The 500,005-nt window shown below is 35.8% G+C and overlaps 2 protein-coding genes and 1 long non-coding RNA gene across 5 annotated transcripts; 1 reads left to right on the top strand and 2 right to left on the bottom strand.

The window, feature by feature from the left end:
- Window positions 1–22,336: 22,336 nt before the first annotated feature.
- LOC150105895 (uncharacterized) lies at window positions 22,337–46,793 on the bottom strand. The gene is made up of 3 exons (XR_016548407.1): window positions 46,659–46,793; window positions 27,790–28,009; window positions 22,337–23,819 (listed from the first exon to the last, which is right to left on the bottom strand). It is a non-coding gene; the product is annotated as an uncharacterized LOC150105895 (long non-coding RNA).
- Window positions 46,794–102,082: 55,289 nt separating this feature from the next.
- Window positions 102,083–106,937, bottom strand: LOC150105894 (uncharacterized). Its single transcript, XM_090394588.1, has 2 exons — window positions 106,769–106,937; window positions 102,083–105,066 (listed from the first exon to the last, which is right to left on the bottom strand). The coding sequence occupies exons 1-2, from the start codon at window positions 106,935–106,937 to the stop codon at window positions 102,083–102,085; spliced, it is 3,153 nt and encodes a 1,050-aa protein (XP_090250714.1).
- Window positions 106,938–176,733: 69,796 nt separating this feature from the next.
- Window positions 176,734–497,815, top strand: msk (importin-7 msk). 3 transcript variants are annotated; one of them, XM_090394390.1, is made up of 23 exons: window positions 176,734–176,915; window positions 229,993–230,228; window positions 256,814–256,972; window positions 272,176–272,422; window positions 279,872–279,966; window positions 290,030–290,203; window positions 301,204–301,249; window positions 309,304–309,403; window positions 318,873–319,066; window positions 328,640–328,729; window positions 340,651–340,816; window positions 345,319–345,479; window positions 365,422–365,611; window positions 374,714–374,839; window positions 374,993–375,090; window positions 395,059–395,151; window positions 413,756–413,839; window positions 431,456–431,592; window positions 444,345–444,490; window positions 455,499–455,558; window positions 482,476–482,730; window positions 490,686–490,802; window positions 496,051–497,815. In XM_090394390.1, exons 1-23 carry the CDS (start codon window positions 176,832–176,834, stop codon window positions 496,140–496,142), a joined length of 3,150 nt encoding a protein of 1,049 aa, XP_090250516.1. In that variant the 5' UTR covers window positions 176,734–176,831; the 3' UTR covers window positions 496,143–497,815. The 3 variants fall into 3 exon arrangements, with proteins under 3 accessions (XP_090250516.1, XP_090250515.1, XP_090250517.1); XM_090394389.1 differs by having other exon boundaries at window positions 279,872–279,975; XM_090394391.1 differs by lacking the exon at window positions 176,734–176,915 and adding an exon at window positions 212,974–213,105 and having other exon boundaries at window positions 279,872–279,975.
- The last annotated feature ends 2,190 nt before the right edge of the window (window positions 497,816–500,005 follow it).

Genomic DNA, 500,005 nt, shown 5'->3' with positions numbered 1-500,005 from the left:
ATGACGTTATGTGTTTGGAAATTTCTGGGGAACACATGTCTTTGTGGCATCACGTGGTGTTTTGGTTTGCCTATGGAATTGCGGGCAATGTTTTGAGTTAAGATATCTTGGAATTTCCCAGGGTGACAAACATCCGTCATCACACGTTTTTCTTGTCAATAGGTGAGTATGGAAATTTTTAGTTAAGAGTCGAGATGGCAACATTTAGACATTTCTGAATAATTAATTATATGCTGGTGTCCCCACAACCACACACATTTTTTTTTTCCATAACACTCATCCATATGTTATTCTATATTCATATTCTAATTCCAATTAATATATTATTCATAACCCATCCGAATATTTTGATTTGTCTAAAATTTAAGATCTTAAAGTTCAATAAATAAATAAATAAATTGTGTGTGAATTCAATGTGATTTCAAAAGTGATCTTACTTAAATATGCAAAACACATCAACGGCACCATTTGTTCATTTAAGTTTACACATTTTATTGCAAAGATATTACTTACAATTTATCTTTCTGAATGTAATATGCAGAAATAGGAATTTACAGACATCACCAATACATGTGGTGTTTTTCTTTTCGCAACATTTCTCTGATGAGACGTGTGCAATTGGCTGATATTGATACTGCTTCCCATACTAATATATAAATTTCACAGGTCATTAACAAAAATAGTAGTAGTATAAATACAAACAGTTGACGTTTTCTCGATGGTTCTTGATTTTCACCTGCAAAGAACAAAAAATCAAAGTCCCTACACTTTTGCACACTTTTCAATGTCATTTGGCAGATATGTCATCCCATGCAAAAGAGAATGGGGGAGGGGGGTTTCCTTCTTGTGGGCATTGATTGTTTTCACGATTTGCGTGGGTTCGAACACTGAAGAAGAAATCAGCAGACACTGTTGTTAATGCTTTCGAGTCTATTTTTCAAGAAGTGCCATATTACATAATCACAGATCAAGGAAAAGAGTTTTGCAACAAGAAAGTTCGTGCATTGTTTAAGAACCATAATATTAATTTCTACACGACCAGGAGCGAAATAAAAGCACCCATTGCAGAAAAATTTATCACAACACTGAAAACAAAGATCTACAAATGGATGACGTATACTAAAAGTAAAAGTTATACTTAAGTTTTGCGGACCCTTGTACGTACTTATAACCTCACACCACACCGTACTATTGGTATGGTTCCTTCGGAAGTTAACCTACACAAAGAGGATCGTCTTTGGAAATATTTGTACGGAACCTAAGAGGACACTACAAAACTAAACTTTTACGTAGGTGAAAGCGTTGTCTTAAGTGATGATACCCACAAATTTAGAAAAGGGTTTTGGGGTAACAGGACACGAGGACTGTTCACTATTGCTTAGGTTACTAATAGAATCCCTGTAGCATATAGAGTTTGCTGTTGGGACGAAGAGATATTGGAGGAAACTTTCTCTGAACCTCAACTGCAAAAGGCTGATATAACCAATGAACTTCCGGATGACGTGTATCTAATCTAACAAGTACTTAAACACCGCAAACAGAAAGGAAAGCTTCGGTATTTTGTTAAATGGCTCGGTTATCCTTCATCGTATAATTCTTGGGTTAGTAGCCAAGATGTTTTGCTTAACCCTTCCCAGTAACGCCAGTATGAAAATGTTTCCTACTAACACGCAAACGAAATTTCAAGTGGAATTATTACTCGAGATCAGACTTAAAGGTAAATGCGAAGTTGCTCTTGCCGAAATTCATATTCCGGGAAAATTTAATAACATCCATTTCGGTTTCGATGAGTTTCATATGATACATGGAGGTGGTGGAGTCAACACTATCGACAACAACAACATCACAGGAAATAATGTTTTCGAAAAGCCTAAAGAAGGATTTTACAAAGTGCACAAGATTCCTTATGGCAGTTACAATTCACCCTCTGAACTTCTTCAATCAGTGTTTGATATAAGTTCTGTGATTACTGGAAAAAAGAACCCAAACAACACCATTTCTCTGACAGTCCCAAAAGATTATGACCTTTTTTTCCCAAAGGAGGCCCCGGGGTTGGGCCTTCCACAGGGTTTGAATCAGATTGGTGTTAAACTGAAAGGCACAATCATTGGGAAATATCGAGTTCATATAATGAGGGGTGTAGCCGCATATTTTGTTTATTCTGATTTAATCCCAGAGCAGATAGTTAGTGATACTTGCGCACCATTGTTACGAGTTGTTCAGTGCAGCACTAAGTGTTCCTTCGTTTTTGCTCACCCTGATTATTATCCGTTACGAAAACAAACATTTCAGTCAATCAGCATTGAATGTCGTTCTGACAGCGGCGATTTGTTTCACTTTCGTGGCCGCAAGACAAAACACTTTAAGAAGTAGGCACATATTTCCAACAATGAAGAATGAACAACCGATGCCGTTTTAGCCCTATCATTTAAGAACATGAAAATAAATTTAAAACTCTTATACTTACTTTAAAAGTGCTCAAGAGCTGGTCCAAAAGTATTTAGTGAAGAAGATATGCATACTTCGTTAACATTGCAGGAGGTAAACACCTCCCAGAAATGATACATTTTCTGACGTCACGACTTAGTTATCAAAAGCATTTATGATTACGACGGATTTTTATATCTCTCTGCAAACTAACTGTGATAATGAAATTGTCTCCAATTTTCATCAGGTCGGCACACTTTAACTCCTTCTCGCTGTTAAAGAGATGATATTAATTTTACAAGCAGATGAATTTTAAAACTGAAATTTATCAAGAATTTACGAGCATTCTCGTTGTCAATAACAAACGAAATCCTTATCGGTAACTACCACAGTATATATATATTATGAATTAATAATGATCAGTGGCGGCTTTAATGTAATTCCTTTAATTGTAATTAAAGGAATGGATTTACAATTTTTGGACATTACAATTAAATCCTTTAATTATAATGTCCAAATATTTAAAGAGACGAAGTAAACACGATAAGCACTACGAACACTCTACTACTGGCGCAAACTGCATATAAACAACAGTTTCTTGAGAGCTCCTAATAAGATAAGATAAGTGTTATTTTAAGTTATCATTGACCAATTTTGCTTGAATGTTACGTAGTTTTGTTTGCTATGCGTATCTTAGTGTGTCTGTTTGTGTGTTTTTGGCGTTTCAATTATTAATTTGATAAAATACGATATAAGCGAGCACATGGCTCCCGTAAAAAGGAAAATGGCGGCTAGTAATAATGGTTCGCCATCTTTGTCCAATAACTGTAATATATATGAGTTTATTCAGTGTACTATCTGTGAAATGTACGCTTTGCGGAGAGCGGTTGGAGTATAGTTAGATGATGATAATAGAGTGAATGTGTGTAGAAAATGTAAGGAAAATGGGGAATTAAAGTGTATTTCGGGTCGTGAGTGTGATATTTTGTCAAATTTCAGAATGTAGAAAATAGCGATATGATAAGAATTGGCAAGGTTGTACCAGAGAACTGTAAGGGCGTGAATGTAGAAAGTGTGAATGATGGTATTAATACAGAGGAAATTAATGGTTTAACAGTTAATAAAAAAGATGAGATAGATACAATGAGTGAGATCGCGTTGTTGAGTTGAGCGATACGTAGAGCAAATCGGCAACTAGAGCGTATGCACAAATGTCAACCGAGTGTACCAGCCAATAATAAAAAGTATGATAGGAAAAATAAGAGTATGATTGTGAACGTAAATAAAATGAAGGAGCGAGTGCTGTATGGAGATTCGTTAGTGCTAGGTATGTTAGTAGAAGATTTGACAAAATCGTACCAACCTGGTTTGACCATAAAGGATGTAACTGAATCTATTAGAGAGCAAAAGGAAAGGGTGAAAGAAATGATAGTTGTGGCAGGTACGAATGATTTGAAAGAAGATAAAATGGAAATGATAGAGTACCTGAATGAATTGTTTGAGATGGCAAAATAAAAGAGTGAGAGAGTTAGAATGATTAGTCTTTTGCCACAGTACTACAGTGAAGTGTTTAGAAGGAGGGCCACAATTGCAAATGACTTTATGCATGGGTTATGCATGACGAGTAATGTGGAATTTGTGGACATGTGGAGTGAGTTCGATGGGCGAAAGGATCTATATAAGATGGATGGTTTGCATTTGAATGGATTCGGTGTAAGGAGACTTGAAAAAGTGTTGTTGAATGAAGTGGATGTGCGGAATCAGGGAAACTAGATTTATTAAGGGGGGGGGGAGTAGATATGCAGACCTTAGGGAGGCAGTTGAGTGTATGAATGAGTATAATATTCCCGAGCAAATAAGGACAACAAATCAGAAGGGGATAGTTAGTATAAGGCATCAAGGTAGGGATGGGGCTAATGGGGGTCTGCAATTCATGTACACTAATGCTAGGAGTATTAGAAACAAGAAGGAACAATTTTTGGCCTTGGTTGGCACTTCGAGACCACAGGTTATTAGCATTAGTGAAACATGGCTGACTGTAGATGATATAGCTAGTGAGATTGAATATGATGGGTATAGTGTGTTTAGGAATGACAGGGAGAATAAAATGGGGGGGGGGAGTATTGTTGATAGCTGATGAGCTGCAGCCAAGGAGAATAGAAGTTGAATTGCAGGATAGACAAAAGAGCATATTTGAGGCCATTTGGTGCTGCTATAGATCAGGTGATGGAAAAGATGGTGGAGATATTATGCACAAGCAAATAGAAGAAATGAGTGGAAGGAGGGTAATTATTATGGGAGATTTCAACTATGATAGCATTGATTGGAGTGAAGAGAAGACATACAGGAGGAAGGAATTGGATTTTATGCGGTTATTTGGCTGTAACTAATATGACCACATTGCCACCAATTGGTGAGAGTGATTATAGGGTCTTGACTTGGGAGGTGGCTAAAGGTGCGGAATTTACAATTAAGACAGGGTACATGTGGAATTATCGGGGTGGTAAGTATGACAAGCTTAGGAGTTTGATTGGTTTCAGTGCCATGGCATGTACTGCAAGGGCTAGAAGTTGATAGTGCATGGGAGGTGGTTAAGAAGTGTTTGCATGAAGCAATGGCTGACTGTATACCTAGAGTCCAAGTAATAAATCAAGTAGGGGTTAAATGGATGAATAACACCATTAAGCTTGAGCTGCAAAAAAAGAAACAACTATGGAGGGAATTTAAGGAGAAAGGTGACTGACAGGCACATGAACGGTATAAAGCGCAGGCCAGAAGGGTAACGAGTGCGGTAAGAAAAGCAAAAAAATATTACGAAAGAACATTGGCCATGCAGGCTCAAGAGAATCCTAAACAATTTTTTCGATATGTTGCAAGTAAAAGAAAAAATGTATATGGCAGAATGATTTTAAAGAATGCCGATGGTAGGGAGGTAATTGAATCAGCTGATATAGTTGAATTACTGAGCGAGCACTTTGCAAGAATATATCTTCCAGGTGGTGACATTGCAGAAATGAATGAACCAATAGATTATATGGGAATTGTGTTAAATGAAGTGGAGGTGAGTAGTCTATTGCAAACCCTGAATGTTAATACATCTGTGAGATTGGATGGTATACCAGCTCGTGTCGTAAGTGAAGCGGCTAAAGAATTGTCAGTACCCTTGACCATTTTGTTTAATTTGAGTATCCTTTATGTAGTTCCACTGCATAAAGGAGGTTCCAAGACTGCTGTCGTAAATTACCGACCGATTAGCATATCAGGAATCGTTGTCAAGGTCTTGGAGAAATTAGTCAAGGAAAGAATACAGGATTGGATAGATGAAAACGGGATATTGTATGGGGGACAACATGGTTTTGTGAAGGGTAGATCATGCCTCAGTAACTTGCTCACGTTTTATAACACAGTGACGGCTGAACTGGATAGGGATAATGGGTTTACAGTGATACTACTGGACCTTGCCAAGGCCTTTGACAGGATACCACATGGAACCCTAATCAGTAAACTGGAGCAGATGGGGATGGATATAGGGTTTGAATGAAAATATTCATAGATAAAACTAAAACAATGGTATTTCTTGGACAAATTTAAGAATTAAAATAGTTATTAATAAGAAAATAAGAACAGATAAATACTTTAGGTTACCTTAGATGTGAAATATCATATGAAGGAGAAAAAGACATAAAATTAAAAACTTGAGAATTTTAAAAATTATAGGCCTGATAAATAGAACACTCAATCCAAATATAGTACAAAAAGAAACATGCTTGAAAATATAAGTACTACTTTAACAATGCCCATATTATTATACTCCAGCGAAATTTGGGCAATAAATAAACAAATAAAACAAAGAATAAAACAAGTGAAATGAGATTCATGAGAAGAACTGTGAAATACACATTAGTCGACCAAAAAAGGAATGAAGATATTTTAAAAGAACTAAAAACAACATCAATAAAAGAAAAACTAAACAATTATAAACAAAATTGGATAGAACATGTAAACCGAATGGCCAACACCAGATATCCTAAACAAATAATGAAATATAAACCAATTGGAAAAAGAAGGCTGAGTAGACTTCAAAAAAAAGATATTAGATGGAGCAAAGGCTGGTCGATTGGTAGAGCCTCTGCTACTGATGGCTCACGAAAAAAGATAAGCAAGTTTGAGCTTGGTTAATAGTTGGAAGGGGATAAATCATTCGATACTGTTGGCACACTATCCCTCGATGAGTCTTTGGACTCCCTAGAGGTGTTACATAATAATAATAATAATGAGACTGGAACAAACCAATATGGTGTATATCCGTAATCAGCGTTATGAAGATGATAACTTCAAGCTTGCAATTCACATGCAATGCGCATGCTCACCGAAGAGGTTGATGGGTGATTGTCAGAGGACATAGATGGCGTTCGGTACCAAAGTAACAGATGAAAAATAGGAAAGGAAAGAGAACACCGACCAGAGAATTTTGTTTTTAGGAACATTTTAAGAAAACGTGTCAGTTGGGAGAATATTAATAGAACATTCCCGAAGAGGAATTGTACCGTTGTGAATCTTTAAACTGGTGGAGTCGAGATAGTCAACGAGTGATTATCATTAAATATAATAAGGTATTTGAGTAGATGTTCTAATCCAACTTTTTGAAGAAACACTATATGAAAGTTTCGTTTTTTGCCTCAAGGTCGCTGCGTTTATTTGTTATTCTAATGGATAAGGCGATGGAAATGAGTAAAACCTGGTACTATAAAATGGCTTAACATGAAGAGTCCTACTTATATGTTGTTTATGAAATAGAAGAATCTGTCTTACTGTGGTAAAAAATTTATTGATTTCTGCGTCACACTGAACTGCGTGGGGCACTTTTAATTATAAGCAGTGAAACAGGAGAATGATTGGGGAAAAAAATGCCAAATAAGAAAATAAAAAAATAAAAGATCCCATTGAAGTAAAGAGCTACTTTTATGCTTTCAGAAAAGGCGTAACATTCAAACTGACTAATTTGTTTTTGGAAATATGTTGTAAAAACATTGTTTACCCTGGTACTTGAATAAGCATATATTAAACAAACCATTTATAAACCGAGCCAATAGTTATTGATTTTATTCTTTAAGATAAAGAAATCGATAAAGTGTTGACTTATTTTAGAAGGCCTTGGACCATATACTTTTATAGTTCTTTAGGTAATTTTGTATAAAATGTGTAGTGTTTCAGTTTCATGAAAAATATTTTTTAATGTTTACACGAGTCAGTAATTTTCGGGATTCTAAAGAAACAACGTTAAAATTCATTGCACTAAACTACATTGAACTGAACTCTAGAGATATAACAAAAATGGCGTAGCTGATAGATTTTTAAAAGCTGAGCTGATGAGGTGATAATAGAAAATAAGAAGTCGACTATCAGCATCATTTTTGACAACTTTATTTTAGACTCCAGAAAGTAATTTTGACTCAAGTAAAACTTACAAGAACTGCTTTCTACAGGAGAAAGCAGTTCTTCTAAGTGACGTTTCTTCAATTCTCTCTATCCTTCTCTTCAGTCTAGGACGGGTTGAGTCCCCTCCTAATGAGGGGTTACTGGCGTATTAATGCAGCCGGTTCGCCACTTCTCTGCTGCATCCCCCTAAGAGCAATATCCATGACTGTATCCGTGTGTGTTCAGGAGGCCGGTTTGCCTGTTTGCGGGATGAAAAACCCTATGATTAACTGGGGAGAAAAAACCTTCCGATCCACGCCCAAGATCGGCTAACTTGGCAATGACTGAGGAAATCCTTAAGCTCCTCACGTCGTAGACGGGAATCGAACTTAGGACACTCCTTCCCCAGGCATGTGGTTACGAAGTGCATAACCACTGGGCTAACCGCGCGGACTTCTTCAATTAAGGACGAGAAATTTTTGATTAATTATTCTAAACTTGGAAATACCTTCTTTCTCAGTGATACTAATGAGAACGTAGAAATATTTTTATATATGCAGATAAAATTCCTTTTGTTAATTATACTTGTAATAAATTACTGGGGGGGAGCCAAAACGCTCTTAAGTACATCCCCTTTATTAAGAGACACTGACAATTATGTATCCTTCAAACGGTTCCTAATATCCGAATTTTCAAGTGTGAGAGAGTTGGATCCTAACATCTGGAAAATTCATCACTGCATTCAAGGCTGCATTCAAGGTAATAGGGAGTCGGTATCAGAGTTGTTTCACAGATGTTTCAGCATTGATCATGGATTTAATGACAAATCTCCCACGTAATGGCAGTTATGTAAACAATTTGGGCATGGCCTTACAGGCAATTTGAAATTAACAGCACGAAAGAAAAAAACCTTGATCAGTGTTTTCAGCTTGTTAGAGAAAGGGGGGGGGTGAGACCTACAGATATATTTCATTGCACCAACAATAAGCAGGTAAACTCTTTTCAGTAGAATGAAACTTATTCTCTTAACACAATGGCTACAGATAAAGTGAGGAAAGGGAAGTTTCAAAAATGAAAATGTGCTGAGAAAAAGAAAGAGTCTAATGACATTTCTCTAAATATAACTGAAGATATTTCAGAATCTGAAGCCAAATTAAGTGATTTTTCACGTAATTTGGTAAAATTAGAGGAACTAAAAATATTTCTTAGTGAAGAATTAGAAAGACAGCAGAGAACAATCATGAAAGGACAGGAACTTCCGTTTAAGATGATCTGATTTTAACAATATCCAAGAATTCTCCGCCAGGTAACCAATCATTATCTTGAAAATCCAACAGTATTGACAGAAAAAAATCAAAACTTCTCAAAAGAGATATATTCCAAGATGTTTTAGACGCATTAAAACTGGTGATTTTACTAAAGACTGTTGTGTTAGGGATAAGCTTTGTTTTCAACACAAGAAATCTCATAATATAGGAATCATTGGAAATAATTGTGATTCCAGTATCATATTGGGAAGGACAGAAATGTTGAATTTCTCATTAGACACATGGGTAAAGCTAAAGGCAGCTGAAACCCTGAAAGGGTTTGATGTAGTATTAGCTCCTTATGCTAATGGAAATAATCCTTTATTTAATAAAGGATTCAATAAATCCTTTGATAGTTCTACAAGGATTTATTGAAACTATGAAATATGAAATTTTACTAGACACAAGCTCACATATTTCACTCATTTCTTATCGTTGGTTTAACAAAATTAAAACTCTAATTCCAAAAGACTATTCAGTTTAAAGTTATCCAATTAAGTATACTAAAGGGCATATTGGAATAAGAAATTTATTTCAATCCTTTATTTTCCTTTGAAAGCCTGTCATCCATTAATAGTTCTTCCAGAATCCTCTATTCCAAATATTTGGATTAGAGGATTCGGAAAATCTAATCCTCTAATCCAATATTTGGAATTGATTTTCTGAACCATCATGCTTTTGCATGTGATTTCTTTATGTTACAGAGTGTCTTATATAATCCATGGATCTTACTCTACAGCAGGGGTGTTCAACCCGTCGATCGCGATCGAACCGGTCGATCACGGAGCGATTTTTGGTCGATCTCTTGTGTATTCCTCCTTACTTACAATTTTAATTAAAACTGAAAACATAATATTTTATTTATCATTATTTTGTACTATTTTTAATTCTCTTTAAGTGTATTGTTATTGTTTATTTATTTTTCGTTAAAATTGTCAAATCAGTAATTTTATTATAAGTCCTGGTAAATGAATTAATTTGGATCAGTGGAAGTCAAACAGCGAGCAGAGTGAATACGATTATAAGCAAAGTGTAAAAACTCGATTGTAGCTTAAATATTAAATATTCCAAAGCACATTGCATCGATTTTTTACTTAGGTTAAGTCCCATGTGAATATTGTAAAAAAATAAACTTTGTTTGTCTCGGTATAGTTTGTATTAGATGTTTTAGTAAATAACTCTTTTGCAGCTAACTGTATATACTACTTTAATAAGAATATGTTAGAGTGTTAAAAACAAAGGCACTGTTTTTGTCGCCGAAGCTGTACATGGCAGCATTAGAAAGATTGTTATTGAAACTTGTATGTATGAGAAAGGGATGCAGGCTCTAAGTGTAAACATCTCCGAAGTCAGTCAGAAAGAGTTCAAACAACTTTCCGATGGCGGCAACTCACAATCAAAAGAAAGCAGAGGAGAACAAAAGGCGTGCCGAACTTGAAACTTAAGATGAAAGACTCATACCGATTCTTTGGGGGTTGCCAAACTTCATGCGAGGTCTCAGGGGAGGCCTAACAAAAAGGGACTGAAGCAAGTAGAAGAGGGTCCAGGTTCCAGAATTGCTGTCAGAGAGGAGGCCGCCTGGTCCAGAGTCGCCGTCAGAGAGAGAGAGAGAGAGAGAGGCTGCCCGGATCCACGTTGCTTGAGAGAGGAGTTTCCCGCTTCCAGAAAGGACCTTCTCGGTTCGAGACGTCGCTAGAGAGAGACTACTTCTAGGCCGCAGACAAGGTTTCAAATTGCCGAAAGGAAGAATTCCAATTACCGGAGAAAAGATTCCAGGCCAGGTTAATGTCAGACATTCACCAGTGTGTTGCGTTTTCATTACATTTTGATGAATCAAACGACTTCACTGATATTGCTCAGTTAATGGTATTTATTCGCATGGTATTTCAAGATTATTCACGTAAAGAAGAACTTTTGAAAATTATACCATTATTGGGAAGGAGTAGGGGAGAAGACATTTTTTCGGCATTTGATGAATTTGTGAAACAACACAAACTTCCGCTTTCTAAACTTGTGTCTATTACTACTGATGGTGCTCCTGCAATGATAGGTAATAAATCAGGCTTCATTTCATTATGTAAAAACGATGAGAAATATCCAGATTTTTTAACGTACCACTGTATTATTCACCAACAAGTACTGTGTAGTATAAGATTAAACAAAAGATGTTTTGAATATTACAATTAAAATTGTAAATTCTGTCCGACGAAAAGCCCTGCAACGGAGGTTATTTAAATTACAGGCAGATGATGATAGGGAGCTTCTGTTGTACAATAATGTTCGCTGGCTCACCAGAAGTCAATTTTTAGAAAGATTTCTTATGTATTAATTAACTATATAAAAATTTTTCTTGATGAAAAAGGAGATATTTATCCACAATTGAGTGATAAAAGATGGTTGATACACTTGGCATTTTTAGTAGATTTCTGTACGAAATTAAGCAATTTAAAATTAGAGTTAAAAGGTAGAGATAAAAATTTAATTGACATGTTAAGTTCAATAAAAACTTTCCAACAATACTTACTTTTATTAAAGAAAAATATAAATGACCGCGAATTTAGACATCTCCCATATTTATTAAATTTTTTTGAACAAAATCAAGAAATGCTTCGCTATGATTTAAAAGAATTTATTCATGAAATAGAATTAGTTGAGGAAGAAATAAATTCAAGATTTAAAGATTTTAATAAAACGGAAATGATTGTATCTTTTATCAATAATCCATTTCAAGAAAACTTGAACATCACAGAAATTTCAAATAAAATTAGTGGGCTGTTTGATATAAACCAAGCTGAAGTAGAACTTGAGATAATAAACATTCAGAATAGTTTACATTTAAAATCAATAAACAATGAAGTCATTTAGAAGTATGCACATGAAAAATTCTCAATATTAACTGATATTGCGCAAAACTTCTGTCGTGTTTCGGATCGACATATTTGTCAGAATCCGCTTTTTCAAATATGAGCGTCATAAAAAATCAATTAAGAAACCAAATTACAAATGATCATTTGGATGATTGTCTGCGATTGGCCACTTGACCATGAAAATATTTCGAGGTCCAAACAATGCCAATTCCACATTAACTTTTTTTTTTTAATCAACCAGCATTTCCTGTAACTTGTTTTTTTTTTTTTTTTTTCTAACTTTGGTTTTCCAAAATAGAGAAATAAATATTTTATTCCAATATATTTGTTATTTTTTGTTGTATTAAAATATTTGTTGTATTAAAATATTTAAGTGATAAATAAATTTTTAAATACACAAATAAAGTTTTTAGTTGTGTATTTTTTTTTTAGTTGTTTATTTTTTTTAGTTGTTTATTTTTAGTTGTTTATTTGTGCAAAATGAGATATCAGGTTGGGGGAACGTGATCTATAAAAGAGAGTAGATCGCCGAATAACTTTTTATAGAAAAGTAGCTCGCGTAGTAACAAAGGTTGATCACCACTGCTATATGAGAATAAAAGGCGTTAGCTGATTTTTTTTAATTTTTTATTATTTTTTTTGATAAATTCAATCAATGCAACAATTTTGATACCATTATTTCGAATTCTTCTGGTGTTAGTAAACAAATAAATAAATCATTTCTGGTTCTACAAGCCCTAATTAATTAATTAATTTTATTTTAATTTATTTTATGATTTTCAAAAAATCTAAATCAGGCCCTCATGATGCTGTAATAAATTACTAGCTATGGCGCCATCTCTTGTTTGGAAGATAAACTACAGATATATTTATGAAATTGTATAATTCTGAACTATACTATGCAATTGTACAGTTCCGAGTAAGGTGCGAGGTCTATAAGGTACGTATAAAGTGCATTGCCAATGCAAGTACATCATATCTATATGGTATGTTTTCTCTACATTGTATAATCGTCTGTATTCTTTAAAACAAGCGGTTCTCAATTGGAATACTAGATCGCCACACGCCACTTAGTTCACGAGAAATAATAGTGGAAAAAGAAAAAAACAAAACAAAAAAAAAAAAAAGCAGGTTTCATTTAAGTTGTCCCATTTTGCTTGCTTTTTTCCTCCTTCGCTGTTTTTATATTTAACTGGGGTATACATCTTTGGATGAACGTGAAAGTGGTTTAATGTTTATGCGTGAGCGCCTTTGATTTTTGTTGTTTCTCCTGACACTTCATAAAAGAAAAATATTACCATTGCCAGAAATATTTTCTCTAATGTTTCCATTTTAATGCTATTTTTACTGCATTCACAATGGAATAATTAATAATTTGGTCAATACCTTGAGAGAATTAAGAATATATAACCCAGATATGACGTAATGTTTATTGAAAATAACCAAGAAAATACCGAAATTCATTTTACTTTATTACTAATGAGTCAGTTTTATGAGAGGGAGCTGCAGGTACAATAAAAACAATAAATAAAACATTGCTCTAAGTGTTGAACAGCCACAGTGACATAAAATATAACAGAAACGTACATGTACTTGTTATCATTCTAATGAAAATAACAAAATTTTTCGTTTATTTCAGATAGAACAAAAACATATTTGTGGTTTTACAAATATCACAAATATGTTTTATCAGCAAGTATATGTAGGATCATTCATTTCATTTCAAATGAAATGTCTTGATATTTTGTAAAAAGAGAATGTCAGATTAGTAAGGCGGCAGAAAGAGAAGAAGGAATGATTGTGTTGGTTTCTCTGCATGAATTGTTGTTATTATTATTATAAATACGTGACACCTCCAAGGACTCATCGAGGGAGGTCACCTACTCTATGTGTACCCGTCTCCACCATTCAATCCACAAGCTACAACGAATCGCAGCTTCTTCTTCTGCAGCTTGTCTCACTTAAGTAGAGTAGCTGTTTTTAGTGAGTCTCCTCTACAACCTCCTGTCTTGGGCTGTAGCCACATACAAGTTCTTCATCCTCAAGTCCTTCTCCACAATCTCCCTCCTATCTTTGCTCCTAAGTTCCTGACTTTCACCGTTCCCCTTACATAGTCAAGCCACACACTCACCTAAGCATTGTTATCTCTGCTACCTCCATCCTGCTGATGTTATTTTCCCTCAGGGTCACAGTTTTCATAGCTGGTCACATTATTTACAATTTACTGGAGAGAGATTAACAATATTAATCTCTCTCCAGTTCCTCCATCCTGCATCCCACTTCCTTCTCCTCCTTACCATCCTCTTTCATTGTTGAACTTAAGTATCTAAAATCACTGACTTTCCTCATGACATTTCCTTCCAACTCCTGATCCGTCCCCTGGCTGCCATCCAATTTGCAACACATATACTCTGTCTTACTTTTGCTCAGTCTCATACCTCTCTCTCTCTTCCAGTACTTTGCTCCAACTTTCCAGTTTAGCTGCCACTTCTTCTCTTGATTCTGCACAAAGCACGATGACATCTGCATACAACATAGTCCGAGCACGTCTTCCTCACCTCCTCCGTCACTACCTCCATCAAAATATTAAACAGGAATGGACTTAATGCTCACTCTTGATGCAAGCCTACTGTCACTGGAAAACTTTCTGTCTCTTCCAGGCAGGTCCACACTCTTGTCTTCACATTTCTGTACATCTCCTGCGCCAACCTGACATATTTCTCTGGTACCATCTTCTCCCTCAAACACCTCCAGACTTCTTGGCTTGGCGATCTATCATACGCTTTCTCTAGATCAATAAATACCAGATGTAGCTACCGTTGCTTCTCTCGAAACTTTTACATCATCTTCCGTAACCCAAAGATATCATCTGTCGTCGATCGACTAGGCATAAAGCCAAATTGTTCCTTTGCAATCTTCCCCTCCTTTCACAGTCTTCCATCAATAATCCTCTCTAGGATTTTCATTGTGTGGGACATCAACTTTATTTCTCTATAATTCTTACAGTCTTGTGCATCCCCTTTACTCTTGTAGATGGAGACAAGAGTACTCTCCCTCCATTCCTCGGGTATATTTTCCTGTTGACAAACAGAAAAATATAACTTTTATGCTGCGGGACCTTTTATTAACAGGTACCGCAGCAAAGACAATTCCCTCATCCCCCAGTGTCTTCCATGCCTCCATGGAATTCCGTCAGGAGCGACCGATTTTCCATTCTTCATCCACTTTTTGGCCTCCTTCAGTTCCACTCTACTAATGTTCTACACCATCCCCTCATACGACTCCCCATCTCTGTGATTCCTTGGATTTCATTCATTCAAATGCCCTTCAAAGTATATTCTGCATCTGTTTCTTATATCCACATCCCTCCTTAATACCTTTCCTCCAGAGTCATTGATCTGCCTCACATGTACGATGTCCTTTGATGCCTTATTTCTACATTTTGCCAATCGATAAATCTTTCTCTGTCCTTCCTTTCTTTCTAATTGATCATGGAGGTCTTGATATGGCATTCGCCTGTGCAACAACTCTCTTGGCTTCTCGCTTTTTCTCTCTGTACTCTCTCTCTCTCTCCTCATCCTTTCTTGACTCGTCCCAATTCTTCTTTGCCTTCCTCTTAGCCATCACTGCTTCTTCTACATTATTATTCCACCACCAATCCTCCTTCTGCTCTCTAATCTTTCTGGATGTTTCACCAAGCACCTCAACTGCACAGTTTAGAATTGCTTTTGAATTATGTTTCCACCAGTCATGTATACTTTCTAGTCCATCTTGAAATCCTCTCTAACACCTTCTCACTAAAACGATTCCTCACATTCTGTTCTTTTAAGCGAAACCACTTAATTGTCTTCCTCTCATGGCTTCCAAAGGTTCTTATCTTCGACCTTATTTTAAAGTCTGCGCACAGCAGCAGGTGTTGCTGCTCCATTTGATCTATTGGGATTACCTTACAATTTGTTACTGCCTTAAGATGTTTTCTAGTTGAAATGTAGTCAATCTGTGTACTGTTGTTGCCACTTCTAAATGTTATCAAATGCTCTTCCCTCTTACAGAAAAAGGAGTTCAAATTTTCCAGATCAAACGCCACTGTGAAGTCCAAAATCCTCTCTCCTTCCTGGTTCATTATTCCCACTCCATGGCCGCCATGCATCCTTTCACAGTTCCTATTCTGTGTGCCTATGTGTCCGTTGAAGTCTCCATCTCGTTTTCTTCCAGTTCCCTCATTTCTTCATCTAGCACGTTCCAGAATTCATCTTTCTCTTCTGCTATACCAACTTGTGGGGCATATACACATAAGACGACCACTTGCTCTTCTCCAAGACCCAGTTTCATTCGAATGATCCTGTCGTTCCTCTTACCCACTTCCAGTACTTCGCCCTTCATTCTGTCACACACCACAATTCTGACACCATTTCTTCCCTCTTTATTCGCTCCAGAATAGAACGATTTATACCTGTCTCCTAGTTCCTTCGCCTTTCCCCCTTCCACCTTGTCTCCTGCCCGCATAAAATGTCCAACTTCCTCTTCCTCATCATGTGTCACCTCTCTTCCTCTTCCAGTCATGCTTCCAACATTCAACGTTCCCACTCGCAATATTCTCTCCACTTGCTGGGCTCGCCTCTTTAACCGCACCCGCCCTTGATGCGGTAGCCCTCGTCCACTTCTCGCAGCTGTAGGGCGATGTGAGTGAGCGTCGCTTAAGGGGTACGCTCTAGCCCTTGTATCACTTTCTTTTCGACTCATTTGATCATAGTTAGAGCTGGCAGTGAAGTTTTACCACAGGATGATGCCCTTCCTAACGTCAACCGTCGCCATTTATCCGGGGATTGGGACCGGCACTTATTAGGGCTAGCTAGCTCCCTTCGGTGACTGCATAAGGCGAAATGACATGGCAAGATAGGAAAGATTCACTCCTAGCACTGGAATACTCTAATAGCATTGGAGGGTAAGGAGCAAGAAGAGAAGAATGAAGCAAAGAAAGAAGATGAGGTACCAGTCTATAGATAATACAACAAATGTATTAAGTTAAGGGGGATAGTAAATCCCGTATTATTTTACAGCCGGGTACGAAACTCGGAGATGAAAGTCTAAGAGTTTCAAAGTTTCGTACCTGGTTGTAAAATAATACGGGATTTTATCCCCCTTAACTTAATTTATGTCGCCAAAAAAATAGCCTCTTTCTTTATCGTAACAACAAATGTATATTACATGAAGTAAGGCATGGTCCAGCATCAGGTGCCTTAGGTTTGCCATACCCGTACTCACTAAAGTGAACCCATGAGGAATACAACAAACCTCAACTACCATCATCATCATCTACACTACTGCCATCTACTGCCCACCACCACCACCACTAGTATTTTCACAGACAATCACAACATCCATGCCCAAGTCAGATTCTCGTAATTTATTAATATTGACCATACCTGTTTATTATATGTATTTTTATATTTTTAAATACAGTTTTTTTTTTTTTTTTACAAAGAGCTGTATTTAAAATAAATAAATAAATGCGAAAAGATCAAATACAAAATTTTCCCGATTTTTAAAATATGCTTCTCTGCAACCGTTCAGAATTGAAACACAGAGCAATTTGTTTCTAAAAATATATTTTATTCTCAATTGCAAGAATTCTTTTATAAATGATTTTTATTTATAAAATATGTATTTCATGCATTTATAAAGAAAAAAAAGGCAGTACAATTTCTTATTAAATACAATATAATAAATATTACACGTAACATCTTTTAAAAAGTATTTACTAAAATAAAGGGGCCAAAAAACTTCACTTCGTCGATACAAGTTTATAAAAATTAAGCCTTTTAAGCCAGTGAAACCTTTTGGTTCTTTATTTTAGTAAATACTTTTAAGCACCGACCGAGAGTTCGCTTACGAAAAATACACCTGTTCGATGTTTCAAGTTCCTTAGTACTTAGAGTTTTTGCTCTCTTGAGGTTTCTGCCTAGTCTCTGACGAAAACCAACCAGTTTCAAACAGCTGTCAGACCAGTGAAACCTTTTCAAAATGGACCAATAGGAGCGGAATATATAAACGCTTGGGCTGCGATCATCTCTCCTATAAGGTCGGGCTAGGGCGACTCGTAAATACCGGCGAGTGTATTCCCGTAAGCTCTCTGGTCTCATACGAAACTTTTATGGTTTCTCTATTCGGCTTTGAAATAATTCAGGATTTAATATCTACTTAATTTTTATCAATTTTTAAATAGCTGCCAGTATACATCAATGATCAGATTTCGTGTAACAATATTGAGAGATGTCGTTAGGCGCCTTTTTGTGTCATTTTGAATTACACATTTATAAAATATTCATATTGATATACATGTCTGCAGGTTCACGCTCTTTTTTTTTAATTTTTTTTTATTTTTTTAATGTTGGGCCTATTTACGAGAGGTTGGCTGGTCAACCTATAGTACTTTAGTACCGTATATGGGTAGTGGGATGGGAAAGGAGAAACTTGTTTCCATTCGATTTAAAAGGCTGTGTATTGTATTCCTTGGGAAACACAACAGGGGAAGAGTGTTCCACAGTCCAGCAGTAGCAGTAATGAAGGAGGAGGAAAAGAAACTTGTTCTGAGGGTTTCAAGGTGTACTGTGAAGGGATGTTGGGAGGTGGGTTCAGACAGATTGGGGGAGTTATTGATGTTGTTTCAGATGAACATTTTCCATGAAAATATTTGCAAAATATACAAATTGCAGAGACTAAACGTCTATGTGAAAGTGGGGGGGGGGGGGAGTGCCTCGATAAGAGATGGATCATTTATCAGTCTAATTGCTCTACTCTGTATGGAGTCAAGCATTCTGAGGCTGCCCCACTTTAAATGTGAGGACAGTATTCGATAGCTGGGCGGATTTGTGATTTGTATAAGGTTAACAGCTGTTTTGAAGTGAAAACCTCTTGAGCGAAAGAGAAAGCCTAGTTTGTTGGAAGCAGTGGATGCAATGATTGTGATGTGTTTATGCCAGGAGAGGCCTGATGTCACGATAATTCCGAGAAGAGAGATTTCATCTTGTCTGGGAATTTGAGTGTTATCAAAAATAATACTGGGAGAAAATGGTTCTTTTTTGTGGAAAATAAGACAGAACTTGGTTTTACTAGATTTGAAGCTGAAGAGGTTATCTGAGCCCCATCGGAAGATGTCATGGAGGTCCGAATTTGGGGAAGTTGTGGTTGATGTTCTGTCGGTTGAAATTAGTTGTGTAGGATAAGGTTTATCAAATGAAAGGAAGGAGTGCAATGTGCTGTCATCTGCAAACCTGTGTATCGGGTTGGATGTCAACTGTAGGTCAACTGTAGGAAGTAGGTCATTGATGTATAGAAGGAAGAGTCGGTGAGAGAACTCAACCTTGTGAGACCCCAGCATTAGTTCGATGGTGGGAGGATAGGGAGCCATCTACCATCACACATAGTTTGCGTCCAGACAAGAAGCTGGCAATCCATCTGGAGAAGTCGTGAGACAGTCCAAATGATGAAAGTTTGTTTAGTAAGCCTTTGTTCCAGACCCAGTCAAAGGCTTTAGAGATGTCGAGTGCAACTACTTGTGATTCAGAGATGGATGATATATGAGAGCAGGTCACCTGTTGATGGGCTTCGACGGAATTCGTACTGGCGGTCGCTTAATAGCCCGGTACTTTCATGTTAGAGTAGGAGTTGAGAATTCATGGTTTTCTCCATTACTTTAGATAGGATTCAGGTGAGTGAGATAGGGCGGTATTTAGATGGCAAGGATTTGTCACCCTTTTTGGGAATGGGTTGAATATAGGCCAATTTCCAGGCTTTGGAATATATATCAGTGTAGTAAGAGAGTGTGTACTGATGGCACAGAATAGGAGCCACGTCTGCTGCATAGACCTTCAGGAAAATTGGAGGAATGTCATCAGGGCCAGCAGCTTTTCTGCATCTAATTTTGCCAACAGATTTATGATTTCTTTCTTCCAAAAGGATACAGGGGGCATTGTATGTTGGGCAGTTGGAATGACTGGGGCATTGTCAGTTATGCGTGCATTGGAGGTAAAGTGTGCAGTCAGGAGATTATCATACCCAGATGGCAAAATCATAGCCATCTGGGTATGATAGGGGTGGGAGTAGTGTAGGGCAAAAGCTGCGACCAATGGCTTTCGCAAGAGACCAAAAGGCATCGCTGCAGCTAGGACAGGCTGCAAGTTTCCTGCTTTTTTCCCGTTCAAATTCTGTTTTGGAATCATTAATAATTATTTTCCATCTGTTTCGGGCTTTAGTATAGGCAGTGAAGTAGGATGGAGTTCTTAATTTTAACCAGTTGTGGTATGCCTGATTTTTCATTTGTACAGCCTTGACATATCTTTAGGAGAACCAGGGTTTGGATAGGGGACGGCATTCAGAGATGATGATATGTTCGGTGCATATGTTTGGATTGGAAGAGTGCAGACAATAGTCCAACCATGGGAATGAAGCATGGTAGTCTGGGAGGCTGTCCCATTTGGCACTGTTGTAATGCCAAACTACTCTAGTGTGGGTGTGGCTGTGTAAGCGGTGTTCCATGGGGCAGGAGATGAGCACTAGGTTGTTGTCAGAATTACCCGGGGAGGGGGGGGATCACTACATTCACTGTATATTTGGAAGGGTCATTAGTAAGGAAGAGATCTAGGGTATTTAGGGAGTGTGGGTTATCTGGTATTCTGGTCGCCATGCGAACAATTTGTGTAAGGTCGTTGGTGATGGCAAATATTTCACCTTCTCTGCCTGCAGAATCTGTATAACAGGAAGAGGAAAGCCAGTGTTATGCACATTAAAATCACCTAGGGGGACGATTTCACTATTAGGAGAGTGGGACTGGAGGAAATCAACTTTTGAGGAGAAGAAATTAAAAAGCTCGGAGTGGTTGGTGGTATTAGGAGAGCAATAGAGACAGCAGATGAATTTGACTGAGTGGGGAGGGATATTTTTAGCCAAAGAAAGTCAAAATTGGGGAATTCTAGGTTAGGTGCTCTGTGGCAGGGTATATCAGAGCGGATATATGCGCAGGCACCACCCTTGGGTCGAAAGGAGTTAAATAGTGTATAGTTTGAATAGTTGAGATGGATAGTGCAGGCGGAAGGTGAAATTGGAGTTTCTGTTAAGAAGAGTAGGTTTGGCTTCGTTTGTTGAGATGATATATATATCTAGATATATAGAGAGAGAAACAATTAGAAAATATTTATCGATCATACACAGAACATATTTAATGCCTAAGAATGGCGGCAACATTATCATTGATTTGATATTAGGCGTTGTAGTTCTATATTTCTGGAAGAAGTAGTTCTTTTGACAGAGCCTATTTTGACTGTTAGTTGGTTTCTTGTATGAATATACTGTGTTTATATTTAAGTGTCATTAAGTGATTTTTTTTTTTTTTTGAAGCTGTTCGAAAGATTGTTCTTGACGACTTTGCTGTTTAATATTTTGCTCTTTACCAGGTGTTTACGTCTTTTTTCTTTCATTTTTTAAAAAACAATTTGGTGATTTTTTTTGTATATTTCTTTTATAAGGAAGAGAAATCATTCATATGTCCAACTGTCTAGTATTTCATTAACATTGGTTTTTAGAGATTTTTGTTTGAACGTGTTCACTTGGGTTTTAAAAATAATTTAATAATAATAATAAAATTCTAATTTTTTTTTAAATATTTATTCTCCTTCAAAGAAATTACATGTATACAAAAGTATATAAATAAAATTAGCACCAGAATACAAACATTTTTGCAATAGGTATAATTGATATATGTAAAAGAATTACAATAAAATTTTAATAATAATATCAATAATAATTCTATGTATCATTCTATTTATAATTGTATAATTGTAGGAAACATTATATTTCTTACAATTTCGTACAATCATACAATACAAAGTAAATTCATTAATTAAAACATTTTTAGTAATATTAATGTTTTATTTTATTCTATTTTCATATATATTGCATAGGAATATTATTACATTATGCATAGTAATATGGATATATTATATAATAAGATTGTTACACGATATGTAGAAATAGTAATGTTTTACATAATAATATTATTGCATTACATTTAGTAATTTTAATATTAGTATTAATTTTATTATATTTTATTGAATAAATACTTCGTTTTTTGGTTCATTTAGAATAAGGTTTATAAAAGACTAAGAACATTATTTGAGAAATTAAGTATATTTGTGTGTGTGTGTGTGTGTGTGTGTGTGTGTGTGTGTGTGTGTGTGTGTGTGTGTGTGTGTGTGTGTGTGTGTGTGTGTGTGTGTGTGTGGAACGGAGATGATATATATTGATATATTAAAAATAATAATAATGATAATAATAATAATAACAATTTGTCATTATTATTTAAATGTTAAATAATAATTATTAAATAGTTATTAAAAAAATAATTAAACATTAAATAAATCAGCTAACGCCTTTTTATTCCCGTATACGGAGAGTAGGCGAGGCCATTTAGCCCTATCTAACTTTTGGAGACTGAGTGGGCAGTTCAATCTCCACTGGTACCCAATCAGAGATAGATGGCCCAGGCTATCACTAATTTATCGGTACACAGTGAAGAGAGACGGCTCAAATGTGCCGCCATCTCCTGGTCCCTAATCCTAACACAATATATTTAATGTCTGAAATAATGTGGGTTCTACGGTCGATTTTCTTGAGTTTACGGGACGAAAAACCCGAGTTTCCGAGTTTCCAGGAGGAAAAACCCGCTTGCCCGTGCCAGAGATCGACTAACTCGGGAACCGGTCGAAAAAAGGCTTAGAAAAATTTACTCTAGTCGCCGACTAGACTTGAAACGAAGTCTTCCTTCCTGCAGCCAAGCGCGGTGGTGTGCAAACGCCACATCCACTGAGCTACACAGGCTCTAAATAATAATATTAAATTTAAATATCATGATAAAAGATAAGTGGAAGCTGCAGAAATGAGGATCCTAACACCGCTCGAAGGCTATAAAAGAATAGACAAGATAAGAAATGAAGAAATAAGAAAACAGTTAGCCATAATTAACATAACAGAAGACATCACAAAATATAGAAAAAACTGGAAAGACTACGTAGAAAGAATAAATGAGGACAGATGGCCAAATATTGCCTGGAAATATAAACCGGGCGGACACCCTTCAAGGGAAAGACCCAGGAGGAGGAAATGGGCAGAAGACTTTTTAAACCCTTGAAAATGTTACCGACAAACAATTGCCTAACATGCGAAGCCAAGAAGATGAAGAAGAAGAAAATAAAGACATATGATAATAATATAATGAATAAATATTATAATATAATAATAATGATATTAATAGTATAATGAATAAATATCATAATATAATGAATTTGTTATTTGATAATTGAAATCTGTCGAAAAAAAGCCCATGTTTTTCTTTCAACTCCTTTTTTTTGTTTAATCATATTTTGCAGAGCAAATACGGAACAAAACTTGTCACAAATACACCGCAATCGTTTAGCATTCGCTGGACAGAATTTAGCCACCATTGTAAGAAACCAGTTAATTCTACCTCAGTTCGAATAAAACATCAGCACTTCATATTATCATGCAGTAAAATTTCAATACACAGTTGGTTTTACCAATGTTGGTGACCGAGTTATTCCATTAAAAATAAATAAATAAAATAAATCCGCTAACGCCCTTTATTCCTTAACCTTGGGAAGCTGTAGGACGACCAACCAATCTCCACCCATAGCCAATCAGACAGCAGTCCAGGACAATGTTTTCAATTGACATCTGCATGGTGAGTGTAGGGCAGAGAACTGTCGCCATCTCGTGGTCCCTGACTCTAACATTAAAAGATAAATCATAGTTATATATATTCCTCGAATATTAATTGTACATTTCTATTTAATAATAATAATAATAATGTTACTAACCTCGTAATGATATGAAAATATTTTGTTTATTGATTGCTAAAATATTTTCACATACACTAAACATCTTGAGTGACATTGCAACTTATAATTTTACAGAATTCAGAACTAAGTGCTGCATTTTCTGCATTGGAATTCAATTAAAATTTTAATAGTATTTTTTTGCCGCTATATTATGTATTTACAGCGCGTGTTCTTCTAATGTTAACAATGAAGATTATTCAGATTATTTTGTATAATAACTTTTTTTGTTTATATAATTTTTTTAATTATAAGAATAATTTATTACATTATTTTTTCATTTTACATAAGAGTCATCATCATCATGCATATCAAGGATTTAGGCCTAGCATGGCCTGTTCCGGCCTTGGAAGTCATCGTTGAATCGTTCAAGAGGACGTCCTGGTTTTCTTTTTCCTAATGGCTTGTACTTTAAGGCTTGTTTTGGTAGTCTTTCTGTTTTCATTCTTTGAACGTGTTCCATCCATTTATGTTTATATTTTTTAATTTTTTCTATTACTGGTTTGTGGTTTAATTCTTTCATAATTTCTTCGTTTCTATTGTGGTCAAATAGGGTATACTTTGCAGTTTTTCTCATAAGAGTATTATATTAATACTATTATTATCGCATAATAATCAGTATCTTCGGTATCTTCTTTATTGTTGTATACTTTACTAACTGTTTTATTACATAATCTGCTTCTTTGGTTATAAGGATTACGTGTGGTTGAGTGAGGCAAGTTAATCCCACCTATTAATAATAATAATAATAATAATAATAATACGTATTTTCTTTTATTCTTCGTTTCCTGATAAGCCTTTTTTAACAGCTGCTTCTCTAAAAGTGCCATAAAGAAAACCATTAACGGTTCTAATTTCTTCAAATGTTTTAGCACCAGGTGTGTGCAGTAACAGAAGTCGAAGATAAAATTGTTCCGAGTTCCTTTTAGCAACATCATAAATTTTAGAAATGATTTTGTTATTTTTTATTTGTCGCTTCTTCCATACATCCACTTTATATTCGTAGCCATAGGGTATTTCAGTATAAAGGAGATTCCTAGCATCAGGATCAGATTGGTTTAAATTAAACCAAGCTTTTAAAGTTGTCATTCTGTATCTCTTTTCTGAAGGAAGATGAACATCAAGCGAAATAACTCTATGGGAGTGATCATGTAATTCAAATCCTAGTAATCTCCACATCGATTCACAAGCAGTTAAGTATCTTTTATTTAAGTATTCGTTGACCTCAGTTCCGGTGGTCGTCTGCATACATCGCTTTTGGACATTGTTGTTACTCTGTTTCTTTTGTTTCGCGTAATTGCGCCAGGAAGGATCGTTACCCTTATATATATAGCTGATGAGATTGGAGATGGAATCTTTATCTGTAATAAAACTGCAAATCTCTACATTTATATGAGCATTATATTTCAAAAGTAAATCCTTATTATATGGAACTACGTATCGGCTGTCAAGGGAAATTTGCTGACCATCTTTAAGGAAATCTATTGATCTCCCCGGAGATCTTTTATATAATGGATAGCTATTATGTTTCACTTCTGTTTGATTTTGATATTCTTTAGGGAACTTTTTTGTACAATGTCCTTTACTCATACATACAGCATTCTCATTCATACTGCAGGAGGAATGGATCATTCTTTCTTTCACTATTTGATGCAAACGTGAATTTTTAGCAGCATCGGGTATTTCGGCTGAAACATATCGATCAACCATATCTGCATCGACAAATTTACAATCCTCCTTCAGTATTATGAAAATATGAGCGTGTGGTAAACCTCTTTTCTGAAACTCAATTGTATACATATAGGCAATAGTTTCTCCAAAAAGTCGATTTATAATAATATCCTCTAGTAGAGAATTCAACTTCAGCTTGAATACTCGCACTTCCAAGTCGGGTCTGTCAGATGGACACTGCCCTGGCTCCAGATTTTCTCGAATTTCCTTCCAATCTGGATTGCACGTAAATGTAATGAAAAGATCTGGGCTTCCAAATTTAGATACAATTGCCATTGCATCATCATAACAATCGTTCATATACTTAGGAGAGCCTGGATATGAAAAGGAATATTTAGTTTTGCTAAGACTGTCTAGTGTCATTTTCTCATATTGAGCATATGAACTTATGATATATTGTTGAGTTAGATTTCCAGCATTTAAAATAGGATTAAACTCATCTCGTACAGCCAGTTGAGCCAGTTTGTATTCGTGTAGTGCCACTTTATGTTTAGTGCTTCCTTCATATCCACTGCTGGACATGTTTTCAGCCCAACCAGCTTCCCCATATGGGAAAAGCAGCACAAAAGTGTTGGGATCAAGATTTGAATGCCGGACATCTAGATTATCAAACGGATTTTTTCCCGTGCCTGAGAATGAATTGTTATAGTAGGTTCCACAGGGAGATTGGTCTTTTTATTTCTGCATGTCATGCCAGTTTCATCGATATTTGATGAACTATGATTTTTATTATTATGGCGATTTTCTTGCACGTCTTTTTGTAGCTTTGTGTTTGCATGTTCATCCAAAATGCGATAATTGCTAGCAATACGATTTTTCTCACGAATTAATTTAAACAATTTTTGCACTATAGAAAATTTGATGGGTTTATTGTCTGCAATCATTTTTAGTTCTCGAAGAGCTACATTTTCATCAGTGGCATACAGCTGAGATAATCGCGGTGCCACACCGACAGGTGGATTGTGATGAGGGGTCTTATAATCAACAGGCCCTTGAATACGAATGATATCTGGTTTACGAAATGTGTGTAATTTGCATTTCATGAATGCAAATGACAACACCTTATTGTAGACTTCAATATATCTTCTAAAATGTATGCATTCGGAATCGTTTTCATTTGTCATAAGATTTTTCAAATACGGAGGAAAATCACTTCTACTTTCCAACTTCAATTTGCCTCTGTTGCAACAGTTTTTAAATTTCCAGTCATCTGGTTTTTCTTTCTCGAAATTTCTTGATCCACAATATCCACAAATAGAGGACATTTCCCCACAGTAATGTTCTATAATTTCTTTATCTGAGTTTATTTGTTGTTCCAATGACCTTCCTTCTGATATTCTGTTTCTATGGGATTCAGACAAATTCGTAAAGCTGTTCAATGGGGTTTTAATAGCTTCTGCAGCGTGTCCTGATATCAAAGTGTCTTGAGCAGTGAGCACCATATCACTTTGCCTTGTAATTCCGGCTGCTGGAATTTCATGATGTAATATTTTGAGTTTGCGACTCTGCATTACATTCGACTTGGATTTTCTCTTTCGAGAAAGGCCTCTTTCATCACCTTGTTCTTCTGATCTAATAGTTGGTGCTTCGCTGGTGCCATTCACATCTTGTGGTTGGACCTGTGATGATCTAGCTCTTGCATAGTTTCTGAAAACTTCTAGAATGTCATCTATATCTCTGTGATCTTTTATTACGATCTTCATGCTGTTACCTTTACTTGACTGTCCTAATAAATAAGAACGTAGCAGAAATTAATACACGTCATTATCAAACGATGTGTATTCATTTCTTTAAATAAAAATTTACTTAAGGAAATAAATAAATTTTATATCTCTAAATTATAACAATCAGCATAAGAAAAAGATCTTCATTCTTTATTAAATTTCAAAATCGAGATGAACAATTTACAAAACTCAAAACAAACGCATATTTTCTAAAATTCTTCATTAAGCATTATAGGCCTGTTAACAAATACTTTATCGTGCATTGTTTTGCTAGTGGTGTACTGGCAAAAGCAGTAAAACCACATTGTTTACAGGTCGCAGGATTTGCAAAAAAACAAATGCATACAGCTTATTAAGTAATGATTATTGTTAATAGTATAGATAAGAAACATAGAAGTAAGCTTACCTGCATTCGCTTCTTCACTTCTAACGTATAAAAAGCGTTTTAATGTATGAATATATTCTTCTGGTAACAGTGGTAGCGTTTCGTTCATTATTGTTTCAATACTTCGGATCGACCTTTCTTTTTCAAATTCAATGTTTGAAATTTTTAACAAAATATCATTGTACGATGAGAAATTCATCGCTATTTATTCTTCTGTTCTGATAATTTCAAGACTTCGTTTCTAAAATAAAAATAAATTGTACCTAAATATAGAGAATTCTTTATTTAAATGGACTTCAAAAGAAAATTTGACACATATTCTCAATGCATAGGAAAACAGTAGATTGCAATCAGATTGAAAGCAAATCCTTCAGACGAACAGAAAGGTTCTCTGGATGTTGAAGAATACAGTCACAAGCCGAGTTAAGATGGTGATGGTTGTTATTATATATATTTATAAGGTTTTCATATATGGCCACATCTGGACTAATGTGCACAATATAACCAAATCTATATAAACAGATTTGATTATACAGGTTTCTTGAAAAGTGTACCCTTTGAGAATAGAATGAAGGCTTGTGGCTTAATAAATTTTCTTAATAGACAGACAAAAGGAACTATTACAAACTTATACCAATTGTGTTTTATAGAGGATATGCAAAAGAAATGTTCCGATACATGACAGGATGGGACAAACGAGAACAAGGGTCATATCTTCATTGACGTTGTGTAAGTGTGGTTAGCATGAGCATGAAGGCTAAATGTTTGGCTTGGAGGGCGTGAATGAAGAATGTATTGTCAAAAGTTAGCAATGCTTATTCAATAAATCAATTTTAGGGAAGATACGATAGGTTTGATGTGAATAACTTGGTAGAAATAAAGAATCTCAGACTATAGAATTTAATTCTGATTGTGATGATTCTGCAAATTTAGAGCATAATTCAAGTAATTTAAGTGAAATATTTGAAAAGCACAGAAGTGATATTTATATATATATATATAATGAATTGGGAGATGTAAATTCCCAATCATCTGTAGATCAAATGATTCTGAAACTAGTACTCATTCAGAAACGGTGAATGTTTACATATTTGGAAATTCTTTTTTAAAAAATGAGAGAAAGATGAAATTGATGTAAAAATAATCATAATGTAAAATTATGAATCTTTTTACAAATGTTTATGTTGGTATATTATTAATTTTGGTGTTTAGTAACAATGTGATCGGCACTTGCAACGTGCTCGATATTGATACGTTAAACTGAAGTGTAAAGCATTTGAGATTGATGTACTTACTAGATTCTGATAGTTGCAATGGCTTTCAACTTCTTTAATGTAATTCACAATTGTTGAATGTTAAGGCATTCTCTTTTCGCTGATGACTAAACTGAGTGAGCCATCACTAGCTAATTTGCTTCCATTTACAGCAGTGCACATGCTCACCAAGGAGGAGGTTGATGAGTGATGGTATGGCCAATGGTTTCAATCCTCTTACTAGAATCTGATAGTTGCAATGGCTTCAATCTCCTTTACTGTAATTCACAATTATTAAGTGTTGAGATATCTTTGGTTCTTTCTGAAGACATTCGCTTTATGCTAAGGAACGACAACAACTTGTCATTCATTACTACCTAACTTGTCACACTTGTTGGCCGAGTGGTTAGCGTATCCTCTCTCCAACCAAAAGGCTGCGGGCTCGAATCCCGCCGTGGGTATGGATGTTTATAATTGTCTGTAAAAATGCTAGTGGTGGTGGTGGTGGCTAATTTCGAAGTAAGACTACTAAATGATTCAAGGATACGAAATTTATACCAACAGATGATTAATAACTACCTAGAAAAAATACAAGAAAATGAAGACATCGAGAAAGAATGGAATAATATAAAAGAAATTATTACATCAGCAGCATATGAAAATCTAGGAACACACAAAAAATATCATATCAATAAAAAAAATTACATATATGGGACAATGAAATAAAAGCAATAATTGAAAATCAAAAGCTGGCCTTTAAAAGATGGTTAAGTACCAAAAACAAACTGAATATAAAAAAAAGAAGAGCAATAGCCAAAAGAGAAACCTGGAAGAGATACAGAGAAAGCTGGGAAAATTTGTATCATATTTAGAAAATGACATACACAAAATAAGACCCAATGCATATAAAATACTAAAACACATGAATGCAGATATAAAAGAAACTGCAAATATAAATATAAATTGCGGAATAGATTTGAAAGAATTTTTGGATTACTTTACAGGTCTTTGGACAGATAATACACCAAAAAAATAAATAAATAAATACACCAAAAACTTACAAAATGCTTTAAATGATATAATAACAATGAAGGAATTAAAGGAAATAAATAATAAATAATAAATAAATAATAATAATAATAAATAATAATAATAAATAAATAATAAATAATAACAATGAAGGAATTAAAGTAAATAAAATAAAAAAATCGTAAATCAGCAGGAGAAGATGCTGGAAGAAAATTTCATCAGAGATTATTAAAATTTTTAAATAAAATATATACAAATGGACAAATACTAATAGAAGTACAGTAATACCTATATAACTATATTCCTATAGTTCTATAGGTATTTAAATAGTTATATAGATATATAACTATATATCTATATAACTATATTCCTATAGTTATATAGATATATAGTTATATAACCAGGTCTTTTTTTCCAGCAGGAACTCCTTCCGGTAAACTTTTATAAGTATTTCAAAACTAGGACTGCCACTATTTTAAATTCTCAGTTATGGTCGTAGACAACGTAAATCAAGGGTCATCTTTGGTTCATCCAATCTAGTGCTGCCATCTTGTGATGTTGACATTGAACCTAGAAGATCGACGTTCTCGATTAGAATCGATATGGGATCGGAAGTTACGGTAGTTACCGGAAGCGGAACTTCTGTGTGAACAAGCATACAAGCAGACTCGCACTTTTACAACGTGGGTGAGTGAGGTGTTGACGTGTTTGATGGAAGTTTCACCAGTTTTACGCGATCTATAGTAAAGAACACAATTTTTCTCTTCCGCTCCCGCAACTAAAAAGTTAAAGCTCGAGAACAGCAAAGTGTAGTGATAGTGATGGGCAAAAGCAGACCCGATGGACAGTGAAACAAAAACTGGAAGGATAAAACACGTGACTGCTACGGTTGCTACAACGACTACAACTACGACGAGTAAAGACGCACAAGATTTGCCCGACTGTTGGACTCTAGACCAGACCAAAAAGCGGATTTTTGCAACAAATATGAATGGCCGTTGGTGGACAATAAAAACATTGGCTGTAAAATGTGTAAGGAAGTCGCAAGTTTGGGAGTAGAAAGGAATAAGTAAGATATGAATATTTCAAAGCCATGGGCAAATATTCAAATTTCTCATTATGGTAGGAATAAAAAAGAGCAAATGAGTTCACTACGTAAAAAAATTCACGATCATAAGAACAGTTCAGCTCACATTGCTGCCGCTAAAATTATAGAATCTGCAAAAGAACGAAAACTGTAGCTTATTCAAAAGCATTTGAACATGAGAAAGAAGTGACTTGTAGAATCTTTAGAACAGCATATAAAGTTGCAAAGAAAACCCAGGCTTTCAATGACTTTGAATCAGAAATTGACCTCCAAGAATTGAAATACAAGAATCCTTTCTTGTAGAATTCGACCCATGTCGAATTCTACAAGAAAGGATATTATCATAATATTAATCCTACCATAGAGATGATCTCTGTTTCTAACAATTATTTTTTTAATTCCGAGTGTACCTATATGTGCACAAGAGTTCACTCCGATTGGTGCAATGACTTTAACTCTTTCTTTCAGAATCCAAATAATCACTGACTCAAGACCCAAATACAAAATAAACACATTTAATAAAACAAAAACAATATATATACACTTCAAACAATATTACGTAACTAACTACAACTTAATTGGATCCAAGGCCTTTTAAAAATAAACTTACACTTAAGACTAGACTAAACACTTTGTTTGCACAATCATAAAATGTTCATAGCCAGTTTCTTTCTCTGTCAAGGCCCTTTTCCAAAGATTATACGACTCTATTCTTCATTTTCACAGGATCCTTTTTCATCACTCATGTAGCACACATTAAATTTTCCTGACTTAATTCTGTCTCTTTTTAGTAGAAATGATAGTTAGATCCGGCGTCCTTAATACAGATGAAACTTCCAGATCAGAATTTTCTCAAACACTTCTTTAGAACGTAAATAGCAACTTCTTTTATTCACTAATGTCTATTGACAGTCTCAACTCTTCCACTTTAAAAGAATTTACAGTTCTACGATTCCCTTTACGGAACCTACTATAAATTTTGCAATTAGCGTTTCCTCCAATATTCCTTTTAAGACGCCTATAGCAATATTTCCCTTTTATTTATCAATACTTATTCCACTTTAAACTTCATAGTTCCACCATTCCTTTTTTCGGAATATACTATTAATTTTCCTCTGACTGTCACATAAAAACTTAAGTTCCTCCTAATCTAAATATCTGCCGACCTGTGTTCTAATTTTTCTTCCGAACGCTATCCTTGTTTACTCTCCCGTTGCTTCGATACTGAACTTGTCAGCTGTCAATCACACATCAAACTTCTCGGCGAGCATGCGCACTCCATGAAACTGGTAAGCAAGAAGTAATGGCTGATACGTTGTCTCCGTTAGCGACAAGAGAATGTCTCCATAAAAACACAAAACTTAATATTTTAAATTACAATAAAATTCCTGTAAGTAATACAAATATCAAATCCAGTAAGTACATAAATTTTTTAACTTCTTTACATATCATTTTTGACAAAACAATTTCAATAACGGGCACATCGCAAGTGCCGACAATGCGTGTATGAAACTAAAACTAATAAACATTCTAACATAAACAATTCGTAAAAATATTCAGAATTTTAATTATGATTATTTTTACAGCAGTGACATGGGTCGACTTCTGCATTCCACAAATGCGTGTGTGAATATAACAAATCATATTGGAACTGAAATGGAAAAACACCTTTTTTTAAAAATAATAGTCAAACTCTGAGACTTCCCTTTTGATTGATGAAAGCACCACTATTAGCCAGTTGTCATCATTAATAATTTTTATGCACGCACAATGCTACCTGATATGGAGCAACACACAAATATTTTTATTGACATTGTACAGTTAGAAAATGTATCCACACAAGTTATTTTCCATAGCTTGATGAACACCCTTAATGAATTTGGGGTTTCATGATGATTATTTGAAGAAAAATCTTGATGCCATTGCCTGTGATGTTGGGTATGAAAAAAGAGTAGTGGCTTTGATTAATGAACGTTATCATCACATTTTGTTTTGGCATTGTGCCAACCATAGACTCTTCTCTGTTGGTGATGTAAAAAAACACTTTCCAGAACTAATCAACCACTTCAAGTCATTTCTTGACGAACTTTACTCTCTCTATCACCAGACACCTAAACATGTCAAGAACTAGGCAAAGGAGCTGAAGATCTTGACAAGGAAATTTTCAAAATTGGAAGAGTTTTAAGTATACGTTAGGTGGCTTCTAATATTAGAAGTGTTTCCGCCATGGAGAAAAATTATGAAGCACTTGTGGCTCATTTTACAGCAGCAAAACAAGATGAAAACAGAGACAAGTCTGAAAGCATGAAGGCCTTTTGAAGAAAATGAGAAGTGTTGATTTTGTTTTGGATCTTGGATTGATGTGTGATACTCTCCAAGAATTGTCAGAGCTTAGTGTTGAACTGCAAGCAAGGGATAATAGACTCTACAAAGCTCATAGCAGTATATCAAGATAGATCGGCTGTTTGAAGACAGGAAAGTAAATAGCGGGCCTTTTTATCGTGAAGCTGCAGAAGCAGTTGAAAATCTGAACTTTAAAGGAGTGAATCATTCTCTTGATCCTAGAAAATTTTATGACTGCTTGAAACAACGAATAGAAAATCGCCTTCTATCTGCAGAAGAGATGCAAATTCCAGAATGGAATTTGCATCTCTTCTGCAGATAGGTGTTGTATCCAAACAAAGGTGTTGTATCCAGAATGTTTGGCCAGACGGTAATGAAAGGAATGTTACTTTCGGTGATACTGAAGTTGAGAGTTTGTGTAAGAGGCTAAGAATTCCAGATCGACAGGTTCTTAGAGGTTTTCGTGAATTCCAGACAGAAGAAAATGCCTGTTGATGTCAATTCCCGATTTCTGTAATATAAACATTTTCACCTTTGCTTTAATGTTTAATGTTTTATTTCCATTTGATACATATAATATCCATTTGTCAAAAGTAAAAGAACGAGAGCTTCAAACGCCTGGTATGTTTCGATTTTCTTGTGTTATGAGATGAGATGGTAGAGTTCCAGTAAACTTATATTTAGAAAAAAAAAAAAGACCTGAATATACTTAATATTTTACTATATGCAATATTGAATATATATAAAGAAAAAAATGTGAGAGCCTGTGTAGCTCAGTAGATGTGGCTTTTGCACACCACGGCGCTTGACCGCACGAGGAAGACTTGATTTCGAGTCTAGTCAGCGACTAGAGGAAGTTTTTCTAAGCCTTTTTTTCGACCGGTTCCCGAGTTAGTCGATCTCTGGCACGGGCAAGCACGGGTTTTTTCTCCCGGAAATTCGGGTTTTTCGTCCCGTAAACTCAAGAAAATCGACCGTAGAACCCACATTATTTCTGACATTAAATGGCTGATTGTATACCTAGGGTCCGAATAGTAAAACAAGTAGGGGTTAAATAAATGAATAACACGATTACGCTTGAGATGCAAAAAAAAAAAAAAAAAGAAACAAATGTGGAGGGAATTTAAAGAAAAAGGTGACCTGCAGGCACACGAACGGTATAAAGCGCAGGCCAGAAAGGTAACGAGTGTGGTAAGAAAAGCAAAAGCGGGTTATGAAAGGAAACTAGCTATGTAAGCTAAACCGAATCCCAAACAGTTCTTTAAATATGCTGCAAGCAAAAAAAAATAAAAAAACTGTACAAGGCAGAATGATTTTAAGGGATGCCGACGGCAAGGAGGTCACTGAATCAGTCGATATAGTGGAATTACTGAGTGAGCACTTTCAAGAGTATATCGTCAAGGCGGTGACATTGAAAGAATGAAGGAACCATTAGTTTATACAAGAATTGTGATGAATGAAGTGGAGGTGAATAGTCCATTACAGATCCTTAATGTGAATACATCTGTGAGATTGGATGGTATACCGGCACGGGTCTTATGTGAAGCGGCTAAAGAATTATCACTGCCCTTGACCATGTTGTATAATCAGAGTCTTGGGTCTGGTTTTAGTCCCGAAGGTGTGGAAAGAGAGGGGAAATAGTTCCACTGCATAAAGGAGGATCCAAGACTATTGTTGCAAATTACTGACCGATCAGAATATCAGGAGTCATTGTCAAGATCTTGGAGAAAGTAGTCAAGGGAAAAATACAAAAATGGATTGATGAAAATGAGATACTATATGGGGGACAGCATATTTTGTGCAGGGTAGATCATGCGTCAGTAACTTGCTCAAGTTTTATAACACAGTGACGCTTGAACTGGATAAGGGTAATGGGTTTACAGTGAAACTGCTGGACCTGGCTAAGGCCTTTGACAGGATACCACATGGAATTCTAATCCGTAAACTGCAACATATGGGAATGGATATAGGGTTCGATGTGGATAGGTGGGTAGTTGATGAAGAGATATCGGATAGTAGTTTATTCAGGATTATAATCCAAAAGATGGCCTGTGACTAGTGGTGTGCCACAGGGTTCTGCTCTTGGACCACTGCTATTTAATTTGTTCATTAACGATATAGTGAAAGAGGAACGGTTCATTTGTTTGCTGATGATGCAAATATGGGTAGAGCAATAGTGAATGCAGAAGATGTCAAAATCTTGCAGGATGATTTGGATAGATTGGAGTTCTGGGCTGATGTCAATTTAATGTGACAAAATGTAAGGTTATGCATTTTGGGGTGAAAACATTAGCAGCAGTATACCACATTGGTGGAACTGTACACCAGGAGATTGATGAGGCTAAGGACTTGGGAGTGTTGGTGGATAAGGAGATGAAGTTTATGGGACACATTGCACAAGTGGCTAAATCAGCTCATCAAATCACTTGGTTGCTGAAAAATACTTTGACGAGCAGAGACAAGCAAGTTATTGTTCCTCTGTACTGAGCCTTGATAAGACCTCATCTCAACTACCCCACCTAGTTTTGGTCACCTAGGTTTCTTCTTGATTGGAGGAGTTGAAGAGGATCCAGAGGCGAGTGACCAAGATGATAGCAGGTCTATGGAATAAACCTAATGAGAACAGGTTGAAGATTTGTGAGTTGCAGAAATTCGTTGATAGGCGGAAAAGGGGAGCTATGATTGAGACATTCAAATTGCTGAAGGGTTTCTATAGGTTTAATTCAGAGGATATTTTTGAGATCAGGATTGGTGGTGGGTGGTGGGAGTTTGTTGCAGGTGCTATGACAGTGAATGAGTTCAAGGCAAGGTATAATTTATAATGTGAGAATCGAATAGTTGTGTGGACATGATGTTTAGGGAATCCCTTGATGAGACTAAGGACTACCTGGAGTCGCCCGTAATAATAATAATAATAATTAAATACGAGTGTTAGGGTTAGGGACCACGAGATGGCGGCACTTGTTGAGCCATCACTCTTCACTGCGTGCTACTTAATTAGTAAGAGGCTTGGGTCAGCAATCTCTGATTGGGTACCAGTAGAGATTGAACTGCCCTCTCGGCCTCCAAAAAGTTAGATAGGGCTAAAAATGGCATCGCCTACTCCCTATATATACGGGAATAAAAAGGCGTTAGCTTATTTTTTTTTAATGAAAAAATGTCTGAAAACAATCTACAAACCGAGAAGTAAGACAGGGATGCCATCTGTCTCCAACACATTTCAATATTTACATTAATGAAATCTTAATACAGTGTATCACCCTTAAACAATCCGGATATAGAAATTTTCAAGAATAACAAAATAAATACGCTATTATTTGCAGATGATCAGGTAATAATATCAGATAAGGAAGAGAAGTTACAAAGAACGATATATAATTTAAATGTTATAGTAAAACAGTTTGGAATGAAAATATTCATAGATAAAACTAAAACAATGGCATTTTGTCGACTAACTCCAGTTAGAAATAAAATAGTTATTAATAATAAAATAAAAAATCAAAAAAAATCAACGAACGGCTTTTATTCCCTTATAGGGAGTAGGCGAGGCCTTTATACCCTATGTAGCTTTTGGAGACTGAGTGGGCAGTTCAATCTACACCAGTAGCCAATCAGAGATAGCTTGCCCATGTCTATCACTAATTATAGCAGCCACCGATAGAGAGGCTGGCAAACAAGTGCTGCCATCTCTTGGTACCTAACCCTAACAAGATATGTCACTGTCTGAAATAATGTGGGTACTACGGTCGATTTTCTTGAGTTTACGGGACAAAAAAACCCGAGTTTCCGGGAGGAAAAACCCGCTTGCTTGTGCCAGAGATCGACTAACTCGGGAACCGGTCGAAGATAGGCTTAGAAAAAGTTCCTCCAGTCAGCGACTAGACTAGAACCTAGGTCTAACTTCAAGCGGCCAAGCGCAGAGGACGCAAGCGCCACTTCCCCTGGGCTACACAGGCGTCATAATAAAATAATAGAACAGATAAATACTTTCAGTAATCTTGGATGTAAAAAAGTCATAAAATTAAATCTTCAGAATTTTTACAAATTATAGGCCTGATAAATAGAACAATCATTCCAAATATAGTATAAAAAGAAACGCACATGAAAACATAATTACTACTTTAGCAATGCGCACATTATTATACGCCAGCGAAATTTGGGCAAGAAACAAACAAAATAAACAAAGAATAAAAACAATTGAAATGAGATTCCTGAGATGAACTGCAAAATACACATTATTAGACCAAAAAAGAAATGAAGATATTTTAAAAGAATTAAAAACAAAATCAATAAAAGAACAACTAAACAATTATAAACAAAATTGGATAGAACATGTAAACCGAATGGCCAACACCTGATATTCTAAACAAATAATCAAATATAAACCAATTCGAAAGAGAAGACCAGGTAGACTTCAAAATATGATATTAGATGAATAATGAGATCGGAACAGACCACTGCTAACTGCTAACTGATGTGGCATGATGGATATCAGTCCCATGGACTCCGATCCCTTCATCGCTATGAAATGGTCTTGTATTAAAGGTTAGCGAGTACTTGGCTCACCCTATTTAAGGCTGTATGGAGGCACCTGAACCAATAAGCAGAGCTGCATTCGGGCGCTTATGTTTTCACCTATCGTGTTCGTTATAGTTAGATGACTCTTGAATGAGATTATTGGGATGAACAGCTGCTTTGGCAAAATAAGCAGTGGCACTATTATGGAGAAACGTGGGAATATCTGGAATATCGGCATCACGATGTAAGAGAGCATTTCTGACAAACCACGGAGCGTTAAAAATCATACGAAGGCACTTGTTTTGAATAACTTGTAGCTTTTTGATGTTGGTGGGGGAAGTGTGACCCCAGGCCGGCGATCCGTAAGATAACGATGGTCTGATAATTGTTTTGTAGATCCGTAGTTTATTTTCAGTGCTGACTTGACTTCTACGATTGAGGAGAGAATAAAGTTGCACAATTGCAGAGTTTGCTTTTTTGCATGCATAAACTATGTGGGAGTTAAAGTTTAAATGGTTATCAAGTTGAATGTCTAGATATTTGGTGCTAGATCTCCATGGGATGGCTGTGTTAAAAAGTTTAACTTCTCCAAAATGACATGCTTGTCTTCTGGTGAAGAGAATGGCAGTGCTTTCATCGGCATTTGCAGATATTCTCCATTTTCTGAACCAGTCCTCCAAATTTGTTGCTGCAGTTCTTAAGCGCTGCGTAGCTATATTCGGCCTGAGAGATCTGCTAGGAATTGCCATATCATCCGCATAACAAGCTATAGTGGTTAGTGAAGTGCTAGGAACATCAGAAACAAAGATGTTAAAAAGCAGTGGTGAGAGCAGCGAGCCTTGATGGACAGCAGCAGTGATTTTTTTCAGTGAGGATCGATTTCCGCGCAACTTGACCTGGATTTTACGGTCCTTTAGAAAGGAGTCAATAATTTTAGTAAGGTAAAGAGGGATGTTGGCTAAAATTAATTTATAGATGAGACCTTTGTGCCACACCTTATCAAAAGCTTTTGTAACATCTAAAAAGATAGCTCCTGTGTGTTGTTTCCAGTTAAAGCCTGTAGTGATGAATTCAGTCAGTCTGTGAATTTGCTGTGTAGTGCTATGTCCGGTACGGAAACCAAAGTGTTCTTCCAGAATTATGTTGTTTTTATTCACCTCCTCATTAAGTCGGTTGAGAATGACTCGTTCTGCGATTTTTCCCAGGCATGATAAAAGACTGATAGGTCTATAGCTCTGTGGCATTTGATGGGCCTTACCAGGCTTGAGAATAAGGAATATATCAGCTTGTTTCCATCTTGAGAGGAAATAATTTAATCTCAGCATTGCATTAATTATGGCTACTAAATGCATGACAGCTTTGTGTGAGAGGGCATTAATTGTTTTGTTGATAGTTTCATCTGGACCAGAGACTTTTTTGTTGTTAAGCTTCCTAATGATTGAATAGATCTCTTTAGGCGAGGTGGGACAGATATTTTCAGGGCTACAAGGTTGCTGAAGCGCGGAACGTACTCGACGGTGTATTTTCTCTATGAAGACCAAATCTGCATGCACATAATTAGGACTGCACTGAAGTTGAAGAACGTCAACGAGAGCTTCCGCTTTTTCATTATCTCTGTATACAAGACCTCTTTCTCCGTGAATGGTCTGGATGTAAGAGCGATTCGTACGGAGAGCGTTAGTCAATTTCCACAAAGAATTATCTTCAGTTTTGAGAGAACAGAGTTTTCTTTCACATTGCTGGTTCCTGTGATCTTTTAATGCATAATGGACTAGGTTGGACGCTCTATTTAGTTCTCGACGGTCTTGAGGAGATAGTGTGTTGTGATAGCGGCGTCTGAGTCTATTTTTGTTTCTAATTAGAGCAAGGATTTCTTCAGGAAGTAAGTTTACTTGAGCTGGGGTGGAAATAGAACAAGCTGCAGATAAGCCAGAATGGATTTTACATTCAAGATTGCTGACTGCTGCATCAATTTGACTAGTATCAGTGAACAATTGTTGTTAAGATGGGGGGGGGGTCGCGTGTTACATGTGTCGTGTATTATTGATGGTGAATTGTGAATTTGACTGATATGTTTTTAGAGATTTATTCTTATTCATTAGTAATATCAGTTAATTGCTTGCTGCCATAAACAGACACTATTTTCCATACTGGTTCTTCCAGGTAAGTAAATTGAATATACAAGGGCGATAGGCTAGGCCTACTGCCGCTAGTATCGCCATTGTTATATTTTATATCGCGACATCTTATTGCTGGTAGACACCTTAGTGTGTCTACGGGATTTGCTAGTGGACCCTCAAAAGTCCACAGGATTATCTTTACCTGCTCGGAACACCTGAGCAATCTTTACTCTTTCTCCATCCGTGTTCTAACACATTTCCAAATTATTTGTCATGGCAAAACTTCTGAATGAGGCCAAATTCGAGGAAGTATACTTTGAATTCCTCAGACTAGGAAAGCTGCTGAGTGATAATTGGCCAAGAAAAGTCAAGCTCTTTGACACATTCCCCCCACCCCACAGCAGTCACAGAGGATAATATGGTTGACATGAAGGATGAGCCCATAACTCTGATGCAATCAGATTTAGCACACTCCCCAAGTATGAAAGATGCTACATCACAAGACAGCAGTTATCATACCTTGGAAACTGATACAGAGTTCCAATTGGTGAAAAAGAAGAGGAAAATCTCCATCAATGTGGAAGAACCCAATAGTCATAAAGAAGAAGAACCCAAAACAACAGGGAATAGTCATAAAGAAAATATACCACCAGTAATATTAAGGGATAAGGAAAAATGGATCCCTGTCTCATCAGCCCTAAAAGAACAAAACATCTCATTCTCATGGGCTAAAAACTCAGATGAGGGAGTTAAAATACAACCCACTACCGTCTCGGATTACAGACAGATGACCAGATTTATGGACAGAGCTAGCGTCCCATACCACACCTTCACTTTACCTAGTGAAAAGAACCTGAAAGTTGTTCTACGCGGGATAGCTGAAGGTATCACTGCTGAAGATGTGAGCACTGATCTCTCCAGACAGGGCCTGTCCCCAGTTAAAGTGAGCAGATAAAAGGCCAATGCCTTTGGTGCTGGTGGAAATAAACAAACACGCAAAAGCAGATCTATGACCTGACTGTAGTATGCAGTCTCAAAATTACAACTGAGCCTCTACGGAAAAGAGCATCTGCAGGTCAGTGTCATAGATGCCAAAGGTTTGGACATGCCCAAAAATTATGTAAGGCAGCCTTCAGGTGCTTGAAGCACGGCGAGGGACACCAGACCATCTCTTGCACCAAACCTCGCACAACTCCAGCATGCTGTGCAAACTGCAGAGGACCTCACCCTGCCAACTACAAGGGATGCCTTTCCAATCCAAAAAATCGAGGACCAACAAAAGTCAATCTTGCTCCTCCACATAACATTTTAAGCAACCAAACAGATCGTCCTCCAGTCCGAAACACCTTGCCTTCTACCTCACAAGAAGGAACAACCATGACCAAAACATATGCTGAGGCTGCAAGAACTAAGCCTCCTACATCTCTCGAGTTAGAAAGCTCCAACATAACATCCGTTTTAACAGCCTCACTTGCAACTGTGCTGCAAGAATTCAGCAAGACATGCCCCTCAACATCTTCCAGAAAGCGATTCCTGCAAGGCACTCAAAACATTATAACAGCCATCTGTCATGAATAATAAATTCAAACCAAAAGCTCTTAAGATAATAGCATGGAATGCAAATGGATTGATGAACAAGATTTTGGAACTTCAAGAATTTTCAACTCGTCTCAGTGCTGATATCATCTTGATTGGTGAAACACACCTAAGACCAGCTAATAACCCAAAAATCCATGGATACACTATGTACAGAAACGACAGAATTGGTCACAAGAGGTGGAGGCACAGCCATATATATAAAGAGTTATTTGAATCATAATACAATAAACAAGCCCAAAACAGTAAACCTGGAGTTGACCGATGAAGAGGTACATACCTTCAATGCTGGGAGTCTCAAGATCTATGCTGCTTATAATCCTCCAAGCATTCCTCTGCTGACAACAGATCTGGACTCCATACTTGGTTCAAATGACTCCATAATAATAGCAGGAGATTTCAACTCAAAACACACATCTTGGTACAGCTCATCAACTAACGCCAAAGGCCACACACTTTTCAACTATGCAATGCTCAAGTCTGTTGTAGTGGCCGCCCTACCGAGCCCACCCATTTCAGCCCTTCGGGTGGCTCGGATGTGCTGGACATTGTCATCTTTAAAAATTTAAGATACCAATTCAAATTGGAATCAGTCAACGAATTATCTTCTGACCACAGTCCCATAGTGCTTAATCTAGGTTCATCAGATCAATTCTCTCCTCTGCATACATTCATACCATGGGACAAGTTAGCCAAGGTTCTTCCTGATCATATTAGTCCAGTGCCCAATATCAGTAAAAAGGAAGAGATTGACACAGCAATAAATAACTTAACCATACAAATTCAGAAAGCAATTGAATCAGGCAGACAATCCACTATCTTCAACACAACCAACCATATCCCTGAAGAAATCATGGATCTAATCAGAGCAAAAAATAGAGCCAGGAAGAGATACCACAATACAAGAGCCCCACAAGATAAAAAAAGTATTGAACAATCTAAACAGGCAGGTTTGAGAAGCTCTTCAAAAGCACAGAAACCATCAATGGGAAACCAAATTGGCTAACACCAATACTGAAGATCATTCTGTATGGAAATTCTTAAGAGCAATCTGCACCAAAAAGCAACTCATACCCCCATACAAACCAAGACAGGGACAGTTCACAAAGATGAAGAGAAAGCCGAAGAACTAGCAGATAACCTAGAATTTCAGTGCAACCCATCGTATACAAATTTAAATATCAACCTTATGTACAAGATTCATCGTCATGTTAGGACAACCTTAAGACAGAACACAGTTAACTCCGAACATATCACTCCTACAAATCCAACAGAAATGATAAAAATCATCTCCCATCTAAACAATAAAAAAGCTCCAGGACCGGATGGCATAACTAACAGAATAGTAAAACTACTTCCAAGAAAGGCCATAGTCTATCTCGTCAACATTACAAATGCCATCTTTAGATTCCAGAATTTCCCTACTACATGGAAAACAGCCACAATCATACCACTGAAGAAGCCAGGAAAAAATGCTCACCTTCCTGAAAGCTACAGACCCATAAGCCTATTATCCAGCCTCGGAAAGGTGACAGAGAAAGTGATCCTCTCAAGATTCCAAGCAGAAACAGATAAGTTGGGAATTTTGCCTAATGAACAGTTCGGCTTCCGTAGGGCACATAGTACAGCTCAACAAGTGCACCAGCTGGTAGAAATCATTACTAAAGGTTTCAACTGGAAACTCAATACAGCTGCCATCTTCATCGACGCAGAGAAGGCGTTTGATAAAGTATGGCATCAAGGTCTTTCTTTCGCCTACCCTGACCTGCATATATCTGAAAGACAGATATATGCCGGTCAGGGTAGGCGAAACGGTTTCGACCAGACGCAGGATCTCGGCAGGTGTACCTCAAGGATCTCTTCTGGCACCTCTCCTGTTTTTTTTTAATCTATGTAGCAGACATCCCTCTGAACCCAAGAACAACATTCACTGCATTATATGTAGATGATACTGCACTGATGGCAAGATCACTGAACCCAAAACTGGCAACTAAAAGACTACAAGCTAGCATACACACTTTAGAAAAGTGGATGGCAGACTGGAGGATCCAAGTTAACCCCCAGAAAAGCTCAGCTATACTGTTTACTAGAAAGAAAATTCATACCATGGAGGATATTTATTTATTGGGAGTAAAGATTCCATGGCAGACTGAAGTTAAATATCTTGGAGTGATTCTTCATAGTAAACTCCTATTCAGCAAACATATTAGTTACATTACCTCAAAGATATCCAACGTCTTAGCTCAGCTCTACCCTATGATCAACAGACAAAGTAAACTGGACATGCAAACAAAATTAACAATGTACAAGATGGTAATTCGCCGGTTATCACTTACGCATCCCCAGCTTGGAGCCACACCACAAATTCAAACATTCTAAAACTTCAGAGATTACAGAATAAGTGCCTGAGGATGATTCTGTATGCCCCATGGTTCATAAGAAACACCCAGATCCATAGAGAAGTTAATATCCCTTATATCTCTTCCTTTCTCATAAATCTAGCTGAGATGTTCTTTACCAAGACAAGTAACCATCCAAACCCGCTAATCAAGGAAGCTTCAGAATATAATGAAGTGGAAATCAACAAATATAAAAGACTAAAATCTATTTTAAGTTCAGCTGAACACAACTAACTTCACTGCCCTCAATGGGCGAGCATATAGCTCACAAACACTCCATTCAAAGTTCTTCCATTACAAGACAAACGGGAATATGAAAAGCAATTTTGCTTCACCCATCTAGCCAGAAATGTTAATTTTAATGTTATGCAGCATCAATTTCTTCACTGGAGGAGATAGTAGGTACTGAGTCTATCATAGTGTTCATTTTAGCCTTGAATTTTGCAAAGTTAGTGTGGGATTGGCTGAGAATGAGCTCAGGATCCTCTCCTAAACTTAAAAGTACTGGATTGTGATCTGAGCTGAGCTCATCAACCACTTGAAGTTGAAATTGATGAGAAATTTTGTTAAATATAGCAATATCTAAAATATTAGGTCTGCCGGTCGCTCCGTAATGTGTTGGTTCGATCGGGCCTGCAAATGGCAATGTTTCTTTTCAAGATAAAATTGTAGAGGATCATTCCGTTGTTGTTAAAGCTCTTGCTGTTCCATAAAGGATGCTTGGAATTGAGATCTCCTGCTACAATTATCGCTTCATTTGTATCAAGTAGCTGAGAGAGATCAGAGGGGAGGTTTGTCAGGTGGGGGGGGGGTTGTATACAGAATAAATCTTAAGCGGCCTGCATTGTTGGTATGTATTTCTATGACTGTCTCCTCATGGTTAGCTGTATTATTCTTCTTAATCTCATTATAGCGGACGTTTCTTCTGACAAAGATGGCAGTGCCTCCACCTCTGGCATTGAGTCTGTCATTTCTATGTAACAAGTAGTTTCTGAGTTTGGGATTATCGCAGGGATGTAGGTGAGTCTCGTTAATGAGGAGAATATTAATTTGTAAATTATCAATAAATTCTTGTAACTCCAAAATTTTGTTGTTGAGACCATTTGCATTCCAGAATACTATCTGCATAGAATTTGATGTTGAAGCCGGATTAGTCATTAATCATAGAGAAGATGACCTGAGTATTCCTAAGGAATTTGTTGGTGCCGGCCTGGCTTGGATTTGTTTTGCTAAAGGCCATTAACATCTCCCCTAGTGAGGCAGCGAGAATTGCTGAGGAGTTTTGACTGCTAGTTGCAGGGAGTACCTCAGTGTTACGCAAGGAAACCACCGAAGCATAAGATTTATCTGGCATACCCGCGCTTTGATATCAGGCGCAGACCTCATGATATTTTTCTGAATGGGTGGAACTGACTCCTGTCAAGACTTTTGGAGGTTGGATGGGTGTAGAGAACAATCCTTGTAATTCGCAGGATGTGGGCCGCTGCAGTTCGCACATTTAGCGGGTATGGTCTTTGGCTTGATGCAAGTGTGTGAGGGATGGTTGCCACCGCACTTTACACACTTATAATCTGCTCTGCATAACATTTGCGCATGCCCATATTTTTGGCAGCGATGACATTGACCAGCCGATGCCTTTCTTCTCGGTGGCTCAGTCTTGATCACCAAGTTGCAGACTATTCTGAGATCGTAAATTTCTCTCTGATCTTTACTGATCTCCACTAAGACCAGAGGCATGGAACGCTTGTCTGCTCGATACATGCGAGAGATCTTGATCGGCTCCAAGCCTTGTGATCTGAGGTCAGTAGCCATCTCTTCTGATGTTATGTTTTCTACCAAACCTCTGATAACTACCTTAAGGTTTTTTTCACTTTTCAGTTGGTATGTGTGATATGGGAATTTCTGTTCATCCATAAGTCTGGTGAGCTGGCGGTAGTCCGTTGTTCCTTCGGGCTGAATGCGGACTCCATCATCTGTGTTTTTGGCTGATGAGAACTTGATGTTATTGTTCTTCATCGTCTCTGCAAGTGACGACCATTTTTCCTTAGATCACAGGATTACTGGTGGAATCCTCTCTTTGGGCCGTGTCAAGATATCTGTCTCTGTTCTTGTATCAGATAGTGCTGATGTGTCCATTTGAGGTGCAAATTCAGGTTCTGCAGCAAGAGACTCTTTTTTCCTCTTCTTCCTGCTGACCTCCTAGTAATCATTAGAATCAACGTCAGTTGTTGTAGCGGATAAAATGACACTGTCACGTGTAAGGTTAGGAGAAAGTTTGGAGGTTTGAGGGTCTTCTGTCTCGACCTCCATAATCTGATGGACTTTAACCTTTCCTGGCCATTTCGTGTGTAAAATTTTACCGATGTCCCGAAAAATAGCTAAAAGTTCCTTGAAAGGGAGATCCTTATATGATGAATCCATAATTAAATCTGGACTTGAAGTGGGGGCAGGACCTGCCTTGTCCCTTCACCCACCAAGTGCTGCACAGGGCTGGGAACAGGAGAGGGCCTGAAAAATTTTTGAAGATGAAAAAATAATGTCTTACCTGCTCTGCTGTTCGAGCACGCTGTTCGCGCTACAGGAGAAACATCAAACAGTCACTATTATAATGTAGAAGGGAACTGTGAACTAATCATCAGTATTAAATCTCAAAAACTTTTATCACTGCTGTATTAACTTATGAAGAGCGCTGAGAAACACGTCTGTACTAAACAAAATCAAAACCAAAACCTCGCCTCCAAGATAGATCGCTTCCATCTTTATTACCAGATCCGGAATAGACCAATATTGTCTATATCCGTAATAAGCGTTATGAAGATAACTTCTCATTTGCAATTTACAGGAATTGCGCATGCTTGGCGAATAGGTTGATGAGTGATTGTCAGCGGACATAGAGGGCGTTCGGTACCAAAGTAACGGATGAAAAATAGTAAAGGAAAGAAAACACCGACCGAAGATTTGTTTTTAGGAACATTTTAAAAAAATGAGACGTGTGGGAGAATATTAATCTTAACAGAACATTCCCGAAGAGGAATCGTACTATTGTGAATCTTTGAACTGGAAGAGTTGAGACTGTCAACGAGTGATTATTATTAAATATAATAAGATATTTGAGTACTTTCTAATCCAATTTTTGAAGAAACGATATATGAAAGTTTCGTTTCTCTGTCTCAAGGTCACAACGTTTATTTGCTATTCTATTGGAAAAGCCGATGGAAATGAGTAAAATCTGATACTGTGGTAAAAAAAAAAAAATTAGTGAGATACTATTAATTATACGCCAGTGAAACAGCAGAATGATTGGGGAAAAAATTTATGCCAAAAAAAAAAATAAATAAATAAAAGATCCCATTGAAGTAAAGAGCTACTTTTCTGAAAACATAAAATTTTCAGAAAAGGCGTAACATTCAAACTGGCTAATTTGTTTCTGGAAATATGTGAAAACATTGTTTACCCTGGTAAACTTGAATAAGCATATATTAAACAAACCATTTATAAGCCCAGCCAATAGTTAATGATTTTATTCTTTCATATAAAGAAATCGATAAAGTGTAGACTTATTTTAGAAGGCCTTGGACCATATTACTTTTGTAGTTCTTTAGGTAATTTTGTATAAAATGTATAGAGTGTTTCAGTTTCATGAAAAATATATTTTAATGTTTTCACGAGTCAGTAATTTTCAGGATTCTAAAGAAATAGTTAAAAGTCTTTCCACCAATCGAACTGAACTCTGGAGATCTAACATAAATGGCGTAGCTGATAGCTTTTTAAAATAACAGGAACAGCTGAGCTGATGACGTGATAATAGAAAATAAGAAGTCGACTATCAGCATCATTTTTGACAACTTGAGACTCCAGAAAGTAATTTTGATAAAAACTGCTACAAGATAGCAGTAGTTGTAAGTGAAGTTTCTTCAATTAAGGATGACAAATTTTTGATAAGTTATTCCAAACTTAGTAATACCATCTTTCTCAGATGATACTAATGAGAATATAGAAATATTTTTATATATGCAGATAACATTAGAGATTTAGGAAAATTGTTAGATTTCCATTTGTTTAATTATACTTCATAATAAATTATTAGGCAAAGCCAAAATGTTCTTAAGCACATCCCCGTTATTACTGACAATTATGTATCCTCCAAAAGTTTGCTAGTATCCGAATTTTCAAGTGTGGGAGAGTTAGATCCTAACATCTGGAAAATTCATCACTGCATTCAAGGTAATAGGGAGTATGTTTCATTGTATTACCACAGATTTTTTCAGCATTGCTCATAAATTTAATGACACATCTTCCATGGAATGGCTGCTGTTTCACCAATTTAGGCCTGGACCCCAGATGCAATTTGAAAGAAACAGCATAAAAGAAAAAAAAAAATCTTGATCAGTGTTTTCAAGCTTGTTAGAGAAAAGGAGGTGAGACCTACAGATATATTTCATTCCACCAACAATAAGCAGGTAAACTCTTCAGTATAATGAAATTTCTTCTCCTAATACAGTGGCTACAAATAAAGTGAGGAAAGGGAAGTTTCAAAAATTAAAATGTGCCGAGAAAAAGAAAGAGTCTAAGGACATTTCTCTAAATATAACTGAAGATATTTCAGAATCTGAAGCCAAACTGATTTTTCACATAATTGGGAAAATTAGAGGAACTAAAAATATTTCTTAGTGAAGAATTAGAAAGACAGCAGAGACCATTTATGAAAGGACAGGAACTTCTGTTTATGATGATATCGGATTTTAACAGTATCCAAGAATCCTCCACCAGTCAACCAATCTTCGTCTTGAAATCCAACAGTATTAACAGAAAAAAAAAAAAAAAACGGCTCAAAAGAGATATGTTCCAAGATGTGTTAAACGCATTCAAACTGGTCATTTTGTTAAAGACTATTGCCTGAGTGATAAGCTTTTTTTTTTAACACAAGAAATCTCATAATATGGAAAAATTGGAAATAATTTAGATTCCAATATAATATTGGCAAGGACAAAAATGTCAAACTTCTCATTAGACACATGGGTAAAGCTAAAGGCAGCTCAAACCCTGATGTAATATTAGCTCCTTATGCTAATGGAGATAATCCTTTGACAGTTCTAGAAGGATTTATTGAAATATATACCATATGAAATTTTACTGGACACAGGTGCACATATTCCACTCATTTCTTATAGTTTGTTTAACAAAATTAAAACTCTAATTCCAAAATGACATTTCAGTTATCCAATTAAGTAATTGGGATAAGAAATTTCAGTTGATAAGCAAATAAATACTTTTATTTCAATCCTTTATTTTCCTTTGAAAATCTTATCCATTAACCACCTTACCGGCCATTATGGATCAAATACGCATCCACATACGCTTCGTATCCATCATATATTTCATTGTTATAACAATGGTATTACAATTTTAATAAGCACTTCGCATCCATGATAACGTGAACGTCTATAGACGTCTTGGCCGGTAGCATGGTTAATAGTTCTTCCAGAATCCTCTATTCCAAATATTTAGATTAGAGGATTCTGGAAATCAAATCTAATCCTCTAATCCAATATTTGGAATTGATTTTCTGAACCATCATGCTTTTGCATGTAATTTTCTTGATGTTACAGAGTGTCGTTATGTGGACTAGAATGCTTTTTTTGGAGACTTCAGGTGACAAAGAAAAATTAGAGCAAAATCCAGAAGTTTTCAAACACACACTGAAGATAATGATCAAGTGTTTAATATTGAGACATTTCTGCATTATGAAGTCATGGTGTCTAGCATGTTACTCTCTTTTCCTTGGTATCAAAAAATTCTTCAGTTTTTTGTTAAAATGTTCTTAAATCTAAGTAACTGACAATAATTCTTGTTTAGATTTGTGTAGAAAGAATTCACAAGATTGTTTCAATATTGGTTGTCATACTTAGAGGAACTATAAAGAAAAGGGATTATTTAATATAACAGTCAGCAATTTAAGCCTGTTAGCTGATCCTGACATTCCAGCTTCTTGGAATTAAATGTAATCTGTATGTTGTTTGTTGCTCATTTGAACAGATCCATCAATCTTCCCAGCGTATCAATTCTTTTTTTAAATGTTTTTGCTCATGTAAGTTTTGAAACCAATAGAGTAATTAGTACTGTGGTGGGCTAAGTCTTATATAATCCATGGATCTTACTCTAGAGACTAAAAGTGAAATGTTTTCTTTTCCAGCCTCCATATCCTATAGTATGGAGACAAAGATACTATCCACTCAGCCAACCCGGAAGATTTCACTGGCATGAATCCTTTAAATTCCTATAAAAAAACTAGAGATATATTTTGTCTTTGGTGAAAGGAAGCCAATCTCATGAGAGAAGAAAAAAGGGAGTAGAAAAATATATTTTTAGATCTTTTATCTTATAAATAACTGTTCAGTTTCTATTTACAAATGGATTTTGTCTATGTGTATCTTTACCTCTATATTATTAGGTATTATAATAATCACTATGACAATCTAACAGTTAAGCTTTGGTGGTGCCAGTTATTCATGACTTATTTCTAATGGTATTAACAATACCAAATGAACTATTTTATAAAAAGGTGTTTTATTAAATTACTTATATTTTGCTGAATTTCTAATTAGCATTGCCATCAGTGTAGAACACAGTATGTAATCTATTTTGACATCCTCTGTTATAAAAAAAAAAATTTTAAAAAAATACAGTTATGCGAGAGTTGCTCTTAAGGTAACAGTCTCCCAAATTTTTAATGGAATCATATTTGTTCAGGTTAGGAGAATTCTTCATAGCCATGGATGACTCAAAAGATAATTTTTGGGATCTGTAACGATTTCTAAATAGCACATTAGTTTTCTTCCATCTAATCCTGTGTTAATAGTTGTCCAAAGCATGGTTATGTTCTTCCAGCCAGGAATTATGCTTGAATCATCTGGTGGTAATTGTAGTGTATTTTATCTATTTTTTAGAAACTTCAGGCATTGGCCAAGAAAGTATGGCACAGAGTTCTGTGGCCAAAGCTGTATCATTAGAACAAATAGCTCTGGTTGTATGTATAATTGTTTTTAAAATACCATACTGTTGGGATGGTTGATGATATGATTGTTTATGTAGACATCTTCTGGTTTGTGTGTGTTGGCTTTCTGTAAATGGAAAAATATGGTTATCCATCTGAAATGTGGGTGACTAATTAGTGAAGAAAGAGTAAATAGTTATCAGATTATTTTTCTACTGGGAAGTAAATTTTGGGGTGTTTGCTGTTTAGGTAGGTGACAAATGCATCCAAACTGTCTCGTCCATTGGGCCAAATTGCCAAGACATCATCAACATAGCAACGTAACCTTGACCCCATGGACAAGACATAATTTTTTTTATTTTGTTCCCACCCATGAAAGTTTATTTTCATTTGCAAACCTAAAATACATTTTGTATCATGGGTGAAATAATTTTTTCCCCCTATTTTTATCAATTTTATGTACATTTTTGTATTTTTAATTAATTTTTTTAAATAGTCTGGACCAGCTCAAGAGACCAAACATGAAACTCATAAAAGTCACTTCACCATCCATTAAGTGAGGCAATGGTTTAGTTCGAACATAAGAATGGCATAAGTGAAGAGAAAAGTTCTTCATCCATACATAGAAAACACAGAAAAAGAAAATATTTTTGATTATATTATTCTGGATGCTGCTATGGATATATTTGCTATGCAGAAACAGTATCACAGAAGAGTAAAATTACCAGTGGTGTTCTTTGGGATTTTATTTTATAGCCTCTATGATACTATTATTTATTATGTGTTAATTGTATTTTGACAGGTGGAGTTTTCAGGTGCAAAATTGGTAATGATTGATGTGGCTCTACAAGAGAATCCAAAAATATTGGTTGTGTGAACATGATTGGAGTTGTTCATTCAATTTTGCTAAGTGTAAGATTTTCAAATTTGGAAGGCAGGATGGCATGCAGTACATACAATAGTTGAGATATTTTGAAGGAAGCGGAAGAAATCAGGGATTCTAGAGATGGCTGGACAGAAATCTAAAATTTATGAACCATACTCCTTGGTATCTTTGATCTTTAATTTGTTTGTAGAAATTTGTTGCGAAAACAAAACATTAAGCCTGGTAGAAGGCTGAAGTAATGCAGAAGTCATATTTTCATATATAAGTTGCCCCAGTCCTGAAAATACTTCAGGTGTAAACTTTTTTTGCTTACACTTGGGTAAAGGATTAAACCAAGTATATAATATCTTGGTATCTTTAATTTATATTATTACCAAGAAAAAACTTTCAACAATGAGCATCCTTTTCTAAATCCATTTTTTAGTTCTAAGATAAACCCTTCAGAATATTTTATTAGTTTTTTTATTTAAAATTCTGTTGTATATTTCATAACAGGAATTTAGAATACTTATTGTGTTTTATAGTATAACCAGTGAAAAAACTTCCAAGATTATGGTCAATTTTGCCATTAGGACAGCTAATGTCAGTGGTATTTTTTTGGAGGAAGAGCTGGTTAAGAAGGATCCAGGTTGTTGGAAGAATATAATATTTATCCATAATTCTGGTAGGTAGGTGAAAATTTCCATTAGATCATCATTATTATTATTATTATCAGCAGGCCTCCGTGAAGTCAAGCAACTCATCATGGGAGGTCCTTCTCTCACATGCACAGCTCATCATACCTCAATTTAAATGCATTCACTGTCCCTGCACCTACCACACTCTCAGGAAATGCATTCTAATCACCTACCATTCTCCATGCAAAAAAAAAAAATCTACTCCTCACACCCACCTTATATAGCTTCCAGGGATGGACTCGCATTCTTCCCTGTCTCCAGATATTCTATGAAAAATTTTATCCACGTTGATCTGGTAATTACTCCTTACCAACTTATATGTCTCAACCGTGTCTCCCCCCCCCGTCCTTCTATCCACCAGGCTCTGTAATTTGCATTCTCTCAATCTGTCCTCATATTCCACATTTCAGAGACCAGAAATCAACTAAGTCAATCGTCTCTGAACTCTAACATCTCATCCTTTTGAAAACCTGGCAACCTGGTCTATATGTGGCCTGATCAACTTGTACATTGGAATCAAAACATCCTTACTTCTACATGTCAGTGTTCTCTGCATCATTCCCATAATCCACTTTGTTGTCCTCACAATTTTAGCAAAATGTCCATGAAATTTCAAGTCCTTATCCAACATCATCCCCCAGCTCTTTCATTTTCTCCACCTCCTCTAAAATATCCCAACCAATCCTATATTTGGGAAGCAAAGATGGAATCTGCATTCCATCTTTGCTTCCCAAATTTTAAAACCTTACACTTTGCAACATTAAACTGACATCCTCACACAATCGCCCATTCAGACACTCTATTTAGGTTTTCTTGCAAAGCTACATCTGCTCTCCCTCGTCATTACTCTTCCCAACTTTGCATCATCTGCAAACAACTATATATCACCATTTAAACTCTTTCAAATGTCATTTACATGCAAATTAAACAATAATAGACCACTAGTGGCTTTCCTCTTCTGAGATATCACTCCACCCCCTCCCACAACCTGCTGATACCTATCAGACAGTGAATCTCCAATCCAACATACTAATCTACTATCCAACCCCATCTGTTCCAGTTAATCTGTTTGATGCCTTTGAACAATCTAAATATATTACTGTATATGCATTTCCCTTGTCTTGTGTGTTCGTCACCTTGTTATAATAAGTAAGCAGATTGCTAAAAACACTATCTTCCTTTAGCAAACCCATGCTGTCCATTAAAGAGACTTCTATTGCTGTCAGTCCAGTTCTGATCCTTGTACTTACTAGCTACTCTAACACCTTGACCACAACACCAGACAAGCAGATTAGCTTATAATTCAAAGCCTTAGTCTTATGAGGAATTGCATGGCAAGGAAGTCAATGCTGTGTGATCTCTCTACTAAGGAAGTATCTTTATGAAGCAGAACAATTTTGCCATCTTTCCACTACTTTGGAACCTGGGCTAATCTAAGACATGTTAAAAATGTACGTTAAAGGTTAAAGCTGTTGTTAATTCCTGGGAACATTCCCTCAAGACATGGGATGATACCATCAAGTCACATGGCTTTGTTGACATCAAATTTACTCAATTCCTCATATACCTCCTGCTCACTCACCATCAGTGGTTCATTTCCCATTCCCACTGCTCTCAAGTTCTGCATTATGTTACAATCCCAAGGATGGAATACTTTAATGAACTGCTTATTATACACCTCTACTATATCCTCTTCACTGTTTATCATTCTCCTATTATCACTGACCAACATCATCCTACCATAATCATTCTTCCTTCAACTGGGCCACATATCGAAACCACACTTTTACTACCCTTCCTTGCTTGCTCTTTGTATCCCTCATCTAACTGATTATCTCTATTCATCTTGTGTCACTTTCACAATGCTTTTTTCTTCAAGATTGCACACTTCACCTTTTCATTTATCCATTTTACACTTACCTTGTTTAACCTCCTGACCTTTGGAATACATTCAGTCATTGCCTCTATCAGATACTTCCTTAGTAGAGAGACCAAGCAGCATTGATTTCCTTGCCATGCAATTCCTCATTCCATGATACCACTGCAAGCCACCTATATATATAGTTCCCCATATAACCCTTTCTCACAAAAATCCTGATATGGCTGGCCACCACACAAATGATTACTTGATGGTCACTTTCTCCAACTGGTGGAAGATGTGACACTTCATTTAGAACAGTATCTTCTGATGACATAACCAAATCCAAGACCCTCAATCCATGTGTGTCCTCTGTTACATACTGCTTAAGATAGTTATTCCTTAAAAACTCAAGAAATTCATTCACTTTGGTTCCTGATGCTGTCTCTTCATTCCTATCTATATTACCATAATTGCATAATGATCACCCATAATGATCACTCTTCTCTTATTAGCCAGACTAATTTGTCTAAACATTTCCTTCTCACTGCCTTCCACATTACTAGGTCTATAGCAACATCCATGCTTATCTACCTGGTTACTGAACGAACGAGGATGGGCTGGCAATTTGGGATTTAGCCAACCAAATTGTATTCTTATTGGCTTAAACCAATATAGAAAATGATGGTACAACATGACAAAATTTCATGCGGGCTGGGGCGTCGCCCAGTTAAACAAGCCCCCCCCGTTGTTTTCGCCAGGGAACCAGGGTAAACAGCGAAAAGTCAGCTACTGGAACAAATCTGAAAGCACACCCCAACTCAACATCACCAGAGTTAAAGATCGGTACTATCAACATAAGAAGCCTGAATGGCAAAGAAATGGAGTTAGCTGAGGAATTAGATAAGTACCAGATCGACATAATAGGGGTGACTAAAACAAAAAAGACAAAAACTGGTGAGATCTTTCTGAACAATAAATACAAAATGTTATATTCAGGAAATGACAATCAAGGAAAAGGAGGAGTAGCCATAGTATTCGACACAAAATACAAGGCTAATCTTCTTGAATGGCAGGCAGTCTCAAGTAGAGTGATGTGGGCAAATATCAGAATGGGGAATTGGACAGTGAGACTTATTTGTGCCTATGATTCCACAGAAGGTTCTACTAAGGTAGAAGTGGAGGAATTTTTTGATGCTTTAGAAAAAGCAACTGACACAATGAAAAAGGAAAAGTTGGTCCATGTTGAGGATCTAAATAGCAGAGTAGGAAATGATTTTCAGACATACAAAAATATTTTGGGAAAATTTGGAGAAAAGAGCAAAGCCAATAATAATGGCAAATACCTGTAGGATTTCTCCTCAGGACATGGACTGATTATTACTAACACCATGTTCCAACATAAAAATGTGCACAAATTCACATGGAGAGAAGAGGCAAGGAATAAGAAAAGTCTCATTGACTATGTTATTGTTGATAGTGATGTTTTCTCCCTGGTGTAGGACACCAGAGTGTACAGAGTATTTGAAATTGGAAGCGATCACTATTTAGTCTTGAGAAGGATAAAATTGAATTTCATATTGAAAAGAATAACACGTAAGAAAGTTTTAAAGCAAATAAAAGTTGAGCAGCTCTCAGATGTGAATTGTAGACTAAAATACACAAAGATTATTGGAAAAAAAATGAAAGAGTTTGAGAACAGGAACCAAACCTTGGAGATTCAGTGGCAAGTCTTGAAGAAAACCCTGATTGATTCAGCCAGAGAGGCATGTGGTGAGGTTGTCAGCAAGGATAGAAAAATCAGAACTCCATGGTGGACACAGGAAGTTAAAGAGGCAGTGAAGGAAAAGAAGAAAGCATATCAAAAGTTCCTGGCAAATAAGTCAGCTTTTGCTCTTAGAGAATACAGAGACAAATGTAAGAAAGCAAAACACTGTGTAAAACTAGCTAAACAAAAGTCATAGGGGGGACTTTGGCAAGAACATAGAAAATAAATATCAATAAGGTGGTAAGATATTCTGGAGGTTGTTGAAGAAGCTTAGAAATGGAGGAAAGAGTACTATAAAAGGAGTTAGAGATGATAAAGGTGACATGAAAACAAGAGAAAAAGATATCCTTGAAGTATGGAGTAATTACTTTGAAAAATTGCTAAATGAAACAAGCAGTGATGGCACAGTGGTAAAAAAACACTCAACAGGCATACAGTCAGGAATACATATCCATACTTGAAGTAGAAGATGCCATCAAAGGCTTGAAATGTGGAAAGGCAGCAGGATTAGATGATATTCGACCAGAAATGCTGAAGTATGGTGGTATAAAAGTCTTACAGTGGCTGCACTGTATAGTTCAGAAAGCCTGGACAGAGGGACAAATTCCCGATGATTGGAGTAGAGCTCTAATTGTACCCATATATAAAAAGGGAAATAAAACTGAATTTGAGAATTACAGAGGTATTTCCCTACTGAGTGTTCCTGGCAAGATCTATGCAAGTATACTTGAAAAACAGTTGAGAAGAATTGTGGAAGAAAAGCTTGGTGAAGAACAAGCTAGATTCAGGTCAAATAGAGGCTGTCCGGATCAGATCTTCACTTTACGACAAATAGTGGAGAAATCATGGGAATATAACAAAGATCTGTATTTAAGTTTTGTATATCTGGAAAAGGCATATGACAAGGTGGCAAGAGAGAAGCTATTCTATACGCTACAGTTATATTGTGTCAATGGGGCATTATATCAAGCAATACTTAGTCTGTATTTGAGTTGTAAGTCGGCAGTTAGAATTGAAAGAAGTGCAGGAAGATGGTTTAATGTTAAATCTGGTGTGAGACAAGGATGTACATTATCCCCTCTGTTATTCATTATCTATATGGATCACTTTATGATGGAAAGTGGTATTAAACATGATATCAGAATTGGAGATGTCAATGTCAGCTCTTTGCTTTTTGCAGATGATGTTATACTTCTAAATAAATCCACTACAAGTTTGCAAGATTCCCTGACTAAATTGAATAACTGTTGTAATAGATATGGTATGAAGGTCAGCATTAAAAAGACAAAGACAATGAAAATAGGTAGAATTGTTGAAAATGTCAACTGTGTTGTGAACTGGGAACCTATAGAACAAATAAAACATTTCAGCTACTTAGGCATGATTTTTACTGAAGATGGTAAATTAAATATGGAAATAGACAACACAATCAACAAAGCTGGTATGGTTGGAAGTCAATTGAATAAATTCATATGGGATAAGAGAGAAATTAGTCGGAACCCTAAATTAGCTGTGTACAAGAAGTGTTCAAGCCAGTTTTAACTTATCGATCTGAGAGCTGGGTCAGAAGTAAAACACTTGACCAAAGACTAGAGACTGCAGATATGAGAGTCCTGAGAAAGACTGTAGGTATGAACAGATGGCATCAATGGCAATATCATATTAAAAACGAGGATATTAGGAAAGAACATGACATTGTCAGCATCCAGGAATGCGTTAGCAGAGCTAATCTCAGGTGGTATGGTCACTTAAACAGAATGGGCGAGGAAAGATTAGCAAAACAAGTGTTCTCTGCCAGGTTGGCAGAAAACGACCAGAGGAAGACCAAGATATAGGTGGATTGATATGGTACAATGTGCCTTAGACGATAAAAATATAAGATCTGATAATGATAATATTGGAGTCTTGACAAGTAACGGACTGATTTGGAGGAAAATTATAGATAGGAAGTTAGATGTAAATTTTTCATGTAGTACTATCATATCCTGTACACCCCTTGAGGGTATATGTCAGGAATTTGATGATGATTGTGTTTTAGTTTCATTAAATGTATCTATTTTTTATCTTTTCTCAAGTCACTAATTTTTGGGATTTTTAAAAGAAATAGAGTTAGAAGTCATTGTACCAGTCGGATTGAACTCTTGTGTAAATTACTTAACACTTTGTAAAACAGTCTCTTTACAGAGATATAACACAATTGGTGCAGCTGACAGATTTTTAAATTAACAGGAACATGATAATAAAAAATAACATTTTTTATTATCCATTGCATATGTGTTTGTCAATCAACTCTGGAAAGTCCAGAGTTGATTGACAAACACATATGCAATGAGTCTCTGGACTCCATTGAGGATGCCAATATAATAATAATATATATGCAATTCTTGAGGGTATAGGTATATACCATGTATGTCTATTGATATGCTATAATTTCTTGAATGTAAAGCAGCATATAAATTCTGCAGTTTTAAACCAAGTGATTTTATTTAGAGTTATGCAGGTCTTGTTGGCAAAGTGGTTTGTATATAAGATCTGCAGCCAATAGGTTGCAGGTTTGAATCTGCCATGGGTATGGATGTTTGTGATTGTCTTAATAATTCTATGTAGAAAGGAAGTTGTAACTCTACAACTCCTTCTAGCAAAGACATCACGCCCAAAATTCTATTAGGTACAGAAGTGACCACTCAGCATAATGCCAGGAGTTAAAAGATTGAAGGGCTATTCTTATTTCGTGGGAGCATCAGTAAAGATTGCAGACATCTTATGTCTGCAACCTATATATGTATTATGTATGAAGCTATAATGGCAACCTTTTAACCAAATAAGAATATTCTTCAATCAACTAAAGCTCTCACATTCTTGACTAAAAAAACTTGCCAATGTCATTTTCCATATTTTGATCAAACGTGGGGAGGGGAGGATGTTGTAAACAAAGCATTGCAGATGGCAATGTTTTTGATGACAGTGATGGAATGATAGAACTGTTCTTCGGGAAAGAAATGAGATTTCATATTAGGGGGTGACTGCTGACTGAAGTTTAGAAGGTACATTGTGCAAGTTTTGCAAAGATTGCACATCACATTACCATTATGATAAGGAGTACACTTACATTATTATTTATACAGGGATTCCATGGAATTAAAAGATGCATGTCAGAGGTTTAATAGAGTATTGACTGACAGCATTAAGAAAGAATAAAAAAAAACTAATTTTAATGCTTCCAGTATTTTGTTTCACTGACTAAGACAAACTTTTGGAAAATTAAAATTAGTGCTGTCAGACTCCATTAAACTTCCAACATTACATCCTCCCAGCACTTCAGCCTTAGCATACAGAATCAAAAGACTCATTGTGGTAGACTCACACTATCCATTAACACAATATCTATCAAGCCAATGTCATTTTAACTTGCCAATGTCATTTTCCATATTTTGATCAAACGTGGGGAGGGGAGGATGTTGTAAACAAAGCATTGCAGATGGCAATGTTTTTGATGACAGTGATGGAATGATAGAACTGTTCTTCAGGAAAGAAATGAGATTTCATATTAGGGGGTGACTGCTGACTGAAGTTTAGAAGGTACATTGTGCAAGTTTTGCAAAGATTGCACATCACATTACCATTATGATAAGGAGTACACTTACATTATTATTTATACAGGGATTCCATGGAATTAAAAGATGCATGTCAGAGGTTTAATAGAGTATTGACTGACAGCATTAAGAAAGAATAAAAAAAAACTAATTTTAATGCTTCCAGTATTTTGTTTCACTGACTAAGACAAACTTTTGGAAAATTAAAATTAGTGCTGTCAGACTCCATTAAACTTCCAACATTACATCCTCCCAGCACTTCAGCCTTAGCATACAGAATCAAAAGACTCATTGTGGTAGACTCACACTATCCATTAACACAATATCTATCAAGCCAATGTCATTTTAACTTGCCAATGTCATTTTCCATATTTTGATCAAACGTGGGGAGGGGAGGATGTTGTAAACAAAGCATTGCAGATGGCAATGTTTTTGATGACAGTGATGGAATGATAGAACTGTTCTTCAGGAAAGAAATGAGATTTCATATTAGGGGGTGACTGCTGACTGAAGTTTAGAAGGTACATTGTGCAAGTTTTGCAAAGATTGCACATCACATTACCATTATGATAAGGAGTACACTTACATTATTATTTATACAGGGATTCCATGGAATTAAAAGATGCATGTCAGAGGTTTAATAGAGTATTGACTGACAGCATTAAGAAAGAATAAAAAAAAACTAATTTTAATGCTTCCAGTATTTTGTTTCACTGACTAAGACAAACTTTTGGAAAATTAAAATTAGTGCTGTCAGACTCCATTAAACTTCCAACATTACATCCTCCCAGCACTTCAGCCTTAGCATACAGAATCAAAAGACTCATTGTGGTAGACTCACACTATCCATTAACACAATATCTATCAAGCATTTTAAACTTATTCACTGTTGGGGGTGCTCACAATACTACCTCTAGCGATACATTCACCACTCTCAGAGTAAATAACCTAGTCCACACACACACACCCTTGCTAACCACACTCTTAGGTAACTTCTAAATACAACCCCTTGTTTCCCCCATGTATTGAAAAACTTCTTTTGTGTCAATCTTATAGAATCCCTTTAATATAAGTTTCTATCATATCATCTCTCCTCCAAATGTCAGCTAAACTCTTCAACCCACAAACCTTCAATCTAAGGATAAGAAGGAGGTGGTATTACCATATAAAGCACTAGTCAGACCACATTTGGATATTGCTCAGATTTGGTCCCCTAGTTTTCACTGTGATGCAGAAACATTGGAGAAAGTCCAGAGTTGATTGATTAAGGCAGCATCAGGTCTCTGGAATGTTGGTTATGAAGAAAGGTTAAAAGAATGTAAATTAGAGTTTGTGGAGGAAAAGAAGCTATATGATAGATGTTTAAGTTAGTGTGGGGATTTTATCTGATTCATATGAAGGAGATTATTAATAGATTAGAAGGTGAGAATGGAAGAACCAAAGTCTATCCCTGGAAGTTATGTAAGAGTAGTGGAGATGGAGGTGAAAAGTAGATTTTTTACATGACGAACTGTGGATGAATGGAACACATTATCAGAATATATTGTGAATGTATGGAGTGCAGAGGTCCTGAAGATACTTCAGGTGCAAACTTTGTTTGCTTACACTTGGATAAAGGATTAAATTAAATTTATTATAGTCTAACCAAGTTAAAAAAACTTCCAACATCTTTCTCTAAATCCAGAGTAATTTAATAAGAAGGTGAGAGACCGTTTGGCAACTCGTATAGGTAAATATGACTTCGCAATTGCTTCCACCTTGGTATCACCACCTCTGGGTCTGGCTCCCACTGAGGAGACCTCAATAAAGGTTGAAACTGGTCTGGGTATTGGTCCTTCCCTTAACACATAGTATTATACATGTATGCATGGAGATGTGCTTTGCATCATGGGAGATACTAAGCTAAGGAATGATGAGAGATTGGTCCACCTTTACCACGAGTTGCCTCAGTCCTGAAGATACTTCCGGTGCAAACTTTGTTTGCTTACACTTGGATAAAGGATTAAACTAAATTTATTATAATCTAACCAATTAAAAAAAACTTCCAACATCTTTCTCTAAATTCAGAGTAATTTAATAATAAGGTGAGACATCTTTTGGCAACTCGTATAGGTAAATATGACTTCGCCATTGCTTCCACCTTGGTATCACCACCTCTGGGTCTGGCTCCCACTGATGAGACCTCAATAGAGGTCGAAACCAGTATGGGTAGTGGCCCTTCCCTTAATGCATAACATTATACATATCTGCAAGGAGATGTGTTTTGCATTATGGGAGATACTAAGATAGGAGTGATGTTAGCTTGCTCCACCTTTGCAACGAGTTTCCCAGTGTTGTACCACCTTACCTCAGTCCTGAAGATACTTTCAGGCACAAACTTTGTTTGCTCACACTTGGATAAAGGATTAAACTAAATTTATTATATTCCAGGAAATTGGCATGCCTGTTTAATAAAAAGTCTTACAACAGCACAGGTTCCAAGGGGGTGGAAGGAGGGTAAAGTTGTTCCACTGCATGAAGGTGGTGATAAGGCTGTAGCTTCTAATTATTGGCTATTCTGTATATCGGAAGTTGTGGTGAAGGTATACTGGAGAGATTATTGAGAAGTAGGATACAGAAAGGGGTTGATAACAGCAATATTCTCTGTGGTTATCAGTATGGTTTTGTTAAGGGGAGATCAACTTTCACAAACTTACCTATGTACTATAACAAGGTGACAAATACCTTGGACATGCATTTACTTAGATTTTGCAAAACTAAACATACACACATAACCACAGGAATAAGATTTTTTAATAAGTAAATATTTTGTCCTAATTATCATTGTACATCATCAGTACAGTTAATTCAAACAATACTAGGAATCGCATACATTTAGGGTATTGTTTGAATGAACTGTACTGATGATGTACTATGATACTTATGATGAAATATTTACGTATTAAAAAATCTTATTACTGTGGTTATGTGTGTATGTTTAGTCATGAATGCTCCACATGTTTCATTATACAACAAATAGATTTTGCAAAGGCCTTTGATTGACTGCCACAAGACAAGCTCTTAAATAAATTGAAACAGGTGGAACTGGATAACAGACTTCTGAGTTGGATCAGTAACTGGCTGTCAGATAGGTATCAGAAAGTTGTCTATGGGGATTCAGTATCCCAAAAGAGAAAGGTCACTAGTGGTGTGCCGCAGGGGTCAGTTTTGGGGCCAACATTGTTCAATTTGTATGTTAATGATATTGGGATAGATTTAACCCGTGATATGCAGCTGTTTGCAGATGATGCAAACTGTGGAGAGCAATGCAGAGGCAAGTGGATGTTATAGCCTTACAAAAGGACTTGAATAGATTGCATGAATTGGCAGGTGTTACATCTTCGTTTTCTCTCTATTAGGTTATCATTATATATTATCTGTCTATCACTTTATATTATACTTCAGTTATTCCGTTGCCGACAAATTTATAATTGTTTAAAACGACTGCACCAGCTGGCAACTGAATTCTGATACACAATTAACCAACTCTAAATAATATAGGGATCAAGTGATTTGCAGTCGTGGTCCCTCTTTCTTAGTTGTTAATGGATTCCCCTTTTACTTATGCATGGTCTGAAATTTAATAAGTGGTAATTCAAATCTCAGAAAACGACAGACTCTTGAACTTTGGGTTAAAGAAAAACATTTATTTAAGTACTTACATATATATATACACTTTAGTTAAAAATTCCAATACTAAAGAGTCGAACCCCCCCCCCCCCTCCTTTTAAGTTAATATATCCAAAATGTCTACTCCAAAATCTATTCTCTAACAATCTCACACTTTCCTTTGTGTTACTATGTTCAGACTCGGTTAATTCACAAAGTTATTCCGTTCCCACATATAGAAATAACACATACACATAGTTATATATACAATCCTAGTATAGATCATATCAGACATATTCCGTCTTGCAATTTTAACATGGGACAATATTCTTGTTTATGCTCAGGGTTTATCCTCCCCCCAACTTAGTTAATATTCAAGCTAATTTCTAACATAATGTCATAAATGTTTCTTCAAAATAAACAGTCCGAAGGTTTGGTTCCCTTCTCAGCTTAAGTTCAGGGTGGCACTAGCTTATTAGACGTAGACAGAATAGTCCAAAAACATCCTTTAGACACTATATGAAAGTTAATTGTATGGAGCTCCTTAAATCTCTGGTTCCTATACCTTCTTTGGTTACTATTCAAAATGAGTATGAATAATTGTACCTTACCATTCTTGCCTTTTCATGGAGTTGCTGAGACTTCCTTGTTTAACTTCTGTTTTTTCTCTCCATGTATTCTCCTGACATCTGCGACTTACTTCTATTATCTTCGAAAGTTTCCTCTTTCGCTGACTATACGTTGGCATAACTAACCAACGGCTCTATTCTGGAATTCCGACTGCATTCCTTCGTTGTGGCTATGCTTGACATGGCACGTACAGCAACTGGGAGATTGTTGCTGGGTATGGTGCAAGCTTCGCAGCTATCCAGGACTTGGATCAGGAACCAGGAACAAAAAAACAAGAGAGCGATTGAATTGCGCACCGAAACTTATATAGTAAATGTGAGCGCCCTCTCTTGGTGACTACGTCATGCTCATAGCGGCAGCCGATTGGTCACCGCAACTCCGAACTGTTTTTGACATGGCTCAATACATATATCATCTTATATACATCTAAAAGTAGCATTGATACATAATTTTCCCTTGTTAATTATTTCACAGATATTATCAATTTTAATTATGGGCTTCTCAAAATCACATAATATTTACAACTAAAGATGGTTAGACATACTTCTGAGTGAGCAGCTGTACACTATCTTTTTAGCTTTTCTTCTGGAGGCATAAGTATGTCCTTATCCTTAATCGTTACTTTATGTTGGGTCGGAAATAGGATGACTCATCAAAAGTGAATCAGCACTTTTTCCGACACAACACAGGCAAGTGGATGTGTCAGTTCAGTGTTGCAAAGTGTAAGATTTTGAGATTTGGTAAGCAATGATGGGATGCAAAGTATATGCTCGGTGGGGAAACTTTAATGGAAGTAGAGGAGATGAGAAATCTAGAAGTAATGATGGACAGGGACCACATTGTACAAGTTGTGAAGACATCATATTGGATAATGGCAACGATGCTGAGCACCCTGACATGCAGAAATAGAGAGGTTATGATGCCATTGTATAAGGCCTTGATCAGTCCTCATATGGATTATTGTGGATATATTTGATCACTGGGTTTTCATGGTGATGAGGATATGTTGAGAAGGGTTGTCCAGAGAAGATTCACAAAGGTGGTCAGTGGTCTTTGAAATGTGGAGTACGAGGACAGATCGAGAGAATGTAAGTTGCAGAGCCTCGTAAATAGGAGGAAGAGGGGAGATATAATTGAGACACATAAGCTAGTCACGGGTTGTTATCGAGTTGAACATGGAAGACATTTTTCATAGAATGGGGTGGGGAGGTTGAACAAGAGGCCATCGCTGGAAACTGTATAAGGAGGGTGTGAGCAGAGGAAAGAGAGGAGTAGGTTCTTTGCATGGAGAGTAGTTGTGAGTGGAATTCGTTGCCTGTGTGTGTTGTGGGTGTAGACACATTCATCAGTTTAAAGCATGGCTGAATGAACATTGTGTGCAAACCTCCACAATGAGTTTCTGACTCGATGGCAGTCAAATGTTAATAATGATATCCTGTATGATCTATAGCAAGATTTCCCAAACTTTTTTTTTTCTGTGGCCTGGTTATTTTAATACTTTGTCTTCATGACCCACTAAAATTTTTATGGCCAATAGGTAAAATAAAACAGATTTGAATGTTCATAGAGTTTTCATTTATTATTATTATTATAATAAAGAAGCATTTACTCTTACAAAAATATAAAGAAATTAAACTAAAGCCAAGTAATTTATTAATGAGAAGTGTGATGCTGTTGTTTAACTAGAAACTTCAGGTTTGGAGGAAAAGATGATAACTTTATTCTTAAATTCGGTTCGACTTCCAATCGGTTTCTGTATTTATTTTTTAGAAAAACCAGTGTTGAAAAGCCTGTTTCACACATAGGTTGTGACAAATGGCATTAGAAATTTTATTGCTTTTTCTGCTAAAACTGGGTACTCAGTGGTATTGTGTTGAAGATGTCTTTGAGTGCCATATCACACGACAGTTCAATTATAGATTCAATATCTGTCTGGTAATTCTGTCTCTGATTCTGTGTTCACTGTAAATGGGTTCATTATCCATGCTTTGTTGCTGTTGATTGGGGGGAAATATTCCTTCGGACTTGGCTGCAGTCCTAACATGTGTGTATTGATAACAGCTGAAATCTCATCCAGCATGGAACTCATATTATACTCTTTTTGTAATTCTGTTAGCTTTGTAAAAGATATGCAATTCCCTGCTTCCACACAATGGGACCACAAATTGAGTTTTTTTGTTGCAGCTTCCACCTTCTCTTGCACTTTAAATACAATTACATTGCTACCTTGTCAAAAAGAAAACCCAAAAACGAAACACTAGGTTTTCAAGAGTTTGTTAAGTGACCTGGCATTTAGCTTTTGTGACCTGGTGCCGGGTCGTGATCCACCATTTGCTCAATGCTGATCTATAGGATATCAGTAGTCATATATGGGAAATATGCATTACTTCAATCTTCTGGTGCTCACTGATGAGACCTCAATTAAAGTTGAAACTGCTCTAGGTACTGACTTTTCCCATAATGTATAGCATTATACCTACCCAAGAGGATGTGACTTTTATATTACAAGATACTAAGGCAATTAATATGAAGTCAGTATGAGCCTCTATATACGAGTAGCCTAATATGAAGATACCTCATATACAAACTTTGTTTGTACGTGAGGTATCTTCATATAAACAATATAATTTCTTGGCAACTTCCATTTAATTTATAACCAAGTAAAAAAACTTTCTACAACTGAAATTCAGTCACTCTGAATTTCAGTTGTAGAAAGAAAGAAAGTTGTAGAACTCATCTGAGGTCAAACACTATGACCACAACAGAATTCAGACCTGCAGCCTGTTGATAGGAGAAAGAGTGAATATGCTAACTACTACCCATCAGACCAGCATGTGTATGGCAGTATATCAGAAAAGGAAGGTAACCAGTGATGTATTTCAGGTTCTGTTCTTAGGCCCTAGTGTTTAACTTATATTTAGTGATATAGTCATGTCATTTTGCAGGGGATCTTCAGTTTGCTGATGATGTAATTTTGGAGAGTTATAAAGAGGTAATGTTAATGTCATCTTGTTTCAGGAAGATTTAAATAACTTCTAGCTTGTTTAGATGAATAGCTAGAAGTTAATATTAATAAGTGCAAAAGTATAAGGCTGTGTATTATCAGTGCCGTAACGAGGGTGCGTGGCGAAAGATGCTCCTGCCATGGGCGCAACTAGGTTTGGGGAGTGCAAAACGTTAAAAATAAATAAAGATATAAAAGTCCACTATTTTATAGTGTATTTTTAAATTTCGGCAATATGCCGCTTTAGACATACAAATTCTGCAACACACTGCAACTCATTTTGTTGGAATTAATAGTAAGTATTTAACATATTGCATTTAGTAAAATTTAACTTGTTACATTTAAATTTTTCAAAATTTTTGTCATTTTTGGGTTGGGGGGGGGGGGGGGCACAAGTTAGACACTTGCCACAGGCGCTTCATACCCTCATTACTGTACTGTGTATTACAATGTATTGGTAAAACTGTGTATCAAAGATGGATGAGATTTGGAATGATGGTGGTGACAGTTAAGGCACACTGCAAGTGCTACAAAGATTATACATCATGTAAAAGCTATGATAAGTAGTACAAGAACAAGTAGGGATATAGAAGCAGTTGTGCCACTATATAAAGCATTGTCATACATAACTTATTTTTAACAGTATTGCAACACTAAATGATAAAAGGATGTTTATTGAGTAGCTTATCTTTCACTAAATTTCAAAACATCACCTTCAGATAACATGCCATAATAACGGTGTTTGTGCATTAATAGTTATAAAAGGTGACAAAACCACCTAAAAGCAATATATTACTGAAATTTTTATTTATTTTTTAGAATAAATAAATAAAAGTTATGTAAGAATAAAAATGCTGTGATGTGATTACAAAAATTCTACATTTCTGCTACCTAAACACACCAGAGCAAAATATCACTATTCTTATTCCATAAATCCAGAGTACATCTGAAAAGATAGCCAAAGTACTAATGAATTATAATCTTCACACCACATTCAGAATATGTCAACTTACAACTCTGATCTGCTCTCCTAAGGAGAATCTCCATCCTCTAGCACAAGCCTGGAGTGTATGAAGCCCTGTGACTTGACTACTATGGCTGCTGACATCGACCTTTGAGAAATACATTATTCTGATAACTAAGATTAATATGGCAAGTCAGAACTGGTAGACCACACTATCAATGCACGAACAAGGTTATATGGAAGAAAACCAAAGTGCAATACAGAAGTCTGGTGACTTCACGTCAAAGAAAGAGTGTTTTTAGAGTTAGCAATGGTATGAAACATTGTCCTAATAAGTATTGGTGCATTAATATTGTACGCTAATGGTGCATTGGGATTGTACACTAATGCCAGGAGTATTCGGAACAAGAATGAAGAGTTTTTGGCCTTGGTTGGCACTTCCAGGCCACAGGTTGTTGGTATTAGTGAAACATGGCTGACAGAAGATGATAAAGCTAGTGGGATTGAATGCGACGGGTGTAGCGTGTTCAGGAGTGACAGGGAGAATAAACAGGGGGGAGGAGTGTTATTGATGATAGCAGATAAGTTGCAGCCAAGAAGTATAGAAGTTGAACTGCAGGATAGAGAAAAGAGCACATTTGAGGCTATTTGGTGTGAGATAGAGGCTAGTAGAACATAACATACAATTGGGTGCTGCTATAGACCAAGCAATGGAATAGATGGTGGGGATAGTATGCATAGGCAAATAGAAGAAATGAGTGGAAGGAGGGTAATTATTATGGGTGATTTCAATTATGGTAACATTGACTGGAAGGAGGAGAGGGCACATGGGAGGAAGGAATTGGATTTTATGCGATTATTAAGGGACAACTATCTGCGACAGCATGTAGTGGACAATACTAGGGGGCAGAGAGTGCTTGATCTAGTAATTGCATAATTGCATCTGAGAATGTGGCCATAACAAACATGACCATGTTGCCACCAATTGGTGAGAGTGATCATAAGGTCATGACTTGGGATGTGGCTAAAGGAGTGGAATATACAATTAAGACAGGGTACATGTGGAATTACCGGGCTGGTAAGTATGACAAGCTTAGGAGTTTGATTGGTTCAGTGCCATGGCATTTAAAACTAATTAGGACTAACTAGATGTTGATAGTGCATGGGAGGCGGTTAAGAAGTGTTTGTATGAGGCAATGGCTGACTGTATGTATATTAAGGGACAAACAATGTTGGAAGTTTGTTTCCACTTGGTTAGAATAAATTACTAATAAATTTATTTAGCTCAATCCTTTATCCAAGTGTAGGCAAACAAAGTTTGTGCCTGAAGTATCTTCATGACTGAGGCAACTCGTGGTAAAGGCGGACCAAGCTCTCATCACTCCTTGTCTAAGTATCTCCCATAAAGCAAAACACATCTCCTTGCAGACATCTATAATGCTATGCATTAAGGGAAGGGCCACTACCCACACCGGTTTCGATCTTTATTGAGGTATCAAAGATTGAACCGGTCTGGGTAATGGCCCTTCCCTTAATGCATAGCATTATACATGTCTGCAAGGAGATGTACTTTGCATTATGAGAGATACTAAGAAAAGGAGTGATGAGAGCTTGGTCCACCTTTACCATGAGTTGCCTCAGTCCTGAAGATACTTCAGTTGCAAACTTTGTTTGCTTACGCTTGGATAGAGGATTAAACAAAATTTATTATGGACGAACAGTGTGTGTTATTATTATTATTCGACACCTCCAGGGATTCCAAAGACTCATCGAGAGAGGGCACCTGCTCTACAACTCTGTCTCCACCACTCAATCCACCAACTGTCCGCAACTACACCAATGCCATCTACTGCCGACTACCACCACTAGTTTTTTGCACAGACAATCACAAACATCCATGCCCACACCACTAGTCACCTGTTTTCACCTTGATTCTACCCCTCCATATACCACTTTTTGATATCTCTCCAGCAGCCACCCTGTTATCCACTTAACCAGTGTCATATCAATCCCCATTGTTCTAATTTGCATAACAGAGTTCTATGTGGTATTTTCAAATGCCTTTGCAAAATCGTACCCATTTACTTTATCCATCTCAGCTGTTATTCTATTATAAAAAGTTAGTAAATTACTCAAGCATGACTGATCCTTCACAAAGCCATGTTCACCCTCATACTGTATCATATTTTTATTTACCCATTGTTGAATTCTATTTTCGAATAATTTTTCTAGTACTTTTACCACCACACCTGAGATACTGATTGATCTGTAATTTGCTACAGCAGTCTTAGAACCTCCCTTATGAAAAGGAATTGTTTTGCCATCTTTCCACTCCCTTGGAACTCTACCAGAGCTGACACTTTAATTAAAGATCCTAGTCAGAAGGATTGCCAGTTCCCTTGCACATTCTTGCAAAACCCTAGCTGAAATCTCATCTAATTCCACCGCTGTATTCACATTGTGATTCTGCAATATCCTAAGAACCTCCAATTCATCTACCTTTGTTCCCACATTAGTGTCTGTCACACATGTTAAAGCCTAACCTCACTAGGATGATATACCCTTGTAAAATGGTTACTCTGTGACCATCATCACTCATTAAGGTTAATTTTACATACTCATTCTTCCTCTTACTTTCCAAAATGAAAGAACTCTGGGATTTCCTTTGGCCTGCTCTGCTAGAACCTCAATCTGATTTAGCTTCTTTGCCATGCTGAGCCTTGTATTGTTCATGAGTTTGCTAGTCACCTTTCTCTTTATATACCCTTCACAGTATTTTCTTCTTTTGCAACTCATGCTTAATGATATTAATCATCCATCTAACTCCTACCTGATTAACCCTCCTTACCTGAGGTATATAATATAATATTGCTTCCTCCAGATGACCCATAGGGCTGTGTAGCTTAGTGGAAGTGGCACTTGCATCCTCTGTGCTTGGCCATGTTATCTTCGTTTTATAAGTATAACTTATAAGTTTATCTTCACAATCTACATATAGACTCATTGGTAGCCAATGAGTGTACACATAGATTGTGCAGAAGGAATGATGTGGGATTTGTGGATCTGTGGTTTATGTTTGATGGAAAGAACAATTTGCACAATGCTGATGGACAATCTACGTGTAGACTCGGCTACCAAGCCCTCCTCTGTTCCTAGAAGAGGCAAAACTGTAGTTTTGCCTCTTCTAGGAAGAAGTATCTTCCCTCATAGAATAATTGTTGCCTCTCAAATAATTTTTACCAACCAAGACAATTTCCTTTGACTTAGCTTTGTACATCCAAATGGCCTTGCAAATATCCCGAGAAAAACGATTTTGTCGCACTTTCATGAAGTATTCCCCCTCCCCTCATCACTGAGTTTCTGTACATAATTTTCTCCTGAACTTGATTTTCTTGTTCAGTCAGTCTATTATTCTTTTGGACACCTCCTTTCTCTTTGAACACTGATAATCTCTTGCTGCTTCTGCAGTTTTTCAATTACAGTCTTTGCCTTATGAAGGATAACATTCAAGCTTGCAATTTCTTTATTAATGCCCATTTTGTTCTCCTTTATTTCCATGCCCCCACGTTTGACATTAATATAATTTTCCATCATAACGTCGGTACTGTTCACTCGACTAACTTACATTTGCTGCATTCTCATCACCTAAACAGACACTCACTTTTGAAACACTTAATACACACTCTTTCAGTTTCAGTATCCTTCCTCATATCCTTTATTTTTCTCGACGAATAAGAATACATTTCACACATACACTGCACTAAATCAAAACCCCCTGACAACGTGTTCTTTGCCACCATTGTTTGTCGGGTTGGTGCCATCAGTGGCTTTTCACAGGCACTTAAGTGCCCACAGCCTTCCAAGTATGCTTGGATTTCTCAACCATAATACAAGGATAAGGTGTTTACCCCTACGCCTCTGAGTATTCTTGACTGTAAATTGCGTATGTCCTGGTCGGTTTGTCTGTTCTGAGGGACGAAAAACCAGAGTTTCTGGGTGAAAAAACCCTATACTTCTGGATGAGAGTGGCTAACTCACCTTTAGTCGAAAGAGATCAGATAGAGGTTCCTCACATCATGGAGGGGAATCAAACCGAGGTTTTTCCGCGCAAAGGGCTTCATCTATACCGACTGAACCACGGAATCTGTAGTATGTGCCATGCTGACAATATTATATAATTTTTATTATTATACAAACACCTCCTATTGCCTCCCTTGATGAGTCTTGACTCATCCAGGGAGGCAATAGTAAGATACATTCCATCAGAGATAATGTTTATAATACCTCATCTTAAATTTGTTTGAGTGCACACCATCTCATTTGCCAATAAATTCCACTCACCAACTATTCTCCATGCAAAAAAGTCATGCAGCACTGTCTTATGCACCACACCTTTATACATCTTCCATCTCTATCCCCTTCCCTCCTTCAACCCTTTGAAAAATCCTGGGTATCTATTTGATAAGCCAAGTAGCTCCCTCTTTCACCTATTGACAAGCGTCTGTAATTTACATTCTCAACGTGTCTTCATAGTCAGTATTCCACAATCGCGATATTGCTTTTGTTATTCGCCTCTGAATTTTTTCCAGGGCTTGCTTCTCATCTAGGAATGCAGGTGACCAAATTGATGCTACAGCCTTATCTCTACTTGTAAGTGTTCTTAGTATACTGGCATTTCATTGTGCTGTTTTTATTATTTTTGCAATATTTCCCTTGAACTTCAATTCTTTATCCACCAAGAGCACATGCTTCCCCAATCTCCTGTAATTCAATGTCTCCAATATGATACACAGCTTTGTTTTTCTGAGTTCCAAAGTGCAAAACCTTATATTTACTTATCTGTCCACATTGCTACTTTATTCAAATCGCTCAGTAGCACCAGTACATCTGCATCATTCCTAATAACGTTTCCCAGCATATTGTTATTATTATGTGACACCTTCAGGAGTCCAAGGACTCATCACTGAGCGCACACTACTTCGCTAGATACATCTCATCGTCTCCACTACTTAATTCTCCTACTACGACACTACTACTATCAATGCCATCTACCGCCTATAATCACCAACAAGGTTATTTTTGTCAGTAAATTGCGTGTGTTCTGAAGTCCGGTTTGTCTGCACGCGGAATGAAAATCCCGCGTACAGACAAACTTAGGAGACAAATTTAGTTTCCGGGAAAAGATTCCCTGCTACTTCCCTATGAGATCAGCTAACTCAACCTCGGTTGAAAAAGGCCCATATAAGGATACCTCTCGTCACGACGAGATTCGATCCCTGGTCTTTTCTAATTGAAAGGCGCAATATTCCTCTGTTCTTCCAATACGGAAGATACAATATCGTATTTAAAACAAACAACAAAATGCGTTTACTTATAAACTAAATAGCTCATCACTCCCATACCCATTTAAAACAAAAACTACAATAAGTGAACTTAATATTATCAAATAAAATAGGAAAAAGTTACTTAATCTTCTTGAGTAGGCTGGTCATATTTCCTTGAGAAAAAGCTGGATATTGGGATGGCAAAAACGGGACGGGGTTATGTAATATTCTGTATTCATGAAAAAGTAAGATGGCAGAAAGTTTTATTCAGTGGTGAGCTATGGAAATTTTAACCAAGTGCTCACATCGTTGACAAAAAAAAAAAAAAAAAGCCGTATTTCAGACAAAAACTTTTATTAATACAGCTTGTGTACAAATGTCAATCAAAAAGTATGAGGGGGACAATCAACCTATCATTTTTAAACATATTTCATGGCTACTGGTTTTACCATACGATTGGCTACGAGAAAGGTAGATATAAAGATAGCGCATGCGCTTATTTTATTTTCAAACTTGGGCGCATTCGTTATAGAGAAGTTGAAACAATAATTCCAAATAATCTATACACTGCCGAATAGACTAATTTTTGTTAGGTTACGAGTTTGTCGCTTAATATATTTCAAAATATGTTTGTTTTTTTGAAGAAATTAAAAAAAGTAAACAAGAAGAACAGGGGGGGGGGACTCGCAAATTTGAGAAAAATTTAACAAAGGGCTCGCGCGAGCCCCATATGGCTCCACTGGTTTTATTACATAAACATATTGAGCTTACCATTATTCTTCAGTGATAGAACTCATACAAAAATTTAGGTAGATGTTGGGGGGGGGGGGCTGTATTTCACCATACGGTCATACCATGAATATTTCTCCGATGAAGTGATCTGATGTAGCAAATTTCGGTCTTTCAACACCTTATCATAAAACTTCTTCATGATACAACTTTGTCTCTCAACTGAAATAGTTCTTATTGTCCCAACACTTAATCTGGATTTCTGCTTTGACCACATACTGTTTTCATAACAGAAAATATTCTCTCAACAGGTGTTGTACTTCCCTGAAGACAAAGAATAAACTCTACGATATTATAAAAGGCTTGAAAGTAGGCGTTTTTCGTTCATTTCAGAAAAAAATCTGTGCCCATCTATCAGTTTTCTTTATTCCATGTATCCAACTGCCTCACAATTATAGATTTTGTGACGGTCCATTGATTGATCGAATACACGAGTTTCCTCTGTTTCTGTGCGTATGATGAGTTCCTCGTTCAGGCTGTCCTGAATTTCTTTCCATTCAGGTGTCTTATTTAGTAGCAGCCACTTGAACTTCTCAGTGTTTCCTAACTGCACTTCCACTTGTTGACATATTCTAAACGGGTTTATAGAAATTCTCAAGTACATCAAAAAAACTTAATCTCATTAATTTCTCCTAAATCTACTAACATTTTCAGTTGTTTTTTGGCATCAGTAGTTACAAACACTTCAATTTTTCTGGACTCTAAATTATTTACAAGATTTCAATGTTCATAGTTACTTTCTGTAGCTCAAATATCTTTTTCAATTAAGCTACTGTATGTTTGGAACGTAAGACACTTCGCCTCTTGCAAATGACAACTACAATTTCAAACAGGGATCTTCAAATAATTTTCGCAACATAACAGGGATTTTTCTTGAGAAAGAAAATAAGAACGAAGCCCATGAAACATGCTTAAAATTCTGTCAATGGTGATGGGCCCAAGGAAAAAATCTTGTATTTCCATGCTCTAACAATTTAGCTTAATTGTTTCTTGCAAAGTCACAAAAGTTTTTCAGTTCTTCAACTCTGACTATGTGTATATATGTTGAAATATTTGTATGCTTTCACTGCAAAGCATTCAATATCAATTGGTAAACAGTCGACAGCATACTGTTGACAATTGTGTATAATGTGTTCTCCACAAACAATACCAATAATCTGCCTCTTCAGTTCAGTTTCAAGATTTTGCCACACATTCTTTTTGCTTAGTCTTTTGCAACTACCAAACTGGTGTTCGTGTTATCTGCACACAAGACAACAATTTTGTTTTGTAAGACAAATTTGTCACTTTTTCATTCAATATAGCACACTGTGGGTAGGATGTTTCACCAGGTAAGTCAATAACGTTTATAATTTTGTCTTGAACATCACAATTTGGCAGAAAGTACCGCACAACGATTTGGAAACGTTTAATGTCTTTTTGTTTGATGCATCTAAACTGACTGTAATGCTTTTTGTTTTATTCAAATCCTCTAATATTTCGCCCAATATGTATGGCGATAAAACATTGGTAATTATTGTTTCTGATTTGGTACGTGCTGAAGAAAATTTTGGTTCAGAAATTTTATCTATCAATGTTTCCGCGCAAATGACATTTGCGCGGAAACGTTGGGCTTGACGCACAATACGATAAGCAACATGAACCTCACTTGCTGCAATTTTATCGCTTTCACTATCACCATCACGTCTCACCATAAACGAGCAGATGTTTTTAACTAAAGCCAGAGTCTTTTCAGCATCCTTATGTTTCTGGCTAAGTAGATGTTGCTTGATGTCGCTTCTGCCACATTTGTTTCTTTTTTTGCAGCTCAAGCTTAATAGTGTTATTCATCCATTTAACCCCTACTTGATTTATTATTCAGACTCTTGGTATACAGTCAACCATTGCCTTCTGCAAACACTTCTTAACCACTTCCCATGCACTATCAACAACCAGCCCTTGCAGTTTTACATGCCATGGCACTGAGCCAAACACACTCCTAAGCTTGTCATACTTACCAGACCTGTAATTCCACATGTACCCTGTCTTAATTGTAAATTCCGCTCCTTTAGCCACCTCCCAAGTCATGACCTTATGATCACTCTCACCAATTGGTGGCAACATGGTCATGTTCGCTATGGCCACATTCTCAGATGCAATTATGCAATTACTAGGTCAAGCACTCTCTGCCCCCTGGTATTTTCCACTACATGCTGTCGCAGATAGTTGTCCCTTAATAACCACATAAAATCCAATTCCTTCCTCCCGTGTGCCCTCTCCTCTTTCCAGTCAATGTTACCATAATTGAAATCACCCATAATAATTACCCTCCTTCCACTCATTTCTTCTATTTGCCTATGCATACTATCCCCACCATCTATTCCATCACCTGGTCTATAGCAGCACCCAATTGTATATTTTGTTCTGCTAGATTCTATCTCACATCAAACAATCTCAAATGTGCTCTTTTCTCTATCCTGCAGTTCAACTTCTATATTCCTTGGCTGCAACTTATCAGCTATCATCAATAACACTCCTCCCTGCTTTTTATTCCCCCTGTCACTCCTGAACACGCTATACTCGTCGCATTCAATCCCACTAGCTTTATCATCTTCTGTCAGCCATGTTTCACTAATACCAACAACCTTTGTCTGGAAGTGCCAACCAAGGCCCAAAATTCTTCCTTCTTGTTCCTAATACTCTTGGCATTAGTGGACATGAATTGCAGAAGCCCATTTGTCCCATCCCTACTTTTATGCCTTATACTAACTATCCCATTCTGATTTGTTGTCCTTCGTACTAGCTCGGGCATATTATAGTCATTCATACACTCAACTGCCTCCCTAAAGTCTGCATATCTATCCCCCCCCTTAATAAATCTAGTTTCCCTGAGTCTGTACATCCACTTCCACATCATTCATCAACACTTTTTCAAGCCTCCGTACACCAACTCCATTCAAATGTAACCCATCCATCTTATATAAATCCTTTCGCCCATCGAACTCACTCCACACATCCACAAATTCCACACCACTCTCCATGCATAACCCACGCATAAAGTCGTTGGCAATTTTGGCCCTCCTTCTAAACATTTCACTGTCATACCACAGTAAAATACTCACCATCCTAACTCTCTCACTCTTCTCTTTTGCTACCTCAAGTAATTCCCTCACATCCTCTATCATTTCCATTTTGTCTTCTTTCAAATCATTTGTTCCCGCCACAATTATCTCTTTCACCCTCTGTTTTTGCAGTCGAATAGATTCGCTGACGTTCCTTTATGGTCGCACCCGGCTGGTACGATTTCGTCAAACTCTCAACTATCACACCTCTTAATAGCGAATCCCCATACAACATTCGCTCCTTCATTTTATTAACGTTTACGAACATTCTATTATTTTTCGTAATAGACTTTCGCCTCGCCGTTTATTAGTCGGTACGTTCAGCACACATTTTTCCATGCGCTCCAATTGCCTTTTTGCTCTGTGTATCGCTCCGTTCAATTTTGCGAATTCACTACTCGCATTTATCTCACCATTTTCATTATCAATCAAACCATCCATTCGTTCTGTATTTCTACCTTCATTTACACTTTCAACGACGTTCTCGCATCTATCTGGCACTACGTCGCAATTCCCTACCACACCGCCATTTTTTCATTCTGACTATCGTTAACGATATCAGATTGAGAATCTCCGCAATGAGGATGAGGATCTCAAGCGATAACGCTTGAGATCCTCATTCGCTTTACACTTTCTGCAGATATTTACTCCACTATCACCATCTAACCAGACTCCCACCGCTCTTCGCAAAGCATACATCTCACAGACAACACATTGCATAAACTCTCTTACATCGAAACCCTTAAACAAACATGACGACCTAGCCGCCATTTTTTTTTATCGGTACCATATGTACGCTATCTTATCTTCAAAATAATAATTAAATAACACAGAAAAGGCACAAAAATCGCACAGACACGCCAAGAAACAAAAAGCAAACAATACTACGTAAAAATCTAGTAAAATTGCCAATGATAACACAAAATACTACTTTTTTTTTCAGGCGCTCTCGACAAGCCGACGATCATATCCGTGCGACACCTGATATCTTTAATAGTAAGTTCATTTTTAATGATAATGTTCTGTTATTCCACAAATAATATTACAAATAAATTAATGGAACACAATATTATGGTAATACCTGAGAACTTCGTTTTTTTCTTGATAAGGGAACTTGCTGTACAAACGCATTTAGTAGACAGTGACCGTCTAAGATAACTACTGCCCTCTCGTGGCCGGAAATACTAACACTCATGTGATAATCTGTAATAGTGATTTTTGTTTATTTAGTATTTTGATATTTATGTACAGTTATGGGTGCAATTGTACATAAAATATTCTCAAATAGGTATGTTTGAAGAGAATAGATGCTTCATTTGTTTGCTTTGAGCAAACTGCACAGAGAATTAAAAAAAAAACACTTAGATTTGGAAATGGCAATATACAAGGGTTATTTAAAAGGTTTGGTAAAAAAATAAGTTAAACACATTTTTTTAGAAAGAAATCATTTTTATTTCTGAACATAGTCTTCATCGAGGTCTACACATTTGGTCCGGCGAGTTTTCAATTTTTTTCATCCCATCTAAAAAGTAGGATTTGTCAAATTGTCCAAAATGACATCTCGTTCGAAGAAAATTTTTTCCCACCGAGCCAAATTTTTAAAGTTTGGGAACAAGTCGCACGGTGCAAGTCCGGTGAATACGGTGGATGTGGAACCAATTCGAACCTCAATTCGTACAATTTTGCCATTGCGACGGCCGATGTGTTGGGCAGTGCATCGTCTTGATTAAAGTGCATTTTTTTTTTTGTGTGTTCCAATCTTGGCCGTTTTTTCTTCAGTTCTTCTTTTAAACGGTCGAACAATGATGCATAATAGACTCCTGTTATTCTTACTCTTTTCCAAAGAATCTATCATGATAGTTCCTTGTGAATCCCAAACATAGTCGCCATTCACCTTCCCAGCTGAACAAAACGGTCTTCGTTTTTTTCGGTGCTCTTTCCCTGGCATTGTCCAGTTTTGCTTGCTTTTTTTTTTATCAAAAACGCATGCGAAAAGACATTGAAGCGCAGTGTTGGGCGTCGATTCGTGACTGTAGACGAAACTTGGATCGACAGTCAACAAACGCGGCACCCATCGCGCGCACAGCTTTTTCATGCGCAATTTTTCGTACAGGATATTATACACCCGTTCAGTTGAGATGCCCACAACTCACGCACTTTCACTCGGCGGTCTTTAATAACGATACCATGAATTTTGTCAATCATTTCCTTCAATAGTGAACTCAGTCGGGCGTCTGGAGCGCGCTTCATCTTTGATGGACTTATTTTTAAACTCATTTTTAAACTTTGATGGACCATGTTTAAACTCTATCCAAAATAAATAGTCTTTATTGCTGGTGCAGAGTCCCTATTAACTGCATGTAACTCTGCTTTGATCTACACGGCCGTCCACTTCTTCAAATAACTGTTTTATCACTGAAAGAACCTCGTTTTTCTCCATTTTTATGAAAAATTGCGAACACGGTCATTTTATATGTTTGCCAAACGAGAACTACGCGTCGCACGTGGCTAAAATTTTACTAGGGGTCATGAAAAAAAAAATCATAGGTGCCGACAATGGTATGAATGAACGAATTGTGTCGCCATCTATATTTACAACTCTCGTACTCGTACCATACTTCTAAATACATTTCCACATGATTTAAATATTATTATTATTACGTGACACCTCCAGGTAGTCCAAGGACTCATTGTGGGAGGGTACATTACTCATCAAAAAAAAAAAAAAATCATCTAACGCCTTTTTATTCCCGTATACGGGGAGTAGGCGAGATCATTAGCCCTATTAGCCCATCTAACTTTTGGAGACTGAGTGGGCAGTTCAATCTCCACTGGTACCAATCAGAGATAGATGGCCCAAGGCTATCGCTAATTAAGCGGTACGCAGTGAAGAGAGATGGCTCAAATGTGCCGCCATCTCGTGGTCCCTAACCCTAACACAATATATTTAATGTCTGAAATAATGTGGGTTCTACGGTCGATTTTCTTGAGTTTACGGGAGGAAAAACCCGCTTGCCCGTGCCAGAGATCGACTAACTCGTGAACCGGTCGAAAAAAGACTTAGAAAAATTTCCTCTAGTCGCCGACTAGACTCGAAACCAAGTCTTCCTTAGTGCGGCCAAGCGCCGTGGTGTGTAAACGCCACACCCACTGATTACTCTACTTCGCTAATTACATCTCATCTTCTCCACTACTACTTAATTATCCAACCACAACACTATCATCAGCGCCATCTATCACCCATCATCACCAACAACAGTATTTTTTGTCTGTAAATTGCATGTGTTCTGAAGGCTGATTCTAGCTTTACATTTAAATATAGTATATTAAATAATTACATTTGAATTTTATTAAATAAAAATGTGTAATCCTATGGTTCGTTGAACTCATAAGCCTGGCTCCCAAACGAACTCTTAGATTACAAGTACTTTTTAACCCAAGAATCTTTTTAACAATATTTTATTATTATTATTATTATTATTTATTCACATAATTGATACAGTCAAAACAAGATATTACTTAAACAACAATTTGACTGGTGATACAGAACAATTCAGATTCTAACCAAGAATCTAAGAACAGTCTGTCAGGTATCATCGTAAATTATGGACTGTTCCAAGTAATGTTGTTTTTTGTAGATCATATGGGGTCACTTTGTTGATGTTTAATTGCTGTAAACAGTTGGATAGCTTCTTTGAAATTGCACCAAGTACACTGATAACTGTAGGGATAACTTTAGTGTGTTTAAGCCACAGCCTGCCAAATTCGATTGACAGATCTCGATATTTCGTAATTTTTGGTAATTTCTTATTATAATTATTATTATAACAACCCAAAATCCTTGGATAACACAAAACTTAATCCTAGAAATACACAGAAATGACGCTCTATGGAAAGAATTAAAGCGATATCCAAAGCGATATCCGAAAACATAGTTAAAGAAACTGAATATAGGATATTTCAAGGAATCGCTTTACAACACAAATAAGAAATGCAAAGAAGCTACTACAGAGACAAATTAACCTCCGCACAAAACAACATGAAACAAGCCTGGCACCTGATCAACGAGATGCTAGATTGTGCTCCCAACACCACCGCCTCCGAAACCATAAAACACAGCTTCATGAAAGACACAAAACCTATCCAACAACTAGCAAATGACTTGAACCAATACTTTGCAGACTCCATCCAAGAACTGCACAGAAATATTCCCCAATCACAAAACGTGATCCTTCACTTGGATCACAATCAAAACAGACATTATGGTTCCCAACCATAAAAGAAGCAGAACTTCTCTCTTAATATATCAAATCAAACCAAACAAAGGCCCAGGAATTGATGGTATAAGACCTAAGGATATCAAGCAACATGCAAATATCTTAGGTTCTATCCTACTAAAATTAATAAATAAAATATTTAAAACAGGACAGATACCAAGTATGCTAAATACCGCCATAATCGCACCCATATACAAAATGGGAAAAAGAAATTTAATCAGCAATTACAGACCTATAGCAACATTACCAATTATCAATCAAATTATGTAGCGGATCGTACTGAAGAAACTCACATTATATACAGAGACCTTTCATATTATCCCCAAAATACAATATGGTTTTCAGAAAAATAAGGGAACATCTCTCTTGGAAGACTTTACAAACGTAATTAATACCGCCTTAGACAAAAACAAAATTGCCATGGTAGTATTTTTCGATTTAACTAAAGCATTTGATACACTCACACATCAAACCTTGTTAGAAAAGCTGAGGCATGTTGGAATAGACGGGCATCTGCACAGGTGGTTTACAAACTACCTCCAAAATAGAAAGCATATCACACGTATCGCATCAAACCGAAGTAGAGAGCTACCAGTAACCTGTGGAGTGCCACAGGGAGCTGTACTCTCCCCAACTCTATTCAACATTTACACGTACGATATTAATCAGCTACCTCTCGAAGGTAAGATCTTCCAATACGCAGACGATACAGTGATAATATCCATCCATAATAACACAAAGATAGCACAAACAAATATGCAACATGACATAAATCTGATCACAGACTGGCTCACGAAAAACTCCATACACCTAAACTCAGAAAAGAAAAATTAATGATATTCAGAAATCCACTGACACGACTAGTTGATAATAAATATATAACCATCCAACATCCACTTTCCAACATAAAAAAAAAACACACAGAACAGCAAAACCACTACAATCACTCAGGTTGAAACAATATGATACCTTGGAATTTACTTCGATGAAGATATGAACTGGAATAGCCATATATAGTGGCGTAGCTAGAGCAGTTGCCGCCCAGGGTGGTCCCTGAATTTGCCGCCCCTCTTAATACAAACCAAAAATACTACAAAAAGTTAAAATCACGTATAGGGAAATAAATTAAAACACTATGTTTATTTTTGAAGTAAAATTTTAATTTGAACATTCTAAAATGTTATTTTTCTTGCCTTTCTGTTAGCAAAATCGTCGATGACATTGACGAAGTCTGTTTCATAGTAATGTAGGTAATTCTTAATCAAATTTTATTTAAAAAACTCCTCTCACAACTAGCAACACTTACAGCAATTGTGAGAAAAATTCGCAGTAGTATTACAATATTTGGAACCGAGTTCTCGAGACTGTATTTTAGAATTAACTGCAAACGTTCAAAGAGGTTCAAAGTGCCGCCCGGGGCGGACCTCCCTCTCTGCACCCCCTAGCTACTCCACTGGCCACATAAACCATCTACACAACAAACTCCGAACGCAAACTCTACAGGTTAAAAGACATAGTTCCCACACGCCTAAAAACACTAATATACAAAGCACTATGCCAAAATATACTAAGATACGCTATAACAACGTATGCTTTCCGTGCTCCCTACAAACTAAATGATATGATCATTCAGACAAACAAAGGATCAATAAGAGGCAAAACACTTCTCACACCAACTGGAAAATCTGTGGATGATTTTCCAGTTTTACAGCACGACCACCTTGGATAATTGTCTTTAATGCCACAGAGCTTCCTAATGTTGTATACAAAATAAATCGGGTGAATTCGAAATATTCCAACTCCTAGCATTTAACTGTCCAACAAGCGAAAATTGCTTGCAGGTAAGTAGCTGGTTTGTATCGTATGTTATTATTTTTATAATAATAAAAATAATCATATTTTGTAGGTAGCAAAATACATTGCAGAATAATTATAAGCAAGTAAAATAAGTTCTGTTCTACTATTAAGTGTGCCAGATTTAATTAAAATTTTAAATCAAAAACTTTAATTAAAGTATTTGATTTAAAAAAAAAATTGAAGATGAAATTTCAATGAATTTTTAGGTAAGTTTATGAAAAATCTCAAAACGTATTGTAGAGTAGGTTTTGTCCTGTGATTATTTAAACACTTCCCCTGACACTGGACAAATTTCATTGAAATTTAGTGTTAAATAATAAGTAAAATAAATCCACTGACACTTTTTATTCTGCAATGAGAAGAGGCCAATTTAGCCTCTTCTCATTGTTTTTTAGGTAAGTTTATGAAAAATCTCAAAACGTATTGTAGAGTAGGTTTTGTTCTGTGATTATTTAAACACTTCCCCTGACACTGGACAAATTTTATTGAAATTTAGTGTTAAATAATAAGTAAAATAAATCCACTGACACTTTTTATTCTGCAATGAGAAGAGGCCACTTTAGCCTTATCTAACTTTTGCAGAATAAGTGACAGTCAATGTCCACCCTTAGCCAATCAGAGGTAGTTAGCTCACGCCATTAAAAATTTTTAAGTGGCATCTGATTAAGGGAGTATGGCAGACAACTGCTGCCATCTCGTGTTCACTAAGCCTAACACGATAGATTGTTGTCTGAAAGAGTGTATATCATATAGTCGGTTTTCTTTATTTTTGCAATTTTATGCTTGAATTGTAATTAATTTTATCAACTCACGTCAGTTTTTCTTTAAATCGAATCATTTTTAGTAGAGAAAATTTAAATAAAATTATACGAAATAACCCAATTCATATCTGTACGTTTGATGATATCTGTTATAGAAACTTCTGTAAAGTAAACAATTAAGTAATTATCGCACACAATCATATGAAAGTGGATTTCAGTCATTCAGCACTCATTTACAGACTTTTTGCGATGTACAATATACAAAGTGTGTGTGTGTGTGTCTGTCTGTTTGTTTGCATTAGGAACACCTAATGCAAATAGAACCTAATAACGCGTTGATTCACTTCTCTGTGCAGTCACGGCTCTCAAGATACCTTGGAACAGATTCTACAAGGTGTCAAAGATTCTCCATGCACAACTCCACCCATGTCAGCTGCAGTAACTCCGTCAGTTCACGCTCATTCTTAGAAGAGGATCACTAGTTTTTACACCCAGTTCTAGCATATCATACACACGTTCAATTGGATTACAGTTAAGGGAGTTTGGAGGTCAAGGCAATGTTGCAAATTCTTTGTCATGATCCTCCAACCCTCAGTAGTTGTACGAGCCCGATAACAAAGGGCATTATCCTGTTGAAAGCTGGTGCTTTGGTCGGAGTAGAACTTCTGCAGATATAGATGAAGACAGTTGGCTAACAGGGCCCTGTAGCCAACTGTCTCCAACTTTATGGGGGCCACATTTTAAAACCTTACATTTGATCAAACATTTGAAAATTCACGAAAAAAAATCTTCTATATTGTTAGTAAAGTGAAAGAACATAAAGTTGTCTTGTTCGGTTACACTGATTTGAAGAATAAAAGGCAGCAAATTTACTATTACTAAATAGATTCATTGCAAAGACTGATCTTTGGTCATTTCAGGGTTGATATTTATTTATTTTCGCACATGTGAAATTCATTTTTATTTTTGGGACGAGACACAATGAATAAATTGTGCAGCCGTTGCCCTTTTAACGCGGAGGGAGTAATTGCATGATAAAAGGTAGAATACCGATGAAGTTTTCATCCATGAAAAACGCTGGGGTGGTCTGGCTATTTCATCCCCCTGGACTGGTAGGGAGGTAAGTGTCATTCGCAAGCCAGCGTAACAACTGATAGTTTAGTTACAGTTATTTGGCTAATATTTGTAAAGCAGTATAAGTGTATACTTAATTATATGGTTCAAGTAGTTATCGCAGTCGGCCAGAATATATTTTTCAATTAATTTATTCTTATTTTACTGTTACTCACATTTATTTTATTTTTTAAAAAGATACTACTATTTCTGTTTTTGTATTTTTTTTTTTTTTTTAGCTTTTAACGTAATTATTTATTTTATTTATTTATATGTTTATTTTGGATTTAATAAATATTTATTTCGCTTTAGATAGTATAATACACATAATGCCATGAAGGTGTGAATTCGGGGCTAGTTAAAAGTAAACAACTCAGAGAAAAGGAAAACAGCTAAATAGTCAAGAGGGGGCAATTTTGTCTTTCTTACATGCTTCCGAAAATGAAGAAATTGAAGAATTTCATAGAACTGAAGTTGTATCTCAAACTTTTCGGAATGAAAGTGAAATACTGGTATCAGTATTAGGAAAAGACGAAAGTGAAAATGAAGAACATCAAAATAATGTGGAAAACAGAAGGAAAGAAAGAAGTAAATGAAACAAATCAAGAGAGTTTTGATTAAAATTTTCGTTCGGAATCTGTACTTACCAACAAGCAAGCTATCTCTTATTCTACCGATATAGCAATGTGGCCAATTAGTATTAATGAACAATTTATCGAGCATATTTTAATAAATATGCCTCAGAATATTGGTAAAATCGAAATTTTAAAAATAGAATACACAGAACGCAATAGATTATATGTCAGACATGTAGAATAGGCGAATGGAACAAAAGAGAAACGAGAGAGGCTAATTTTTCACAAATCATCAAAGCATTTACTGTTTTGTTTGTAAATTGTTTTCTGAGTCAAATAAGAACTTAATGAAAAGTTTAATTATTGGCGAAATATAACACAAACATTATGCGATCATGAGCGTTCTACTGAGCATGTACGAGCGAGTGCACATATCGAGCGAGGTTTTAAAGAGAATAATAGCTACCATTAAGTTACTGAGTAAACTAGGGCTAGCATTTAGAGGCAACACATGATATTTTTTTCTGATTCTTGTGGAAATTATTTTTCATGGTTAAAATATTTAAGTGAATTTGATGATTTTTTAAAATTGAAAATGTACGCCAACTTTTCTCCCGGAAACTCAGATTTTTCCTCACGTGATGTCCAAAAATCAACCGTAGAACCACTACTCTTTCAGACATTAAAAATATAGTGTTAGGGACCGCAGCACTTGTTGAACAATCTTTTTACTATGGGCTGCTTAAATTAGTGATAGTCTTGGACCAGCTATCTCTTATTGGCTGCCACGGAGACTCAACTGCCCGCTCAATCTCCAAAATTAGACTGGGCTAAAACGGCCTCGCCTACTCATAATACGGTAATAAAAGACGCTAGCTGATTTTGTTTAATAATAATAATATTTTTTGATAAACTTAATCAATGCAACAATTTCGTTCCCTTATTTCGAATACCTCTGGCATTAGTAAACAAACATTACAAATCATTTCTGGTTCTACAAGTCGTAATTAGTTAATTTTGTATTAAATCTTTTGTATTTTATTTTATGATCTTCAAAAAATCTAAATCAGATCCTCATGATTCTGTAATAAATTATTAGCATCATCATCATAACGCTAATTACGGATATAGACCATATTGGTCTGTTCCAGTTTCATTGTCCATAATCTCCTTTTCTGAGGTCTACCCTGCCTTCTCTTTCCAATTGGTTTATATTTGATTATTTGTTTATGACATCAGGTGTTGGCTATTCGCTTTACATGTTCTATCCATTTTTGTTTATAATTGTTTAGTTTTTCTTCTACTGAGTTTGTTTTTAGTTCTTTTAAAAGATCTTTTTAAAAATGTTCTTTTTTGGTCTAATAATGTGTATTTTGCAGTTCTTGTCATAAATCTCATTTCAATTTTTTTTTATTCTTTGTTTATTTTATTTGTTTAGTGCCCAAATTTCGCTGATATGTAATAATGTGGGCACTGCTAAAGTATTGTATATCTTCAAGCGTCTTTTTTTTTGGTACTATATTTGGATTGAGTGTTCTATTTATCAGGCCTATAATCTATAAAAATTTTGAAGTTTTTAATTTTATGTCCTTTTCTTCTTCATGTGATATTTCATATCCTATACATGATGGGCAGACATGAAGGTTTATTAATATCTTCCTGGAGCAACATAGAAAATACGCTTGTTACCATTATTATGTCAAGTCAAGACTGGCAGACCATGCTTTGGACAACCATTAAAACTTTTGCGTCTTCCATGGCGATGAAGAATTCTCTTAACCTGAACAAATATGATTGCATTATTTTGCCAAAAATTTAGGGGACTATTACTTGAAGAGCATCTCGCACATAACTGTACTTTTTTTACAACTTTAGAGGATGTCCAAATAGGAGATTACACACTGTGTTCTTCACTGATGCTAATTAGAAATTCGACGAAATATAAGCAATTTAATAAAACCCCTTTTTATAAAATAGTTTATTTTGTATTGTTAATACCGTTGGAAATAAGTCATGAAGCTTATTTCTAACCACCTAAGCTATGAACCACCTAAGATTAACTGTTAGATTGTTATAGTGATTATAATAATATCTATTGCTAACAAAATACAGATAGACAAACTCCTTTTGAAAATAGAAACTGAACAGTCATTTTAAAGATAACAGATCTCCCACAAAAATATTTTTCTACTCCCTTTTTTCTCCTCTTAGGAGATTGACTTCTTTCACCTAAGACAAAATACATGTCTAGTTTTTTTTTAGGTATTTAAAGGATTCATGCCAGTGTAATCTTCTGGGTTGGCTGAGTGGATAGTATCTTTGTCTCCATACTATAGGATATGGAGGCTGGAAAAGAAAACATTTCACTTTTAGTCTCTAGAGTAAGATCCATGGATTACATAAGACTTAGCCCACCACAGTACAAAATACTCGATTGGATTCCAAACTTACATGGACAAAAACATTTTTAAAAAAATAATTGATATCCTGGGCAGTTTGATGGATCTGTTCAAATGACGCAACAAAGAACACACAGATTATATTTAATTCCAAGAAGATGGAATGTCAAGATCAGCTAATTTCTTATTCCAATTACTTAATTGGATGACTGAAATGTCATTTCGGAATTAGTTTTAATTTTGTTAAACAAACGATAAGATAAGAAATGAGTGAACTATGTGCGCCTGTGTCCAGTAAAATTTCATATGGCATATTTTCAATAAATCCTTGTAGAAATGTCAAAGAATTATCTGCATTAGCATAAGGAGCTAATACTACATCAAACTCTTTCAGGGTTTCAGCTGCCTTTAACGAGAAGTTTGACATTTCTATCCTTGCCAATATGATACTGGAATCACAATTATTTCCAATGATTCCTACATTATGAGATTTCTTGTGTTGAAAACAAAGCTTATCCCTAACACAACAGTCTTTAGCAAAATGACCAGTTTTAATGCGTCTAAAACATCTTGGAACATATTTCTTTTGAGATGTTTTTTTTTTCAATGTCAATACTGTTGGATTTTCAAGAGAAAGATTGGTTACCTGGTGGAGGATTCTTGGATATTGTTAAAATCAGATCGTCTTAAACAGTAGTTCCTGTCCTTTCATGATTGGTCTCTGCCGTCTTTCTAATTCTTCACTAAGAAATATTTTTAGTTGCTCTAATTTTCCCAAATTATGTGAAAAATCACTTACTTTAGCTTCAGATTCTGAAATATCTTCAGTTATATTTAAAGAAATGTCCTTATACTGTTTCTTTTTCTCAGCACATTTTAATTTTTGAAACTTCCCTTTCCTCACTTTATTTGTAGCCACTGTATTAGGAGAATAAGTTTCATTATAGTGAAAAGAGTTTACCTGCTTATTGTTGGTGGAATGAAATATATCTGTAGGTCTCACCCCCCCCCCCTTTCTCTAACAAGCTGAAAACATTCATCAAGATTTTTTCTTTTTTTTCTTTTATGCTGTTTCTTTCAAATTGGCTTAAAGGCCATGCCTAAATTGGTGAAATAGCAGCTATTCCGTTAAATTTATGAGCAATGCTTAAAAATCTGCGGTAATACTCTGAAACATACTCCCTATTACCTTGAATACAGCGATGAATTTTCCAGATGTTAGGATCTAACTCATCCTTAATTGAAGAAACTTCACATACAAGAACTACCATCTCCTGTAGCCATTTTACTTGAATCAAAATTACTTCCTGGAGTCTAAAATAAAGTTCTCAAAAATGATGCTGATAGTCGATTACTTATTTTCTATTATCACGTCATCAACTCAGCTGTTCCTGTTATTTTAAAAAGCTATCAGCTACGCCATTTATGTTAGATCTCCAGAGTTCAGTTCGATTGGTGGAAAGACTTTTAACTATTTCTTTAGAATCTTGAAAATTACTGACTCGTGAAAACATTAAAATATATTTTTCATGAAACTGAAACACTCTATACATTTTATACAAAATTACCTGAAGAACTGCAAAAATAATATGGTCCAAGGCCTTCTAAAATAAGTCTACACTTTATCGATTTCTTTATATTAAAGAATAAAATCATTAACTATTGGCTGGGTTTATAAATGGTTTGTTTAATATATGCTTATTCAGGTCTACCAGGGTAAACAATGTTTTCACAACATATTGCCAGAAACAAATTAGTCAGTTTGAATGTTACGCCTTTTCTGAAAACATAAAATTACCTCTTTACTTCAATGGGATTTTTTTTTTTTCTTATTTGGCATATATTTTTTTTCTTTCAATCATTTTCCTGTTTCACTGGCGTATAATTAACAGTACCTCATGCAGTTCAGTATGACGTAGAAATTACTAAATTTTTTACTAAAGTGAGACAGTTTCTTCTATTTCATAAACAACATATAAGCAGGACTCTTCATGTTGAGCCACTTTATAATATCAGATTTCACTAATTTCCATCGGCTTTTTCAATAGAATAACAAATAAACGTAGCGACCTTGAGACAGAAAACGAAACTTTCATATAGCGTTTCTTCAAAAAGTTGGAATAGATCATTAGAATCTACTGAAATATCTTATTATATTTAGTAATATTTAATAATAATCACTCGTTGACAGTCTCAACACTTGGTACGATTCCTCTTCAGGAATATTCTATTAATATTCTCCCAACCAGGGGCGGCTCATGCCTAGGTACTACCTGTGCTTTATATTTACTTGCTTTGCACTGCTTTATATTTGCTTGTAATATTTAATTTTATCATCAACAATCCCATACAATTCTCTTATTTTGAATAAAAATTAATAAAAATCCATCTTGTAGGAGGGCGAAGGACGTTAGCAGCACTGTGTTTACCACAGGGTTATATTGCTACGGGCGCAAGCATATGCACGTCATAGTGAGATGCGAGCTATTAGCGTAATGCGGCACTGTCCGTCGCGCAGTTCCACTGTTGTTTATATGCAGTTTGCGCCAGTAGTAGTGTTCGTAGTGCTTATCGTGTTTACTCCGTCTCTTTAAATATTTGGACATTACAATGAAAGGATTTAATTGTAAAGTCCAAAAATTGCAAATCCATTCCTTTAATTATAATTAAAGGAATGGATTTTATTTTTAAGTAATTTTGAATTATACTAAACTGTATAATTTTATCGATAATAAACAATATTTTTTCATGTTTAAGTTTTTTTTTAATTTTTACCATAATTTTGATATTTTATCCAAACATACACTGTACTTACAGTGTGTATGTATATTTCGAAAGTTGCAGCACCCCCACGATTTCAAGTCACGAGCCATCTCCCACTACACGTTTTCTTAAAATGTTCCTAAAATCAAAATTCTCTGGTTGGCGATTAACGATTAACCTTTATGACTCTGAGGATGAAGCAAAGTGCTTTTCATTTTCCCTGCTGTCTGACATGGAAACAATGAGTGGAAAGGTTTGTGAGTTAATTGCTCGCTCTGGATGGGCTTGGAGGTTAAACGTTAGAATTTGGGATTAGGATGGCTTTATGTCTTTTGTATTTGAAGCAGTCTGTGGCATCGAAATTTGCAGCTAGTTGAACCAGTTCATTGGGGTGCGCAGATGCTTTTGTGAAGAACTTCGCTGCTCTAGTTTGCAGGAAAGTGTAAATATAGAAAACATCTGTGTCCCGATGGAGTTGCATAGTTCTAACGAACCATGGAGCGTTTTAGGATCACAGGAAGGTATTTATTTTGTACTCATAATTTGAGAATATTAGTATCAGTGGTATGACTCCAAGCTGGAGAAGCATAAGTGACTACAGGATGGACCATCAGTTTGTAGATAAGCAGTTTGATTCTGTTGTTTAGTTTACTGTTCCTGTTGATTAGAGGGTAGAGTTGAACAATGGCTTTTGATGCCTTTGCACAGAGAGCCTTGATTTTGCACAGAGAGTCAAATACTTGGGTGTAGCTAATAGTACACCCAGGTATTTGACTTCTGTTTCCCAAGGAATTTTTGTGTTGAATAGAAAAATGTCCCTTTTGGGAAGCATCGGTCTTCTGGTGAATAACATGGATATGCTCTTCTGGGGGTTTACTTTCTCCATTTGGAGAACCACTTCTCAATCTGTAGTAGGTTTTCTTTTAGATTTTTGATTGCAGTGTGTGGTTGTAGAGATCTGGTTAATACTGCTGTATCATCCGCGTAGAGAACAAGGATGGATGACAATGGATTGTGCAGGATATCAGCCATGTATATGCATAACAGAATCGGAGCTAGTAATGATCCTTGTTTGACTCCAGTAGTGATACGTTTCTGGGCTGATACTACACCTCTGATCTTGATTTGCATATGCCTGTCGGCAGGGTATGATTTAATCAGTTGTATCTCAGCTGGAAAACCATCTGCAGTGGTATTCCAGCTGAGATCATTTTTATGTTAAGTCCGAACTGCTAGATTTTATCAAATGCACTGGTTATGCCAAGGAAGACAGCCCCAGTGCATTAGTGCCAGTTATAACCAGTGGAGGATATTCTACTATTCTGTGTATCTGTTGGGTGGTGCTATGGTACGGGCGAAATCCAAACTGTTCTTTAGGAAGAATGTTTAGTTTGTGTACAGAGGTTTGAAGTCTGGTGAGTATAACTTTCTCTGCGATTTCACCCAAGTTTGAGATGAGGCTGCTGAGCCGATAATTTTGAGGTAAGTATGGGTCTTTTCCGGTCTTATGGATTGGGATTATATCTCTAGTTGACTTTCTCCTTCTCTTTCCTATACTATTTTTCATCCATTACTTTTGTACCGAACGCCTTCTATATCCGCTGACAATCACCCATCAACCTCCTCGGTGAGCATGCGCATTTCATGTGAATTTCAAGTGAGAAGTTATCATTTTCATAACGCTAATTACGGATATAGACCATATCGGTCTGTTCTGGTTTCTGGTCTCATTATTTATCTAATATCCTTCTTTGAAGTCTATCCGGCCTTCTCCTTCCAATTGGTTTATATTTGTTTTGGATGTCGGGTGTTGGCCATTCGGTTTTTATGTGCTATCCAATTTTGTTTACAATTGTTTAGTTTTTCTTGTATTGATTTTGTTTTTAGTTCTTTTTAAATGTCTTCGTTCCTTTTTTGGTCTAATAATGTGTATTTTGCAGTTCTTCTCATAAATCTCATTTCATTTGTTTTTATTCTTTGTTTATCTTGTTTGTTTATTGCCCAAATTTCACTGCCTTATAATAATGTGGGCACTGCTAAAGTAGTATTTATGTTTTCAAGCGTGTTTCTTTTTAGTACTATCTTTGGATTGAGTGTTCTATTTATCAGGCGTATAATCTGTAAAAATGTTGAAGTTTTTAATTTTATGTTTTTCTCCTTCAGTTATCCAAGATAACTGAATGTATTTATTTGTTCTATTATTTTATTATTAATAACTATTTTGCTTCTAACTGGAGTTTGTCCACAAAATGCCTTTGTTTTAGTTTTATCTATGGAAATTTTCATTCCAAACTGTTCTACTATAATGTTTAAATTATATATTGCTCTTTGTAAATTGTCTTCTTTATCTGATATTATTACCTGATCATCTGCAAATAATAGCGTATTTATTTTGTTATTCTTGGAAATTTCTATATCTGGATGGTTTAAGGTGATACACTGCATTAATATTTTATTAATGTAAATATTGAAAAGTGTTGGAGACAGAGGGCATCCCTGTCTTACTTTTCGGTTTATAGATTGTTTTCAGTCATATTTTTTTTCAGTTATTATTATTATTATTAGACACCTCCAGGGAGTTCAAAGACTCATCGAGGGAGGGTGTGCCAACAGATTTAACCCCTTCCAACTACTAATGGCCCAGTGAAGTAAGCAATCGACCAACAGTTATTTTTATTTCATTTTCTTTGTATATATTCAATATTGCATGTAGTAAAATATTAGGTATATTTCTTCTTTGCAATATGAAACACTATACGTCTTTTTACTTTGTCAAACGCCTTTTCGTAATCTATAAGCAAAAGATGAGTTTCTAAATTAAATTCTCTTCTTTTTTTTTTAATAAGTAGTTTTAAACAAAACGCTGCATGCATTGTAGAGATAAATTACTAGCATTGGCGCCATCTCTTGCTTGGAAGATAAACTAGAGAGATATTTATGAAATTGCATAATTCTGAACATTGAGCAGTTCTGAAAAAGGTGCAAGGTCTATAATGTATGTATAAAGTCATTACCAATGAAAGCACATCACATGTATATGGTATGTTTTCTCTACATTTCTCTATATCTATATAATCCTCTGTATTCTTTGAAACAAGCGGTTCTCAATCGCTACGCTAGACCGCCCCACGCCATTTAGGTCGCGAGAAAAAGGCTTCACTAAGTTGTCCCATTTTGCTTATTTATTTCCCTCCTTGACTGTTTTTATATTTAACTGGGGTATACATTTTGGATGGACGTGAAAGCATTTTAATATTTATGTGTGAGCGCCTTTGATGTTTGTTGCTTCTCCTGACACCTCATAAAAGAAAAATATTATCATTGCCAGAAATATATTCTCTAATGCTTTCAATTTTAATACTATTTTTATTGCATTCGCAATGGCATAATTAGAATAATTAATAATTTGGTCAATAACTTGAGAGAATGTAAAAAATATACTTTAAATATGACGTAATGTTTATTGTAAATAACCAATAAAATATTGAAATGCATTTTACTTTATTACTAATGAGTCGTTATTTAAATTAAGGGGATATTAAATCCCACATTGTTTTAAAACCGAATAAGAAACTCAAAGATTGGAATCAGAGAGTTTCATGCCGAATATAGTAAACTCTAAAAGTATCGGCGATTACTAGAATAGCGAATACCAAGAATAGCGATCAGAACTTTACCACCTTTGCTGCGAGTTGCCCGAGATTGTACTATGTACTAGGACTACTTGCATTAGCTCACGCTAGTATTCGCCGATACTTTTATAGTTTACTATATTCGGCATGAAACTCTCTGATTCCAATCTTTGAGTTTCTTATTCGGTTTTAAAACAATGTGGGATTTAATATCCCCTTAATTTAAATAATGTTTATCCAAGTGTCCAGTGTTTCATTAACATTGGTTTTTAGAGATTTTTGTTTGAACGTGTTCACTAGGGTTTTAATAATAATAAAATTTTATTTTCTTAAAAATATTTATTCTCCTTCAAAGAAATTACATGTATACAAAAGTATAAAACACAAAAGTAGCACCGTAATACAAACATTTTTACAATTTTACATTTTTATCAATTTTGGCATAATTGATATATGAAAAGAATAACAATATCAATAATAATCTAATTGATCTTCCAGAGTAGTTTTCAATTTTGCCGAGTACTTTTCTGTTACAGTGAGTATAATTAACACATTTTTAGACAACAATATTGCATTTTTCTACTTGCGGTTCAGTACAAAGTTTAAGTAATATCCTTATAATTTGCTAACGACCAATTGGTATAATCATCCATGTATTGCGATTAATGATAATCACAGTGATAATTTATCATATATCATTCCCACTTACATAAGTTTATTAATGATTTATTATTCATTAAAAAATTCATTATTTACAAACATTTTAGTAATATTAATGTTTTATTACATTCTATTTTCATATACTGCATAGGAATATTACTACATTATGCATAGTAATATTGATATATTATATAATAAGATTGTTACACGATATGTAGCAATAGATTTTACATAATATTATTAGATTGCATTTAGTAATTTTAATATTAGTATTAATTTAATTATATTTTATTTAATAAATACTTCGTTTTTCGTACAGAATAAGGTTTATAAGAGACTATTATTTGAGATTAAGTATCTTTGAGTGCATGTGTGTGGAACGGAAATGATATATATGTTAATAATAATAATAATAATAATAATAATAATAATAATAATAAATCATGCATAATGAATAAATATAATATAATAATAATAATGATAATAATAATATAAAATGAAAATAATAATAATAATAATATAAAATGAAAATAATAATAATAATATAAAATGAAAATAATAATAATAATAATAAATCATGCATAATGAATAAATATAATATAATAATAATAATGATGATAATAATATAAAATGAAAATAATAATAATAATAATATAAAATGAAAATAATAATAATAATGAATAAATATAATATAATATAATAATAATAATGATGATGATGATAAATGATCATACATAATGAATAAATATAATAATAATAATAATATAAAATGAAAATAATAATAATAATAATAATAATAATAATAATAATAATAATAATAATAATGAATAAATATCATAATATAATAATAATAATGATGATGATGATAAATGATCATACATAATGAATAAATATAATAATAATAATAATATAAAATGAAAATAATAATAATAATAATAATGAATAAATATCATAATATAATAATAATAATGATGATGATGATGATAAATGATCATACATAATGAATAAATATAATAATAATATAATGAATAAATATCATAATATAATAATAATAATAATAATAATATAATGAATAAATATCATAATATAATAATAATAATATAATGAATAAATATCATAATATAATAATAATAATATAATGAATAAATATCATAATATAATAATAATAATAATAATAATAATAATAATAATAATAATAATAATATAATGAATAAATTAAAATATAATAATATAATGGATAAATATCATAATATAATAATAATATAATACAATATAATGAATAAAATAATAATAATAATATAATGAATAAATATCATAATATCAAAGTTAAATAATAATGCAATAAATAAAAAATATATTAATTTTAACGAATTTTTTAATTTTTAATTGAAAATACTTAATTATATAAAAATTTTAATGTAAATTTAATTTTAATTTTTATTGTAAATATTTAATTATTTTAAATTTTATCCAAAAAAAATCAGCTAACGCCTTTTTGTATAGGGAGTAGGCGAGGCCATTTTTAAGCCCTATCTAACTTTTGGAGACTGAGGGGGGGCAGTTCAATCTCCACTGGTAGCCAATCAGAGATAGCTGGCCCAAGGCTATCACTAATTAATCGGCACGCTGTGGAGAAGGCAACTAGTAAGTGCCGCCATCTGGTGGTCCCTAACCCTAACACAATATTTTAATATCTGAAAATAGTGTGGGTTCGACAGTCGATTTTCTTGAGTTTACGGGACGAAAAACCCGCTAGGCCGTGCCAGAGATCGACTAACTCTGGAACAGGTCGAAAAAAGGCTTAGAAAAAGTTCCTCTAGTCGGTGGCTAGATTCGAACGCCTTTCGTCGTGCGGTCAAGTGCTTCAGAGTGCAAACGCCACTTCTACTGAGTTCATTTGTATCAACAACAGCAGCTGTGTACATTTAAAAATAAATATATATACAGCTATTTACAATTTGTACATAGGCTGCTAATTCTATTAGGCACTTTCATTTACTCGTTACAATATACTTATGACACCTGTTTTACAATCTCTGTTTAAATAAGATACAACATCACATGCTCAATTTCTATTTTCCTTATTGTCCTATTGAATTGTTTGAGCTGTTATTTTTTGGGTATATGTTACATAGTGATTTCAGTCTATTTATAAGTTCCATTATCAGATCAGTCTATTCTCGTTTATATATATATATATATATACATATATATATATATATATACACATACACCTACATACATATATATATACACATACACCTACATACATATATATATACACATACACCTACATACATATATATGTTAGCATTGACATTTTCCATATGTACAATTCGTTTTACATATATCTTCATTTTATATCTCTGTTCACATATTTTGGATGACTATTTTATTAACTTAATTTAAATGCACATCTTATTCTTAAAATACATACATTGCTTATGTTTTTATTTACATTTATATATGCATATATTTTGGTAGTATCTCTATATCTCATGCAGATTTTATTTTTTTGTAGGCACTCTTATTTTTACAAAAAAGAATTCCATCTTGCTTTAACATTATATTGTTTGCTTAACTTAAGAGGTAAATCTGTAATTTCTTATATACAAAGTTTCCTGAATTGCAGAATTAGTTCGATTGAATTGCAGAATCAGGTCTATAAATGGATAATATATCCTATTAACATTTTGGGTTATTATGAACTTATGTTATCTGCATTTCTTACAATTGACATTTCTACCGTCCTTGTGTCTGTATATACAAGAACATATACATATTTGTGGTAATATATCTTAATCTACATATTTATTACTAGAGTAGTATTGACTTATCTTAAGGAGTAATTTGCTATTTACTTTTCTTTTATTTTTCTTACACAATTAGATATACATATACAGGGTGTTCGGGATAAATTTGACATATTTATAATTAATTATATTTTTCCGTAAGTTACATGTATTAACACACACTTCTCTTCATTTAAAAGTTTGGACCCTTCTTCATTCATATACAAGATGTCAGAAAGGATGGATAGCTGGAACCCACCTGAATCATGGAAGAGAATAACTTGTATCATGATGATTCGTGCCCGCCATCAAAATAAGGATATTACGACTGCTGCCCAATGCTCCCTGAATACAGTAAAAACAATCAGGCATGAACTAGAGACTTGCAATGGTGACTACGAGGATGTAGCAAGAAGAAAGATCCCTAGCAGACGATCTGATTGCGTTCGTACAGCAGAATTCCTCGCAAATCTGCAGGAACAGGTGTTGAAGAACCCTGGCATTGGAATTCGGGCTTTGTTCGTGGAGTTGCTAACTGTAGTCAAGCCCTGGATAACAAGGGTAGGCAATGGTAGGCCGTATGTATGGCAGCAGGATTCGGCCCCTTGCCACACCTCTGGGAAAAGTCAAAAATGGTTGTCTGAAAATTTCTACGACTTCACCAGTCCAAATGTTTGGCCTCCAAACTCCCCAGACCTTAACCCCATGGATTATTTTGTATGGGGCGCAGTTGAAAAAGACACCAATCGCACTTCCAGTAATACAAAAGCCCAGTTAATGGATAAAATTAAAACAGTTTTTGCGGCCCTTCCCAGGGAGACTGTACCATCAGCTTGTTCGAGGTTCCGAAGCAGAATTGAAGCTGTGATCGATGCTAATGGTGGTTATTTTGAGTAAATCTTGTTGATAGTATTGTAATTAACTCTGCCTGTAATGTTTTTTTGTCAATTCATTAAATTTAATAGATACAAAGAAGATTTTCTTTTTCCTTACGAAACTGTCAAATTTATCCCGAACACCCTGTATATAACATTCTTATCCCTTATATATAGGCGTACCTATATATTATTATTAATACTTTTATTATTTTTTTAAACTTTTACTTATTTATTTATTTTAATTATTTTATATACATATATACTTTTTTTTTTAATTTTTTTATTAGATTTGATATCTTGTTGTCATTATTTCTCTCATTGTGGCGAATGGGCCTACGTTAACAGCACCTTTGTCTGGGATTATGCTTTTTGTTCAGATAGTGGGTTATCATTATTGTCTACCACTAACTACGGGGGTTCCATTATCAGTATAAGTTTTATTTTTCCTTCTTCTTCTCCTTCTTCAATTAGGCCGAGTTTCCTCCATTGCTGTGTTGTTATGCTTTTGGTTTGTGTAGTGTTTATGATAATTTCCTTTAAATAATTGTTAATTTTTGCTAGTATGTCTGGTCTGGTGTCTCTTCCGTGTATTTTGTCACATCTGTGGGACCATATTGCATACATTGTTATTATTATGATTATTAGTTCTGTTTTTTTTCATTTTTTGGTCTTCCAACCAAAATAATGTGTTTTCAGAGAATGGTTGTGTCTTATGTAGGAATTTCTGTATGGTGTTCCATACTGTGGACGTTTTGCTACAGAACATCATAATATGATATACTGTTTCTGGGTCGGGACAGAAATGACACTTCGCTGGGCCTTGTAGTGGGATATTTTTTGCTACACACCACATTTTTGTGGGGAGACAGGCATGATGTACTTTATAGAAGAATGTTTTGTATTTTGGTGATATTGGAAGTCGGAAAACTTTGCTAAGCACCGGACTTAGCCTAATTTCTCCTTTTCTTATTTCCCTGTGTTGGGGAGGTGGGAATGTCACTTGACTTAATGTTTTATATAGCTTTCTTGGTTTGATTGTCAGTAAGGTTTCGGTATCTGAGTGTTTCATTATATATGTGTACCCTTCGGCTATTTCTTTGAACATTCTCGGGCTTGGTTTTTTTATATCTGGAAGTGAGCTTATAAACCTATGCGGCAAACACTTTTGTAAGAATGTTGCCGCATAGGCATGATAGGTTTTTGTGTGTGCTCGGGCTGCTGTTGAGATTGCCCTGCCGATGAGAGTTTTCAGATGGATGTTTAGCAATGCTAAACTTCCAGCTTCAACTTCATAGAAGAGTGTTGATCTGCGCATGGGTTCATACTGAGAGCCCCAGATGCATGTAGCGCAGAGCCTGTGTATTTTTTCGTCACTTCTACTGAGCTACACAGGCTCTTCATTTTAAATTTTAATATAAATGCAATTTTTCATTTTCAATGAAAATTTATTTTTAACACAATTTAATTTTTTGATTCTCTATATTTTAAAAAATGTTTTAGTTGTTTGCAATTATATATTTTTATTTTTTTAATATTTTAATGCTTTTATTATTATTATTTTTAATTATAATATTTTTTCCGTCCATGTTCATCCATAAACACAAAACAATACAGACATATTCAACACTGCCGGATTAGATCACCATCATACATAAATTTTAATTAATCTGTCCTCCAACCGTCAAAACCATCATATTTTCATAAATAACCCATTTCTGGAATTAAAGTGGGGGATATTTTATACACATCCCTATTTTATAGACACAATATAAGATAATAAGTTTCAAAATTGACTAGAGAGCTGTTAAGAATATAATCATTGTAGAAGCCTTGATTTGCAGTATTTAAAAACGTGGACGACTCGCCTTTCTAGATGGATTGGACGGACAGCTGTTTCATGTTGATTTTCATCAGAGACGAGCAGAAATTTAGGAGGACAAAACCCTCTGTTTAATACCATAGACAATTCTACGTTAGAAAGTTTGATCATCTGTGAAGTCAACGCTTAACTTTGGCATAGGTTAGAAATTCGTATTTTTCTAACAAATCGATTCTTCACTATCACAGTACAACCTCCTGCTATCTGCGTATCTTATATACTTCCTGAACTAATTTCTAAATTCCAATTAAATATCCTCGCTATCTCTTTGAGAAAAATCATAAGACTGATGATAACTAACTGATTTTCATAACTATGATAGAAGAATCCTTTTACACATTTCTTGAAGTTGTTGTACCTTGATTCTCTTGACATCCACCAAAAAAACTAGTGAAGAAAGTTGTGAGCTATAATATCCTTTTACTTTTGGCATGTATTGTTCATTTGTTCGTGAAGAACAATTAGCTATATTTATTAGATGTGTCCCACGTTTTTCAAAATGCGAAGAGATTACAGGATTCACAGAGTACGATATATTGCAGGCTCGATAAAATTTAGTGAAAATTTGATAATTGCAATCTCTCCAAAAAAAGTGTCAATTCCTTCATGTTTCCCCCCCCTTTTTTTTTTTTGTTCAGTCATCTTTTGCAGGAGCAAAACATGTTACAAATACACCGCAATAGTTCAGCATTAACTGGACAGAATTCAGCCACCACTATATGAAACCAGTTAATTCTACTTCAGTTGGAATAAAAGATCAGCACTTTACATCATCTTGCAATAAAATTTCAATACACAGTAGGTATTACCAATGTTGGTGACAGGGATATTCGATTAAAAATAAATAAATCCGTAACGCCCGTCATTCTATAACATTTTGGAAGCTGTAGGGCAACCAACCAATCTCCGTCCATAGACAATCAGATAGCTTGCCCAAGACAATGTTTTTAATTGGCATCTGGGTGAAGAGAGTAAGGAAGACAACTGTCGCCATCTCGTGGTCCCTGACTCGAACATTAAAAGATAATCATAGCTATTTGTTCTTCGAATATTGATTGCACATTTCTGTTTAATAATAATAATAAAACAGTTACTAACATAATAATAATATAATAAGAACAACAATAATAATAATACATATTTACTTTTATTCTTCGTTTCCTAATAAGCCACTTTCAAGGGCTGCCTCTCTAAAAGTGCCAAAAAGACAACCATTAACGGTTCTAATTTCTTCAAATGTTTTAGCACCAGGTGTATGAAGTAACAGCAGCCGAAGATAAAACTGTTCTAAGTTCCTTTCATCAACATCAGAAATTCTCGAAATTATGTTATTTTTTATTTGTCGCTTCTTCCATACATCCACTTTATATTCGTAGCCATAGGGTATTTCAGTATAAAGGAGATTCCTAGCATCAGGATCAGATTGGTTTAAATTAAACCAAGCCTTTAAAGTTGTCATTCTATTTCTCTTTTCTGAAGGAAGATGAACATCAAGCGAAATAACTCTATGGGAGTGATCATGTAATTCAAATCCTAGTAATCTCCACATCGATTCACATGCAGTTAAGTATCTTTTATTTAAGTGATCCTTCACTAGAGTTCTGGTGGAATTCTGCATATATCGCTTTTGGACATTGTTGTTACTCTGTTTCTTTTGTTTCGCGTAATTGCTCCAGGAAGGATCGTTCCCCTTATATATATATCTGATGAGATTGGAGATGGAATCTTTATCTGTAATAAAACTGCAAATCTCTACATTTATATGAGCATTATATTTCAAAAGTAAATACTTATTATATGGAACTACGTATCCGCTGTCAAGGGAAAAGTGCTGACCGTCTTTAAAGAAATCTATTGATCTCCCCGGAGATCTTTTATATAATGGATAGCTATTATGTTTCACTTCTGTTTGATTTTGATGTTCTTTAGGGAAATTTTTTATACAATGTCCGTCACTCATACAGAAAGCTTTCTTATTTATACAATAGTGATTGATCATTCTTTCTTTCACTATTTGATGCAAACGTGAATTGTTAGCAGCATCAGGTATTTCGGCTGAAACATATCGATCAACCATATCTGCATCGACAAATTTACAATCCTCCTTCAGTATTATGAAAATATGAGCGTGTGGCAAACCTCTTTTCTGAAACTCAATTGTATACATATAGGCAATAGTTTCTCCAAAAAGTCGATTTATAATAATATCTTTTAGTAGAGAATTCAACTTCAGCTTGAATACTCGCACTTCCAAGTCAGGTCTCTCAGATGGACACTGCCATGGCTTCAGATTTTCTCGAATCTCCTTCCAATCTGGATTGCATGTAAATGTAATAAAAAGATCTGGCCTTCCAAATTTAGATACAATTGCCATTGCATCATGATAACAATCGTTCATGTACTTAGGAGAGCCTGGATATGAAAAGGAGTATTTATTTTTGCTAAGACTGTCTAGTGTCATTTTCTCATATTGAGCATACGAACTTATGATATATTGTTGAGTTAGATTTCCAGCATATAAAATAGGATTAAATTCATCTCGTACAGCCAGTTGAGCAAGTTTGTACTGGTGTAGTGTAACTTTATGTAAAGTGCTTCCTTCATATCCACTCCACGACATGGTCTCAGCCCAACCATGTTCCCCATATGGGAAAAGCAGCACAAAAGTGTAGGGATCAAGATTTGGATTTCGGACATCTAGATTTCCAAACTGATTTTTCTTCTGTGCCTGAGAACTAATTGTTATAGCAGGTTCCAAAGGGAGATTGGTCTTTTTATTTCCGCATGTCATGCTAGTTTCATCGATATTTGGTGAACTATGATTTTTATTATTATGGCGATTTTCTTGCACGTCTTTTTGTTGCTTTGTGTTTGCAGGTCCAACCAAACTGCCATAAATGCGAGCAATACGATTTTTCTCACGAATTAATATAAACAATTTTTGCACTATAGAAAATTCGATGGTTTTATTTTTGTCTGTAATCATTTTTAGTTCTCGAAGAGCTACATTTTCATCAGTGGCATACAGTTGAGATAATTGCGGTGCCACACCGACAGGTGGATTGTGATGAGAGGTCTTATAATCAACAGACCCTTGAATACGAATGATATCTGGTTTAAAATATTTTTTCCATTTGCATTCCATTGATGCAAATGACAACACTTTATTGTACACTTCAATATTGCTTCTAAAATGTATGCATTCTGAATCGTTTTCATTTGTCATAAGATTTTTCAAATACGGAGGAAAATCACTTCTACTTTCCAACTTCAATTTGCCTCTGTTGCAACAGTTTTTAAATTTCCCATCATCTGGTTTTTCTTTTTCGAAATTTCTTGATCCACAATATCCACAAATAGAGGACATTTCCCCACAGTAATGTTCTATAATTTCTTTATCTGAATTTATTTGCTGTTCCAATGACCTTCCTTCTGATATTCTGTTTCTATGGGATTCGGACAAATTCATATAGCTTTTCAATGGCATTTTAATAGCTTCTTCAGCCTGTCCTGATATCAAAGTTTCTTGAGCAGTGAGCACCATATCACTTTGCCTTATAATTCCGGCTGCTGGAATTTCATGATGTAATATTTTCGGTTCGCGACTCTGCATTACATTCGACTTGGATTTTCTCTTTCTAGAAAGGCGTTTTTTATCATGTTCCAGAGATCTTCTATTCGATGCTTTCCTGCTGTTATTCACGTGTCGTAGTTGGACCGCAGTCATTTTTTCATCACGTAATATTTTTGTATCGTAAATTCGCGTTACATTTGAATTGGATTTGATCTTTGGAGAAAAGCGTTTTTCATCAGCTTGGTCCACAGATCTTATAGATGGTGTTTCGTTGCTGTTATTCACGTGTTGTGGTTGTACCTCATTCATTTGTTCATGAGGTAATATTTCAGTTTCGCAACTCTGCGTTACATCCGATTTTGATTTGATCTTTCCATAAAGGTTATCAGCTTGTTCTACAGATCTCGTAGTTGGTGCTTCGTTGCTGCAATGCACATATTGTGGTTGGTCCTGTGATGATCTAGCTGTTGCATTGTTTAACAAAACGTTTTGAATGTGTTGTATATGAGTTAGGTCTTTTATTATGATCTTCATACTGTTACCTCCACTTGACTGATCTAATAATTAAAAAAAAAAATTAATACACATTATTATCAAATTTTAAAGAAATAACTAAATTGTTATTGTCTCTAAATTATAACAATCAGTATAAGGAAAATAATTTGTTTCTTTATTAAATTTGAAAACAAAAATGAACAATGTATAAAACTGGAAACTAACGTATCTTTTCTACAATTCTGCATTAAGCATTATAGGCCTATCAACTGATACTTTATTCATTTTAATTTTCTCTTATTTTTGATTTTGTTAAGCATTAAATTTAAATTTTTTTAGAAACTTTAGGTTTTTATAATTTCATATAAATTTGAAAATTTTACATTTGACTAAATAATTTTCAATGGAAATTAAAATAAAAAATTAGAAGAAATTTGAACAGAAGTTAGAATAAAGTAGAAGTAGAATAAAAATTTCAGTTTAAATTTTGAAATTAGAAATTTATTTATTTATTTATTTATATAATTTTCATTTTTTTTAGAAGTATCTCATTTGGAAATGGATGAGTTACTGTGTCTTACAAGTTTACCATTTGAAAATGCATGCATCTATCATTTTTACAGACACTATCCTTTTTTTGTAAAAAAATTTCTTACACCTCCTACACTTGTCCTAAAACAACACTGACTCATAATACAATTTCTTAGAATGTATTGTATTTTATTCTAGTAAAAACTGAGATATTGTTAGAGATTTTCTTAAACAGTACACAATTTAAACCATATTAAACATAAAACAGCAGACAGATATTTTGAAAATTACAACGTTTACATTTATAATTTCGGTATGTTAATTAGCACACAAAGGTATTTAATAAAAATAAATAAGATTGTCCATTCCTTCTCGCCATCACAAAAAGGCCTCGCGTTGTCCTGAAGGGGGGGAGGGATGTCACGCCCGATTTATAACCACTGTGCTATCCAGTGGCGCACTCAGGATTTGATCTTGAAGGGGAGCCGAGTTGAGTACATGATTTGGGAATACACACTACGCATCGCATACGACCTATGACTGAGCATCTACAATGATCGTTAATTCATAAGTAGTATAAAAATAGAAGACATGACACAACATAAATTATTTAAAAAAATGAATTTTAATTAAGAAAATATTTTTGGAAATTTTTCTAGTGTTTTTTTTTTCCTTTTCTTTGGGGGTGCCAGGGTCCCTTCCCCCTCCTCTGGGTGCGCCACTCTCGTCCGTCCTAGGACGAGTTGAGTCCCCTCCTAATGAGGGGGTTACTGGGCGTATTAACGCAGCCGGTTCGCCACTCCTCTGCTACATCCCGTAAGGGCGATATTCATGACTGTAATCCGTGTGTGTTCACGGGGTTGGTTTGCCTGCTTGGGGGATGAAAATCCCCATGTAAACTGGGAAGAAAACCCCGGCTAACTTGGCTCCTCACGTATTCGACGGGAATCGAACCTAGGACACTCCTTCCCCAGGCATATGGTTGCGAAGCGCATAGCCACTAGGCTAACCGCGCAGACACTACTGTCTTAGAGAGATGAAATATGACACTGTTTAGCAAGCACATTTACAAAAGAATTAAATACTACACTGTTTTACAAGTGCTGTACTGGCAAAATCAGTAAAACTACATTTTTTACAGGTTATAGCATTTGTAAAAAAATAAATGCATACAGCTTATTAAGTAATGATTGTTGTTAATATTATAGAAAGCAAGCATAGAAGTAAATTTACCTGCATCTGTTTCTTGGCTTAAGTATCCAAAGTGTTGTAATGCACGAATACATGCTTCTGGTAACCGTGGTAGAGATTCGTTTATTCCTCTTTCAGTACTTCGGATAAACTTTTCTATTTCACTGTTTAAATATTCTAACCAATTGTTATAGTACGGTGAGAATTCCATTGCTATTTATTCTTCTCTTGTTATTTTCGAAGACTTTGTTTCTACAATTTTCCTAAAAATTCAGAAAATAAAAATAAATTGTACATAAATATGGAGAAGTTTTTTTATTTAAATGGACTTGAAAAGAAAGTCTTACACATATGTTCAATTATCAGACGATAGTACCCATTCAGAAATTGTAAATAATGAATATATATTTAGAAATGCTTTTCAAAAAAAAATTTTGAGAGAAAGATGAAAGTGATGTAAAAATAATCATAATTTAAAACTATCAATCATTTTACAATTGGTTATGTTAGTATATTATTAATTGTGGTGTTCAGTAAACGTATGATCAACACTTACGACGTGCTCGATATTGATACGTTAAATTACGCCAGCCTGGCTGGCCGAGTGGTTGCGTATCCGACATCCAGCCAAGAGGCTGCGGAACATCCATGCCCACCGTCGAATCCCGCCGTGGGCATGAATGTTCTGATCGTCTGTGGAAATATTAGTGGTGGTGGTGGTCGCCGGTAGATGGCGTTGGTGTAGTTGCGGTCAGTTGGTGGATTGAGTGGTGGAAACAGAGTTGTCCTCCCTCGATGAGTCTTTGGACACCTTGGAGGTGTTGTCAAATAATAATAATAATAAAATTAACTGTACAGCATTTCAGATTGATGTACTTACTAGATTCTGATAGTTGTAATGGTTTCCAACTTTTTTTTTACTGTAATTCGTAATTATTAAATTTTAAGACGTTCTCTTTTCGCTGACGACGGAAATGAGTGTGGCATTACTACCTAACTTCTCAATTGCAATTAATATGAAATGTGGATGCTCACCGAGGAGGAGATTGATGAGGGATTGTATGGACAATGGCTTCAATATTCTTAATAGACTCTGATCGTTTTAATGGCTTCAATCTCCTTTACTGTAATTCACACTTATTAAGTGTTGAGATATCTTTGGTTGTTTGTGAAGACATTCCTTTATGCTAACCTTGAAGTCACTCCTCGACAAAATTGTCGAATTGCATCGCAGACAGTCTCTTACCTTTTGTATGCTTTAACGCAACCAACCTGCTGATATTGGAAAAATATTTTACACATGATAATTCTAGAGATATTTGACGGAACAGATTTACGTAATTATCTGATACTGTAAAGAGGCTTAAACATGAAGAGCTTAACATAAATTGTTTATGAAATAGTAGAACAAACTGTTTTACTTGGAAAAAATGTAGTGATTTCTGCGTCATACTGAACTGCTTGAGGTATGATTATTTTTACTCCAGTGAAACAGGAGGGTCACTGGGAAAAAAAAAAAAAAAAAAAAGAAAAAAAAAGATCCATTTTCCATCCAAAGCCAAACACAGAAACTGCTTCTAAATTGTTTGCAGGAATTTTTAGTGAAAACATTGTTCCGCCTGGTAGAATTCAATAAGCATATATTAAAGAAACCAGTTATGAATGAGTCACTTGTTAATGATTTTATTCTTTTAAGATAAAGAAATCTCTAAAGTACAGTATAGACTCATTTTAGAAGGTCTTGGATAGTTTTACTTTTGTAGTTATTTTCATAATTTAATGTATATAGTGTTTTACTTCAATGAAAAAATAAATGTTTATCTTTTTACGTGTCAATAATTTTTGAAAGAAATAGAATTAAAGTCATTGCGCCAATCGAACTGAACTCTAGAGATATAACATAAATGGCATAGCTGACAGACTTTTAAAATAACAGGAACAGTTGAGCTGATGACGTGATAATAGAATATAACAGTGGCACCGCCGACTATCAGCATTGGTTGTGACAACTAGATTTTAGACACCAGAAAGTAATTTTGACTCGAGTAAAATGGATACCGGAGATGGCAGTTCTTGTAAGTGAAGTTTCTTCAATTAAGGATTAGCAATTTTTTAGGTTAGTTATTCCAAACTTAGTGTCTGCACGGTTAGTCTAGTGGCTTTGTGCTTTCCTATGCCGACGATGTAATACTAACCGTAACTACAGCCGAGTCCTTCACACTCGCACACAACATACTCAAAAAATTTGAAAAAGCGTCAGCACTCAAAGTAAACCTTCACAAGTGCCATGCGATGTTCGTCGGCAGGTGGGTAAAAAGGCCTACTATGCCGAACGACATAAAAATAGACAAACACCTACCACTACTGGGGATCGTCATAGGGGAACAAATCCAACACAACACACAATGGGAGCTTGCACATACAAAAATAACCAAGACAATTACACAGATGAGACACAGACAACTATCACTAACAAGTAAAGCTAAAATATGCAATCAATACCTACTGTCTAAGATATGGTACCTCATGAACAATACCAACTACAACGGTCAAGCAGTAGACAGAATACACAGAGAGTGCGCAAAGTTCATCTGGGGTTCCAAATACGAACCCATCAGAAGATCCACAATATTCCATGACATTGAGGTGGGAGGACTCGGCTTAATAAACGTACACTAAAAACTCTAAGTGCGAGAGCAAAAATCATAGAGAGAGGTTACACAGAGTAAAAAAGCGTGGAGCGCATATATAATATATTATATGCAGAAGATAATGCCCGACAAAGTAATATGTTCCCTTCCGCCTTCGAGTGGCAAAACACCAAGAATGTTCCACGAGATTGCGGAAGGTTACAACTTCATTAGCAAATACATAGGAATAAACGAATTCTTGAAGATGAGACCTAAAGCAGCACACATCAAACTCACGCGCACAGTTATACCACCACCACAACACCGGGAGATTGAAAGAGGGACATTAAGACTATCAAAGGCACTTAAAAAAGCTTTCAATCTGCCCATAAACCTCAAATTTAAAACCTTCTACTACAAAGTACACCACGCTTGTTTGCCCACCAAAATATGGTGCACAGCGAAAAGGATCCCTCTTCAAGGCCCCGCCAGATGTCATTTTTGCCCCCAACCAGAAACACTTTACCACTTAATGATGTACTGTCCTCATACCTCCCGAATATGGAACACGATTCAAACATTCATAAAACACAAACAACCCCTTATAGAACACACATTATACTGGTTAAACGAAGGGAACATTAACACAACTAAAGCAATCATTATTATAACAACCATGTACTCGATTTGGACATACAGATGCGACAAAATTTACGGAAGGGAAACAGGACCAGACATACTCAAGAAAATAAACAACATATTAAAAGAAACAATCACAGATACCATAAACAGAAACAAAATAACAAAACACCAATGGCAGCAAGTAGGTCTCATCTCAGAATTCGAAGAACAACTGCAAATCATAGAAATAAAGGACCCACTATAAATTTAAAAAAAAAAAGCATAAAACACACATATACACGATAAAATAAATATACATAAGCGAAAGAAAAGCATATTGTAAATTTTTTTCATTAAGCTGTATAACCACTTGTACATTAATTGCTTTATGCTATAATTAGTTGAAGTTCTGTGCATAATATTTGTCAACTATAGAGGTTGTAGTTTAGTTTTATGTATCAAAAATGTCAATGATAGTCTATATAGCGGAAGAATTTGATGACATTTTACTGATCCGGTGGATAACTCAAATCTCTGCCAAAATGTAACCCTCTCCTTTTATGTTAAAACAAACACTACATATGTATATAGACAGTTGCAATCTCACTGCAAAAACAAATTTTAGTAATTATATGTTAAGAATATTTTTGATATGTAAAGTAACTACATGTGTATGTATAAATATGGTATATGTAAATAGCGCTTAACACTTCATGATAAGTTAATAATGTATAATCCAAACTATATCTGTATAATCTGTATATGTATAATGTACAATCCAAAATGTACATTATACTGTAAATGTATAATGTACAATCCAAAATGTTTACAGTCCAAATGTAAAAGTGTCAAGTCAAACATAACAAAGGGCTATAAAGAAGTGTCTCCGAAAGAATAATTATATGTATTATAAGTAAAATAGTCATATGCATAGAAGAAGTATTATATGTAAAATAGTAATAGGTATATATGTATATGTGTGTATATGTACATACATGTATAAATATGTACATTTATATATGAATATTGTTAGATTAGTTAACAATATAAAATCCATTGTTGTATATTTTAAAACAAACCTTACATGGGTTTAAGGAAATGTGTCTCTTATAGGAATTTCATTATAAAAAGGAAATATGAATTATGGAAATAGAAATGTGATGACCGGTAACTTAAATTCATAATACAGAATTATATGGATAGTAAAGTTATGTTACATTACAAGAAAAATACTGCTCAACTCATGTAAAAAGGACTGTAGGAAGAAGCAGACACTGAGCAGATTATTAATGTTAAAAATAAGGAAAAATAAATTGTACATAATATATATTATTAAGATCAAGAAATGTAAATCAAAATGCCAATTAGAATAAGCATTCTATGTACAAATGTATATATATATTTATTTGGATTGTACGTAGATGCTTTATGGTTAATAAAATATTCTAGTGGCTTTGTGCTTCGCAACCACATGCCTGGGGAAGAGTGTCCTAGGTTCGATTCCCGTCGACGACGTCAGGAGCTTAAGGATCTGCCGTAGTCAGCTGGGGCTTTTTTCATCCTGCAAGCACCCAAACCGACCCCGTGAACACGCATCGACAGACATGGAACACATCGGGAGTTGGTTAACCTCCCGATGTGTTCCATGGATAAGAAGATTAACATAAGGTTAACCACCTTATCCATGTTACGGTTGCGAGGTCCAAGATTACTTGGAAAGGTCATGGGCACTTAAGAGCCTGTTAGGACCACTGATAGGATAGGATTCTAAACTTAGAAATACCTTCTTTCTCAGGTGATACTAATGAGAACATAGAACTATTTTTATATATGCAGATAAAATTAGAGATTTAGGAAAATGGTCAGATTTCCATTTGTTAATAAATTATTGGGAAGTTAATACATTCCTAATCACATCCCCTTTATTAAGAACAATGACAATTATGTAGTCTTCAAACGTTTACTAATATCCAAATTTTCAAGTGTGAGAGACTTAGATCTCATCTGGAAAATTCATCACTGTGTTCAAGGTAATATAATACGGAGTATGTGTTACAGTGTTACCAGAGATTTTTGAGCACTGCTCATAAATTTAATGCTTCATCTAAAGACACGTCTTCTTTAGAATGGCTGCTGTTTCCCCAATTTAGGTATGGCCGTAGAGACAATTCGAAAGAAACAGCATACAAGAAAAAAGAAAAAAAAAATCTTGATCAATGTTTTCAGCTTGTTAGGGAAACCCAGACCGGTTTCGACCTAACCGGTCTAAGTAGACCTAAAACCTCTTAGTCTGACTCCCACTGACAAGACCTCAATAAAGGTCGAAACCGGTCTAAGTTTCGTCTGGCAACTCAACCGGTCTGTATAGCGGCAATTCCCTCAATGCATAGTATTATATATGTGCAGGGAGATGTGCTTCACATTATGGGAGATACTAAGTCAAGGAGTGATGAGAGCTTGGTCCACCTTTACTACGAGTTGCCTCAGTCCTGAAGATACTTCAGGTGCAAACTCTGTTTGCTTACACTTGAATAAAGGATGAAACTAAATTTATTATAGTCTAACCAAGTGAAAAAACTTCCAACATTTTTCTCTAAATCCAGATTAATTTAATAATAAGGTAAGACACCATCTGGCAACTCGTACAGATAAATATGACTTCGCAATTGCTTCCACCTTGTTACTATCACTTGTGGGTCTGGCTTCCACTGATGATACCTCAATAAAGGTGGAAACCGGTCTGGGTAGTGGATATTCCCTTAACGCATAGTATTATACATGTCTGCAAGGAGATGTGCTTTGCATTATGGCTGTATACTAAGCCAAGGAGTGATGAGAGTTTGGTCCAACTTTATCACGAGTTGCCTCAGTCCTGTAGATACTTCAGGTGCAAACTTTGTTTGCTTAAACTTGAACAAAGGATTAAACTAAATTTATTATAGTCTAACCAAGAGAAAAACATTTCCAACATCTTTCTCAAAATCCAGAGTAATTTAATAATGAGCGACACCTTCTGGCAACTCGAATAGGTAAATATGACATCGCCATTGCTTTCACCTTGGTATCACAACCTCTGGGTCTGGCTCCCACTGATGAGACCACAATAAAGGTCGAAACCGGTCGTAGTGGTTCTTCCCTTAATGCATAGCATTATGCATGTCTGCCAGGAGATGTGCTTCGCATTATGGGAGATACTAAGCCAAGGAGCGATGAGAGTTTGGTCCACCATTACCACGAGTATTCTCAGTCCTGAAGATACTTCAGGTGCAAACTTAGTTTGCTTACACTTGGATAAAAGATTAAACTAAATTCAATATAGCCTCACCAAATGAAAAAACTTCCAACACCTTTCTCAAAATCCAGAGTAATTTAATAATAAGGAGAGATACCTTTTGGCAACTCGAATAGGTATCTATCACTTCGCCAATGCATCCACCTTCGTATCACCACCTCTGGGTCTGGCTCCCACTGATGATACCTCAATAACGGTCGAAACTGGTCTGGGTAGTGGCTCTTCCCTTAATGCTTTCAGGTGCAAACTTTGTTTGCATACACTTGGAAAAACGATTAACCAAAATTTATTATAGTCTAACCAAGTGAAAAAACTTCCAACATCTTTCTCTAAATCCAGAGTAATTTAATAAGGTGAGACACCTTTTGGCAACTCGTATAGGTAAACATTGCTTCCACCTTGGAATCACCCCTTCTGGATCTGGCTCCTGCTGATGAGACTGATGAGACACCAATAAAGGACGAAACCCGTCTGGGTAGTGCCTCTTCCCTTAATGCATAGCATTATATATGTCTGCAAGGAGATGTGCTTCGCATTATGGAAGATACTAAGCCAAGGAGTGAGGAGAGCTTCGTCCACGTTTACCACGAGTATTCTCAGTCCTGAAGATACTTCAGGTGCAAACTTAGTTTGCTTACAATTGGATAAAGGATTAAACTAAATTCATTATAGTCTCACCAAATGAAATAACTTTCAACACCTTTCACAAAATTCAGAGTAATTTAATAATAAGGTGAGACACCTTTCCGCAACTCGTATAGGTAAATAAGACTTCGCCATTGCTTCCACCTTGGTACCACCACCTCTGGGTCTGACTCCCACTGAAGTGACTTCAATAGAGGAGATGTCATTTGCATTATGGGAGATACTAAACTAAGGAGTGATGAGAGATTGGTCCTTTATGAGTTGCCTCAGTCCTGAAGATTCTTGCAGTGCAAACATTGTTTGCTTACACTTGGATAAAGGAATAAACTAAATTAACTATAGTCTAACCAAGTGAAAAAAACTTCCAACATCTTTCTCTAAATCTAGAGTATTTAAACAATAAGGTGAGACAGCTTTTGGCAACTCATATAGGTAAATATGACTTCGCCATTGCGTCTAGCTCCCACTGATGAGACCTCAATAAAGGCCGAATGGTCTGGATAGTGGCTCCCTTAATGCATAGCATTATACATGTCTGCATGCAGATGTGCTTTGCATTATGGGAAATACTAAGCCAAGGAGTGATGAGAGCTTGGTTCTCCTGTACCACGGGTTGTCTCACTGCTGAAGATACTTCAACTGCAAACTTTGTTTACTTACAGTTGGATAAAGGATTAAACTAAATTTATTATAGTTTAACCAAGTGAAAAAAATTTCCAATATCTTTCTCTAAATCCAGAGTAATTTAATAATGTGAGACAGCTTTTAGAAACTCGTATAGGTAAATATGACTTCACCATTACTTCCACCTTGGTATCACCACCTGTGGGTCTGGCTCCCACTGATAAGACTTCAATAAAGGTCGAAACCAGTCTGGGAAGTAGCCCTTCCCTTAACGCATAGTATAATATATGTCTGAAGGAGATGTGCTTCGCATTATGGGAGATACTAAGCCAAAGTGCGATGAGAGATTGTCCACCTTTAACAAGATTTGCCTGTACTGAAGATACTTCAGGTGTAAACTTTGTTTGCTGACACTTGGATAAAGAATTATACTAAATTTATTATAGTCTAATCAAGTGAAAAAAAACTTCCAACATCTTTCTCTAAATCCAGAGAAATTTAATAATAAGGTGAGACACCTTATGGAACTCGTATAGAAATATACGAGTTTGCCATTGAGTCCATCTTGGTATCACCACCTCTGGGTCTGGCTCCCACCGATGAGACCTCAATAAAGATCGAAACTGGTCTGTGTAGTGGCCCTTCCCTTAACACATAGTATTATACATATCTGCAAGTAGATGACCTTTGCATTATGGGAGATACTAAGCCAATTAGTGATGTGAGCTTGACCACCTTTACCACGAGTTGCCACAGTTCTGCAGATACTTGAGGCACAAACTTTGTTTGCTTACACTTGGATAAAGGATTAAAGTAAATTTATTATAGTCTAACCAAGTGAAAAAACGTCCGCTACTAATATAAATATACCAACATTTTTAATTATTCATACAACAGGTGAGAAACCAATTGGGAAAATGTCACATTCTTTATTCAAAAAGGTTTAGGACTGGCAGGAAAACTGTTAAGAAATTGCGTTCTGGTGACATCCTTGTGGAAACATTATCAGCAACATTCCGAGAAACTACTGAGAGCAACGACAATGGGTGGTATACAAATCACAGCAACACTTCATACAACACTCAATTCTAGTAGAAGAGTGATATTAGAATAGGATCTCCTTGATGTTCCTGATGAGGAGATATGTTCAGAGTTTAAAGATCAAGGAGTGATTGGTGTGAGGTTCATCCTGATACGTAGGGATGGCACCTAGTTTCAAGAACATCACTTACTTTTGATATACATAGCCCTCCAACATATGTGAAAGCAGAGTATCTCAGCTGTCCTGTTAGAATGTACATCCTAATCCGACGAGTTATGTTCAGAGTTTAAAGATTAAGGAGTGATTGGTGTGAGATTCATCCTGATACGTAGGGATGGCACCTAGTTTCAAGAACATCATCCTTACTTTTGATACACATAGGCATCCGACATATGTGAAAGCAGGGTATCTCAGCTGTCCTGTTAGAATGTACATCCTAATCCACTGAGAGGCTTTAAATGTCAGAGAAATCTACTTGCCCAAACTGCCTGTCATGGTTCTACTATCTGTGCCCGATGAGGTAATAAAGAGCATGATAATAAATCTTGCTGTGCAAAAAAAGCTAAATGTGTCAACTGTCAGGGAAATCATCCAGCTTACTCTCATGCATGTCAGAAATGGAAAGATGAAAAAGAGATACAAAAAATTAAAACAAAGTAAAACATAACATATCAGAATGTAAAAAGAATGCTGGCCACCATCACACTTGTACTGAGATCCTCTTATGCTGAGAAGGTAACAATTAAAAAAGTGCAAACAGCAACTCAAACATGTATGTCTGTTCCACCATCTGATAATTTCACCATACATGCACCTTATGATTGCAAGTTGAGCAGATCAGTCACTAGACCTATGGCCTTACTCCAGAAACAACTTCAAAAATGGTCCCACTCGATGAAAACCCACTTGTCAAAAAATTTATGGCAGAGATATCACTTAAAGATAAATCACCATACGATCACACAGAAAAAGTGGATACTTCGGTACCCAATGAAAGTAAACTAAACTTACTAACTGACCCTAACACATTAGATGTATTAAACACTCTACCAGAGAAAGAGATGGGCACTGGCCGTCCATACTTCCCCAAATCAATGGATAAATATAAATCTGACAAAGGTAAGCCCTCAACCTTCCAAAAACCAGACAAGTCAATAAAATCAAAACAGGAAAATTTTTACAATGAAACTGTCGTGGGATTCGCCAGAATATTGACGATATCAAGATATTGTTGCAGAAACACAAACCTTTCTGTTTCTGTCTACAAGAAACATACTTAAGTCCCAATGAGGTCTGTACTTTTAGGAATTTCACTGTTGTATGTAAGGGCAGAACAGGAGGTGGTCCTGTTCATCGAGGAGTAGCTATCCTAGTGGGTAGTGATATTCCTTTCCACCATGTCCAGCTTAATACTGCTCTGGAAGCAGTAGCGATTTGGCTCTCCATGGATTTCTTGTTATAGTATGTTCAATTTATTTACCACCGAGTGCTGAATTAAATGAAACTGATCTTAGTAATCTTATCTTGCAACTGTCTGAACCCATACTTTTGATGGGTGACTTTAATGGTCACAATACTCTGTAGTGCCAACACTAACAGAAGAGATCAAATCATTGAAAGAATCCTTGATAATAATAACCTCTCCCTTTTAAATAATAAAGATAATACTTTCTTCCATATGCCTACCCATTCATATTCTGCAATTGAGCTAACAATCTGCTTCCCTTCCATTCTTCCACTGTTCACATGGGACGTTGAAGAGAACATATACGGAAGCATTCACTTCTGAGCACAATGTCCTCACAAGAACCAAGTTCACCCACGAATACCTATATGGAAAATGAACCAGGCTGACTGGCATATTTTTTTCTCATCTTGCAAAATTCAATGCTGATACTATCAGTCAAACACCTGTGGATGAATCGGTAAAGTATGTGACAGAGTGCATTGTCCATCGAGCAACAAGCCTCCATCCCAAAAACATCTCGGTTTTCATTCTATCCAAAGCCTTGGTGGAATCCAGAATGTCAAGAAAAGATCAATACAGAACACCCTAGGTATATTGCATAGATACCCCACTACATCAAACTTAATAGCTTTCGAGGGTTCTCGAGCCAAAGCACGTTATGTGAGAAGACAGAATCAAAAACAATCCTGGATTAAATTTATTACATCAAATAATTAAATGACCAGTCCAAAAAGTGTATGGGATAAAATGCGGAAAATGAAAGGCAGATATAGTACACATTGTTTGTCTACCTTAGACCATAATGGAAGCGTTATTGCTGATCCCAAAGCTATTGCAGACACTGGGAGAAAGTTTTTCCAGAATCTCAGCAACAGCTTCATATTCTCCTGAATTTTTAATACTGAAAGAGCAGCAAGAGAAACAAGGCTTAATTTTTTCTACCAACGTTCTTGAGCCATACAATCAGCCATTTGTTAAAGAGGAACTAAAAAGAGCTCTCCTATAATCTCAACCTAGTGTAGTAGGGCCTAATGACATCCATTACAAAATGATAAAACATCTATCATCATCTTCTATGGATCTTCTTCTCTTATTATACAACAGAGCGTTTCCAAATTCCTGGCATAAGTCAATTGCCATTGCTGTCCCAAAACCAAGAAAAGATCCAACAAAAGCAAATAATTACCGACCCATTGCTCTGACCAGCTGTCTTTGTAAGATACTAGAGAAAATTGTTAATGCCAGACTACTCGGGTATTTAGAAAGGAACGATCTTCTCTCCAGTACACAACGTGGTTTCTGTAGACATCGTTCAACTTTAGACCATTTGGTTCATTTAGAAACTTGTATAAGAGATGCATTTCTGAAGAAAGAACAGTTTTCTTTGACATGGAAAAAAGCTTATGACACAGCCTGGAGATATGGCATATTAAAAGACCTCTATAACCTCCTAGGTTATAGAGGTCTTTTAATATGCCATATCTCCAGGCTGTGTCTCAAAGGACACCTCCCTGTATTTATTAAAAACTTTCTGTCTAGACAAACTTTCCAAGTCAGAGTGGGAAGTATGCTATCTCGACCATATCATCAAGGACAGGGTGCTCCCCAAGGCCCTGTCTTCAGTGTGACCCTTTTTTTGCTATTAAAATTAACTCAATCACTGAAAAGCCTCCTCCCACTGTAGGCAATGCGCTATATGTTGATGACTTCACAATTTACTGTCATTCACATAACACGAAGGTAATTGAAAGGCAACTTCAGCAAGCAATCGATCATGTCTCTCTGTGGTCTCTTAATAATAGGTTTAGGTTGTCAACAGAAAAAAGTGTCGATGTACATTTCTTTCGAAACACTCTCATCACCCACATCCTGAATTAAGAATGGGCCATACTGTTATTCCAGTAGCTACAGAAGCTAAGTTCTTGGGACTCATCTTTGACAGAAAACTTACATTTCTAGCATACATTTGTCAACTAAGAGAAAAGTGCAAGAGAACTTTGAACCTCCTTTTCATTCTTCCTCTAGTGAATCGGGTACTGAATGAGCTTCATTGCTCTATCTTTATCGTGCACATATACATTCCAAGCTGGATTATGGGTCCCAGGTCTATGGTTCGGCAAGACAGAGTAACCTACGATGGTTGGATTCCATCGTAGGTTACTCTGTCTTGGTATACGGATAGCTACTGGTGCCTTTCGCACATTGCCCACTCAGTCTTTATGTTGAAGCAAATGAACTGGCTCTATCACTTTGAGGGAAACTTATCTCTTAAATATGCCCTAAAGAGAAATTCTCTCCCAGATCATCCTACATGGGCTAGTATCTTTTCTCTGCATCGGAAAGCTGGATATCACACACGTCAAACTGCTATACATCCTTTTGGTATGGATGTTAAAGGACAGCAGAAGCTGTTGGTGTGAATGTTGACAATATTCCGTACACTAAATATAACAGCATCCCTCCATGTCAGGTTTGCACTCCATCCTGCAACCTCTCGCTTTGTCAGCTATAGAAGTCTCATACTCCATCATCTGTCTACTTGCAATTGTTTAATGCAAGTAGACAGATGCAACTGTTTAAATATGACTTCGCCGTTGCTTCCACCTTGGTATCACCAGCTCTGGCTCTGGCTCCCACTGACGAGACCTCAATAAAGGTCGATGGATGGCCTGGGTAGTGGCTCTTCCCTTAATGCATAGAATTATACATGTATGCAAGAAGATGTGCTTCGAATTATGGGAGATACGAAGCCAAAGAGTGATGAGAGCTTGGTCCACGTTTACCACGAGTTGTCTCAGTCCTGAAGATACCTCATGTGCAAACTTTGTTTGCTTGCACTTTGAATAAAAAATTAAACTAAATTTACTATAGTTTAGATTTCTTCCACCACTGTATCACCACCTCTGGGTCTCGCTCCCACTATGCAATAAGGGAAGAGCCACTACCCAGACCGGTTTCGACCTTTATTGAGGTCTCGTCAGTGGGAGCCAGAGCCAGAGCTGGTGATACCAAGGTGGAAGCAACGGCGAAGTCATATTTACCTATACGAGTTGCCAAAAGGTATATCACCTTATTATTAAATTACTCTGGATTTAGAGAAAGATGTTGGAAGTTTTTTAACTTGGTTAGACTATAATAAATTTAGGTTAACCTTTATTCAAGTGTAAACAAACAAAGTTTGCACCTGAAGTATCTTCTGGACTGAAAGTGGTACTTTCCTTAATGTATAGTATTCTACATGCTGAAAGGAGATGTGCTTCGTATTATGGGAGATTATGGGAGATACCAAGCCAAGGTGTGATGAGAGCTTGAAGCACCTTTACCACGAATTTCCTCAGTGCTGAAGGTACTTCACGTGCAAACTTTGTTTGCTTACACTTGGATAAAGGATTAAACTAAATTCATTATAGTCTCACCAAGTGAGAAAACTTCGAACATCTTTCTCGAAATCCAGAGTAATTTAATAAGGTGAGACACCTTTTGGCAACTCGTATAGGTAAATATGACTTCGCTATTGCTTCCACGTTGGTATCACCACCTCTAGGTCTTGCTCCCACTGATGAGACCTCAATAAAAGTGGAAATCGGTCGTACTGGCTCTTCCCTTATGTCTGCAAGGAGATGTGCTTCGCATTATTGGAGATACTAAGCCAAGGAGTGAATAGAGTTTGGTGCACCTTTACCACGAGTAGTCTCAGTCCTGAAGAAACTTCAGGTGAAAACTTTATTTGCTTACACTTGGATAAAGGATAAAACTAAATTTATTATAGCCTTACAAATTGAAAAAAATTTCCGTCTTTCTCTAAATCCAGAGTAATTTAATAATAAAGTGGTACACCTTTTGGCAACTCGTATAGGTAAATAGGACTTCGCCGTTGCTTCCACCTTGGTATCACCACCTCTGGCTCCCACTGACGAGTTTCGACCTCAATATAGGCCGAAACCGGTCTGGGTAGTGGCCGTTCTCTTAACGCATAGTATTATATATGTCTACATGGAGATGTGCTTTCATTATGGTAGATACTAAGCCAAGGAGTGATAAGAGCTTTGTTCACCTTTACCACGAGTTGCCTCGGTCAAGAAGATGCTTTAGTGCAAACTTAGTTTGCTTACACTTGATTAAACGATTAAACTAAATTTATTATACTCTAACCAAATGAAAAAACTTCCAACATCTTTCCCTAAATCCAGAGTAATTTAGTAATAAGGTGAAACACCTTTTGGCAACCTGTATAGGTAACTATGACTTCGCCATTGCTTCCAACTTCGTATCACCACCTGTGGGTTTGGCTCACACTGATAAGACATCAATAAAGGTCAAAATCTTTCTGGGTAGTGGTCCTTCACTTAACGCATAGTATTATACTTGCTGCAAGGAGATACACTTCGCATTACAGGTGATACTAAGCCAAGCAGTGATGAAAGGTTGGTTCACTTTTACCAGGAGTTTCCTCAGTCCTGAAGCTTCAGAAGGCAGAAATATTATTATTACTATTATTACGGGCAACTCCAGGGAGTCATTAGACTCATCGAGGGAGGCCCCAAATCATATTCATCACAACTATTTGACATTCATACAGTATCTATCATACCTCGCCTTAAACTCATTCACTGTCACAGCATCCACCACAGACTCAGGGGCGCATTCCACTCATTCACTACTCTAAAAGTAAAGAACCCAGCTCTAACACCTTTACTAACCACACTTTTGCCCAGTTTCCATGGATGTCCCCTAGTCCTCCCACAACCAGCCCTGTTCTCAAAAATATCTTCTGAATTAATTTTATAGAAACCCTTCAGTAATTTGAATGTCTCAATCATATCTCCCCTCCTCAGCCTATCAACCAATTTTTGCAACCCACAAATCTTCAACCTGTTCTCATACGGTTCATTCCACAAACCTGCTATCATCTTGGTCACTCGCCTCTGGATCCTCTCCACCTCCTCCCCATCAAGAAGAAACCTAGGTGACCAAATCTGAGCACAGTAGTCTAGTTGGGGTCTTATCAAGGCTCGATACAGAGGAACAATAACCTGCTTGTCAACGTATTCTTCAGCAACCAAGTGATTTGATGAGCTGTTTTGGCAACTTTTGCAATGTGTGCCCTAAATTTCAATTCCTTATCTACCAACACTCCTAAATCTCGTGCCTCATCAATTTCCTGGAGCACGGTTCCACCAATGCAGTAAACTGCCGCCAATCTTTTCACCCCAAAATGCATAACCTTACATTTTGCCACATTAAACTCACATCCATTCTCCTTAGCCCAGACCTCCAATCTATCCAAATCATCCTGCAAAATTTTGACGTCATCTGCATTCACTATTGCCCTACCCAACTTCGCATCATCCGCAAACAAATGAACTGTTGCTCTCAGATCATATCCTATATCATTTATGAACAAATTAAACAGCAGTGGTCCAAGAACAGATCCTTGTGGCACACCACTAGTCACAGGCCGTCTTGTGGACTCTACTTCCGAGTAAACCACTCTCTGATATCTCTCCATCAACCACCCTCCTATCCATCTCACCAACCCTATGTCCATTCCCTTATGCTGCAATTTACTGATTAGAATTCCATGTGGAATCCTGTCAAAGGCCTTGGCAAGGTCCAGTAGAATCACCGTAAACCCATTACCCTTATCCAGTTCAGCCGTCACTGTGTTATAATACGTGAGCAAGTTACTGAGGCATGACCTACCCTTCACAAAACCATGCTGTCCCCGATACAGTATCCCATTTTCTTCTATCCAATCTTGTATTTTCCTCTTGACTATTTTCTCTAAGACCTTGACAATGATTCCTGATATGCTAATCGGTCGGTAATTTACAACAGCAGTCTTGGAACCACCTTTATGCAGTGGAACTATTTTCCCCTCTTTCCACCCGCTCGGGACTAACCCAGACCCGAGACTCAAATTAAACAAAATGGTCAAGGGTACTGACAATTCTTTAGCTGCTTCTCGTACAACACGAGCTGGTATACCATCCAATCCCACAGATGTATTGACATTGAGGTTATGCAATAGACTACTCACCTCCACTTCATTAACCACAATTCCAGTATAATCTACTGGTTTATTCGTTTCTGCAATGTCACCACCTGGATGATATACTTTTGCAAAGTGCTCACTCAGTAACTCAACTATCTCAACTGATTCAGTTACCTCCCTACCATCGGCATTCTTTAAAATCAATCTGCCATGTACATTTTTCCTTTTACTTCCTACATATCTAAAAAACTGTTTAGGATTCTCTTTAGCCTGCATGGCCAATGTTCTTTCGTAATCCTTTTTTGCTTTTCTTACCACACTCGCCACCCTTCTGGCCTGTGCTTTATACCGTTCATGTGCCTGCCGGTCACCCTTCTCCTTAAATTCCCTCCATAGTTGTTTCTTTTTTTGCAACTCAAGCTTAATGGTGTTATTCATCCATTTAACCCCTACTTGATTTATTATTCGGACTCTAGGTATACAGTCAGCCATTGCTTCATGCAAGCACTTCTTAACTACCTCCCATGCACTATCAACTTCTAGTCCTTGCAGTTGTACATGCCATGGCACTGAACCAATCAAACTCCTAAGCTTGTCATACTTTCCAGCCCGATAATTCCACATGTACCCTGTCTTAATTGAAAATTCTACACCTTTAGCCACCTCCCAAGTTAAGACCCTGAGAAATATGTTGGAAGTTTGCTTCCACCTCGGTATCACCAACTCTGGCTCCGACTAATGAGACCTCAATAAACGTCGAAATCGGTGTGGGTAGTGGCCCTTCTATTAACGCATTGTATTATACATGTCTACATGGAGATATGCTTTCATTATGGTAGATACTTAGCCAAGGAGTGATGAGAGCTTTGACCACCTTTAACACGAGTTGCCTCGGTCCTGAAGATGCTTCAAGTGCAAACTTAATTTGCTTACACTTGGAGAAAGGATTAAACTAAATTTATTCTACTCTAACCAAGTGAAAAAACTTCCAACATCTTTCTCTAAATCCATAGTAATTTAGTAATAAGGTGAGACATCGTTTGGCAACCTGTATAGGTAAATATGACTTCGCCATTGTTTCTGCCTTGGTATCACCACCTCTGTGTCTGAATCCTACTGATGAGACCTCAATAAAGGTCGAAACCGGTTGTAGTGTGTCTTCCCTTGATGTATAGCATTATGCATGTCTGCCAGGAGATGTGCTTCGCATTATGGGAGATACTAAGCCAAGGAGTGATGTTTGGTCCACCTTTACCACGAGTAGTCTGTCCTGAAGATACTTCAGGTGCAAACTTAGTTTGCTTACACTTGGATAAAGGATTAAACTAAATTTATTATAGTCTAACCAAGTGAAAAAACTTCCAATAGCTTTCTCTAAATCCAGAGTAATTTAATAATAAGCTCAGACACCTTTTCGCAACTCGTATAGGTAAATATCACTTCGCCATTTCTTCCACCTTGGTATCATCATCTCTGGGTCTGGCTCCCACTGATGACACCTCAATAAAAGTCGAAACCTTTCTGGGTAGTGGTCCTTCCCTTAACGCATAGTATTATACATGCTGGAAGAAGATACACTTCGCATTACAGGTGATACTAAGCCAAAAATTGATGAAAGCTTGGTTCACCTTTACCACGATTTTCCCCAGTCCTGATGATACTTCAGGTGCAAGCTTAGTTTGCTTACACTTGAATAAAGGATTAAACTAAATTTATTATAGTCTAACCAAGTGAAAAAAACTTCCAACATCGTTCTCTAAATCCAGAGTAATTTAATAATAAGGCGAGACACCTTTTGGCAACTTGTATACGTAAATATCACTTCGCCAATGCTTCCACCTTGGTATCACCACCTCTGGGTATGGCTCCCACTGATGAGATCTCAATTAAGGTCGAAACAGTTCTAGGTAGTGGTCCTTCCCTTAACACATATTACTGTACATGTTGCAAGGAGATATGCTTCGATTACAGGTGATACTAAGCCAAGGAATGAATAAAGTTTGGTCCGCTTTTACAGCGAGTAGTGTCAGTACTGAAGATAGTTTAGGTGCAAACTGTTTGCTTACACTTGGATACGTTTGTGTCTGTTGAGAGCTCCTGATAAGATAAGTGTTATTTTGAGTTATCGTTGATAAATTTACTTGAATATTATGTAGTTTTGTTTGCCTTGAGTATCTTAGTGTATCTGTTTGTGTTTTTGGTGTTTCATTTTATATTTTAATAAAATAGGTTAGAAGTGAGTATAGCTCCCGTAAGAAGGAAAATGGCGGCCAGTAATGTTGGTTCGCCATCCTCATTCAAGAATGGTAATAACTGTAGTATAAAGGAGATGATTCAGTGTACTATCTGCGAAATGTACGCTTTGCGGAGTGCGGTAGGAGTATGGTTAGATGATAATAAAGGAGTGAATTTGTGTAGAAAATGTAAGGAGAATGAGGAATTAAAGTGTATTTGAGGTCGTGAGGGTGATATTTTTGTCGAACTTCAGAATGAAGAAAATAGGGATATGACAAGAAATGGCAAGGTTGTACCAGAGTACTGTGAATGTGTGAATGATAGTATTAATTCAGAGCATATCAATGGTTTTACAGAGAATAAAAAAGATGAAATAGATGCAATGAGTGAGATCGCGTTGCTGAGCGGAGCAGTACAAAGGGCAAAACGGCAGCTAGGGCGTATGAACAAAAGTCGACTGAGTGATCCAGCCAATAAGAAAAAGTATGATAGGAAAAATAAGCATGAGTGTGAACATAAATAAAACGAAGGATAAAGTGCTGTATGGAGACTCGTTAGTACGAGGTGTGTTAGTAGAGGATTTGACAAAATCGTAACAACCTGGTGCGACCATAAAGGATGTAACTGAGTCTATTAGAGAGCAAAAGGAAAGGGTGAAAGAAATGATTGTTGTGGCAGGTACAAATTATTTGAAAGGAGATAAAATGGAAATGATAGAGGAGTTGAATGAATTGTTTGAGGTAGCAAACGAAAAGAGTGAGAGAGTTAGAATGATTTAGAATGATTAATCTCTTGCCGTGGTATGACAGTGAAATGTTTAAAAGGAGAGCCATAATTGCAAATGACTTTATGCATGGGTTATGTATGACGAATGGTGAGGAATTTGTGGACATGTGGAGTGAGTTCGATGGGCGAAAGGATCTATATACGATGGATGGCTTGCATTTGACTGGATACGGTGCAAGGAGACTTGAAAAGGTGTTACTGAATGTAGTGGATGTGCAAAATCAGGGAAACTAGATTTATTAAAGGGGGGGGGGGAGTAGATATATTGAATGTATGAATGAGTATAATATGCCCGAGCGAATAAGGACAACAAATCAGAATGGGATAGTTAATATAACGCATCAAGGTAGGGTTGGGGCTAATGGGAGTCTTAAATTCATGTATACTAATGCTAGGAGTATTAGGAACAAGAAGGAAGAGTTTTTGGCCATGGTTGGCACTTCCAGACCACAGGTTATTGGCATTAGTGAATCATGGCTGACTGTAGATGACATAGCAAGTGGGATTGAATGTGATGGGTATAGTGTGTTCAGGAATGACAGGGAGAATAAAATGGGGGAGGAGTATTGTTGATGATAGCAGATGAGCTGCAGCCAAGGAGAATAGAAGTCGAATTGCAGGATAGAGAAAAGAGCACATTTGAGGCCATTTGGTGTGAGATTGTGGCTAGCAGAACAAAGTATACAATTGGGTGCTGCTATAGACCAGGTGATGGAAAAGATGGTGCTAACAGTATGCACAAGCAAATAGAAGAAAGGAGTGGAAGGAGGGTGATTATTATGGGAGATTTCAACTATGGGCGCATTGATTGGAGGAGAGGACGCACGGAAGGAATTGGATTTTATGTGGTTATTAAGGGATAGCTATCTGCGACAGCATGTAATGGAAAATAGTAGGGGTCAGAGAGTGCTTGACCTAATAATTACATCTGAGGATTTGGCTGTAACAAATATGACCACATTGCCACCAATTGGTGAGAGTGATCATAGGGTCTTGACTTGGGAGGTGGCTAAAGGTGTGGAATTTACAATTAAGACAGGGTATATGTGGAATCATTGGTCTGGAAAGTATGACAATCTTAGGAGTTTGATTGGTTCAGTGCCATGGCATGTACAACTGCAAGCACTAAAAGTTGAAATGCATGGGAGGCAGTTAAGAAGTGTTTGCATGAAGCAATGGTTGACTGTATACCTAGAGTCCGAATAATAAATCAAGTAGGGGTTAAATGGATGAATAACACCATTAAACTTGAGCTGCAAAAAAAGAAACAACTATGGAGGGAATTTAAGGAGAAAGGTGACTGGCAGGCACATGAACGGTATAAAGCGCCGGCCAGAAGGGTAACGAGTGTGGTAAGAAAAGCAAAAAAAGGATTACGAAAGAACATTGGCCATGCAGGCTAAAGAGAATCCTAAACAGTTTTTTCAATATGTTGCAAGTAAAAGGGAAAATGTATATGGCAGAATGATTTTAAAGAATGCAGATGGTAGGGACGTAACTGAATCAGTTGAGATAGTTGAGTTACTGAGTGAGCACTTTGCAAGAATATATCATCCAGGTGGTGGCATTGCAGAAATGAATGAACCGGTAGATTATATGGGAATTGTGGTGAATGAAGTGGAGGTGAGTAGTCTATTGCATAACCTCAATGTCAATACATCTGTGGGATTGGATGGTATACCAGCTCGTATTGTACGAGAAGCAGATAAAGAATTGTCAGTACCCTTGACCATTTTGTTTAATTTGAGTCTTGGGTCTGGGTTAGTCTTGAGAGGGTGGAAAGAGGGGAAAATAGTTCCAGTGCATAAAGGAGGTTCCAAGACTGCTGTTGTAAATTACCAATCGATTAGCATATCATGAATCATTTTCAAGGTCTTAGAGAAATTAGTCAAGAAAAGATGAAAATGGGATGTTGTATGGGGGACATGGTTTTGTGAAAGGTAGATCATGCCTCAGTAGCTTGCTCACGTTTTATAACACAGTGGCGGCTGAACTGGATAAGGGTAATGGGTTTACAGTGATTCTACTGGACCTTGCCGAGGCCTTTGACAGGATACCACATGGAACCTTAATCAGTAAACTGGAGCAGATGGGGATGGATATAGGGTTGGTGAGATGGATAGGAGGGTGGTTGATGGAGAGATACCAGATAGTGGTTTATTCAGGAGTTGAGTCTAAAAGACGGCTTGTGACTTGCTGCAGGGCCCTCTTCTTGGACCACTACTTTTCAATTTGTTCATCAATGATATAGGAAAGGAGCTGAGAGGAAGTGTTCACTTGTTTGCTAATGATGCAAAGTTGGGTAGAGCAATTGTGAGAGCACAGGATGTCAAAATTTTACAGGATGATTTGGATAGTTTGGGGGACTGGACTAGGAAAAATGGATGTCAATTTAATGTGCCAAAGTATAAGGTTATGCACTTTGGGGTGAAAAGAATAGCAGCAGTATATCACATTGGTGGAACTGTACTCCAGGAGATTGATGAGGCCAGGGATTTGGGAGTGTTGATGGATAGGGAATTGAAGTTTAAGGGAAACATTGCAAAAGTGGCTAAATCAGCTCATCCAATCACTTGGCTTCTGAAAAATACTTTAACATGCAGAGAAAAACAAGTTGTTGTTCCTCTGTATCGAGCCTTGATAAGACCCCATCTGGACTACTGTGCCTAGTTATGGGCACCAGGGTTTCTTCATGAGGAGGAAGCGGAGGATCCAGAGACGAGTGACCAAGATGATAGCAGGTCTGCGGAATGAACCTTATGAGAATAGGTTGAAGATTTGTGGGTTGCAGAAATTGGTCGATAGGCAGAAAAGGGGGGTGATATGATTGAGACAATGAAATTACTGAAGGGTTTCTATAAGATTAATCCAGAAGATATTTTTGAAAATAGGACTGGTGGTGGGAGGACTAGGGGCCATGCATGGAAGCTGGGCAAGAATGTGGTTGACAATGGTGTTAGAGCTAGGTTTTTTACTTGGAGAGTGGTGAATGACTGGAATAAGCTGCCAGTGTCTGTTGTGAGTGTTACAACCGAGAATTAGTTCAAGGAAAGGTATGATAGATACTGTGTGAATGTGGAATAGTGGTTCTTGACATGATGTTAGGGCCTCCCTCGTTGAGTCTGTCGACTCCTTGGAGTTGCCCAGAATAATAATAAAGGATAAAACTAAATTTATTATACCCTTACAAATTGAAAAAATTTCCAACATCTTTCTCTAAATCCAGGGTAATTTAATAATAAGGTGAGACACCTTTTAGCAAGTCGTATAAGTAAATATGACTTCGCCATTGCATCCACCATGGTATCCCCACCTCTGGCTCCCACTGATGTGACCTGAATAAAGGTCGAAACTGGTCTGGGTAGTGGTCCGTCCCTTATAGTATTATACAATTCCTTTCTCAAACTCCTCTTCACAATCTCAATGTCAGGCTATAGCCTAATGGGACAATTCCTTAAAAGTTCACCAGTTGATACTGTTCTGCTTTATCAAGTTTCTTGCATCTAAAATTCTTCACTCACTCACAGGCTTCCAAAAACACAAATAATAAAACATCTACATTACCTTCACTCAATTTCGGAAGGGTCTGCTGGCTGATACTGTTGTGGAAGTACCTGAGGTTCGATTCCTTGTTTGGATAACGTGTGGCGTTATATTTCTGCTAAGTGGCTATCCTTGATATGCACAATGGCTACCTTCGTCATCTGAGGACTTCACGGGAACATCGACGACTCAGCATCCACTTGTAATGAAAGCTTTAGCTGCGTTGTGCTGGAACTCCATCCATAATTTCATGGACTGCTCGATTCAAACTTCCCGTTGCCACGCATCCTCGCCCGCCGTTCTGCCTGGAAACAGCTACCTCGATTTTCTACTTACGACCACGAAATCCCGGGAAAAAAGAAAGCCTTGTTCTTCCTCTTGCAATCCCTTATATTACGCATCACATAGCGTTCCTATCTCCTCCTGAAACATCTTGTGCGGCGCTATGTTAGTCTCGATCTGCGAACGATGTCAGCACTTTTTTCTGTAGCAGGAATCACGGAACTGTTATTATGCACACCTATTCCTAGTATCACACAGCCTCAGGCGCTTACACTAACATGTACCAAACCTTTGGACGCACTCTTACATTTAGCTCAGTAGAATAATTTCAGTTACACTGTACAATACTAAATCTTGATTTATAATTCATAAAAAAAAACTTCTAAATAACATAATATAATTCCAAATCTGTTATGCATCTTTACAATTTTATAAATTAATACTTTCTAAATGTTATATTTTATTATCTTAATATTATTATTATTATTATTATTCCTGATACCTCCAAGGAGTCCGAAGACTCATCGCGGGAGGACATCTTCAACTATCTCCACACCTTACCTCTACTACTAATCAACGCCATTTACCGCCCACCTCCAACACCACCACAACTAGTAATTTTTGTCTGTAAATTGCGTGTGTTCTGAAGGGCCAATTTGTATGTATGCGGGATGAAAAACCCGCGTTTCCGGGAGAAAAACCATGCTACCTCCGTATGAGATCGGCTAACTCACCATCGATTGAAATCGACCAGATAAACATTCCTCCCGTCGCGACGAGAATCGAACTTAGGCCTATTCCAATCGAAGGGCGCAATGTACCGTCGTTCTTCCAACTGCGCTACGGAGGCGCTAATATTTCACACCTTAGACACAATATTATTTGATTTTGACTAAATGCAAGTATTTTCTACTATTAACAATTCATACTGTTTGACAGTACTATATACAGACTACAGACAGTTTATAAGATCAAAGCTAATTGCTGAGTGGGAGTCATCATGGCAGGAAGCACTGACAAATTATATGACATTAAACCTGAACTTAAGCACTTGCATTCTAGTCAACGTACAAAGAGATAGGGGAGGGGTGTTCTTGCTAGGCTCCGCATAGGTCACAGTCATCTTACACACTTATTTGCTGAGGGCTGATGACCCTCCCATATGTGAAAAATGCAATACACATCTCACTATTGCATTTTACACGAGACCCTATACACTCAGGCAAATGCTAGCAGACTAGGGCAGATTTCATGATGTTTTTTTTTTATTTTTTACAAAACATTAATTTGTTTTTTACAGTACATTTGACTGTAATTTTGTTTATATGTAAATACTGTAGATATATATTATTTACTGGTTTAAATTTTGACCAATTATGTATTGCTGTAGCCCTTGATCTGATATATTTGCGTCACCCTGTTGTAATTTTATTAATATGTAAATATCACTATATTAAACTTAATGTTTATGCATACATGCTGTATAATAATTCATTTTTTGACTCTATGTATTACTGTAATAATATTTGTTGTAATCTTATCCAGTGGCAGCCGGTGAAAATTTTAAGTGGGGGTGCTGCATATACAAAATAAAAAAAAATAAAAAATTCTTTTTTTCCAAATCAGTAACCAATTCATTAATAAATAAATTTACATATTAAAAAATTGCTTTATTAAAAATATTTCACCATCACCACGAACAAACACCAATAATAAAAGTTTCGTATCTCACAGAAATAAAGTGCAAGCATACGATACACTGTCGAAACGAGCAGTGTCGGAATGACGTGTAAAGTGAAATCACAAGCACAAACGAATATCAGTGAGTCTGGCTGCATTTGGCCAAACGCAATAATTCTGATACTGAGTTAGATCGCAGTGTATTTGTTTCGTGTAACGATAATTGAAAAATATAATTCTTTTCATATTTTCAACAGACACTCATAATTCAGTATCTTGTATCTATAATAAATAAATAATGTTATTTTAACAGAATAAAATAAGATTTGCAAAAAATAGTTCACCCTTACTACGAACACGCACCAATAATAAAATTTCGTACCTCACAGAAATAATGTGCGCAAGCATACGATACACTGACCAAACGAGCAGTGTCGGAATGACTTGTAACATGCATTCACAAGCGCAAACGAATATCGGCGAGTCTGGCTGCAATTGGTCGAACATGATAATATCGACACTACATTAAATCGCAGTGTATTTGTTTCGTAATCTAAAGCAGCGTTCTTCAACCTTTTTACACACGCGGAACAGGGAAAATAGGAGAAATATTTCGCGGACAGGCTGATGGCTATGACAGAAACATAAACCAATTTAGATAGCATTTTATTTATTAAACCCAATGTTATAAAATTACAATTTTTAGCTAGTGCAACATCCGCTGCTGCTTAGATGTTAGAAAATTTGATACACGTGACTGGAGTATTGTTTTTGAGAGATGACGACATTTTTGGCAGACCGCCAGGGAATTTTCGCATACCGGCACCGGTCTGTGGACCACAGGTTGAAGAACAAGGATATAAAGCGTTAATCGAACAATTCCAATTGTTAACTATTCAATCACCGTTGAAACATAGGCTGTAACCTTTAACATGTTGTATTGCATTTATATAATGTAAGCAATGTTATTATTTATAAACACAAACAAAATTTAAATTTTTCATTTTTTTCTTGGGGTGCCGCAGTGTTTATGTACAGGCTGCCACTGATCTTATCTATATAAGCGCCTCCGTAGCGCAATTGGAAGAACGACGGTACCTTGCACCCTTTGATTAGAAAAGGCCTAAGTTCGATTCTCATCATAAAGGTAGCAGGGTTTTTCTCCCAGAAACTCGGGGTTTTTTTATCCCGCATAGATAAATCGGCCCTTCAGAACACACGCAATTTACAGACAAAAAATACTAGCGGTGGTGGGCGGTAGATGGCATTGATGTAGGTGATTATAGAGGTTCTGTGTAGTAGTGGAGATGGAGAGTTGTACAGTAAGTGTTCTCCCACGATGAGTCTTTGGACTCATTGGAGGTGTAACTAATAATAATAATACTGCATTCCTTGGCTTGTTTAGTACATGCATTTGCTAACTTGTATTGTTGTCTATTTATGTTGTATATTTATGCTGAAACCTCTGTAGTAATTTTGTTTATACGTAGATACTGCATTGCTTAACTTAAATTTTGTGTATACATTTTATTTACTAGTTGATTTTTCGACTAATTATGTATTGCTGTAGGACACCTTGCATATTTGTGTACCTTCTAGCAATTTTGTTTATATGTAGATACTACACTGCTAAATTTAATTTTCATTCCATGCATTTTGTATAATAATCCCTTTTTGCCTATTTTTTTGTACTGCTATAAAAGCATGTTATAATTTTACATATATCTGGTACTGCATTCCTTGGCTTGGTGTTGCATACATGCATTTTGTTTATTAAGTTATATTCTTAACTATTTCTGTACTATCGTAATAACTTCGGACCTTGTCTGTTGCTGTGCCCTCTGCAGCAGTTGTTTATCTGTAGATGCTGCTTTGTGGAACTTGATTTTTTGTACAGGCACATTGTTTACAATTTTCTGTAACTTATGTATAGTTGAACTTTTAGTATGTTGTTTTTCTGCCAAATAAACTATAAACCAAACCAAAACCAAACTAAATACGAGGCTAATCTTCTTGAATGGCAGGCAATATCAAGTAGTGATGTGAGCAAATATCAGAATGGGGAACTGGACAGTGAGACTTACTTGTGTCTATGGTCCCACAGATGGTCCTGCTAAGTTAGAAGTGTTGGAATTTTTTGAGGCTTTAAAGAAAGCAACTGACCCAATGAAAAATGAAAAGTTGGAACTTGTTGGGGAGATCTAAATAGCAGAGTAGGAAATGATTGTCAGACATACAAAAATATTTTGGGAAAATTTGGAGAAAAGAGCAAAGCTAATAATAATGGCAAATACCTATTGGATTTCAACTCAGGACATGGACTGGTTATTACTAACACAACGTATCAACATAAAAATGTGCACAAATTCACATGGAGAGAAGAGGTGAGGAATAAAAAAAATTCTCATTGACTATGTTATTGTTGATAACAGTGGTGGCTGGAGAAAAGTTTAAGTGGGGGTACTGCATATACAAAAAAAAAAATTTTTTTTACTAATCGGTAACGAATTTATTAATAAATAAATTTACGTATTAAATATTGCTTTATTAAAAATATTTCATCTTCACCACGAACAAACACCAATAATAAAAGTTTCATATCAATTGCAATGACAAGGGCAAACGAATATCGGCGTTAGATCGCAGCGCATTTGTTTCATGTAACGATAATTGAAAAAATATAATTCTTTTCATGTTTTCAACAGTGACACTCATCATAATTCAGCCTTGTATCTATAATAAATAAATTATATATTCATTATATGTTATTTTAACAAAATAAAATAAGATTTACAAAAAATAGTTCACCAGGAACACGCACCAATAATAAACGTTTCATATCTCACAGAAATAAAGCGCGAAAGCATATGATACACTGCCCAAACGGCAGAGTATCATATGACATATCATGCAAGTGCAAACAAATATCAGCGTTAGATTGCAATTATCGTTACACGAAACAAATGAAAAACATAATTCTTTTCATATGTTCAACAGTGACACTCATCATAATTCAACCTTGTATCTATAATAACTATATAATTATATGTTATTTTAACAAAATAACATAAGATTTACAAAAAATAGTTCACCACGCACACGCACAAATAATGAACGTTTCATATCTCACAGAAATAAGACGCGTAAGCATACTAAAGATACACTGCCGTTTGGGCAGTGTCGGAATGACGTAACATGCAATGACAGATGCAAATGAATATCGGCGTTAGATAATAGTGCATTTGTTTCGTAAAATAAAGCGTTAATAGAACAATTCCAATTATTAACTATTCAATCAATGTCAAAATATAAACTGTAACCTTTAACATGTTGTATTGCATTTATATAATGTTGTAATCATTGTTATTATTTATAAACATAAACAAAATTTTATTTTTTCATTTTTCCCTTGGAGGTGTCGCAGTGCTTATGTATGGGACACCACTGGTTGATAGCGATGTATTCTCACGGTTTCTGAACATTAGAGTGTACAAAAGATTTGAAATTCATCACCATTTAGTCTAATCACCATTAAGCAGGATAAAATTGAATTTCATATTGAAAAGAAGAACATAAAGTTTTAAAGTGAATAAAAGTTAAGAAGATATCAGATGTGAACTGTAGACTAAAATAGGCAAACAGTATTCAAGAAAAAATGAGAGATTGAGAACAAGAACCAAACCTTGGAGATTCAGTGGCAAATCCTGAAGAAAACATTCACTGATTCAGCCAGAAAGGCATGTGTTGCGATTGTGTGCAAGAAAAATCGGAGTTACATGGTGGACACAGGAAGTTAAAGAGGCTGTGAAAAGAAGAAAGCATATCAAAAGTTCCTGGCAAATAAGACAGCTTGTGTTCTAAGAGAATACAGAGATAAATGTAAGAAAGCTGAACACTGTAAAATTACCTAAACCAGTCATGGGAAGACTTTGGCAAAAACATAGAAAATAAATATCAAGAAGGTAGCAAGTTATCCTGGAGATTGTTGAAAAGGCTCAGAAACAGAGGAAAGAGTGCTGTAAAACCAATTAGAAATGAAAAAGTGATATGAAAACTGGAGACAACCATATATTTGATGTATAAAGTAATTACTTCGAAAAATTACCAAATGAAACAATGACTGGCAGCACAGGTAAAAAACAATCAATAGGCATACAATCAGGAATACATATCCATAATTTTCTTTATGATATGTGACCAGAAATGCTCAAGTATGGAGGTATAAAAGTCTTACAGTGGCTGCACTGCATGGTTCAGAAGGCCTGGACAGAGGGACGAATTCCAGATGATTGGAATTCATCCTTCTGTCCATGTAGTAGTACTATATAAAAAAGGAAATAAAACTGAATGTGAGAATTACAGGTTTCCCTACTGAGTGTACCTAGTAAGATATATGAAAGTATACTTGAGAGACAGTTGAGAAGGATTGTGGGAGGAAAGCTTGTGAAGAACAAGCTGGATTCAGGCCTAATAGAGGCTGTAAGGATCAAATTTTCACTTTATGACAAATAGTTGAGACATCATGGGAATATAACAAAGATCTGTAATTAAATTTTGTAGATCCGGAAAAAGCATATGACAAGTGCCAAGAGAGAAGGTATTCAAAATGCTACAGTTGTATGGTGTCAATGGGGTATAATATCAAACAATACTTAGTCTTTATTTGAGTTGTAAGTCAGCAGTTAGAATTAAAAGAAGTGCAGGAAAATGGTTTGATGTTAAATCTGGTGAGAAAATAAGAGAGAAATTAGTCAAGACACTAAATTTGCTGCACAAGACAATGTTCAAGCCAATTTTAACTTATGGATCTGAGAACTGGATTAGAAATAGAACACTTTACCACAGATATGAGAGGCCTGAAGAAGACTAGGGGCGTGAACAGATGACATCAATGGCAATATCATATTAAAAATGAGGATATTAATCTCCCATTCTGTTTATGTGACCATACCACCTGTAAGGTGGTATGGTCACATAAACAGAATGGGAGAAGAAGGTTTAGCAAAACAAGTGTTCTCTGCCAGGTTGGCAAGAAAAAGACCCAGAGGAAGACCAAGATATAGGTGGGTTGATATGGTATAGTGCCTCAGAAGACAGAAATATAAGATCTTCACAGGTAACAGATTGATTTGGAGGAAAATTGTAGATAGGACATTAGTGTATGTAAGTTTTTCATGTACTACTATCATATCCTGGACACCTCTTGAGGGTACATGTCATGAATTTGATGACGATCTGAAATTTTGATCACCATCCTAATATAAACAATAATGGTGGCATTAAAATACCACGAGTTTGTATGATACGTTCAGCCAACTTTTAAGATCTTCAAATTGTCCAGCAAACCCTTACTTTAGGACTAAACAATTTCAGACCTAACGGCCACCATCTGTAGTATTTTGTTCAAATTTATGCGAGAACATGTTGCTCTCTAGTTTAGCACATCCCTTAATGATTTGTAAGCAAACAGATCATAATAACAGAACTCTAGCTTTCATGTAGCAAGTTTTTTTTCCATCAGAGGGCAGGCCAGTAGTGCTAATGGTTGGCTGAATTACTGTGATTTCAGCATACCACATAGATTGTAATGTAGAACATTTCTTTGTATATATGTGTGTATACTCCAGGTGATGACCTTGATGTGAATGCCAACACATTGAGTGATTATTTTGGTTTATATTAAACTGAAATTTTACTATAACACTGCAGTTGTTCCAATAATGCTTTAATAATGAATGTAGGTAAAGTAATAATTAATGGAGATGATGTGGAAAGCTTGCAGGATTATTTAAATAGATTGTCAGTATGTGTGAAAGATAATCAGTTTCAGTTTAATGTGGAAAAATGTAAAATATCTGAATTTTGGGATAAATCGAGTAGTCGTGGTAGAAAGTTTAGAGGGCATATTGCTAAGTGGTTTATAGGATTATTTGGCTATTGATGAACATGCTAACAAGTTGAGCAGAGTTTACCACTGCATACCACTCTTCATTACCGAGCTATGCTCCTGTACCACTAATGGGTTTCAACCTGGGGTATTAATTTTTTACCATAGTCATTTGACACCTTGAAGGTTTATGTGTATGGAGATGGTGGTTGCATGATCAGTGCAACGCTGTTCATCTGGTTACAGGGACCATCAATATGAAATAATGGATGAAATATGAAACAGTTATGTTATGAAGTGGTGATAATAAAAATACACAATAGGACACCATACCTTATTCCGGTCTCAAACTGGGACAGTTGATACCAATAAGTTAACATTCTATTATTCTCCCATTCTGACATTTGACTATAATTTAACAATCCTAACCATTCAGTCAGGCTTTCAGGTAGCAGATGTGAATACAAACAAAGTATTAACAAAAGTGATTTGTTTTTGTGCAATGTAATCTTTCATTGATCTAATTAAGTTCATAGGGAACAATATAAGAAAATCAGTTATTATTTCAATTAACTTATTATTCCAAATAATATAAATTCATAGATGTCATATAAATGACATTAACAATATATGAATAACTTGAACTTTCACTTCCTGTCACATTATCTTATTTTTGTACATTACATTTTCTATCAACTGACTGCATACCACTGAGCATTAGCTCAACATACCACCTGGGGTACAAGAGCATTCTTTGGAAACCCATAAGTAGAGATAAGAAAATCATCAACATCAAATTCCAGACATTTACCATCAAGGGGTTAACAAGATAATAGTACTACATGAAACACTCACATCATTACTAACTTCATATCTATAATTTTGCTCCAAATCAATCTGTTACCTATTAAGACTCCAACATTATCAGATCCTATATTTCTATCTTCTAAAGCACTTTTTATGGTATCAATCTACCTATATCTTGGTTTTCCTCTTGGTATTTTTCCTGCCAAACTGGCAAAGAACATTTGTTTTGTTAATCTTTCCTCTCTCATTCTGTTTAAGTGACCATACCACCTGAGATTAGCTGTTAACACATTCCTGGACACTAATAATGCCAACTTATTTTCTAATATCCTCATTATTAATACAATACTGCCAGTGATGCCATCTCTTCATGTCCCTAATCTTTCTCAGGACTCTCATACCTTCAGTCTTTGGTCAAGTGTTTTATTTCTAACCCAGCTCTCAGATACATAAGTGAAATTGGTTTAAGCACTTTCTTGTATACAGCAAATTTACTCTTATTGCATATAAATTTATTCATTTGACTTTCTACCATATCAGCTTTGTTGATTCTGTTGTCTATTTCCATACTGTAGAAAATGTGTGTAGAAAATGTAGGGAGAATGAGGAATTGAAGTGTATTTTGGATCATGAGTGATATTTTTCAAACTTCAGAATGAAGAAAATAGCGATATGACAAGAAACGGCAAGGTTGTACATGAGAATTATGAGAGTGTGAATGTAGTAAGTGTGAATGATAGTATTAATGGTTTATCAGAGAAAAAGATGAGATAGATGCATTGAGTGAGATTGCGTTGTTGAATGGTGCGATAGAAAGGGCAAAACAGCAGCTAGAGTGCATGAACAAAAGTCGACTGAATGAATCAACCAATAATAAAAGGTATGACAGGAAAAATAGGCGTATGAATGTGAACATGAACAAAATGAAGGATAGAGTGCTGTATGGAGACTCGTTAGTATGAGGTGTGTTAGTAGAGGATTTGACAAAATCGTACCAACCTGGTGCGACCATAAAGAATGTAACTGAGTCTATTAGAGAGCAAAAGGAAAGGGTGAAAGAAATGATTGTTGTGGCAGGTACGAATGATTTGAAAGGAGATAAAATGGAAATGATAGAAGACCTGAATGAATTGTTTGAGGTAGCAAAAGAAAAGAGTGAGAGAGTTAGAATGATTAGTCTTTTGCCATGGTATGACAGTGAAATGCTTAAAAGGAGGGCCATAATTGCGAATGACTTTATGTGTGGGTTATGTATGACGAGTGGTGTGGAATTTGTGGATGTGTGGAGTGAGTTTGATGGGTGAAAGGATCTATATAAGATGGATGGCTTGCATTTGAATGGTTATGGTGTAAGAAGACTTGTTGAGAAAGTGTTACTGAATGTAGTGGATGTGCAAATTCAGGGAAACTAGATTTGTTAAGGGGGGGGAGTAGATATACAGTCCTTAGGGAGGCAGTTGAATGTAAGAATGAATATAATATGCTAGAGCAAATAAGGCCAACAAACCAGAGTGGGATAGTTAATATAAGGCATCAAGGAGTATTAGGAACAAGAAGGTAGAGTTTTTGGCCATGGTTGGCATTTCCAGACCACAGGTTATTGGTATTAGTGAAACATGGCTGACTGCAGATGATATAGCTAGTGGGATTGAATGTGATGGGTATAGTGTGTTCAGGAATGACAGAAAGAATAAAATGGGGGGAGGAGTATTGTTGATGATAGCTGATGAGCTCCAGCCAAGGAGAATAGAAGTTGAATTGCAGGATAGAGAAAAGAGCACATTTGAGGCCATTTGGTGTGAGATTGTGGCTAGCAGAACTAAATATACAACTGGGTGCTGCTATAGACCAGGTGATGGAAAAGATGGTGGTGACAGTATGCACAAGCAAATAGAAGAAAGGAGTGGAAGGAGGGTGATTATTATGGGAGATTTCAACTATGGTCGCATTGATTGGAGTGAGGAGAGGACACATGGGAGGAAGGAATTGAATTTTATGCGGTTATTAAGGGATAACTATCTGCGACAGCATGTAATGGAAAATACTAAGGGTCAGAGAGTGCTTGACCTAGTAATTACATCTGAGGATTTGGCTGTAACAAATATGACCATATTGCCACCAATCGGTGAGAGTGATCATAGGGTCTTGACTTGGGAGGTGGCTAAAGGTGTAGAATTTTCAATTAAGACAGGGTACATGTGGAATTATCGGGCTGGAAAGTATGACAAGCTTAGTAGTTTGATTGGCTCAGTGCCATGGCATGTACAACTGCAAGGACTAGAAGTTGATAGTGCATGGGAGGTAGTTAAGAAGTGCTTGCATGAAGCAATGGCTGACTGTATACCTAGAGTCCGAATAATAAATCAAGTAGGGGTTAAATGGATGAATAACACCATTAAGCTTGAGCTGCAAAAAAAGAAACAACTAAGGAGGGAATTTAAGGAGAAAGGTGACCAGCAGGCACATGAACGGTATAAAGCACAGGCCAGAAGGGTGACGAGTGTGGTAAGAAAAGCAAAAAAGGATTACGAAAGAACATTGGCCATGCAGGCTAAAGAGAATCCTAAACAGTTTTTTAGATATATAGCAAGTAAAAGGAAAAATGTACATGGCAGAATGATTTTAAAGAATGCCTATGGTAGGGAGGTAACTGAATCAGTTGAGAAAGCTGAGTTACTGAGTGAGCACTTTGCAAGAATATATCATCCAGGTGGTGACATTACAGAAACGAATAAACCAATAGATTATACGGGAATTGTAGTGAATGAAGTGGAGATGAATAGTCTATTGCATAACCTCAATGTCAATACATCTGTGGGATTGGATGGTATACCAGCTCATGTAGTACGAGAAGTAGCTAAAGAATTGTCAGTTCCCTTGACCATTTTGTTTAATTTGAGTCTCGGGTCTGGGTTAGTTTCGAGTGGGTGGAAGGAGGGGAAAATAGTTCCACTGCATAAATGTGGTTCCAAGACTACTGTTGTAAATTACCGACCGATTAGCATATTAGGAATCATTGTCAAGGTCTTAGAGAAATTAGTCAAGAAAAGAATACAGGATTGGATAGATGAAAATGGGATATTGTATGGGGGACAACATGGTTTTGTGAAGGGTAGATCATGCCTCAGTAACTTGCTCATGTTTTATAACACAGTGACGGCTGAACTGGATAGGGGAAATGGGTTTACAGTGATACTACTGGACCTTGCCAAGGCCTTTGACAGGATACCACATGGAACCCTAATCAGTAAACTGGAGCAGATGGGGATAGATAAAGGGTTGGTAAGATGGATAGGAGGGTGGTTGAAGGAGAGATACCAGAGAGTGGTTTATTCAGGAGTGGAGTCAAAAAGACGTCTTGTGACTAGTGGAGTGCCGCAGGGCTCTGTTCTTGGACCACTGCTTTTCAATTTGTTCATCAATGATATTGGAAAGGATTTGAGAGGAAGTGTTCACTTGTTTGTTGATGATGCAAAGTTGGGTAGAGCAATTGTGAGTGCACAGGATGTCAAAATTTTACAGGATGATTTGGATAGTTTGGAGGACTGGGCTAGGAAAAATGGATGTCAGTTTAATGTGGCAAAGTGTAAGATTATGCACTTTGGGGTGAAAAGAATAGCAGCGGTATATCGCATTGGTGGAACCGTACTCCAGGAGATTGACGAGGCCAGGGATTTGGGAGTGCTGGTGGATAGGGAGTTGAAGTTTAGGGGGCACATTGCAAAAGTGACTAAAACAGCTCACCAAATCACTTGGCTTATGAAAAATACTTTAACATGCAGAGACAAATAAGTTGTTGTTCCTCTGTATCGAGCCTTGATAAGACCCCATCTGGACTTCTGTGCCCAGTTATGGGCACCAGGGTTTCTTCGTGATGGGGAGGAAGTGGAGAGGGTCCAGAGACGAGTGACCAAGATGATAGCAGGTCTGTGGAATGAACCTTATGAGAATAAGTTGAGGATTTGTGGGTTGCAGAAATTGGACAATAGGCAAAGGAGGGGTGATATGATTGAGACATTCAAATTACTGAAGGGTTTTTATAAGATTGATCCAGAAGATATTTTTCAAAATAGGACTGGTGGTGGGAGGACTAGGGGCCATGCATGGAAGCTGGGCAAGAGCACGGTTGACAAGGGTGTTAGAGCCAGGTTTTTTACTTGGAGAGTGGTGAATGAGTGGAATAAGCTTCCAGAGTCTGTTGTGGGTGCTACGACCGTGAATGAGTTCAAGGCAAGATATGATAGATACTGTGTGAACGTTGAATAGTTGTTCCAGACATGATGTTAGGGCCTCCCTCGATGAGTCTGTCGACTCCTTGGAGTTTCCCGGAACAATAATAATAATAATAATATTTAATTTACCATCTGCATTAAAAATTGTTCTAAGTAGCTGAAATGTTTTACTTGTTCTATAGGTTCTCCATTCACAATGCAGTTGATATTTTCAATTTCTGCCTATTTTTATTGTCTTTGACCTGTTATTGCTGACTTTCATACCATATCTATTATAAAAGTTATTCAATTCAGTCAAGAAATCTCGCAGACTTGTATCAGATTTATTTAGAAGTATAATATCATCCGCATAGCATAAAGTAAAGAGCAGAGATTAACTTCTCCAATTTTGATATCAGGTTTAATATCACTTTCATATTGTGATGCATACAGATAATGAATAACAGAGGGGATAATGTACATCCTTGTCTGACATCAGATTTAACATTAAACCATTTTCCTGTACTTCCTTCAATTTTAAATACTGCTTACAACTCAAATAAAGACTAAGTAATGCTTGATATAATGCCCCAGTGACACCATACAACTGTAGCATTTTGAATAGCTTTTCTCTTGGCATCTTATCATATGCCTTTTCCAGATCTACAAAACTTACAGATTATTGTTATATTCGCATGATTTCTCAACTATTTGTCGTAAAATAAAAATCTGAACCTGACAGCTCCTATTTGGCATGAATCCAGTTGATCTTCACCAAGCTTTCCTTCCACAATCCTTCTCAACCATTTCTCAAGTATACTTGCATAAATCCTACCAGGAATATGTAGGGAAATACCTCTGTAATTCTCACATCGTTTTATTTATCTTTTCATATATGGTTACAATGAGAGCTCTACTCCAATCATCTGGAAGTTGTCACTCTGTTCAGGCCTTCTGAAGTGTGCAGCCACTGTAAGACTTTTAACCTCCATACTTGAGCATTTCTGGTTGAATATCATCTACTCAAGTTGCCTTTCCACATTTCATGCTTTTGATGATTTTTTCTACTTCAAGTATGGATATGTATTCCTAATTGCATGCCTGTTAAGTGTTATTATTTTTTTTATCCCTGTGCTGTCACTGATTGTTTCATTTAGCAATTTTTTAAGTAATTACTCCATACATCAAGAATAACTTTTTCTCCAGTTTTTATGTCACCTTTATCATCTCTAATTCCTTTTACAGTTCTCTTTCCTCCATTTCTGAGCTTCTTCAACAACATGCAGAATATCTTGCTACTTTCTTGATATTTTCTATGTTCTTCTTACCAAAGTCTTCTGATGACCTCTGTTTAGCTAGTTTGACACACTGTTCAGCTTTCTCACATTTGTCTTTTGATATGCATTTTCTTTTCCTTCACTGCCTCTCTAACTTCCTATATCCACCATGGAGTTCTGATTTTTCCTAACTTTGCAGACAACCTCACCACATGCCTCTCTGGCTGAATCAATCAATGTTTTCTTTAGGGTTGCCACTGAATCTCCAGAGTTTGGTTCTTGGTTTCAAACTCTCATTTTTTCTTGAATAATATTCGTGTATTTTAGTCTACAGGTCACATCTCAGAGCAGCCCAACTTTTATTCACTTTAAAATTTTATTACATGTTCTTCTTTTTGATATGAAATTCAATTTTATCCTCCTGAAGACTAAATGGTGATCCGTTCCAATTTCAAATCCTCTGTGCAATCTAGTGTCTTGCACCATATCACTATCAGCAATAACATAGTCAATGAGACTTTTCTTATTCCTTGCCTCTTCTCTCCATGTGATTTGGGCACATTTTTATGTTGGAACATTGTGTTAATAATAACCAATCCATGTCCTGAGCAGAAATCCACTGCTATTTGCCATTATTGTTACCTTTGCTCTTTTCTCCAAATTTTTTCAAAATATTTTTCTATATCTGCCAATCATTTCCTATTCTTCTATTTAGATCACCATCAAGGACCAACTTTCCTTTTTCATTGTGTCAGTTGCTTTCTCTAAAGCCTCAAAAAATTACACCATGTCTACCTTAATAGAACCTTCTGTGGTATCGTAGGCACAAATAAGCCTCATTAGTCAGTTCCCCATTCTGATATATGCCGCAGCACTCTACTTGATATTGCCTACCATTCAAGAAGAATAGCCTTGTATTTGGTATTGAATACTATGGCTACCCTTTCTTTGTCTTGATTGTCATTGCCTGAATATAACATTTTGTATTTATTGTTCAGAAAGATCTCACCAGTTTTTGTCTTTTTTGTTTCAGTCACCATGTCAATCTGGTAATTATCCAATTCTGCAGTCAGCTCCATTTCTTTGCCATTCGGGTTTCTTATGTTAACAGTACCGATCTTGAACTCTAGTGATGTTTAGTTGGGAGGGGGGGGGGTTTCAGGATTTGTTCAAGTAGCTGACTTTTTGCCCTTGTTTCCTGGCAAAAACAATGAGGTTTATCTAGATGATGCCCTAGCTGGCATAAAATTCTGTATGTTATAACTGTCATTTTATGTTGTGGTTTAGGCCAATAAGAATACAATTTGAATGGCTAAATCCCAAATTGCCAGCCCATTCTCGTTTGTTCAGTATCCAGGTAGATAACTAACAGGGGGTCACCACCAGAATGCAAGGACTGGACATTAAGTCAGAAGCCCTAGTTGGTTCTCCACATTCTTTTAAAGGCTATTTGGAGGTCTCCTCTCAATTATACAGCTTTGATCCTTAAACATCCCAGATAAGAAGGTTGTTACTCTTTATAAGGCCTTAATATGTCCAGATCAGGAATACTGTGCTCAGGTCTTGGTCTCCTTTTTTGGAGATGAGGGAGTGGTGATGGAGAGGGTTCAGAGGTGAGCAATCTATATGGCGAGTGGTCTGTGGAATGTTTCCTGTGAAGATAAATTGAGGCTGTATGGAGTGTAGAAGTTGGTTGATAGGCGAAAAAGTGATATGATAGAAATATTTAAGTTACTTAAAAGGTTTTTATAGGATTGATACAGGGGAAATGTTTTGCCACTTGTTTAGAGGGTGCAGAACAAGAGGTCGTCCCTGTAAGTTTAGTAAAGCATGTTTAGTAGGGGGGAACTAAATTTTTCAATGGAGTAGAGAGATGTGAATGAATAGAATGGGTTGCTGGTGGTGTCTGTTGCAATCACTTTGTCTGTTAATAGGTTCAAAGAGATGTGTGATAGATAGTGTGAATAGTTTCAGGCTTTCAGACCATGGGGTCTGAAGGATCAATAATCACAATAATAAACAATGTTTTAATCCTTCGCAGTGTTGTTTTACTCCATTAAGCCTCCAACATAAAGAATCACCATTGAGCATTTATATTTGAGTCATTTTCCACCTCTTTTTATCCATTTTCATTTTAGTCTATTGCACCCTTGTGTATGCATACATTCTTTTATGCTTATCTGTTTGTAAAATGATTGGAACATCTAATCTCATTTTGAATACATCTCATTTCATTCTCCAAGTCTTGCATTCCAGGAATTGTGTGTATTCTTTTGTATCTGCAATCGCTCAATTTTGTACTAACAATTTCTTCCATATCCATAATCATATTCTCCTGCTTACCCTTACAGCTGGTATAACTCTCAGTCTTGCATCTCCACTAAACATCACACTATCTATAGATTCTTCCCACAGAGTCCCACTTGCATGATTCCCTCCTCCTCCTGCACAGTGATGAAATTCAAATGGAATGATTAATAAGGTTAAACACCAAAATGAAAGCCATCTTCAGATTTTTCAGGTTCCTGTGGAAAACAAAATTGAAAACAAATTTGGGTAACAGAATTTTATGTGATGTATTCTTTTAATATTATGGAAATCACATATATAAAAAAGGCATAGCATTAATGATGTTTGTGTTATGAAGTCATGGTGTCTAGCATGTTACTCTCTTTTCCATAATATCTAAAAATTCTAAAGTCAGTTTTTGTTAAACTATTCTTAAATCTGAGAAACTGACAATAATTCTTGTTTGAGTTCGTGTAGAAAGATGTCACAAGATTGCTTGAATAATTTGGCATGCTTAAAGGAACTACAAAAGAAGAAGCATTATTATTATTACTTAACACCTCCAGGGAGTCCAAGAGATTCACTGAGGGAGGGCACCTACTCTACAACTCTCTGTCTCCACCACTCAATCCACCAACTATCATCTACACCATCTACTGCACATCACCACCACTGGTATTTTCACAGAAAATCACAAACATCCATGCCCATGGCAGGATTTGAACACAGCTGCACTTTCAGGCAGAAAACTTTGTTTGCTCACACTTGGATAAAGGATTAAACTAAATTTATTATAGTCTAACCAAGTGAAAAATAAACTTTCAACAAGCTGGCATTTAATATAGCATTCAGCAATTTAAGCATGTTAGCTGATCCCTACATTCCATGTTCTTGGAATTAAATGCAATCTGTATGTCTTTCATGCCTCATTTCAAGAGATCCACCAATCTGGCCAGAGTATCAATTACTTTTTTTTTAATGTTTTTGCCCATGTAAAGTTGGAAACCAATAGAGTAATTAGTATTGTGGGTAAGCTAAGTCTTATATATATAATTCATGGGTTATAGAGACTAAAGCCTATTTTAGCCTCCATATCCTATAGCAGTGTTTCTCAAAGTGTGGTATGCTTACCTCCGGGGGGTGAGGTATGCGAAAGGTCGTGAGGGGGGGGGTACATGGCAATTTTCAACTATGCATAATTAAAGGAGTCATATTTTTCAACAAACAGGTGCAATTAGAGACAACCGGGATAAAAAAATAAAAAGGCACTAAATAATGAATCCCCCCCCCCTTCAACAGAAACTGCTGTATAGACTCAAGCAAAACCATATGTTGCCGGTGGAACGTATGGTTTTGCTTGACACCACCCCATCATGAACGTGTTAAAACTAAGAAATATATAGTGAATATGTTTCAGATATTATGGAATTCAGTTGAAGGGAATTAGCATTTCAACTCAACTGTTGAAATACTAATTTGTCTTTTGTTCACGCGATATTTTGTTAATACCACACCAATCATATGCAGTTCTTCGCTGCTCTGCGTATCTCAAGTCTTGTAAATTACTCGCAATTTTTGCTTGAAATAATGGTAAAGATGATGATGCCATTTGGGTAGATGATTTTGACGATGCACACAAAGAAACTATTCTCAATGCCAAAAGTAGTGATAGCGAGTAGGAGCTTCTTGGTAAGTCGCACCATTTTCAGTTTTTTTCTGAAAACTTTAGTTTCCAAAAATTTCCAAAAACAACATATCTCGCAACACGATTTTTTAGCTTTAATTTTGGGAAAAAAGTTGGAGTTATATTCGAGTAAATACAGTATTTTTTTTTTAGCTTTCAAATTCTTACGTATGGATCATTGGTTAAAGATTGGATTTATAAAACCCCAAATACAAGTAGCTGTAAGCAACAAGAAAACATTGATATTGCATCTGGATCAAATGAAATTGATAAGAGTGTGTCATCTGACATCTCTAGAGAACCAAAATTTAAAAATAAATCATATTTTTTGTTTACATGAACATATAAATTCAAATAAAATATATTAATTAATTTTTTATTAATTAATTAGGGGTATTGGTAATAATGAAAATTTAAGAAGGGGTACGCGGATATCTGATGTTTGAGAAACACTGAGGTAAGGGGGATTGGTCTTTATCAGGTTTATGTATTCATACCACATCTGTAACTTTCCATGAGGAGGGAAAGTGTTTAAATGCGAGTACTGCATTTATTATTGTGGTAAGTTGTATAACAGCAATATGAGGTAAGTTTAATGACTTTATTTGTGATGCCATCAGGGCTAGGAGCTTTTTTATTCTTTAGGTTTTTTTATATCATAAATTTCCGTTGGTCAAGTTGTGGGTTGGCCTGTGCAGGTATCAGGAAGTTTAAATACATATCTAACACATCGATGAATTTTGTAAATGTGATTGAAGTTTAGATTTTTATATGCAGGGCTACACTGCTTTTCTAAATTTCTTGCTATGGCTTCTTTATGTACAATGAATGTACAATGCCCAGGTCTGACCTGAGACAGGGAAGAGATTTATTTTTTTAAAAGATTTCTCAAAAGTTTCCAGATAGCTGCAATTGGCGCGATAATTCTCGCACTGCATTAGATCGAGGCGCATTTGTTTCGTGTAACAATAATTGAAAAAATATAATTCTTTTTCCTATCTTCAGCAGTGGCAATCATCATAATTCAGCTTTGTATCTATAATAAATAAATAATTATATGTTATTTTAACAGAATAAGATAAGATTTACAAAAATTAGTTCACCCTCACCATGAACACGCACCAATAATAAAAGTTTCGTATCTCACAGAAATAACACGTGCAAACATACGATACACTGCCCAAACGAGCAGTGTCGGAAACACTAGTAATGTGCAATCACAGTGCAAACGAATATCGACGACTCTGGCTGCAATTAGCTGAATGTGATAATTCCGACACTGCATTAGATCGCAGTGTATTTGTTTCATAATCTAAAGCATTAATCAAACAATTCCAATGATTAGCTATTCAATCACTGTCGAAACATAAGCTGTAACCTTTAACATGTATTGCATTTATAATGTTGTAAGCATTGTTATTATTTATAAACACAAAACAAAATTTAAATTTTTCATTTTTTCCTTAGGGTGCTGCAGTGTCGCAGTGCTTATGCATGGGCCGCCACTCTTATGAAGGGTGTTTTCCGAAGCTTTACAGATGCATTTCACGCATCTATAAAGCTTCTGTGCATGCTCCTACTTCTGGCAGTGATGACACCGTCCTGCAGATGATTTCCTTCTAAGTGGTTCAGTTTTTATCATGAGATTGCATACATTCTTTAGATCATAAATATCTCTGTGTTTTTTGCTGATTTCCACCAGAATCAGGGGCATGGGACATTTGTCAGCCTGATACATACATACGTGACTTTTATAGGCTCTTGGCCTTGTGACTTGAAGTCAGTGGCTATCTCTTCTGATGTTATTATTTCAACTAATCCCTAATAACTACTTTTAGGTTCTTTCACTTTTCAGTTCAAAGGTATCATATGGGATCTCCAATTCGTTCATAAATTTATCAAGAAAACAGTAGTCTGTTACCCCTTTGGGCTGAATGCAGACTCCTTCATCTGAGTTTTTAGCCGATATGAATTTAATCTCCGAGTTTTTCATAACCTCCGAGACTGCCGACCACTGTTCATTACTTACTTAATCCTCTTCACTCCACCTGGGAGCATAGGCCTTCCACCACCATTTTCCAATGGATTCTGTTTTTTGCTTCTGCTTTTATTTGATTCCAGTTTTTATTAATATTTGTTATTTCTTTGAGTATTGTTCTTTTCCATGTTTCTCTTTGCTTTCCTCGTCTTCTTTTACCCATGGGTTCCAATCTAGAGCCTGTTTTACTATTATTTTATCTTCTTTCCTCAACACATGCTCCAACCATCTCCATTTCCTTTCACATATCTGTTGCAACATGGGTTCCTGGTTTGTTCTCTGCCATAGTTCTTCGTCTGATATTTGTTTTGGCCAATATATTCCCAGTATCATTCTTAAATACTTGTTTAGGAAGACCTGGACATTGTTAACTATCGTTTTGTTTAACATCCATGTTTCTGATCCATACATTAGTATTGCCTTTACATTTCAGTTAAATATTCTCATTTTAGTTTTTATAGACAAATTCTTGTTTTTCCAAATATTTCTAAGTTGGTTGAAAGTTGAATAAGCCAGCTGTTCCCTTCTATTTATATCTTCAGTAGTTCCTCCTTTTATTGATACTATTGAACCAAGTATATAAACTGCTCTACTTCTTTAAGTGGTGTTTCTTCTATTGTTATTTGTTTATTTTGCTTTGCATTTATTTTCATCAACATTGTTTTATTTTTATTTATACTAAGACCAACATACTTTTAGGCTATTTCTACAAGTGTTGTTGTTTTTTGTTCTATATGTTGGTGCTTCTGTGAAAGTAAGCAGATATCATCTGCAAAATCTAAATCGTGGAGTTGGTTTTGAAGTAACCATTGTATTTCCATGAGATACTTTTCTCATCACCCAGCCTATGACAATTAAAAACATAGTAGGGGAGAGTATACAACTTTGCCTTACTCCTGTCTTTGTTTTAAATGGTTCTGAAAGGGTATTTCCATGTATTACTTTAATTTCAAAATCTTCATACTTTTTTTAATTATTCTTATTTTTTCTGGGAGTCCATAATTTCTAAGTAATTTCCAAAGGGAAGATCTGCTTATACTGTCGAAAGCTTGTTCAAAATCAATAAAATTTAAATATAATTTAAATTTTATTGATTTTGCCATTTTGCCATTCCAGTGATTGTTTTATGATAATTCGTAAAGTTAGCAATGTGGTTGGTGCATGATCTATTGGCTCTAAATCCTGTCTGTTCTGGTCTTTGTTGTGTTTTTATTTCTATTTTGATCCTTTCTAGCATTATCCTTGTTAATAGTTTACTCAGCAATGTTATACCTCTCCAATGTTTGCATTCAGATAGGTTCCCTTTTTTGGGGTAATTTAACCAGTAATCCAGTATTCCATTCCTTAGGCCACTTTTCTTTCTGCCATATCTCATTTAGTAAGGGATATAATATCTCTGCTATAAGTTTTGGATTTGCTTTTAGTATATCATCTGGTATGTTGTCTGCTCCTGGCGCTTTACATGTTTTGATCTGAGTTATTGCTTTTGTAATTTCTATTTTTGTTATTTCATTCAAATTTATATCTAATGATGCATTTTGTTCATTTAATTCTAGGCTCTGGTTACCATCAGTCATTTCTTGAAATTTCTCTGAGAAGTCCACCCATCTATTTTTCTGTTCTTTTTGATTTAATAATAGTTTCCTTCTTTATTGTATATAGGAACTATCCATTTGTTTGTTTTTTCCCACTTAATTTGCTTGTAATATCATGCAACTTTCTAGTATCATTTATATATGCAGCATCCTCTGCCTCCTGTGCTAGATTCTCTATGTATTTTCTTTTATCATTTCTTGCACTTCATTTTATTTCTTTATTAATTGCTCTATATCATTTTGCTTGTTTGTGTTCAACATTTTTGCCAATCTGTAACAGCTTCTCTTTTATTCTGTCTCTCTCTCCCCTCTATTTTTTATTTGGTGTTTTCTGATAAACATTCTTTGTCTGTATTGGTTCGAAATCCCAATATCTTTTGTGATATGCTTATCAGTATGTCTTTAATCTTAGTCCATTTTCCCTCTGTTATCTCCTTCTCTTTTTCCGAGTTTATCCCATTTATCATGTAGAGTTGTTATAAATTTATTTCTAATCTCTTTGTTTTTGAGTTTTTCAATTCTAAATCTCTTCCTATTGTGAACTGTTTTTTTATTTTTAAATATTTTTACTTTCATGGTAGCTGTTAGGAGACGAAGTCCACTGAATATACCTCTGCTCCTCTTTTAACTGTGACATCTGGGAGTGATTTCCTCCAATTGATATAAGTACATGGTCTATTTGGTTCTTTGTCTTTCTATCTGGTGCTATCCATGTCCACTTGTGTATTTTTTTATGTTGGACAAGACTCCCTCTTATTACAAGCTGATTGAACATACAAAAGTCCATAAGTAATTGTCCATTTTCATTTATTTCATCTTATCGCATACTTTTCCATACCAGTTTCTTTATTAGTATTATCATTTCTAACCTTAGCATTAAAGTCTCCAATTATAAGTTGCATATCTTTTTTATTTGTTATTTCTATACTTCTCTGTAGCATGTTATAAAAAATTATCCTTTTCTTCCTGGATCGCATCATTTGTAGGTGCATATATATAGCAGTTATTGTGATGTTCTGCTTGCTGGCTTTAAATCTAGCATTTAGTATTCTTTCAGATATTGGGTTCCACTCCATTAGTGCACCACGAGCTTTCATTGTTAGTGCAACTCCCTTTGTGTGGTCATTCGTATTTTGGTTCCCAGAGTAGATTAAGTAGTGACCAGAGTTTAATTTGATTTTTCCAGTTCCTATCCATCTCGTTTCGCTTAGTCCCATTATTTCTAGTCTGTATTTTTCTAGAACTCTCGAGACTTGGTATGGCTTCCCAGTTTCGAACATGGTTCTAACATTCCAACATCCCAGTCTAAGCTTGTCTTTTGGTAAGGTGTCTGTCACTTTCTTCTGCACCTCTTCTTCCCCAGAAGGACTTTCACAGCGGAGCCTCGTGTTCATGGCAGTACGTGCTCTATTTTCTTCATCTGGTATCACATTTTAGAAGGTTTCAGTTAGCACAGCAAAGATTTTTTTCTGAGATTGGGTTGCTAGCCCTCTGCTCAACCCTCCCCATTTATCCGGGCTTGGGACCAGCATGTCAAGTTTTCACCAAGCATGGCTGGGTTGACCATTGTTCATTAGCTTTTATAATTACTGGCTGGACTCGTTTGTTGATCTGTGTCTCGGTGCTTCAGCCTCTACAGCTGGTGCCTCTTTTTGTTGCTTTTTCCTGCTGACTGCCTTAATTGTCAAAGTCTTCCAAAATCTGGACATCAGCTGCTGAGATGCTGCCACTGGTGTTGTCGTGAGAAGTGCTGGGGAGAGGGTCAGAGTTATGTATTCCCCTGGTTCAGCTGCACTCTGCAAGGCCATTAGGAGTTAAGTATTATTCCAACTTTTCAGAATACTAAGAGAAGTTGATCAAAGTCTAGGTCCTCAAAAGGAAAGTTCTCCATATTTAGACCTGAAAGCTAAAATTCTACTATTGTAAATTTCTTATATACCTAAAAAATATAACGCTTACCGTAGGGGAGAATGTGCCCTGACCTCACTTGGCCTCCAACTCTACTTCCAACATCAATAATAAATCTAGAAACCAACACTGGTCCTCGTAGCTGGTGGGGCCTACAGGGCCATATGACCTCGTGCACTTTTCGTGCAGGGGGAGAATGAAGGTTTCAAGTTGGGTAGTAGCCAGTGCAATGTGAGAATCACTAAACACCTCCGAAAAGAAAAATAACAGGCTACTAAATATAAAAATCACTATCACATTTTGATAAAAATCAAAATCACTGTGTGAGATACAATTAATTTTACTCCAGTGAAACAAGAGGATGATTGAAGAAGAAAAGAAATCTGTGCCAAATAAGAAAATTTAAAAAAAAAAAAAAAAAAAAAAGATCCCTTTGAAGTAAAGAGGTAGTTTAATGTTTTCAGAAAAGGCCTAACAAGGAAACTGACTTTAATTTGTTTATAGAAATTTGTCATGAAAACAAAGTATTTAACCTGGAAGACATAAATAAGCATGTTAAACAAACCAGTTATAGAATGAGTCGATAGTGAATGATGATTTTATTCTTTTAAGGTAACAGAATCTCTAAAATGTAGACTTATTTTAGAAGGCCTTAGATCCTATTAGTTTTGTAGTTATTAATGTATTATCTAAAATATTTAATTTTATATGAAATGTATATTGTGTTTTGGTTTCATCACCATCCTTTTCAAGGATTTAGACCCAGAGTGGCCTGTTCCTGACTTATAAGTCATTGCTGAATCTCTTTAGAAGACATCCTGCTGTTTTTCTTTTTCTTAGTGGTTTATAATTTTATACTTGTTTTGGTATTCTTTCTGTTTTTTCATTCTTTTAGCATGTTCCATCCATTTATGTTATTATTATTATTCAGGCCTCCATAGAATCAAAAGAATCATCACAGGAGGATCTTCATAGGAAGCAGTCTCTCATACCAATCCTTGAACTTATTGACCGTTCTTGCTCTCGTCACTCTATCAGGCAATGCATTCTGTAGTTCAACCACCCTCCATGCAAAGAAGCCACTCCTCACCCTCTTGCTCACAACTTCTAGGGATGGCCCCCTTATTATTGCTCCTTCCTGTTCCACCAAGAGAAAGAACTCCCCAGTGTCAACCCTGTAACTACCTTTCATCAGTTTAAAAGTCAATCATACCACCTCTCCTTCTATCTACCAAACTCTGCAATCCACATTACCATAGCCAATCCTCATAACTAACATTGTTCAGTCCTGAAACCATCTTTGTTATCTGTTTCTACCCTTTCCAGAGTTAATTTACGCCCTGCAAATCCTGGGGACCAAATTTGAGAACAATAGTCTTAAGTGTGGTCTGATCAGTCTTATACAATAGAACAATAACTCTTATCTCTGTGTGTCAGTATTGCAGCAAACCTCTGGGTTACCTTCAAAACCTTTTCATTATTATTATTATTATTATTATTATTCAGGCCTTCATGGAGTCAAAAGACCCATTGCAGGAGGTCTTTCCTAGGACACACAAAGTCTATCATACCATTCCTTAAACTCATTGACCATTCTTGCTCTCACCACTCTATCAGGCAATCAGGCCATGGTTCAATCATCCTAAAAAAAAAAATTAATTTACCATTTCTGCATGGGTTACATACCAAGGAGTCCAAATTGACCTGCGGACTGCTAGATGAGAGAAAGAGAGAGCACGTTTCTTGAATTTCGGGTTTCTATTAATCATCCCCCCCCCCCCCAGATCTAGTCTCCCACACTTCCTCCAGTACAGTTTCTCCAATTGAGTATGCAGCCTCCCATTGATGTATCCCAAACTTCAAGATTACATTTTGCTGCATTAAACCAACACTCTCTATTCATCTGACCATCTATTTTAGTTTATTCAAATCTTGCAGGGCTGCCACATCTGCACTGTTACTAATAACCCTTCCAAGCTTCACATCATCTGCAAACAACTGAATATCCCCCTGCAATCCACTGACAATGTCATTGATATAAAGGTTAAACAACACAGATCCAGTACTAAGCCCTGTGGGACCCCACTTTTAACCTTCCGTCTCCTTGATATTGCCTCACCATACACAACTCTGATACCTATCAGAGTATCCTGAATCCAGTTTACTATCCCAACATCTAAACCCATGCGCTGCAACTTAAATATCAGCTTATAATGTGGCACCCTGTCAAATGGCTTTGTAAAATAAAAAAAAAATGGCAGTATATGCCTTTGCCTTAGCAACTGCTCTTGTCACTTTATTATAAAAGATAATCATGTTACTAAAGCAAGAGTACCCCTTAACAAATCTGTCGACTGTCCCAGATAACATTACTCTCATCAGCTCAACGCTGCATATGGTTCCTCACTAATTTCTCCAAGATCTTAACAATTATTGATGAAACACAAACTCAATAATTAGACACTTCCAGTCTGCTACCACCCTCATGCAATGACACTATCTTGCCTTCCTTCCATTCCTTGGGTACCTTTCTTGTAGCCAGACTTTCACTGAAAAACCAGGTCAATGGAGCTCTCAGTTCTTTAGCACATTCTCTCAAAACCCTTGGTGAAATACCATCCAGTCCCACAGCTTTACTGGCATCCAGAGTAGTCAATATCTGGAACATACTGTCCTCTTGCACCTCTAAACCCTGAACCTGCCCTATCCATCTAGTATTAAAACCTTCTCCAGGAGGAATGGGAAGTGTTGGTTTAATGCACTCCAATAAAGTGTTCATTGAACGACTCCACTATGTCCTCTGCATCAGTCACTCTATTCCCATTTTTATCCCACAATGTCATTTCTGCTCCTACTGGCCATATATCTAAAAAATTCCCTAGGACTTTCTTTAGATCTCAGAGCCAACTCTTCTCATATTCCAGTTTTGCCTTCCTTACCGCACTAACACACTCTGGCCCGAGTCTTATATTCTTCATGCATCTGCTCACCATAACCTCCTTTTCACTTGCAGTTCCTGTTTGATATTGTTTGTCATCCACTTTACACCGAATTGTATCCTCTTCTTCACTCATAGAATACAGCTTCCTATTGCTGCTAACAAATATTCCTTCACAATTTCCCAGGCAGTAATGATATTCTGGCCTTCCAAATTCCATCCTCTATGGAATTACCCCAAGTTGATATCTAAGACTGTTATAATTACCTGCCTTAGAATTCCATATACACATTACGTATTCTTTGAATGGAGGTGTCAGTTTAATGCAGCAAAATGTAAGGTCTTGAGGTGTGGGACAAATCAATGGGATGCTGCATATTCTATGGGAGGAGTTAAACTGGAGGAAGTAGGAGAAACAAGAGATTTGGGGTTGATGATTGATAGAAACCTGAAATTTAGGGGACATATTGCAAAGGTGGTGAAGGTAATACAGAGGATTGCTGCAATAATGAGAAGGACACTGATCTGCAGAGAATAAAAGGGTTATCATTCCGTCGGATAAGACGACGATCAGATCACATACACTATTGTTCTCAGATCTGGACCCCAGGATTTGAAGGGGATATATTAACTATGGAAAGGGTACAAAGGCAGATAACAAAGATGGTTTCAGGATCATACAATGTTAGTTATAAGGATCGGCTGAGGGACTGTGGACTGCAGAGTTTGATTAGATAGAAGAAGGAATGTGATATTATTGAGACTTTTAAACTGTTGAGAGGTGGTTACAGGGTTGACATTGGGGAGTTTTTTCGCTTGGTTGAACAGCGGGAAGGAGTGATGACAAGGGGCCATCCCTGGAAGTTACAAAAGGAAACTGTGAGAAAGACAGTGAGGAGTGGTTTCTTTGCATGGAGGGTAGTTGAACCATGGAATGCATTGCCTGATAGAGTGGTGAGAGCGAGAACAGTCAATGAGCTTAAGGAGTGGTATGATAGACTTTATGTTTCCTAGGAGGGACCTCCCTCGATGAACCTTTTGACTCCATGGAGGCCTGAATAATAATAATAATAATAATAATAATAATATTCATTGACTGCAATATAACTATGCAGTATTCCTACCAGAAAATTTGGTTTTTCATCCTGCTAAAGAGGCAAATGGCAAGACATTTTAAAACATAATACAATGGCATAGCCTTATTTGCTTTCACTCTGGATGTAATTAAAAATAAAAAACTACATAAAAATTTTATCTGTTTATTCACTTGTTATTTTCCTCCTTGCAACTAATATCTTTATCTTTCAGTTAGTATGAACTATTATTCACACAACACTTATACCATTCTTTAAACTCTCACTCTCAGGGCATTCAAAACTATCTCTTGCAGTCCATTCCAGTCATGCACCACTCTCCAAGCCCAAATTCTAGTCTGCAGATCCTCAGACAATTTCCAGAGGTGACCCTAGTTTTCTCCCTACTCATCATGTATTGATGAGTAGATAGAAAATGATGGAATGACAGAAGTGTGCTTCAGGAAATGAATGAAATTTGAGATCAGGGGGGTGACAGCTGACTGAAGTTTAGAAGCCGCATTGTACAAGTGTTGCAAATACTTCACATGGATATCCCCTCTTTCTCTCTCTCTCTCCAACAACAATAAAATTAAATATTTGATCTGCTCAAGGAGTGAAAGATGTAAGGATGTAGAAGTGAAAGTTATGAAAAACAGAAATGAAATGTAGAGAAACTGAGAGTGAAAGAATGCAAGGATGTAGACGCAAAAGCAACAAAAATGTTGTTGGAAATGTGAAATTATTAGCCTCTATATATGAGTTATCCAGTCCTGAAAATACTTCAGGACTGAGCTTTATCCAAGTGTAAGCAAACATTCTTTACTTACATTTGGATAAAGGATTAAACCAAGTATATAATTTCTTGTTATCTTTAATTTATAGTATAACCAAATGAAAAACTTCCAATGATTATCTCTAATCCAGAGTATTTTAATAATAAGGTGTAACACTTTTTGGCTACCCATATATGAAAATATGACTTCAGCATTACTTCAACCTTAATATCACTTCTGGGTCTGGCTCCCACTGATTACACCTCAATAAATGTTGAAACCTGTCTGGGTAGTGACCCTTCCCATAAGCATATGTGCTTTGCATTATGGAATACTAAGGCACGTGATGGGAAGTTATATGAGTTGCCCTAGTCTTGAAAATACTTCCAATACTTACACTTGGATAAAGGATTAAACCAAGTATATAATTTCTTCGTATCTTTAATTTTTAGTATCAAAACTGGAAACGAAATGAAAGCTAGAGAAACTGAAAATGGAAGTAAGGTGTAGCAGAACAAGAGGTAACAAGATTGAAGAAGTGACAGAGAATGAAATTGTTGGAATGCAAGATTTAATGAAACAGTTATTAAAAATCGAATGAGCAATATGTGGAGTGATGTTAGACATCTAGTGGAAACTAATGAAAGTGTGCAAGAGAACAGAATGAAAGAAAAAAGAGGTAACGAATAATTCCAAGATAAGTATATTCCATACTTAGAGGTCCATAAGGTGTGCTATCCAGGTAAGAGAATGAATACCATAATTAAGGCATTAGATATGAGGAAGAAACAAGCAAGAGAGTTAGTCATGATTGTGGGGACAAATGATTTAAGTGGACATAAGAAGGATGTGAAGCCATCCTTATCAGGAGACTTGAGAAGAGTGAAAGATAACAGCGTGGTAGGAAAGGATGTCATTTTGTTCCCGAGATATGACAAAAAGTTACGATGGAGAGCCAAAATCATGAATGGTATGCTAGTGGAAGCATCATGATTTGGAATGGTATGCTAGTGGAAGCATTGCCTGATTGGTTATGAAATGTGATGTATTTCTTTGTCAGTTGGGAACTGACAAAAAAAAAATACATAGCAGCATCAATGTGTGTGAATGTAGTCCGAAGGCCCAAATTCTACTGCCAATAAGACAACAGGATTTGATGATATCTCACCACACATCTTAAGAGACTGTTCCAGGAGATTGTCAGTAGCATTGGCAAGCTTGTTTAATAAATCTTACAACAGGCAGGAGTGTATATTGGAAGTTGCGGTGAAATTACTAGAGAGACTGGTGAGAAGTGGGACACAGAAATGGGTTGATAACAGCAGTATTCTTGCTGGTTGTCAGTATAGGTTTGTTAAGGGGAGATCATGTTTCACTAACTTACCTATATACTATAACAAGGTGAGACAACAGTTGCAAAGTTATCATTGAAAGGTAAGAAATTGCCTGATATGCTACGTTTCGCATTTATTATTATTATTATTACAGGCGACTCCAGGGAGTCCTTAGGCTCATCGAGGGAGGCACTAAACATCGTGTCCACACAACTATACGACATTCTCACAGTATCTATCATACCTTGCCTTGAACTCACTCACCGTCCTAGCACCCACAACAGGCTCTGGCAACTTATTCCACTCATTTACCACTCTAAAAGTAAAGAACCCAACTCTAACACCCCTGCTAACCACACTCTTGCCCAGCTTCCATCGGTGTCCCCTAGTTCTCCCACCACCACCAGTCCTGATCTCAAAAATATCCTCTGAGTTAATCCTATAGAAACTTTAGCAATTTGAATGCCTCAATCATATCTCCCTTTTCCCGCCTATCAACTAATTTCTGCAACCCACAAATCTTCAACCTGTTCTCATATAGTTCATTTCATAGACCTGCTATCATCTTAGTCACTCGCCTCTGGATCCTCTCCATCAAGAAGAAACCTAGGTGACCAAATCTGGGCACAGTAGTCGAGATGAGGTTTAAAGGGGAATGATTGCAAGTAACTAGACCCGGTGAGACAAATACCTTGGACAGGGGAGATGCATATACAGTGTTATGCAAATACGCAAAATAAAGATTTTGCATAGCTTTTCATAGGCCACACGACAAGCTCTTAAATAAATTGAAACAGATGGGATTGGATAACAAACTTCAGAGTTATGTTTCAGTAAAGAAATACCGTAAGTAGACATATTACTTAAAATTATAATAACAGAATTAACTCACGTAAAATATTTATTGGTAGAAGTTTTGCCTGAAAATCACAAGCACCTTCCCTACCTCTAGAAAGCTAATTAAACAATAACTCGCAATTCCAAAAGCGCCACCTAAGTAAATATATACACTGTATATAAAAACAAACAAACAAACAAAAAAAAAATATATATATATATATATACTGTATATATATATATATATATATATATATATATATATATATATATATATATATATATATATATATATATATATATATAGGTTACCCTCGTATAACGCGGTACTTATACAACGCGGTTTCGATATAACGCGGTCTACAATTTCTAGTAACCCTTTATTTATTTTTTTTTTAATATTTTTCACCGTGGAACTTAAAAATCAAATTTTATCTTCGTTAAATTTGCGTCATCCCGTATCGCGCAAGTAATTATAAGTATCGAATTTAGTTTTATTGCATCACTGAATAAGGTTCTGTACAGAGGCTTTTGCAGTCTGTGTCATTCTTAACAAATACTGCAATTAGAAACAGATGGAATAAAAACGGCGCTAAGTAATAAATCACATATTCCCTCTCACAGAAACTATGCTGTATAGACTTAAGCAAAACCATATGTTGCACCGAAACACAGTATCTAACTAAAAACTATTGTCCAATTTTTCAATTATGAAATAAGTGTTTGTTTTATTGCATTTGATATTCTCGATGTCATTATGACAGATCACAAAGGCTAACTTAAAATAAAAGACTACCAAGAATTGAAACATGCCATGTAATGAATGTGTGAGTTCACCTGCCACCTCAAACGCAAACAAGAAGCCATAAAATTCAACCAAAGTTTGAAACGTTTGTGTGATTTGAGCCAGTCAGTACTGAGAAGTTCCATTGGAACGATAAATGACCCCTGTTGTGAGTATGTTAAAACTTATAGTGAATGTTGTTATGACAGTTTCAGATGTTATAGAATTCGATTGAAGAGAATTAGCATTTCGACTCAACACTAATCGGTTGCATTTGTCTTTGGGTCGCGCGATCTTTTGTTAATACCGCACCAATCATATGCATGTCTTTATAGCTGATGTCTTGTGTAAAACAAAATTCAGCTCGTACGTATTGTAACAATTTAAAAAAAAAACTTGAATAATTTATAAGCGTATAAAAGGATATTACCTGTAAATCGTTGACATGCCAGCAAAATTCTCAGGTGTGCCACCTCTGGCACGGGTGCCATAGGTTCGCCATCTAGGGTTTACCGTATAAAGTGTTTATTGTTGAAAATTGTCTTCGTTTTCTGCAGGAAAGTGCATTTAAAATCATAAGTGTGTTAATCTCAAGCTGAGCAGTTTGTTTTCTGGTGAGTTACATACATATGAGAATTATACAAATGATATCCAAGAGATTTCAAGTGGTGACGACCTCCGGCCACTTAAAGAACATCTACGAAATGTTATTTCTAAAGACAGTGATGACGATTAAAATATGCGCTTTATTTTATTCTGTCTAAAACCTTTATGCATTACGTGCAATGAAATTTCTGTACAATTTGTAATTTTTCTAATTTTATACTACGAATTTGTTTCATAGTTTATGTTTTCTTAACTTACATAAATTACCTGAATTAAATAAAAATATTGTTTTTGTTGGATATGTCACTGTTGTTTATATAATTTAGAAAGAAAAAAAAAACGATTTCGGAACCTAACCCTACTTTTTCTATGTAATCTAAGTCTCGTATAACGCGACATTTCTATGGAACCTAACATCTGCGTTATACGAGGGTTACCTGTATTTATATACATATAGATATAACGCGGTGCAGTCTACAAATTGTAGTAACCCTTGTTGAACGCGGTACTTATACAACGCGGTTTCGATACAAGACGGTCTACAAATTGCAGTAATCCTTTATCTTTCCATATATTTTTCAACGCGCGACATAAAAATCAAATTTTATCTTAGTTAAATTTGCGTCTGCCTTATCGCGCATGCAGTTATAAGCAGCGAATTTATATTCGGGGAAATACCCTTTAGCACACATGTACGTCAATTGTTGCAGTAATATTTATTATTGAAAACGCTATCCGTTTTCTGCTAGGAAAGCGCATTAAAAATCATTGGTGTGTTAATCTCAAGCTGAGCACTTTAATTTATGGTGAGTTACATATGTAATGCTTTTTTTTATGCAAAAAAAAATATTTTTCTAGTAATGGCCGCTTAGAGCGCTTTTGCGATATGGTTGAAAAAATTAGTGAATTAATTGATGGGGAAATAGATTTAAATGAGCAGGAACTTGTATAATTAATAGATGACGTCGAACCACATAGCGGGGAAAGTTTCGCCAAAGATTTCTGATTGCGATGAATCCTTTAAAGAATACAGTTTAAAAAAATTAGCAGGATTGAACTGGCAAGAAAGTTATTTTATGGATAATGATCTCTCGATGGAGCGCTCCGGAAAATTCAAGAGACAACTGGATATTTGTTTAGCTCCATATTATGAACTTAATAAAAAATTGCAGCATAGTGATAAGCAAGGTCTTATTACTAACTTCTTGATAACTAAACCAGCCGAAGTATGCAATGAGAATTATACATGTCATATATAAGAGATTCAAGTGATGATGACGTCCTGCCATTGGAAAATAAAGACCATCTACGAAATATTAGTTTTGTAAAATATACACTTTATTTTATTTTGCCTAAAACATTCAGTGGCGCACTCAGGATTTAATCCTGGAGGGGGGCCGAGCGCTCAGGATTAAAACTTGGGGGGGGGGGCAGTTGCGTAGACGATGTGCGAATACGCACTACGCCTCGCATACGACTTATGACTGAGCATCTGCAGTGTTCACTAATTCATAAGTAGTATAGAAATAGAAGAGACGACACAACATAAATAAAAAAAAAATCATTTTAATTAGAAAAAGATTTTTGGAAAATTTTTCTAGTGTTTTATCTTTTCTTTGGGAGGTGCCAGGGCCACTTCCCTCCCTCCCCTCTGGGTGCGCCACTGAAAACATTCATGTATTATGTGCAATGGAGTTGATGCTATTTCTGTGTATATATATATATATATATATATATATATATATATATATATATATATATATATATATATATATATATATATATATATATATACAGAAATAGCAATAGAATTTTAAACCTGGTTTTACTCGATTTCCCAAGTAAGCAAACAGACAAACAAGTCAAGTTTGCGCCTGCAAGTGTTGCAAGTCTAGCTGATCCTGCACGTAGTGCAAGACAAAGGTAACTCATGGTAAAAGTAGAATAAGCTCTAATCACTAATCTTAATATTTACCCTTAATGCAAAGTACTTTCTATCATTCTTTCGTTGTCTCGAGACAACGAAACAATGCTAAGAATATCCGAAACTATCGCCATAAAATGCAATGAAAATTCTATCAACGTCCACCGCCCCTACCTAATTTCCGAATGTTGGACGTTCCAGAACCTACAATTTAAGCCACGCCTCCGTCCATGTAGCGACAACTAATGCCCTTATTTGGTGTTACAACTTTGCCCCACACTCATTTCCAAATAAGTTCCGAGGATGGTCACACGACCGAAACGGCTCCAACACCCCGTAAAGTAAAAAACCTGCCCCAGTTGCCACAATAGTCTTCTACTCTTCCTCCCCTCCTCCCCCCCCCACAAAAATGCACCCTAATCCAAATTAATATATGTATACATTATAATAAATTTAGTTTAATCCTTTATCCAAGTGTGAGCAAACAAAGTTTGCGCCTGAAAGTATCTTCAGGACTGGGGGAAGGTGGTACAACACAAGGGCAACTCGTTGCAAAGGTGGAGCAAGCTACCAACACTCCTGTCTCAGTATCTTCTATAATGCAAAACACATCTCCTTGCGGATATGTCTAATGTTATGCATTAAGGGAAGGGCCACTACCCAGACTAGTTTCGACCTTCATTGAGGTCTCTTCAGTGGGAGCCAGGCCCAAGTTGAGATACCAGGCAGAAGCATTAGCAGGTCATCTCTACGTATAGGAGTTGCCAAATGGTGTGCCACCCCTTTTTAATAAATTACTCTGGATTTAGAGAAAGATGTTGAAAGTTTATTTTACTCGTTTCAAAGGTAGCTTGCTCCACCTTTGCAACGAGTTGCCCTGGTGTTGTACCACCTTACCCCAGTCCTGAAGATACTTTCAGGTGCAAACTTTGTTTGCTCACACTTGGATAAAGGATTAAACAAAAGTTATTATACTCTAACCAAGTAAAAAATAAACTTTCAATATGTATACATTTATATATATATTATTAGTATTAACCCGGGTTATCAAAATAATTTTCCCGCGTGCAAACCCCCCCGCTTCCTCTCCCCCCGCTTGTAAACAACCTTCAGCGAGATCATGGAAGTGGAAGACATCATACAATCAATAAAGGTATGTACCAAAATTTTTCCACCTCTTTTATTCTACCTTAATTGCCTTCTGTACTCACCAATAATGCCCTAAAAATATATATACCCCTTTGAGTATTGATAGCCAATGTATTTAAATAGGGTCACTCGTTAACAAAAACAGGCTATAATAGCCGTAATTATAATTGTAGTGTTTAAGAGGAGTAACATGGGATTTTTCCCAGAGACTATACTTAACTAAAATCTTAGTATTTCTAGCCTGGCTCCCACTGATGAGACCTCAATGAAGGTTGAAACCGGTCTGGGAAGTGGCCCCTTGCCTTTAATACAAAGCATCATTTTAGTAGAGCTTATTCCACTTTTACCATGAGTTGCCTTGGTCTTGCACTACTTGCAGGATCAGCTTCACTTGCAACACTTGCAGGCACAACCTTGACGTGTATACACACACACACACACACACACACACACACACATATATATATATATATATATATATATATATATATATATATATATATATATATATATATATATATATATATATATATATATATATATATACATAAATATATATATATATAGCATCACACATCTCCGCAAGGGATGTGCATTGCATTAGTGGAAAATGCTAAAGAAAGTGATCGGGACTTACTCTTCCTTTACCATGAAGTGCAGGCGCAAACTTGACTTCCATGTCTGTTTGCTTACTTGGGAAAAAGGATTAAAACCTAGCTTATAAAATTGCTTGCTATCTTTAACGTAGTATATACCCAAGGTTAAAAAAAAATTTCTATATATATATATATATATATACTGTATATATATATAATATATAATATAAAATATAATATATATATATATAATATATAATAATATAATATATAATAATATATAAATATATATATATATACATATATATATATATAGAATATAAAATATATAATAGTGTATATAATAATAGATAAAAATATATAGCATCTGTGTAGCTCAGTGGATGTGGCGTTTGTACACCACAGGGCTTAACCGCACAAAGGAAGACTTCTTTGTTCCGAATCTAGTCGGCGAGTAGAGGAAATTTTTCTAAGCCTTTTTTCGATCGGTTCCCGAGTTAGTAGATCTCTGGCACGGGCAAGCGGTTTTTTCTCCCGTACACTCGGGTTTTTCGTCCCGTAAACTCAACAAAATCGGCCGTAGAAACCACATTATTTCAGACATTAAATACGAGTGTTAGGGTTAGGTATCAAGAGATGGCGGCACTTGTTGAGCCGTCTCTCTCCACTGCATGCCCTCTTAATTAGTGATAGCCTTGGGCCAGCTATCTTTGATTGGGTTCCAGTGGAGATTGAACTGCCCACTCAGTCTCCAAAAGTAAGATATGGCTAAAACCGGCCTCGCCTACTCCCTATAAACGGGAATAAAAAGGCGTTAGCTTATTTTTTTTCTCATAAATATATATATATATATAGAATAATCAAAAAATCAGCTAATGCCTATTTGTAACCGTATAGGATGTAGGCCGGGCCGTTCACCCTATCTAACGTTTGGAGACTGAGTGGGCAGTGCAATATTCACCGGTAGCCAATCGGAGAGATAGCTAGCCCAAGGCTATCACTGATTCATCGGTAAATGAATCAGTGATAGCCTTGGGCTAGTGGGTAAATGAATCAGAGTTAAAAGATGACATGCAGTGAAGAAGGCGGCAATCTAGTGCCGCCATCTCTTGGTCCCTAACCTTAACACAATATTTTCAATGTCTGAAAATAGCTTGGGTTCGACGGTCGATTTTCTTGCTTTTATGGGACGAAAAAACCCGCTAGCCCGTGCGAGAGATCAACTAACTCGGGAACCGGTCGAAAAAAGGCTTAGAAAAATTTCCTCTAGTCGGTGACTAGATTTGAACCACCAAATCCTTTCTTCGTGCGGTCAAGCGCCGTAGAGTGCAAACGCCACTTCTACTGAACTACACAGACTCTGTATAGAAATATAATATTATTATAATATTATAAGAATATTATAATAAAAATCAGCCCAAAGCTATCACTAAATAATCGGCACACAGTGAAGAAGGCGGCTAGTAAGTGCCGCCATCTTGTGGTCCCGAACCCTAACACAATATATTTAATGTCTGAAAATAGTCAGGGTTCGACGGCCGATTTTCTTGAGTTTACCGGACAAAAAACCCGCTAGCCCGTGTCAGAGATCGACCACCTCTGCAACCGGTCAAGAAAAGACTTAGAAAAAGTTCTTCTAGTCGGCGACTAGATTCGAACGCCTTTTGTCGTGCGGTCAAGCGCTGTAGAATGCAAACGCCACTTCTACTGAGCTACACAGGCTAATATAATATAAAATATTATAGAAAATTACTGCATAGAATATATATAGAACTCACGCTGTTGTTGATATCAGAAGAATCTAGAGAAATTTTCCTAGATTCGACAATCTTTCTCTCGAGTTCATCATAGCACATTGAGTCCAGTTCACAATATGTTGGCAGCCTTCGTCTGAGTTAGCTGAAAAGAGAACGTGGCTAGAGAGAGAGCGCTAGCTCTAGTCCTGTTATAAGAGATGTCTCGACGATGTTCTTCCAAACGTAGAAGGATTGATTTCGCAGTCTGGCCATAGTATGACTTTCCACAATCTCATAAAATTTTGTACACTCCTGGAAACTGATTTGGAAGATGTTTCTCTTTAGGTTTGCTAAGTATTGAACGAAGTTTTGGAAGCGTAATGAAGCAAGTTTTGAAGTTAAACTTCTTGGGAATTGACAGTTTTGGTGAAATAGAGCTGATGTAAGGAAAAGAGATGAAGGCTCTTGCGGAAGAGGGGTCTTCAGAAGTAGTTGAGTGACTGGGGGAAAGAAATTTGTCAAATTTTCTTAGGAGAGAAACCATTATTAATAAAAGTGTTTTTTTAAGAAAAAGGAGTTCATTTTCAATTTCTGTTTCTTCTGTAATGATTTGGCTCCGTGAGCTAAGGTTGAAAATTTTTGTGGGAGATAGTGACGGAAGCATGAAGGTATCTATCAGTGTGAGTAGGCTTTCTAAAAATTGAGATTTTAATACTCTCAGCACATCTGGTAAGTTTGAGGTCTAAAAAGGGAAGGCAGTTATCTGATTCCAGTTCGAAGGTGAAAGAGATTTTTTCATGGCACTTGTTTAGGTGGTCTAAAAATAAATTGAGGTTGACACCATCTTCCCAGATGAGGAAAATATCATCAATATAGCGTTACCAGAATTTTGGTTTAAGATGGAAGGAGTTAATAGCTTTTTCTTCAAAATCATTGAGAAATATATCTGTGAGAATCGGAGAGAGCAGGCTGCCCATGGCCAGACCTGAGTTTTGTAAGTAGATCTTATTGTCAAATTTGAAGTATCCTGACTTTATGCAATGGGAGAGAAGAGCAAAGAGTTTTTTTTTTGATAATTTGTTCTTGAAATGATCGAGGACTTCTTGAGCAGGTACATTTGTAAAGAGAGAAACAATATCGAAACTGGCCATTAAATCTGTTTTTTAAGTTTGATATCCTTGATTTTAGAAACAAAATCTGCAGAGTTTTTAATATGTGAAGAGGAAATTCCAGAAAGACTTCTTAGAAACCTCGCGAGATATTTGGAGAGGTTATAGGTAGGAGAGTGTTTGCCCTCAACTATAGGTCTGAGTGGGCAGTTTATTTTGTGAATCTTGGGGAGACCATACAGTCGTGGGATTAAGGGATGAAGGGACCTAAGTGACCTTTGCATATTCTTTTCATTAACATGAAATTTTAATATGCAAAGAAGCAAACAGTACCCTTGACGTAATTTAAGACTCTCGAAGGAAAAATAATACATCAAAGTCAGTAGTTGGAACACCACAAGGCAGTCTATATATCACATACAGTCTGTATATGAATCATGATATACAGACTGTATTAAAGGTATGTGAGAAGCTCTTTAATATAGAAAACAGATCTGATGAAAAAATCTGTTCTTTCGAGAAAGCATTATGGAATTGTTTAGGAATGTCTTATTTTATTAACCACATTTAATTTTCTAATAAAATAAATCAATTGACAGAGAAGTTATCTACAGATAAAATGTTATAGATTTCCCAAAAAGAGATGAAACACCTCTTTTTGCGAATTTCCCTAGATTCAGAATTCGCTGATAGAAATCAAAGGGTTTAGTAGGTCCTTGTATGTGTTCCATATACACTACAATATTTACTTAAAGCTGGGTAAACTTAAATTTACACAATTATCCTTTTATTATTATTATTATTATTATTATTATTATTATTATTATTATTATTATTACGTATGAAAAGAGCCTCAGTAGCACAGTAGGTACAGACTAAGCTCTTTGGTCGGAAAGACCTGGATTCGATTCCCGTCCATGACGTGAGGAACCTTTATCTGGTCTCTTTCAATTAAAAGTAAGTTAGCCGGTTTCATACGGAAGTAGAGGGTTTTTCTCCCAGAAACTCTGGTGTTTCGTCTCTCTGAACAGGTAAACCGACCCCGTGAACAGACGGGAGCTACAGTAAAAAAATACATACTTAATCCCTCATTACCATGGCCCAACCAGTCCTAAGGGGACGGTCGACGAACGGAGGGGAACCCCCACACGAATAAAAAAAAAAAAATACATCACACCTCCAGAGAGTCCAAGGATTCATTGCAGGCGATCACGCTACTCTACTTTGCTAAATGCATCTCATCCTCTCCACTACTACCTCATTCTCCTACTACGACACTACTACCACGACCAACGCCATCTACCGCCCATCATCACCAATAACAGTATTTTTTTGTCTGAAAATTGCGTGTGTTCTAAAGGCCGATTTGTCTGCACGCAGGACAAAACTCCGTTTCCGGGAGGAAACACCTTTCAACCTCTGGTAACTCACTTTCAGTTGAAAAGCTCATATAAGTAGGCATGTAATGAGGTCCTGGACCGTTGTTAGATGGACGTTCTTTGACTTGACTCGACTCCATAAATTCCTGTGTTCAATAGCAATTTACGTGCAGGCCATTCAAGGGTGCTGTAGACATGGTTTTTATTGTCTACTATCCACACGGTTATGACACAATGCATTGTCTTGCTGAAAGAGACAATGGTCAATTTAGTTCCATAGAACAGCCACAAAGTAGGAGGCAATGCATTGTCCAGAATGTTCAAATACTTCTCAGAGTTGAATGATTGCTCCATCAGAAAGAGACATCCAAGGCCGAACCAGTAAAAAAAAAACATTCCATCACTATGCCACCTCAGAATTTCATAGTTGGGGTTATGCACTCTGATAAGAGACTGTCTCTGAGCATTCACACCACTGCTGTTCATCTGCTATGTAGTGGATGTACCGTGATTCATCCCTCCATAACATTGCTTTCCATGCTTTCATGTCTCACTGTAAACATTCTTTGAACCACTGAAAACGCTGCATGTTGGTTTGGATTAATCTGGATCTTGAATATTGCGTTCCTACCATGGAACTGAGATCCACGTTGTGAGTCTCGGTTCTGAATGTTTTTGTGCAGATTTCTGTTCCAGTCGAAACTCGGTACCTGTATTCAACGTAACAGCCTACGATGGACAATTTTTACATATTATCCGTCATAACATATAATAACGAACTTAACAGTGTCACCTTGTGGTCAAGTTTGGTGATTGGGTAAGTCGTCCAGTGCAGGTAGCACTTCGAGTTGATTCCTTGAGGATCCATCTCAGTATGGTTTCACTAAATGTTAATCTGAGATGGCCCAATTTGTCAACAATTTGCGGAACAGGTAAGCCTGTCACATTGCCTCTTTCAAATTCGGGCGGTTCCTTCCTCGCAGCCATTTCACCTGGAGACATACTTGCACTGAAATGGGAGCATCATATTCTTCCAGTTTATACCAGCTACAAACATGTGACTCATTACATTGCACCATGAGCCTTGCTCATGTCTATTGAAATTGTGCAGGACTAAATTTAATGAAACAAGATAAAGTATTTAATCGAAGAACCGCCCTAAGCATTTTAGTTCTATGTTAAGAATCCTCACCTCCAAATTTCATATTTAGGATTATGCACTCTGGTAAGAGACGTTCGCCAGGCATCTGCCATACCCACATCCTTCTATCTGCTCGTTGGAGGTGGGGGGAGGGGAAGCGTGATTCGTCACTACATAATACTGCTTTCAAAGCTTCCATGTTCCAGAGTACACCCTCATTGCACCATTAAACAGGACGTTGCATGTTGGTTTAGAGAAATGTGGGGGCTAGCATATGGCGGTCTTACCATGAAAACGCATGTTGTGAGCCTCGGTTCTGAATGTTTTAGTGCAGATTCCGATTCCAGTTGATGTCGGAAACTTTGCATTCAACGTGTCAGGTGACGAATGGCGGTTTTACAAATGGCCTCATTCGGTAAGTGTGTAATTTCTATGTAGGATGAACAGTTAGAAGTTTAGCAACAGTTTTTCAACCTTATTCTCGTAAGTTTGAAGTGTTATTGCGTAATTACCATAATAGGAACATGAAACATATGGAACAGAATAGGAACAGATGGAATATCAGTAGGCATGCTTAAAGTAAGTTAAGCCGCATGCATTAGGCTTTTTAATTGTATAAATTAAGTTTGAGTTCTGGAGAGGTATATGGAAGGCATGGCCCCCACAAGGGTAGGGCTGGGGGCATGGAATTAGGGGGGCCGCCTTATTGGGTCGGCCAGTTAAGTTAGACTAACAAAAGACAAAAAGAAACTTTATAAAATAAGAATGAATGTGTGCTGAGAGGGACTACTAGATTTTGCAATCGTTTCCAACCCATTATCCATTTTTTCAGACTTATGGTTACGCTTCTGAACTTACCATTTGAAATGATTTACTTTAGTTTTCGTTTTCCGTTCGCTCATCTCGCTTTCTATGCACGCCGACGTTGACCCGTTGTTACCAGCACACTACCCTACCGGTGCGTATGCTACGGATGCTGAGAGAATTTTATTTTATTCATAAAAGAGAAAGCTTTATTTGATAGTTTTAGTTGGCTAAGTTGATCTCAAGAAACTGAAAATTTACTACAAAATTCTTTATTTCAGAAGAATTTGTCTTATTTGAATTAAAATTTTGTTAGTTAGTAAGTAAAAGAAAATATAAAGCTTTTTTAGTTGTGATGTTTTTGTATGAAACAAACCTAATTTTTTTTTCCAGATCATACAAAAAATTTGAGATATTAAAAATATTTAAATAAATTGCTCTCAAGCAAGCAAAGATGTTCTAGTTAAAATAAATAAAATCCAAATGTCTGATTCAAAGTACAAACATAAGTCCGGAGCTCAAAAGAGGAAACTTGTCTTATTTGAATTAAAATTTTTCTAGTTAGTAAGTAAAAGAAAGCTGGATTCAGGCCAAATAGAGGCTGTCAGGATCAGATCTGCACTTTACGACAAATAATCGAGAAAGCATGGGAATATAACAAAGATCTGTATTTAAGTTTTGTCGATTTGGAAAAGGCATATGACAAGGTGCCAAGAGAGAAGCTATTCAATACGCTGCAGTTATATGGTGTCAATGGGGCATTATGTCAAGCAATACTTAGTCTTTATTTGAGTTGTGAGTCAGCAGTTAGAATTGAAGGAAGTACAGGAAGATGGTTTAATGTTAAATCTGGTGTGAGACAAGGATGTACATTATCCCCTCTGTTATTCATTCATTATCTATATGGATCACATTATGAAGGAATGTGGTATTAAACCTGATATCAAAATTGGAGATGTTAATGTCAGCTCTTTGCTTTATGCGGATGATGTTATACTTCTAAATAAATCCGCTACAAGTCTGCAAGATTCTCTGACTAAATTGAATAGCTGTTGTAATAGATGTGGTATGAAGGTCAGCAATAAAAAGACAAAGACAATGAAAATAGGCAGAATCATTGAAAATGTCAACTGTGTTGTGAATGGAGAACCTGTGGAACAAGTAAAACATTTCAGCTACTTAGGCACAATTTTTACTGAAGATGGTAAACTAAATATAGAAATAGACAACAGAATCAGCAAAGCTGGTATCGTGGGAAGTCAATTGAATAAATTCATATGGAATAAGAAAGAAATTAGTCGGAACACTAAATTAGCTGTATACAAGACTGTGTTCAAACCATCAGAAGTAAAACACTTGACCAAAGACTAGAGACCGCAGATATGAGAGTCCTGAGAAAGATTAGAGGCGTGAACAGATGGCATCAATGGCAATATCATATTAAAAATGAGGATATTAGGAAAGAACTTGACATTGTCAGCATCCAGGAATGCGTTAGCAGAGCTAATCTCAGATGGTATGGTCACTTAAATAGAATGGGAGAGGAAAGATTAGCAAAACAAGTGTTCTCTGCCAGGTTGGCAGGAAAACGACCCAGAGGAAGACCAAGATATAGATGGATTGATACGGTACAAAGTGCCTTAGACGATAGAAATATAAGATCTGATAATGTTGGAGTCTTGACAAGTAACAGACTGATTTGGAGGAAAATTGTAGATAGGAAGTTAGTAATGATGTAATTTTTTCATGTAGTACTGTCATATCCTGTACACCCCTTAAGGGTACATGGCAGGAATATAATGATGATGATGATGAAGTAAAAGAAAATATAAAGCTTTTTTAGTTATGAAACAAACTTAATTTTTATTTTCCAGATCATAGAAATTTGAGATATTAAAAATATTTAAATAAATTGCTCTCAAGCAAGCAAAGACGTTCTAGTTAAAATAAATAAAATCCCAATGTCTGATTCAAAGCACAAACATAAGTCCGGAGCTCAGAAGAGGAAACTTAAATCCGAGAGAGAGAGAGAATCGAAAGCATCACGAAGTCGTCAATTCATAACCAAATTTTTAAAATTTGAAAATGAAAAAGACATAGTTCCCAGTACTGATAATAGTGAAGGTGGTGATAATGTTTGTGACATTGAAATTCACACAGAATATCAGTGTCAAATCGAAACTCATAAAGCAGTTGAAAGTCAAGCGACTGTTACATGTGAACCTCTTGCAATGGAAGAAAAGGCCACAAGAGAAAAATCTGCAGGAGGAGTGACTGTGGAAGAATGTGATACAGTTGATGCTTCAGTTGCAGGTCCTGTTGAAAAATCTAATATAAAATATGATGACCCTAGTATTTGGCTTAGAGTAATCATAAACAACATGCAGCAAGAGACTATGAACTATCAGCTTTCAATAATTCCACAAGATTTATAAGGAATTGCCAAGAGATCATAATGGTATGAAATTTCAAGATTTTTTGCTCTATACGAAAACGAAATATGAAAGAACAAGAGAACATTTTCCAAGAGAATGGTTAACACTATGCGTATCGAAAGAAAATCTTTATTGTCTACCATATCGTATTTTTTGTGACTGTAATAACAAAAACTTAGCCAGTTTAGCCCAAGAAGAATTTTCGCCTAGAAATAGCATTGGAAAAAGTTGTATGGTATGTTATCTCTTCACGAAAATAGTGCCAAACACAGAAAACAATATCTGGCTTGGAAATCCCTTTTGCAGTCATTGAAAGGACATGGAATCGATAAAAACTTACAACTACAAATTCAATATGAAACAAATAAGTGGAGAGCACTTCTGCAATGGATTGTAGATGTAACGTTATTTTTATCATCCAGAGGTTTAGCATTTCAAGGAGAGAACACGAAGATTGGATATGTTCATAATGGGAATTTCTTAGGTATATTAGACATAGCCAAGAACGACTTAATCCCGTAGCAATTTTGTGCTTCGAAAATGATTTGGCTAAGCTTTTGTGTTATCATTTAAACTAATTGATCCTAAACCCTGTAGATCAATGTGTTGTCCTTAACCTGAGCGACAGGTAAGGGGCCTGCCAAAAATCCTGGCCCGGGAGCCCGTTTCAGGATGTGGGGGCCTGATGGAAGGAACACAATGTATATTCGTCGTACGACTGGTGGAAAACGCGATGTGTCAAACTATGACTTCACAGTATCTCTGATGGTTTGGTGAAGATTTTAGAAAAGTTGGTAGGAACTTGCTCCCATTTATAGATGAAAGGGAGGTAAAGTTTTTGCAATTTACTCATATTTTATAACCTTGTTAAGGTTGAGATGGATTATGGGAACGGATACACTTTGATTTAGCTAATGTACTCGATAGCATACATGAAAAGCTGTTGCATAAATTCGAAGATATGGTTTAGAATATAAACTTTTGATTTGGATAAGTGGACGAGTGACAGCATGTATCAATAAGTGATATATGGTGGGGGCCAATATGCAGATTTAATGGTGCCAGTTCTCTCAGCAAACTAAAGTGTTGGACTTTGGTGTGGTGAGATCCCAAACAGCATATTGTATTACCTGGGTTATGCTACAAGAAACTGATAAGGCCTGGGATCTTGGCATAATGTTAGATAGGAATCTGAAGTTGAAAGTAAAAATAGCAAGAATTGCAAATATAACTCAGACGATAATTGAAGATGTTGAAGAGAACATTGATATATTATTATTATTATTATTATTCGTAACACCCCTCCAAGGAGTCCGAAGACTCATCGCGGGAGGACACCTACAACTGTCTCAACTACTTCACCGAACCTCTACTACGAATCATCTCCATCAACGCCATCTACCGCCCACCTCCACCACTACCACAACTAGTATTTGTTGTCTGTAAATTACTTGTGTTCTGAAGGGCCGATTTGTCTGTATGCGGGATGAAAAACCCGAGTTTCCGGGAGAAAAAAACCCTGGTACCTCCGTATGAGATCGGTTAACTCACCTTCGATTGAAATCGTCCAGATAAAGATTCCACCCGTCGTGATGAGAATCGAACTTAGGCCTATTACAATCGAAGGGCGCAATGTACCGTCGTTCTTCCAATTGCGCTACGGAGGCGCTTCAAAGTACTCGATAGCATACATGAAAGGCTGTTTAAGGGAAGCTTTTTGACAGCTTCCCTTTGGAAGCTTTGACACACTGGTTTAAGTGATGCATATTCTCCTCCAATGAGGTCCTGATTCCATGGAAGTATCAGATGATGATAAATAAATAAATAAATAATAAATCCGCTTACATCCTGTATTTCCATACAGGGAGAAGTCGAGGCAGTTGTCAGCCCTATGACATAGTCCACCATGTAGTCCCTAATCCTACCACTATATTTGTTTGATATAATATGGATTCAAGTATCAGTTTTTCTTCAATTTCTGGCAGAAAACTCCGTGTTTAAGGAAGGGAAAAAACACGCCTGTGCTAGAGATAAAGTAACTAGTGAACCGGGCAGAAAACGGCTTCGAAAAAGTTCCTCTACTCGGCGACTAAAATTGAATTAGGTTGCCATTCTTTGATCAGCCTAGCGCTGTGGATGCATACCCCACTTTTACTGAGCTACACAGGTGATAACGATAATTTTGATGATGATGATATTATTATTATTATTATTATTATTATTATTATTATTATTATTATTATTATTATTATTATTATAAGTTAGATAGGGTAAACGGCCCCGCCTACTCCCCATACGGGAACAACATAGGCGTTAGCTGATTTTTAAATTTTATTATTATTATTATTATTTGCTTTAATCCAGTGTTTACGTATGGTAATGAGACATGGGCAATGACTAATGATCAGGAAGATAAGTAGCGTGTGGTCCAAACATCATGGAAAGAAGAATGCTTCACATAACAAAAACGGATGGAATCAGAATTACTTGAATGAGTGAGAGAGAAAGAGAGAGAGAGAGAGACGACTGGAATAGAAGATATTAGTATTTTAAAGCATGTAAATGGAGATGGATTGAACATATTAGTAGACTTCTAGAAGAAAGATGGAATAAATTAAGATAGAAGAAGAAGAACAAGTTCAATGTAGAGTCATTATATCCATACATCATGCTTCAGTTGTAATTTTCAAGGTATCTCAATGCTCCTGCCTCTTAGATGACTTCACACTGATTAGTTCATTTCTCGAAAGACTACTGGTACTTGTGTTTGTATATTTCCAATAATATCAGAAACTTTGTTATGAACATGATGAGCAGGAGCTATGAGGGCGCAGTTGGCGCGGCCATTCTTGCTGCATGGTTCATAAGACTTGTGATAGATAAATTTTTATAACGCCGACACCTTTTCACCATAAATAAATAAGTAATTTATTAATTCATAAAAAATGGACGCTAATAAGCTTATAGAACTCTTAAGGTCTACGATCGATCCAAATCAGCGGGAAGCAGCAGAGAAACAGTTAGAACAGGTAAGTGTTTTGCCGGTTCTTACAGACACGTTTCTTTGACGAACGCCATGACTCACGCCTTGTTCCCTTACCCTTTTCTATATTATTACTTTGCTAAGCCTAATTTTATCGCACGTCATGAAATTTTAATAGTAGGAGGTATTAGCAATCAATTTTATACCTAATTTCAATAATCGGGGTAACCTTAAACGTATGGTTCAAGATGGGTTTACAATAGGTGAAAAAAAATTCTCTCTTGGCATGAGTAGTTTCAGTGTAAATTTTGCTCACTGCCCGAGTAGAGCCTTCTACAGATCTTAGAGTGGTACAGTTAAAGTGTTGCCCTTCTGAATCGAACAGTGAGACTGTTCACTTGATATTATGTATCTGTGTTCATTATTAGAGTCAAGGGATAAGATCGGTAGCGCTAACATGACTGACAGGTATATAGAAAATTGTTTCAGTATCACCTTTAATTTTTTAAAAATCATGTAGTAGATATGTGCACATTATTCAATAGAAAGTATCACTGAGAAAACAAGCTGGCAAGCATCATATTCATATCTTTTGTTTGCATAATTATTGAACTTTAAAAACATGAATAAAAGCACTTCGCAGTGCAGGACATCTTATATAGGTTAACATATATTTTAATTACTAGTGTATGTTGTCATGGTGTGATTATATCTACTCCCTCCCTCGATGAGTCTTTGGACTCCTTGGAGGTGTCACATAATAATAATGCTCTGGAAATACCATGACCAGACCGGACCTGCTTGGTTGAGTGAATAGCATGTCTGTTGTCCAGCAGATGACTCTGGATTTTAATTTCATGATGGCCTAGATATTTGTGAATGTCTAGGTGGTAGACCGTTTTTGTCACATGTAAGACGTTCCCATTGCTTATTTGGATGGCTGGAGGTGCATGAAAAAAATACCGTTTGATCTTTACAGCAGAGCAACTACCATCTGTGCTGTCCCTTTGTTGTGAGATTCACATTAATAAAGGGGGAAAAAACATTAATTAAATTGACTGTTATTTTGACAGAAAAAGTAGAAATTGACATTCACTTTGAGAAGGAAAGATTGTAACTGATCATCAGTCACTGAAGTATACAGTAGGCATATTCTAATTTCATATGTTCTGGTGTATATACTGTTTTTAAGTTGTGTTTTATTGTTAATCTATGTATGTTGACTAGTGTTAGGGGTATTTGTTATAAAGGATAGGAATGTTGGAAATTGTGACTTTTACACATTTTTTAATTAAATTGAGCTGAAATAGCTCAGTTGGGATAGTTAGACTGAAGATCTATTGGTCCGCTGGTTCGATTCGATCCCGGGTTTCAGCAGTTGCGTTCTTTTGCCAGCCTGGTTGGCCAAGTGGTTAGTATATCTGCTCTCCAGCCAAAAGGCTATGGGTTCAAATCCCACTGCAGGCATGGATGTTTGTGATTGTCTTAAAAAATATTAGTGGTGGTCGTGGTCGGCAGTAGAAGGCGTTGGTGTAGATGATGAAAATAGTTGCAGTTCGTTATAGTTGGTAGATTGAGTGGTGGAGTAGGTGCCCTCCCTCGATGAGTCTTTGGGCTCCCTGGAGGTGTCATGTAATAATAATAAATTTCACTTCCTGGAAGTGTGATAACTGCTTTATAACTCAACATAATTTTTGCTTCCCAGTTGTCACAAGGTTAGTGTATATGTTTATGCGATTAAATATTTGCTTTTATTTCAACATAAAGATGTGCAAAAATTCATATGGACAGAAGAAACGAGAAATAAAGTTTGACTATGTTATTGTTAAAGGGTTACTGTTACTATGGCTGTCAGGAAGCGAGCATACAGAAGATTTGAAATAAGAAGTGATAACCATTTAGTTTTTTTAGCATGATAGAAATGAATTTCATATTGAAAAGAAAACAATATTTTTAAAAACAAAGAAACAAGAAGAAATTTAAAAGTTTGAATACAAGTATCCAAATCTTTTATTCCCCTGAAGATTAAAAGATAATAACCTTTAACCCTATCTAGCTTTTCGAGACTGAGTGTGCAGTTCAATCTCCATCAGTAGTCAATCACTAATTATAAGTGCCAACTGATGAAGAGACTAGCAAACAAGTGCTGCCATCTCTTGGTACTTAACCTTAACAGGATATGTTCTTATCTGAAATAGTGTGGGTTCTACAGTTGATTTTCTTTAGTTTACAAGATTAAAATCCTGAGTTTCTGGGAGGGAAAAAAAAACCATTTGCCCATGCCAGAGATCAACTAACTCGAGAAGCGGTTGAAGAAAGGCTAAGAAAGAGTTTCTCCGGTCAGTGAGTAGACTCGAACCTAAGTCTATCTTTCAGCTCCCTAGCGCAGAGGATGCATGTTTCACTGAGCTGGCAAGAAAGTCAAAATATGTTTTGAGAGAATACAAAGAAAAACATAAGTAAAGCAGTGTGTAAAAGTAGCTAAATAGAAGTCACAGGATTATAAAAGATAATAATAGAAGATGATGAAAGAACAGGACATATGGATTAAACAAAAACTTCTACTCATTCAGCATATAAAACAACTACATATGACTACCGCAATATAGCAACACGTGCAAAACTAAACTGTATATATATTTCAAACAAGTTGACATTACACTGAGCACTTGTAGTGGCTTCTAGTGACAAGTTAACATAATACGATAGTGTGCTAACAATTGAATAATGGATAAGGATGAAACACCAACCATAGAACAATGGATAGATCAATAATGGCAACTGATTGTTTAACACCATGTTTTAAAAATAACAATTTTTTAAATGTAATTAAAATAAATGCGTGTGAGAATGCATAATTTGTGAACAATGAAAATACATAATTGGCAAAATATTTGAAACACCACACCAAACACTTCAAAAGGCCACATGTAGTCTAAGGACCTCCCCAAGCAATATCTGAAGTGCACACCGGTTTTAACAGGGGGAGGGGGGGAGTGTGTGTGTGTGTCTGTGCTGTTTGGCAACTATGTAAGCAGAGCAACCAATATTGTCCACTATGAATGATATTATGTACAGTAACCTCCCCCCCACCCCCGAGTTACATAAGTAATGCATTCCATAAACCTTTACATAACTCAAATTTGTATATTGCTTAAGTGTAACTTCGTAAGAAACTGCAATATTTATTATTATTATATGTATGTATATATACAGATATGTACAGTATATTATTTACACAGTATTATTTTATAAATGAAACATCATGCAGCAGTATTTACTCGGATATAAATTATAAAAGTATGAAAAATATATAAAAGAATATAATAATAAACTGACATAACACTTTTCAAATAAAAAAATGTCTTATGACAGCTAATTTAGCTCTGTAGTGGGAAAGTCTGTGCTGGTGGTGGATGGTTGTGAAGAGAAATGCTGTTCTCTGGCAACTTCTACCCCTCTCGGTGTTGAAGGCTGAACGTAGTCAGGGTCGTCTGAGTTGTCATCTTTATGTTGTTGTGAGCGGCATCTCACAAATATGTCTAGAGTAAATTGTGTGGTCACACACTTTTTGTCATCGTAGATGGCATTGTAGCTAGACATATCGGAATGGATGCAGCAGCTAACATTCTCAAACCACTCAGTGTTCGGATCCATCGATTCTAATTTTGCTAGCGCCATGTCTATCAGGTTAAAAGCCTCAGCTAGTCACTTTGTTGTAAATTTCTTAATGTCTGGAGTTGGCAGTTCAATCGTTATAGTATTTTCTTCGGAATTTCGGAATGCCTCCAACTGAATAAGGTCATCATTAGTAAGCTCTTCATTGTGACTCAAAAGAAGCTCATTAACATCAGTGTTATCCACTTCCACTCTAATTGCTCTGCAGTTGCACACACGTCTCTGTCGCTTGCTGTAATTCTTGTGTCAACTCAACAACCATATCAGTCATTGTCTGCTCTCCTTCCTTTACTCCTTTCTTGTGTAGAGGCTTAAGTGCTGTGAGAACAACATGTTGGACTTAATGGATTTTTTACAAACACTCAAAAAGGATTAAATAGAATTTAATACTTCCTATATTTTGTCCTAGTCACTAGGACATCTACGGGGATTACAAAAACAAACTAATGTAACATGCACACAAATATCATACAATACTAAACCCAACCCACGTGGGTGACACTAAAGTCCTATCTAGGTGGAGCACCCTCTAAGGGCGGTAGTAGGTGGCCTGGAATGTAAGGTGGGACCTCTGGTGATGATTGTTTCCCAAATCTTCGGAAGCTTAATGCAGCCGTATTTATTAAGATTTGGTTGGTTTCTGAGAGCTGCTGCTGCTGCTTCTAAGAAAGTCTCTCTTTCTTGATTTGCTGTGGTGGAGTGTGGTGGTTTTCTTCCATGATACCCTGTGTGTGGTGTCCAAAACATTGTCAGCCAAACCTGAATGACCATAGCTGTGTTTACAGATGTACGACTTGTGTTCCTCCAGGTGGATGGATGCTGATCTGCCCTGGAGGAACACGGCTCTCCTGAAACTACGGAAGGAAAAAAGTATCGTCATCACCAGAGCGGATAAGGTAATGCCACAGTCATTCTTAATACCAGTGAATACAATCGTAAAATGAATATTATCATCCGCGATCGTGCTACCTACATCCGGCTAGAACGTGACACCACAAAAAACACAAGTTAAGAAATTAAAATCTTACTTAAAAAAGTATCTTCCTGGCCCCCTGAAATCACGAAAAAACTTAAACCTTTCCACTCCAGTTCCCCCCGAATATGCGGTTACCAAAAATCACAAACCCAATTCCCCACTCAGGCCTATAGTAGATTGCCACAAATGCACCTTGCTACAGACTGTCCTAAACAGCTGGTCAACTCTCTGATCCCCCCCCCCCCCCCACCCACCGGAAGGTCCACTTCCTATATAAAAAACTCGACCCACTTTCAAGCCCTCACAAAAAAATTAACCTTGAATAATGCAGACATATTGGTAAGCTTTGATATCTCATCTTTGTTTTACCAATATTCCCTTAACTGACACCTTATCTCTCTTAGAAAACGTTTTTCCTTCTGACATCTTAGATCTCTTTTCCTTTGCCATTAACTCTGGGTATTTCTCTTGGAAGAACAAAATCTACAAGCAGATAGAGGAAACCGCCATGGGTCCCCCCCCCCCCCTCCCGCCGCCAATTTCTATATGGAAGATTTCGAAAAAACGAACCATAGACTCATCCCCACTCAAACCTTCTATCTGACTAAGATATGTAGATGATGTGCTCTCTATTTGGCCTCATGGCCCAGACAAGTTAGACTCTCCTTCCTCAGTCATCTCAATAGCCTACATCGAAGAATCCAGTTTACTATGGAAAAGGAAAAGAACAATTGTTTACCCTTCCTAGACACCTTAGTCACATGCCTGCCTAATGATACACTTGCCCTTCACTGTATACAGAAACCCCCCCCCCCACACACACACAGGCAGATACATTCACAAACTCTCCCACCACTACCACCCCTCTCAACAATATGGCATTATTAAAACTCTTACCAAGAGAGCCCACAATCTTTGTTCCAGTGGAACCGCCCTCACTACTGAGCTTAACCACATACACAACACTTTCCTCTCCAATGGCTACAAGCGATCACAGTATCAAAAAATAATCAGTTCCCCCCCCCCCCCCCCCCCCATTCCCCTTCCTTCTCGTCAACAAGATTTTAAAAATGCTATCACCATACCCTACATCCATGGCACATCCGAAAAAATAGCCAAAATTCTAAAAAAATACAACCTACACAGCATATAAGCCCTGCCGCAAACTTGCTACCCTTATCAGTTCTACGAAAGATTAGCTCCCTCCTCTCTCTCTCTCTGCCTGGAGTTTACAAAGTACCCTGTTCCCGTAAGCTGGCATACTTTGGACCGACAGGCAGATCAGCATCCATCTGCCTGGAGGAACACAAGTCTTACATTTGTAAACACAACTATGGTCATTCAGGCTTGGCTGACTGTTTTGGACACCACCCACAGTGTATCATGAAAGAAAACCACCATACTCCACCACAGCAAATTCAAGAAAGAGAGACTTTTCTTAGAAGCAGCAGCAGCAGCTCTCAGAAACCAACCAAATCTTAATAAATATGGCTGCATTAAGCTTCCGAAGATTTGGGAAACACTCATCACCAGAGGTCCCACCTTACATTCCAGGCCACCTACTACCACCCTTAGAGGGTGCTCCACCTAGATAGGACTTTAGTGTCACCCACGTGGTTGGGCTTAGTATTGTATGATATTTGTGTGCATGTTACATTAGTTGTTTTTGTAATCCCCGTAGATGTCCTAGTGACTAGGACGAAATATAGGAAGCATTAAATTCTATTTTAATCCTTTTTTGAGTGTTGTCAAAAATCCATTAAGCCTCCAACATGATCTCCTTCCTTTAAACGATTTTGCACCATTTCTGGGCAGAGTTTCTTCCACACAGCGTTCATTGTTGTCCACTTGACTTCATCCTATGCCACCCTGATGCTTTTGATGGCATCAAGGATATTATAATTCTTTCAGAAATCACGTAGAGTAATGCCCTCACCACTATCAATGATCTTGATTGCTTTTGAAAACATACCCTGCAGATAGTAGGCTTTGAAAGTTGCAATAGCACCTTGATCCATAGGTTGCAACAGTGTGGTGGTTCTAGGAGGCAGGTAAACAACTTTTACGTCGGAATGAAAGTCATCCAACTCTTCCGGGTGGCTGGGGAATTGTCCAGGAGGAGAAGCACTTTAAACAGGATTCCTTTCTTGGCACAATATTCCTTCACCTGGGGAATGAAGTGGTTATTGAACCAGTCTGTGAACAGCACACGTGTAACCCAAGCCTTGGTATTGGATTTCCAGATTACGGGCAGCCTACTCGGGTCAATGTTCTTAAAGCCTGCAGTCTCTAGGAATAGTACACTGTAGGCGGTTTAAGTTTCAAGTCCCCTGAAGTGTTGCTGTCAATCATAACAGTGATCCGATCTTTTGCAACCTTGAATCCAGGTATAGATTTTTCCTCTTTTGCAATAAATGTCCGTGTTGGCATCCTCTTCCAAAACAGAACTGTTTCGTCAACATTAAATATTTGCTCGGGCAAATATTCCCCCCCCCCCTCCTCAATTATTTCTGCCAGAAGTTCGGGAAATTTACTTGCCACATCTGTATCTGCACTTGCTGCCTCACCCGTGACTTTGATGCTGTGTAGATTTGTACACTTCTTGAATCGTTTGAACCATCCAGCACTAGCTTTAAATGCACTCTCCATGTTTATGATGCCAGCCTTCCTCTTGTAAATCTTTATGTAAAGACCTGGCCTTCTCCTGGATAATCAGATAACTCAACGGTATCCGCTTCTGTGTCAGATCCTTGATCCAGTGAGACAACAATTTCTCCATCTCTGAAATCGGCCCAGCCTCTTCTTGGTAATGATTGTGCCCTTCAACATTACCGCACCTTTTATGCTTTCAACAATGCAAACTTTATCCTTCACTATCGTATTCACTATCGAAATAGGTTGATTTATATCCCGAGCTATTGTTGATATAATTTTCCCGTCTTCATGCACGAATTATTTTCAACTTTTCTTCTAAAGTAATTGCAGGCCTTTGCTTTTTAGATTTATTACCAACGCATTCGGTTTTGTGTTTCGAATCCATTTTAAGGGTAAATAAACATCGAACACTAATGGTGATAAACAAGTGACTAAACTAACCACGCGAGGACTACTGATGGGTCGGGGAAAGGAGGAATTGTTTATGGAGTCCTTATTTCTAATTGGTAGGTTTCAGTTTGAATGTTACGGCTTTTGTGCACTTGCCCTCTGCTGCTCTCGCCATTTACCTGTAACCTGTCACTGCCTGTTACTATTTGTTACATTGGCTGTGAATGCCAAGTCTAGTTAACATTGTTGTTGCATGCTGCAATGGATGTCGAAGACGCAAAAGCCGTAAACATATTCATACGCTCTAGTAGTTGTAATTTTCGGGATTTATTACGTAGCTGCGAATTTATGTAAGTCGGGGTTACTGTACTTGGTTTAATCCTTTATCCAAGTGTAAGCAAACAAAGTTTGCACATGAAGTATTTTTCAGGACTTGAGCATCTCATGGTAAAGGTGGTATGACTTCACATCATACCACCTTTAGGTGTGATGTGAAGCCAAAAGGTGTCACACCTTATTATTAAAATACTCTGGATTAGAGATTGTTAGTTGTTGAAAGTTTTTCCACTAGGTTGTACTATAAATTAAAGATTGGCAATTCGTATATGAAAAAAATATGACTTCTACGTTACTTCACCTCTGGGTCAGGCTCCCACTGATGAGACCTCAATAAAGATCTAGGTAGTGACCCTTCCCATAATGCATAGCATTATACATATCTGCAGTGAGATGTGTTTTGCATTATGGGATGCTAAGGCAAGTGATGTGAAGTCATACGAGCTTTACCATGAGTTGCTCCAGTCCTGAAAATACTTCAGATTCACACTTTATTTGCTTACACTTGGATAAAGGATTAAACCAAGTATATAATTTGTTGGTATCTTTAATTTATAGTATAACCAAGTGGGAAAACTTTCAAGAATTGTTCCCTATGATCTTAAGGATATCGATTATTCTCTGATTTATGGTAATCCATAAATCGGGGTATAACCTGGAATTTTAAGGTTTAAGTTGGATCATTTTAGGAGGCCAGGATATAACTGTAATAATTTTTGGAGTACCTTTTTTGTGTTTTGGTGGGATTGGCATCAGTGAAGCAGTAAGTAGATCAGTCTCTGAGTATGAATAACATTTTTTTTTTTTTTTTTTTTTTTTTTTTTTTTTTTTTTTTTTTATCATCATACTCAGGCAATCCAGGTATAACCATAGATCCTTGCTAATGATCTTTCTTCTGATTCTGGCACAGTTATTTTAGTGGAGCAAGTTATGCATGAAACAGATTCTCTGCAGAGGCTTTGCCAATTTAGGAATGTTGGCTCTGCCTAGCCATAATTTATTGGCAGTGTGGGAGAGAGGAGGCTGTTGATGCCCCATTCTATTTTTGCCATTATGTAGACTGGGTACTTGCTTTAGAGCTAAGGCAAAGTTATGGCTGAGAACACCTACAACTCATTTTTTGAGTTGTGTTTTCCATTATATATCAACATGAGTAATAATCACTGTCTAATTAGCCTTACCAGATTAGAAGTTATATAGTTAGTATCAATAGTGGGTTATGTGGAATGTCTGCTCACGATGAGCCTCTAAACTCTTGGTAGTTTTACATAATAATAATAATAATTATTATCATCAGTAAGGTGGCAAAATGAACTAGAGGCTATTGTTTATATTAATTAATTAGCATATAATGATACAACAACTGTAAGTCTCATATGGGCAGTATGGCACTATCTTAGGAAACCAATATGAAGCTATTGGTTATAATGAATTTTTGTCTCTCAGTTGCTTATGTTCTCCTGGCCAGTTTGCCTGGTGGAGGGATGAAAAACCTGAGTTTCTGGATGAAAAAAAATCTGTTGCCCCTGTATGAGACCAGCTAACTCATCATTTGATTGAAAACACCTAATAAAAGTTCCTCACATCATAGATGGGATTAGAACCTAGGTGTTTCCACCCAAAGGATTCGTGTATACCAATTGAATCAAAGAGGCTTATTGTTTATATTATAAAGCTTAGAAATGGAGAAAAGAGTATTGTAAAATGAATCAGATATAATAAAGGTGATGTAAAAACTAAAGGTATTCTTGGTGTCTGGAGTAATTATTTTGAAAGATTGCTGAATGAAACAAGAAATGACAGAACAGTGCTTGAATATATTCAAGAGGATGCAGTCAGGAGTGTACAGTAGTCCTCTGTTATCTGCGGGTTCACTTCTCGTGGTTTCGGTTACCCACGGTCAACCATAGTTTGAATATATTAAATGGAAATTTCCAGAAGTTTTAAATTGCACACCATTCTGAGTAGCATAATGAAATCTCGCAGCATCCCAACTGGGATGTGAATCATTCCTTTGTTTTGCATATCCATACTGTACTGTATATGCTACCCATCCATTAGTCACTTAGTAGCTGTCTTGATTATCACATATTTGTAATGGTTGTGCGTAAGTAACCCTTATTTTACTTAATAATGGCCTCAAAGCACAAGAGTGGTGATGCCGACAATTTGGATATGTCAAAGAGAAATCGTAAAGTGCTTCCATTAAGTGAAAAGGCAAATGTTCTGCCTTCATAAGGAAAGAAAAAAAAATCATATGCTGAGGTTGCTAAGATTCCATTCACATTCATATAAATTTATCATAGGCATGTAGGTATATATAGGAAAAAAACACAGTGTGTGTGTGTGTATATATATATATATATATATAGATTAATTACTCAAAAACATTAAATCAGAGTGACATAGGGAGTGAAATGCAATCAGGAGTATATATATATATATATATATATATATATATATATATAGGGTTCAGTACTATCCATGGTTTCAGGTATCCCCCCCCCCCCCGCAGATAAGGTGGGGGACTACTATATATCAATATGTAGAAAAGCCATTGAAAACCTGGAATGTGGAAAGGCAGCTTGAGTGGATGATATTTGTTCCAAAGTTCCAAGAGAAAAGATGTTCAAAACATAATGTGTAAACTGGACATTATATTAAGCAATACATAGTCTGCAATTTAGTTATAAAGTTAGCGATTTGAATTAAAGGAGGTACTAGAAGATGGTTTGATGTAGGTGCGAGATAAGTGTGCACTTCTCTCCACTGTTATCAGAAATGGAGATATTTATGTCATACTCTTAAATAAATCTAGTACAAGTCTGCAAGATTCCTTAACTAAATTGAATACTGTAACAGATTTAGTATGAAAATCAGCATAAAGATAAAGGCTATGAAAATTGCTGAAAATGGGAAGGCTGTAGAAGAATAAAACATTTCAACAGTTTTAGCACTACTTTTAGGTGGAATGGCAAGATGAGCAAAAGAAGGAAGGAGTGGTTTTTTGCACAGAGGGTGGCTGAACCATGGAATGCATTGCCTAATAGAGTGGTAAGAGCATGAACGGTCAGTGGATTCAAGGAGTGGTATAGTAGACTGTGTTTTCTAGGGTGGGCCTCCCATGATGAGTCTTGTGACTTCATGGAGGCCTGAATCATAATAATAATAATAATTATTATTATTATAATAATTATCTCTAGAAAAAATTCATCTTGGCAATGGAAAAAATCATCAGTGTGTTTGTTCATTGAAGCAAGCACAGTTTTTACTCTTTTGTGCCTATGAAAGATCAGAAGAATCTTACCCAGTCCAGATGCCAAGAAGTCTTCCAATTTTGATGCTGCCACTTAATTTGTTTTGTAGGTTTGCACTCCAGTATTAACATCTGCTTTGTGTCGCATTTTTATATTTTCCTATACACTTCAATTTCAGTGTACTTTATTTATTCTGCACTTGTAATTATTCCATATCTAATCTGTTAATAAGATTACTGTCCTATTCACTTCAGGTCTTTCTAAAGTAATGGAAATCCATTAACAGTCAATAACTGAATAACTGCACTGCTTGGAATTTCTTTTTTAAATTCTGCTGACCAAGCCAATTCACAGGAAGAGAAGCAGAGATATTTGCTGTAAGTAATGATTTAAAACAAATCATTCCTTTTCCAACCAGGATCCTGGACAATCCTCTCTACCCACCCAACACTGGATCTTTTCTTAACTACTTTTCCTTCCAGCTACTGCTCTTCTTGATAATTTGAATCACAATCTTATTCAAGCTTCATCTCTTGTGTCACATCCTCCTCTCAGTCATTCACAACATGTAGTTTGGCATTACAGCATTGCTAAGTGGTAAGTTCGATTTTTACTATTTTCCATAATCAGACTATTGTGTCTGTTTCTTCAGATTCAGATACTTGTTGTGATCTTACAGAATTTATCCATGTTGAATGGAAGTTTCATTCTTCCCTCTGTTCAAAATTCCCACCTTATATTCAAGCCATGGTTTTCTGAAAAGTGTGTCAGGTTGGTTCAATAAAAAAAAATTGCTTATTAGGAGTGGCTCAAGACAAAAACTTCATTTAACAGCTTACAATGAAGCCTGCAATACTAGCTAAACCATCATTAATGAAGCTAAGTCTGACTTAGTTATTCACATGTGACATCAGACATCAGTTTGATGCCTTATGGTCACTCCCGTATCTCATTCGGTTTTGAGAGTGAAGTCTTCTGCTAGGAGGAGAAGCTGGGTCACAGATGTCCTTTCCACAAGTAGGAAACATGCCCCTCGCAGGATTCGAACCTGCCACTTCTTGGCTAGAAAGCAGATATGCTAATCACTCAGCCAACCAGGCCAGCAAGTCTGACTTTGATAGGGCTTAAATGTAGAAAACTTGCCAGTAGGAATCATACCTTTTGGTCCCTCTTGTTGAGCTTAACTTTTGTTCATCTGTACTTACACCTCTTTCTCATCCAAATGGTTGCATTGTAACATTACCCAAGGATAAGGCTGACCTCCTAGCATCATTCTTCTCATCCATCTCCTTAGATAAAGTTGGGAAATCACCCCCTTTACCTATAACATCACATTGTATACATTCTACAGTCTTCCATTATGAGAAGAATCTTGAACAATCTAGGTACTGAAAAGGCTTCTGGTCCTGATGGAATTCCACCATTTGTGCTCAAGAGATGTACTCCCGAACTAATACCTTTTTTTTTTTTTTTTTTTTATCATTTATACACTATATTATGCACAGCTGGCATCCACTCTACAACATCGAAACATCTAAACACCTGTTTTTATTGCCAGACTCCTCTTGAACAAACAAGCTTGGTATATTGGCTTCTTTTCACATTACAGCCAGTATGCATGGTAATATCCTATCCATTCTTGCAGCCTTATTAACATCAGACATTTAAAATTCCAGACACTTCACTTTCTTAAAATTCAAGTCTTTACTCTTCCTAGTTGTATTCAGTCCCCCATGAAATACAGTTAAACATTGCCTATATCTTCAGTGCATGCGACACATTCCATTTCCAGCAACTAAAGTCATTCTTTTACATTCACCTTTCTTCTACTGGTTATGTAACTAAATTTTTATAGGATTATGTTTCGTTGCTTCAGTCTTTCAGGTATTAATTTCTTCTTTTCCACTGTGCTCATCACCTTCCTAGTCTGTCTTATACTCCTCATGCTGCTTAAGCTGAATAATTTCGATTCATCTATTGTATTCCACCTTATTATCCTCCTAACATTAGGATTATAATCTCATTATCATCAGTAACTGATCTCAAACTTGGTTCTAATCCTACTCCCATTTGTCTTTTGTTTGGTGAAGCATGCCCTCTTCTTGGCCTCCTCTGATATCAAAACCACATGATCATGTTCATCAGCTGGTGGTATCTTGGTGACCTCTCTTATTACTGTGTGAAATATTATTAAATAAAACATTTGTGTCCCATGTGTTACTTCACCACATGTGGCGTAGTTTTTCCTAAGCAGCAGCTTAATGTTGTGCAGTTTTCCCTAGTTATTCTTCCACAATTATCTTAATTTGAACATTTCAGAATCATCTCCCTCTATATTTCTTATTATTATTATTAAACAAGACTTCATGGAGTCAAAGACTCATCTAGGAGGTCCTTTTATCTTACACACATCTCATCATACCGTGTCTTAAACACATTCAAACTCCTTGCAGACACCACACTCTCAGGCAAGGCATTCCAATCACTCACAACTCTGCATGAAAAAAACCTGCCTCTCACTCCCTTACTCATACCTTCTTTATACAGTTTCCAGGGATGATTCTGGTTCTCCCCTGATCTCCCACTGTTCTCTGTAGAACTTCTCCACCATTGATCCTATAACAACCCCTTACCAACTTGTAGGTCTCTATCATATCTCCCCTCTTCCTTCTCTCCACTAGACTCTGCAAATTACATCTTTTCAATTTTTCCTCATACTCAACATTCCAGAGGTCAGAAACTACCTTAGTTAGTCGCCTTTGGACCCTTTCCAACATCTCTTCATCCTTCTGAAAACCCGGTGACCAAATCTGGCCACAATAGTCCATGTGTGGCCTAATCAAAGCCTTATACAATGGAACAAGTATCTCCCTACTTCTACACGTCAGTGTCCTCCGCATCATTCCCAGAAGTCTTTGTGTTGTCTTCACAATTTGGCGATGTGTCCCCTAAATTTTAGATCCTTATCCACTATCACCCCCAGATCTCTTATTTCCTCTACTTCCAACAATATATTATCACCAAGCATAAATTCTGCATCCCATCTTTGTTTTCCAAATTTTAAAACCTTACATTTTGCAACATTGAACTCGCATCCCCATTTGCTTGCCCAATCACTCAATTTATTCAAGTCTTCTTGCAAGGCCACAACATCTTCACTACTCTTTATGGTTCGTCCCAACTTTGCATCATCTGCAAACAACTGAATATCTCCATCCAAATCTTTGCCAATATCATTAATATACAAGTTAAATAGTAATGGTCCTAAAATAGACCCCTGAGGCACTCCACTAGTGACTTTCCTTTTCCTGGATATTGCACCCCCATACACAACTTGTTGATACCTATCAGATAGCCAGTCTCCAATCCAATGCACTAATCTAATATCCAACCCCATCTGCTCTAGTTTGACTGTCAATTTATCATGAGGTACTCTATCAAAAGCTTTTGCGAAATCCAAGTATATTACTGTGTATCCTTCTCCTCTGCCCAAGGAAGCAGTCACTTTATTGTAATAAGTAAGTAGATTACTGAAACATGACCTCCCTTTAGCAAATCCATGCTGTCCATCAAAGATTATACCATTGTTGTCAACCCAACTCTGGTTCCTAGTTCTCACAAGCTTCTCCAACAACTTAACCACAACACCTGACACACAGATGGGCCTATAGTTTGATGCTTGAGTTCGATCACCTCCTTTATGAAGTGGCACAATCTTGCCCTCCTTCCACTCTTTAGGAACTTGACCAAGTGCAAGACTCGTATTAAAAAAATATGTCAAGGCAGGTGTCAACTCTCTGGCACATTCCTTCAGAATACGTGGTGATATATTATCAAGTCCCACAGCCTTATTTACATCTAGTTTACTCAACTCCCCAAACACCTCTTGCTCACTTACAGTCAGTCTCTCCTCCCCATCATCAACTGCTCTTAATCTCTCCATGAAGTCACATTCACAAGATTGAAAGATCTTTATGAACTGCTCATTAAGTATTTCCACCACACATTCTGCAACAGCTGTCTTTATACCATTTCCTCCAATCAGTGTCATCCTTCCATAATCATTTTTTCTTTTGCTGGCTACATATCGAAAGAACTCCCTAGGATTATTTTTGGCTTCATTAGCTAACTGCTGTTCATACCTCTCTTTAGCTACTCTCACCAGCCAAGTCACCCTCCTTCCCTGGTCTTTGTAGACCTCATGAAATTGGTTACTATATAATATATATATATAAGAAATATAATATATATATATATATATATATATATATATATTTTTTTTTTTTTTTTTTTTTAACAGACTGTAACTTCTCCACTGCTGGGTAAAGGCCTCTCATTGTAGGAGGGTTGGGTCTACTTCTCTCCCATGGTGATGCATTCCATTTTGGGAGAGTGCTTTCATACTTGTCTGGATGAATATATGAAGGCAAAAGAGAATCACAAACATCCATTCCTAGGCTGGATTCAAATCCGTGGCTTCTTGGCTGGAGAGCTAATATGTTAACCACTTGGCCAACTAGGTTAGCATTTCTTATATAAATACCCCATTTAAATACTTAAAATTTCCTCGCACCAAATGGCCTCAGAGTCCTTATCAGTACTGCTTACTTGGAGTTCCATGTGAGTTCCAAAAAAGTGCTATATCCATTGCCTCTCGTCGCATCAATATATCATCACTTGACAAATGATGCAGATGAACTAATTTTTTTAATATTCTTTCCATCCTGTTTGAACAATAACTTTGTCCCTGGTCTCCTTTCTTTTCATCGTTCTTCACCCTATAATTTCACAAAACATTTGACTTCCATTGAAGCTATGTTCATTCTTGCACATATCTTGGTAGCTTACACTCACAGCACTATCATCTAATTTTTGTCACCCTCCCTAGACACACAATCTTCTCACACAGCTTTTCTCATATCTTCAGATTTATTGCATACATCAACATGCTCAAGGTTTCTGTTATTACACATTCTATCTAACATGTTCATTATTACCTGATAATGTGGAGTGCACTGAGAAGTAAATATCTAAGTACTGAGTTTTTGAGGGATAACTACATTAAGCATTACATCAACATTACATAACAGGACACATGAGGATCGAGGATCTTGATCATCTCATCCTCAGATGATATGATCAAGATCCTCTTTCCAAAGGTCAGGAGATTAAATAAGGTAGGTGCAAAATGGATGAATGAATGAATTCTGGTAGAAAACGTTTAGATGTAATAATCAATTGCACGAAGAGTAGACAGCAGGCAGAAAGGTGAATTGGTAAAGGTAGCAAAAGTGTATATGAGCACCAGTTAGTTAATGAGGAGAGAAAAAACAAACCACGAATTGTTTCAATATATGGCCAGTAGAAAGAATGATTATGGAAGGATGATATTGAGCGGTGAAAACGGTAAACTGATAACCATTGCTGAGGATATAGTTGAGATATTAAATGAACACTTCATAAAAGTATTTCACCCTTGTGAATGTGATATCATGTATAACTTGAGTACAGTGGGAAAGGAGGAGGCACTGATGGTAAGTGAGCAGGAGGTGTGAGGAATTGAGTAAATTTTGATGGCCACACATGATGGATGCAGTCAATTACATGTTGGGCCACCCTTTTCAGCAATATCCACTGCAACTTGTGGAAGGCTGTCTTCAAGTTTGCAGACACTGTTTTGGTGGGATACATTGCCATTCAGCCTTCAAACACTCCAATAATTGATGATCGTTGGTGACAGGTGGCTTGCACAGGCATATGCAGCACTCCAGAATATCCCACATCACTTCAATCGGGTTCAAATCAGGACTCTGGGCCAGCCAAGGCAACAGGTTAATGCCAATCTCTGTTTTGCACATGCAGCATGGCATGGCACATTGTCCTGCTGGAAGAAACACTCGGTTGCATTCCCATATGACTCTGCCATCACTCCAGGAAGATGGTTAACCAGCACCTCCTGGTACCTGGAGCCATTGAATCTCGTGCCCACACCTGCAGAACAGAATATTGCCCATATCATGACTCCACCACTACTATCCTTCACTGTGAGCATGAGACAGTCTTGGTCATATCTCCCATGAGGATGCCTCCAGACACACCCACAGTCATCCGATTGGTGAAGAGTAAAGCGACTCTCATCACCCATCACTTTTGCCCACTGGTTACTGGTCCAATGCTGATGCTCTTGACACCAGTGCAGATGCTCTGAGCATTTGCCTTCAAGATGAAAGGCTTCTTTTACAGCCTACCCGAAAATCCCCATCTCGAAGAGCACTCTGCACTGTTCGTGTTGATGGGCTATACTGGGAGGTGGATGGAGAACCTGCTGGGTCCACCGCAGCAAAAGTCTTACAAGTCTTTGTGACTTCTCAGGGCTCATTTGTCATGGTCTGAAAGGATATGGGGTCTTCCTGATTGTGGTGTGACTGTTGTAGTACCTCGCATTTCTGTACAATTTTATGTACAGTGGATTGTGGATACCCAGTCAGAACACTGATCTCATGGATGGACTTGCCACTTATACGGCACCCAATGATCATGCCTCATTCAAAATCACTTAACTGATGTGTCTTGGGATATGCTAGTCAGCTGTGTTCTGCAGAACTATCTTGGATATCTGTTATCTTCCTTTTATAGTGGATCCCATTCAGTGCTTTAGTGAGGCCAGTTCATTATATCTAGGGAGGGTGTCCAGATATCTTTGGCAGGACAGTGTGTGTGTGTGTGTGTGTGTGTGTGTGTGTGTGTGTGTGTGTGTGTGTGTGTGTGTGTGTGTGTGTGTGTGTGTAGTGCATAATTTTATGAATCTGATACTTTGTAAATTACAGAATCATGCACGGATAATGAATATCACACTTATATTTTGAGATCAGGTTGTAAGTGTTGAATGATGCTACCTTGTGGAGGCGTTTGCTGAGAAGGGTGTCTCCTACATTTTCACTGCTCATATTTAGTCTAAAAGTTGAATTTCTCAGTAGACTAGCAACATGAGAAACACAAAACCCAAATTTAGTTGGAATGGGTTATCCCTACAACTGACTAATGGTTGAACTGAATTTTTCAGAGGATTTATGCGTTGTTAGAAACAGTTATTCAAAATCAGTTGAATGACATGACCTGTAGAGGTGCCTGTAAAAGATGTGAACCTATTTACATCCTTCCTTTGTTTTTGTCCAATTTGGTTAAAATTCTCTTTTAAGTACTATGCAAGCTGCAGAGGTGTGTGCAAGCAAAATCATTCTTTTCCCTTTCATTTTAGTTTGATTAGGTTGAATTGGTTGAGCACTGTGACTATAGGCGTCTGAGGAGGAAGTAAAAAATAGAGCAACACTTGATTCTTTTATTAATCAAAAGTCATGCCTGTGACTCTTAACCACGCTATCGGCCAAGACGTCTATAGACGTCAAAATTATCATGGATGCGAAGTGCATATTAAAATTATAATGCCATTGCTATTACATTGAAATATATGATGGATACAAAGCATACAAGGATGTATATTTGATCCATAACGGCCGGCCGGTGAGGGGGGTTAAGCCAAGTATAGGCATACCCTCAGTCATACAACATGTTAGGTTCCAGACCATCATCATATAGTGAATTTCCTCATATAGCAAATAACTGCTCCCATTGTTTCCCCTGCTTGTGGATGCACGTAATGGTTGTAATACTTAATGCACGTAATAACATTTTTAAGCAGTCATGTATGTGCATAAATGGTGTAAATCAAAAAATTTAGGATTTTTGCAAACAAAAAGTTATTTTGAATTGCTTGGCATGAGGGAACACACCAAACAGTTTGGTCATCAATCTACACTATTAAAAGTTTTTCCATTTCAGCAATAAGATTGTCATGTTTACAGATAATTATAGTATTAACTAGTAGAACTTTTCATTTTGTTAAGAACTTTGTTTTAAACAGCAACAGTAGTTTGAGGTAAGTTTAGCCTGCAGCCTATTTCTGTGTTTGATACATCTTCGCTAAATTTAATAATTTTAATCTTAGTATGTAGCGTAATAGGTTTACATGCCTTCTTTGCACTGGAGCATCAACACCTTTACTTTGAATTTTATCTGCCATTATTAACAACAATAAAATAAAAGAATAGTTATAAACAGTTTATAATTCATAACAAAACGCAGAGATGCAGCGAGATGACATTGTAAACAGTTTATGAAAACTGTGTATCAGTTAAACACAGGAGCATCATGTCACTGAACCATCATATGAGTGGATAGTCATAAAACAAAGCATCATAAGGCAGAGTATCACTGTACTATAGCTAGTACTTTTTTTTATAAAAAATCGTTATGGTAACACTTTGACAACCCCCCACCTCTCCTTCAAACTATAAGAACAGGTAGACACAAAGTTTATTATTGATCAAAAGTATTTCAATGTAAAAGCTACAGATAATCTTGGGTGTGAGTGGCAGTTGAAAGAGGTAGAATAACAACATTAGATTTCTTAAGCTAAATAAGCTGCCAAAGTTAAAATAAAATTCAACAAGAAAAACTATCAGAAAAGAAGAAAATATCAACCTATCAAAACTAAAAGATAGCTCAAGCAGAAGTCAATTTTTAGAACAGTGGAAAATACTGGGAAGAAGAAAAAGAAACAGTGTTATCAATTGCAAAAGACACTCTAGGTACCAAACCCAAAATATACAACCAGTGGATGACCCAAGAAATCCTAGCTTCAATAGAAGAAAAAAGAGAGGCCAAGCTACTTGTAAACCAATAAAACAATGAAGAGAATAGAGAAAAATGCAGGGCACTAACAGATAAAGTTGATAACCTGTGCAAAAAAGCCAAAGAAAAATGGTTAGAAGAAAAAGCTAAGAAATGCCAAGAAGCATACCAACAAAACAACTTAAAAGTCTTCCATGACACTATAAGAGAAATTACAAAGGAATTCTCAGCAAAAGCAGTAACAATGATAAACAACAAGATGACTGAAACTGGGAATATTGAAGATATAAGGAAAATCTGGTCAAACCATTTTAAGACTATCTTTCACCAAGGAAACAAAACTACAATGCCAACAATAGAAGAAAATAACGACTACCCAAAAATTTTACAAGAAGAAGTTAGATATGCAATAAAACAGATGAAAAACAATAAGGCACCAGGCATTGATACTATCCCAACTGAACTGTGGTCATATGGAGACAGCACATCAATAGAATATTTAACAATCCTATTCAATAAAATACTACAAACAGGAGAGATCCCAGATGACTGAAGAACTAGAAAGATCATCCCAATATAAGAAAGGAGATAAAAGAGACTGCAGAAATTATAGACCAATCAATTTACTCTCCCACACCTATAAAATATTTGTAAGAATTATACAAAATAGATTAAAAAAACACCTATGAAGAACTGATAGGAATAGAACAAGCTGGTTTTCGAGGAAACTATTCAACAATAGACCAGATTTTCACATTGCACCAACTGGGTGCAATGTGAAAATCTAACCATAAAGAACTATATTGTTGTTTTGTGGACTTTAAACAAGCTTTCAATAGCATCAATAGAGAAATCCTTCTTAAAGCTCTACTAGAAAAAGCAATAGATAAATATATAGTACAGTTTCTGATAAAATATTACTCTAAGACAAATGCAAGAATTAAAAAGGGCACACTCACAACAGAACCCATAGAGATCCTAAAAGGAGTAATGCAAGGATGCCCATTATCCCCATACCTATTCAACATATATCTAGACAAAGTTGTAAAGAAGGCAATAGACAATGAGCCTGGAATCGATGTCAGTGGTTTAAACATAAATAATATCAAATATGCAGATGATCTCATCCTTATTGTAAGAACCCCAAATGACTACAAAGGTTGATAAACAAGCTAAACAAAATCTGTAAAACATATGACATGACAATAAATATACAAAAGATAAAAGTGATGAAAATAGGGAGGAACAGAACTACCATCTCAGCCACCCAAAATAGAGAACAAATAGAACACGTAGACAGCTTCATATATCTTGGATCAAAACTAACAGAAACAATAGATGAACTCGAAACAATCAAACACAGAATAGCGATAGGATGGACCACCATGGGAAAATTACAGAAAAACTGGAAAACAAAAAAGATATCTAAGCAAGCCCAAATCAAATCCTGCTCCATAGATGGCTATGGAGCAGGAGTGTGGACAGTTAAGAAAAGAGAGGAGGAAAAACTGCTGGCATTTGAAATGAAATGCTTAAGAAAAATAAATAGAACAAGTTGGATAGAAAAGAAAACAAACAGCACAGTCAGACAAGGATTATTGTATAAAAAGACAATAATAGAAAAAATTAGAAAACAACTGAGATGGTTTGGCCACACTGTACGCATGGATACAGACAGACTTCCTGACATCCTAATCAGTACTTTTCCAACTGAAAAAAGAAGACCCGGAAAACCAAGAATTACCTGGCTGGAATTAATAAAGAACATTTCGGGATGCAGAACGTATAAGGAACTTTTTCGAACAGAGGAATAGAGAAGACTGGAAGATCCTGCTCAAGGGAAGACTCCACCTGTCTTAGACAGAAGAGAAGAAGAAGAAAAATAAGCTGCATGCCAGAGTGGTAATATCACTAACACATGACTCTTTTCTTGCTTATGAAATGCATTGTTATTATTCTATCTTTTTGAATTGTTAGTTACACTGAAGATCTATAACTTGCATATCGAGTATTTGGTTATTTAGATTAATAATAAACCTGCATTGTCTGCATTTAGTCTAAATCTATGCCCCAACTACCACTTTAAACTTGTCAACCTCATGACTTCAGTTTGTGTTTAATATTGTTACTCTGCAAATGTGTGTTAGGTTCTGTTGATTTTTTTTTTTAAAAAAGCACTTAGAAAATATTAAAAATACAAAAGTATTGTCATTTTTCTCCAATTGAATTTCACTCCAATTGGACAAAAATGAAAACAATGAGTGGGGTTGATCACATCATTCAAGTGATTTTGAGATTTAGAGTATAGTTGTTTCTGGATTTGCTTATGTTCCTCTTGAAAAATTCATTCCAATTAATCTGTATGAATGGAAGGATTCTAGGGAAGTGGATCCCCCCCTTTACAGGGTGAATTAATCATTCAGTGAATTTTGACTAGATATGAGAATACACTTGTCTCTTCAGTTGTTCAGAGTTCCTTGAAATTTAAGCACAACAGAACAGAGTACAGAGTTTTAATGGAAATTGCAGATGGTGCTACATTTTACATCATCCATCAATTTTAGCAGTTAATTTAGGTGTTTTAGCTACTTTCATTTACTGGGGGGAATGATAATTTAGAAATTGATATTTGGCCGAAGTTCTATTTATTACTGTTATTATTTTCTATCAGAACCACATCCGAAAAGTTGCAAAACCTATACTCAGTGCTGTGTGGGTAAGAAGTTCAGTAGAGAGAAGTAATCTTTTGATGCATTCCTTGAACAGAAAGGTTGTAGTCTTTAGAGATAGTGATCATTGAGAATATAAAATCTCCTCTGAAATTTGAGGAATACCATAAGAATAGAACAATAATATCATTATTAAAATAATATAAGTAACACTTTTTACATTATGTCCAATTCTTGTTTCTTTGTGATTTGGCTTGAAATCCAAGATGGATTTAATACTTTAAATTTGGCATGGGCTGTGTCCTGTTGAATAAAAATCATTGATGGATAATATTCACCTTTAAACTGAAGGCACAGCAGCTCAAATTTTAGCTCCAATAATTCTTCTAATAAGAGTAAGAATAATAGCGCAGTAGAGGGCTTTACATGATGAGTCCTTAGGCTCTATGGAGGTTTCCCATAACAATAGTAGTAATCAAAGTGGTTGGTGACTTGTTGCAGTACTTTGCTTATGAGTCATTGCTGCGAAAGTAATGCTTGCACAGTGAATGGCCTTTTGTTTTGTTCCTTCATCCCTCCATTACAATTTAGTATTCAAAGAAAGTATAAAAACAGAGGAATATTCATGTAAAAAATCTTATTTAATGTAAAATTTCTGCCTAAATGTCATAGTCATCTTCAGTATAAGATTATAGAATGGCAATTAAACAATAACATTCAATTCTGAAAGATGCCACCGAAGTATCTAATCTAAGATAACTAAATATGATCAATTTTCTAACTTAAGATATATACATAAATAAAGTTAGGAAAGATTAGCAGATTTAAAAAATGTGCTATCTCCCATAAAGAGATAGATGTTGACCATCAGATTTGTTTCAGTTATGACAAAAGTAACATTTCACACTTTTCTTCATAAAGCCGTTCTATGAGGAAATGACTGGGCTCTTTTCTTGTTCCAATAAACTATGTGTAGTGCAGTTGTTGGAAGTTTTTCCACTTGGTTATATTATAAATTAAATATACCAAGAAATTATGTACTTGGGTTAATCCTTATCCAATTGTAAGCAAACAAGTTTGTGCCTGAAAACTAGAGCAACTCACATATAGAAGCTAATGACTTCACATCACTTGTCTTAGTATCCCATAATGCAAAGCACATATCCTTGCGGACATGTATCATGTTATGGATTACGGGAAGGTCACTATCCAGACTGGTTTCAACCTTTATTGAGGTCTCATCAGTGGGATCCAACCCAAAGGTGATACCAAGGTTGAAGTAATGCAGAAGTCATATTTTTCTATACAAGTAGCCAAAAGGTGTCCCACCTTATTATTGAAATATTCTGGATTAGAGATAGTTGGAAATTTTTCCACTTAGTTATCAATAAAGTCAAAACTGGTCTGGGTAATGACCCTTCCCATAATGCATAGCATTATACATGTCTGCAAGGATGTGTGCTTTGCATTATGGATACTAAGGCAAGTGATGTGAAGTCATTAGCTTCTATATAGCAATTGTCCCAATTCTGAAAATACTTCAGATGCAAACTTGTTTGCTGGGATAAAGGATTAATCCAAGTATATAATTTTTTGGTATATTTAATTTATATGTTTAGTGCAGATAGCATGCTTACCACACTGTTCATGCTCATGGTATTTAATATAAGACTTCTAGATGAATAAAAGGACATTTTCCAGTTTGTCTATATCTTCACTAAATGTAGTTTATTGGAACAAGACAAGAGTTCTTCATAAAAGATCTGATGGTCATATCTATCCACTTTGTGGGAGATAGCACTTTTTAGATCTGCTAATCTTCCCTAAAAATATATTATTATTATTATTATTTGTCACCTCCAGGGAGTCCAATGACTCATCAAGGGAGGGCATCCACTCTACAACTCTGCTTCCACCACTCACAATCCACCAACTGACCTCAACTACACCAACGGCATCTACTGCCGACCACCACCACTAGTATTTCCACAATCGCAAACATCCACGCCCACGGTGGGATTTGAACCCGCAGCCACTTGACTGGAGAGCGGACAGGCTAACCACTTGGCCAGCCAGGCTGGCTATACACACTCTGTCCAAATAGAAACTGAACTTTACGAAAATAGAAGAAACTAGTGGCGCCACCTGTTGTATCTTTTGGTTGTCAAAAGCAGCAACCTTCATTAGTGATGTGTCAACTGTTTATGACATTTGTTTCATTAGAAGTCGACTTATAGTGCCAAGAGTGACGTGTTTTGATGAACAGTTGGAAAATGAATTTCAAACAGAGAACTGTGATTGACGTTTGTGTTAAACTTGGTCAAAGTTTTACCAAAATTCATCAAATGCTTCAAAATGCATATGGTGATGAATGCTTATCCCTTACTCAAGTTTACGAGTGGTTTAAGCGATATCAAAGTGGTCGTGAGGACGACAAAAAGCCAGGCCATCCAGTTTTTGGACGGCCTGGCTTTTCGTCGTCATGCCAAAAAGTGCATGATTTTTTTCAAAGAAAACCCGAAATTGTCCATGAGATTGATTGGAGATGAATTGGGGATTCCAAAATCAATTGTGCACAACATTTTGACCGAGAGTTTGGGGCTTCGTAAATTGAATTTGTTCCCCACAAGTTGACTGAAGACCAAAAAATGTAGTGAATTGAACACTGCAAAGACTTCATTAAAACCCATCATAAGGACTCAAACTTCCTTGAAATGATCATATCGTCATTTCAAGGGAGTTTTGAGTATGAGCTCGAAACAAAGCGCCAGAGTGCTGAGTGGAGACCACCAGAAGAGGGGCATCCGGAAAAAAAAAAAGTTGCTTGGAGAAGTCAAAAATAAAGACAATGCTGATTTGTTTCTGCGATTCCAAGGGCATTATCCACAAAGAATTCGTTCTGCCTGGCCAAACGGTCAATGGTGAGTTTTATCTCGAAGTTTTGAAGCAATTGATAGCAAGAATTCGTCTCGTATGGCATGAATATCGTGATGCAGGCAGCTGGTTACTTTTGAACGATAATGCACCATCTCATCATTCGAAGATTGAGACAGTTTTTGAGCAAAAACGAAGTTTGTGTGTTGGATCACTCGCTGTATTCACCTGAATTTAGCACCCTGTGATTTCTTTCTCTTCCCCCAATTTCATTTGCCGATGACAAGAAAGCGATACGACACCATTGAAAACGTTCAAGCGGTAGTAACCACAACCCTCAACAGTATCTCAAAAACCGATATAAAAAACTCAAAACTCATTTAACAAATTAATTGACGTGCCAAATGCTGTATCGAAGCTGAGGGAGGGTATATTAATTGAAATAAATGATTTGAATAATTATAATTGACCTGTGTTTTATTTTCTATCAAAAGTTTGGTTTCTTTTTGGACAGAGGTTGTATACACATATTTTGTACTGAATTTGGCTATGATATTTAGGCAAAAATTTTACGTTAAATAAGTTTTTTACGTGAGTTCTTCCGTTTTTATATTTCTTTTGTTTCATCCAACTCATGGTATTCCGTTATTGAAACACGGTTTAGTATATAGTGGTGTATGATTATCAAATTATGTAAAACAGCAAGCAGTAATTGAATTTTTGATGCACAAAAATCAATGTTTCAGCTACTAAAATTCACTGCTGATTACAGGGTTTTTATGGTAAAGCAACTGGATGTGTAATCCTAATTGTGACTGATGATTTCCATAAGCAAAAAGTATTTAATCAGAGAAAGATGGCAAATAAGACTGAGATTAATTAGCATTGAGGTTGAATGCTGGAGTAGCATGAGTCAGCTAGATCATTACAGCATTGTGTTATGGTAAAGTAGATGTGTGTACTGTTGTTTTTTGGCTTGAAGATTAAGAACAGCAATGATAAAGTTGATTGACTGATCATGGAGTAGGCATTCGGAAACTGCCACACTGATAATTTCCATAAGCAGAAAGCATTTAATCAGAAAGAGACCAGTCAGCATTAAAGTAGCATGAATCACCCAAATCATTATAGATTTAGGTTACAGTGAAAAGTGTGCATTCTGGAAGTCTGTTTGCCAGTTGCTTTCACTTTAGTTTATTCTATGTAATATTGGCACCCTTCCTCACCAAGTTCAGAACCAGACCTTCTAGAAAGTACGTTCTGACTGTCTTTTGGAACAGCAAAGGTCATTTATCAGGACTGTGTCATGAAGGAGGTGACAGATTTGCAAAGTTATGTGAAGACCTTGAAAGAGTCAAATCAAAACAGCAAATTAATCATTTTCATGCTGAGGAACAGCCATTTGGTTTAGCAGCATAATAATACAGGGCTGCATGTGAGCACTTTCACTTCAATGGCTAGGAAGCAACCACGGTGGAGACGTTACTTTCATAATGCCCCTACTTTCCATCCACTGGAAAAAAGTATTAAATTCATTTCTTTACCTGTGCAGATATCATTCTGTTTAATGAATTTTGCCATAACTTATCGAGTTGTTAATTAAATAATTGCTGCATTCCTTTTTGTAAAATCTCACCTGCCGTTTTGGTTAAATTGTGCAGAAATTGTTGAAGGACTTTAAACAACATAAACAATTATATTCAAAATTTGGCTATAAATTGTGCAATCTGTATGAGTGTCTGTGGTGAATGAGACCTCTGCATCCCCTCCCTTTTCTTTTTGTCCAGTTGGGCTGGGAAATCAGACTAATCAAACTACTAAAATGAATTAAATGCCTTTTAGATAAGATACAGCTGTATTGAAAATATCATTGAAATTTATTGATGTGACCTGTTCAGGTGTGTGTTCAGGAGAGTTGTTAATCAGAAGAGTGAGCACTATTAGAAACAACTGTTCCAAACATGGCGAAATCATTTAAAGGTGTGATGTGAAGATATCTGTACAACACCTTTAATTTTTTGTTTGATTGAGATTAAATTCTCATAAGAGAATAAATAAGAAGAAAAATTATGTTTTCTTTTTATATTTTTTCTCTCTCTGTTTTCCAAGTGCACTGATTTTTTTTTTTTATTAATTGGATTGAATGCTTCCAGTTTTGTCAACAGTGTCTTGTTGGATACTTAAATATCTTGGACTAATCAAAGTGACATCAGTAATATTTAGCCTATAACTAGTTAACAGCAGATCAGATTCTGTCCCTGATTATTCTTGCACTGTAGTCACTGCATTATGGCAACATCATGTTGAGTGTAAAATACATAGAACATCATGTTTGCAATTTTGAAATTTTCTATAGTATAAATTACAGATGCCAAGAAATTATATTCTTGGTTTAATCATTTATCCAAATGCAAGCAAACAGAGTATAAAATTACCAATATATAGTGTTATCTCTAGGCAGGATGTGAGGATCATAGTGAATAGGAGAATTAAAGTTTAAGATGATTCAAGACAGCATGGAGAATTGTTGCAATGATAAGAATGTTAACAATTCTTGATAAGGAAATGGTTGTACCATTGTAAAAATCATTGCTCACTCTGCACCATGTTTGGATTACATTAGAAGTTAGTTAAGAAGATGTGTAATGAAGGTAGTGTTGGGAGTCAACTGTTGGGTAATAAGGAATTTGGAAAATATGAGGAAGCAAGGTATCATGAATTGAAATTTTTACTGACATAACATAGACTACAATCACCTTTCCTCTTACATTCAGACTGGAATATCTATAGCACTATAAATGGACATAATAGCATCATGCATGCACGAGTACAGAACTATAAGGGTACATAAAGTGCCATACCATAGTGTAGTTGGTATAGGTTTGCATAATCCTATATCAACTACACTATGGTATGGCACTTCATGTACCCTTATAGTTCTGTACTCATACATGCATGATTGAACCAGAGTGTTCAAGCTGCACTCTTGGAATTGGTATGATGATATCAGTATGAAAATAGTATAGTCCTACCCTCTTGGACAGCAATGCTTTGCTGGTTGCTGATGATCTACAGTGGTTAGGTTTAACATAGAATAGCATCAAACAGGTGATACCATCACTTGCTATGAGAATGTTAACAACAAGTAGATGCTCATGATGAGTGAAGGGTACATTGCTTTCTACAAGATAATTAACAGATACGTTGCTATAGTTGACTTTGAAATCCTACCTTAGAAATCAAGGACAGTATCCCAGTTGATGCACTACCGTACTCATGTATGGAGCTTCAGAGCCAAAAAGCCCACAAGACATCCTCTTTTCTCTAAAAGTTATTGTCAAAAATAACTGCTCTGGTGTCAGAATATGCCAAGCAGACACTATTCACAAAAAACTATGTTAGGCCACTAAACTGTATAGTGCAGGTGGATAATGCAGTTTAATGGAAATCCCTTGTTGGTTTCACCCATCCAGACTAGCACTATCATGATATTGGTCATGCTTTGCTGGTCATAATTTGGATCCCTGTTATTTATTATTATATATATTAACCATGTGTTTGTTTGTGGTTCCCCACTCAGAGACTCACCTGTGGCTAGGGAATTCACTGGAACCCAGTATATGCTAACTGTGGTTACAGATCCTACATGTTGTTAGGCATCTAGTGGAATCATTTCGACAGGTTATCCTTCCCAGAGATAGTCCAGTGTGATGCCAATGTATAAGTTGGTCAGAGGAATTTATTGAGTATATTATTTATATGGGCACTCCTTGGAGTCAAGATTATTGCAGAAGACCCACTCCATCCATTAACACAATACCTGTTATACATCTCCTTAAACCTATTCACTGTTGGGTGCTCACAACTACCTCTAGCAATCCTTTCCACTCATTCATCACTCTCCAAGGAAAGAATCTAGTCTGCACACCCTTACTAACCACACACTTAGGCAGCTTCCAAGTGTGATCCCATATTTTCCCTCTACTCCCCATATATAAAATAATTTCTTCTGTGTCAATCTTATAGTATCTCTTGAGTAACTAATAGTTTCTATCATAATCCATCTCCTCTGCCTGTCAGCTAAACTCCACAACCCACACATCCTCAATCTATCCTCATAGGTAACATTCCACAGACCTGTCATCAGCTCGGTCACTTGTCCCTTAGTCCTCTCCACCACCACCTGATCCTCAAGAAACACAGGTGACCACATCTGCACAATAGTCAACATGTGGCTGAATCATAGCCTTATGAAGAAGGATAATAAACTGTTTTTACTTGTCAATGTGTTCTTCAACATCCAAGTAATCCTCTGAGCTATTTTGCCAACTCTTGCAATATGTCCTCTGAATTTCAAATCTCTATCCACCATCACTATCTACCACCCCCATCCATGCTACCAAACTCATCCATACCTATTTGCTCCAACTTATGTAATAGTTTTCCATGTGATATTCTGTCAGATGCCTTTGTATCACCTTACATTTTACAACATTGAATTGACAACTATTGTCTTTGGTCCACACTGCCAATTTATTTCAATCATCTTATAAGACACATACATCACCATTATTAATTATTGCCCTCCCTACTTTTGCATCATTGGCAAACAACTGATTGTCCCCTTCAAATCTTCTGCTATATCATTAATATACAAATTAAAGAGTAGTGGTCCTAGTACAGAGCTTGGGGCACTCCACTAGTTACCCTCATTCACCTTGATTCCACTCCACCATACACCACCCTTTGATGTCTATTCCCCCCCCCCCCCCCCAATCCATGTTTTCCATGCGGTATTCTGTCAGATGCCTTTGCAAAGTCCAGCAGTATCATGGTGTAGACATTTCCTTTATCCAATTCTGCCGTTCACCTTATTATAAAATGTGAATAAATTACTGAGGCAGGACCTACCTTTTACAAAGATTCAACAACTTCATCAGAGGCACTGCCAGTTCACTTGCACATTCTCGTAGCATGTGAGTAGACATACCATCAAGGCCCACTGCTGTATTTACATTGATATTTTTCAGTATACTGACTACTTCCAGTTCATCTACCTCAATGCTTACCTCAGTAACTGCAAAGTTACCACCTAGATGAAATACCATTGCATAGCGATCACTTAGTAACTAAACTATTTCTTCTGCTTCTCTCACTCTCCTACCATCAGTGCGGAGTAAAGTTATCTTTCCATAATCATTCTTTCGCTTACTTGCTACATAGCGAAAAAAAGTTCTTTTGGATTTACTTTAGCCTGCTTAGTTAATTTTCTTTGAAATCTGATTTAGATTTCCTTACCATACTAGTTACCCTTCTTGCTTGTGCTTTATACTGTTTATAGGCATGCCAGTCACCTTGTTGTTTATATTCCTTCTGCAAAGCTTTCTTTTTTTGCAGTTCTTGCTTTATATTGCTAGTCATCCCTACTCAGTTTAACCTCCTGACCCTAGAGAATAAATCAAGTAGGTTTATCCTCCAGAGTCAGGATGATGTATATCTACTCTGATATACATGATATATCAGAGTAGATATAGATAGCTGGATATCTACTCTGATACTGCCTCGCTCAAACAATTCTTGACCACTTCTCATGCACTAATGACATTCATTCCATGTAGTTTCTTATGCCATGGCACTGCTCCAAGTTGCCTCCTAAGTTTGTCATAATTATCAGCTTTGTAATTCTGCATAAACCCTTTTTTTGACTGAAATTTCCACATGCTGAGTCACTTGCCCTGATTGGAGGTAGAGTTGCCATTGCAGTTATAGATAGATCTTCTGATGCTGTTACCAGATCCAACACTCTCAAACCCCTGGTTCTTTCCATCATGTGCTGTTTCAGGTAATTATCCCTTAGTAACTGTATAAATTCCATTTCCATTTTGCTGTGTGCCCTTTTCTCCTTCCAATCTATATCACTACAGTTGAAGTCTCCCATGATAATTGATTGGCCTGCACTCATTGTATAATCTGCTGATGCATGTTGTCAACAATTTTTTCTGGACCCCCTAAGTCTATAGCAGCAACCAACAATATATTTTGTCTGGTTGGCCTCTATCTCACACCAGACAGCCTCAAATGAACCACTTTCATCAGATTTACAATCTTCCTCAACTTCTATAGAAGAGATTTGCTCCATTGTTCACAAAGTTCAAAACTTTGTAAATAAACAATGGCGTAAGCATTGATTTTTGCTTGGAGGATGGTGGGTTTGGGGAATACTGAATTATCCAGTAAAGGCTGGGATAATTGAATGTGTTTAGGTGATATAACAGGCATTATGATTATCTCATGGATCTCCTGTGATATCTGAAGGATGTCATGGAAGTGTAAACTTGTAATAATGCTAATGCAAGTTTCCATTTTAAAATTTTTTTATGGAATTTACAACCGTGTTAAAAAAAAAAAACTTTTTTATTATCCCAACATTTCGATCTTCACATCAAGATCATCATCTGGAGCATACATAAGTATACAGAACAAGCCGAGTTACATCATTAACTATAAGCTAGAGACACAATGATTTGATCACATGTTATTCTACTGGCGTGACCTCTGGTGAAAAAAAAATAAAATAAAAATAAATAAATTAATTAATAAATAACATAAAAAATAAAATTAATAAATTTTTACATCAAGCTAAATTCTATATTTTACAATGACAGGAATTCTTTTAGATGGTTTTCTTTCAGAAACAATTGGTGTCCTATTTTTAGTATTACAATTCTTATTTTTGATTTACAATACTGGATTTTCTACAGTCCTGTTTATAGTTGTTCTTGGTGAGGAAGGTCGAATATATACCTTCCATATGTTTGGGATTTTTAAACCATCATTGTTGTTCAGATTGGGGTGGTTGCTGATAATCTCACAGGCTTCCTTGAATTTTCATTCATACCATGTTCTAGTGTGATGTAGACAGCTGGTGGTTTTCCAGTCAATTCTGTGTAAGGTATTCAGGGCATGATCAGAAAGACCAGCTTCACCATAATTATTATATGTTAATGTGTCGTTTATGTTCTTTTTGTCTAATAGGAATAGTGCGTCCTGTTTCTCCTATATATGGTATGTTGCAAGTACAATAAATCCGGTATACTCCAGGGTGAGCTAGTGGAGGGAGTGGGTCTTTGGATGAGTTGAGTAGGTTTTTGAATTTTGCAGGAGGTTTAAAGGTGGCTTTGAGGTTGTACTTTTGTAGTACTCTGTTTATTTTGTCTGATATTCCTTTAATGTATGGAATGGTTATAGTTTTACTGTAGTTCGGTTTGTCTTTGTTTTTTATTGTGGTTTTGTAAAGAATTTTGTTTATAGTATTTTGGCTGTATCCGTTTTGTTGTAGGTTATTACTGATAATTTGAAATTTGTCTTTCAGTGCCTGTTCATTGGAACAAATCGTCCGAGCTCTGTTTTTTAGTGTGTTGGGTGGTGGTAAGAGTTTATGTGTATGTATTGTCCCGTATGTGTTGGTTTTCGGTAAACAATGAAGGAAAGATTGCATAGATACCTAATAACATAGCAGACAAAATACATACAGAAACTGCGAACATTTTAAACCATAACAAAATAATAACAAGCAACATAACTAAACACGAATTAACAGCGATAAAATCACTTAAAACAAATCCGAACATAGTAATAACCAGAGCCGATAAAGGAAATGCCACTGTCATTTTAAACCGTACCACTTATATAGAAAAAATGAATCTGCTGGTCTCTGACAATAACACATACAAATTAGTTAACTACAACCCAACTAACAGAACAAAAAACAAAACAGAGAAACTACTTAAATCAGTTACCACATGACCCGAAAATACAGTCAAAAAACTGTTCCCTCATTATGCACGCTCTCCTAGAATTTACGGGCTACCTAAAATTCACAAAGAAAACACCCCGCTAAGACCCATCGTTGAAGGAATTGATAGCCCGACGTATCACTTAGCCAAAAAATTAGTGGCGACACTCAAGGAGTTGGTAGGTCATTCCCCTTTCTATATCAAAAACACACAACACTTCATAAACATCATCAAAGACATTATATTAGAAAAAGATGATTTATTAGTCAGTTTTGACGTCTCTGCCCTCTTTACGACAGAACAAATTCCCTCCAGATATCACGGCGCTTTTTGCGCATGTATTACGATCGGGTTATTTTGTATGGCAAAACGCCTTCTACTTACGAAAAGAAGGCACAACCATGGGCTCGCCATTATCCCCCCCCATTGCTAACTTTTACATGGAACATTTGGAACTTGCCCTAGATTCCTCCCCTCTAAAACCCAAAGTCTGGCTTAGATATGTTGACGATGTTTTCGCGATCTGGTCCCATGGCCGCCAGACATTAGACACATTCCTTAGCTACCTAAACAAACAACACAAACGCATATAGTTCACAATTGAAATTGAAAAACACAACACACTTCCGTTTCTTGATACACTTGTCACACGTCTTCCCTCGGGCAATCTTTCATTCACTGTTTACCGAAAACCGACACATATGGGACAATACATACACATAAACTCTTACCACCACCCAACACAAAAACTAGGTGTCATCAACACGCTAAAAAACAGAGCTCAGTGATTTGTTCCAATGAACAGGCACTGAAAGACGAATTTCAAATTATCAGTAATAACCTACAACAAAACGGATACAGCCAAAATACTATAAACAAAATTCTTTACAAAACCACAATAAAAAACAAAGACAAACCGAACTACAGTAAAACTATAACCATTCCATACATTAAAGGAATATCAGACAAAATAAACAGAGTACTACAAAAGTACAACCACCTCAAAGCCACCTTTAAACCTCCTGCAAAATTAAAAAACCTACTCAACTCATCCAAAGACCCACTCCCTCCACTAGCTCACCCTGGAGTATACCGGATTTATTGTACTTGCAACATACCATATATAGGAGAAACAGGACGCACTATTCCTATTAGACAAAAAGAACATAAACGACACATTAACATATAATAATTATGGTGAAGCTGGTCTTTCTGATCATGCCCTGTGAATACCTTACACAGAATTGACTGGAAAACCACCAGCTCTCTACATCACACTAGAACATGGTATGAACGAAAATTCAAGGAAGCCTGTGAGATTATCAGCAACCACCCCAATCTGAACAACAATGATGGTTTAAAAATCCCAAACATATGGAAGGTATATATTCGACCTTCCTCACCAAGAACAACTATAAACAGGACTGTAGAAAATCCAGTATTGTAAATCAAAAATAAGAATTGTAATACTAAAAATAGGACACCAATTGTTTCTGAAAGAAAACCATCTAAAAGAATGTTTATTCCTGTCATTGTAAAATATAGAATTTAGCTTGATGTAAAAATTTATTAATTTTATTTTTTATGTTATTTATTAATTAATTTATTTATTTTTATTTTATTTATTTTTCACCAGATGTCATGCCAGTAGAATAACATGTGATCAAATCATTGTCTCTCTAGCTTATAGTTAATAATGTAACTCAGCTTGTTCTGTATACTTATGTACGCTCCAGATGATGATCTTGATGTGAAGATCAAAACGTCGGGATAATAAAAAAGTTTTTTTTTTAACATGGTTGTAAATTCCATAAAAAATATTTTTAAATGAATGCTGATCACCGTGGAACCCTAAAAGAACTAATGCAAGTTTCATTGTGAAAAACTAATGATTAGTTAAAAACTAAAGTTTGTTTTATGTGAGTTTGCTTAACATGTGTAATGTAATTTTGTTTCTGGTAAAGAATATAGATTTATTATCACATTCTCACCAGCCCCGTTTTTTTTTTTTTTTTTTTTTATTTATTTTTATTTTATTTCTATTTATTTATTTATTTATTTTTGCTCTCTCCTCCACACACACATACAATAATCCATCCATTGTTACAAAGTGTTTAGTTTCATGACAGGTCATTGTAAAAATCAGTGAAAAGCAGTAAAAAATAATAATAATAAAAAGATTTTACATACTGAATTTGATATTACTATTTTAATAAATATCAGTAAAATTTTCTTATGCTGTGTATATGTTTTGATTTCATTAATTTCATTAAACTTAAAAGGAATGCAAGCTCCTTACATTGTCGGTGGAATAACATGTAAATGTAAAGATTCCTGGTTTAGGTTGATATATATATATATATATTGCCAGATGTTATCAGTTGGATAGCTGATTTAAAAAGTTGTGATACTTATAACATCATAAAAGGTTACTATATTTTGGTATAATTTTTAAGGAACATAATAGCCTCAACTAATTTGTCTTATACTGAGATTCATTTGTTACTTTGATGTATGTAGTTCTCTTGCTGTACCTCTCCTTTCCAATCACAGTTCTTAGAATGGCACCATTAGCTTTTTCTAGAAATTCCCTTCCCAGACAACTTGATGATTCCTTTGTGTAATACGGACCAATGCTGTTTCATTTTGCTTTTAGTGCTGACGGTTTGACTCATGGGAAATACCAATTGCAGTTAGTCATCAGAAGCTAGTATAAAAGCTTTAGCAAATGCTCAGAATTATTCTTAGGCATCTTTAAAGGCCAACTTCATCTTTCTCTGTGTTCAGGTCTCCTGTTATTCAGAGAAAGATGGAGTTGGCTGGTAAATATTGTTTGCATTTTATTTTTTCTTTGTGTAGTATAGTAGAATAAAATCTATTTCAGTGAAGAATGCTATGGATATAACCAAGTAGGGTATGTTATGTAACAAATATGCTTATGTTCTAATGTTTGATTTGTGATTTTTAAAAAGCTGAATGTGTCTGTCTTTGCATAACAGAATAGGGGAAGGTGTTCTAAGTTTCTACAAGTTAATGTTTAAATTTCAACATTTTCATGTGGAATTGTCATTAAATAACTTATGTAATATCAATATATTGAATCAATATTTCTTATTTATTGATTAAATTTTTTTTTTTTTTTTATGTGGTATGTGTATTTTAACAATGTTGAAAATTCTAAAAAGAAGACTTGCAGTTCTTAGGAAATGGGGAAAAAATGAGTTACTACATCTGAGACACTAGTTATTACATACCACCAACCAAGACTTAATGGTGGTAGTTGTGTGTAAATAATATATCATGGAATTCATTGATGGCTATTACACACAATTCAGTTCACAAATGTGTTTTTGTCTGTTTTTCTCTGCCTGTTTTCTGGGAGGAAAATCCAGTTTTCCCAAAGGAAAAAAATCCTGGTACTTTTGTATGAAACTCTCTTTCATTTGAAAAGTCTATGCATGTTTTGTCCTTTCCTGTTTTTCTATTCTTGTGTGAATGTTCTCTTTATATAGTAACTCAGTTGGTTGTCTTCTGGAAATCACTTGTGATTTCCTTTGAGTAGTGAAAGGCGAAAAATGACATTGTGCAGGGATAAATGCATAATATTGAAACCATAATGGTGATGAGCTAAAAAATGTTAATAACATTAACATGTCATTTAAAATTCTCATTCAAATTTTGAAGTATGATTATTTGTTTTATCAATAGACATGCAGTTTTGTGAGATGGCAATTGTTAGATACATTTGAGAGTTATAGATTATATATGGGATAGAGTTGTTTGCAGAGAGAGAAAGAGGTACATGGGGATTTCACATGTTGTGGGGGGGGGGTGTTGTTTGAAAAAATTTCTTCCAGTAACTGGTATTTTATTACATGAAAATTTTTTGCTATAAGAAAAAACTTTTCAAGAGCTAAGGAAATTTCAAGAACTAACCTGATATCCACAATGATTTGAGTAAAAACTAAGCCTAAATAAAGGGACTTATCATAAACAATCCTTTCATTTTATTTTTATTACTGTATTTAAAGTTGCTTACTCTCTCTCACTCACTTTATACACACACACACACACACACACACACACACACACACACACACACACACATACACACACACACACACACACACACACACACACACACACACACAATATTTATTTAGAACAGTACAAACTTCTTATTCATGTTGTACAGAGGTGGCAGGTTCTCCCTCTCAGAAACATGGATTTTTCATCCTGCAAAACACTTGCCTCATACCATTATTTTCCTTAACTCTAAAGTCAAATAGCCGTAGTATTCAGTTTGTTTTAAACATATTCATCTTAATATGTTTAAAACAAATAGGATTTAATAAAATAATTTTTATATATTTTCAAAAATTTTATATATTTAAAAAAAATACCATTATTTTCCTTAACTCTAAAGTCAAATAGCTATAGTATTCAGTTTGTTTTAAACATATTCATCTTAATAAGTTTAAAACAAATAGGATTTAATAAAATAAAAAAATAAAAAGAGTTGTAAAATAGTGTTTTATATTGATAAATACTTATGTTACCTTTATATTTTTTTTTTTATTGAAATGTTCCACAAATAAGTCATCATCATCATGCGTATCAAGGATTTAGGCCTAGCCTGGCCTGTTCCAGCCTTAGAAGTCATCGTTTAAGAGGACATCCTGGTTTTCTTTTTCCTAATGGCGTGTACTTTAAGGCTTGTTTTAGTAATCTTTCTTTTTTCATTCTTTGAACGTGTTCCATCCATTCATGTTTACGTTTTTTAATTTTTTCTATTATATAATCCACAAATAAGTATCTCATTAAAATAACTAATAAATTTAATTAAAAATATTAAAATCAGATATTATAATTTTCTTATTGTTATTACATCACTAGAAAACTATTGGATACGGTGAAGGTTTAGATTTGCTTTACTGATAAATGCATTACAAGTTATCAATTGTATAATCTCAGAAAAACTGATGAAATACATAGTTACAGCATAAGAATAGTTTCACCTCAGAACATTTCATATATATGTCAACTGTATATAGTTTTCCATAGTCACCTTGTTTGCTAACTCAATTGGCTCTGATAAGCCTAATTTTATTATCGATTCTGTTACTAACCCTGTTACCATGGCCAATTATGCTCACTTTGGTTCTATGTATGTTCATGGGCTAATTTTTGTGAGGAAAAAAAAAATTCGGATTACTACATACTCATAGAACAATCTCTGCCATTTATGAGATAATTTAAATTTAGATAATACCAGCGTTTGTTTTCACACTTGCTTGAATAAGCTACTAAAGTTTCTTCTTTTGTAGCAGAAGTTCCCTTTAGAAGAAGAACTTCAAGATCCCTTGCCTGAACAGTTTCTTATAGCATAATCCCACCAATAGAATACACCAAAGTGCATAAATTTACTAACATTGAACTGACCACCATTTTCTCATGCTCTCAGTTCCTTCCTTTATTTTTTATGGAAGTTTTTTTACTTGGCTATGCTACTAATTATATATTTGGTTTTATTCTTTATCCAAGTGTAAGTTTATCTCAAACTGATGAGAACTTTGATGAGTTTGTAAGTGATGAGAACTCATACCACGAGTTCTCATCACTTGCCTTAGTATCCCATAAAGCAAAGCACATCTCCTTGGAGACATGTATAATGCTATGCATTAAGAGAAGAGTCACTACCCAGACTGGTTTTGACCTTTATTGAGGTGCTGTTTAAAAATTAGGCAGTCCCCCAGACCACTCCCTACGAGTTGCCGTCCAACTCAGTGACAGGCTCACCCCACTACCAAGCAGAGCCATAATCTCGGCATTGGCCCCACTCAGATGAATGAGATGTGAGAGGCTCTTCTTGGGATTCTTAGAATCCCAAGAAGAGCCTCTCACATCTCAGGGAAAGCAACCACTTCTGCACAAAAGCACATTAGTGGGAGCCAGACCCAGAGGTGGTGATACTAAGGTGGAAGTAATGGAGAAGTCATATTTACCTATACGAGTTGCTAAAGGGTGGCACACCCTATTAATTAAAATTCTCTGGATTAGAGATAAGTTTATGGAAGTTACTAATTATATATTTGGTTTTATCCTTTATCCAAGTGTAAGCAAACACTTGGATAAAGGATAGTTTGCATAACGTTCTCATCACTTGCCTTAGAATCCCAGTTTGCACCTGGGATTCTAAGGCAAGTGATGAGAACTTATACCACCTTTATCACGAGTTGTCCTAGTCCTGAAAGTTCTTCAGGCGCAAACTTTGTTTGCTTACACTTGGATAAAAGATAAAACCAAATATATAATCAGTTCCTAACTATTCAAACATCCTGCAAATGCTGCATGTTAGTCACATTTCTGATTATCCTGTGAAATTTTCCCCAATTTCATTAATGTAAAGATTAAATATCAATGAACAAAGGACTAATCCCTAGAGTACACCTCCTTAAATTTTGTGGATTCTTCCCCCCCCCCCCCAACACACCACTTTTTGATATCTGTCGGTCAGCTATCCCTATTATCCGCACTAACAGTTTATAATCCAAATTCCCAACTATGTTTTTTTATATGCTCCAACTTATGCAATACCTTTCCATGCTGTATCCTGTCAAAAATGAGCTTTAGCAAAGTTCAAAAGTAATGTAGTATATCTGTTTCCCCCCCTGTCTTATTCAACCATAACATTATTAGAAAATGTAAGTTGCTGAAACATTACCTTCTCTTAGTAAACCCATGCCGTTCTTTGCAAAGTATACATTCTCTATCAACCCCTGTTTGTATGTGAGCTATTACTAACTTTTCTGAGATCTTCACCACCATTTCCAAGATAATGATAAGTCAGTAGGTAGATGCATCAATCTTTGCACCACCCTTATGCAATGGAATTATCATACATTATTTCTGCTCCTGTAGAATCTTGTTCTGAAACTCAAGTTGTGTAGGCTGGTCAAAGGCACAGCCAGTTTAGCTGAAAACTCTTAGCATCCTTTATCTCATCAGCACCTATTGCCAAATTCTTATTGAGTTTATGCAACAGCTCCAGTACCTCCTCTTCATACATCTGTCATCACCAGTATGTTGCATACATCAGGTTGATAGCTTTTAGCAAAATGGGCACTTGTTAATTGAACAATCACTTCTGCATCTGTCACCCACATACCATCTTCATTCAGTTATTCTTTTACATTTATTATTTATTTTACTTGCAGCATACTGATAGAACTTACAAATATTAACTTACTAAAGGAGTTTTATAGTAGATGCTAAAGAACTCTTTCATTACATATCTGGAGATGGCCAGAGAGAGAGCAAGGAATCATCCCTGGAAGTGTGTAAGGACTAGATTTTTTTTTTTTTTTTTTTTGCTTAGCAAGTGGTGAATTAAATGGAATGGGTTGCCAGAGGCAGTCATGAGTTATGGATGTAGCAAAGCATGATTTGTCTCAATAAATAACATTATCATTGTAACATCACGTACCTCACTTACTTGCATCACGCTTTTTTGTAAATGATTATAATCCCCAAAGAATAGACAAAATACTAAATGCTTCCTAGAAATCCTGTTATTGCCTAATATGCAAGACTATAGTAAAACTGTTACCATCCTACACATTCAGGGCACATCTGAAAAGATATCTGGAGTGCTTACTAAATATCAGCTTTGCACCACATTTAAACCATATATCAAATTGTCAACTCTTATCCATTCACCTAAGGACACATTCCCTCCTTTTATCACCCTATGAAGAAACCTGGCTTGCTTATGGTCAGACAGGAAGAACTGTTGACATTTGCCTGGGAGAACATAAAAAGTACATATAGCACTATTGTTATGGTAAGTCGCAACTAGCAGACCATGCCTTGGATATTTCTTCATACAGGATCAAATGGAAGAAGACAAAAGTACTACACAGAAGTCATAAGTCAGAGAGATTGTTTTTGGAATCAGCAGCAGCAGCAGCTTTAAAATATTCTTCAAACCTCAACAATGACTGTATCAATTTACCAAAAATCTGGGAGACAGTCATTTTGAGATCAAATTAATACTACTTTTTCTCTCTCTCTCTCTCTCTCTTATTCTGACAACAGATTAGGACTTTAGTTCCTTGTGTTGTCCATTTCAATTTTTTAAACTGGTCTCACTGTTAACCAAATTGATGCTCTTCATGCACTGTGACAAATTGTTTTTGTGCTCCGAAGATGCTGGATATAATACTAGTGAACTATCAGCAAATAAGTTAAATATTAATTTATTTTCTTATTATTCTGTGTTGTGAATTAATACCTTCAAATTGACATGAACACACAGAAGAGCTTTTCTAATTGTTATGTCACTTGATATTTCCAAATCAGAAAATATTAGCTTAAATCTTTGATCTAGCTATACAAATAATATAATATTTATTTTTGGAATAAAAATATTCTCTTAAATTTTTCATAGAAATTTTCATTGTTCCTACTCCAAAAAAAAAAAAAAACGTTTTATCTTCATCATTAGATAAATACATTTTCAGAGTCATAATAGTTGAAACGACTTTCCAAAATTAAAGTAGCATTTGAAGTCATTGTTTTTTTAATTTCTTTAAAATTAAAGAAATTTCTTTAAAAGGCTTCAATATACGAGGGTGGTCTGAAAAGTTATCGGCCCAACTATAAATGGCAACACTATCGGCAAGATTTTTTTTCTAAGTTGGTACATCTGTCATAAGCATCCATGTGAAATTGGAAGTCATTCTATCAAGTAGTTTGTTTTATACAGCTGTCTGAAGCAAAAGTGTTGTCTGTATCCCTTGAAATGGATAAAATTGAGTATAGTGCAGTTATAAAATTCTTTGTAAAAGAAAGTTTAACGCCAAAAGAAATTCATTCGAAGTTCATAAAAGTTTATGGACACTTCTCCTTCGTTTTTGACAATTAAGAAATGGGCTGCTGAGTTTAAATGTGGTTGTACTATAGCCTTGAAGATGATCCATGTGAAGGACGTCCAAAAAGTATAACAACACCAGAAATCATTGATCAAGTGCACGATATGGTATTGGATGATCGGTGACTCAAAGTGCATGAAATTACGGAGACTATAGGCATTTCAAAAGAACATATAGGATGAAAAATTGCAAATGAAAAAGCTTTGCGCAAGATGGGAGCCGTGCTTGCTCATAGCCGATCAAAAATGCACTCCAATGAAAATCTCTGAACAGTGCTTGGAGTATTTTAACAAGAATAAAACTGATTTTGTGTATCGATTTATTACTATGGATGAGACTTGGATTCACCATTACACACCAGAATCTAAACAGCAGTCAAAACAGTGGACAGAAGCCAGTTCAGTTCCAAAGAAGACAGTTGGTTCCATCAGCAGGAAAGGTCATGGCATCAGTGTTTTGGTATGCTAAAGGCATTGTATTAATTATCTTGAAAAGGTTAAAACAATAATGGGGAAATCTTATTCTGATCTTTTAACCAGACTAGATGAAAAATTCGTGAGAAAAGACCTGGTTTGCAGAAGAAAAAAATCATCTTTCATCAGGACAATGCACCTGCCCACAAAGGTGTTTTGTCAATGGCAAAGTTAAGGGATCTGCACTATGAATTGTTGTAACACCCACCCTATTCCACAAATTTGGCTCTCTCTGACTTCTGTCTCTTCCCGAAACTAAAACTCTTCTTCGCTGGTCGGTGTTTTCTTCGAATCAATAGGTGATTGCAGCTGTAAAATGGGTATTTTGCAGATCTTACTGAGAACTACTACAGGGATAGGATAATGGTGCTGGAGCATCGCTGGAATAAATGTATTAGTCTTAAGGGAGATTATGTTGAAAAATTAAAATAATTTTGAAATTATAAATCCGTTTTTTCATTGTTACGCCGAGAACTTTTCAGACCAACCTTGTATTTCATGGTGGTTCCATTAAAGACTGCTGATTCAAGTCGATATGTTTAAATTGTTGTCAATTGCATACACATTGAATGCTCTTTTTTGATCTTGAACTTATTTTGTATGAACCTTTTCATTCTTATTCTATTTCTGTACTTTTCTTCCCATATTTTTTTACACACTGCTATTAAATTCGAAATCAATATCTGTGTATTAATAGTGTCCATTGTATTGCTCACTGTAGTATGTGAATGAAATTCAGAATGCTTCAAATTTCAGCATTTATTACACCCTTTAATTGTAATGGCATTTCTCTCGAACCATTACGTGACTGTTTGAAATGTGTGTATCCTACATTGGTAACATTTGCAAAAAAAACTTTTCTTTAATATCACTTGCATGATTCGGAAGAAAATGCTGAATTTTAAAACTATGTGATTATGTTGAAAGTTTGTATTATTCCAATGTCCTAATGAAATTTTCTTTTGTACTCTGGCAGGGTCCATATATCTGATGGTAAGAGAAATACATTTAGTATGTACACTCTTATTTTTAATAGTTACAATTAACCAATCAGAAATATCTGGAATTATTTTTTTCAGTAAAATATACTCTTCCAAGCAAATTGCATTGGTTGAGCAAGTTTACTTATTAGCCTTGTAAATTCTTAATTTTGAGCAATTGACTATGGTGTGCTCCTTCATCTACATGCCATTTTTAGATTTTTCCATAATATCAAATAATGTCTGCTGTTTTGGTGGATTTATTTTAAGCAAGATTCTGATTAGTTGCTTATTGCAGGGTTTCCCAAATCGTGTTCTGCAGAAAGTGAATAAGTGCTCCGTGATGTCAGTGACCAAGCCATTTATTTTTAAACATGGAAGTAATTTGGGAAAGGGAATATAGCTGTTTATGACCAGTCATAAAAATTGCCTGCAAGCCAATTACAACAATGGGGGCATATCCTCTGTTCTCAAAACTGAATGAAATAACATCTGTGTTGCAAATGTCAGTGACCTAGCCGCACATTTTTAAACATGGAAATATTCATGAATTATCGTTAATTTTCACACATCGAAATCTGTGTTGCAAATGTTAGTGACCAATCAGCAAGAAAGTATAAAGAAAATTTTTCCACTGAAATTGAAGATGAAGGAAGTCTGTATCCAGTTCTCAAATCTAGTAATACTGAATACTTTCTTTGCAAGTTCGTATTGTAGGGTGAAAGTGCTTATTTCGAAACCAGAGTGCCGTGATTTTTTAATAGGCCTACAGATTTAAATTTTAATATGAATTAAGAGACAAGGGACTTTGTTTAATTTTGGTGTTAAGAAATCTCTTATTGAAGGTGTTTGTGAGCAACAAATAGTGATTCATCCACCTCCAGCCTACAAAGCGATCTCCAGGATGTACAAAAGGAGGGGAAAACTACCAGCACACAGGAGAAAAAGTCTGCATTCACTCGTAAGTACTTATAATAATAATATAAATTTTTGGTGATCAGAATGGGATATGTCAGTGAAGATCAGCACAAATTAATTTAATGATGTTGACCTGAGGAAACTACAATATGCTACAAGATTTCATTAGTCCAGTGATTGATAACTGATTTAAATGTAATTTTATATTTGTCAACATGTCACACCATATACATAAGCGTACTAATACTCTTTATGATTATGCCATAATTAATTATTAATACATTACAAAATTGGCAAGTAGTACAGGAGTATGGAGTGGATGGCCAACTATTAGCTGCCATCAAGTCCCTGTATGAATGCCCAGAATTTTGTGTCAGGGTGGGTAAACATCACAAAGTCTGAACCTTTCACAGTCTCCATTGGCCTCCGCCAAGGGTGTGTTCTGTCACCCCTCCTTTTCATAATATTTATGGACTGGATTGATAGGCACAGCCAAGGCAGTGAGTGTGTCAGAATTGGAAGATGTAGCATTGGACGTCTGCTTTTTGCAGATGACCTAGTTCTGCTTAGCTCTTCCACAGGTGACCTCCAGCAGACCCTGGATAGGTTTGTAGCTGTTTATGCAGATGCCAGAATGAAGATCAGTGTGGCCATAACTGAAACATTTGTGGTCTCAAGACAACCATTCCAGTGCACTCTGCATGTAAGTGGAGTCCCAATGAGGCAGGTGGAGAAGTTTAAATACCTTGGGTCCATATTCACGAATGATGGAAAATGGGACGTAGAGCTAAATACTCGAATTTGCTTAGCAAGCTCAATATTGCAGGAGCTTGGCCGTTCGGTAGTATTGAAGTGGGAGTTAAGCCAGAAGGCAAAGCTGGCTGTCTTCAATACAGTCTATGTCCCCATCCTCACCTATGGTCATGAGAGTTGGGTAATGACCAAAAGAATGCGGACACTAATCCAAGTGGCTGAAATGAGGTTCCTTCGAGGGGTTGCGGGGCTGACAAGACTCAACAGAGTCAGAAGCTCTGCAATTTGGGAAACCCTCGATCCTCAACCGCTGCTTCTCCATGTTGAGAGATCACAGTTAAGTTGGCACGGGCACCTGGTCAGAATGCCACAAGAGAGGCTCCCTCAGCAGGCCCTCTTTGCCAAGCCAGAGGGTGGAAGGCCAAGGACTCGCTGGATAGATTATATCCAGAACTTGGGTGGACACGTTTGGGTATCCCACCAGAACACCTGAGCTTGGTGGCAGAGGATCGTGACCATCAGAAGTTCCTCTTGCAGCTGTTGTCCCCACAACCCAATTAGGAAAGAAAGGTGGGCCTTGAAGATATATGTATGTATACATTACAAAATAACCAAGGTGTTCTGTGAAAAGGATTTGTGAAGTGTTCCATCGTAGGAAAAATCTGGGAAACACTGGTTTGATAATTATAAAGCATTGATACGTCCACATTTGGATTACTGTGCTCAGGTCTGGTCGCCTGGATTTCTTGGAGATAGGAGGTTGTGGAGAAGGTTCAGAGGAGAGTTACTAGGTTGGTGAGTGATGCAGAAAATGCTCCCTACATTGATAGATTGCAGAAGTTGGTTGGTTGATAGGCAGAGAAGAGGGGGATATCATAGAAACATTTAAATTACTGAAAGGTTTTTATAAGATTGATGCAGGGGAAATGTTTCAGCTGTGTGATAGTGAATGAAGAACAAGAGGTCATCCCTGGAAATTAAGGAAAAGTGTGGTTAACAAGGTTTTTCCTTGTTCTCACACCCTTGGCAGGATTCCTGTTTTAAAAAAAAAAAAAACTCAATGAAATAGCTAACAAAATAAATCATTCTTTTGTATCTATATTCACACAAATGGGTGTTTGGAAAGGATAAAACTATTAGTCTGTTTTCAGGTTTACTAAAATGAATGATATCTAAATTATTATTTTAAAAAAATGTTGCAAATTTAATAAACTTCAGAAGTACAATGTAAGGAAATAAGAGATCTCCTTTGATAATGAGGTACTACTCTTAAGATTAGCTCTCACTATAACAAACTTATTGGATCTGAATGGAACAAGCTATAATAAACTAGTGGAGTGTTTGCCTAGTGAATTATCCTTACAGTTTTCAGTTAAGTTTAAGTGTTCTACTTAAACTTAACTTAAAGTTCAGTTTAATTAGAAAACAAACTTAAAAGTTAAAGTTTTCAAAAAATTCACCGTATGTTGTTTCAGCTATATTCCTGTTCGAGTAGAGAATTGCTATTATCCAGTCTGCAAAAGAAGATGAAATGGAGAACTGCCACTGGCTGTAGAAGCATAAATGACAACAGTCATAAAGAAATTTTAGCATACTTTTGTGAAGTTCATTTTTTGTGTAATGAACTTTGTTATTGTTATGCATGCACCTTCAGGTAGTTTCACTCAATGCACACAAAAACATTTTATTTCCTCTTCAGCAAAGCTGAAGAAGCATTCCCACAGACATCACACACTACATGATCATCATTCTCATCTGTTCAGGATGAGCTGATTGTTCCTTGAATTCTTTTCCTTTGCTTTGTCTTCTGCTAGTCTTGCCATCTGTTGGAATGAGATCAAACCAGATCAGATCTTCATGGCTGTACACTATCTTCTTCTCAGCCTTCCTGCCTCAGTTGGTTCCAACCCTTCAGTCAAGGACGTAGAGTGGTCTTTCTTAGCACATCCTGGTTATGTGCCCAAACCACTGTAGCTGTCTTTTTGTGTAGCCTGTCATCATTCCCAGTATTGTTTATATACAAATTGAACATAATGGTCCAAGGACAGAACTTTGTAGAACACCTTTCTTGGTTTCCCCCCACCACCATGTGAGGCCCCCTGTTCATGGTGGAGGGGACCTCCAGTGATGGTACTGGCCCTTTTCATTCATATTCTATTTCTATGCATTTCTTCCCATGTTCTTTGCTCTACTTCTCCTAAGTATTTTTCTTTCTATTCTCTCTTCCAGACCACCATCAATGGGAGTCAATGCCTTACCACTGTTTTTGCTGTGCGATTCAATCCATGGACATCTGAAAAGGGAGATCCTAGTGGTCTTGCACTACTTTGACTTCTGTTTTGGCAAGATGGACAGATCTGGATGGTCCAGCCAGGATCAATTTGCTAGGATTGTTGCTTGCAAGGGTCAAGGGTGTTGCAATATGTCTGCTTCGGGGGGACATAGCCCAAGGCTTGCTGTGACGCTCACACTATGTCTGGGGGGTTGTGCTGGCATTCCACTCCCAAGCGCAGTCATTGTTTGCCAGAGCTTGGGTGTCCATGTGTGGCTCTGCAATTGGTGGGGAGTTCTGCCACTTAACTAAACTCCTCTTGAGAGTGAATATTTTATCAGGGGTCCTCAACAAGCCTACCATGTTGCTGCAAAACTTTAGAAACACCAACAGAAAATCAGAATACAGAAAAACTTCAGGAGCTGCAATTCAGTATATCACTTTTCTTGATAATACATTCAACTGGGGAATGTCATCTTGGAAAAAGTCATCCTTCTTCATCCAGAAGGGTTGGCAGGATCTTCAAATCCATAAAGAAGCTCCATTCAGGAGATATACTTATTGAGGCAACAGCTTAGACACAGTCATAAAAGTTACTTTGTGCAACATATATTGGGTGAATACCAATTATGGTTACCTTGCAATCTTTGTTTTCATAGTTTTTATTTCTGCATCAGCCACAAATAGCAGAGCCACTACAGGCAATTTGAGAATGACCATACTTCTGACATTTAAGGCAGTGCATATGGTTCTGGATGTAGAGCCTAGTAAACCTTTACCAGAGGCATAATATAGGAGTGGGATCTCCTTGGCATACCAGACAAAGCAATATGCTCCAAAATTATAGATCAGGGGTGACATCCATGAGGACAATACTCATCCATGGAGGTGGTCACCTGGTACCCACATAGAATAACATCCTTATATTCAACGCACTAAAACCACCCATGTCCATCAAAATGGGCCATCACAACCGATAAGTATAGCTGTACATCCAGAACCCTTTGCATTGCTTTAAATGTCATAAGTATTGTCATTCTCAAACTGCCTGTCTTGGTTCTGCTATCTGTGTTTGATGCTAAAGACCATAAAAACAAAGATTGCAAGAACAAACACTGAAATGCCCTAATTATGAGGGAGACCATTCCAAGTATGTCAAAGGTGAAAGAATGAGAAGTCAGATCTGAAAATACAGAGCAGAGAGGCTCCTGATAAGTGACAAGAACTGGCAGCAACATCTGGTAAACCTTATTGTGTGAGAAGGCAGCTGTAAAAAAAAAAAATAATATATCAATAGGGATCCAAACCCATATACTCACAATTACAACATCCCTGAATGATATGACTTGTTTGCCATCTTCTTTGAGTGAGTCAAGGAGACCAGTCGGTACGATTTTGCTCCTGAGGATATGTTATACATGGTTCTGCTACATGAAAATCCTAATAAGGAAACATGCACTGCAGAGAGTCAGACTTGTCTCTACACCTTCTAATATTTGGGTCATCTTCAGATGGCAAGGATACCTCTGTTCCTTCCGCTTGAAGATAAAATAATTCATGTACCCAGTCTCCTAGAGGGAGTGCAATGTGACATCTTGAATATTTTCCTGGTGAATAAGAAATGATGAATACTGGCTATCTTCAAATTCTCTAAAAAGAAAAAATCCAAGGCTAATGAAAACAAAACTGTCCAACACAGTTGAGCAGTTTTGTTTTCAAAAGTGCATATTTTAATCGTCATCACTGTCTTCAAAACGAACATTTCGTAGATGTTCTTTATTTACGAGTGGCCAGACGTCATCATCACTTGAAATCTCTTGGACATCATTTGTATAATTCTCATTGCATACTTCAGCTAGTTTAGTTATCAAGAAGTCAGTAATAAGACCTTGCTTATCACTATGCTGCAATTTTTATTAAGTTCATAATATGGAGCTAAATTGTCTTGTGAATTTTCCAGAGCACTCCATTGAGGGATTATTATGTGTAAAATAGCTTCCTAATTAAACTGAATTCTTTAACGGATTCGTCACAATCAGAATCTTCGGCAGAACTTTCCCCTATTAATTGTACCAGTTCTCATTTAAATCTATTTTCCTATTAATTAATTCACTAATTTTGTTTTGAACCATATCGCAAAAGCCCTCTAAGTGGCCATTACTATGAAAAATAAAAAGCACATTAAAAATCATAACACAGTTATGATTTTTAATGCACTTTCCTGGCAAAAGACGGAGGCAATTTTCAACAATAAACACTTTATATGGCAAACAATTAACATACATGCATGCTGAAGGGTATTTTTCCTAATATAAATTCGCTTTTTATAACTATATGCGTGATACGGGCAGATGCAAATTTAACAAAGATAAAATTTGATTTTTAAGTCGCACGGCGAAAAATATATAAAAAGATAAAGGGTTTCTACAATTTGTAGACGGTGTTATATCAAAACCGCTTTGTTTTGATGAGTACCGCATTGAAAGTCAGCTAAGAAAAATGAGCTTTCCCATTAAAGCTTGAATTATCATATAAAACTTACCGCTATATATTTACATACCTTATCCTTTCTTTTGCACGCACGTGTGTGTGTGTGTGTGTGTGTGTGTGTGTGTGTGTGTGTGTGTGTACGTACGTACGTACGTACACGGGTAATTCAGTTTGGATGATTCAATTTGTGCCAACTCAATTCTATAAGCCAACTCAAAATATTTCTGGTAGAAATAGTATTTTTTAAGTTTATTACAGCATAAAATATATATTAAATAGAAAATTTTCATTAATACTTCTGATATTTCAGCAAAGTCAAATTGTCATTAACTGGGAACTATAGATAGAACAATATAGTTTTATATATTGTTTTGTAGCAGGGTTTTTCATCCTGCATACAGACAAATCAGTCCTTCAGAACGCACGCAATTTATAGACAAAAAATACCAGCTGTGGCAGTGGTGGTTGTGGGCAGTAGATGGCGCTGGTGTAGAGGATCGGTGTAGTGGTGGAGATGGAGAGCTGTACAATAGGTGTCCACCCGTGATGAGTCTTCGGACTCCTTGGAGGTGTCACGAATAATAATAATACGTGTAGACAGGCACTGTATTGAATAAGTGATATAATGAAGCATGGCAACCAAAGGTGAGCCTGAAGTTCTAAATAGTGCATCCTATTGGGAAGAATTGATTGGTATACCATATCCACTTTCCCAAAGACCAACCATAGTCCCTGTTGGTATCCTGGCTGTTTGGCCAGGATAGCCAACAATCATTGCCAAATACAAGACTGCATCCAGTTTGATGACTCAGGACTTGCTAACCATGATTGAACCCACTGCAAGATACACTGGAAGCAATAACACCTTACTCTACACTAGCAAAAGTAAATACAACAGACTATTCCTGAAATTTGCTTCAGCCTTAAGAAACTCTCCCAACCTCAACAAAATGGGTGCATGAAAGTGTTTTCCCCCCCACACACTCAAATTTGGGAATCTTCATCTTAATATTTCTTAATAATTAATCTTAATAATTTGGGAACACTCATCTTCAGAACATCAGCCCAACAGCTATGGGTGTCCATTTTTGCCTCTTAGGAGACATTTTTAAGACTTCAGGCTCACCTGTCGCTCTCTATGTTGTTCTCTGGGGCTGCTGTAGGTTGATAATGCACAACATATAGCCTCTCCCAACCAAATGTCATCCCCTGCCTCCACATCGTAACTTGGAATAAACAGACAGGGGCTCTGATGACTGAATATTGGTATATAACCATAATATCTGGATTGGAGGAAATGCCTTTCCTGGTACCAGTATAGAGGCCAAGGTGACAGACAACCCCACCATTAGAGTTACTTCATTTTGGTTGATAACCAGCTTGAGGGAAATCATGTTACTCAAGTCTCCAAGGAAATTTCATCACACATACCTTTTAGATAAAGACCGAGGACCGAATAATAGTTTCCAAAAACAGATAAACAGAAAAACAAAGTTGCTAACTGGAATTATTCAGAGTATAACACATGGCAAAGAACTAGATGCAGAACTAACGAAGGCAAAAGTTAATTTAGCAATAATCGCTGAAAAAAAGAAGGGGAGGAAAGCAAGCAAGAGAAGGATAGGGATTAAGAACATAAGAATCAGAACATTATAAGCAGATATATATTGCTGAGTCGAATAGAACTAGATCACGATTAATGATGTGGGTAAAGAAAGATTAAAAATTAAAAATTCTTCAAAGTAAATGAAATAGTAAACAAAAATTAAGGTCACTAATAGTTACCAAAAAAAGCAGACTAAGAATATATAATATTTTATCAAAACCAGCATTATATGGCAGTGAAGCATGGACAGTAAGAGAAAGAGATAAGAAAAGAATCATTGCAGCAGAAATGAGATATGCAGAGAACAGTTAGTTATACAATGCTAGTTAAAAAGAGATTGAAGACATATTGAAAGAACTAAACCAAACACCAGTAATGGAAATAATAATAAAATACAGAATGGAAAGTGCATCTTAGGTCCAATGGCATATGATAGAATATGCAAGAAGATGAACTACAAACCAAAAGGTCAAAGAAACAGAGGCAGACTGATGAAAGGCCGGATTGAGACCAGACAGGCCACCTTGCCTAGATTTGTGAAAGGAGGAAGAAAAATTGTTCTCTGATGGTAATTTTGCTTTGCCAAAATATCAGAAGTTTTAATTTTTCTCATTAATATATATTCTCTGTTTGATACTATTATCAGAAGATTTCCATTTGGTGGTAAGTATTTTACCATGTGCCTTAATTTCTAAATTAATTTTGCTTAGTTTAAAGATACTAAACATTAACTCTTCCAAACTAATGCTAGAAAGCTGGGTGGGGAGGTTCGCTATTTAGTAAATAACTACTATCTTATTATGTTTGGGGTGTAATACAAGATTAAAAGTGTTTTGCATAACATGAATCCATAAAGTAAACACTTTATTTTTTATTAAAATGTTACAGTATTATGTAAAATGGACAGTGTGATAACTAAGTAGAATTTTAATTAAGTAAACTGCAGTTGATAAGAAACATACATCTCACCTAGCAGCATTTTCTAACAATGGATATCTTATAAAAAATATATTTTATTAAAATTTGGTGGAAGAGGATAAACCATTTTCATTTTTTTTTTTTTTTTTTGTTAAAGGACAGGAGAAAATACTAAGTGTTCTGGGTTGGTGATGGGGGGGACATAAATTAGCATTTTACTGAGATTGAAAGAGATGAAAAGACTGGTGATTGGCACTATAAAATTAAAGTGCATAACAATACTTTACCTAATTCTATGAATTAAATAAAACTAACACTTGCATGCAAAGTATTAAAAGGAAAAAAAGGGACTATTAAAATTATTTTTAATAAATAATTCTCCAATGTAAATATTTTGTTATTGAGGGAATAAAGTTCACAGTGTAAAACTTATTTTCATATTTTCTTGTACTTCCTAGGTGCACAAAATTATTGGCTTTGCTCCTTCACTTTTACATGTAGTAATGATGAACAGCTTGGATATGCCTGTGCGTCAGGCTGGAGTAATATATTTGAAAAACATGGTATCACAATACTGGCAAGAAAAAGAAGCAGAATTAGGGAAACCAATTCCATTTAGCATTCATGAGCAGGATAGAGCAATGATCAGGGACTCTGTTGTAGATGCTGTTGTCCATGCCCCAGAACTTATCAGGTAATGTCTCATTTATTCTTTACAATTTTTATTTTTGTTTTCTCAAGACCTTAAGTTAACTTTTTCAAGAAAAAGTTAACTTAAAGTCTCTTTAATTTTTCTGTATTCCACTTTACTGCCTGGATGATATGGGTGATATGATACTTACAACAGTTTTTAAATTGTTATAAATAGATTATTTTGTCATTCATGTCTAGCAAGCTAAAAGGAAAGATCCTTTCCTGAAAAGAATGCTGAGACTTGTAATTGGTGTAACAAGATTGGACAAGATAAACTCATTGATCAGAAGACAATGAAGGTAACCCAAGTATCTGGAAAGATTAGGAATCAAGGCTGATATGGTTTGGTCATGTTCTATGGTGAGACAAAAGCTATTTGGGGAAGTAGAGGATGGAGATAATGCCACCTGGCAAAAGAAGTAAGGGGAGACCTAAACAAAGATCACTGGACTGCTTGAGAGGAGACCTCCAAGATCTTGGACTAGAGAAGAAAATGGCCTTGGACAGAACTGAGTGGAAGAGGTTGATCTGCTGCAGTGACCTTACTTGAGTGGGAATTAAGCTGAAGAAGAAGATAATTATTTTGCCATTCAAAAACATGTTATATCTTCTTAAAAGTTGTTATATATTCAATGAGGCAGGTATTCATAGATCATAAATTCAAGGAATGGTTATGACTAACTGCTTTGCTCATTAATTCATGCAACTTTGGTTCAGCCTGGGTGGATGCTAGAAGAATCCAGTCCTCTACAATTTGGGGCAGCACCACACAAGTAATATGAAATCTTCAGCCATGGTTTCAGAATTACTGACTTAATTTGGTGATTGTGGTGGTGTAAAAATCTTGCATAAATCAATAATCATAAATTACTCAAAAAAAAAAAAAAAACCTTGCTAACACCTTTTCTTTCCTATAGAGAGTACGTGAGGTTATTTTTAGTCATTTCTAACTTTTGGTGACATTGGGGACAGTTCAGTTTCCAGGGGTTAGTCAATCAGAAGTTTGTTTGCTTTGTATAGTATTATAAATATTATGTATGAATTTCATCTTTGTATAGCATTATAAATATTATATATAAATTTCATAAAGAGGTTTTAAAAGTAAGTTTTTTAAACATCTTTGTATAGCATTATAAATATTATATATAAATTTCATAAAGAGGTTTTAAAAGTAAGTTTTTTAAACATCTTTGTATAGCATTATAAATATTATATATAAATTTCATAAAGAGGTTTTAAAAGTAAGTTTTCAATTATATGATAAAAGCTTTGAAATTTATTTGTTTGCATTTCATAAAGGTGGTGATGAGTGTTGCTGAAACCATCACATGCATAGATGATAGTGTACAAAATGAAGTAAAATATTTAAAGCAGTCAATCTATTTACATTTGATAATGTAATCCTGAAGGAGCTATATATGAAAGTTGAATATGTATATTATTTTATCACCATCAACTTCCTGATATATACAATCAGGAATTGTATATGATATTATGATAACACTGCCCAGAAAGTTTAAATCATTACTTGCTTTCTATAAAACGTTTTCTTTGTTAGTTAGCTAAATGTCAAATTGCCAGCCCATCATTGTTCGTTCAGTAGCCAGGTAGATACCTATCAGGGTGCACCACGAGAAGGTGACATTAGGTTCCCCAGTTGCTCCACATTCCTTAAAAGGCTATGTGGAGGTTTCTTCCCAGTTTATATAGCTTTTACCCTTAAACATTCCCTTCTAATCCACTTCTCAAGCATTCTTGTGTAAATTTTACATGGAACACTGTGTAAGGAAATTCCTCTGTCATTCTCACATTCAGTTTTATTTCCCTTTTGTTACAGATGTGATCTGTGAGAGCTGTACTCCAATCATCTATGATTCAGCCTTCTGAATTATACAGTATAGGTATACTTTGTTATTTGAGCATTTCTGGTCGAATATCATCCTCTCCAGTTGCCTTTCCACAATTTGGGTTTCTAATGGTCTTTCTAATCAAGTATTGACATGTCCTACTTATTACCACAGTTTTCTAATTTCTTATTAACATTTGGCAGTCTTTCAATGTAATTACTCCATATACCCAGAGTATCTTCAGTTGTTATATCCTCTTTATCATCCCAGTCTCTTATCACTGTATTCTTTCTTCTATTTTAATGCTTCTTCAGTAGCTTCCAGAATATTTTGTTGTTTGATGTAATTCGACAACATTTGTAGGCCTTTTGGTGTCTTTTTCACTTTAAAATATTCCAAGCATTTTCAGTTGGATTTCGACGGCCAAGTCAGTTTTAATTAGAATGTTTCCATTGTTTCACAGATAGTTCTTGATTCATCTGCTGCAATGACAAGGTGCATTATTATCTTGAAAAATGAAGTCATTAGGAATCCTGGAACCATTTTTTGATACTAGGAACCAAAAGTGCTCTAAAATTTCCTTGTAGACTTCAGAGTTGACTGTATGTAGCACGATGTGTAGTTTTTCAACAACTTGTGATATCATGATTTCACCCTCATTTACCCAAACGGTAAATGGGGCTGAAAATTTAGCCTTGGTGTTAATGCACTCAAAAACTTTTCACCAACTCTTCTCCATACGAAGGTACCATTATTATCATCAGTTCCAAGGCAAATTCGAGATTCGTCACTAAAAATTACTTTTCCAGTCATCATATTCCCAATTCACATGATTTTTACACCATTGAAAGCATGCTTTTTTGTGTTGCTTTGTTAAAAAAGGTTTTGTTTTTGCTTTGCAAAAGTGAAATTCTTTACTATTCAGCTGATTTTGTACTGTGTAATCACTTACTTTCACTCTGTAGTTTGACCTGATAACTAAATACTTAAGGAATTGACAGCGTACACTAGAAATATAAATTAAATCAACTTTAATATATACTTTCCGATATTTTGGCAACGTCACGTTGCCATCTTCATGGGAACTTAAGATAAAGACACGTTCAAGCAAGTACTACATAACAGCAAATGAGAAATGAAGCGAGGAAGCTACCATTTTCCTAAAGTCCTGATAGTGCCCCCTGGCAAGCTATATTAGGTGTTTTTGGCCTTTGGGCTGAAGTTCTTCTGATATATGTTTCCCAAATTTGGGGCAGTCTCATGCATCCAAATTTGTTAAGGTTTGGCATCTTCCTAAGGGCTGAGGCTGATTCCATGAATAGTCTTTCATATTTGAACTTGCTGCAGTGTATTACTGTGGCAAGTATCCAGAGCATGGTCTGCAAGCCCAGAGTGGCTGTACTGGTGAAATCGAATGTAGTCCTTTTGTTCTGAGATTCTGATATTTGCTGTCCTGTCTGTTTGGTCAAAGTAGGACAATTTACAGCTGCAAGGGACCCGATATACACCAGGTAGGTCTAGGGGAAGTGGTTGATCTTTAGTGGAGCAGATAAGGGATGCCAATTTTCTGTGTGGTCTATAACAAGAGGTCAAGTCATGTTTGTTTTTATGCATGGGTTTCACAAGTTTTCTGTCCTGTCTGCATGAGGCAGCACTTGGATGTCCACTTCAAGGCATGTTTTTTGCAATATTAGTTGAACGATATTTTTTCTAAATGTCACATACAGTACTTTGAGCACATTTTAGTAATCTAGTTACTTGTCTTTGAGACATTCCATCTTTTTGATATTCAATCATTCTGTTTTTTAAATCACTGGAAAGTTTCACAGGAGCCATCCCTTAACACTATAGAAAGAATTCAGATTTCGCAACCATGATTCTGCTCCTTTTCTCTGCTTTATGTGTGCACAAACAGTTGTAGATTTGCTTATTGGGGAATGATAGCGTTTGTTTCCTCAGCAATTGCTTACTTTTTTCCAACTGTCAGCTTTATCAGATACTTTTTTCTAACACAGATGATTTATTTTCTTTAAAGTTAAAGAAAATTGTGCATAATTGAAAATTGAATTGTACATAAATTTTCCTTGCCCTTTTATACTTTAAAGTGAGCTATTTCATTTCTTGCATGCTAAAACATTCTTATGTTAAACTTTCCAAGATATATACAAGGTATATTGCAGTTGCCGCAGTGATAAACAACATTGATTGGATACTTTTTACCAGGGGTTGTAAATGGTGATGCTTTAGGCAAATTCGTTTTGCAAGTGATCATTATGGGAGACATCATTCAGTAGTAAGGGAATTGAATTTTTGGATTTTTTGAGTGGCATGTGGTGGAGGGATCAAAAATTTGGGATTTGGTCATAGCATCAGAGGATCTGGTTGTGACTGAGATGACGTACTTGTAACCCAGTTTGTGAGAGTGACCATGTAGTCCTGATTTGGAGGATGAATAGGCATGCAGAAGTATTAAAGCAAAAGGAATTTATGTGGAATTATAAGGCAGCCAATTGTCATAAACTTAGAAACCAGCTTGCAGTAGTACAGCAGATGAACGAATTTGAAGGAAGAGGTGCCAGTAGTGCATGGGAGATACGTAAGAAAAAATTTTTGACAGCAATGGCAGATTCATATACCTCAAATGAAGAAGATAAAACAATTTATAGTCAAATAGATGAAAAGTGAAATTAAAAAGGGATTACATATTAAAAAGAGATTATGGAAGACATAAAGAGAGAGGTGCAAAACAGTTGCAAGAGGAATGTGAGGCTTAGACTAGGACAGTGATTAGTATTGTAAGAAGAGAAAAGTTAGAATATGAGAGGAGACTAGTGCTGCAATCCAAGGAGAATCTTTTGGAATTTTTTTGCTATATAGCAAGTAGGGAGAAAAATGACAGTGGACGAATTACCTTGCTGGATGGAAATGGGACTTGGGTGACTCATGCAGATGACATGTTGGGCTATTTAATGATCACTTTATTAGTGTTCCATTCTGGTACAGCAGTCTTTATTTTTAGACTGATAAATGAATGGTGAAGGGGATGTGTTCTGAATACTCAATATACCAAATATCAGACTAGAAGGAATTTCACTACATCTTAAGGGAATGTGCTGTTTAACTGAGTGTGCCATTAACTTGGCTGTTTAATGAAAGTCTTGCAATGGAATGGGTTCCTGGAAAGTGGAAGGAGGGTAAGATAGTGTCATTGCATAAGGGTGGTAGTAGAATACAAGTATCAAACTATAGACCTGTTTCTATTTCTTCTGTAGTTTTTAAGATTTTAGAGAAATTGGTAAGAACTGATATACAGAATTGGACAATCAGGGCAGTGTTATTTATACAGACCAGCATGAAGTTGCTAAAGGGCATTTTTGTTTTAGTAATCTGATTACATTTTACAATAGCATAATAAGAGCACTGTATGAGAATAAGGCATTCGACAGAATGCCACATGACATATTGATTTTTAAGTTGCAACATACGAGTTTGGATATTAGATTAGTGGATTGGATTAGTAACCAGCTTTGTGATAGATATCAGAGAGTTGTATATGGGAAAGCAGTATCAGGGATAGAAAGGTTACAAGTGGTTCAATACCGGAATCATCAGTGCTCAATCTTTATGTGAATGATATTGTCGGAACTGTAGGGAGATGTTTAGTTGTTTGCAGATGATGTGAAGCTTGGGAGGGTTATTAGTAATAGTTCTTCTGATTTGGTTCTTCAATGAGATTTGAATAGGAAAGGTGGACAAAAGAATGGAAATGTCAGTTTGATTTGCAATTAACTTTGCAAATAAAATTTGGGATCCACAGATGAGATGCTTCATTCTCGCTTGGTGGAGTTGTACTAGAAGAAGTGGAGAAAACAAGTCATCTTGGGATGATTGCAGATAAAAATTTGAAGCTCTATACAATGGAACACTACGTTTAAAACGTAGTGTTCCATTGTATAGAGCTTTGATCAAACTACATCTGGAATTCTGTTCTCATATCTGGTTACTAGGATTTGAAAGTGATAGTGTAACCTTGGAGAGAGTGCAAAGATGGATAACAAAAATTATATCAAGATTGTGAAATGTTGATTATGAGGATAAACTGAAGGCCTGACTGCAGTGTTTGATGGATATAAGACAAAGTTAGGTGTGTGTGTGGTGGGGATATATTGAAACATTTAAGTTGTTGCAGGGTTATTATAATATTAACACAGAGGGAATTTAACAAGAAGTTACAAAAGGAAGTAGTGAGTAAAAGGTAGTAAGAAGTAGGGTTTTTTGCATGGAAAATGGCAGGAGCATGGAATGCATTGCTTTAGAAGATGGTTAAAGTACAAATGGTGGATGAGAGGAGTGGTATGATATACTTTGTATTGACTAGTGTTGACCTCTCAAAATGAGTCTGGTGACTATAAAAGTCAAGAAAACAATAACATTCTGCATTTATTATTTAGCACAATTTTTCTTCATTTCAGTAACATTGAATTATGCTCACATGGTCCTTCTCTAGTTCTTTTGCTAGTTCAATTTCGTTTCCATTGATATTCCTTATGCTGATGGCATGAGTCTTCAAGACATTGTGTATATTCCAGTAGGTGACTTCACTATTCACTCAGTTACTTTAATCAGAACGGCAGGGGGCTTTGTTTAACTGGACATTTCTCCAGCTAGCATGAAATCTCATCATGATATACCATTATGTTTGTCTCTAGTTTAAGCCAGTAAAGACAGTTTGGTCACTCACAGTCTATACCTATTAAGGGCACATCATGTTAAGGTGATAATTGGACATTAGAAATTCTAGTTCTCTGTGTTTCTTTAACCATGCTACCGGCCAAGACCTCTATAAGTCAAGGTTATCATGGATGTGAAGTGCATATTAAAATAATACCATTGATATTACATTGAAATATATGATGGATACGAAACATATGAGGATGTTTATTTTATCCATAATGGCCTATTAGGTGGTTAAAAGCTATACGGAATCTTTTTCCAGTGTCTTTCTTTAACCTTTAAGTGATCTCAACCACAGGACCTGTTGGTCCTAGGTTCAGCTCATGCTGTCTGCAGTGTGATTTGAATCCATGTCCACACCTATCATTGAATGTCTTTAGATGATAGATGAATTTTTTTTGCTCTGTGTGAAACCTTTGCCACCATCTACCTATTGGAGGCAGGCTTAAAAAGTTTCATATATGATTTCTAAAGCAGTGTTTTTGGATTATCTAACCTTACTTCACTTGTGGTATTAATATAGATAGGTTTACCAACTTAAGGGATTCATATAAAATATCAGTAATTTGAAAACTATTCTTATTTTATGGATATAACACTCCTCCCCCATTTTATTCTCTCGGAAGGACAGAGAGAATAAAATGGGGGTGAGGAGTGTTATTGATGATAGCTGATGAACTGCAGCCAAGGAGAATTTAAGTTGTATTGCAGATAGTGAAAAGAGCTCATTTGAGGCTATTTGGTGTGAGATTGAGACTGGCAGAACAATATATAGTTGGGTGCTGCTATAGACCAGGTGATGGAATAGATGGGTGAGATAGTATGCATAAACAAATTGAAATGAGTGGAAGGAGGGTAATTATTATGGGGGGATTTCAACTATGGTAACATTGATTGGAAGGAGGAGAGGACACATGTGAGGAAGGAAATGGATTTTATTCAATTATTAAGGGATAACTATCTGAGACAGCATTTAAGTGAAAATACTAGGGGTTTGAGAGTGCTTGATCTGGTAATAGTATCTAAGAATTTGATTGTAATGAATATGACCATGTTACCACCTATTGGTGAGAGTGATCATAAGGTCTGGTAGGTAGCTAAAGGTGTGGAATTTTCAATTAAGACTGCAGGGTATAGGTGGAATTACCGTGCTGGCAAGTATGACAAGCTTAGGAGATTACTTGGTTCAGTGCCATGGCATGTAAAACTGCAAGGGCTGGACGTCAATAGAGCATGGGAAGTGGTCAAGGAGAACTTGCAGGAAGTTATGGCTGATTTTATACCTAGGGTCCGAATAGTAAAACAAGTAGGGATTAAATGGATGAATAACGCCATTAAGCTTGAGCTGCAAAAAATAAACAGCTGTGGAGGGAATTTAAAGAGAAATGTGACCTGCAGGTACACAAACGGCATAAAGCGCAGGCCAGAAGGGTAACGAGTTTGGTAAAAAAAAAAAAAAAAAAAAGCAAAAGTGGATTATGAAATTAAACTAGCTATGCAAGCTAAAGAGAATCCCAAACAGTTCTTTCAATATGCTGCAAGCAAAAAAAAAAAAAAAAAAAAAAAGCTGTACACGGCAGAATGATTGTAAGGAATGCTGATGGTAAGGAGGTCACTGAATCAGTCTATATAGTGGAATTACTAAGCGAGCACTTTGCAAGAGTATATCATCCAGGTGGTGACATTGAAAAAATGAAGGAACCATTAGTTTATACAGGAATTGTGATGAATGAAGTGGAGGTGAATAGTCTATTACAGAACCTTAATGTGAATACATCTGTGGGATTGGGTGGTATACCGGTACGGGTCATACGTGAAGCGGCTAAACACGGTCGTGCCCTTGACCATTTGTTTAATCTGAGTCTTGGGTCTGGTTTAGGCCTGAAGGTGTGGAAAGAGGGGAAAATAGTTCCACTGCATAAAGGAGGATCCAAGACTACTGTCACAATAAATTTAGTTTAATCCTTTATCCAAGTGTGAGCAAACAAAGTTTGCGCCTGAAAGTATCTTCAGGACTATGGTAAGGTAGTGCAACACCAGGTCACTCCTTGCAAAGGTGGAGCAAGCTACTAACACTCCTATCTCAGTATCTCCCATAATGCAAAACACATCTCCTTGCGGATATGTCTAATGTTATGCATTAAGGGAAGGGCCACTACCCAGACTAGTTTCGACCTTTATTGAGGTCTCTTCAGTGGGAGCCAGGCCCAAGTGGAGATACCAGCCAGAAATATTAGCAGGTCATCTCTACCTATAGGAGTTTCCAAATGGTGTGCCACCTTTTTAAAATAAGTTACTCCGGATTTAGAGAAAGATGTTGAAAGTTTATTTTTCACTTGTTTAGAATATAATAAATTTAGTTTAATCCTTTATTCAAGTGTGAGTAAACAAAGTTTGCACCTGAAAGTATCTTCAGGACTATGGTAAGGTAGTGCAACACCAGGTCACTCCTTGCAAAGGTGGGCCAGGCCCAAGTGGAGATACCAGCCAGGAATATTATCAGGTCATCTCTACCTATAGGAGTTTCCAAATGGTGTGTCACCTTTTTAAAATATTGGCTCCCACTGAAGAGATCTCAATAAAGGTCGAAACTAGTCTGGATAGTGGCCCTTCCCTTAATGCATAACATTAGACATATCCGCACGAAGATGTGTTTTGCATTATGGGAGATACTGAGATAGGAGTGTTAGTAGCTTGCTCCACCTTTGCAAGGAGTGACCTGGTGTTGCACTACCTTACCATAGTCCTGAAGATACTTTCAGGCACAAACTTTGTTTGCTCACACTTGGATGAAGGATTAAACTAAATTTATTATATTCTAACCAAGTGAAAAATAAACTTTCAACTACTGTCACAAATTACCGATCGATCAGCATATCAGGAGTCGTTGTCAAGGTCTTGGAGAAAGTAGTCAAGGGAAAAATACAGGAATGGATTGATGAAAATGAGATACTGTACAGGGGACAGCATGGCTTTGTGAAGGGTATATCATGCCTCAGTAACTTGCTCAAGTTTTATAACACAGTGAAGGCTGAACTGGATAAGGGTAATGGGTTTACAGTGATACTGCTGGACCTGGCTAAGGCATTTGCCAGGATACCACATGGAATTCTAATCCATAACCTACAACATATGGGAATGGATATAGGGTTGGTGAGATGGATAGGTGGGTGGTTGATGGAGAGATATCAGAGAGTAGTTTATAGAGTCCAAAAGATGGCCTGTGACTAGTGGTGTGCCACAGGGTTCTGTTCTTGGACCACTGCTGTTTAATTTGTTCGTTAATGACATAGGGAAGGATCTAAGAGGAACAGTTCATTTATTTGCTGATGATGCAAAGTTAGGTAGGACAATAGTGAATGAAGAAAATGTTAAAATCTTGCAGGAAGACTTGGATAGATTGGAGTTCTGGGCTAAAGAGAATGGATTTGTTGTTTATTATTTTAACGGTATAATAGAACACAGAAACTAAGTAAATAATTGATGTATTAACTTGATGCTGATATTTCGCTGGTGTTATAACCAGCATCTTCAGAGCACAAAAACACAGTTTGTCACAATATGCGAGACTAAAACAACATGGTGTACATTAACAAAATTGTAGCAGCAACACAAAGACTAGAGTCCTGATTTTGGCGCCCTCTATCTGAAAAAAAAAAAAAAAAAAACCGCTATCATATATTGCTAGAGTCCTAGAAAAGCTAGTTTTTCCTTAATATGACTGTCTCCCAGATCTTCGGCAAGTTAATACAGCCATATTTGTTGAGATTTGGAGTGTGTTTTAGGGCTTCTGTCGCCTCTAAGAATAATCTCTCTGATTTATATGGGTTTTTGTGTAGTACTTTTGTGTTTTTCCAGTTGATCCTGTGTGCAGGGGTATCCAGAGCATGGTCTGCTAGGCCCGACTTCCCATAATGATATTTCCGGACGTATCGTTTATGTTCGCTGATGCGGATATTCACAGTTCTTCCTGTTTGACCGTAGTAGGCTTGATTGCATGAGCAGGGTACTTGGTAGACTCCTGGATGCGATAAAGGAGGAATGCTGTCCTTGGGTGAGCGGATGAGGGTGGCTAATTTGCTACATGGTCTGAATGTAGTGCGTAGTTTATGTTTAATGAGAATTCTTGAGATCTTTTCGGATATGCCTTTAATGTAAGGGATGGTGACTGTTTTGTTGCAGTTCTCTGTGGTGGATGGTGGGAGGGGTTTCTTAGGAGTGTTTAGTATTTTGTTTATTTTTTGTGGATTGTAGCCGTTGGCCAAGAAGGTGTGGCGTAAACTACGCACTACATTCAGACCATGTAGCAAATTAGCCACCCTCATCCGCTCACCCAAGGACAGCATTCCTCCTTTATCACATCCAGGAGTCTACCAAGTACCCTGCTCATGCAATCAAGCCTACTACGGTCAAACAGGAAGAACTGTGAATATCCGCATCAGCAAACATAAACGATACGTCCGGAAATATCATTATGGGAAGTCGGGCCTAGCAGACCATGCTCTGGATACCCCTGCACACAGGATCAACTGGAAAAACACAAAAGTACTACACAGAAACCCATATAAATCAGAGAGATTGTTCTTAGAGGCGACAGAAGCTCTAAAACACACTCCAAATCTCAACAAATATGGCTGTATTAACTTGCCGAAGATCTGGGAGACAGTCGTATTAAGGAAAAACTAGCACTTTTCTAGGACTCTAGCAATATATGATAGCGTTTTTTTTTTTTTTCAGATAGAGGGCGCCAAAATCAGAACTCTAGTCTTTGTGTTGCTGCTACAATTTTGTTAATGTACACCATGTTGTTTTAGTCTCGCATATTGTGACAAACAGTGTTTTTGTGCTCTGAAGATGCTGTTTATAATACCAGCGAAATATCAGCATCAAGTTAATACATCAATTATTTACTTAGTTTCTGTGTTCTACGAACACATAAGTCTGTCCACACGTTAAAGAGAATGGATGTCAATTTAATGTGACAAAATGTAAGATTATGCATTTTGGGGTGAAAAGATTAGCAGCAGTATACCACATTGGTGGAACTGTGCTCCATGAGATTGATGAGGCCAGCAACTTGGGAGTGTTGGTGGATAGGGAGATGAAGTTTAGGGGGCACATTGCAAAAGTGGCTAAATCAGCTCATCAATTCACTTGGTTGTTGAAAAATACTTTGACGAGCAGAGACAAGCAAGTTATTGTACCTTACCTCTGTACCGAGCTTGATAAGACCTCATCTCGACTACTGTGCCCTGATTTGGTCACCGAGGTTTCTTCTTGATGGGGAGGAGGTGAAGAGGATCCAGAGGTGAGTGACCAAGATGATAGCAGGTCTATGGAATCTTATGAGAACAGGTTGAAGATTTACGGGTTGCAGAAACTAGTTGATAGGCGGAAAAGGGGAGATATGATTGAGACATTCAAATTGCTAAAGGGTTTTTATTCAGAGAATATTTTTGAGATCAGGACTGGTGGTGGGAGAACTAGGGGACATCTATGGAAGCTGGGCAAGAGTGTGGTTAGCAATGGTGTTAGAGCTGGGTTCTTTACTTTTAGAGTCGTAAATGAGTGGAATAAAGTGCCAGAGTATGTTGTGGGTGCTATGACAGTGAATGAGTTCAAGGCAAGGTATGATAGATACTGTGAGAATGTCGAATTGTTGTGTGGACATGATGTTTAGGGCCTCCCTCGATGAGTCTAAGCACTCCCTGGAGTCGCCCGTAATAATATTGGATATTTCATGGATCTTGGAAGATGACTGGTAGAAACAAAAGACAAAATTGGCAACAAAAAAAAAGTGTAGGGGGATGTAACCTAAGTCAGCAACCATAAAGAAACTTTATCAAAAATGTGAAAGAAATTATTGAAGATTCAGAGCAAGATTTTTTGTGATAATCGGCAGAATTGTGTGTGTGTGTGTGTGTGTGTGTGTGTGTGTGTGTGTGTGTGTGTGTGTGTGTGTGTGTGTGTGTGTGTGTGTGTGTGTGTGTGTTGGGGGGGGGGGTTGACATACTATGCTAGAGGCTTAATAGAGCAAAACAGCACTGAGAAAGGATTAAAAATAATATAATTAATTAAAAATATTATTTAATTCATCCCAGTCAATGAGATATCATCAAGGAGTACAATATGCCTCTTGTAACACAGCATACAAATGCAGTGCAAAACTAAGTGAAACATGTGGACAAAAGACAAGAGTTCTAACTAGGTGGGACATCTGTGGGTACCTGTTGCCATTCTACAATGTAAATTGGATCTCAAAAGTATTAATGTTTCACATAATTTGGGAAGCTTAATGCAACCATATTTATTCAAATTATGCTGATTTCTGAGAGCAGCTGCAAATTCCATAAACAGTCTTTCCCTTCTAAATTTATTGCAATGAAGCATGGTTGTCTTTTTCCAATTGATTCCATGAGCCGTATCCAAAGCATGATCTGCAAGGCCACATTGACTGTACTGTGGATGTTAGCTGATCTTTGTGTCTGCCCATAGTAGGCCAACTTTTAGGGACAAGAAACTCTACACACCTGGAACTGAGAGGGGAGGGAGCCAGTCTATACTAAATGACTAAGAGTACCAAATTTTTGGTGTGGCTTGAAAGCTACAAAGAGATTATCATCAACAAAGCTGAAAGGGAGGGAGTCTACTGTTATTCTTAATACTAGTGAATACAATAGAAAAATGGACATCATTTTCAGAGACCACTTCATCTACAGACCTTTATATTACATTCCCACCAAATCTTAGATCAAAAATTGGAAAAGTCTGGTCAAAAACGTTTCTACCTGGCCTCCTGAAATTATAAATATATATATATATATATAAAACTACCCATTTTAATTTCTGTGAAGAATTTAACATTAAATAATACAGATATTTGGGTAGCTTTGATATCATCTCACTGTTCACCAATATTCCCTTAAATGACACCTTATCACTTATTAAAAAAATGTTTTTCCTCCTGATATCACTGATCTCTTTTTCTTTGCTATCCATTTTGGATATTTCTCTTGAAAGCACAGAATTTATAAACAGACAGAGAACCTTTATGGGTTCTTTCAAACCTTCTAGTTAGGATATGTGGATAATGTGTTCCCCCATTTGGCCTTATGGCCCAGACACATTATTCTTTCCTCTCTCACCTCAATAGTCTTCACCATAGAATCCAGTTTATTATTGAAAAGGAAACTAGTAATCATTTAGCCTTTCTTAAACACCTTGGTAACATGCCTACACAATGGTATCATGACAATAGGTTATTATTAAAATACTAACTAATAGAGCCTATAACCTTTGTTCCATTGAGTCCTCTCTTACAGTAGAACTTTATCATATACATCACACCTTCTTATCTAATGGCTACAATTCCCATAGCATCAAAATAAATAAATAAAATAATAATAATCTTTGACCTTCTCTTCAAAAAAAGTTTAGTAATGTTATCATCATCCCTTATGTTTGAGGCATTTCAGAAAAAATAGCTAGAATCTTAAAGAAATACAATCTCTGCATGGCTTTCAACCCCCACCGAAAGCGTTCTATCCTTATCCGTTCTAATAAAGATCAGCTACCTTTATCATTTAGTGCATGAAATATATAAAGTGCTTTGTTCTTGCAAGTTGGCCTACTATGGACAAATGAGAAAATAAACCAGCATCCTCGTGGAAGAACACAAAAAATGCATCTGCAGTCATCTATGATCAAATTGGGCCTAGCAGATCATATTTTGGATATAGCTCATAGAATCAATTGAAAAAAGACCACTGTACTCCATGACAATAAATTTAGAAGAGAAAGACTGATTTTGGAATCTGCAGCTGCTTAAAAAATCAGCCATGATTTGAATAAATATGGTTGCATTAAACTTCCCAAAATGTGGGAAACAGTAATGCTTTTTTCCCAGTTTACACCCTAGGCTGCCAGCAGGTGTCTATCTACAGAGAAAGCACCCCACATTTTGTCTTTCGTCCATGTGTTTCACTTAATTTTGTGTTGCTTTTGTATGTATATTACAAGTTTCATATTGTACTCCTGACAATGTCTCAGTGACTGAGACAAAATATTGGAAGAATTAAATATTATTTTTGTTCAGTTTTGCTTCTCTCTCTCCATTAAGCCTCTAAGTTTCTCCTATCACTTAAACCTTAACACACAGAGTTGACATACACATACAGAATATTCATTAATGGCTGTCAAAACCTGCATGTGTATCATCCTAGTTCACATTTCAATGCTTGATGACTTTTCTATTACTCCACATCTTACCTGTAGCTCTATCAGATCTAACGATTTCATCAGTCCAGTATGAATTTTGGTCACTGTTTTTACATATTGCATCCAATGTAGTATTTTTTTCAGCATTGGTCCTATCTTTGTGCAATGTGCTTGGTCTGTTGCCACTTTAGATGCTTCATCCGTTCAGTTATGTCAGAAAATATTTCTTTTTCAGTTGTCTTGTAACACCAACAACATTTTTCCACACTGAATTGGGTTGTTCTGAGTTTTTGAACTCCCTTTACATTTAATCTTTGTGTTTTACTGCCATGCATCAGCATAAGGAGAATATATTGAATCAGACTTTCAGGTTTAGGCATAGTTGTAACTATTGTACGAGTTATTTCATTTGTAGTTCTCCAAGTGCCTTCTCATCAAGCATTTATGTTTTGGTTAATGATGGCTAATTGGAATTCCAATATAAGTTTGTAGTTCATGTGACTGGGAATAATGATAATTGTGGTATTTGCTTGTGGTAGATTGCTCGTGTCAAAATCAAGAAGTTTGAATGTTTTTTCTTAAACTGTAAAATTCGATGCAGTGAAATTTTATATAACGATTTTTCGGCATCGATTTTACTGAGTCACAAACCATGAGGAAAGAAAGAATTGTAACTTACTATATTTTAAAGAAGTGCTGATTGTAAACTTGTAAAGCTAACTAACAAAAAGAATTATATGGAAATTGTTTACAAATTATAAAAAAAAATATTGTCAAGGTTGAAATTGTGCATAAGGTTGGTTTGGTGTAACAGAATGTTAGAAGTCATTCTTTAAGTTAAGGGGATTAGACCAGATTATGTTGGCGACTTAAAAGTAAACAAAAATATTGAAGGCCGTTCAGATGTAGAAATTGTTGCCGTCAATTCCGAACGTCAAAACATCAGTGATGTCATTTATTTACGGAAGATTTGGGAGTCTCCGACACAAAAAAACAAGGAGTTTCCGAATCATATAAAAGAGGCTGGCTGTTCAGAAGTTTAGGTTAGCGGCTGTTCTTTTGTTCGTCTTGTGGAAAGAGAAAGCCCAGGAGGAGAAGGTCATTCTATGGAGATGTATTTCCAGTAGCAGAATGCCACATGTGACCAGATATGCGCTGTCAACATGTGGCACGTTCAACAAAGGCTAGGATATAGGACTGAGGAAAGCGGTCAGCAAAACCGTCAAAAGTCATCCAGACTGGTAGGACTGTTTTTGTTTCTACGAATTTGTGAGTAGATTTTAATATGTTGATGCTGAGATTGTGATCAAGAATTGTATGTTCGCTGAATGTAGCTTTGTTAAATTAGTTATTGAGTCGCTATAGAAAGTAATTGAGGCTGAAATTTAACTAATATATTTATTGAGAAGAATGTTAGCCAGTGATATTGATTGTAACAGCCAGAAATTGTCTAGAGTGGGTAAAGCAAGTTTTTCTTAGCATTGTGAATTGCAGGTCTATATTGTAAGGTTACGACTTTAAGTTTAAAGCAGGAATTAGAGAGAATTTGTTTAATATTGTGTTGTGCTTAAAGTAAAATAAACATTTTTGTTTGTTTAAAAACTATTGCCCCTGATTTTTGACCAATGCACTCTCTCACAAAAATAACTGAACTTATGTGCTTAAATTAGAGAAATTGCCACGACTGACTACTGACTATTTAAGGTATTATTTTAGAAAGTGATCTATTCTTCCTGTGCCATAACATTAATTCAGGGTGGTGCAGTCGAAAAAACAAATTTTCCCTGAATTATATCGTGTGGGAAATAGTTAACACTGGATCCATGAATTGCCTATTCTAGAGGTCTTTTTACTAACAGCGCTAACACTTGTAGGTAGTATAAAGGATTTCAAGCAGGGACTAAATTAATCAGCTTAAGATAGAAAAAGGTAAGGAGAACTTAACAGAAAGATTTAAACGAGTAGAAGTAAGGTAGACATAGGAAAGAGAATAAGATAAGAAAATTAAATCATAGAATATAATTAACGGCACAGTTCGACAGTTCAAAAAAAATAATCGTAATTAATCACATCATCATAGTTATTAAAATAAAACAAACATTTTGTGAATAGTTTGGAGAAGATTGTATCATGTTGTTTTATGCCCCTTTATTTCCACAGTGAAGATGCTTCCATTAAAATGCTATTGCATCATTGTATACTGCTTTTGTGGTTTTTATGTATAGTTCCTCCACTTGGTCATTTAGCATTTGCTTGCATCAAGTATTGTAAAAGTTATATAAAAGGCCTTCTCATAATTGATAAATTGAAGATATAATGGGACTTGACACAGCTATATATTTCTGATAACAGTAATGGATCATTACTTGAAATATTCTAACTCACCTATTTATCTATATATCAAAATATTAGTAACATTCTTCATTGCTCTTGGTACATTATTATTCCTTTGGTCATAACTGACAGACCATATCCCACCAACCAGCACCTCCTTAGCACAATTGCAAGAACACCAGAACATTGCACCCTTTGATTGGAAAAGATCTTGCATTCACCTCTTGAGAGGAATCCTTATATAGACTTTTTCAATTGAAGGCGAGATAGCCGATCGCATACGGAGGTAGCAGGGTTTTTCATCCCACATACAAGCAAATCAGTCATGAGAACACATGGAATTTACAGACAAAAAAATACTGTTTTTGGTGGTGATAGGCAGTAGATGCTGTTGATGGTGATGGTGTTGTGGTGTGTGTTGGAGAATTAAGTAGTGGGAGAGACTGTGAAATGTGTGGAGTAAACTGTCCTCCCACAACGAGCGCTTGGATGGGTCACGTAATAATAATAATAACCACCACAAAAAAGGGTGCAAGCAAAACTGCACTACCCCAAACCCTAGCAAAAGTAAACCAAAGAGCCCACCAATAACCACATGTGCACCATAGCAAATGTGATACTCTCCCCTCCCCCAATGGCATTCCAAACTACCCGAACATGTGCTTTGCATGTGGGGGTGATGGTTCATATGCAAAGAATCCTTGCTGCATTCATTGATAGTTAATACATGCATAAGACAGCAAACTCCCTAGTGTTCTGGAATGCCAACTGTCTAGGAAATAAAATCCATGAGATATGAGAATTTATGACTCACTACACTGCTGAAATAATCCTTATAAATGAAACACCTCCAACTAGCTAGCACTCCAAGGCTTAGGAACTATTTTCTGTACTATGGTGACAAGCCCAACACTAGGGTTGGGCCTGTCACCATAGTACAGAAAATAGGGGTCTGCCATCTTTGTCAAACATAGTATAGAACACAAGGAAATTATGGTTTACAAGTATATGAAATATAATTCATATATAACTTTCCCAACCTATAAAAAACCTGGAACAGCAAAAACGACAGACTGAAACAGTAGAATCCTTAACTACTTTGTCATCAGGAACATCATGATCCTAGAACTTTCAGAACCCACATACTAGAACATGACAGGACTTCCTGATCTCTATATGATCAGGAAGTCCTGTCAGGTAGAGATCAGAATCCGTTGGCTGCTGGAAAAGCAAATAACAACTGCCTTAGAAACCAACTACCAGACAGAATTAAATACTGCATATGTGAAAAGAACAGTCATGCACCAGTGCCACAAAATATTATCTGAGAACTCCAGCATGTGTTGAACAGGTCTGTGAACAAAGTCAGTATACACTTAGAGACTATTGAAATCAACAATGAGAGATGAAGCTTCATTCCTTAAATGCAGAGGGCCAGATTCTCTGGAAAATGACTAAAGCTTATGCACAGACTGTGACTCCCTCCGGCTTTGCCATGGTGCAGACAGATCTGAAGCTTTTGCTAGTAGCTTAGAGAAGTAGGTTAGTCCAAACTAAACTCATGCAAATTTAAACTTTATCAGTAGAGTATATGCCCAGATATGTTGCTAAAATGCTCAGACTAGAAAAACTCACTAACATCCTTTGCTTCTTCTTTCACTGTGCGTTATTCCCGCTTCCTATGCAAGGTTCACGTGTTACTTAGATGTGACTTCTTGTTAGTACCACTCCCAACCGACCTGTCGCCTAGCCTGCTGCTGGCAGGGGTGGGGTGGGGGTATATTTTTGGCTGTCGAAGCGTATGTTCATGGGGCTGGTTGCCTGCTTGCGGAATGAAAAACTGGCAGAAAAACCGTACTGCCCACACCCAAGACAGCTAACTTGACTATGCCTGAGGAAGATCCTCAAGTTCCTCACGTCTTCGACGGGAATCGAACCTGGGACACTCCTTTCCCAGGCATATGGTTGCGAAGCGCAAAGCCACTAGGCTAACCGCATGGACTTTCCTTTGCTAAAGTGCATTAAATCATCAAAACCCCGCTGCACAAGCCTTAATGCATGTTGCTATTGTTAATGCAATATTAAGACTTTACTACTTTCCATTATGGTGAAAAGTAGTTGACATAATCTTAATCCCAGGAAAAGCAGCACAATTTCCCCAAAACTCATCTCATTCTCAATGAGCAATTTAGATTTTCCAAGAATCACAGGTTCGTATATTTGGGGAAAACGTTAGTGTATGGTACATCTAGAAGTAGCACACATGCACTATCTTCTCAGACATGCCAAGACATTCCATAGAATCTTTTTCAAATTCTTAGAAGGCAAATTGGTCACTCACTAAATCAGATTGTCTTAACATAAAATCACAGCAACAAATCCAGCTCAACTGTGTATGGGAAGTCAGCACCTATACACAGTTTCCATCACCACATGCAGACAGTGCTGTAATAATGGTATGCTCCCTCTGACCTACATTTGCAACTGAAAAATTGTAAAAACAATTTCAGAACTAGAATAGTGGTTCAAAAATTGGTGAATTGCTGTCATTGCAGAGAAGTACTGATACTGATTCTTGTGAATAACACAGCACTAGAGAGTAGTATTCATAAGAAGATAAGTCCCTGGAGGATGAGGTATTCATGTTGGACATTCCATTCTATAACTAGTATTTGAATACTTAGACAACTATATAAAGGAGTTTGCTTTATGATTCATGTCAACCATGTCTGCTCCAAAGCAAATAGGGAATAGGACAATTATACCCATTATGCAAATGAACTTCATCTACTCTTATGCAAGATGCTCATCAGGCCAGTCCTAGCATATGGCTAACCCGCCTGTAGTCCGGGACATTCAAACATTATCAAACTACAGATAATCTAAAACAAAATGTAGCATTCTGTGTGCTGTGGTTTGTAAGAAACATACAGCTTCGCTGAGGAGCTTGTCTCCCCAGGATTTTCCTACATGAAAGAATTGAAAAATTCTTTGCAGATGTCACCACCCATTCTAACTCATTAGTCCAAGTGGTAGACTACAGCGAATGTGATCGTATAAGACAGAAGTGTTCCATGCTGAGTAGATAAGTTTTAAACTGACTGTCAGAAACATACAGTGGATGAAATTAGTGGATTTTTATATAGAGGATATTCATAGATATTATCATAATATTTAATCCTACCATAGAGATGACCTCTGTTCAACAATTGTTTTTAATTTATTTCCGAGTGTACCTATATATTTATTTATTTGCACAAGGGTTCACTCTTATTGGTGCAATGACCCTCTTTCTTTCAGAATCCAAATAATCACTGACTCAAGACCCAAATACAAAATAAACGCATTTAATAAAATAAAAACAATATATATATATATACACTTCAAACAATATTACATAACTATAACTAACTACAGAATTAATTGGATCCAAGGCCTTTTAAAAATAAACTTACACTTAAGACTATCCTAAACACTTTGTTTGCACAATGACAAATTGTTCATAGCCAGTTTCTCTCTCTGTCAAGGCCCTTTTCCGAAGATATGACTTTATTCTTCATTTTCACAGGATCCTTTACCATCACTTATGTAGCACACATTAATTCTTCCTGACTTAATTCTGTCTCTTTTCCAGTAGGAATAATAGCTAGATCCGGCGTCCTTAATACAGATGAAACTTCCTAATCAGAGTTTTCTCGAACATTCCTTTAGAACGTAAATAGCAAATTCTGTATTTTATTCACTAAATGCTTATTTACAGTTTTAACTCTTCCAATTAAAAAAAAACTTACAGTTCTACGATTTCCTTTTTGGAATCTCCTATAAATCTTCCAATTAGCGTTTCCTTCAATATTCCTTTTAAAACGCCTATAGCAATATTTCCCTTTTATTTATCAATACTTATTCCACTTTGAAACTTAATAGTTCCACGATTCCTTTTTTGGAATATACTATTAATTTTCCTCCGACTGTTACATAAAAAAAACTCAAGTTCCTCTGAATCTAAATATCTGCCGGCTTGTGTTCTAAATTCCTTCCGAACGCTATCTTGTTTACAGCCATTACTCAGATACCGAACGTGTCAGCTGTCAATCACATATCAAACTTCTCAGCGAGCATGCACACTCCTTGAAAATGGCAAGCGATCAACTAGGTGTAATGGCTGGCACGTTGTCTCCGTTAGCGACAAGAGAAATGTCTTCATAAAACACAACTTTTGATAATTTTAAATTACAATAAAATTCTTGTAAGTAATACAAATATCAAATCCAGTAAGTACATAAATTTTTAACTGCTTTACATATCATTTTTGACAAAACAATTTCAATAACGGTCACATCGCACGTGCCGACAATGTGTGTTATGAAACTGAAACTAATAAACATTCTAACATAAACAATTCGTAAAAATATTTAGAATTTTAATTATGATTATTTTTACATGATCGTATAAGATAGAAGTGTTCCATGCTGAGTAGATAAGTTTTAAACTCACTGTCAGAAGCATACAGTGGATGAGCCAAAGGTTCAATGATATCCCAAGTCTGCTGTGATTTCCCACCTAGCAGTAGACTACAACTAACAAATCATGACAAATGTCCCTGCAAAATGCATGGAACAGGCAGTTTTTTTAAACTTACAGCCAATTGCTCAGTAATCACTCGTAATCTGGCGATTTCTTTTCAGATCCGATGAAGGGATAAGGAACCACAGGTCCAATAATCCATTGTGTGCCAGAACACCGAACAGTTTTGGATGCTATGAGTGGGATTTCTGACACCCCCCCCCCCCCAAATAAAAAAAAAAAGTTGTATTTTTTGATTGTTTTGTCATCCTTATAAAGATTAAAGTTCTCCACTTCTTTTTTGCTATAGCATATCTTTATCTGGTCATTAATTAACCTTTCATGTTTTATTGCAGGTTTTTTTACTTCTTGGCTTTTATGAAACTGCTGTTATCTTCATAACTATTTTTTAAGGAAATTACAACATAGACTAATAATAACTACAGTAAATTTAACATTTCCAGCATATCAGCAAAATTGAATTGTCATCATTAGCAAACACAGTACAATATGAGCATGCAAGCACTGCATGCACATGTGTAATGAAGCTGAAACATGGCAATACCAAAGTGAGGCTAAAGCTAAATAGTGCCCTTAGTTAGCCCAGTAGCGAAGGATGAGCTTCCCAAATTTGTCCTGAATATGTATGATTCTTCTGTTGAGTATTCTTATATATATATATATATATATAACCCACAAACAAAAAGATGCAAAACTTCTAGCACGTTGGTACTGAGTGTGAGTAAAATTATAAGAATAGAGAAATTTATTGACATTTTTTTTGGCGTAGCTACAGGTTATATCTATGGAGAAAATATAAAAGGCTGTTCCAAGAAACAGCAGTAAACAGAAAGAGGAGGCAGAGAAGTTGATTCAGTAAATTTAGAGGTGGGTGGTGGCACATGGATGTCGGTCATCGGCTGCTCTTGTTTTTACAGTTTTAGAAGAATGATAATGGGCAATACAGTAGAGTACTGACCATGAAAGTACCTGTAGAAGAACTGTAAGGCAGAAAGAGATTGCCTGTGTGTGTGTGAGAGAGAGGGTCATCTGTTAATCTGATTGGTCTCTTCTGTAGTGAGTTTGAGTGGATTGCATTTATTAAGTGTTCACATGTGTGTATTGGTTTAAGGTAGTAATAGTCTTGTGCAGAAAAGTATACCAAGTTTTTTGGTCGCTGCAGAAGTTATGACTAAGATGTTTTTGTACCAGGAAAGGCTGGAGGTTGCAGGTCAGTCCAAGAAGAGATATCTGCTGGCAAAAGTAAGAGGAAGTAGCAGGAGATATTTTTCTAAATTGTAAGCTCTGGAAGCATTGATATTCAGCAGGATATAATTTAAAGCTTTAGTTATGGAGGATCTCCATCCATAGTTTCATTAGACATCTTCAGGCATCACATGGTCACTTTTCTCCTCATTAATGTGCCACACAAATTCTTATCAAGTGGTCCTGTTGTAGGCTTTTCTTGAGACTTCAACTTTCCAAACACCATTCACTCCAGGCAAATCATCCACCCATTTCACTGAGAGTTGAGAAATTGTGAGAATATGTCAAGGATTACTTAAGTTTTGCAGATCTTGAAAAGGCATATAACAAGGTGCCAAGAGGAAAGCTCTTCAAAACACTACAGTTATATAGTATAAATGGGATATTATATCAAGCAATACATAGTTTCTATTTGAGCTGTATGTCAGCAGTTAGAATTGGAGGAGATACAGGACAAAAAATGGTTTTATGTTAAATCAGGTGTGCGACAGGATGCGCATTATCTATATGAGTCACATTATGAAGAAAGTGATATTAAACCTGATATCAAAATTGGTGTTTGTTTTTTATCTTACCTCTTTATTTTATGCAGATTATTTTGTACACAAAATTACACCTTATTGACAAACTAGTTAATTCAGTATTTCTGTATGGAAGTGAAACTTGGACCCTCCTAAAAGAAGATGAAAAGAGGTTACTGGCATTTGAAATGAATACTAGAGATGACTCCTCAAGATACCATACACTGATCACATCACAAATGTTAAAATAAAATAATCAGTTCTTTCGCTGGCCCAAGAGATAACATCATAACTGAGATTCGAATGAAAGAAACTTATGTAGCTTGGTCACATCAGCAGATCAGATAATTTACCAATTCAAGTTTTTGAATTGTATACTTCTAAATAAATCCTGTACAAGACTGCAAGATTCCCTGACTGAATTGAATAATTGTTGTAATAAATTTGGTGCGAAAATCATCAATAAAAGGACAAAGACAATGAAAACATCAACTGTATCCTGAATAGGGAACTTGTAGAACAAGTAAACCATCTCAGCTATTTAGGCACAAATTTTAGTGAAAAATGGCAAATTAAGTATGGGAAATAAATAACATAATTAGTAATGGTGGTATAGTAGGAAGTAAGCTGAATAAATAATCTCTTGATATCTTAGTGTAAACCAAATCAAATCTTTACAAAATCACAAAGTTGCTCATATTCTTAAAAAAAAAAATGGCTTTACCTCATCATCATGCATATCAAGGATTTAGGCCTAGCATGGCCTGTTCTGACCTTAGAAGTCATCGTTTAAGAGGACGTCCTGGATTTCTTTTTCCTAATGGCTTGTACTTTAAGGCTTGTTTTGGTAATCTTTCTGTTTTCATTTTTTGAACGTGTTCCATCCATTTATGTTTATATGTTTTAATTTTTTCTATTACTGTTTCTTGGTTTAATTCTTTCATAATTTCTTCGTTTCTTTTGTGATCAAATAGGGTATACTTTGCAGTTTTTCTCATAAACTTCATTTCTGCTGTTATTAATCTTTGTTTGTCTTTTTGTTTTATTGTCCAGATTTCGCTTCCATACATTACGACTGGTAGGTCTGGTTTGGTTTAATATAGAGTTAATTACACCATAATTACCTAAAAAAAATCAAAAACTATGACAGATATTTGTATTTCTAACCAAGAAGAAAGTGCTGTGGAAGAAACTGAAAAAATCTTACTTGAGGAAGATTTTTTTGCCCATAGAAGAAGTTAATGAGTTTAAGTACATAGGCAATATCTTTAATGAAGATGGAAGATCAAGTCAGGGTATTGGAACAAAAATTACAACAGCAACACTCCAAAACTAAAATCACTATGGAAAGATAACACACAATTACAAAGAGATTGCACCTTATTGACACACTAGTTAATCAGTACTTCTGTATTGAAGTGAAACTTGGACCCTCCTAAAGATACCATATATAAATCACAACACAAATTATGAAGTAAAATAATCAGTTCTTTTGCTGGTCCAAGAGGTAACATCATACCTGAGATTCGAATGAAAAAAACTTCTGACTTGGTCACATCAGCAGATCAGATGATCTACCAATGCAAGTTCTTGAAGGATTTATTCCAGGAACTTGAAAAAGAGGCAGATGTAGAATAAGCTGGATAGAGAATATAAAAATTTGGACTGGTGTTTCGCTTATGGAGCTGAAAGCAAAGTGTCATTCAAGGATCTAGTGGAAGAATTCTGTGATGAATATTTTTCTAATATCCAAGTTTGAATTTTCAGCTAGTGGCATCCTAAGCTGTGATATGTTAAACAGTTCTCAGTGCAACTGACCAGTAAATTCATTAAATTGGCTGAAATATACACATTATAAGATCTTTTAATAAGGTAGTATTCTTATTTCAGACTAATCATTTATTCATGAACATTTTTTATCCAAAATTTCAAGATTTGATCATACATATGCTTGATTTGCAACATAACATGCATTGGAATAGCCAGTAGTTTTCACTTGCACACAATATAGTCTAAAAAAGAGTGGGGGGGTGAAGTTTCATATTGCGAATATTTCTTCCATTTGCTGTGCATAATTCAGAAAAGTAACTTGTGTACATCACTTATTCAAGCGGTGTATAATAGGCATAAACACTGCACTGGCATAATTTGTTAGTTGAAAGGACTCGGTGCTAAAATGTACATTTATTACTTGATCTTATAAGAACAGATGCCAAGAAATTATATTCTTGTTTAGTCCTTTATCTAAGCATAAGTAAATTAAGTTTGCACATGAAGCTATAGAAGCTAATGATTTTGCTTTGATTGCTTTAGTACCCCACAATGTAAAGCATACATCCTTTCTGATGTGTATAATGAAAAGTGAAAACCTTTCAACATCTAGCTCTAATCCAGAGTATTTTAATATAATAAAGTGTTACACCTTTTCACTACTGGTATATTAGAAATATGTGATTTCTGCATTACTTCAGCCTTGATATCTCTTCTGGGTCTGACTTCCACTGATGAAAGACAAGAAAGGTCAAACCAATCTGAGTAGTTGCCCTTCCCATAATGCATAGCATTATACATATCTGAAAGGATATGTGCTTTGCATTGTGGAATACAGGTAGCCTAATAGTGGAAACACTTCATGTGCAAACTTTGTTTGCTTATGCTAGAATAAAGGATTAAACAAGAATATAATTTCTTGGCATCTTTTAATTTATAAACAAGTGGAAAAAAAAAACTTTCAACAACTAGATCTTACAATGAATAGCTTAAACATGAATGAAGTAATTTTAATGTAGTTTTTGTATTTCGTAACTCTTCATAGATTAGTTTCCTGTTGGCAAGGCTCATCTTAAATCTTGGTACATATGTGCCAGAAGGAAATTGTGACATTTTGATTCCTGTTCTGACAAGAAATTATATTTTTGTTTTCATTTTTATATTACAAATGAGTTGGTGCATGAAATATCTTTACAACTAGGTTACTTGTATATAGAGCAGTTGACTTTATCATCTTGCTCTGCATTTTATTTATTTATTTGTTCATAATCTCTTATTATTCTTCTATTTAAATAGCAGTTTTTTAATCCACTGTTATATTTGCCTGTCTTTAGAGTACAGTTAGCAGTCTGTGTCAGCAATATTATAAAACACGACTTTCCTAGCAGATGGACAGGAATTGTAGACAAAGTTTCAGTATACCTGCAGCTTCCAGAATCTTCTGTTTGGATGGGAGCATTATTGTGTTTATACCAGCTAGTCAAAAATTATGAGTAAGTAAAAATAATTTAATTTATGGCTTTGTTGTTTCACTTTTTGCACATAAATGTGGTTATCTGCTCTCCTATCCTCAATTTTATTGATTTCATTCTTTTGCCAACTGCTGAACTTAATGATAAATGATGTGTATAGTTTTAGGTGTTGACAGCTCTTAGATTTTTTTACTGCTTAATTTACAACACAAGACAGTAATAATAATAAAAAAAATAGTGTAGTTATTTATTTCTTCAACCCATCCATCCCTTAGGATGGGTAGAGTCTCCTGATTAGGGTTTAGTCATGGCAGATTAATGCAGTAGGCATACCACTTCTCTGCAGCATCCCCTAAGGGTGAGTATTTATACCTGTAGATTTGTGTGTGTGTTCATGGAGCCAGGTTGCCTATTCTGGGAAACGAAAAACCTGAGTTTCCAGGAGGGAAACCCTCCACCGTCATATGAGATGAGCTTACTCACCAGTTGATCGAAAAGACTATAAAGGTTCCTCTCATCATTGGCAGGATCCAAACCCTGGTCTTTCCACCCTAAAGGTTTGTGTATACTAACTAAGCTACAGAGGAGGCTTGCATTTATTTACTTAATTGCTGATATTTCATTGGTTTTATATCTAGCTTTGTCCCAACAACAATTAGTTAATAGTGGAAATGATATAGCTGGATCAGTTTATCAAAAATATGGGAAATGGTCATTTTAATGGACATCCAACAGTAGATGGTTCCAAGTATGACTTCAGTTCTTTGTGTTACTTTGTGCTATGAAGTTGCGGATATTTCACTGGTATAAAACCAGAAAAATATCTGCAGATAAGTAAAGAAATATATATATATTTCTTTACTTAGCTGCTGATATTTGATATATATATTATATATACTTTAGATTCCAAGATACTATATACAAGCAAAATCATGGTCTGGCAATGGGTAATCCTTTATTCCCTGTTCTTGCAAATATTTACTTGGAGGATTTTGAAGGCCAAGGTTATCTCTTCCTTTGCTTTAACACCTAAAGTTTGGAAACATTATGCGGATGACATTTTTCTCATTTGGAGCCATGGACATGATTCCCTAGTGGATTTCCTGGAACATCTCAATAGTTGACATCAAAGTATAAAATTCACAGCAGAGCTTGAAACTGATAGTTCCCTGCCTTTTCTAGATGTAAAACTGACCCGCACTTCTGGTAAACTTAAAATTTCAATGTATAGAAAGCCTACACATGCCAACAGATATCTTCATAGTCAGTCCCATCACTTCCCTCCCCAAAAACTTGGAATAATTTCTACCTTGGGACATAGAGTTCACTCTCTTCTTGATGACCCAAATGAACTTCAAAAAGAAATCAACTATCTCAAAACTACTTTCGTACCGTACTTAATGGATATTCTGAAAGAATTATTGAAAAATTCCTTCTTAATCCTCCTAGTCATCACAGAGAAGAAATAAATACATTTAAAGGCAATATATCTATTCCTTACATAAGTTCAGTTTCACAAAAATTAGCCAAGGTTCTAAGAAAATACAATATCAGAACTTTGTTCACTCCAATTCCAAAGATCCGCTCCTTAATAAGTCACCCAAAACCTTGTCATCATCATCTTAAATATCCTGGTGTGTACAAAATATGGTGTGATTGTGATATTCCTTATTTTCGCCAGACAGACAAATTTATTGAATTACTTACAGAGGAACACATGAGGGACATTGCTTACAAGAGACAACGAGTCAGTGCCTTATTAAGCCATATCCTTTTCTCGGCTATTCCTAATGATGAAAACCCAAGTCATACAGTCCGCGGGACAGATCTACTAACATCTTTCATTGCCATGATGAATTGGAGAGAAAAAAATTGTAGAATCTAAAAATCATCCTCATCCCTGAACATCTAAATAATAACTTGAGCTACAACCTCCCAGATAGTCATTCAGCTGTAATCATGTACTGGTGTTCACGTGATGTTGCAAGCATGCACTCTCCCAACAATGCAATAAACGAAAGAACAGCTTTAAATACAACTACAATGTTTTCATGCTAATTATGTATAGAGACTCTCTATGTTGTTCATAGTTTTTTTAACCTTTAGTGTTTAGTATTTTTTCTTTTCTTTTATAATGTCACCTGATGAAGGCTGTTATAAGCCGAAACTAGTCGTGTATTACTATTAAACCCCCTTATTTTACCTAACCCTCAGTTTAAGTCATTCAACTCTATTCTATAATATATATATATATTTTGCCTGGTGTTGTGAATTAAACTTAAAAATCTAAGATAATGACGACAAAGCATCACCTGACTTCATCTAAACCTGCCCTCATTTTAATCAAGCAGTGTTTCTGGAATCTAAAGTTAGGCCTAAGTGCATTTATTTATTTAAAATAAATGTACCAACACCAATGTGTATGAAAATTAAAAATATTTGAATTGTTTTTTTTTTTTTTAGTGTTGAGCAGGATAAAATTGAATTTCATATTGAAAAAAAAAAAGGATGTGTAAGAAAGTTTTAAACTGAATCAAAGTTGGACAGTTATCAGATGTGAACTGTAGACTCAAATACACCAACATTATTCAAGCAAAAATTGAGAGTTTGAAAACAAGAACCAAACCTTAAAGATTCAGTGGCAAATCCTAAAGAAAACTTTGATTGATTCAGCCAGAGAGTCATGTGGTGAGGATGACTGCAAGGATAAAAAAATCAGTATTCCATAGTGGACTCAGGAAGTTAGAGTCAAGGAAAAGAAGAAAGCATATCGATAGTTCCTGACAAGTAAGCCAGTTTGTGCTCTTAGAGAATACAGTGAAAAATGTAAGAAAACGAAGCACTTTGTAAAACTAGCTAAACAAAAGTCATGGGAAGACTTTGATAGGAACTTAGAAAATAAATATCAGAAAGGTGGCAAAATATTCTGGAGGCTATTGCAAAAGCTTAGAAATGGAGGAAAGGGAATTAGAGATGACAAAGGTGACATTACTTGGAAAGATTGCTAAATTAAACAAGCAGTGTAAGGGTGAATGTAGAAAAACACTCAACAGGCATGCAATCCAGAACATCTAGAAGTGGAGAAAGCCATTCTTTTCTTTTTTTAAAAGATTTACAGTGGCTACACTTCATAATTCAGAAAGCTTGTTTTTTGGGGGGGGGGGGAATCGAGTTCCAGATGATTGGAGTAGAGCACTTATTTATTAAAAAAAAAGGGGGGGGGGATAAAGCTGAATTTGAGAATTACAAAGGAATTTCTCTACCGAATGTTCTTGGTAAGATTTATCTAAGTATTCTTGAGAAATGGCTTAAAAAAAATTGTGGAGGAAAAGAACAAACTGTTCAGGCCAAACAGATTTTGTCAAGATCAGATTTTCACTTTAAGACAAATAGTTTAGAAATTATGGGAATATAACAAGGATCTGTACTTAAATTTTATAGATCTGGAAAAGACATATAACAATGTGCCAAGAAGAAAGCTATAAAAAATGTTCCAGTTATATGGTGTAAATAGGATATTATATCAAGCAATACATGGTTTCTATTTGAGTTGTAAATCAGCAGTTCGAATTGAAGGAGGTACAGGAATATGGTTTGATGTTAAGTCAGTTGTGCAACAAGGGTGTACATTATTTCCACTGTTACTCATCTATTGATCACATTATGAAGCAAAGCAGTATTAAAGCTGATATCAAAATAGAGTACAAATTAGAGAACAAGCCTTAAAGTGCAAGTCATTAGGAAAAAGAAAACCAGGACGTCCTCTTAAACGATTCAACGATGACTTCTAAGGCCGGAACAGGCCATGGCCTAAATCCTTGATACGCATGATGATGATCAAAATTAGAGATGTTAATTTCAGCTCATTACTTTATGCAGATAATGCAGATACTTTTAAATAAATCCAAGTTTGCAGAATTCCCTGAAACAGCAACTCATGACAAATGAGAGCATTCAATTGGATTGGTTGATACAATAACCAAGGTGTAAATTGAATAACCGCTGTAATAAATTTGGTATGAAAATCAACATTAAAAAACACAGACACAAAAGTAGGCAGGAACATTGTAAACATCCACTACATCCTGAATGGAGAACCTATAAAACAAGCAAAACATTTCAGCTATTTAGGAACAGTTTTTAGCGAAGATGTCAAATTATATTTGGAAATAGACAGCAGAATTAACAAAGCTGGTATTTAGGAAATCAAATGAATAAATATATGGAATGAGAGAGAGACATTAGTCAAAACACTAATCTAGCTATATACAAGACAGTTTTCAAACCAATTTTAACTTATGGATCCGAGAGCTGGTATAGAAATAAAATTCTTGGTAAAAGACTGGAGACCATGGATATGAGATTTCTGAGAAAGATTAGGAAATTGAACAGATGGCATCAGTGGCAGTATCCAGTGTTATCACATGTCCATTTTGTTTGGGTGTGCTGTCATGTGGCTTATGCAACCCATGCTACAAAATGCATGTCAATTTGACCATATGATTGCATTTTTATTGATGTATGAAAGATTTAAGAGTGCATAGGGCATCAGTGCTCAGCAGTCCAATGTAGTGAATGATAGGATAACTTTGAATACTTCAATTTATCAATTAATTGTAACCACATCTGCATAGAGTGGGGAACAATGTGTTTATTTTAAGATATATTAGAAAACAGTAATGAAGGGCAATGGTATATTTGAATTACTCAAAGATATAAATATAATAGTAAATTTATAAGAAATGAGGACAAGACTTGCCTTCTTTGACTATCGTACATTTCTCAAAAGCTCTGGCAGAAAATAGGACATTCAGTAGATCGTCAACACTGTTTCCCATTGTAAATATGGGAAATAAATTATAAATTATTTATAGAAAATCATAAATGATATATCGGTGTCTTAAAGGTGTCAGTTCACACTTTATGCATGCAAAAACAGATGGAGTCTGCTCAGTTAGCCGAGTGGCTATGTGCTTCACAACCATATGCCTCTCGGAGAAGTCATTTTTCTGCAAAAGTGTCCAACATTCACTACATTCACACCATGTAGCAAATTAGCTACCCTCATCTGCTCACCCAAGGACAGCATTTCCTTTATCACATCCAGGAGTCTATCAAGTACCCTGCTCATGTAATCAAGCCTACTATGGTCAAACAGGAAGAACTGTGAACATCCGCATCAGCGAACATAAAAGATATGTCTGGAATTGTCATTATGGCAAGTCAGGCCTAGCAGACCATGCTCTGGATACCCCTGCACACAGGATCAACTGGAAAAACACAAAAGTACTACACAGAAACCCGTATAAATCAGAGAGATTGTTCCTAGAGACGACAGAAGCCCTAAAACACACTCCAAATCTCAACAAATATGGCTGTATTAACTTGCCGAAGATCTGGGAGACAGTCATATTAAGAAAAAACTAGCACTTTTCTAGGACTCTAGTAATATGTGATAGCCCTTTTTTTTTTGTTCAGATAGAGGGCGGCAAAATCAAGACTCTAGTCTTTGTGTTGCTGCTACAATTGTGTTTAATTACACCATGTTGTTATAGTCTCGCGTATTGTGACAAACTGTGTTTTTGTGCTCTGAAGATGCTGGTTATAACACCAGCGAAATATCAGCAATAAGTTAATAAATTAATTATTTACTTAGTTTCTGTGTTCTAATATATACCGTTAAAATAATAAACAACAGAAAGCCTAGTACATTTGGCTCTTCTTACAAGATAAGTTTTTTTGTTTGTTTTTTTCTTTTCCCAGTTGTTACAGGCTTTAGCATAAGCTGAGAAAGGACCTGAAGCTTTTAGCTTGAACTATTTTATCAGATTTGTTGAAACACCAAGCCTCAGATAGGGCTCTTGGATTTTAAGTGGAATGGGGAATAAAGTACTCACCCCGTCAAGAATAGTTTCACTTATTAGATGAAACCTAGTGCTTGGATCAGGAAAGGGGGATGCAGTAATCAGACCATGGAAAACAGGAATAGGAATCCTGAAAGTCATTACATTTGTCACCATTAGATCATTCCTATTGCAAATTGTTAACCTAACTTAACCAGACAGTAAACAGTTCAGCTTTTCTTCTAGCTTGGTTTGTGAAGTTAGAGAAGAGAGCCAGTGAAAATTGTGGATATTGAAATCTCCAGGGAAGATTTTCTCTCTGTTTGGGTAATTAGACTTTACATGATCAGTTTTCAGAGATAATTAAAAAATGGTCAGTATAGTTATCAGATTATGATGACTATTTTGAGACATTATTGCTCTCTTAAGAGAGTAATAAAGGCAGCAAAGAGGCAAGGAAATGTTTGAGATTCCAGGTCTTAATTTTTGGAGTGGTATATCAGACATAACAAAAGCACCTCTTCCATCCTTCTTATGGAAGGCATCATGCATGATATACTTTGGGAAAGTTAGATGGGCTGTAGTCATGGAGTATGCCTGTAAGTCATGATCCACACTGTTGATGTTGGTAAAGGCTATGTTGAATTTTTTTTTGGTGTGTGTGTATTGGCAATTTTTGTTGGATTTTCGATATTTTGAAATTTTTTTTTGTAGGATTTTGCACAATTTTTTTTAACCACAAGTAATACTATAATTTTTTTATTCTGCCTCTCATGTTTGAATTGGAAAATTTATAGAGGAGGGGCATGTGCTAGAGGCCATTAGCTTGTGGACACAATTCCCCATGCAGGGAGTGCCCAGATCCCAATCCAGACATGGCCTCAACATTGCACCCTATAAGCTGCTATACTTTGACCCCTTCCAAACACGTGCTGCAAGAGTAAGCATTAACTGGTCACAAAGTCTCCAAGGTGTTACCAATAAGTATAATCCTATGTACTATATTGCAGCCAGCCTATGGAGATGGCTTTATTGCTTTACCTCCCAAAGTACTGGCCCCCTGATTCATTAATTATTTTGTGGAAAGTTTGTGCAGTAAGGCCACCATCCACATTACATATAAGAAGAATGGAAAAGGACTCTACTCTAGAGACAAACTATGGCAATAACTACTCCATACCTTCAGTAAACAGAGTGGTGTGTGTGGTTGTGTTTCACCAGGCAATAAGTCATTTACCATCAGCTTAAAAACCAGTTGCATTTAGATAGAAATTTCAGTTAAAGTTGGAGGAGAGGAATAATTTAAAAAAAAAAAAAAAACAGCAAGTTAACAATAGAACATTACTTTCCTCCAGTGTTGCATTTTCAGTTAGGCAAGTATGTTTTTTATAACATTCTCCATAATTAAAATTTGTAAACTTCCCTGCTGTAGAGATCAGGCTTCTTTTTTTTTTTTTTTTAATTTAATTATTTTTTTTACTAGTCCTCCAGCTTTGTAGTGGAACATTAGAAAGCAGCTTTAGACAAGGTGATACTGAAAATTATATACTCATAATCAGAATGGTAGTATGAACGCTTTGTACTTGTATGACTAACATTGCAGAATGGAAATGTAATATAATGCACATTTTTTTTTATATTAAAACAAGTTGATGTGCTGATAACAGAAAACGATTATATGCAGAAGCCATAAAAAAGCATGTTTCATAATCACATAGACCACAGATTTTTTGTCTTGCCTAATATTTTTATTGAAAAAAAATTGCAGTTTTTTTCAAAATCATTTTGAAAACATCAAAACATTTTGCCAATAAAAATGAATTTATAACAGGAGAGATGAAAGATTTCTTTGCAGCTGAGCCAAAGAAAACTATCTGCTCCATCACACTGCCATTAGGGTAACACTTGTTTTATGTATTATATAGGATTATGTTGATCAAAGTTTAATTTTTAATTGCTTATATTTCCATTGATTTCATGACCATCATTATGATGCTTACTGTACAGTTCAGTTATTTAAAGACCTCCAGAGTCATGGAAACCTTGACCTGTATTTGACTTATTACTCTAGAAATATATTTTACCTGATTGTTTCATTACAAATGATCCAGTTGAAACTTAAATGAAATTTCATGCAGATAGCACAGAAATATTGTTCCAAATGTTGCTAATAAAAAGGTGCTTCCGGTGAACTACAATCCCAGATTTTATTAAATTCCATCTAGCCAGAGCAGAGTTATTGTAGTATGTAATTTTGACACATTTTGTTCCTTCTTTGATAATGGTCCAGTTGTTGAGTATTTCCAAAATTGGAATCACTCAATAAATTTTTATAAGCATTTTGAATACCAGAGCTAAGGGAAATCCATGAAGCCAGTCCTGAAATAACCTACATTCAGATGGATGGACAGAATGACTTATAAGTGCTGATGCATTTTGTGAAACTCATAAAAATGGATTTGCTTATGTCCAGATTTTCAACCAGTGTTTCATAGTTGTCTTAAGTGTACAATTGTACAATTCAGAAGGATACTGTTATTTTGAAAGACACTAGTAATAGAAGTGTATCGTGCTATTAAAAAGAGGCACCACAGACCAATTATGTTCATTTACGCATCTGTATGATTTATTAATAAAAAAAAAAAAATGGAAAAACAGAAATCATAATTTCTCTTCAAATTAGGTGTTTGTAGCAGGACTTTGCAGCTTTCTCTGTAGTATGTTTTTTCCATAAAGAAATAGCTTAAACTTTATCATAAACAGTTTTTCTTAAGATTCATAGTTTGAGTATATGCATATCACTACTCATGGAAATAGCCTATTGAATAAAATTAAGTAAAGTTGCTTTGTTGTATGCCAACTAGTAAATGCCAGATAGTTTAGTCTCCCTCTTTTTTTTTTTTTTTTCATTAGTTGGCTTCTCCTATATTCAGAGGAAGAGCACTGTATACAGGTGAGGACAACGTCTAATTTGATGTCCAGTCACCTTAGTTGACAACTTAGATGGTTGGGCATCCAATGGCATAAAACCAACCAATCCATATTATTTACGTCTGGTTCCTAGACACAAAACACTACTATGCAACACACAGTTATCTTGACCATTGAGACAATATGTCTTTAATCACTATTAAGATATATATGACAAGAATATATTCCTAATACTGTCATTCTTGAAGAAAGGCAGTAAAGAAGCAATTCACTGCCTTTCTTCAAGAATGACAGTATTAGGAATGTGTTCTTGTCATGTATATCTTATTAATGATCAAAAGCATATTGTCTCAAAGGTTAAGATAACTGTGTTGTATAGTATTGTTTTGTGTCTAGGAACCATATGTAAATATGGCTTGATTAGCACTTTTATGCAGATGAATTTTTGGTGTTTGTGGTGAGGAGTTTGATTCCAGATATTAGGTTTTTATGGAATTGAAGAGCTTTGTGTTTTCTTTTCACAATATCAGAGTATCAGTGTAGGAACCAAGGTACTAAAAATCATTTGCTTCTTCAGGTGGTGGTTTAGAATAATCTGATATTGTTCCACTATTACTATAATTATTTTTAAGGGTATGGCATAATAACTGAGAACTTTTTTGAGAATCAGTAAATTAGATTGAAGGAAGGTGTTCTCTTGCTCCTTCTAGCTGCTTTCTAAGGCAGTGGATGTGTTTATTAGTGCTTCTGTTTTCAAGAAACCTGCTTGATATTTTGAGCAGAAGAGGAATTATGTATAGTAGGTACAATTCAATCAGCATTTCTGTGATAGATGTTAAGTGTGGTAAGAAGTAACATGATTTTTCTGAGTTGTTGAGAATGTTTTTTAGGTATTGGTATGATTATTTAACCTTCCCTCTATAGTGAAGAAATATTGGATCTAGTTAGAACTATATTGCTGATATTTAGTAATTGTTTCAAACTTGTTTCCTCCGTGTTTAATAGCTCTAGTGTTATACTGTCCATTCCAGGTGCTTTCTCAATTTTTTGAGTTTTTAATGTAGTTTCAAATTCTTGTATCGCAAAATTGTTACATATAATGGGGAATTCTTTTTTGAATTATTTCTAGCAAAGCATCTGTAGTGAAGTTCACTGATGGATTATTCAAAAGTATTTTGAAGTAGTACTTCCATGCTAAAAGTTCTTTTTTTTTGGCTTTGAGTTTCTTGCAGTTTTTAGCTTACTCTTTTGGGTTTCTATTCTTTGGTGCATAAAGAATTAGCTACCAGGTACATTTCTCTGCTTCTTTTCATATTCTTCTCTAGATCGTGCATCCTCTGATTCCTGTATTGCTTTTAATGTCATTGGGTTTCTTTATATTAATTCTTCAGTAGTTTGTGTCGCCCATTTCCTTTGAGATGACGAAGTCTTGAGAACTGAAGTTTTCAATGCTATTTCATGGGTAGATTGTGCAGTATAAGTGAAAGATCTGGGATTGTACTTCAGGTAGTGGACCTTCATTCGGTTAATTTTGTAATGTCTCTTTATATGATGTTTGTGTGGTAGGAAGAGTCAGATTTCTCCTGCGATATTTATTTGCTATTCTTGTTTTAGGTTTAAAAGTGCTAAGAAAAAGTTTCATGTGTGGACTTATTATTCTATGGTCAGAGTTTAATTGTACAATATTGAGCTGATTGTACCCACTTTTCATTGATTAAAATATAATTTGGATGATTTAAAAAAAAATGCAACTAAGAATATAGTTTCTTGGCATCTTTAATTTATAATATAAACCAAGTGGAAAAACTTTCATCATCTAACTCTAATCCAGAGTAGTTTAATAATAAGGTATGATACCTTTTGGCTTCTTGTATATGGAAATATGAACTGCCTACTACAACCTTGGTATCACTTCTGGGTCCGGCTCCCACTGATAGATGTCGTGCAATTTTTTTAGTCCAGCCGATACCAAGAAGTTAAAAAGGAATTTCTTTAACTATCAAAGAAGCATGGAGGATTTGGGCTTCCAGGTTTTAAATTCTGCTTTTTAAGCATTACAGCTTCAAAAATCCATAAAGTATTGCAGACCAATCATACATGTGCAGACCTTCTCCTGTACTACCTGGGTTTTCATTTTCTCCTGTTTGGAGTTGATGATTATAAAGATCCAAAAGCTCTGATTGTTCCTGATTACTACAATACTCTGTACTTTACTCTAAGATGCTACAACACTGGCCTTGACATTCTTTCCATTAAAAAAAAATTAAAATTTGGCATAAAGAAATCTTTAATCTCTTTCCTGCGAACTTCCGCAGTTGGGTACTAACAATACTTTGTTTCATAACTTATTGAAGTTCTGAGGATACCCTGACAGGAGGAATCTTGCTTTGAGCATTGCATATGGCTGCCTTCCAGTCAATACCATCAAATGGAGGAACTTTAACATCAGAGATCCAATCTGTGACATCTGTTACCAATTGGAAATAGTAGAACTTGCATTCTACAGATGCCCTCTTGCCCTGCGCATTTGGAACAGATTATGTTGTGTGTTGGGCATTCTACTACTTGCAACAGAACAGTTATTTTTTTGCAGTACCCACCACCTGTCAGCAATGGAAAAGAATTTTGATTTTTATAATTAATGAATTAAAATACCATTTATAGAAGATTAGAAAGAAACATGGATTTGAAAAACAGCAATATGACATCCAAATGCTTTATAATATTATATTGTGGACATATTATTGTTCAGTCGGATGATTTTTGTATTTAGAAAGAAAAATTCTAGGAGATATCAAATTTTTTATAGATGGTGTAGACCACTCACATTATCAAATATTCACCAGGGGGAGATAAAATTCTGTATTCTTGCTATGAGTGGTTTTTTAAATGGTTCCATCCTCTTAATTCAATGTGGTCTTATAATCAATTGCAGGGATGACAGGAGAGCAATCCCAGTCAGAGAAGGCCAACTCAAGGCAGTTAACTCATATAAGGCTTAACCACCTGAGTATCAGTCATCTTTGCACGTTAGTTTCAGTTGGTCTTTTGGTTGTTCACCTATATGAGATTTGTGAAAAAGGAAAACTGATAGTCTGGCTATATGATGAAATAAAAGAGCTGAGGCCTTTATCTCTCATACTATCTGTCTTTTCTTTCTTTCTCCTAATACTATCAGGCTCTCTTGCACCCCTATGCTAACTACTCTAGGCCTATGATGAGCACCCCTTTTTCATCTCAGTAAACGTTGAAACCAGTCTGCATAGTGACCTTTCCTATAATGCATAGCATTAAACATGTCTGTAAGGATATGTGTTGCATTATGGGATACTAAGGCAATTTATGTGAAGTCATTAGCCTCTATATACTAGTTGCCCTGTCATGAAGTTACTTCATGTGCAAACTTTGTTTGCTTACACTTGGATAAAGGATGAAATCAAGAATGTAATTTTTGGCATCTTTAATTTATAATATAACTAAGTGGTGAAACTTTCAACAACAACAATAAAAATAAATAAATAAAATATGATCTATTTTGGATGTTTCGAGGTCCATTTTCTTCCAGGTTGTGTGGGAATTTGCTCTGTAAATTGATAAGATAATGAGTGTTGTCCAGTTCAATTAAAAGAAATTTTTGCAGGAAGACTTGTGCAAGAATGCTGTGAATTCTGATAAGTTTTTTGGCTAATTAACTGGATTTATATATGTTTACATGTGAGAGTAACTGGAAAAGTTGTGTGCTTGTAAGTTTCAGATTGCCTTACATATACTGAGAGGCATCAAAAGCAAGATGTGGCTGTTTTGTCTATCCATAAATTAAATTTTGATTTTAGTCATTTTGTATTCAATGTATTCATTGGATTATGGATAGGTAATAGATTTTTAAGGCAGATGGAAGTGTGTGTGTGTGTGTGTGTGTGTGTGTGTGTGTGTGTGTGTGTGTGTGTGTGTGTGTGTGTGTGTGTGTGTGTGTGTGTGTGTGTGTGTGTGTGTGTGTGTGTGTGTGTGTAGTACAATTTGAATACAATTGGTGGGTAGTAATATATCAGTTACTGAGGGTAGTGAGAATGTAACAAAAAGAATGAATGCTCTTCTGAGAACAAAGAGAGAGATGCATAGTATTGTGAAAGAGCAGCAAGTGAGTGGTAGGAAAGTTATGAAGAACCATGCGGGTGATCTAGTGAAAGAAGCACTCAATATTAGTGTGAATGATGCAAGCAATATGAGCATTGCAAATGTGGTACAAATGTTGACACACGACACAGAGGAAGAAGCAAAAGAAGATGTAATGGTAAAAGAATAGAGGCAGAATGGTAAGGAAGTTAGTATGAAAGATACGAACATTAGTGAGGATATAAAGAAAAATTGGTACAGTTGAGGAATGAATGCGGCATCTGTAGAGTGAAATAGGACATTTAGAGAACAGATTGGTAGTTGGAGGTGTAAAAAAGATGAAAAGATGAAGAATTGCAGGTGAATGGCATTGTATTGTAGTGCTCTGTGGGTATTTTCCAGTAACGCTCTGTGGTGGAAGATGTGAAATGGAGCAGGTCAAAAGTATGTTTGAGAGGAAGGCTGACTAAGATTATAGAGAGGAGAAAGAAATGCAGAGGCATTAACAGTGCTGGTAGGAACAAATCACTTGGAAGGAAGTGTGAAGTAGCAGAGGATTTGTATTGCCAGAGTCTGTGAAGTAGAAGAATGTGAGGGGAGAATTTTGTGTTGCCAAAGTATGATAGCATGGAACTGAGGAGAAGAGCTATGAAACTTACCATCTGTAATCCAGTTATCACAATTCCAACTGACTCCCCTATTCCAACACCACCAACTAAGCTGCACAAGAAGCATAAGTCTCTGCTGTAAGTAGCAACCTAACACAAATTGTACATCTACCTTCCCGAACTAGCTATTCCTGATAACTCACTTCACTCCTCAAATTCTCTGGGTTTTTGACCAGTTGTTCTTCTTCCATATACACTGCAGATGATTAGAATACTGTAGAGGTCAACTCAGACCACAATCTTGTATGTCTCCTCTTTCACAGAATGCTCCTCCAACTACTCTCATCCTCTGACACTACAAAGGAACCAATTGGGATGACCTCCAATATTTTTACTTCGCCTTTTCTTGGTCTGATTATTCTTTCCACTCCTGATCCTAACACCTGCTGTGAACAAGTTACAGAAATTATTCTCACCGGCACAAAGACCATCATCAATACAACCCATAATCATCAACCTCTTTCTGAACCCTGACTCAACTGAAAGTGTATCAAAGCAGCTGAAGAAAATTTCACTTGCTGCAATGTTGCTCACTTCAAGAACTCCAGCTGTACACACTGCCTATACCAAAGCATGCGACATATGCATATCGGTCATCAACAGATTCAAATCTGATTTCATAATGGCGAAAAGCAAGAAAACTTGTCTCTTGTCCAATTGGAAACTGTGCCTTCTAGTCCCTCCCTAAGGCCATTGAACACAACTTTTGCTCTTCTGCACTTCCATCTCTCTTACCACTGTTACCTTGCATAGATGATCAAGGGAAATCACAACCTATCATACCGAAATCCAAGCACCATATGCCTCCTTTGGCTTTTCAAGAAAAAGAAATCGGAAAACTACTAAACTTGATACTAAAAAGTCTTCTGATCCTGATGGCATCTGCAATTGTTCTCCAGAGTTAACACCTGTCTTGCTTTGTCTCTACAATCTATTATACATATCTGGTATGAATGCATGGAAGCAATCTCATATCCATCCTATTCCTAAAAAGGGTGATAGAAGTCTACCATCTAACTACTGACCAATTGCCATCACCTCAGTCCTCTCCAAAATAATGGAGAAAATTAACATTAGCCAACTCCTGAACTACTCAAGATCAACAGCTGACCTTGTAGCTTACATCACCTACCACTGGACACATGCCATGGAAGGGTTTGGAAAAACTTGTGCTGTTGCCCTCAACATTTCCAAAACAACTGTGTGTGTATCATCTTGGCCTGCTTAACAAATTGCCATCCTTTGGTCTCCATGCCATCCTCTATAATTGGATAGCCAGCTTTCTCTCTTTCTTTTGAGGTAACAGCTTTCTCTCTGTTTGTTCTCTCTAAAGTCTTCTCACCTACCTAAGGTGAAAAGTATACATATCTGTTTTAACAAATAAACACCTCACATTATGGAATTTTTCGGACTGCAATTTTGGATTCAGCATATTTTAAAAAGCTTTTAATTTAAAACAAATTCTTGGTTCATAAGTGTTAAATATTTGAATGTACTAATTTTATTAGATAATTCTCTATTGAACTATAGTAGATTGCTTTTTTGTAATGTAAAACATATTTTTTTTTCATGTTATGATAAATAAAGTCACATTGTTAGGAGTAAAAGTTCTTACTGAAGTCTTATTTTGTATCGGTATACAGTAACTATTAGAAATTTCTTACTGCAGATATAAAAAACCCGATGAGAGAGGTCCCCTAAATGAAGCAATGCATATGCTTTTACCAATGATATATCAGCGCTGTATCCAGTTATTGGGTGATCCCTCTGAAGTATCAGTTCTTCTACAGAAACAAATTTTGAAGATATACTTTGCACTTGTACAATATACGTTACCTCTTGATTTAATTTCTCGAGATATGTTTGCTCAATGGATGGAAGTGTTTCGCAGCATCATCGATCGACTTGTACCTGAGGTTAGTATAATTGAATTCTGTGTTATTGGTACCTTACTCGTTGAATTTCTGATCAATGATATTATTTGTTTTTAATAAATGGAAGTCATAATCAGCTGACTTCTGAGAAGTGAATGTCCTCAGATCATTTTATCAATTTGTGGAAAGTTTTTCCATTTCGTTACTGTGTGTGTGTGTGTGTGTGTGTGTGTGTGTGTGTGTGTGTGTGTGTGTGTGTGTGTGTGTGTGTGTGTGTGTGTGTGTGTGTGTGTGTGATTAACAAGAAATTATATTTTTTTAGTTGTTTGGATATAGAATTAAAACAAAAATGATTTCTTGTTGAATATAATATACATTCAATTAACTTGCCACGTAAGACAAGATTTTCATAGTTGTGTAATAATAATAAAAAAATTACTATTTAGCATTGGGAGGAAGAGGAGAATGGGTTGAATAGTGTTTAAGTAAATGGCTGAGCTATAAAATCCTAAGAAACTGTATACCCCTTACCTCACTCTCCTCTACTTCTCGTTATCTGCTGAAATTGTTACTTTTAATATTGTATTAAAACCCATCAAAGATGCATATTTATCCTGTTCCATTTTTAGGTGTGGTTTACAAGATGTGTATCTAGGTTTGCTTTGTCTATCCTGTCCGGATGATTTATTGATATTACAAAAATTTGGCAGAATGGTTTGAAACAATACAAGGTAATAACTCTGCTCTGACTGGATAGAATTTAATGAAATTTCATATTTAGGCTCTCTACTAGAATTCCCATATTTCAGAATTTTTAAACTGAACCAGTTTTAGTGTCAAAGTATGGAAAACAGCAGTGATCCAGATTTAATTGCTTTGAACAAGCATATAGCAAAAGAGCTTCTTATAAACTTGTTCTTCTCAGAAAATTTCTGTGTGCATTGTGCAGACCGGTGTTTCCCAAACTATGTTTCAAGGAAAGTGAATAAGTGTTCCGTGAAAAATTATCAAAATTAATGATCCTGGAATGGTTTTAAATGCTGCGACAAGTTCAGACATGTTTGAAAATCAGCCACTCCTCACTTTGCTTGTGGATTGTGCTATTAAGGCTAGCGCACACTGGCCTTGACTCAGCTGCTGACAGTTGTCGACACCCCTGAGTGCGAGTGAGGTATGGAGGTGTCTATTCTAGGAAACATGCGGTCACAAGCAAGGTCAATATGATGCGCTGTGGCCCAGCATGCCTGTAGTGTGTGCTGTCGCCTTTTTGCGATGCGATACAACCTGCTGCAGTGATGTGAGCTTAGCTTTACATTGAATACGAGACTGATGATATTTACTCTAACCAATGTGTTCCGTTAAAATTTCAGGATTTGTGAAGTGTTCAGTCGTAGGAAAAGTTTGAGTAACGCTGGTGTAGACCAAGTAAAGGTCTCTTAATGATTTCTTATTTTTACAGTTAGGATGTGTGTGTGCATATATGCGTGCATGCGTGTCCACTCTTCATTAAAAACTTTCTCACATGCATCTGGGATAATTGTAATTTCACATAGATGCCTCATCTCTGCAATTTGTATATTCTATAAATATCTCCATGGGAAATGTTCATCTGAAACAGCATCAATAATCCCCCCCACTCTGTACTAAGCCCACTGGAACACGTACAGCTGCCTCCCAACATCCATTCACAGTACACCTTGAAACCCGCAGAACAAGTTTCTTTTCCTCCTCCTTCATCCCTGCTGCAGTACTGTAGAACAATCTTTCCCTGACATATTTCCCAAACAACGTACAGGCTTCTAAATCAAATATAAACAAGTTTCTCCTTTCCCAACCCATTACCCATATACAGTACTAACATACTATAGGTTGACCAGCCAACCTCTCGTATATGGCCCAACATTAAAAAAAAAAACATCGTGTCAGTTCTAATTTATTCCATGAGGATGTGCAACAATGGTGACTTAAATTGTCCTTATATATTTCCATCCCTTTAAAGTTTAAGGCCTTTGCTGGAAAATGTAATCACAGTTTATAAACTTTTTCAACTGGCCATTAGAAACACTTGGATCATATTTCGATACACTGAAAATACGATTCTTGTTTGTTTGTGCAAAGGGGAAAAAAATGATTCATATATTTTCTGATGTTATGGCAAAAAACAGGATTTGGCATTCCTGGTAATAGATACATTGCTTTGTCAGAACACCAACTAGTTAAGTATAATGTGATTTTTGTCCTAGGAGTCTTGAATTTCATCTGAAGATTTATATGTATTTAATGATATAGGACTTGCCAAATACATTACTATCAATGGACACCCATGGGCAAGGTGTATTGTGGCATGTAACGAGTCCTGTTTGTAGCCAGTATAAATTGGAGGAATATGATGCTCCCAAGACAGTGCAACTGTGTCCAGGTGAAATGGCTGTGAGAAAGGAACTAATGGAAAAAGAGGTGTTGTGATAGAATGTCATGTTGCAGGCTTGTCAGTTTGGCAAACTGTTCACCAATTGGGTCATCCTAGGTCATTCAGTGATACTGTACTGAGACAGAAGTGCAGGGAGTCAACTGCAAGTGCTACCTGCAGTAGATGACTAACCACACTCACCAAACATGACTTTAGAGGGGGCTACAAAGGATAATATGTAAAAAATTTCAGAACCAAGGCTCACAACATGGGTTTCAATGGTAAGACCACAAATCCCCACATCATCCAAACCAACATGAAGCATCTTCAGTGGTGCAAAGAGCATGTACAATGGGATGTGGAAGCTTGGAAAGCTGGGTTATGGAGTGACAAATCACATTACACTATCTGCTGAGCAGATGGACAGGTGTGGCGGATGCCCTGTGAACATCTCTTACTAGAGTGCATAACATAATCCCACTTATGAAATTTGGAGGTGACGCTGTGATGGTATCCTGTTTTTTCTGGTTTGGCCTCATACCTCTGTTTGTGGTACCACAAACATTCAACTTTGAGAGGTATATGAACATTCCAAACAATGCAATGTGGCATTTTTGTGGTGTTGTTACTTTGCGATGTTTCTACGGAACTGACCAGTCTCTTTCAGCAAGACAATGCACCACATCATAAGACTGCTGCTATAACTACTTGGTTTGTGGACATGACTGGCCTCCACTGAGCCCTAATCTCAACCCTATTGAACGTCTGTGGAATGAACTGGAGCAAGTCTGGCCCACAACAGTCCAGGACTTCATTAAATGCCTACAAAAAGAATGGTCAAAAATTCCAATTGTACACTTGCCCCGTAGGATTCCTGCAGTCATTGCAGAGAAAGGAGGTCCTACATCTTATTACAGCTGTTTTCCTCACACTATGGTGTCTGTTGAATTCTTTGCAAGCAGTGTAGTTATTGTGACATTCCCAACTTTCTTCAAACTGTGGGCAGGCAATTTTCTGATGTATTAGAGAAAAATTTTCCATCGATGTTGATTGACCTGGCTGTTTAGCAATGTAACAGTCTGTCTTCCAAGAATTGTACTAGTTATTGATGACTGAGAAAGTGTGTCTTTCTGTGTCCAAACACACTGCACTTTTTCATGTGGTGTGTTACAGTGATAACTGAGCAAACCACAGGAGGTGTTCTAATTTGTTTCAAGTTGCTACTTCACAGAAGGTTCTGTACATAACAAATTGGAAAGGGAATTATGAAAGAACCTTTAACTCTTTTCAGGAAGAAGAGAATTTTCTCCCTGAAGAAAATGACATTAAATATAAAGTTGGTTTTTATTAATTAATAAATAAATTGGCTTATGTGTGTCGACTTCACTTTATACATACTGATTCTCATAAAATGAACTGTTGCAAAAGCACACCAGTGCAGAACTCATGCTTGTGCTCTGAATTTTTTTAAGCAGAAATGTATAATTATTAATTTTTAAAGTGGATCCTTTTTTTTTTACTGCACCCAATGCTATTCAAGAGCTAGTAACATTTTAATTCAGCAATCGAGAATAAAGCAGAATAAGACACAGTACTTAACTTTATCGAAACAAACAAATATTTAGTACTGTACTAAAATTAACTGTATATTATCAGTTTAGAAAAAACATCGATTAAAAGAGGATATGAGGTTAATACCACACTCGCTTAGCCACAACAGCAAGTTCTACATGCTAGGAGGAACCATATTATCTAGAATTATCAGGAGCAGTGCTGATGTTAATTCTCTGCAGGAAAATTTGAATAGACTTTTAGCTTGGACAAATGAGTGGGGGTTGCAATTTTAATATTAATATATGCAAGGTGGTGTTACACTTTGGGATACAGAGATATAAGGCTACGTACTGTATTTGTGGAGCTATACTTCAGGAAGTAGATGAGATTCAGGATGGAGTGATGGTAGACAATTGAGTAAAGTTCCCAGGGCGCATCACAGATGTTGCAAACACTGCACGTCATACTGCTGCTATGATAAAAGGCACATCATCATATAGGGATAAAGAGGTGGTGGTGGTGCATCTATATAAGGCATTGGTCAGACCACGTATGGACTATTGTGCTCAGATTTGGTCACCTAGTTTTCATTGTGATGTGGAAACACTACAGAAGGTTCAGAGACGAATAACCAAACTGATATCAGGACTCTGGAGTGTTGATTATGAAGAGCATTTGAGGAAATGTAGATGGTTGGTGACTAGGAGGAAAAGAGAAGATATGATTGAGACCTTGAGGCCATGCTTGGTTTGAATTAATGGAAGATTCCTTGGGAGTCATATCCACAAGTCTTTCACCCCTATTGCTTGTTAGATCTGGATTGTTGTGCATGATCTATTTCTTCTATACATTTCTTGTCAAGAGATTACTAACCCTCAAATCCCCTTCATATGATCTGGCTTTATTTCAAAATTTCCTTGCCTCACTTTGTTATTTTCATCTGATGCCTTTGATTCTCCCCTAATTCTGCTGATCATACTGATTTCTTTGATTATTTATTGCAGAAGGTTGATTTCATTCATACAATCTACCCCAACACAGAGACCATCTTCCTCAGTGAGTTTGCAATAGATCAACCTTTTTTTTAGCTATTTTTGTGTTCTTTGCATTATAACGGTACTGATTGGGAAGACCTCCAGGATTTTTTTTTTAATACTGTTTTCTTTCTCCCAATTCAGTACCTGCTCTCCAATCAAATAACTGAAATAATCCTTCTAAGAATGGGTCCTCATGCCAGATGGCTTAAACTCACTGCCATTTGGAAAACTGTTGCTATTATTGCAGTCAGATTTCTGCACTAACTAGATTCAAATCCTCTAGTATCATTAGCCCCCCCCTTCCCTCTCTCTCACACACACACACACACACACACACACACACACACACACACACACACACACACACACACACACACACACACACACACACATTCTCACATATCCTGTCTATTCTTCCTAAAAATACTGTATTCTCTCAATCTGAGGTCCCGATGCATTCATCAAGGCAGTAAATGTTACCCCTTTGTTTCTGACACTCCTAGCATTTGTTTATAGACATAAAAAGCATGTGCTATCTGATTCTTTTTTGTATACTCACTTGCATAGTATGTGTGAAACTGTTGGACAAAATTTGCAGATCGCAGTGTCTTGCTTAATTAAGCAGATATCCCCTTGCACATGTCTGAACTGGACAAACAGAATTGTTCTTTCTTTGGATGACTTTCCAATTTTGGGAAGTCATCTTAAGCAATACTCCTCATTTCTCTGTCTGGTGATTTATTATTTTTAAAATTTCTTTGAATTCTTATAGATGGAGTTATCTTCCTGCAGTTAATATCATACTTTGTCACATGCAGTTAGGTTTCAACTGCTATTATTTTTTTATTTTATTTTATTTTTTATTTATTTATCTCCTTGCATATATATATATGCACTGACAGTGACTGGCAAGACCAGAATTTTTGTATGTGAACACAAAGATCTGTTAACACCAATTGGTGTATCTAATAGGGTTACATCAAATGTGTACACACATTATAACTCCCTTTTGACTATTATGTTCTAAATGAATTGTATCAGAATCACATCCCAAAAGATGTATATATTTATAGTTACAGAATTGGTATATATCTCTCTAAGCCTTTCCTCTCTTTCCCTAACAGCTTTATAACATTCCTCCATTTTTCATCAATTTATAATATTCTTAAAGATGAATTGTATTCATTTAAGTTTCATACTCTAAATCTAAAAAATTCACATTTTCTCCTTTTCAGCCTATGCACTGACCCATTTGCAAAGCCCTTCTCATCTCACTGCTTTCATACCTTGGTGGTAGAAGTACAAACCTTAGTCATGTACTCTTCATTTTTGCTGCTTTCATATTTTGCCTTCTAAATTGTTTATACTTGAAAAAAACTATTAGCTCTTTCATTTTCCCTCTTTGCATTCTAACCGTGTCATCATCTTTAATCTTCCCACTAGGAAATGGTTTCATACCCAAAACTACTCCACTATTCTCATCATCTTTCATCTTGTTTTCTTTCTTCTAACTTACTCTCTTCATTTTTTGTGACACTTTCATTTTTGCACATGCTTCTGTTTTGCTTTTGAACATTTGAATTTAACTCACATTTGTTAATGTGAGTTAAATGTCTCTCTCACATTTGTTAATGATTGTATGCATGTATGCAATGCATTAACAACATTCCTTGTATTAATTCCCCTAACAGAAAGATCTTGGTTGCCATTGTCCTGTTACACCAAAGTGTAACAGGACAATGGCAACCTAATGGTACTTTGGTACCATTAGGTGGCAAAGTGTAACATAGTGCAATTGGAAGAACAATGGGATATTGTGCCCTTCAGTTGGAAAAGAACTGAGTTCAGTTCTTGTCATGACAAAAAGAATCTTTTATGTAAGCTTTTTCAGTTGAAGGTGTGTTAGCTGATCTCGTACAGAGGTTTTCCTTCCTGGGTACTTGAGTTTTTTCATCCTGCATATAGGCAAATCAACCATGCGAAAACACATGCAGTTTACAGAAATACCGTTGTTGTTAATGGTGGTGGGTAGTAAATTACATTGTATGTTGATGGTAGTTGTGTAGTTGAAGGATTAAATAGTAGAAGAGATGTGTATAGTTGGAGTAGAGTGCCCTTGTTCACTGAGTTCTAAGACTCTTTGGAGGTGTCACATAATAATAATAATAATGCTGTGACTAATAAAAAAAAAATCCTTTAATATGTACAACTTAAACACTGCATGTGCAGTTCAAACTATCTTATAAGCTAAAGCTAATAAACTATGCAGTATTGCTAATTATTAAAAAAATCTTTTTTTTTTCTTCTTAGAATTCCATTTGTAGAAATATGCTGGGCTGAAGGTGTAGGTTGACATAAATATCAGTGCCAAGTATTGGCACTGATATTTATGTTGAAAAGCAAAAATTAAAAACAAAAAGTGAAAACACTTTTTGTTTTTAATATTTTTATTGCCATGCCTGTTATATAATTTTTTTTCTGTATATGTAGGCAACAAACCAGATAGATGAAGAGGAGCGACCTGATCTTGCATGGTGGAAATGTAAAAAATGGGCCCTTCATATACTAACTCGGATTTTTGAAAGGTATGGAAGGTATAAATCTTTTAATATTTTTGCTCCTTCCGTTAGTTTTTCAACTATCTCATGTATGTCCAGTATAATACCGAAACAAAAATTGCTGGATATTTCCATCTGGTCCAAATAGTATGTGAGTACACATAATGCTAGAAAACAAGAAATGTAGATACAATATAAAAAAGATATTAAATATCCATTTATATTATATAGCCAGATTCCATTTGACCAGAAAGCTTATGAGATTATAACCTTTGGCTTTAGAGTTGCCTTGGTTAGCACTACTTAAGAGACATAAACTCTGACAGGAACCATATATTTGCCTTTTATTAGTGCTTTATTAGTCTAACAGCTGTTTCAAACTGTTGGTTCTCATCAGAGACCAGACAGGAACCTTAAGAGGGAAAGAATCCTTTGTTGAACTATAGCAGACCCATATCAGAAACTTATGTTAAAAGTTTATTTTCCACTTGGTTAGAGTATAATAAATTTAGTTTAATCCTTTATCCAAGTGTGAGCAAACAAAGTTTGCGCCTGAAAGTATCTTCAGGACTGGGTTAAGATGGTACAACACCAGGGCAACTCGTTGCAAAGGTGGAGCAAGCTACCAACACTCCTATCTCAGTATCTCCTATAATGCAAAACACATCTCCTTGCGGATATGTCTAATGTTAAGCATTAAGGGAAGGGCCACTACCCAGACTAGTTTCGACCTTTATTGAGGTCTCTTCAGTGGGAGCCAGGCTCAAGTGGAGATATCAGGCAGAAGCATTAGTAGGTCATCTCTACCTATAGGAATTGCCAATTGGTGTGCCACCCTTTTTTTAATAATTTACTCTGGATTTAGAGAAATATGTTAAAAGTTTATTTTCCACTTGGTTAGAGTATAATAAATTTAGTTTAATCCTTTATCCAAGTGTGAGCAAACAAAGTTTGCACCTGAAAGTATCTTCAGGACTGGGTTAAGATGGTACAACACCAGGGCAACTCGTTGCAAAGGTGGAGCAAGCTACCAACCTCCTGTCTCAGTATCTCCTATAATGCAAAACACATCTCCTTGCGGATATGTCTAATGTTAAGCATTAAGGGAAGGGCCACTACCCAGACTAGTTTCGACCTTTATTGAGGTCTCTTCAGTGGGAGCCAGGCCCAAGTGGAGATATCAGGCAGAAGCATTAGTAGGTCATCTCTACCTATAGGAATTGCCAATTGGTGTGCCACCCTTTTTTTTAATAATTTACTCTGGATTTAGAGAAAGATGTTAAAAGTTTATTTTCCACTTGGTTAGAGTATAATAAATTTAGTTTAATCCTTTATCCAAGTGTGAGCAAACAAAGTTTGCGCCTGAAAGTATCTTCAGGACTGGGTTAAGATGGTACAACACCAGGGCAACTCGTTGCAAAGGTGGAGCAAGCTACCAACACTCCTATCTCAGTATCTCCTATATCTCCTATAATGCAAAACACATCTCCTTGCGGATATGTCTAATGTTAAGCATTAAGGGAAGGGCCACTACTCAGACTAGTTTCGACCTTTATTGAGGTCTCTTCAGTGGGAGCCAGGCCCAAGTGGAGATATCAGGCAGAAGCATTAGTAGGTCATCTCTACCTATAGGAATTGCCAATTGGTGTGCCACCCTTTTTTTAATAATTTACTCTGGATTTAGAGAAAGATGTTAAAAGTTTATTTTCCACTTGGTTAGAGTATAATAAATTTAGTTTAATCCTTTATCCGAGTGTTGGTAGCTTGCTCCACCTTTGCAACGAGTTGCCCTGGTGTTGTACCATCTTAACCCAGTCCTGAAGATACTTTCAGGCGCAAACTTTGTTTGCTCACACTTGGATAAAGGATTAAACTAAATTTATTATACTCTAACCAAGTGGAAAATAAACTTTTAACATCTTTCTCTAAATCCAGAGTAAATTATTAAAAAAAGGGTGGCACACCAATTGGCAATTCCTATAGGTAGAGATGACCTACTAATGCTTCTGCCTGATATCTCCACTTGGGCCTGGCTCCCACTGAAGAGACCTCAATAAAGGTCGAAACTAGTCTGGGTAGTGGCCCTTCCCTTAATGCTTAACATTAGACATATCCGCAAGGAGATGTGTTTTGCATTATAGGAGATACTGAGATAGGAGTGTTGGTAGCTTGCTCCACCTTTGCAACGAGTTGTCCTGGTGTTGTACCATCTTAACCCAGTCCTGAAGATACTTTCAGGCGCAAACTTTGTTTGCTCACACTTGGATAAAGGATTAAACTAAATTTATTATCAGAAACTTATGTTTATAAACAACTGAACTCTTGGTAGATGCATATATGAATTTTAAATGTGTATGTGCATGCCAAAGATTATATTCTCATAAGTTCTCTGGTGATTGGAATCTGGCTACAAGATATAAATCGATATTTAATACTTTCATCATCATCAAATTCCTGCAATGTACCCTCAAGGGGTCTACAGGATATGATAGTACTAAATGAAAAATTTATATCATTACTAACTTCCTATCTATAGTTTTCTTCCAAATCAGTCTGTTACTTGTCAAGACTCCACCAGTATCAGATCTTATATTTCTATCGTCTAATGCACTTTGTACTTTAAATCCACCTATATCTTGGTCTTCTTCTGGGTCTTTTTCCTGCCAACCTGGCAGAGAACACTTGCTTTTGCTAATCTTTCCTCTCCCATTCTGTTTAAGAGACCATACCACCTGAGATTAGCTCTGCTAACTCATTCCTGGATGCTGACAGTGGCAAGTTCTTTCCTAATATTCTCATTTTTAATATGATATTGACATTGATGTCATCTGTTCATGCACCTAATCTTTCTCAGGAGGCTCATATCTGCGGTCTCTAGTCTTTGGTCAAGTGTTTTATTTCTAACCCAAAACTCAGATCCATAAGTTAAAATTGGTTTGAACACTGTCTTGTATACAGTTAATTTAATGTTTTGACTAATTTATCATCATCATCAAATTCCTGCCATGTACCCTCAAGAGGTGTACAGGATATGATAGTACTACATGAAAACTTTACATCATTACTAACTTCCTATCTACAATTTTCCTCCAAATCAGTCTGTTACTTGTCAAGACTCCAACATTACCAGATCTTATATTTCTATCATCTAAGGCACTTTGTACCGTATCAATAAACCTATATCTTGGTCTTCCTCTGGATCGTTTTCCTGCCAACTTGACAGAGAACACTTGTTTTGCTAATCTTTCCTCATCCATTCTGTTTAAATGACGATACCACCTGAGATTAGCTCTGCTAACGCATTCCTGGATGCTGACAATGTCAAGTTCTTTCCTAATATTCTCGTTTTTAATATGATATTGCCATTGATGCCATCTGTTCACGCCTCTAATCTTTCTCAGGACTCTCATATCTGCGGTCTCTAGTCTTTGGTCAAGTGTTTTATTTCTGACCCAGCTCTCAAATCCATAAGTTAAAACTGGTTTGAACACTCTCTTGTATACAGCTAATTTATTGTTCTGACTAATTTCTCTCTTATTCCATATGAATTTATTCAATTGACTTCCTACCATACCAGCTTTGTTGATTCTGTTGTTTATTTCCATATTTAATTTACCATCTTCACTAAAAATTGTGCCTAAGTAGCTGAAATGTTTTACTTGTTGCACAGGTTCTCCATTTACAACACAGTTGAAATTTTCAATGATTCTGCCTATATTCATCGTCTTTGTCTTTTTATTGCTGACCTTCATATCATATCTATTACAACAGTTATTCAATTTAGTCAGAGAATCTTGCAGACTTGTAGCGGATTTATTTAGAAGCATAATATCGTCTGCATAAAGCAAAGAGCTGACATTAACATCTCCAATTTTCATATGATGTTTAATACCGCTTTCCTTCATAATGTGATCCATATAGATAATGAATACCAGAGGGGATAATGTACATCCTTGTCTGACACCAGATTTAACATTAAACCATCTTCCTGTACCTCCTTCAATTCTAACTGCCGACTTACAACTCAAATACAGATTAAGTATTGCTTGATGTAATGCCCCATTGACACCATATAACTGTAGCATATTGAATAGCTTCTCTCTTGGCGCCTTGTCATATGCCTTTTCCAGAACGACAAAACTTAAATACAGATTTCTGTTATAGTCCCATGCTTTCTCAACTATTTGTCGTAAAGTTAAGATCTGATCCTGACTGCCTCTATTTGACCTGAATCCAGCTTGTTCTTCACCAAGCTTTTCTTCCACAATTCTTCTCAACCGTTTCTCAAGTATACTTGCATAGATCCTACCAGGAACACTCAGTAGGGATATAACTCTATAATTCTCACATTCAGTTTTATTTACCTTTTTATATATGGGTACTATGAGAACTCTACTCCAATCATTGGGAATTCGTCCCTCTGTACAGGCATTCTGAACTATGCAGTGCAGCCACTGTAAGACTTTTATACCACCATACTTCAGCATTTCTAGTTGAATATCATCTACTGCTGCTGCCGCCTTTCCACATTTCAAGCCTTTGATGGCTTTTTCTTCTTCAAGTATGGATATGTATTCCTGACTGCATGCCTGGTCAGTGTTTTCAAAATACAAATACCAAATACAGACTAATTTCTCTCTTATTCCGTATAAATTTATTCAGTTGACTTCCTACCATACCATTTTTGTTGTCTTTTTCCATATTTAATTTACCATTTTCAATAAAAATTGTACACAAGTAGCTGAAAATTTTCACTTGTTCTATTGGCTGTCCATTCACAATACAGTTCATATTTTCAATGCTTCTGCCTATTTTCATTGTCTTTGTCTTATTATTGCTGACCTTCATACCATATCTACCATATCTATTACAACAGTTATTCAATTTAGTCAGGAAATCGTGTAGATTTGTAGCAGATTTATTTAGAAGTATAACATCATGCGCATTAAGCAAAGAGCTGAGATTAACATTTCCAATTTTGATATCAGGTTTAATACCACTTTCCTTCATAACGTGATCCATATAGATAATGAATAACAGAGGGCATAATGTACTTCCTTGTCTGACACCAGATTTAACATTAAACCACCTCCTGTAATTCCTTCAATTCTAACTGCTGACTTACAACTCAAATAAAGACTAAGTATTGCTTGATATAATGCCCCATCAACACCATATAACTGTAGCATTTCAAACAGCTTTCTCTTGGCACCTTGTCATATGCCTTTTCCAGATCTACAAAACATAAACACAGATCTTTGATATATTCCCATGATTTCTCAACTATTTGTTGTAAAGTGAAAATCTGATCCTGACAGCCTCGATTTTTACTGAATCCGGCTTGTTCTTCTTCAAGTTCTTCCATTTCTCAAATATAATTGTCTAAATCTTACCAGGAACACTCAGTAGAGAAATACCTTTGTAATTCTCACATTCAGTTTTATTTCCCTTCTTATATATGGTGCTATGAGAGCTCTACGCTAATTATTTGGAATTCATCCCTCTGTCCAGGCCTTTTGAACTATGCAGTGCAGCCACTGTATGACTTTTATACTTCCATACTTGAGCATTCTGGTTTAATATCATCTACTCCTGCTGCCTTTCTGCATTTCTGGCCTTTGATGGCTTTTTCTACTTCAAGTATGGATATGTATTCCTGAATGTATGTCTGTTTAGTGTTTTTTTTTACCACAGTGCTATCACTGCTTGTTCATTTAACAATTTTTCAATGTAATTACTCCATACTTCAAGATATCTTTTTCTCCAGTTGTGATGTCACCTTTCTTTCTTTCTTTTTTTTAAGCTGATTCCATTTACAGCACTCTTTCCTCCATTTCTGAGCTTCTTCAACAACCTCCAGACTGTCTTGCCACCTTCTTGATATTTATTTTCTATGTTCTTACCAAAATCTTCCAATGGCTTTTGTTTAGCTAGTTTTACACACTGTTTAGCTTTCTTACATTTGTCTCTTATTCTGTAAGAGTACAAACTGACTTATTTGCCAGGAACTTTTGATATGCTTTCTTCTTTTTCTTCATTGCCTGTTCCTGTTTAACTTCCTGCATCCACCATGGAGTTTTGATTTTTCTATCCTTGCAGACAATCTCACCACATGCCTCTCTGGCTGAATCAATCAGTGTTTTCTTCAAGGCTTGCCACTGAATCTCCAAAGTTTTGTTCCTGTTCTCAAACTCTCATTTTTTCTTGAATAATGTTTGTGTGTTTTAGTCTATAGTTCATATCTGAGAGCTGCTCAACTTTTATTCACTTTAAAACTTATGTATATGTTCTTCTTTTCAATATGAAATTCAATTTTATCCTGCTCAAGACCAAATGGTGATCACTTCCAATTTCAAATCCTTTGTACACTCTGATATCTTGCACCAGGGAGAAAACATCGCTATCAACATTAATGCCCTTTTTTATAATAATTAAACCAAGACAGAATTAGATCCTTTTAGTCTCTTTATTGTAAGAAAAATAGATATTTATGTTTTGGTAACTTTAATTTGCACTTCATGTATTCATGACTGAGATTTTTTACCCAGTCAATTCTCGCATAAAAGTAATTTATTTTTATTATTATAATAAAATTATAATAAAAATACTCTTACTGACCACATTAAATCACTTTAGATTTACTGATGATTTTGAATTTTATTATTATTTATGTGGTTCCAACTCATAAATGTTTTTTTCTTTTTACTATTTTATCGTCTTTAAGCTTTGCTCTAGAGATCAAACATAGAACCGTTTAAGCCACTTCAGGATTAGCTTGCATATAATCATGACAATTTGCATTATACAAAACAGTAGAAGAAAGATTTATAGGTTCACTGCTAGTTGTTGTTTTTTTTTTTTTTTAAGCTGATTCTCGAGTTACTTGAACTTTGTAGTTAATTACTTTTTAAAGGAAACTTGAGTGTTAATCTGTGAAATAAGTGACCAGTGGTTGTACCCCCATCGATCAGTCCTTGGCTCATTGATGTTCAGTTTATACATTAATGATATTGGGAAGAACTTGCCAAACATGTTAAATTATATACTGATAAATTATGTACATCATCATTTACTATCTGTAAATGATGATGGGTCAATTCAGTATTATTAATTGTAAAGTTAATCTAATCTGATCGTGACACACTTTGTCATGATTAGATTTCCAGTGCCATATTATATTGGTGGGATTATTCTTGAAGAAACTGATGAGACTAGGGATCTTGAAGTTATGGTGGATAGGAAGTTCAAAGATCATGTTGCAAAAATTGCATCAACTCAGAGGATAATTGCGATGTTGAAATGAACATTGTATAAGGAAGTCATTTTACCTATTTACATAGCCTTGATACAACCATACTTAGACTGCTATGTGCAGATTTGTCTCTTGGGTTCCAAGGATGATAAAGAAGTTGTGTAAAGAGTACAAAGAAGGTTTATCATTATTATGATTATTTATATAGGTATTCCATGGAGTCAAAAAAACTCATTGCAGGAAACCCACATTATCCATTAACACAATACTTATCATACATCTTAAACTTATTGACTGTTCAGGGTGTTCACAACCACCTCTGGCAATCCATTCCACTCATTCACCACTCTCCAAGGAAAGAACCTAGTCTGCACACTCTTACTAACCACACACTTTTAGACAACTTCCAAGTGTGAAGTTTCCGCTACTTCCCATGTATTGAAAAATTTCTTTTGTGTCAATCGTATAGAATCCTTTTACTAACATAAGTTTCTATTGTATCTCATCTCCTCTCCTCTGCTTGTCAGCTAAACTCTGCAGTCCACACACACGTTTAATTTATCCTCATAGGGACCATTCCACAGACCTAGCATCTTGGTCACTTGTCTCTGAATCCTCTCCACCACCTCCCAGTGCCCTAGAAACAGTAACCAGATCTTGTACAATATCAACATGTGGCCAAATCCTCAAGTTATTATCCTCATAAAGAAGGATAATAACTTTTCTATATTTACTTGTCAATGTGTTCTTCGACACCCAAGTAATCCTCTGAGCTATTTTGCCAGCTCTTGCAATATGTCCTCTAATCAGATCTATCCACCACCACCACCCCCAGATCCCTAACCTCATCAATTTCCCGTAATCTAGTACGATCAATATGATACCAAGTATGTAACCCTTTCAACCCAATGTGCATTACTTTACATTTTACAACATTAAAGTGACAACCATTGTTCTTTGCCCACACTGCCAGTTTATTTAAATCACCCTCAAGATATCTGTATCACCTATTCATCAACTATATCACCTACATCAACTGTTGCCCTTCCCAGTTTTGCATCATCAGCAAGCAACTAAATATACCTCCTGAAATCTTCTGGGGAATTGTGCTAGTCACTCTTATTTACCTTAATTGAACTCCGCCATACACAATCCTCTGATGTCTGTCTATCAGCCACCACCTACCTCATATTCATTTCCATTTGATCCAACGTATGTAATAATTTTCCATGTGGTATTCTGTCAAATGGCTTTGTAAAGTCCAACAGTATCATAGTGTAGTCATTCTGCTACACTATGATACTGGGACAGGACCTCCCTTTTACAAAGCTGGTAAACAGAAGAAAGAGAAATGATATGATAGCAGCCTATAAACTTCTGAAAGGGTGTTATTAGGATATTGATTGATGGAATTTTTTTATTATATGGAAGGTGGGGAGAGGACAAGGGGTAATGTGTAGAAGTTGAGTTTGAGAGCAGGATTTTTCTTTAACAGTAACCAGATAAGTGTGAATAAGTGTTTGCCTGTTGAAGTGGTAAATGCATCTAGTGTGAATGAGTTTAAGTATAACAGCTGGTGTGGGCAACATATGACTTTTCATTGAACTGTGAACTCCCCTGGAGGTCTCTGATAATATTCATTTAATAATCATAAGACCCTAGAACACACAGTGGCATATATAACTAATACTATTTATTATTAATATGAATACAAAATGGTGGATGCTATCCATCAATGTTTACATAATGTCATGGGAAAATGCATTTAGTCTGTAGCAATGGCAAAAGAGAGAGATTTGGATGGCTTCTGACTTCCAGAAATTTGGCCTAAAAGAATACCATCTTCTTCCTTTGGTAAATGAAAAGATGTTAAATTTAACTGATGTTAAATCACACAGTTATGATTGCAAACAAATATTGTTGATATATATCCTTCTGTTCTTGATTACATTAGGTTCACTGACATGCTACAGCTGAGATTGTGCAACTGAGAATGTACATAGTATTTTTTTTAATCACAATTAAAACTAGTTACATTCATCTAATTCTTTTCACATGAAAAGATATACATATTAATCTGAAAATAGTAACAAAAGTTGTTATTGTTAACCTTCTTTGTGCTGATTCATTTTATTTCTGAATAATTTAAGTGAAAAAAATCTATTACATGATAGTAAGGGGGAATTGCTTGTGATATAATTTATGAAGTTTAAATAAGTAGAGAAGAAAATCTTAACTGCAGCTATGCATAATTAGAAAGGCCTGCTTTTTCATAATGAAGGAATTTATGTGTTATGTTCATATTTTCATTTAGGGATTGTACACCCTGTTTTCCCCTATGTAGGTTGGTGTGTGCAATGGATCTGGTATACACCGGGCGAGTGAGCAAGGGAGGGAAAGGGATCTTTAAAAGAGCTGAGTGTATCTTGTATTTTCATTGGTGGTTTAAAAGTTGCCTTAATTGTTGTATTTTTAGTGTGTGTTGTTTATTCTTTCAGATATTCCCTGTATATAAGGGAGTCCTGAGAAAGCTGTTCATAAGAAAGCATAACTGTTGATTAAATAAAAATGACTATGTGGAATGATATTCTGCAGACATTATATAATTTTTTTAAGTTTTAGATGCTGGCAATCTGAAAATGTTTTTTGTTTCATAAGTTAACTAAAATTCTATTAAAATTAAAGAATATCCTTAACAAATATTTAAACATCTGTCAAGCAGCTTAACAGTTGGATCATAAAAATGTGCTGAAATCAATATGGTTCAGCATAAATTTAATTTTCAAAATAAAAAAGTAGAATTTCATTACATGATTATTAATATTGGAATTTTTACAGGTATGGTAGCCCAGGTGGTGTAACCAAAGAGTATAGAGAATTTTCTGAATACTACCTAAAAGCTTTTTCTGGTGGAATCCTAGAGGTTCTACTCAAGGTATTAGATCACTACAGACAAAAGATTTATGTTTCTCCTCGTGTCCTACAACTGGCTTTAAATTACATCAATCAGGCGTAAGTGCTTTTATTGTTATTGTTAATTAACTTAATTGGTTAACTTTTTAGATCTGCCCATACATTCTATACTGATTTGTTCAAGATAAAGTTCATAAAAATACATAAAGGTTGACTCTCCCTCTTAGAGACTTGTAGGGACCATAGGAATGGACCTGTGGGACTTTAGGTAAGCTTTTGGTAGTTTGCTATGAGTAAGTGAAATTATGTTTGCTATAGCAACAATTAACTGTGATATAGTTATTAAGAACATTATTTTCTCTGAAGTCGATGACAGTCAACCAGAAATGCTCAAACATGGTGGTATAAAAGATACAGTGGAAAAATTGCATAATTTGGAAAGCCTGGCAATAAGGTAGAATTCTAGATGATTGAAAGAGAGCTCTCATAGTACTCATCTATTAAAAAAAAAAAATTTTAAACAATGCAAAAATTATAGAGGAATTTAACTATTGAGCATTCATGGTAAGGTTTATGCAATTGAGAAAAGGCTAAGAAAAATTGTGCAAGATAAATTTCAAGAACATTATGGGTTCAGGCCAAATAAAGATTGTCAGGATCAGATTTTATGACAAATAGTTGAAAAATCATGGGAATATAACAAGAATTTATATTTAAGTTTTGTAGATCTGGAAAAAGCATATACCAAGGTATGAAAAGAAAAGTTGTTGGTAATGTTGGTTGCCATATAATTGAATCATTTTGAATGAAGAGAAAAGCCGTTCAAAATACTACTATTATATGCTGTACGAGGGGTGGTCTGAAAAGTTCTCGGCCTAACAATGAAAAAATAAATTTATAATTTCAAAATTATTTTTATTTTTCAACATAATCTCCCTTAACACTAATACATTTATTTCAGCGATACTCCAGCGCCATTATCCCATCCCTGTAGTGGTTCTCACTAAGATCTGCAAAATACCCCTCTACATCTGCAATCAGCTCTTGATTCGAAGAAAACCACTGACCAGCGAGGAAGAGTTTTAGTTTGGGGAAGATATAGAAGTTGGAGGGAGCCAAATCTGGGGAATAGGGTGGATGTTCCAAAAGTCATAGGGTGCAGATCCCTTAAGTTTCCCATTGCCGAAACACCTTTGTGGGCAGGTGCATTGTCCTGATGAAAGATGGTTTTTTTCCCTTCTGCAAACCTGTCTTTTCTCACGAATTTTTTCGTCTAGTCTGGTTAAAAGATCGGAATAATATTCCCCAGTTATTGTTTTACCCTTTTCAAGATAATTAATAAACAAAATGCCTTTGGCATCCCAAAACACCGATGCCATGACCTTTCCTGCTAATGGAACCGAATTTGTTTTCTTTGGCGCTGAACAACCTGCTTCTGTCCATTGTTTTTACTGCTGTTTGGATTCTGGTGTGTAATGGTGAATCCAAGTCTCATCCATAGTAATAAATCAATGCATAAAGTCAGTTTTATTCTTGTTAAAATGCTCCAAGCACTGTTCAGAGATTTTCATGTGAGTGCATTTTTGATCTGCTGTTGTGAGCAAGCACGGCACCCAACTTCCGCAAAGCTTTTTCATTTGCGATTCTTCATGCAAAATATATCGTACATTTTCTTTTGAAATGCCTAGTCTCAGCAGTTTCATACACTTTGACTCACCAGTCATCCAATACCATATCGTGCACTTGATCAATGATTTCTGGTGGTGTTACACTTTTTGGACGTTCTTCACATGGATCATCTTCAAGGCTGGTGCAGCCATGTTTAAACTCAGCAGCCCATTTTTTAATTGTCAAAAACGAAGGAGAAGAGTGCCCATAAACTTTTATAAACTTCGAATGAATTTCTTTTAGCGTTAAACTTTCTTTTACAAAGAATTTTATAACTACACTATACTCAATTTTATCCATTTCAAGAGATACAGATAAAACAAACTACTTGATAGAATAACTTGCAAATTCACATGGATGCTTATGACAGATGTACCAACTTCAGAAAAAAAAAAAAATCTTGCTGATAGTGTCACCATCTATGGTCGTGGCCGAGAACTTTTCAGACCACCCTTGTTTATTCTGTAGAAAAGAGTAATTGATTGTTTATACCTAGTCTAGCCATAAATACTGTTTCAACTTGAACAGCACATAAACCTTTAATCTCTCAGTAAATTATTTATAGCTCTCAATGCATACAAACTGCATTTATACCATGTATATAGCAGCATTCAATGTTAAAAATTTTCTCCGTTTTTCCTTCATGTATGCTTTGAAGTCTGTGAGGCCACATATTGATGATGACATGCAATGCATCCAATGGAAAATTCTGCCACTGCTCACTCCCAATGCACCTTCAGGCTGGCAATGCTGAAGTTTCATTTCTTGCAGGCTTCTCTAAGCACCAATGGATTCAGATGGGATTTCTAGACAGCCATTCAGATGATGATATCTGTTTAGGCACATTTGCCAACCACTGCCTACTGTAAAACAAGATGTTGTTCATGGGGTCCCTAGCAGTTCCAGCATTGTGTCTTGATCCTCGTGGAGATTTTGACCCCTTTCATGCAGAAATGCAACTTGGGTACCCTGATAATATCAAATACACACACGAAACCATCATTGATGGGGGAGGGGGTGACCTCTGAATCCTGGGTGCTGTGACACTTGTTGTGTGATTATCCAGGGCATATACCCAATTGTTTTGGTGGTTAAACGACTCTGCAGTGGTGATAGAGATATCTTCTGAAGAAGATATCTCTGTGTCTGTTGTTCATGTATCACTGGAGAAATGCCTCTGATTTTATTATGCTTTGCTGCATAAGTTGTGGTGTTAAGAACAATAGACTCTCATCCCAAGGTCATCAGTTAGTACACGTGATATTCTCTGCAAAATGTTCATCCCTTGCAACATCACTTTCTACGTTCTCACAGGATTATGGTAGAAGCATGTCTTTACAGCCTTCACAAACTGTTGCATCCTAATACAGCGTGGTTGACCTATTCTTTGGTGGGCATATACATCTTCTGTATCATTTTAATGGTACAATGTCCAATACACAAACATCCTAAGTGTTTTCAGCATGTTGAAAATAAGAGGTGGCTACATTCCAACCTTGTGAAGTGCTATTACCACTACACAGTTTCCATAATATTATTATTATTACATGACGCCTACAGGGAGTCCAAAGACTCATCGAGGGAAGGCACCCACTCTGCCTTCACCACCCAATATGAACCCATGGCGTTTTCGCTGTAGAGCGGATACGCTACCCACTCGACCAACCAAATATATAATATCCCCAATGCATGGTAACCTGGATAGCTACAAAACTCTCTCTCTACTGATAAACATGCAGATATTGGCTGTGCACAGTGCCATTAGGCAATTTGGGATTTAGCCGACCAAATTGTATTCCTATTGGTTAAACCAAAATACAAACTGATGGTACAACATGACAAAATTTCATGTCAGCTGGGGCGTCGCCCAGTTAAACAAGGTCCCCGTTGTTTTCACCAGGGAACCAGGGCGAACAGCGAAAACTCAGCTACTGGAACAAATCTGAAAACACACCCCAACTCAACATCACCAGAGTTAAAGATCGGTATTATCAACATGTACCTGAACATATGCCATTCTAAACCTGAATGGCAAAGAAATGGAGCTAGTTTAGGAATTAGATAAGTACCAGATTGACATAATAGGGGTGACTGAAACAAAAAAGACAAAAACTGGTGAAATCTTTCTGAGCAATAAATACAAAATGTTATATTCAGGCAATGACAATCAAGGAAAAGAAGGAGAAGCCATAGTATTCAACACAAAATAAGTGTTAAGTAGAGTGATTTGGGCAAATATCAGAATGGGGAACTGGACAATGAGACTTATTTGTGCCTATGGTCCCACAGAAGGTTCTACTGAGGTAGAAGTGAAGGAATTTTTTGAGGCTCTAGAGAAAGCTACTGACACAATGAAAAAGGAAAAGTCGGTCCTTGTTGGAGATCTAAATAGCAGAGTAGGAAGTGATTGTCAGACATACAAAAATGTTTTGGGAAAATTTGGAGAAAAGAGCAAAGCTAATAATAATGGCAAATACCTGTTGGATTTCTGCTCAGGACATGGACTGGTTATTACTAATACCATGTTCCAACATAAAAATGTGCACAAATTCACATGGAGAGAAGTGGCAAGGAATAAGAAAAGTCTCATTGACTATGTTATTGTTGATAGTGATGTTTTCTCCCTGGTGCACGACACCAGAGTGCACAGAGGATTTGAAATTGGAAGTAATCAATATTTAGTCTTGAGCAGGATAAAATTGAATTTCATATTGAAAAGAATGACACGTAAGAAAGTTTTAAAGCGAATAAAAGTTGAGCAGCTCTCAGATTTGAACTGTAGACTAAAATACACAAAGATTATTGAAGGAAAAATGAAAGAGTTTGAATACAGGAACCAAACCTTGGAGAATCAGTGGCAAGCTTTGAAGAAAACCGTGATTGATTCAGCTAGAGAGGCATGTGGTGAAGTTGTCTGCAAGGATAGAAAAATTAGAGCTCCATGGTAGACACAGGAAGTTAAAGAGGCTGTGAAGGAAAAGAAGAAAGCATATCAAAAGCTCCTGACAAATAAGTCAGCTTGTGCTCTTAGAGAATACAGAGACAAATGTAAGGAAGCTAAACAGCGTGTAAAACTAGCTAAACATAAGTCATGGGAGGACTTTGGCAAGAACATAGAAAATAAATATCAAGAAAGTAGCAAAATATTCAGGAGGTTATTGAAGAAGCTTAGAAATGGAGGAAAGAGTGCTGTAAAAGGAATTAGAGGTGATAAAGGTGAAATGAAAACAAGAGAAAAAGATATCCTTGAAGTATATAGTAATTACTTTAAAAATTTGCTAAATGAAACAAGCAGTGACGACAACACTGTGATAAAAAACACTGACCAGGCATACAATCAGTAATACATATCCATACTTGAAGTAGAAAAAGCCATCAGTGGCTTGAAATGTGGAAAGGCAGCAGCAGCAGTAGATGATATTCGACCAGAAATGCTGAAGTATGGTGGTATAAAAGTCTTACAGTGGCTGCACTCAGAATGCCTGGACAGAGGGACGAATTCCCAATGATTTATTTATTTCTATATATATAAAAAGGGAAATAAGACTGAATGTGAGAATTATAGAGTTATATCCCTACTGAGTGTTCCTGGTAAGATATATGCAAGTATACTTGAGAAACGGTTGAGAAGAATTGTGTAAGAAAAGTTTGGTGAAGAACAAGCTGGATTCTGGTCAAATAGAGGCTGTCAGGATCAGATCTTCACTTTACAACAAATAGTGGAGAAATCATGGGAATATAACAAAGATCTGTATTTAAGTTTTGTCGATTTGGAAAAGACATATGACATGGTGCCAAGAGAGAAGCTATTCAATATGCTACAGTTATATGGTGTCAATGGGGCATTATATCATGCAATACTTAGTCTTTATTTGAGTTGTAAGTCAGCAGTTAGAATTGAAGGAAAGTACAGGAAGATGGTTTAATGTTAAATCTGGTGTGAGACAAGGATGTACATTATCCCCTCTGTTATTCATTATCTATATGGATCACATTAGGAAAGTGGTATTAAACATATCAAAATTGGAGATGTTAATGTCAGCTCTTTGCTTTATGCAGACGATGTTATACTTTTAAATAAATCCACTACAAGTCTGCAAGATTCTCTGACTAAATTGAATAACTGTTGTAATAGATATGGTATGAAGGTCAACAATAAAAAGACAAAGACAATGAAAATAGGCAGAATCATTGAAAATGTCAACTGTCTTGTGAATTTAGAACCTGTGGAACAAGTTAAACATTTCAGCTACTTAGGCACGATTTTTAGTGAAGATGGTAAATTAAATATGGAAATAGACAACAGAATCAACAAAGCTGGCATGGTAGGAAGCCAATTGAATAAATTCATATGGAATAAGAGAGAAATTAGTCGGAACACTAAATTAGCTGTATACAAAACTGTGTTCTAACTAGTTTTAACTTATGGATCTGAGAGCTAGGTCAGAAGTAAAACACTTGATCAAAGACTAGAGACCACAGATATGAGAGTCCTGAGAAAGATTATAGGCAGGAACAGATGGCATCAATGGCAATATTATATTAAAAACGAGGATATTAGGAAAGAATTTGACATTGTCAGCATCCAGGAATGCGTCAGCAGAGCTAATCTCAGTTGGTATGGTCACTTAAACAGAATGGATGAGGAAAGATTAGCAAAACAAGTGTTCTCTGCCAGGTTGGCTGCAAAACGACCCAGAGGAAGACCAAGATATAGGTGGATTGATACGGTACAAAGTGCCTTAGACGATAGAAATATAAGATCTGGTAATATTGGATTTTGACAAGTAACAGACTGATTTGGAGGAAAATTGTAGATAGGAAGTTAGTAATGATGTAAATTTTTCATGTAGTACTATCATATCCTAATTCATGTAGTACTATCATATCAAATTCCTGCCATCTACCCCTTGAGGGTAGATGGCAGGAATTTGATGATGATGATGATAGTGTCATTAATGGAACCAGTCTCTCACAATTCTCTCTGCAGTGGGGTGGGGGAGGGGAATTGTGACAGTATTTATGGCAAGACCGTGTATAGTTTCTTCTTCACAGCCTCCCTCTACTGTGATCTTTTGTCCTGGGTAAACATCATTGGTTACTATATCAGTTTCCTGGTGTTTTCCATTTGTACTTGCTTTTTGGTGATGTGTTTATTATAGATTATTTTTGTTTTGTCTTTGTTTATATTTAATACTTTCTTTTTAGTTTCTGCATTCAGTTCACTGGTCATTTGTTTTTCCTAAAGGAACAGTAGAGAGGCTGCCATTAGTGGTGATTTAGTCCTTTCCCATTTACCATCATTCTTCTGTTTTTCCAATTCAGGTTTTTAAAAATTTCTTTCAAGTCTGCTGTAAATAAATAATTTAGGTGAAATGGCATTAACTTCTTTTTTTTTGTCGGAAATTTTATGTTTGTTCCTGATTCTTTAGATGTCATTGAATTTATATATATATATGGCTAAGTATATCAATATTAGTTAAATACTATACCTAAGGATTATCGATAATCATTTTTCTTTTCAATTATTTGTCTCTTATTACATAGATATATGATCAATAGTGCTGTTATTTTTTTCTGAATCCTGCTTGTTCTGGACATTGGAAAAACATCTAATGTGTTTTGTATTCTGTTACTAATGTTTTTTGTAAAAAAAAAATTGTATTTTGTTGAAAGGAGACTGATACAGCAATAATATTTTATATCTCCTGTGTCTTCCTTTTTTCAAAAAAAGCTATAATAAGGATAGCATTATTACAACTCTTTGGTACTCCTTTCTGTCATAGCATGATGTATAAATTGTACTTAACATAATCATGACTGGTTCACCACTTGCTTTCAGAATTTCTGTCAATATATTGTCTTCACCTTATCTTTTCACTACTCAGGCTACCGATGGCATACTATACTTCTTTTAACACATCAGGGCATATTTTTTCCTGTTCCGTTTGGATTTTTGTTTTCAGATTGGTTTAAGTCTTTGGAATCATCATGTAATTTGGCATAGAAAGATTCTATTGTTCTTATGATTATTATCTCTCTGTTCTTTGTCTTTAATTAGTACTCCCTTTTCACCTTTAAGGATTAGCAATTTAGTTTGTCCTACAGATAACTGTCTTCTCACTATTAGACTCATTTTTGTTCTATTGTAATTCTGATTTTCCTTGTTCTGAAGTTTTTAATTTCTTTTGTCACCCTTTTTGCTATTGTCTTACATATCTTTGAGAATTGTATTCTACTTCTCATGTCTAGATCTCACTTCATTTCTTTTCTCTTTCTGAGAAGGTTTAGGGTTTCTTCAGACAATTTTCTTTTGTCCTTTTTTTGGTTGATTCTACCAATTTATCAGGCATTATTTAGTAGAGTCTCAGTTTTTATTTGGTGGCTATGTATTTTTACATTTATTCTATCTATGTAATTAAATAAAAACACTGTAGAACATTTGTATACAGATGTTCTACTGGTTAGTCTACATAAGCAAAATGAAAACTATACAAATAAAAGCTTGTTTTCTATAAGCACTGCTGTAAACAGCTATGGTTTGACAGCTTATTATACCAATAAATACATTACCATTCCTTCTATGTTTTAAAAGTTATAATACCATATCTATAGTTGAAAATTAGCAGGCATTCATTTCACACTGGCATGGCATGGGGAAAGTGATAAACTTGCTTTTCAAAATTATAAGTTTTAGATCAAGCATTGAAAAGTCCAAAATGTTTTAAACAATAAAAGGAAAATATAAAGGAAATATTTTTTCTGAGTAGCTATGATGCTTTTAAGTTGAAAATCAATTAATGGTCAACAGGAATGTAGTGTATATTTGAATTTAAAAATTCAGTCATTTTCATTTCAAGGATATGATAATCTATCATAACTTGGATTAAATGGATTTTATCACTGTGCACACTATTACTATTGTGCAGTAATAAAATTTGGTCATTGTCATGCCTAAATTGAAGAGGTTTTTACAGAAATCTAATGCAAAGATTTCATGGATATTTTCATATACATAACCTTATGTTGAGATCCAGGACTTGATTCCTGGACTCAATTTGTATATGGTTAATGCATTGTCTGATTTTCTATAGTTGAATAAGAAAGTCCACTGTGTATTTGTTAGAAAATTGCATATGTATTTAAGTTAGAAATTGTATATGTATTTAAAAGAGCCTGTGTAGCTCAGTGGATGTGGCATTTGCATACCAATATGCTTGACTGCACGAAGGAAGACTTGCTTTCAAATCTAGGCAGCGACTAGAGGAAATTTTTCTAAGTCTTTTTTTGACCGGTTCCTGAGTTAGTTGATCTCTGGTGTGGGCAAGCTGGTTTTTTCTCCCGAAAAAACTCAGGTTTTTTGTCCTGTAAGCTCAAGAAAATCGACCGTAGAATCCACATTATTTCAGTCATTAAATATATTGTGTTAGGGACCACGAGATGGCAGCACTAGTTGCCCCGTCTCTCTTCACTGCGTGCCTCTTAATTAGCGATTGCCTTGGGCCAGCTATCTCTGATTGGGTACAGTGGAGATTGAATTGCCCACTCAATCTCCAAAAGTTAGATAGGGCTAAAGCGGCCTCGCCTACTCCTTATACGGGAATAAAATTGGCGCTAGCTGTTTTTTTAATTATAAATTGTTGTATAGACATATAAACATGAATTCTATTCTTGCAGTTTTCTTAAGTAACAAGTGCTTTTATATTGAAACAAGAAGCAGGAACAAGTTGCAGTAATAATTTTGTCTGGAATATATATATATATATATAGTTCGCCCACCGATTTGAGGTCCCTCGAAACTACTGCGCATGTCGAATCCATTCCGATAATAGGGTAATCAGTCTGTCTTCTGGGAGGTAATAATAAACAAACTGAGTTTGTTTATTATTACAGGTCGGAAAATTTAGCTTTTCTTTTACGAACAGTGTTGTTTTTAAAGTGTAACTATTTTGCTTGTATAACAGTTGGAAAAATGTACGTAGAGTGTTAATACGTGCAAATACTGCGTTCTACATAAAACAATGTCACTTCGCTCCATGATAAGTTTCCTTTTATTCTGGGACTTTTTAAAACAAAATCCGATTTCATGAAGTATTTTCCTTAAAGTTTCTCTTTTCCAAGGAAAATTAATTTTTTCTTTAAGCACAGGAATCAATTTCGGAACAGTTGGCACTCTTTTCTCGAATACGTAAAATTCGTGAATAGCTCTTCTTATAACGTCTACATCAAAATCATTCAAAGCTACGGTTTCGATGGTTTTACTCTGGCGCTTTTTTTTTTTTTTTTTTTTTAGGAGATTTAAATTTTGGCTTACCTTCACCTTTTGATTCCCTGCGAATTCTTTTAACAGTCGACCCCGATACGCCCGCAATTGCACTTGCACGTTTTATGACTTGAGAAAGGGGAACAAGAAGACGGCCTTCTGACGATTCTTTTTCGCAGAATGTCAGCACATTATTCAATATTCTTTTGCAAGAGCTACTGAAACGTGTAACAATAGAACTTGTTGACTGTACTGGATCCATCATACAAATTAATAATAAAAAAATAATGCAAAAAGAGAACAACAAAAATCAAGCTAGTACTAGTACAGCGACAGGCAAGAAAGCATGTGATTTCGCATGTTGGCGACCAATTCGTACATCCTTCATTTCTTTCTCCCCTTCAGCATGAATCGACTATTCTTGGCACAAATCCAAGAAGGGATCTAGAAATGGTGGGCGAACTATATATATATATATATATATATATTTATTTATTTTTTTTTTTTTTTTTTTTTTTTTTAAATTATAAATTGTTGTATAGACATATAAACATGAATTCTATTCTTGCAGTTTTCTTAAGTAACAAATGCTTTTATATTGAAACAAGAAGCAGGAACAAGTTGCAGTTATAATTTTGTCTGGAATATATATATATATATATATTTTATTTTTTTTTTTTTTGGTTTATTTACCTTAGCACTCTTGTTTTTTTTTTTCAACTCTAACACATAGCTAATTGAACTCATTCTTATTGGGAATTTAACTTTTCTTTATACTGTACATTAAATCCCATTAAGCCAGGATTGGAAAATAAATGCATGCTGAGATGGTGAGGAGAAAAAAAATTTTTACACAAATCCAGTGATGTGCACTATATAAATATAAACTTTTTAAATTAGTAATCATAAGTTTAGTTCTTTCCAAAAAATAACACCAATGAGTAGCCTATTTTTCCCCTTGTGATTATAACAAAAGTGTCAGAAATACATTTTCAACTGAAGGATTTTGATAGTTTAGTAATTTCAGAAAGTTTGTCTTTTTTAATTGCATGATTAGTATACCATTATTACAGATTAATTTAAAATTTGAAAGTTATTATGTTAATACTTTTGGATACTTGTGAAATCTAAAGCTAATATTTTCTTACTTTTTTTTTTTCCTAACTAGAGTAAATCATGCTTTTTCATGGAAGTTCCTCAAACCACATATGGCTGTAAGTGGTAGCTTTCATTTTATATTTTATATAGACACCCTCTTTTCTTTTTCTGTCACTATGCAGAACATTTAAGTCATTATATTCTGCTTTTCCTATGAAATTGATTTAATAAATTTAACAACTCTGTAGACTTTCTTTCATATATTTTTTAAATACTATAGATCTCAATTTTGAAAATTTTTTATATTAACTTCTTACAGCAAAAAAAAAAAATTCGTCAATTGGCCTGACACTAGGCCACCCATGAAAAGGATGGCCTAGTGTCAGGCCCTCCATATTTTTAGCATAGCCATTACTTCTGATATGCTAAAATTTGCAAATGGATGAAAGAAACTTCTTAATCTTAGAACAAACCACCTTTCTTATTTTAAACTAAATTCCAGTTAGTGTTGATAAATTAATGACAATTAATACTCAATATTAACACACTGTCATATTATTATTCATTATTTGTTTCTTTTGAAACTTTTCAATTTCAAGAGTTGGTGAATAACACAAGCTCTAATATGTGGTATAATACAAATATTGTAACTCATTTGAAAAGTTTTCTAATATTTCATATAGCATTGTTTCTTGTATATATGGGTTATGGCTTATGATATAACTCATTTGCTGAATTTACTTGTGTAATTAATTCTTACTATAGTGAACTTGTGAGAAAAGTATATTGTACTGTAAAATCATTATTATTTGTTGTAGTAGAAAATAGCATTCATGTCATTTGATTGGCCAGGATTATCTGATTATTTGTTATTTTGAGTCAGTTATCTATTGTGTTGTGTTGTGTGTCATTTGTTTTATAAATAAATTGATGCTGAACAACATATCTCTATGCACATTTGTATTGGAGAAAATTCATCTTGATAGTGGTCGTATTGAAATAATTATTCCACATGCAGCCACACTTAAGCACACATTTTTAGTTAAATAAACAAAGTAATATATACACTGCTTGGAAAGAAGTCAGCAGACACCATAATTGAGAAATAAACAGCCATGGCACCCACCTTAATAAGATGTAGAACCTGCTTTTGCTGTGATGACTTTGCAATTCTATGAGGCATACTTTCCACAACATATGATTGCGGTCAGTGGAGATTTTGGACCATTCTTCCTGTTCAACATGTGAGGTCTTGAACTGTTGTGAGACAAATGTCCCCCTGACCTCATCCAAGGCTCCAGTTCGACCCACAGATGTTCAGTAGGGTCGAGATCACATCACCACACTTCACTGTGGAGGCTAGTCAGGTGTAGCTGCATTCATGTCCACAAACCACACAGTTACAACAGCCTTATGACATGTTGCATGGTCCAGAATGTTCAGTTACCACTCTGAGTTCAATGTTTGTGGCATCACAGAGGTCTGAGGCCAAACTAGGAAAAATAGGACCATACCATCGCACCTTCACTTCGATTTCATAGTTGGGGTTATGCACTCTGCTAAGAGACGTTCACCAGGATCTGCCAAACCCACACCCGTTCCATTTGCTCGGTAGAGGGCATAGTGTGATTCGTTGCTTCATAACACAGCTTTCCAAGCTTCCATGTATCACTGTATACACTCTTTGCACCACTTGAAAACGATGCCGCATGGCTGTTTGGGTAATGTGAGGCTTGCATATTGCAGTCTTTCCATGGAAACCCATGTTGTGAACCTTGGTTCTGAATATTTTTATACAGATTTGTATTCCAGTTGATTCCCAGAACTTCACATCAAACATGTCGGCCAATGAATGGCATTGTGATACATGAAATACATATTATCCTTCATAGCACCCTACAGTCATTTTCGTTGAGTGTGGTAGATTGCCCACTGTGGGTGGCACTTGCAGTTGACTCCCTGCACTTTTATCTCAGTATGCTCTCACTGATTGTTGACCTCAGATGGCCCAATTTGTCCACAATTTTCCAAGCAGATACATCCACAACATGGCATCCTACCACAATGCCTCTTTCAAACTCCATCATTTTCCTTCTCACAGCCATTTCATCTGGACACGCTTGCACTGACTTGGGAGCATTGCTGTATTCCTCCAATTTATGCCGACTACAAACAGGTGACTTGTTATGTGGCATGAGGTGCCTTGCCTTTGGGGGTGTTCATTGATTTCTTTACAAGCAGTGTGTGTGTGTAATGGAATTGGCAAGGTAGGTGTGATGAGGAGTGAAATGGAATATGTGAAATATTATTTAGAATGACAGCAAAAGCAACTAAAAATATGAGGCCAGCGTTTTACAGCTGTTAATTGCAGCGATAATATACTATCCAGTTCCTCTGTCTAATTTGCCTGTTTTTCAGGGTGAAAAACCTGAGGTTACCAGAGGAAAAGACCTTGTCACCTCTGTATTATTAGAAATACTATTGAAATATTGGCGATCATTGTATTTGACTTCTGAGGAAAATTAATACAGCAAACAGGCTTCAAAGACAGGGCAATGTTTTACTAGTTTACATTATCAGTGACTTACCTGATAATAATTTTCTTCCAAATTAATCTGTTATTTGTCAAGTCACCAATGTTGGCAGACCTTAATTTTGTTGTTCTAAGGACTGCTTGACTGCAACAATCCATCTAAAGATTGTTCTTCTTCTGGGTCTATTTTTGCATCCTGTTATCATATGTTTGCTTCCCTCTCCCACTCTCTTCACGTGACCTTACATCATTCCTGCTTCCATGTTCTTGATTGCTCATTATACCAAGTATCCTTTTTAATTTCATTTTTAATATGATCTGCCATTGATAGCTGTTTCACTGTATTATGTTTTCCTCAAAACTCTGTATTTCCCAGCTCTATTCAAAGATCAGAATTTAAAGTGGAGGGGGGGTCACCCTCTAGGAACAACAGTAGTGTTCTCTCTTCTGCCTCATTTGCTTCTTGTAGTGCCTGCATGCACGTGTCGTAGTTGTATGTTCCCATGAAGATGGCAATGTGACATTGCCGAAATATAGGAGGTGTTTATTAAAGTTTCTTTTAATTAATATTCCAGTATACGTTGTAAATTCCTTAAATAATTTAAACATATCCAAAAATTTATAAAATTATAAGAAATATCATCCTGTATGTTACATTCTCACCTATACTAGAATTATTTTCATTCTGCACTTATCAAAAACTTACATTTTACATTCTCTACTTCTGTGCCCTTGGCTGCAGTGAGAGAGAGAGAGAGAGCATATGGATTATGTTAGATATTGCTGCCAAGAATTTTGAACCTCTCATGCGCATGTCATTAACAGTATTTCTAAACATGTGAAAGAAACATTTTTTCAGAGAAGAGTCCTTTCTCTACTTTTCCAATCTTTTAAAATAAATAATTGTATAAAGCAGCTTTCATGGGCCTGGGAAGTTGTTCTTTTGAATTCCTTATATTGCTGATAATATTTGTTTAATTGTAGGATCCTGGTACTCGATTAGCTTTCAAGCTTCACATGCTGTGCATATTGTTACTTTTCTGGAATTGAATTAATTGTATTAACTCCTTTAACATCAAGAACATTAGTTTTGAAATTAACTAGAACATAATATAGATGAATGTGTTGAATTATTAAAGCATGTTAAAAATGTAGATGTTAGAATAACTAGACAGTATCATTATTCAAAAATGTATGAGTAGAACTTGTTTAAACAAGCTCTGCTCATACATTTTTTTAAATTGTTTAAAGAAAGAGAAATGAAAAATAAGCAAAATATATGTCCAAGGCAAAAAATGGCAAGTAAGGCTCAGATATATTGATCCACTTAACCTGTCTTTGAAGAAAAATTAAATGCTGATCAAATATCAGATCAGTTTGGAAGCAGTTTTTTTGATAGGAAAAACAATTAATTATCATTGTTCTTCCACTGTATTATTCATTGGTCTGTTGTGGTCAAGTTATTTGGCTTTATAATTTATAAACTATGTTCATGCTAGGACAAAGTAATTAATTCTGCTTACACACATCTGCTATGCTTGTCAACGTGATTTTTTTTCTTTTTTTTTTTCCTTTTTTTTTTTTTTTTCTTTTGCCAGTTTGTCTCTTTAGTTCATCTATCCTAATGAAGGTGTTTTTATTGCCTCCCCTCTCCCCCCCCCACACAAAAATTGTAATCCTTCAGTACAGTCAGTACTGCGAGTACACTTATTATTTTATTTTTATTTAATGTTTGCATAATTTTGAAACTCCCTGCTCCATTGACCAAACATGTGCAACTTTTTCCAGCCATATCAGGCCTCCAGTAAGCAGGTAGGTAGTGGTCTCACACTGTGAGTCCACTACCTACCTACATTCATTCTTGTATATTCCAGATAATGATGGTGAAGTATTATAGAAATGTCAGATTTCCTTTCTTTAAAAACAATAAGAAAATTTTTAGATGGAACAGTGTCATATCAATCTTCACGGCTTTGCAGTAAAATGAACAAAATTGCACAGTAGCAGAACATCCAACATTTTCAGATTTCACTTAAAATATCTTCTTGTTATTGTAAGCATTAGAAATTTTTAGCATTGGGGGGGGGGGTTATAAAAGAATATAGTATTTGTGCATCTGTGATAATAAATACTTGGATGTATGTCAGTTCTCTGCTATTGTTCTTCCTCTTTGTGTATCTAAATTGATAAGTCATTATTATGTTATATTTGGAACAACTATACTTATGACTTAAGAGTCAACTAGAATTAGATAACTAGGAGGGCCTCTAAGAATTGCAGGTATGTATTATAACCAAATACAAATTATAATATTACAATATAATAGAATACAATATATATCATTCCAGTTGAGATGCCACCTTCTTTAAAAAAAAAAAAAAAAAAAAAAGGCCATCTTATTTTTGTCAGAGAATTAGGGTAAATAATGAAAAGGCACTGCTGGAACAATCTCAAAACAGAATTGAAGACTAAAAAAGGTGAAGTACTTTTAAATAATAATAATAACTGTAGCTATAATACTCAGTGTACAAAACATGATATCAAGTGATTTTAAGTAGAGTAATGCAGACAAATTTCGGAATGTGAAATTGGACAACAAGAGTTATTTGTGGTTTGTATGGAAGATTCTATCTGTGAGGAAAAAATATAAGAGTTTTTTTTTTCTTTCATTAAAGACAACATTCATGCTAAGAAGGGAAAACGGTTTCTTGTTAGAAATGTAAGCAGCAGAGCAAGAAATAAAACTTTGAATACAGAAACTATTTTGGGAACATCTGGACAAAGGAGCCTAAAAGCACTTGCTGTAGTTCTGTTCATAATATGGACTAGTCATTGCTACTACCATGTACTGTCATAAATATGTGCACCGATTGTTTTATTGTTGATCTAGATTACTGTACACACATCTAGTTACTTAAGTTACCTGAGTTTCTTGTGGATTGGGAAGTGGTGGAGAGGATCCATAGATGACTGACCAAAATAATGAGTGATCTGTGAGATGCTCCCTTTAAGAGTAGATTGGTTATTTTGGGGTTGCAGAAGTTGATCAATAAGTGTGAAAAGAGAATTGCAAGATGTGTTTAAATTACTAGAAGGATTTTATAGAATTGATTCAAAGGAAATTTTTCGGCACTTGGCCAGAGGGAAAGAGAACAAAATGTCATTCCATGGAAATTGAGTAAATGTGTGGTTAGCAAGTATGTGAGGACTAGATGTTTTTTCATTTGGAGAGTGGTGATGAGTGGAATGGGTTGCCATATTTATGAGGACTTTGTTAGTGAATGCATTCAAAAGATAGGTACAGTAGATATTGTGTGGATAGTTCAGTCTCTGGCAATGAGTCTTAAGAAGTGCCACAGAGATGTCTGTGCGATAATATCTTTACATTGGTTCAAAATACCAGAGTGTACAAGGGATAAGAAAGTAATCATTTGGTTTTGAGTAGCATAAAAATAAGTATCACATTAAACAGAAGAATGCGTACAAGAATTGCAGGAACTGCAGGCTGAAATATATAAAGCAAATATTATTGGGTAAAACATGGAGGAAAGCATTAAATCAATTCACCTAGGACCGGGATCGGCAACCTTTTGAGTCGGAAGAGTCAAAAATTACAATTTACAAAATTTCAAAGTTTTTAAAGAGCCACAAAATTTTAAAAAGTTTTTAAAGAGCCACAAGATCTTATTGTCTTCAAGGCATTTTTGCACGGCATTCGCTATATCTTCCCCTCTAGTTTGTCCCGAGAGCGGTAGCAATCCTAGAAGTTCTTCTTTTGGACCTTGGGAAGACATATACCTGACAAAAAGGGCAACTTGTGCCGTGTCTTTTATGTCGCAAGACTCATCTATAGCAAGTGATAAGGCAGAAGAAGGTTGAATATCTTCCACCTACAAATATGTTACATTTGAAGACATTTTAGCTATTCTATCTTGTACTGTTTTAGCGGATACGAGAAGCTGGGCATAATGAAATATAATTTATCAAAAAACATTTTACAACGATATTTCCCAATTAAAAATACCTACCTAAATAAAATAAATAATTCTCTAATAATTTAATTATTAAAATAAATAATTTAGACACGAAACACTGTTTGTCTCACTCTCTCACGTACTGATTGACTATAAGTACATAGTTTCGTCGCATCTGTGGTCGCCTCCCGTGTGCGGTGATCGCCGACTGGCACGAACGGACTTTCACAACGTGTTTATCACGGCGCAGTCTGCACATTTTAGTTTTTTTTTTTTTTAATTTTGGCAAATATTAGATACTTAGTTTACGAGTAAAGGTGTTATGCCCAGCTATACCGAAATCAATGAAAATTGCCAAACATATAAACTTCCGAGAGCTTCCGACGGACTGACGACAGTGACGATGCGTGTCACGGGGGAGGGGTGCGGTGAAAAGCGAGTACAAGTGGCTGAGAGATAGAATCGGTGCCTAATCCTCGTTAATCGATTCAGAACGATTTAAAATTTTTTTTTTTTATAAAATAAATAATATTTGTGTATGGAACTAAAGAGCCGCAGCTTCACATCCAAAGAGCCGCATGTGGCTCGCGAGCCGCAGGTTGCCAACCCCTGACCTAGGAGCATGAGTTAAAGTGGTTTGCAAAGATAGAAAAATCAGAACTTCATAATGAGATCAGTCTTTGTAAGAAGAAATATTGGCATTCCTGGTGTGTGTGTTCTAAGTTATTTGTAAAGTTTACTGAAGAAAAGTCATTGAAAGAGACATCAAAAATAATATATACATATTATTAAATATGTATCTCTAATTCCTTTTACACTACTCTTTCCTCATTTTAAAAGTATGCTGTTGAAAAACTTAAAAATTAAGAAAGGGTAATGTAAAAGGAATTAGAGATAATAAAGGTGAGTTAAAAACTAAAGTACATAAAAAAAAAAAAAAGTTGATGTAACACAAAAGACTACAGATTTGAAAATATGAGAAACTAATCGGATTGAAGATATTTTAAAGGAACCTGACATTATTAGCATTCAAGAATGGTTAGCAAAACTAGTGTTTTATAGCAGGAAAAAAGCTCATTGATGTGATTAAATGAGTAGAAAGGCTTGTGTTGATAGCTCATCACAATTTAATTCACAACACAAGAATAATAAGAAAATAATAATATTTATTTAACTTATTTGCTAATATTTCACTCGTGTGAAATCCAGCTTTTTCAGAGCACAAAAACAGTTTGTCACACTATACGAACAGCAGCAATTTGTTAACAGTAGGACCAGTTTAAAAATTGTAATGGACAACACATGAAACTCAAGTCCTAATTTGCACCATCTGTTGGTGGAAAAAGAGAGAGTAAACAAGGATTCATTTCATCTTAAATTTGTTTCCCAGATTTACCAAAAACCTGGGAGACAGTAATTTTAAGATAAAATTAATACTTGTTTACTCTCATTTTACTAGGTGTCTTATGTGTCTTTTGTCTTTTTGCATGAGATAGTGAATGCTGTATATATTTAACATCCTAATTCTATGTTTTGTATTTCTAATCCCAGAGAAGCAAAGCACAGAGCCTGCAAAAACTGGTTAGTGCAAGTGAAGTATATTTTACTGCAGATATATACCAATTTATTTCTTTTGACTTTATTTGCACAATTTTCTTTTCAGGGTATAATTCAAGATGTTATATTCCCTTTAATGTGCTATACAGATCAAGATGAAGAATTATGGAATGCTGATCCACATGAGTACATCAGAATGAAATTTGGTCAGTTTTAAATTTTTTTAAAAAATCTTTTCTAGATTCATAAAATATCTAAGATAATAGAACAAAACAATGTTCATACATTAATGCACATTTATTTAAAAAATAAAGAAAAACAAGAATGTTTCATAGACTATATTTGTTATTGCTTCCAGTTATGATTTTATTTTTAAAAAGTTAGAAAAAATTTTGCTGTGTAACGTATAATTGATCTCCCCTCCTCCCAGAAGCATTGTGTAATTTATGGGTGAATCCTAATTGAGTGTACATAGTTAACCCTCATTATACCATAACTAGTTTGGTATAGTGAATTTTCTTTAGAATATCGTTGTGTTCATAACACTTTGGTTTTGATTTTTCAGATGTTTGCTATAATGATGTTTGCTGTAGTGTCAGCTAGATTTACTTATGATTTGTAAACAAGTCCTTAGCTCAGGCATTTCATCTTGTGAGCTGCAATTGAGATTTTAATGTTCACAGTAAACTGGCCAAGTGGGTAGCATATCTTCTCTCCAACCAACAGGTCACAGATTTGAATCCCATCCTGGACGTGGATGTTTGTAAAAGGCCTGCTCCGGACAAGCTTGTATACCTCCTTGAGTTTATAAGGCTTGTCTTTAAAAAATAAAATAATGAATTGTTTTAAATTTATACATGCCCTGAAGGTACATGTCAGGAATTTGATGATAGTGATGTTCACAGTAATAACTTTTATTCTGTCCCATTTGCCTTAATGTGTCAGGCTGTTGGTGTCTTTTGTAACCATGTGACTCAGCTTCATAGTCATTGCTCTGATGTGATGGTTAATTAATACTATCTGCTTAGTCTTCTATATCTGTCAGTTGCATGTATGAAATGAAATGAATGCATGAATGAAAGTTCCTGTCTAGGATGCAAAGAATCTTTATTAGAGCTTTTCATGCTAGAAACTCGGGTGCTTCGTAGTTTTCTGTTTTGCAATACGAAGCACCCGAGTTTCTAGCATGAAAATCATTGCTGCCTCTGTATGAGACAAACTGATTTTCAGTTGAAAAGCTCTAATAAAGATTCTTTGCATCCTAGACAGGAACTTTCATTCATTCATTCATCAGTGGCTCCAACAGGCAAGTGCCTGTTTGAGCACGCATGGCCTTCCAAGTATCCTTCAATTTCCTAACTGTAATATGAGGATAAGGCGGTTACCCCTTATGCCCCTAAGTATTCTCGTCTGTAAATTGCTTGTTCTGAGCAATGAAAAACCGAGTTTCGAGGAGAAAAAGGCCCCCTACCTATGTACGAGACTGGCTAACTCACCTTTAGTTGGAAAAAAAAACAGATAAGTTCCTCACATCATGGACAGGAATCGAACCGAGGTATTTCAGACCAAAGGGCTTCATCTATACTGACTGAGTTACAGAGGCTCAGGAACTTTATTTATAGTGTTGAAAATAAGAAGAGGCTGACTGGTTGTATAGTCCTGATGGGAGATGAATTTACACTTTGACTGCTGCTTGAGAGATAGTTGTCCATCTAAACTAGAGAGCTGACTATAAATTATCTTGTATTTGTCATACTGAACATTGTCACTGGTTTCAAGATAATTTGGAGTAGATTTTAAATGGGGAAATGAAATGTTTAATGTATAGAGAAATCAAACTAATTTTTTTTTTTTTCCAAGTGAATAAATGAGAAAAATAACTCAACAGACTTGTAAATAACATTGCCATTGTACTAACAGCATTCAGAGCTTGCGGTTACAAGCTCTGAATGCTGTTTCTAGATCTGCACACAAACTGCTCATTAGAAACCATAGGGTCAGCAACTGGGTAGTTGTAAAATAGCTTCTTTAGCTTACAAGAATGACTAGTTTTTTTAGAAGCTGAGGAAGCGTTGATATGTGATATGTTTGTGCCAAGAAAGGTTGAGTAAATCTCAGTCCATGGAGAGATAGTTTATGTCTGGTGATGTATGTATTATTGAGAGTGAGGGAAAGTGAATTGAAGATCCCTTTTGCGAGAGAAAAAAATAGAACTGCATTTTAGCAGCATTGAAAGAACAAAAAAGAATGTTGTGCCACATTTATTTTCAGAGATTGAAAATAAATATCAGAAAATAAATTACTTTGGATGATTTTATGTGAAAACTCATGAAAAGATCTACTTAAATCCGAAAGGTCTGCCATGCATGCGATAGGTTATTTTTGCCCCGCTGAAGGATGGTATGGAGATCAGTCTTTAAGGCACTAGTTGCAGATGATCTTGATGTAAGGGATGTCTGGGAATTACATGGTTTGTCAAAGAAATAGGGTGAAGGAAGAATGCTATTGTCAGCAAAGCTTTGTATGGGATTTGTAGTGATTGAGAATAAAAGAGAAAGAGGAGTACGTGAGAGAATCGAAACCTGAAGCACTCCTGCATTGGTGGCAAAGCTCAGAGAGAGAGAGCTTTGCCACCTTTGCTATCCAGTTACAGAAGTGGCAGGTAGACCGAAGGAAGGCAGTTTGCAAAGCAAGTATTGATGCCAGACACGATCAGAAGCCTCGATGACACATTTTTCCAAACCTTTCCATGGCATGTACCCAGTGGTGAGTGATATAGGCTAAGATATCAGCTGTGGATCTGGATTGGAAGAATCCATACTGGTGAGCTTCTAGGTAGTGAAGAAGTTGACTATTGATATCTTTCTCCATTATTTTGGAGAGGATTGAGATGATGGCAGTCAGTCAGTAGTTGAATGGTCGGCTTTTGTCTCCTTTTTTTTTTTTTTTTTGGAATGGGTTGGATATGTGTTAGTTTCCATGAGATGAGATAGGTGTCAGCTGTGAGTACAGGAGGTTGAAAAGATGATAGAAGACAGGTAGCTCTGTAGCACAGCTTTTGAGTACAATAGGAGAAATGTGCTGTAGGTACCAGATGACTTTGTAGTGTTCAGGTTGTCTAATGTTCTTCTTATGTCAAAAGGTGCACAGGAGGCATACAGTGCTCAGTTGCTGGTATGGAAGGAAGTGATTTGTCATCATTGTCTATGCAGGAGTTAGAGAAAAGGAGTGATAAAAGGAAGTCAGTTTTTTCTTTGGATGCTGTAACAGTGGCACCATCTGGATGGGAGACAGGTGGGAGCGCAGGTGAGCAGTAAGTTGTGTTCGGTGGCTTTTGCAAGGGACCAGATGGCATGGCTACTGTTTGGACAAGAGATGAGTTTTGGTATTGGCTTTTATGAAGTTGGATTTGGATTTGCTGATAGTTGACTTACATTTGGGTTTCTGTTAAGAGGAGGAGATCTGGTTTTGGAAGTCTGTAAATGGTGATGAACATCGTTTATATTGGAATGTATGCTGCAGATGTTTGTAAAGTGGGAATGATTTTAATGATCCTGGTAAATATGGAACATTGTATTTGGTTTAATTTTTGATTTGTTTGGATGAGCTGGTTGTTGAGGGAGATTTATTTTGTTTATAGTGTTGCCATCGTTTGTCTGTTTCATTTTTATTTTATTATTAGATGAAAGTAAAGGGTGGGGACATACAGTGGGGGAGAGACTTGTGAACATGACACCATACAGAGTGACCAGTTACTCACATACCATTCCTCGAATTCCCTCACCAAGCACAACCTGGCAGAATGATATAATCACGTAATCACAAGAAAGATATTTATTTAACCAAATATTTCGGTCTGGAAATAGCAGACCATCTTCAGTGGTATTACAAGAGCAGTTTAAAAAATACAAGCTAGAATACTAACAATAGATCGTTAAAATTAGAAACCGCCGCGTGATGTTATATCATTAAGTATGAAATGGAAAATTCTAATTTTAACGATCTATTGTTAGTATTCTAGCTTGTATTTTTTAAACTGCTCTTGTAATACCACTGAAGATGGTCTGCTATTTCCAGACTGAAATATTTGGTTAAATAAATATCTTTCTTGTGATTACGTGATTATATCATTCAGTCTTATGTCGCAAGTATCCTTGAAACAACAACCTGGCAGAGTATATGGCAGTATGGGGGTTAGGGCCTGTGTACTATCTGCTGGCTGGCCTGCATTGCCACCGTTTTAATTACTATATCCTGAAAAACGGAGGCAGGTCTTAGATTGCTGAGTATGTTAGGCAATCCCTTGAAGAGTATCACTTGCACTGCATGGAGAAGTGGATGGGAAGGGTGGAGGTCAGAACTCCTGATCTGGAGGCTTAACATAGCATTTGCCACTTTAGGCCCCAAAATTTTACTGGGCAATGGTCATCTACCACCTAGATGAGGAAAAGTTTAGTAAAATTAGGTTTCAATAAAACAAATTAGTTTTATACAAACTAATTTGTTTGGTGCCATGCTTGCAGAAAAAGGCTCAGAACAGAGCTTTCCAAACCATCTCAATTCATAGCAGCCCGAAGCCAAAAGAAATATCTGTTTTTTTTTTATGTTTATTAAGTAGTTGTGTCTGAAAAACTTAGTAGCTGTTTGAAAAAATAATACATAATAATAGTTTTCTGCAGTGCTCTGGGGCACCACAGCACACAACTGAGAACCACTGGCTCAGAGGAAGACCAAGATCTAGATAGTTGATACACTCTGCACTCAACACTTTTTTTGTTTGAAAACAAAAATCCGAAATCACTAAGTGTGGAGCCAGGTATGTGACTGAGCCTCTCCAGCTCAGAACCTGACATGTTTACTCTTCTCTGAAAAAAAGCAATGTCATTCTTTCAAAAAGTACAAAATATATTTATATTTTGTACTTTTTTATACAAACTAATTCCTTGAATGTGTTAACTTGAATGAATGATTAAATACTTAGTAAGTGTCTCACTTTGGCATAATTTGCAGTGCATCCAATTCCTGTCCTTTTTCCTCCAACTTGATTTTCCTACTGAAAAATATTAAGATTGTTTATATTATGCTGATTAACTCCACTAATTTGCACTTAGGATGGAATACGAAAGCTCACTTCTCATAAAATATGACCCATCAGTAAAGATTGGGGTATGGTGCCTAGTGGACCATGGCAAGAAAAGTGAGAAACACTGCTATAGATGAGAAAAATATCAGATATGACTATATTGGAATGGTACAACGGGATAGAATGTTTCGGAAGGAAATTGTTGACAAAAGATTAGTAATATAAACTTAATCGTGCAGCACTGTATTTTGTATTCTGTACACCTGGTGAGGGTACATATCAGGAAATTGCCAATGGTTAGAATGAGAATCTCAAAATTTACAGAATCAAGAAGCACTCATCAGATGGTGTTTAATAAATTCTTTGAACTATGCAGATAGCATTTGAGTGGGCAATTTTTTTCATTTTAAACAGCATACTGTGCATGACCCACTTATGAACCAAAGGCAATACTGATTCCATTCAATTCCTTGAAAAGATCAAAGATATTTCTCTAAATTCTTCTGATATTCTGTTTAGCTTGACATGTCTTTTTTCAGATAGTAAAACATATCTCTATTTTATCATCAGAAGACTTTCTTCTGATATGGTGAAGATATCTGAATTTGTTGTAGAGGTTACTTCAGCTGGAAAGATAAGATCTACAAACAGATTGCAGGTAGTACAATTGGTAAGTTCTCTCCACCTTCCCTTGGCTAATTACTGGGCATCATTATCAACTCTGCTACTAGCGTACTATCTAGAAAACCTGTTGCCATATTGCCTCATTCTAAAAATGAAGTAACATCTCACAAATAATCAACAGTCTGAATCTTTGAATTCATTTCACCTGTGGCTATGGAGATTTCTGGAAGTTCACCATTCTTGGGCATCCTGCCTTACTGGTAGGACTTTTGTTTCTCATATTACATGTTCATTTGGGTTTCAGACTGAACAGTCCATCCCTAGGATACCACAATAGAGTTCCATTCCATACATTTTGCTCATTTCAGAACTTGAAAGTTTAACCTCATTCCTACATATTTTTCGATTTCTAATTTTTTGTCATCTATGAGAGACAAAACTTTTATCTCTGTCTTGGTAGTGCTTATCAGATTCCTAGTGATTGTGATTTATTATGCTTTCCACATTACTGGCTGTATAGGGAGAAAAAAAAAAATTATTAAACATCATTATTGTTTCAGTAGCTTAAGTTTCATAAGTCATGTCTTATACAGCATTCCGTTGAGAGTGAACACAGCATCTGTCATAAGACCAACCAAATTCATAGAAGCAGTTTTAAATATGAATATTCTAGGAAAGTTCAGAGGCTTTATTACCGAATTTAAATAGGAATTATTGCCTCAATCCCAAAATGGCAATGACAATAAAGGTAAAGAAGGAGTAGCCATAGTATTCAACACAAAATACGAGGCTAATCTTCTTGAATGGCAGTCGGTCTCAAGTAGAGTAATGTGGACAAATATGAGAATGGGGAACTGGACAATGAGATTTATTTGTGCCTATGGTCCCACAGAAGGTTCTACTAAGATAGAAGTGGAGCGATTTTTTGATGCTTTAGAAAAAGCAACTGACACAATGAAAAAGGAAAAGTTGGTCCTTGTTGGGGATCTAAATAGCAGAGTAGGAAATGATTTGGAGACATACAAAAATATTTTGTGAAAATTTGGAGAAAAGAGCAAAGCTAATAATAATGGCAAATACCTGTTGGATTTCTGCTCAGGACATGGACTGGTAATTACTAACACCATGTTCCAACATAAATATGTGCACAAATTCACATAGAGAGAAGAGGCAAGGAATAAGAAAAACCTCATTGACTATGTTATTGTTGATAGTGATGTTTTCTGACTGGTGCAGGACACCAGAGTGTACAGAGGATTTGAAATTGGAAGTGATCACTATTTAGTCTTGAGCAGGATAAAATTGAATTTCGTATTGAAAAGAATAACATGTAAGTTTTAAAGCGAATAAAAGTTGTGCAGCTCTCAGATGTGAAGTGTAGACTAAAATACACAAAGATTATTGAAGAAAAAATGAAAGAGTTTGAGAACAGGAATCAAACCTTGGAGATTCAGTGGCAAACTCTGAAGAAAACATTGATTGATTCTGCCAGAGAGGCATGTGGTGAGGTTGTCTGCAAGGATAAAAAAATCCGAACTCCATGGTGGACACAGGAAGTTAAAGAGGCAGTGAAGGAAAAGAAGAAAGCATATCAAAAGTTCCTGTCAGATAAGTCAGCTTGTGCTCTTAGAGAATACAGAGACAAATGCAAGAATGCTAAACACTGTGTAAAACTAGTTAAACAAAAGTCATGGGAGGACTTTGGCACGAATATAGAAAATAAATATCAAGAAGGTGGTAAGATATTCTGGAGGTTGTTGAAGAAGCTTAGGAATGCAGGAAAGAGTGCTGTAAAAGGAGTTAGAGATGATAAAGCGACACATGAAAACAGGAGAAAAAGATATCCTTGAAGTATGGAGTAATTACTTTGAAAAACTGCTAAATGAAACAAGCAGTGATGACAGCACAGTGGTAAAAAACACTGACCAGGCATGTAGTCAGGAATGCATATCCATAATTGAAGTAGAAAAAGCCATCAAAGGCTTGAAATGTGGAAAGGCAGCAGGAGTAGATGATATTCGACCAGAAATGATGAAGTATGGTGGTATAAGAGTCTTACAGTGGCTGCACTGCATAGTTCAGAAATCCTGGACAGAGGGACGAATTCCTGATGATTGGAGTAGAGCTCTCATAGTACCCATATATAAAAAGGGAAATAAAACTGGAGGTGAGAATTACAGAGGTATTTCCCTACTGAGTGTTCCTGGCAAGATCTATGCAAGTATACGTGAGAAACGGTTGAGAAGAATTGTGGAAGAAAAGCTTGGTGAAGAACAAGCTGGATTCAGGCCAAATAGCGACTGTCAGGATCAGATCTTCACTTTACGACAAATAGTGGAGAAATCATGGGAATATAACAAAGATCTCTATTTAAGTTTTGTCGATTTGGAAAAGATGTATGACAAGGTGCCAAGAGAGAAGCTATTCAATACGCTACAGTTATATGGTGTCAATGGGGCATTATATCAAGCATACTTAGTCTTTATTTGAGTTGTAAGTCAGCAGTTAGAATTGAAGGAAGTACAGGAAGATGGTTTAATGTTATATCTGGTGTGAGACAAGGGTGTACATTATCCCCTCTGTTATTCATTATCTATATGGATCACATTATGAAGGAAAGTGGTATTAAACGTGATATCAAAATTGGAGATGTTAATATCAGCTCTTTGCTTTATGCAGATGATGTTATACTTCTAAATAAATCCGCTACAAGTCTACAAGATTCTCTGACTAAATTGAATAGCTGTTGTAATAGATATGGTATGAAGGTCAGCATTAAAAAGACAAAGACAATGAAAATAGGCAGAAACACTGAAAATATCAACTGCATTGTGAATGGAGAACTTATAGAGCAGGTAAAACATTTCAGCTACTTAGGTAAGATTTTTAGTGAAAATGATAAATTAAATATGGAAATAGACAACAGAATCAACAAAGCTGGTATGGTAGGCAATTGAATAAATTCATATGGAATAAGAAAGAAATTAGTCAGAACACTAAATCAGCTGTATACAAGACAATGTTCAAACCAGTTTTAACTTATGGATCTGAGAGCTGGGTCAGAAGTAAAACACTTGACCAAAGACTAGAGACCACAGATATGAGAGTCCTGAGAAAGATTATAGCCGTGAACAGATGGCATCAATGGCAATATCATATTAAAAATGAGGATATTAGAAAAGAACTTGACATTGTCAACATCCAGGAATGCATTAGTAGAGCTAATCTCAGGTGGTATGGTCACTTAAACAGAATGGGCGAAGAAAGATTAGCAAAACAAGTGTTCTCTGCCAGGTTGGCTGCAAAACGACCCAGAGGAAGACCAAGATATTGGTGGATGGATACGGTACAAAGTGCCTTAGACGATAGAAATATAAGATCTGATAATGTTGGAGTCTTGACAAGTAACAGACTGATTTGGAGGAAAATTGTAGATAGGAAGTTAGTAATGATTTAATTTTTTCTCATGTAGTACTATCATATCCTGTACACCCCTTGAGGGTACATGGCAGGAATTTGATGATGATGATCCCAAAAGTTTTGGAAGAGTCTTATTCTTAGCAAACATCAAAAATGGTAAGTCTTTTCTTTTTTATGTTACCCTTCTAGAATGCAGCACTTACTATTTTCTGGTCTGGCTGTAGTATTTACTTTATATTCTATCTCATTAATTTGCTAGTGTAATGTACTGTTGTTTCAGTATGTCATAGATGTCATTAAAGTTGGGGAAAATGTGTATAGTAAAAAAAGTAATAAATTAAGTATTGCGCATACTGTGCATGACCTAATTTTCTAATTAGTAAATACTTTGCTAAATCAAAATGATTATTAAGTATCAAAAAACTGTTGTGTCACATTGTCTTTTTTTCCAGTAAGCTGTAGTCATTCTCAAATAATAACTTAGCGAAATAATTAGTATTACTGTATATGCATGTTTTATATAGTGTTTCTTTTTCTCTCTCATAAAGATGTATTTGAAGACTTTATATCTCCAGTAACAGCAGCACAGACACTTTTGCACACATCAGCAAAGAAACGGAAAGATATGTTACAGAAGGCCATGGGCTTTGTCATGACCATTTTAACAAACACTGCTTCTAATGCACGACAGAAAGATGGAGCTCTTCATATGGTTGGAACAGTAGCAGATATTCTTCTTAAGGTATGATTATTTGATAAACTTAAAGCTTCACAACCGAGTAAGATTTCAGTTTATTGACTGGATAACGATTACTTTTTTCTTGTCTTTTAGTGGTCATGAGTGAAATGATGGGGTGCTTAAGGGTGAAAGCTGTATAACTGAGAGGAGACCTCCACATAGCCTTTAAAGGAATGAGGAGAACCGACCAGGGCTTCTGACCTAATGTCCAATCCTCACCTTCTCGTGGTGCACCCTGTTGGGTATCTACTTTGATACTGAACGAATGAGGATGGGCTGGCAATTTGGGATTTAGCTGACCAAATTGTATTCTTATTAGTTTAATCAAATTAAAAAATGATGGTACAACATGACAAAATTTCATGCAGGCTGGGGCGGCGCCCTGTTAAACAAGGCCCCCGTTGTTTTCGCCAGGGAACCAGGGCGAACAGCGAAAACTCAGCTACTGGAAGAAATCTGAAAACACACCCCCAACTCAACATCACCAGAGTTAAAGATCGGTACTATCAACGTAAGAATCCTGAATGTCAAAGAAATGGAGCTAGCTGAGGAATTAGATAAGTACCAGATCGACATAATAGGGGTGACTGAAACAAAAAAGACAAAAACTGGTGAGATCTTTCTGAGCAATAAATACAAAATGTTATATTCAGGAAATGACAATCAAGGAAAAGAAGGAGTAGCCATAGTATTCAACACAAAATATGAGGCTAATCTTCTTGAATGGCAGGCAGTCTCAAGTAGAGTAATGTGGGCAAATATGAGAATGGGAAACTGGACAATGAGACTTATTTGTGCCTATGGTCCAACAGAAGGTTTTACTAAGGTAGACGTGGAGGAATTTTTTGATGCTTTAGAAAAAGCAACTGACACAATGAAAAAGGAAAAGTTGGTCCTTGTTGGGGATCTAAATAGCAGAGTAGGAAATAATTTGGAGAAAAGAGCAAAGCTAATAATAATGGCAAATACCTGTTGGATTTCTGCTCAGGACATGGACTGGTAATTACTAACACCATGTTCCAACATAAATATGTGCACAAATTCACATAGAGAGAAGAGGCAAGGATTAAGAAAAACCTCATTGACTATGTTATTGTTGATAGTGATGTTTTCTGACTGGTGCAGGACACCAGAGTGTACAGAGGATTTGAAATTGGAAGTGATCACTATTTAGTCTTGAGCAGGATAAAATTGAATTTCATATTGAAAAGAATAACATGTAAGAAAGTTTTAAAGCGAATAAAAGTGGAGCAGCTCTCAGATGTCAACTGTAGACTAAAATACAGAAAGATTATTGAAAAGAAAATGAAAGAGTTTGAGAACAGGAATCAAACCTTGGAGATTCAGTGGCAAACTCTGAAGAAAACATTGATTGATTCTGCCAGAGAGGCATGTGGTGAGGTTGTCTGCAAGGATAAAAAAATCAGAACTCCTTGGTGGACAGACACAGGAAGTTAAAGAGGCAGTGAAGGAAAAGAAGAAAGCATATTAAAAGTTCCTGGCAAATAAGTCAGCTTGTGCTCTTAGAGAATACAGAGACAAATGCAAGAAAGCTAACACTAGCTAAACAAAAGTCATGGGAGGACTTTGGCAAGAATATTGAAAATAAATATCAAAAAGGTGGCAAAATATTCTGGAGGTTGTTGAAGAAGCTTAAGAATGGAGGAAAGAGTGCTGTAAAAGGAGTTAGAGATGATGAAGGTGACATGAAAACGGAAGAAAAAGATATCCTTGAAGTATGGAGTAATTACTTTGAAAATTTGCTAAATGAAACAAGCAGTGATGACAGCACAGTCGTAAAAAAACATTGACCAGGCATGCAGTCAGGAATACATATCCATACTTGAAGTAGAAAAAGCCATCAAAGGCTTAAAATGTGGAAAGGCAGCAGGAGTAGATGATATTCGACCAGAAATGCTGAAGTATGGTGGTATAAAAGTCTTACAGTGGCTGCACTGCATAGTTCAGAAAGCCTGGACAGAGGGACGAATTCCTGATGATTGGAGTAGAGCTCTCATAGTACCCATATATAAAAAGGGAAATAAAACTGAATGTGAGAATTAGAGAGGTATTTCCCTACTAAGTGTTCCTGGCAAGATCTATTCAAGTATACTTGAGAAATGATTGAGAAGAATTGTGAAAGAAAAGCTGGGTGAAGAACAAGCTGGATTCAGGCCAAATAGAGGCTGTCAGGATATAACAAAGATCTGTATTTAAGTTTTGTCGATTTGAAAAAGGCATATGACAGGGTGCCAAGAGAGAAACTATTCAATACGCTAGTTATATGGTGTCAGTGGGGCATTATATCAAGCAATACTTAGTCTTTATTTGAGTTGTAAGTCAGCAGTTAGAATTGAAGGAAGTACAGGAAGATGGTTTAATGTTAAATCTGGTGTGAGACAAGGATGTACATTATCCCCCTCTGTTATTCATTATCTATATGGATCACATTATGATGGAAAGTGGTATTAAACATGATATCAAAATTGGAGATGTTAATGTCAGCTCTTTGCTTTATGTGTATGATGTTATACTTCTAAATAAATCCACTACAAGCCTGCAAGATTCTTTGTCTAAATTGAATAACTGTTGTAATAGATAAGGTGTGAAGGTCAGCATTAAAAAGACAAAGACGATGAAAATAGGTAGAATTGCTGAAAATGTCAACTGTGTTGTGAATGGGGAACCTGTGGAACAAGTAGAACATTTCAGCTACTTAGGCATGATTTTTAGTGAAGATGGTAAATTCAATATAGAAATAGACAACAGAATCAGTAAAACTGGTATTGTGGGAAGTCAGTTGAATAATTTCATATGGAATAAGAGAGAAATTAGTCTGAACACTAAATTAGCTGTATACAAGACAGTGTTCAAACCACTTTTAACTTATGGATCTGAGAGCTGGGTCAGAACTAAAACACTTGACCAAAGACTAGAGACCGCAAATATGAGACTCCTGAGAAAGATTATATGCGGGAACAGATGGCATTAATGGCAATATCATATTAAAAACGAGGATATTAGGAAAGAACCTGACATTGTCAGCATCCAGGAATGCGTTAGCAGAGCTAATGTCAGGTGGTATGGTCACTTAAACAGAATGGGAGAAGAAAGATTAGCAAAACTAGTGTTCTCTGTCAGGTTGGCAGGAAAAACGACCCAGAGGAAGACCAAGATATAGGTGGATTGATACGGTACAACGTGCCTTAGACGATAGAAATATAAGATGTGATATTGTTGGAGTCTTGACAAGTAACAGACTGATTTGGAGGAAAATTGTAGATAGGAAGTTTGTAATGATGTAATTTTTTCATGTAGTACTATCATATCCTGTACACCCCTTGAGGGTACATGGCAGGAATTTGATGATGATGAGTGAAATGATAAAAACATTTTTTAATATGTATGAATGTATTATACTTTGGTCTTCTACAACAAAAATTAAGACATTTGTAAATTGGAAAACCAATCAAATGTAAATTTATTTGACCTAGCTTGGTTTAAAAATATAGATTTCTATCCAGTTTTACTTAATTAGGCATGAAACATTTTTGTTCTACATATTTAAAATGACACTAATACTGGATATATGAGATCCGGACTTTGAACATGTAATACATTAGGTATTCCCTGACATTTGTGAACACTTTCCCTTTGGGCTTGTGAAGACCTCCCAATTTGGAAGAAGAAGTCCAAATATGGTAGTATGCAGAAACCACTGTTGATACAATGCATGGACAGAAGACTGGGTTCTGTGCGGATGGGTTTCAATGTTGTGAGTTTTTCACCTTCTATTGCATTATTACTCTTCATCCCCATCGACACTGAATGACATCATGAAATGTTTTTTTTTTTTTTTTTTTTTTTTTTTTTTTTTTTTTTTTTTCCAGATTACAAATCTTCTAAAAAAAAATCCAACCAAAGCATCAATAATATTGCAGAAAAATGTGTTTCCACATCACCTTTACCGACATGCAAAGTCATAATAGTAATATAAACAAAGTACCTCATCACTTACTCTTAGTCAATTCCTATTGGAAGCCCAACTGCCAACCTCAACAACTACCTTCTATCTCTATTATCCAAACTAACTTCACTCAGTTCCTTCCATCACAAAGGCAGTGCACTTCATCATCATACCCCAGTTACACGAACAGTATTTCAGTGGGTGTTCAGGATACTGTGATAATACTATATGAAAAGTATCTGTTACTACTAACTTTCTTTTAACTATTTTCCTTCATATTGGTCTTTTATTTGTCAAAACTCCAGTATTGTCAGATTTTATATTTCAATTGTCTATGGTATTTTTAATTGCATTAATGCATTGCAATGTTGGTTTTCCTCTGAATCTTTTTCTTGTCATTCTGGCATTAAACACCTGTTTTGCTAATTTCCTTTCTTCTCACTTAGATTACCTCTGCTCATACATTACCAGATGCTAACAGTGTTATGATTCTGTTACTGATACTATCTGTTCACTCCTCTAATTTTTCTTAGAACTCTCATATCTCTAGTGTCTAGTCTCTGACCAACTCTTTATTTCTTATTCAGCCTTCAAATCCAGGTTAAAATTGATTTTAAACACTGCTCAAAACTAATTTTGACCAGTATATTCCTAGTTGAGTGTTTTGACTAATATGTCTTTTTTCCACATTTAATTACCATCTTCACTAAAAATTGTGCCTAAAAACATCTGAAATGTTTACTTGTTTCTGAGTTTCCTATTCAAGATGCAGTTTTCAATGTTCCTGCTATTTTAGTAGTTATTCAATTTAGTTAATCAATCCTGCAGAATTATACTGGGTTTATATCATCTGCATAAATTAAAGAGCTGATATTAAGATTTCCAGTTTTGATATGAGATTTAATACTTCTTCATAATGTGATCCATATAGATGATGAATAATAGTGGAAAAATTGAGAACTTAAATTTTAAATGAAGAGATTTAAATCAAGCTCTTTCCTGTATCTCCTTCAGTTTTAACAGCTGACTTACAACTCATATATTTAGCAGTAAATAGTCTATATCTGTAGCATTTTAAGAAGCATTTCTCTTTGCACCTTGTCATACCTTTCTCAGATCTATAAAACTTCTCTGTTCTATAAAGATCTCTGTTATATTCCCATGTTTTTTTAATTGTTTGTCTCGAAGTGAAAATGTTATCCTGACAATCCCTATTTGGTCTGAACTTAGCTTGTTCTTCTCCAAGTTTCTCTTTCATAATTTTTGTTAGCCTCTTCTCAAGTATGCTTGCAATATAAATATCTTCTAATGATTATTTAGAAGAATCTAACCTAGTTCTTCTGACATTTTCTCTTTTCTGTTGATGCCTCTTATGTTGACAGTGCCAATCTTGAATTCTCCTGATGACAATTTTGAATTTGCGGAGTTTGTTCCAGTATCTAACTTTTCACTGTTTGTCTTGGTTCCATGATGAAAACAGCAGGATTTTTTTTTTTAACCTGGCATGAAATTTGATCATGTTTTGCCATCATTTTGTATTTTGTCTTATGCCATATTATGAAAATAATTTGGTCAGCTAGATCCCAAACTATAGGCTCATCATTGTTCATTCAGTATCCACACAGATACCTAATAACACCACAGGAAAGTAAGGATTGGACATTAAGTCAGAAGCCCCAGTCAGTTGTCAACACTCCTTAAAAGGCAATAGGGAGGTCTTCATCAAGTTATTTAGCTTTTGACCTTTAAACAACCCAGAAGTTGATTTCATGCAATTTAATTACTCAAACTGTGGGATCTTTCTTGGAGACTTGTGGATCCTCTTATCTTACTTCATTTCACAAGCCAACTTGGAAAAGAAGCTGAATTCTTCACTATCATTCATGAACTAACACAAATTATTCACCTGCTAACCAGAAAACAGGAAACTTCCTCACCATTCCTCCTAATACTCTGGACCTTTTTTTAACTATCTCTCCTTCGAAATACACCACAGATGTTTACTCTTCTGTTTTTAACTCTGACCATAACCCTATTCATGTTTCCTTTTCTACATATTTATCTCTCCCGGTCACTCTATCTTATATCCTATGGCACTAAAACAGTGCCAATTGGGGTCACCTCTGGAATCTCTGCCTCTTCTCCATGGTCTAATTGCTAATTGTCTGCTCTCTTTAATCCTGCTGTGATTAAAGAAGGGCCTTCATTTCTCACTCCACTCTTCTCATGCAAAACTCCAACCTCTATCAAAATCCTGGTTCTCTAACAATATAAAGGCCGGTCCAAGATAAAAATTCAGCATATCAAAAACTGGCTTTTAATTCAGCCTACACTATATCCTGAAACAAGTGTCAGAAAATCATCAAGATATCTAAAGCAGACTTTGTAAGTGCCATATGCAAAAAAAAAAAAAAAAAAAAAAAAGCTGGTTTCTGCTCAAATGACAGTTGAATCCTTTAGTCTCTCACTAAGGCTTTTAGTCCTGACTCCTGTCCTTCCTTATTTTAAACTCACTCATCCTTAATAGAAATCTTGGTATTAAAGCTAATACCAAGATTTCTATCTTTCCCCTTATCACGTATCCCTCCAACTGTGTTAAAAGATTGTGATCCTGAAGTAATACTGATCCTATATTGTCTATGCTATGTGTCATAACACTAGCATCTTCCCAAGCATATAATCAAGGCATTATCCATCCTCTCCTTAAAAAAGGAGGTAAGTCGCCCAACAAGCTGTTGTCCCATTGCTCTCACCTCCATTATGCTCAAAAGTAATGGAAATAATTAACAGTCTTCTTCACTATCTGGAGACTTAATGCTTTTTTTTGGGACCATACACAATAGTGCAGTGTACAGTAAACCCTTGCCGAATGCGTATTTGCCGAATGCGATTTTTCACATACGCGTTATCTTAATTGTTTCCATTTAATTTGTCAAACGCTAGAATTTCATTCATACGCAGTATGCTGCAGAACGTCGGCCGGCAACCCTGCTTGGTGCTGCCCGCTAGCTGATTGACCCAGGCCGAGTTGCATCATTTCACTCACATTAGCAGCGCTGTAATCATATATTTATCAGTGTTTAACCCTCTTCGCCTTTTGCATTTGTATTTCTTTTAATTTCAAAAATTCAATATGACATCTAAGAGGAAGAATGAAGATAATGAAGCAGCAAAAAGATGCAAAGTTTTGACATTATCTCAGAAAATTGAAATTTTAGATAAGTTGAAAAATGGTACACTTGTTTCATCGTTTGCAAGAGAACTAGCTATAAATGAATCAAGTATAAGAACAATATGGGAGAATGAAGAAAAGATTTGGTCTAGTGTCAAAGCTTCAGGCAATACTTCGGCAAAGGTTGTTCAAGTTTCAAGAAGAATTCCGCAGTTGGAAAAGATGGAAAAAATATTAATAGCTTGGATTGACAATCAAGTAAACGAAAAAGGCTCAGTTGTGGATGGTGTTGCTATTTGAAACAAAACTTTATATCTGTTTTCTTTCGTTTTAAATAAAGATGGCCAATCATCAGAGAAAATTAACTTTCAAGCAAGCAAAGGTTGGCTTGAAAACTTTAAGCGTCATTTTAATTTGCACCATGTAATGCTTCAGGGAGAAGCTGGTTCTGAAGATCAGATCAAGAAGCAGCAGAGAAATTCAAACCCCAATTTTTGAAATTCATTGAAGAAAGGGGTTACGTTCTGCAACAAGTTTTCAATGCGGATGAGACGGGCCTATTTTATAAGCGAATGGGACAACGAACCTACATCACAAAGACACAAAAGGTTGCCCCAGGTTTTAAAGCTTTTAAGGATAGACTCACTTTGCTTTTTTGTGGAAATGCATCAGGCAACTTCAAGTGCAAGCCTCTGCTCATTTATTGATCTAAAATGCCTCATGCATTGCAGGGAAAAAAATTTTGAGCAATTGCCTGTTGTGTGGAAGTTGAATAGAAAGGCTTGGGTTACAAAAGCCCTCTTTAATAACTGGTTTGAAAATTCATTCGTTAAAGAAGTCAAACATTACTTAAAACAGCAAAACCTATGCTTTAAAGTTCTCCTAATTCTCGATAATGCTCCAGGACACGATGCTGAAGCCCTCACAACATTGCATCCAAATGTAGAGGTTTTATTCCTCCCACCTAACACCACTTCTTTAATCCAACCAAGGGATCATAAAAACATTCAAAGCCTATTATGTCAGGCATGTTTACACCTCTGCAAATAAAGCAGACAAAGGAAAGCACGACAAGCTAATGGCATTTTGGAAGTGATTCAACATAAGCCACTGCATAGAAATGATTAAACTCGCATGGGAACAAGTGAATTCATCAACAATGAATGCTTGCTGGCATCAGCTCTGGCAAGAAGTTGTCAACAATTTTAAAGGATTTCCATCGATTGAAAATGAAGCCAAGGAAATCGTACAAATTGCCAAAGCAATTGGTGCTGAAGGATTTTCAGATATGGAAGGAGAAGTCAAAGAATTAATCGAGAATGTAGAATTGGATGATCTTGTAACACCCACCAGCCGACAGTGAAAGCAGCGATGTGAAGAAGAAGATAAAGCGCCTTTAACTTACAAGAAGTTAAACGAATTGTTAAAAAAGGCACAGGAACTGTCTGATTTTGCAATGGAGATTGACCCAAATGAAGAAAGAAGAGGACACTTTATGAAAGGCATTGAAAAATTCTGCGCTCCTTACCGCGAAACTTTTAAAGAATTGCATCAGTCATTGTCCCAAGCAAAAATCACTAGCTTTTTAAAAAAATAATTGTATCATGTACCTACTTATTAAGCAGTAATAAAAATCCTTTCAATTAACATTTGTTTCATTTTTCCCTTTTAATTACAACAATATTTAGGTTAGTTTAAATTATACATACTTACTTTCTTAATTTGAACTATACTTAACAAATTTTTTTCCATAGAATGTTAACTTTGCGGAATGCGATTTTGCCATGTGCGCAATGTATTAATGATGTAACCCCTGCGTTCGGCAAGGGTTAACATGCGACACATGAATGTATAATATTTAGTAATTGTTTTATATCCTAGCTTATTATCTAAATAAGCTTGGTTAGTCAATGAAATTATATTTTTCACTACATCCATTGTTGAGATATTTGCTATATAAAACATTTTTTTTATATGCTTGCAGCAAATTTATGCTTTAATAAACTGTGTTATTTACTTATTTACTTAATTTGCTGTTTTTATTCCCAAAACATTATAACACTAGAGTTAATTAATACAAATTAATTAGTATCACTAATTATATTGTATAGTCAATATAATTAGTTGTCATTGGTGTTTTTCAACCACTAAATTATGTGACCAGAATTACATGTTCATCCCATAATTATAGGATGAGGAAAAACAGAAAAAGCAATTAATCAAAATTCAAAGGAGGCAGAGGGAGAATGCCCTATCTTTATATGAAATTTGTATTTTTTCATAAATTCTCAGGTCATTTGGAGCTACTGTTCTATTAGGATGGTTCATTTTCTAATTTATTTCTTTGTGATGTCTGTAATACAAAAGAAATTGACTTTTATAATGACTTAATTGATTAAACAAATCTGTTTCAGTGCTTTGTTTCTTGCTTTTCTAGAAAAAAATCTATAAAGAACAAATGGAAACCATGCTTGTTACTTATGTTTATCCAGAATTTCAGAGCCCACATGGATTCATGCGAGCACGGGTAAGATTTCTTTATTATTCTGTATAAATTTTTAAAAGAAAACTTTTATACTTGTGTTAATAAACTAGGCAAGCCTGTTCTGATTTTCAGTGTCATAAAAATATGTCAGTTGTCTATATTTATTGAAATATTTTGTTTATATTAATTCATTTGGTTTAGAAATTTTTTATATTTTAAAAAATTACATTTTTTATATTGAGATTAAAATCAATTCAACTATGCACTGAATGCAGATATGCAAAAATCTTTTAGATATAGATATTGTGCAAGCAATATATACCATCATCATAAGATGGTATATACAGCCATCTCCCATTATACCAAACTACTGAAAAGGTCCAATACATATAATGATAATCTAAAAGAAATCACTATAGCAAAATATCCACTAACAAACTGTCCCTATGAGTTTACTATAGCTATAGTTGATTGTACCACTAGGCAGAGGTACAATCCCCCCCCCCGGTTTTTTTTAAACAAACTGTAAAATGTACACACACACGCACACATCATAAACAGTAAACCTGTTTTTTAATTTGATATTTGAACATAATTTAATATCCTATTTATTCCAACTGAGTTCTATCCCCAGTCAACAGAATATAGTTTTGCATCTTTCTCCATATGTTTCAATTTAAATGAAAAATGCCCAGAATTTTTTTCAGTTTACATTATCATTGATACTTTTTTTTTGTTCTCTGAAACATTTCAGACCTTTTAAAAGTTGATCTCAAGCTTAATTTTCATGACATTCACATTTTCGGCATATCTACACAAACTGAATGGATGTTAACCAAATGAATATAATGGCTCCACTCCTAAGAGATGGCAACGATTAGATATAATTAGCACAAAAAAATTAAAATGGCATTGATTCTCCAGGTTAATACAATAATCAAGTGAAGAAAGCATGCAAGGATTTCTTATTTTGTCCTGGCATTAAAATTTGTGCAATAACAGGAGAAAACAAAAAATAAAAATAAATTATATATTTTTAGTCTATTCAATATAACTAAAAGTCCAGTTACCCAGCATAGAACAAGTAACTGCGTTTCTTTAGGCAACTGAGATGCAGCTATGATCACAAGATAATCTGGTTAAGTTTTCTCTTCAGTGTGAAGGATTATCACACCTTCTAATAGACATGATGGCCAAATTGCACTTATCCATGTTTCAACAGATAGCATGCATCTTATCCAGATTTTGCTGCACATATATAGACACCCTGTCCAGTTGAGATATTAATATATGTATTTTTCAAAGTATACAATTTTTACATTAAAATATGTGTTTTGATTTTTTGATCTTTAAATATTGACTACATTAAAAAAAAAGAAGAAAAAAAAAGTAAGGGGTGCTAAACTTAAAATTTCGCTGGGGAACCAGGACCACTAGAGCCAGCACTGACTGAGTGCATAGTCAAATTGATTTTAATCTCAATATAAAAAATGTGATTTTTTTATATTTAAAAAAAAATGAGTTAGAAATAAAATATTTTAATTTAATTCAGTAAGAATACCTTCAATCCGTATATGTTAAAATACAACATAAACGTCTTAAGTTCACATTTGGCGAGAACAAATAAAATGTACTGTCGACGAAGAACTTAAGTCAAGATCCTTGTATGGATTACTGCTATAGATACTGTGTGAATGTTGAATAGTTGTTCTTGACATGATGTTAGGGCCTCCCTCGATGAGTCTGTCGACTCCTTGAAGTTTCCCGGAACAATAATAATAATAATAATAAAAAAAGATAATTAATTGAAATATTTTGAAGAAAAAAAAAAACGGGCTGTTGACATTCCAGATTGTGTTATTTTTATTCAAAATCAAATTCCATAGAATACTTCAGATTGCATGAAGGACACTCTTTGATGACTGCTTTATAGATAATAATATGAAAATTTTTAATCATATCAGATGTGAAGTATGCATTCTGTGAAAAGTTTGAAATACGTAATTAGAAGAATGTAGTTATTTATAATTCAGTTGTTATAAGCGGTTGTGGCAGGGGGGGGTAAAATACTTCAAAACAATCATAACATTTTAATCGATTCTTATAGGACATGTCTCAGATAATTTCTCCTATATATATATATATATATATATATATATATATTTATTTATGTTGCATCTACCCACTAAAGGTTATTTTAAACGGTAAAGAACAACATTATTATTATTATGATTGAAATGAGCACTATACAGATAATAATAATTTGTTTTGTTTTTCAACTGCGAGTTCATTTGAAATACTAATGAATATAATTTTGTGATATTTTAAAATTAGCTTTCAAATAGGAATGTAATGCAATTTAGCATATCTTGTTCATAAAAGCAGAAAGAGTTGTTCTCAAACAGCAGCAGTATATCTAAATCTGTATGCATATATATTTTGGAAACAACCAAAATATTGACTTAGAATTTTCTAATGGAGGAAATTCCAAGTAACACAGGTTTAACTCTTCAAGTCATAAATGTTACAAATCCCCTATAGTTAGTCATTCTCATTATTTCTGATGTTCAGTTGACAAAAATAGCCAGAAAATAATCATGTGCACTTTCTTTTCAAAAATCGCACAAAGAAAGTACATTATAAATCTCCACTCAATGAAAAAGAAAATACTACATATTTTATTTTTCATTGAGTGAAGAAAGAAAATAAAATGCTATAAAATAATATAAAAATATATAATATAATATATAATCATAAAAAAATACTATGTATTTTCTTATTATCATCATTATCTGGCATTTTCTTTTAGTACAAAGAAGAAATCACCCGCATATTTAAAAAAGACATTTTCACTAGTTTAGATAGGTAGCAATTTTTGAAGTAGCGATACTTTTACTACAATTTTACATTAAAATGTATGAGTATGCTTTCCAAGTGATTTACGTTTGTAACAATTGTCTTGTGAACGGTTTGAAAATAAATTATTTTAACCATCAGCAAGATGAATAAGTGGGTCCCCCCCCCCCACACACACACAAAAAAAAGCTGAACACTTATGCACCTATTTTTTTCTTAATTCAGATATTTCTTTCTTTCTTAAATAACTAAATCAAATAATTTATATAAGTTCTTGATAATGAAAGTGAAACTAATTATTATAAATTAAGAAATTATTTTGACATAAATATTATATCAGACTATCAAAGAAATCTCAGTATTTCTATTTAGGATATATATGAAATCAAAACAAGATATTGTTGATGTATTATGCACTACTGCTTGAGGCTCTTTAGTGTGACTTCTGAAGAGGTCTTTCTTTCTCGGTAGCATTGAGAGCAATCTAAGCTTTTAGCCTTTACCTCCAGCTGAGAAGATTATTGTCTAATATTTCTAAGACAAAAGTTATTTCCTCAGAAGATTTTTTCTTGTATTTCTAAGACAAAAGTTATTTCTAATCACATTAAAATTAGAATTTTTTAAGGAAAAAACTAACACTACTGAACTTCTTTTTTGTTGCTGTTACATCCTGAATGAGGAACCTTTAAAAGGAAACAATTCATTCAGGATTTAACAAGTCAGAAAAATCAGCTGAGAGAAAAAATTTGTACTCGAGCAGAAGAAATAAAGTACTAACTATAAATAGAAACAGAATTACCTCCTTTTAGTAGAATGGTAATACCATGTAAAGAACTTTGTGTATAAATTAGTATTATATGAATGCATCATATATACAATGAATGGGTAAATTAGATGTAAACAATAGTCCAAAGGTCATGGGCGGGCCTGAGGCATTGGCAATCTCCGAAAGTGACGCACATTCGTTTCCCAGAAGACGCTGCTAGAGATCTCGCGATGTGCCGAAATCCCTGCGGACAAAGAAAGTAGCGGGCGGGAAAAGATTGCAGAAAGTAAGAGGGCACTGTCGCAGCTAGTAACAGGGTGCTAGAAAATGGGGAAGTGAAGGGAGAATAAAAAGGGTTTGCACCCCTTTCTCAAGGCTTTTTTTCGCCTATTTTGTTGGATGATGATTCGACTTCTCCCGTGGATCGAAAGTTCCTGATGGTGTTTCTTGGTGATAGTACAATATCGGACGGTGTGCTTTTCCCTTCGATGTCTGAATTTCTGCCGGTACTAAAGCGTGAGATGTCAGCATATGCTGTCTTCACTCCTTCGCTGAAAGTTCCAACGGAATAATATCATGGATGTATCCTGTAGAAATGAGGATGGCCTGAAACAGATCGAGAATAGACAAGGGAAAAACGCCAGATGCAGAGCATAGCTTAATCTGATGACCATAGTGACCTACAATGTGGACGCAGGCTTATGGAAGTATCGAAAGGTAATTCAAACAAAGAAGGACAGTTCAGGCGGACCTGGAGATCCTGCCCCAAGAAAATGGTAGTAAAGTACAGATTTTGTTGTATAATTACCCAGTCAGTAAAAGAGAAGAACATTGTAGTGTAATAATAGAGTATGGACAGTATTTAAGAACTTTAAGTGATTATTTAGCAGTGGCTAATGTAAGACATTGTCTGGAATGATTAGATGATTGTGACTAGTTTAATGTGCAAGACTAACATAGTAGGTAGAATATTGATTAGAAGTGTATAATGTGTATGTTATGTGTGTTTAATCTCTAACTCAAAAGAAGGATTTTTTTTGTTCATGCATTAGAGTATTAATCAGTTTGATTTAGCATGTCATTGACTAACTGAAAGTGAGATTTGTCTGAGTGTATATGTCTTTAGACTTTAGATTCCAATAAATGTTTTTTCTTCTATACCTGAATTTTGCCTGTGATATGAATCAAAACTACCACTCATTAATCTGAACCATAGTGGGGGGGGGGGGGGGATGATTGAAAGAAAAGTATAAAATGTTGTTATAGAGGTTGCGACTGCAAACCAGAATTTACTTAGCCACAGTAAAGCGTTTAATTTATGAGTTTAAGCACTAAATTTATTCACCTATGTGCACCAAAAGTCTGGAAAAGTCTCCCTGAATAAGAGTCCCCTCTATTCTAAGATATTGGCTGGCACAGCTTTAAAAAATAAATTTGTCAATATCTGAAGAGGAGATGTTTTTCCAGAAAGAAATTAGAGGATTCATTTCTGTTAGCAAGGAATAACCTTTAACAGTCAGGATAAGCACGTGAGTAAAATTAGGAATCGGCTAGAGATATAGAATTTGCTTTCCTTATAGAATGAACACGTGAGAAGTAATACAGATATTAGAGTTGGGGAAATTTTGTAAGTCGTGTAGTCATTGTAGAGAAGTAAATTCATAAAGAAAGTAAACTATTTTAGGAAAAGTAAGTGACGACATAACAATGTCGCCATGAGATAGAATATTTAACAATGGCACAGACGACAATATTTGACATTGCATACATGGGAACCATTTTTATATGGTGCAAATATAGAAAAGAATTTCTAAAACTTAGACTAATGTCCACACACAGCTGAACAAATGATTGTATATTGCAAAGAAATAGTCTGGAATTTGGCGAATACGATAATATTATTGGCTTACTTCTTTTATTAAACAGTAAAATGAAATAATAGATATTGAATACAGGACTGAGAGAGAGAGGGGAGGGTGTAATTGGAAATTAGCATAAATTTTGAATCCGTCTGTGCAGAATATCTTTCATATATTTTCTTTATATCTACGGAGATTATGCACTATATGCATCATACAAAAAAGTAAATAAAAATCATCTATTGTAATTTCAAGAAGACAAATAAGTTCCTGCAGTGAATTATCACTGCACAATTGTAACGTTTTTGTTGGTCATAAAAGTAGAAACACTTGTTTCTAAAACTGAAGCGTGACGTTCCATATAATGGTATTTTCCAAGGAAAGAATACAAATCTTAATCTTTAACATAATGATTTTCAAGACAAGCATTTGAAAATTCTCAATAATATCTACAGTACGTGAAAGAAGATAAAGCTTTTGTTCTGTTGTACTGATTTGAAGAATGAAAGGCAGTAAATTTAATACCACCATTAAATAATTTCACTGGGAAGAAGAATCTGTTGTCATTAAAAATGAAATGATTAAAGAATTGGTTAATTTTTAATGGAAAAAGAAATGTATGAACAGAAATACACTTTTATTAATACAGACCAGTATTTTACAAATAAACATTTATTAAAACCTGCTGGTAGGTTTTAATAAATGTTTATTTGTAAAATACTGGTCTGTATTAATAAAAGTGTATTTCTATCTATAAAAATGACCAAAAATGTATACCTTAAATGTATGAACAATTAAATTATTTAAAAGTTTACTTTTCTTGATTTTATAGAAGCAAATTCATCCAAAATTTCACATATTTCTAGTTTCTCGCATATATTACCTTCTATTACGACCATTGACAGTCCAACCAGACTTTCCTGTGAAATACTAGATCTTAGATATGTTTTAATTCATTTCTGTCTTGAAAACGATCATTCACCACTTGCTACTGAAACTGAAAATGTCAAAAATATTCAAGGAGAAATTGCAAATTTATAAAAATGCTTTTTAAGTCATTTGTATATATATGTTGCAATATTTTCAGTGGGTCTGAACTGTCACTATCCTTTCTTCACCATCAGTCACGCAACTTGTAAATCATCACAGTGTTTTCTTAGTGTCCTCATCCATATTAGAAATTTCCTTGAAACTAGATAAAAACTGTATAATAAATTTAGTTTAATCCTTTATCCAAGTGTGAGCAAACACAGTTTTCGCCTGAAAGTATCTTCAGGACTGGGATAAGGTGGTACAACACCAGGCACTCCTTGCAAAGGTGGAGCAAGCTACCAACACACCTATCTCAGTATCTCCCATAATGCAAAACGCATCTCCTTGCGGATATGTCTAATGTTATGCATTAAGGGAAGGGCCACTACCCAGACTAGTTTCGACCTTTATTGAGGTCTCTTCAGTGGGAGCCAGGCCCAAGTGGCTCCCACTTGGGCCTGGCTCCCACTGAAGAGACAGAACCCTGGTATCTCCAGGTTCTGTCTCTTCAGAACCTGGTATCTCCACTTGGGCTTGAAGATACTTTCAGGCACAAACTTTGTTTGCTCACACTTGGATAAAGGATTAAACTAAATTTATTATACTCTAACCAAGTGAAAAAAAAAAAATAAACTTTCAAAAAAATAGATAAAAACTGAAATTTGTTAAAGTGACTTGTCAAGAGATCAAACCTGTCAGCCAAAGAATTAATAATAGTGTCCACAATTGGAAGAAAAAATGTAACTTTAAAGTTAGATTGTGGATCAACTGGCGCTTTGTCAGAACATTCATAGCAGAGAAATCTTTTCTTATGTCTGTGTAATGTACTGCTTTTGAACTCAGGAGAAATTTCTAAATCTAATGCTAAATCTTTTGCAGATTCGAATATAGTATTGAAATTTTTATCTGATCTAAATTCTTGAGTAAAGTGGATTACATTATTTAACACGTTTATAGATTCACTTAAATTTGTGTTTAGATTCTGAAGCATTTTACTCACTACACTTGTCCTGCACAAAATTTCATACCATATTATAAGTGAACACAAAAATCCATAATATTTAATTTTCAAAGCTGATGTCTTTGCTTCATATTTTGTGTTATTGTCAATTTGAATATTATCATAAATTTCTACAAAATAATTGAAAACTTCTCCAATATTTTATCTAAGCAAATGAAGAATGTCAATCCTCGCTTCCCATCTAGTATCACATAAAGTTTTAAGTAAAATTTTGGTGTACTTTTTCAGTACATCCCATCGTTTAGTTGAAGCACTAAAGAAATTATAAATTTCTTGTATAGTGCTAAAAAAACTCACTGTTTCAGTATTTACTTTACCAGCATCAACGATCACCAAATTTAATGTGTGTGCTGGGCATGGGATAAAGAGGGCTCAAGGATTAATATTCGATATGTGTCTCTGAAGGCTACTGTGTTTTCCCTCGCATATTTGCTCCGTTATCATATCCTTGTCCCTGTGATATCTAAATTTAAATCTTTTAATTTATCTAAGAGGTACATGGATAAACCTTTTCCTGTTGAATCAAAAACTTCTAGGAATCCCAAAAAATGTACTTCCACAGTAATTATATTTCTTTCATCTTTATGAACAAATCTGGCAATAACTGTCATTTGTTCAGTATGACTTATGTCGGAGGGGGGGGGGTGCAGTCTAGTATTTAAAAAAATTTGGCATTATTTCTCATCTGAACAGTGGACTGAGCAATTTGATTTGAAATTAAAGATATTAATTCATTTTGAATATTACCTAAATAATGAGTGGTTTTTTTTTTTTTTTTTTTTTTTTTGGGGTCTGGATTTTGGCCGAATGATTTGCAATAACATTATCACATTTTGAAAATAATTCTACTGATTTTAAAAAATTGCCATTGTCTTTCTCATAAATAATATCCGATGTCCCACAAAAAACTAGACACTTCCCTGCAAAATATTTTATTATCTCGACTCTTCTATCAAGAAAGCATGCCAATGTAATTTCTCAACTTCATATGCTTGTTCAAGTTTATAGTCTATTGTGGTATGATCTTTTAATTGTTTTTAAAGTTCCATCCACTTTATGAAATATCTTAAATGTGATTCACTTCCTTCACGAGTAGTAAGAATTTCGATAAATTTTGCCAATTAGAATAACCATTGGTAATTAATTTCTGATTTCTTTCATTTGAGAATAATTTGCAACAAAAACAATAAACACGGTTTATGGAAATTGGATATATGAGCCATGTTCTTGGCAAAATTTCATTGTTTACTACTTTATGGTTATAATAAACATTGCTAAAACTTCAACCACAATCATCACTTGGATAAAAATTATTTTTAGTTTGTTTCGATCCTTGTTTTATGAGAAATTTTCGAATATTACCATTGTAGGCCAAGTTGCTGGATCACTGGAATTAAAACTGGTTTGGAGATTTGTAGTGTCACATATGACTGATGTTGATGGTTCTAATAAATCAAAATCGGAAGTCGTATTTGATAGCTGCATAGAATTTGTGGAATGTTGCTTTGCTTCATTTTCATCCTGTTGTTTGTTATCTTTCATATGCTGTTTTCATATCTTCAGACTTTTTGAGAAATTTAGTTAGCTGTCTTCTCAGTTTCTCTTTTTCAAGTTCTTCTGCCACTTTTTTTTTTTTTATTTGCAGCTCCAGATAATTTTTTTTAGCCTCCATTATGCCTAAATTTATTCTGAAATAAAATCTATTGAACAAAAAATTTGGTAAGATAAACAATAAACGTAAATAAAAGATAAAAATAAATACTTAAAGAAATGCATAAATTTTTTTTTTTATTTGTAAAGCTTCAGTTTAAATTTTGAATCTACTTACCTCAGTGTGAATTAACTACACATTCGCTGTCTGTTTAGCAATCAACAGTTCGATGATTAACAAATAATAACCAATTGCCACTTCGTAATAGAGATGAAGCCAGTTGCGCTCCTCACATTCTGATTTGTGAATGCGTTGCATGTAAAAAAAAAGAAAAGGAAAGGCAGTAGTGTAAGACGTCCTCTGTAATACAACACCCCAGACATTCGCCCAGGGCATCTGTGCTTCTGCCAGCTCTATACTACACATAATGAAAAACAACTTGCAGTTTTTGCTAAATGTTATTAAAAGTCGCAATATTTATTAAAATATGAATGTTTGTGATTGTCTGTTGGAAAACCAGTGGTGGTGGTTGTTGGTCGGCGGTAGATAGCGTTGGTGGATTGAGTGGTGAAGACAGAGCTGTAGAGCAAGTGCCCTCCCTCGATGAGTCTTTAGACTCCCTGGAGGTGTCAAATAATAATAATAATATTTAATATGCATATCCACATTGAATAAACCCTAATATTAAAATGTGTTTTTATTTTATTTTGCCTACTCACTTCAGCACCCCTTGAAGAAGGTGCCCGGATGCGACACATCGCCTGCTTAACATTATATTTAATGTTAAGCAGGCATACATAAATTTAACATAACATTTTCAGTGCAGATTATGCAAATCTTTTAGATATAGGTATTGTTCACTTGATTAGAAAGAATGTTATACTTAACAAGAAAGTAATTACATTGTTTTTATCTTTTATCCAAGTGTGATAGCTGCTTGAGTGACATATCATTTATATATATAGTTTTTCCATAAATACTGTTTTTTGTACACCCCTGTGCAGCCAATATTTGCATTTATCGGTAGAGAGAGAGTTATCTAGCTGTATGGGTTAACATGCAGTGGGGGAGATTATGAGAACTATGTAGTAATAACACTTCACAAGGTTGAAATGCAGCCACCTGTTATTTCAACACGTTAAAAACATTTTGGATCAGTAGGATGTTTGTGTATTGGACTATTAACTGTTACAATGATATAGAAGAAGTATCTGACTTCCAAAGAATAGGTCAGCCATGCTGTGAAGGCACACCTCTGCCATAATCCTGTGGGAACATAGGAAGTGATGTTGCAAGAGATGAACATTTTGCAGAGAATGTCGCATGTACTAACTGACAACCTGGGTGAGAGCCTATCATTGTTCTACTGGACATTTCCTAATCCCACAGCTTATGGGACAGAGGGTGATAAAATCAAAGGTACTTCTCCAGCAGTACACAAACAATTGGGTTGGATATCATCTTCACAGATGAGAAAATATTCACCATTGAAGAGTCATTTAACTGTCAAAACAATCAGGTATATGCCTTGGACGATTGCACAGCACGTGCCATAGCACCCAGGATTCAGAAGTCATCACTGATGGTTTGGTGTGTGTGGGGGGGTGACACATCAGGGGGGGGGGTATCCAAGTTGTATTTCTGCACGAAATAAGTCAAAACCTCCACCGAAGTGCATCAAGACGCTGTCCTGGAACCTGTGATATGGCCCCTGAACAACACCTTGTTTCATGGTAGGCAGTGGACCTTCCAACAAGACTCAGACCCTGCACACAAGGTGAGGATCACACAACAGTGGTTGGAGGCAAACGTGCCTGACAACATATCCCCATTTGATTGGCTGTCTGGAAGTCCTGATCCGAATCCATTGGACTTCAAATTGTGGTCGAAGCTTGAGAGAGTAACCAGCAAAAATGACACCCCAGCATCGCCAGTCTGAAGGTGGATTTGAAGCAAGCAGTGTCAGCGTTTCCATTGGATGTTGTGCATGCCACCATCAGTATATGGCCTCACAGACTTTGGATGTGCATGAAGACAAATGAGATATTTCGAATGTTGACTGCTGCAGTATGCACATTATGCATGTGGTTTGTATATGATGAAAGCTATGAATGATTTGCTGATAGATTAAAGGTTTATGTACTGTTCAGATTGTAACAGTATTTATGGCTAAACAGGGTATAGCTTTTAGGGGTTGAGCAAGAATGTAAAAATGATAAATTTTTAAACTTATTGTATGCTGTAGAATTTTACAGAAACATGAATCTCAAAAATTACCATAAACCAACATGATCCTTTTATAAATACTAATTTTTTTTTTTTTTTTCTTCAGTTGTTAAGGAGAGAATATGGGAGAAAAAGAAACTTTGTATAGTTTGAAGCTCCTATATTTCATTCAGAGCTGATAACTTGATCACTTGAATTTTTGATTAACTCAGTAGAATGAATCTCACTTAATTTGGAGGGATTTATACTACTTAGGATAAGCCTGAGTTAGTTAATTATTAATTTATTTATTAATTAATAATTTATTAATTTTTTCATTTATTTTATATTATATAATTATATAAAATATATTATTTTATTAATGTATTAATGTTTTAATTTAACTAAAGAAAATATTGTTAGGTGATATTTTCTTTCAATTCAATATGGATCATTGAATTTATATCCATTACATATTATATTATTTATTTATTATACATTGTATATTTTATTCATAATAAGCAGATTCTCTAAAATCGCTAATTAATAATTATGTAATTCCTTTTGTCTTAGGCATGTTGGGTTCTTCATTATTTCCATGATATAAGATTTAGAAATGAAGGTAGCTTAATACAAGCACTTCAATTAACACAGAACTGTCTTCTTAATGATAAAGACCTTCCTGTAAAAGTGGAGGCTGCCATTGCTCTCCAAGTTCTTATTACTAATCAGGAAAAAGGTAAGATTATGTGCTGTGCTTTTCAGTCTCTCTCTCTGCTGTTGTGTGTGTGACCATTCATGGGTACATTTTGCAAAATTTGTGTTATGTGGCATGGAGTCTGAAGATTTATTATGGGAGGGCCACACTTACACCATGATTCACATCATTCCTTTATATCTCTGCTACTTGATACATTGACAATGCACTCGACCATCTCTAGTAGTTCTCTAGTAGTAAGCATTATCTTATTCATCTGCTGAGTAAAAAGAATCTGATTCTTGACCACATTCTCTTACACAACTTCTTGTTTGTTTGTATTATTTTCTCATATATTGAACTTTTTTTTTCTCAATTAATTCAACAAAATTATTTTAATATTCATGTTTTCATAAATTTCTGTCATATTCCTTCTTTTCTGTCTCTTAGTAAAACCATATATAACCCATAAATCTTAAAACATAATTTTTATTGTTCACTAGAAACATTTTGTAATGTAAGTTAATCAAATTTTGTCATAAATGAATATGAAGACTTTTGGCAAACTGATATGTTCTATATAAGTAGAATTTTATGTATTAACAAACTTTATAATTTTGTAGTCTCTCTCAAGGTCTTGCTTTAGTGAGTATGAGTAAGCTACAACATGAACTCTCATGCTATTATTGGTCTGTTGTCTGACTTTGTGAGATCAGGTGACCTCAAGCAGGAGAACTGGCTACAAATGTATCAATAATAGAGATCTTTGCAACTATATCATTATATAATGAAGAGTATGTTAATGACCTCTATGGATAAATTAACTCACTGGTGATAAAACAAACTCCAAATAAAGACCATCTCTTTCCAAGGAGATAGCGATGCAAAAATCAGTATAGATATTGGAAGGAATTTTCTTTCCCTTTTGTGGCATATTTGGTTTTGGTGAAACTAATGACAGAGGATACAAATTTATTGATTTTTCCATTCAAAATAATTTACAATTACTAATACTTTATATCTTCATAAGCCATCAAGAAAATGAGCATAGACCTTGCCTAAATGGATCTGCACAATGTAATTGATTATATACTTGTTCAGATAACACTTGTTATCTATAACTTTAGATAACAAGTGTTATCTGAACACTTGTTATCTAAACAAATATACTTGTTTAGATAACAAGTGTTCAGATAACACTTGCTATCTGTTCCTTATCTGAACAGATAACACTTGCTCAGATAAGGAAGATTAACAGATAAAGCATCAGTTAATCTTCCTAAAACTAGATCTTTCCCAGGAGCCAATATTGGTAGTGATGACAACATGGTTGTTACTATTTTCCTAGAAGAATTTAGAAGTGTTAAAAATGAATACAGACTCTTTTCTAAAGCAGCTGATGTCATAATAAGAAAATTTCCAAAGATAATCAAACCCTGGATTACAGAAGCAAGGGGAAAAGAAAAAACTAAGCAATAAAATTAAAACATCTAAAACCAACTGGATTCTTAAGGAATGTGAAAATGAAAAGCACACACATAACTAGCTAGAAATGCATCCCAAATGATCAGTTGATGGTGAAAATTGCATGCCCATAAGAAATAAGTTTGTGTGAGGTAGCTTTTACTTCTACATGACAACATAGCAGTAAAAGCTAACTCACATAAACTTATTTATGATAGTGATAGTTGAAGTAGGTAAAGACCTAGTCACCACATTTGGAACAGCTTTAAAAACTAAAAAAAATCATTCAAGGAAAGAGTATAAAATTATTAAAAATTAAAGAATATCGAAGAAAACATATCATAAACATCAGTACAAATTTTTAGAGCAGGAACAAACAATACTATAATTAGTTCACTAATAGAAAAACAATGACAAAATCAATTTCGATAAACCTCAGTCCCATGATGATTGTCCCCATTATAATGTGATGGGTAGCAGGGACTCAAAAATATATCTTTTGATATATCACTCCCACACGAGAGGCCTCAAGGTCTAGAAAATAACTGGCATGTCTGGGCTGTATATATCATCATCATCAACAACTCTGCATTTGTTTCTGCAACTACAAAATTTCTTTTGTTTACTGCAGAAATTTTGTAGTTGCATTTCAGTAGATGCGCTATGTATCGTGACAGTTCTGTAACCAAATCTGCATATGGGGGGGGGGGGGGGGCATGTGTTTTTATATATATATATATATATATATATATATATATATATATAATGTTTGTATATATTGTTTATACATGTGTAAATATATTAAAAAACAATGAAGGAGAATGCCATCTTTGAGTTACTAAAAGGTGTAAATATGTGAATCATCATTAATAAACAATGTGAGAATGGGAAATATAAAGGAAAGAACAAGTATGAATTGAAATACTTGCATTATTGGCAAACAAATTATTAATAATAACTTTTGTGATATATGTGTATCCTATAAGTTGCTGGCCGGAGCGAATAGCATATTATCTTATAAATTCTAGACATGCATGAGTTAATTTATGATGGCATGATTAAAAAGAAAAAAAAAAAACTTAAGAGGAAAGGACTTTTTTTTTTTGCGAAGTATAAATAAATATAGGGAGAGGCTAATTCAATGAACTAATGATGTTGATCAGGGTATTCATTTCGGTGTACATGTGGGTTGATGAAGTAGCAAATCATCTTGTAAAATTCGTTATGCTTCTTATATGTATTTATTCCTCTGTTTTATGTATATGTTGTTTTTCTAAGAATTTTCTTTTGTTTACTGAGAATCAGTATACATTTCACACAATTCAATAATAGGATATATCATTTTTATCATTGAAATTGTCCATCCTTTTGCAAATTCTACATTCATTACTTTTTTATCAGCAGTTCTTCTGTCTTGTCATTAATAGATATCTCACATATACTAGTATTTTATTGTAGATCAGCCACTTCTTATAATAATACACAGAACTGATTTTTATTCAGGAATACATTGACTTTTACCACATTTGTTGTTTCTGAAGACTGGAATAAATTTGTTTCTATACTGTGAAAAACATTCCAACCTCAGCAGACCCTGCACTGCACAAGCAAGAACAAGTAGTTTTTATTTTATCACTAAATACAGAAACATTTATAGTATTTTATTGTAGATCAGCCACTTATAGTAATACATAGAATTGATTTTTATTCAGGAATAGATTGACTTATTTAGCAACAGTTAGTGTAATTAGAGACAACTGCAATTGACACTTTATAAGGAAAAACATCCTCCCCTTCCCCACAGGCAGTGCAAGAAAAACAGATATATTGTAGCATTAAACATAGCAGCCAACTAAGCACCTTTGTACTAACATCCACTTTCAAATTTTCAGTTCCAAAAAATACATATAACAGCTGTTTATAATGCAGCCATAGCATACACAAACTTTCACTTACCACATGTCTTCTCAGACGTTCCTCTGTACTGTTGTTTGTGATTGCATTTTTAATTCAGGACTTTGATTTGCTATAACCTTGCAAGTTGTTGATTTCACTGGCTTGCTCAAGTGCATTCCAGTATCTTATACCGTAATCCCCCCCCCCCACCGCTATCCTCAGGTTCACTTTCCACAGTCAACCATGGTCTGAAAATATTAAATGGAAATATTCCAAAAATAAACAATTTGTATAGGCAAAGTGGATCCAACATTATTTCAAAGCCGAATGGTTGTAGGAAGTATTAAATTGCATGTTCTGAGCAACATAATGCCATCTCGTGCTATACTGCATACGTTACCTACCCATTAGTCACTTAGTAGCTGTCCAAAAATGGAAAATTCCAAAAATTAACGATTCATAAGTTTTAAATTGCACGCTGTTCCGAGTAGTTCTCAGTTATCAAGTCGACTGTCACAGTATCGCAGTGCTGGTGTTCAAATAATTCTTATTTTATTTAATAATGGCCCCAAAGCTTAGCGAGAGTACTGATGCTGGCAATTCGGATATGCCAAAAAGAAACCGTAAAATGCTTCCTTTAAGTGAAAGTAAAACGGCAAAAGTTCTCAACTTCATAAAATAATAAATAAATAAAAAAAAAAAATTGTGTGTGCTGAGGTTGCCAAGATTCTATTCACGTTCAGATACCTTTTATTATAGTGTGTTGTTTTAATTGTTCTATTTTATTATTAGTTATTATTGTTAATTACTTACTGAGCCTAATTATAAATTAAACTATCATGGTATGTATGAGAAAATATATATATATAGGGTTCAGTACTAACCTGTGGGGAGTCTGAAAGTTTCTCCCACAGATAAAGGGGGAGCTACTGTAATGAAAATAACTGTTCAAACTGGACATGAACACCTAACAGCATTATGCATGATTTAGCCGCCTTCTGCACATTCCACTTCAGAATTATGAAAGTATGATGTTCTCTATAGATATGACAAGTATTTTTCACATCGTTGGAGGCCGGGTGTAGCTGTGATGTTTAATGACTTTAAAGTTTATTTTATTTATATTTCAGTAGTACTCTTAACTTGTTTATGAAACAATATTTTTCCATTTTCTTTGATTCCAGCTCAGAAACATATTGAACCTCATATCAAGCCTATTGCTCTAGAACTTCTCAATATCATCAGAGAAACGGAGAATGATGACCTCACTAATGTTCTCCAAAAAATAGTTTGCACATACACAGAACAATTAACTCCCATTGCTGTAGACATGACAACACATTTGGTAAGTTAGTTTGTGCTTGCTTTGGTAAGAAACAGTATTTCTAAAGTTATGTTTATTTACAAAACGAGTGCTGTGTGCGCATGCATGCATGTGCACATGTATTTACGTTTTTTATATAACATCTTTAAACTTAATAGATTATAAAGACATTCTCATAATTACAAAATGAAATGCTCATTTACAGTGATTAATTTGAGTTAAGCATTATTGAATCAATAATAAATTTTTTAATATGTTTATACATTATATTAGCTTTGACTAATGTTCTACAAAAAATAGTTTGCATATACACAGAACAATTAACTCCCATTGCTGTAGACATGACAACACATTTGGTAAGTTAGTTTGCTTGCTTTGGTAAAGAACATCATTAAGTTCCTGACATTTACCCTAAAGGGGTGTACAGGATATGATAGTACTACATGAAAAATTTACATCATTACTAACCTCCTAACTACAATTTTCTGCCAAATCAATCTGTTACCTGTCAAAGCTACAACATTGTCAGATCTTATATTTCTATCTTCTAAGGCACTTTTTATATCGATCCACCTATATCTTGGTCTTTTTCCTGGCAACCCGGTAGAGAACACTTGTTTTGCTAATCTTTCCTCGCCCAATCTGTTTAAATGACCATACCACCTGAGATTAGCTCTGCTAGCGTATTCCTGGATGCTGACAATGTGAGGTTCTTTCCTAATATCCTCGTTTTCAATATGATATTGCCATTGATGCCACCTGTTCATGCCTCCCTAATCTTTCTCAGCACTCTCATATCTACAGTCTCTAGTCTTTGGTCAAGTGTTATACTTCTGACCCAGCTCTCAGATCCATAAGTTACAATTGGTTTGAACACTGTCTTGTGTACAGCTAGTTTTAGTGTTGTGACTAATTTCGCTATTATTCATTTAAATTTGTTCAGTTGACTTCCTACCATTCCAGCTTTGTTGATTCTGTTGTCTATTTCCATATTTAATTTACCATCTTCACTAAAAATCGTGCCTAAGTAGCTGTTAATAAATAGTGCCTAATGTTTTACTTGTTCTATAGGTTCTCCATTCACAAAAACAGCTGATATTTTCATTGATTCTGCCTCTTGTCATTATCTTTGTCTTGTTATTGCTGACCTTCATACCATACCTATCACAGCAGTTATTCAATTTAGTCAGGGAATCTCAGACTTGTAGCGGATTTATTTAGAAGTATAACGTCATCTGCTTATGCATCCTTGCTTTATAGCAAGGAGCTGACATTAACATCTCCAATTTTGATATCAGGTTTAATACCACTTTCCTTCATAATGTAATCCATATAGATAATGAATAACAGAGGTGATAATATACATCCCTGTCTGACACCAGATTTAACCTTAAACCATCTCCCTGTACTTCCTTCAATTCTAACTGGTGACCTACAACTCAAATAAAGACTAAGTATTGCTTGATATAATGATCCACTGACACCATACAACTGTAGTGTTTTGAATAACTTGTCTCTTGGCACCTTGTCATATGCTGTTTCTAGATCTACAAAACTTAAATACAGATCTTTGTTATATTCCCATGACTTTTCAGCTATTTGTCGTAAAGTGAATATCTGATCCTGACAGCCTCTATTTGGCCTAAATCCAGCTTGTTCTTCACCCAGCTTTTCTTCCACAATTCTTCTCAACCGTTTCTCAAGTATACTTGCATAGATCTTGCCAGGAACACTCAGTAGGGAAATACCTCTGTAATTCTCACATTCAGTTTTATTTCCCTTTTTATATATGGGTACTATGAGAGCTCTACTCCAATCATCTTGAATACGTCCTTCTGTCCAGGCCCTCTGAACTATGCAATGTAGCAACCCGTAAAACTTTTATACTTCCATACTTGAGCATTTCTGGTCTAATATCATCTACTCCAGCTGCCTTTCCACATTTCAGACTTTTGATGGCTTTTACTACTTCAAGTATGGATATGTCTTCCAGAATGTTATGCCACCTTCTTGATATTTATTTTCTATGTTCTTTCCAAAGTTTTCCCATTACTTTTGTTTAGTTAGTTTTACACAGGGTTTAGCTTTCTTACATTTGTCTGTATTCTCTAAGAGCACAAGCTGACTTATTTGCCAGGAGCCTTTGATATGCTTTCTTCTTTTCCTTCACTGCCTGTTTAACTTCCTGTGTCCACCAGGAGTTTTCATTTTTCTATCCTTGCAGATAACTTCACCACATGCCTCTCTGGCAGAATCAATCAAGGTTTGATTTCTGTTCTCAAACTCTTTCATTTTTTCTTGAATGATGTTCGTATATTTTAGTCTACAGTTCACATCTGAGAGCTGCTCAACTTTTATTTGTTTTAAAACTTTCTTACATGTTCTTTTCAATAAAAGAAGCAGAATAAAATTCAATTTTATTCTGCTTAAGACTAAATGGTGATCAATTCCAATTTCAAATCCTACACCAAAGAGAAAACATCACTATCAACAATAACATAGTCAATGAGAATTTTCTTATTCCTTGCCTCTTCTCTCCATGTGAATTTTCTTATTCCTTGCCTCTTCTCTCCATGTGAATTTTGCACATTTTTATGTTAGACCATGGTGTTAGTAATAACCAGTCCATGTCCTGAGCAGAAATCCACCAAGCATTTGCCATTATTATAAGCTGTGCTTTGCTCTTTTCTCCAAATTTTCCCAAAATATTTTTGTATGCCTGACAATCATTTCCTACTCTGCTATTTAGATCTCCAACAAGGACCAACTTTTTCTTTTTTTTATTGTGTTAGTTGCTTTCTCTAAAGCCTCAAAATATTCCTCCACTTCTACCATAGGAGAACCTTCTGTGGGACCATAGGCACAAATACAGGGTGTTCGGGATAAATTTGACATATTTATAATTAATTATATTTTTCCGTAAGTTACATGTATTAACACACACTTCTCTTCATTTAAAAGTTTGGACCCTTCTTCATTCATATACAAGATGTCAGAAAGGATGGATAGCTGGAACCCACCTGAATCATGGAAGAGAATAACTTGTATCATGATGATTCGTGCCCGCCATCAAAATAAGGATATTACGACTGCTGCCCAATGCTCCCTGAATACAGTAAAAACAATCAGGCATGAACTAGAGACTTGCAATGGTGACTACGAGGATGTAGCAAGAAGAAAGATCCCTAGCAGACGATCTGATTGCGTTCGTACAGCAGAATTCCTCGCAAATCTGCAGGAACAGGTGTTGAAGAACCCTGGCATTGGAATTCGGGCTTTGTTCGTGGAGTTGCTAACTGTAGTCAAGCCCTGGATAACAAGGGTAGCCAATGGTAGGCCGTATGTATGGCAGCAGGATTCGGCCCCTTGCCACACCTCTGGGAAAAGTCAAAAATGGTTGTCTGAAAATTTCTACGACTTCACCAGTCCAAATGTTTGGCCTCCAAACTCCCCAGACCTTAACCCCATGGATCATTTTGTATCGGGCGCAGTTGAAAAAGACACCAATAGCACTTCCAGTAATACAAAAGCCCAGTTAATGGATAAAATTAAAACAGTTTTTGCGGCCCTTCCCAGGGAGACTGTAGCATCAGCTTGTTCGAGGTTCCGAAGCAGAATTGAAGCTGTGATCGATGCTAATGGTGGTTATTTTGAGTAAATCTTGTTGATAGTATTGTAATTAACTCTGCCTGTAATGTTTTTTTGTCAATTCATTAAATTTAATAGATACAAAGAAGATTTTCTTTTTCCTTACGAAACTGTCAAATTTATCCCGAACACCCTGTAAGTCTTATTCTCCATTTCCCCATTTTTTTGCTCACATCACTCTACTTGAAATTGCCTGCCATTCAAGAAGATTAGCCTCGTATTTAGTGTTGAACACTATGGCTACTCCTCCTTTTTCTTGATTGTCATTGTCTGAATATAACATTTTGTATTTATTGCTCAGAAAGAGCTCACCAGTTTTGGTCTTTTTTGTTTCAGTCACCCCTATTATGTTTATCTGGTACTTATCTAATTCCTCAGCTAGCTCCCATTTCTTTGCTTCAGGCTTCTTATGTTGATTGTAACTATCTTCAATTCTGGTGATATTTTGAGTTGGGGTGTGTTTTAGGATTTGTTCCAGTAGCTCACTTTTCGCTGTTCGCCCTGGTTCCCTGGCGAAAACAACGGGGCATTGTTTAACTGGTCGACGCCCCAGCCGGCATGAAATTCTATCATGTTGTACCATCATTTAATATTGTCGTTTCAGCCAATAAGAATACAATTTGGTCGGCTAAATCCCAAATTGCTAGCCCATCCTCATTCAATCAGTATCCAGGTAGATACCTTACAGGGTGCACCACGAGAAGGTGAGGATTGAATATTAGGTCAGAAGCTCTGGTGGTCGGTTCTCCACATTCCTTTAAAGGCTATGTGGAGGTCTCCTCTCAGTTATACAACTTTGACCCTTAAGCATCCCTTGGTAAGAAAAAATTTCTAAAGTTTGGTTTATTTACAAAATGACAGCTGTGTGCGTACATGTGCACATGTGTTTATGTTTTTTTATATAACGTCCTTTAAACTTAATAGATTATAAAGACTAATTCTCATAATTACAAAATGAAATGCTCATTTACAATGGTAATTTGAGTTAAGCATTATTGAATCAATAGTCAATTTTTTAATATGTTTACACGTTATATTAGCTTTGCTCTTTGCTTTTTATTGGTAAAATTTGTAGAAATTAAATATGCATGGGGCTGATATAACCACTAAAAAGAACATATCTTAAAACCCTTTAACCCCCATGTTTCATCAAATTGTAATAATTTGTTCTTTTTATGTATAAGAAGACATATCAGAGGTTTTGAAGCAATTTGAAGACACAGAGGTGTGGGCCGTCATCAAGTTTTTCGTGCTGCAAGAAAAGTCTGCAGCTGAGATTTACGAAACTTTGTGTGCAACTTTAGGGGACTGTGCCCCAGCATATCCAGCATTGCCAGATGGATGGCCAAGTTTAAACTGGGCATCCTGAGACAACAGATGCCCTCAGGTCAGGAAGACCTTCCATAGTGATTACATCTGAAAACATTGGTGCAGTGCATGCCATGATCCTTGATGATAGACGAATACTAGCCAAAAACATTGCAAAGACTGGGGATATCCAGGGAATGAGTTGGAATCATTATCCACCAACATCTGGACATGCAGAGGCTCTTAAAGAAGTAGTCGAAGGTGGCAGCCCCACCACCAGACTCAAGTGCTGAAGGCTAATCCCTTACACATCTTAAAATTTCACCCATTAAAAGAAATAACAAAGAGATAGCTGAACTGCCTAAATGGTTAACAATAAAGCGAGGAAAAAAGGTACATGAGATACAGAACATGGAACAATAAAGTTTGCATGGAAAAGAAAATGAATTAATAGATCAATTTAAAAACTCAAGATTGGATCTGCTAGCAGTCACAGAAACAAAAAAAGAAAGGTGAAGGTTGCCAGAAAATGAAAGATGGATATATACTTTTCTATTTAGAGGTAAACCCAAGAGAATGGGGGAAAACAAAGGGTAGCATGCATAATTAAACCAGATCTCAAAGAATATATTACTAAATTGTTGACAATCACTATAGATTTTAAATCAGATAACCAGGTATTCACTGTAATTGTTTGCATATGGCCCAAATGATAATGCTAATAAAGAAATTAAAGATGCATTCTTCGAACTCTTATAAAAAACAATTGAAGAAGAACAAGGGCATATTATACTACTAGAAGACCTTGATGGCCTTGTAGGGAATCAAGTAGATGAAGAAACGAAACAAGTGCTGGGATCACAAGGAAAAATAATCCAGAATAATGGAGAAAGAATAATAAATCTCTGAAATGAAAAATCTATAATTGACCATCATAAGCAGATCGTACTGGAAGTATACAAAGAAATGCAAGAGTCTATATAGAGGTTCTGAAATAGGCAGTGACCACTACTTATTAATATTGGAAACAATCCATAAAATAAAAGTTAAAAAATGCAGAAAAAGTAGCAAGGAAATAAATGTTAAGATAAAGAACTACAAACTAAAGAAAGAAGAAACGGCCATTGAGTATAAAAGTAGAATAGAAGAGAAGATGAAAGAAGTAGAAAAAAAGATATATGAAGACCAAGATGTAGAAAGCCTATGATACAGGTTCAAAACACTTTCTAGAAACAAGCAAAGAAATTTGTGGTGTATCATTAAATAATAAACAGAAGAAACAAAAAATACCATAGTGGACTCAAGAACTAAAAGAAGAAATAAAAAAATAAAAAACAATTGTGGAAGAGATATATAACATCAAAACTGCAGGTTGATAGAGAACTATACAACAACCAAAGAAATAAAGTTAAAACCTTAGTGAAAGAAGAGAATAGAAAATGCTGGGAAGACTTCAGACATACTTTAGAACAAAATTTTAAAGAAAGGAAACCAAAAACTCTTCTATAATGTTTTAAGAAGAATGAGGTCAGAGAAAGAATGCCCCATAAAGTTTATCAAAAATAAACTAGCAGAAATTAGTAGCAGAGGACTCTACCAAACGACCAACCTTTGCTGGCGATTATAGTAATGGATGAAATTTTAAAGGCATGACAAACAAAAACAAAAAAGTTCCACCTAGGATACAGGAAACGGAAAGAAACCAGGATTTAACACATGGCTTTTGTATATGATGTAGTGATTCTAGCAAATACAGCTGAAGATTTGCAGTACAATGTCAACATTTGGTATGAAGAAACAAAGAAAAGGAATATGACCATAAATACAAATAAAACTAAAACAATAATCATATCTAGAAACCAATCAAAACAGATAATAAAAATAGAGAACCATCAACTGGAACAAGTTCACTCCTTTAAGTACTTGGAATCATATATACAAGAAGATGGTACACTAGACACAGAAATTAACAATGGGATAACTGGGGGAACAAAGCTTTTCTATGCAATGAAAGGCCCACTCTTAGATAAGAAAGAAGTTACCGTATATGTCAGTGTATAGGACGACCAGAGTATAAGACGAGGCCTAAATTTTAGGCTATTTTTAGATTTTAAGCTTATGTTAGTTGTATAAGACCCCCCCCCCTATTTCTTCTTTCTTGTATTAATGCAACATTAGGTATTGTTGTTATATCCGTTATTTTTATATCTATGTGTATCCGTTGTTTTTTTTTGCATAGCATGGATTTAGTATTATGCTAATTGCCCCAATTTTAATTATTAATTTTGCATTTTTTTTTTTTTTTTTTAATTTTAGGATTATTAAAATTGTTATCATTTAAAATCATGGAACCAGCAACAAAACGAAGAAAGTATGAAGCTTAATTTAAAATAAGAGTAATTGAAATGGCAAAGCAAACTAATAACTGTGCTGCTGCAAGAAAGTTTGACACAATCAAGAAGATGGTAAGAGAATAAAGGTAGAAAGAAGATATTTAAAAAAAAATTGCCAAAGAAAAAATGCGCGATGAGAACGGGGTCACCCAATGGCTGCAACTGGAAAATCACGTTGCAGAATGGTTATCTTGTTACAAGAAATATGATTAGAGCATATGCACTAAAATGGTCAAGATTGAATCCGGATGAAAGTATAGAATTTCTAGCTACTTCAGGATGGTGTAATCGTTTTATGAACAGACAAAACCTGGTAATACGACAAAAAATGAAAATTGCTCAAAAACTACAGCAGATCTTGACCACAAACTTACCAGTTTCCATATTATTATTATTTATTATTATTCAGCTGAGACAAGAACATAAATTTCTATTGTCAAATATTGGAAATATGGACAAAACTCCTATGAGCTTTGATATGATAAGCAATAAAACAGTGAAGCCAAAGGTAGTAAGAGTGTGCTAGTTCGAAGTACAGGTCATGAAAAACAAGGTTTACGGTTGTGTTGTCATCATGTTTGGCTGATGGGATCAAGTTAAAACCAATGATCATCTTCAAACGTAAAACTAAACCTAAGATAAAATTTCCTTCAGGTATTTTTGTACATTTTCACGAAAAAGGATGGATGGACGCAAATGGTGTGGAACTATGGATAAATAATGTGTGGAACATGCGACCAGGCAGTATAATGAAGAAACACAGTTTATTAGTATGGGATATGTTTCGTAGTCATTTAACTGAGAATACTAAAAGCCTTCTAGAAAAAAATAATACAAAAAATCCTGTTATATCAGGTGGTTTAACTTGTATATTGCAACCACTAAATATCTTCTTGAACAGACCATTTAAAGATCACCTGCGAGAAGAGTGGAATAATTGGATGTTGAGTGGTGAACATTCACAAATGGTGGATCTATGCATGCTGCATGACTTGATATGTTGTGCAATTATGTGATCAAAGCATGGAATAAAGTAAAAGGTGGTATCTCTAATCTTATGGATGGTACGAAAGATGACACTGATGACGATGAAAACGAAATTAATTCACTGGATTCGAACTGAGATCCGTATGACGATTATTTAAACAATGAATCTAAAGAACTATTTTCAACAGATGATGAACAAGATTAACACGAAAATTGACGTTAATAATTATTATTTGTTTTTTAAGACTTGCATCTATTATAATATTTTAAATAAATTTATGTAACAAAAAATTAATCTGATTTGTTTATAAACACTGCCTATTTTCTTATATAACGATGTATTGTAACTACCTAAATGTTCATCCAAGAAATTATGCTTAAATATGTAGGATATTTCATATTAAATATCCTTGCTGTATAAGATGACCCCAATGATTTCGAGGGGTTTTCTGTAGTATTTGAGAGTCATCTTATATGCAGACATATACAGAATACCAAAATGGCAGTGTATACCGTTCAGTGTTTGTACCAACATTAACATATAGTTGCGAGTCTTGGTGTTTAACAACAGGAAACACAAACTATGAACAATTGAAATGAAATATCTTAGGAAAGTGGCAAAAAAAAAAAAAAAAAAAAACAAGACTAGACTGAATAAGAAATCAAACTATAAGATACAGCGTTCAAGTTGCACCTCTGAACCAATTCATAACACACACCCAAATGAGGTGGTTTGGACATCTTAATCAAATGGAAGAAGGAAGAATAGCAAAAACTGTATAGGAAAGCCAGAAAATAGGAAAAAGAAACATAGACAGGCCCAGGAAAGGTTGGCAAAAGAAAATTAAAGAAAAATTGGAAAAAAAGGGGAATTAACTGGAAAGAAGCGAAAGGACAGCATGGAAATCTCTTTGGCAAAATCTCGACTTAAAAGCACAATAGATCATAGATGAAGAAGTATGTCAATATTTAATATTTCATATTAAATATCAAATTAATATTTGATACTTAATATTAAAGCTCAATGGTGAACCTACAGAGAAGACACTTTGTATTTTCATTGCCTGTTATCATTATCGTTGCATTTTGTTGTTCATTTTATACCAGATATGTTGATGTAGTTATTCAGTTAAAGAGTTCTTAAAACTTGCAAGGATTTATTTAGGAGTATAACTTCACCTACATGAAGTAAAGAAATGAGTTAAATACCCGATTTTTTTTTTTTTTTTCCAAAATGTGATCATATAGATGATCAATATATATATATTAATCCCATACAAAAGAAGTCAAGGACCCTATAGGGCACATCAGTGCTGTGTGTGAAATGCAGATATGGACTGAGATAGACATTTATCGACAGGTTGTAATTTGGGAATAATCTATGAGGAAGGCTGTTCCAGAGAATAGCGATGGATGGAATAAAAGAGGAGGTGGAGAAGCAGGTTTAGCGTGTTTCCAGTTGAACATTAAAGGGGTACTGGACAGCTGCAGCTCTTGTATTTACAGATGCAACAGAAAATGGTGAAATGATGGTTACCAATTCACCTGAGCAGCTGTAGAATAGACACAATGCTGAAATGCTGCACCTGTGAGATAGAAGGTAAAGTGAACCTAATTGCTTGCCTCTGGAAAGCATCAAGGATTGTAAGGGAAGTTTTAAGTGCATCACACCAAACATGTGAGCAGTATTCTAAACTTGGATGGATTTGTATATAGTGAAGAGTTGGCTGGGTGTAAAATAGGCTCTTGAATGAAAGAGAATGCCAAGTATATTGGATGCTGAAAAGGCTATTGATGTGATGTGTTTATGTCAGGAAAGACAGGGGTTAAACATTAATCCAAGCAAAGAGATCTGATCTTGTCTGGTGATTTGTGTATTACTAAGAATAAAGGTAGGTGAGCTGGGATCTCTTTTATATGAGAAAGGGCAAAACTGTGTTTTGGTGGCATTGAACATTACAAGGTTGTCTTGCCCCATTGGAGGATAGTATAGGTATCCCTTGCTTAATACTGGATTTGATTAATGTAGTGAAATTAATTGCAACAATCCCTTTATATACATGGCAATAGTTTTAATTAAAGCTCCTTTAAATTTACAACCCAAAAACATGCAAGCGTTAAGGAGTGTTTCTTGGCCGAGAGAAAGAAAGTTGCATGATGTATTTGCAAATTACGTTCTTCATAAATTTTACAGCCCATTAATCATGTTGAAAAATAAGAGCAATCTCACAACCAGGTCATTAAGTAAAAAAAAAAGAGGAGGAAAGTAATTACCTTAGATACAAAACTTCATGTAATTAAAAGATTTAACCGTGGTGAAAGCAAAAATAGGATTACAAGCAAATTTGGCTTTAGTGAGTCTACAATATGGACTATTTTATCCAAAGCTAATGGAGTATTGCGAGCAAAGTAAAATTACATCTGCAAGTGTGCAATGCCCATGTAACCGAAGTGCTATAATGGTTGAAATTGGAAGATCTGTTGATTATTTGGCAGGGAGACTGCAATCAAAAGAGAATTCCAATTAGTGTCTATAAAATCATGGCCAAAGCTCTAAGCCTCTTTCGGAGATTTGAAGAGAATAAATGTAGAGAAGACAATTCAAAATTCACAACTAGCAAAGGCTGGCTTGAAAATTTTAAATCTAGGGCTGGACTAAAGGATGTGAAAATAACAGGTGAAGCTGCAAGTGCCGGTGAGGATGCTGCATCTAATTTCTTGCTGAGTTTCAGAAAGTTATTGAAGAAAATGATTACGATTACTGCCAAATTTTCAGTGTAGATGAAACTGGCCCCTATCAGAAAAAAATACTATCTAGAACTTTTATATCAGAAAAAGAAACAGCACAAGTTGGCTATAAAGTATCAAAAGATTGCTGGACTGAATGCCAATGGAGATTTTAAATTGAAGCTGCTGCTTGCCTATAGAATTCAGAACCCAGAGACTTTAAAAGGATGTAACAAGAACTCTTTACCTGTAATTTGGTGGGCAAATCAGAAGGTTTGGGTTACCCAAAGCCTATTTGAAGTTTGGTTTAAGTCTTATTTTTGTCCAGCAGTTGAAGCTTATTGCAAGAGAAATAACTTAGCTTTCAAAGCTCTTTTGCTTTTAGATAATGCACCTGGTCATCCAAATTCTCTTAATGAACTATGTGAGAATGTGAAAGTTTTATATTTTCCACCAATAACAGCAGGCATCATTGCTACAACCCATGGACATGGGTTCATTGCAACTTTCAAAGCCTATTTTCTTAAAAAGACATTCTCAAAAGGTAGAAACAACAACAGGAGAAAATGTACTCCAAGAATTTTGGAAAAATATTACCATTAAACATGCAGTTAAAACATTCATGACTCGTGGGAGCAAGTGTCTTCTAGCTGCATGAGAGCTGTTAGGGAAAACCTTTTGCCAGAATGCGCTAATGACTTAGATCGTTTTCAAAATCCTGTGAACAACGTGGTTGAAGAATTATTGGATTCAAATTCAAAAGTTTTCAGTGACAATGATCTTCTTGAAATTGAACAATGCGTATGAAGACAGTGAACAAATGGAATGTGACGATGAGGTTCCAAAGGAGATAACAATCAAAGAACTGGATGAAATTTTTTTCAGTTTAGAATCACTTAAGCATCAAGTAATGGATATGGATCTATATGTTAATCAAAGAATGCTTGTTTGCCGAGGTCTAGAGTCATTTTGCTTGTAGAATTTTATTGTAAAATTTATGCTGAAAAGAAAAAACTAAAGCTGTTCAAATGGCTCTTGATAACTTCTTTTTTTTTTTTTTGATAAAAAATTGCTGTAAATAATGTGGATACAAGCGTTTATTAAACATTTACTTTGCATTCATTTTTTATCTTTCCTAAAATGATAAAATAATAATTCGTTCTACTATATAGAATGAATTATTAATACAGTAATCGATCATGGACAAATTATAATTTTTACCATTGATTATTATATTTGATTAACTAACAGGATTTTGATATACACTGTAATATCAAGGGATTAATTAATCATGTTAATCAAGGGATACCCATGTTTCCATTAGTTCAGAGAGGACCGAGTTGATGTCAGTTGATGGTAGACTTCTGTCACCCTTTTTTTGGAATAGGATTATATCAGATTGCTTCCATGCATTGCAATAACTATCAGATATGTATAATGGATTATAGAGACAATGCAAGAACAAGACAGGTGTTAGCTCCAGAGAATAATGTTTGAGAACAGTTGGCAAGATGCCATCAGAACCAGAAGATTTTTTTGTTGAAAAACTATAGGAGGCATGTGGTGCTTGTATTCCAATATGGTAGGATGGAATTTCTCGGTGTCATCTATGCAGGAGTTTGAGAAAAGGAGTCATACCAGGAGATCAGCTTTATCTGAAGTAACAGTGGTGCCATCAGTATGAGGCAGAGGCAGAAATGCAGGAGAGCAGAATTTGCATCCACAGCCTTAGTAAGTGACCAGAAGGCATGGCTTCCTTCTGCTGGTGGCTGTTAGATCTTGAATGAAGAGTTTTTTTTTTTTGTTTGTTTGTTTGATTTTTGTTTAGAAATACTTCATTCAAGATTTAACAAGTTTAACAAATCAACAAAGATATACTTGTACATTGGTAAAGATGCAGATTGTTCAAGGATTTATAAATGAATACCTTTAATGTAGAATTACTCCATAGAAATTCAGTAAATGTAATCTGTTTTGTAAAGTTTAACAATGAAAGAAATATTCTATGAAAATTGTTTATTACGATGTAAGAATAAGAGTTCAAAGTTCACTGGCGAAACTTTCGGATAAATGTTTGACCTATGGCAATCGAGTAAGCACGAGAAGCGGCGCGCTTGTAACTCCTGGAAGATGCTTCAAAGGAGATCGTCACGTGTGCAAAAAGATCGGTATCGGGGGGCCAAAGAAGGAACATAAAAGGCATCTGCTCCCCTTTCTCAAGGCTTTTTTTCTTCTCGCATCTTCTTGGGTTCTGGATAGTCCTCTGCTGGTTGGCATCGACACCTGTGGTTCCAGGGTCCTGGCTCGAAACATCTTCGGAGATGAGTAACTGAATGCAACCGTCGAAATGGCATGTCAGACAGAGACAAACGGCAAAGGAGCAGACTGAGCGTGGACACATGGTTGGCCTTCCGTAGAGATCTGTACTGGATGATCGCCATGAACGACCACATGTATCAAAATTAAGCTGAGCTGTTTCTAATCCACCTCGGAGGAAGAGATCTAATAATGAGTTCCAAGTCTAGCCATGTGAGACAATCGTCCAGACAAAGAACAAGCATTTCGTAAGAATAGTTGAAGAATAAGTGACGGACCTGATGAATTTCCTGAGAGTTGGTAATGTACAACCTTTAGTGTTTCTTTTGTTGAGAAAGGAAAGAAATGTTGTGAATTAGTAAGCAGGAACATTCTATTATAGAACTCTTAGTGATTATTTAGTAGCAGTGTCATAGCTCCATGAACATATTAATGAGTAATTGTATAGATGAATTATGTTATGTGAAATAGTTAATGAAGTTAATAGAATTACTGTTTTGGAGGAAATTATAGATCAGTGTATTGATGAGAGCTAAGAATTAATCTAGTAGTAATAATTCATGATAAGATTCATTTCTGTTGATTGAGGTTGCCATAATTAGCTTTATAACCTAGAATGCCATTAATCTAGCTGAGTGTATAATTTTGGATATGTATTCTAAGAATTCAATAAATGTATTTTTGTATTTTAACCTGACTTGTGGCCTGAGAATGAATCCAATGCACCACTCATTTTAATCGGAACCTGAGCAGAATAGATTTGCTTAATTGAGACCACGACTGTAAACGAAAATTAGCATAAGTGATTTAGGTAATTTGATCTTAAGTTGTTGGGAGTTGTTTCTGGGAGTTGTTGCTTGGTTAAGAGTCCTTCTAACCTAAAGGTATTGGCTGGCACAACTGAAACAAATAAATTTGCCAGTACCTAATTGAGGAGTAACTCCAGATAGTCGTTACAAAGGATTTGGTTCTAACCTGAGAAAAGCCCTTTAATTAATTAATACATGTGATCAATCCCAGGGTCAGTCAAATGTGTAGATAACTCTTCTACCACAAGTAGCGAAGAACGATCTTAAGTTAGTCTCGCATTTTAGAGTGAACAAGACATACAGGTAAAAGCAACACCTTACATAATAAGAACAATAAATTTATGTAAGAAAAGATATATGAAAGAACAAGATAAGATATAACATGGCCTTTATGAAATCTGATTTGGATCTACTGATGACTGATTTGCATATGTTGCTGCATGCTTTGGTATAGGCAGAGTATGAAGCTGGAGTTCTTGATGCAAGCCACATGTGGTAAGCTGAATTTGTTTTCTTTAACTGCTTTCACATTTTTGACTGAACCAGGGCTTGGAAAGTGAATGTGGATTATGGGTTGAATGGGAGATGATGGCCTTCATACCAGTGAGAATAATTTCTGTGACTTATTCATAGCAGGCTTTAGTGTCAGGTGAATGGAAGCAGTATTCAGGCCAAGGAAAGGAGTAAAAATTCCAGAAGTCATCCCATTTGGTGCCTTTGTAGTGCCAATGGATGAAAAGTCAGGAGCGGTTAGAGGAGGTTTTTGGCTGGTTCTTCTTCCAGATACACTCTACAGTTTATCTGGAAGAAGAACTGGCCAAAAAGAGATCCAGAGTATTTAGAGAGTGAAGAGGGTTATCAGGGATTTGAGTGGGCAGATGTGCAATTTGTGTTAGGTCATTACTTATAGCAAAAACTTTTCATCCTGCTTAGTTGGTAGTGTTGGAGGGGAGAACCAGTTGGAATTGTGGATGTTGAGATTGCCCAGGAAGATGACCTCACTATTTGGATAACTAGATTGCAGGTGGTCAAGTTACATGGAAAGGAATGTGAAGAGATATGAATGGTTATTAGTATTTGGTGACCTATAAATGCAATAAATTAAAGTTACTAAATGAAACGAGTAAGCCTTGAGCCAGAGAAGGTCAAAAAGTGGGGGATTCTAAATTATCCATTCTCTGGCAAGCTATTTCAGATTTTGGAAATGTGCAGGTTCCATCCTTGTCATGAAAAGAATTGTGAAATGTGTAGTATTGACATTACAGTAATAGATGTAACTATGATTTAGGTTTCTGTCAGAAATAATGTCTGGTCTGGAAGATTGCTAGTGATTTTGGACATCATTTATGTTAATGCCATGGATGTGAAAGTGAATTTTTTTAGTGAAGAGATTCTGGTATGGTTTGCATGTTATGGTATGAATTTTTTAATGGGATTACTATATTTATTCGAATATGATCTGCACTTTTTTTCCCCAAAATTAAAGGTAAAAAAACATGGTGATTTTCGGGAACTAAAGGTTTCAGGAAAAAACTGAAAATGGGTATGACTTACGAAGAATCTTCTATTTACTATCGCTACTTATGGCCTCAAGAGCAGTTTCCTTTTGTGCATTGTCAAAGTCATCTACCCAAATAGCACCATCTTCTTTCCCATTATTTCAGGCAAAAATTACCAGCAATTTACAAGGTGTGAGATACGTAATGAACAATCCTTCACGAATGAATAATGAGAAGTGAAAGCAGAGCACGAAACGGACAGCAATGGTAGGCTAGTAGAGGTAGAGCAGTTACGAAGATGTGCATATGATTGGTGCGGTATTAACAAAAGATCATGCTATCCAAAGACAAAGGCAAGCTGACAGTTGTTGAGTTGAAATGCTAATTCTCATCAACCGAATTCAATAATATCTGAAACTGCCATAACAGCATTCACTATATATTTCTTAGTTTTAGCACATTCATGACAAGGTGTTTTGCCCATTTATCATTCCAGTGGAACTTCTGATTGTATGTGTGCCACTTTTGCTTTTGTGATGGCTTAATGATATCAAAAATTTCAAAAATTGGACAATAGTTTTTAGTTAGATACTGTGTTTGCCAGTGCAACATATGGTTTTACTTGAGTCTATACAGCATAGTTTCTGTGGGAGGGAACATGTGATTCGTTAGTTAGTGCCATTTTTATCCCAGTTGTCTCTAATGTTGAGAAATATATTACACAGACTGCAAATGTTTCTGTACCTTATTCAGTGATACAATGAAACTACTTGCTTATCTTGGCGTGTTGTTTACTGTGTGTGTGTAGGAGGGGGGGGTGTTATCGCCCTGATGTGGACGTGTTTAAACTTTTTTTTGTGTGAGAGTTTATATGCGAAACTGTTTAATTTATTTTTTCGTAAAGTAAAATCAGGGATGCAAGTTATATTTGAGTAAATACGGTTGTTTATGAGGGAGATTCACTTTTGTTGCAGTGTCACTGTTATTGTTTGTGAGAATCTTCATAGGGTTGATCATAAGTTTGATTAGATGGAAGGATAGTGGGATGTGCAGTGAGAGAAGATACTCTTGGACATGCAGAGAGAAACCAGTCTCTGTGTCATGTTGTCTCCTTGACTGTGCCCCACATACAACTACTCAGGCTCCCTCTCTTCCGGGAGGGAGTCTGAGTAGAGAGAATAAAAGAAAAAAAGAGTTGAGAAGAGAAAAAAATATGTAAAATTCGAGCCTTCATAGCCCGGTTAGTTTTGGTGATGCCCTTTGATTGGAAAAACCTGGGTTTAAATACTGTCCAAGATGTGATGAACCTTTATCAGTGCTTTTCATTTGGATGGTGAGTTAGCCAGTCCCTTATGATAGTGGTGGTTGGCAGTGTTTTGTCCAACAAAACAGGCATGCCAGCCAGAAAAACACATGCAGTTGACAGCCATAATACACCATACAGATAGGATTGACTGCACTATCAGAGCAATTAGGTTACAAACAAGTGACATTACTTGGCTGTAACAGGCCACTGGGCCTGACATGCAAAGGAAAATGGAATTATATAAAATTAATAAAATCAGCAAAAAAAATTCTTAGCCCCTCCCCTATTAATGTACAATACATTTACACCCTTTTGTGGGTACAAGTCACATTTAAAAAAAAAAAAAAAATCTTTTATAGGCAATATCGTTGGTATGAAGAATGTTTGGAGAAAATATTTTTTACCTGAGTTTTGTTTCCCAACAAATTTTGGTGGCCTTTTAGTGGTGTAATAATTGCTTCTCCTTATATGAATTGGGGTTCTGTTGGTGTTCTTCACAATTTCCATGTCTGGGATTTATGTAAATGAAAAATTTAATTGTACAATTAAATTGTAGAAATTTACATTTTAATGAATATATACAATTATTAAAAATAGAAAAAAAATCCTTAGCCCACCCATAGTACTAATGTATTATAGGTCCACAACCTTTTATGGGTAGGAGCTACATAGAAGAAGAGAGAAGAAAAAAAGAACACAATGATTGTGCAAGTTCTTGGTTTGAAGACAATGACACAGGAACACTGCAGTGGGCAGCATAGAATCTTGAAGTGAAACAGATTACTGTTTTACATCAAGATGGTCTGCTGTAGCATAGGCAATTCCTGATTTACGAGTTTCCAGATTTTTTTTTACATATCAAATATGAACAAAATTAAAAATTTGAACATTAATTGCAATAAATAAATGCTAAACATTCAAACTGCATGTGGCTATACAATACAATATACTACCAGTGTGTGTGCTTTTGTTCAAGATCAAAGTACAGCATGCCAAAACAAATTAAGACTACAGAGAGTGAAGGTTAATAAAAAGAACCAGTGAAGAAGAATAACATTGGAAACCAAATATGAGAACATAAGCAAACATGTAGATGGAACGACTCTTAAACATATTTGTGTGAAATATTACCTAAGCACTTCAACTGAGTTTACAGTTTTAAAGGAAATGCAGAAAATGCAGTTAAGATTTTCTAGTCACAAGATGCAAATTTAAAGTGCACTAGACAAGTTGCTATTGATTTAAAAAATACTTATGCATGCTGTCATGAACTTATAAAGAAAAAGTCTCGAAAATAAATCACAACTCTTACAGTTGCTTGATTTTAAAGACTATGTTTTCATTTGTTTGGATAAATATTTTAACTATAAACTACTGTTTTGTTGAGAACATAATCCCTGTTTTTAACATTGTCTGTGGGCAATAAATTCCTGCTTTACAGATGCATACTAGGAAAAAAAACTCATAAATTCAGCAACTACCTGTATATTCATTATATTGAAGCAGTTTTTATGGCTGAATGTGGGACAGCAGGTATTGATTTCTATCAGTAAAGAGACATTTTATTTATATCTGCACGTTTCCCATGACTTGTGTACACACATGCAGGTTGTGTGTGTTGGGCCAGGCTTTCAGCATTTATTTGATTAATGATTATAGCTATTGCTTTGTTTTTAGAAATGAGAATGAGATAACTTGGGTTTCTAGTTTTCCTTTTTTCAGGTAAGATATCAGTGGAAAATTCACTCAAAGAAATTAACATTATGCATTTCAACATGGTTCTCCAAATGTGGTCTTCTGTACGACTATCACAGACTGCTCGTTGTTCATATCTTTTACAAATTTTTATATGAAAATTCTTGAGCATGAAAGCACTAAATGCAAAGCCATACTTTCCCAGAATTCTGGCTACATTATAAGGACAGTATATTCATCATTTGGAAACATAGGAAAGAGAGCCTAAACCATTTTTTACATTGTGTGACCATTCAAATATGCAATTCATCGGTTAACATGTTTAAATATTCTCACCAAAATGTATTAGAGAACACTAATAAAAAAAAGCATTAGAAGCCCTCAAGCTGGCCACTATTTGAATTCCCAGAGAATAGCATCATACAAAGCAAGATAGAGTTAAATGACAATTTATTAGAAGCCATTCTGCAATAAGAATGGCTTATTGCAGAATGGCTGCAATAAGCCATTCTTGATAAAACCGAAAAAAAAAATAATAATTCACTATTAATCATGAAAGGATAAGAAGCTTCTTTACCTTGAAAACAATAAATAATTAGTCCAAGTTATACCCACTTATCACCCAACATGTAGACATCTATATCTGACCATAGTAGAATGAGATGACAGTTACTGAAGCTATTATGGTTAAATTTTCTTGGATTGTGTATTAGTAATTTTTGTGCTTTAAGAGTATCTCAACTGTGCATGAACATATGATAAATTTATAAATTGTTATTTATTGATTATATGAGGTGTATACCTAAATTTGCTTTTGTTGTTATTATTATTGCTATAATTGAATGCTTACTAAAGGTGAATAAGTTTCACTATGGTTGGCAAGTGCTAAAAGCAATAAAAAATTTTAATGTATATTTCAGTTCTGGAATTCATTCATAATTATGCCAAAATATAAGCAAATTGTTCTATTGTATATAATGTTTATTTAAAAGAAAACTAGCCAACTGCTATATAATTTACACAAATCCTCACTATTCCAACCTATCTCTCCCTGCTTCTCCCTGACATACTCCCAATGGATTGCTAGTTTTAAAGGTTAAAAGTTCAGAGAGATCTTCTTAACTAATTTAGAAAGTGCTCATTTTAAGTGATTTAAATAGAAGCTATTGTAAATTTCTACACTATTCAGGATGATCAGTGTTTTATTTTGGCATGATCCTCATATACAGATTTGCTCTCCCCTGTGTAAATGTATAAACTGGTTTCTCTTTGTAGGCTCAAACTTTCAGTCAGGTTGTAGACTCTGGAGAAGAAGGCTCTGATGAAAAGGCTATCACTGCAATGGGAGTCTTAAATACCATAGACACTATCTTATCTGTGATGGAGGAACAAAAAGAAATAATGGCTCAATTGGAACCAATTGTACTGAATGTTGTAGGCCTTATTCTTTCACAGAGTGTTATAGGTTAGATGACATTTTACTCATTATAAAAAATGGAACTGAACTGTATTAATTAAATTATTTGTAGCCAGTTAATGAGACTGACATATCATCTACAGGTTACTGTAGTGCAGTACTCATTATTGTATGACTAATTAAGTTAATTAATCAGGAAAATATGAAGGGCAGTCGTGTAGAAGTTTATAAGGTTACTTCACCAACCTGCTTATGGAAAGTTATTCATAGAATTATTGTTCATTGCCAGAAATTTTTTAAATACCAAATAAAGATAAGTATTCCAAACTTTATTTAAAAAATCTCATTAAAAACAGATTTGCTAATCTGTTTTTAATTTTGCTGATACTAAAATATTCAATAATGATAATTTAAAAATTGAATAAATGATTATCCTCACTCACAACTTTATATGTTTAAATAGGAAGCTGTGTTTCTTAAGGACACAAGGACATTATGCTGTTATCTTAGTCTTTATAACCAGTTTTTAAAAAAGTGAATAAATGAGAAGAAAGCATTTAGATTTTCTTAATTCCTTTCTTTTCCTCTTTTTATTATATTTTCTTAATCAGTAATTTTATAATAGAATCTTTTTTTACTTAAATGACTAATGGATATTTTAGAACCAACAGAACTCTTTGATTTACTAATAGTATTGTAATTTTTTGTAATGTAATTGTAATTCTAGTATAATAGTTTTTTATATTTTACAAGTGAGAATCCTGATCAAAGATGAATTATATTTAAATTAAGGGGATATTAAATCCCACATTGTTTTAAAACCAAATAAGAAACTCAGAGATTGGAATTGGAGAGTTTCATGCCGAATAATTTTATAATAAACTATAAAAGTATCGGTGACTACTAGCGTGAGCTAATGCAAGTAGTCTAAGTATGTAGTACAAACTCAGGCAACTCGTAGCAAAGGTGGTAAAGTTCTGATCGCTATTCTTGGTATTTTCCATAATGTAAAACACATTTCCTAGGAAACATATGCTGTTATTACATTATGGTGAGAGGTCACTATCCAGACTGGTTTCAGCCTTTATTGAGGCTTCATCAGTGAGTAGCTATACCAAATTAATACCAAAAGGTATAGCGAAAAGAACTGATATACTCTGCTATACGAGTTGCCAAAAAGGTGCACCTAAGTTACTTAAATATAAAGAACCAATAGGCTTCATTTTGGCGATATAAACATTATTTAAATTAAGGGAATATTAAATCCCACATTATTTTAAAACTGAATAGCAATCAGAACTTTACCACCTTTGCCGCGAGTTGCCCGAGTTTGTACTACATACTTGGACTACTTCCATTAGCTCACGCTAGTAGTCGCCGATACTTTTATAGTTTATTATACTATATTCGGCATGAAACTCTCTGATTCCAATCTTTGAGTTTCTTATTTTGTTTTAAAACAATGTGGGATTTAATATCCTCTTAATTTAAATAATGTTTGTATCACCGAAATGAAGCCTATTGGCTCTTTATATTTAAGTAACTTAATGGGTGCACCTTTTTGACAACTCGTATAGCAGAGTATATAAGTTCTTTTCGCTATACCTTTTGGTATTAATTTGGTCTAGCTACTCACTTATGAAGCCTCAATAAAGGCTGAAACCGGTCCGGGTAGTGACCTCCCACCATAATGTAATAACAGCATACATTTCCTAGGAAATGTGTTTTACATTATGAAAAATACCAAGAATAGCGATCAGAACTTTACCACCTTTGCTGCGAGTTGCCTGAGTTTGTACTACATACTTGAACTACTTGCATTAGCTCACGCTAGTAGTCGCCGATACTTTTATAGTTTATTATACTATATTCGGCATGAAACTCTGATTCCAATCTTTAAGTTTCTTATTCGGTTTTAAAACAATGTGGGATTTAATATCCCCTTAATTTAAATAATGTTTATATCACCAAAATGAAGCCTATTGGCTCTTTATATTTAAGTAAAAAGATGAACTAATTAAAGACTTACTTATACAAATTATATACGTAAGTATTATGTATATTATTGGAAGAAGAATGAAAGAGTTGAAAACGAATCAAGTCTTGGAAACTTAGTGGCAGACTGAAAAAAACATTAATTGATTCCAGCCAAGTCGTCAGTAAGGATAAAAACAAAAAAATCAGAACTTCAAGATGGTCTCAACAAATTAAAGGGACAGTCATGGAAAAGAAGCAAGCACATTGAAAGTTCCTAGCAAGTATATCAGCATGGGTAATCCTAGCAGAAATCAGTGATTATGACTGATTTTTATATTTTACACACACACACACAGGGTGGTTCAAAATGCCACGTACAAACTTCGAGGGGAAATAGAGAACATCAAAATCAACCATATTCACATAGGAAAGCATGACTGGAAACGCCACTGGAAGGTACTAACGGGGACACAAAGATACAGAAATAACACAAGGCAGTAAGTAGTGTAAAAAAACTTTATTAGGCGTAACTGAACAGTTCAGTAGTAGTTGGATACATAATATGGTAAACGAGGTGCATGTCTGCTATCTCAGCATTCGTTAAACAATGCATGTTCTTCGTACGATGTCGAAAGCTTGAATGCGGAAGCCCCAATTGCTCACCTGGTGAGCAGCGCACCAGGTGAGCTTTCTGGTGAATATCACTTTCTGGTGGCATTTCCGGTCATGCTTTCCTATGTGAATATGGTTGATTTTGATGTTCTCTACCTCCCCTCAAAGTTTGTACGTGGAATAAAAATCAAAAATAACCTGAAAACTTCAGCGGTCAGTCAACTTTATAATCAGGCAACTCCACTTACAAAAAGGAGTAGGACATAGTGATAAGCAGCAAGCCTAAAGGTGTGAATCATTGTAACTGGTGGGAACAACCCAAATTCTTGATTGGACGGACACTGTATTTTTCAATCACCTCATTCAAGGCTATTTTCTTATCTGTAATATTCATATGTTGTTATCTCCCCAAAATTGTGTAATGAATTGTTAAAGATAGAACTTTCAACTAGTAAAGTTAGATTATTGAACAAATTGTATTTTTATTAGGTCATGATCAACAGCTAGCATAAGTTGATACTGTTCTCTTAAATAGTAAAATAAAGAAATATTGTACAATAAATTTCTCAATATTGCGGAATTTAGAATGTCATACTGTCATTTTAACCCTATGCAAATAGTGAAAGGTGAAAATACAAACATGAAAAGAATAGTATCGAACTTTTCTTCAACAATATTATATATGTTTACCTCTGAAGTGCAGAAATCAGTTATTCTACAGATTATCTAGGTATTGTACAGATTAACTAGGGTGATCCGTTAACGTGCCAAAAATTGTTTCATTTCTCAAATTAAAATGTGCAGATTATCTAGGTAATCTGCAAATCACCTAGATAATCTGCACATTACCTACTAGGCACTCGTTAAAGTGAAAATAAGATCTTTGCTGGAACAACAGCAATTAAAAAACTATAATACAAAGAATCAAACGGTTTAAAATATTATTACAATTAAGGAAATGAATTTGCAAAACATGTGATAAAATTATGTTTACTTATTAGTGCAATCTATAGATTGGTGACACTTTGAATTACATAGCAATTGGTTTTTGCGACAAGCACACCTATTTGTGGTACATTTAGATTTACAGTCACATTTTCTGAAACCCTGCCCAGTACCAAGGGATTGTTTTATTGCTGTTTGACGTAAAGATATTTCTACAGCAGGGACATCTTCTTTCGTTAAAAATCTCTCTTTGCAAACACTGAATTCAGTGTTAGCTTATTAGCTCTTTATACTTAAGTAACTGAATTCAGATTTTTCATACAATTGTTTTATACCCGTTTTAGTACCAAGTTTATAAAAGCCATCCTCTGTTTTACTAAGAACCACAGCTAAAATCGAGCAGGCATCAGTTTTTACAAAGAATCAAACACGACACAATCACGACACAAATTCACGTGCTAACAGGCAGAAACGAATTTGAAAACAGAATTAGCTATGCTACGCACTAGCAGCCGACGCAAATTATGAGAAATAAAAACAAACAGTGACGACAAGACACTGGCGAAACCAAACTAAAAATGGAGGGAGAGGGGGGAAGGAGTAGGGAAAGGAAATGAGAGAAACAAACTTTTGAACTTTAACGATACAGAAGCCGTTAATGTGCACATTACCTAGGTAAAATGCTGAAACACTTGATTCCGCACGTTAACGGAGCAAATCAGTTAATCTGCAGATTAGCTAGGTAATGTGCACATTAATGGCTTTCGAGCTTTAGCGGTAACATATGTATAAACTTATAATGTATTTATAGTTTTCAGTTTTAGATGAAGGGACAGGTTGAGTCTTCTGAGCTTCAGCATCTTGATGTAGCCATGAAGGATCAATTATTATGGAAGCAATATTTTGCATCCACATCACCCTGTCTAGCTTTGGAGCTCTTCTCATAATCTGGGTCATTTTCTAAGAATTGGTTCATACTTTGTATGATCATTGTAATAGTTTTACTGAGAGAGTTTGTAGTAAGTTCTCTTTGTATATCATCTTCAGAATCAAAGGCTACAGTTTCTGTCTGAACAATTTGCTCTGCAAATTATTGAAGATGATTGTAAAGATATCCAGATGATATCCATTACTAACTCACCATGGAACAATTCCTCAATATCCTCTTTGTTAGCCAAATCGACAAACGTTATGAATGAATGATTCTTCTTGAACCAAATTTTTGCATATTTCAAGTTATATCTTCTTTTAGACTTCATTCATGTATTTTTCAATCACCTCATTCAAGGCTATTTTGTTATCTGTGATATTGGAAACTGTGATATGTTGTTGTCTCCCCAAAATTGCCTAATAAATTGTTAGATAGAACTTTCGATTAGTGAAGTTAGATTATTGAAGAAATTGGTTTTTTATTGGGTCATTATGATATAAAGATAAAAGAACCAACTAGTTTCACTACTAATAATGTGTGATTTGGGGGGGGGGGGGGAACAAATATAAATGCAAGACTAGCAATTATAAACTATAAGTTAACGTTCAAAGTTTGTAGGAACTATAATAGAAACGTGAAAACAGTGGAAAATGGCACAAGTCATCCTCTTTCCAACATTGTTTGGAAATGATTAGCTGAAAAGTTGAAATTTGCAATGTGAAGAGATATGACAAAAGATTTCTAGATATTGCTTAAAATCAGTCGTTGGTTCCTTTTGAGAGAGTTATGAGGAAATTATCTTCTAGATAAGGCATAGTGCTCTTGTCTCATTCGATGTCCTGAAATGTTCGTGAAGAGTGATGAACTAAACTTGATCTTTCTTTGATTTTATGAGCTCTGTCTCTGAGATATTTTCTTATCAAGAACTTCTAGAAGTCCAACCTATGTAGGAAATGCCACAGGAAGAAAGAATTCTGTAAACTTCAGGGTGTTTGTAGAAGGGATTGATGTCTTTGGAGAGTGGAGGAGGCTATAGGTTGTGAGAAAAGGTTTATAACCTGCTCTGATATCATGAAGTCTGAAGAGATTGGCAATTTTGCTTGAAAGCCTAATGTACAGGATTGAAATGTAGTGCATATCATAATTTGAATGTGGTGTGGGATTACAAAATCGCATTTTTGGACCGGTTTTCTAGTATCTTCTTCTTCTTTCACTATGCGTTATTTCTGCTTCATATGCAGGGTCTGTGTGTTACTTAGATATTTTTGACTATCCATTAAAAATGAGCTGAAGGAGTAGAAGTTAGTTCATCATGTTTCTTTTCATAATTGGTTTTTTTTTTTTTTTTTTTTTTTTTTTTTTTTTTTTTTTTTGAACGATGGTATGGGAATGCCGAATGGAGGTAATGTCTAGTAGGCGTTGGCTTGTGGTAAACATCAAACTTGAAGCTTTGTTTTCAACTTTCAGTGTGAATTTTATTTTTTGATGTATTGAATTGAGTGAGGTAAGGAAACTGTTTACTTAATAGTGCTATGTTTCCAGCTGATGGAAATATCATTGCCATATCTCTACCAAATTGGAGAGTTTTTGGATTTGGTGATGTCAGAAACCTCTTTCAAAATTTCCATAGAGATTAGCCGATGGGGGGGGGGGGGGATTCCCATTGCTGACAGTGTGCACCATATGGAAGTGTTGATCAGACATTAAGTTGAGGCCTCAGTTGGTTTTCTGTATTTCTTTAATGGCTATGCAAGGTCTCTCCCCCCCCCCCCCCCCCCAGTTATCTGACTGACTTCTAAGTAACCTATTACTGTTTTATATTTTTAATAAATAAATTAATGAATATTACCTTTTTTTCCTAATCAATCCATTAAATGTATTTTTGGATATGGGAGTTTGTGGGGAGAAATGCTTTTATAAGGGGTTGACAGGTAAAAATACTTGGAGAATCCCTGATCTGAATCAAAAGTTATGCCAGTGTAAGTCGATTAACTCAGCAGTACTTAAGCCAAGTACTTGATATTCACTGACTTATTAAAGAATTATCATCATTTTAGTTCTGAATTGTGTGTTGTTGACATTCAGATCCTGATAACTTGTGCCATTTGTATAAAGTTAGTTAATTAATCCTATTATAAATCAAGCCATCTAATATAATTTTTTTTTTCCCTAATTTTACAGGTTCTATACTGAAATCTATATATTTGGGGTCTTCCTATGCTACATATACTTCAAAACTAAGTTTTGAACACATAATTTTATTTTATATGTGAGTGAGTAGATGGGTCAAACTATAGTGACCCATCTACTCACTCACACGAGCATTCAAAATCTTAAAACATTTAGTTAAGTGTGTTCTACAATTAGTTTACAAATATGTCTACAGAGACATATAATTAGGATATTAGGATATTGCCAGCCTGGTTGGCTGAGTGGTTAGCATATCTACTCTCTAGCCAGAGTTGTAGAGTAGGTGTCTTCCCTCGATGAGTCTTTGGACTCCTTGGAGGTGTTACATAATAATGAGAATTATAATAATTATTATTAAGCAAATTAGAACATGCACAAATTTCTCAACAGATTTGTTACTTTCCTATAATCTAAATTTTGTGAAAGTGGTCCCAGAGAAACAGACTAACAGCTACAGCCAGTTTTCTTGCACAGTTACATACAAAACAAATGTTCCTGTGTTTTTACTTGACAGCCATCAGTTCCATAAACATAGAGAATGACTATTTTTCCAGTCTTCAATCACAAAGAAAATTTACAACACTGAAAATGCATTAATTTCTCAATAGAAACTTGAATATAAGGAATCCATGGAAAATTGCCATTCATTTTTTAATGATTATTTTATTTCTTAAATGGAATCATTTGCAACACTCTTTTTCCTATATCCATTTATTTTTTCACAGTGTATCTGTTTTTCACTTTTTCTAGACATTCTCTTTTCTTATGTCAATCAGCTGTTTGCTTCATATCAATTCTAGCACACTCCATAACTTAACTTGCAAATGTCTGAATGACTTGACAGTCAGGTATCACAAACAGTAAAGAGAAGTTAAGTAATGACAGGCTGGGTACATATATCTTGCGATGAACTTGAAATTTCTTTCCACTTGATGACTGTTTCATGTACTTGGCACAAAAATGTCTATAGATATTTTAATTCCAACGATGCAGGAAGGTATGTACATCTTGCCAATTCTTCTTGTTGCTGCAAAAATGGAAAATTGTTTTCTCTCAGTGACTTTAACCGTAAGGTACAATTAGTCTTAATGGCCTTGCCAGCAGTGCTTATAGTTTCACTATTAATAGTGAAACTACAGTAATCCCCACTTATCCAATGTTTCAGTTATCCGCAGTCAACACACAAATATATTGATCTTTTCAAGTTTTAACCTGCTCATACTGAGTTGTATATGGCAGTGTTTATCAAACTTTTCTGGCTTCTGCCCACTTAGACAAAGCACATAACTCGTTGGCTCGCTCCCCCCCCCCCTCACATCCCACTTAACAATGGGTCATATTTTACCACCAGAGGTTAGTCTTCATATGCATTACCTAAATGCAAAATTGTGGAGCAGTTGGCATAACACACAACATTAATATTTTTCAATGCAAAATTTAGTCAGAGGAAAATTATAATATGATTTCTTGGCACATTTCTCAGCACAGCAGCTGATTACACACACACAGTGTTCAGACATACAGCATGTGGCAAAATATTATTCCCATTCATGTGCCGTCTCCTGTCTAGGAGGTTGACTACCATGGTGTGACTCATGGTTAACTACAGGTGTAATGACGTGGTGAAGACCCTACCTCCTCCACATATTGTTGTAAGTATTCATGGCTGTAATCCATGTGTGTTCACGGGGCTGGTTTGCCTGTTCTGAGGGACAAAAAACCCGATTTTCCAGGTGAAAAAACCCTCTATCTCCATATGAGACTGGCTAACTCACCTTTAGTCGAAAGAAACCAGATAAAGGTTCCTCATGTCATCGACGGGAATCAAACCCAGGTCTTTCTGACTAAATGGCTTTTGTCTATACTGACTGAGCTACGGAGGCTGTGCAAAATATTATGCTTATTTATTATACTGAAATTAAATGAACTATGTAGTGGGATTTTAATATATTATATTCTAAACTGTCTGAAAATTTACAAACTAAGGTTAAATATATATATTTATTTACTAATAAAATTCTCTCATGGACTATGGAACACATTTTGTGAAACTGATCTATAGGATGAACATTTAAAAAAGAAAAGCAGAAACAAATGGAAGATTTTTTTCTGGTGATATTGGTGGTGACATTGATTTCTTTCAAATAGTGGGCATGTTCCAGTGACTGCTTGTAACAGGGATTTTGTAAATCATGTTGAAACATCGTTCTTTTCATTGCTTAGTCAGTGCATATGCACGGCTTTAGATTTTCCCTTAAAAAAAAACCTGTTACATCTTGTTTTCATGAATGCTATCCAGTCATCACACTTGTCATAAGTAGTTTTCTCCTAATACAAAAATATTTTATGGTATTTTTGATGTACTGTCACCTTATTACTCTGCATTAAAGCAAGGGTTAATGAGAAATTATTCTTATGAAATATTAAATATTTAAGTTTTGTGAGAATTTTTAAATTTTCTATTTAAAAAAAAATCCTTGTTTTCTTTCTTTTAGAATTCTACGAGGAGGCTATGTCACTAATTTATAGCTTGTCATCCAGTTCCATCTCCCAAAATATGTGGAAAGTATTTGAAATGATGTATCAGACATTCCAGAAAGATGGTTTTGATTACTTTACAGGTATGTATAGTTAATAGAGGCACCATCATAAATTATTAGAAAACTGATCTATCAGATATTCTATTCTCTGTTTTTTGTGAGAGAAGGATCCTTGCAATTTAGATTATGTTCAAAAACTAAATTATCTGAGTTGGCGGAATTTTTTTCTTCCAGATATGATGCCTGCGTTACATAATTTTGTGACAGTTGATACAGCAGCATTTGTCAGTAATGAGAATCACCTCTTAGCCATCTATAACATATGCAAAACAGTAAGTGTAATTACTATAATATTAGATATATAAAAATTCATGTTTATTATTATTTTTTTAAAAAACTCTAATCTTTATATATTGTTTTCAGTGGTGTATTGATTCATTTTATATATTGTTTGGAAAAAAAAAAACAGCTTATTTAAATCATATCTTTTATGTTGTAATGAAGTATAGCCACGTGCAGGAAAACTTACTCATTGGAAGAGGGGGGGGGTTCAGATACTGCACCATCTGATTTGCAGTTTTTTTTTTATTATTATTATTATGTGACACCTCCAGGCAGTCCAAAGACTCATCTATGGAGAGTGTGCCAACAGCATCGAACGATCGTTCCCTTCCAACTACTAACTTCGCTCAAACTTGCTTAACTTTTTGCATGAGCCATTAGTAGCAGAGGCTCTACCAATCGACCAACCTTTGCTGGTGACAGAGGTTTGCTTTGTGGGGTTGCCATTCAACAGCTCATGCTCACTTGGTAAGATTTACTTTGAGTTTTTAGATATAAATGTGGAAGCTCTTTAGAATTTTTCCTATCACCCTGACATGCTGCAGTACTCATTGACATTTCATCAGAATAGTAAATGAGACCTGAGAGTGATGTGTTCAGAGTATTCTTTGCCCCTAATATTCCTTATATGTTGGATGTGATACAGTTTAGAAGTTTATTGTTCTCTTAATTACAATATTCTATGCATTGTAATTTCTGTCCTGAAAAGTTCTTAGAATAACATGAACGAGAAGTTCAGAATAGCACTAAGTTCTTAGAATCTTTTTCTCCATAGTGACTGTTTTACTGTGATGTTAAAATCATTCCTGATATGTACTCTCAAGGGATCTTCAGGATGCTATGATGAAGTATGAGAAAAAGTTATGTTATCAATAACTTAAGTTAATCTGTAATCCACTAAGTCTAGTATTGTTGATCTTATATTTCTATCTCCTGAGGCACTTCTAATTGCATAAATACACTTAAACTTTGGTCTTTGTCTGCATGTTTTTCCTGCCATCTTACATCATATTACCATAGATTAACTCTCTTCACACATTCTTGAATGCTACTGCTAAGTTCTGCCTTTCATGCCATCTGTTCACACCTTTAATTTTTTTCTTAGTTTAATTGGTTTGAGTACTGTCTTATATAGAGCTACTTTAGTATTTTGACTAATTTCTTTTTCCATATAAATTTATTCAGCCAACTCCCTGCCATACAGCTTTGGTTATTCTGTAGTCTATTTCCATATTTAATTTGCTATCTTGACTAACAGTTGTGTCTAAATAGCTGAAATATCTTACTCATTCTATAGGTTCTCCATTCAGGATGCAGTTAATGTTTTCATTGTTCTTGCCTGTTTTCGTAGCCTTTGTCTTTTTTCATTGAATGGCACTTTCTTAAGAGAATTTAATAGAATTTAATAACTGATGTGACATACCAAATATGTCACATCAGTTATTAAATTCTCTTAGGGAATATTGCAGACATATACTGGATTTATTTAAGAATATGACATCATCTGCATAAAATATACCATATAATTATATAGTGTTTTAAGTAGTTTTTCTCTTGGAACCTTGTCATATGCCTTTTCCAGATGTACCAAACTTAAATAGAGATTCATGTTATAGTCTCATGGTTTCACAACTATCTGTCTTAAAGTGAAACTCTAATCCTGACAATCCTTGTTTTACTTAACCTAGCGTGTTCTCAAGTATGCTTGCATAAATTTTACCTGGCACATTCAGTAGAGAAAATTCTCACATTGTTTTATTTCCCTTAACTTAAATAATTTCTCGTTGCCGAATTGAAGCCTTTGGCTCTTCATATAATTAGTTTTATTTCCCTTTTTAATAGATGGATACTGTGCAAGCTCTACTGCAATCATCTGGAATTCAACATAGTAACCATGCCTTCTGAATTATGCAGTATGGTTATTATAAAACTCCATACATTTCTGGTTGAATAAAGTCCTCTCAAGACTTGAATAGCTACTTTTGCACAGTGTGTTGCATTCTTGCATTTTTTCTGTATCCAAATTAGGTAAATCTTAGATTGATAGCAAAGTGATTACCTGCCTACCTATTCCAAGAGTAGTTAAAGTGAAGATCGTATTAAGAGGCTAAAGAAAATTTCATATTAGACTACAAAACGGGTCTCCTTATAAGCAAAGCGAATGATTGAGTAGTTAATGTCCTTGTAGATGTAAGAGCATGTATGTATTGTAGAGTGGAATATGCCCATTGTAAGGATTAGAACATTGTATTTTGCACATATTAGACTATTCAAGAATTGCATGACAAAGAGGTTTTTATATATATATATATATATATGAGGGGGGGGGGGTTCGATCTTAAGCTTGCATGTAAAATTTGTAAACTTTGTAATAATATTATAAAAATGCTTACGGATAAAGACCCATTGAGCAAATTAAAGTTGATTACAAAACTTTACAGCTTATATTAATGTATTGTAATACTAGCATGATGAGAGCAGCAGGAACTGAAAAGTAAATGTAACAATTCAAATCTTTTAAAAATCACATTTAAAATAATGAGAACAACTCATCATCATAAAATTCCTGCCACGTATCCTCAAGGGGTATACAGGATATGATAGTACTACATGAAAAAAATTACATCATAACTAACTTCCTATCTACAATTTTCCTCCAAATCAGTCTGTTACTTGTCAAGATGCCAACATTATCAGATCTTATATTTCTGTCGTCTAAGGCACTTGTATCGTATCAATCCCTATATCTTGGTCTTCCTCTGGGTCGTTTTCCTGCCAACCTGGCAGAGAACACTTGTTTTGCTAATCTTTCTTCGCCCATTCTGTTCAAGTGACCATACCACCTGAGATTAGCTCTGCTAACGCATTCCTGGATGCCGACAATGTCAAGTTCTTTCCTAATATCCTCATTTTTAATATGATATTGCCATTGATGCCATCTGTTCTTGCCTTTAATCTTTCTCAGGACTCTCATATCTGTGGTCTCTAGTCTTTGGTCAAGTGTTTTACTTCTGACCCAACTCTCAGATCCATAAGTTAAAACTGGTTTGAACACTGTCTTGTATACAGCTAATTTAGTGGTATGTCAAATGAATAAATTCCATATGAATTTATTCAATTGAATTCCCACCATACCAGCTTTGTTGATTCTGTTGTCTATTTCTATGTTGCATTTACCATCTTAACTTAAAATCATGCCTAACTAGTTGAAATGTTTTACTTGTTCCACAGGTTCTCCATTCACAACACAGTTGACATTTTCAATGATTCTGCCTATTTTCATTGTCTTTGTCTTTTTATTGCTGACCTTCATACCATATCTATTACAACAGTTATTCAATTTAGACAGAGAATCTTGCAGACTTGTAGCGGATTTATTTAGAAGTATAACATCATCCACATAAAGCAAAGAACTGGCATTAACATCTCCAATTTTGATAACATGTTTAATACCACTCTCCTTCATAATGTGATCCACATTGATAATGAATAACAGAGGGGATAATGTACATCCTTGTCTCACACCAGATTTAACATTAAACCATCTTCCTGTACTTCCTTCGATTCTAACTGCCGACTTACAACTCAAATAAAGACTAAGTATTGCTTGTTATAATGCCATATTGACACCATATAACTGTAACGTATTGAATAGCTCTCTTTTGTTACCTTGTTATATTCCCATCCTTTCTCGACTATTTGTCGTAAGTGAAGATCTGATCCTGACAGCCTCTATTTGGCCTGAATCCAGCTTGTTCTTCACCAAGCTTTTCTTCCACAATTCTTCTCAACTGTTTCTCAAGTATACTTGCATAGATCTTGCCAGGAACACTCAGTAGGGAAATACCTCTGTAATTCTCACATTCAATTTTATTTCCCTTTTTATATATAGGTACTATAAGTGCTCTACTCTAATCATTGGGAATTCGTCCCTCTGTCTGGGCTTCCTGAATTATGCAGTTCAGCCACTGTAATACTTTTATACCACCATACTTCAGCATTTCTGGACGAATATCATCTACTCCTGCCTTTCCACATTTCAAGCCTTGGATGGCTTTTTCAGTGTTTTTTACCACTGTGCTGTCATCACTGCTTGTTTCATTTAGCAGTTTTTCAAAGTAATTACTCCATACTTCAAGGATATCTTTTTCTTCTGTTTTCATGTCACCTTTATCATCTCTAACTCCTTTTATAGCACTCTTTCCTCCATTCCTAATCTTCTTGAACAACCTCCAGAATATTTTGCCACCTTTTTTGATATTTATTTTCTATATTCTTGGCATAGTCCTACCATGACTTTTGTTTAGCTAATTTTACACAGTGTTTAGCATTCTTGCATTTGTCTCTGTATTCTCTAAGAGCACAAGCTGACTTATTTGCCAGGAACTTTTGATATGCTTTCTTCTTTTCCTTCACTGCCTCTTTAACTTCCTGTGTCCACCATGGAGTTCTAATTTTTCTATCCTTGCAGACAACTTCACCACATGCCTCTCTAGCTGAATCAGTCAGGGCTTTTTTCAAGGCTTGCCACAGAATCTCGAAGGTTCGATTCCTGTTCTCAAGCTCTTTCATTTTTTCTTCAATAAACTTTGTGTATTTTAGTCTACAGTTCACATCTGAGAGCTGCTCAACTTTTATTCGCTTTGAAACTTTCTTATATGTTATTCTTTTCAATATGAAATTCAATTTCATCCTGTTCAAGACTAAATAGTGATCACTTCCAATTTCAAATCCTCTGTACACATCACTAAACATCACTATCAACAATAACATAGTCAATGAGACCTTTCTTATTCCTTGCATCTTCTCTCCATGTGAATTTGTACACGTTTTTATGTTGGAACACGGTGTTAGTAATAACCATTCGATGTCCTGAGCAGAAATCCAACAGATATTTGCCATTATTATTAGCTTTGCTATTTTCTCCAAATTTTCCCAAAATATTTTTGTATGTCTCCCAATCATTTCCTACTCTGCTATTTAGATCCCCAACAAGGACCAACTTTTCCTTTTTCATTGTGTCAGTTGTCTTTTCTAAAGCCTCAAAAAATTCCTCCACTTCTACCTTAGTAGAACCTTCTGTGGGACCATAGCACAAATAAGGCTCATTGTCCAATTCCCCATACCCACATTACTCTACTTGAGACTACCTGGCATTCAGGAAGATTAACCTCGAATTTTTTGTTGAATACTATGCCTGCTATGTGTTTTCCTTGATCGTCATTGCCTGAATATAACATTATGTATTTATTGCTCAGAAAGATCTCACCAGTTTTTATCTTTTTTGTTTCAGTCACCCCAGCTCAACAACACCCAGAGTTAAAGATCGGTACTGTCAACATAAGAAGCCTGAATGGCAAAGAAATGGAGCTAACAGAGGAATTAGAAGTACCAGATCGACATAATAGGGGTGACTGACACAAAAAAGACAAAAACTGGTGTGAACTTTCTGAGCAATAAATACAAAATGTTAATGTTATATTCAGGAAATGACAATCAAGGAAAAGAAGGAGTAGCCATAGTATTCAACACAAATTATGGGACTAATCTTCTTGAATGGCAGGCAGTCTGAAGTAGAGTGATATGGGGAAATATCAGAATGGGGAATGGACAATGAGACTTATTTGTGCCTATGGTCCCACAGAAGGTTCTACTAAGGTAGAAGTGGAGGAATTTTTTGATGCTTTAGAAAAAGCAACTAACACAACAAAAAAAGGAAAAGTTGGTCCTTGTTGGGGATCTAAATAGCAGAGTAGGAAATGATTGTCAGACATACAAAAATATTTGGGGAAAATTTGGAGAAAAGAGCAAAGCTAATAATAATGGCAAATACCTGTTGGAATTCTGCTCAGGACAGACTGGTTATTACTAACACCATGTCCCAGCATAAAAATGTGCACAAATTCACATGGAGAGAAGAGGCAAGGAATAAGAAAAGTCTCATTGACTATGTTATTGTTGATAGTGATGTTTTCTCCCTAGTACAGGACACCAGAATGTACAGAGGATTTGAAATTGGAAGCGATCGCTATTTAGTCTTGAGCAGGATAAAATTGAATGTCATATTGAAAAGAATAACATGTAAGAAAGTTTTAAAGCGAATAAAAGTTGAGCATCTCACAGATGTGAACTGTAGACTAAAATACACAAAGATTATTAAAGGAAGAATGAAAGAGTTTGAATACAGGAACCAAACCTTGGAGAATCAGTGGCAAGCTTTGAAGAAAACCATGATTGATTCAGCTAGAGAGGTATGTGTTGAAGTTGTCTACAAGGATAGAAAAATTAGAACTCCATGGTGGACACAGGAAGTTAAAGAGGCAGTGAAAGAAAAGAAGAAAGCATATCAAAAGTTCCTGGCAAATAAGTCAGCTTGTGCTCTTAGAGAATACAGAGACAAATGTAAGGAAGCTAAACAGTATGTAAAACTAGCTAAACATAAGTCATGGGAGGACTTTGGCAAGAACATAGAAAATAAATATCAAGAAGGTGGCAAAATATTCTGGAGGTTGTTGAAGAAGCTTAGGAATGGAGGAAAGAGTGCTGTAAAATTAGTTACAGATCATAAAGGTGACATGAAAACGGGAGAAAAGATATCCTTGAAAGATGGAGTAATTACTTTGAAAATCTGCTAAATGAAACAAGCAGTGATGACAGCACAGTGATAAAAAAACACTGACCAGGCATGCAGTCAGGAATACATATCCATACTTGAAGTAGAAAAAGCCATCAAAGGCTTGAAATGTGAAAAGGCAGCAGGAGTAGATGATAATCGACCAGAAATGCTGGTCGATTTCAATGCGACTTCAATACGAAAAGTATGGAGGTATAAAAGTCTTACAGTGGCTGCACTGCATGGTTCAGAATTCCTGGAAAGAGGTACAAATTCCAGACGATTGGAGTAGAACTCTCATAGTACCCATATATAGATAGGGAAATAAAACTGAATGTGAGAATTACAGAGGTATATCCCTACTGAGTGTTCCTTGTAAGATATTTGCAAGTATACTTGAGAAATGGTTCAGAACAATTGTGGAAGAAAAGGCTGGTGAAGAACAAGCTGGATTCATGTCAAATAGAGGCTGTCGGAATCAGATCTTCACTTTACGACAAATAGTGGAGAAATCATGGAAATATAACAAGGATGTGTATTTAAGTTTTGTCGATATGGAAAAGGCATATGACAAGGTGCCAAGAGAGAAGCTATTCAATAGGCTACAATTATATACTGTTATTGGGGCATTATATCAAGCAATACTTAGTCTATATTTGAGTTGTAAGTCAGCAGTTAGAATTGAAGGAAGTACAGGAAGATGGTTTAATGTTAAATCTGGTGTGAGACAAGGATGTACATTATCCCCTCTGTTATTCATTATCTATATGAATCACCTTATGAAGGAAAGTGGTATTAAACCTGATATCAAAATTGGAGATGTTAATGTCAGCTCTTTACTTTATGCAGATGATGTTATACTTCTAAATAAATCCGTTACAAGTCTGCAAGTTTCTCTGACTAAATTGAATAACTGTTGTAATAGATATGGTATGAAGGTCAGCAATAAAAAGACAAAGACAATGAAAATAGGCAGAATCATTGAAAATGCCAACTGTGTTTTGAATGTAGCACCTGTGGAACAAGTAAAACATTTCAGGTACTTAGGCACGATTTTTAGTTAAGTTGGTAAATTCAACATAGACATAGACAACAGAATCAGCAAAGCTGGTATGGTGGGAAGTCAATTGAATAAATTCATATGGAATAAGAGAGAAATTAGGTCGGAACACTAAATTTGCTGTGTTCAAGACAGTGTTCAAACCAGTTTTAACTTATGGATAGGAGAGCTAGCTCAGAAGTAAAACACTTGACCAAAGACTAGAGACCGCAGATATGAGAGTCCTGAGAAAGATTAGAGGCATGAACAGATGGCATCAATGGCAATATCATATAAAAAACGAGAATATTAGGAAAGAATTTGACATTGTAGAGGCGATTTGCTTGCATAGTAATGCCAGGCTGTCACGGTTATATATACGAAGTGCTTTTTTGGAATGGAAATTGATCTTCATTTTAACGCAGTTTGGTATCACTCTTGTATCCCGACATCGTTTTAAAAAGGCCAGCCTATTTAGTTGCCTAGATAGTCAGCTATCTAGGCAACTTACTACGCTAGCAAATCGCCTCTACTTGTGCTACGTTCTCAGTGACGAACGGCGACATCGGCTCCTTACATTCAGAGCTCTCCACCGTTCTTAACCCTGAACTTTGGTCGATTCTCTCCGGTATTTCGGAAATTTCCGCACAGAGAGAATTTCAAACAATAAAAAATAAACACGTCAAGAAATATAACAACCTGGTTAAAGACAAACCACAAATTCAACCGCTCCATTCAGTAGTAAACCTCTCTTGGCTCAACGACGATGCCGTCAGCACCCTTTGCCTCGACCGTAATTTAGCCGTCCCTCCGAAGGAATTGCCGGTGCTTGACGTAATGGTTAATATTGAACGGGGGATCGGTTGCTTACCGTTGGAGATAGCCAACAAGATCAGACTTGACGTAGCTAACATCCTCGTTCATTCATCGCCGTCAAAAAGTAATTTATCATATGCCCAACGCACTGCTCTCCTGAAACTATGGAAAGAAAAAAGTATCGTCATCACCAGAGCGGATAAGGGTAATGCCACAGTAGTTCTTAACACCAGTGAATAGAATTGTAAAATGAACATTATCCTCCGCGATCGTGCTACCTACATCCCGCTAGATCCCGACCCCACAAAAACACAAGTTAGGAAATTAAAAATCTTACTTAAAAAAGTATCTTCCTGGCCACCTGACGTCACGAAAAAATTTAAACCTTTCCTTTCCTGTCCCCCCTCACCGAATATTCTGTTTACCAAAAATCCACAAACCCAATTCCTCACTCAGGCCTATAGTAGATGCCACCAATGCACCTTGCTATAGACTGTCTAAACAGCTGGCCAACTCTCTGACCCCCCCCCCCTAACCGGAAGGTCCACTTCCTTTATAAAAAACTCTACCCACTTTAAAGCCCTCACAGAAAATTTAACCTTGAATAAGACAGACATATTGGTAAGCTTTGATATCTCCTCTTTGTTTACCAATATTCCCTTAACTGACACCTTATCTCTCTTAGAAAATGTTTCCCCCCCACCCCGACATCTTAGATCTCTTTTCCTTTGCCATGAACTCTGGATATTTCTCTTGGAAGAACAAAATCTACGAGCAGATAGAGGGAACTGCCATGGGTTCCTCCCCTCTCACCCCCCCTTGCCAATTTTTATATGGAAGATTTCGAGAAACGAGACATAGACTCAGCCCCACTCAAACCTTCTATCTGGCTAAGATATGTACATGATGTGTTCTCTATTTGGCCTCATGGCCCAGACATGTTAGACTCCTTCTTCAGTCATCTCAATAGCCTACATCCAAGAATCCAGTTTACTATGGAAAAGGAAAAGAACAATTGCTTACCCTTCCTAGACACCTTAGTCACACGCCTGCCAAATGATACACTTGCCTTCACTGTATACAAAAAACCCACACACACAGGCAGATACATTCACAAACTCTCCCACCACCACCACCCCTCTCAACAATATGGCATTATTAAAACTCTTACCAAGAGAGCCCACAATCTTTGTTCCAGTGGAACCGCCCTCACTACTGAGCTTAACCACATACATAACACTTTCCTCTCCAATGGCTACAGTGATCACAACATCAAAAAAATAATCAACTCCTCCCCCATTCCCCGTCCTTTTCGTCAACAAGAATTTAAAAATGCCATCACCATACCCTACATCCGTGGCACATCCGAAAAAATAGCCACGATACTAAAAAAGTACAACCTACACACAGCATATAAGCCCCACCGCAAACTTGCTACCCTTATCCGTTCTACGAAAGATCAGCTCCCTCCTCTCTCTCTGCCTAGAGTTTACAAAGTACCCTGTTCCTGTAAGCTGGCGTAATTTGGACAGACAGGCAGATCAGCATCCATCCGCCTAGAGGAACACAAGTCTTACATCTGCAAACACAACTATGACTATTCAGGCTTGGCTGACCATGTTTTGGATACCACCCACAGAGTATCTTGGAAGAAAACCACCATGCTCCACCACAGCAAGTTCTAGAAAGAGAGACTTTTCTTGGAAGCAGCAGCAGCTCTCAAAAACCAACCAAATCTGAATAATACGGTTATATTAAGCTTCCAAAGATTTGGGAAACACTCATCACCAGAGGTCCCACCTTACTTTCCAGGCCACCTACTACTGCCGTTAGAGGGCGCTCCAACTAGATAGGACTTTAGTGTCACCCACGTGGTTGGGCTCAGTATTGTTTTATTATTTGTGTGTATGTTACATTAACTGTTTTTGTAATCCCCGTAGATGTCCTAGTGACTAGGACGAAATATAGTAAGTATTAAATTCTATTTTAATTCTTTTTGAGTGTTGTAAAAAATCCATTAAGCCTCCAACATGATGTCCTCACGGCACTTAAGCCTCTACACACGAATCCTGTACACCCCCTTGAGGGTACATGGCAGGAATTTGATGATGATGATACTGAATCATCTTATTAAGATTTGGTTGGTGAAAAAAAAAAAATCTTAACATTCTTATTTGAAAAATTTTGCAGATTTAAAAGAACTATTTTAAGAGTGTCTTGTCCTGCTGTTTAATACTGTGATATGTAGTAATTCCATGGTCACTTAATTTAGTGACCATGGAATTGCCAGAAATTCAAGATTGCCAGAAATCAGTGCAAGTCATAATTGTTCCAGTTTTTTACCTCCTTTTCTCCAGTTTACATTCTGATCCCTTTTTTCATGTGATCTCAGCTACTGTGCTCTTGTTCTGTTTCAGATGAGGTTTCATCTAGGCATTCAGCTGAAGTTAGACAAAAAAAAAATATGAATTGCATTCATTTCCATTAGCTTGGATATGTCTGAATTAGATGGCCATAGCATTAATACAAATCATATTTAACTGGAGGGACATTTCTTTATCACAGTTTTTTGAACTTTGCAGGATTATTCAGAGAATTTCTGGAGGTTTTCTTCGACCGAATCCCAATAAAACTGATTCCATATCTCAAATATAGGATATAGTTATCCAAAAACATTTAAATTTAATATACTTCTACTAAAATTATTTACCAAACAGATGTTACTGCCATTTTCAATGTATTTTTTTATAACTGATTCAAATTATGTTGATTTACTTTTCTCCAGTGTTACACTAGAGAAATGTATGCTGTAAAGTTTTGTAGTAAACTTTATTTTAGTTCGTGGATTTTCTGAAACTGAGATTTCCTGTCACTTCTGGTGTCTGATAATATAAAATAGCAAAGCTTAGTAAGTAATGTAGCTACCTTGTATTTCCAACCAGAACATAAGTTACTCTTTTAACTTATCCTCTCAGAGATTGGGAGGGGGGGGATTGCTCCATTGCCTGCTTAGTTTTTTTTTTTTTTTTTTTTTTTTTTCAACTCTATATATCTTTGTTCATTAAATATTGGGGAATAATTCTTTGATCAATGTATTTTAGATAAAGCATAAATGCATTTTACTGTGATTCCCTCTTGTAATTTTTCATGAAGATGGTGAAACACTTCCAAAAAATAAACTGCTTAGGCATAACATTTAAGGGACCATATTATTAGGGCTGTTCTTTGTATACAAAGTCATTTGACTGAAACCTACATCACTGTTGGGAACATGCATAAATACAGTGTGTATTTATGCATGTTCCCAACATGCATAAATGTTCCCAATATTGGACATTATTTTTTTATAATAATATTGGACATTATTTTTTTTCCTTAGAAATATAATCTTCAAGATGTTATTTCATATTTAATATACACTGGTTGTACACTTCACTTTAGAGAAAAATTAATAAATCAGTGAGAATCACCACTGTGCCCTCTTAAAATAATTTGGGTCTTGTGGGGAGGACTCCAAGAAATATTATCTAGAAGATTGATGGCAAACATAATCTTATCACTCCTTAAATCATTTCCAATTGTCTTTAGATAGATGTAACCCTAAGTGTAATCTGTTTATTCTTATCATCCATATAAAATTCTTCCTTATATGACATTAAAAGAATATGGTAAAATCTCTAAGGATTGTTAACAACTACAGTTGACTCTCACTTAGCAAACACCACCGTAATAAACTACTGAAAAGCCCTGATCGATGCCTCAAAAATAAAAATTTAAAAAAATAATAATTCACTATAGCTGTATCAGGATCAGCTTACACAATGTCTTACTAACGTGGAGTTTAAACATTCAGTGCAATTTTTTCAAAATCTAGTATATCCACGTTGTGTTATATTTAAAAATACTAGAAACCCCCTGAAACTTTTGAAACTTGATGACTCAGGGGATTTATTTAAATAGTCTATGAATCCCATCCACTAAAAACTGTTTGCCTATAGTACATTATGAAATTTATCTACCACCAAAGATATTATGATGCCTATGAAAATGTAATCATATGATTTTAAAATTCTTGTTAATGTGAAGATATAGAAAATCTATACATTCCTATCTGTTAACCATTATGCCAGTTAGGTTAACTGATTGGTTCACATCTCCACTTTCCAGCTTCCAGTTTTGGGGTTCAGATATCATGTATAATGAATGCTCATGCATATCTTTATAATGCATTATAAATTGTAGCCTTTTCCAAATGGGATTGTCATGAAATTTTACTCTCTCTCTCTATGTGTGTCTCATCCCATTGCTAATCCCTCCTTAACAGCTTCCCAAGTTGATCCCTTCTTCACTCCTACTACTAATATCACTTTTTGTCTGTAAATTGCATGTGCATCTTGCTGATTTGCCTGTGTGCAGGATGAAAACCATAGTTTCTGAGGGAGAAAAACTTTACTATGTCTATATGAGATTGGCTAACTCACCTTCAGTTGAAATAACCCATACAAAGATTCCTCTCATCCTGACAAGAATCAAACTCCTGTCTTTTCCAGTTAAAAGGCACAGTTTTTTTATCGTTCCTCTACTTGCACTACAGAGGCACTTCTGTTGTGTGCTGTTTTCTGGGTGATTTTGGCAAACATCTTCCCTTAATTAAGAAATACACTTGATGTTTGACTAGACTTGCTGCCTTTCTTTGGATGTGGTGATGGCAGACTTTTCTCTCATAACTTTACTCATTGCCATAATCATAAAACACCACAACCACCAAAACACTAAGCTATAATGCAACATTCAACCTCAAATTCAATTATTAACCAGTATGTTATGGCTGTGTAATCTTCCACTGTCTAAGTAAATAAAGTCCAACCTTTTAATTATGAAGTTCAACAACCATTGTAAAATTTTTGTTCCTCCATGTTTAACTTTTCAGCTTTAAAATGTTTTCATTGTCTTTGCTATTGAAATATACTCATGAGTACATCTTATATTTTCTTCCTCTCATGTTAATATTGGTTCTGCTGTTTAGAAATGTTTTATAATAATAACTTGAGATAACCTTATTCCACCCTCATTTTTAGAGCATTTTTGCTAACTTGTTGATATTTATATTCTAACTTGTTGATATTTATTTTTTCTGAAACCTGCCTTTGAATTTTATTTTAACTACCAAATCCCTCCTACATTTTCTCGTTATTCTCTAAAGGTGTGATATGGTGATTCCCTATCTGGTTTGGTGATTTTTTGGAATCATTTTGATTCCAAATGATTTTTTTAATAGAAAATTTTATTCCGCACCTCCTTTGTCAAGTGTATTAGCTTTTTCTTTGGATTTTGCCATTCTTTAAGATCTTTTTGATTCTTGTCTTCAAATTGATTTTACCATTTATCAGTAATATTTGTATATCTGAGTCTGCTGTTCATGTCATCTGCTAGGTGTTCGAGCTTTGATTTGTTTTAAAATTTCTTACATATTTTTCTTTTCAATGTAATTTATTTTTATCCTGCTGAGAACTAGATGGTGATTGCTTTCTTTCTGTTTCACATTCCTTCTAGGCTCTTGTATCCTGAACCAGTTTGAAGATATTTTCTACAGTGATGTAATGGGTAAGGCTTTTCACGTTTCTTATTTGTTCTCTCCTTGTTAATTTATGCCCTTTATGCTGGACTCGGGATCGGTTGGCTACATGATAGATTTTCATCCCCTTTTGTGAGATTGCTACCCTGCTTATAAAAAGGCCAAAATGGCTTGAAAATGATTTTTGGAGTAGAGATTTAGGATAGAGAATGATTTTTGTATTGTTTATTCTGGGATGCTTAATGTGTCTGTTGGCTTCCAGCCTATATGTGTGGGTGGTATTATGAAGAAATAAAAAATAATAATAATAATAATTTAATTTTCAGTCATGTAAGAGGATTTACCTCCTTTCCTCTCCTACCCCTTGGGACGGGTGAACCCTCCTAATGAGGTTTTTTTTACTGTAAATCCATGTGCATTCACAGGGCCATTTTGCCTGTTCAGAGGGAGGAAAAACCCAAGTTTCCAGAAGAAAAAAAACTCTCTACCTCCATATCCTATCCTATCCCGATGGCTTTAACAGGCCTTTAAGGCCCATAACCTTCCAAGCATGCTTGGATTTCGTAACCAAAGATAGGATAGTCACCCATATGCCTCTAAGTATCCCTGTGTGTTCACGAGTCCGGTTTGCCTGCTTGCGGGATGAAAAACCCCAGATAAACTGGCAGAAAAAAACCTGCTGTCCACGCCCAAGACTGGCTAACTTGGCTATGGCTGAGGAAGATATCCTTAAGCTCCTCACATCGGCGACGGGAATCGAACCTAGTAGGACACTCCTTCCCCAGGCATATGGTTGCGAAGCACAAAGCCACTAGGCTAACTGCTCAGACTCTATCGCCATATGAGACCAAATAAAGGTTCTTCACTTCCTAGATGGAAATCGAACCCAGGTCTTTTCAACAAAAGGGCTTCTTCTAATCCGACTGAGATACAGAGGCTCATAATAATAATAAAACATATGCTCAGCTCAGGCTGATTATTACACAATTTCTTACAGCCTTGCTGTCAATTTTTTTTTGAAATGTTTTAGAAATTCTCCTATAACTTGATCATGTATTTTTCATTTTGAGCATTTCGACGGAACTGTAAGTACAAATCAATTACAGTTTTCATTTTGAAGTTTCCTCCTACCTTCTTCATATTAAATATAGCTGCTGTTTCCATTGTCAGTGTTAGACTTGGTCACCTAAATCATATTTTTATATTCGCTGAAATCCTAGTCATTCCTTGAACATAAGCATATGGTATGCAAACCTAGGCTTTAACATAATATGAGGATTAACTGGATCATTTTTAGGAATAAACTAAAGATAACATTAATAACTTGGTAGAGTTTGTTGTCTTGGTCAAATATGTTGGGACCTCAGATTGTAGCCATTAGTGAGACCTGGCTATCAGAATCAGACATACTAACTGGTATTGAGTGTAAAGAGTACAGTATTTTTAGGAAGGATAGACAGGAGAGGAGAGAAGGGGATGTGTTGCTAATGATATCGGATGACTTAATCCAGTTAGTGTTGAGAATTATGATTGCAGTCCTGGTAACAGTATTTCATGTGGCAATCTTTTGGAATAACATAATTGCAATAACTAGATCAATTACCTAGTATGGGCATGAAAAGAATAATCATAATGGGAGACTTTAATTATCCAAATATTGATTGGGTAGCAGTAAAATCTCATGAGAAGAATGAAAATGAATTTATTGAGCTGTTGCAGGACATCTTACTCAAGTAACATGTGACAGAAGGAACTTGAGGTCAAAAAGTGTTAGATTTGATTATAGTCTCAGCCGGTGTTTCAGTTAAAGACATAACTATTCTGCCTCTGGTTGGTGACAGTGATCATGCAATACACATTTGGGAAGTGACTAAGTTTATGAATGTTCCATTCAGAAAAGGTTACATGCCGAACTACAAAGCAGGAAATTATGACCAACTGTGAGGAGTATACTGCTACCTCAGTATACTCCTCACATGTATACTTCATCCCAACAAAGCAGGAAATTATGACCAACTGTGAGGAGTATACTGCTACCTCAGTATACTCCTCACATGTATACTTCAGTATACTTCATCCCATTCAGTGGAATGGGATGAATATTGACAGTAGATGGAAAGCATTTAAACAATACTTAAATGATGTGATATCAGAATGTATCCTGAGAGTTTGAAGAATAAATAGGATAGTAGTCAAATGGATGTAGAATCTTATTGAGCAAGAGATTCTTAAGAAACAGATAATGTGTAAGGAATACCGTCTGTATAAGGATGGTGTCTGTTATGAGCACCAGCCCAGAAGAGTTACACTGTTGTATGGAAAGCTAAGTCTAAGTATGAAAAGGAACTGGCTCTTTAAGCTGAAGACAACCCACGAGAATTCTATCGATATGTTGCAAGTAAAAGAAATGATGAATATGAAAGAATAACTCTTTTGAATGCAGATGGTGTGAAGGTGACAGATGCAGAAGAGGTTCAACTAATGAGTCCCATTTTACTAAAAGCTGTCAACCTGGTGTATTCAGCATTGAGTTCACTACTAGTACTTCCGAAGAAATGCAGGTATATGAAGAGGAGATATTAGAGCTGTTGCACAAACTGAACAAGAATTCACCATTAGGGACTGATGGGATATCAGCATGGGTGCTAAAAAAGTATCCAGCTGAATTGGCTATTCCTCTGACCAGGCTATATAATTTGAGTCTCAAAACAGGGAAGATTTCCTAGGAATGGAAAGAATGTATGGTAATTCCATTGTGCAAGGGTGGTGCAAAGACTGATGTATCCAACTGTTGACCAGTCCGTTTCTCAGGAGAGTGGTGAAGATTTTGGAAAAATTGGTTGGGGCTTGCATTCAGAAATGGGTTGACAGTGAATCTCTACTTTTTGCAATGTGAATAGCATGGATTTTACTAAGGGAATGTCATGTTTTAGCAACTTGCTCACATTGTATAATAATGTTACCATTGAGCTAGACAAGAAGAATGAATACACCATGATACTTTTGAATTTTGCTAATGCTTTTGACAGAATACAGCATTGAAGACTGTTGCATAAATTGGAGAATATGAATTATAAAATATTAGTATGGTTAAGAAGATGGCTGACTGACAGATATCAAAAAGTGGTTTACGGGGGATGTGAGTCTGCAAGATTTAAGGTAACTAATGGTGTATCACAAGGATCAGTCCTTGGTCCATTGTTATTCACTCTGTACATTAATGATATTGGGAAGGATTTGACAAGTGACAAACAACTATTTGCTGATGATGCAAAGATATGTATGATAATCAGGAATGCTGCTGATATGCAGTACTTGCAGACTGATTTGAATAGGCTGGAATTGTGGGCATGGGAAAATGGATGTCAGTCAATGTAAAGTCATGCACTTTGGCATGATTAGATATCCAATATCGTATTATATTGGTGGGCTTATGCTAGAAGAAACTGATCGGGCTAGGGATCTTGGAGTGTTAGTAGATTAGCAAGTTGAAGTTCAGGGGCCATGTAGCAATACAACTGAATATTGCAAATGCTGAAACGAACTTTGATATATAAAATGATATCAGGTTATGTGCAGAAAAAGCTATCTGTGTACACACTTCTACCAGAAACATACTGTCCACCCTGATCCTGATTGAAGAATGGGATAAACTATTATCTCATTCATACCAGAGGCCAAGGTTTTAGGACTCGTCTTTGATAGAAAGCTAACATTCTTTATACATATTCATCATCTTCAGGACAAGTGCAGAAAAGCATTGAATATCCTCTGCATTCTATCCTGTATGGAATGGGGTGCTGATCGATGTCCTTTGCTCTGCATTTATCGTGCATATGTTCAGAGCTTGTCATAGATACCGGATTTACAGTTCTGCAAGGGAGAACACATTGATGGTTGGACCCCTATTCATCATTAGGGTATCTAAGTGGCTACCGGTGCTTTTCGTATATCACCCATTCTAAGTCTTTGTGTTGAATTAAATGAACCCCCCCCCCCCCCCCCGGTCACTCAGACAGAAACATTTGTTTCTTAATTATGCCTTAAAAATAAAGTTCCCTTCTGATCACCCTGCATAGACTAGTCTCTTTTCTCTATGTTGGGGGGGTTCAATATCATGCACATCAGACTATCATTCATCCCTTTGGTATGTGCATTAAAGAGGCTATGGAAGCTATTGGCATGAATGTTGATAACATTACATTACCTACACTTCTTCCATGGCAGTCTTGTACCCCATCCTGCAACTTCTCCCTTTGTCGACTACAGAAGTCTCATCACCCTCATCTGTCTACCTTCAATTGTTCAATGCACACACGCAGAGCAGCCCACTCTGATTTCTAACCTATCTATACTGATGGTTCAAGATCACTGCTTGTTTAGCTGCTGTGTTTCCTAACATTGCTATCTCTGTTTAGATCACACTTGATTGCAGTAATTATATACCAGAGTTGCATGCCATTCAGCTTGCACTTATGTATATAAAAGAAAACTTCTACCAAAAGTGTGCAATTTATACAGACTGAGTTCTTTACAGGCTATCTCCTCTCCATTGTGTAATCCACATCCAGTTCTTGGTGAGGTGTTGCAATTGTTGTACAAAATAAAGACCTTTAATTTTGATGTTAGGCTGTGTTCGATTCCAAGCCACGTTGGAATTAAGGGAAATGACATCGCAGATGCAGCTGTAAGATCACTTCATACTTTTGCAACATGCTGTTGGGTGGTCCCATAGACTGACTACACACAGTTTATAAAATCAAAGTTAATTATCCAATGGTAATACTCCTGCAGGAAGCACTGGTGAACAAATTGCATGAGATTAAGTATCTGTAGTCTAGTCGATGTAAGAACAGAAGAGAGGAAGTTGTTCTCGCTAGACTCTGCACAGGTCACAGTCTTACACATTCTTATTTACTGATAAAGAATTATCAGTAAATAAGAATTGATTAATTAAATAAAGAATTAATTTATTCAAACACATTTGATTTTAAATCTGTTTATATATAGATATCGCATTGTAGATGCTAAACCTTGTACATATATTTTATTTACTCATTTATCTTTCTTCTAACTATTTATTAATAGTTAGAAGTTCCAACCATAGTCTATGTAGACTATTGGGGCACTATAAAAGTGACGGTCCTAAGACAGAAACACTTGGAGAGAGAGAGAGAGAGAGCATGTTAGGACTGTCACCTTTATAGTGCCCCAATAGTCTACATAGACTATTGGTCCATTTTCTAATATTATCTATCCAGGTGATTCTAGGTCACAGGATTCTAAGCTCTCTCATGCTTTTAGATAAACCATCTTATCTAACCACATGGCCTACCCACCAGAGTTATTTCTGATCTATTTTAGTATTGATATTTTCTTGAGTTTCTGGCAGTTGAGCAGATTTCACTTTTAACTTCGTCATTTGTTACATGGGCTATTTATTAATACTTTTAATATTACAAATACTTCACACTTTGTACATACTTTTTATCTCATATACTAATTTATCTCTCTATAAGTATTTATTTATTAATACCCTATGTGTGGGTGTAACCTGTGTTCTGGCGCAGTATGACTTTTGCTGTCCTTGCACCATAAAATCACAATCAATTAACTATCTTTTTAAAATGAAGGACCTTTTGTGATGTCAATGTAATGGTAAAGATGTGGTTAAAAAAATAAATAAATAAATAAATAAAATAAAAAAAAATAAAAATTCAAAATGCTGCTTCAGGAGTATAGACAGTAAAAGTGATTACGTTGAATTTTTTTTTTTTTTTTTTTAATGTTGGAATAAAAGGAAGCTTTACTGTGCAGCCTGATATAATTTTATTTACATTTAGTTAAAGTATCCTTTTATGTGCACTCGTATATTATAAAAAAAAAAAAAATTATCTAAATTTCTTCCTATTCAGGTGATGAATGGAGATGGGGGTGAAGATGCTGAATGCCATGCTGCAAAACTCTTGGAAGTGGTTATTCTTCAATGCAAAGGACAAATAGATCAGGTTAGAGAGAGAGAGAGTGTTGGAGAGGGGGTTAAATCACTAACCATTTAAACTTAAAATTTTATTTGATCCTAATGACAGTTACAGAAATTGTGTTTATATGCAACTAGTATTTTTTTAGTACTATTAATAGACGGATTAGTTAAGTAATAAGACTTACTGTTATTCAAAATTGGAAAATATTTCCTTCATTATGTTCTTATATAACGAAACCTGTGGTGAATTCATCACTAAAAAAAAAAAAAAAAACACCTACTAACCACAGTAATGACTATTTAATTCGTAATATTTCATCCCAAGTATCTTGGAACATCATCAGTACAGTAGTTCAAACAATACTAGGAATAACATACAGTTAGGGCGCATGATTACAATGGAAATCTCAATATGCATGCAGTAACGTGTTATAGAAGTAAATTAAATATAACTGGAAAAAAAAAATTTATATATATATAAAGATTATTTTACACAATTTTGTATGACAATTTCCTATACTTTAGGAATAGTAAGAACGTCGTTGCGGTTTAAATTTGGTCCGTGTAGTAGGGCTTTAGCACTTTCTTTAAATAAGCGTTCGTATTTATATAAAGATCTGTGTAAAAGTTTCGACTTCTCCCAAAGGATCCTATGGTTTGGATTTTCAACTCCGTGTTGGGAGAGACTAGATTTGTGGTTTGAAAAGATAAATGTGGTCTTGATGTTCTGAGATGCGTTTCTGAACAGATCTACCTGTCTGACCAAAGTAAGACAATTTGCAGGAGCATGGGATCTCATAAATGCTAGGTAACATCAGAGGTGAGAGTTTGTCCTTAAGAGAAGGTAACAAGTTATAGATTTGGTTAATAGGTTAGTAAGTAATGGCAAAATTATATTTCTTCATAATTTTTGAAAGACGTTCAGAGATGCCTTTAATGTAAGGTGTGGGAATCCTATGGACTTCTTCTTGTCTGGGTTGATGCGTGACTGATGATTTTTTGAGTTGTTTTAAGATTATATTCATTTAGTATGGCTGTATTTTTGATTATTTCTAGTTCTAGGTTTAGAGATTCTTGAGAGGAGCAGAATTTGTGTGCTCTGGTAACTAGTGATTTAATGATGCCAAATTTCTGAAACTCTGTGGAAAAATTTCACAGAGTTTCATGCAAAAATAAGACATTCAACTGTTAAAAACTGACTTGTTAATTAGCTTCGACATTGTCTCCATCTTCACGAGCATTCCCCCACAAAGAAACAGTAGAATTATTAACTCAAAAATATTCTTCTGATATAGTTGAATTATTCAAATTTGTTATTACATCTGGTTACTTCACCTGGAAAGGTCAAATTCACAAGCAAGAAGAAGGAACAGCAATGGGATCTCCTCTATCACCAAACTTAGCAAATCTGTTTCTAGAACACCTAAAAGAAAAAAATATTCACTTTTGAACCCAAACCAAAAATTGGGTTACGATATGTCGAAGACGTATTTGCAGTCTGTGATCATCCCGAACAGGAATTACAACTGTTTCTAGATAAATAAACCTTCTTCACCCTCGCATGAACTTTACACTAGAAAAAGAATCTCCGCAGGGTATCTCCTTTCTGGATTTACACATTCAAAGAAAAGAAGATGGTTTCATCGCCACGTCGCAAGCCTACATTTTCAGGTCGCCACATTCACAATTCTTCCGCTCATCATCCATCTCAGAAATTAGGCATCATAAAATCACTAGTTTCCAGAGCACACAAATTCTGCTCCTCTGAAGATTCTCTAAACCAAGAACTAGAAATAATCAAAAATACAGCCATACTAAATGGATATAATCTTAAAACAGCTCAAAAAAATCATCAGTCACCTTCCCACACATCAACCCAGGCAAGAAGAAGTCTCCATAGGATTCTCATACCTTATGTTAAAGGCATCTCCGAACGTCTTTCAAAAATTATGAAGAAATACAATTTTGCCATTACTTACAAACCTATCAACCAAATCTATAACTTGTTACCTTCTCCTAAGGACAAACTCTCACCTCTGATGTTACCTGGCGTTTATGAGATCCCATGATCCTGCAGATTGTCTTACTTTGGTCAGACAGGTAGGTCTTTTCAAACTGCAGAAATCTGGTCTCTCCCAACACAGAGTTGAAAATCCAAACCATAGGATCCATTGGGAGAAGTCGAAACTTTTACACAGATCTTTATATAAATATGAATGTTTATATAAAGAAAGTGCTGAAGCCCTACTACACAGACCAAATTTAACTGCAACGACGTTCTTACTATTCCTAAAGTATGGGAAATTGTCATACAAAATTGTGTAAAATAATCTTTATATATATATATATTTTTTTTTTTTTTTTTTTTTCCAGTTATATTTAATTTATTTCTATAACACGTTACTGCATGCATATTGAGATTCCATTGTAATAATCACCCTAACTGTATGAACTACTGTACTGATGATGGCCCAAAATACTTAGGATGAAATATTTATGAATTAAATAGTCATTACTGTGGTTAGTACGTGTGTTTTTTAGTGATTTTCTTCATTATATTTTTGACATCACATCAGTATTGTTGCATTTCTTATCAGGATATAGATACCTGTATTTCTATATGCATTTCATCTGTCTCAGGCAGATGAAAGCATATAGAAATGGGCTGTCTGCCACTAACAGAAAATAATTTTTTTTGCTCATTTTATTTAATGCTGAGTGGGATATCATATGATTAGGTTTGTATTATTACTGCTTTCCTGCCAACAGTTTCTGTTATTAATTTATTATTAATCAGGTATTCATTGTGAAATCTTACATCTGGGTCTTTTTCTTGCTACCTTTTCAGCAAATGCTAGCCTTTCCCATTTTGTTTAAGTGACATGCCACCTTATGTTAGTGGCTGTATCTTTGAATACTTAAGCTAACAATGTCTAGTTCCTTTCTTATTATTTTCAGCCTTCCACTAAGACATGTCTATCTAGGGTGGCAGTAGCACAAACTTCACAAACGACCCTAATTTATATTTATACCTGGATATGAATGTGACTAATACCAAATGTGTTTAAGGTTGATTTTTGTTCCTGGAGAGAAAACTAGAGCACCTGGAGGAAAACTATCTCCACAATCTGAAACTGACCAATTCAAAGATGGAATTAAAACTGCAGAAATGTCTGTTATGAATAATCATTAAATAAGGTCTTTAGAGGGGGATGAGGCTTTCTTTTTAAATTTTAAATACACATTTCATTACTTTTTTTTTTTCATGTTACAGATAAATGCAGATCTATTTTGTAATGAAGATTTCAATTACTAAAAATCTGAAGGATGTTTTTTGTGATAGATGTACATGTTATACGTGCACAGATGTTGCAGTCTAATAATATTAAAATTAATTACTACTAATATCTCTTGGATTTCTTAAACCATCATTTAATATGGATCATTGGTTAAAAAGGAAGATGTTAAACACAATACAAAACTGAAGGAAATGAAAATAATTGGTAACTGTGCAGAAGAATAAATTGGTACATCATGATCAAATATTTGTAATGAAAGTAATGAGTGCAAGCCATCTGTAAGTTTCTTAAAGTCAAACTACAAAAAAAGTGGAAAAAAAAACTAACATGAAAAAACGTGTGAAATGTAGCCAACCTGAAATGCTATTTTGAGAGAAGATATAGAGTTCAGGAAAACATCTAGAATTTTTAGAAACTATACATGAAGATTTTAAAAATTTTCAAAAAAACAATACATGGTGTGTGGTGGAGGGTGAAAATATAAAAGCTTTAGGAACTTCATATCGTATGCCATTCCTAATGCATGTCCAAATACATGCATTAGGAATTCCAAAAATTCGTAATGCATTTTTGTTTGTTTCCAAATGACTTGATGGCCTGTGGTAGTTGAATGGAATGCCAAACCTGATTTTTGCTGTCTTATTTTTTCGAGGTCTCTTAAAGCTTTCGAACATGCAGATCTCCAATGACTGTCCCGTCTGGCCTACATAGTAAATGGCACAAGAGCAATGAATCCCATAAATGCCTGGTTTTTACATCATGGGATGATGTTGGAGGTTTTGGCCAGAAATCATGTTTGGTATCCTACACAATAATCACAGGCCATCAAGTAGTTTGGCGTCAAACAAAAATGCCTGATATTGATCATAATCGTTTTACAAGAAGGTTCAACGGGGCCTCGCAAAACAAGATGAAATCAAGCTTAATCCTATCCAAAGTTTGGTTTGCTTTCATTAAAAATCTAGCTGCTACAGACCTAGGGTACAACTAACATTGTTCTAACAAATATACAGTAGTTCTTTCTTATCCGCAGATTCACTTTCCGGGTTTCAGTAACCCTCGATCAACCCCAGTCTAAAAATATTAAATGAAAATTTCCAGAAATAAACAATTTATAAGTTTTAAATTGCATGCCATCCCACCTGGGACATGAATCACCCCTTTGTTCAGCGTATCCATGCTGTACTATATGGTTATACATAGTGCGCCTGTTAATCACTGGGGGTTAAAATTGGAAGGAATTGAATGCACCTAAAATTTCAAAATTTGTGTATCATGTAATTTCTTACCTTTTAGTTATAACAGCACAACCAAAAAAAAAAAAAAAATGGGGCCATATCAGCACATTTTGAAATATTCCATTTCGAAAGTCGGACTCTTTACCTTTTAACGGTCATTTCATTAACATGGGAGTTTATGGGAGACTGCAGTGGATGCATTGCTGTTTGATTTTTATTACAGTATATTGCTATACAATAATTGTTCTATTTTATTGCTAGTTATTTTTGTTAATCTCTTACTGTGCCTAGTTTATAAATTAAACTTTATCTTAGCTATGTATGCATAGGAAAAAACATAATATATATAGATAGATAGATAGATTCGGTAGTATCCGTGGTTTCAGGTATCCATAGGGAGTCTTGGAACGTAAAGCCCACAGATTAAGGGGGACTACTGTATACCAATTGTGAAGTTCTGATGATATTTAATATATGTAATTAATTGTTTCTGGACCCCTTTTTTGTGTAGCTTTTGCTAATAGCACATGATTATGTAAGTCTGCTAACTTACGAAACTTGTAGGGTTATATTTATTTAGTTTTTATTAAACTCGTTATTTATTTAAAACATTTGGTCTCAATACTGGACACTGTCTGCAAAATTGAATTCTGGTCATATTGTGTGGGAATAAGCATGGATGGAGCAAAAGCCATGATTAATTCAAAAATGGACTTGCTATATGTATTCAGGCTGTTGCACCAGAAGCAAAATCAATGCATATTCACAGAGTCATTTCCTACATATAATTTTCATGCCAATTGAAAAAAGTTTAAGACGAAAGCATTAAAATTTGAAATTTAGGAAGAACTACGAATTTTTCTTGATGAGGCTTTCACTATTTTATGTGACTGGAAATGACTTAAATTAGAATACATTGCAGATATCATTGCTCATTTAAACAATCTCAGTTTGTCCTTACAAGATAAACAAATTTCTGTATTTCATGTGCAAGGCAAAATGATTGCAAAATTGCAGTTGTGAGAAGAGTGACTTAGTAGTGGTGAATTACTCTCTTCCATTTCTCTATGAGTTCATAAGAAATCCATCTGTCTGTTCAATGGACATCAACAGATCACTTCTCCTACTTATGATCACAGATCACAAGTAGGATAAAACTAAACATCACATTGAAAAGAAAGTTTTCAATGTGATGTTTAGAAAAAAGAAAGAAACGTAAGAAAGTTTTAAAAATCTTAATGCTGAGCAGCTTTTACAGGCAGACAAGAGTGAGACCAGTGCCCCCACTTATTGGATACCTAAAGTGGCTTGAAAAAGTTTTGTGTTTGGTCTCTAGCACAGAGTTTCTGAACTGTGTAAAAATAAATAAATAAATTACAAAAATATACATGAAATTAATAAAAATGTGGGGAGATCCTTATCCTACACGTGGTACAAATATACTATAGGTTTACTAATAACCTTTCATAAGTGAGAACCCAAAAAAAAAAAAAAATCTGTAGACTCAACTATTGGAGTCTCAGTGGCAAACGTTGAAGAAAACATTGATTAATGCAACTAGAGAGGCATGCGGTGAAGTTATCTGCAAGGATAGAAAAGTAAGGATGGATGGATGAACACAAGAAGTTAAGAAATAAGTTTCAAGATGCTCTTGCACAGAGGAAAATGTTAGTTAAGCTATGTGTAAAAATAGCTAAAAAAAAGGCATGGGAAGACTCCATTAAGAATATAGAAGATATGTAACATAAAAGTTGAAAATAGGAATATTCCAGATGTTGGAATAATTACTTTGAAAAACTATTAAAACAAAAACCTATAACTAGGCTATGACTGGGAAAGATTTTGAAATCCATAAGAAATTATACTGAATATCACCTAGGTCATTGGCAAACCTATGACACACTTGAAGGTTTCAGGTGACACACCTTGGATGTTGAAAAATTCTGATGAAAAAACTGCAATAAATCATGTAAGATTGCTCTCAGTTAAGGCGAAGGTAGGTTTCGGCTTTGAAAATAAACTCGAAATATATTTCAATGTGATTTATAAAGTAACAATTTTAAGTATTTCCCAAGAGTGAAAATTTTTTTTTAACGAAACCAGCCCCAAAAATCGTGAACAACATATCAACCAATCTGTTGAAGTTCTAAAGTCAGTAACTGAGCAGTTTTCTTCTAGATTTGAGCAATTTCGAATGTTGGAACAAACAATCCAATTCATAAAGTATCCTGATGAAACAGAATTCATGGATCTTAAATTAGATGGTTTTGAGTAGTTGGATTTAAAAGATCTTGAAATGCAACTCACCAACTTCCAGTGTAATCCTATCTGGAAAAGAAAGTTTATTGCTCTTAGAAATGAATTAGAAGAACTTGAGTGGGAACGTCTGCATGATACCCCGTGTGTAAAAATCCAGATTGTGAAATTCTAAGCAATAGATTTCGAAACAACGCCAGGATGAGGTGCCCAGATCTTTTTTCTATAAGTATTCTTGACTTCAAGTTTGCTTGTTTCGGATGAAAAAGTCGAGTTTCTAGTAGGGGGGGGGGGGGGAAACCCTACAAATTCTGTATAACAACGAATACCTCACCTTCATCCAAAAAGCTCCGAAAACTCTCATGCTCTAAAATCTTTGCTAAAGCTCTTCTACATACTCTTGTGAAACTCTATTTTCTGCCTTAAATAATATCAAATCGAAAGGGAGAAATAGATTGAGCAATGATTTGAGCGCTGCCTGTGTAGCATTAAAACGTACACACTATAGCCCTTCTATAAAGCAACTTTCTACCAGCACTCAGCAACAGAAAAGTCATTAAATGTAATGTAAGTTTGTAACTTCAGTTTATTAAATTAATTGTATAATATGAATTCATAGATTTTATATCAATGTCTTGTTAAATAAATAGCCTAATATGATATATATAAGTCACCATCTATTATTATGTAGTTAAATTTATAATGCATGTATGCAAGTGGCACATCAACAACGTCAATATTTTAAAAAAAAAAAAAAAATGATGTTTGACACACGTGGGTAAAAAGGTTCGCCATCACTGACCTAGGTGATATTCAGTATAAAAGCTAGGAAAAAAGTAGCACCACTGCACACATCTTCTCTGAACATCACGATATGGATTTACCCTCTGCTTCTGTGCCATATTTAGAAGAGAATGTTTTTGCTGAGAAGTTCAAGAAGTAAATGATTCATTCACATCACCTTAATCAGAAACCAAAGCCTTATCCTTCATAGCATTTGTGTTGACATTCATTTGATTATACAAATGAATGTAACTTACAAGATCTCTGTTATGCCTTTAACTGTCTACAGACTTAGTGCAACTTTCTACAGAATGCAGATGACATATCTAATGACATATATGACTGGCTACTCTATTATCAATTGCTTTTTCATTTTTTTAAACATTTTTAAAATGTTCAGATCTAGTATATTCCCAAATGCTTTTCCTGGTGATGCTGTATGCTTTACCTGGCATTGTTTATTTTTTTATAGCTTATATGTTATGTGCTATTGTAGCAAGTTTATTTGCTTGGTTAGCAAGTAAATTATAATTGACAAGAAAATATGTTCTTGTTTTTATCCTTTATCCCAATGTTAGTAAACAAGTTTGCACTTGAAATATCTCTATAACTAGGCTACTTTTGTACAGAAGGCTGGTGACTTCACATGCTATGATGAACAGTACATTTCCCTTTATCATGAATTATGGGATTCATCAGTTTCACCTACTGTTTCATCAGTAGGTGCTAGACTTGCGGAGATATCATCATCATCATCCTCAAATTCCTGCCATGTACCCTCAAGGGGTGTACAGGACATGACAGTACTACATGAAAAAATTACATCATTACTAACTTCCTATCTACAATTTTTCTCCAAATCAGTCTGTTACTTGTCAAGACTCCAACATTATCAGATCTTATATTTCTATCATCTAAGGCACTTTGTACCGTATCAATCCACCTATATCTTGGTCTTCCTCTGGGTCGTTTTGCAGCCAACCTGGCAGAGAACACTTGTTTTGCTAATCTTTCCTCTCCCATTCTATTTAAGTGACCATACCATCTGAGATTAGCTCTGCTAACGCATTCCTGGATGCTGACAATGTCAAGTTCTTTCCTAATATCCTCATTTTTAATATGATATTGCCATTGATGCCATCTGTTCACACCTCTAATCTTTCTAAGGATCTCATATCTGCGGTCTCTAGTCTTTGGTCAAGTGTTTTACTTCTGACCCAGCTCTCAGATCCATAAGTTAAAATTGGTTTGAACACAGTCTTGTATGCAGCTAATTTAGTGTTCTGACTAATTTCTCTCTTATTCCATATGAAATTATTCAACTGACTTCCCACGATACCAGCTTTGCTGATTCTGTTGTCTATTTCTATATTTAGTTTACCATCTTCAGTAAAAATTATGCCTAAGTAGCTGAAATGTTTTACTTGTTCCACAGGTTCTCCATTCACAACACAGTTGACATTTTCAATGATTCTGCCTATTTTCATTGTCTTTGTCTTTTTATTGCTGACCTTCATAGAATGTCTATTACAACAGCTATTCAATTTAGTCAGAGAATCTTGCAGACTTGTAGCGGATTTATTTAGAAGTATAACATCATCCGCATAAAGCAAAGAGCTGACATTAACATCTCCAATTTTGATATCAGGTTTAATACCACATTCCTTCATAATGTGATCCATATAGATAATGAATAACAGAGGGGATAATGTACATCCTTGTCTCACACCAGATTTAACATTAAACCATCTTCCTGTACTTCCTTCAATTCTAACTGCTGACTCACAACTCAAATAAAGACTAAGTATTGCTTGATATAATGCTCCATTGACACCATATAACTGCAGCGTATTGAATAGCTTCTCTCTTGGCACCTTGTCATATGCCTTTTCCAAATCAACAAAACTTAAATACAGATCTTTGTTATATTCCCATGCTTTCTCGACTATTTGTCATAAAGTGAAGATCTGATCCTGACAGCCTCTATTTGGCCTGAATCCAGCTTGTTCTTCACCAAGCTTTTCTTTCACAATTCTTCTCAACCGTTTCTCAAGTATACTTGCATAGATCTTGCCAGGAACACTCAGTAGGGAAATACCTCTGTAATTCTCACATTCAGTTTTATTTCCCTTTTTATATATGGGTACTATGAGAGCTCTGCTCCAATCATTGGGAATTCGTCCCTCTGTCCAGGCTTTCTGAACTATGCAGTGCAGCCACTGTAAGACTTTTATACCACCATACTTCAGCATTTCTGGTCGAATATCATCTACTCCTGCTGCCTTTCCACATTTTAAGCCTTTGATGGCTTTTTCTACTTCAAGTATGGATATGTATTCCTGACTGCATGCCTGGTCAATGTTTTTTTACGACTGTGCTGTCATCACTGCTTGTTTCATTTAGCAGTTTTTCAAAGTAATTACTCCATACTTCAAGGATATCTTTTTCTCCTGTTTACATTTCACCTTTATCATCTCTAATTCCTTTTACAGCACTCTTTCCTCCATTCCTAAGCTTCTTCAACAACCTCCAGAATATTTTGCCACCTTCTTGATATTTATTTTCTATGTTCTTGCCAAAGTCCTCCCATGACTTTTGTTTAGCTAGTTTTACACAGTGTTTAGCTTTCTTACATTTGTCTCTGTATTCTCTAAGAGCACAAGCTGACTTATTTGCCAGGAACTTTTGATATGCTTTCTTCTTTTCCTTCACTGCTTCTTTAACTTCCTGTGTCCACCATGGAGTTCTGATTTTTCTATCCTTGCAGACAACCTCACCACATGCCTCTCTGGCAGAATCAATCAGGACTTTCTTCAGAGTTTGCCACTGAGTCTCCAAGGTTTGATTCCTGTTCTCAAACTCTTTTGTTTTTTCTTCAATAATCTTTGTGTATATTTGTCTATAGTTCGCATCTGAGAGCTGCTCAACTTTTATTCGCTTTGAAACTTTCTTACATGTCATTCTTTTCAATATGAAATTCAATTTTATCCTGCTCAAGACTAAATAGTGATCACTTTTAATTTCAAATCCTCTATACACTCTGGTGTCCTGCACCAGGGAGAAAACATCACTATCAACAATAACATAGTCAATGAGACTTTTCTTATTCCTTGCCTCTTCTCTCCATGTGAATTTGTGCACATTTTTATTTTGGAACATGGTGTTAGTAATAACAAGTCCAAGTCCTGAGCAGAAATCCAACATATATTTGCCATTATTATTAGCTTTGCTCTTTTCTCCAAATTTTCCCAAAATATTTTTGTATGTCTCACAATCATTTCCTACTCTGCTATTTAGATCCCAACAAGGACCAACTTTTCCTTTTTCATTGTGTCAGTAGCTTTCTCTAGAGCCTCAAAAAATTCCTCCACTTCTGCCTTAGTAGAGTCTTCTGTGGGACCATAGGCACAAATAAGTCTCATTGTCCAATTCCCATTCTGATATTTGCCCAAATCACTCTACTTGACACTTCCTGCCATTCAAGAAGATGAGCCTCGTATTTTGTGTTGTATACTATGGCTATTCCTTCTTTTCCTTGATTTTCATTACCTGATTATAACATTTTGTATTTATTGCTCAGAAAGATCTCGCCAGTTTTTGTCTTTTTTGTTTCAATCACCCCTATTATGTCGATCTGGTACTTATGTAATTCCTCCGCTAGCTCCATTTCTTTGCCATTCAGGCTTCTTATGTTGATAGTACCGATCTTTAACTCTGGTGATGTTGAGTTGGGGTGTGTTTTCAGATTTGCTCCAGTAGCTGACTTTTCGCTGTTCGCCCTGGTTCATTGGCGAAAACAACGGGGGCCTTGTTTAACCGGGCAACCCCCCAGCCGGCATGAAATTTTGTCATATTGTACCATCATTTTGTATTTTGGTTTAACCAATAAGAATGCAATTTGGTCGTCTAAATTCCAAATTGCCAGCCCATCCTCTATCGTTCAGTATCCAGGTAGATATGCAACAGGGTGCACCACGAGAAGGTGAGGATTGAACATTAGGTCAGAAGTCCTGGTCATTTCTCCGCATTCCTTTAAAGCGTATGTGGAGGTCTCCTCTCAGTTATACAGCTTTGACCCTTAAGCACCCCGTCTACAAATATCCAGGAGTATATTACATTCCATGCTGCTGTGGTCTCGCCTACATTGGACAAACTTCATGGAGTTTGGAGATCAGACAGAGAGAGAGCATGTTGGTGATGTAAACCACAACAGAAGTATTTCTTCCGTCTTAGCACATCATTTCTATATGTCTAATCATACGATAGAGTGGCAGAATAGTTCCATACCATATTTGGAATACAATTATAGACATCGTTTATTCAAGGAAGTTGCAGTAGTGTTAAAAACTGGCGGAAACCTCAACAGAAACCAGGGTACTATTCTTAACAGGTCATGGAAAAACCTCATCCTCTCTCTAAATCCATCTGAACTACAGCTAGCTAGTAATCACATTATGCGTTTACAACAAACATGCATGCGTGATAATGATTACAATAAGTCCACTAAGTCTCTGTCACCTCCGAACGTGCAGCCTTAGCTACTAGAGTGTTTACAACGTTTTTAATGTTCCTTTCGATTTGCATTTACTAGTATTTTTTATACTTTTCCGTCAACTCCTTGAAAAAACTAGACAGTTTGCTTGCGAAACTGGTAGGCAAAAAATGTTAAAATATTTGTATATGGTCAGTATTAAACAATAAGTTTTTTATGCTTGATCTACATTTGTCTAATTACAAAATTATGGTTTCTTTTGAGTAGTCTCCCTATTCACCAACATACCATTACAAGAGACTCTTTGATTTTTGCGATCTGATTTCCCAGAAGACATTGTCAGCCTGTTTAAATTTACCATCAATGCAGGCTATTTGGCATGGCATAATAAGTTGTTCATACAAATAGAAGAAACAGCAATGGGCAGTCCTATCTCGCCAGTCTTAACTGATTATTTCATGGAGCATCTTCAAAAATTCTTTTGACCCTTTATTCTCTCGGCCTCGTTTATGGTTACATTTTGTTGATGATATATTTGCATTCTGATCCCACACTGGGTTAAAATTGCTTAAGTTCCTAGAGAAAATAAACTCCTTGTACTCCAATATCCAGTTCATTGTTGAATGTGATTAACCAACTATCCTTTTTGAATACTGTAATAATTCGTAATCCCCCAGTTCATGTTGAATTTTTAGTTTATCAGGAGCCCACCATCATTCATCAGAAAAAATGAATATTATCAAGAGTCTTATACGCAGAGCTCATACGATCTTCTCTTCTGAACCCCTTTTATTAGATGAACTGGATAACATTAAAAGCACTCAATCTGATATGTAATGGATACAACAAAACTATCATTCAAAAAAATTATTGATAATTATCATCCTTCTACCAGACTACAGTCTGATATGAAAAGAATTTCAATATCCTTACCTTAAGAAACCTTAGTACATGACACGCTGTTATGCCTTGATTAGAATTGAATATCAACACTATTACATTTTTGAACTCTGACAAGTCTGGCCTTACTTCGTGTGCTATTGACACTAGGCACAGAGTTCTTTGGAACAAGAGAAGTTCTTCACTACAGCAAGTTCAAATTCAATCGGCTTTTCCTTGAAGCATGTGAAATGCTAAGAAATCATTGAACTTGAACCTTGACTTACAGCCGATCAGGCTGTAAGTCAATATCCAAGTTTTGGGAAGTGATCACTATTAATTGTTCATAAGTTTTTTATTTTTTTAATAATTATTATTATTATTTTATCATTTGTTTTTAATTTACACAACTTAATACAATTGTTCCTTTGAACTCTAATAGTATAATATCGTATACTTCAGCTGCAACTGTAACACGAGCTAACATACACATGATTTATGACTCATTATTTTGATTTATCTTTTGAATGTAGCTAATGGTCTATCTCCCTGATGATGATGTCAATTTTACATTGGATGAAATATACTGGAGTTTTTGAATAAATTCTATATAATTTTGTTACATATGTAAGCTGCAAAACATATTTAGATATGTTTAGTGTGCATATTCCATTAAAGCTATTAGTTAGCATTTATATCTCCTTCCCCCAGTCATTCATTTCTGTAATAACAATATTTTGAAATGTAACATTAAACACACAAACCGTAAACAATATGCTCATTCTTCATGTAAGATACTTTTAATTTCTATTTTCTCTCTGCAATAGATAATAGAGGCAGGTGTAGATACTGTTGTGCTTGCTGCAGTTGCTTTGTTTACACAGAAAATGGCTGTGTTTTACAGAATGTTATTTGACTTTATGAGCAAACTTATATGTTTTGAAGTACTTGCCTTGCTGTTTTGAAAGAATATTTTCAGAATTTTTAGCATCACAACCCAATTAAAAGAGGCAAAAATCTGTTTAAAGGAACTTATGCAAAGACAGACTCATAATTCACCATCTGTGAAATATTAAACAGGGAAAGAGAAAAAAAAACTCCATATGCAGCTTGTTTCTTAGGTAATAAATAGTAATTTACTTCACAGATCAACATCACAAGGATCTAAATTGTCCATTTAAACAAACTGTATCAGATTAGCTTTAGATATGCCCTTTTGAAAGAGTAGCTATTGCTGTTAATAGTCCTTAAAGCCAGTGCAAGCAAACAGCGAGTCAGCCAGCACAAGTAATAAGGACTATTACACTATGGGTAGGACTATAAATCTGATAACCCTTATACACAGTATACACCTGAGTTCAACTGACATATCATTGATGATCAGTTTAGGTGGCTTAATATGTTGCGTCTTGTCTGTAATTAGGAGACTAATTTTTCTAGCTTCTGAAACAGACAAAAAAAAAAAAAAAGATCATTCTTCTACAGATGTTTTTTTATGTGTTTCCACCCCCAAAAGGTTATTTGTAAACTTATAATGCATTTATACCATAGGTGAGCGAAGAAATTTTTTTTATTGATTATATGTATACATATTTTTTTTGTATTTTTATTTATTCATTTGGTCCAGAAACCCTCCTCTTAGAGACCAAACATGGAATTTTTTCAAGCCCACTTCAGGCTTCCAATAAGTAGAGTGGTAGTCTCACACCAGGCAATGAAATTCATCTCCCACCCAAAGACAATCATGCTTATCCATGCCCACAGTGGGATTCAAACCCACAGCCCATTGGTTGCAGAATGGGTATGCTAAATACTCAGCCAACCATGCCAGCACTGTGGATAGGACTATTACTATGCTTCTACTGAAAATTAAGAATATGCAGGAAGTTTTTAAACCAGGTACAAGACATACTCAGTAGTTTTAAGAAAGTTGATATAACATTTATTTCAGGGAATATGAATTCAAAGGTTAGAGTTGATTCCAGTTACTGAGCAGGAGTAATTGGTTCATTTGGCTTTGGTAATTGAAGATAGTTCTCCTGTTATGTAGGCTACATGGACTGAGAATAACCAACATACCCATTTCATGCATAAAGATATAAGTACAGATGGGTCTCACCTGATTGCCCCAAGAACATGATTCACTGTGTCTTAATTAAATAGTAAATATTAAGCTCTGTATATAATAATAATTAGATACAGCAACTCCAAGACTTGCTGTTGTTAGCATTATCACAGTAGCATTCAGTAATACTGATACTGCTAAGGTGAGTTACTCAAATATTATGAAAGAGTCAGCCAACAAGATTGTGATGTAGAAAGTGTATAGACCCGAAGGTGTATAGAATGACTTTAAGAAGGCTGTGCATGAAACTGGTTGATCTGCTTTACAGATTGGAGATTAGAGAGAGAGGAACAAAAACAGATAATGGCTGAAAAAAGAGAATGCAGGAAGAGACTAGAGCATCCAAATAATGAGAATAGACTAGTCATAAGGAAGTCAATAAACAAGTAAAAAAGCACAGTTGAAAATAGATTTAAACTTACCCAGCATAGCAGGGGAATAAGAATAAATGACTATATGAAGTTATGTAGGGGAGAGAGAGAGAGAGAATGGAGTAAAGTCATTAAAAGATAAAAATAAAAACAATTTTAAAAGGCAAAAATGCTGTTTTAAATTGTGTTCCTATTTTTATGCCATCATGACAAAGGGAGTGTCTGATCTTATGTCAAAGTCTGTGTAAGTAGCAAGTGCTTACTGTGCAGGCCTGACTTGAGTTATCTAGACTTCATTCTGTTTTCCAAGGTGAAAAAACTGCTATGTGAGAAAAACTGTGCTGCCATTAACAAGGTTTCTTCTGAAGTGTCTCGGTTAATCAATTGCTGACAGGAATGCCAGGTTTACTCAAACTTTGGATATCAGTAATATAGGCAGAATAGAAAAAACTGTAATTGTATTTTGTTAAATAAATATTTGCGCAGTGTGCACAATTTTTGAAATGATCCTCATAGGTTCATGATTTGACTTAGATATATTTATTATTTATTATGGAAGTTTTTTCACTTGGTTATGCTACCAGTTACATATTTAGTTTAATCCTTTATCTAAGTGTAAGCAAACAAAGTTTGTGCCTGAAATATTTTCAGGACTGGGGCAACTTGTGGTAAAGGTAGTATAATTTCTGATCACTTGCCTTGGTATCCCATAATGCAAAGCACATATCCTTATGGGTACGTATAATGCTATGCATTATGGATAGGATCACTACCCAGACCAGTTTTGACCTTTATTGAGGTCTCATCAGTGGGAGCTAGACCCAGAGGTGGTGATACTAAGGTGGAAGTAATGCAAAAGTCATATCACCATATACCAGTTGCCAAAAGATGTCAACACCTTATATTAAAATTCTCGGGATTAGAGATAGTTGATGGAAGTTTCACTTGGCTATACTGCCAATTACATATTTGGTTTAATCCTTTATCCAAGTGTAAGCAAACAAAGTTTGCACCTGAATATTTATATATGATGATATGACTTTTGCATTGCTTCCACCTCAGTATCACCACCTCTGGGTCTAGCTCTCACTGACGAGGCCTCAATAAAGGTCAAAACGAGTCTGGGTAGTGATCCTTTCCATAATGCATAGCATTATACATATCCATAAAGATATGTGCTTTGCATTATGGGATACTGGGGCAAGTGATCAGAATTTATACCACCTTTACCACGAGTTGCAAAAGTCCTAAAATATTTCAGGCACAAACTTTGTTTACTATTTATGCTTCTATGTATACTAGAACTGGTAATGTCTGCCTTGTGAGTATGTGTGCCAATAATTTAAATGAAACTTTTCACTAAGTTAATATCAAAAGTATTAATTATTTTATTATTTTTATAAAAAATGTAAAATTTATTTTAAAATATATAAAAATCTCACATCAATTCAAATTTGATGTGAGAAAGAGCCAAAAATCATGTTATACTTCTGAATACAATAATCCCTCGATTGGTGCGCGCCTAATATGTTCCTTAAAACTGGCGCATTAATCGAAAACACGCTAATAAAATATAATAACCTATGGGAAAAACTATCATTAGACCCTCAAATTTCTTTTATGGACATTAATTTTTTTATAAAAGAATTAAGGTATGTCTCAGTTAAATGAAAACCATGAAGCTGAAAGATAATAAAACATATTCAGAATATAAATTTTATTAATCTACTTAACAAAGAATTGAGCTACCATAGTTTGGCAGGCATTTTGTTCCTTTTTTTTTTTCATACAATCAACGGTATGGCCCCTATTGCCTCTTCTACTCTTCTGCAAATTTTACTGCTTCTCTCTTCATTAGGGTCAGTTTCTAAGCATTGCTGCTTAAAAACTTCGATTGTATGAAATCTCTTTTGGCTGACTATCAGTGGTTAAATTTTCTTCATATTCTTCAGGATCTTCCCGCTGTGCATCTAAATTTAGCAGGTCAGAATCACTCAATTCTTCAGAATGAGATTTAATTAACTCTTGGACGTTATCATTGAAGGGGATAAAGGATGTATGAATTGGTTGCCAATACGCAAAATCACGTGCTTTATAGATAAAATTTCCCAACTGTTATACAAGCAGAATAGTTACCACTTTAAAAACTACAATGATCATAAAAGAGAAGTTAATTTTCCAACATATAATAATAAACAACTCATCCCAGAAGACTGATGATTACCCTATTATCGGAATGGATTCTTCTTTTTGTGACGTACAGAAGTGTCGAAGGGTCTCAAATCTGTGGCGTACTATAGCAGATGACATAAATTTTGGTGGAAAAAATTTGGAACATAGTGTACATGGAAGTAGTATAGTGTGCCATTAAAAATAACTTTGTAAAATGTTTTAAATTGGTAACTAAATTATTTCATTCTGGTGAGTGATTTTTTAAAATAGTTAGCCATAAAAATATATAGATATTAAATTTTTGAAATCTGTAACATTTATTTTTAAGATGTATATAGGTGCACTAATCGAATTTGGGTATCGAAAAAAAATGACGCACTAATCGGGGGCGCATTAATCGAAGGATTGTTGTTTCTTTATTCTGGTTGTGAATATTCTCTGTATAGTCCATGATGGTAAAATAGATAGAAGCACACATTTATTTTGAAGTTTATTTTTGGCATGTTCAAAGTGCCAACACATGAGTGATCATAATAATTACTATCTTATGAAAATGGAGTGTTATCCTTATTTTATTTTATTTTTCTCCATTACATTCTTCTATAAGAAGTATAAAGAAAATAACACTTTCCTCACATTAATAACTTTTTTTAAGAGACATGTTTGACTATTATAGAACTTCCATATAAATTCATTCAGATTATCAAATAAATGTGATAATTTGCATGCGTGCATATGCATGTGTTTGTGCACGCAGTTGAAAATTTTAAATACTTTTCTCACCTTAATAATGGCATTCAACCCAATAACAAACACAATAAGGCTTGCAGGTATAGGTTTCCTATGATGGATTTTCTTTTTGAATAGCATTATACCTATGAGGCTTTGGTTAGAAATTTTCAATAGTTATAATGATAATGTTTGTTATAGTCAAGGTTGACTGCATAAATCTTTGAAAATAAGTTACTATACCAAAAATTGAAAACATGTCTTAAGAGATGTTTTTTTTTCCAGTGTATCCCATCCTTTGTGGAATTAGTCTTGGGTCGCCTTACAAGAGAAGTGAAAACATCAGAACTAAGGACAATGTGCTTACAAGTATGTGGTGATTTTTTTTATATATAAATAGTATAATAGTATATACTAATAGTATAATCCCCCCTGCAACTGTTACAGTACCCCTTTTCTTCGTCATTGGTGTTTGAATATATTTCTTCCATTTTTTTACTTACGTTATAATAAATTAAATATTGATTATCTGAGTACAGTATTGTTATAAATCAAAAGCATGAATAGAACAAAGTAGTGTTTGTTATTACATTTTGAAACCATGTATATCACTGCAGCACATAAAAAATTTTCAATTTATTATGTTCTTGCCAAAGTCCTCCCAGGACATGTATTTAGCTAGTTTTACACTGTGTTTAGCTTTCTTACATTTGTCTCTGTATTCTCTTAGAGTACAAGCTGGCTTATTTGCCAGGAACTTTTGATATGCTTTCTTCTTTTCCTTCACTGCCTCTTTAACTTCCTGTGTCTGTCCACCATGGAGTTAGGATTTTTTTATCCTTGCAGACAACCTCACCACATGCCTCTCTGGCAGAATCAATCAGGACTTTCTTCAGAGTTTGCCACTGAGTCTCCAAGGTTTGATTCCTGTTCTCAAACTCTTTCATTTTTTCTTCAATAATCTTTGTGTATGTTTGTCTATAGTTCGCATCTGAGAGCTGCTCAACTTTTATTCGCTTTAAAACTTTCTTACATGTCATTCTTTTCAATATGAAATTCAACTTTATCCTGCGCAAGACTAAATAGTGATCTCTTCCAATTTCAAATCCTCTGTACACTCTGGTGTCCTGCACCAAGGAGAAAACATCACTATCAGCAATAACATAGTTAATTTCTTATTCCTTGCCTCTTCTCTCCATGTGAATTTGTGCACATTTTGATGTTGGAACATGGTGTTAGTAATAACCAGTCCATGTCCTGAGCAGAAATCCAACAAATATTTGCCATTATTATTAGCTTTGCTCTTATCTCCAAATTTTTCCAAAATATTTTTGTATGTCTGACAATCATTTCCTACTCTGTTATTTAGATCCCCAACAAGGACCAACTTTTCCTTTTTTATTGTGTCAGTTGCTTTTTCTAAAGCATCAAAAAATTCCTCCACTTCTACCTTAGTAGAACGTTCTGTGGGACCATAGTCACAAATAAGTCTCATTGTCATATCCCCCATTCTGATATTTGCCCATATCACTCTGCTTGAGACTGTCTGCCATTCAGCTACTCCTTCTTTTCCCTTGATTGCCATTTCCTGAATATAACATTTTGTATTTACTGCTCAGAAAGATCTCACCAGTTTTTGTCTTTTTTGTTTCAGTCACCCCATTATGTCAATATGGTACTTATCTAATTCCTCAGCTAGCTCCATTTCTTTGCCATTTAGACTTCTTATGTTGATAGTACTGATCTGCAACTCTGGTGATATTGAGTTGGGGTGTGTTTTAGGGTTTGTTCCAGTAGCTGACTTTTTTGCTATTCGCCCTGGTTCCCTGGCGAAAACAACAGGGGCCTTGTTTAACCAGTTGATGCCCCAGCCAACATGAAATTTTGTCATGTTGTACCATCATTTTGTATTTTGGTTTAACCAATAAGAATACAATTTGGTCGGCTAAATCCCAAATTGCCAGCCCATCCTCTTTCGTTCAGTATCCAGGTAGATATGCAACAGGGTGCACCACGAGAAGGTGAGGATTGAACATTAGGTCAGAAGTCCTGGTCAGTTCTCCGCATTCTTTAAAGCGTATGTGGAGGTCTCCTCTCAGTTATACAGCTTTCACTCTTAAGCATCCTCCCCCGAGGTACTTTGATATAGGAAATGAAAATAGCATTTCTGCAGTCTGGATTTTGAGTTTGAAGATGCACTAGGCCAGAGGAAGAAACAAAGATTTTCTTAATTTTGTTAGAATTGTAGCCATTAGATATGATGAATATAGTTAAGATGTGAGTGAAGGCTTAAGGACCAACTCCTTCCACTCTCAGGTCCAAGTGTATATACATGTCCTTGCAAATTTACTTTTTTATGAGACAACTGAAGATCTGCTAAGGTCCATCTTGAAGAACACCAGAATTACATTTATCTAACCTTGTTTGACATCCTACACAGAATCAAATGGAAAAGGCTACTGTGCTACATGTGCTTTATGGTTGGCTATCACCATAACATACTTGTAGTAACAAGAGATATAGTTTTATATTCGGCAGAAGCAGATCTTAAGAACCACTGCAGCTGCAATAAATATGGTTTCGTGCACTCTGCTCCTGCAGAGTGCACAAAATGGCTACAATAAAAAAAACAGTTCACAAGATCAGGCAGCAGAGTGCTTTCTTTTAATGTTACACGGTTGGCAGCATTCATAGTGAACAATTTATGGAGACACAGCACACGTGGTTAGAATAAGTACCTTACTTAACATTAAGCAAGTAACAATCGATGTTTTAACCTTTGTATTGAGGTCATCATCAGGAAAACATACATATGTACAGGACACAAGATTAATCCATATATTTAATCCATCATTTTTGTTCAGATTTGGATGTTTCAGCATTTCACAAGCTTCTTTGAATTTTCTTTCAAACCAGGTTTTGGTGCCTTTCCAGTCAGTTCCAAGGCATGTTTGGAGTATGTGGTCTGATAGGCCTGTTTTACCATAGAGGAGGTATTTAATGTTGCATTTGTGTTTATCTTTTCTGATTGGGATGGTGCATCCTGTTTCCCCTATGTAAGGTAGGTGTAGAAACATCACACTCAACGACAAAGATTTATTAGTCAGCTTTGACATAACTGCATTTTTCACTAATGTCAGCAATACCGTTCTTCTCTTATAAAACATATTTCTGCCCAATATCACAGTCCTCTTTCCCCATGTACTCTGCTCCAGGTATTTCGTGTGGCAAAATAATTTTTAACTACAAAAACAGGGTACAGCCATGGGCTCACCACTCTTCCACCCACCATCCATTAGCTAACTTTTACATGGAAGACTTAAGAGCAATGAGCTCAACTAGCCTAAAGCCCAAAGTCTGGCTCGGATGTGTTGATGATATTTTTGCCATTTGGCTCCACAGCTACAAAACATTAAATTCATTCCTAAGCCACCTCAATAAACAACACAAACGTATCCAATTCACTATCAAAGTGGCAGGTACAAATGATTTGAAAGGAGATAAAATGGAAATGATAGAAGACCTGAATGAATTGTTTGAGGTAGCAAAAGAAAAGAGTGAGAGAGTTAGAATGATTAGTCTTTTGCCACGGTATGACAGTGAAATGTTTAAAAGGAGGGCCATAATTGCGAATGACTTTATGCGTGGGTTATGTATGACGAGTGGTGTGGAGTGAGTTTGATGGGCGAAAGGATCTATATAAGATGGATGGCTTGCATTTGAATGGTTACAGTGTAAGAAGACTTGAGAAAGTGTTGCTGAATGTAGTGGATGTGCAAATTCAGGGAAACTAGATTTGTTAAGGGGAGGGGAGTAGATATACAGTCCTTATGGAGGCAGTTGAATGTAAGAATGAATATAATATGCCAGAGCAAATAAGGACAACAAATCTGAGTGGGATAGTTAATATAAGGCATCAAGGTAGGGTTGGGGCTAATGGGGGTCTTAAATTCATGTACACTAATACTAGGAGTATTAGGAACAAGAAGGAAGAGTTTTTGGCCATGGTTGGCACTTCCAGACCACAGGTTATAGGTATTAGTGAAACATGGCTGACTGTAGATGATATAACTAGTGGGATTGAATGTGATGGGTATAGTGTGTTCAGGAATGACAGAGAGAATAAAATGGGGGGAGGAGTGTTGTTGATGATAGCCGATGAGCTCCAGCCAAGGAGAATAGAAGTTGAATTGCAGGATAGAGAAAAGAGCACATTTGAGGCCATTTGGTGTGAGATTGTGGCTAGCAGAACTAAATATACAATTGGGTGCTGCTATAGACCAGGTGATGGAAAAGATGGTGGTGACAGTATGCACAAGCAAATAGAAGAAATGGGTGGAAGGAGGGTGATTATTATGGAAGATTTCAATTATGGTCGCATTGATTGGAGTGAGGAGAGGACATACGGAAGGAAGGAACTGGATTTTATGCGGTTATTAAGGGATAACTATCTGCGACAGCATATAATGGAAAATACTAGGGGTCAGAGAGTGCTTGACCTAGTAATTACATCTGAGGATTTGGCTGTAACAAATATGACTACATTGCCACCAATCGGTGAGAGTGATCATAGGGTATTAACTTGGGAGGTGGCTAAAGGTGTAGAATTTTCAATTAAGACAGGGTACATGTGGAATTATCGGGCTGGAAAGTATGACAAGCTTAGGAGTTTGATTGGTTCAGTGCCATGGCATGTACAACTGCAAGGACTAGAAGTTGATAGTGCATGGGAGGTAGTTAAGAAGTGCTTGCATGAAGCAATGGCTGACTGTATACCTAGAGTCCGAATAATAAATCAAATAGGGGTTAAATGGATGAATAACACCATTAAGCTTGAGCTGCAAAAAAAGAAACAACTATGGAGGGAATTTAAGGAGAAAGGTGACCGGCAGGCACGTGAACGGTATAAAGCGCAGGCTAGAAGGGTGACGAGTGTGGTAAGAAAAGCAAAAAAGGATTACGAAAGAACATTGGCCATGCAGGCTAAAGAGAATCCTAAACAGTTTTGTAGATATGTAGCAAGTAAAGGGAAAAATGTACATGGCAGATTGATTTTAAAGAATGCCGATGGTAGGGAGGTAACTGAATCAGTTGAGTTACTGAGTGAGCACTTTGCAAGAGTATATCATCCAGGTGGTGACATTGCAGAAACGAATGAACCAGTAGATTATACGGGAAAATTGTGGTTAATGAAGTGGAGGTGAGTAGTCTATTGCATAACCTCAATGTCAATACATCTGTGGGATTGGATGGTATACCAGCTCGTGTTTTACGAGAAGCAGCTAAAGAATTGTCAGTACCCTTGACCATTTTGTTTAATTTGAGTCTCGGGTCTGGGTTAGTCCCGAGCGGGTGGAAAGAGGGGAAAATAGTTCCACTGCATAAAGGTGGTTCCATGACTGCTGTTGTAAATTACCGACCGATTAGCATATCAGGAATCATTGTCAAGGTCTTAGAGAAATTAGTCAAGAAAAGAATACAGGATTGGATAGATGAAAATGGGATATTGTATGGGGGACAACATGGTTTTGTGAAGGGTAGATCATGCCTCAGTAACTTGCTCACGTTTTATAACACAGTGACGGCTGAACTGGATAGGGGTAATGGGTTTACAGTGATACTACTGGACCTTGCCAAGGCCTTTGATAGGATACCACATGGAACCCTAATCAGTAAACGGGAGCAGATGTGTATGGATATAGGGTTGGTGAGATGGATAGGAGGGTGGTTGAAGGAGAGATATCAAAGAGTGGTTTATTCAGGAGTGGAGTCTAAAAGACGTCTTGTGACTAGTGGAGTGCCACAGGGCTCTGTTCTTGGACCACTGCTTTTCAATTTGTTCATCAATGATATTGGAAAGGATCTGAGAGGAAGTGTTCACTTGTTTGCTGATGATGCAAAGTTGGGTAGAGCAATTGTGAGTGCACAGAATGTCAAAATTTTACAGGATGATTTGGATAGTTTGGAGGACTGGGCTAGGAAAAATGGAAATCAATTTAATGTGGCAAAGTGTAAGGTTATGCACTTTGGGGTGAAAAGAATAGCAGCAGTATATCGCATTGGTGGAACCATACTCCAGGAGATTGATGAGGCCAGGGATTTGGGAGTGTTGGTGGATAGGGAGTTGAAGTTTAGGGGGCTCATTGCAAAAGTAACTAAAACAGCTCACCAAATCACTTGGCTTCTGAAAAATACTTTAACATGCAGAGACGAACAAGTTGTTGTTCCTCTGTATCGAGCCTTGATAAGACCCCATCTGGACTTCTGTGCCCAGCTATGGGCACCAGGGTTTCTTCGTGATGGGGAAGAAGTGGAGAGGGTCCAGAGACGAGTGACCAAGATGATAGCAGGTCTGTGGAATGAACCTTATGAGAATAGGTTGAAGATTTGTGGGTTGCAGAAATTGGACGATAGGCGAAGGAGGGGTGATATGATTGAGACATTCAAATTACTGAAGGGTTTTTATAAGATTGATCCAGAAGATATTTTTGAAAATATGACTGGTGGTGGGAGGACTAGGGGCCATGCATGGAAGCTGGGCAAGAGCGTGGTTGACAAGGGTGTTAGAGCTAGGTTCTTTACTTGGAGAGTGGTAAATGAGTGGAATAAGCTTCCAGAGTCTGTTGTGGGTGCTACGACCGTGAATGAGTTCAAGGCAAGGTATGATAGATACTGTGTGAACGTTGAATAGTTGTTCTTGACATGATGTTAGGGCCTCCCTCGATGAGTCTGTCGACTCCTTGGAGTTTCCCGGAACAATAATAATAATAATAATAATAAAAGTCAAAAAACAACAACTCTCTTCCTTTTCTAGACACACTAGTCACACGTTTTCCCTCAGGCTGCCTCTCCTACCACAAACCTACACACAGGTTAATACATACATAAAAATTTATACCACCATCTAACACAAAAACTAGGGGTCATCAGCACCCTCAAATACAGAGCCCTAACAAATTGCTCCAATGAACAAGCTCTGAACCAAGAATTTGAAATTATTAACCAAACATTTGTAAAAAAAAATGGCTACAATAAAAAAAACTGTTCACAAGATCTTCCATAAAAATGCCATTAAAAGCAAAAAGGGTTACAAGAATGTCATAGCCATACATATGCTGGATTCAGGTCAAATAAAGGCTGTCAGAATCAGATCTTCACTTTACGACAAATAGTGGAGAAATCATGGGAATATAACAAAGATTTATATTTAAGTTTTGTCGATTTGGAAAAGTCATATGACAAGGTGCCAAGAGAGAAGCTAATCAATATGCTACATTTATATGGTGTCAACGGGGCATTATATCAAGCAATACGTAGTCTTTATTTGAGTTGTAGGTCAGCAGTTAGAATTAAAGGAAGTACAGGAAGATGGTTTAATGTTAAATCTGGTGTTAGACCAGGATGTACTGTTGGATCGTACATCCTGGCTTTGAATCCACCATTTTGTTGGGACGTTATTCTTATTTAAATTATTCGGGGTTTTTTTTTTTTCTTATTTAATTGTTGGTTGATTACTGATCCAAATATAGAGAAAATATTATTATACTGCGCCACCCTATATTCAGATTAGTCTAAGTGAAATAGAGGAATCAACCTTCAACTACATTTATATTATCATCTTTTACAGGCGGAGGTTACTAATATCACATAAGGCTTCCGGAAGGGTCGAATAAATTTTATGAGCTGTGCAATGAAGAAAAATCAGGCAAACAACAAATTGAATTCAATAAAATAAACATTCAATATTGGGTTATAAAACATGTACATTTAAGCCTTTCTTTTAAGCTTACACGGTGATCTGAATGGATTTTTGAAAATTATGGTGACAACTACTGTGTTTGAATAAAAACTTAAGTTTAATATAACTAAAATCTACATTTGACGTTTCGACCTTTATGTGAAAGTCATCTTCTGGAGCATACAACTATACACAGAAAACATGCTACACTACAATCAAACTGGTTTGTTAAAGATACTGACCAACCGCTACAACAATTGTTGGCCTGACCTGTTGGTGAAAAAAAAAAAAAAAATTACACATCCTATTGTTAGTATCTGTTGGCTGTAGAAATACATTGGGTGCAACAACAAGTATCTATCTATATACATGTATTAACATCATGATTATACTTGTACATTCCAGCCAGTTGGTATGGAATGGTTTCTAATACTAGTTGAAGATTGGTTAGAGTCCTGCTCGATCTTATATGTGTGCCATCCAGAACCTTGGAATTTTCTTGCCATCTTTGTTGTTGATATTTGGGTGGTTTATCAGAATTTTGCAAGTTTCCTTAAATTTCCTTTCATACCAGGTTTTTGTGTGGTGTAAAGAGTGGGTGCATTTCCAGTTGATTTGATGTAAGGTGTTGAGCACGTAGTCTGAGAGGCCTGCTTCACCATAATGTATGGGGATTGTCCGTCCTGTCTCACCAATGTACGATGAGTTATAGGTGCAGCGGATGTAATAGACTCCAGGATGTGCTAATGGGAGGAGAAGATCCTTAGAGGAGTTGAATATGGTTCTAAGTTTAGTGGGTGGTTTAAAGGTGATATTGAGGTTATAATGTTGTAGGGGTTATCAGAAACAATCTGTTGATTGTTTTTGATAACCCTTTAATGTATGGGATGGCTATGGTTTTACTGTAATCTACATTCGTTTTTGCCGATAAAATACAATTAGAAACTAGTAATGTCCTGAACTCTAAAAACCATACAGAACAATCTCACAAAAACAGAACTAGCAGCAATTAAGTCATTAAAAGCCAAACAAAACATAATAATAACGAAATCAGATAAAGGCGCTGCCACTGTCGTCATTGACAGGTCAACATACGTACTTCAGCTGGATCAACTAGTAGCCGATAACAACACATATAAGCTGGTAAATTATAACCCAACAAAAAGGATAAAGGATAACAGAGAAACTACTCAAGTCCGTCACTTCTTGGTCACCAGACACAGTTAAAAAACTCAAACCCCACAACACCTGCCCCCCCCCCCCCCCAATATATGATGTCCCGAAAATACACAAATAAAATGTGCCCCTTCAACCAATTGTGGAAGGAATAGACAGTCCCAATTACCACTTAGCCCAGAAAGTAGCAGCAACGCTTAAGGAGTTGGTAGGTCATTCCCCCTCCTACATAAAATGCACACAACACTTTATAAACAAAATTAAAAACATAACACTCGACAAAGATGACTTATTAGTCAGTTTCGACATTTCTGCCCTTTTCACTAATGTCGCCATCAATGACACAATTCTCCTACTACAGAACAAGTTTCCACCCGACTTTACGGCCCTCTTTGCCCATGTATTACAGTCTGATTACTTCTTGTGGCAAAACAAATTTTACTTACAAAAAGAAGGTACAGCCATGGGCTCACCACTATTCCCCCCCCTCCCCAATTGCTAACTTCTACATGGAAACCTTTGAGCAAAGGGCTCCTGATTCTGCAATGCTAAGACCGACAGTCTGGCTTAGATATGTTGACAACATGTTCACGATCTGGCCGCACGCTGACAAACTCTAAACACATTCCTTAGCCACCTGAACAAACAACACGAACGCATACAATTTACCATCGAAAATCAAAATTCGCTCCCGTTCCTAGACACACTAGTCACATGTCTTCCTTCAGGTAGTCTATCCTTCACGGTCTACTGAAAACCGACACACACACACACACACTGGCCAATACATACGTGCTAATTCATACCACCACCCATCACAAAAATATGGAGTCATTAACACCCTTAAAATCGGAGCTACAACAATTTGCTCTAACCAACAAGCCCTGAAACAAGAACTAAAAATCGTCAGCGACACATTCATAAATAATGGCTATAACAAAAATACTATTAATAAAATACTCCATAAAACAACAACAAAAATGAATGTAGATTACAGTAAAACCATAGTTATCCCATACATTAAAGGGTTATCAGAAAAAATCAACAGAATCCTACAACATTATAACCTCAATGCCACCTTTAAACCACCCACTAAACTTAGAACCATATTCAACTCCTCTAAGGATCCTCTCCTCTCCTCGCATTAGCACATCCTGGAGTCTATTGCATCTGCTGCACCTGTAACTTACTGTACATTGGTGAGACATGACGGACAATCCCCATACGCAAGAAAGATCACATTAGACGCATTAAATATAACCATTATGGTGAAGCAGGCCTCTCAGACCACGCGCTCAACACCTTACACCAAATCAACTGGAAAAGCATCCGCTCTTTACACCACACAAAAACCTGGTATGAAAGGAAATTTAAGGAAGCCTGCAAAATTCTGATAAACCACCCAAATATCAACAACAAAGATGGCATGAAAATTCCAAGGTTCTGGATGGCACACATTCAGCCTACCTAATAAATAAGATCCAATGTATTTCTACAACCAACAGATAACACTAACAATAGGACTCTAGCGTTGATGGTTTTTTTTTTTTTTTTTCACCAGAGGTCAGGCCAACAATTGTTGTAGCGGTTGGTCAGTATCTTTAACAAACCAGTTTGATTGTAGTGTAGCATGTTTTCTGTGTATAGTTGTATGCTCCAGAAGATGACTTTCACATAAAGGTCGAAACGTCAAATGTAGATTTTAGTTATATTAAACTTAAGTTTTTATTCAAACACAGTAGTTGTCTCCATAATTTTCAAAAATGCATGTACATTTAAGCATAATTTTCTAAGCAAGATAATCTAATTGAACAATATTCAAAATACCTCTGAGACACTAGTAGCACTCAGTTTGGTTTAAAGATTAAGGTTAAAATTTACAGATCTTATTCTTCAATGCTTAAATACTGTTATCACAACTTGTCTCTATTCAATTAGATAATTCAATTCTTTTATACATCAACTTAGTTTAAATACTAATAACAAACATAATATGTTAGGCATCAAAAATTCAGCTGTCAATTCTATATTCTTCCGAATAATTGAAAATGGTTCACACAGTTCAATGTTCCAGAATTTTACAGTAATTATTCTTAAAGTAGAATTCTCTAATTCACTCTTAGATAACAAACACTTAAGTTAATTATAAGGCAGTTATCATTTCGGGGGGGGGGGGGGGGCACTTTATAGCTCCATACTTCGGTTATTTTTAATAGAACTCCACAGTTAATATTAAGATATATCAGGCAGAACTAACTTTTATTTCATCATGCTGAAATATTAAAGGGACTGCTCTTAGTGGGTTACACCTTTTACACATTGGATTCACTATAGGCACACTTAAAACTGTAGTTTAACTATCACTTTGAAGTAACACTATTCAAAAGAAATCTTCGCTATAATAACTGAATTTATAGACACAGAGTTATACAAGTCTTGATGCACTTGTTTTAAGTAATCTACTAATTCCTTATTTTCTTCTATAAATTCAGCTTTGCACTATTCTTCCTCAAAACATTTGGAATTCATCATAATATTAGAATTCCATAGAAATATTTCAAATTGCGTGTTAATTCCCAGGCCTTTCTTAATCGATTTACGGCATTTCCAAATCCCCTTACTATCATCAGTTACTTCACTCCTTGCTGTCCTGAACGCTTCACCCCTTTACTTTCGTTTTCCAATGAAATATGCTTATTCTCTCCCGCCCGAAATCTGGTTCTAACCAGTTCCGCTTACATCCTACTGGCCTCTCTCCATATACATAGCCATTCATGTTCTAAGCACATGCTAACTAAAAACAACTCAGTTCTCCGACTGTAACCAATCAAATCACATCAGCAGAATTCCACACATTTACATTCTCTTTCAGAAATAACAAATTAAAAAAAATAATCCATAGTTCACATAAAATACATTTAAATATGATAAATACGAATTCTTATAATATTACCACAGGAATAAATAAAATAAATTGAATGACACTTTAACGCAGAGTCCTTTCATTACTAATACATATCCCAAAATTATATAATTAAACAATAATAATCAAACTCAAAGTAATTATATGAAATTTTAATTTATAAGCAAGTGACTAACAACAAATGATATTTACAAGTCTTGCTTAAGTTACGGCAGATTATGTTAAATGTGAATGAAGTATTATAATTCCCAAATATCTTCATTCACAATTTAACAGTACATTATCCCCTCTGTTATTCATTATCTATATGGATCATATTATGAAGGAAAATGGTATTAAACATAATATCAAAATTGGAGATGTTAATGTCAGCTCTTTGCTTTATGCAGACGATGTTATACTTCTAAATAAATCCACTACAAGTCTGCAAGATTCCCTGACTAAATTGAATAACTGTTGTAATAGATATGGTATGAAGGTCAGCAATAAAAAGACAAAGAATATGAAAATAGGCAGAATCATTGAAGATGTCAACTGTGTTGTGAATGGAGAACCTGTGGAACAAGTGAAACATTTCAGCTACTTAGGCACGATTTTTTAGTGAAGATGGTAAATTAAATATAGAAATAGACAACAGAATCAACAAAGCTGGTATGGTAGGAAGTCAATTGAATAAATTCATATGGAATAAGAAAGAAATTAGTCGGAACACTAAATTAGCTGTATACAAGACAGTGTTCAAACCAGTTTTAACTTATGGATCTGAGAGCTGGGTCAGAAATAAAACACTTGACCAAAGACTAGAGACTGCAGATATGAGAGTCCTGAGAAAGATTAGAGGCGTAAACAGATGGCATCAATGGCAATGTCATATTAAAAATGAGGATATTAGGAAAGAACTTGACATTGTCAGCATCCAGGAATGCGTTAGCAGAGCTAATCTCAGGTGGTATGGTCACTTAAACAGAATGGGAAAGGAAAGATTAGCAAAACCAGTGTTCTCTGCCAGGTTGGCAGGAAAACGGCCCAGAGGAAGACCAAGATATAGGTGGATTGATACGGTACAAAGTGCCTTAGACGATAGAAATATACAGTCTGATAATGTTTGGATTCTCGTAGACAGGCTTATACGTTGGTTATGCATTTCTAAATCACTTAAGGAATTGAACAATGTAGATCCGAATATAAATTAACTTATGGGTAGATTATGGGTGGAATAGTAAATTAACTTAAGTACAGCCATTCTGGTCTTGCAGACCATGCTCTGGATACACGCCACAGAATACAGTGGAAGAAAGCTACAGTAATACACCGTAGCAAATACAAATTCGAAAGACTATTTATGGAATTAGCCTCAGCCCTAAGAAACTCTCCACACCTCAACAAATTTGGTTGTATGCGACTGCCCCAAATTTGGGAGGCATACATCAGCAGACCTTCAGCCCAACGGCTAAGAACACCTACTTAGCCCGAAAACCTACTTAGAGGGCACCATCAGGACTTCTAGGAGAACAATAGCTTCATCTCTTCATTCTCAGTTACTGTGTTGTAGTGCCTGCATGCACGTGCCTTTTTGTAAGTTCCTTTTGAAAATGGCAACCTGACATTGCTGAAATATCGAAAATATTTATTAAAGTATAATTTAATTTATATTCGGATATAAGATAATGTTGGAGTCTTGACAAGTAACAGACTGATTTGGAGAAAAATTGTAGATAGGAGGTTAGTAATGATGTAAATTTTTCTTGTAGTACTATCATATCCTGTACACCCCCCTTGAGGGTACATGGCAGGAATTTGATGACGATGATGAATACCTCCACTATGTTAAGTAGTAAAGTAATTATTCTAACCACGTGTGTTGTTTCACTATGAAGCAGAGTGCTTGTAGACCACAGCTATCATAATAAGCTTACAGTCACTTATACTTGCTCTTGTGTTGCTTGTATGCTCTTTACAATTTTTATATTCTATCACTGAAGATGTCTCTATGACAGAGATATGAAATAAACCTTTGTTTAATTCATTCCCAAGGCTGTCTTCATTCTATTAAAAAACAAAAACAAAAAACCTTCAGTCGCCTTTAAGCCCAGATGCATGGTTGATCATCTTAGTGATTTCACTGTAGAAGCATCACTGCAAAAAGCAGAAATAGCAGGCTGACAAATTTGCTCTGTGATAAAAACAACAAAACGGATGAGATCCATCCAAGTATAACATGATATTCAGAGTGGATTCAGATAACAGTGTGGATTGGAGAAAAGGAAGGAAGGTGGTAGTATTAAACCTGAAGACACTTCTTCAAGGGTGATGTGGGCAACTTTCAAAATAGCAAACATGACGGTGAAATTTACTTATGTGTGTAGACCACATCCACAGATAAAACTTAAGTAAAGAAATAGTTGAATGAATGAAATTATTCTTTTTGAGATCAGTGAAAAAAATCTAAAGAAATAATTGAACATCTCATCTAAGGAAATATGTGAAATTTTTACAAAGATAGAAAAATGAGAGCCCTGTAGTTTCTGAGTTGACCACAGTTCAACTCAGAAAGTTAAAATAGTACTTTAATTCAAGATCTATGACCTTTATCCAAATCTTGGTTTTATAGCAAAGGTGCCCAAGCAAGCTAAAATACAGCATACACTCAATGGCTCGTTAAAAATTCCAGCTTCTCACAGCGTGTTTAGTGAGATTAGCTGTATTCTGAGATTAAACTGCATTTTACAGTCCATGACAGCTGCAAAGAAATCTTCAGCATATTTAAAATAAACTTTGTAAGGGCCAAATGCACTTAGCTTACCTTCTTCTCAAATGGCAATCTAGCCTTCTGGCTCCTTTCCAAGGGTTTTGGACAAAGCTTCTGAACTACTGTGCTTCAACCCCCTCTTCTCTCTCTCTCACACACACCCTGATGAAACAGTGGTAACATACAAAATTAGCATCCATTTCCTCTTACTATTCCACACTATGCGTTCCACCTCCTCTGATCTTCCGTTGCACGTGAGGCACCTGTTAATATATGAGACAGACAGGACCTCCCAGTGATGATACTGGCCCTTTTTGTTCTTCTTCTAGGGCTTTTTCACTCTCCTATCTTCCAGACCAGTATCATTGGAATCAAACATCTTGCTGTTGCTGTGTTTGTTGTGCAGTGCAACCTATGAATATCTGAATAGCCTGGCCAGGATCATTTAACTAGTGGACTTGCCTGTAAGCATCAACATTTTTGTAGTAAGTCTCATTCCCCCCATAGTCTGGGGAATGTACTACTGGTATGGTATCCAGAGGAAAATCTGAAGCACTTCCACCATTACACAATGAACAATCTGAGAGAAAACTGGCAATCCAGTTACAGAGGAAGGGAGGAAAGCAGGCAGGCAATAAGATGGAATTTGCAAAGCTGTTAATTCCAGACTCAAATGCCTTGGAGATGTTAAGTACAACAGCACAGGTTTCTCCAAACCTTTCCATAGCATGTGTCCAGAGGCGGGTGATGCGAGGAAATCTCCTGTGGTGAAATCCATATTGGTGGTCACTGATTAGTTAACGGTTCTCCAAGTGTCTAAAAAAGTGATGGTCATTACTTTAGACAAAACTGTGAGGCGAGATAAATAAAGTCACTAATTTGAAAGTGCGCAGTTATCTTTTATGAATTGGCTGTATATTAGCTTGCTTCTATGCTGTAGGATGAATTGTTAGTTTGGGAGCACATTTGGTTGGATCTTTCAGGTCTATTTTGGTATCCACATTTTTCAAGATTCTTCTGATGATTTCTTGAAAACCACAGGAGATGATTTTCAAGAAATCATCTATTCTGGAGTGAGAAGAACTATGCCAGGAGATCAGGTTTAGGTGATGTTGTAATGCTACTAGTTGTGTGATAAAGAGATGGACAAAAATTGCACTCAACAGACTTTGTGGCGGGGGGGGGGGGGGGGGGGGAGACGTAATGACTACCAATGCCATAGGTGACAAGTTTTTTACATTTAGCTGTTTCAAAGTCAGACTGAAGAGGTATTTCACATTACCTCAGTAACGTATAAGAAATGTAGTAATTTAATTTTAATGATTTTATTTTGTATAATAATGGAAAATTGATCTAATTTTTATCATTTTAATTATAATTATTACTTCATTGTTGACAAGTTATTTATTGTCATTGAACAGTAAATGTTAGTTTTTAATGGAACAAAATAAGTGATGGTAATTAAGTCATTTGATATTCTATAAGTAAAATAAACACCTCATATCACTGTCTGAATTTGTATCCAGCTGAGCTTTAGCCTGAGTTTGTTTGTTTGTTTGTTAGTTAATGTGTTTTTGAAATGCACATATGCTTGAATTTGATGTTCTTCAGATACTTGTTATTTATGGAACAAGATTTTATGGGGGGGGGGAAGAAATAAGTAAATGTAAAGCTTGTTTCCTGGTGCACTCAAATTTTTAGAAATGCATATGGTGTGGTGTAAAATTTCTTGCAAAAAATTAAATAAATTTTTTTCTGAGTTCAGTTTTACACAGGTTTCCACATATATAAAATAGAATTTATGTTATAATAAAATGAATGTTAAATTTTACTGTAAAAGCGCACAAAAATAAGCTTTATTAAGTTATATGTAAACGAAGGAAAGAGGATTCGCAGAGATTATAACAATGAATGACTGTGCATAAACAAACGGTCGCAAGATCTTGCGAACATAAAAATATGCACCCACGATATAGTGTCTCGCACGGAGCCTGCTGGTGTGACGTCACTGTGCCATCAGTTGATTTACGTGGTTACATAGAATGAGAAGATTTTTAAGTTGGCTGAGAGGGCTCTCAGAAATATAGAGAATGGAGGGTTTAGAAGACACTCACTGGTCACTCGATCGCTCTCCTTCCTGAGTTTTGGAGGCTTCTGGCACCAGTCCCTTTCAGTGGACAGAGTTCTGGTGGTGAAGGCGAGGCCGTTTTTCAATGGAACTCCAGCCAGATTGCAATGACGTGATTGGAGCATACAGCTATCTATGGGCATAGTAGAAGACATCAGCAGTTCATTTCCTGTTTCCAATGGAGAAATCTACCAAAATTTCCCGGCAACTGCAAGAGTGAAGAACTGCCATATTGTCCAGTCAACAGTCATATTCCAGGAAAAGGTCACAACGTTAAGCAAACCTAGCTGAAGAATTGTTCATGTTAACTGGACTGTATCTGTAAAGGCTACTGTAAGCAAGCATACATTTTGTCAGTGCTTTAAATGCTTACTGTTGGAATTTATGTGTGTAATGAAAGTGCTTACAGGAATTGTTAATAACTAGTTAAGTAAACAATTATTGTCATGAAAGGAAACAAATGAAAATTTTGTATATAGAATGAATGGAGATTAGCTAAGTTAGCACATAAGGAATAACTGTATGTTAAATTTAGATGAATTAACAATATAAAGGGTTAAACAAGTGTTATGCTAAGAGAAAGTTAATTGTAAGTTGCACTTAATGTGTATATGATTACATTGAGAAAGAGATTTTCTCCCTCTTACATTGTGATTTGTAGTTTCATACTAAGATCAAAATAAAATGTTTTGTTTGTATAACTATCTTGCCTGATCTCTTGCCAATGCACAGTCCCCCAAAAAATTAGCGAACCTGTGAGCTTCTTTGATTAAAAATTGCCAATACTAGCTATAAGTTGTGTATGTTAAATTTGATCTTGCCTATGTTTCATACTTTAATTCTTGAGCTATATGTACAAATTAGAATGGCACAGTCGTTAAACAAATAAATTTTTCTAATTGCATAGTGTGAGAGTTGGTAACCTGTTTATAGTGGATAGACTAATAACAAAGGTCATTCACTAGCAGTGGGAATATAGAGAAGATTATAAGGGATTAATAGAGAGGTTTATCTTAAGCAGATTATAGTTATGATTGAGTAAAGCAGAAGTAAGTCAGGCCTAAGGTGCAAGTGTAAACGAATAACAAAGGCGCGGTTGATGGAAATACAAAGTTGATAATAGACGTAGAATATTAGAATGGCACAGTTGACATCAATTAACAATTAAATTATAAACCAGTATTATAATATAACAGTGGTGTTACTGCAATAATCCCAGTTACTTGGCTTATGTTTGATATTTCTGACATTTGAAATTGTGCCTAATGTAGGTTGTGATAGCAGCTCTCTACTACAATCCAAATTTGCTGATGGAAACATTGGAAAAAATCCATGTACCAAACAGTACTCAGTCAATTACCTCTCATTTTATTCAGCAGTGGATACATGATACAGACTGCTTTTTAGGGTATGTATTTTCCTCTTGCCTTAGATATTATAAACAAATCTTAATAAGTAATCTTTCTATTTCACTAATTATATTATTATATTATAATTATAATGAGATTGTTAAATAAGCAAATAGGAGAGCATGGGGCCATTAAAGGACTGGTGATGTATAGTGTACTCTCTCCTAACCAGTTTAACCTCCCTATGGTGTGGTGTCTTTCCACAAATAAGGGCACCAGCGAGGTGAGCATTGTTCCTAAAAGCATATCTTCCCTAGTTGGAGGAAATGTCAAGTAGATAACTTCATCCCTGGTGAAACAACATCACCTTGCTTATTGGAGATGTGAAGTGCCTATTGTCATGTTATGTCTCTGCGGTACAGTCTCATTTTCATCTCCTCTTTTTCTACCCCATACATAGTGGTAGCTTGCTAGTTATATTTCTCCACAACATAATGCAACAAAGCTTTGGGCACTCCCTGTGTTAGTCATACTCACAAGGTCCTTTCATCCCCTACTCTTTTCCTGGCATTCCATCTTGCTGACATCTTCTGTATCTACAACTCATCTAAACCCCCATGCATAATGTGTTATGGAGAGTTTATCATCCACAATTCTGACTTCCCCTTCTTTAGCTTTCCAAACAAAGCTGGAAGAAAAGCTGAATTGTTTGCTGTTAGTAATGATCTAAAGCAAATTGTTAACCTACCAGAATTATTTTAACCAGCTGTCTCCAAAAGTGCCACTTTTGGAATGGTGGCTTTATTCCCCATTCCATTGTCCTACTCAAAATCTCCTACCCCTATCCAAGCATTTATCTTCTAAGTAGTCCCATACACCCAGTGACTAAAATTACAAATTCCAGCCATCCTGCTCATCTTATACTACAGCCCATAACTACTGGGAGGGGAGGGGGGAAAAAAAGATTTCATACTAGCTAAATGCCCTAAGCTTGCCTCCTGCCAACAAAACTGACAGTTGAGACTTCTAGTTCCTTGCCATGGTTGTTGGGCCAAACTTCTGCCCTACTACGCTCCCACCTCTATCACATACTGATGGAACAATGACAACATGTAAAGGTGAGGCAAATAGATCTCTTGTGTCAGTCTTTTCTAGTTGTTTTGGTTGTTTAGACAATCAAGACAAATCTCGCCCTATTATTCCACAAACCACCCTCGGTATATGCTACCTCCGATGTTCTGGACACAGGAAAATACTCAGACTTGATGTTAATAAAGTCATCTAGCACAGATAATATCCTTCCAGTTGTACCAAAAGCTTGTGCTGCAGAACTAATATCCATCATATATCATTTATATACCCTTCATATGCTGTCCTCATCTGGTATCTATTCAATTGCATCTAGCCTTTAACTAAAAATGGGAATAAAAATCAGCCTCCAAAGTATTATTATCCCCTTGCCCTCACCTCTCAAAAGTTAGAGATCATCAACAATTAGCTTCTTCACTACCTTGCGGCCTCAGTTAATTATTAATAATCAACATGGATTTTAATTTCTTGTTCTATAGCAGAACTCACTAATCTTAGTTTTCTTTTGACTCAAGCCATGGAAAGATAAGGAGAATCTCATGTGGTTGCTCTTGATATTTCCAAGGCATTTGATTATGTCTGGCATAACAGCCTATTTTAGCTTCCTCTCCAAACGTACATTGCATCTTAAGGTGGATACGTCAGTCTCATCTTTTTTTTCTTTTTTTTTTTTTTAATCAGTTGCAGAATATTCTAAAGCTCTGTAGATATTACTGCTAACTTAAATCCCCTAATACTATATAAAAACTAAATCTCTAAAAATGTTTGATGCTATCCAGAAGAGAATAGTTTAGTTAAATGATGTTCTCTCATATCTCATTCATAGACATACTTTATGCCTCTTTTACGGGAATTTTCCACCTTATGCCTCTTTTACAGGAATTTTCATGGATGCTGATCTGCTAAGAAATGCAACTCCATTATTCAAAAAATATATATCAACAGGTTCCATCTTTTTTTTTTTTTTTTTTTTGAATACTTCCCCACACATAGCACTGCTGTGCTATAGGTTTCGCCACCGTTATTGTTTGGAGTTAAAGTCTGCATAATGAACAGCTATTTTGCCAAATGCTATCAACTTGATATATGCAACATTGAACTCACTCGCACACACTGCCACTTCACCATATGAGGAAACTCATGTGAATGATGAGGAAGTACTATAATGAGTGCCTTTTATATTCCTCGTGTCTCGGCTGACTTCTTATTTTATTTATCTTTAATTGTCTTTACTTTAGCTTTACAGTTAACATTAATTTTTTTCTATCTCTTATTGTCAGATATTCGTTTGCCGACAAATTTGTATTTATTAAAGACTGCTCCAGCCGGCAACTAAATTCTGATGCATTATCCAAGAATACTTAAAGAAAATATAGGGATCAAGATGTATGCAGTCGTGGTCCCTATTCTCATATCACTATTGGTTTCCCCTTTAAATGCATGGTACGAAATTTTCCAAACAGTAATTCAATAAATCTGACATGAAATTCTCTAGGATAATACTTCTAATTCTTACTTAATCCTCTCCCCCCAAAATTTCTGTTAACATTTAATTACGTTCTGATCATATGACATTACTGTTCCTAAATCACTTAAACAGTTTGGACCTCAGCCTCCTGTTCGGCTGGAGCCTAATATGCTTTCTTCTTAACAGTAGACAAAAGTGTCCAAGTTGCAGCCTGTTCTTGTAGCACAACATGTAAATAGCGTGTTTCCTTAACTTCTGTTTCTTTACTCCACGGTTACTTTAATTCTACATTTAACATAAGAAAATCTTGGCTTACTGTTTTTCCCTTGACTAGGTATTCTGGTCTGTTCACTGTACCTTCTCTGATGGCGGCCTTGTTGTTCCTTTGTTCTACACAAACCGAAAACACTCATACACAGATTTGTACACTGATGTAGATTTCATCAGCAGCTCTTTCTTCTTATGGCTTTGAACACATTGTAGCATGCATAGCAAGGGGAGATTCTTGCTACACGTGGCGGCAAGCTCTACACAGCTCTCCAACAGCAAACTGGGTGCCGACGAAACCAGGAGACAAGAGAGAAGAGAACGATTCGAATTCCCGCCGAAACTTATATACTCCCAAAACAGCTCCCTCACTCGGCGGTGTCGTCGCGCATACGGCGGCTGCCGATTGGACGCCATGGCTACAAACTGTCTTTACATGGCTTAAAACTTGTACTTAGCTTATACATATTTATTTGTTAATACTACATGACTTTCTATTTTAATTCACTCACAATTATTATCTTAACAATGTTTGGAATTTATACATCTAGATATTTAAATTTTCTTGGAACATTATTCGGTACATTTCCCATCCGGTGGCATAAGCATGTCCTTATCCACTCCTTCTGAGGTAACTTAATGTTGGGCGGGAAAAAAGGATGACTCATCACTTTTTCCCAACACAACAGTGCCCATTTTGGAAAATTGGTTAGGACTCGCATTCAGAAATGAGTTGGCAGTGAATCTCTATTTTGCAGTGAGCAACATGGTTTACTAAGGGAAGGTCACGTTTTAGCAACTTGCTCACATTCTATAACTAGGTTACCATTGAACTAGGCAAAGAGAATGGATACACCATGATACTTTTGGATTTTACTAAGGCTTTTCGTGACAGAATATAGTAGAGTTGCATAAATTGGAGAATGTGGGTTTAGATTGTATATATTAGCATAGATAAGAGGATGGCTGACTGACAGATATCAAAAAGTGGTATACGGGAGATGTGAGTCTGCAAGATTTAATAGATGAGTTTCTTCATTCTCTTCCTAGCCATATAGACTACTCTCTAGGTGCTTCTTCCTTTGATGCTATGGCCTTTGTGGACGATCTTATTCTCGTAGCCTCTACTAAGATAGGCTTGCAGGAACTCCTTGACTGGGCAGTTGACTTCTTCTCTATTCGAGGCCTTTCTATTAATGTAGAGAAGTTCTGTTCTTTAGCTCTTGTCCCCTCTGGTCGTGACAAGAAGGTTAAGGTTGAGACTAGAGAGTTTTCCCTGTACGGGAGGCCATTGCATGCTTTGACCATCCTAGAAGAGTGGAGATACCTCAGTATCATGTTTACCCCAAAGGGAAGGTCTTCTTTCCCTTCTATCCTAGAAACTGTGATCGCTTCTTTGAGGAAAGCTCCTCTCAAGCCCCAGCAAAGACTGTTTCTCCTTTTGTACTATCTCCTACCTCACTTTTACCACAAGTTGGTGCTTGGTAGGACATTTATCTTGGTACTGTCCCGAATGGACAGGGCTATCCGTTCAGCCGTGAGATCATGGCTCAGACTGCCGCCTGACACTCCTACTGCATATTTCCATGCGAGGGTGAAGGATGGTGGGCTTGGTGGTTCCATCACTTAGATGGCTGATCCCATGCCTGTGGCTGTCAAGAATCGCACAGTTAGAACTATCTTCTTCCCCCATCTGTAGAGAGACTTTCTATAGCTCATTAATACAAGAAGACTTTAGGCAGGCTAAAGGCTGGTCCTATTATCAAGGTACTTTAATCGAGTCAGCACCAGCAGAACACAAGAGATGGGCATCTCTGTTGCACTGTTCTGTAGATGGTGCTCCTTTAAAATAGTCATATCTGGTGCCTCCCCAGCATGATTAGGTAAGGGATGGCACCAGACTCCTCCCTGGGTTCGAGTATATTGACCTTATCAGGATGAGGATCAATGCCATGCCTACTCGAGCCTGCACAGCTTGATGGGGGTAGTGACAACTCCAACTGTAGGGCTGGCTGCCACTAAAGTGAGACATTGTCTCATATAGACCAGTGTTGCTTCTGCACCCATGGGTTCTGCATGAGGAGGCATGATGCTGTGGTCTCCATTCTGAACAACCGCTTTAAGAACAAAGTTTGGGAGACTGTGGTGGAACCACATTATAGGACCTCCTCATGTTTGCGTAAGCCAGACTTAGTGATTAAAAGAGATAGTGATGTTTGGGTAGTTGATGCACAGGTGGTGGGAACAGGGCACCCACTAGCCTATAGCCATACTAATAGAGTAAATTATTATAAAAATAACCGAGATCTAGTTAGTAAGATACGGGAGGAGCATGGGGCAACTCTGAGGTTTACCAGCGACACCATCTCTTTACATTGCATATGGAGTGCAGATAGTTATAAGGACTTAAAACAGCTTGGGCTTATGCAGAAGGATATAAAAGTTCTTTCCTTGAGCCCCCCCCCCCCCCTTACGGGGCACACTAGTGACATGGCATTGCTACCAGAGAATGACTACAATGATAACTAGAACAGGCATAGGGTAAAACACTTGTAAAGGCTTAGGCCTATATCAAGTCTGGACATGATGTAAGGGTAGTACTGCCCATAACCAGTACAAAGATTAAAAAAATATATAAATAAATAACCAGTGGTGTACCACAATCACAATCAGTGGTTGGTCCACTTTTATTCAGTCTCTTTATTAATGATATTGGGAAGGATTTGACAAGTGACATATGCCTGTTTTCTGATAATGCAAAGATAGGTAGGGTAATCAGGAATGCTGCTGAATGCACTACTTGCAGAATGATTTCAATAGGTTGAAATTGTGGACATGGGGAAAATGGATGTCAGTAACGTAAAGTCGTTCACTTTGGCGTGATTAGATATCCGATGTCATATTATATCGGTGGTATTATGTTAGAAGAAACCGATGAGGCTAGGGATCGTGGAGTGTTAGTAGATAGGAAGTTGAAGTTCCTGTGTAGCAAAGGTTATTGCAAATACAACTCAAAAGATAATTGCAATGCTGAAACGAATGTTCACATGTAAAAATAAGGATGTCATTTTGCCTCTTTACAAGGCATTACTAAGACTTCACTTGGACTATTGTGCACAGTTCTGGTTTCCGTTGTGATTCTGATATATTGGAGAGAGCACAAAGGAGAGTGCAAAAATGATATCAGGATCATGGGACACTGATTATGAAGACATATTGAGAATTTGTAGACTGCAGACACTAGCAAACAGGGGTGATATGATCGAGACTTACAAACTTCTGAAAGTGTTATACAGGATTTCGGTTGGTGGAATTTTTCAATTTATGGAGGGTGGGGAAAGGAGAGAGTAAGATATCCTTGGAAGCTGAGAATGAATGCTATGAAGGGGATGAAGGCTAGATTTTTCTCTCATAGAGTGGTGCATGATTAGAATGGATTGCCATTGGACGTTGTGAGTGCAAGCAGTATGAATGGATTCAAGAATAAGTATGATAGCTTATCTGTGTAGTATGTAGCCTCCCTTGATGAGTCCATGACTCTCTGGAAGTCTCTTAATATTTTTTTATTTTGGAAAAAAAAAAAAAAAAAAAATACGTTTTAGTATTACTGCATTTGCCACTGGTTAACTGGTGGTAAAATAAGTGGAACATAAATATATTTTAAGCAGTCTACTTGTTTACCTTAGTGTGTAATCTCTTTAGGGAATTACACAAAAGTAATGTGTATATTATCTTATGTCTTGATAATTAATACTTAAGGAATTGACAGCATACACTAGAAATATAAATTAAATCAACTTTAATATATACTTTCCAATATTTCGGCAACGTCACGTAGCCATCTTCATGGGAACTTAAGATAAAGACACGTGCACGCAAGTACTACATAAAAGCAAATGAGAAACGAAGCGAGGAAGCTACCATTTTTCTAAAGTCCTGATGGTGCCCCCTGGCAGACTATATTAGGTCCTTAACATGTTCACTGCCATGCTACTCGGGCATAGTTTGTTCTCATACGCCAAGCAATTTCACTTCTTCATCGTCAGTACGGGTAATCTCGTTGCCAGCAGTAATCGACATACAAGTATATTCATAGTTAACTTGTGTGACTTATATACCATCTACGAGTATACACACTTTTGCTGCTAGCTTCACAAGCCAAGCATTTTCACTTCTTCAAGGTCAGTAAGAGTAATCTTGTTGCTGGCGATAAGCGTCATAGGAGTATATTCGTAGCTGGCTTGTGAGGCTCATATACCAACTACGAGTATACTTGTAGTTGGCAGTGAACGTGTTAATTTGGTCAATTTCTTAAATATTAATTATCATGTTTAACCAGCGTATAAGCCTTTGTACAAGAATTATCTTATGTCTATTCGTAAATGTTCCTATGTGATATAATAATATTGTAATGTTCAGTTACTGCATGTGGCAGCCATGCTGTCACTTAAGTTTTGCTTTGAATCTTGCTAATGGAATGCTCATTAGGTCTGAGTTTTTGGAATAGAAGTTTCTCTGAAAATGTGAGAATGCTATTCAGCCAGCAGAACAGGATAGGGAAAAGGAGAAGGGGGGGGAGGCAAATTAAATTCTGATGTCAGAAAAGGTTTTATGTGCATCTTTATCTACAAGGAGGAATTTTGAAGTTAATATTAAAGGACTATGATATATCAAGCCTTTGTGTATCAGTGAGAATATAACCTGCCCAATTAAGAATCAAATGCCAGCTCATGAAGTGAGATGGAGTCCTCAGTAAAGTTCTTTTTCTTGATAAGTGCCTTTGGAACTGCTCAGTTAATTGCACTCCTATTGTCAATGCAATTAATGTTATGCCTACTTTAGCAAATGAAGAAAAGATGTTTTTCATGAAGCTTGTCTTCTGGAAGATATAAGTATAGTCAAGTGAGTACTAATTCATTTATGATGATCTGCATAAATTGAATTAAGATCGAATGAATGAATGAATTAGTGAGTAGAAACATTAAAAAAAAACGAAAATAAAATAAAGATGATGGAATAAATTCTGCAAAGGAAATTCCCATATAGTCAAGTGAAACTACAGTACTTTTAGTTGAGTGCTATATCCAAGTTTTGCTGTTTGCTCTTGATGTTATACTTCAGAGTTGAATTTAACTGTGAGAGGCATTGAATAAGAGAATTTTCTTTGAACTCATATTGAGTAATTTTTAGAATGGCCATAAATTATCTTTGTATGCAATGAAAATCTAGACATATGGATTATTAAAAATATTTATTAATTGTAAATCTCCAGGGAATTATTTAATATATTGAAGTGTGTGTGTGTTTACAGTAAATATTTTAATATTTGTATACTAGAACTTTATTATTTTGGATAGACAACATGTTGATCTTTGAAGTCTGTGCATCGTCACACGTACAAATTGGAAACATTCTAACCAAACAATAAATAAAATAAAATTATATATAAATATTTAGTCTTCATGGCTAACTATTAGTAAGGTTGGATATAGAGAGGTGGAGGATTATGTTATAGCCACTGCTTCTTTTCCCTGATCATTATTGCCAGAATATTGCATCTTGTATTTGTTGCATAGAAAGATTCTTGCCTGTTAATGTCAGCCTGTACTAGTACTTATCTAGTCAGTCTAGTATTATCCAGTTCTTCTGCTAGTCAAATTTCTTTTCCATTGATTCTTATGTTGTCATTCCAATCTTGAACTCTGCTGATGTTGAATTAGTATTTTGTTCCAATAGTTGACTTTTTTGCTCTTTGCTCTTGTTTAACTAGGCAATGGGCCCCAGCTGGCATGAAATTCTATAATGTTTTACCATCATGTTATTTTGGTTTAAGCCAATAAAAATACAGTTTGATCAGCTAAATCCCAAATTGCCAGCCCATCCTTGTTCATTTAGTACTTCACTAACATTGTGCACCATGATGAGGTGAGGATTTTGATATTAGGTCAGCCTTGGTCAGTTCTCTGCATTCCTTAAAAGGCTATGTTGAGGTTTCCTTCTGGTTATCCAGGTTTGACCCTTCTTTTCAAGGCACTAGTAATAACCCTTTGTCCTGAGCAGAAATCTATCAATTAGCTACAACCATATTAGTCTATTAGACCCAGGGCAGAGCTGACTACTACCGGGTGCGTCCCCAGGTGGCGGATCGGGGAACAGCCTTCAGATATGGAGGCTAGCTGCGATATAAGCAGAGCAATCTGGCGAATAAGCAGCCGTGGACCAACAGCGACTGAACTATCAGGGCGTGGGGGAGCAGAAGTGGCAACTCTGTCTCACTTAAAACCTCACAAAGCCCAATGACAACTCGGTGACATGGCGAGTAGTGCCACCATTAAATAAGTACCTGCTGGGGTCACTGCCCCTGACATTGGGAAGCAGCATTGTCAGTACTGACACAAGGTTGAAGCCAAATGATGACGGAAAAGCTTGTGATCAGAGATTTGCAGATGGCAATATGATTATATTGTGTACGTCTGTAATACTGCGGAGCAGAAAGCAAACGGAGAAACTACTGCTCTACCTTATCTCCAGAACAACCACCATGGCGAGCAAACCCTTACAATTGGCCCCAAGTTCCCGGCGTCCCTTAAATGGGACAGGGGTGCGAAGAATCTCCGGGCTCAAAATGGTGTCCACTTTTAAAATTGCAACTTGGAATGTCAGAACTCTGTATGAAGCTGGCAAATTAAGAAATGCCACAAGAGAAATGAAGAGGCTGGGCATCCGGATTTTGGGAATTTGCGAGACAAGATGGCCAGGATCTGGAAAGTGTCAACAAGATAATACAACAATGTATTACTCTGGGAATGATGAGAACAAACATCGACATGGTGTAGCTGTAATAGTAGATGAAGAAATCAATAAATCAGTACTAAATTGGATTCCATTTTCTGAAAGGATAATGCTGTTACAACTTAAGGGAAACCCCGTTAACATAAATATCATCCAAGCTTATGCACCCACAGCTGACAAAAGTGAAGATGTTGAAGAGTTTTATGAACACCTAAAAGAGATTAAAAACCTAACAAAGAAACATGATATAAACATAGTGATGGGTGACTTCAATGCAAAAGTAGGAAGAGGGGGGTGATGGAGAAATTGTTGACGAACATGGCTTAGGCAGCAGAAATGACAGAGGAGATCGCCTAGTCCAGTTCTGTCAGGAAGAAGATCTAACAATAGCAAATACCTGGTTTAAACTTCCACCCAGAAGACTGTACACTTGGAAATCGCCTCAAAATAACCAACATAACATTGTCCGAAATCAAATTGATTATATACTGATAAATAAAAGATTCCACAGTAGTATAAAGAGTGCAAAGACTTATCCTGGAGCAGATATCTCATCAGACCACAATCCCATAGTTGCAGAAGTACGTCTTAGATTAAAATCAGCTAAAAAATCACAAAAGAAGAAAAAGAAAATTGATGTAGAAAAACTGAAAGACCCGAACATAAATAAAAGTGCCAAGACACAGCTTAACCTGCGATTACAACAGATTAACATAGAAGAAAATAAAAGTGTGGAATCTCTTTGGAATAGCTTAAAGAATGCCATCGTAACAACAAGTATTGAAGAAGTAGGTTATGTGAATAATATAAAACAACAGGAATGGATGACAGATGAGATTCTTTCTCTTATTGATACAAGAAGAATGTACAAAAACAAAGACCTAGCCAGGTATACAGAAACACATAACATCATCAAGAAAAAAACAAAAGAAGCCAGGAAAATTGGATGAAAAATTTATGTACTGAAATTGAACTGCTTCAGAAGAAACATGATAATTTCAATCTGTATAAGAAAATCAACGAAATTTCCGGAAAACTGAGGAAAAAGCAGATAGTGTCTCTAAGAGACGAAAATGGAAAAATAGTTCTAGAAGAAGAGAATAAAGCACAGATTTGGATAAAATATGTAACAGAACTTTTCAATGATACTAGACAGAAGCCTATAAATATAAAAGATAACATTCAAGGACCAGCAATCATGAAATGCGAAATAGAGAATGCTATACGAACAAGTAAAACAGGAAAAGCCAGTGGACCAGATGGTGTGCAAACAGAATTTTTAAAATTAATAGAACCAGATAACATCAAACTTCTTGAAAAACTATTTAATGAAATATATGAAAGTGATGAATTTCCATCAGATTGGCTCAAATCTACATTTATCACTATCCCAAAGAAACCCAAAGCGAATTCCTGTGGTGACTTCCAACTTATTAGTCTAATGAGCCAAACATTAAAAATATTTTTGAAAGTAATTCAGAATCGCATTTATAGAAAAAGTGAAGAAACTCTAAGTGAAACACAATTCGGCTTTCGGAATGGTTTTGGTACTAGAGAGGCCCTTTTCTGTACCCAAATATTGATACAAAAATGCATAGAAAAACAGAAATCTGTCTTTATGTGTTTCATAGATTTTGAAAAAGCATTCGACAAAGTCAGACACACTAACTTAATAGAAGTCCTTCAACAAACAAGGCTAGAAGAACAAGACATAAGACTAATAACAAATCTGTATTGGAATCAGTCAGCTACCGTTCAATTAGACAACATTACCACCAGTGATATTAACATCAAAAGAGGAGTGATACAAGGATGTGTGCTCTCACCACTGCTGTTCAACATATATGCAGAGGTAATCTTTAAAAAAGCATTGGAAGAATGTCCAGAGGGAATCACAATAAATGGAAAGATTGTTAACAACCTACGATATGCAGATGACACCGTGCTAATTGCAGATAACATTATGGATCTCCAAAAACTCATTGACAGAGTATACATAGAAAGCCAAAGAATGGGAATAAATATAAATATAAACAAGACAAAATACATGCTCATTAGCAAACATCCAGCCTCATCAATAAAACTGACACTCAATGGGAAAAATATTGATCAAGTGTCAAGATATAAATATCTTGGTTGTTGGCTTAATGAACGGTGGGATCCAGAAATAGATATAAAGACAAGGATTGAAGTTGCACGGCAGTCCTTCATGAAAATGAGAACACTATTCTGCAATAAAGACCTAAACATGGAAGTCAGATGCCGAATGCTGAAATGTTACGTGTGGTCTATTCTGCTCTATGGAGTTGAAACATGGACATTGAAGGCAACAGCCATCAAGAAAATCGAAGCCTTTGAGATGTGGCTCTACAGAAGAATGCTAAAGATATCATGGACAGAAAAAATGACCAATGAAGAGGTCTTAAAATCCATTGGCAAAGCTAAACATCTTGTACAAATAATCAAGAAACGAAAAACATCATATCTTGGCCACATCATGAGAAACAGCAAATACCAACTTCTACAAACTATTTTGGTAGGAAGAATTGATGGCAAAGGAACTAGAGGAAGAAAAAGAATATCATGGTTTGACAACATCAAGACGTGGACAGGCAAGAGCAGTGCACAACTGCTCAGATTAGCACAAGACCACAGTTTGTTCGCCAAGATGGTTGCTGACCTTCGATAGAAGATAGCACAATAATAAGAAGAAGATATTAGTCTTTTTCTTTGTTCTTTTCTTAAAAATTTTTCCATAGCATTTCTTTATATTTGGAATTTGTTTCATAGTTCCAATAGTTGATATTTTACTGTCCATTCTGGTTTCTGTTCAGTGCTTTGTTGAATGATATCTGATTGTGCAGAACCATAATAAGGTACGTGTAGTTAGAGTTATTACAGAATACAATTTAATTGGCTGATTCCTATAATCAAAATGCATTTTAAATACTTACTGATATTGTGGAGATGCTTTGGATAATTTTTCTGATTTATTTGAGCTGGCAAAATCATTTTACAAATGTTATGTGTTCAAAAACTTACCATTCCTTTTGACATTTGAAAATTTAACTTGTTGAAATATTATAATTTTGCTGATGCAAAAAGTGATTCATGAAATAATTATAAAAATATAAATTTTTATATTATAGGTATTTTATTTTAGTTTAAGGTCTAAAAGGATTTCTGATGTTTCAGGTTGCATGATCGCAAGATGTGTGTTGTTGGTTTGTGTACATTGGTTAGTGCTCCTGTAACTAGGCCGAAAATTGCTAATGAATGTGCTCAACAGGTTGTTCCATCTGTCCTTCTCCTTTTTGAAGGATTAAAACGAGCATATCAGTGTAAGTTTCTTTTGTGCATTGAGTTATAATATCATTAATGGTGTGACTATTCTATAGACCATTTCCTTTAATATTTTTAATAAAATAATTTGAAAGCTTTTTTTCTGAATAAACTTTGTGCTTTTATTTAAAAGAAGAAATCAGTCACTGTAGAATTAAGTATCAAGGTGTATTTATATCATAAATGTAATATGAATTGCAGCATGTTTTTTAGCTAATTGGCAAGAAAGTAGTTGGCCGTGCTTTGTGAAGATCATTAAAAAAAATATTTATGTGCATATATAGGTACTCTCCTCTTCTGAGTTTCTTAACTAAAAAATTTAGTTGAGTAAGAAAATTAAAAGAGGAGTTTTAGTTTAATCCTTAGTTTTATTTATGTAATACCAGTTGTCTCTCATATTTTATGTTGTAAATAGTTTTTTGTTTGTTTACCTTACACATCACATCAATAGATGTGATGTGTAAAGTAAACTGCTGATAATTTCAAATGCATGTTTTGTTGATTATTGCTTATTTTGTTGTAATGGGATACAACCAATGAGAGAATAGGATGCATGCATCATATTAATCTTTAGAGGGTGCTTAGTCATAATAAAGTAACCAATTAATCACAAAATGTCAGCCTAAAACAGATAAACCATGGACAACAGTAATTAGCCTATTTCATACCCAGTGATGGAATATGCAGAATTTGACCATTAATAGTGGATATTAGAACTTAAGAAGTATTCTATTTTCTGAAAATATTTCTTTATGTTAATTCTAACCTAACTATTTTTCAATTGTTTTCTGACTTGTCACTGTGTCATATGACATTACAGACCCTGTTCACCCAGCAGAATTTCAGAGTCAATCAGAATTCAGGAACGCAATAATGTGGTTATATACATAAACCTGAAGGTTTTTTATTCAGTTTTTATGATACTGAATTTTTTTTAATGGTTGTTTATAATGGCAGAAAAGAGATTTTTTTTTTCCTGTAAAAGTGCTTCAAGATATTATAATTGTAGAAGCAAGAACATAGCGAAAAATAGTATTATTAATAAAAATGGTATTGTATAACTTATAAGCATGAACTTCACAGACTAATAAACACTCATATTAGTGGTTAATATATTTGCTTGAACACATGTAGTTAGTTATACAGGATGTAAATTAGGCCTTTTTCTAATCGAAGGGTGCAATGTACAATCATTCTTCCAATGGCGCTACAGAGGCACTTCAGGTTACAGGAACCAGAGAGATGAGTTTTTGACATTGGTTAGTGCAACCTTGCCAAAAGCTATGGGCATTAGGACTTGGCTGACTGCAGATAATGTAGTTACAGGGGTTAGAATGTGAAAGGTTTACTATTTTCAGGGAAAATAGAGAAGATCGGATGAGGGAAGGGGGTACTGCTGATGATAGCAGATGAATTGCAGCCAAAAAGAATAGGAGATAAGCAGGAAAGTGGCTGTTCATTTGAAGCTGTATGGTGTGAGATCAAAGCCAATAAGACAAAATATACAGTTGGTTGTTGCTATGTGCCTGGGGATTCCAGAGATGATCTAGAAGACATGCATTGCATATTAATACGATGAGGTCGAGTGATTATTATGAGGGACTTCAGTTATGGAGATATAGACTGGAAGGAAGAAAAATCACATGACAGGAAGGAAATGGAATATATTCTCCTACTAAGAGATAATTACTTGAGGCAGCATATGATGGAGGGGACTTAGAGTATGAGAGTATCAGACCTGGTCATAGGATCAGAAGCTATCCATAACGAAGATGACTCTATTGCCTCCAGTTGACAAAAGTGATCATGCAGTCTTTACATTCATCATGTTTACAATCTCTTTGGAGATTGTAAACATGATGAATATTCTGTCAAGAAGAGACATATGTAGAACTACAAGGCAGGTGAAGATGTCAAGCTTAAGTGGAAGCTTGAATCTGTCAAAAAACTCATCTCTCTGGTTCCTGTAACCTGAAGTGCCTCTGTAACGCCATTGGAAGAATGATTGTACATTGCGCCCTTCGATTCGAAAAAGGCCTAAGGAAAAAGGAAGAAAAATCACATGACAGGAAGGAAATTGAATATATTCTCCTACTAAGAGATAATTACTTGAGGCAGCATATGATGGAGGGGACTCAGGGTATGAGAGTATCAGACCTGGGCATAGGATCAGAAGCTATCCATAACGAAGATGACTCTATTGCCTCCAGTTGACAAAAGTGATCATGCAGTTTTTACCTTTGGAGATTGTAAACATGATGAATATTCTGTCAAGAAGGGACATATGTAGAACTACAAGGTAGGTGAAGATGTCAAGCTTAAGTGGAAGCTTGAATCTGTGCCTTGTCATAAAACCCTTCAAGGGAAGGAGGTTAGTGCATGTGAGATAGTTAAGGGGGCATCTAGAGGAAGATATTGCTTCCTCTAGATTGTATACTTAAGATGATGATTAATCAGGTAGGAGTTACATGGGTGACTAATATCAATAAGCATGAGCTGCAGAAGAAGAAAATGCTGTGGAGGAGGTATAAGGAGAAAGGTGACCAGCATGGTAAAGAAGGCAAAATAAGATTATGAGAAGAATGTAGCCAAAGGAAATCCCAAAGAGTTCTTTCATTATGGGGCAGGTAAGAAGAAGAATGACTATGGAAGATTGACCTTAATGAATGGTGATGAGCTGACAGAAGCAGATAAAATACTTGAGTTACTGAATGACCACTTTAAAAGGATAAATCATCCAGGTAGGGTACTTCTGTGACATATATGACAGAGGCTTATGTGGAAACAGAGGTAGATAAATTGGCGGTTCTTACGATATTGCAGAATCTCAACGTAAATACAGCTGTGGGATTAGACAGGATATCAGCTCGAGTTTTGCGATAACGTGCAAGGCCCTTTAATTTAAGTCTTAGCTCTGGTAGAATTCCAAGGGAGTGGAAAGTGGGCAAAATAATTCCCTCGCATAAGGGAGGTTCTATGACTGCAGGTAGCAAATTATAGCCTAGTCAATATCTCAGGAATGGTGGTAAAGGAACTGGAAGAATTGGTCAGAAAGAGAATTCAAGAATGGGTGGATAAGAATGATACTGTATGAGGGGCAACATGGCTTTGTTAAGGTTTCGTCATGTCTCAGTAATTTACTAATTTTTTATAGTAGAGTGACAGCTGAGTTGGATAAAGGAAATGGCTAAACGATGATTCAGTTGAATTTTGCAAAGGCATTCAACAGAATATCAAGTGGAACTATGTTATGCAAATTAGAACAAATGGGGTGGATATAATACTATTTATGTGAATAAGAGGATGGCTGTGAGATATTGAAAAGTGGTATATGGAGGAGCAGAATCCATCTGAAAGTAGGTGACTAGTGGTGTGCCCCAAGGTTCAGGGCTGCTGGGACCACTGCTGTTTAATTTGTACATAGATGATATAGGAAATAACCTGAAAGGAAATATTCATTTGTTTGCTAATGAATTACTCAGAATAATAGTTAATCAAGGTGATGGGGAGAACTTGCAGGATGATTTAAATAGGCTGTCAGTATGGGCAAAAGATAATGGGTGTCAGTGTAATATGGAGACCACTTTGATGGAACTCCAGGAAATAGATGAAGCTAGAGATTTAGGAGTTGTAGTAGACAGAGTTACTGCTCCGTCTGGCTTCCTGGGTTTCTTAGTAATAAGGAAGCAGTGGAGAAGTTCAGGGGCAAGCGACCAAGATGGTAAGTGGTCTGTGGAATTTTCCCTATGAGGATAGATTGAGGTATGTGGATTGCAGAATTTGGTTGATGCAATAGAAATATTTATGTTACTTAAAGGATTTTATAGGATTGATGCAGGAGAAATATTTCAGCACTTAGCTACAGGGGCCACAAGAAGAATTGATAAAGGTGGTGTGAGGAGTAGAATTTTTGTTTGGACAGTTGTGAATGAACAAAATGGGCTGCCAGAGTCAGTTTCTGAGTGATTTGTCTGTTAATTGGTTCAAGGAGAGTTACGATAGATTGTGTGGATAGTTTGGATCTACTATGATGAGGCTTGTACTCAGTGGAGGTGCCTGTACAATAATAATACTATATTTTATTAACAAAGTGTGTGTGTATATATAAACAATGTATAAAATAAATTTATCAAATGACATGACTCATTCTATATTATATGACAAATTATATCTAGTCATTCACACACACACACATATTCAAAATCTTAAAGCATTGGGTCTTTTGGCATTAAATACAAGATATCTACAAAAACAAAAATTAACATGCCTTAGTAAGAGACTCAAATAGATATTCACAAAAAAATGTAGCAAATATTCCATAGAAAATCAGAATACAAAATTCTCATCAATGCTTAAGTTCACTACAGGAAACCAGCAGCAACAAATTTTCTTGCTCACAATCACACAGGCAAAATGCCAACTCATGCTTGTGTATTTAAGCATATGCCTCACTTCTCTAGCATATTCTGTTACTACTTAAAACAGGTACCAAAAATATCGAGTGTTCTTCTTAAAACTCAGCTATCTAGTACAGAAATAGAAAATAACATATATGGAATGTTCCAGTGTTTTCCTTGACAACTCTCAGTTCCACACAAACAAAGAAGTTCCAAACTTCACAAATGAAAATAGCTTTTCATTTGTGAAGATATATAAACCTCTCAACAGGAACTTGAACATGTAAGGAATTCATGAAATACAGCCATTCATTCCTTATTTCTTAAAAGGAATTATTTCCAACTCTCCCTTATATTCTTCTGTCCATTCCCATTTTTTTAACATCTCCTTGCTCTACATACTTCAAAATCTCTTCCCATCCTTTCATGTGCATCAGCTGTTGATTTTCTATATCACAGAGCATACACTATTTTCTCAGTTGCGACTGCGTATATGGCATCATGACAGACTGAGTAACATTTGTTCACAATGGGATGAAGGTTTTCTTTTCCACTTGATTATTTCATTGCACTTAGTATAAAAAACTGGTATTTTAACTCCCATGACATATGAAGGTATGCATATCTTGGCTATTCTCAATGCTGCTGAATGATAAACTGTTTCATCTGATGACAGCAATGAGGTGCTGTTAGGCTTAATAGCCTCACTAGTCCGCTACCAATAGCATACCAACAACCACTGCTGCTATATTCTTTTTACAGTATAGTATCGTTTTAACATAATTTGTTTCATTTTCATTCACCTAAACTAGAAGTAATATTTTCCATAAACAAAAATCTTGTTATAATATTTGAGTATCTTAACAATATATATACACACACATATACTTGTTGGATTTCTGCTCAGGACATGGACTGGTTATTACTAACACCATGTTCCAACATAAAAATGTGCACAAATTCACTTGGAGAGAAGAGGCAAGGAATAAGAAAAGTCTCATTAACTATGTTATTGTTGACAGTCATGTTTTCTCCCTGGTGCAGGACACCAGAGTGTGCAGAGGATTTGAAATTGGAAGCGATCACTATTTAGTCTTGAGCAGGATAAAATTGAATTTCATATTGAAAAGAATAACATGTAAGAAAGTTTTAAAGCGAATAAAAGTTGAGCAGCTCTCAGATGTGAACTGTAGACTAAAATACAGAAATATTATTGAAAAGAAAATGAAAGAGTTTGAGAACCAAACCTTGGAGATTCAGTGGCAAACTCTGAAGGAAACATTGATTGATTCTGCCAGAGAGGCATGTGGTGAGGTTGTGTGCAAGGATAAAAAAATCAGAACTCCCTGGTGGACACAGGAAGTTAAAGAGGCAGTGAAGGAAAAGAAGAAAGCATATCAAAAGTTCCTGTCAAATAAGTCAGCTTGTGCTCTTAGAGAATATAGAGACAAATGCAAGAATGCTAAACACTGTGTAAAACTAGCTAAGCAAAAGTCATGGGAGGACTTTGGCAAGAATATAGAAAATAAATATCAAGAAGGTAGCAAAATATTCTGGAGGTTGTTGAAGAAGCTTAGGAATGGAGGAAAGAGTGCTGTAAAAGGAATTAGAGATGATAAAGGTGACATGAAAACAGGAGAAAAAGATATCCTTGAAGTATGGAGTAATTACTTTGAAAAACTGCTAAATGAAACAAGCAGTGAGAGCACAGTGGTAAAAAAACACTCAACAGGCATACAGTCAGGAATACATATCTATACTTGAAGTAGAAAAAGCCATCAAAGGCTTGAAATGTGGAAAGGCAGCTGGAGTAGATGATATTCGACCAGAAATGCTGAAGTATGGTGGTATAAAAGTCTTAGTGACTGCACTGCATAGTTCAGAAGGCATGGACAGAGGAATGAATTCCCGATGATTGGAGTAGAGCCCTCATAGTACCCGTATATAAAAAGGGAAATAAAACTGAATGTGAGAATTACAGGGGTATTTCTCTATTGAGTGTTCCTGGCAAGATTTATGCCAGTACACTTGAGCAACAGATGAGAAGAATTGTGAAAGAAAAGCTTGGTTAAGAACAAGCTGGATTCCGGCCAAATAGAGGCTGTCAGAATCAGATGTTATACTTCTTAATAAATCCACTACAAGTTTGCAAGTTTCCCTGACTAAATTGAATAACTGTTGTAATAGATATGGTATGAAGGTCAGCATTAAAAAGACAAAGACAATGAAAATGGATAGAATTGCTGAAAATGTCAACTGTGTTGTGAATGGGGAACCTGTGGAAAAAGTAAAACATTTCAGCTACTTAGGCACAATTTTTTAGTGAAGATGGTAAATTAAATATGGAAATGGACAGCAGAATCAACAAAACTGGTATATAATATCACAGTTGAATAAATTCATATGGAATAAGAGAGAAATTAGTTGGAACACTAAATTGGCTGTGTACAAGACAGTGTTCAAACCAGTTTTAACTTATGGATCTGAGAGCTGGGTCAGAAGTAAAACACTTGACCAAAGACTAGAGACCGCAGATATGAGAGTGCTGAGAAAGATTATAGGTGGGAACAGATGGCATCAGTGACAATATCATATTAAAAACGAGGATATTAGGAAAGAACTTGACATTGTCAGCATCCAGGAATGCATTAGCAGAGCTAATTTCAGGTGGTATGGTCACTTAAACAGAATGGGCAAAGAAAGATTAGTAAAACAAGTGTTCTCTGCCAGGTTGGCAGGAAAACGACCCAGAGGAAGACCAAGATATAGGTGGATTGATACGATACAAAGTGCCTTAGACAATAGAAATATAAGATCTGATAATGTTGGAGTCTTGACAAGTAACAAACTGATTTGGAGGAAAATTGTAGATAGGAAGTTAATAATGATGTAAATTTTTCATGTAGTACTATCATATCCTGTACACCCCTTGAGGGTACATGGCAGGAATTTGATGATGACACACCGTTTAAAAATTCATATTATTGGCAAGTAATTTTTTTTTCTTGCTCATAGTATGGGCGAGAAAAAAAATTACAATTTTTATTGAATTGTATGAAGAAAGCTGTGAAGCCTACATTCATCAACCTAAATAGAAATGCTTGTCTAAAACTTTTCCAATTTTGGAAAGTTATGCTGCACATAACACCTCATAACCATGTTAAATAATTTATTATTTGATAATTTCAAGGTCTTTAGTGTGAATACTAATAGTCACAGATCAAGCACTTCTCCTACATTTAATATCACATACTGTAATTTTCAGCTATCACAATTTATTTTGTTTCTTTAACTTTTAACATTGAAAATGGTCTTGAAATTAGATCAAAAATTCTGCTATACAGTCATCCCTTGTCTTATGTCAGGGTTCCATTCCATTTGACAGGATGTAAGTCGATACATTACATCAACAGAGTTATATGGGTTAGGAACTTAACTGTAATAAGTATAGTGTCATTTTAATTTTTAAACCTTATAAAACTATTGTGCATTACTGCCACTATAAAACGGGAGAATAATCACCCGAATCTTCCTCCACAATCACATCTTCATTACCTTCCCTATGTTAAGGGGCAGTCTGCAGCTCTTCTGGTGTAACCTTTGTTCTTTTGAAAAAAACCAATGTGCTTTGATTATTCCTCTTCTTCTTTTCATCATAAATTTGTTTATAACAAGCAAACGCATCATGTACTTACCTTTCTACTGATAAGTAGCATTCAACATTGGAATCCATGTCTTCAGCCATTTTGAGAACATTGCTAACTACATAGAACATTTCTGCAAGGCCCTTCACTGTAAATTGTTTAACTACCTCTTCTTGTTTCTCTTTTCTCGTTCTTCCTCTTCTGCAGCATGTTCCTCCAGTTCGACCGATGTAGTCATCATTCACTTCGAGATTCAGATTGTTTGCTAGGCTTGCTATTTTTTCATTCAATTTACAAAGGTCTGCATTTTTTTTCAAAACTTCCAAAAATCGTGCACAATCCTTTTTAATGTCTTTTTCCATATGCTACTCGTACATTGAGAGGTCACTTTGTCCCAAGTCAGCCAGCCACAGCAATATTTTTAATAGCATGCTAAATATTGAATGCTTTCCAGAATTGCAGGAGAGTCTGGTCATTTCCTTCAGTGGCAGAAATGGCTTGTGAAAAAGTTCTCTGTAGATAAGCCATAAACACTGCAGATGTCCCTGTTCCATCAGCTGGATCAATGAAGTATAGTTCGGAGGGAGAAACATGACCTTGAACTTGGGGTGAAGATCGGCGATGTAAGGTGGACGACCTGGAGCATTATTTAGAATTCATAAAATTTTAAATTCTACATTTTCTTTCACACAATAGCCTTCCATTTCACTCACATAACAGTTAATTAGGGCATCCATAAACAATTTTTGAGTCATCTACGACTTCTTATTCATTATTGCTCCGATAATGAACTGGAGGAGTATGCTTCCTAATGTTTGTGAACATTAGGAAGCCCGTAGATTCTCACTGTGCCATATCACAAATGGTTTCAGTTTATATCCAGCCACATTACCCCCTAAGAGAATCGTAATGTAGTCTTTAAAAGTTCGAAACAGGCATAGATTTTAACTTTTTGTGGATGAATGTCTGCTCAGACATTTTTTTTTTCCAAAACAAGGAGTTCTCCATATTAAATATTTGCTGTAGCAAATAATTTTCCTCTTTAATAATTTTATCCAATTTCTCCAAAACTCCTTGGCAGCCTTCTCATCTGCACTTGCAGAGTTACCATACATTTTCCCATTATGCAACACAAACGCTGCTTGAATCTCATGAACCAACTGGAGGAAGCATTGAATTCATAGTCGTAATTGGGTCCTGCTTTCTACTTCAACATGTTGGAGAGATTAGTGCCTTAGCAGTTATGGTCATAGTGCTAAGGGGTATGCACTTTTGATTCAGGTCCTCTATCCATGATGCAAGTAGCTTTTCAATATCATTAATAGGACCTTGTTGTTGCTTTGTCACTATAGTCGATTTAATGGAAGCAGATCCTTTCACAGCATCTGCGATTTTATCCTTATTTTTCAAAATGGTCATTACTATAGAATGAGACCATCCGAAGTCATGTGCGATCACATTGATGGACTTGCTGTATGTCCACAAATTTCAAGACCCTTCGACACTTCTGCACATGTCAGAAGAAGGAGAATCCATTCCGATAATAGGGTAATCATTCTGTCTTGTGGGATGAGTTGTTTATTATTACATGTCGGAAAATTAGTTTTTCTTTTATGAACATTGTAGTTTTTAAAGTGGTAACTATTTTTCTTGTATAACAGTTCAAAAAGTTTATGTATAACGCATCTGATTTCACATGTTGGTGACTAGTTCATACATCCTTTATTTCTTTCTCCCCTTCGGCATGAATTGATTATTCTTGGCAATCTGCCAGACGGTTCTGTGAACTGTGTGTGTATGTACAATACCAACTTTATGTTGATTTATAACTTGCAACTTTGTTTCAAGATCAATTGCTTGCCTCGTTTTCTGTGATTCTTCACTAGATATTTTGATTGGGTGTGTAGAGGGAACCATTTTGCACAAAATATTGCAAAATGATAAATAAAATAACCTATTTCTCAAACACAAAATCAACAGAGGAATTGTTGAAGATGTCCTGACTGCCGAGGTTGGGTTGCTGCTGAATGTGCTGTTGCCACTGCGCATGATGCATTGTTGCTAAACAGAAACCTTTTTACTTTACATTCGCTTGTGTCTTGTTCAAAAGTATAGTCAAAAATGTTATTCATTCCCTTATGGGATCACTGACATATCTTTGAACTGATGTAAGTCGAGGGATGACTGTGTATATATATAAAGTATAAAAGTGAGCCATATACTAAGGAAGCTGTTGGCTATATTTAAAACAGCTACTTGGTTAATGTTATTTTAGTTGTTATAAATTCCTCTGAAATATATCAGCAACAATAGAGTTCTACTAAAAATTAATTTTAAAAATTATTAAAATATCAGTCAAGTGCCACTAAATTGTAGCTAACTCCTGCTTCCTCATTACTTTGGTCACATTTTTGTATGTGTTTTTGTGAGATGTTTCTGTAGATTGAAATTGAAATATCTCACAAAAACACGAGAGAGTATTATTTATTTTTTAAGTAGAATTTTTGAACTTTGATCTTTTTGATCAAAGCAAGTCATTCAAATTTAACATAGATAGGGAAAGGGTGACTGCTATGTAGTAGTTATATCTAGAATGTGTTCATTAAATGCATCAATTAATTTATCACTTTATGCAGTCAGTTCCTACTACAACAGCTGCATAGGCACAATGCTGTACCAAATTGCAAGCTGTATTATAGCAAACTGTCTGCTATCTTACATAACCTTCAAGTTTGTTTCTGTAAAGATATTATACTCTGCATGAAAAACACTGCTGTTTATAATGCTGTGCTGTGAAAATTGCCACAGTGAGCAGTGGTATAACTGCAGTTATGGGACCTTCCCCCTTCCTGAATTGTAGTGCTTTGTAGCATTATACTGCTGATAATAAATATTGTAATTAGTTTTTTATTTTATTTTATTTTTTAAATTTTTCTCTCTCTCTCTCTCTTCCCCTCCCCTTTCAGATCGGGCACAAGAAGATGATGATGATGACTCTGAAGATGAAGAGGAAGAATATGAACAAGGTACAAAGACTGATGTATATAAACATAAAATTATATACACTCATGTTCATAGAAACTACATCACCTTAATGATGCAGTTTCATGGACATACCTTTGAACAGATATGTGGAAGCTCCATAAGTATAGTTTTTAGTGGTTGAATGGTCATTTTCATTGGTTTATCATTACATATTTTGTTGTATTGTATCATCTATCATTCCTACAGGTTTCTGTATAATGTAATAGTTGCTGGTATTGTGTCAGAATTTATTTTGCTATAAATAGACAGCAAGAGCTAGTTTTTGCATTTTCGTGCTGAGATCGCTATGGCTAGTTACATGCAATTAACATCTTGCAGAAAAAGTGAGATTCAAGCTTTGAATATGTGAAATAGCTAAAAGTATGTCCTGTAGTCAATCTACTGTGATATAGCTGCTGTTGAAAGTGAAAGAAACCAGATCTGCTTAAGGAAGAAGGGGACAGGAAGAAAGTCAATGTCTACACCATGCCAAAATAGAGTTCTAAAGTGGCTCTGTCTCAAAAAATTACCATGAGTCTCTGGAGAACTGAAATGGGTCTGGGAAGAACAAACGGGAGTTGTGGCAAGCTCTGCAACTGTCAAGAGGACTCATTAAACAGGGATTAATATCCAGGCACCCTTAAAAGATGCCCTTGTTAACCAAAAAAAATGAGATTGGCTCGGTTAAGTTGGTGCAAAGAGCATGCCAAAATGGACCCTGGTTAGTGGAAAACTAATTTTTTTTCTGATGAGAAAAAGTGTAGCCTGCAGGTCACTGATGGCAGACAGGCAGTTCAGAGACAATCAAGGGGAAAAATTCAACCCTGACTGTCTGATGTCAAGTCAAATTCTCCACCAGTCAGATGATCTGGAACCTCAGGTCATATCATGGTGTTGGTTGCTTGCACTTCACAAAAGGTGAATGCACAAGTGTACCAGAAATTTTAGTAGAAGAATCGCTGCCTATTATCAGAGACTACTTTACCGTAATGATGAACTGCATCTTTTAGGATGAAAGATGCCCCTTGTCATAGACAAAAGTGTAAGTAATGCTATTATAACCATAAACAATATTATACAAATTGAGTTTAGTATTTAAAAAAAGCTTTAGTTTTTGTTGCAGGCTACTAAGTGGCTCAATGAAAACTCGATTCATCGACTGCTGTGGCCAAGATACAGCCCAGATCTGAACCTGGGCTGTATCTTGGCCACAGCAGAATTTTTGAGAATTTTTGGTAGTAAATAGAGACTGAAATACAAAAGAAGTGGAAGCTCTAAAAAGCCATTATAAGGGTATGGAACCATGAATGGACAGCTGCTTCCATCAGGAAATTGATTTTGTCCATGCCTGTGCCAATCTGTAATAAAGGCAGGAGGAGTAACCATGAAGTACTAAACAGCAAAAAAGTAAATTGTTAGCTTTGAATGTTAGTAAAATTGTGTAGTTGAATTAACTTTTGATACTGGTGTTTGTTTTTCTAGTAAAAATATCACTGTCCACTTTATTCTGAAATATTTATCAAGTTTGTTGTCATTTCCTGAGTATGTCACGTCTTGTACTAAAAATAGCCAAATATTAATGAAAAATAAAAACGTTATGTTACCTTCTTTGTTATTTGTGACAATTATTGTGTTATTATCCCTTTTCAAATAGGTATTCAAATTTAATTACCAAAAAAAAACATGGTTGCAGCAGATGATGCAGTTTCTATGAAAATGATTATATATAATGATTATATATATAAAGATTGCCTTTCTTTCTCTGTTTGCTTGGGGGAGGGGGGGGGATAAATAAAAAGTCCTGTTTTTAAAGCATATTGTAGCCATTATCAATAGTGCTTTATTTTGTTATATAATTCACAATTTACTCCTAATTATATTTTAAGAAGAGCTGAAGTCTGTAAAAAAATTAACTACCTTTATTATTATTTTATGTTATGTTATTTATTTATTTATTTTTTTTTTTTTTTTACTCGTGAATATTTGTCATGGGACATTTCTTTTGTTATTTATTGTTCTTCGTGCTTCGTTATAAATTTGTTCAGTACTTTTGAATTTCTTGCTTTCAGCAGTGGTTAATGATGATCTAGAAGGTGATTGAGGGGGAGGGGGGGGGGTGGAGAGACCAGTGAATTTGAACTTTTATTTTCAGCTTCTTCTTCTTGTATACACAATAATTTGTCCCTATTTGCCTTCACAGTAGCAACATCTCATATAATATTTAACTTTCTCGAGACCTAAGATAGGCTGAATGATAGATTAGATTTCCAAATATAGTATTTTTATATAAAGGTAAGTGTAGTAATTTAGGTGATAGGATTTTTTCTCCTGAAATCACTTTTTTAAAAAAAATTAGAGATTTAGTCTGCAAATTTCCTACCATCATTCTGGGCTCCAAATCAATATCTATCCCAGCACTTAGGGTGTATACAAGAGGCTATGTCTCTCTCCTATTTTCTTCAGTTGTGTCATTGATGAGCTCGCTCTCTTCCAAGCCATGTTGGCTACTCTCTTGGCACATCACTGTTAATGCTATGGTATTTGCTGATGACCTTATACTCATAGCCTCTACTAGAGAAAGCTTACAGGAAATCCTCAACCAGGCAGTCGACCTTCTTTCACGTTTGAGGCTTAAACATCAGTGTGACAAAGTCAAGTAAGCTTTGAGTTTTCCCCTGCATGGCATGTCCTTGCATTCTATCTTTATTCTGGAGGATTTGTCTCCTCTCTCCAACAGGCTGTTCCTCTTTCCCATCCACTCTAGGATCGTTTCTTTCTTCTTTTTCTGTAAAACTCTACCTAAACCTCAACAGAGGTTCTTCATTCTGAATAATTTCTTTCTTCTTAGATTATCATAGGCTTGTCTTAGGTAAAGTCTCTCTCTCTCAGTACTGTCCCAGATGGATGTAGCAGTTCACTCAGCAGTCCGTGGTTACGTCTTCCTCACGATGTGTCACTAGAATTTTTCCATGCCGCTGTAAACCACAGAGATCTTGGTATTCCCTTTTTGCAATGGTTACTGCGTAGATTGTCTATCCAGATTACAGAAGTTTTCTATCTCCACTTCAGAATTCTGTATGAGTAAAAGTTCTGATAAACACTTAGAACATAAATGATATTAAAGCAACTAATAGAACCACAAGAAAGAACATACTAGTAGTGGAGTTATGAAGGTAACTTATGTTCTTATATCCTCATATGTTTTTTCTTGTGATTATATCAGTTGCTTTAATATCATTTTTGTTCTAGGCGTTTATCAGAACTTTCCAGATTCCCCTTTGTGTGTCCTGCTGCCTCGAGGACTTCATGTATTAAGGATGATTACAGATATACCTCTGGATAAGTGGTTGATGGTGAAAAAAGGAGATGTGTTTTAATGGTGCACAATTCAGTAGATGAAGTTGCATTACAAGAAGCTAAACATGTTCCCTCTCAGCATCAGTGGATCAAGGATGGCACTCACTTTCTGCCTAGTTTTAGATCATCATCATCAAATTCCTGCCATGTACTCTCAAGGGTGTACAGGATATGAAAGTACTACATGAAAAAATTACATCATTACTAACTTCCTATCTACAATTTTCCTCCAAATCAGTCTGTTACTTGTCAAGATTCCAACATTATCAGATCTTATATTTCTATCGGGGTGCTTAAGGGTCAAAGCTGTATAACTGAGAGGAGACCTCCACATAGCCTTTAAAGGAATGAGGAGAACCGACCAGGGCTTCTGACCTAATGTCCAATCCTCACCTTCTCGTGGTGCACCCTGTTGGGTATCTACTTTGATACTGAATGAATGAGGATGGGCTGGCAATTTGGGATTTAGCTGACCAAATTGTATTCTTATTGGTTAAACCAAAATAAAAAATGATGGTACAACATGACAAAATTTCATGCGGGCTGGGGCGTCGCCCGGTTAAACAAGGCCCCCGTTGTTTTCGCCAGGGAACCAGGGCGAACAGCGAAAAGTCAGCTACTGGAACAAATCTGAAAACAAACCCCAACTCAACATCACCAGAGTTAAAGATCGGTACTATCAACATAAGAAGCCTGAATGGCAAAGAAATGGAGCTAGCTGAGGAATTAGATAAGTACCAGATCGACATAATAGGGGTGACTGAAACAAAAAAGACCAAAACTGGTGAGATCTTTCTGAGCAATAAATACAAAATGTTATATTCAGGCAATGACAATCAAGGAAAAGAAGGAGTAGCCATAGTATTCAACACAAAATACGAGGCTAATCTTCTTGAATGGCAGTCAGTCTCAAGTAGAGTAATGTGGGCAAATATGAGAATGGGGAACTGGACAATGAGACTTATTTGTGCCTATGGTCCCACAGAAGGTTCTACTAAGGTAGAAGTGGAGGAAATTTTTGAGTCTTTAGAAAAAGCAACTGACATAATGAAAAAGGAAAAGTTGGTCCTTGTTGGGGATCTAAATAGTAGAGTAGGAAATGATTGTGAGACATACAAAAATATTTTGGGAAAATTTGGAGAAAAGAGCAAAGCTAATAATAATGGCAAATATCTGTTGGATTTCTGCTCAGGACATGGACTGGTTATTACTAACACCATGTTCCAACATAAAAATGTGCACAAATTCACATGGAGAGAAGAGGCTAGGAATAAGAAAAGTCTCATTGACTATGTTATTGTTGATAGTGATGTTTTCTCCCTGGTGCAGGACACCAGAGTGTACAGAGGATTTGAAATTGGAAGTGATCACTATTTAGTCTTGAGCAGGATAAAATTGAATTTCATATTGAAAAGAATAACATGTAAGAAAGTTTTAAAGCGAATAAAAGTTGAGCAGCTCTCAGATGTGAACTGTAGACTAAAATACAGAAATATTATTGAAAAGAAAATGAAAGAGTTTGAGAACAGGAATCAAACCTTGGAGATTCAGTGGCAAACTCTGAAGGAAACATTGATTGATTCTGCCAGAGAGGCATGTGGTGAGGTTGTGTGCAAGGATAAAAAAATCAGAACTCCCTGGTGGACACAGGAAGTTAAAGAGGCAGTGAAGGAAAAGAAGAAAGCATATCAAAAGTTCCTGGCAAATAAGTCAGCTTTTACTCTTACAGAATACAGAGACAAATGTAAGAAAGCTAAACAGTGTGTAAAACTAGCTAAACAAAAGTCATGGGAGGACTTTGGCAAGAATATCGAAAATAAATATCAAGAAGGTGGCAAAATATTCTGGAGGTTGTTGAAGAAGCTTAGGAATGGAGGAAAGAGTGCTGTAAAAGGAATTAGAGATGATAAACGTGAAATGAAAACAGGAGAAAAAGATATCCTTGAAGTATGGAGTAATTACTTTGAAAAACTGCTAAATGAAACAAGCAGCGATGACAGCACAGTGATAAAAAACACTGACCAGGCATGCAGTCAGGAATATATATCCATACTTGAAGTAGGAAAAGCCATCAAGGGCTTGAAATGTGGAAAGGCAGCAGGAGTAGATGATATTCGACCAGAAATGCTGAAGTATGGTGGTATAAGAGTCTTACAGTGGCTGCACTGCATAGTTCAGAAAGCCTGGACAGAGGGACGAATTCCCGATGATTGGAGTAGAGCTCTCATAGTACCAATATATAAAAAGGGAAATAAAACTGAATGTGAGAATTACAGAAGTATTTCCCTACTGAGTGTTCCTGGCAAGATCTATGCAAGTATACTTGAGAAACGGTTGAGAAGAATTGTGGAAGAAAAGTTTGGTGAAGAACAAGCTGGATTCAGGCCAAATAGAGGCTGTCAGGATCAGATCTTCACTTTACGACAAATAGTCGAGAAAGCATGGGAATATAACAAAGATCTGTATTTAAGTTTTGTTGATTTGGAAAAGGCACATGACAAGGTGCCAAGAGAGAAGCTATTCAATACGCTGCAGTTATATGGTGTCAGTGGGGCATTATATCAAGCAATACTTAGTTTTTATTTGAGTTGTGAGTCAGCAGTTAGAATTGAAGGAAGTTCAGGAAGATGGTTTAATGTTAAATCTGGTGTGAGACAAGGATGTACATTATCCCCTCTGTTATTCATTATCTATATGGATCACATTATGAAGGAATGCGGTATTAAACCTGATATCAAAATTGGAGATGTTAATGTCAGCTCTTTGCTTTATGCGGATGATGTTATACTTCTAAATAAATCCGCTACAAGTCTGCAAGATTCTCTGACTAAATTGAATAGCTGTTGTAATAGATATGGTATGAAGGTCAGCAATAAAAAGACAAAGACAATGAAAATAGGCAGAATCATTGAAAATGTCAATTGTGTTGTGAATGGAGAACCTGTGGAACAAGTAAAACATTTCAGCTACTTATTCACAATTTTTACTGAAGATGGTAAACTAAATATAGAAATAGACAACAGAATCAGCAAAGCTGGTATGGTGGGAAGTCAATTGAATAAATTCATATGGAATAAGAAAGAAATTAGTCGGAACACTAAATTAGCTGTATACAAGACTGTGTTCAAACCAATTTTAACTTATGGATCTGAGAGCAGAAGTAAAAGTAAAATACTTCACCAAAGACCAGAGACCACAGATATGAGAGTCCTGAGAAAGATTAGAGGCGTGAACAGATGGCATCAATGGCAATATCATATTAAAAATGAGGATATTACGAAAGAACTTGACATTGTCAGCATCCAGGAATGCATTAGCAGAGCTAATCTCAGATGGTATGGTCACTTAAATAGAATGGTAGAGGAAAGATTAGCAAAACAAGTGTTTTCTGCCAGGTTGGCAGGAAAACGACCCAGAGGAAGACCAAGATATAGGTGGATTGATACGGTACAAAGTGCCTTAGACGATAGAAATATAAGATCTGATAATGTTGGAGTCTTGACAAGTAACAGACTGATTTGGAGGAAAATTGTAGATAGGAAGTTAGTAATGATGTAATTTTTTCATGTAGTACTGTCATATCCTGTACACCCCTTGAGGGTACATGGCAGGAATTTGATGATGATGATGATGATGATATATTTCTATCGTCTAAGGCACTTTGTACCGTATCAATCCACCTATATCTTGGTCTTCCTCTGGGTCGTTTTCCTGCCAACCTGGCAGAAAACACTTGTTTTGCTAATCTCTTCTCTCTCATTCTATTTAAGTGACCATACCACCTGAAATTAGCTCTGCTAACGCATTCCTGGATGCTGACAATGTCAAGTTCTTTCCTAATATCCTCATTTTTAATATGACATTGCCATTGATGCCATCTGTTTACGCCTCTAATCTTTCTCAGGACTCTCATATCTGCAGTCTCTAGTCTTTGGTCAAGTGTTTTACTTGTGACCCAGCTCTCAGATCCATAAGTTAAAACTGGTTTGAACACTGTCTTGTATACAGCTAATTTAGTGTTTCGACTAATTTCTCTCTTATTCCATATGAATTTATTCAATTGAATTCCCACCATACCAGCTTTGCTTATTCTGTTGTCTATTTCTATATTTAATTTACCATCTTCAGTAAAAATCGTGCCTAAGTAGCTGAAATGTTTTACTTGTTCCACAGGTTCTCCATTCACAACACAGTTGACATTTTCAATGATTCTGCCTATTTTCATTGTCTTTGTCTTTTTATTGCTGACCTTCATACCATATCTATTACAACAGCTATTCAATTTAGTCAGGGAATCTTGCAGACTTGTAGCGGATTTATTTAGAAGTATAACATCATCTGCATAAAGCAAAGAGCTGACATTAACATCTCCAATTTTGATATCAGGTTTAATACTGTAACACTGGTTTTTCTTACCCTATGTTATTTTCTCTACTATCCTACCATTTAACTATTATTACAATCCTACCGGCTGCGCCATTTATGTTGTAACATTTCTTCTTGTTTATTCTATTAATTTATTAACTTTCATATACCTTATATCCTATCTGCTGCTTGCCTTTATGCAGTGGTTCCTTCCTTATTCAATTAAACCACTTTCCATCTTTCACTTTATCTCCGTAATACACTCTATCGGGTAACACGTGGTACCTCTGAGGGACAATGGAAATTCCTCGAGATCGAGGCAGTATCAGAGTGTCTGAGGTTTACCTCTCATAAAACGCCAAGAAATTTATTTGTTTCGCTGCGCCACTTAGCGCTATTAGACTATTAAATAATAATAACCAAGAGGTAATCTCAGGACAGTACTTAATGATACCTATTAACTCTGCAGACGTGGCCAAAACTTACTCTCTTTCAATATCCATTTTAAGTATCCTGCATAGGTTCGCATTAATATTTTCATATGCGGTGCATCGGATTCCAGAAATCACAGAAAGTCTTTGTTAGAATCAAAAGCAAGGTTTATTATACTCAAAGGTCAATACACATAACACTAAATTAAATCCCATCTTAAGGGAGCTTCAGACAAGGTATATAAAACTCAAACACTACTGTTACACTTATAAAGCATTATACAGTAGCTTCCTAAAGTAAGAACTATATTAACCTCCGCTAAAACATTAGGCATGTACTATTATCACATTAAATCTAAAACTCCGTAGCTCTGTCAGACTACACAAGATAACATTCATATCTTTCACAATCTCTTTATATTATGCCTAATGTTTTAGCATATCCTTGATTTCATTTAATATAATGGCGAACTTTAACACAACGACAGATAGTAAGATTAAATTCAATATCCCTCTTAACTGATAGCAAAACAATCTTATCCTATATTATTAATGTTCCTCTTCCATAACACATTAACAAGGCACATATTCCGTTAAACACTAACAAAGCTTACTTAATTCAATATCCTTCTAAAGTCCTAGTAATATAACCTCATTCCATATCATTAATGTTCCTTTTCCTTAACATATTAACATGGCACATATTCTGTTAAACACAAATAAAGTTTACTTATCTTCCCTTTTGGTTCTTTAGAGCTTCACATGTTCATAGGAAACTGGCCTTCTATGGACATCTAGACTCGCTTCTTTTCATGAACGGAGAACACGGCCGCCAAGACACGCAACTCAATCGGAAAATCCCTCCGATTCGAGGCACTGGTACTTACCCCCACGATGGAAGGGGAACACAGAGAAGATCCAAGAGAGAAAAAAGCCTTGTCTCAGGGTCGCATGACCCTTATATTTCCCTCCTATTTCTCGGCGATTCTCACCCCTTTCGATATTTGGCGAACTCTTACGTCACGGCCTCCATCGTCTCCCTGCTTGTTCGCACGTACGATGACGTCATTGTTTACTTGGGGCGAACATCCCTTGCTTAACCTTTGGACTTGACACCCCCCCCCCCCCAACTGTTCAATATGTGCTTACATTCAATAATTCTTTTATACATGAACTTTTATAATGCTCTGTTACTGTTTTATACCTTTCCAATACTAAATTAATCAAGTTCGCGAATGGCACAAAATATACGCTTATTTACCTTTCATTAAAGAACTCACTTGATTTATATATACATAATACTTATTCTACACTTACAGGCAATTTACTGTATTTATCTGATTATTTTGTTTGGAGAAAGCATGTTAGACTGTGATCAGATAGGAAATCATAAATTTCCACTCTATCACGATCTAACAATACCACTTTCCTTCATAATGTGATCCATGTAGATAATGAATAACAGAGGAGATAATGTAGATCCTTGTCTCACACCAGATTTAACATTAAACCATCTTCCTGTACTTCCTTCAATTCTAACTGCTGACTTACAACTCTAATAAAGACTAAGTATTGCTTGATATAATGCCCCATTGACACCATATAACTGCAGCTTATTGAATAGCTTCTCTCTTGGCACCTTATCATGTGCCTTTTCCAAATCGATAAAACTTAAATACAGATCTTTGTTATATTCCCATGATTTCTCTACTCTTTGTCGTAAAGTGAAGATCTGATCCTGACAGCCCCTATTTGACCTGAATTCAGCTTGTTCTTCACCAAGCTTTTCTTCCACAATTCTTCTCAACCGTTTCTCAAGTATACTTGCGTAGATCTTGCCAGGAACACTCAGTAGGGATATATCTCTGTAATTCTCACATTCAGTTTTATTTCCCTTTTTATATATGGGTACTATGAGAGCTCTACTCCAATCATCGGGAATTCGTCCCTCTGTCCAGGCATTCTGAACTATGCATTGCAGCCTCTGTAAGACTTTTATCCTACCATACTTCAGCATTTCTGGTCGAATATCATCTACTCCTACTGCCTTTCCACATTTCAAGCCTTTGATGGCTTTTTCTACTTCAAGTATGGATATGTATTCCTGACTGCATGCCTGGTCAGTGTTTTTTACCACTATGATGTCTCTGCTTGTTTCATTTAGCAGTTTTTCAAAGTAATTACTCCATACTTCAAGGATATCTTTTTCTCCTGTTTGCATGTCACCTTTATCATCTCTAACTCCTTTTACAGCATTCTTTCCTCCATTCCTAAGCTTCTTCAACAACCTCCAGAATATTTTGCCACCTTCTTGATATTTATTTTCGATATTCTTGCCAAAGTCCTCCCATGACTTTTGTTTAGCTAGTTTTACACAGTGTTTAGCATTCTTGCATTTCTCTCTATAATCTCTAAGAGCACAAGCTGACTTATTTGACAGGAACTTTTCATATGCTTTCTTCTTTTCCTTCACTGCCTCTTTAACTTCCTGTGTCTGTCCACCATGGAGTTCTGATTTTTCTATCCATGCAGACAACCTCACCACATGCCTCTCTGGCAGAATCAATCAGGGCTTTCTTCAGAGTTTGCCACTGAGTCTCCAAGGTTTGATTCCTGTTCTCAAACTCTTTCATTTTTTCTTCAGTAATCTTTGTGTATATTTGTCTATAGTTCACATCTGAGAGCTGCTCAACTTTTATTCGCTTTAAAACTTTCTTACATGTCATTCTTTTCAATATGAAATTCAATTTTATCCTGCGCAAGACTAAATAGTGATCGCTTCCAATTTCAAATCCTCTGTACACTCTGGTGTCCTGCACCAGGGAGAAAACATCACTATCAACAATAACATAGTTAATGAGACTTTTCTTATTCCTTGCCTCTTCTCTCCATGTGAATTTGTGCACATTTTTATGTTGGAACATGGTGTTAGTAATAACCAGTCCATGTCCTGAGCAGAAATCCAACATATATTTGCCATTATTATTAGCTTTGCTCTTTTCTCCAAATTTTCCCAAAATATTTTTGTATGTCTCACAATCATTTCCTACTCTGCTATTTAGATCCCCAACAAGGACCAACTTTTCCTTTTTCATTGTGTCAGTTGCTTTTTCTAAAGCCTCAAAAAATTCCTCCACTTCTACCTTAGTTGAACCTTCTGTGGGACCATAGGCACAAATAAGTCTCATTGTCCAGTTCCCCATTCTCATATTTGCCCACATTACTCTACTTGAGTAATGTGGGCAAATATGAGAATGGGGCCTAAATCCTTGATACGTATGATGATGATGATGATGATGACTCTACTTGAGACTCACTGCCATTCAAGAAGATTAGCCTCGTATTTTGTGTTGAATACTATGGCTACTCCTTCTTTTCCTTGAATGTTATTGCCTGAATATAACATTTTGTATTTATTGCTCAGAAAGATCTCACCAGTTTTGGTCTTTTTTGTTTCAGTCACCCCTATTATGTCGATCTGGTACTTATCTAATTCCTCAGCTAGCTCCATTTCTTTGCCATTCAGGCTTCTTACGTTGATAGTACCGATCTTTAACTCTGGTGATGATGAGTTGGGGTTTGTTTTCAGATTTGTTCCAGTAGCTGACTTTTCGCTGTTCGCCCTGGTTCCCTGGCAAAAACAACAGGGGCCTTGTTTAACCGCCGGCATGAAATTTTGTCATGTTGTACCATCATTTTTTATTTTGGTTTAACCAATAAGAATACAATTTGGTCGGCTAAATCCCAAATTGCCAGCCCATCCTCGTTTGTTCAGTATCAAAGGAGATACCCAACAGGGTGCACCACGAGAAAGTGAGGATTGGACATTAGGTCAGTAGCCCTGGTCGGTTCTCTGCATTCCTTTAGAGGCTATGTGGAGGTCTCCTCTCAGTTATACAGCTTTGACCCTTAAGCACCCCCTAGTTTTAGATATATAGATTTAATTAGGATTAGAGCCTGTTTTGCCAACTCGAACTCAAACAACTTGGGGAAGAAATGATGACAAGAACTGCAGAGCAAGCTGTGAGAGTATACAAACTTCACTCATGTTGCTCAGTGTTGCTATCATACACATGGAGTATGTCTCAGAAGACACAATGCAGTAGTGAGAGTTATATAGAATAGGTTTAACAAAGGCTGGATAACAGCAGTAGAACTCTGTTATAGGACTAACATTGTATTGAGAAAGCCTGACCTTGTAGTAAAGAGAGGAGATAAATTAGTCATTATTGATGTGCAAGTTGTGAGTGCTGGGTGATCACTCACCGCCCTCCATTATGAAAAAGTTTGCTATGCTAAAAACCAAGACTTGGTATGGCTTCAAGAAGAAAAGCACGTCATACCAAAATAAATCTCTACAACTGTGCTTTTAAAAGTATATGGTATCAGCAGAGTTATACATGCTTTGGACTCTCTCTCGGGATGATTTCAAGATACTCTCTCTCTTTACGTGCCTTGCAGAGTACACTGGTGGCATATACCATTAGGGTTGCTTAAGCATTCACACTAATAATTGGCAGATTATTCATGCATGCCCAATATGAAATACTGAGAGCTGATTGGAATCGTCAGAGAACTGACTGGCTCTTCTCACCTTTGTATGCTGTTACTAGGTTTCTACTAGGATGCTGAATGAGCCATGATGAGCTGATAATTCAAAACATAACTTACCAAACATACAAACATGCTACCATCTGTAACATTGCCCAGAATACCCTTTGCTGTTTTCATCATGGAACCAAACAGTGAAAAGCCATCTATCAAAATAACGTCGATGGATTTAAAGATAGGCATGGTAAGAGGTAATGGAAGAGGCATCAATTGAAATGAGATGAGGAGATAGCAAAGGAATCACAGAAATATTATGTTGATATAATTGATTTTACCAGAAATGAAGAAGACTAAAACATGTGATATTCTACATAGTAAGTATTAAGATTATGTATTCAAGAGATGGATTCAAGAAAACGAGGGATTAACTAACTAATGATATAGTGTTAAATATAAAACATGTAGATTAACTTCTTGAGGACTTTGCTTGATAAGCTATTGCCTGGTCATCTGCATATAAGAAGGTTCTTGAGTGTGGGTTTATAGGTTGGTCATTAGTGTGTGTGTGTGTGTGTGTGTGTGTGTGTGTATATATATATATATATATATATATATATATATTGAAGAGAAGGGGGGAGAGAGAGCACACTTCCCTGAGGTAGACCATTTTTCTGGATATGCCAACTGCTCTTTTTTCCTTGAAAATCAATAAAGAATCTCCTGCTGAACTGCAGCGACCTAAATATCTCCACTAACCTATAGCTGTTTGTCATTCTGGTTACTAGAAAGAACAAACAATACCAAGAAAAGGAAGTTTTTGTTGAACATGTAAACACAGTGGGTAATGAATTCCAAGTCTAATAACAGTACTGTATGCTATAGCAATTTATTCTCAGGATACAGAGTACTCACTGTGGCCACAGACGTGGGCATTAGCAGGGTCCAGTTTTCAGAGATAGATTTGCTAACTTTAGTCGAGTGCAAAAAGTACAGTATATTTAGAAAAAACATAGGAGAGGAAGAGGTGCTACTAATGATATTGGAAAGTTTTGATCCAGTCAGGGAAGAAAGGAATGTGTGATGTGGAATCTACCTAGATGAAATATTTAATGAGGATATTGTTACAGACCTGCTGGATCATTTTCTTGAAGATGAAATGCAGTTTAAATTAGCCATGATGGGTGTCATGGGGAAACTAATTATTTGAACATTGATTGGGTAGTGATGAAATTATTGAGAAGAAGTAAGTTAAATTTGTTGAGCTGTTGTGAGATATCTTCCTCAAGCACCATGTGACAGTGATCATACTGTAGTGAGTGACCTGGGAAATGTTTAATTAAATGGATGTCCCACTCAGTAAAGTTGCTTATGGAATTACAAGACAGGAAATTGTGGCCAGCTGAGGAGAATGCTAGCCTCAAGTTCCATGGTATCAGTTGTTGGGTTGAAAGGATATCAGCAGTGCACATAAAGTATTTTAAAAAATTTTAAATAGGGTCACTGTGAAATAGATGTGCATCTTAATAAGCAAGAGATTCTCAAGAAAAATGATGCAGAAGGAATGCCATATGTATAAGAATGGTATCAGTTGTGAAAGTTATAATGTTCAGGCTAGAAAAGTTGCAAGTATTGTAAAGAAAGCTAAATCTGGATATAAAAAGGAATTGACTCCGCATACCAAGGAGACCCAAAAAAATTCTATTGTTATGCTGCCTGTGAGAGAATAACCATGCTGAATGCAGGTGGCAGGTGAAATACAGATTGTTCACCTGATAAGTGCAAACTTTTCTAACAGTCTGTAGCAAAGGGAAAATGGTACTGATTACATTTACAAAGAATGACTCAGTAAAGGGTAGTCTATAGTAAAGAAAGCTTTGATAAGATTATTGTCTGAGTTTCCAACTAGTGAAGAGACACCTGCAATGTATTTGGAAAGTGAGCTGATTAAAAAAAAAAAAAAAAAAAAAAGGAAGGAGATTGATTAACAGGATGATGAGGATTGTTGAGTATTTTCATAGTTAGATCTGTGTTGGATCATTGATAATGGCAAATACCTCAGCATCCTTACTTGCTTGATGTGAAATTGGGAAAGTGATGCTAGTCTGAATTGCAAATGTTCAAATCCCAAGGAAGATGATTTTGTTTGGATATTCTCACTCTATGTTCACTGGGCATCTATAGATGCCATATCGTCACTCCAATGCTCGGTGATGTGCCTTGCCATGTAGTCCTGTTGTTTGCTTTTCTGGCAGCCCCAACTCTCTGAAGATCAGTCACTCCACACACACACACACCATCCATCTATCTCATTGATGGTCTATCCCTTCCTCTTTTTCCAGGGACTTTACCTTCTATTACTGTTCTCAGAAGTCCCCCTTTCATCTTTCTATGTGTCCAAAATATTTTAACTCTCTTCTGTCAATATCCTTTAGAAGCCTTAAAGTTCTGCTGATCTTTTCTAACACCCTTCATTTGTACAGCTTTCTGTAACACCACATCTCAAAAGCAGATATCCGTTTCTTATCTGACTTCTTTAGGTTCCAAGTCTCACATCCATAAGTCGCTGTTGGAAAAACAACTGCATCCAAAATACTCAACTTTGTTCCCATGGAGATAGATCCATCCTTCCAGATTTTAGACAGGTCTCTGAGTTTTGTTTTAGCCATTCCTAACGTTTTTCTGACATCTTCTGAACAGAAATTCTTCACATTAATAATGGATCCCAGGTTCTCAAACTTGCTGACTTGCTCAATTCTTTCTCCATTAAGGTACATTTGTTTCTCAAGAGCTTCTCTGTTTGTGTTTCCTTTGAGAACTAATCTTTGTCTTGCTAGATTGAGTTGAAGTCCTCTGTTATTACTGATCTTGTTAACTTTGTCAAGATTAGTCCTAGTTCTTCCATGTCGTTACAAAGGAGTACTGTATCATCAGCATACCTCAGATTACTGATCAATCTACCTCCTATCCTAATTCCTGTCCTGAGCTCATCCAATGCTTCATGCATGATGTCCTCTGCATATATACTAAACAAGTGAGGAGAAAGTAAGCATCCTTGCCTAACTCCTTTTCCAATTTGAAGCCAGTCAGTCAATCCAACACCTGTTCTTACTGTGGCTTCTTGCTTCCTATACAAGTCGACTATCAACCTGATAGTGTGTTGAGGAAAACCCATTCTTTTCATTACTTCCCACAGTTTCCCATGCTCAACACAGTCAAAAGCTTTAGAGTAGTCTAAGAAACACATTACCAGAGGGAGTCTGAATTCTTTATATTTTTCTATGATTTGTCTAAGGCAAAGGATCTGATCTCTGGTGCCCTTACCTTTCCTAAAACCTGCTTGTTCCTCGGGCATCTCTGCCTCAACTTTGACCTCAATCCTATTTAGCATGATCTTCAATCAAATTTTGCTTGCATGAGATATTAAACTAATAGTTCTATAATTCTTGCACACCTTCATATCACCTTTCTTATATAGTGGTATGAAAACCGACTTCTTCCAGTCTCTAGACCATGATCCTGTTTCCCATATCCTTGTAATAATCTATGAAACAACTCTTATGCTTCCATCCCCTGTGGCCTTAATTAACTCTGTTGGGATTTCATCTGAACCTGGGGCCTTATTGCTGTTAAGCTGCTTAACTGCTCTTTCAACTTCATGCCTAAGTGGAGGAGGTTCCAAATCAAAATTTTCCTGGTGAGAGGGCTCCACATTTTCTTTATCCACTCTGCTGTACAGTTCCTCACAGTATTCTTTCCATCTGTTTTTGATTTCCAACTCTTCTGTTAGTAATGATCCATTCCTGTCTTTGATGACATTCAATTTAGCTTAAACTTGTGCTTTAAGTCACGAACCAAATATTGGGTATTGGATTGCAGAAAATTGATCTTTAAAGGGTACTCAAAGACCATCAGTTTTTTTCAGAATAAAAGCATCAGCACATGCATTTCAGACTGACCCTATTTATTTATTTATTTATTTATTGAATTCCTGGAGTACATTTCAAAAATGCACCATTTAAGAATATTTTAAATACTTTCTATGCTAATATCCTTTCCACCCAACAACTGATTTAATGGGACTAGCATTTTTTGAGCCTAGCATGCTCATAGATGGTCATAATTTCCTGTCTTGTAATTTCATAAGGAATGCTGAATGAGTGCAAAAATGTTCAGTAAGGAAATTTTGTACCAGAGTAGGTCAGACTGTGGAAAGCATTCTCTGATGGGATGTAGTCCTAATGAATGCATGCTTGCCGTCTTTGTGTTGAAATTAATTGTGCAGTGCATTGTGGTAGGCAGATATTGTATGAGAAATACTATTGAAGACGTTGAAATTTTCTGTTTACTGGAACAAGACAAGAATCCTTCATTAAAGTCATTTCCTTATAAGAACATCTTTATATAAAAAAAAAAAACATGATTTAACATTACTCTGTTGTCCTAACGTAAACAAATCTGGTTCCTTTCTTTTAAGCTTACACGGTGATCCGAATGCATTTTTGAAAATTATGAAGACAACTACCATGTTTGAATAAAATCTTTAGTTTTATATAACTAAAATCTACAGTCGACGTCTCGACCTTTATGTCAAGGTCATCTTCTGGAGCATACAACTATACACAGAAAACAAGCTACACTACAATCAAACTAGTTTGTTAAAGACACTAACCAACCGCTACAATAATTGTTGGCCTGACCTCTGGTAAAAAAAAAAAAAAAATCATACATCAATATTAGAGTCCTATTATTAGTGTTATCTGTTGGTTGTAGAAATACATTGGGCACAACAACAACAAGTACCTATCTATATACATATATTAATATCATATATATTCCAGCCAGTTGGTATGGAATGGTTTCTAATACTAGCTGAAGATTGGCTAGAGTCCTGACTTATGCTGGATCTTATATATTAGGAGGTGTGCCATCCAGATCCTTGGAATTTTCATGCCATCTTTGTTGTTGATATTTGGGTGGTTTATCAGGATTTCGCAGGTTTCTTTCCTTAAATTTCCTTTCGTACCAGGTTTTTGTGCAATATAAAGAGCAGGCGCTTTTCCAGTTGATTTGGTGTAAGGTGTTGAGTGCGTGGTCCGAGAGGCCTGCTTCACCATAATGGTTATATTTAATGTGTCTAATGTGTTCTTTCTTGCGTATAAGGATTGTCCGTCCTGTTTCACCAATGTACAATAAGTTACAGGTGCAGCAGATTCAATAGACTCCAGGATGTGCTAATGGGAAGAGAGGATCCTTAGAGGAGTTGAATATGGTTTTAAGTTTAGTGGGTGGTTTAAAGGTGGCATTGAAGTTATGATGTTGTAGGATTCTGTTGATTTTTTCTGATAACCCTTTAATGTATGGGATGGCTATGGTTTTACTGCTGTAATCTAGGTTCGTTTTTGTTATTGTTTTATGGAGTATTTTATTAATAGTATTTTTGTTATAGCCATTATTTATGAATGTGTTGCTGATGATTTTTAGTTCTTGTTTCAGGGCTTGCTGGTTAGAGTAAATTGTTGTAACTCTGTTTTTAAGTGTGTTAATGACTCCATATTTTTATGATGGGTGGTGGTATGAATTAGCATGTATGTATTGGCCAGTGTGTGTCGGTTTTCAGTAGACTGTGAAGGATAGACTGCCTGAAGGAAGACGTGTGTCTAGGAACGGAAGCGAATTTCAATGGTAAATTGTATGCGTTCGTGTTGTTTGTTCAGGTGGCTAGGGAATGTGTTTAGCATTTGTCGTCCATGCGGCCAGATCGCAAACAAGTCGTCAACGTATCTAATCCAGACTGTCAGTCTTAGTGTGGCGGAATCAAGAGCCCTTTGCTCAAAGGTTTCCATGTGGAAGTTGGGTGGCGGGAGAATAGTGGTGAACACATGGCTGTACCTTCTTTTTGTAGGTAAAATTTGTTTTGCCACACGAAGTAACCGGACTGTAGTATGTGGGCAAAGAGGGCCGTAATGTCGGGCGGAAATGTGTTCTGTAGTAGGAGAATTGTGTCATTGATGGGGACATTAGTGAAAATTGTCGAGTGTTATGTTTTTAATTTTGTTTATAAAGTGTTGTGTGTTTTTTTATTAGCAGCAACACTCAAGGAGTTGGTAGGTCATTTCCCCCTCCTACATAAAAAACACACAACACTTTATAAACAAAATTAAAAACATAACACTCGACAAAGACGACTTATTAGTCAGTTGCGATGTTTCTGTCCTTTTCACTATTTGCCCATCTGTCCAGTTTATTTATTCAAATCCTCTTGCAGGGCTATCATATCTACACTATTGCTAATTCCCAGCTACATCATCTGTAAAGAACTAGAACTGATATTCCGTTGCAATCCATTGACATTGATATAAAAGTTAAACCATACAGGTCCCCGTACTGAACCCTGTGGAACTCCACTTGTAACCTTCAATTCCCCCCCCCCCTTGATACTGTTTCCCCCCCCATACACAACTCTGATACCTATTAGATAACCCATATCACTTTTTTTTTATGAAATAAGGTTTGAAAATCATCAACAAATTCCTGATATATACCAAGTGGTATACATAATACTATGATACTACTGCATAAGCAATTTATATTCTTACTAACTTCCTATTGACAATTTTCTTCTAAATTTGTTGGGCTTCCAGTTTTTAACAGCTCATATATTTTGATATTCTAATGCACTTCTAACTACATCACTCCACCTAGATCTTGGTTTTCTTTTTTTTTTTTTTCTTGGCATTCTAGCATCAAAATTCTTTTTCCTTTCCCATTCTGGAATGCTTAACAGTATTAAGTTCCTTCCTGATGTCTTCCTGCTTAATATGGGACTGCTATTTGATACTGTCTTCACTAAAATAATTTGCCTAAAATTGTTGAAATATTTACTTGTATTATAGGTTTCCCATTCATGATGCAGCTCATGTTTTCAAAAAGTGTTCCTGTCAGTTTTCATAGTCTCTCTCTCTCTCTCTTTTTTTTTTATTGCTGATTTTTATACTAAATTTGTTACAACAGTTATTCAGTTTAGTTAAGAGATCCTGCAGACTTGTACTAATTTATTTGAGTAGATTGATTAGCATTTCCAATTTTGATATAGAGTGGTGGAGATGGTGTGCATTCTTGTCTGACATCTGATTTTACATCAGACCCTCTTTCTGTAATCCTTCAATTCATTCTGCTGATTTACAATCAAATATAGACTATATGTTGCTCAATATAATAATGTCCCATTTTATACCATATAATTATAGCATGGGGTGCTTAAGGGTCAAAGCTGTATAACTGAGAGGAGACCTCCACATAGCCTTTAAAGGAATGCGGAGAACCGACCAGGGCTTCTGACCTAATGTCCAATCCTCACCTTCTCGTGGTGCACCCTGTTGGGTATCTACTTTGATACTGAACGAACGAGGATGGGCTGGCAATTTGGCATTTAGCCGACCAAATTGTATTCTTATTGGTTAAACCAAAATAAAAAATGATGGTACAACATGACAAAATTTCATGCCGGCTGGGGCGTCGCCCGGTTAAACAAGGCCCCCGTTGTTTTCGCCAGGGAACCAGGGCGAACAGCGAAAAGTCAGCTACTGGAACAAATCTGAAAACAAACCCCAACTCAACATCACCAGAGTTAAAGATCGGTACTATCAACGTAAGAAGCCTGAATGGCAAAGAAATGGAGCTAGCTGAGGAATTAGATAAGTACCAGATCGACATAATAGGGGTGACTGAAACAAAAAAGACAAAAACTGGTGAGATCTTTCTGAGCAATAAATACAAAATGTTATATTCAGGCAATGACAATCAAGGAAAAGAAGGAGTAGCCATAGTATTCAACACAAAATACGAGGCTAATCTTCTTGAATGGCAATCAGTCTCAAGTAGAGTAATGTGGGCAAATATGAGAATGGGGAACTGGACAATGAGACTTATTTGTGCCTATGGTCCCACAGAAGGTTCTACTAAGGTAGAAGTGGAGGAATTTTTTGAGGCTTTAGAAAAAGCAGCTGACACAATGAAAAAGGAAAAGTTGGTCCTTGTTGGGAATCTGAATAGCAGAGTAGGAAATGATTGTGAGACATACAAAAATATTTTGGGAAAATTTGGAGAAAAGAGCAAAGCTAATAATAATGGCAAATATCTGTTGGATTTCTGCTCAGGACATGGACTGGTTATTACTAACACCATGTTCCAACATAAAAATGTGCACAAATTCACATGGAGAGAAGAGGCAAGGAATAAGAAAAGTCTCATTGACTATGTTATTGTTGATAGTGATGTTTTCTCCCTGGTGCAGGACACCAGAGTGTACAGAGGATTTGAAATTGGAAGTGATCACTATTTAGTCTTGAGCAGGATAAAATTGAATTTCATGTTGAAAAGAATAACATGTAAGAAAGTTTTAAAGCGAATAAAAGTTGAGCAGCTCTCAGATGTGAACTGTAGACTAAAATACAGAAATATTATTGAAAAGAAAATGAAAGAGTTTGAGAACCAAACCTTGGAGATTCAGTGGCAAACTCTGAAGGAAACATTGATTGATTCTGCCAGAGAGGCATGTGGTGAGGTTGTGTGCAAGGATAAAAAAATCAGAACTCCCTGGTGGACACAGGAAGTTAAAGAGGCAGTGAAGGAAAAGAAGAAAGCATATCAAAAGTTCCTGTCAAATAAGTCAGCTTGTGCTCTTAGAGAATATAGAGACAAATGCAAGAATGCTAAACACTGTGTAAAACTAGCTAAGCAAAAGTCATGGGAGGACTTTGGCAAGAATATAGAAAATAAATATCAAGAAGGTAGCAAAATATTCTGGAGGTTGTTGAAGAAGCTTAGGAATGGAGGAAAGAGTGCTGTAAAAGGAATTAGAGATGATAAAGGTGAAATGAAAACAGGAGAAAAAGATATCCTTGAAATATGGAGTAATTACTTTGAAAAACTGCTAAATGAAACAAGCAGTGATGACAGCACAGTGATAAAAAACACTGACCAGGCATGCAGTCAGGAATACATATCCATACTTGAAGTAGAAAAAGCCATCAAAGGCTTGAAATGTGGAAAGGCAGCAGGAGTAGATGATATTCGACCAGAAATGCTGAAGTATGGTGGTATAAGAGTCTTACAGTGGCTGCACTGCATAGTTCAGAAAGCCTGGACAGAGGGACGAATTCCCGATGATTGGAGTAGAGCTCTCGTAGTACCCATATATAAAAAGGGAAATAAAACCGAATGTGAGAATTACAGAGGTATTTCCCTACTGAGTGTTCCAGGCAAGATCTATGCAAGTATACTTGAGAAACGGTTGAGAAGAATTGTGGAAGAAAAGCTTGGTGAAGAACAAGCTGGATTCAGGCCAAATAGAGGCTGTCAGGATCAGATCTTCACTTTACGACAAATAGTCGAGAAAGCATGGGAATATAACAAAGATCTGTATTTAAGTTTTGTCGATTTGGAAAAGGCATATGACAAGGTGCCAAGAGAGAAGCTATTCAATACGCTGCAGTTATATGGTGTCAATGGGGCATTATATCAAGCAATACTTAGTCTTTATTTGAGCTGTGAGTCAGCAGTTAGAATTGAAGGAAGTACAGGAATATGGTTTAATGTTAAATCTGGTGTGAGACAAGGATGTACATTATCCCCTCTGTTATTCATTATCTATATGGATCACATTATGAAGGAATGTGGTATTAAACCTGATATCAAAATTGGAGATGTTAATGTCAGCTCTTTGCTTTATGCGGATGATGTTATACTTCTAAATAAATCCGCTACAAGTCTGCAAGATTCTCTGACTAAATTGAATAGCTGTTGTAATAGATATGGTATGAAGGTCAGCAATAAAAAGACAAAGACAATGAAAATAGGCAGAATCATTGAAAATGTCAACTGTGTTGTGAATGGAGAACCTGTGGAACAAGTAAAACATTTCAGCTACTTAGGCACAATCTTTACTGAAGATGGTAAACTAAATATAGAAATAGACAACAGAATCAGCAAAGCTGGTATCGTGGGAAGTCAATTGAATAAATTCATATGGAATAAGAAAGAAATTAGTCGGAACACTAAATTAGCTGTATACAAGACTGTGTTCAAACCAATTTTAACTTATGGATCTGAGAGCTGGGTCAGAAGTAAAACACTTGACCAAAGACTAGAGACCTCAGATATGAGAGTCCTGAGAAAGATTAGAGGCGTGAACAGATGGCATCAATGGCAATATCATATTAAAAATGAGGATATTAGGAAAGAACTTGACATTGTCAGCATCCAGGAATGCGTTAGCAGAGCTAATCTCAGATGGTATGGTCACTTAAATAGAATGGGAGAGGAAAGATTAGCAAAACAAGTGTTCTCTGCCAGGTTGGCAGGAAAACGACCCAGAGGAAGACCAAGATATAGGTGGATTGATACGGTACAAAGTGCCTTAGACGATAGAAATATAAGATCTGATAATGTTGGAGTCTTGACAAGTAACAGACTGATTTGGAGGAAAATTGTAGATAGGAAGTTAGTAATGATGTAATTTTTTCATGTAGTACTGTCATATCCTGTACACCCCTTGAGGGTACATGGCAGGAATTTGATGATGATGATGATGATGATGATAATTATTATAGCATTTCAAATAACTTCTTTCTTGGTACTTTGTCATTTGCTTTTTCTATATCATCTATGAAATTTAAATACAGATCCTTGTTATATTCCCATAATTTCTCAGCTATTTGGCTTAAAGTGAAAATCTGATTCCAACAACCTTTATTTGGCCTGACCCAGTTTGTCCTCCGAACCTTTTTACCTTTTCTTAATTATACTTGTATAAATCTTACCAGAAACATTCAGCTTTATTCTCCTTTTTATAGATGGAAACTATGAGAGCTCTGTTCCAATCATCTGGAAAATTCAGCCCTCTGAATTACACAGTGTAGCCACCGCAAACTTTTATACCTCCATGTGTGAGCAGTTCTGTTCATGTATAATTTTTCTAGCTTCCTTTTTCAAATATTAAGTTTTTAATGGCTTTTTCTAACCCAAGTATTGATATATATACTCTGGATTGTTATTCCCTTTGCATATTGTCACTACTATTCTCCCCCTTTTGTTTCATGTAGCAATCTTTCAAGGTATCTAAAATATTCTTTTGTTTGGTTTTTGTGTTGCCTTTATCATCTCTCATTGATTCTACAGTAGCTTTTCTTCCACCTCAGCACACTGCTCTTTTGCATATACTCTTTCTCCTGCTCATTAATCATCGCTCACTAACTTCAAGTCTTATCCCTAGTTTTATGATGTTAGTACACTCCGTCTTCTTCATTCAGCAAACCTTATTATGTTTTGTTCAAGTAATTTGAGTTTTAAGATATTTAAGATTGTCACCAATATCTTAAATACTGATTTACTCACCATTCTCAAGTGGGGTTAAGGTAACCAAGTTTCAGTGCTACCAAAACACTATCATCTTATTTAGTGGGGAAAAAAATCTTCACTCCTCCTTACTGTTGATAATATTCAGTTCACAGTCAAGATCAGCTTTCTCTTCTTGGGTGGGCTTTCACATATCAGTCTCAAAATAAAATGGCATCCTCTTTCATTCAAAACATACCATTTCTTGCCTGTGCAACTAACACTGTATAAATTCCAAATCCTCCCACCTTTAGAATACTCTTCTTGGCTTTGGGATAACATCCTAAAAACCTTTATGAGAATGTGTGATGCTATCCAGGAGAGAGCAGTCCACTTAATACGTACACTGGCCACCAAATTAGAAACTTTGCAGAAATCAGTAGCTTCTTGTAAGTTTTTTCCCACTTGGTTAGACTATAATAAATTTAGTTTAATCCTTCATCCAAGTGTAAGCAAACAAAGTTTGCACCTGAAGTATCTTCAGGACTGAGGCTACTTGTGGTAAAGGTGGACTAAGCTCTCATCACTTGTCTTAGTATCCCTCATAATGCAAAGCACATCTCCTTGCAGACATGTATAATGCTATGCATTAAGGGAAGGGCCACTACCCAGACCGTTTTGACCTTTATTGAGGTCTCGTCAGTGGGAGAAGACCCAGAGGTTGTGATATTAAGGTGGAAGTAATGGAGATGTCATTTACCTATACGAGTTGCCAAAATGTGTCTCCCCTTATTATTAAATTACTCTGGATAGAGAAAGATGTTGCAAATTGTTTCCCACTGGGTTAGACTATAATAAATTTAGTTTAATCCTTTATCCAAGTGTAAGCAAACAAAGTTTGCACCTGAAGTATCTTCAGAACTGAAGCAACTCGTGGTAAAGGTGGACTAAGATGTCATCACTTGTCTTAGTATCTCTCATAATGCAAAGCACATCTCCTTGCAGACATGTTTAATGCATAGCATACTTGTGGTAAAGGTGGACTAAGCTGTCATTACTTGTCTTAGTTCTCTCATAATGCAAAGTACATCTCCTTGCAGACATGTATAATGCTATACATTAAACATGTCCACAAGGAGATGTGCTTTGCATTATGAGAGATACTAAGACAAGTGATGACAGCTTAGTCTACCTTTACCACGAGTTGCCTCAGTCCTGAAGATACCTCAGGTGCACACTTTGTTTGCTTACACTTGGATAAAGGGTTAAACTAAGTTTATTATAATCTAACCAAGTGGGAAAAAACTTCCAACATCTTTCTCTAATCCAGAGTAATTTAATAATAAGGTGAGACACCTTTTGGCAACTCGTATAAGTAATTGACTTCTCCATTACTTTCACCTTAATATCACCACCTCTGGGTAGTGGCCCTTCCCTTAATGCATAGCATTATAAGATGTCTGTAAGGAGATGTGCTTCGCATTATGGGAGATACTAAGATAAGTGATGAGAACTTAGTTTGCCTTTACCACGAGTTGTGTCAGTCCGGAAGATACTTCAGGTGCAAACTTTGTTTGCTTACATTTGGATAAAGGATTAAACTAAATTTATTATCAGTAGTAACTTCTGTGTAGGCATGTGACTGCCAATCCTCTTCGATTCCCTGCACATAGTTTGGTGAAATATGGGTCGGTAATAGCATTTGTTAAATGCTTCAGTCAGTGAAGCATTTGTTCTGTTCATTTGTACAAGCCTTCTCAGATGATGGTGATCTAGTTCCTGACAGACTATCTTAAGACCACAGTTATACCTCTTAGAAAAGCAATGTGGGTTATTTTCCTCTAATTAAACACACAAGGATATCCTGCCTTTTTGAGAAGCCAGACAAGTACTCACAATATGCCCTTTATCGAACTCTGAAGGATCCTTTGTTTGTTCCATTTTGATCAACATTATTGACGATTACTGACAGCAGCATTCTTAAATGACATTGTTACCATCCAGTAATGTGTTAGTAAAGCTAATCTCAGGTGATATTGTCACTTAAATAGAATGGGAGAGGAAAGATTAGCTAAACAAGTGTTCTCTGCCAGGTTGGCAGGAAAAAGACCCAGAGGAAGACTAAGATATAGGTGGATTGATACAGTAAAAAGTTCCTTAGAAGATAGAAATATAAGATCTGATAATGTTGGAGTCTTGACAGGTAACAGATTGATTTGGAGGAAAATTGTAAAGAGGAAGTTAGTATAATGTAAATTTTTCATGTAGTGCTATCATATCCTGTACTCCTTGAAGGTACATGTCGGGAATTTGATGATGAGCATTCTTAAATAGTTGCCTAGAACATGTGATGATGCATATGACCAACTATTTTGCATGTACACTGTGTAAGTGACATTTACATACATTTGCATAAAGGTTTCTAATTTAGTGGGCACTATATGTAGGTGGCTTCCTCTTTCTCACACAGACTTCCTATGGTTGCTTTCTCATAGACTCTCTCTCTCTGTATGTTTATGTATTTTGGATTCTGGAAAAATGTAAGCAGTTGCTGGTCAGTATCTATATACAGTCAACTTCATACCTATCATACCAACTACTAATCCTTCTCTTTCTTTCCATTTACCTCTATTCTTTGGAATAATCATGCTTGTACTATTTTTTCCCTGTGACATTCACATCCTCCATCTCTTGAAAAAACACATTAATAGATTCCTGCTTTCTTCCTAATTACTTGCTTTCACAAATGGGACTATTGTGTTACAGTTCATGACTTCTCGTGTGAGCTGATATTTAAAAAAAATCAGCTTAATAATTCATTTAATTACTTACTGTGATGAAAGTTAAGGTTTATTAACTTTTTTTTTTTCCTATCCTGCAGAAGTACTTGACAGTGATGAAGATGACATAGATGAAGAAGGAGCTGAATACCTGGAAAGGCTTGCTGCTGAAGCAAAGTCAAAGTCACCGTTTCCTGTTAGTTCAGCCAATATTCAAGCTGATGATGACGACAATGATGGTGATGAAGATGAAGAAGATGGAGCAGAAGAAACTGCATTAGAGAGTTATACGACACCACTAGATGATGAGGAAACACCAGTTGATGAATATGTAGTATTTAAAGAAGTTATGCAAAGTATGCACTTGATATTAAAAGAATTGATTTGCTTATTAGATCAATACAGTATTTTCTATAATGTTTTAAGTGTTTTGAACAGACCCCTTCATTTGCTATTTGCCCATTGCCAAATAATGAACACTGTCATATAATGAATAGAAAAATTCATATTCTGTATGATTATCCAGAATTTGTTGTTGTTCCTTGCTGTTTATATTACTATAAAATTACACTGGCTAATTCTACTTTATTACATTTTTAAGTTATTAAATCAATAAAAAACTATAATAAAAAATAATAATAAAAAGACTGCAAAGCCAGCACCACATTAATAGTGTGAATAAGCAAAAGATTGAGTAACCTAGAACCCTGCACTGAAGATCAAACACACAACTTTTTTCAAGCCACTTCAGGATTCTAGTAGTCATATCAGAGATTTCCTGATGAAAACAATCTACTACATAAAGATATTTTACAACCATCACTGTCAGTGGAATATTAGAGAGTAAGAATATTCTCCACTTGTCCAACCAGGCCAGCATGCATGCATTTATCTCACAGCAGATATATAGATGCTGTGTGTGTTGGAGTAAATGCATTGAAAGATGTGCAAGTGCTCTTGAACACAGGTGCACATACATACGTACCCCGCATTTCTTTTTGTGTCGTTGTTATAATGCATATATGCATTGCTCCTTTCCTTTCTCTACTACTTGTGCCTGTGTTCATTATAATTCAACCAGCATGCGGAATATGCTTTCTATTAATATACACATATATCCATGCTTCAGCAGGATTGAAGAAAGCAGAGACATTAAACTCAATTAATGATAACCAAGATGTGTAGATTTTGAGCCCATATTAAGTGGTTCAAAAAAGGCTCCACGTGATATATATTTAAACCAGAAAATATATAAACAAATCTGAAAACACACCCCAACTCAACATCACCAGAATTAAAGATCGGTACTATCAACATAAGAAGCCTGAATAGCAAAGAAATGGAGCTAGCTGAGGAATTAGATAAGTACCAGATCGACAAAATAGGAGTGACTGAAACAAAAAAGACAAAAACTGGTGAGATCTTTCTGAGCAATAAATACAGAATGTTATATTCAGGCAATGACAATCAAGGAAAAGAAGGAGTAGCCATAGTATTCAACACAAAATACGAGACTAATCTTCTTGAATGGTAGGCAGTCTCAAGTAGAATAATGTGGACAAATATGAGAATTGGGAATGGGCAATGAGACTTATTTGTGCTATTGTCCCATAGAAGGTTCTACTAAGGTAGAAGTGGAGGAATTTACTGAGGCTTTAGAAAAAGTAACTGACACAATGAAAAAGGAAAAGTTGGTCCTTGTTGGGGATCTAAATACGAGAGTAGGAAATGATAGTGAGACAGCCAATTTGGGATTTAGCTGACCAAATTGTATTCTTATTGGCTTCAACCAATATATAAAATGATGGTACAACATGACAAAATTTCATGCCAGCTGGGGCGTCGCCCGGTTAAACAAGGCTCCCGTTGTTTTCACCAGGGTAAACAGCGAAAAGTCAGCTACTGGAACAAATCTGAAAGCACGCCTCAACTCGACATCACCAGAATTAAAGATCGGTACTATCAACATAAGAAGCCTGAATGGCAAAGAAATGGAGCTAGTTGAAGAATTAGATAAGTGCCAGATCGACATAATAGGTGTGACTGAAACGAAAAAGACCAAAACTGGTGAGATCTTTCTGAGCAATAAATACAAAATGTTATATTCAGGCAATGACAATCGAGGAAAAGAAGGAGTAGCCATAGTATTCAACACAAAATACGAGGCTAATATAGATTATGAAAATGACCCAGAGGAAGACCAAGATATAGGTAGATTGATACGGTACAAAGTGCCTTAGACGATAGAAATATAAGATCTGATAATGTTGGAGTCTTGACAAGTAACAGACTCATGTGGAGGAAAATTGTAGATAGGAAGTTAGTAATGATGTAAATTTTTCATGTAATACTATCATGTCCTGTACACCCCTTGAGGGCATGGCAGGAATTTGATGATGATGATGACCAGAAAATATTAGAGGATTGAATATATTCCAAGGTGAAATATTCTGGTTTAGAGATATGAATATCAAAGGGTAAGAATAAATGTATGGATTTTATTTTAACTACTTGGGTTATTGCACTGGGATAACTAGTATGACTTCATAAGAAGCCTAATGGTCAATGTAATGAAGTTAAATTTAGAGCGATTTTTATCAAGAAGGATATGTTGAACACACCATTTTTTTATAACAAGCGCTCTCTGTCATGTTTTGCAATTTCATATACATTTCATTTAATTTCTGGTATGATGCCATGTGAGTGTGTAAATAAAATGTTGATCCACTTGCATGTTGACTCCCAGTGATTTGGAGTGTATTCAAAGGCAAGTGAAGGGATATTGGCTGCCCATTACAGAAAAAGAATATCTATGAGAAATGACTGGAATGAGTATTTGATAGAGGGGGCCACTAACCAACCAGATCTCCTTTGCAAAACCACATTGCACATTTCCATCACCACTACTCCCTCCCCTCATGTGAGTACCTTGGGACACTGTGGATTTGGTATTTATGCAGTTAGAAATTGTTCAAGTGAGAAGCAGTGTTACTTTTCTGGAAGGAAAGGAGACCATGGATTTTATGTCAGAAGAGGCCAGAGAGTCATGTCAACCCAAGAACAACTATCTGATTTCACTTAGAGATCTTGACATTATCAAAGGTTTGTGGAGGTAAAGTGTAGTTCCCTCTGTGAAAGAAGATAGGACCATGTCCCTATGACACTGAAACTGACAAATCCTTCCTCAACCCACTGAAATGTGGCAAGGGAGATTGGCATTAATACATTGATTGTGGAATATCTTGTAGCTATGGATACATGAAAGTCATCATTGGCAAACCTGAAATTAGTAACAGAAGAGCAGTTATGAATACAGGAAAGAGCATGGATGAAGGTACAGATTGGCCCAAGATACTCTCTGTAGTCTAGCATTGGTCTGGAAACCAGAAGGAGGGAAGCCATCCACCATGACACGTACAGTGAATGACCACAGAGGAAATTGGCAGGCCTTTATGCTGAACTCAATTGAACTTGGTCTTGATTGAAATGTCTAGATTAACCATACAGGTTTAACCAATAGATTGGTGGTGATGGCAAGGAAATCAGGTATGCCAGAATTCAAATTGGTGGTCTCTGATCCAGGCTATTCTGGATTCTTCTCGTCTTTCTGACCCCAAAAAAAAAAAAACTTTAGGTAGCATGCAGTGAGTACTTTGCCTTGATGATCAGTGCAGGAGTTTAGAGGAGAAAGGTGATACCAGGGGACTTTGGATAATGTTATAGTAGTACCATCCAGATTTGTGAGAACGGTGGAAACATGGACTTACAGGATTTGCATCCAAAACTCCAGCACCCACTAGGCATGCAGTTGTTGCACTGCATGCCTAGTGGGTGCTGGAGTTTTGGTTTCATGTCACTTGTTATATGCTAAATTCTTTTTTTGGACTGCTTTGGTACACTTGTTGGAAAAGCAAGGTTTGGATAGTGGTCTGGGATTCTGGATGGAATAGGATATGAGGCTTTCATTCCACTAAGAATTGTCAGTTATTTAATTAGAGTAGATGTTTGGATCAGAAGGGTAAAAACAGCATCAGTCCAAAGAAACGCAGAACAGAAGTCATGTAGTTTGTGATTTCTGCTCTTCCTCCTCATCATCATTTCACTATTGTAATAAAAACAACTTAAGACTGGGAGTGATTGATTGGGGTATTCTGTAGGAAAGGAGACTTGGATTAGATCAGTTGAATGGTCAGAATGTTACTATGAGAAGAGCTGACAGTTAAGTATATTTGTCAGGACTGCTTAAGAAAAGATAAAGGGTATTAGGAGAGAAGGAGCAAAACAGCAATTGATCTACAGAGTATTCCATTGTTTATAGATTTCTGTGATGGATTGTGCAGAATTTCAAAACCGATTAAAATGGCATTTATTATCAAATGAATAAAAACCTTCCAAATTTCTTGCCCATTTCTATATACACTTTAGTCCTTAAACTTTATTATCACACATTATATCCAGGACAAATATGCTTGTCCATGGCAAGTAGATTATTCTAGCTGGAAAGTGGTTGCAGAATTAACAAAATAGAATATTTTTTTATTTAATAATCAACTTCTCTGACCATGGTACACTACTGTTAATCATTTTGTAAAACTCCTATTGACTTTCCAGGACATATCATTAAAAAACTGAGATGTCTTGGGTGAGTAAATTTTTTGCATGGTAAGTAGGATTTTGCATAATTTGTCAACCCCTGATTATAAATTCAGTATAGCACACTTTATGCTAAATCCAGTATAACTGCTTTGATTGTACAGTGAAAGTCTGCATGACAAGTATGAGTTCTAATGAGAAGTGTTTTTGTATATCATCATAATTAATTGAATGTTTATCCTAATCACATCAGTATATTATAGTTTGCATACTAGTAATACATCTAGTGAGGATTCTTTTTTTTTTAAGAAAGTATTTGCATTTCAGATAGGAATTGTACATTGAGTAACAAATTATGAATATAAATTATCTATTTTCGGCAACAGCATGCCTGAAGGAAACAAAAATACTTTTTTTTAATGACAATCCATCTGTGAAAAGTTGTGAACCTTTGTGTACTGAGAATGGATCAAGGATTAAATAATTCAGTACCCTTGCCCTGGAGATCAAATATGATAATCTTTTTTCTAACCACCCCTAGTAAGTTGGGTAGTAGTAGTCTCATGCTATTGATGAAGATCATTCATCATAACATTGAAAGACATTCAGTAACCATCATAGTGGGATTCAGACTCTAAGGTTTGGATTTTAGAGCAGAGATAACTACTCAGCCAACTAAACTTTCAAAACAGTTAGAAACTTGTGCTTTTCTAATGGCTTGCTCAGAAATTAGATTAGGAATTTCTATAGGCATTCATGATAAAGGTAGAAGCCACAGGCACACTTCTATGACAATGGATGCTTAGTAAACATACTAAATTCCTCTGAAGTCTTGGTAAATAAAAATTTGGAGAAATCTGCAAGCATAGGCAAAGAAACTGTGAATGACAACTATCCAGTTCTCCAAAAATATTTTTAAAAAATGATATGAGCCAAGATGTACAGCAGTCCCTCGATTAATGCGTCTTTTTTTTTTCGATACCCAAATTCGATTAGTGGTCCTATATACATCTTAAAAATAAATGTTACAGATTTTAAAATTTTTCGATCTATATGTTTTTTATGGCTAACTATTTTAAAAAATCACTCGCCAGGATGAAATAATTTAGTTACCGATTAGAAACATTTTACAAAGTTATTTTTTAATGGCATACTACACTATTTCCATGTACACTATGTTCGAAATTTACCACCATAATTTATGTTTGTCTGCTTTACATAGCATTTTGCTGATCATATCTTGTGCAATTACTGTATTTTCCTTATTTTTTATTTTAAATTATTTTCCTAACCTTTAATCATGAGTAAAAGAATTAGTGAGCAAAAAATAAAAGTATTAAAATGATTCGAAAAGTAATCTGATTGGAAGAAAAACTTGAAATAATAAAGAAAAATGAAAAAGACGAGTCTAGAGCAAAGATAGGACAAGAACACAAAAATGGGTGAATCAACTGCTGAATACAAAGAGAAAGGTAAGGCTGCTTCAAGTTCATCATGCATACACTCAAAATCAAAGTATTATAATGATTGAATTAGAGAGATTTTTTTTACGTGGATCAAAGATTGTAACCAAAAACGGATCCTGCTAATCACTGACCTTATTAAATCAAAAGCATTGTCTTTTTGTAACCTGGAAAGAAAGGGCTATCAATGATGGAAAAGAAGAAGAATTCCACGTTAGTGTTGCGTAATTTGAGCATTTCAAAAAGAGAAATAGCCTACATAATGTTCTAATGACAGGCGTAGCTGCAAGTGCAGATAAGAAGATATCCAGAGATTTTGAAGAAAATTGTGTAAGAAGGGGACAATTGTGATCAACAAATATTTAATATCGATGAAACCAGACTTTTTTTGGAACCGAATGCTTTCCACGACTTTTCTAGCCAAATCAGAGAAATCTCAGCCTGGTTATAAAGTCACAAAGTCGAATGAAATTATTGCTAACAATATGCGAGCCGTTTGGAAGCACATTCTTCCACATTGTGCAAATGATTTTAGAGGCTTTTCAAATGAATCTAAGTTAATTAAATCTCATTCTGAGAAGTTGAGTGATTCCGACCTGCTAAATTTAGATGCACAGCGTCATGGTCCTGAAGAATATGAAAAAAATTTATTTACTGACAAGCCCAACACAGAAACAATTTGAAAATAGTTTTCGTATAATCAAAATTTTTAAGCAGCAATGCTTAGAGTCTGACCCTGGTGAAGAGAATACCAGTAAAATTTGCAGAAGAGGCAATAGGGCCATACCGTCAGTTGTACGAAAAAAGAAACAGAATGCTCTCTCCAAACTACGTTAGCTCAATTCTTTGTTAAGAAGCAGAATAATAAATTTATATTCTGAATATGTTTTATCATCTTTCAGCTTCATGATTTTCCTTTAACTAGGCCCTGACATACCCTAATTCTTTTATAAAAAAAGAAATCTGAGGAATGAATTATACATTTTCCCATAGGTTATTATATTTGATTAATGCGCCTGTTTTAAAGAACGCATTAATTGAGGGATTGCTGTATCTGTAATTAATTCTTTTTGTTCATTAAGATAATGCTGTTTAAATTAAAATTACTGCAGTATTAATTAAATGGTAATATTAAATCTCATAAAAAGTTATGAGATTTAATTATTTTAAATTGTTAAAAAATATATCAAAGTATTGAAAGCAGAAGGTTGTTTGCAATTTAGAACAACTACTTGATTGACATTATTTTTAATAATTAGTAGGTTTTTTTTTTTTTTTTTTGCTGTTTATGCTGTTACAATATTGCTTGACTTTTAGAGAGAAGTCTTATCCAGAAATGACAGTGTTTTTGCAAACCAAGCAGAGAACACATTAACAGACACATTATAAAGTTAGCTGAACAGTTGAAGAATATAATTGGTTTATATCACTTAAACAATGGGTGGGACCTATAGTATTTCTTTTCCCTTCTTTTGCCTATTACCATTCCTATAGTTTTGATCTAGTTCTTCTGAAATTGTCAGATAACTTAAAATGTAAAAAACAACTATATTCCAAAGTTGATAAACATTAGTTTAGGTCAAGCTGTAGAAGTGTGTATGCAGAGGGGAAAAAAATGCTTTTCGGGTGTTTTGCTTTATCATTAATTAGATTTAATGCTTCGAATTTGGTGGTCGGTGTCATGTTTAATATCTCTATCAGATCAAGTGGTAGCGGATTGGTAATATTTGACTTTGAACTGGAGATGCACCTGACTTGCTATAGTACTTGGCTTAAGAGTTGCTGTTGTGATGTTTGATAAACTTAATTATTGATTTTGTTAATATAGGACATTTTTTTTTTACTTTCCAGTTTTTTTAATCAATTATAATAGGTTGTACTATACTCAAGGAAAGGTTTGCTTTTCCTATGCAGAAAAAATTAAATTTACTTGGCTAGAGGATATCATGTTTTCTTGAGCTTGTGCTGCCATGGTTTTACTCTGTGTTATTCAAATAATGGTTTCACTATGTCATTTTTTGAAGCTAACATATATTTTATTTTTTCTTTGAATCAAGTTATTTTGTTTGGACTTTTGAAACTAAATTAGTAAATAATGAATTCATTTTGATTCTTGGCTTTACTTTGACCATACTGTTTATATTATATTTTGAATACTATCAGTGTAACATTAAGATTAAAATAAATGAAATTTTTCAAAATGTGCCTTTTTTTTCTGCTTTATCTATTCAAAAATATATGTTTTCAATTTTCAGCTATCAAGGCCACAGACCCTAACTGGTACAATATTCTTACATCTCACTTAAATGCAGAACAACAAAAAGCATTTGAAGAAGTGTGCCTATTAGCAGATCAAAGGAAAGCTGCAGCAGGTAAATTTGATTGTATTCTAAAAATAAAAATATTAAAAAAAATTAATGTTTACTAATGCAACATGTGATAATTAAAACTGAATTTTTCAGTATTCCTTTATGATTCCACTGTGAACATGTGTATCTAAAATTGTTGGCATTTTGAAGACCACATAGCAATTACCATCTTATATTCCTGAGTAGCTGATGATGTTCAATTCTACTTAGTATACACATAGTTTGTATAGCTAGCAACTTTATTAGCACCAGATATTTATTCCAGGTTGTTTTTTTCATGAAAATCTATACTCAGAAAGGCACTCAATTTCCCCTTTTGATTTTCTTATTTAGTTGGCTAATTATAACAAAAGTAATATACTATTAAAAGGAGGAAATGTGATGAAGTTAGTAAATGTATGCTGGATGTACAAGTATATGTAAATTTATTTATGAACAAAGTTGTATATACACCTCTGCTCACAGATATTTTTTTTTAGAAATGAGATAATCTCAATGTTTCACTGTAACACATTCAAAATGACATGAATAATTTAAGAAACGGTGTTCAGTATTTTAGTGTGTTAGTGCTTGCCACAGTGGTTAAAGAACAATCATTTTTCACACTCTCATGCAACATGCAGAAATCAGTGATGTTTTTGTTTCTATTTTACCTATTATCAGGCATTGCCCTGGGATTGCAAAAATCCAAAAGTCAGTGGTTCTGATCTGTAAATTATATTTTTACCACTTATTTCAATACGAGTCAGTTTGGTTAGCCAAGGGCTGTGTGCTTCACAACCATATGCCTGGGAAAGAAGTGTCCTGCATTCGATTCCCGTCTCTGACGTGAGGAGCTTAAGGATTTTTCTCAGACATGGCCAAGTTAGTCGGTCTTGGGCATGGACTGCAGGGTTTTTTCCTCCTGCAAGCAGGCAAATCAGCCCTGTGAACATATGCTTCTACAGACATAGAATACTTCCAGGAATAAGGAATAACCAACCTATTCCATAGAACTTCGGTTTCGAATGCTTACATGGTAAAAAGTGTAGGTCTACTCATGAGCATGAACCAGGAATTTCAATACATGCCCTCTAACGTCAAAAAATTCTGAAAACTGGTTGATCTGATATCCATTCTTTTCAGTTTTCTCAGTTATTTGAATGTCTAACCCCCTCCATGTTACCATCCTATTTTTCTTCAACTGATCCAGTCCACTGGTTTGCAGTCTCATCCGTAGTTCTCTATCCTATGGATGAGACTGCAATATCAGTATCAATGAATGTCAGTAATTTAGGCTATCTTGATTTGTTATATGCAAGATGACCTAAATTATCTTTCAGGTGTATCCAGCCCATCTCCATTTTGAATGCATAACACTTTCTGACCACAGATGCAAGAGCCATGGCTGGCATGGTGTCAAGAAGAGTTAATTCATGTTGAAGGGGAGAAAGGAATAAGGCGGTGTATGAATTCGTCACAACACGTAAAATCACATACTTTATATGTACATTTTTCAACTGTTGTACAAGCAAAATAGTTACCACTTTAAGAACTAGAATTTTCATAAAAGAAAAGCTAATTTTCCAGTATATAGTAATAAACACTCATCATTAATTACCCTATTATCAGAATGGATTCACCTTCTGCCATGTGCAGAAGTGTTGAGGGGTCTTGTATATCTGTGGTCAGACAGTAATATAACTGATGATGTCCTGTGTGCTCAATCTTATCAAATGGAACAGTAAAGAATAGATCCTTGTTATATTCTCAACTATATTGGAATGGAATGATTTCCTTTCATCCTAACGAATGGTAGGGGCAGCTATGCTACCATACTAGGAAAGTGACTATGAGCAAGATGGTTTCCTGTTGCCTTCCTTGCCATGCTATGTGGCTACACTGAATAATTTAGAGGGCCTTTTGTGTGTTCACAGGTCCACCAGTTTGTCTGTTGGCAGGATGAAAAACCCCCCAGAAAAAACTGGGTGAAAAACCCTACTGTCGACGCCCAAGACCGTCTAACTTGGCTATGGCTGAGGAAGATTCCTTAAGCTCGTCGTGTCTCTGACGAGAATCGAACCTAGGACACTGCTTCCCCTGGCATATGGTTGCAAAGTGCAGGGCCACTAGGCTAACTGCACGGACTCAACTATATTATAAAGTGAAAATCTGATTTTGACAATTTCTATTTGCCCAGAATCCAGTTTGTTCTTTTCCAAGTTTCTCGTCTATAATTTTTCTCTGCCTCTTTTCAAGTATGCTTGCATAAATCTTACTTGGAACACTTGGTAGAGAAATTCCTCTGTAATTTGCACGTTCAGCTTTATTCCCTTTATATATATATATATATATATATATATATATATAAATAGATGGGAACTATTAGAGCTCTACTCCAATCATTTGGAATTCGAATTTCTCACCAGGCCCTCTAAATTATTCAGTGTAGCCACTGCGAAACTTTTGTATCTCCATGTTGAAAGTTTATTTTTCACTTGTTTAGACTATAATAAATTTAGTTTAATCCTTTATCCAAGTGTGAGCAAACAAAGTTTGTGCCTGGTAACACAAAGGTAGCACAACACCGGGCAACTCGTTGCAAAGGTGGAGCAAGCTAACATCACTCCTATCTCAGTATCTCCTATAATGCAAAACACATCTCCTTGCTGATATGTATAATGTTATGCATTAAGGGAAGGGCCACTACCCAGACTAGTTTTGACCTTTATTGTGGTCTCTTCAGTGGGAGCCACACCCAGAGGTGGAGATACCAAGGCAGAAGCAATGGAGAGGTCATCTTTACCTATAGGAGTTGCCAAAAGGTGTGCCACCTTTTTATTAAATTACTCTGGATTTAGAGAAAGATGTTGAAAGTTTATTTTTCAATTGGTTAGTAATAAATTTAGTTTAATCCTTTATCCAAGTGCGAGCAAACAAAGTTTGTGCCTGAAAGTATCTTCAGGACTGAGGTAAGGTGGGACAACACCAGGCAACTCATTGCAAAGGTGGAGCAAGCTAACATCACTCCTATCTCGGTATCTCCCATAATGCAAAACACATCTCCTTGTGGATATGTATAATGTTATGCATTAAGAGAAGGGCCATTACCCAGACTAGTTTCAACTTTTATTGAGGTCTCTTCAGTGAAGGTGTCACACCGTTTGGCAACTCCTATAGGTAGAGATGACCTTGCTAATGCTTCTGCCTAGTATCTCCACTTGGACCTTGCTCCCACTGAAGAGACCTCAATAAAGGTCGACACTAGTCTGGATAGTGACCCTTCCCTTAATGCATAACATTATACATATCCGCAAGGAGATGTGTTTTGCATTATGAGAGATACTGAGATAGGAGTGATGTTAGCTTGCTCCACCTTTGCAATGAGTTTTCCAGTGTTGTACTACCTTACCCCAGTCCTGAAGATACTTTCAGGCACAAACTTTGTTTGCTCACACTTGGATAAAGGATTAAACTAAATTTATTATTTGTACCTCCATATTTGAGCATTTCTGGTCAAATATCATCTACTCCAGCTGCTTTTCCACATTTCAAGTTCTTGATGACTTTTTTTCTATCTCAAGTATTGATATGTACTCCCGATACATTTCTCTTGAAAATATTCTTCTAGTGTTCTGTTACTGTGTGTTCCATTTAACACTTTCAAAGTAATTACTCCAGACATCTACGATATCCTTATCATCAGTTTTCATGTCACCTTTATCATCTTTGATTCCTTTTTGCACTACCATGCAATGTGTGTGTGTGTGTGCACCACATTTTTTTGTGTATAAAATATATTGTCTGAACAGTCACTAAACTTGATTATTTGTGAGCCTCCTTAGCTGAGAGTTGGTATAGTCAAAGCCCTTTGGTCGGAAAGACCTAGGTTCAATTCCCATCCATGATATGAGGAAATAGCTGGTCTCATACAGAGATGGAGTTTTTTCACACAGAAACTCTAATTTTTCATCCCTGAGAACAGGCAAACTGATCCTGCGAACACGCACACACACAGATTTACAGTCATAAGATATGTATATATATACACGTATGCACATGTACTAAATCTCTCATTGAGTGGGGTGGGGGAATCAACTCCACCCCTAAAGGGATGGGGAGAAAGCAGGGGAGACCCATACAAATAAGTGTAAATAAGTTTTTTTTTTTTTTTTTAACTGCTACCCACAAATGGCTATAAATATGGTGCATTAATACCTTGGGTGGACTATGTAGTTTATGATTGTATACTAATTTCACTATTTTTAATTCTTGTTACAATGTTATAATATAAAATATTAGATTTTTTAAACTCCTATTCACAAATGGTTATAAACATACAATGCATTGGTACCATTGGTGGGCTAAGGATTTTTTTCTTACTAGTTTTTATAATGATAGAGCCTAGAGATAATTTTTTTTAAATTAATTTTTACCTAGTTCTAGAGCAGAGCTTCAGATGCTAAACATGAAACTTTTTCAAGCCGTTTCAGGCTTCCAGTAAGCGGAGTGGTGATACCTGGAAAAGAAATTCATATACCGCCTAAAGAGAATCGCATTGTCCGTGCCCATGATATGATTGTGAACCCACTTGGCCAACCAGATCAGCTTTAAGGAAAATTTATGTTTTTTCAAAACTTTAAACAAACTGGCAGTTTTCCATAATAAATGTAAAGTCAAATGCTGATAACTTGTAGAAATACTTAGTCATTGATGATCATCTTAACCTTAGTGTTAATGAGAACTTTACAATTAAACAAAATAAACAAAAGATTTTCAGCAGGGATAGTTTATAAAATTGTGTTTATTGGTATTGTATTTTATCGCAGATGGTGACAGTATTACAGTAGATTTTCGCCATGTAAACTTGTAGTTACTGGAGGGAACAATTTTTGTTATAGTGTTACATTGTTATAGTGAGTTTTGGTGAATTTTATTTCCATGTAGCATTCTATGGATCTTTTGATTGGAACTTCAGTATTGGTACTTGGAGTTTGCTATAACTAGAATTGAATGTAATACACTTTTTTTTTGTCACTCATGCCTTTATTGTTTGTATAGAATTGCAGCATGAAACATTTGCACTGATGAACCACATGAAATATGCTAATACTATTTTTGTGTTAGACCATTATTAAGTGCCATTATTAATTATTGTACTAACCATTCACTGTAGAGTTTTTCCCTCAACATTTCATGTTAAATGAAATTGTATAATTCTTTTGCACTTAGTTATGGTTTTAATTTTTTTCTTTCTTTTTTTTTTTTTCAGAATCCCGGCAAATTGAAAAAAGAGGAGGCTATGTTTTCCAAAATCAGACAGTTCCAACATCATTCAATTTTGGGGGAACTCCTCTCTCCTAAAATTTTCTAGCCTAACTGCAGACTCTGTGTTAGCTACCACAGCTTTAAAATATATATACAACACACCTGATCTGAACTTCCAGAACATTTTTTGGAGAGAAATACTAGCAAATTGACATTTGTTGGTCTTTTTTGCATGAAGGAATAATGAAGCTGGAGCTTCGTGATATAAAAAAATAAATAAAAATGGACAATGACCGTGAGGCTTGGAAGGCACCAAACATTCTTTACTATATTTTCTGGACAATTATATTTAATGGGATATCACCTTCACAGTCCTTACAGTTGACTTGTGTGCATACATTGTTGCTCATTTTTTCTACTGTTAAACAACTTGCAAACTGCTACTAAAGAAAATTCGCTTGTTTCATATATACATGATATACACCATTGTATATCAGTGACTGTGTGGTAAATCAAGTGCAGATTTTTATTCTTCTATAATTAGTACTATTACTGCCTTATTTTAATTAATTTTATGTAGAGTTAATTGAAACATGCTTTTAATTTGAAGGGGGATGAGAAATTTGATTGCTAATGTGGTAAAAATTGGATGGATAACAATACTGAGATAAAAACTGGATATGCTTTGGAAGCATCCATTTATATTGGCCCGTTATGAGGCTTATAATATCATAATATATAACCAGAGCTCCTATGACAGTTGTGGTACAAATTTAAAACAGTGGTTGTTCAGTTTCCAGTTTTACCATAAAAGGTAATTATTTTTCATGATCCTCTTTGCTTCGACTAATTTCAGGTATTGTGATTTTTTGGATGTTTAAATTCGCTTAAACTTTGGTTAGTCACATTGCCAAATCACAGTGACTGAGTTATTGTAAATTATATCTTTGCAGATTTGCTAGAATGTGTAATATTGTATGTAGCATCTTTCTTTTTATTGTTACAAATATCATGTACTTCCCTCTAAGTGGAAGAAAATAATGATCTGTGCACTCTTAGTTACGCAATTGTTAAAAGCAAATTGTCTATCAAAGCAAGTTATTTGCATTGTATTATACTTATAGTTACAACCATTTTTTCACATTTGAATGTAATGTAGGAAGGAATGCTTGTTGATAATTCAAATTGATATGGAAGTTGTATAGATGCTTGTGTATATCTTAAGACAAGTTGTCAGATGCTATTTATTATCTGTATTTTGAGCTAGAATCCCCAAGTCTGTTATTCTGCAAAGAGTAGACAGATGAACATTAGTGCCTAACCAAGCCCTCAGTGCAGTTAAGTTCCTGATGGTGATGCTTGGAGTGACAGTTAATTCTCAGCATTTGCCTCATTCCTACAGAATATATCTAATATTTCTGCTTGAACTGATGAAGAATAGCCTGAAATAACAAAAGAAAACAGTATAGAAGAAAACTGAAGGTGTAGTGAGACTTGTGTACTAAAAACTGTGCAGTTGAAATTGGTGTAATTTTTTTCCGCGAGATGACAGTTTCCTTTTTATCAAGCAATTAGATTCCCACCCGATTTGAATTGACACACAGATTTCAAAGACCAACAGATGAGTTTTAATATAATAAAAGAAAATTAAAAAAAAAACTGTGTACAACTTAAGTGTATTATAACAAAGCTGATGTTAGGCTCCATTGATTATTTAAAATTGTTCAAGGTTATGTTTCTTATAAAATAAAAAAAGTGCCTGCTCTTCATTGTTTGATAGAAATTTTATGTGTAAGTTTTTGTGACAAATGAAATCAAACATTTCATCTAACTCTGAAAATTTTAAAATGTGATTTCTTTTAATGCATTTAAAAAATGTCTCACATAAACTGTATATAAACGTAATGTTTTATATATATATATAAATCATCCTTCCTGGTTTGTGTTGCAACCTTTTACAGTCAAATTATTTTTCTTTTGAAATCCATCGCGACAAGATAAAAGCACATTATTGTTATTTCAGCAACTTCTATGGGGTTAACAAACTCCTCATAGGAAGGCCTACTTAATTAACAACATGTCTATCATATTGAATCATGCATCATATATAATTCCTTTAAACTCCCCACATTAACAATGTATCTCACTCGCTGCACTTTTAATACAACTACTTCCTCACTAATTTAAACATTACTATCATATCACCCCTTTTCCTTCTATCTACCAAACTCTGCCATTACATTCCATCAAATTCTTTGCACAACCAACATTCCAGAGTTCTGATATTGCCTTGGTCATTTGTATCTGGGCCCTCTCCAGTGTTTACACATTGCAATGAACCCGAAATGAAAATTTGAACACATTAGTCTGTATGTAATCTGATCAATGCCTTATGCAGTGGCACAATTACCTCTTACTCCTACTTCTCAATGTACCCTTTATCACGGAGCAGTATGGTATGGTATGCAATCTTTTCGATAGTTATTTGTTATATGCATGCATTCATGTGAACTAGCTTGGAAAGAATGGGAAAAAACTTGGGAAGGCTTGCAGCTGCTGATACCTGTTAAAAAAAGATCTCTCATCTAAAGGGAATGGATACACTATGATAATGTTGGATTTTTCTAAGGCATTTGATAGGATACCACACGATAGGCTGTTGTGTAAACTTATGGGATTCGAACATAATCTATTGACTTGGATCAGGGGATGGTTGACAGACAGATATCAAAAAGTGGTATACAGTGGGTGTGAATCTGCGAGATTTAAGGTAACCAGTGGTGTACATCAGGGTTCAGTCCTTGGACTATTATTGTTCAATCTATACATTAATGACATCAAGCAGGGTCTATCATCAGATTTGCAATTGTTTGCTGATGATGCAAAAATAGGCAGGGCAATCAAGGATGCTACTGATATTCAACAATTACAAAATGATTTGAATAGACTGTAAATCTGGGCAAATGAAAATTGCTGTCAGTTTAATGTTAGTAAGTGTAAAGTTATGCACTTTGGCGTGATTAGAGTTCCAGCAGCATAGTATATTAGCGGAGTTATGCTACAAGAAAGTGAAGAAGCAAGGGATTTTGGTGTATTGGTGGATAAGAATTTAAAGTTCAAAGGTTACTTAGCAAAAGTTACAAATACAACTCAGAGGATAATTGCTATGTTGGAGCAAACCTTGACATGTAAGGATAAGGAAGTAATTTTACTTCTTTATAAGGCTTTGATAAGATCACACTTGGATTACTGTGAGTGATTTAGTCTACCAGGTTCCAAGAGGATAAAGAAGATGTGGAAAGGGTGCAAAGAAGAGTTACAAAGATTATATCCCGATTATGGGATTTAGATTATGAGGACAGATTCCAAGTATGTGGATTACAGACTGGTTAACAGGAGAAAGAAGGGTGATATGATAGAGGTCTAATAAACTTTTGAATGGATGTTATAGCATTTCAACTGATGAAATTTTTCGTTATATGGAAGGTGGGGAGAGAATGGGGGGGCATGGAAGTTAAAATTTATTTGCAGTCAAGAAAGGGATAAGAGCTAGGTTGTTCTCCCAGAGAGTAGTGAGTGAATGGAATAATTTGCCCTTACGGGTAGTGAGTGCATCTAGTGTGAATGAATTCAAGGGTAGGTATGATAGCTGGGTTGGGTAATTTGCAGCCTCCCTCGATGAGTCCTTGACTCCCTGGAGGTCTCAGATAATAATAATAATATCAGGTGGATTTGAAACTATTCTTTCTCAGGGGAACAACACATGGCAAATTTGTTGTATAAAAAATGTCAGTTCAAATTTCGTTTAGATTTTAGTCATGGGTAACTTTTTAGGGCATGTTTCAAACATGTCTGAATTATCATTTACTGCCAGAATTGATGGAACATTTTCTCCAGGAAATGCGATGAATCAAACTTGCTAAGAACATTAACAGGGTGTCCTCACAGACTGATCATTC

The sequence above is a fragment of the Typopeltis vanoorti genome, chromosome 6 (assembly GCF_054136105.1).
Source record: "Typopeltis vanoorti isolate ZY-2024b chromosome 6, IOZ_Tvanoo_1.0, whole genome shotgun sequence".
In the NCBI taxonomy this organism is placed as follows: Eukaryota; Metazoa; Arthropoda; class Arachnida; order Uropygi; family Thelyphonidae; genus Typopeltis; species Typopeltis vanoorti.
Note: the sequence above shows the minus strand (reverse complement) of the source record. Positions and strands in the feature narration are given on the sequence as shown.

What these genes read in the sequence shown, in the direction of transcription:
- LOC150105894 (XM_090394588.1), bottom strand. Translation starts at nt 106,937, where the DNA reads ATGGAATTCTCACCGTACTATAACAATTGGTTAGAATATTTAAACAGT. An exon ending in AAGCCAAGAAACAGATGCAG is followed by an intron (nt 105,067 to 106,768) that starts GTAAATTTACTT and finishes TTTAATTATTAG; the next exon opens with ATCAGTCAAGTGGAGGTAAC.
- msk (XM_090394389.1), top strand. Translation starts at nt 176,832, where the DNA reads ATGGACGCTAATAAGCTTATAGAACTCTTAAGGTCTACGATCGATCCA. An exon ending in CATGCCCCAGAACTTATCAG is followed by an intron (nt 230,229 to 256,813) that starts GTAATGTCTCAT and finishes GCCTGTCTTTAG; the next exon opens with AGTACAGTTAGCAGTCTGTG. An exon ending in ATGGATTCATGCGAGCACGG is followed by an intron (nt 328,730 to 340,650) that starts GTAAGATTTCTT and finishes CTTTTGTCTTAG; the next exon opens with GCATGTTGGGTTCTTCATTA.